At 44.1% G+C, this 514,822-nt stretch overlaps 10 protein-coding genes across 26 annotated transcripts; 4 read left to right on the forward strand and 6 right to left on the reverse strand.

Annotated features, from left to right (window-relative positions):
• Positions 1-17,823: 17,823 nt before the first annotated feature.
• On the forward strand, positions 17,824-46,319 carry PHF19 (PHD finger protein 19). Of its 2 annotated transcripts, none has more exons than XM_050926693.1 (15): positions 17,824-17,898; positions 21,418-21,621; positions 23,417-23,498; positions 26,299-26,394; positions 27,511-27,611; positions 29,363-29,511; positions 31,250-31,345; positions 32,646-32,714; positions 35,665-35,785; positions 37,002-37,069; positions 37,275-37,445; positions 38,137-38,224; positions 39,069-39,154; positions 39,774-39,869; positions 41,194-46,319. In XM_050926693.1, exons 2-15 carry the CDS (start codon positions 21,433-21,435, stop codon positions 41,543-41,545), a joined length of 1,764 nt encoding a protein of 587 aa, XP_050782650.1. In that variant the 5' UTR covers positions 17,824-17,898; positions 21,418-21,432; the 3' UTR covers positions 41,546-46,319. The 2 variants fall into 2 exon arrangements, with proteins under 2 accessions (XP_050782650.1, XP_050782651.1); XM_050926694.1 differs by having other exon boundaries at positions 17,851-17,898; positions 41,197-42,934.
• Positions 45,879-67,879, reverse strand: LOC127036122 (protein CutA homolog). Of its 2 annotated transcripts, none has more exons than XM_050926713.1 (6): positions 67,701-67,867; positions 65,003-65,151; positions 57,600-57,659; positions 54,074-54,119; positions 53,039-53,088; positions 45,879-45,970 (listed from the first exon to the last, which is right to left on the reverse strand). In XM_050926713.1, exons 1-6 carry the CDS (start codon positions 67,782-67,784, stop codon positions 45,910-45,912), a joined length of 450 nt encoding a protein of 149 aa, XP_050782670.1. In that variant the 5' UTR covers positions 67,785-67,867; the 3' UTR covers positions 45,879-45,909. The 2 variants fall into 2 exon arrangements, with proteins under 2 accessions (XP_050782670.1, XP_050782669.1); XM_050926712.1 differs by lacking the exon at positions 45,879-45,970 and adding an exon at positions 50,206-51,259 and having other exon boundaries at positions 67,701-67,879.
• A 3,186-nt stretch (positions 67,880-71,065) lies between these two features.
• Positions 71,066-83,400, forward strand: PSMD5 (proteasome 26S subunit, non-ATPase 5). Its single transcript, XM_050926706.1, has 10 exons — positions 71,066-71,310; positions 72,343-72,487; positions 72,752-72,865; positions 73,413-73,541; positions 76,019-76,128; positions 76,787-76,929; positions 78,425-78,616; positions 79,458-79,567; positions 80,322-80,462; positions 80,996-83,400. Exons 1-10 carry the CDS (start codon positions 71,138-71,140, stop codon positions 81,251-81,253), a joined length of 1,515 nt encoding a protein of 504 aa, XP_050782663.1. The 5' UTR covers positions 71,066-71,137; the 3' UTR covers positions 81,254-83,400.
• A 2,317-nt stretch (positions 83,401-85,717) lies between these two features.
• On the reverse strand, positions 85,718-86,827 carry B3GALT9 (beta-1,3-galactosyltransferase 9). Its single transcript, XM_050926711.1, has one exon. It carries the CDS (start codon positions 86,822-86,824, stop codon positions 85,718-85,720), a length of 1,107 nt encoding a protein of 368 aa, XP_050782668.1. The 5' UTR covers positions 86,825-86,827.
• Positions 86,828-132,828: 46,001 nt separating this feature from the next.
• KCNT1 (potassium sodium-activated channel subfamily T member 1) lies at positions 132,829-326,172 on the forward strand. 13 transcript variants are annotated; one of them, XM_050926686.1, is made up of 33 exons: positions 132,829-133,342; positions 158,780-158,950; positions 225,937-225,978; positions 247,307-247,386; positions 253,224-253,323; positions 260,184-260,243; positions 261,326-261,374; positions 262,500-262,559; positions 266,350-266,424; positions 267,517-267,600; positions 268,813-268,907; positions 272,819-272,999; positions 274,180-274,344; positions 275,306-275,442; positions 279,997-280,060; positions 281,334-281,442; positions 284,323-284,431; positions 287,522-287,671; positions 287,991-288,229; positions 296,868-297,084; positions 300,466-300,571; positions 302,701-302,873; positions 303,149-303,220; positions 303,970-304,104; positions 304,718-304,829; positions 309,072-309,173; positions 310,177-310,260; positions 310,742-310,870; positions 312,103-312,123; positions 313,035-313,338; positions 317,485-317,547; positions 324,059-324,143; positions 324,989-326,172. In XM_050926686.1, the coding sequence occupies exons 1-33, from the start codon at positions 133,188-133,190 to the stop codon at positions 325,107-325,109; spliced, it is 3,849 nt and encodes a 1,282-aa protein (XP_050782643.1). In that variant the 5' UTR covers positions 132,829-133,187; the 3' UTR covers positions 325,110-326,172. The 13 variants fall into 13 exon arrangements, with proteins under 13 accessions (XP_050782643.1, XP_050782631.1, XP_050782633.1 ...); XM_050926674.1 differs by lacking the exon at positions 225,937-225,978; XM_050926676.1 differs by lacking the exon at positions 225,937-225,978 and having other exon boundaries at positions 313,041-313,338.
• A 463-nt stretch (positions 326,173-326,635) lies between these two features.
• On the reverse strand, positions 326,636-342,718 carry LOC127036109 (uncharacterized). The gene is made up of 4 exons (XM_050926673.1): positions 341,902-342,718; positions 340,829-341,452; positions 339,414-340,325; positions 326,636-338,335 (listed from the first exon to the last, which is right to left on the reverse strand). Exons 1-4 carry the CDS (start codon positions 342,449-342,451, stop codon positions 336,237-336,239), a joined length of 4,185 nt encoding a protein of 1,394 aa, XP_050782630.1. The 5' UTR covers positions 342,452-342,718; the 3' UTR covers positions 326,636-336,236.
• A 2,120-nt stretch (positions 342,719-344,838) lies between these two features.
• Positions 344,839-353,791, reverse strand: LOC127036113 (uncharacterized). Its single transcript, XM_050926692.1, has 5 exons — positions 353,262-353,791; positions 352,700-352,795; positions 350,639-351,163; positions 349,422-349,601; positions 344,839-348,434 (listed from the first exon to the last, which is right to left on the reverse strand). The coding sequence occupies exons 1-5, from the start codon at positions 353,353-353,355 to the stop codon at positions 347,119-347,121; spliced, it is 2,211 nt and encodes a 736-aa protein (XP_050782649.1). The 5' UTR covers positions 353,356-353,791; the 3' UTR covers positions 344,839-347,118.
• A 2,745-nt stretch (positions 353,792-356,536) lies between these two features.
• On the reverse strand, positions 356,537-400,686 carry CAMSAP1 (calmodulin regulated spectrin associated protein 1). Of its 3 annotated transcripts, none has more exons than XM_050926672.1 (19): positions 400,644-400,686; positions 399,794-399,956; positions 388,125-388,387; positions 387,757-387,918; positions 385,796-385,876; positions 384,764-384,796; positions 379,631-379,772; positions 377,780-377,919; positions 377,596-377,692; positions 374,327-374,471; positions 371,798-371,889; positions 370,877-370,961; positions 368,032-370,465; positions 365,195-365,331; positions 364,876-365,084; positions 364,694-364,796; positions 364,250-364,365; positions 363,317-363,435; positions 356,537-358,705 (listed from the first exon to the last, which is right to left on the reverse strand). In XM_050926672.1, exons 2-19 carry the CDS (start codon positions 399,954-399,956, stop codon positions 358,403-358,405), a joined length of 4,824 nt encoding a protein of 1,607 aa, XP_050782629.1. In that variant the 5' UTR covers positions 400,644-400,686; the 3' UTR covers positions 356,537-358,402. The 3 variants fall into 3 exon arrangements, with proteins under 3 accessions (XP_050782629.1, XP_050782627.1, XP_050782628.1); XM_050926670.1 differs by having other exon boundaries at positions 374,294-374,471; XM_050926671.1 differs by lacking the exon at positions 384,764-384,796 and having other exon boundaries at positions 374,294-374,471.
• Positions 400,687-426,992: 26,306 nt separating this feature from the next.
• Positions 426,993-454,392, reverse strand: UBAC1 (UBA domain containing 1). Its single transcript, XM_050926707.1, has 10 exons — positions 454,113-454,392; positions 448,238-448,358; positions 443,691-443,764; positions 440,839-440,946; positions 438,759-438,861; positions 436,947-437,055; positions 435,189-435,420; positions 431,372-431,458; positions 430,323-430,461; positions 426,993-427,812 (listed from the first exon to the last, which is right to left on the reverse strand). The coding sequence occupies exons 1-10, from the start codon at positions 454,248-454,250 to the stop codon at positions 427,697-427,699; spliced, it is 1,227 nt and encodes a 408-aa protein (XP_050782664.1). The 5' UTR covers positions 454,251-454,392; the 3' UTR covers positions 426,993-427,696.
• An 832-nt stretch (positions 454,393-455,224) lies between these two features.
• On the forward strand, positions 455,225-455,528 carry ATP5MK (ATP synthase membrane subunit k). Its single transcript, XM_050926714.1, is given in 1 exon segment — positions 455,225-455,528. A coding segment is annotated over 1 exon segment (180 nt). The 5' UTR covers positions 455,225-455,243; the 3' UTR covers positions 455,424-455,528.
• The last annotated feature ends 59,294 nt before the right edge of the window (positions 455,529-514,822 follow it).

Raw genomic sequence — 514,822 nt, forward strand, 5'->3', positions numbered from 1 at the left:
ACACAGAGTCAGTGGGAGAAAGGAAGTGGTGTTGTCCTCCTTTTACAGCTGGGGAATTGAGGCACAAAGAGATGAAGTGAATTGTCCAAAGTCACACAGGAAGTCAGTGGCAGAGTTGATAACTGAACCCCAGAAGATCTCCAGAGTCCCATTCCAGTACCTTAATGACAGGCCATCTTTTCCTCTCTGGTGGATATTGGTGTGCAGGAGGGTGTTGTCCATCATGGAACATTTTTATTTGCTGCAATATTGGATACATTTAAATATTAGAAATCTTTTGTGTCTTTCTAAGCTAATACAATTCTAGGAAAGCTACAAAGGGTTATATGTTGCTTCTGTTTCTCTTTTACTCAGCAGTGTAAGGGGAACCAGCTTCTGTCAGGACTGACCGTGTACAGACTTCCACGCGTTCCCCGACAGGTTTGGTGGGAGGAGAATGACCCAGGAGATCCCAGCTACCTGCAGTGCCCCTTCCAACTCCAAGGAGCCAGCACCCTGGAGAGGGGTGTCCATTGAGGGGGAGGGGAAAGCATGCTGCACGAATGGCTGTCTCCCCTCCTGTATGCCTCCTGTTCAGATTGAAGGCCACGGGCACGTAGGGGAGCAGGCGGCCCACAAATCATTACTGGGACAAACACCCCTCCCCACCCAAGAAGTGCTGCATTCTCCTGTGAATCTGTAACCCCACCTACATCAATATAGCTGCTCTGGTGGAACTGAGAGGAGACACTGGTCCAGCGTGAGTGCTGCCTGGAGGAATATTGCAGGCTTTGGCTTTAGCAGGATATTTTAAGAACCTCCTTGCTACTGCTGCAGACTGAAAGGGTGGTGGGAGCAGAGGGGGAGGGGAAAGCAGTTGATCCTACAAGAATTACTGCAGACTAAGATAATGGCAGAGCTCTGCTTGGTTGCCATGGGAGTTGAAGTTGCTCCATACCTGTGTAAGCCTTCCTTCGCCCTCACTGATTAGGGATCTGCTTCTGCACCAGGGCTTTTTAATTAGCTGCTCTTGCTGCTTTTATGTAGAGTTGGCCATTATTTCTCAGGAAGGATTTGCTGCCTTTTTATGCTTCGCTTTTTAAAAATTTCCCTTGTACAGCTGTCAGCATGAAAAGAAACAGCAAAGTGACCTGTGCGTGTGCATGTGACAGAATAGATTCTAAAGGACAGAGAATGAGTGATTTGGAATTTCTGTGCCTTTGCCTTGTATGATTTTATTATTAAAAATTATATTGATTTTCCAAATCACATAAATAGTGAGTGTTCTAGCCTAGAATTACTTTAGATTGGAGATTAAATCAAACAGAAGCAGAGCAAATTGCAGGAGCGGGGCCATCCATTCTGCCTGCTCACACCAAAGCAACCCCATAGGTTTCGGTATATAAATGAGAATAGACAAAGGAACCTGCTTGTAGAGGCAAATCCGGCTGCCTCCCACCCTGACCCCTCCCCTCTGTGGATGTGGAGGTCCCACAGAATGGACGTGGGCAGGGGCGTGGCATGGGAGCCCATATGTGTGGCACTCAGCCATGGCTCTCTGCGTGCTTTTGTAGGGAGAGGTCAGGGGGTGAGTCCCCAAGGGAGCATCAGCCGCTACTCCCCACTTAGAAGGGTGATGGTCAAGATATAAGGGGGCCTGTTTCATGTGGTGTGAAACTTTCCACTCATGCCCAGACCTAACCCTGCCTCACTTCAGCTGGGGAAGAACATGTCTGGTGTTCTGGACATTTGATGGTCAGCTGTTTGACCTGTTTTCCCCAAAAAACCACATGAATATTTCCACAGCTTCACACCACAGGAGCAGGATAGCCTGGCCCAAGAAATCAAATAAATTAAATACTTTCACTTCTGATTGTAATGGCTGAAACAATATAATTCATGGCAGCAGCGTGGGAGATGGGAGTGAGATGCTCAGTAATATCTGTTCCTAGACAAGCCCATGAAAACTCTGAGAGAACATTAAAAGACTCCAGTTTCTTCTAACTACATGAAGTTCATGCCAGGTTCATTCATAAAGTGCTGATCAACTTTTAATACGTCATCAATTGTCACATATAAGCAATGCACAAATAGGTTATACAAGGCTTCTAGGGTTTGATGTGTGTTTTCTCTCAATAAACTCAATGTCTATTTTTCCAGAGGTATATTTTGGGGGGTTAAATTAATGCCCAGAGTATTTTTCAGTTTTTATCCATTAAAACAATTTTACAAGTTAGTTGTTGAAGCATTTTAGTTCTAATTTGACTTCTAGTTACAGTTTTCCAAGTGGGGTGTGCTCTTGGACTTAACATATAGGAAAAGCTATCAGGCTGCGTATTCAGCATGTACTTACTGTTTAACCTCTCAGCACTGATCAAGCTGTGGCTTCTAATGGCTGGCAAATATTGGCCTGTAGAAGTGTGGCCTCTACAGCATGCGTCCTGTGCATCCTGAATTTAAAAATCACAAGCAACGAGACCAATATCATCCCATGCTTGTGGGACTACGCAGATCCTCAGGGTAACTTTTGCAAGAATATCGTAAACAGGCATTCATTATATTGTGGGTCAGGCCTTCCTTGGGTGTAAATTGTAACAACTCCGTTGACATCAATGAAGCAACTCTGATCAACACCAGCTGAAGAACTGACCCCAGTGGTGAGGTGAGAAATCTCCATGTGGGGTAAATATTTGTGTAATCAGGTGGAGAGAAGGTAGAAACTGATGAGAGATTTGCCACTGTCAAGCCCTGAAACTGCAGCACTGTTACAACGCTGAGTAATAGCTTGACATTATAAGGAAATCAGCATAGAGCAAACACTGTCGGACTTTAGACTGAATCATTGGAATAACCGTCCATTCTTTCTTTGGCTTCGATAGATTTGAGGCAAGGCAGATCATGGTTGTCAAGACCTGTCACTCATTTGTCATGTGGAACTTTGGAGTCTGACTGTGAGCATTCTGTTACATCAAAGAAGCACAAAATACTCCACTCCACTAAGGAAAGATAGGAATGAAATAGCAGCTGAACCACAATGTATCTTAGCAACATTTTTTTTAGAACTCTCAAGAACTGGTTCAATAGTTTGTTTTAAGACTCCAGGAGCATAAACTTTACTATGAGCACAGGATGGGACCTCCTAAGTTCTAATCCTAGTTCTGATGCTCTCCAGCTCTTTGGTCTTGAGCAAATCAGTTAGTCTTTCCGTCTCAGTTTCCTCATCTGTGGATAAAACCTACCGCACAGCATTAACATAGTTGTACAGTTCTTTGATGGTTACAAATACTATGTAAGTATTATAAAAATGCTAAGAATTACGGTTCTCACCTGCATGCAGTTTACCAGCTTCTAATTTACTCCTTTATATAAGTGGTTACCTTTTAGTGTTTCACTGTTTGGATAGAGATCTTTGTAAGGCCAGAAGGAATAGCATAGACATTTAAAGGCTAGGTGGACACATTACAAAAATAGAATGATTTGGAAGCTGTATAGAGCAAACTCAACAACATACAGCTTCTGCACAGTTACACTCAAAATGCCAAAGGAACATTTTATTTTTCATAGTGAAACAAAGTAATATGGCATGGGAATGGCTTTTTATGTTTCAAAGAGGTGGGGGGGAGGTTATTTTGCAATAGCCTGATGATTTTATGATTTCTTTGATTTTTTCTTTTCTAATGGACTGTGATGACTTTTTCAGAACAAATCTTGCCAGATCTGCTGGCTGGCTTAAAAAAAATTGACTTTTGACAAAATTGGAAAGTGAGTGTGGCTGGAAGGAGGCATGGTAGGTGTCTCATGTCTGGCTTTTAGCAAAGGGTTTGCTAGTGTCTTGCATAATTTCTTCCAGTTGGCTTGGAGTGAGCAGTGTCAGGGCTAGTGGATCATAAACAAAAGGTGATGATAAGCAGCACGTCTGGAGTTTTAGGGAGGCCTCCAATGCAGTGTCACAGGAGTTGGTGTTAGGTCTGGACCTGGATAAGATCGACATTCTTTATCTGGAAGAGGAGACACGTAGCACCTTAATGAAATTCACAGATGTTACCAACGTGAGTGAGCGTAGTGGTGCAAACACCAGTGAGGACAGAGAAATTACAAAATGGGGCTAGACAGGCTAGAAACAGGCAGGAAATAACAAAGGAAGGTTCATATGTCAAGGAAAAATACTCTGAACCAAATATTCAGTGGAAGGGAGCCACTGGAAAGCAGCCATGAGGGCCAGTAGAGGAAGCACCTGGGATACAAACTTGCAATGCAATATAAGCAGTGGAAAGGGTCAATTTGAGTTGGGGCTTCATGAGTTGAGACCTCCCATCATGTGGCATAGAGGAGGTGTTGGTGTGCTCTAGGATTCTGGAGAAAGCACTCCTGAAGTATGGCTCACAGTTCTGGGCACCTCGGCCCTAGCAAAATATTGGTGAATTAGAAGGCGATTGGAGAAAAGCAAGAATGAATAATTAGGGGGCAGATGGGAATGATTTAGAAGGGAAGGTTAAGAGAGCAAAGTATGATTCACTTGGCTAAGTGAGGGCTAATCATGTACAGATACTTGTATCCTGCAAAGCACCCCTGGGAAGAGGACATGTTAAGAATTGTATGTAGGACTGGGGGGTGAATTAGGAGTAATGGGATGAAATAAAGGAAGTGAAAATTTTAGCTCAAATGCATCAAAACCTCTTGGCAGTGACATGTATCAGTCTGCAGAATAGTCTGCTGATGCCAGTGGTGGGAGCCCCCTCGCCTGGCTGGCACCTTTAAACCTAGGTTGGATAATGCACTAGAAGATGTATTGCAGGGAGGAATCCTGCACTGGCATTGGGGATGAACCGATGAGCTAATCGGGTTTAAACATCTCCAGTTTCTATGGGCCACCAATTCTTTTCTTGGTGTCAATTTGCTGCTTGTGAAGGCTAGAGCCAGACCCACTTTTCTGAGAAAGCCTCCCCACGCAGTCATAACCTACAGCACTCCTCTACTCCAGTCCCCCTCTGCCCTACCCCCCAACTCCACCCAGGACCGGCGCTAGTGTTTTTAGCGCCCTAGGCGCATGGCCATTTCGCCGCCCCGCGTGCTGCTCCCACGGCTCCAGTGGACCTGCCGCAGGCATTCCTGCGGAGGGTCTGCTGGTCCCGTGGATCCGGTGGAGCTGCTGCAGGCATGCCTGCGGGAGGTCCACCGGCTCTGCGGGACCAGCGGACCGTCCGCAGGAACGCCTGTGGCAGGTCAACTGGAGCCGCCTGCTGCCCCCCCGGCAAAATGCCGCCCCCCAATAATCCTGGTGCCCTAGGCGATTGCCTAGGTCGCCTGAATGGAAGCGCCGGCCCTGACTCCACCTGCATTTCTCAGTCTGGCCCACAGCGTCCTCTACTGTTTCAGCCTTGATCTCTGCACAACTCTGCCCGCTCATGTCAAGCCTGACTTGAATGTTTCCATGACTCTCTAGGCCGGGTAGCCCCCAGCAACATAGCCAGTGCTCCTCAAATGTGACTGATGTTCCCCCTGCTATTCCAGTTCTAGGACTCCCCACTGCCTTCCCCAGTGCCCCCCCAGTGCAGTTCTATCCTGACCTGCAGCACCCTCTGATCTCTGCTGTCCTACCCAGGGCTCCTGCACCTCTCTGCCAATACATGTTATTCTTGTCAGCTCTGCTGTCTTGTCCAGATGCTGGAATTGTCACAACACTGAAGTTCTAGGGCACATGTGAAACTTCTCAGCAATCTATGGGGAAATACTTTTCTGATGCCATCGGAAAGGAGCTAAAACTTTTCCCAATCCAGGAGGAAGTCAGCTCCCACTGTGCCTACTTTTGTAGTCTCCACATCATACACTGATAGTGAGTTAGATGGGGTTAGCTTCCTTTTTACCCTGCATGATATAAAATTTCAGAGATATGGGAATGTTTTTTAGCAGACGTGACTGCGTAAGTCAGGAGAGCTTCATACAACAAGATGCTGGCTCTCCATATCTAGCTAAATCCCATAAGAGCCTTGCTATCAGATGTCACTGGGCAAAATCCTGCACTCCTATGTCCCCTGCCTATGGCCCTTGGCTGCTATGGAGTTACATGGTGTAAATCAGCACAGAATCTGGCTCACTGGACCTAGGTGCTTCACTTTCCGTTCATGCAACACGTTTCCTGATGACTTAATCCCAGCCTCAGTTGCATGAGGGGAAGGCAGACAATTTAATAACTGTAAAAGCTCAGCTGGATTGTTTTACGAGGCGTAGAGACTCGCAGGTCTGGATCCAAGCTATGTAACCAGCAAGAACGTATATTGCTGTTGCTCAGGTTCTCTTTGCACTGGACTGAGAAGTCCATCATGGGTGGGAAGTAGGGGTGGGAGTGGAAGGCTTAGTGAGCTGGCGACACAGGAGAAGGTACATGACAACGGTAATTTGAGGTTGCACTTTGAGATACAGAGAAACTGTGTCCGCGAGTGCTGGGGCGCAGTCCTCCGGTCACTGTAGCAAGGCTACTCCTACATGGCAGGGATCGTTCAGCCTCTTTCCTGGCACTGAGGGCTCAGCACCAGGTTTGCTAGCCAGAGGCTTGGCAGTGGAAAGGCCAGCTGGAGGGGCAGAGGAGTGCAGTGATGCGAATAGCCAGCAGCACCTGCTTCTCTGCAAAGGGGCTGCCTGATTGGGGGCGGGCAAGGCACCCAGGGGAAGTGCTAAGTTTATTTTCTTCCTCTGTACAAGGGGCCCAGCACAAAGCACCAGGGGCCTGAGTGATCGATGTTTCAAACCCCGTGGTGCAAAACAGACAGGCAAAGATGTCAATGCTCTTCCCAGCCTACGAGGCCTGAGCACCCTGCCCAGCCACTCAGGAGAAGGCCAAGTAGCTAGGTTTTGCCAGGCCCCAGAAGTGCTCTCTCAGACCAAGAGCGGTGGGGTATGAGGTTACAACCAGGGAGGTTGGTACCCAGAGCCCATAGGTCACTGCCAGGGCTTCCACCTCTGGCTGCTACCCCTGGATCTCCTTCTCAAGGGGTTCCCACAGGGCAGGAGGAATCCTCTTCTAGGGGGTGGGGGCTGATAGCACTTTCTACCCACCTGCCCCCTTTGCCTTCTGGCCAGGCTCCTTCCAGCATGCTCCTTCCCTGGCCCCTCGGAGAGCTCTTGGACCAAGAAGGAAGGTATAAACAGGCTGCAGGTACCAGGGGAGAGCTGTGAGCAGAGGCAGGAGCGCCGAGAGTGGGATCAGGCCCCAGTGAAAAAGTTTTTCAGGCCCCCCAGCAAGGGCAGACCGGCTAAACAGGGCCGACGAAGCTGGGCCCTGGGCCCCCTTCCGGACCATCAGGCCCCACTAATTTGTACCATTTCCCCCCCCTCCCATCCACCCTGAGCAGAGGTCCCCCTCTGCATGTGAGAACTGGTGGGGTGGAGGGATAATCTGTTAGCAAGACAAGGATGGTTCAGTGGACTTTTCCTTTCTCCCACCCCACTATTTTTTCATCCTTTGCTAATCTGCCAGGTATAAATAACACTAAGCAGCATACCCAGGGAAACCCACACCAGGGAGCAGGGAGGAAAGCTCTCCTGGGTCCCTCGGAGCTCACTTTTGCATGATCTTCCCATATCACCTCTACTGCTGCCTGTGTTTGCAGGTCAGGGAATGGGGCAATAACCTGAAAACCATGTGCTTCTTCCAAGGGCCAGTTCTGGGGAGAGAGAAATCCCAGGCTGTGGTCCAGCCTTTGGACAGCAGACACAGCTCTGCCAAGAACCCAGTCAGCGAGGGACACCCCCTGCTTCGCGCTCTCCTTTACTGCAGGATCAGACTTTCCCTGCAGGCTGACCTGAGGTCAAGCATTAATTTAGATTAAAAATCCAATCATAATGAATTAAAACCAAATGGCAGGACAGCACAAGCTGCTGCTCGAGGTTTCTCCCTGCTCCAGCGCTGGGGTACTACTGAAGACTTAACTGTTCTTTCCAAGTTCCTCCCTGTCTTACTTACAGTGTTCTCATGTCTCCTCCAGAGATCAGCTTCCCTTTCAGTCCATCATTCCTTTAGCTTTCCAAAGCCCCTGGACTCCCTCCTAGTGGACACAACCCGTTTCAATGGGAAGAATCATGTTTAGCCAGCATGAAGATTTGTTCTGCTACAACTGGGGAAACAGTCGATCTCTAGCCAGGATGGCCTGGCAAAGAAAGGGGTGGAATCCTCTCCCCAGGGAACAGGGAGGAAGCACCACTGCTTGGGAGAGGTAAAACCAGCCTGGAAAAGGTAAGATAAGGCACAATCTGCTATAGGGAGGGAGATGGCCACTCCTGCTCCATCGCCTCAGTGCCCAAGCATGAAACTCTCATTGAGTTCGGTGGGAGCAGGAGCAGGCCCCTGATCTCCAATTGCTCCATTCTTTGTGTGGTCTCTGATAACTTCGCACGTGTAACACCTGCTCTGGATTTCACTGGGGCAGCTCACGTGAGTCTGGACTGCAGGACGGAGCCTTGTCTGGGCAAAGCTGGCCTGTATGATGATGAGTTCTTCATTGCGAGGAGAGCTGTGACTGGGAGAGATAGTCACTGAGGGGCCAGGAATCTCGGGCATTACTAGGAGTCGCAGGCTTTAAGGCCCAGATCCTCAGAGTTATTTAGGTGCCTAAATACCTTTGAGGATCTGAGCCTATGAGAAAAACCTGCTCCTGGCTGTGGTGGGAAAGCAAAGCAGAGCTGCACTTTGACTGAAAATAACCTCCCTTCCCCTGCATGGGGCTCGGCCTAGAGAAGACGTCGGAGCTCAGCAGCAGTGAGAGTCTAGTGAGAGTCTGAGCCTGATGGTACTGGGAGCTGAAGATGCTCAGCGCCATGCCAGACTAGGTGCCAGGAGAACACTGGCAATGAGATTACAGGTGGAGCATGTAGTAGTTGTGCCTGCAGTGAGGTTTTGCTCTGTGGCCTTGCAGGCCAGAAAGAGAATGAGAATCTGTAAATCTGAGTCGTTACCAGTCCTGGAAACTACATGGCTACTGGAGTGACACACATGTGCTAGCATGTGTCTCTGCAAGACATCTTAATACAGAGTCTGACCTAACTTACGTCAGCATGAATCTGGAGTGACTCCATTGGCTTCAGAGGCGTTCCTCCAGACTTACATTGGCGTGAGATCAGTATTCAGCCTGGTCTTGTGCTTAAGGCAGTGGGCTGGGGCTGAGGATATCTGTGTTCAGTTCTTGGCTCTGTCACAGACTTCTCATGTGGCCTTTGGTGAATCACTTTCTCTCTCCACATCTGAGCGCCTTATCTGTAAAATAGGGATCATAATCCATCCTTCATCTGTCTTGTCTGTTCTGATTTTCAATTCTTTGGAGCAGAGACTGTAAATACTTTTGCACAGTGCCTAGCACGATGGGGCCGTGATCTTGGTTGGGGCCTCTAAGTGATACTTGAATACAATTAATTAATTAGCTTACAGCAAGCTTAGAATTGGCTAAGAAGCCTCCCAAACTTGACCTATTAAACACAAGTAATTACTCTGGCTTTTCCAGGAACAGAAAGAGGGTTTGTTGTTTTTTTTTTTTCATTTTGAAATGGCCTTTCTGAGCTTTGCACAGGAACTGCAGACGTGTACGTAATGTATCTATGTCAAAATTATGTAACGGCTGCACTAATATAAACCTTGCACAGCTGGAAGGGCACTTACAAGCTCTTCATGTCTTTTGCAATTGCATAACTGCACACAAAGAAAGTTAGTCTTAAAAAAAGGGCTCTGGATTAAAGTCATATTAAATAAACAGTAAAAAGACATGAAATCTGTTGCCTAAATGGTCTTCCTTAAAAAGGCACAGCTGGCAAAAAACAGCTGAATGTCAGATTTAACTACACTGGATCTAATTATAACCGTACCTTTGCTGTAATATGCCCTTCCCTATCTTGCTTACTCTGATCTGAAAGGATTCAAACAAGAAACAGTTCGCCCTGTCCTGTAGTACATGAAGCAATGTCTGCTGCATTACCCTGGCCACATGGAATGCATTGAGTAGTGGTGCATTCCAAACAGGAGGCTGTGTTTCCAACTTGTGTTTTCCTGGAACAGATTCCTGATTTTCATCTAGTTCTCATAAGTTTCTCGATAAGGAAACCAAGTATATTTACAAAGAAAATCAAAACAAGACCAAATGTTAAATAATCCAACAAAATCACTTTTGTTGGGGAAATGACTGTCAAAATAAGTTACTTGATCTGAACCAAACTGCCTAGGAAAACTGAATCGAACTCCATTTTCCAGAACTGGGTTTCTTTGCTCCATGTTTCATTTGTCTGGGTGAGCCAATGACATTAGCTGTAACCAGTTGTATTAACGTGCAATGAGTGTGTTACTAATTTGTGAATCTTGAATTGCCAAAGAAAAATGGCACTTTCAAATTGGTGTGAATTAATGCAAGGTGGATGTGAAGGGTAGGAATATGGGCTTGCAGCCTTTCTTTGTCCAGCCTTCAATGGGAACAAATGATAGGATATAGTGCTAACCCTACAGGGTTCTGTTTTACTCTGCAACGTACTGATCTTGCACCAGGGAAGTCTGTGGAAGTTACTTACACAGATCATATCTCAGAATCAGGCTTTGGTTTATAGTCATTTTTGTAGCTGGGCTTCATTCACTAGGATAATATTCTTAATGCTTTGGTTGCCAAGACTACAAACCAGTGTATAAACCCTCCTCCCACTCCCATTTACTCAGAAAGAAAAACAAAAAGGAAAAAGAAATTCGCTGATTTCTAGAAGATTTTGAAAAGCATCCTCCAAATAAAACTTACATTTGGAGGCAATTTTGAGCCAACACCTCTTGGGCTGCACACTCTACTCATGCAAAACACCTTCCACTCAAATCACTGGCAATTCTAGGTGCACAAAGACTGCCAGCTGATATTCTTTTGCTGACTAGTGATCTACCAGTGCAAGTTGTTTAATTTTTATTAAATGTTCCAATGCACCCTACCTTAATTCAAAAAAATTTGCAAACACCATTTTACATGGAAATTCAATACTAACACGTCAGTAATTTACAGTCACAGGAGGCAGGTTCTGAATCTGGTTACAACTGACACCATCAACTATTCATTGGACCAGCAAGGGAAGAAAAGGGATTTTCAACACTGTGTTTTATTGTAAGTTTGCAAATCTCTTTGGTGTTACTGAGCTGAGCTGCCAGCCAGTTATTTTAAAAATTATTTATTTACAAAAAATGCCTCATCTAATTGTAAATTGCCGCTTCATTCTGCCTCTCGTTCATTTCCACCATCTGCTGTTCCACTAGCTACAGGTCAGCATGGAGGGTTACCTTGAAGCTAGTGGGTTCCGGGACGGAGTGTTACCTTGAAGCTAGGCCGTGGCAGAACAAGAATACGTTGGTCTGACAATCCTAACATCCTCAACACCCCCATGTGGATATGCCTTTTTATTCTGGAACTCCATGGGACATCTAGCCATTCCACCTGGAAGTCTCCTCTTCCGCCATCTTTGCTGTTTACCCAGCCTTTTACAGTAAGATTCTTAGGCAACATTTTTTAACGCAGGTATCACAGCATGGAAGCATCATTAGCCCTTCAAATGGAATATTGATTTGGCTTCATAAGCATGTATGGGGCCAGGTGATTAGCTGGTGTAAACTGACCTAGCTCTGTTGATTCCAATGGAGTTCTGGTGATTTACACCAGTTGAAGATTTAGCCCATTATCTGGGCCTGGGACTCCAGGGCAATTCTATTGATTTCATTGGAGTTACTCCTAATTACACTGACATAGTAGAAAGGAGAAACAAAGCCTTTCAGTTCAACTTCAGCTCGACAAGCTCCATTTCAAACAGAAAATTCATTGGGCCAAATTCTCCTCTCCCTGGAGTAGGTCAGGCATAACTCCAGTGTGAGATCAGAATCAGCCTCAGTGGACCAAATTTGCTTCTCAGTTTAAAGGGAGGAAAGGTTTTGTACATAAATTATAAAAACTCTACTGGTTCTCTTCTCATACTGGTGTAAATCAGAGGTTACTCCACTGGAATCAATGGAATTACACTGGCGTGAAACTGGTTTAAGAGAGAGGAGAATCAGGCCAAGTGTCTTCGTTAGGGTTGCGCCTGTGTAACTGATAGGAGGATTTTACCCATGGCAACAAAGCCTGCCCTCGGTCACAGATGGGTCTCGGTGAAACAGGAGGTGGAATTTCATCCCTTGTTGTTTTCTATCAGATGTCAAAGAAACAAGCAGTTTGGCACTCCTACTGCAGATCGATAAAAAGAGTAGCAGGAAAAGCCAGGCTTATTGCTAGAGAAGAATGCACTTTGCTGATGTGTTTTGCTCAATAATTGCTATGAGCTCTTCACTAAATTATTTCAAGTGAAACGAGAATGTCTGACCAGGGACATGGTCAAAGCAGCTCTGCAGAAAAAGGGAGCAAATATAATAGCTTCACTGAATCTGTGCTAGGGGCTAAGGTACCGAACAGAAAACGTATCTCAAAGTTCTTTTCCCTTGACAGAGAGACTTTCTTTCCAGGAAAACATCACTAAGCATTGTACAGTGTGCTCACCGTTCTAGTGGGTTACGTAGGTTCTCCAGGCCCCCTTTTCCTACTTAACAAAGAGATGTGTTTCATAAACGGATCTTCGTAAGTACAAACCAACACCTCATCTCCTGGACTCAACAGTCATTCACTGCTGGAGTTACTGGATGTCATTACATTGGTTTTAACAGAGTTACACCCACTTACACCAGTGGTGAATTTGGTCTATAGTGTTGAATATGTGACATTAATAATTATATCCATGGCAACAGACTGTGCTGTCGTAAACACGGGGCTTTGTGTATTAACTAGGGTGGAGTGTATTATAACGACATTGTTTATTGCTTGACAAAGCTCATGTAGAAATAAGCATTGGGGTAAAATTTCTGATCCAAAATTGGTTTCAATAGGCCAAGTTTTTCCTGCATTTGATCAAAATACGAGCCACAAAATGTGGTAAAAGTAGCAGTTATGTTTCCTTCATGAGGAGGAATATGGTTCATGGGTTATTTTTAACAGAACTGTGACTCACTGCTAATATATCATGACTCACTGTGCATTTCAATCATTTGACCGTTTTACTAATGTTTCAGTTTCCCTGTGTACCCAAAAGGGGAGCATTCGATTCAGGGGAAGTGAGCCTCTCTCATTTTTCAAATGTTTCACTGTAGTAGTGTAGTGGTTAAAAAATAGAAGTGGCTAAACTAAATGTTCCTATGGTCCAGGCTGGGCAGTGGTATGGTAGGCCCTAAGGGTGTGCCGCATCATTACAAGATCAGTTAGTTTGTATGTATAATAATAATAATAATATGTGAAGACGCACTACAATAGGTATGGGAACTTCACGAATCAAATCTGAACTCGTCGAGGAGACATTTTGTTTCTTCCCAACAAATAACAATGTTTGATTTGGTGACACTTTCTACAGAATATAAGTAAATTACATAGAATTGTTAAAAAACAAATGGAGCCATGATTTGCTTATCACAGGAGAGCTGGTGTGAGTAAATGTTTTATTCCTTAATGAGAAGTAGGTAAACACCATATTCCCTGAATAAGAAGTGGGTAAACTCCATTTACCCACATTTACCCTTGACTTTACTATTGTTTCACTGGCAAAATCATCGGCTGAACATTTTCAGACTGTGCATTTAGGGGTTAATCCTGGCCCTGCCACCATGGCATAAAGGTGGGGCGTGATTCTGGGAGCAGGCACATGGGGCAATGCCATCCCACAGTGTCATGCAGAGTTCAGCTCCCAGGGGACTCCTGGCGTGGCAGTACGCAGGAGATAAGAGGGGGCCAGGTCTGGGTGAGCTGCTTTGCAGATTGGCCAGTGTCCAACCTTTATGAAATAGGTGCATAAGGAAGCATGGAGGCTACTCCATGTTGTGAGTCCTCAACAAGTTAGCAATCTGAAGTAGGGGAGGGCAGAATTTCCTCCTTCTGCAGTCCTCCCTCCATGCAGTTGCCCAGTTGCCAGGCCTGGCTACTCGGGCAGAGGATGTACCGGTTAGCCATGTGTGAGCAATCATTTACATCCCTGAAAGTGAGTGTGAAGCACTAATGAGTCAGAGCAGTAGTATCCTACCCTTGGTAAGGGTTGGGGGCCTGTGTTACCCAGGAGGTCAAACTAGATACACCGGTGGGTCCTTCTGGCAGTAGGCTCTACGACTGCACACCTGCTCTGCACTCACTTTGCTCAAGGGACCTTGTAGGGGAGAATCAGCTGTGTTTGATTCTAAGCTGGAGGCATTTTCTGACAGAACTTTTCACAAGAGAAAACAGGACAGAAGAAGCAGGGAGAAAACTTAATTCAAAGTGAGAATTGGAATCTGAACAACTTAAAATACAAATGTACAATTCTAGTGAGATCAGAGACTTCCTTTAGGTATTTAGGAATGTGGATTTCTGAAAATTACTTTAAAGCAATCACTGTTAGGGCAGTGGCACTTACCTGAAGTATCTGGAGGGGAAGACATTTCTGAATTAATATCTGTATTTGTAAAAACTCATATATATTTTTACCCACTTCTCTGGACACTGTGGTACTCATGCTACCCAACAAGCTGTCATTACCACCTATACCGAATGATCCTTCCACTGTAATTTTACTATTTGCCTCAGCGTTAGACAGGGAAAGAATCATACAATAAGCAAGGGATTATTGTATATACACTATTGATTGTGGGATCCATATTTTTCCTGATCTTTCCAAGGCCACTTTGGCTAGAGAAGGACATTAATAACACTTAGGACTGAGTTTATTGCATTAGGTTATTCTGTGTCCCTTTTCTAGCCTACAAATCTAGGCTGTCCGAGGACAATAAAAATATTTATCTTTTGATTAGAATGACTGCAAGGAATTTCTTGTCTCTCAAAAGAGCAATAAAGAGGCTGTTTGTGAGGTCTTAAAAGTGTCTGTGAATTAGATTTAAAATTGTATAGTGCAGTGTTTAAGTTCGATAGATAACATGCTTACTCTTTTTGATCCCTTGTACTGTTGACTTCAGTGTTTTTACATCCCTTATGTTTAAAATGTGATTAATCATTAAGAAGGTTGGGTTTAATTTTCCCTCTCTTCCTTTGGTATCTTTCTTCACCAAGATGTTTAATGGCCTGTAATATTACTGTACTTTGTGTTAGTCTTTTTATTATAACTTCTGAAATCATAAATATTTGTGAAGCTTTGTAACTCAGTTCTATGAAACTTTAAACAAAGCTTATTCTGTTATTTTCCTGCATACGCACTATTCAATACTTACCTGTAAAAAAGGGCGACACCTGCATTGAGTAATGTTTGCAGTCCAGTATTTTGTAGAAAAACTGACTTTTTATAAATTAGTTCTTAGATCACAGAAATACAGGGGGGGAATGTAATTTTCTCCCTGTGTCATTTTAATCAGGAACTATTTGTTTTAAATGCACACATTTGCTCTAATGTGATAAGGAATACATAATATTGGAGAAAAATATACTCAGTGTGTTCTGATCTAACGCCCATTGGCTGAAGTCAATAAAGTCACTTACTGACCTCAGTGGGCTTTGGATCAAGTCATAAGTCAGGAATCAGCCTTCTGCTGGAAGGCATCTCACATCCATTACACTCAGTAGTTAAAATGATTTTTTAATATAGCTGCATGCTAACTGATCATGGAGCAAATGTTGTAACAATAACGAAAAGTTCATATCCTCAGGTCAGTGTTATAACGCTGTCTGGGAGTGTCTGAAAATATTTGCTTTTTGCAGCGATTTCCATTAAATAGCAAATCCGCATTACCTATTAAATCCTTATCCTTCGTTGCGGTATTGACGACAATAGTATTTATAGCAGTCTGGGGCTGTATATTCATATTGCTAAGGAAGTTGCACCTATTTCTAGGAATTCTGATAAACCCAAATTGAAACACACAGGGTGCCGCAGCAGGGGACGGCTGAAACAGTGCACTCTTCTGCTGCACCTTTACTTCTTAAACCAGCCATTATTTTATTTAACATACTTTAAAATCAACAGAACTGGAAGAACTCTCATCTCAGTGAGATCAATGCACGTTTGGCCTTAGGTTATAGTTGATTCCATCTTCTCTGTAGCTTAAAGATACCTCGGGTCTTGTAAATCTAAGTGTGAATTCCCAGCCCACCTGTTGCACTGAATCCTCAGAGCTGTCCTGCCATAAAGAGATTGGGCAAGTTCCAGTCACCTCCAGAACACATGAGGGGAATGTCCCCTAAGTGGAAAGCTGCATTAGGACCCTGGGAACAGAGCTGTGCAGAAGAGGCTGGTTTAGTGTTAGGTGAAATGCACTGAGAGTTTCTGTGTGCGGCTCTGGGTGTATGTGGACAGGTTTATCTAAGTTTGTGTTTCCCTCTGTCCATTGCTGGGCACAATTCTGCATGCATCACTGTGTGTGTGTACAAATATCTGCTCTGTGTTTGCAGCATGAACAGGGCCGGTGCAAGGATGTTTCGCGCCCTAGGCGAAACTTCCACCTTGCGCCACCCTCCGCGCCCCTACCCTGAGGCGCCCCCCCCAGCAGCTCCCTCCCTCCATCGTGAGGTGCCCCCCCCGTGGCAGTTACCCTCCTCAGCCCTGAGGCATCCCCCCCTGCCCCAGCTCACCCCTGCTCTGCACATGAGTACCCCACTGCTGCTTCACTTCTCCCACCTCCCAGGCTTGCAGCGCCAGCTGGGATGGGGAGTTCCCCTGCGTGCCACCCCGCCCCTCTTGCTTGCTGCAGGTGGCCCTCCCTGCACTCCCCTGCCCCAGCTCCCTCTGCCTAAATGCCGGCGGCGAACGGGGTGGCCGAAGATCCGGCCGCCGCGGTTGCTGCCAAAGAAAATGCCACCCCCCCAAATGCCAGCACCCTAGGCAACCACCTAAGTTGCCTAAATGGTTGCACGGGCCCTGAGCATGAATAGCTGTGTGTGCCCATGCGTTTCGGTTTGTGGCTCTGGGTGTAGCTACCTGTAGGTGTGGACAGGTGTATGCGAGTGTGTGTTTCCCTCTGTCCATTGCTCTGTACACTTCTGTGTGCATCACTCTGTGTGTGCATACAACTATCTGCTGTGTGTTTGCAGCATGCATAGCTGTGTGTGCCCATGCGTTTCGGTGTGTGGCTCTGGGTGTAGCTACCTGTGGGTGTGGACAGGTGTATCCGAGTGTGTGTTTCCCTCTGTCCATTGCTCTGTACACTTCTGTGTGCATCACTGTGTGTGTGCGTACAAAGATCTGCTGTGTGTTTGCAGCATGCATAGCTGTGTGTGCCCACGCCTTTCGGTGTGTGGCTCCGGGTGTAGCTACCTGTGGGTGTGGACAGGTGTATCCGAGTGTGTGTTTCCCTCTGTCCATTGCTCTGTACACTTCTGTGTGCATCACTGTGTGTGTGTACAAAGATCTGCTGTGTGTTTGCAGCATGCATAGCTGTGTGTGCCCATGCCTTTCGGTGTGTGGCTCCGGGTGTAGCTACCTGTGGGTGTGCACAGGTGTATCCGAGTGTGTGTGTGTCTGCACTGCTGTGGCACAGCTGGCGGGGGCGGGTGGCTCTGCGGCACAATGCGGTGCCCGTCCGAGGGGACAGCGGCGCGGGTCTGTGCGGGTGGCACACGCGGCCCTGCCCGGCACGTTCCCTTTAAATGCGGCCGGCGGGCGCTGTCAGGGCCCCGGGCGCTGCCTGGCTTCCTGCAGGAGGGAGCCGGCCGGGCGGAGGCGGCGGAGGGGGCCCCTGCTAATTACATAAGCAAAACGTAAATAATTCGCGGGAAAAAGTGAAAAAGATGGCGCCCCGCCTCAGCCGCCTGCAGCGCTGCTAGCCGGGGAGCGGCCGGGGGCGGCATGGGGGGCACCCCGCGCCCCGGGCTCTGAGCCGCCCGCGGGCAGCGCTCTCCGCCCGGCGCTGAGCCCCGAGGACTTGGCGGAGCGGTAAGGGGGGCCCGGGGCGGGGGGGCGCGGACCCCGGCCATGGCTCGCGCAAAGTTTGCAAGGTGACCGCGGGTGGGTGCGTGGGGGGCTGCAGCGACCCCCGCCGCCGGCTCGGGGGGGGTGTCTGCGCTTGGAGATCCGGGCGAGAAGGAGCCCCCCCCCCGACTGCTTGTATTTTGTAGGTTTAGCTGGATTTTTGTTGGGGGGGGTCCTTTGGCGGATCCTGACATGCCCCCCCGCCGGGCCTCGCCAGGGGCTGAACCTGCTTCCTCCGGGGTGGGGGGTGTTGATTAATTAACAGTCCCACCCCCTCGCCCCAGAGCGATTGTTAGTTCAGGCACGTTGGCAGCTCGGCGGCTGCTGGCCGCAGCAGGAAAGTTAGCGAGAGAGGAGATCGCCGGACCCTCCCCAGCGGCGCTGCCTTATTCCACGGGAGCTTTGGCCCCGCGTGTCTGGGACTTCGTATGTGCCGCATCCGCCCCTGCCCCGTCTGGGGACCCGTTTGCCGCTTGACTCCGGCTGGCCGGGACCGTGTGTTCCCCCCCCCGCCCCCCCAAAAAATGGATTTAATTTTGAATGTTTTTGAATCAACCAATCACAGCTCTGTGGGCGACCGGCTCCTAGGTAAGTCATGCAGCAGGGAGTTTCGTTGCACAGTGAGAACGGTGGGGAGGTCCTGGCTGGTGGAGAAAGGGAAAGTGGGGAGGGTGTGAGTGTAGCTGGGTGTGCCCCCCTCCCCCCAATTCACAGGGCTGCCCCCTTCTCTCCCAGCGCTGGGACATGTGGCGCTCACCCCCACTTAATGCTTTTTCCCACCCATCGAGGGAGGGCTGGGGGGCAAGCCGTGCCCATGAATGAACCTGCCCTTGCTGCAGGCAGGGGAGGCTGGGGTGCTGGCGATCTGCCAGCGTCACTTCCCAAAGCACGTCAGAGCCGTGAGGGATAGGAGTTATCCGGACCTGGCTCGTGTCACCGCACGGGCTGCTCCCTAGCCTGGGCTTTGGGCACACACCCCGTGTGTGCACGTCTGAGTCCCATCTGAGCACTGGCAGAGGCTGCCCTTTGCAGGGCTGAGTAATTAGTCTAGGAAGCTTTGCCTTGGAGAGGCCACAAGGTCCTTCCCGAAAAGGGGATTAATGTCTCTGGAATGTAGGAGAGTCTCTGACGTTCCTCGGGCTGGCAGCGATTTTTCATCTTCAAATATTCACTTCCTGGCGCGAGCGGCAGAGGCACTGCTTTTATTTCTGCTGGGGATGGGGGCCCAAATGCAAACACTCCTTTTGAACTTCAGTGACAGGAGAGACCGGGTGTTCCTGGGCTGGCTGCTCTTCCTGTCTTAGTTATATTCTCTTTGAGATGCAGAGAAAATGAATATGATTCCACCCATTATTCTGGAAAACAAGGGGAGTATTTTCAGTTTGGGACTGACTGCCTTGGTCTTGCCTGGAAAGGCGCCTTGCTCTCTAGCAAATATTTAACAAGCTGGGAATGTGCCATTTCCCAGGAGTAGCCCAGCTTTGCTTGGATAGGGCCAAATCCAGGGGGGAATCTAAACTGGTGTTTGTTGCTTCCTCTTCTAGCCCACTTGGTGTGCAAGTCATACCCATTTAGACTCACCTGTGATTCCGCAGAAAGCCTTGCATTGCGTGGGCGTATCAGGCTATGCCAGGGGCCTGTGTGAGAAAAGATCATCCTGACGATTACACTGAATTAGGGGTTCCAGTCCCTGTTCTGGCAAAATTCCCACTGATGTCAAAGGGATCCTGTCCTGAGTGAAGGCTGCCTTTGATTGTTAGCTGGTAATAATAGCTAAGACTGGATTCTCATCCTCTCCCCTTTGAGTAGCATCTTACTTCACAAATGGCCCAGTGAGACTAGAGCAGGGAGAACCAGTACGGATACATGACTTCAACCTCTGCCCTGAAACTGGACATTTATGCGTGAGGGATGGGGAAAGGAGTTTCTTTTTTTTCCCATTCAAATGTTATTTTTTGCATGTTTTCTGCACTTCCGGGTTCTGTCTCAGAGCACAGACACCAACAGCGAGTGAGGCTGCTCTCTAGGAATTTCCAGCCTGGCTCTGTGGACTCAAGAGGTTAAGATAGTTGGGAAGAGAAACCTTCAAAATGAAGCTTGCCCGCTACTCGTGGATGGGAGTTTCCGAAAGCCCTGACCTCCCCTGCTTTAGCCTGTCTGTCTCTGTAACTCTAGTACCTGCCGTCTGTCTCAGAATAATAGCACAAATAGTACTTGTTTTACTAAACTGAAGGCCAAATTCCCACTGAAGTCAGTGGGTGTCTCCCAGTGACTTAAGGGGAAACTGAAACAGGTCTTAATGTCATAGTCTGGTTTAATATGAAAACCGATCAGAGGGTGACTTGCATTTTTCAGTGGCATGTAGCAGCTCGCTGATGTGGTTGCCCAGAGATCTTTGCTGGGTTTGCTTTGCTTGGCTACATTTGGACAGGCTTGCCTGAACTTTAGCTGAGGGACTCACTAACCACTAAAATTTGTCTCATTGAAGCTGTAAATCTTATTGGTAGTTTGCAGGGTGTATTCATGGTTGCGTGCAAAGTCCCCAGGGTAAAATACATTGAGTTGTTTATATTTTAAATCAATTCCAAGGCATAAACTAAGGCAGGAGTATGTTTTGCAATTAAAGGGACAGTATCAAGATAAAAATCGTACGTCACTCAATGATGTTGTCTTAGCTGTGTTTACTAATGATATCGATGGTGATTAAAACTAAAAGTATTTTAAAAATCAAATTTACTTGATGCCATTTGTTTACTTTTTGCTCTTCACTTCTCTAGGGGAGTGAAACTCAGCTGGTCAGTATCACTTTCTGTTTATAGTCAGTTTAATTTTCATGCTGGCGCTCTGGTCCGGTGCTGCTGGATTTGGGGGTTTATTAAGAAGTGCAGAGAAATGTTTGAATTAAAATTCACAGAAATAAAAAGTAAATTCTGTCAACCCTTCAAACGCGTGCCTTTTGGCCGAAGTATTTCAGACCTGACGGAGCCCTCTGAAATGAGCGGTACCAGAAGAACTCTTCACTTTGTTCATTATGATCTTAGCTGTCTATCCTTTCCCTTGGTTTTGTTAACTGAAGGCTAATATAACTTACGTTTTCTCAACTATAGACTGAGCCCTCTGGTTCTAAGGGCAGACGTCTCTACAGCTGGAGCTAAAAGAGTGGCTATTAGCCAAGGCTGACACAACCTCTGTTTGTGGCCCAAGGTTCATCAACCTCTGTTTGTGGCCCTGACACTGCTATAGGGGAACAGAACGCCCCACTGAGTGGGTTACACTAGCAATAATCCTGTGATATGCATAAGGTCTGCAACATCAGCCCCCTTATAGAGATAAAACTCCCAGTAAAGTGGGTGAGAGGTTCGCCTGATTAAGGATGGTGAGACTGGTGCCAATGGCTCCCAGGACTGGAGAGTTTGCATGATCAGAACTAGCTTTTCCCTATGTTGTGATGGAAAAGTCACTGAGTGTGTATTTTATTGGCAGTGTCTGCTGAGGCTCATGGAGAACGGCGCACACAACCCAATCATCCGAGATGTCTATGCAGCTGCCAGCCACCTGCAACAAGCAGCAGTCAACTCTTCTGCGAATGGGAGTGGCTGCAGAGATCTGATGGTCAAACTGACTGAGGGGCAGTATGTGCTCTGCAGGTGGACTGATGGACTCTATTACATTGGAAAGATCAAGAGGGTAAAGTAGGCGTTCAAAGCTCTATGCAGTCTGACACGGTTCCCTGTTACTTACTTATATACCAGAGATGTGCATGAATCAGAACCTAGATCCAAGATTTGTTGGGCGGGGGCGGCCCTGGAATCTGAACCTGGATCCTGATCTGAACCTCCCAGCAGATCCTAATCTCAATATCTCAATAATGGGAGTTACCCAAACCCTGCCTTCAAGTACCTTCAAACTTTGGGTGTTTTGAAATCTGGATTCAGGTCCCAGTTTAAAAAGAGAGAGATGCGTTCGCCCAAAGAGCTAAACAGAACCCCCTGTTCTCTGATAACACTGGACCTGTGCAAACCTTCCTGGGCTCATTTCCTAAGGGCTTCCCAGGCTAAGCCTTGCAGTTTGCTTCACAGGGTACTGACCCCTGCAAATCTGTTTGGAGGTTTGCCAGACTCCAAGAGCAGTTCCTCCTCCACGTGCTCAAGTCCCCAGTCCTATCTCCTTCTCTCCAGGCCCCCCAGACCAGCTTCTTTCACATACGTTGGGCATGGGCGGCAGGTATAATAGTCATGGAGAGGCGTTGTCTCCCCTGGCGTGGCTGTCCCTGCCGCCCGACACCTGGGCCCTGGTGCTGCCCCCCTCTGGCCTCTTCCCCTACCTACTCTGACCTGCTCCCACGGCTTGCTGCTGCTGCCTGGGGTAAGGGGGGGGCAGTGAGGAGACGAGCGAAGGGGATCCCTGAGTAACTTTACGCAGTGAAGAATCAGAGGGGTAGCAGTGTTAGTCTGTGTCCACAAAAACAACGAGGAGTCCGGTAGCACCTTAGAGACTAACAGGTTTATTTGGGCATAAGCTTTTGGGGGTAAAAAACCCGCTTCTTCAGATGCATGGAATGAAAATTACAGATGCAGGCATTATTATACAGGCAGTATAATGCCTGTATCTGTAACTTTCACTCCATGAATCTGTATATTTTTGTTGGAAGTTGGCCTTTTATCAAATTACCTGAAACAAAAAATCCCAGCAACGTATTTCATGTGCAATTTTATGGCAACATTTGTACTTTTTATTTCCCACAAGTTCTAGTCTTGACTCTGCCGCCAACTTCCTGTGTAATGTTGGAAGACACATAATCTCTCCATGCCTCAGTTTACTTACCTGTAAAATGGGGAAGACCTTAACACACGGCCAACTTTTGTAAAGTAATTTGAGAGCCCTCCATGGAAGATGCTGGCTAAGTGTTAACAGGAAGAATAGGCTTGTGAAAGCTATCCAGGGTCAGTGGGACACATCCAGTGATTGTGCTGAGATGCTAAACAGCCGGACTAGTGGGGTTAAGACCAATTCTGCAAGTGGGTGCAGATTTGGGGACTCATTCTTAGGCTGCTGGTTTCCATCCAGCCCATGTCAGTGGTGACCAGAAATAATTTCATTTGATGGCTGGTGAAATGAGTTGAGCTTCAGTCCAGTTTCTAGAGGGTAAGCAGATTGTCATGTTAGTGGGCTCCTCCGCAGAGATGCCAAGGGCTGGATGAGTGTGGGAAGAAATACTCTCTCATCTCTCGATGGTGCTGCACAGCAGGAGTGGGCACTGGTGCTGCCTGTGCAACTGATAGGTGGCAACACAGCCAGCTTTGGTTTTCAGGGCTATTAGTCTAGCATCCCTCACCAAAACAAAATGCAACTGGATGTTCCTTTAAAATCCACATGCTGCAGCGAGTTCCCGTGGCAGAGCTGTCAGAATGTTGTGAGTTTTAAAAACGCACTTAAATTGAAGGGGGTAAAATTGCACCTGACGTCTCTCTTGTTTGCACAGGTAAGTGGCTCCAAACAGAGCTGTCTTGTGACCTTTGAAGATAACTCCAAGTACTGGGTCCTTTGGAAGGATATTCAGCATGGTGAGTGATGCTTTGGTCTCTTCTCCTGCCCTGGGGTTTTTTAAACAGGCAGGGACAAATCTCACCAGGGGCTCAGCAGCGTCTGCTCCTAAGGTTGGCCTGAAGCCCCCCCCCCCCCCGACTTCCCTTTTTCTCTTGTCTTGCTGGAGTGGCTATAGCTGCGTGAGATCTGGACACTGTTTATTCAAAGGTAGCTCTGGGGCATCTTCTTCCATTGCTCCCAGCTGACTCCTTTGCTGCCCTACACTGGCTCTTCATTTGGCAGGAGCTGGGATCTTTACCCTGTGGGTCACCGAGCCTGGGTACCAAGTTAGATAGTAGGTTTTGGTATAACATACGTGTGATGCAGCCTGACTCCGCCTCCCCTGCCCAGACTCATCTAGTGAACGCCCCATGGAAACCTACTGCCCAGGCACCGGTCCCCCTCTTGCAGCACCCCATTCCCTGTCCGTAGGATTTCTGCCCCACTCTGCGCTGCGTGAGGACGGGGTCAGTGCAAATGCCACTAAAGTCATTCTGTTCACGCGCTGATATTTCTGATGTGCCATGTGCCAGGTCTGGATAAAGGCTCCAAATGTACCTTGCTGGGATCTGTGGGATGTATTTGCATCAGTGCACGTAAAAAAAAAACAAAAAAAAAAAAACAAAACAAGGCATTTTAACCCTTTCAGTGCTGCCCAGAAAATGATCTGTTTGTCTGAGTGGACATTCCTTTAACCTCTTGGAGCCATTTGTTTGACTGGTGATCTGGAAAATATTAGGAGGAGGAAGAACTGTTTGGATGTTCTGGCTAGACTAATGGTGGTTCACTGGGTTGTGTTTGTCTCTGGCTGGTGCTTGCGTCATGCCCAGTGGCAGGACTCTTATCTCTGGCTTATGTCCTGTCTGTGTGATCATTTAGCTCCATTTGTTTGGAGCTGTGAATTTTGCCGATGTGCCTGGGTTTTTCCCAAGGGGGATATTCCTCGTCCTAATGGTCGAGGCCGGGTCAGGAGTCCCGACAGAGGCCACCAATGCATTTTCCCAAGGGCTGGGTATGCTCTTTAGTGAGGCACGTCTCCTACTGCTCTCGGGGGGTTGTGTGTCTGGTACCTGGAGAACCCTTAGCCACTGGTGGCCCAAGGAGTGAGAGACTGGAACTAGGAAACAGGCCTAGGTCTCGTGTATGGCAATGCAGAGTTCAGCAGGTAGCCACTCTCCCAGTCCCATCAGACTGGCCTCATGCTGCTGTGTCACCTGGATGATGAAGCTGAATAGTTCTAGTCTAGAAAAAGCAGATGCCTCAGCTCGTGCCTTTTGTTCACCTAGGGCGACATTTCCCCCCTGCCCTGTGCTGAAGACCAACCCTTTCATAGCAGCAGTAGAAATCTGAAAAGGATCCAGTGTATTATTTGGGGAGGGTTAAATAATAGGATAATTATTCTGGGATAAGTAGCGGCATTTATAAAGCGCTGCTCATCCCACAGAATGCCATTTACATTTTTCTTTTTAAACAAAACATGCAGGAATAGCTTAATCTTCACTGAAACGGGGATGTGCCTCTGGCAATCCTTACACCTCAGTTTTAGGACAGGGAGTGAAGGAGGATACGTGCCCTGCTGGGACTATGGCCACTCGTTTGCTCTGGAGCAGTTCCTGCCCTCTGTGTGCAAGTGATGGGATTTGCCCTCAGGGGATTGTGTGCTCATGAGGGGTGGGCTGTGAATGTGCGTATGAGTAAAGGTTGAGATGAGCTTCCACTGAAATCAAGCCTCTAGTTGGTTTTCGCTCAGTATGGTAAGCACTTGGCCATCCATTTGGATGAAGGATGGAACAGGGATCCTAGTTCTGTGCACCTGTTCATAGCAATAAGAAACAGAGGGAAAGAAATGTGGCCTAGCAGCATTATCTTGAAATAGGAGGACTTTGAAACTTCCCTGAGACAAGAGCAAGTCTTTAAACCTTCCACTTTATTTCTGATCCAAAGACAAAGGGGGAAATCGTGACTCTATTTTAGTGAACGGGAATTGCACTCGGAATATATAAATGCTGCTAGAGCTTGCGTCTCTTCTCACACCGGTACAATTCCATTGCTCCAATGGATGTACTTTGGATTTGCCCTGGTGCGAGTGAGATGAGAGTCCGCCCCATAGAGCCAATTTATGGGCTGCCTTGGTACAGAAGTCTTGATTTTTGCTACAGGCCAAAAAAACCCTATAAATTATCCTGCTCTTGGACGTATCTTCACAAGCACATGTCATGGGAATGATGTGGTTTTTTTCACCCCAGCTTTCTGGCTCAGCTCTATGCACACTTCAGTGTTTTGCCAAGTCTGGCGAGTGAAGGGGCCAAGACAAAATCTGCTGGTTCTGATCCAACAGGTCAGTTCTTAGCTGGAGTTTCTGCAGATGCCGGCAAGCCTCGCTTTGTTACGGATGTCCCTCCCAGACAGACCTGGGAACATATGTTAGCTGAAAAGCAAATATCATCCTTCTTGGGGGAAACTATTCTCCTCTATGAACCAAAGTGGGTCTGAACAGAAGCATGTGCAGGTGTCCAAGGGGATTCTGGGTTGGGTTCTGGGTTAGGCTCTAGCCTGCATACGTGTCTGCACGTAGGGGTATTACTGCTGGTGAGCCCGTGATTGAGCCAGGAGAAGAACTTAGGAGCTGCCCAGGTTCTTTCCTTTAGCCATATAATGTGGAGCATATGTGTTTGAGGGTAGAAATAGAATTTTGCCAGCGGACTGTCTCCCCCCCTCCCTCCCCTGGTATTTCCATCATGCATCTCTGAACCTGCTGCTCCCTTGCTCTCTTTTTAGCTGGTGTCCCCGGAGAAGAGCCGAAGTGTAACATCTGCCTGGGAAAGACATCAGGGCCCCTGAACGAAATCCTCATCTGTGGAAAATGTGGTCTAGGTAAGAACGAGTGCTGCTCCAGGTGGAGTGTGATGCCCCCTGGATGGTGGAACTGCTTCAGATTCCAGTGCTCTTCTCAAAGTGGAGAGGGGCCCAGCATGCCTGGTTCCCCCTCCTGCAGGCTCTGTGCTGCGAGGGAGCATGGCTCCCTTGCTTCAACATTTCTGGCTGACCCTGGCAGTGACGGTGGCTTTCGTTTTTCTGTGTTTTCTGGCCCTGAAGGGCCACAATGTCGTTGTTCGGGAGGGAAGGAGAAAATGAACTTTTCTCGCAGAGTAGCAGATCAAGATGGAGGGGCAGGGGATCCGCTTGTCCCTTTTTACACTAAGCGGATACTTAGAGTTTATTAATACGGGGTACCTGATGAGCAGAGCCAGCTCTTTCCCCAGTATGGTGCCATGTGTCCCTCTGACATACAGTGAAAACGGGTGGTAGTCGCTGAAAGCCAGGTGCCCAGCTTGGCCACTCTCAGGCAGAATCCCCGTTGGCTTCGAGGTCCCAGCACCGCTGTGAGACAGGTTAGAACCCCAGGAAGCAGCCGAGGAGTATTGTGACGTTTCGTGTGTGGTTGTGAGCAGAGTGTGTGTACGTTTGGGGGAATGATCGGGGGATGGGCTGCATGGGGCTGTGTGTACGTTTGGGGAGGATGAATGAAAGTGCATGGGGCGGGTAACAGGCAGGGGTGTTTGCGGGGGATGAATGGAGGGTGTGTGTGGTGTGTATGTATTGGCAAGATGAGTGGGGCTGTGAATGAGTGTCCATGGGGAGTGTAAGTTTACGGGGAATGGGATGCAGCTAATGTTTCCTCTTGATTCATTGAACCCCACCAGGTTTCCCATGGCTCTAATATGCTGACTGCAGGGGAGCTGTCGTTAATGCTGGATGCGTGCTGAGCTCCAGGCTGGCCTTTCTCTGGCAGGGAGAACCCGACGTTATCCAGTCGGGGCTACGAGATACCGTTTAATCCCCTTCCATGATCATTAGTGGCAGCTGTTGTGTGTGTTTGTGGCTGTGCCACACCTGTGCGCACACAACCACTGCCTTCTCATTGGGCAGCTAATCTCTGTGCTCCCAGGAGGCTCTTGGCTTGCTGTACACTGATTGTCCCTCCTCTAGGTTACCACCAGCAGTGCCACATCCCGGTGGTGGACAGCAGCGACGGCCCCGTGCTGACGCCCTGGTTTTGTCGGAGATGTATATTTGCCCTGGCTGTACGGGTGAGTGAGGCTCGCCATCCTGCTCGCCAACTCTCTGGTCCGTTTTGGTTCTGTGGGTATGGCAGTTACAAGTTAACTCCTTCCCTTCCAGGGGCTGCCAACCCCAACAAGAACCTGCCCTGCCAAGTGATGTTTGCTGGGCAAACTCTCTGCAGTGAGTGGCTGACTGCGCTGGGTTTACCTTGGCTCTTAGCTTAGGGGGACTGGGCAGAAGAGCCCTGCATTCCTATGGAGGGGTAAAATCCTTTGTAGCTGATGGCAAGAGGGCAGGATCCCCCCCCTCTGTGCAGGGACAGAAGGGAGCCAGTTTGCATTGCCCCTGCTCGGGGGCTGCCGGTTCAGCACCCGCTGCTCCCTCTGGAAGCCCACCCTAACTTGTGCCCCGTGGCAGGGCACAGAATCATAAGGATTCACCTTGGCTGTGCCCCCCATGTGGGGGCAGGGAGAGCTCCGGCAGTGCTGGCCTAGCTGTCTCTGTGCCTAGGGGGGCCCTGCTGCATGGAGGGAATTTACCGGTGGGGGGCAGGGCAGGGCAGCCCCTTTGCACCAGCCAAGCTGGCAGAAGGAAGCCGTGCTGCAGGGGGAAAGTCACAGCTCGGTCAAGGTCTCAGCTGAAATAACCGTGGAAAATCCTGGAAAACATTAAAAAGTGACTGTTACTCCTGGGACCTGCCCATTTTAACAGGGGAAGGGGACTTAACCCCTTGTTCCTTGCCTCCTGTACAACAACTTTGTTCCCTTTCACTCCAGCCCCCAGCTCCTGCTAGTGGGTGTCTGTGGCCAGAAAGCCCCCTTGAGAGGTCCTTGCTACTAGTGCCCATGTCAGGCTTATGGAGCAGAGATGGGCTTAAGCCACAGAGCTCAGCCCTGCACCCTCCAACTTCTGGGGGAGCATCGCCAGGCCTATATCAGTGTAGAGAGAAATTCAACTCCCAGGCTTTCCCTGGCACTCACTTCTCTTTGCCCCAGTAGGCTGTATTCCATGATTGATTTACACAGTACCTTTCACAGGGATTGAGGTCCTGGACGAGAAGACCTAAATTTTCAAAAGTGACTAGTGATCTGAGGGCCTCGCCTAGCTGCTGCCCTTTAAAGGGGCCTGCTTTTCAGAGAGTGCTGACCCTCTGCCCTGTGCAGATCGGGCCCTTTAAAGGAATCTCTTGCTAGGGACCCAGATGTGGAGACTGCTGCAGTTGTTGTCACTCTGGTGACTGTCAGCCAACATGAACCCCAGGCTGATGTAACGCTAGAGGATTGCAAATACTGGAAGTAGAGCATTGGGGAATTCAGGAATGCAATAGCAGGGAAAGAGGACATGTTTTCAGCTAAGGCTGAACTGACACTATGGGAGCACCAGCATGAGTGTCTGGTAGGAGTTGCAGTTGAGCACCCCAGCACTCCTTCAGCACCTTTGTTAGAAGAGGCTTATTGGGCTTTACCCTCATGGATTTGTTTCCATGCTTCCCACTGGGTATGACACCCATTTTGCAGGTGGGAAAACTGAGGCACAGAGAGGGGAAGTAACTGCTGGGCAGCCTTGCTCTAGTCAAGTGCCAGAGCACCCTGACTCTTGGCCCCCTGCTCTGACCATGAGCTCCTTTCATGCTGCCTCCAAACCTGGGACCTGAGCCTGCATCCTTGCGTCTGATAGCAAAATGCCCATTGCCTTCAATGGGGCCAGGCTCACACCTCTAGTGACAAGCTTCCTCGTGCACAGCTGTGCTGACCCTGTGTTCTGGTTGGTCCTGCAGAAAGGGGGCGCCCTGAAGAAGGGAGCCATCGCCAAGACGCTGCAAGCCGTCAAGATGGTGCTGTCCTACAACCCAGAGCAGCTGGAATGGGATTCTCTGCACAGGACCAATCCGCAGCAGTGTTACTGTTACTGCGGGGGCCCTGGAGAGTAAGGCCCCAAACTTATTACTCTGCACTTGGGTTTGAATGTGGCTATCAAGGATCAGACTTTTAATGGTATGATGTGCCCCCTCCTCCAGTATACCCAAGACAGCTGTGTCCCCATGGGCTCAGCTGGGCCTGCACAGCGGCAGGGATCTCTGCAAGCAGCTCTGATGGCAGCATCCGGCCCTTACTTACCAACTCTGTGGCTGATGCCTGAGCCAGACTAGAAAACAGCTCCCTCTCCCATAACTGTTGGTTTGCTGAGCAGGGCCAGGGAGAGTGAGACAGAGGCGGGGGAGGGGGTGGGGTCACAGAACATGCCCAGGAAGCAAACCAGGGCCGCTTCGATTTCAATCGCTGTTCAGACTCAAACTGCACTTTAGTCCACACGAGCCGGGCTGCTGAGTGTTACTCTCACACCACCTCAGCTTGGTGAGGGAGACAAACAGAGCTAGCTGGCACAGACTGACTCTCTGGGCTGTTTTTGATGTTTGTATCATGGCAGCAACTGAGATCAGGGCCCTGTTGTGCCAGGCATGATACAAAAACATAGGGAGAGACAGAGCATGGCACAGTGAAGCTTCCAATCTAAATAGACAAGACTGAGCAAAGGACGTGTCATTATCCCCGCCATATAGATGGGGCACTAGGGCACAGAGCTGAAGGCTTGCCCACCAGTGCAGAGGAAGACTGTTACAAAGCCTGGGACTGGTGTCCCAGTCCATTACCTTAATCACTAGGCCATCCTTCCTCCCTAAGGCAAGTGTGAGATAGAAGGTCAGTTCCTAGGAAAGGCTTTTTTGAGGGTGCAGTTCTCACCCAATATGCATGTGTCATGTTCTGATTTTGCAGCGTTTCCCATTCCCCCTGAATGTGTCTGAGTAGGGTGCCCTGTCCCTGGGAGGAAGGCGATGGGTTGCAGTTCACTCAGCGTTCTGGGATGCAAGGGCTGCTTCCCCTGCTGTAACAGTAAGCTGCAGGCAGGAATCCCCCATTCAAAAATAACCCAGTTGGGGAAAGTCACGGACAGCCAAAATAACCGTCTAGAGAGCTGCTGCATGGTGCATTTGCAGTGAGGTTTCCTGTGTGCTCAACTGGGAGAGGCTGCTGAGAAAGCCAGCTGTTCCAGCGAGCTGCTGAGATGTGAGGTTACCCGTGTGATCAATATATCTAATCCAGCGGAGAAGGCTGCGACCAAGTAGCTTTAGTTATTGAACTTACATTTGATAAAAAATATTGTTGGGGAAATCCAGGTCTGGGTAGAACCTGGGATCTTCCAAGGAGCCCCTAGCTAAGTGCCCAGCACCCAGGGCAGTTCAGTGGGGCTGGCTGACTTCTTTGCCTCCTTCGAAAACTCCATCTGGACTCCTCTTGCTCCTCCTTTTTAATGTAAATATCAGTGGTGGGTTTTTTTTGTTTTTTTTTTTTTTTCCAAAGACAGCCCTTCCCCGGCAACATTACAAATCCAGACCCAGGAGGCCTGATTCTCCACTGTCTTGTGCCTTGCGCCTTCATTTCCACCAGTGTGGAGGGGGTATGGAATCCTGACATTCCCATTTGGGGAGCATTGCATGCCCATTTTGCACATTTACTTTGTCCCGGTGTCAACGCTTGCCCAACATGCTGCGCAATCGAGAATTTTCTCCATTCACCTGTAGGGCACCGTGTATAGCAAAGGGGTTCTGGTCATAATGCGCCTCGTGCCACCTCCGAGAGTGTTGAAATCTGGTCTCTCTTCCCAGATGGTACCTGAAGATGCTGCAGTGTTACAGTTGCAGGCAGTGGTTCCACGAGGCCTGCACGCAGTGCCTTAGCGACCCCATGATGTTTGGAGACCGGTACGTCCTTCCCCAGCTCACCCTGGTTTGTTCCGTGCATCCCTGAGGGTCGAGCCAGAGTTGTGAATTGGTCAGTCCGTATGTCCTCCCCCCGCTGACTGTTAACACGCTCACAGCTGCGTTGCGAGTAGCTGGAATCAGTGGAGTTGGGTCTCATCATCCCAGGCTAACGACTTCCTTCAGGTGTCCTGGGAATTGCTGCTCAGCTGAAATCCTGGCTGGTTGCTTGGCCGAGAGCTGCTGGATTCCAGCAAGCAGCGGTCCAGAGAGAGCTGCTGGTTTGAGTTCACTGACTGAGCGAGTCTCTCCCTCCGTCTTGTCTATGTGGACACTCAGAGCATGGCAAGCCGGGGTGCAAGTCTGCCCTGCTCTAGCCTGCCAGGCCCGGGGACCCTGCTGCCGTGCACTAACAGTTCCCGAGTGGGATTTGGAAGCACCCTGAGGAACTGTTTGTGTGCAGCAGCGGGGCCTGCATGGACACTTGGTGCGTGGATGGCTAATGTGGAGCAGATCTGCACCTTGCTTGCTGCGCACTAACTGTGCATGTGTGGACAAGCCCCAAGTGGTGCATATCTGGCTGTGTGTGGAGGAGGGGAGTCCTTGCCCTTTTGTGGGCAGGGAGGGTCTGTAGCTGGGAGGTTGCTCCTCACTCATTTCTAACCCCCCAACCCGGTGCAGTCAGGGAGTGTTCTGGCAGGCAGCCTGCAGACAGGAGACTGCCAGGCACAGCAGAGAGAATGGCTTTGCTCTGCTGATCTGAAGCAACTGGCATGGGCCATGCCAGACTAGTGCAGAGGCAGGCACACGAGCCTGTCATCCCCTCCCCGGGCATTGGTGGCACATCTCCCAGCCACATGTGGTGGGCAGAGGAGAGTGCCATGCTGGGGTTGGATTCTGCCTGCCCAGCCCAGCAGGCAAAGGGGTGCTTCGGTTCCTCTCTAGCAACCCCCTCTGGCTGACCCAAAGGGCTCTGCAGTGACCTTCTCTGCAGCTGAGGATGGGAGTGGGGCAGGGGCTGGAGGAGGGAGTGAAGCCTGCAAGCATTGGCCGGGGGAGCGGAGTGACTTTGGCCCCAATCTGGGCCAGAGGCGAACACAGCCTGGCACGTGCAGGGGGATGGATTCTACCACAGTCATTGCCCCACATGGGCACAGAGGATCCTACTGTAATGCTGAGACCCGCTGCCCTTTGGGGAGGATGGGCTGAACCTCGGGCTGTCCTGTTGGAGAGATGAGCCCATATCTATCCCCCTTCTCAGCTGCCCCTCACCTTACCATGCGTTTCTCTCTCTCTTTTTTAGGTTCTATGTGTTTTTCTGTGCGGTGTGTAACCAGGGGCCAGAATACATCAAGCGCCTGCCCTTGAGATGGTAAGAGTTGGCGAGTAGTCACTTTGGGACCAAGAGATCAGGGCTGGAAGCTGGGGCTCCCAGCTGGCGGGGCGAAGCTCTGACTCCTGGACTGCCAGCCTCTGCCTGTGCTTCTCTCTTGCTCAGTCAGGGACTTTCAGAGTTGTCCCTGGAACTGCAGGGTCTGCGAAGTGCCTCCACATGGCCCAGGGTTGTAACTGTCCCTTGGAAGAGATGTAGCCAAGCAGATGCACATGCTGCAGCAGAGCGAGGTCATTTTCTCCTATACCGGGGCACTGTTTATGGCTGCTGCAGGAATGGTGGGATCAACATGGAGAGGGACAGAGGGATGGCTTCTCTGAGAGGTTCTTTACTTTATGGAGTGTAATACACAGCAGCAACGCTGGGAACCACTGTTCAGCACAGGGAGAAGGCCAGAGAGAAGCCAGTGTCTAATGGATTCCTTTCCCCTTGGTGCCCCTTCGAGTGCATAGTGAAGTGTCTTCTGCTGTCACTTTCTTCTGGGAACTTTCTGTGCAGTTCGGGGGCGGGAACAGAACCCTGATCAGCCCATCTGGCTCCCTGATCAGCAGTTTGATAATCAGGAACCATTTATCCTTCCTGGGCCTCATGGCTCTCCCCCTCTGTCCTGCATGCAGCAGGGCCTGGACTTATGGTGGAGGAGGAGGAGTGCTGAATGTGGCAGTCTCCAGGGTTCCCCTGTTAATGGCATCCCCATGGCCGCCTAAGCTGCACACTGAACAGAAGCTGCGTCTTCATGCAGTTACTTGGCCCAGCAGCCCGATTTCACACGCGTTTTTAAAAATCAACAGGCCTGGCTCTTAAAGTTGCCGAGCAGCCGCAATCCCATCCCATGTGAGCGGCCGCAGCCCCGCCGAACGTCCAGCTCACCATGTCCTGAGTTCCAGCCTAGTGAGCATCCCTGGGTGAGGGCCCCTTCCCCCCCAAGCTTTGGGGATCTGTGTGGAGGGGCCATTTGCATTTTATTGGTGGGCCTAGGATTTATTTTATAGTTTGGGGTGCATGAAAATGTTTCTGCCCCTTCTGTTCTGACCTGCTCCTCCAGCCCAGGGCTCCACACACAGCTTTGCTGATGCCCCTTAATCCCAACCTGCAGAACTGCTACCCGGTTTGTTCCAGTCTCAGGCTCCTCACTTACAATCGTCTGATGCAGTTCACTCTGATCTTCTGCCAGCTCAAGCTAATCTGGGATTCAGTGTATGAGCTTCAGTGATCAACCTGTGCCAGGCAAGCTGGAGCATGGTTCAGTCCCATAGGGGAACAGGCCTTGCCCCAAAAACTGGTGCATATGTCTGTGGAGTCGGTTAGGGACTAGTGGATGGAAGTTTCCTGATAAGCAGAAAGAGGGTGATTTGTTTTGTGCCCTAAATGGGGAGGCTTCTGACCTTCCTTTGTGCTCCAGAACCATGGAGCTCCTGGAGGTCAAAGGGAATCAGCTTGTCTATTACCCTGCAGAGTACAGGAGCCTCACACTGGCATTTCACCCTCTTCCTGGTGCAGGGAGATTCCCAGGATCTTTGCAGCTTTGGAGGCATCATCTGAACTGGCCCTGGCTAGTTCTGTTCTGAGCCTTTTTTCTGACCTGCAAGCCAGCCCAAGGCTTCTCCTGAGCACACCCTGCTCTGAGAGTCAAGCTGTGTGGCACTGATTTCTAAGGAGGCTGGATCCATGCTGCATGCTTGCCCTATTGTATGTGAGCCAAAGTACATATTTGCCAGCAGATAAGTCACCCAGGTGATCTGGCCACATATCTCTCTCTTTAGTTAAGGGATTAAGTGCAAGTTTATATAGCAGAGACATTATAGGTCAGAGGATAAATAACACTTTCCCCTTCTCTAGTGCTTCTTATCTGAGGCTCTCAGAATGCTTTACATGTTTATATTAATGAATTCCCACAATCCCCCATGGTGAAGCGTATCAAGGATATACAGACATTGTTTAACCAGCCACTGAAATGCAGCTATCTCTGGGGTGAAGTACAGTAGCTTTTTAACGGGGTATGCCCATGCTGTGTAGCTGGTTTAGAACAGGAATAGAGGGGTACCGTATATAACGGGGGGATATGTATCCAAGGAGGCAGGATGTAATGCAGCCAGGACCTATTTTTATGTGACTAGGAGCCTCTGTAGCCAGCTGCCAGCCTCCTGCACTTTTGTTTTTCAGCTAATATTAGATCAGCCAGGAATCCCCCTCCCCACTACTTCCACTGAAGCACTGAGCATGTGGCTGAAACTGACAAAAAGCCAGGAAATTAGGAATGAATCCTGGCACTCCGCAGGTTAGCCAGCCTGGAGGGGCTCAGGTATTTCAGCACGTGGCAAATCTCCCCGCATGCAGAGCCCCTTGCAGGATTTTGCCAAACAGGTCAACGTAACAGCCACTTAATCCTCCTTTTCCTGGCTCCCCTTTGATGGATTTAAACCAGCCCTTTAGTTATTCCTCTAATCCACTTTTGTGCATGTGCAAATACAATGGAGCCTGCTATGACTCTCCAGACCTGCACAGCAGCTACAATGGGGTGCTCTGTCCACGTCCTAGCCAGCATCCCACGCTGCAGATTAACACAATCTGGTCTCAAGCCTTCTCCACAGTGCAGGATGCACCACTGGGTTTCGCTGAGAGGACATGTCTGCTACTGCCTGAAGAATGGCAGCTCCGGGGAAGGGACAGGTGACTTTCTTCCCCTGCTCTGCTATCAGCCATGTAGACTCCATCCATCAGACCCCCTGAGCATCCAAGGGGTTACTTGGAGTAGGATCAGAGGAGAATGGCAGGAGTGGGGAGAAGGCAGCTGCCATGGTGATGGCAAAGCCAGAGCGGGAAGCTCAGGGTTGCAAACCTGAAGTAAATGCAAGTGCATCTGAAAGCAGCTCCTGGCCTAAGTGGGGCCTACAGAGTCTCAGCAGCTTTTGCACCTTTGCTCCCACAGGGTTGACATTGTCCACCTGGCCCTCTATAATCTAGGCGTCCAGAGCAAAAAGAAGTACTTCGACTTTGAGGAAATCCTAGCCTTTGTAAATCACCACTGGGATCCTTTACAGCTCGGAAAGGTACATACATGGGGCCTGGGATGGGATGGGGGAAGGCAGCTTGGAGGGAACGATAGGCGGCTGCAGGGGAAGTGACGCATGGACCATCCACCCCTTAAAGCCAGGAATGAGGCCGGGCTGACTCCAAAGAACATAAACCCAGGGTTTCTTTGGGAGCCTCTGTTCCTGTCTGCTCAGACAGCAAAAGGGAAAGTGTCACTCAGAGAGAGAGGTGAATTCCGGTGTGTTTAATAGTGAAATCCCATGGTGATAAGCTGTGTCTCTTTGCACTCTGGGCGTCTCTATTAGTGGGAAGGACCCATAAACTGCAGGATGCATTTTAATGGCACTTGTTTGCAAAGGATTGGTGCAGGGGGCCGGGATGGTCGTCTTTCTGTGTGCTTCCTCAAGGGGCACAGTGTAGGAGGTATAAAACCGCCTTTGCCTGACTCTTCCTTGGGAGTCCAGGGGGTTTGCCACAGTGGGGTGGATTTTGTGGCTCTGGATGGACTTGGCTTGTTTTCAGCTTAGAAGCAAATTGTTAGCAGGTGTTTGTACAAGGTGCCCGGGCACTGCGGGGTTTGTGGTAATCGTTCAGTCAATGACTGTGTGCAGGGCAATCGGGGAGACAGAGGGCACCTGCCTGGGGCATTACCAGAGCTTGCAAGATTGACTCTCATTCTGCCTGCCCACGGCGCACTCCCTGTAACCACCCACTCGGCCAGCTCCCTGGCATGGATTCCATCCGGCAGCTCTCTGGCTGGCAGAGGAGCTGGGTTTTATGGGTGGACGGTGTTGACTGTAGATCTGCTGTAGTCCCCATGGCAGCTGGTCTGTTGGGCAGGGAAATGGACAAGGCTAGTTTTGCTTTCCACGCCCAGTGACGTGCAGGAAGTAAATGCAACAATCATTCGTTTAAAAAAATAAATAAATAGAGCAAAGCAAGGGAGGGATTTTAACTCTTAGGAACCCAGCGTGCTGATGTCCAAACAATAGACGCAGTCTGAGCATTTGCATCCCGGAGGTCTGTGGGGGTCTGTTGGCTGAGCATTTCTGAGCTTTATGCTCAGACCTGCTCAGACCAGAGCAGAAAACTGTAGCGTGGGCTCCCCCATTTGTTTAAGTTCGGAATAACCACGGTGACGCTAACGAGCTCTCTAGCCAGCGTGTGCTCCGTGCTTTGCTTATCACATATTAAAGTTACTGAAATGACCTTTTGGCCAATGCTTTATCCCAGCTGACCAGCACTCCGGCCTCAGAACGTGCTCCACACCTGCTCAATGCACTCAACAGCTACAAAAGCAGGTGAGCCCCGGCGAGGGGACTGTTTGATTCAACATTTCAGCTTCAGCAAGTGTGGGGAAGCTGGAGGGGCTGAAATGACTGGGTTTGCAGGGTTTAGGTGTTGAGGTGGGATGAGTGGGAGAGGGGAAGAGTTGGCCATGAAGACTCCCATTCAGAGCTTAAAAATCAATAGATCACGAGGGGATTTGTACCTTCTGCCCTCTAGATTTTTGTGCGGTAAGGAAATCAAGAAGAAGAAATGCATCTTTCGCCTGCGAATTCGTGTCCCACCAAACCCCCCAAGCAAGCTCCTGCCAGAGAAAGTACCAGGTTTGGGTGAGAATGGAGCTTCTGAGCTGAAGAAGAGAGGAAAAAGCAAATACGCCCATAAAAACGGGTCTGTGTCCACGCTTTCGCTTCACACTGTCCTCTCCTCCTCCTCCTCCGCGTCTGTCCTCTTAAGAAAACTGGCTTCCCCATAAACCCTTTGAGCTTTCCCTCCATAGAATGTCTGCTTCTGTCTTAAATTCTGACACAGAAATGATAAGTCATGGGGTCCCCTGGGTTAAGCAGCATTCCCTAGTTCTTTCCCAGCCACTACAGTAAAGCAGCTTTCCTAGGCTCTCTTGATAATTGTCTGTGTTTCACAGCAAACAAACAGAGACATAAGATTAAAAACAGACACTCTTTCTGGACAGTTGCAGTGTAATATTATTTTATTCCTTAGAATTCAGAACACACAAGAACCCCAAAACAGAGAGAAACAAACCAGGCTGCTCCATAAAACAGAGAGGCCACAACTCACACCACCTTATTGTAACTGGCTCTTTGCAAACTGACTACTAAGCGCTGGTCTCATGGTTCTCTCCAGAGCCCCCTAGGCTGCTAGCAGGACTAGGATTTCAAATGGCAGCTCATAAATTTTACAGTTTTCAAAAGACCACACTCCCCACCCTAGGATTCTCCCTGGCTGCTTGGAACCAAAATAGGCATTCTCTATACACCCCTCTCAGGCCTGTTATGTGATTTGCAGTCTCCCAGCAAGTCTGACTCTAACTGTTCTTTGTCTTTGTTCTTTGCTTTCACAGTTTGCTGCCGCATGAATTTCAACAGCAGAAAAGGCGAGTTGCTAGAAGAAAAAGATCAAAATTTTTGTTGGAGGATGCTATTCCCAGTGTTAGTTTCTCGCTATTCTTTCTTTTGTTACTATCCATGATGTTGTTTTTCAGGGGTGAATTACTGAAGTTATTTGCTTTTTGTTTTTCAAACACGGAACTGGGCAAGATCCCTGTGCTGCTGCTACCAAGAGACATATAGGAGGCTTGATTGCTTTCCTAAATTCGCTGTTTTTCCATCCAGCATAGGCTGCGCACTCCCCAGGCAGAGATGACTAATAAAGGCAGGATCAAAGTGCCAATTTGAAAGTTTGCCCTGCTGGCCACAAACCAGCCTTCTGATGCCAGTAACAAGAGGCTCAGCGCAGGAAGTTCCAAATACGTCTTTGTTTAAGTGTCTTCTGGTGGCTAGAGCACTAGGATGAAAGTTGGGTGTCTCGGGTTCTGTTACAGGGTTTGCCACTGACTTGCTGTAAGACTTGGTCTCTGCCAGCATGAAGTGTAAAAATTGATGAAACCATTGTAAAAGACTTAGACATCCTCAGATGCATCAGGTATAATTGTCCCCCGTCCTTCCAAACGCCCTCACAGCTTCTCAGTTACAGAGGAGAACCAGGGAAAACGGAACCTCCGCTGGCATGGGACATTTTATTATTTTTAATGAAAAAGGTGCCTTTAGAAAAAGAATGGATGGGATTCCCCACAACCCTCCAGCTGCGCCCAGCTCCAAACGGCAGCCTTCTGCATGCCTGCTCTGCAGAGGGGTAAGGGACCGTACAAAGCACAGGTCATCTGAGAGCGTGCAGTAGATGGAAGCGGGAGGCTGACGCAGTAGGAAACGCTGGCTGTGATTGCTCACACCGAGTCATGTTGTCAGCTCATGAATATACTTTTTTGCAATGCAGAGTGACTTCACCTCGGCTTGGAGCACAAACCACCACCTGGCCAGCATATTTGACTTTACACTGGATGAAATTCAGAGCTTAAAAAGGTAAATGGCACATCTGTCCCGGGGGCAGTAATGCTTGATGGTAAGAAGAAACCACGCCGGGTTTCTGTGCATGTGTCTCCGCTCTTTGCCATGCCGGGGGTAGCCATCACCGTGGTTCGGGGGTTGCCCTCTTCACTCCCTCGCGTGCTGGGGAGAGGAGAGGTGCCCAAAGATGAAGGATGTTTGAGGGGCTTAATTGGACAAATCTCCAGTCCCAGATTTATATGAGGAATCAAGATTTTCAGTGGGCACCAGCTAATCTATTTGTGCCCTGTTGGGAAATGGAAGCAGGAGGGTGGGGAGCCCTTGCCGGCTGCTGATGAAAGCCCCATCCTGGCAGGTCTGGAAGTCCTAGGGGTCTGCGCTGGTTATTATGTTCCTGTCTGAATTCTGGGCTTTTAACTAACACAGTGCAGGCCCCCCTGGCTGTCCTGATAGGGATGCGCTGCTGCTCTCCTGAATGTCACCGAACAGGCTGCATGTTTTAGCTGGCGTTCTGTTTGGAGCTGGGTCCTGTACGTACAGAGAAGGGCATGTGCTAAGGATGCAGCCTGAAATGCTGGGCTCGCACAGTGGCTGAGGTCTGGTCAGGATTGACTTCCGTCTCTCTTCCTTTCAGTGCCAGCTCAGGGCAGACTTTTCTTTCTGACCTGGATTCCACAGATGCTGCCAGCACATCTGGGTCTGCGATAACAAGCTTGTCTTATGAATCGAGGTAAGGGGCTGGGCTGGGCTGGGCTGGGCTGGGCTGAGACCAGGTTCTTGCCCTTTGTTTTTCCAGCCCCTGATGTGATCCTCATTAACTCTCCATTAACCTCTGGCTTAGGTAGAGTTAGCTCTTGATAATGATTGGTCACTGGAAGTTATCCTGGACTTTTCTCTTCCCTGCAGTTTCTCTCAGGGCGGGGCGTGCTGCCTCCCAACTGCTCTGCACCCAGAGTGTTTCCAAGTAATTGCTCATCTCTCTCTGCCCAGACATTGATTAACTGGAGACTGTCACCAGACATATGTGCCTGGCTCCAGGAAAACCCAGCTTCTGTTTTTTAAATCTCTTCACAAGGATACGCTGCAAAGAAGCTGGTCCCAGGTGGTCCTTGGGCACCTGCCAATAAGGATTCCTGTGTCCTTGGCTTGGGGACTCCACCCACTGTACAGCTGATGCCCACAGCTGGTGGCCAGTTTGTTCAATGCCTATTTGAGGTCATTAAATAAAACTGCCTATTTTCCTGCCATCTGCTTGGCAGGGTGAGGGAAGCACTGTGGTTAATGCAGAAGGACTGGCCCTGCATTCCTCGGTAAGCAAAACTACCCTTGGCTTGCCTGGAGCTGATGGGAGCTTTTACATTCGTAGGGACAGAGACTGGTTATTCATGAACTGGCAGCTTTACTGAACATATCCACTCTGCCTAGCCGTCTCCATGGGATGTCTCCTGCCCTGCAGTCAGAGCTGTGCAGAGCCCTGCTGAAGCACCTCGCACAGCTAAATGGATTAAAGCTCACAAGCCTCTGGGAAGCTGGCATTAGCGTCATCACAGAAATGAGTCTCTAGGCGCAGCTGGCCATGTTCTGAGAGGGGTACTAGGATACGTCTACACAGCAAAAGAGACCCGCGGCAGTGACTCTCGGCCTGCGTCAACAGGCTCGCAAGTCTCACGCTACAGGGCTAAAAATAGTGTAGCTGTTCAGACACGGGCTGGAGCCCAGGCTCCGAGACCCTCCCCTCTCATTGGGTCTCCAGACTATAGCCAGAGTCTGAGCACCCATACTGCTGTTCTTAGCCCTGCGAGCCTTCGCTTCTTGGTGCACGTAAAGTCTCTCAGCAGCTGGGACGGGAAACTCAAAACCAAAACTTGCTTTCATTAGTAAACATCCTCCAGCTCCCTACTTGGCTGGCTCAGTGCAGGGCCCTGTGGGTCAGGAGCCCTTGATATCACCAGGCACATGTCTTGTCCAAGGGTCAGCGCTGCAGCATTGTAGTTTCCTTTTGCCAGCATTTCTCTTATCCCCATCCCCTTCTCTCTCTCTCTCTCTCCCCCTAGCAGAAGGAACGTGGGCAGCCGGAAACGAAAGCTGGCGGCTAAAGCCTACACCCCAGTGGGGGGGAAGAGAAAAGGCATCGAACAAGGTGGGCACCTGAACAGCTGCGCCTCAGAGAGCAGTGAGGTGGCCTGTGCCCTGGAGCGCCAGGATGATGGGATCGACAGCCACACCTTGGAGAGCATCAGCGAGGACGACTCCTCCCTCTCTCACCTCAAGTCCTCCATCACCAACTACTTTGGAGCAGCCGGCAGGCTGGTGTGTGGGGAGAAGTACCAGGTGCTAGCCCGCAGGGTGACTCCGGAGGGGAAAGTCCAATATCTGGTAGAATGGGAAGGCACCACCCCATATTGATCCCTCTGGCTTGGACCAGCCTGGGAAACCTCTCCTAGAATTAAATAGATCAGTCAAACAAAACCCATGACCTAAACCAAAGGAGGCAAGGGATGTGGATGAGCAGGTCTCCTGCGCTGGCCGCGCACCGATGCAGGAGAACTTTGACAGCTCTCCTTACGCTTACAGTGACTTGTGCAGGCGAGGTTTGAAAGGAACACTTAACCGTCTGGAGCAGGGGATCTCTAGGGAGCTGTGAAGGACTTAGGACAGGGTATAGCAGAGGCAGTTGGACACGGCGATTACATCAAAACTTACTGTGAGCCGCGGCATCGGGTGGCTAAAACTGATAGAGTTCTTGTTTTTAATGATGGTTATTTTATTGGTCATGTGTATATACAACTGGCTTCCCCACGGGACCCCTTGGCTAAGCCAAGGGAGCCATCTTTGTGGAAGTGAGCAATTAGTGATATGGCTTTTCATTGTGATACTGTGTTGCACCATAGAGGCATGGTAGGCCCATCCGAACCACCCAGCATCTGGCTGATAGTGCACACATGTCTGATGGAGCAGCTCTTGTGGTGAAAGGAAAGCAAAGAGGGAAGGCTGAGTGGAGAAAGGAAAACCAATCTGTATAGAGCTCAAACCATCATCCCCTCTAGTAACCATAAAAGTGCTGTTATGCAGAAGAACCACATCTAAGTTCACCAGTGTCTTATGATCACATACAAGCCTTAAATAACAGACCCCACTGGTCTTTTTACTAAAGCAGAAAGCACCTATATAACCAGTTCTATAATGCGTAAGCACCCAAGTGTCACATTCTTGTGCTGACAGAAAATGCTGGGCAGGCGGATTCTTGCCAAAGCAATTATATAGTACACCTCTACCCCGATATAGCGCTGTCCTCGGGAGCCAAAAAATCTTACTGCGTTATAGGTGAAACTGCATTATATTGAACTTGCTTTGATCTGCCTGAGTGTGCGGCCGCGCCCCCCCGGAGCACTGCTTTACCGCATTATATCTGAATTTGTGTTATATCGGGTGGCGTTATATCGAGGTAGAGGTGTGTTTACCTCCTCATCATAAACTCATTCGTTAATGGGATACACACTCACTCACTCACTCTTTTAGGCCATTCACTTCCAGCCTTTCCAGCCACAGGACAGATTTACTTTATGGTTGCTATTGTCCCATGACGTTAAGATGTAAAACGATGCAGCGGCTCCATTTGCTTATTCTTTTGACAATCACAGTCTTGGAATGAATTGGACAAATGACCTGAGCTTGCCTTAAAACCAAGGAGGGCCTTGTTCTGCACTGATGGCATCTTAAATGAAATGGAGCCATGGCCATTTATTTTTGTAAAGATCAGTGTGTTGAATGCTGCCAAATGAGTACACAACCCAACCCCCCCCCAGCAAAACAAAGGAAAAGTGACTGTATCTCTGTTAATGAAAGAGAATGTTTGTGTAGGGGGAGGGAATTTCTGTTGCTGCTGCTTTTGGATACATAACAATACATATTGCTATTTGTATTACCTGACATATACCAGCTGAACCAAATCTTTCTACTTAGCGCTGCATGATCTCTGTCTTTGTTGCTCTTGCATATATAGTGGAAGAAGAGGATGTTGCCTTGCAGGGCAAGGAAGGGAGAGGAAATGCAGTAACTTAAGAATCAGAAGAAGGAATGTAATAAATTATTGGAAGGCAAGCCATGTTTTCCATTATTGGGATTCAGAAAGTGACTTGCTAAGCTGAATTCTGGGATTCTGTTTGCCTACCTAATAATAAAAAATTGCCCCTCTTGTCTAATATGAAGTGATCTTGTCAGGTAGCTAAGTCCCAATCTGGGTTGGTTGAAACTAGAGCTATACTTTTACAAACTCTAATAGCAGTAGAAATGTTTTAGATTTTTCTTTTGAACGTTCACCCACCCTTTCTAGCCTGGTCGTTGAGAACCCAGAGTGAAACTGACAATAAACAAGTGACAAGGTGCGGGAGGTAATATCTTTTTATTGGACCAACTTCTGGTGGTGAGACACAAGCTTTTGAGCTGCATAGAGCTCTTCTTCAGATGACCTGAAGTTGGTCTGATACAAGATACAACTTTACCCCACTTGTCTCTGAAATACCCTGGGACCAACATGGCTACAACACCACTGTGGATAAACACCAGTGAAACTGACAAGTCTTTCATTGTCCAAACTGAGAGAAGTGCAAAAATTTAAATCTCTTAAAGGCAAAAAAAGCAAACTAGAGTTTGCAAATTCTTTCACCTTTAATAATCCCTAAAGGACATGGTTTAACAGTGTATATGGTTTTATGACCTGGCTGTTGCAAGATGAACTGAAAAGCTCATTTTATTGAAAAAACTTTAAGATCCTGAATCATTCAGCATGTGATTCTCCCCTAACTGACATGGGTGTAAAGCAAGAGTAAAAACGGGTGAGAGAGGAAAATTAGGCTCAATTTTTAAGCAGAACTCCCATAATAAAAGCAGCACTTCTCCACTGACATCTAAATGAATGGCACATCGCCTTAACAGAACAGGTTAAAGTTACAAACCAAAGCCAAATTACATATTCCTTAACAAAGTAAAACTCCCATTGATGTCACTCTTCACATAACATCATGGATAATCCAGGTGTGGGGGGGGTTGTTTTTAATTTAAACCCCCTCTTCTCCTCGCCCCCCCATCTGAATTAAGGTCTCCGTATTTCTGTAGCCTGAGTTGAGTATATGGCTGAGACCCAGAATGGTGCACGCAGCTCCTTGCTGTCCTTTGAGTGTTAGAGTTTTGGGACAGATTCTGACTGGATGCATTAGTGTAAATTTGAAGTATTTACATTGCCTTCAAATGAGTTCTTCAAGATTATCCCAGAGTAACTAGGATCAGAATCTGGCCTGTTATCAGCTGCTGTAGCAGAAGCAGATTAGTCTGAACATCCATCGTAGCAGGTTTTCAGGGTTTTTTTGGGATCTTTTTTAAAAAGAAGCCTTTCAATTAATCTGTCAGATATGATCTAGGAACACCTCGATGGAAAAGCTGCCGCCTGCTTGTAAAATGTAGAGTCTGTTGTTGGGACTGGATTTGAATCCAGTGAATGGAAACCGTGACTTTTAAAAGTCAATCTGTAGTACATCTCTACTGTTAAAGTAACCTCTCACCACTGAGGCTTGGTCTATACTACCTCTCATGTTGGTATAGCTCCATCGCTCGGGGTGGAAAATCTACCCTGAGGAGTGACGCAGTTATATGGATCTAACCCCCACTGTAGATAGGGCTGTGTCTATGGGAGAGCCTCTCCTGTCAACATAGCCAGTGCCTCTCGGGAAGGTGGCGTACAGTGGCGTAGCTTCACTTCTACAGCACTATCAGTGTAGACAAGCCCTTAGTCACGTGCATAGAAAGCATTAAAAGACTTGCCTAACTACGCAGGTTGTGAGTGAAAAGAAACTGACTTGGCTCCTGAATCTGCATCAGATCTGTGTGGGCATGTGCCTAAGGGTCTGCTTGTGTGGATCCAATTGTAGGATTGGGGTCTTTCTATGCATGGTGGTACGTTTTTTGATTTGGTCTCTTGGGACCTGATCCAATCCCCATTGGAATCAATATGAGTGTTTCCACTGACTTCAACAGAGTTCGGATCAGGCCCTGTATCATTTTGCATCTTTTGAGCACAAAAGCTAGTTGGTTTTTTTGCTGTTTCCAAAAGCTAGGCTTTTTTTTTTTTTTAATGATTCCAAGTACTGTAGCTATTACATGTCCTGGGAAATACATAAGTGCTTTGAATGCATCTTTATAGCCAACGAAGCAATATGAAAAAGACCCTTTATTGAATCTGCTCCTTGTTTTCAGCACATATTCAAGAGCCCCAGGATAACCAAGAGCTTTTGAGGCTTTTGGCTTAGAAATGATCGGGGTGGAGGAGGGGGGACGTAACCCCATTCCTTCTGTGTTTTAAATGTGGGCATTAGAGTTGGGTCAATACCCATCGCCTTTCAGAGGGGAAGTGAAAGAGACAAGACCCTGACTCTGCCATGAGCTCTGCCTCACTTGTCAACTTCAGTAGGTTCTGCCTGCATGGAGCTTATAAGTGAGCAAGGGATTAGCATGTAAGATCTTAAATCAGTAACAGAATAGATGTGCATGCTGAAACTGCATGCAACTCCCCTTGAAAAGACAGTAGCGGAAAGTCAGTTCCTCCTTCACTTACCTGCCAAGACCTGAAACTCCCACTGACTTCAGTGAGTGTCCCCGAGATTTGCAGAGCTGGGGTCCAGGGGCTCAGGCCTGACTTAGAGCAGTGTGAGGGACACAGCTCCCTGTTCTGCTGTGGGTGTTGGTGGAGTGATTGGCTGATGCGCAATGAATGAATCCTAATCTTGCCAGGTGGGTCTTTTCTGTTCATCTCTCAATTGTGTTTCCTCCCTTTGGAAGCTGCAGAATGGGCAGAATAGGCAGCGGAGTGACACCAAGTCCTCAGAAAGCCATTGCACATTTCAGGAATGTCTGTGCTGCAGGTGTAAGCTTCTTATTTTAGGCCCTGCAAACCAACCAACCAATCTTCCCCACCCCTGCATCTGTTTCAGAGAGGGGAATGTGGAGCTTTTAAAAATGCTTTGTTCCAGAGGATGTGTTGCATTAGTTCTAATAGATCTTATAACAATTCTGTGCACCTTCTAAAGATTTATGATGTCAAGTTGCTGCTTTTAATAACCAACTTTTGTTATATTCAAGTTGTAATTAATATGTCTGATGTACAATTAAAAAGTCTTTTTTAACGTCACCGGCTCTTTTATCATGTCCATTATTAATCATCTAGTCGTGAAACCTAGAAACTGGGCCATACCGAGCATGACTTGATGGGTTCTCTGTCTGGCGAGTGGCAGCTTATATGTCTCTGGGATTCTGAGGCCGGCCACCAGTGTAACCTACCGTGAAAGGCAACCGGAGAGTTGAGGTGCAGACTGGCACTTTTCAGCAGGCTTCCGCTCCCTTTCCTCCAGGGGCATGTAGCATTGGAAGGCTGAAGTGGCTAGTTCTGAGAAGATACAGGGCTGCTGAATATGGGACAAGGCCAGAAGGTATCTTCCCGGACCTGTCCCTGCTGAAGATCCTGCACGTCCCTCTGAGCCTTTTGAGCCCTCCCTGCCTTGCATCCCGTGTGTGGATCAGCCCTGTTCCAGAGAACGCTCCCTTTGAAGTCCATCAGTATTGTTCCCCTCCTCGAAGGATCACCGCATAGTACTGGTGCTTGCTCCCCAGTCCTGTGTAGCAATGCAGAATGGGCTGCCCTTACAGAGCCTGTTACCAGGTCAATGTGGTTTAATTTAGGCTGGATACCCTCTCCCACAGAAACCTTTAGGAGGTGACCTGGGGGAGGTGGGGGGCAGGGGAGAGGGAGGAAACCTTTCCTCTAATTCTGTCTAGGGAGTGGGGTCAGTCCTGCAGGAGAAGCAAGGAGTCCCACCCCAAAACCCTGCAGCTCTCAGGGGACCATTGGAGGCACCGAGCCAACCACACAGACGTCCTGTTTCTTAGGGGCAAGGGTCCTTTTACTGCTCCCCTGGCACCATGGTCCATTGAAATGCACTTACCTATGGAGCTAAGACCCTCCTTTGCTTTTTTGAGATATTTAGTTGGCTGGTTCATGAAATTTTCTCTATATTCCCACTCAGGAAACTTTTATTTTGGAGCTAAGCGGGCGTGTGAAGGGAGCATATCTGCAAGCTATGTATACTGCTTAGAGGAATTACTTCCTCAACAGTGACATGCTGCCATCTCTGGGTGAAATGCATAAATTGCACAACTGTTCAGGGCTAGGATATAAAGAATACTAATATCCAGTTTATTCTACAGAGGGTATTGAGGGAGCCAGAATGTAATCACCAGTTTATTCTAGCAATAAACAGCTGATTTAACCTAGGGTTAATCCTATTGTGGTGATAAAAGTAGCTAGAATTTTTTTTCATATAGCCTTTTTAAAAGTCTCCCTGTAATTGCAGCCCCCTGCTCACAAATACAGACTTTTGAAATAAAAATAGTATACCGGAGTCCAACAGACGCAGCCAGAGGGATTAGGAAACCTGATGGAACTCGGACTGGAATTTGGCTAGGACACTAGGGCTAGAACAAAAAGGGTTGCGGGCTCTTTAATTACAAGTGGTCAGGACCTTGGTTTTATGATTCATCGGAATAGCAGCAGCCCTGCTGTCTCACTATCACTATGATGGCACATTGACTCAGAGGATGGAGTGCCACCTGTTGAGTTCCCAGCACTGGTCCCTGGAGCGCCAAGGGGTTCTTGGCAGTTCTGTGGCCCAGCCTGACCCTGCTTAGCCGTGTGAAATCTGACAGGATTCCGGTCACACAAGGGGCTGTCGCCAGTATTACTAAATCTGGTGTTTTAATTTGCTGTTCATGTAATTTCTAGCTGCAAAACAAAGGGCAGAGTGGAAAGACCTGGTTCTCAGCTTGGGGAAATTCTCTGTTTATACTCAACAATGATGTCGCATATCCTCTTAAAGGAATAAAAGCTCTGTTTCCTTGCGGTGTGTGAGCTAGAACTCTGTCAGCTGATGAAAAGGAGCAGATTAGAGATGCATTTTTTCCTATCCTGGATTATCATACAGTATCATGCATACTTTATGTAGGCAGCATTGTGGAGATGAGGCCTCTGATTTACAGCAGCACTTAGCGCTTTGTACTGTAACAGGATTAGCCTGCATAGCTCTAGTCCAAGAGGCTAAGAAATGTGAAAAATCCTTTAAACGGGACCATTAGGCAAGAGGAGCTTCTAGAGAGCACTGAACTGTACGGAGCTGAGGTATTTTAACTATTAAAGCATTAGCATTTCACTCGGAGTTTAAAAGAAGGTAAAGAGTGTAAATCAAAGTAGGCTCGCACCCAGGAGCTGGGGAGACAGAATTACTCCAGTTTATTTCAGATAGTTCTGTGCTTTTCTTTAACATGTACCTAGAGCACAGGGCAGAGGGTGCCTCTTCACAGAGCAGGGAAGTAGTTCTGTCCTGGGCCGCTGGCTTGACAGCCCTGGAGTCTGACATCCTCACTGGCTTTAGAACAGAGGCAGCAGAGGTAGCAGCAATTGGGGCCTCTTGTTCTGCTGGAGCCTTGATCCTGAACTGCTCAATCTCCATAGTCCAGTGCATCCTTGACACGCTGTGAAGCTGGCATGCCAGGCTCACGCTCACCTTTCAGCTTTCTCAGGTGAGGCTAGTGCTCCCCTAGGCATGTGCAGGATCCTAGGGGGGCAGCTGCCTGAAAGTGCCATGAGCTCTTTCACTAGTCGCTGCAAAGCTCCTAGATCAGCTAAGTGCCCCAGAGCATTTTCTCACAGTCAGATTATTAAATGACTCACCCGTTAAAATCTCCCTGCCCTAGGACATTTCATTTCACCATCAAATTCTGAGGCAATTTTCAGGGTTCACAATACAAATCTGACCAGCTGTAGACAGACTTTTTTTTTCTCATTAAAGAGCTAATGGCTCCTTTTCTGCAGGCACGGGGGTGTTCTCCACATGTTCTGCCAATATCCTACTAATTACATTTAGCACTGGAACATTCATGGTACCTAACAAATAAGTTGATACTAGAAAATGAAGGGACCTGGCCAATCTGCCCTTCAGCCTCACTAATAAATCTCTTTCCCATTTGCTGGTTGCTGACCTTTATTCTGCAAATTAGCTTTAATTCCACAGCTCAGCACATCCAGTGCCCATTTAAAACCACAGCAAATTGCCAGAGAAATTGCGAGTGACGCCAGTAGGTAGGAGCGGCTGCAGGTGATAACGAGCATGGGGAGCATGACGTCACCCCTCCCGTGCACATCTCTCATTGAATTTCAGACCGTGCAAGTTTCCTCCCCTGACTTGTTCTCATATGTTTTTGGCTTCAAGGGAGTGAAACCCACTTTACTCCGGCTCTGAGTGGGGGATGGTTCTCCTCCAGTGTCTAGGGCCTGGCTTCATGTCAAGTGCTCTTTGACTGGCAGATGCACTCAGCGGTGGTTCCAGTGGTCAGGCATTCTCCAGTGCTGCATCCTTTGCCTCAACCCTGACAGCATCTGCCAAGCAGTTCCAGCAAGGCCAGCCCTGGTCCGGCTCCCTTAGGGTTAATCTGATTTTAAACACAGCTTCAAGTGACCCAGTTCTGCTCCTATTACTGACCCCTTCCCCTTCCTATTGGCCCCTCGCTCCCTCAGTTGTATCATCCCACCCCACAGCATGCCGACGTCTCTGTGTGCTAGCTGTATACTTTACATTCAGGGCAGGGACATCAACTGACACCTGCAAAGTGTCACCCACCCGCAGCACTATGGGCCTGAGCCAAAGCCCCCTGATGCCAAGGGAGAAACTCTCATTGGCTTCACTCCGCTTTAGATCAGGCCCTGTGTGAATTAATAAACCACCGGCAGAACTGACCAATGGGAGCAAGACCAGGTCCAGGCTGTAGTTATAACCTATGCCCAACATTTTGGCAGTACAGTGGCCGAAAGTCCTAGTCCTTCTCAAAGGGAACCCTCTTTCCTGGTGGCTTCACCGCAAACATTGGCCCACATACTCTGTCTGCAGTGTTACATGCTGCCAAGGGAGAAAGCGTTTGCTTCAGCCAGAGGGAAGCTTTTGTTGGGACCAGGTTTGTCTCCTCAGCATGGCACAGGCCCTCACTGGATCCCTACTGCCTTTAGGCATTGCTGTATGCTCTGGGGAGCATTAACCGTTTGTGCTCTTCCCAGAAGCAGTGGGCTATTGTCAGCTGCATCCCCTAGTCCAGCTTTTTCCCCACCCCAGTGGGTCCTCATTTGTGCTGCCTGGGATCCTTTCACAAATGCTCAGCAGGCAGCGCTCTGAATGGCTGGCTCTGCTGCCTTGTCAGGATGCAAAGCACCATGTTGCTGCAAACAGTGCCGCACAGCAGGAGATGACATGATCTGATGCATCATGGGACATTTTGCTGCATCCTGATTTACGTTCATTTGGGCAGGTGGGACAGAGGGCTGGGCAGGACCTTCCCCATCTTTGGTTCCACCACTTTGCAGCAACCCTTCTTCAGGAGGCAGACAGACCAGCGGTCACCCCAGCTCACTGTCACTGGGGCTGCACATGCTTCCTCTGCAGTGCAGCCAACCTCTGAAAGCCAGTGGACTGGAACTCTGGTCTTTCTCCATGGACTGTCTTGCTGGGGTCTATACTGTGCATTTTCACCCTGTGGTCCTAAAAATAGCTATAGTGTCTCCCTAGGAGCTCACATCCTATCGCACACACCTTTGCAAACCCTGCTGTTCACGACTTTGGAACTATTCTTGGACAACTTGTGCCCTTTCTCCCCTTTAGGCTCCACTTACGATGTGTTGCTAAATGCTCAGTAGAATGTAGGTTTACACAAACAAGGCGTGTCCATTAAACTGTATTTCAAGTAGGAGTCAAATTTCAAATTCCAGGTGCTTGTGCTACCAACATTCCCTTGGGGTTTTATTGTCCTTCCGTATGTATGCACCAGTCCCACCTGCAGTGAGAGAAGACTACAGCACCAAAGCAAATGTCCTCTACGCCTGGCAGGAAGGAAACGCTGGGTTGTCTGGAGGACAGAATGGTGCAGGCCAGCTAGTCATCGGGGACACCTTCTTCAATCCATTTTAAATAGAGGGGGTTTCCTTGGTCTATAGGCAGGCTGATAAATTCAGGAATCTCAAAGGGATGCACGGATCTAAAATGGAAAACACACACAGCCCCCCAATGGGAGTGGATCATTTCTGTTGTAGGAACAAGCTCAATCTTATTTACAGCCCCAAGAAATGAGGAGCTTGCAGTTCACAGGAGCACTTTTCAAGAAGGGCCTCCAGGGCTCTGCCTCTGACTTCAAAGCAGTTCTGTGGCCCGTCTCTTCAGATCATGTGGATTCAAAATCCATGAGCTTTTCGCTCAGAGTGTGGGGTTTAAGTGAACACAGCGTCACAGGGTGGCTGGCTCTTTAAATGAAGATGGTCCAGCGCCTTTATGCCAGTACAGCTGTTGCCAGTTTGACCAATTAAGTGAATGGGGCAGCACCTGTGGGAGGTCCCTGATGGAAGCTATGGAAGGGGGGGTAGCAGGTGGGCTGCCTGTGGAGAAGTTTCCCAAATGGTCTCTCCAAAGCAGAAGAAAGGCCAGAGGGCTGGAAGGACTGAAGGCAGGAGAGCAGCAGAGGGAGTTACTTGCTAGCTTCCAAACTGAAGCCAAGGGCTAGAGAAGGCTGAAGGCAGGCAATCAGCGAAGCGGCTGATGTCTGCATGTTGGACAGCCGGAAGCAGAGGATGTTGAGGGCCAGGGGAGCAATGGAAGGGCCTACCTGCTGACCTTTCTGAGATGAGAGGTTAATGGAACCAGGGAGTGGTGGATGCTCCCCTGATGAAGAGTAACTGCCAGCATAGAAGCTGAGGGAGGGTGGGCTCCTGCTGGCAGGACTGGGATCTCCACGCTGGCAGGATAGGACTGAAGAAGAGGCTGGTGTGGTGGAAGATGCTGGGCTGTGGTATGTGTTACACTGGTGAGCTAGATGTCGGGGGATTCTAGGGACTATATGCAGTGGGTGTGATAAATGGACGTGTTTTGGGATGGATTATTTGCACTGTGTTTTGTAACAAACCAGCCTCAAGGAGGGGTATTATTGGGGTAAGAGAGTCTGTTGTAGAGCCCCCAAAAGGGAAGTGAGATCATACCCTGGTGTTTGGGCACCCAGCCGCACAGGGCTGCTCAGGGGTGAGAGGGAATCATTTACACACAGGAATTGCTAGACTGGATCAGACCAGTGGCCCATCTAGCCTGGCAGCCTGTCTCCAACCATGGCCAGTACCAGATGCTTCAGAGAAAGAGGCAAGAAACCCTGAAGTAGGCAATCATAGGATCACCTGTTTTAAGAGAGAGTTTCCTTCTTACCCTCCGTTGTTAAAGGCTGACTTAAGCCCTGAAGCATCAGGGTTGATATCCTCTTCAAAGCTCTTATTTATTTACTCTGATGACTCTAGATATTCTTGTTATCCATATCAGTGGATCCATATAATTGGATCTTGATAATTCAACGATATCTTGTGACAGTGAGTTCCACAGGCTAATTGTTCGTGTTGTGAGAAAAATATTTCCTTCAAAGGTAGGGCTAAGACCAAACCACTCTGTTTCCCCTAGCTTTGCACTAATTCCATGAATTCCCTGTGGCTGCAACACAAAAGTTGAAGTTCTGTCCACTTTGGTGACCCTTAGAGACTTTTTTGAGATATGTGGACTCAATTTCAACCAGAAACCAGCTGGACTTTACCTAGTTCTTCATTTTAGTGTAAGGTTTGAATTGATATGATATCTGTGATGTCTGGCACCTGCAGAAGCAGTCAAGTCACTAAATGACTACACATGGGTGTTGGGAGGAAGTAACTGTGCCCTCTGACTGGTTGAGTTAGAGGTGGCAAATTTAGTTTAGGGGGAAAATATCATTTGCAACAGGCAGGAGCCTCACCTGATGTAGTCTGATAATTCACTTATTTTTGACGTCCTGGTTTTCACTAACTGTAAAAGAAAGAGACGATATAAAGAGAAATATAATCTGGAACAGCGGAATTGTTCTCACATGATTCTTCTTCACTAGTGCTGACAGCATCTACTTTAGTTCTCTTGAGGGAATTAAAGTCACTTAGGAAGTCTCATGGCAATATTATGGCATATGCAAATTATTCAAGTAACTCTGAGCTAGAGTCCCAAGGGAGATGTCTGAAATACACTAGCACCATCTGCAGCAGAATGTCTGGCAAATCATTTAATCTCTTTGTACTTCAGTTTCCCATCTGAGAGACAATGTGGCCTAGTGGATAGAGAACTGGAATGGAGACCTTGGTTCTGTTCCCAGCTTTTTTCCACTGGCCTGCTGGGTGACCTTGAACAAGTCACTTCACTGCTCTGTGCCTCAGTTTCCCATCTGTAAAATGGGGATAATGACAATTACTTCCTTTTGTAAAGTGCTTTGAGATCTCCTGATGAATTATAAAAGAGCTCGGTGTTGTGTGTAGAACAGGGAGAGGAATAATTCCCCTGCCTTGTCTGTTTAGACTGTAAACTCTTCAGAGGAGGGACTCGATCATTCTATGTGTGTGGAAAGTGCCCAACACAATCGGGCTGGTGCTTCTAGCCCGTACATGCAAGAAAAATGCTGGATTGACAGCCCTGCTGAGAAAAGTAAATGTTTCCCCTTCCTTGCCTGCTGCTGTGAATGGGAACCTTCCCAAAGTGAGAGCCCAGCCTACTGTGGCTCACTGAGGCCAGCGTCTCTCTGCTGGGGCTTTCTGTGATGTGGACCCGTGTCCTCAAGGAACTGGAGAGAGAACCTCTGAATCCATTTCATGCAGTCTCAGATGGTACCAGCTCTTCGCCACTACTGCCCTGAGCTGGAGCCGTCCCTGCAAATTTTCCTAATTGAATTAATTGTAGGTGAGTGTCAGAAACAGGGCCCCTCTTAGAAATGTGTCTCTCTATTACATACACAGGACCAGACACTTACTAGAAGTATTTCAGTGGCTTCTTCTATTTCCCCTTTCCAAAAATACCTAGATTTAAAAGAAGAAGAAGAAATAAATAAATACAGTAAATGCCTGCAGCCCCGTTTATACTGGCTTGGCATAAAAATCCATTAAAGACATCGAAGTGCTTTGAGATCTACTGAAGGAAAGTACTCTGTAAGAGCTAGGTATTATTACTGTTTGAATTTTGCCTGTTCAGTGCATGCTACAAGGTCACGTTTCCTTATTTCGTTCTGTGTTGTTCTAGAAATGTCACGTTTTCTAATCACTTGCTGTGGATTTGACTGAGCAGGTGGAATCACAAACCTGACAGATTGCTGGGCTAAACGCTTTCTCCCATGGCCCAGGTCCAGCACAGGTGGACCCCTGCATCCATGAGGTCAGTGGTGCTCTATGCTGGTGCAGGGATCTGCCCAAGCAGAGCACATTGCAAGTTTGGGAACTAAGTCTGGCTGTTTGGACACAGGAGGGAATGAACGCCTTGGATGACATTTACGGGCAAAGCGGCTCGCTTCCCAAGCACACTAAGGGGCTTTATAAGCATGTACGAAGGGTAGAGTGTTCAGGGGTAGATTGCCCTCAGGACTGTCACATCCCATGAGGGTTCTGACATGGAAGTAATTAAAATGCTGCCAGTCGCCTGGTACCTCAGTGACTCTCCCCATGCTCGGCTTTTCCAGCTCGGAAAACAGCAACTGGCTGCCAGATTTGTCCTTGCTCTGCAGGCACATGGCTCAGGCAGACAATCACTGCATTTATGAAAAACGAACATTTATCGCCCTAGAAAATGTCCAGCTGCTTGCCTGGGGCTAGGTCTACAGAGAGTAGATGAGGAAGCGTCTGTAGTATTGGAGCGTCTGGAGCTACCATGGGTCAGGATTGAGGTGCCTCAGCAGAACTGGGTGGGGGCAAGATTAGGAGAGGAGTCTGAATGAGTTGGCAAAGCTATGCTGGGGTGTGGACCAGCAAGGGAAGAGCAAAGTGTGTTGCTGGGGCTGTTTGGGGGCCCAGGACTGGAATAACAGGGGATGCTACAGGTCAGCAGCTCTGTGTACTGCAGAATGCATGGCACCTGCCCATGGTAACCAGGGATGTATCAGTATTTCTTTTAGGAAATCTAGAAAGGAAGTAAAATGATTGCTTGATAGCTGGCAGAACCCTACACATTGGCAGCTGGGGAAAAACTCTCTGCAGAAATGGCTTTCACCTGGAACCATGTAATTGATCCCAGCCTCATTTCTTTCTCACTAACTCACAACGAGCAAATCTCCTTGATCACACTCGTGCCCTTTTAGAACAATTCTCCTGACAGAATGCCACCATCATGCCATCCATGTGCCCGGAGCCGGAGGCTAGAAGTCATCTGGAGGCATCATAGTGGCTAGCGAGCAGCAGCTAGGGCTCAGATGGCCTGGGAAGGAGGAGGCTAAAACAGCTGTGTGCGCATAAGTGTAACCAGGATCCATCCTTAACACGGATTATCACACACTGCTCCAAAACAGAGAGGAGCTATTTGTAGAATCATAGAACTGGAAAGGATCTCGAGAGGTCATCTAGTCCAGTTCCCTGCACTCATGGCAGGACTAAGTATTATCTAGACCATCCCTGACAGGTGTTTGTCCAACCTGCTCTTAAAAATCCCCAATGATGGAAGTTCTACCACCTCCTTAGGCAATTTATTCCAGTGCTTAACCACCCTGACAGTTAAGAAGTTTTCCCTAATGTCTGACCTAAATTGCAGCAAGGGAGATTTAAGCCCATTGCTTCTTGTCCTAGCCTCAGAGATTAAGAAGAACATTTTTTTTTCTCCCTCCTCCTTTTACATACTTGAACCTTTTACATACTTGAAAACTGTTCTCATGTCCCCTCTCAGTCTTCTCGTCTCCAGACTACACAAACCCAATTTTTTCAATCTTCCCTCATAGCTCATGTTTTCTAGACTTTTAATCATTTTGGTTGCTCTTCTCTGGACTCGCTTTAATTTGTCCATCTTCCCTGAAACGTGGTGCCCAGAACTAGACACAATACTCCAACTGAGGCTTAGTCAGCATGGATTAGAGCGGAAGAATTACTTCTTGTGTCCTGCTTACAACAATCCTGCTAATACATCCAAGAATGATGTTCGCTTTTTCTGCAACAGTGTTACACTGTTGACTCATATTTAGCTTGTGATCCACTATGACACCAGCTCCCTTTCCGCAGTGCTCCTTCCTAGGCAGTCATTTCCCATTTTGTATATGTGCAACTGATTGTTCCTTCCTAAGTGGAGTACTTTGCATTTGTCCTTATTGAATTTCATCCTATTTACTTCAGACCATTTCTCCAGTTTGTCCAGATCATTTTGAATTTTAATCCTGTCCTCCAAAGCACTTGCAACCCCTCCCAGCTTGGTATCATCTGCAAACTTTATAAGTATATTCTCTCTGCCATTACCTAAATCACTGATGAAGATATTGAACAGAACTGGACTCAGAACTGATCCCCTTTGTAGGATGGTTCTGCAGGAGTTGAGTTCAATGGCATCACCCCGATTGAGACTGCCCAGAGAGAGATCCAAGTAGGAGACTCCTCCTGAGATGGGGCAGGTGAGCCCAGGGCTATTGAGGGATCAGTGGAGTGGGAGAAATGTTAGAGAATTGCACTGCTTGGACCAGCTCTGCTTGGGGTGCTGTTGTTCAGCTCTGCCAGCCTGGTCAGGAAAGGGTGGGTAGGGCCCCAGATAGATTTGTGGCTGGTGGTGAGCCGTGTGGTGCATGCGGGGCCTGATCCAGAGTCCACAGAAGTCTGCCTTGGAGTGGATGGCTTCATTGGGCTTTGGGGCAGGCCCTTGTAGAGGAAGGATGGTTCAGTGGTTCAGGCACTGGAAATGGAAGATCTTTGTGCTAGTCCTGGCTCTGTGTGTGTGGCCAGATGCTAGTCACAACACCTTTCCATGCCTCGGTTCCCCAGCTGTGCAATGAGGTTATTAATATGTCCTGAGCGTCATTCATTAATGACAAGGTTTCCGATCTGTGGGTGGAAAGTCCAGGATGCCCGTAAGTATTATCACTGTTTCCATATTCCAGGGTCAAAGGCTGCTCCTTCCTACCGTATGAAAACATCAATTAATATTATAAGTTTAGGTCTCATGAAAGAAATAACCCACATAAAATCATGGTGAAAGAGGCTAAAATCCCCTCTGTGAAGATTTCTATTCCTAAGTAACCAATAAACAAATGGCCACAGGCGGGCATGTCTACCATCCACCCCCTATTCTTAATATGCTTAATGCACTGTGGCAGTGCAGGTGTCACTCTTATAATCTCCCTGTCTAGCAATTGGAAAGCAGTGCAGCCTTCTACAAATAAATTGGTCTCCTGATTGCATGGTTTCATTGGCCTAACCCTGAGAGGTGCTGAGCCAGTTGTGGGTGCTCCAGCACCTCTTGGGTTTACTATTCCTGGCTTAGACTTCCATTTGCAGACGAGCATTTGTATGTCCTTTCAGGGAGCATTCAGTGCAACTCACATAGACGAGGCCTTCGGCAGGATATTCACGCAGGCAGCCAGCTTTTTATCCATAATGGCCCTAAACAGAACAGACAAGGTGAGTTTGTAAATAAACTGTATGTCCTCCACTCCCAGCACCCTCCTCCACCTTGTGCTGTGAAATTAACCTTGAGCTGTTTCCTCCAGTGACAAGCCTTGACATCTGAGGCAGGATTAATCAGTTTCCAGCTGAGATTAGCTCAGCGTCTCCTACTGGCTCAGCCAGGGGGAGGGTCCCTCCAGGTTGCTGCTGATAGACCCTGAAGGTCCCAGCATCAGTGCTGGCCGGTGGTAATATGCAGGACTCATAGGAATGGATGGAAGTCTCAGATGTTAGCTAATGAAACCTTGCACCATCCCCATGATGTATCAGTCTTATCCCCATTTTACAAGTGGAGAAACTGAGGCTGAGATTAAGAATTGGAGCTGGGATGAGGACAAAGGAGTCCCTGACTCCCAGTCATAAACTGACATCATGAGACTCCGCTTCTTGCATGCACAGCAGACTAAAAATAATTGAATGTACTAAAGGTTTAACAACATTGGCCTTTTCATACCAGAAAGTTAATAGCAACCTGAAACCCAAATCCATCCCTTCCTGAAATCTTCCTCCTTTGGCTGTGGACTAGTTCGTTATTGCAGGGCTGCTGGTGCATTATATCTGGGCTGCTGGCAGAAGTGAGCACAGAAGCAATTGTGGGGCAGGGTAGGAAGAGGGCTAGGAGTACTAGGTCAAAGGTTGTGCCTACCAACCTCACCAGTGTCTCAACGCTTTTGGAGAGACCGTCGAGCTTGTTTCTTTTGCACCCTCTGCCCCCAAAATTGTGTTAAACGTTCTTTGAAGGCATGGCCCTGTTAGGCATGTAATTTGTTTTTCTGTAGCTCTGTCCTGTGTTTTGTACTGAGCGCTATGGCAATGAAAACATTAAGCTCCTAGCAATTACACTTGGGTCAAAAATATGACCTCGGAATTCCAGACAAGGAGTTAGGAGTGAATAGAGAATGAAAGAATAAATCCACCCAGCTGCAGGAATTAACCCTCAGTGGGTTTGATGGTTAAATCAACCCTGATGTTTGTACACTATTAGCCACTTCAAACAAAATAAAACTGCTTCTTCAAATCACTTAGTAAGATAAGACAGTATGACCCTGACCTAAATAGTAAAACTGAGTCAGTTTCAGCCATTCACTGGATCGCGTCATTTCCCCCCTTCTGAGATACTCTATGTTGTGTGAGATTCAGGCACTGCATGGCTAAAAACTCAGCTTCCTGGGCCACCTGCTCATAGTCTCCCCCATATGTTCCATTGGGGAAGAGGTCAGGTTATTTGACTAGCCCGTGGGGTGTGGCTCCACTCCCATCATCACCCACGGCTCCCTCAGAAGCTGTGCTACCATACTAGCTTTGGCAGTGGCTGCACCCAACCTGTTCCTCCAGGAGCTGCGAACCAGCCTAGACCCAAGAGAAGCATGGCTTGGAGAGCGACTGCACTCTGGTGTCTTGCCTCCCCAGTGCCCGATGCTGTGCCATGGAGGGGATTTCCCAGCATCTGTAGGAAGACGGCAATGGAGCTGCTTTTCTCCCCCTCCATGGGACTGTCCCTTTTCCTTCCTGCTACTAGAGGAGAGGCCAGTGTGGGGCCCTGCATTGTGGCAGGGAGAATAGTAACAAGCCACCTCCATTGTCTCATGGATCTGGCTGCGGAATACGTAGACAGACAAAGCAGGTCTAATAATAAAGATGTGAAAAGAAGCTTATAAGAATCCAAATGAGAACGCAGGCTATCTAAATAGCTTTGCTTTATGGGTTAGGTGCCAGATTTGAGCCTGTTACATAATTGCGTACTGGTACCGTGGCCTGGATGTCGACAGCTGACATGGGTTAGTTACCATCTGTGCTGATTTAGGTTGCATCTGGGGCAGGTCACTCTGTGATGTTAAACAGTCCTCAATCTACATGTGGTATTTTCAAAGCTTGTGACATGAAATCCTCTCTTAAGGATAAAAGATTCACTAGATGATATAGTTTGTTTCATAATCCCTCCTAGGATATATTATAATCTGGATGTAAGGGCGTTATTTCACTACAGAACACGGGACAGTTTTCAAAAGATGCAGCTGATTGCTATAATAATGCTTAGCCCTGTTCTCCTCAAGGTGCTTTAAAAACACTAATTAATCCTCTTAACCAGTTAAAGTAGGTAAGAATTTATCCTCCCCATCTCAAATGTACAGAGGAGGAAGCTGGCCCTGAGAGATTACATGACATACCCCAAACCACCCAGGCAGACACTATTAGAGCTGGAATTAGAAGCGAGGAGTTCCTGGGAACTACTTCTGTATTCAGGTGACCTCTAAAATGGGTGACCATCTCCCAGTAAGCTACATTGCTTTTGTGGAGTCCTTTGCAATAATGCTGAAGGCTAATGTTAGCTTTCCTTTAATGAGGAATGTCCCCTGGATTGCAAAAAAATCTCTTAAAACAAAAGAGAGAGACAATCTTTGTGCAAGATTTTATATTTCACTTTGTTGCATCAATCAGCTGGCCAGCAGAGGGAGCACAACTAATAAATACTACCCCTGACACAAGGAAGGATGTAAACAAAGCAAAGGCATATTGACTTATGTGCCAAAATAAACTGGAGCAGGAAAGTGAAAATCTATTTTTGCCATACGAAAAAGGAAAAACAGGAGGGCAAGGTCTGTACCAGCTTTCTAACAGAAAATTGCAAATAGCAGAGAAAGCATAAGAAGAAGACACTTCTGATGCTGTCCCTTTAAGGAAACTACTTATGTCCCTCCTGCAGAGAGTTGATCCAGAATTTTTGCTACAAATTAGCAGGTCAGAAATTGGTCCCTGAGGAGCACCGACTAGGACAGGGAATGCAATATAACTCCTTGGGAAACGGTATCCGTTAGGGAGCCATTTAAACTGTGGCTCATGCACATCAAATGTTTTAATGTTCAGTACTTATGCATCCATAAGTAGCCACAAAAAGCTTTTCTAGGCAATAACCTGTCTCCAGACAGCATGACACAATTTTTCATGCTTGATTTTCACAATTGCTGGTGAATGTTTAAGTGTTGGTGACTGGCACAAACCAAGAACACTTGGAGATGGAAACATTTCAGAAGAGAAAAGGCATTTAAAAATGCGTGTTACGTAGCAAAATGATTTGCTTCTTTACCAACACCCCCCCACCCCCCAAAAAAAAGCTATCCAAAGGCTTAGGTTCCAGCTTTAAAGTGGATCATTCTAGTTGCAAATGTGTTGCTTAGTCAAGTGTAGTTACTTGAAAATCTGATTACTGCTTAAAAGAAAACACGTTATGCTTTCTATAGACCCTACACATAAACTAAGCTGTGCACACGTGTTGCCATTGGGAAGAGCCGGACACAGCGCTAGCTCTTTGAATCTATATTTCTTTGCTGTTAAACCAGGTTAAGGTTTGAACACAAACAAAGATTCTGTATCTGAATTATGGGCCTGATCCAAGCCCCAGGGGTCGGTCTTTAACTTCAATGGGCTTTGGTTCAGGCCTTCTTCTAGCTGGCGTATTTTATAGCAATAAAAATGCTACATTTACACTGATCTAGATGTTGTTTTTGTCTCCTACAGGTATTATATTAAACTCTTAACTTGTATTTTGGTAGCACTACTATTACATTAGCACTGCCTCAACTGTCTGACACCCTGAGGGACATAGAACAAAGATTAATGGCAAAAGCTGACAGTGATGGCAATCCCTGGAGAGGAGCAGTTTCTGGAGCAAACTTGTTCGGCAGCTTGCCTGAAAGAGGGAAAAATACAGCGCAGAAGCATGAGGACATGGTGACATTAACACTTCAGCAGGAACAGATTCTGAGCTGAGGATTTTAATGGCGGAAAGCCAAGCCAACTAACCCCTTGCAACTGATAGGAAGCAGTTCCCAGTTTGACGGCTGCAACATGTTCAGACATTCCAAGTCCTGTGTTTCTATTTTAAAAGAGAGACGAGTGAGTGGCTGGTTCCGTAATTATTGAAAGAGGCCCCTTACTGAAAGGCAAATGACAATAATCACTCAGATGTTTTCATTTCAGATTACTACCAGATAACTAGGAAAACATACTTTTAATTGGAATTAAATTGAGAGGAAAACTATATAAAGCATGCACGCCACCTCAGCATGCAGGGGATGGAGAAAGAAGGGATATTAGGGGAAACCACTGTCTTCAGATTCAGTGATGTACATACACACTCTTACTTTCAACTGTAAACCCCTAGTACTTGTAACATAATCTATACAGCAGCTGAGAAAATGCAGGTTTTTCCCATGGAAAATCTCAACTTTTTATTGAAAACCTGAACATTTGTGACCCATAACAGCCAACAATTGAACCAAAAATGTTCAGGGTTTTGTTTTTTTGACAAAAAAATTTTTTTTTGAGGAAAGCAGATATTTCCTGGGGAAATTTTCACTTTGTCAAACCCAATTTGCCATCAAGAAATGTTTTGACAGGAAATTTTCAACAAGTCCTAATGATCTACTAGAGGTGTGAGAGTTTAGGAGGAAAATCAGACTTAATTTTTTTCTAAAAGTCTTGGGTCTGAGATTAAGGTCAACAGGGATTGCAGATGTGAGACACGATCAGAACAGCATCGAGAATGTGGTTGATATATTACATGAAAAAAGTTATTAAATTGATGCAGGTGAAGCATGCCAGATTGAGAGCCCTGGAGACTGCAGCCCTCTGTTAATCCACACAACAGGCAAAGTACTAGGATAACAAATAAAAGGGACATAAACTTTCAGGCTGCCATGACCACTAACTGATTGGAAGCAAGGAAGGAACATCACCTATGAGCAGCTTATGAGAATCCTTCTACCTTCCTCCGAAGCAGCCGGTATTGGCCACTGTGGGAGACAGAGTGCTGGGCTGTATGGATCCTGGGTCTGATCCTGTAATGCAATTCCTATGTGAAGGGGACTGTTCTCTAAAGAGTAGCAACAGTGTCCTATGCATTTTACCAAATGAGCAGGAGGTCACTGCTGTGCAGAGCTTATAATAATCACTTAATTCTGAGGTGTTGTGAGACTTCAAGTTTTTAAAACACCATAGAAGTGTAAAGTACAATTCCTGTGATATTGTTTGGTGTCATTACCTCCCAATGAACTGAGATCTATGAAACACATGGACCCTGGGGGAAATGCACATATTAATAACAAGATGAAGATGGATGGCTGAAAATGGCTGTATACTTCATGATGGCTTTGGGCTGGATATTTCATGAGTATTTCTATGTCCCAGCATTAACACACATTTGTCTTCATACTCTAGACAGATTAAATATGAAATAAGGAGAAAAGTAAAGAAAAAGACTGCACAGATACAAGGCAAAACTGAGGGCTGATGGAATATTCAGATGTAACCCAGTGTTATCTTAATAAAAGGTAATGATTAGCTTGAAATATTTTTAGTTTAGATTATTTGTGAGGTCACCTTCAGACTGCTTCAGGGCCTGATCATGCCCTCTGGACCTCCAAAACTCAACTTCCCAAATCAGGCACAGGCAAAATCTCCGTTTTGTGAAGACTGGGAGACTTCTCCTAAGTATCAATTTTAATAGCAATGCAGGTCACTCAGGTCATAACTTGCTCTCACTGGTGTGCCTCCAAACTGTATTTGTTTACAGCTGAGCAGTCCTCAAAATCTGAAACCCTTTCCTGCCTTTACAAACACCAAAGAAAATACTTGCAAGCGGAGTCTGGGAATAAGTACCTCAGTGAGCAATCTAGGAGAAAGATAAAGCCATCCATACTAGCAGCTAATTGGTTTTGGAAAATCAACTTTCATCCACAGAGCCAGTTGCTACAACCCATTATCACTTAATCCAAATTCCTCTGAGCTCAACTTTAATTCATTAATACCAAGAAAAATGTTAGCAAAATACATGTTAATCTCAGCAATGGGCATGAACTGCAGGGAGTTATTTATTTCATCTCCCTTCCCTGCAAGAGAAGGAACAAAAGACAGAAAATGTTTGCGGAGCTGCTAATGTGAAGCATTTTCAGAGACTAAATGGTCTTCTGACTAGTAATGCACAGTTATTCTTTTTTTTCATACATCTCAAGTGGTAAAGCACTAGATATAGTTGCAGTATTAATGGTGACACAAAATGCCTTTTAGTAGCCCGTTGTTTCCTGAATAGCTGTTTGGGAACACTCTGTTATTACGGAAGAGAGGCAGAGTTTTTGGCAAGCAGAGAGTTAGCAGGGAATAGAGCTCATAAGAGGTGTTGCAGGAAACTTAACGGTCCACTATAAACATTTCCAGTATTCTGAACAGAGCAGCTATTTAGCCATGTAGCTAGGAATCTGTGAAGTGTTCATCATACAAATCTATGGTACATCAAAAATAAAAAAAGATCTAGATGTATTTGAAGCCCTTGCAAAATGCATTAGAGTAGGGAGGGATATTGAGTGGCAGATTTTGTCTCTCCCCCTGCCCTCCCCTTTTTTTGGCCTGGTTTTCTTTTCTTTATTTTATCTACTTTAGGCTTTTATACTGCCACCCCTCATTGTAGCATCTGGGCACTTTCGACATAAAGTCAATAGCAATAGCAAAGTCCCCAGTGGACTTCATAGAAGCCTCTGACACTTTACCCTTTCTAGGGTAGAATCTCTGCTTGGGCTATTTTTTGTTGGTTTCTGTTTTGGGTTGGTTGGTTGACTGTTAACAAGATTTTTTTTTTCTGGAGGAGTGTTTGGATTCTTGGAGGTCAGTGTTGTAAGTGTCATCCTTGCTACGTTGATAATGCTTTTTGAAAGAGAAAAGTTTGGCAACATTTCCTCAATGTGGTCATGCTCTGGATTCACCTAATCTCACCTGAAAGTTTGTTTATAGCCAGATCCCCTTGACTCAGAATGATTTGCCCTCCACCCTCATGCACTGCTGCTGAGCTTTGTGACCTGCTTTGTCTCAAAGGAGTTCAGCTGTCATGGTAGTTGCTTGAGCCAGGAATTGCCTTGAGAATTAGGACTAAGGCCTTAAACTGGCATCTGAAACAGATTGGGAGCCGGTGCAGGAATTTGAGAAGAGGCTTGATGTGCTCACATTAGCCTAGGCCTCGAAGGAGGCAGGCAGCTGCATTCTGCACCAGCTAGATAGATTTTTATTTTTGGTACAATTTTCCTTTAGAAGGTTGAGTTCCTACACTACGGAGCTGTTTGGGGGAGAGAGTTAATACATGAGTGGGAGAGAAAGTGTGTGTCACATGGAGAGAATGGGAGAAACCCTCCTCCTTAGAAATAACTACTGTAAATGAAACAAACAACCCATTACTTCATGACAGCCAGGCTTTGAATTATTCATGCACAACAACACTGAAATTGACACCGTACCTTGCAATATCCTTTGCAACTTGTTCATTGGGACAGTTAATGAAAGCAATGGAATGGGTTCCCGAGATATAGCTGCCAGTGACTGCAGAGTGCAGCTGAAGACCTAGACTCTTCAGCACTGGATACATCAGTAAAGACAGAGTTATTACCTATAGAATGCAAAATACAACAGTGAGAATGCCAGGTCAAGTGTGTCCTTCAAATTTAGGTTGTATTTTAAAGAAACCCCAAGTGTTTACAGTATGTACGAGCCAAGAAGAAAGTCTCCATTCTTTGTGTTGCCATTATTACAATAAAGCTTATTATTTTAGTTCAGAGAAACAATGTTTAAAACAAATAACCATTCCCCAGTAGTGGGTTCAATCCAACATTAGAGCAGAGGGTTTAGTGCATAAATAAGTCAGTTTCAGAGTCTGGAACAGAACCTAGGAGTCTGGGGCCACCTGCTTCAGCAAGCATCATGCTCAAAATGTGCATGTACAAAAACATCCACTGTACAACCATAAAAAACATTTATAATTTTTAAAAAAAACCTAGAATTGTAAAGTACTTCATTGGTGGGATAAATGGCATTCCATTAATTAAACAAAACCAAGAACAAGCTGATCAGACCGTCAGTATAAACTATTATTTCAGACTTGATACTGAAGGGAAGTAAAGCTGTAAGAGTGGGCCCTTAATATATAAATAAGATAAAAATGTATCGTTTGGTGGCTGATCAGACAGTTTGTTTTATGCACAGTAGAGATTGATGATAATCAGATTTTTATGCAAGTCTGGTACCCAATGTATTGCTAAAGGAATTTCTGCCTTTCTGTCTCCACTATGGACAAGTACAGCAAAAACATATTTACAGAAGGAAATCATAAATCACTCACGCAATATTTGCATACTATGTTTGTTATAGGCACTGATTTAAAAGCACCAAAACTGAAACCAAACAGTCTCCACTGTTATCTCAGCTGTGTATTTAATTTTGTGGGTCAAATTCATCCCTGGAATAACTACATCTGATTATAGAGCTACTCCATGGGTGAATTTGGTTGTGTGCACGCTAAGGTTAAAGGAACATTGACAACTTACATTTAACTCAAAACAGAGACAATTCTGGCATGGGTATTTGCCAGAGTAGAGCAGTGCTTCTATTCCCCTTATTAGGGGAGATGTATATGCTCCCTTCTGTTCAGCATGGCAATCATGAACCTCCATGAAAGTTATATGTGCATCCCTTGAGGCTGTACCAGCAAGCAACATTTGTAAATAAAGAGTAATACAATATTTACAACCCTCCTGTTTTTTCCCTGACAAGAAGTGAGAAATCTGATGCAATAATGCAATTGTTGTTTCCTCAGGGTTGTCCAAGAAGTGAAGGTGAAATTGGATTGCAAATTTTGGATTTCTGGGTTGTTAATCTGGATACACCCAGAGCTGTCCATAACTAAAGTGACTTAGATTCAAAAACCACCATTGTAGGATCCTAAATTCAGTGAGATCACTGAAAAATATGCAATTTTGTTGGTGCTGTGTTGGTCCCAGGATATTAAAGAGACAAGGGGGTGAGGCAATATCTATTATTGGATCAACTTCTGTTGGTGAGAGAGACCAGCTTTTGAGCTACACAGTGCTCTTCTTCAGGTTTGTGTAGCTCGAAAACTTGTCCCTCTCAAGTTGGTCCAATAAATGATATTACCTCCCCCACCTTCTCTCTCTAATATCCTGGGACCAATGGGGCTACACTAACATGCTATACAGTCACTGAAAAAGGTGAGGCTGGAAAGTGATGGTCAAATCTAGGACATTTGCAATTTTGCAAAATCTTACCACTTAGGTTTTGCAAAACAAAATCTAGGATTGGTTTTGGATCCGGGTTTGAAATCCCCATATTCAAAGTTTTTGGTAAACAACTCTAGGGCTGATGCATCGCTAAACAAAACCATCATGGCAGCCTTGAGTTGAGCAAGGATTCCTCAACACTAGTGAAAGAAACTTTTTTTAATCGCCTTCCAATCAAACGAGAAGTCTGAAAATGTCCACAAGGGAATATTTGTCATGTGTGTGTTTTTTCTCTCAGATCAATTTTTTGAAAGTCCCTCTCCCCTGCCCTCCAATCTTTACCTCTGCATCTCTGTAATCACCCACCGGATTAGATGTCGGGCATCAGGAATTGATCTATATACAGACTGGCATGGGCACGGGTCTTTTTTCTAAACACTGAAAGCCTAAATTGTCTTGGGATCTGCATTGTCCTAAGACAGAGAATTTTGTATTCTGCTAAGTGCATCTTTGCAGCTTTCCCACAGACAGGGAGAAGTTTGCTGGGAAATGCACTCAGCTGTGTGCAGTCAGTGTCCAGGAAAAGTGAACCTGTTGTGAAGTTACCCAAGAAAACGGGAAGGAATACACTGTCTCGTTTACCCTCTGCTCTGCAGCATGCGGGGAGTTGAACGGGGGTGCGGAGGGTGTTCAGATGAGATGCCGCTTTTGCCCACCGATTCATCTTCCCCGAAGCAGCTCCCCCAGTCTCCTTGCCTGCCATGCGGGGCAGCTGCGTGCCCCAGGGACCAGCGGAAACGCTCATTCAAGGTGAAATCGCCTTGCCCCGGGCACTGTCCCGCACAGGATCTGCAACCTGCCTGCGGCCACAGGGCTCGCAGCCTTCAGGGTTCACAGCCCGTTGCAACGAAGGGCTCAGTCTTACCAGCAGCAAAGTGAAGCATCCCGGGCGGGAGCAGCCCTGGGCAGCCGGCAGCTGGCAGCGCTGAGTTAGCCAGTCCATCTTCATCCTGCAGGGCCCTCCTAGTCCAGGGCCAAGGCCGGGGCCGCCAGCCCGTCCCTCCACCTGCCCAGCCTCAGCCCGGAGCGCTGCTGGGGCCAGTGGCGGCGGGTCTGGCTGGGAGGGGTGTTCGCAGTGGACACGGAAACGCCTCCTGCTGCTGCTGCTGCCAGGAGGGGCTGGTACCCGGCGCGTACTACCTGCCGCCCCGCCGGGCCAGGCGAGGGCACAGAGCAGGAGCCGCTCTCAGGCAGCCCGAAGTTAGAGCTGGGATTTGCCCCCTTGCAGGAAAGGATCATGTGCTGCCCAGCCTGTTCCTCACTTTGCAGAATGCAAAACAGTGCTCCCCCCCCCCCCGGGAAAACTGGACACTGTGTGGGGCTAGGCTGAGGGCCCCCGCTCCCAGCCTGCTCCCCACCCGAGCTCTGCCTCCCCCACTCAGCCGGGCTGGCATCGCTGCCACCCCACCCCCTGTTCCTCCGCACTCCACTTTTGTGACAAATGAACATTTGTCCTGGTTGATCAAGCTGACAAGAGCAGACAGGACAAATGCCCAGTTTTGCCAAAAGGTTGGGATGGCCTGGGCAGGGTTTATAAAAGGGACCGTCCCGGGAGGTGGGCTGGGGGCTGCTGGCTCAGGGAATGGTACTGAGGCTACACTGGGAGATGTACATTGCCATTCTTAGACACAGAAGAATCTGATTACGGGGGAAGCGTTAGATTTGTAGTTTTAGGGACAGCTCACTAATCATTGGTCATTGGAGACTCCAGAGTACTTTCCCTGAGTCCTGGCTATATTCCATGCTGAGAAAAGACATTCTGCCCCTTTAAAAATTCCCTTCTGTAGGTTATGTGAGTCATGCTATTGGCTTCATTGACACTACTCAGGAGTAAATCAATCAGGGTTTGGATAATTAATTAATCCTCAAAACACCCTATAATGTAGGCAAGTATTATTATTATTCCATTTAAAAGATGAGGAACTTGACACTGACCTTCACTGACTTGGCCAAAGCCTATGATGTCCATCACTGTGATATCTGAATGTGAGTAAAACTAGGGTGCTTTTAGCTCCTGCCTCCCAGAATAAGATACTTGAATGTGAAGAAAAAAATGTGCCGAAAGTGCACAAAACTAAGAAGCATTTTAAAAGAAAGTCTTCCTAGCTTTTAATTACAGCTTTGCCTGTTAACAACCCTGTAGGTTTTAAAAGTGATTTCCGGATTAACAATCTCATACACTGTGTGTCTGCAAGGTTTCAGTCAGTTGGGACAACGCATTTAGTCTGAACAGTTCCATGTTTATCTCTAGCCAGCTTCACTTTCTCCTTCCCATGCACAAGAGTCAGAAAGTGTTTTGGATTTTAGGTTGCAAGGGATTGCTTTACATTAAATTTTTTTTAAAGTAATTGAATTTATTTATTTTAAACCTTTCTAATAGGCTCTGTAAAACCTTTTTTCTTAAACACAAAGCTTAATGGCAGAAGCATGTAGTTGTGGCTAAATGGCAGGAAGTAAGATCTGAGTTCTCCCAGCTCTGCCACTGAATTGCTGGGTGACCTTGGGCAAGTCGCTTAACCTCTGTGCCGTGTTTTCTCTGTCTGTACAATGGAGTGTTCTGGGGCTTACTTCATGAATATTTTAAAGCATTTTGACATCCTCAGCAGGTGCTATAAAAGTGCAAAGTAGTATTAGGCATTTTAGGACTAAAACTTTTTGACAATGTCCCTTTAAGAATTCAACTGTACATAAATAGGGACATGAATCCCACGAAGTGGGTATTCACCCACAAAAGCTTATGCTCCAATACGTCTGTTAGTCTATAAGGCGCCACGGGACTCTTTGCTGCTTTTACAGATCCAGACTAACACAGCTACGCTTGTGATGCATGAATAGAGACAGCCATACTATCTCAAACTCTCCCTGCATTATGTAACTGTCAGGTCTCTCAAGCTACTAGAAAATGTATTAATCAGCAGAGCATTGCAAACTTATTAGCACAGCAGTCTAAGTCTACCTTTAGACCAAACTTTCTACAATTATGGTACTGCTAACTATCTCATTCCCAGGCAAAGGATGAAGGCCAAATTACCCTGCTACTGTTAGTGACCTTTTAGAGATACTTAATATCATAGATCATTCAGAACCCTTTACAAAATGGAAATGTTCAGGTATCTGCTAAGCTTCATTTGCCTGGTCTATTCCTTGTAGATTGAAAGACGACACATTTTCTTCTTTCACTGGTCTCCCCTTCAGGCACAGACCATCCTCAGCACAACAGAACTGTCAGACTTACACTGCACAGATGTGATAAGGGAATGTGGGGAGCCCGTACAAGGAAAATCTATACTCCTGCACATCACTTTGCAATGCTGCCTAGGACAAGCTAGGCCAATGGGACTACAACAGCCAAACTCTACTAATCAATACCCACAAATAGTGGGAAGCAGAGCACGGAGCAGCTGTATTGATACTCCATGGTAGTGGAGGGAGAATTCCCTTTTCTCCTGCCACCCCCACCTGTAGAGTTTTCCTGCACCAAAGCCTGCTTATTTATCATCTAATTACTCAGCAGGGGATAGATATTATCTTCATTTTACATTTATCACCACTTCATTTAATAACATTGTGCAAAGTGTAAATACACGAGGAAGCTAAAACAAAAGGCAGTTAGTGTGAATCTATCAGCTGAGAGCGGCTTTCCCAGAAATGCTGTTGGCGCCTCACAGCTTTCCCAGCTGTGAGGCTTTCCAGAAGGAGCTGAGTGACCGGCCGTGGAGGCTGCTCTGTGAACACTCCGGACCCTCCTGTGTGTTTGTTGAGCCAATGCCGGGCAGTTTGGTCCTGGGGCTAAAAACCTGACTTGGTTTTTGAGAATTAGAAGCGGGGGATGGTGTGTGGGGGGGTTATTCCGAAGCATCCCGAGACGCCAGGACGGGTGTGTCATGTGACCTCCCTGCGGTGGCTTCCCCCCGGCAGCAGCCCGGGCTCTTTACACGGTGTCTTTGTGCCGCGCCCTGGGCCGGGCCTGACGGGGGCTCCCCGCAGCCACCCTTGGGCGCGGGCCAGACACCAGCACGCCGTGACGTCACTAACACCCCACAGTGACAGTGGTGGCTGCGACACGTCCTGGCCTGCCCACCTCCTCTGTCGCCGCCCTCCCCCCGGCGGACCGCTCACAGGAGGGCACGGGGCGGATTTGCTAGATTAGTCCCGCCCCAGAAACCTGCAGGGCCCGCCATCTTGTTTACCTTTTGCCGGACGCGAAAGGAGCCCCCTAGTTACGCCCAGCGTGGTTGCTAGGGGAGTTCTCGCGATACTGCCAGTCCCACACTCTCTCCCTCGGTTGGGTCGGGTCCCAAGATGGCGGAGGAGGCGCTGGAGCTCCTAGCCCGCGTGTCCCGGCTGGAGGAGCCGCTGGAGGAGCTGCGGGCCCTGGGGGTGGCCGTGCAGGCCCTGCCGCTGAGCGCTCTGAGGGAGCGGGCGCCCGACATCCGCCTCGGAAGCCTCTTCGCTCTGCTCAACGTGAACGACAGGTTGGCCGGGGCGGGGGGAGGCCGGGGCGAGGCGGGCACCGCAGGCGGCGGCTGGGGTGCGGGGTGGGCGAGGCGGCATCACTGAGGTACGGGAGGCACCTCAGGAACTGGGGCGCTATGCGGTGGGGGCGGGGCAGCGCTGTGCGGTGGGTGGGGGCCGAGGGTCGGGGGCGCCTTGCGAGGGGGGGCCAGGCTGCTGTGGCACGTGCTGTTGCGGTGGGGTGGTGCTCTGCTCCTCGCTTTCGGGCAGCCTGAGGTGCTGGGTGTCACTGTGTGATAGTCCTGTAGGCAGAGCCCAGCAGTGCAACATCCTGGGACTCTCTCTGACCATGGCTCTGTCACGGAATCATTGTTTGGCCTGTGGCAGATCTTTTCTCTCGGCCATGGTCTCCCCATCTGTAAAATGCGGATGAAACTCCATTAGGTGGTTGTGGGAGGAGCTGTTTGTTTACTGAATATAAACTGTTGCGATTATCACTGCCAGGAAATAGAATCAGGACAGTACAAAGTTGTTTTGCAAGTGCATAGGTCTGTAGTAGTAAAATCTAGATTATTCTGCAATATTCAGAATGGTGACAAAGCTTAGTTGGTGGGAAATAGCCACAGGGCTTTTTGTGTGGTACAGAGTTGTTTCTCTTTGCCTTAAATTACTCTTTAGCTAAGGCTGAGGTCCCCAAACCGGGGTGTCCCCCTCTAAGGTGGCATGGAGGAACGTTTGGGGGGCACAGCCGAGGCCTGGGCGAGCCCCCATGGGAAGTGCCCTTTGGCTGCTGGCCTCGGCTCCCAGCCCAGGGCCCTGGCTGTTGACCATGTGCCCAGGGCCCTGGCTAGGGCTCTTCTCCCAGTCCTGTCCACAGCTGTGGCTGCAGCCTTGGCTCCCTTACCCCTGTCCATGTCGTCCTCTCTCCCCCCTGAAGCCTTGGCCCCAATCCTGGGGTGTGTGTGTACACGGACAGGGGTAAGAGAAGGTGTGACTCTAAAATGTTTGGGGAGCACTGATCTAAGGGCTGTTTTTCCTTCCCCTGCAAACAGAGAACAGGTTGCTTTATGTGTTTCTATCTTGGAGCGGTTTCTTCAGGCAGTGGATCCATTGTATGTAATCCAGAACTTCAGAGAAGAACTTCAAAAAGGACTCTTTCATCCCGATGATTCAGTTAAACTTCTTACTATAGCTCAGGTATGGACTGTAACTCCTCTATTGAAATAGTAAATAGTAGGTTAGATCTTTGACCATTCTTGGCTAGTTTTAATCTATTACCACTTTTTTTAATTACAGTTTAATTCTTTACCTCCCAGTATCAAAGTAGCACAAAAGCACTGTATTGCTACTTGTATATAGTTTCTAGTTAGAAATCCTACATAAACTTGTTGAAATTCTTCATGTTGATGTTTTGCATCTGGTGGAAACAAACTAATCCTATATGTTCAACTGAATTTTTAGGTTGGAAGAATAGTTGAAAATTCAGATGCCGTTAGAGAAATTCTCAATAATCCTGAATTACTAAGGCAAATCATTTATTGCATTGGTGGAGAGAAAATAGCTGTAGCTAAAGAGGTAAGTGTTGCAAATAATACATGCTTTTTTCTTTTTCACACTTATTGAAAGGTTCAAAGTATCTTATGTTGTATCTACAATGTCTGAGTTAGCAGCCTTGATTATTCATGGATAATAGAGAAGTGGGGGCTTGGATAGCCCAGGAGACCGGGATCAGCCTTGGAGTAAAAATTCCAAATGCATCTAAGTGTCTTAGGCTCTGAAGTCACTTTAGGTAAAATCTTCTAACATACCCGTGTCGTTACTGTCTGGTAACTCTCCTCTGTGAAGTGAATTGATGTGGTCTCTTGTCTGACTCCTCAAGGATTTGTTCACATTACAGAAACCAGCATAACTAGCATTCTTGCCAGTCTCAGCAGAGAGACCAATATTTTTCAGTCTTCTCCCATTGATAAAGCATAGCTCTAGATGTCTTATGTATTATTTAGCCTATTGGAAAAGAACAGGTCAACTGACTCTTCTTGTCTTGCTTTTTCATTCTACAGTTGGTTCTGCTACTGTGTGTGTGTGTGTCTGTATTATCACAAACCACTGCGTTTATTTGTAGGCTATCAAATCACTGTCGAGAATAGCACAGACTCAAGATGGGCTGGAGGCTTTATTTGCAAGCAGTTTTTTAGTTGACATGAAAAATGTCATGGCAACAAGTGATGTTGTACGATATAGAGTATATGAGGTAAGAGCAATGTAGTTCTTGGTATTTTTTACAGGGCACCATGACTCTAGTGCATTGTAATTCAGAATGAGGTGTTTGTGAGATGGAACTTATCTGTCATTTTTAACTGACTTGAACATTTTTATACTTTTCTGGAGGGAAGAAAGATGGGGAGGGGGTGGGAAAGGAGCATACCGTAATTCTTTATGAAATTATGAATCACAGTCCGTCCGTCCCCCGTCCCTCCCACCCCCAAACCTCAAAGGGTTTTGAAATGGTGGGATGAAGGTCTAGAGGATATTTATGGGCTGTTCTCTATTATATTTTTTTTTTAAATTATGGTGGATGGGGGCCCAGAGCCTAGAATGGGCACCTATAGATATCACTATAAATCAATTACAAAATACAGGTGCATCTCTTTAAAAAAAGAATGGGGAGTAGGGATGGTAAATCACTGCCATGGGTTAACATTTGAAGCCCTTGTGGAAATGAGTTCTTTGGGGCGGGGGAAGAGGGGCGTGGATTTAAAATGGTAAGAGCTAGACACTAGGACTGTCAGGCAATTAAAAAAATTAAGTGTGCGATTAATCGCACTGTTAATAATAGAATACCATTGTTTAAATATTTTTGCATGTGTTCTATATTTTCAAATGTTTTCAATTGCAACACAGAATTCAAAGTGTACAGTGCTCACTTTATATTTATTTTTGATAACAAATATTTGCACTGTAAAAAAACCAAAAGAATAGTATTTTTCAATTCATCTAATGCAAGTACTGTTTTGCAATCTCTTTATCATGAAAGATGAACGTATAAATGTAGAATTATGTACAAAAAATAACTACATTCAAAAATAAAACAAATTAAAACCTTAGAACCTACAAGTCCGCTCAGTCCTACTTCAGTCACTCAGACAAACAAGTTTGGTTATAATTTGTAGGAGATAATGCTGCTCACATCTTGTTTACGATGTCACCTGAAAGTGAGAACAGGCGTTGGCGTGGCGCTGTTATTCCTGGGTCGCAAGATATTTACGTGCCAGATGCACTAAAGATTCATATGTCTCTTCATGCTTCAACCACCATTGCAGAAGACGTGCGTCCATGCTGATGATGGATTCTGCTCAATAACAGTCCAAAGCAGAGCGGACCGACGCATGTTCATTTTCATCGTCTGAGTCATATGCCTCCAGCAGAAGGTTGGGTGGTTCGGGCTCTGTAGTTGGAGTGTTGCTCTTTTAAGCAATCTCTACATCTTGTCCCTCTCAGATTTTGGAAGGCACTTCAGATTCTTAAACCTTGGGTTGAGTGCTGTAGCTATCCTTAGAAATCTCACATAGGTACTTTTGTGTTTTGTCAATCTGCTGTGAAAGTGTTCTTAAAATGAACGTGTGCTGGGTCATCATCTGAGATTGCTATAACATGAAACATACGGCAGAATGTGAGTAAAACAGAACAGGAGACATACAGTTCTCCCCGAAGGAGTTCAGTCACAAATTTAATGAAGGCATTATTTTTTTTAATAAGCATCGGCATGTCCTCTGGAATGATGGCCGAAGCATGAAGGGGCATATGAATCTTTAGCATATCTGGCATGTAAATACCTTGCAATGCTGGCTGCAAAAGTTCCATGCAAACGTCTGTTCTCACTTTCAGGTGACATTGTAAATTAGAAGTGGTCAGCAGTATCTCCCGTAAATGTAAACAAACTTGTTTGTCTTAGTAGTTGGCTGAACAAGAAGTAGGACTGAGTGAACTTGTAGGCTCTAAATAATTTTACATTTTGTTTCTGAGTGCAGTTATGTAACCAAAAAAAATCTACATTTGTAAGTTACACTTTCACGATAAAGAGATTGCACTATAGTACTTGTATGAGGTGAATTGAAAAATACTATTTTTGTTTATCATTTTTACAGTGCAAATATTTGTAATAAAAATAATAAAATGTGAGCACTGTACACAGTATTCGGTGTTGTAATAGAAATCAATATATTTGAAAATGTAGAAAAAATGTTAAAATGTTTAAATTTCAATTGGTATTCTATTGTTTAATAGTGTGATTAATCACAATTTTTTAATCAGTTAATTTTTTTTTTAGTTAATCGTGTGAGTTAATGGCGATTAATTGACTGTCCTACTAGGTACATTAGAATAGGTTTATAACTTCAGGTACGTGGGTAGCAAAGGAGCAGTCATAGAGCTTAAACGTGTGAGGAAGAAACAAAGGGAGTGGAGAGGCTGGCATTTTTAGCAGAGCAAAGTGGGGGAAAAAGCAGGATGTAAGAAGAAAGCAAAAGAACATACTGCAGTCTGAAGACTTATCAGTGAAATAAGCTTTTAAAGCAGGATGAGGGTTAATAAATAATGTTTTCAGGCAAAACTTCTGTTTGGAATATATAACGTATAGGTCTGTATAACTTTATAAACAATGCAGTGTGCGAGCACTCACTCTTACGCAAATGCTTGTGTACACTTGTCCTTCCTGTGCTTATGTTTTAGTTAGTTGTTGAGATTTCTTCGGTGTCTGCAGATTCTTTGAATTACTGTGCAAACAGTGGATTAATATCAGAGCTAATTGAAGAACTGACTGGAGATGATGTGCTGGTCAGGTATGTTGACAGTGAGATTATTTTCAAAAGCAGATTGTACTTAAATTGTTTTTCTAGACAAGGATCCATAAAAAAATATTTAAAAGGCGTTGGATAACAACTGTATTCTAACTGGGGAGGGGGAAGAGGAAATCATAACTCTGTTCACGTTTATCTGATTTTGTAGTGCTAGTCCAAACAAGCACAAGAAGCTGTACTGGAGAGAATTAAACACTGACAAAATACTGATTTTAACTAAATTTGAAAGTAAAGTTGATTCTGGATTGGGGTCTCACTTTGATTATCTTAGTTTGATCATTTAATCAGAGATGCATGCAGGTCCTCAACCCCACACCCTCACAAGTCAGGTCAATTATTTTTAAAAATTTAGTTGGCAGAATTTTTTTAAGTGATAATACTTCTGTTTTAAACTCATTGGGATATGGCCATGTCTTTCTGTTGTTGTACTGTGCCTAGTGTATTAGAACTGTGCTCCTGATTGCAGTCTTTGGGTACTATTGCAATATAAATATTAGGAACATGTTAGCTTTAGAATGACAACTGTGAAAGATTAAAACATATTTTCTTTATCAATCTCTTGAGATTATCTAGATATTTAGGTTACTTTAAAAAGGATATGAACTAGGCCAGATGAGCATTTATTCTTTATCTTCTGTAGAGCTACCAGTATAGAGATGGTGACCTCATTGGCATACACTAAGCATGGACGTCAATATCTTGCCCAACAAGGAATCATTGATAAAATTTCCAATATAATCATTGGGGCAGATTCTGATCCTTTCTCAGGCTTCTATTTGCCAGGTGATGTTATGCATTGATTGTTTCCAGCGTTGTGTAATGTTGTCCACCTCTAAAGAACTGTTAGACTAAGGGCTTTGAGCCTTTTGTCCTGAGAGGAAATGTGTATTTTTGATAGTAAGAATGTTATAAATGTATATGTACCTGAAATGTTTATGAATGGTCTAAAACATGATTGTCTCCTTTACATAAGGGCACTGGAAAAAGATAAGTTACAGGGACACTGTCAGGTATAGTAGGCACACAATTGAGGAATTGCTCTTGTCTTGCTAAACAAGATATTAAAAGGACCCTAACAACTTGAAACCTAGTCAGTTTAAAAAATGTAAATTCAAAGAAGTTTGATGTACTCCACTGCCCAGAGACAACTGAAAAAACACAAAAACTAGCAATTATATTTTTACTGTTTTTTTTAAATGTAAGTTTTCATCTCTGTTGCTGTGTGAAACTCCTGCACGAGTGGAAGAAACTCTGCATCTTACAAAATTTTAGTGTATAGTAGAAAAACCCAACAACCACTCTTTCATTTTCTCCAGTATTTCAGTTTATAGTGTTCTGAAGTGTTACTTGCAGTAAAAGAACGTCTTTAAAAAAATCTTCTGGTAGAAATAATTTTGTTTCTCTTAAAGTTGGGATATCCCTTTTAATAGAAATGTTCTCCTGAACTTTTATTGAGAGTGAAACTTTTTTTTTTTTTGAGACTCAGAAAATGAGACTGACTAGTCCTGTTTTCATTGTCCAAGGTGATTGAAATGAGAAGCAAACATCATAAATAATTTTAATATCTAAGGTGTTAGTGACTTAAGGAAATTATTTTTTTAAATATTACTTTTAACCTGTCAGTGTCTCTTATAGAAAGTACTAGTCTTTTTAAATGGGTAGTGGTCAGGAAAGGAGTGGGGAATATGAATGAACTACATCCTGTTTGAATATTGAGCAACTGCAATTTGATCTGAAATTCAGGATCCAACCACCTATAATTGTGTAACTTTTATGTGGAACTCGGTGGTGCTTGGGTCAGCGCATTTATTAGTAGATTGACTTCTTTGTTTGTGTGAAATAGACACCTTTGCCTGTACAGCTTCAGCACAGAGGTGATGGATTAAGTGAGTGATGGAAAATTAACTCTTTTACTTGTAGAGCAAAATTGAAGTATACTGTGGGGGCATGTCTAAGCTGGGATAAGAGAGTTAAAAAAACACCACCACTTAACAGATATCTAGACAAGGCTAAGAGATTTTGAGCATGCAGGAGTAGCTTGCACTGCCTCTGCTTGTGCTATACACATTTGTTTTAAAAATACTGACTTTATCTAGTGGTGTCCTTTCACAGTCATACCACTTTTTTACAGCTGAACAATTTTATCTTCAACACATTTCTTTAATTATGCCATTCGTGTGAAAGTTTTTTGGTATCTTTTCCTGGTTATTGACTTGAAATTATGTTACTGAAGTTATTTTTCCTTTCTGTTGAATGTTTCTTGCTTTGCTTTTGGTAGGATTTGTGAAATTTTTTGGAAATCTGGCTATTGTAGACAGCCCACAGCAGATCTGTGAACGATATCCCATCTTTATGGAAAAAGTATTTGGAATGGCTGAAGGCCATGACCCAACCATGATTGGAGTGGCTGTGGACACGCTTGCAATCCTGGGATCAAATGTGGAAGGAAAACAGGTTTTACAGAAAGCTGGTTTGCATCAAGTTTTTTCCTTTATATCCTAATAGACAGAGGAGTGCTTACTGAGGGATTTTCACACTCAGAAGTGGGGAAAGGGACCTTAAAATATATTTACTTACCAAAGATTTCTATTTGTTGTAATAGCTGAAAAGCACCAGGATAATAATTTTCTATTCGCAGTCTCTCTCTTTAATTTTGGTAGAGTGTGGGAGAATAGGGGAAGAGGAGCCTAATATATATGGCATTACTGGCTGTGATCAAACCATGTTCATAAAACACATGGCAGTATCAGAGCTGCAGCTTGGGCTATCAGCTAGAATTCCTCGTATTGCGGTGAGCAGCATAATGCAAGTCCACAACAGCACTGTAATTTTAGGAAATGTTTATCTTTCTTCCGTGATTATATGCTTTCTTAAAAAGGACGAAGAAAGTACAGCCATGTAATATACATCTGTTGCATACAGGCATAGATGAATATGCTTTTGTGTGTCTCCTGGTAACATCACTTTGTTTTTGAAGTTTATAGGACTTCTTTTAGTATAAGATGAAATGGCTGACCAAAATGGCCCAAAGGACTTGAAATGAGATACAGAAGTTTTTTCACTACTGGTTCAAATCTAACCCAGTTTGGAGAAAGTCCATACCAACAGATGGCAGCTATATGTATTGTCAGTATAGTATATCTGAAACTGCTCTTGCTCAGGCTGTGCCTCCCAGCACTCTTCTCTAGCATTTAATTCAGTGTACTGTAATACTGATAACTTGACATGATACAGAAGTTACTGGAGATTTTATTAGTATGTTGGGAGTATGCATGACAAATGAAAATTTCTTAATGTTTTTATTTTCAAAGGGAGTAGATTTCAACAGCTGTTAAACAGAATAGGGCACCAGGCAAAGAATCCACCAGCAGAGCTAAGACATCGATGTTTGGATGCCATATCATCTCTTCTTTACTTGCCAGTAAGTTGTTTGAAATATAGAGAAATGACACAATTGTGTGTTTTATAGAGGCTAAGCCAAGGTTTCTTAATAGTTTGTTCTTGTAATGAACTCTTTAAACTTTTATTAAAAAAAAATACTATATTTGCTGGAGAAGAGTAAGATTGTGGTTTTAATTCATGTAAGTGAAGTGTGTGTGCTTAGCAGATACATGATAACATTTCTGCTAAATAGTAGCTGTTTTCAGTGTTCAGAATACAAAGTTCTAAAGTTCCGTGAAATTGTCATTTTGCTCAGAATAGGACAACTTTACAATGAAAAAGAAAGTGCATGTAGCATAATACTTGTAGTTTTACAATGTCCCTTTAAGCCACTTGAACACCAGAATGTAATATTTCGGTTGTGTAACCCACCCCACTTAACGTACATAGAAATCATTTCAAGATTTTTTTCATTTGAGTGAAGCATCCTCATTTAAACGTCCCCTGCAGCCTTGTGAATTTCAGCAGCAGTAGTAATAGTGAAACTCCCAAGAATCCATGAGAAAATTCTACCCTCCAAACTGAGTGAAATACAAAAAGTGAACTGCATAAGTGGGGAAAAGTAAATTTGATACTTAAAATTATTTGTTTAAACTGCTATTGGCTAGGTGACTTAGTTTTAATTGATTTTTTTCCTTTATAATTTTCCTGACTCTTGAGAACGAATATTAAAAATGCAAAAACTATTCATTACAATGTTTCTAGCCTCTTTAATACTTTCTCTCCATGTGTAGCCAGACCAGCAAACAGAAGACCTGCTAGGAATGACTGAATCCTGGTTTGCTGCCTTGTCTAGCCAGCCATTGGAACTCTTCAGGAGTATTAGTACTCAGCCATTCCCTGATCTCCACTGTGGGGCTTTAAGAGTGTTTACTGTAAGTTTCCTTTTTAAAAAGAAATGAGACCAGAAGTTGTAAATTCCTTTCCTAGTGATAACATCAAGTTGTTATAATGGGTGTACATATTATCTTTGTAGACTGACTTCTGTATACAAATCTATGGTGAGAGATATTTCAGCTTGTCTTCAGTGTCCAACCCTCATACATCAGACCGAAACCCAAACTGAATCCAAACTGGGCATCAAACGAGTCTGGTGTGCACTTTATGTCCTCTTGTAAACTAAAAAATTCAGTTTTAGCCTCTCCTCATTGTTTGGTGCCACAAAAGTGATGATCCACAATCCTTTTACAATCTAAAGGGGAAAAATAACTCTAGAATCTGTTTAGTATTAAAATACTACTGCTTGATTGGAGAGCCACAGTGTCGTCTTCTAGGCTCCGTCCTCCGGTTGCCAGATTGCATATCCAATTTCAGTTATATTCTCATCCCTGACCATTGCTGAACAATCAATGTATTAGCATATTTAAAAATCCAATCCTGATCATTTTTCTTCTTTCTTAATGTTTAGGCTATTGCAAACCAACCATGGGCACAGAAACTGATGCTTGACAGTCCAGGATTTGTGGAATATATTGTAGACAGATCTGTGGAACCTGACAAAGCTTCAAAGGATGCCAAATATGAACTGGTCAAGGCCCTTGTAAATTCCAAAACAATAGCTGAAATATTTGGAAACCAGTACTACTTAAGGCTGAGGGCTTATCTGCATGAAGGTCCTTATTATGTTAAGGCTGTTTCTACTACTGCTGTGGAAGGGGCAGAATAATATCAGCGTAATCACATTTTTCCCTTTTTAGCAATCCATTGTTAGTGGAGCAGTGATTGGTCCAAAATGGCTACAGTTTAGGGGCTCTAACCTCATGAAAGAGACTTTAGAAAGCATTTGACTCAGTTGTTTTAATCTGAAAATAACTAAGAGTCAGGAGAGTAATTCTCAAACAGTGGTAGGGCACTTTAAAGTATCATGCTGTATATAAAACCGCTTCCTGTACATTTATTATAATATTTTGATATAACATTGTCTAATTGACTGACCTAAGCAGTTTAGTTTATTAAAATTACGCTAGCTACTTTTGGGGGCTTTCATGCCTACAGGAGATGGTGCAAAAATAATTAGTGTTTTTTGTTTGTTTGTCTCCCCTTCTCCCCCCCCCCCCCCCCCCCCCCCCAGTTTGCTGGATGTAAGTCTTGTATAAACAAACAGTTCTCAATGTTCTTTACATCTTATGGGGAAAGTGAACATGGAAAATCTTAAGTTTTTAAAGATACTATCTGATAAAGTGAGTGTTAAACCAAATTGAAAGCTGCCCCCCCCCTTTTTTTTTGACCTTTATCTTTGTACTGCAATTAAAATAATTTGTTTAAGAGGACGTTGCATGAACCACAGTCTGTTAGTCAATCTGTTTGCTTAGAAACCAAATTTTAAATAGATTTTACTGTCATTTTGATCAAAAATTGATCTCTTAATTTTAAAAGTTACCACTTTTAAATTATAGCTGAACTTTGGTGATGTTAGTTTAAATAAAAGTGATAAGAGCATAAAACCTTCTGTTTAAGGACATAAATTTAGCCATGGAGAAGTAACTCATGGCTGTAGCCCAGGGATTGGCAACTTTTGGCGTGCGGCCTGCCAGGGAAATCTGTTGGTGGCCCAGGATGGTTTGTTTACCTGCAGCATCCGCAGGTTCGGCCGATCGCAGCTCCCACTGACTGCGGTTCGCTGCTCCAGGCCAATGGGGGCCGCAGGAAGTGGTGGCCGGTAAGTCCCTTGGCCCGTGCTGCTTCCCACAGCCCCCATTGGCCTGGCACGGAGAACTGCGGCCAATGGGAGCTGCGATCGGCCGAACCTGCGGACGTTGCAGGAAAACAAACCATCCCAACCCGCCAGGGTGCTTACCCTGGCAAGCAGCATGCCAAAGGTTACCAGTCCCAGCTATATCCTATTATAATTTGGTATACCATATAGGTTTTACACATTCTCTGAAGAACAGTTTGACTATTATGGAGGACAGGATTTCAGACTAGATGGGCCATGTAATGTATTTTGGTTCACAAATCAAGACTATTATATGTTTTTTGTCTTCTGTCTTATTTTAGACCATGAATTATGTATTATTTTTAGTTCTAAGGATAAAAAATAAAATATGTGGAGTACTCAAAAAATGTATTAAATGAAAATGAAGGAAACCACAGGAAGCATTAATAAAAATGTCAAGTTGGATATCTGTACAGAAGTAGCTTGTTCATTTCCCTGCCCCCCAAATCAGGGCTAATGAATAGGATGCCTTGATTGCACTGCAGCACGCCTCTGGCTGAGCCAGGGAGAAATGGCGTTGGGCTGCAGAGGAAACAACATCCAGCTGTCTGCTGCCAGATGAGTGCTGTGGTGCAGGACGTTTTAATGGTGAGGCGAGGTGCAAGAGGACTTAGAAAAGCTAGAGTGTTAGGGGGCAGGAGAGGAAGGGTAATGAGTAATATACTATTTAAATGCAGAATAACTTATGCAACATGTCTGTCACTTATTCTTATGAACTGGAATTTTAAAAAAGATTTTTTCATTCAAGATTGTACCAGTAGTGGCATATAAATCCTATGGTTGTAGGTGCCCAGTAAACACCTCAGATGTCATTACCTCTGCACAGACTGTATTGGCCAATATGAGTTATGTTTCACTTTTTACGTGGGAATGGCTAATGACTGTTTTCCCATTGGCACAGTGCAGGCACCAAAAATGTCAGAAATCCTGCATGCATGGAAAAACTTTAAAACAATAAAAATTATGTTGAATAGAATGTAAAAACATCTTTCACTTGCGCTGGCTAGTTTAACTTTAAGATGTTAAGTGGTTTTTGTATGCTGGTAGCTATCTGAGCAGTGTACTGACTTTTCATTAAACTTTTCTACAATGCACAAGTCTCTTCCTTTGTGATAAGTGTGAACATGTGCAATTGTCACTTAACGAAAACTACTATGTATAGCCAGTGTTTGGGAACATTGGCTGCCTATGCTACATTTGTCTAATGCAATATTTTACAATGCCAAAGAGGTGTTTGCATGTTTCGTTATATTTTTTTTTTAGGTGAGCTTTCCTGAAAGCTGCCACTCACTTTAATTCTGAGAAAAGAGTGTGTGTACATATATATTTTTATCCCTTCTGACAAATGCAGAGACTGATCCTTCAGTGAGTTACTGCTAGCCACTTAAGCACTGTTCTGTGCTCATTCCTCAAAGCTATGTGGCTTGCATGCTGTTTATAGCCAATAATGTGCACACATGAGAAACGAAATAACTATTTTTTCTCCTCAGTGGTTAAAGTAGTAGGTGGCAGATACATAAAGAGAAAAAAAAGACCAATGATGTAATCAAAATTCAGGAAAATGACTTGGTAAAATCTCAGAGGTTAAGAGCTTGTCTGCATAGGGACAATCAAGAGTGTTAAACTGAATTAACTAAAGGTGGCAAAGAATCCTGTGGCACCTTATAGACTAACAGACGTTTTGGAGCATGAGCTTTCGTGGGTGAATACCTACTTTGTCGGACATGCATCCGACGAAGTGGGTATTCACCCACGAAAGCTCATGCTCCAAAACGTCTGTTAGTCTATAAGGTACCACAGGATTCTTTGCTGCTTTTACAGATCCAGACTAACATGGCTACCCCTCTGATACTTAACTAAAGGTGTGAATTTAAAGTGGATTAATTAAACTGCATTAGGCTCCAGTGTAGAATTAAAATGGCCTTAATTCAGTTTAGTTAATTCACTTCTAAGTGAAATAAAATAAACTGAATTAAAGTCACTTTAATTTCGAAGTTTGTCCATAAAGAGGTTTAATTTTCTGGCATGTCCCCATGTAAATGAGCCCTAAGTAAAGCACAAACTCCCACAGCCCTCTTCTTTCAAATGCTCCAAAGTAAACTTCTGGCACTCCTGCTAGCCAGAGCAACTGCATTGAATTAATAGTTGAGGACTCAATGTGTTCTTTCACACACTCTATACCTTGCTTATTAGAATTGTTCAGAAAATGTGTGTCTGAAAGGAGAGTGGTCCCCTTTCACCATCGAAAATATCAATGAAAAAATAATCCATAGAAAATTTTGACTTCATTAAAAAAAAAAAAAAAGAAAAAACGTTTTTGCCCCAAAGCAGATTTGTCTTGAAAATGTTTTGTCAACCACCAAATTTTCTGTGAAAAAGCAGTCTCAGTGGAATTTTTTCACCAACTTATCATATAAGACCAATGTAACGAAACTGGCAATTTAAGTCCAAGATATGAGTGCAGCTCTTTCATTAGCTTCACAACTTATCCTGCTACTCTCTCTGGTCATCGCTAGGGCCCTACCAAATTCACAGTCCATTTTGGTCAATTTCATGGTCATAGGATTTTTAAAATAGCAAATTTCATGATTTAAGCTATTTAGATCTGAAATTTTATGGTGTTATATTGTAGGGGTCCTGACCCAAAAAGGAGTACTTGGATGAGAGACTTCCAAAGAGAGCTTAAGGCTTTACAGGAAGTGGTGGCAGACATTAGGTGGCAATCTTACTGCTGATTCAATGCTGACCCCCATATTCCAACATAATGTTGTTCAGGGCTGCTACAGGCCATGTCTTCTGAATGAAATATAAACTAAGGTAATGACTGCTTGTGATCATTAAATACAGGACAGTTAGGTTGGGTATTCTGTGTAAAATCTGCTTATCAAGCTGTTTCCCTGGTAGTTTCAACAGGGTGCTGTATTCATTCTGTCCTACACTGTTAAAAGGATTCAGAGATAGCTACATTTCACTGGAGAGTGATATGATTTCCATATTTTGCAAGGTAGTTTGGGATTGAATGATGCACCACTCAGTCAAATTGGATCAAAACTAGTTGCTGCATAGAGGGGCAAAGAAGTAGATGACATGAAAAAACAGTGGATATACACCAATTCTTTAAAACAGTTTTTACTTAGAAAATAAGAATTGCATGCAGTTCTACATTCTTTATGTGAAAAAATCACATCCAATGCACTCATTATAAATTACTGAATCAAAACACATGTCCTTTTTTAGCATCAGGAATAATTCACTGTCAGAACAGGGTGGGGTAGGGGGAACTTTCACATTTAAAAACTAACATTGAGAGGAAATGTTCAAAGCAAAAGGTGAAAGATAAGATGAACTTTCTAACAGGAAAAATGACAGTTAAAGGTGTAAGTACAGAGTTTCTTCACGTAGAGGAATTAAATCTTAGTTGATAAAATGCAAAGCCTCATTTTTTATTGTTTCTATGTTAAAATGTTTAAACTTGTCAAAGTAGGTCAAGACTCTGCAGGACACCAGCCCATAATAAGTTTCCAGTAAAGTGCAGTCTTTTCCATCACTTATCTCCCTCCATTCTTTAAATAGCTCATCTTCTTTCATTTCAAAAGAGGTGAAAATGAATTTGTAGCAACATCGATTGTATCTAATGTGCTTTTTCCCAGAAAATCTAGAACTTTGAATGGGTACGATGCCAGCGTTCTTAGCACAGATTCCAACAAAGACATCGGGAGGAAGCAAAACTGGTGTTTCCTTGGCAACAATGTATATCTTCCGAGCAACATCCTGAGAAATGACAAAAGCTGGTCCACTACAGTAATCTGGGTAATACTCTTCCTGATATTGACTGAGAGAAACAAAGCTCTGGCTTTGAGGGTTTCTGTCAGGCATATCTTGGTGAATGACCCTTCCAATGTAAATATCCTCGAGATGTGTTCTTAAGCTAAGCAAGTATTCAGCCAAACTTGGAATGTTGACAAACATTTCTTCATTGGTTTTGAGAATAAATCTTGCGGTGGAACAGAATGTTACAGTCCACTCCATGCTCATCAGAGTCTTCAGTGTCTGATTCTCAAAAGAGTCAAGGAAGTTTCCTTCAATGATGTCTCCATGCTTTTGATATTCTTCACTGATGTCTAACTGGATGGCTTCTGAAGCTGGTTTTCCTAAAGCAAACAAAGTAAGTACAGCATACCTCCTGATGCCTGTCACATTACCCCATGTTTGCCTGATCAGGTTACGCCTTGTCCTGTTTTCTGGGCTGCTGCACACAATAACAAGCAGAAATACCTCTTGATCTGAGCACACGTCTGAACTGCTGATGATGTAAGACTTGGACATATTGGTCTTTAGAGAATCCATGTCTAATTTCCTGGCCTTCTCCCTGATTTTGAGAATTTTCATGTCAGTGTACTTGACAGGTAGTGAATGTAGAAAGTATTCCTCCAGCAAATCTCCTCCAAACAACAAAGCATGGAAAAGCATGATGTTGAATATAATAAAACACCACTGATGTGTCCGAAGCCTGCAGAACATCACCTGGAGAAGAGATGGACATTCACTTTTACCTCTAACTGATTATCAGGATTGTCATTTCAGATCATACGGGGTAATGTTGAGCCAGGACATCCTGGTTCTGTTTCTCTGCTCTGCTATTCTGGACGAATTATGTTTCCTCTCTGGTCTTTACTTTCCCCATTTGTTAAACACAGAATGATGCCCACATTTTGTGAAGGGCTAAAAGATCCATGGATGAAAAGTGTGGTAAGTCCATTAGTCTGTCAAGCCTACTCTGTTCAGCATATGGAAATGGTGGCAACATACATTAACATGCTAATATTTTCTGAATTTGGTCTAATTTATTGGTGTCAGTTTTCCCAGTGACCCAAGAGCTTACACAATGTGCTCCAGCATAAGTTGGATAATTTTAAAAGCTTTATGCAGCAAAGTCTTTGTGATATTTAAATGCCCAACTTGAAGAATTATTGTGAACTAAAGAGGAAAGTCTCTGTGACTTGTTAATTATAGAGACTCATTCTCATTCAGAATGCCAGAAATTAGAGTTGGAAGAAATTGATCATTTCATCTAGATGATCTCCTTACTAATTAGGACTGTGTCCTATTGTATATCTGTTAACGTTCTGCCTGGTCTCATTTTAAATATCCCAAGGGATTGGGCTGCTTTACCTTGGGAAAATATCACTTTAGACTTCCACCTCTTAGTTTAACATAATTGTACAAGCTGTATTTAGTAGATATGGTCTTGCTTTTTCATGTTTTTTTGTAGTCATGGTTTCTAGCATAAATAACTAAAATTAACCAACTTTCCAGTTACTTTACTCTTGGCATATTCATTAGTAAGTGGGATGGAGTCAGCGCAGTCCTATTGTAGCTGATGACCCAAGGTAACATTTACAATTCTAAATTGTCTCCTCTTGCACCGTATACCATAGCTAAATGATAGAAAGCACTTACCTGCATGGTACCAGTAAATTATATGTGCTGTCAATATCACTGGAGCCTTTTTAGACGAAATTTCTTTTTTACATTTATAAGCAATATTTCCACGTCTGACACTGAAGAGGCAGGGTTGTATGTAGGTCTGTCAGGCTCAGGTTACCTGCTAGTAACTAGATCCACTGCACATTTTACTTCCCCTGACTGTGAAAGGAAATACAATCCGGGACAATCAGCATGTTGCAGCTGCATAAAATCTGAAGTAATTAGAATTCTAGCCATTCCCTTTATTAATTTCTGATACACAGAGGGAGGGGAGACCTGAATAGAAATATATTTGCCCTCTAAAAGGGACACCCTTCCTAAAAGAATAAAGCAACATTGACATTGATCTGCTTTACAGTGTTAGGCTACACTAGTACTAATACAATAAAGTTGTGTTATACATGCCCAACTTGCGTGGGTTTTATGTTTTAGAGGGAGGCACTTGTACATTACTCTATTCTGCAATTTCTGAGATTAATACTGGGTCTGCGGAGGATGAGTTCATGAAAGGCCCATGCCTCTGTTCACACAGAGCTATTGTGGAGCTGCATTGTGAAAATCCTTTTATGTTGGTGCTAGATCCTGTAAACAAGCTGATGTGGTCAATAAGATTTGCCCACCTGCTTTCTATGCTTTACTCTGTAAAGTTGTTGCTGCAGAGCAAAATCTGTGAAAAAAAGGGACCAACTTCACATTTCCTAATTTAAGACAATGCGAGCACAACTTAATGTTGTGGTTATCTTTTCTTACTTGGTGAAGTTCTTGATTTCTGTCATTCCTGGGCTTTGGAGCCTTTGACATAAATGTCCTTGTGTAGCTGTAGCTTCTGTTCTTGTCCTGCCACCTGGTGGTATGATCCTGTCTTGCTTCACAGGCTGGGTTGGGTCTCTGCTTGGATGGCACCTCTAACGCACAGTGGAGCTGGTGACGAATGGTGAATAATAGTGAGCTGATGTTCCCAGAGTGGTGTTCAGGGGGCTCTGTTGCAGGTGCTGTTGTTTGATAAGACATAGAAATGAAACCTTGGCATTTGTGTATGATGCTTTTCATAAGGGTAACAATACTGGCCTGCTAAACCCAGGGTTGTGAGTTCAGTCCTTGAGGGGGTCATTTGGGGATTGGTCCTGCTTTGAGCAGAGGGTTGGACTAGATGATCTCCTGAGGTCCCTTCCAACCCTAATAACCTATGATTCCTGATTCAACCTTGTATCCTGGTCATAGTCTAACTTAGGGTGCCGTAATTTCCTCTGCAACATCTCTATTTTTCTCAGCCCTACAGCTTGGGAATGTGCAGCATGGATATAAGCTGGCTCGTGCAGGCTTCGTACAGCCTATAAAGGCCAGCAGGTACTATTCCTAACTATAAGCTAAATTCTACACCCACGTGCATGGATGCAGTTCCTAATGAAGACAATGGGAGCTGCATCAGTGGGAGGAATTTGACTTTAAATAATTAACTCCCCAATGATACTCAAAGGTACCATTTCTCGGTAATGCCATGTGAACAAAATGAAATGAGATTTTCCAGCTCAAGCAACTCCTGAGAGAGGAGAAACTTAAACAAAAAAATGAACCATCTTTTTTTTTTTTTTTTTTTTCCCATCTTGGCTGCTCTTAACTCTCCAACCATCTAGTTTGCTTCAAACCTTCCAGAAACTTGAGTCTTTCCCATGGTAACAGATGTTGCTTAAAGCATGAACTAGGCACCCGCACTCTTGTCTATCCTGGTCCACTTTTGGCATCCTCTGTGTTAAGTCCCTATAATTTTTACCTTTTGCTTTGAGTACTGTTCGATGGAGGGATGCTTTTGATCGGCCTCTTCAGTGTGTTCCTCCAGCTGTCCAATGGCACGCCTACACATGCAGAAAATAATGTCTGAAATTTGGGGTGGATTTTTATTTGATTTTTGATAAAGGGAGGGCAGTCAAAATTGAGCATAGAATGGAAAACTTCCTGCAACATTAACTGTGCAGGAACTAGCATTTCTCCCTCATAATCTCCTCCAGTTTCTGGAATCTAAGATAATTGCCTTCTTGAGCACCACAGAAGTACATTACTTACTGTTCTCCTTGCAATTCAGGTGCCAATGCATTGCTATCTCTAAATACGCTCTTCCCATGGCTATGAAAACGCAGAGAAAGAACTGTGATGTGATTTGAGACATGGCCAGCAGAAGGCAGTGTTTCATAATGCAGAGCAGAAAGGCTGTCTCAAAGGGAAGCCCCAGAGATCTGTGAGGCTGGAGATAAAGGACAGTGAAGTGGAGCTGTATTACCTGGGTCAGAGAATGTGAGAGCGTGTCAGACTGTGGACCCAGGGTTTGGCTCATAGGAAGATGAGACTATGAGGATCCTAGACAAGTCAGCATAGCTGGGATTGCTGCAGAGGGAGCTGTGAAGGACCCTGAGGATATGTCTGCAACTGCAATTAAAAACATGCAGCTGGCCCCTGTCAGTTGACTCCAGCTTGCAAGGCGTGGGCTAAGGCGCTGTTTAACTGCAGTGCAGATATTCGGGCTCGGACTGGAGCCTGGGCTCTAGGACCCTGTGAAAAAGGACCATTAGATCAGCCAGTCTGGCCTCCGCGTAGAGCAGGCCGTGAAATTTCATCCGCTTACCCTTGTATTGAGACCAATAACTTGTGTTTGGCTGAAGTATAACTTTTGTGCTCTCCAAGTGAATGTAGGCAAGCTGACCCTAGACCTGTGGACAAAAGATCTTTTAAAATGCAAAATCAAAGTCCTTGTAACTTGTAGCCCTTAAAGGTCCAGTGGTCTTTTTGTAAGAACAGGGAGGTTAAGGCCGTCCAGTAAGATGGCAGGGATGTTAAGGTAGAACTAGTAAGATGAACTATTCCTGTGCTTCATTTGACAATAAACCTGGCCAGGTGCCTTCGTACCTTATCGGAGTCTGTGGTTGTTGGTGGTTCTCTCGGGGTCTGCTGTGCCAGTGATCTGCGGAGCCTGGGAAGCACACAGGGAACATATACATGCAGCTATCATCAACATTGGACAGAACAGAGCACCACACTGGTGGCATCTGACGGCACTGGCTAAATGCCAGAGCAGTTGTTACATTCTGCCAAACTAAAATTGACTCTGGAGTTGCAAGTCGATGGGATTCTTTTTGCCTTTTGTCCTAAACAGTTATGTAATACTGCTGTGTCCTGTTAAACAGCTGCTGTGTCCCACCGCAGAAGAGGCTGCATTTTATTGATGGCTTCAGTGATTCCTGAGTATTTAGTGTCTGAAGAATGAGTGTAACGGAGCCTTTGCTTTTATTAATCTCAGCATGGCCTACAGGCACTGCTGAAGTTTACTGGATGTACAACCACAGGAAATTAGAAGAGTCTTGTGGCACGCACTGATGGCATCCGCAGGGGTGATAGTTGAATCTGGCAACATTCCTGAAGTGGTGAAAGGAAGCCATCACCACCACTTGATCCACATGGGACTTGCAGGGCAATTTATAAGTGGAAAAGGGCTTCCAGGTTCCCAGCAGTCAGGCCCCTGAATGGTGCTAGGGAAGTGGGGTAGAGCAGGGGTGGCCAACCTGAGCCTGAGAAGGAGCTAGAATTTACCAATGTACGTTGCCAAAGAGTCACAGTAATACATCAGCAGCCCCCCTTCCGCTCCCTCCCAGCTCCTTCCACCCACCGGCAGCCTCGCTGATCAGCGCCTCCTGCTCCCTCCCGCACCTCCCGATCAGGGGCGGCTCTAGACATTTTGCTGCCCCAAGCACGGAGGGTCCGAAGCCTCGGGACCAGAGACCCTCCGCAGGCAAGCCGCCGAAGGCACCCTGCCTGCTGCCCTAGCAGCGACCAGCAGAGCGCTCCCCGTGGCTTGCTGCCCCAGGCACACGCTTGGCATGCTGGTACCTGGAGCCACCTCTGCTCCCGATCAGCTGTTTCGTGGTGTGCAGGAGGCTCTGGGAGGGAGGGGGAGGAGCGAGGGCACAGCAGGCTCAGGGGAGGGGGTGGGAAGGGGTGGAGTAGGGGCAGGGCCTGTTGCAGAGCTGGGGGTTGAGCAGTGAGCACCCCAGGCTCAACATTGGAAAGTTGGCGCCTGTAGCTCCAGCCCCGGAGTCGGTGCCTGTACAAGGAGCTGCATATTAACTTCTCCGCAGCCACATGCGGCTCTTCAGCAACACTTTGGCCACCCCTGGAGTAGAGGGCAGAGCGCAGGCAAGAAGCAGCCGACAGCCAAAGATCTGGGCAAAGAGGAACCTGAATGGTTGCATGTAGGAGGCACAAGTTGGGAATTTTTCATTAATTAAATGAAACTCAAATCCCACCAGACTGACATATCTCCTTTTAAAAATACAGCATCTCCTTGCCGGCGTACATACTGCTTTGCTGTTGGGTTGCTTACGAGCTCTGGGCTGCGTGCACTGCTCTGTTATTGTAGGGCTGTTTGTGAGCATTCAGCTCCACAAATTGGTCAAAAGCCCAACAAACCCGAAGACACTTCAGCCTTTTTTCAGGCGGTGGCAGGAAGCACATTGTTACCCTAGTGCATGGAGAAGGGTCATCGTCCATCTAGGAATCTGGTGCCAATCAGAAAGCCACTAGACTCAGAACAAAAGTGGCTTCTACTCCTGCCTCCCTAGGGTCCGGTGTCTTGTACTAGAGTGGGGTTTCTTTAAATATCTAGTCATCACAATCCTGTTACTGTGGAGAACCTCTTGCCCTGCGCTTGGAATAGGCTCACCTGGGGTATGCGAGTTCTCTTCAAGGGATACGCAAGAAAAATCCTGCAATTGCAGACAAAGCATTGTCTTCTCCTTTACAGACCTTCCCCCCACCCTTTCTGTTTTCATTGGTATATTATGACTCTATCTCAGATGGGGGTACATGGTAGACTACATGGTTTGGAAGAGGTACACAGCCTAAGAAGTTTGAAAGCCATTGCCCTAGGAACTACATTGTGGAGGACATTCCAGTGCAGATCAGATATTTCTGCCTATGCTGACATGGATTTTGGTACTGCATTTGGGGCATCTCCCTGGCTTCTCCGGTTCATAGTGCTTTGCAAATATTTACCATCACCAAGTCCCCTGGGAGGTAGGTCAATAGCATCCCTTGTTATATAGATGGGGAAACTGACAGTGAGAGTGACTTGCCTAAGTCTGCCTGGTAAATCGGTGTCAGAGCCAGGATTAGCAGTTGGTGATTCCTGGAGTCTAGTCTTGTGCTCAATCCCATTAGATCATGTCTCTAGATAAATTTGTAGTGACAAACTGAAGTGCAGCTGTAGCAGGCTGCCTCTCTGCTGTCCTCTCCACTCACAGACATCCCTGTCTTACATCTCCCCAGGTTAAGTGCCATTGGGATTGTATCCAAAGTCTCTAGCAAAGGTCAGGTTTTCCCCCCTCACTCTTTTGGGGATATTTTTTAAATGGCTTGTTTGTTTTGCAACCATCTCTGAGACAGAGGGGAAAACTGATGATGGAAAAAGTGGAGAAGTGCTCCAGTCTACAATACTTCTTTTCTTGCTGGTTCCCTGTTTAAGATGGGCTGGATGCAGGGGTGGCTCCAGGCCCCAGCACGCCAAGCGGGAGGTCCACCAAAGCTGTGGGACCAGCGGACCGTGGGACTAGTGGACCCTCCACAGGCACGCTTGCGGGAGGTCCACCGGAGCCACCTGCCGCCCTCCTGGCGACCAGCAGAGTATCCCCCGCGGCATGCTGCTTGGGGCGGCGAAATGTCTAGAGCCGCCCCTGCCTGGATGGGCCATTAGCCGTAACAGAGAATTGATACATGGATTGGTTTTCCCCACCCTCCCTTCTTGGCTTTGAGTTGACTTGACTATACAGTTCACTGGGGCGCAGAGACTGGTACTCTGGTCACTTCAATGCATCCTTGCATAGGCTTCAAGTTTGGCCTATTAGCCAAATCCAGCAGTAGCACCCTGGAAAGCCTGCAAGGAAGGATGGGCAAAACCTTTGCTTCCTTTATGCTAATGGTGGGGGAATCTCCAGTTGAGCAGGGCACCAAACACTTACTGTGCCCTTGATTCCCATTGTTCCTAGCAGAGCCCCTCTGATGGCTTGACACCATCCCTCCTGATTTGGTCCCATGGATGGAATGGTTTGGAGAGAATGTCTGGGCCTCTTGGCATGTGGAAGAGATCTTTTCCCACAGGTGCTCTGGGTTTTTTTGGGTGTGCTCAGAAGTCTTGATGATTTGCACTTTCCAACAGCTGCATGGGGTCCTGTGGCATTGACAACAGCGCCCCTGGTGTTTAAGGTTATAACGGGCACAGGCAAATGGAGGTGGGGCTAGAACGACATGCCCAGTGTTAACAGTCTGAAAATACCTACGTCTTGTGAAATGTGTTTTTGTGTTGTAACAAGCTGCGCTGATTGCTTGATTGATCTCCCCAAAAGTGCTCTAGTGAATGATTCCTTCATGGTTCCCCCATTGTTAATTGCTATTTAATTAGGCCTATTATGTATTCAATCTAGGAGTGGGGTGAGGGGAGGAGAGGAGTGAAAAATGGAAAGTGTCTTAAATCAGGGGATGTCTTTCTAGTGCTTGTAAATGCAAGAAAATGAACAGGGGAGGAAGGAACCAAGGAAAAGGCTAAATCAGTGGTTCTCAAACTTGTGTACTGGTGACCCCTTTCACATCGCAAACCTCTGAGTGTGACTCCCCTTATACATTAAAACAGGGGTCAGCGACCTTTCAGAAGTGCTGTGCCAAGTCTTCATCTATTCACTCTGATTTAAGATTTCGCGTGCCAGTAATACATTTTAATGTTTTTAGAAGGTCTCTTTTTATAAGTCTATAATATATAAGTAAACTATTGTATGTAAAGTAAACCAGGTTTTTAAAAATGTTTAAGAAGCTTCATTTAACATTAAATTAAAATGCAGAGCCCCCCCCAAGACTGGTGGCCAGGACCCAGGCAGTGTGAGTGCCACTGAAAATCAGCTCGCCTGTCGCCTTCGGCACCCGTGCCACGGGTTGCCTACCCCTGCATTAAAGACACTTTTAAGTATATTTAACACCATTATAAATGCTGGAGGCAAAGCAGGGTTTAGAAAGTTGACAGCTCGCGACCCCCTGAGGGTCCCGACCCCCAGTTTGAGAACCCCTGGGCTAAAGCTTCACAATTCGGAGTATTTCCCTAGCACGATCAGTCTTCAAAGCACTGTCCAAATATTAACTAGTTAATCCCCAGAAAATCTGTCAGGTGACTGTGTCTGTCTTGCTCTCCCTGTTTATAGATTGGGAAACCAAGGCACAGAGGTCCAGTTATACTCAGTAAAGTGAGTGTAAGCCTACCCCTCCCTTTACTCCTCTGCTCCGTTTCCTGGGAACATTCGGTCAGACCCGTTGACTTCAGCAATTAAAAATAAAAACTAAGGTGGGCAGGGAGTTGTACCTGTTGTCCCTGCAGAGCCACAAAGCTTCAGGTGAGGGAGCTGGATTCTGTTCTGGCTCGTGCCAGAACTTGGGGACTTGTCTGAGTCTGCAGCAGTCAGTGTCACAAGTGGGCTTAGAACCTCAGGGCTGCTGGCTCCTAGCCCAAAACGATCACACTCCTGTGTCTCTTTCTCAAGATCTCTGGATTCAACATGCGAAGCACAACCTGAGGGCCTAGTAGCCTTATTTAATATTAATAAGTTTTATGTATCCTGCCCAATTCTGGGTAGAGCATTCAGGCAGCGAGAAGGGTGCTGTGGGGCAGAGGAAAAATAGTCATTTTGTTCCCACCTTCAGCTACATAGGGCAGGCTCACAATTGCCTCCTTGCTGATTATATGGGTGGATACTGCCATGCCCAGGCTCTGGGGAAGTCTCTTACCTGCTGCCTGAATCTGGACTGAATTTGTCCAAGAGACTTCAGTGAAGCTGCAATGAACTTGCACAAGCTAATGGAAGGGTTTCTCAAGGATCTGGGTCAGTTTGGGATCTCCTGCCCCGCCACATGGGTCTCAATTCCCTGCTACAATCCCCTGCCCCCAATAGTGATGCTTTCTGGCATTCGGCCTCTGATCCTTTCAACATGTTTCGACTGTCACCGGTGGTGAGTTCGGTAACAGCAATAATACTCCCATACCATCAGGTCTTGCAAATGGGCTGTGGGAACATGTCAAACAACCCAAAATTTAGTAAAGCCAATAGCTAAATACATACTTGGCCAGGTCTTTAATGTATCTTTAACAGACTCCTTCATATCTGAGCAGAAGCACTTCAGGAGACAGGTTTCCCTCGTTAGATTTGAATACAGGCCGTCAAGGATTATAGCCCATTCAGGTGACCTTTTGGCACGGAGAGTTACTGCATATTTGATTTCTATTGCTGTTCTTTTGGTCTTGGATAACCCTGTGTAAACGTTAGGCCAGTTTACCGGTGCATGAGCTGGTGCTACACCAGGGAGGGTGCAGGTGCATTTGCCTTAAATGGATGATTAAACAATCTGACTCCTTTCATGGACAAAGGGACAAATCTCCCCTTACTGCTTTATGCAAGTGAGCTCCATGAGTTCGGAGTGACTCTCTGTTGGCCTGATTATAGGAGTAACACCTAGGATGCAGGTGGCTTTGTGGTTTACCATATTCACCGTTGGTCTCTGCAGAGTTGCCTTTGAATCTGGTCAGGCTTACAAGGCCTAATGAATTTTGGGGCTTACTGTCAATTGGGGGTATGAACCCCTTACTAGACAGGAGCCCCCTGTAGCACCCCCGATCAGAGTTAATTAACACCTATGGGCTAAAGGGGCCCCGTGCCCTGGCCCAGCATGCTCAGAATGGAGGAGAGATTTAAAAGCCAGCCAGGCAGCTCAGTCTGGGGCTGGCAAGCCAGGGAGCAGGATGTGCCCTGGGAACTCTCATGTAGGACTGGAGCGGAGCCAGGATCGAGCCAGTGAGTGAAGGAAACCACAGCACCTAATGGACGAGACACGGACCTGAAGGCAATGTTCCCCAGGGTCGGGCGGTGCTCAGATGGGAGGTGGACAGGAGTGGGAAGTGACCCAGGGAAGCCGAACACCACACGAAGACAGGTGAGCAGCCAAATCAGCCTCACAGGGCCCTGGGTCTGAACCTGGTGGAGTAGAGAGGGCCCACTTTCATCTGCTTGCCCTGCTCCCACCCAGACAGCAACCACTAGGCAGGACTGCTGCTGCCTTGGACTACTGCCACTAGGTGGGACGGTCGCTATAGTGAACCGTGACCACTAGGCAAGAGACCCATGCAACAGCCCTCAATCACAAGTGCCTAGTGGATGTGGGTCCACAGCACCAAACTGCCACAGAACTTGATGAGAAAGGTTTACCAGGCCTACCTGTGCTGCAAGAAGCATTTCCTATTGTCAGTCCTTCACTTCAATGCTCCCAGTCAGCCAGCCCACATGTTTTTCCTCTTGACACTTAGTGGTTTAATTGAATTAATTACAATGTAACAGAATAGTTTAGAGAAGACTATTTCTGACTGAGAGGGCATTGGCTCCCAAACATGGCCCTGATCGGAGTAAATTTCCTTAAACTCTACCAGCAAAGTTCTCTCTCAGGGATAGCAGAGGCAGTAGGGCGGGAGGACAGATGGAATTAACACAAAATACAGAGGCGGTGGGGGGAGGATACTAAAGTATCTGAGCCAAACCAGGTAGGCAGTGCTCCCCACTGAAGAGCTGCTGGTGACAAGAACTGCATGGAAACGTCACTAGCACAAGAAGTGGAGATGGACCCTGGATGAAATGAATATGTCTGGTTTAAGCCATGTCTGAAAGATGGCACCCCCCAGTAACTCAGCACCCCTTAATGCGCAGGCTCAGAGCAGAGCGACCAATGCAATTTCCTGCCCGTAAAATGTAAAACTCTTAAAGTAAATGGCTTCTTCCTTGCTGCTTGGACCCAAGCAGTGATGAGGGCTTCAGAAATCCGTGAGCATAGCTCAGCTGAATCAGAATGTGATGTCCCTGTCACATTTAGCAGCCAATAAGAGGTGAGTTCCCCTATTGGAATGCACTGGTGACCTCCAATCTCCTACTGACCTTTTAATTACTCTCCCTGTTTCGCAATGTATCATGTTATCTAGAGCTTGGGTTGGTCTGTTCTGATGTTAATCATACAGTCCAGTGAAAACTTGCTTTGCAAGGGTCTGCTTCTAAACAGCCTAATGTAGCTGGTCTGGAAATTCCCCAAGATTTTTATGGCTTTTAGCTTCTGGAATCTATTTGCTGGAATTCAAATCTATGACACTCATAAACAGAAGGTTGAAGCACTCATAAACAGAAGGTTCTGTAGCAGCTGAGTAGAGATAATTCCATGCCATTTAATTTTATGTTCAGTTTTGTCTGTTAAGAGGTTTTGGAGATATTCGCTGCAGTTTGACTCTTCTTGTGACACAAAGCCCATCATCTGCATTGACCTCTTACCGCAATGAGTCAAACTGCTGGTATCTAATAACGTTCACCATTGGGTAGTGAACCCCACCATGACTTTCCTTAGAATTTTATCTCAGCCCTACTTAGGGCAGCAGGAATGTTCTTTCTCTGTCTTTGATGCGGAGATAATATTCTGCACTTGCACAAGTCATTTCATCAGAGGGCTTCAAAGCATACTACAAACTTTACTTAAGCCTTCCAGAAATGTTGGGCACCCCATTTTACAGGTGGTAGGAAACAGAGGCTCGGAGAGGATAAATGACTTCTCCAAATCCATAAAAGGAGGCAGTGGTAGTGCTTGGATTAGAACCCAGGAGTCTCCATTCCTAGCCCTGTGACCTAACCGCACTTACTCAGTTTCCATCAGAAAAACTATTTGGGATTAAGTGCAGCCAAATGGCAAAATACAGACCCCAACAGGGTGGAAGTCTGTCACAAGTGAGTTTTAATGGGAAACTTACTCTGAACACCACCACACTCAGTGGGCAGAGGGGATAGATCAAATGATGCATCTCTTTTGCTGCATTGGAAAAGTCTTCATTCTGCTTCTGAGAAGTTTTTCCATTGATGGGAAGAGGGTCGGAGACTCTGTTGTGAAGTCTTGTGGAGATTCTGCTCAGTAATTCATAAACTACATGCCACCTACAGCAGCTATTGTGGGGAAGGGTTGGGGAAGAGAAGAACATGAGTGTCACAATATAATGTCCTGTCTATAAAGATACTGACAGCATATGAAGAAATGGGTTCATGCTAGGCATGGTCAGGAATTTTTTCAATGAAACTTTTTAAATAAAAAATGCCAGTTTGCTGAAATTGAAATTTTTCACAGGAAATAGTCAGATTTGATTAATTTCTCAACTTGGAAATATGTACGTTTTTCTCTTTAAATTGTCTAATCATCTTGGTTCAACATGGATCATTAGGGTTGTTTGTTTGTTTGTGCTTAAAGCTGTATCAGGATGGATGATGCAGCAGCTGTTTTTAAGGTCTCCTAATGCTATTTTAGCTCTCCTGTATTGTGTGCCTGCCCAGCACTAAAGTTTCCCCCAGGATGTGATAGTGCCCTGTCCCCAATGCAGAGCTGTTCTGGGATAATGTTGTGACTGGGGAATTTGCATTGTCTCAGGGAGCAGCTTGAATTGCAAAGGAAACCGGTTACCCAGGACTCTGTCTGGAGCTCACAAAGCAAACTGGCAAGTCGAGCTCATTTTTGCTGGTAAGTTTGTCCTGTCTCCGTTTCTGTTGAATTTGTCTGAGATGCGTTGAGTTGGCCACGGTGTTTGGGGAAGGCATTAAACATACAAGGACAGAAGAGGCCTGGAGCAGAGCCAGAGCTGAGCATGTAGGCGAGGCGTCAGTGTGAGGCTACAGAGTGCAGCGTTTCTGAGAGTGGGAAAGGACCCTGAATTCTAAGAGCCTGATCCAGCTCCCACCAGAGTCAATGGTGCTGAACCGAGTCCTAAATACCCTAAGTTCTAGAACTGGGGTGGCCAACCAGCCTGAGAAGGAGCCAGAATTTACCAGTGAACATTGCCAAAGAGCCACAGTAATAGGTCAGCAGACCCCCACCAGCTTCCTCCCAGTGCCTCCCACCCACTGGCAGCCCCGCCAATCAGCGCCTCCCGCTGCAATCAGCTGTTTTGCAGTGAGCAGGAGTCTCTGGTGGGGAGGGGGAAGGAGTGAGGGCATGGGAGGCTTGGGGGGAAGGGGCCTTGGGGGAAGGGAGGGAGTGGTGGCAGGACCTGGGGCAGAGCAGGGGGTTGAGTAGTGAGCACTCCACAGCACATTGGAAAGTTGGCATCTGGAGCTCCAGCCTCGGAGTCAGCGCCTATGCAAGGAGCCGCATTTTAACCTCTGAAGAGCCACATGCGGCTCCGGAGCGACAGGTTGTTCACCCCTATTCTAGAAGAAAAGGTGGAACAGGGAGAGGAGGTGCTATAGGGAAAGGGGTTTCTTAGTGTGTATATATCCCTAACTCTACAAATATAGCACCAGGGACTAATGAGGCTCATAATCTGCATTGTATATAATCTTACTTTGGACATGAAAAGCAGGAATAATATTTAGTACCAAGTTCTCCATAGCCACGAAAAACTTCCTGTCAGGGTAGTTAAGCACTGGAACAAATTGCCTAGGGAAGTTGTGAAATCTCTGTCACTGGAGGTTTTTAAGAAGAAGTTAGACAAACACCTGTCAGGAATGGCCCAGTTATTTCATAGTCCTGCCTGGAGCGCAGAGGACTGGACAAGGTGACCTCTCAAGGTCCCTTCCAGTCGACACTTCTATGATTCTCTGACCTGACTAGTGCTCCCACTGCCCTTCTGGACGAGTTGGGTGTTTGTTTTCCTGGGGAAACTGAGGCACAGAGTGTTGATTTAACTAAGGCCACAGAATGGGTTTCTGGTGCCTGCAGGGCTGAATCCCAACTTTGTCTCTGTTTGGATTGTGAGCTCGTAAGGGAAGTGACCTGATGCAGCCATTTGCACTGTCAGGTACCCAGCATTGTTCTGGGCATGTCAAAATAAACCTCATCTCAACTGTGGGTGCATTCAGAGCGGATTTGGCTTTGGAGCTTCCCAAATTCTGGGGTGATTTTGGAACCAGAGCTCAATTGTGGATCTAAAGATCAGGTAGGTCAGTCCTGTGTCTAACTTCCGTAAGCAGTGTATGTGTTAGGTGTAAGTCTTCATGCTGCTTATCTAACTGCAAGGCAACACTTGTGTGCAATTAGTGTGCCGGTGGAGTTGGTTTGCAGGTGAGTTTGCTTATTTATGAACTTCAGGAGTGGGCTTGTGATCAGGGATTTGGAGCAATCAAATTTTTGAATTACTGCACTGCGGCACCGCTCCAGCACCAATAGTGACTGCTCCAGCTCCACTCCAGCTCCAGGCAAAAACCTGCAGCTCCACTGCTCCGCGCTCCAGCTCTGGGCTCTGCTCCAAAGCTCTGCTTGTGATGTTGCCTGAACTTGTTGTGTTTTTCTTGATTGATGTAACAAATCCCCCAATCAGTGGGTAATGCCCAGATCTCTGCACACAGAGGGCCTGTAACATCTCTTAGGAGATATTTTAATCCTAAATGAAGGACTGTAAAGGACAGGGTTTCAGGAAGATACTCTCTCCCCATCTAGCTAATTCTTCTGCTCTAAGAGTTGTCTGCGTCCCAGGTTCTAGGATGGAGAGATGGCTCATAGCACAAAAGGGTGTGAAAAGTTTATTAATATAACATTTCCCCTTGGTTTTTTGAGAGGAGGCAAAGTGTATGCAGCAGCAATATTGTTTCAATGAAGGTCCACTTTAAAGTGGAGATTTCTTAGTTCTAAATACTATTTACATCTGAGTTGGAATGGCTGCACCTAACAGCTCAATCTTACAAACATTCATAATGGTTAGAGAAGTTTCACTTTGTACCTTGGCAAGCTGGCAATCAGCATGAAAAGTGTCCATTAAATTCTGTCACTAAAAATAAGCAGCTAATAGGAAAATCTTTTCCCATTTAAAAAAAAATCAGAATATATTCTGAAAACCTCAACCCCCTGCTAAACTACGTATTGAGCAAACGAAGAGTAGCATTCGAAACCATTTCCATGAAAAAAAATATGGACACTGCAACTTATGTATTTATAAAACATTAATAATCAAACTCACAACTGAATCTTCCCGGTTGCAATTGGTTCCAATTATGCTCAATGTGGTGTTTGCAGTACTCAGTGGTGAAATCGTTTATTTGAAATTGCCTTGTGATTGTAGTAATCGTTCCAAACAGTCACTGCAATTGTAATTTAATAAGTGAAGATGCTGCTTCAGGCCTGTCAATAAACATGGCCCATCAGAAAATGCTGTAGATGTAAAAATTCAATACACTGACAATGCTTCCTATCTGTCTTTGAATTGTCCCTGGCTGTATAGATGGGAGCCAGAATAACAGTCAGCAAAACCCACCCCAAAGCCCCAGATCAAAGCAGTATTGTTGCCTTATGCTTTTCCCCAGCTGAGGCATCAGTAACTGGTTGAATTTTGGAAAGATAATTTTTGCACTGTAGGGTTTTTATGTGCTGGTTTATTTTCCTGGGTGATTGTATACCCATCCCCATGATGGCTATGAACAACGGCAACACCTCTGGGAGCCAATGAGGCCTCGTTGATGGCAATACGTTTTAAAGCTGAGCATGGGGAGCCTAGATACCATGGTGATGGCCATGTTCTAAATGCAGAAGAAAGCTTGGTGACCAGGAAGTCAAGCTGTGCATTCAGAAATGGAGAAGAGTGGCACCTGCAGCTGTACCCATGGTGTGTATCATTGGTCCATCATGATGGGGTGGTGGGACCAAAATTCAGCGAGTGGCATTGTGACCTGGTGCACTGGGGTTGCAGAGGCCCTCAGGTTTGGCCCTTGGCCCTTCTGTCATGAGGGGCCAAACTAGAGCCATGCTGCGACTCCCGTGCACCAGATCACAACCACACTCGCGCCATTTTGGCCCTGCTGCCCCCCATCATGATGGAGAGCATTGAGCCCAATCTGAGAGGGCAGTGGAATGGCCAGCACTGTTGCTCCTCACCTCTGCCATGGGGCCAGTTCCTGCACCAGGGCTCCTCCTGGGGGGTCTGCCCAGCCTCGCCCCACTTCCAGCAGCCAGTGTCCCCTCTGCTCTGCTCTCAGGAGTCACTCAGAGATAGCCTCAGCCTACAAGTATGGGGAGAGGAGAAGAGTGCTTGCTCAGAGAAGCTGGCCAGGTGGGGTAGGCAGGGAGCCCTGTGGTGCATTGTGTGAAAAATGTCTGGGGTAGCCCTCAATAGAAACTGGTGTGTGTGTGTTATGTATGTACCCTGTTGATAGCTACCGGTAACAGGCTATGAGTGTGAAGTGCATTGCATGCTGTACGTTTCAGGGTCAACTCACCTGGAATGGGGAGTGTGGATTGGCAGATCGGCACTGCAGTGGTTTGGATGCAATGTTCATAGCCCGTACCGTGAGTGGTCGGCATGATGGCGTGAGCTTTGAGGTGGGGAGAGGGAGGAAAGGGAAGTGAAACATAGGGAGGGAAATCCATTGCAATGCAGGGCTTGATGGTTTGATGCAGGCACTGCACCCCCACTGCGTAGATTGTTGTTTAATTCTCAGACTTTTTTAATCACCATCAGTACTATTTCTCCAGCTTCTGTTGTGCCATGTCTCTCCTTCCAACTGGAGGCTGGATCCCCAATGACAATATCAGTGGTGTGGAATGTTATAACCCCCTGGACCATGAATGGAAAGTGCTGGTACCTGTCTCTAGACATTGCTGTGGTGCCAGAGTGGCTCCTCTTGATGACTTCATCTATGCAGTCAGTGTCTATGATGGCACAACCTGCCTCAGTAGCATTGAGAAATAACCCTGCATCCAGCAGAAGAGCTGTGCTATGAAACAGATGAGTAGAACGGAAGGACTAGGAAACTTTGGGTTCTGCAGGGTTAAGATGTTTTAAACTTGTCTGTGCAACAGAAAATCTGCTGTGTTAGGCACAAAAGAATGTATCAAAGGGCTGAAGCCTTGTGTTTGTTTTAGAAGGTATAAGTGGCCCCCAGCAGATTTTGCCCCTATAATTCTGCAAATGAATTTCTGGTGCAAACCAGGCTACGTACATCTTGGATTCCCTGCTGGCACCTGACCCTGTGGTCAGGTAGGCAGAGGAAGCACCCGGGCTGCCATCCACAGTGCACCTGCATATGGAAAAAGGCAGGTGTCCATTATGCCCGAAAATGGAAGGCTGCCCCTTTTTGAAAATGTGACCCAAGATGTTTGTACTTCAGGAAGGAGGCAACCTTGAGCCACGGAGTTCACAAACTTTCCAAAGTTTGAGAGATGCTTGACTCTCAGTTCAGCCCCTTTCACAAATGGGGTCCATCCACAGAGTTCTGATCCAGACAGACCCAAATGTAGTGGAACTTTCAGATCTGGGGGGTTGATCTGGGTCTGTCCCTACAGATCATCAATTCAAATCCTGCTGCAAATTGAAATGAAAACTGTGTCGCTCTCAGACAAAACAGGCACTAAATGACATTCCAAGTCACCTGTTGGTTTGAAATCACCATCTTTTTTTTACTAAAATATAAAATAAACACAAATCTGAGTGTCTTAACTCTTCCTTTTACTCCCTGCTATTAATTTTAACTCTATTTAGCAGTCCCAGAAATCTTAGTAGCAATTCACTTTGATGCATGGCATGTCAGGTAGAAATTCAAACATGAATTTGGTTCTTCCTGGCTGGCTTCTATATTTTCCACTCCTTGTAAACAGGCATCATCCCAATTGACTGAGAGAAAACCAGAAATTAAAGTACAGTTCATTTCTCAGCTCTCAAATGTCTCTTTCTCAGAGCTGAAAGATGATGCTCCTATTGCTCACATGTTGAGCTCTTAGAATGCGGCGATTCTGTTTATCTAAATAGTCTGGCTGAGCTAGTCAGTTAGAAATCTGAGGAAGAGCAGAAATGAGTGCTGAAGGGTAAAATAGCTGTGTTTGAAATATGATACAAATAGTGTTGGCTTCTGAGGATTAGATAGCTTTGAAATCTCGCATGTAAATCCAGGGTTCTGACTAATGGAGTATGCAACTCGCATCTTTTTATAACAATATCATCTTGCTTTTCAGCTTGCAAAAGTGGAAAGCCTTTAGCGTTAATGGAAAGACTTTGATCCCATTAAGATTAATGGAAATGAGAGGGAACTTTAATTTGTGAAATGGGCAAAAGGCAAGCCAGTCTGGAGCCTGAACAGTCTCGATTCCCACAAGTTAACTAAGTGCCTGAGACACTTGTGGTGGTTCTCAGGATTAGGGGAGGTGGAACCGGAATCTCCTAGAATGCTCCTTTTGCAAAGTGGAGTTTCGACATAATATCTGAAAGTCGTTTTGGCTGAGGCAGGAAGGTGTTAGCTGCTATATGTAATTGCCCTGGAACTCTAAAGCCTTTACTCTGTGACTGCATCCACTAACAACAGATCGGTAAGTTCATTAATATGCTGCAGTGTTGGAGCAATCCCTTTGCACCTCCACGGCACCTTTTTATCTATTTGTATTACAATAACCCTTAGAGCACTCAGCTGAGATTGGGGGTCCACATGCACGTAGTAATAGACAGTCCATGCTCAAAGAATTGACAATCGAACTAGACAAGACAGACAAAGGAGAGGGGAAAGAAGGGGCTATTGCCATTTATGCACGGGGAGCTGAACCACAGAGAAACTAAGCGACTTCCCAAAGTCCCACAGGGCGTCTAGATCATTGAAAGTCAATATATTCCCCCCTGCAGTGCTTGCAGCCCAAACTTTGCAGCATGTTGCTAATGGATAAGACCCAGTAGGTGGAATGGACTTAGAACGTGACATGTCTGAAGCTGTTTGCTACATTTAAAACAGTGGTGATAAGTAAACTAGACAGTGAAAAATGATTTCACTTGCAGTCAGCAAAGGGGTAAACTCCTTACTTAGAACTGTGATACCACCTCGCTAAACAATTCTGAACACACAGTTCTCCAGCTGGGTTGGGAGACAGTGGAAGGAGATGGCTTAATTAACTGAATTTGTACAAAATTTGTCTTTCTCTTGCAATCTTTAGAATTATTTTTAATGGAAATTGAACACTTTTTTTAAATGTATCATTAATAAAAAGTGCTGGCATAGGACAGACAAGTGAGTTTGAGATTTGTAATATACAAAGGAGATATTTCTTCTGTTTAATGAGTGGCAAGGGCTGAGCTGACAACATTCTTTTATAACCGTATCCCTCGCATTTAACTGCACCTTGCATACAGGGTTCTTGGGAACAGAGAATCTCCCCTATATCTTTGGTGGTTGTAGTTACTACTTGAGTTTAATGACAGCACTGACAACCAGTTACCACTTGGTAAAGACTACTTTAAGCCCTCTGCTTATTTCATAAGTGCTACATTCAGCTTCTGAAACACATTGCTAAATATAAGTTGGATTGAGAGAGTGCTGGCATGTGAGGAATGTGCTAGGTTGTCTTCCCAAGGCTGCAAAACCCTTAAGGTGAGTTTATTCCTGATGGGCTGTCTCCTTTCTGAGATATCAGTTTGACAAAAAAACAGCTCACCTAGTGATATACAGTGAGAGTTTTCCACTTATGTTAATTTCCACAACATACCAAGCATCCCACGTTGCGCCCTAATTTCCTCCTCATTGCTTTAAATTAGATCTATACCATATGCTATTAAATCTATATTCCATGTAAGTATCTTATTTTAAATACAGAATCATTTCTTAAATTAAGAATTTTTAAATTAATCAAACTGAGCTTTGTTGATAAAATAATACCAGCTAGCTCTTGTAAAGGGCTTTTCATCAGCAGATCTAAAAGCACTTTGCAAAGGAAGTCAGTATCAGATCCCTCATTTTACAGATGGGGAAACTGAGGAACAGAAAGGTTAAGTAATATGTCCTGGCCTGACCTCTAGGGAACACTGCCTGCATTATAGATGCGCTGTTAGGGACAGTAACATACCCAGCACATGTTAAAACAAACATTACATTCACCATGGAAAACAGTGATGTATGCATAGCAAAGAAATGGACACCTACTGACTGGCTGCTTCACGTACACATGACCATCTCCCAGTCAGCACAGTACCCAAGCCCTTCGCAAGCTGTACTGAATTCGTCATTCTCATCAACCCTGTTTTTCAGATCTAAAACTGAGGCACAGAGAGATGAAGGGACTTGCCCAAGGTCACACAGGGAGTCTGCAGCAGGGCTGGGAATTGAACTTGCAGCTCCTGACTCCCAGTCTAGGGCCTTAATCCCAAGACTATCCTTCCTTGTGAATGCCTGTTCCGTGCAGGCACCTACACAATGCTTAGAATAGTCAGTGCAAGAGACTCGCTCCCATCTGAAAACAGAATCCAAACTCGGGCACTAATTAGTGTTGAATGTGTAGTTTCTAACCTGACCTTTCCTTGCATGGCATGTGAGACATTTACCACCTTGTCACCTTTTAAAAAAAACCAAAACTTTCTTCTTTGCCCTGCACAAGGTATGACCCCCACGACACAGGAATGGAGAGGTGACATGGCCCCCCGAGCGAAGGCAAACGAGACATGGGTGTGGCGGCGCTGGGAGGCTATCTGTACTGTGTAGGAGGCCGTGACGGGAGCGTATGCCTCAGCACTGTGGAAAGGTATCGTAACCCATGTGCGGATGGACATAACTTTCATGGACTGTGCTCTGTAGGACTGCCAATATCTGAGTTCAGTTCAATGTTGCCTCAAAACCCTCCACCGGCATGAGGCACCCTGTCTCTGCCAAGCAGGGGAACTGGGACCTAGAGGTTTCTGGTTTGTAATTCACAAGATGGCCAGCGGCCTGCTCTCCTGTCAGGGTGCGAAGCATTGGACAGGGCAGTGTGGGTGAAGCTCACACTACCTGTGTCTGATCGGAACCTGTCTGGTAGACGGAGGGCTTCTATTTCCAGGGATCTTCAATCTGACTCCTTTCGCCAGCGCTAAATTCGCATGTTTTGATTTGTGAAAGGGCACAGATCTACCAGCTAAAGGGCCGAGGAGGGCGAATGGGACATGTCTGATAAGGGTTGTGCGTGGAAATATGTGTGCTGTGTTCTCAGGGAGCCTTGTATAGAGAGAGGCTGAATCCCAGACACCCTGCTTGTAACTTAGCCCGGAAAGAAGTTCTCATGTGCCGTACCTGGGACAGTCCATGGTGTTCTCCTGCTCTGAATGCCTCCCTCTGGCTTTAGGTATGATCCTTGTGGGAACAGGTGGTGCAGGATGGCACCCATGACCTGCCACCGTACGGGCTTAGGGGTGGCAGTGCTAGACGGCTACCTCTATGCTGTCGGTGGTTCAGATGGCCAGTCTCCGCCGTATTCAGATAACGGAAGAGTGAAGTTGGTACAATGATGAGCCCCTGTCTAAGGTGAGTGTACGATTCCCACGCCAGTATATTCGGCCTTGGGCTCTATGGAAGTTTAGACTCCACCGCTCTGCCTGCCTTTCCTTCCCTCCCAAAGCAGAGGGAGATCTCTGCCACCTGGAGAGAATGAGAAAGCTGCCCCAAGCAAGCAGAGCTCCCTGCGCCACCCCCACCTTCCCTCCAGTGACACCTCCAACATGGAGCCGGAGAATGGTTCCACGTTGCCCACGCTCAGACCTGGCCACCCTTTGCTGCTCTCCAATTATGAATCCTTTCCACTGTTCAATCCAATTAACTAAGGCCAAGCTGGGCAGCCTCCTAGCTGTCTGATCCGTCTGGGTGGGAATTTTGTTTGTTAACTTCTCGTGTCTCAGTAACAAAGCTCAGCAATTGGTGCTTTTAATCTTCAAAGCATTTTGCAGCCATTATTGACTCAGTTCTCACAGCACCCCTGTGAGGTAGGCGAGTTTTATTTTCCCTGTTGGATACTGGGGAAACTGAGGCACGGAGTGATTGAGAGGTTGGCCCAAACTCACAGAAGTAAATCCAAGATTTACCAAAGGGTCACAAGGGTCAGAGGTGGGATTAGAACCCAGGATCTTGTGGCTCTTTCCTGGGCATCTTTCTTCTGGTTTCTCTCCCAGTGGAATGTTACAATCCTGAGGAGGATTCATGGTCCTCTTACCCTCCCTTGGGCACCTGCAGAGATAATTTTGGCTGTGCTACACTTTAAGGGAAAATCTAGGCTCTCGGTGGCTGGGATGACCTCACGGAGCTCTGTAGCTCTGAGTGGTTCGATCCAGTCACCAATGAATGGTCACTGATGATGCCCATGAAATCAAAGAGTAAGATATTGCTTGTGAACCGTCTTTTACAAGCCTCAAGCTTCCATCCAAGGATCCTGTAGTGCTTTGCCATGGGGTCTAGTTCATTATTCCTCCCACATCACAGTGATGGGACACTATAGGAACCTAAGTTCAACAGATGAAGTAACCAAGGAACAGAGCAGGGAACTGACTTGCTCAAGACCACACAGAAAGTCAGAACCAGAACCTCTGTTTCCAGCCCATTCAATTGTAACACTAACACAAGAAGACAGACACAAAATTGGATCAATGTTACCCAACTCCGACGCCCCTCCTCCTCCATCCGCCCTGCCAGACATACCTTCCTCCTCAGGACAAGGCTGGGGAAACAGACAGGGTGTGCAGCATGATCTGAAGGTCTCCAGATCTGGTCTGTGTACCAAGGGGACTGGAGGAATGAATTCCAGAGTTGGTTGCCCCTCACCAAGGGCACCGTCTCATCTCCCATTGAATCTGGAGACATGGTAGCTCAGGTAACCTGGACCCAAATAATTCAGGGTGCAGATAAACCCCAAAGTTCTCAAATTTAATTCAGAGATCAATGGCCAGCCAGTTTGGGACACAGGGCAGGTGGAATGTGTTCCCAATGGGAAATGCAACTGAAGAGTTGGGTATGGATTACAGTGCCCAAGAAGAAGCAGCAAAAAATATTGTGTTTAATTTTTTATAAATTTCTTTTGTATTAGTTACCTCATCCAAATGAGGTTACTTTGAGGTTTTCTCCCTGCTGGGGAAAGGATATTTGTTCCTGTATATTTTCTCTTCTGCCCTTCCCCTGCTGATGACAACATATGCAATGATGAAGTAAAACAAACTCTGATTAATGTATTGTAGTGAAGAAGAGAGGCTTTGTCGTTCTTAAAATAGGCACCGCATCACCCTCCTGAGCGTGTAGTGTTCTCTGCTACTTGCATGTTAATTGTGTTTGAAAGTGCCACCTTCAAAGAAGCATAACCTCTGTGCAATTACAGAGCTACACAACGGCTGGAATTTGATTATTTAAAAAAAAAATCTGAAAAGTGAGGGGTGGGAAGGGAAGAGGCATCTCTGCATCCAGGGTCATCGCCGTATGCTCAGAAGATGGGCTGGGCAGGCATTCAGTGGTACTGTCTGGTGGCTTCTCATCAGCTTCTGCAGAATTTAAGTTTCTCTTTTCATAACCAAGAGGGTCTGCCCACCTGTCTGTAAAGAAGCAGGGCTGCTTTGCTGAGGCTGCAGCTAGATATAATAGTGCTAAGAGATAGATGAACTGCCCTATTCTGCTCAATGGAGTCGAATGCCAGTAGTTCTGATGATAACTGTTTCACTGCTGAACATCTTAATAGAGATGTCAGATTACACGGGCACTGTGGGCAGATCTCAAGTAGATTCTGCCCCTTTTCCTCTATCCCAATCCCTGCTCTTGTCACTTCCGTGCCTTTTTCCATGAGCTGAGTGGTTTGGGATATTGAACTCCATTTACTCCTAGCAAATGCCAAGCCTGTTCTGTTTTCCTTTTCAAATTGCCAAGCTGCTTTTGGATGATTTATTTTCTTTCTGGGTAGAGAGGTTCCAATACATCAACAGAGCCAGAGTGTGTTGCTGTGCTGTTCCTGGGCACAGCACTGACAATCCTAATGCGGAAGATCAACAGCTGTAAGAGTCTCTAAGGATGGAAACAGCCCAGTTTGCAGGATCTCGTCCCCTCCCTTTCCATTTATTGTTGCCCACAGAGTGAAAATTTTCTAGAGCTCTTCAGCCCCATGAGACCAGATTAGTTTTAAGCCCCCCCTCCAGCTTGTTCCTTTCATCCTTAGTTCTGAAACCAAGGAATTTTTGTCTTTAGATGAAAGCTGCTGCAGCCAATGGATACCTACTGGCCATCAGGGGTTCTATGATGTCACGCACGTTACTACTGTGGAAGCATTTGACCTGGATGCCAACAAGTGGAGGTAAATCGATGCCACATTGATTATTTAAATCAGCCTTTGCTGCTCAATTAACTGCCCTTGCATGCACTCAATTGCATTTACAGCCTGGGTTTGTTAATCTGAATCACTCCAGAAACCCTGTGGGTTAATGACCCTGCAACTCACAGATTAAAAAAATTAATTACAGCCTGTAGATGGCCCAACTATAGCTCCTAATAAACTAACTATCTGGAGCTGATTGGATCCATACTGGATTTTAAAATAGTCCCATGATGCACGTGGGTCATTATTTTTAGTGGTGATGAAAGACCCATAATACAAGAACCCTGGAGTCTGCTCTGTGCAGAACAGGTAGAGCATGGGCAGTGGCACACACCATCTTGCTGGTGGGCCTCAGCCTTGTTCCAGGTGGACCTTTGCAGCTGTTGGAGGAAACTGCGTGCTCTGTGGGTCTTTCTGGGGTTTCACTCACTGGGACAGCCTGGCGCAGTGCAACAGCTTTCGGATACTACTTATAAGGGCCAAATATGAACTCTCATAAACACGAGCGGCATGGGAACGTGGCCTTGCCACCAGTGGTCATTTAAAACAGGGTGAGACAGAAGCACCATCCTGACTCACTACATTACAATGATGCGGTCTATTTTAGGACAGATGTGCAATCACCTTGACGCCACATTGATCGTGATAACACACAACTGAAAAGTGTGTTTCAGGTGAGAGACTTTGAAACCAATTCGGGAAATAACGTCAGACAGAAGCCACTTATTCCAATAGCTGCCCAGAACAAATCACGGCAAGCCGAGAGCGCCGTTATCTCAGAAGGCCCAGGTCCTCGGTTGCTGTGACTAGTCATGGCTCCACTGACCTGAGCTGAAGTTTCTCACTTTACACAGCTTGAGGATCTGGCCCGTAGTTTCTTGAATAGAGAGTCTGTAATATCCTATGGCCTCTTCATGTTACAGACCCTTTGGAAATACCAAGACCAATCATGCTGGTGGAGGTGTGGCTGTGCTGAAAATGACCCTCTACGAGCTGAGAACTTTCCAACCATCCGGTGCTGCACTGAACGCTAACGATGAAATCTGGTTTTGTGGGATGGTGCTGTAAGCAGGAGAGGAGGAAAGGGAGCAGCAGCAGAGTGGATAAGATGGGGAATGGGATGGTACCTTCAACGAGTTACTTAATCCTTTTATGCTTATGGGGATTCCATAAGACATGGGGAGTTTGTGCACAGGGACTGTAGAGCACAAGGTCATCTTGTTATCTGAATGTGAGCCTACATTTAACGAATTCATGCTTTGATCATCATGCCAGGATGTGGTGGTAGCAGTTTCCTTTGCAATGTATCTCCTCATGTACGGAGTGTGGCTGTTTGATAGGAAGAAGAGCCATGTGGTTAAAGCTCTGGACTTGGTCCTCAAGTTCTGGGCTTGGTTCCCAGCTCTGCCACACATTTCTGATGTGATCTCGGTCAAGTTATTTAATTTCTCTTCAGCATCGTATATGTTGGAACCCCTGATCTTGGCAGGGGCCTCTTGGTGCTACTGTGATACAACTAATAAATAATACCACACTGGAGCTCTGCAAGAGCTGCCCCTGCTCGCCTCTTCTGTTTAATTTTTACAAGGAAAAATGCCCCCTCTCACTTTTTATACAAACAACTATTTAATATGCTTGGCTTTATTATGGTTCAACGCTATTCTGATTCTGCGGTGAGCCAGATTTTTTTAAAATCATGGAAATGTTTCAGGAACCAAACCTCATGTATCACTCCCAGTGTGTGCTAATATCTATCCACCTCTCTGTACACGTCCCTGCTGGGTGGGGGCCGCTTGATAATGTGTAGCAGGGGGAGGCTAACCTTGCAGTATTGGCACAGTGTGGAACTGGTGCTTGGACAGCGGCAGAGGTTATTCTTCCTACAGAAAATCTCTACCTGCTTCACTGTCGCTTTTGTGGACATGAATAACCTGACAGAATGCCCCAGGCTGCTGTCCAGGCATGAAATATGACTTTGAGGAAACAAATCTTCCTCTCTCAGGAGAAATATGAGCTTCTCGTCCCCCATTCTCCTTCAATGACATGCTGCAGGTAAATGGTGCTTTGGAAATTCATGTTGTAAAACATGTGCTGAGGGAGGCGGAAAAGATCTCCTTGGATTGCTGCTGCACTCATTAGTTAGCTGAAATCGGAGGCCTCGCTGTGCCCAGCTAAGGAAGAGTTCCCCTGGCCTTTTCTTCTAGCAAAGCCTCAGCATTAAACTCCGAGTTAATGGAAAGCTTTGTACTGCTATTAGAGCCAAGAGCTCATCTGGCTCCCCCCTCCCCCCGCCAATCCCTTTGCACGATGCTGGCATGTCTTTCTCCTGTCAAACACGATGGTCAGACGCTGGCTCCTTCCTTGTGAGAGGAGAAAGGACAATATGGTGTCTGGGTAAGCTTCACCATAACCCGCCCCCCCCGGAATTAATTACACCATAATTAGTGAGGTTAATGAAACCATCCCTATATGAATAGTTATTCAGTTCCAGAGAACCGAGGAATGCTCGGAATCTGCATTTTCCAACCGCATTAATTAGCTCCCCAGAAAATTACTTTCACTCCTTCCCTGCTGCCTCTGACTCATCCTCACTGTTGCCTCCCACAGGTTTATCTATTTCTCTTCCCAGACACAGAAATGAAAGACACTTGTCCCTGCCAGCCTGCATGAGGCATATAACCTAGTTGGACAGCCAGGGTGAGGGAGTGACCTACTTGTTTGAACTAGAGGGAGGCCGTTTCTTTATTATCAAAACTATGCTCTTCGCCTTCAGAATGTTGTACAAAACTAACTAATCTTTGACCCTTCTCAGAAAGCTGCATGCAAGTGCCACAGAACATGTTTCACCAACCTTCTGTGGACAGGCGACATTTAATGGTAACCCTGTGACCTGGGCTTCCGTTGTGCCTTATCCCAGTTATATTTCAAATTTAAACACAGCTGGGAAATTCATCTGTCTTCCTGAAAAGCCGGGTGTGCAGGACTGCATTTGGCTGCCCACTTTCCCATTCAGTTATCATATTGGTCCTTAGAGAAAGGGTCAGGATCTGTCCTGAATCTTGGATTAATCCTGCTGGCTGCTATGCGGTAGTTAATGAGTCAGGTTAGTTTCTGGAAAGCTGCTCACCTCCTGATGTGAACCTCAGTTCTGGAAGCGGACAATGAAACTCCAGTTAGGTGGCAGCAATAGTGTGATCATGTCCCTGGTATACGTCTCCCCTTATCCGTCATCTCGCATATCCGTTGCTCATCAATAGGGGAACATGTTCCAAATCACACATCCGTCTCTTCACTTTTTGCGTGGCTTTTCTTTGGGTGCTTCCCGCAGCGTGCTGGAGGTGCTGGGAGGGAGGGGGAGAAGCGGGGACAGGGTGTGCTCAGAGAAGGGGGTGGAACTGGGTGGGAAGAGGTGGGACGGGAATGGAGCTGGGGGGGTAGGGGGGGAGGCCACTATTTCTTATGGGCAAAAATTGCCCTGTATCTGTCGTTTCAGTATCTGTTGCCCTTTTCAGGAACGCACCCCGACGTATGCCAGGCACCCCCTGTAGTAACCAAACCACAGACACATTTTAGAGAGCTCAACCAGAGGGAAGACACAGAGAATTAACCCCTATGTTGGTATTAAGTCTAGTGCAGGGATGGAGGGGAGAAGACAATGCAACTCCCCCATCCTGGGGGCAAGGAGGAGGGGAAGCAGCTTCAGCAACTGCTGTCTTTGTGCCTCAGCTGCACTAGCCCCTGGGGGCTCTCTGGCAGCCAGGATGTAGGAATGCCCCAGCTGTGCGCTGAGGGGGTGGCATACAGTTAGCTATACTGGCTCTACTTTGGTTGGGGAGGCCCCTGTGCACCCCACAACGCACTACATCTCTGCTGTGTCAGTGTGAAGCCTGAGCAGCCAGTTTGCATGGAGTGAACCTGGTGTAACCATAATCGAAATCTGGCTCTTGAGAGTTCAGATATTAGCCTCCCCATCTCTATGCTCCACACTAGTCCAGCACAGAGCTGTGTCTTTTTCTCCCCACCCTGGCTCAGCGTCAGTGCAAGGAATGTTGCACCAACATGGCTTGGTGCATGGCTCAGGGTTGGTGCAAGGAAAAGGAATGGTGTCTAGTATTTCACGCTTGGACTGCGATCACATTTTATGCTGCTGCGATCAGCTGTGAGTAAAGTCAGAGGGCCAGATCCACAACCCCTTTCCAGAAGGGGTGGAGCAGGGCTGTGCTGGTAGACATGGTTGCCCTGGGTCTACTCACAGCTGTCATGGGTGCTAAGTTCACTGCGGGGGAGAGGGCAAAGGTCTCGGTCTTAGAGTTCTAGTGCAAGGGTTCTCACAACAATGTTTTGGGTGGCCTCAGAGTGTGTCTGCCAGCTCTTGCTGGTGGCCACTCTGACAACTTTTCTTAAAATACTTAACTTTAGGAAAAACAAATGAATATGCACCTAGACATGTTCAAATCATCGTAATTTATTGATGTGGGATTTATTTTTGCAGACTCAATAATAAAAAGAATGTGCAGTCGTCTCTATTCTTTGCTGGACCTGAACAAAATAAAAACACACACAAGATGCTTTGCATTTTCTTGTCTTTTTTTCTTATTGTTTCTTTTGCTTTGTTAGTTGTTATTTTTTTTTAAGACTTGCTAGCTACTAAGGGTATGTCTAAACTGGCCATGTTACAGGCTGCCTGCTTCTTGAGCTTTTGTCTCTCCAGAGAGGGGCCCTGCTTTCCCTCCCCCTAGTAACCACCCAGGAAGCTGTGACCACAAGAAAAGCCTCTGGTGGCCTCCTGCAGCCAGGGTGGCCACCTCTGAGAAACGCTGTTAAGTGGCAGCTTATCGCCTTCTGATACATCATCAGTTTAAAGACTCTTAAAGCTACAGTGATGCCAGGATTAGTTCTTCAAACAAGGTGGGTGTCAGTCTGGAAGGGGTTGGGCTCCTTCAGCTCCTGCTGATCTCAGTGGCTGCTGAGGGTATTGGCACCTTGCAGCCGGTGCTCAGCTCCTCTCAGAATGGAGCCCAGTGTTTGCTGAGCTAGGTCTGGGAAACATTGCCTAGCGTGGGGGAGAGGGCTGATAGCACCTGGCTATTCATGCGTGCACCTGACGTTTAGCACTGGGGGCATCCGTCAACAAGGAGCAGATTTCCTCAAGCCTGCTGCTGGGTTGAAGGGCAGCAAATCCTCCTCTCTAGCGGATTCAGAGGCGTGCTGAGAAGGGATTAGTTACCTCTAGGGTGTTGCCCTCAGGAGGGGCGCCTGCTCCTGCAGCAGAGAGGACAGAGCAAGTTCTTCCAGCAGGCTGTAAAATGGCTCATGTTGCTTCCAGGCCCTGGGGACTCTGAATACCAAAGGGGGTTTCATCTGAAGTGCAATTGTGAGGCTTCATTACAGAGCAGAGAATGGTGCCAGCAAGAACCCTGGTTTCACTGCAGCAGCAGACATACTAGCTGCTCCTCCAATACCTCTTTTAGTGAGGGCTTTAATGCCTAATGGAGCCCACAGAAGTCAGAACAATAGCAGCTAAGGCTCGTGCCATCGCTAAGGTGCGCAGCATGTGAATCCAGTAAATGACTCTGAACGATTCACCCAGTTTACAGTGATCAGTTTCAACAACTATTGTCCTTCAGTGACTAAACTCTGAGTATAATGAACATTGGCTGCACGCAGTACAGCTCCCATCGCCTGTGGCTGGCTGCCCATGCACATACACATGACAGTGGGTTTCCAAAACATAGGCCTCTACTTGGGCAGCTAAGCCACTGAACAGTAAAGGAAACTGATTAGCAGCTGAGCAGCTCTGGCATTTTCCTCCCACAAGAGGGCAACGGGGCCCTTACACACACCAGTTCTAGGGGACACATTGGTACAGGGGGACCTAGAAGGACAAGCTGAAAGGGAATGGCCGATAGGCTCCCAAGAGCAGGTATCTTCTCTGTGCAGCTACTCAACTGGTTTGGTGTGATTTTTCGAGATGGAAAACCAATCTATTCAGGTGCAAGAGAATTTCAGCTAATTTTCATCCGAAAGAGCCATGAGTATCAGTGTTTGTAGCTCTTAAGCACCAAACTGGGTTTGTTTTATATGGCCTGAAAATATTTGTGGCTGTGTATTGTACTCTGGCTGCACGCAGAACTACGCTGCATCACAAGGGGCTGTATTAATATCTTGCATGTCAGAGCGCTTTACTTAATGATGTTCAGTGACTCTTTCTAAAGGTGACATAAGTATTATACACCTGAAAGTGAATCAAAGTGAAGCTGAAATACTTTAAATTAGCAATATTATTCCCTTCACCCACTCCAAATGGGATTGCTGATGAGGCTTCAAATCCCAGTGCAGGTCACAAGTCAGTATGAGTGAGCAAAGTGGTTCTATGCTAGTCCACGTTGCAAAACCACTGTTCAATTTGGCAGAATTGTCTGTCTTTAGGCATTAGACGCTTAGGACTAAAAATTGTAGGCACCTGTCAGAACAGCATAGGTAACATTCGACCTGTCTCTGGCTCTAGCTAGTCTCACTTTTATGAGTACTAATTTTATACAGTAATTATGTTTTATGTATATTTATATACAAAGATTCTAACTACACTTTAATTATGAGAATAAAAAGCTCCAAATGCAGTAACTTTTTTGATAGTGGTTTTACTAGCAGACATATGGATTTATTGCAAGACTGTCAATGCGGGTTAAACTGACATCCTTTTGGTTAAACAAACCCAGTAAAAAATTAAAAGTGCTGTTAATGTCACTACCCCCTCCAGAACAGCCTGTGGCTTCCTGTTAAACGAGTACCAGTTCTACCCAAGGACATCTTATAGGATGAACAAAATGTAGTGGTTAGAGCAAGGAAGATGCTTGGATTCTACTTTGCCATTGGCTTGTCCAGTGCTGTTGGACAAGTCTCCATGCCTCAAGTCTCTAATCTGTATCAATACAGAGGTGTCTGAGATCCACTGAAAGGTACTCTCCACACGCAGAGTATTGCTAAAACTAGCATTAGCTATAATGTCCAGGAAGAAAGCAGAACATGAGTTTAATTAGGTCTGGTCCTACCTAGCAAGAGATCAGAAAAAACAAGCTAATACACTAGAGAAAAAACATAATGATCCAACCTTGAAAATGTAACTGCTCTAGGTCTGGAAACAGCTGATGTAGCAAACCTGCAGCCAAAGCTTGCTCTTTGGCAACAGCCAAATGTCTAACTGGGTCATTCTTTTTCAGCACTAACATGATCCTTACCTGAAGCTAAATATAAAACTATAGAGCCAGTTAGTTATTACATTAATAATGTGGAGCTGAAGGAGAAGGAAATGAGGTTAGCACAGCAAATACATTTGAAATCATTTTAGGAAGCACTGATTCTATAAAACTGCATCTACAGGAGACAGTTAACATTGCTGAAGCACAGCACAGCTTAGACATCTGTCTCAAATTCATTTAGCTGAAAGTTCCTAAGAAGAAAAACTAAGTGTTTCATTTGATATTTATACGCCAGTTATACTGGTCTCGGCTTAAACCTACAGCAACCAAAAGTAAATATGTCAATGTATCCAAAACTTGCAACTTGCTAGCAGAAGCTGTTTGTTCTAGTTTCCTGAACGGATCAACCAACTGTGCAAAGTTTACATACAAAGGGCTAGGTGCTGTTTGACTGAAGTCAAAAGAAGAATTAGTAAAGCCGTGTGCAATTTAATGGGAAGTTGGTGCAAAGCTTTCAAGACTAAAGGAAACACATTGCACAACTGTGCACTTATTGGGGCCGGTGTGACAGAGCCCTGGTTACAACATTGTTGCACCTGGGCCATGTTAGAACAATGCTTGGTCTTAACTGTGCAGATGGGACTGAACGATGATATCGCCATATTAACAGAACTGTGCTGCTCCTGTCCTTGCTACATTTACACGAAGGTTTTAGACACCTGTCAACTCCCAGTGGGTTCAGCTCTGCCAGTGGTAACTGTAGTGTAGACAGACTGCAGGTATTGTTATCACCGTGTTGGCTAGCCAGGCTCATGACAGGGCTAGGTGTGTCAGCGGTAAAAATACCCAACCCCACCTGTCCCGTGTCCACACTCCAGCTTCCACCGGTGGGGCTGCAAAACTGCTGTGTCTTGGCTGAGACCGCACCCGAGGGAAGAGCTGAGATGGCTCTAGGACACGAGGGTCGGCAAGAGTCCGCTTTAAACAAAACAAGCATTTCTCAGTGACTGTGTGGGCCGAGCAGCAGTCAGAGCCCTGTAATGTCGCTATTAGACCACCAGGCTGGCAAAGACTTTATTTCAGGGGCCGGCAACCTCTCAGAAGTGCTGTGCAGAGTCTTCATTTATTCACTCTAATTTAAGGTTCCGTGTGTCAGTCATACATTTTAATGTTTTTAGAAGGTCTCTTTCTGTAAGTCTATAATATAGAACTAAACTATTGTTGTATGTAAAGTAAATAAGGTTTTAAAAATATTTAAGAAGCTTCATTTAAAATTAAATTAAAATGCAGAGCCCCCCGGACCCCCGCAGGGCCCGGGCAGTGGGAGTACCACTGAAAATCAGCTCAAGTGCCACCTTCAGCACACGTGCCATAGGTTGCCTACCCCTGCTTTATTTATTAAAGAGAACTGCATGTTGCCTCTGCTGAGAGCTTGCCCTGTTTTTAACTCATGGACACTGCCTAGCAATAATTCTACATCCCTCATTTGGCCCCCATATTCCCAAGGTGATGAAGAAATCTTATTTTGAAAAGCAACTGGACAAATCTCTCTCTAAGGGAACTGCAGTGTTTTTGGGGGCGTTTCTGATACCAAGTCCCAGGCCTGCATGGATAGTCTGCTATTCACAGAAGCTGCTGCGGTATGACTTCTCCACATCTTTTGCCTGCACAATGATAGAAGTTGGCAACAGGTACAGTACTATTTTAGACCAATTTTACTGTGGCTTCCATGTGAGAATATTCAGTATGTTTGAAGGCGCAGGGAACTTGGGAATTCCCAAACTCAGGAATTACAATATCTCACTGAACTCTTCAATTTATTTTGCAAACTTAAATAGCTCCAAAAGTGGGTCCAAAATCGTTATCACATTAGCTTGCTAAACTAAATGTGATTTACTGTGCCCAGTGGATTTTTACTGTACAATAAGAAATTCTTACTAGTCATTGTATGGAAAGGTTATACTCACCCATGTGTGTTTGTTTTGGGTTCTCTTCCATCTCCTCCTGGAATGGGTTTGCCAATATTGTCAGTCATCAGAGTTCTTTGCAATTTATGACACATCTCCTCAGAGGGAGCTAAAATCTGTCATTTAAAAATACACAGATCATAAAAGTGAGACCAAGGTGCTAACAGAGCCTGTCTACATTAGAGAAGAGCAATCCTTAGCACTCCCATTAGCACTGTGTCCTTGAAGCACTGCAAAAAGGTTAATTGTACAAAGGTGTCTAAATCTTAACATTTCCCTTGCTCTAACTAGAAGGTCGTTATTGCCCACTAAACAGTTTGTTGTCCATTGTTTTGCTGCTGCTGAGCAACTCCATGTCCTGCCCCATAACCTAGAAGGGGCTTTGCGTGCATGCAGGCAGCCAGTTGTGTTATAGACTTGGGGTTCAGAAGCCTTTGCTGAACATAGGGGCTCTGAGTCCAAAGAGTGGAGACAGCATTATAACCGATTGCTTTTGTAAGGATAAAAAAACCAAACCCTAACAAGACCAAGACACTGAGGTTTCATCTACTTTGGAAAAGTGGGACCTGGAACTGCCACATTCATTTTCTAATGCAGATCGTGTGCAGGATGTACCTATAATAATCTCCCCTGCCACTATCCATGTTTCACTTACCAGGGGCTGCAGGCCAGGAAAGTGTTACTTGGACATTTACAGCCTGCTTCTCAATTGTCAAGAGAGAACATGTTTATCTGTAATATACAATATCTCATAAGTTTAGCTGCACTGCTGCTAATAGCCATCTATGTCCAGCCGGGCTGCCTGTTTTTATAGCCTAGTGTAACAACCAGCCCATCCTGAGGGTGTTTTTCAAAGTCAGCGAAATAGCAGGATAACCATGGTCAGCAAGACAACGGCTCCCTGCCCTCTGGGCCTCCAGTAGGGCCAATGTGCTGTTAATCACTTTGGTTTGTAATGAAAGGCTTTCAGAGATTTGTCAGAAGTTTATTATTTTCAAAGAGAAATACTCAGCTGGAGCTTCTCTTTCTGGGTGTTGCTGCTGTAGAGGCAGGGTCGTTTACCTCGATACAGCACTGGCCAGGCAGCGATGGGCTTTCGAACAGACCCCTCAGGGATACAGATTCCCTTTCTCTTGTGCAGGGATGAGTGGCGGGAGAGTCTTGCCTCCTGTGTCTGTCCTTGACCTCATTCTGCTTGTTGCTTTAGAGTTGGCTAGCATCCAGGGACGCCTCCCTCTGAAGCTGGTTCAGCACAAGATCTCCTTTTTGGGACAGCCTCACTTTCAGACCAAGATCTTGGCAATCCACAGAAAGGGGCAGAGAAAACAAGACATCACTCTGCGGGTCACCAGCAGCCAAGCAGCATGTGTGGCCATAAATGAGAGACACGCAAGGAAGAAACTGAGGTGTGTTTTTTCAGCTCTCAAGTCAGTGCTGGGTGGAGGGTGGGGATGGCTGTCTTGGTTTTTTATTGTTGGTTCTCCATTCCACTGCCTGGCTACCAGTTTCCAGAGACACACAATTTGAAACACCAGTGCAACCCAGTACAGTGCCTGGTACCGTACCTTTGATTGCAGCTGGGATGGTAGGCAAAGTGGAGAATACTTCAGTCACATTCTGACATTACTTCCCCAATTCCACATACAAAATACTGCAACAACCAAAACACTACCAGTTACATTAGGGTTTAGGCTATTACTATTGTGGAGCAGGTAGTGATGCCTGTAGTTACAGTTACCGAACACCTTCCATTATCCCACACTTTTTAGTTGCCTGTAATTGTGCCAAACTATAACTGCTTGGGCTGCAGTTTTCCACATGAGGGGTCTGCCTCAGAATGAATTTTTTTTTGGTAAAGTTTCAGCAAAAAAATAGTTCAGCCATTTCCAGAAACAAGATTAAGGGAAAATACAAGGTTTTGCCCATGTTAAAATTTTTTTTTACAACTATTTTGTTGAGAAGCTCTCGCTCCATGCCTTGGAGCAGGGACCTGAAATCTCGTAGAGTAGGGGTGGGGCATCACCCTGGAGTCAGGGATGTACCTTTTGCCAACCCTAATCCATCCCAAGTTAGCCAAGTTAAAAGCTTTAGAAAAATCTCAGTTCAGACATGCTCAGGAGAGCAAGATTCTGTCTGCACTGAGCATGCTCCAGCCATGCAGGCTTTTTTTCCAGGCAATTGTGCCTCTTGGCTTCCATCACGATGCTGAGCATAGCAATTGAGAGGGGAGAGACTGGCTCTCTTCTGTGCTCTTAATGGCCCTTGGCTGGTTCCAAGGAGACTGGAATGCAGAGAGGTGAGGTGGGGCAAGGACAGCCTGGAGAGATGGGCAGAGACAAGCTGCAATGGATCTGGGGTCAGGGACTAAGACAAACTGGTGGGGGGGGGGAATTGAGGGAGCGCAGAGTCAGACTGGGGAGGAAGGATGGGGCAGAGACAGGCTGAAAGAGTATGTTGTAAGAAAGGGCAGAAGGGGAAGCCAGGGTGGTGGGGTCTAACTGTTCAAACTCTGCTGATGACCCACTTGGGGGGTCAGTATGGTTCTAAATGAGGCCTTTTGTTTTTTGAGATTTTTTTAAATCTGGGAAACTAAATTAAAAAGCTACAGTTACAGAACATAAAGGCTGCAAAGTCCAAGCACCCAAAAACTAGGAAATGTCAGAACTAAGGTTACATGTGTCCATAATTCAGTACTTAGGCATTACGAGAGAGTCTGATGTGATCACATACTACTTCCCCCTGCTCCCCAGACCTCTGCCTCGTTCAGCACACAGAATAGCTGGTGCTCAGGAAATGAATCTGAGTTATTTAGTGAAGGAGGCTATTGTATGTAAGACTCCTGCCTCATTGATCACAGAAGTTTATGCAGTGAACAAGGCGGGGAATTGTTGCAAGAGAAAGATGGTCTAGTTATTTAGGCAGTTGGAGAACTGAATTGTATTCCTGCCTCAGCCACAAAATTCCTGTGTGATGTTGGGCAAGGCATTAAAACCAAAGCTTTTCTTAGGTGGCCACTGCTTGTGTTCCTCATTTTCGGAGACCCACTTTGGGGTACCTGGGGTCAGATTTGCAGAAGTACTGAGCAGTCACAGCTGCACGTGAAGTGATTGGAAACTGTGCTTTGAATGTATAGAGTGCGATGGAATATGAAGCACTCTGAAAAATCAGGCCCCAGGTGTCTCAAATTGGGCTCTAAAATTAGTGGTGACTTCTGACAGCTTTGGCCTGCATCGCTCTGTGCCTCATCTGTAAAATCAGGATAATACCACCTCCCTGGCTTACAGAGGTGGGGAGAAGATAAGTTCATTTATGTGGGTGAGGAAAAGGGAAGGAAGGGTGGGGTGAGGGGGACAGGGCAGTGAAGAGAGGGTAGGAGGGGGAGGTATGGGGTTGAACTGAACAGTCAGGGGCGGGGGTGTGTGTGTGGGGGTGAGGCTGAAGCAAATAGCACAGGGCAGAGAAAGTCAGAGAACATTCTCCAGTTTTGTGTCCAAAGGTCCCAACTTTGGTTGCTTCTGTTCCTACCAGCTGGAGCCATTTAATTCCAAATCTGATTTTGCTCTTCTCGGATGTACCCTGGGATAGTCTGTCTACTGCTGTGCGGTGCTGTCTGGTGGGTTTCCATGTTTCTTCTGACATGCTGGTTTGCCTGGACCTAGAACTGTTGTTGTCCTTTCCCTCGGCGTGTTTGCTAAAATGCTTATGATCTTTACAAAAAACTTGGGTCAGTTGTGAGTTGTGGCAAAGTATTAATTACTACTCCGACACTGAGGAGGCAAAATGTTACTGTGAGGTTGCAAAGCAGCCTTTTTGTCAACGCCATCTTTCCAGGAGGGAGGGAGCATATTTTTAGATTTTTTTCTGATGGAAAAGAGATGCACAGATGTGGAAATGGCAACAAATTGAAAGAAGGCGGCTCAGCATGGAGTGAGTAAAGTAAATACGACAAGTGACCTGTTTTTTATTTTATTAATGAGATGCTTATTGTTCAGAAATAAGAAGCTGTGCCATCATTACTGTTTCAAAGAGCTTTTACAATGGCGCAGTTGAATGCATCCAATGTTATGCCTCAGCTTGAATAGTTTCTGTAAAGACTTTGAACTGTGATTTCACCACATGCATTTTGCCTGCTCTCATCTGAGTCTCCTAATTTTAATGAAATGACTTTGAGAGTCATACTTGGACTCTATAGGTCTAGGAATCATTACAGCCAGAAATGAAATACATCCAGAAGCCCAGAGGATCTTAAATTATTTAAGCAGGGTAATGATTGTAATGTGCACATACAGTAGTTCATTCATCTTGGGCTTTCAGAGTGCTTTACAAACATTAATTAAGCCTATCTACTTGTGGAGTAGGTAAATATTGTAATATGTAATGGGGAGTGTGACGATGAAGTGCTTTCCAGTTCATTAGTAATTTAGGAGGGTGTTAAACAACATCTACCAGGGATAAACATATTTACATTGGCAAGGCCAAATAACTGGTATCCAAGAGTCCTCAAAGAGTTGTCTCAGAAGATCTCTAGTCCATTGATGTTAGTTTTGAACAAATCTTGGACTAGCAGGGAAATTCCAGAGTGATAATGTTGTGCCAATATTCAGAAAAAGCAGTGGGGTGGCCTGGGTAACTGTTTGCCAATTAGCCTGACATCAGTCTGGGGCAAAATAAATGGAAAAACTGATACAGGAATCAGCTGACAAAGAATCAAAGGATAGGTATATAACTAATGCCAGTCTACAAGGTTTTATGGCAAAGAGGTCTTGTCAAAGAAACCTGTTTTTGTTCTTTGAGATTACAAGTTTGGCTAATAAAGGTAACTGTGAATGTAATTTAAATAGGCTTTTGTAATGAGTTTGACTTAGTACCACAAAACACATTGATTAGAAAAAGAGTATTACACAGTATCAATACAGCACATGTTAGCTGGATTAAGAACTGACTAACTGATGGAACTCAAAACATATAGTGCGGTTCCACAGGGCCGGATGCTATTCAACCTTTTCACAATGATCTGGATATAATTATAAAGTCACTACTGATAAATAATCTTTGTTGATGACGCAAAGCTTGGAGAAATGGTAAATGATGGTGAGGACAGGGCACTCAGACACAGAGGTCAGGGTTGCTTGGTAAGTTGGGTCCATTCAAACAAAATGTGTTTTAATGGAGCCAAATGCAAAGTTATACATCTAGAAATATGAATTACAGACCAGTCCTGTAGAATGGAGGACTGTATCCTGGAAAGCAGAGACTCTGACAAGGATTTAGGGGGGTCAGTATGTCACACAACTCAACCTGAGCTCCAAATGGGTTGCTGAGGCAAAGACGGCTAATGTGATCCTTGGGCATCTAAATGGAGGAGTGGTCAGAAGGAGCTGGGAGATGATTTTACTTCGGTGTACAACACTGGTGAGACCGATACTGGAATACTGTGTCCAGTGCGGTGTTCACACTTTAAAAAGGATGTTAAACATTGAAGGGGTATGGGAAAGGGCCACATAAATGATTCAAGGACTGGAGAAAATGCCATGGAGTGACAGATTAAAGAGCTCAATCAGTTTATCAAAAAGGAGACGGAGAAGTGACTTGATGCCAGTGTCTGAACATCTTCATCCTACAGAGTTCTTTAATCGAGTGGAGAAAGGCATGGGATGGCTGGAAGCTGAAGCCAGACACATTCAAATTAGAAATGAGGCACAAACTGTAAGGGTAATTCACCACTGGAACAACTACTAAATTAATTGGTGGGTTCGCCACCCCTTGATGTCTTGAATTTAAGTTTGGATGCCTTTCTGAAAGTTACGCTTTAGCCAAACACAAGTTATTTAGTGGCCTGTGGTATACAAGAGGTGAGACAAGGTGATATAAATGGCCCTTCTGATCTTAATTCATAGATTCATAGAGTTCATCTTCATTTGCCATAGAGGTAAACCGAGGCACAGAGAGTTTGTGTCTTGCCTAAAATTATTCAGTGAATCAGTGGTAAAGCTGAGACAGGAACCCAGAAGTCCTGCTTGCTAGCCCCTTTTCCAAATAATCACACTTCCCAACTAAGCAAAGCCCCAAATGATTGATTTCAGTCTATAATTTTATTTTAAGTTAAAATCAAACTCTTGCATATAAACAACTACAGAAATAACAAGTAACTATAGGACTATTAACTGAGGATACAATGGTAATTGGCCAACAATTAAACATAAGTCAGGATATAAATATTTACCAATGAATCAGTCCACTTCATTGGAAGTGCTGTATCATGGAATCACTCAAGAATGTATGCCGCGTTTTTCAGTTACTGTCAGTTTTAGACCTATTTTGTCTAAGTTAGTTACCATAACAAAACCACATTATTTTATGAGAGCCAAAATTTGTGTAGAAAAGTTTTGACAGTGGAGAAACAAACTGATTCTAGGGGCATGGGGGATGGGTGGGAAGGATATCAAGCAAACCTCAAGGTACGTATGAGCAAGACAGAGGCTGAACTGTCCAAAGGAGGAGTGTGTAGATGGGAAGCTGCTAATATGAAGTCCCATCTCATTGTAAAGCAAGCAGCTTCTCCTGTTGAGATTCGATTCCTGGAGTAAATTGATTAGCTAGCTGAGTTTCTGTCACTTAGCAGGCTTCTTCGAAGGCTAGGGACTTGTTCTGGGAAGTCCCCTGGCTTTTAATTTTCAGAATCACGGTCAAGTATGGTTACGGGCAAGACCTGTCATGGGCAGGGGACTGACCTGCATACACCATGTGTGGTGTTAGGGGCATGACCCTCCTTCTGGCAAGTGGACTTTGTGGGCCAGTTCTGCCCTTCAATGATGTGCACGTGTGGCTCCTGTTGACTTTGGCCCCAGCCCTGCTACAGGCTCCGGACAGGTAGCCCTGGCATCTGTATGGAGCCCCACTGGAGTCTGTGAGTTTGGGTGCAAGGATCTGCCCATGCAGAGCAGCTTGCAGGCCCGGGGCTGTCACTTTTAATATTTACTGTGCATAGTGCTTATGGAACACATGAAAAGGTAGGTGATTGTCCAGACCAGTTCATAGTCCTCTTTCTTAGGTGCTTGGTTGGTGCATCTTGCCCACATGCTCAAAGTCACACTAATCACCAGATTTGGAGCTGAGAAGGAATTTTTCCCAAGGTCAGATTGGCAGGGACCATGGGGATTTTTTGTCTTCTGTGCAGCATGAGGCATGGATCACCTGCTGGGCTCATTTGGGCATATCTCACCTAATCTGTTCTCTGCCCTGCAGTGGCCTCAGGCATTGGTGCTCCTTGGTGTCTCCTGATCTTTGCCTGGGACATGTAACAGTTTGGTCTCCTAAGGACTGAACTGCTTTGGTCTCAAGTTATTTGGCTCAGTATAGGGGTATATGGGTGGTGTTGGAGGCCTGTATTAAAGAGGAGGTCAGACTAGATCTGGTGGTCTCTCTGGCTTTAAATTTGATGAAACCTAAGTGCCCAATCCTGCAAATACTTTGTTAGGGGATTGATCACAGCAGTAAACACTGGTCCAGTTAGCAAGTGTTTGTAGGCTCAAGGCCTAATTTCACTGGAATTTCACAAGGAGGCCAATGTAACCATTTGAGAACAGAATTTGACCCTGTTCTTCCTGCCTATAACACAAGTATTTATTTATTGTATACACTGGAGTCTCATCCCTACTGTATGTCACTTGTTTCCAGCTGAAGTAGGATACTGACAATCTAAACTTCACCTACTTTTTGGCAAAGTTTCCAAAGCTCCATTAAAATACGCAAAGTGATTGACTGCTTCTAATTTAACATAATTGTGTGTCCTGAAATTAAAAATGCAGATTGCCATTAACATGTTAATACAAAATCAGGACACAGTCCTCTTTAGATGGTTCTAAATGCTATAATTTAAAATAATAATCATTTCCATGACAAGGAGGCTTTCCTTTGTAGGTTGCATATTTTTGCAGAGTCCGTTCTTTGAAATGAATAATTTTCTATTGTCTGCTTGGTAAATTGGTTTGTTTGTTATGTTGGTTGTGCCCCAAAGTGCCAGTCAGGAGCAGAGCTCATTACCCTGTACAAAGTCTCATGGAGACATGCCCTGATCTGAGAGCCGTTCAAGCCCCGACACCTTAATCCTGGACCAGGGAACCCCTGCCTGGGCAGCCCTGCTGGCCCTGGCCCTGGCCCTGAACCTAACCCTAGCCCAGGCAGCCATGTGGCTTCCACCCTTACCCTGCACCAGGGACAGTTCCCTGCCCCCATCCTAACCTTATCTCCTGGGATGTGGCCTCTCTTTTCATGGTGGTGTCAGGATCTCCTTTTCCTGTGGGATTTTGTAATTTATATTTTCCTTCCCCTTTTCCTCGGCTTGTTTGGCATGGTGGATTTGGATTGCTCAGCTGAGTCCCCTGGAAGGTTTATTTGTAGGAATAATTCAGTCCTCCAGTCCCTGGGGCCTGTCGTCTCTCCCTCTAATACAGGCCTAACTGTGCTAGGCACAGCTTCCCTTCCCATTGGTATGGAACAGACAATCTCCACTCATTGTTACCCTATATCTGTGTATGAGCACACTAACCATCTCCCTATGTGTGAGCCCTCCCCTCCCACTGTTCGGACTCTGACCCCCTGCAGCTGGCATGGCAGAGCTGCTTGGGCATGTGGGGAATGTAGGAAGGGGTGTGGAGTACCTGGATTCACTGCACATCCAGGGCTGGGAAGGGGCCAGTCTGACTTGACATGGTGAGGGGAGCCAAGGCTCCTCTGAAGCAGCCCTCACAAAATGCTGGACTCATGCTGCAAAATGGGGATCCGGGATTCTGGATGGGTTTTGGCTTGGGACCCTTTCATGAGAACGTTCCCTCCCTGGATCTCTTTGGGTGGGGAAGGAGGGGTCTGAGGTGCATTTCCACACAACAGACGCTCGACTCCTTCACTGCACTGACAGAAATAAAGCCCCTCCTGGACTGGAGCAGTGCCTGCTAGCAGCCCGATAGGGCAGAGATGGTGACCGTTTTAACTGCAGTTCCCCAGCATAACACTTTAAATACCACCCTACACCCACTGCCTCCCTTCCTCAAACCACCTTGCAAGCCAGGCTGTATCTATCTCCCCCTCTTCCAATTGCACCACAGAAATGCACTGCTCTCCACACAGACTGACTACAAGGGCACTGTTGCTCTTTACAGAGCATGGTGCATGGGTCAGTGAGTTCTTTGATGGCTGCTAAGTCTGATGCGTGAGTGACAGTCCCAGCCACAGGTAGGGGCACGCCCACACACTAACAATACTCTGCTACTCAGATTCAGATCATTGCTAGAGTGGACTGGTTGCACTACAATCCTATTAGCACTTCTCGTTGTGTAATCATCTCGCATAGGTCAGTGGGTGATTTCCCTTTGGATTTCTAACTAAATTATGTCTTTTGAGGTCTGGGTGGCAGCCAATTCTTACAGCAAGGTTAAAGATGTTAATGGAATGGGCTGTGCGTAGCAACAGTGCATTCTGAAAGCTGGGAGCGTGATGGAGTCTGGGTGTGACCTCGCAATATGAAACAAGAAGATACTAGAAAATGAAAAGCAGGAAGGAGGTTTGCTCTTTCACTGCAAAACAACACAGCCTACTCTGCTGGAGCCCTAATGCACTTTCCAGCCTTAAAGACTAGCAGAGTGGGAGAGAATACCCAAATGACAACGAAAGTCTCAGACTGAGGGAGAAGAATGCTTAGCCTTTTTACAGTGCTTCTTGTCCAGACATCTCAAAGCACTTTATCAGGGAGGGCAGCATCATTATCCCCATTTAACAGATGGGGAAACTGCGACTTGGAGCAAGGAAGTGACTTCTCCAGGGTATCTCAGCAACCCAGTGGCAGAGCTGGGAAGAGAACTCAGGTCTCCTAAGCCAGTGTCCTGTGCACTGGACCAAGATGTCTGTCTGTGTAACGGGATTTTTTGCAGTCAAAAATGATCATGGGGATAATTCATAGCAGGGAGAACCAGACCACGCCACCTGGGTCATCCAGTTTGTCTACTGCAGCACAAGCCTCTAACCTCCTACACAAATGGCCTGACCCAACTCCCCCTGAAGCCAGTGGGAGCCTTTCCACTGAGTTCAGTAGGAGTTCGATTGGGTTCTAAATGCTTTACTTAAATGGTATCTAAATCCAGCTAGAGCTGCTGGCTCCAGGATCTGTGTAAGGGTTCTCTAGAGTACCTAAGCAACCTGCCATGGGAGATCATTCCACTGTGTAACTGACCTGATGACTTGAGAGTCAATATTCGAGTGCAAGGCTTTTCTGGGTTTTTCTTGTTTTGTTTTTCCCTAGTTTTCAGCCATTAGTTCTTGTTCACCTAGCCACCCTCACTGTAGCCATTTTAAATAATTCCGCCTCCACTTCTGTGTTATCACCTTGCATGTTAATAAGCCGTTACGTTGCCCACCTCCTCTCCTTACAGATCAGCACAGTAACATTTCTCACTTGATAATGTGAGGCAATTGGTGAATGAAGAATATTGTCGCTATTAGCAAAGCACTGGGAAGGACGTATAAAAGCATGATGGGGTAGGAAGTGTCACATGGCTGGACTGGCCACGGAGCATTAATCACCTCTCTCTCTCTCTCTCTCATTATTCCTAGAGTCAGAGAGCCTATCCACAGGGACAGGAGGAAGAAGAGAAGTTGTGATGCCTTTTCCTTTCTGGCCCAAATTAGAGAGAGACAATGTACAGTCCCTGCAAGACTCATATACCCAAGAGCATTTGCATGGGCGTTTTCCCCTGGAGCCAGTGGTTGATGCATGTTGGGAGTACGGGACATCTGCCTTACTAGAAAACTCAGGAACGAGGATGATGACATGTGTCTCTTGATAGGAAGCTGATGCTCTGAAGCTGGACAAGATGGCCGTAAGTGCATGATCCCAGACTATCATCATGAAGGCAATACAGGTAGGTTTAGGGGGGTTGCTGTTGCTTCCCAGACATTCTGTTTCAAGAACATCAGTTGGATGTCTCTTGAAGCCAGATATCTTTGATAGCTGGCAAAAATCTACAAGCAATGACAGGCCCTACATGCTTTGGGATTTTCCTGCAGCCTTCACCTTAGGACATTGCAGCAGGTGCAGTGGGTTGCAATGCTTTAGCTGGCAGTCCATGGGGGCAAATGGGAGAGGCATGCTTTGCAGGGCATTTGCAGTGGCAGACCCTGGCTTTGCGACTCCTGCCCCTTGACAGCAATGATTCCCTGCAGCCATCTTCCTCCATGCACAGCCATGTTATTCCCTGTCGTCTCCACATGTCATTTCAGACAGCTCCCCGTGCTTCACTCCGACACACCGTAAACAAGCACTGGAGCAAGGGCCTTGCATGACCGGCAGCATTGGGAAGGTTCTTTTGCTCGCAGCTGCTCGGGTCCAGCTGTGAGACTTTCCATGCTCTTAAACTAAGGGCTGAGTCTCAGACTCTAGGCTCTTTGGGGCAAGGACCCTCTTGTTGATTTGTGTTTGTTCATTGCCTAGCACAGCAGGGCTCTGATCTGTGATTGGAGCCCTTAGGTGCTACCTGAATACAAATAATATTTGTCCCGCAGCATCTACAGTAGTAGGGTCCCTTTTCACAAGGACTTAGAATCTGAGTGATATTACCCTGTAACCAACTGCAATTCCTGTGCTCATATCCACGCTCGTCACACTGTTGGAACAACTGCTGCCCTCAACTGCCCTCTACAATGCCACTGGTTGCAGCTACCCGCTGATTTCAGCCGGGTCTCACAGGCATAATGAGGGCAGGATTTGGCTGACTACATCTAAACACCCTTGGATTTGAAGCCAATTAGACTGAGCAACTTCTCAAAGGTGGCTTTGCTCATTGAGTGTCAGTATGTCAGACTGGGCATTGCAGCAATGTTCATGTTAGTCTGAACTTTGACTGGAGGGAAGGTGCCCTTAAACCGGAGCCTTTAACCCTTTCTTGATCGAAGGTAGCTTCGTTTCCAGAGTTTCTTTTTTGTGTGTTCACACAAAGCACATAATTTGAAAAGGAATCCTTTGTCTACACCCCACAACAAGGCAGAGACACTCTTCAGGGGTCTAGCAGCTTTTTTGGGGGAGATGGGGACGGACTGGTAACCAAAATGCTAGGCTAGGCTCTACATAAAAATATACCTTTCTCGGGACAGTGTGGAGTGGCATGGAGACACCATTACACCAACCTTTTAAGCTCTGCTCAGCTCCCCAGGGAGAAGCATAAGCAGCCCCAGTGACAGCAGTTCCACACTCTCTGGAAAGGAGGGGAAAATGGAGCTGATTTCTGCAGTCCTTTTCCTTCCCTGTCCCCTCAGCAACCTCCAACCCGGAGGCAGGGACCAGGGCTACAGCAGGCCACTCTCCACCCCCACAGAGAAGGCAGCAAATAAAAACCACCATGGAAGGGGGACTGATTTATCAGAAGTCTCTGTTAATATATTTAAAAGGGTCTATCATGAGCTGAGAAAGGCCACTGCGCTCTGCATGGCAGAGATGGCAAAGGGAGGCTGGCTTTGCTGCCTATGCCATTCTCACAGTGGCCTGCAGATGGTGCCATCGTGCAGCAGAGAAATGCATCTGAAAAAGCTGTGAAAACGGGAGGGGAGAAAAATCAATTTTGTTAAAAAAACACACACAAATATTTCAGGGAAAAAGGAGCAAACTGGTATCTCCCGCCTCCTTTCCTGTTTTGTCTGGTGAGAGCAGCTGCTTGCAATGGACTTTCTCTCCTGACAGAGCCTGCAGCTCTCCCAAACACCCCAGGGGAAAGGGGAGACAAGCTTGGGAGCAAAGATTTGGATCATCTCTTGCATTTAAGGCAGTGAAATCCACCTGATCCCTGCCTTGCTTTTTTGTCCATTTTTTTATTTAAATGAGGCTCAACTTTATGCTACTTGTTGCTTTGCGAGGAGACATCCAGGCAGGGAAGACATCGGGACTGTAAGAGCTGTAAGGCACCATGACATCTAAGGTGTGCGAGTGACCAGTGGCAATGGCTCGCCTCCAGCTGGACTCTCCTAGTAAACAGTAGCCCTGGGCAGCCTCCAGCCACACAGCACTCCCATGCGTGGCTCCGCGTCGCCTTGCCGGGCACCCTCGCCACTCTGCAGATGCCTTTCTCGGGGGAAGAGAGGAGCCTTCAGGGGGTCTACAAGTCGACAGCTCAGCAGCAGGATGGGCGAGCCCTGGCAGCCGGGGGGGTGCCCGTGTGCGCCGAGTGCTACACTAACCAGACCTTCGTCTTCGATGATGGCAGCTCCCACAGGTAGCCTCTTTAATGCATCCCGCACCTTGGCAGGGGGTCAGACTAGGTGTCCCTCGCAGTCCCTCCTAACTCTACGGTTCTATGTGCTGCTCCCTTCCCACCCCGTTTCCCTTCTGCTTTGGGCACTCGGGAGCTGGGCGATTGGTGACTCCGGGAAGCCACATCAGGACCCAGAGAGAGCCTGCTAGCCCCTGGTTCTCTAGCTCAACCTCTCTGGTACCAGGGACCGGCTTGCTGCCTTGCTAAACTATGGCCGGGAGATCTGAGGGACCGGTGCCGGTCCACAGACCAGTCGTGGAGAAACACTGTCCCGAGCTCTCCAGCAGCACGGGTGACCCCTTGGAGCGAGCCCCTCTTCTTTGGAAGGAGAGCTGCAAGCCCCTGCTGCGGGTGTGTTTAGTTTGTTGTCTTTTAATTTGAGTGTTTGCTTAGCCAGACTCATGTGGCTTGCAAGAGGAGGCAGAAAAACTACTCCCCCAACCCCAAACAATAAGCACTTTCTCTGCAACAACCTGCCCGAAGTGGACATGCAGGACGCACTCAGGGATCTCTAGCTGTCCCTTGGTTCCTAACCATTGCCTTGGGCTGCAAAAGTTGCCTCAATTGTAGAAAATGCCCCCATCCCTTTCTGCCTTTAGTGTTAATGTCGCGGAGGCATTGGTTGCTGCCCATAGCTAAGGCTGAGTTGTTTTCTATTTAAAGCAAGGATTTGCAGTCTTACATTTGTATATTAGACACACAGGGATATTTTTGACTTCTAAAGATATAAACAGCTGCTATGTTCCATAGCAGAGGTGGCTGCATTTCAGTGGCTGGAGAAGTGATCCCTCATACAGAACAGTCAGAAAAGCACTTCAGGGTGAAAGGAGCTAGAGGAATGGAAAGTTGGTGTTTGCTGTGCGCATTCGTGTACTTAACACTAAGAATCAGGGTGAAAGACTGAGACATCATGCTTAGTTTGTTCCTCTGTGCCTCAGAACTGCATCTGGAGAGGATTAATAGTTGGGATTTGTATTCTGGTAGCACTAGGAATGGACTGAGCACTGTCCACACACATGAAGACAAAAAGCTTGAAATCCAAGGGAGTTTAGATGTAATGTGCCAAATCCTGCCCTCCATCATGCCTGTGAAACCCTACTGAAATCAGCAGGTAACTCCAGCCAGAGGCACTGCATGGGTTAAATTGAGGGCAGGATTTGTTCGAGTGGTCTGAAGAACACGGGGGATATTAGCCTAGGAATTGCATCTGGTTACATGGAAATATCACCCAGGTTCTAAGTCCTTGCGTAAAGGGACCCTACTGGCTGCAGAAGCGGTGGGACAAATATTATTTGTATGAGGGTAGTGCCTACGGGCTCCAATCCCAGATCAGCTGTAGGTGCTGTGGAACAAATTCTATCCTTTGTTACCCCTGGGTCACCTTCTTGCCTGCAGTTACACCACTGACCTCCAGGGGGTCATGTAGGTGTAAGGGAGGGCAGAATCGGGTCCAGTGCTCTTGGTTAGCAACAGAGTTTCAATCTTAGCTGTCAGCTCCTTGGCTTTAGCTGGCTTAGGGCAGAATGAGGACATTTTTTTGCCTCTGAATTTGATTTTTTTTTTAAAGAAAGGGGAAGGAGGGGGCTGGAACGCTCTGTAACAAGCAGATTGCGGACTGTTTCCGTAAACTCCCATTTAGGGGTAGGGGGTTATTTTTAAGGCTGTTAGTTAGTGAGGGCATGGTGTAAACCTTGACTTCTTAAAACCCAGGGATTTTAACCATCCGGCTAATGCCCAGGTAGACAATTTGCATAACAAAGGGTATGAAGAACTTTCAGCTCCTTCTCATAAAATGCACAGAGCGATTTATTCTACTGGGGACTCTGAGGTTATAAGAATCCGCACTCCTCTACTTCAGTCCTCAGACAAGCTATTCTGGCAGACTGTTACATACAAGAAAGAGTCTCTAGGGATCCTTCATATTAACGTTGTCCTTGGCGTCATTATGGAGAAAGTTGCTATTATCATGTGTCAGAGTCAATGCTGAATGGTGAATTAAAAGCTTTGGTCCGTATTGTGAGCTAATGGCCTGCAGTACTTTATCTGAAGGCGCTGTTTGAGCTACAGTATATCAGGAACACAGAACATCCCCAAAAGCCAAAGTAACTTCCTTTTGGGGGGCATCTCCGCAGTTTAAGAGAACAGCAGCTGTTAAAATCCACGGAGGGGAAAAAAATTGCAGCCTTTTTTGCCAAAGAGTTTCTGTGCCAGGTTTTTGCTTGGAACTATTTTTATGCCAAGGTATAAGGTGTTGTAACACAGAGGGGCTATGATGTAAATGTTGAAAATTACTCAGCTATGAAAGCATCAGAGGAGGCTATGCTGTGTGTGTCTGTGCAGCAGTATATATGCTCCCGGGAACGGAAGCTTACTCTTCATGTAGTCTACCTTTTCCTGGTAGATCCATTCTGATAACGTAGATGCAAATATTTACTGACACTACTATTCAAATTGCCTTATACTCATCAGATGACAGGTTAATTAGGCACATTAAGCTTGCGTATAAATTCATTCTAATTGGACAAGGAAGTCTGGATGTGTTGTGCCTCCTGGTTTATCATTAGTGAGGGTAGATTTCTTCATATCCATATCTGCTAATAACAAGTCAGAGATTTTCTTTCACTCCTAAAAGGTTAAATGGGGGAAGAAGAAAAAGTATTAAATAAGAAGTCATTAATTTTCAAAGCACCACAACTGAGCGAGTAATTTGTAAATGGGCCTGAATGCTGGGTCATGTGAACGACTCATTAATTCTCTCTCCTCAAGTTTTTCTCCCCCGTAACAGCAGAGGTAGTGTCTGATGAGGGCAGGATACCCATCATGTATTAGAAAAGGAGAAATACTTCCCCTTCTTCTCCCCACCATGTGTGTCTTGGCAAATCCATGGTAGCTTGGCTTCCTCTTGCAGCTTCATCATTTACAATGTTAACAAAATCAGTAAAATGTGTGGGGGTTTTTCATTCTCTGGAAGGAAAAAAGTCTTTCTCAGCTTCTAACCCTCTGAAGGTCCAGTTCAATTGGTTTACTGTTTTGCAAGTGGGTCTTATTTTTCCCTGTGGCTCTCTGACCTGTCAGGATGGCTGCATTGGCCATGCTGCCTTTAATAAAAACAGATTCCTAAATTTGCAACTGAATTCTATGTTTGCAATACAGACCTGGATGGAATACTGGAGGAGCGTGTGCGTGAGAGAGAGATTGGGATGCCCCTCTAGTGGCTGTAATTTATGGAAGACTTAAATCCTAACATTACTTGCCGATGATAAGGCTTGTACCTCAAGAGATGGAATCACTTGCTGCAGTTTGTATTGCAGTAGCACATAAGAATGGCCATACTGAGCCAGACCAATGGTCTGTCTAGCCCAGTATCCTGTTTTCCAACAGTAGCCAGTGTCAAATGCTTCAGACGGAAAGATGAGAACAGGGCTATTTATTGAGTGATCCATCCCCTGTCATCCAGTCCCAGCTTCTGGCAGTTAGAGGTTTAGGGACATCTAGAGCATGGGGCTGCAGCCATGACCACCTGGGCTAATAGCCGCTGATGGACCTATCCTCCATGAGCTTATCTATTTTTTGAACCCAGTTATACTTTTGGCCTTCACAACATCCCCTGGCAATGAGTTCCACAGGTTGACTGTGCATTGTGTGAAGAAGTATTTCCTTACGTTTGTTTTAAACGTGCTGCCTAAACATTTCATTGAGAGATCCCTGGTTCTTGTGTTATGGGAACAGGTAAACAGCACTTTCTGATTCACTTTCTCTTCCCCATTCATGATTTTATAGACCTCTATCATATCCCCTCTTAGTTGTTTCTTTTCTAAACTGAACAGTCCCAATTTTTTAATCTCTGCTAATATGGAAACTGTTCCATATGCCTAATCATTTTTGTTGCCCTTCTCTGTATCTTTTCCAATTTTAATATATCTTTTGAGATGGGGCGTGTCATGGAGAGTGGGGAAGTCAGGGCCCTGCACCCCTCGTCCTGAGATTCACCATGATTCTCAGCCAGTCAGTAAAACAGAAGGTTTATTAGATGACAGGAACACAGTGCCAAGCGGAGTGTGTAGATACAACCAGAACCCCTCAATCAAGTCCTTCTGGGCGGTCGTGGAGCTTAGACCCCAGCTTGGGGTTCCCTGTGTTGCACCACCCAGCCCCAGACTGAACACAAAAAATCCTCCAGCAGCTCTCTTCCTGCTCCCCCCAGCTCCTCCTCTCCTTCTGTTCACTCTCCCAGGCAGAAGGTGTCACTCCTCCCAACCCCACTCCTAGCTCAGGTTACAGCTAAGGTAGCTTCCTTCAAGGGAAGTCCCCCGTCCCCAGTGTAACTCTCCTGCAACATTCCCAGGTCAAATCCACCCTGCTTCCTGCTCTGTCACAGGGCCATCAGACGTTCACTCAGTAGTCAAGGTGTGGGCGTACCAAAGATGTATATAGTGTCATTATGATATCTTCTTATCTATCCCCTTCTTAATGGTTTCTAATCTTGTTAGTTTTTTTGACTGCCACTGCACATTGAGGAGATGTTTTCAGAGAACTCTCCACAATGACTCCAAGATCTTTCTTGAGTAGTAACAGCTAATTTAGAACTCATCTTTTTGTATGTATAGTTGGGATGATTTTTTGCAATGTGCCTTACTTGGCACTTATCAATGTTGAATTTCATCTGGCATTTTGTTGTCCAGCCACTCAGTTCTGTGAGATCCCTTTCCGCAGTTAGCTTTGGACTTAACTGTCTCGAGTAATATAGTATCAACTGCAAACTTTGCCACCTAACTGTTTGCCCCCTTTTCCAGATCATTTATGACCATGTTGAACAGCACAGGTTCCAGTACAGATCCTTGGGACACCCTGCTATTTACCAATTTCCATTGTGAAAATTAACCTTTTATTTCTACCCTTTGTTTCTTATCTTTTAACCAGTTCCTTATCCAGGAGAGGACCTTCTGTCTTGTCCCATGATGAATTCTCTGCTTAAAAGCCTTTGATGTGGGACCTGGTCAAAGGCTTTCTGAAATTCAAACAGCAGGGTATCAACTGGGTCACCCTTGTCTGCAGGCTTGTGAGGCAGCCATGTTGACTCTTCCCCAACATATTGTGTTAATCTATGTGTCTGATAATACCATTCTTTCCCTTAGTTCTACCAATTCGCCTGATACTAAAGTTAGGCTTACAGGCCTGTAATTTCCAGGATTGCCCCTGGAGCCTTTTTTTTAAAATGGGCATTACATTAGCTATCCTCCAGTCACCTGGTACAGAGACTGATTTTAAGTGATAGGTTACACACCACAGTTAGTAGTTCTGCAATTTCACATTTGAGTTCCTTCAGAACTCTTGAGTGAATCTATCTGGTCCTGGTGACTTATTGTTATTTAATTTATCAATTTATTCCAAAATCTCCCCAACTGACACCTCAGTCTGGGACAGTTCCTGAGATTTGTCACCTAAAAAGAATGGCTCAGGTGTGAGACTCTCCCTCACATCTTTGGCAATGAAGACCGATGCAATGAATTCATTTAGCTTCTCCACAATGGCCTTGTCTTCCTTGAGTGCTCCTTTAGCACCTCTGTCATCCAGTGCCCCACTGATTGTTTGGCAGGCTTCTTGCTTCTGATGGACTTACAAAAATGAACTGCATTTTTGTTTGGCCTTTTGATAGTTGCTCTTTAAATTTCTTTTTGGCCTGCTTCATTATTCTTCTACTTAACTTGCCAGAGTGTATGCTCCTTTCTATTTTCCTGACTAGGATTTGATTTCCAGTTTCTAAAGGATGCCTTTTTGCCTGTAACTGCCTCTTTTACTCTGCTGTTTAGCCATGGTGGTGTGTTTTTTTGATTTTGAGCCCTCTAGCCTTTTTTCCCTTTTGGGGTATATATTGAGTTTGAGTCTCTATTATTTTTCAATAGTTTCCACGCAGCTTGCAGCATGTAGGAGCTCCTGTCATGGGCAAGGGCTGCCTGGTGCTAGGTGCTGCACAAACACAGAACCAACAGATGGTCCTGCCTCAAAGAGCTTGCCTTGCATTCTTTTATGTTAGGAGCAAAGGGTCTTTGGTTTCATTCCCCCTGTCTCACACTATGGCTTATTTTTCTGCTGTGGTGGCTGTTGATTTGTTACCACTTGTGTGTGCAAGGGAATGAAAGATGTTTTAGGAGCAGAGGGCAGCCTCCTGGCCTAATTTGCCTGCCTTCCCCCTCCTGAGTTTTAGATTTCTCTTAAATTCCCTGGGGTAAATGCTCCTGGGTACAGAGATCAACCACTGGCAGGGTGCCTCTCCACCCCAGCCCTCATATTTATGTTTGGAACAGCAAGGAAATGATCCTTTGCCCTCCCCCTGCTCTATAAATCAGTTCTCCTTTATTTGCATGGCGGAGTTAGACCAGGAATGCTTTGTCTTCTTGAGCCTTTATCTAAACCATGTATCCCTGTGTCAACACACTCCTGTCTAAATGGACTTTGCCTTTGCCATCTCCACTAGGGTCATCAGCAGGCATCTGCTCAAATTCCTCCCCATTGATTTGAAATGTAGGGGAAAATAAGAGCAAGTGAGGAAATGGATCATTCCTCTCTCTCACAATGTCTATCTCAAATGCTCTCCTGCATACCACTCTATGTGCGTGTGTGTCTTTACCAATTTTTTGTTCCTTTTTGTGCAACAGTAATGGCATTAGAACCCCATTCCACTGCAACACTTCCCAGGGTATTTGCCCTGCGAGAGTCCTCCAAAGAGAAAGCAAGGAGTTAATTGCAAGTGTGCTTTAAACTGTAAAATATGTCCTGCCCATCCTGCTCAGCAATTCTTGGCACCCAGAGGGTATAAGAAACCTAAATTATTCCTTCCTGTCTCATGGGAAATGTTGTGAATGTTTGTACAGCGAGGCAGCCAGCCAGCCAGGGGAGTGTACCATCTCCTCTGGGTTGGAAACTCTTTTCTCTTTCTTGACCATGTAAGGGAACTTGGGTAAGTAGTGACGAGGACTGAGCAGCCATAAGAAAGGGCTCACACAAAAATAACCTGCACAAGTATAGAACCAGAGAGAGAGGGTGACTCATGCAGCTGGAGAGTTGGCTTTTCTATATACTACCTCCAGTGCATATGGTTTATTTCAGAAGAAAGAGGTGGAACAGGAAGATACTTGTGACAGGGGATGAAGCCAAGGCTGTTTCTGCTGGAGAAGCTGTTTAGGAAAGTTGTGTCTTTGCACAAGACGTATGTGGCTTTTTTCATGTCAACTCACATATTTTTAGCCTCTCTTACCGAAGATATGTCAGTTTGTCCTGAAGATTTTGCTGATACGTCTCTGGGAATACTGGATGCTACTATTTCTATTTGGAGTACATGAGGTAGAAGTGTGTGTAGTCAGGAAGGCTAGATTTAGGCTGGTTTAGATAGTAAACATTAGCTTGGGGAGCAGGGTGTTTTGGGGAGGCGTGCGGCTGTACTGATTGAGTCAACTGTTCCAAAGTACCAACTTGAGAATTAGGTCCTAGAGCAGCAATGAGAGAGGTCTGTAAGGATTGCTGAAACTGCACCTCTGAGAATGGTGCTATTGACTGCAATGGTCCTGGCTTCCCCAGATGCACATATGAAGATTAGATTCAAACATGTGGTAGGTTTTTCCCCTCTGTGGTTTGGTTTTGTGAAGTGAGTTTAGCTGATCAAACAACCCTCCAAATCAGCAGAGGAGAGGCAGCAGTGCCCTTCCACTGTGCTTAGCCCTCATTCAGAGGTCTGCTTCTAGGGGTCAGAAGGCAGTTTGCTTGTATGCTCTTCCATTCTTTGGTGTTTGTTGATGGTTGTACCTATTAATGCGGGCTGTGGTTGGTTTTTTCCATTTGGCCACCATGAACAGGACAGGAACCCACTAAATTTATTTCACATAGATCGTCAAGCTGCCAGTAGACGGTTGTGCTCTTGTTCATTCGTGACCATGTTAGGATTCAAAGCAGTGTCCTTCGGGTGAAATGCTCTATATCTCATTAGGAATTTCCTGGGTCATCCAGGCAAGGCTAATTATGCACCCCAAGGAAGCTGTTTGCCTTCTTTCCTAGTTGTAGTTGAGATTCTACCATCACTTGAGTCTTTAAGTCAAGAATGAGCATTATTCTGAAAGATCTGATGTAGCTCAACCAGAAATTATGGATGTGATGCAGAAATTACAGGGTGAGGGTCTCTGAATAGGCTCTCTGGTGCCCAGTTCATTAGACCATGCAGCCTTCAGCACTTGGTATTTCGGCTGGATATTTATCTAACTTGGAGTCAGTGCTGTCCAAGGGCCTGAGTGTTAGGTGGGACAAAGCAGCTGTTTTATAGGTTCTTGCATGCATGTTAGTGAAAGATAGTTTTAGAAGTGTCCCTCGTCCCTCTGCTGTGGTGTCTGGGCTGTTCAGTGAGGTACAGATATTCCCTAGGAAGCCATCCTGCTCTGAGGCATGTCTCACATCCTGGGACACAATGCAGCTGGTCTTGCATAGTTTGTGTAATAAACACCTCTGAATGGTATATATACTTGGGATGAAAACACGCCCAGAGGTCTTTACGTTTTCCATTTCTAAGTGGGGCAAAGTCCATCTGTTAAAACTTGTTACTTGTTAGTAACTAACTATTGCAAACATAATTACCTGCTTGCACCTTTATTTAAAAAATAAAGGAAGATTTGTCAGCTTCTCTTCCTTTGGCTGGCAGCTGGGATCTCAGTTCTGGGAATGGAATCTTGGCCTTTTCTTGCTTCAGAAATAATTGCAACATAACGGCTTAGCTGTCAAGACCGAGGCCAGTCATTGCTGAAGTGTGCTTGTAAAGCAGAGATAGAGAGGAATTGTGGTCCTTTCTGCCTGAGTTGGTTTTCTCAGTCATACTTGAGACCACCTGAGCCATCTGATAGTCACATTGCATTGAGCTCACCAGTAGATGGAACTGTTGAGGCTGAAAATGGAATATATCCTAACACACATGTATATCTCTGGAAAAGAACTTCTGGGGTTTCCCTCCTATTGAGTTACTTTCACCATATTTGTTCCATAATGTTAAACGTGCTGGGTTCCAGTTGTTGGGTTCCAGAATGGTCTTGCAGCAGCTTCAGCAGAAGGACAGCAAAATAGGACGCTGCCCCTGCTCAGAGTGGTTGAGGCCCACAATAATATTTTACACTCTCCCAGTTCTTCATGACAGTGACGTCTTCCACCCTGGCCGTCAAGGGCTGCCCTAGATTCTGGAATCAGTGCTGCCTTTAAATCAGCCCCAGAGGACGCTGGAGTGACTGACGCATTTATTCTTCTCCAGCAACTTCCGGGGTGTATGTGTAGGTTAGAAAGCCAGCCTCTCACCTCTTCCCAGCTTTGTTCCTTGTGGTGAAGCTTAACACACACACGCCTGGTCGGGGAAAGCACTTCCCCCTCCCATTTCCCCCTATTATTCACTGACTTTCAGTGCACTTTGCTTACCAGAACAGGACACGCACTCTGGATCTGCAACTCTGATGCATTGGCACGGTGCTGCTTGTCCCCATCTATATATGGTTACAGAGAGAGCAGGATTTTCCCAGCAGAACAGTGACAGGAATTGGCACTATATAGCTTCTCTGTGTGTGTCTGAATAATACTGTGCATTGGCACAGGCAGGATGCTTTCTGTGATGTGGGGAGTTGGACGTGCTTTTAGGTTCCATGAAATAAATGACCCAAGGGACAAGGAAACTCTGTTTGGAGATGTGTTTGTAAGCACTGCTGATAGATGGGACCAGTCAGAAAAATGGCTGTAAATAGGAAGGACAAGGAGAGACAAGCCTGGTGGGAAATTGCTGTATCGGTAATAGGATTTATATCTCCTTTATCCTCTTGTGCAGGTAGCGGCAGCATTAAGGTTGATATTTTGTGCTAAGGCTCTATCCGAAGCATCTGACGTGCGAATCACAGTCTTTTTACATTAATCATCTGTTTAGGGCTTAAATTCATTAGCAGTTGATTGGCATGGAACTTAATCCTATTATTAGAGCAGTGCATGCTAGCACCCCTCTAACGAAAGGCCTGGCAGGATTTCAGTTCTGGACCTGGTGATTTTCAAAGGGTCTGGCAGCCATCAAAATCTTCTCTAGGGTTAAACTGGGTCTGGAGAAGAGCTTGTTGGGGAGGAACGTGGCAAATTGTGGCTTGTCTTTCGGTTGCAGCAATGTGAATCCTTTTTAGAATTTGCCTTTACAAGGTTCCTGGGGAATCTGCTCTTTATTTTTAAAATGAGCTTGGACAAACCTATTGGCTTCATTACAAAGCAGACCCTATGCTGAGAACAAAGGCCCCTTGCCCTGTTACCTGCACTGCATGGGTCTCTAACTGCTTGGAAAAGGTCTAGCGCTGGGCACGAGTCAGCCTGCATTTCAGCGGATAGGCTTTACGCTCATAAAAAGCAGATTTATTTTAACACTTTTAGTGGCACTTGTGGCTTCCGGGTTGGGCATTTCCTGGTTGAGCTAACAGTCTGTAGCTTTGCTTCGAGACGTGAGGTCCTCCAGGTAGCTACTAACTGCCAAAATGTACTCACCCTAGATAGAAGTTCTTGATCCTTCTATGAGCTCTGTGTGTGCTAACTTTCATTGGCTTCAGAGGGGCTGTGCATGGCTAGGGGGATCCTTGCAGGACTGGGGCTCAAACAGAGCTCTTTGGCTTCTAAAACATGTATAACTTCTGATACTGTTTGTGCTTGGTTATAGACTAGCTACTGCATATCCATTGTGACGATCTTATCAATGGGTATGACCAAGCCAATGTGGACTGACGTGAGGGGAGGTTTGGGAATGACTGAGTTGTCTCCTGTCAACTCCCCATTCTTCTAAAATCTGATTTAGTGGTGACTCAGCCTTCTGCCCCCCGCCTCCCCCCGACTTCCCCTGGTTGTTACCATCGATGCAGCCCCCCAGTGGTAGTTATAGAATCATCAACTCTCAGGGTTGGAAGGGACCTCAGGAGGTCATCTAGTCCAACCCCCTGCTCAAGGCAGGGCCAATCCCCAACTAAATCATCCCAGCCAGGGCTTTGTCAAGCCGGGCCTTAAAAACCTCTAAGGAAGGAGATTCCACCACCTCCCTAGGTAACCCATTCCAGTGCTTCACCACCTTCCTAGTGAAAAAGTTTTTCCTAATATCCAATCTAAACCTCCTCCCCTGCAATTTGAGACCATTACTCCTTGTTCTGTCATCTGCTACCACTGAGAACAGTCTAGATTCATCCTCTTTGGAATCTCCTTTCACTTAGTTGAAAGCAGCTATCAAATCCCACCTCATTTTTCTCTTCTGCAGACTAAACAATCCCAGTTCCCTCAGCCTCTCTTCATAAGTCTTGTGCTCCAGCCCCCTAATCATTTTTGTTGTCCTCCACTGGACTCTCTCCAATTTTTCCACATTCTTCTTGCAGTGTGGGGCCCAAAACTGGACACAGTATTCCAGAGGAGGCCTCACCAATGTTGAATAGAGGGGAATGATCACATCGATCTGCTGGCAATGCCCCTACTTATACAGCCCAAAGTGCCGTTAACATTCTTGTCAACAAGGGCACACTGATGACTCATGTCCAGCTTCTTGTCCACTGCCTAGCCATTTGGTCCCTAGTCTGTAGCAGTGCATGGGATTCTTCCATCCTAAGTGCAGGACTCTGCACTTGTCCTTGTTGAACCTCATCAGATTTCTTTTGGCCCGATCCTCTAATTTGTCTAGGTCCCTCTGTATCCTATCCCTACCTTCCAGTGTATCTGCCACTCCTCCCAGTTTAGTGTTGTCTGCAAACTTGCTGAGGGTGCAGTCCACGCCATCCTCCAGATCATTAATGAATATATTGAACAAAACCGGCCCTAGGACCGACCCTTGGGGCACTCCGCTTGATACCGGCTGACAGCTAGACATGGAGCCATTGATCATGACCCATTGAGCTGGACGATCTAGCCAACGTCCTATCCACCTTATAGTCCATTCATCCAGCCCATACTTTAACTTGCTGGCAAGAATATTGTGGGAGACCATATCAAAAGCTTTGCTAAAGTCAAGGAATAACACATCCACAGCTTTCCCGTCATCCACAGAGCCAGTTATCTCATCATAGAAGGCAATTAGGTTAGTCAGTCTACCAGCCAGATTGTAACAAGCCTCCAAAACCCATCTCCCAAACTCTTTCCCTCTTCCTGCTGCAAGGCCTAGAGAAATAGATGGTCTTTGCAGCCTGTCCAGAAGGCTATTTTTGGGAATGAATCCCAAAGTCAAAGTCTTCTCCTGAGAAACATGTTGCCACTAATGCTTCCCTTTTAAACTAGGGGTTGGTGGCTGGAGCTCTTACACTGTTTGCTGGTGTGGGTCCCATGGGGGAATAGCTGCTCTCTTTTATATGGTAAAGAGGCTGGTTGTATGGTTCCCTATGGCAGATTCCACCATGAGTGTTATACTGAAGTGATCCTTGTGTGCAGATCTGTGGCACAATGAGCTTCCCGAGTTACGTACAAAGAACTCGATCTCGACCTTTGAAAGACAGAGTGAAATCTGCGAGGAATGTTTTAGTGTCAGGGCAGGTCAGTCAGGTTTTAATTGGCTCTAATTAGCATCCTTGCAAGCTGTCTCCACTCCAGATGAGTTCCACTCAGCTGCAAAAGTGAGAACATTGAAGAAGTCCCTTTCAATCTGACCCAGGAGAGTGAAGGAAAAACATATTAAGGAATGTGGCCATAGGAAAATAAGGATGCAGGAACTGATCAGTTAAACTGAATAGCGCTGTATTTGCATATTTACACAATAGACTGTAATGATTGCGAATGAACCATTATGCTCTATTGTCTGCCTGTCATTCTGATCAACTGTTTTAGGCACTTGCTTCACTCTGTCATTAACTTTCGTAGGAGGTTGGGGGATGGAGGTTTTATTTAACAATACACTGAGGAAGCTGTGTAGTCCAGTGGATAGTGCACTGGGCTGGGAGTCAGGAGACCTGAGGTTGTTCCTAGCTGCTGCACTGGTATGTGTCCTGGGTCGTTGATTTCATCGTTAGGTTGCAGGATCTCTGGGAGAGAGCAGTATTTTGTGCAGCACCTAGCATGATGGGAGCTCAATCCTGACTGAGACCTTTGGCGCCACCCCAATAGGTTCACGTAGAATATATATAAAATATGCAGAGTGGAAAAGTTTAGATTCAAATGTCTCTAAAACTCAGTCATTTGGCTCCATCTCGCTAATGAAATAAATTAACCATGACTCCTTCCTCCCTTCCCAAACTACATTCAAATAACATTCCGGGCTGAGCCACAAAAGCAAAGAGGCTGAGAATTAAAATTGCAACTCCAGAAAATCTGCAGGGCTGGAAATAGAATCCAGAAATCCCAATTTCTAGTCCCCTGTGTTAACCATTAGACCTTTCTGTAACATTGCATCCATATGGTTTACGGAAATATGCTTATGAGTGTGAATATGATGTAACTGGAATATGCTTTATGCAAAAGGTCTCTTGTAAGGTATCATAACAAAGGTTATAACCTACTGCATATATTCCTCCTCTTTGTATGCATGTATCATTCTTGTATCTGAAGCTAGAAATATGAAGTATAACTCTGAGGTCCTCTTGTAATTATGCAAAGTGTGAGCCATTAATGGTGGTTTAGAATCTTGATGGCTCCCATTGACCCAGACAATTGGTTGTAAATGGTTTATTTACCTGCAAACCTTCCTGTGTACCTGTGGGCCAATCCAGGAAGAATGGAGACTAGGGGTCTTCAGTGACATGTGACCATGTCACATGATGTTGGAATCCATCTTAATCCTTGTACTTTTCCATTGATGAGGTAGGGGTAGGGACAAACACAGTCAAAAGATTCCCACCTTGTGCCAAAGCTATAAAAAGGGGTGGAGCAGGACAAAGGTGGCAGCCAGTCATGAGAAAACCTTGGCTTACCTCCTGAGATGTCTGCTGGATCTAACAAAGATTGTACCTGGGAAAGGATTGGGCCCAGACTAGGAAGGAGTTTAGTTTGTGAAAGAAGCTTATTGGAACATCTTTGAGGGTGAGATATTGCCTGTAATCAGTTTCTTAATATATTAGGTTTAGACTTGTGTGTTTTGTTTTATTTTGCTTTCTGACTTTTGAAACCACTTAAATCCTACTTTTCATAATTAATAACATTATTTTTGTTTATTAATAAACCCAGAGTAAGTGATTAATACTTGGGGGAGCCAACAGCTGTGTGTATCTCTCTATCAATGAGCTAGATGGTGAACAATTTACGAATTTACCCTGTGTAAGCTTTATACAGAGTAAAATGGATGTATTTGGAGTTTGGATCCCATTGGGAGCTGGGTGTCAGGGTGCTGGAGAGAGGTAACCTGCTGAGCTGTCTTTAGTTAAAGTCTGCAGCTTTAGGGGTGTGGCCCAGACTCTGCAGTCTGTGTTGTAGTGTGTCTGGTTCAACAGGGCAGGATTCTGGAGTCCCAAGCTGGCAGGGAAAACAGCCTCAGAGGTAATTTCAGCACATCAGGTAACAGTACCAAGGGGATCTCTGTGACCGAACCCATCACACTTTCTTTCCATACTTCTCTCCCAAGAAATGCTTCCGAGCATAGACCAAAACACAGAGTTGTTTCCTTTCCAGGAGGCTTTTCATAATTGCTCTTACCTCATTTGCTAATTGCCAACGCCCTTTGGGTTGATTCCAGGGCATGCCTCTTGATTGGCTGCAGGACTGCATCCGCAGCTCCCATTAAGGAACAGGCACTTGGTGTGTGCTCTTGACTTTGTATTCCCCCCCTGCCCTCCGTAATATCTGCTCCAATGCTGCCTAATGCTTTTTATCCAGCCACTGGACCCAATATCTTTTCCCCAAGACCATGAATCTGCCCTTTTTCCGCAGCTTGGGGAGGTTGCTGCTGGGGGTGTGGGAGCTGTGCAGAACCTTTTCAGAGAGGTGGGACTGGTGCATGCGATGCCAATATCAGACCTGTAAACACATGACCCTGGCAACCATTATCTCAGTGCAATTACACATCTGAGTAAGGCGCTGCTGAGGCTATATGCTCTTGCAGCTCTCCCATGGAGGGATTTCCTTAATGAGGTGGATAATGCAATGACTCCCCTCCCAATGGCATGTACAGTGAGGTCAGCTGCAGTAATGAGGGGAATTAGTCCTAATGCTGCAGGGCACAAGTGGGGTCAGGAAGGCACCTTGTACCGAATCACTGCCCTGCATAATTGGTGTGGGCCTAAACAGGTACACCTGGGTGCCTGTGTGTAGGTCCCACTGAATAGGCACTGATCCTGCCCGTATGGATCAGTATTGGAGGGGGAAGGAGGCTTGCTGTTTGCTCCAATCTGCTGACCTCAGTGGTGTCTAGGCTTTAGTATCTTGGGGGACAGCAGAGGCATCTGCTTTGCCTCTCCTCTCCTCTCCTCTTCACACCCAGCTGCTTCTTTCACTGCTGCCCCCTAGCATCTGCCTGGGAGGCCTGGAGAGAACTCGCTTCCCTGGTTCCCCCTCCCCACTCACTATTCTCAAATACCACATGTGAGTACTTGGGTCATTCCTGTCTTTTAAATATTCTCTCTCTTTGGGAAACCCCAGGTCTAATTTTCCTGTCTCCTTGGCTTAGTCCACTCTGATACCCTGGGTGAACCTCCGTTCATTCCAAACAGTGCTCCAAGGCTGTGTAACAGATTACTGCTCTTTTCATCCATATCTGGGGCATGCTGTTTATTTGCCTTTTGTAGTGGGGAGCTGTTTATTCTTAAAGAGAAGAGTCCAGTCTGCTGCCACTGCATGTGGGCCGTCCCTTAGCCGTAGTGGGAGTTGTGGTGTGCATAGAACACAGATCAGGCACCTTTTTAATATTGTGCTTTCTTGTGGAAAACTGGGCAAAAGATATTTTTTCCTTCTCTTTTAAACCGGGCAAGAGGGACTGTAGTGTGCAAGAGGCAGAGACGGAAACTGGGATTCAGGACTCCTGGTTTCTATTCTGGGCTACGCAATGGACTCACTTTGTGACCTGGGAGGATGGGCACCAGTAAAGACACTTAATATCACTATGGTTTAATGCCTCTCTAGGAAAAATGGGGATAAGAATTCTGACGTGCTCCTTTCACCTGCTGGGAGATTTGATAACAGCTTTATGAAGGACTTGGACTGCTGCGGTGATGGCTCTGTAAATCCCTAGATGACAGATGCTATGGAAGTTCATTTTATCATTAGGAGTGATTTAGCAGTGAGCAGGTGAGGAAGGATGCCATTGGGGTTAAAGCATTGGGATGGGATCCAGGAGATCTAGGGTTCAATTTCTTGCTTCACCAAAGCTTTCTTTGGACAAGTCTCTGGTTGGTGCCTCACATCCCCATCTGTAAATGGCAGCGATGAGCCATTATTCCCTCCTAGGGATGTTGGGACGCCAAATCTCAAAGTGCCTTGGAGATGCTCGGATGCGATGGTGATGAGGCTGTTTAAGTACCTAGGCAGACCCTAACTGCCGCAACAGTGCAGTAAATTACGTTATCACTCGGACAGTAGGTAGCCATGAAAAATGAGTGCATTACTTATCCTGAAGTGAGTAATGTGCTCCGCTCAGTAGCTTTTTATATTCAATCCTAATTATGGCTCTTTAAATATTTCAAGACCTCCTCTAATAGAGTGCTGGTGGACTTCTCTGCAGAAACATCATCAGGAACACCCCACTTTCAATCAGTGCCTTTATGTTTCTCCCCCCTCTTTTTAATAAAAATGGGTTTTACTCATTGGGCAGAAGGCAGGAAAGCCACAATTGTTTTAATTGCCCAATAGACAAAGAAATGTTGTCCTAGAGAGTGCTGGATTTCTTTTCCATTCCAGTACATAATATATCAGCGTGGTTTTAAAATTCCTGTGCTTTTCAGCTCTAGGTAGTTTCTTAATACTGTAAACTGACTCAAGGGAGAGGACAGCACAGGGGAGGAGACTTTCCTTCCCTTTTATTTTGTCTTATTTTGGTGGCCACAGGTATTGGCCTCTGCTGCATCTCTGTGGTTCGCGTATAAGTTCTGACCAGCAGGGCCGGTGTAGCTGGCCACACTGCCTTCATCAGAACGGCCCTTCTGAGCGCACACAGGCGAACAGGCATCTGTGTGGGAGTCTGACTGACCACTGCATAACTCTTGGATCTGGGCCATGCCGGCTCGAAGCAAATGAACTCCATATGGCTCCTGGCATTCCACGCAGCACTCCATGTTCTGTCTCCAGCAGCACGCGAGAGCTAGCGGTGGGCTTGACTTCTGTGTGTGCTACAGACAAGAGAGCTGTCTGCGCCCAGGCTGTCTTTCTGCTGACGCACCTGATGCTGACACTTTTGATGCTCAGACGGCCCCCGTGTTTTCATGTTGTCTGTGCTGCTTTTTGTTGAGTGCTTGTTGGGTGATGGGAGAAGAGGCAAACTCTGGATCTTCAAAGAGAAACTGGTGGGGAAGGAGAAATTTCTTTCTCTCCTCCAAACAAACAGCTGCACCTGTCAGCACTCAGGGTTGTGTAATACAGTCCTGCCTGGCACTGGAGGCTGTGAGGGGAATCAGGCAGTGAGGATAAGAGCGTGGAATTAACTCCTGTGCTTCAGTGCTCTGGTGTGTTGTGGGACCGCTATAGAATTCCAGTGCACCTAGCTGCTGGGAGACGGCTACAGGAGAGACTCCAGGCTCCAGCCTGCTGTGGGGCAGTTACAGGAGAAGCTCCGTGTGAGTGGAGACTGGAGTTTTCATTCTGAACAATTGAAAGGGAGGTGGAAGAACATGTCCTACCAAGACAGTGACAGAGGAAACCTCTTTGTGCCCAAAATGATTGTAAGGAATTATTCACTGAGCAGGGATCCCTGTGGAAATCTCAATCCCATAAAGCTGCCAAGGTCAGTGTCTGTCTAGGTGACATGCTGAGGCTAAGCTATGGCCGCCCAAGGGGCTAGTCCAGCTTTCACACTTGATTTTTCCATTCATGAATTGTGTGTGTGTGCATGTGTGTGTGTGCGTGTGCGCGTGTGCTGCTTTTCTCAAGCTTCTCTGCCCTCCCCCCTCTTTCTAGTTTGGGCTGGTGCACCCCCACTGCCTTCTGGCATGCCTGCTCATTGCTCCATTCACTGCAAAGGGGCCTGCACTGATGGTTTTAGAAAATGTGTGTCACTTACACAAGAGGAGGGGGCTGTCTCGTTTCCAGCCTAACAATTGGGAAGGAACGTGTTTCCCCTACGCACTTGGCCACTGAGAGACCCCACAGGGATGTCACTCAAAAGGAAGGGGAAAAGCAACTGTAACCAGGTAACCATAAAAGCTGTGGGAGGAGAAGCCAGAAATGATGGTGATTTGTACGTATTGTTTAAAACATATAGAAAATTAAAGGCGAGGAGGCAGAGTTTCCTGAATAGCTTATTGTTCATCGGAGAGGCCAGGGCTGATGATAACTTTTTGAGTGAGCCCAGCACTTGGAGGATCTGTTCTTACCAAGAAGTGAGAACGAGGAGTATGTGGAAAGTGAGAGATGCGTCTGCTGTGACTATGGAGAAGAGAGACCAAGAAAGAAGCCACTCTGCTAAGTCCAAGACTTACTTGGCCTAGCATACCAAGATGCTGAACATCTGCAGCTCTGGTGACTTCAAGAGGAGTTGGCATTTCTCAGCATCTTTGAAAATTGAGATCCAGGAAGAAGAAGTGATTCCCCCAAGTTCACACAGATGGACTAGCAGAGCTTGAGACTGAACGTGAGTCACCTGAGCCCCAGTCCTGTGCACTGACCACAAGGCCCACCCTTCCTGAATGGAAGTGGTTGGAAACAAAGACTGGAAGTGGGAATCTCCATCCTTAGAGATTTTTAAGGCCTGGCTTGACAAAGCCCTGGCTGGGATGATTTAGTTGGGGTTGGTCCTGCTTTGAACAGGGGGTTGGACTAGATGACCTCCTAAGGTCTCTTCCAACCCTAATCTTCTAAGATTCTATGATTTTGTGAAAGGTGATGGAGAAGCCATGGTGCTATGCAGGATCAGAATGGCCTGAGTGATCTCTGGTGCTGCTGACATGGCTGCTCTCTAACTGAAGGGAAAAGCCAGAGGGGCAGTTTGTCTAGTGAACACGTTGGCTGAAATTGAGAGCAAATCCTTCACTAGGAGGTGTCAGAGTGTGGGGAGGGCTGCCATAGCAAGTGGGCCATCTGAGAAGCCATCTTGAAAGGCCACGGCTGTGAGGGGCGATGGGAGGCCAGCCAAAGGGGACCAGAGCCTTGGAAGCATGCCCTACCTCAGGTTTCAGCCTAGTATTTCCTTCTGAAAAGACTAAGGTGGAAGACGGCCTTCTGTCCCGCAAATGAACCCTTTCACGGCCACTTGATTAAAAGCAGGGCTAGTGGGTGGCTGTTTTTTTGGCTTCTAACAGAAGTTGGTGCAGCTGCTGTGTCCTAAAGCCAGGTCTGGCCATTTTGAGAGAGATCCCCAAGATCAATCTCTGCTCGCCCTCCTAACGTGAAAGAGATGCTGTCTGGGAAAGTAGAGGGCCAAGTGCGGGCAAACAGCCAAGAGAGCGGTTCTGTGCTGTCAGTGGGCTGGGGCCTGCAGAGACTGCTCGCAGCTGGCGAAAGGCAGTCCAAAGAGAATATTCTCCTGCTGTTTGAGGGGAATCTGGACATGTTGTCCTGAAAAGTCAGCGGCTGCTGGGACACAGGTCCTGGAACGACACAAGAAGGGCAGTTTGTGAATGGGAGTGTGAACCCCTTACATCCCACCCCACTAAGCAGATGTCTGATGAATGTCCCTATTATGCCTAGCAGGTAGCTCCTAGCATAGCCGTTTTGCCAGCCAAACCAACGAATTCAGCTGTAACAGCGTTTTGTGCTGCAGACACAGACGTGTCTGTCATCAGCAGGGATGGAGGCCAAGCCGTCTGGCTCCAAACTCGGCCACCTCTACTGCTCCACCATCAGTCACGAGTGACTAGCCTTGTCTTTCTGTAGGCTACGGGCAGCCATTAGAGGGTGACAACAGACACCGCACAACGTGCCATGGCTTTACAGTGTGCACAGTGGAATGAAGCCAAAGACAGCGGTTCTGCTTTTGCCAAGGAGAGTTGGGTTGGAGTAATGAGATCAGGTGTTGGGAGCTCACTTTCTGTTAGATGCACACAGATTTCTTGGACTGAAACTTGTGGAGGGGAGGGGGAGCAGGGCCTCTCTCCCTTGATTAGAGGATGGTACATGCTGTCCCAGTCAGATAAGGCTGGTTAAGCCTCAATGCTGGGCATTGGTTTCCCACTCAACACTGGTATTGTTCCTCTACATTCCCAAACTAAACAGGATCCTAGCAGAGGGTTATTTAGGCAGCTGCTTTAGACTCAAGTCCAGAGTGTTATTAGAAGGAAGCAACATCCTTTGTTGTGTTTGTCCTCTGGTTCTTGTGGAAGGGGACAGTCCTGTGAGGTGCTCAGAGCTTTCTGCTCCCAATTTAAAATCTTTGTCAGGTGGACCCAGAAGTGCATTTATTTAACAGCAGTGAAGAGAGGGCACTTGACACTTTGCAGGATCCCCAGGCCCTAAATTGCTGTTGAGGATTTAGGAGCATGTCTTAACAATGAGCATGATCCTGAGAGGTGCTGAGCAACCTGCAATGTTTATGGATATCAGTGGAGTTGGAGATGGTCAGCCCCTTTTAAGAGGTGGGTCTGTTTATTGTGTTGATGAAATAGGAATTGCCAGACTGGATCAGGCCAGTAGCCCATATAGTGCGGTGGTCTCTCTCTGATGATGGCTGGTACCTGATGCTTAAAGGTAAGTGCAAGAAGCCCTGTACTAAATAATTATGGCGTCGATCAAGAGAGGAAGTTCCTTCCTGACCTTAGGCAGCTTGTGGTTGGTTTATGCCTTGGAGCATGAGTGCACATCACTCTGCATGTGGTTCACAGCAAGCAAAAGATTGACTGAGATGGAGTCAAGGATTCCTTGTTCTTGGTTCACTACCTTTGCCTTCATCCCTTGTTATCAGTCAGTGCAACATCTTGATAAAAAAACTTCCCTGTGCCCCCAAACGAATCAATGGCTTTTAAAATTCATTTGAAACAACTATCTGAGCCCTGAAAAGTTTTCCTACAAACAAAATTGGACTATTGGGTCCTGACAAGCTCAATGCTACTTTGACAGCACTTTAAGGGTTCCCTTTGGCACCACAGATGCATTGGATGAACACGCTGTGTGTCAGAATCTCCTTGGCTCAGCTCCAAGGAAGTCAGTGGAGTCCTGAACGGGATGCATGTGGTCCTTTGTATGCATTTGCAGCCCTGATGATGGTGCTGTCAGCAGCATAGCTGCTGCATGCACCCTGTGTTCAAATACAGCAAGAGAAGAGCAGGATTTCTGCCAGCCCACATGTGAGAAATTTTATTAAAGAAAACCAAGGCTGATGCAGCAGTCAGCTTCCTCATAAATCAGACTCCAAAAGATCATCCTTGTTTACAAATACAGGAAAATGACTGACTGTCTAGCTCCAGAGCTACAATAAAACAGCTTAATTTCTCTCTGATGACATTAGCTTCAGTCCAGCCATCTCCCTGCACCCAAGACCTAAAGCAGCACTCTATCCCCAGTCTTTGTGTGAGGTTATCACTGCCGGGGAGTAAACAGACTGTGTGAGTCGGAGCAAAATTACAATGTCTCATTAATAGATGTTATTATAACTCCTTACACTGCATGCAGCATAAATTTGAACTTGCACAGGATTCTGGAAGCAAGGATTGAAATTAAACCACAATAAATCATGTCAAGTTGTTTTCCACGGCTGTTTGACTACTAGGCAATAACTGGGCTTGGTGATGGCACTTTGATTTTACACTTCACTAGAACTTGGAACATGATTTGACTATTTTGTGACATCCCAACATCGTGGAATTCCCAACTTTCTGGAGAGACCGGCATTATAAATTCCTTATACTTAGGAATGTTATGCAAGGGACCTTGACAGCTTGGGTCTAGAAAGCTGTTATATTGTGTTAGTAGCACTCTCTCCAATGGTGAGATGCACACAGCTTGCTGGGGGGCGATCTGGGTGCAGTGGTAACAGGACCCTGCAGGGGGTCCAGGTGAAGGTGGTTGGGGCTCAGTGGGGGGGGGGTCTGGGTGTGGGGGGATAGAACTTGGTAGGGGGGTCTGCGTATGGGGGCTGAGTGTTGGGTCCAAAATCTGAGGGAGTGGGGCTCAGTGGGAGGAAGATCCAGGTGCAGGGGGCTTGTCGAGGTGGTCCAGGTGCAGGGCGAATGGGGCTCAGTGTGGGGGGCAGGTTCTGAGTGCTGGGGAGAGGCTTGACAGGCGGGTCTGGGTGTGAGGGGGTCTGGATGTATGGGGGTTGGGTGGATGGGGGAGCATCTCCCTATGCAGGGATCCCTCCCCCTGCAGCTGAGGAGTGATGGGTGCGGGAAGCAGGGTGTGTGTGTGTGTGGGAGTTTGCAGAACTTCCTGCAGCTGGGGGAGGAATCGCGAGGTGGGTCTGACCCGGCCCCAGATGCCGTGTAGTGAAAGAGGAAGTTCTGTCCTCCCCAGCCCAGCCGGGACTAGCAGCTGAGTCTGGTGCAGGGTTGGAGCCACCAGCCGGGTCTTCCCCAGTCCTACCCCCTGCCTCTCAGTGATTTGCCTCTCTGCTGGCTGCCCTGGGCACCCAAAACATACTGCTGGGGAGGGCCACATGACCACTCGTGTGGCTTCCCTTTGCTTCCCTGTCAGAAAGTCAGTTTTCTCCGGGGGACAAATTCTGCACATGCGCAGTGGTGCAGAACTCCCCCAGGAGTAAATTCTGCACCATCTCAGAGCTGCAACCACTTGCACACATAAGTAACTTTACACATGTGAGTAATTCCCTGAGTTCATCTATTCCAGTTGAACTCAATGGGAATACATATATGCATAAAGTATTTGCAGGACTGGGGCTTTTATTTGCCCATTGGAAATTAATTAGAGGAATGCTCCCTTTCTGCTTGGCACTGTGTATGGTCTTGAGCCTTAATGGTTTACATGATCTCTAGGGAAGGGAATGGCATCTTCCTTTAAACAGGAACTTGTTGTTCAACAGATTTCACCTTTGAGAGAGGAAGTGCTCTGCCGGTGGAATTCTAATCTTCCACGACTGAAGAGAGAGCTTTGACTCCTCTATTTTTATGTGTATGTTATCACATGTAGAGATGAAAAATTCACTAACCCTAGTATTTCCCTTAGCATCCATTCTATGGGTGAAATACTGGCCCCACTGAAGTCAATGGGAGTTTTGCTATTGGTCTCACTGGGGCCAGGATTATACCCTATAATTATTAAATATAGATAGGATGTGGCCTAATAAAAGCAACTTGCAGAACACCAGAGATAAACTCTTCTTGCAGGAAAGCCTCAGCTTGGGGCTTTGCCATTAAAGTATAATTAGATCTCTCCTTACATTGTAAGATCAAAGAAATTGGAACAATGTCTGCTCTGACACCAGGGTAAACCCAGAGGGACTCCTTGATTTCAGTGGAATTTGGCTCAACTTCTCACTTGAACCTATTTCAATATACAAGGCCAATTTCTGAATTGATTTATACCCCTATATTTCCCTATTGAGGCCCCAGGGAGTGCAAATCAGTGCAGACTTTGGCTTTCATTGCGTGTGCGGCAGGTCAGACAGCCCTTGATTACAGAGGTATAGAGTGAAGGGATAGGACTGACTGTGGTAAATGTAGTGAGTAAGATGCCAATCGAAAGTGCTGAGGATTGAGTTCAGTTAGCTTCTTGGGCTGCATTCAGCAGAAATGTTGTATGCCACTTGCTCTCTACACCCTTAAGAACTGCAGCACATAGTCGTTCTATAACGTAGACAACTGGCAAGTTAGAGGATTCTGAGTTAGGACTGGTGTAAAACAAAATTGTGAGAGGGCCTGAAGGACCTTGGAATGTTTTTCTGCAGTCATCCTGGCTGTCTTGCTGTAGATGCCAATCTGGAATCACGCTCTGAGGTTCTGTTGTATTCCTATATGTTTGAGAGTGCTAGCCATGTTAGTCTGTGTCAGCAGAAAGAAGGAGGAGTCGTGATAGTCTCTAAGGTGCCACAAGGACTCCTTGTTCTTTTTGTATTCCTGTATGTCATGCATGTTGTAGTCTAAGGACCTGATTCAAAGTCATTGGGAGTTTCTCTATTAACTTCTATGTGTATTGGATAAGGCCCTTATAAACCTAAGTAACAATGCCGGTGTCCTTCAGCCTTTGTCATTTTTGAGCCCTAAAACTGCATGTTGGATGTGAGGGATAGGAATCAACTTCCTGCAAAGCTATTGCAGCTTCTCCATCCACCAAGTTCCAAGGCTTTCGTGTTCCTCCAGGCCTCCTTAAAGAGCCCATGAAACTTGAGTTACTCTGATGCTGGCATAGAGTGATTTCCATATGAGAGCTGATTCAAAGGGACAACCTCACATAGCTTAGACATGCTTTATACAGAGAGAGACATGATAGAATAGACATGGTTTGTTAAAATCTGGAACAATTTTCGCTTGGTTTAACCATTCTCGTAGTGTCTGCAACTCAGACTCTTTAAGAGGCAGGTGATGCAATCAGTAGCTCCCTGCGGAGTGGAGAGCAGTTTAATTCCCCTCATTTTATCCCCAAAGTTTGTTTAAAAAATAGCCTGGTTTATTTTTCTCTCTCACCCTTTTGGAGGTGGGGGGAAGAGCGCTCGTGCAGCAGACAGAGCTCATGCACACGCTATTTCTGCGCACACGCACCGAGATACAGCCGTGACCCCCCCCCCCCCCCCCCCCGGCGCAATCTGTCGCTCGCTGCAGCACATTCCCTCCGAATACTGTTCTACTGCACATGAAGCAGAACCAGAACTTTTGATCCGTTAACTGGCTTCCAAAGGACCGCAGGGCAACCCCCCGTGCTAGGCAGCGGGGGGACGCATCCTCCTAGCCCGGGCATGTGGCAGGCGGCCAGGGCACTGACCCGGGCGTGCTAGTTGGGTGCTGGTGTGCTCGAGTCAGCCTCGCCAGCGGGGAAAGTGCACCCACGCTCCCCACGCTGCAGCTATGCCCCCCCCCCCAGGGGCGCGCTGCCCGGGATTTGCGGCCGGTCTTTGCAAGGCTCCCCAGCCCTGCCCGGCTGCCGGGCCTGGGGAGGAGATGGGGGGCGGGCGTAGCCACACAGACCTGAGCAACAGCCGCCACTTTCCTCTCCCTCCCGCCAGTTCCGTGCGGAGCAGGGGGCTGGGGACCGCCTGCGCCCCCAGATCCCCCCAGGTCCGAGCGCACATCGCTGCTGCCCCGGCTCCTCCCGGGGCTCCGGAGCCAGGCGGGCTGCAGGGGCCGGGGAGGCGAGTGTCCCTGCGGGGCTGGGAGGGGGCCGGCGGGCAGGGCAGAGGCTCCAGCCCGGCTCCATCTGTCCCCTTCTCTCGGGCAGGCTCTCGTCGCCGGGCGGCTGCGGGGGCTGCGGCGGCAGCAGAAGCGGGGTCATCCTGGACATCGCCTCCCTGAAGATGAACGAGCTGGAGTCCGAGGTGCTGCCCCTGCCGCCCCGCTACCGGTTCCGGGACCTGCTGCTGGGGGACCAGGCCTTCCAGAACGACGACAGGTGGGGGAGGTGTCAGCCCCCATGGCGCGGGGGCGGGACGGGGTGTCAGCCCCAGGGCCCGGGGGCGGGAGGGGGTGTCAGCCCCAGGGCCCGGGGGCGGGAGGGGGTGTCAGCCCCCAGGGCCTGGGGGGCGGGGGGGGTGTCAGCCCTAAGGGAGAGGGGGTCGAGAGTGTCAGCCCTCAGGGCGCAGGGGTCACGGGGTGTCAGCCCTCAGGGCCCGGGGGGAGGGGGTGTCAGCCCCCATGGCGCGGGGCGAGGGAGGGGGTGTCAGCCCCCATGGCGCGGGGGTCAGGGAGTGTCAGCCCCCAGAGCCCGGGGAGCAGGAGGGGGTGTCAGCCCCAGGGCCCGGGGGCGGGAGGGGGTGTCAGCCCCCAGGGCGCGGGGGTCAGGGGGTGTCAGCCCCAGGGCCCGGGGGGCAGGAGGGGGTGTCAGCCCCAGGGCGCAGGGGTCAGGGGGTGTCAGCCCTCAGGGCCCGGGGGTAGGGGGTGTCAGCCCCCAGGGCCAGGGGGCGGGAGGGGGTGTCAGCCCTCAGGTCCCGGGGGGCGGGAGAGGGTGTCAGCCCCCATGGCGGGGGGGTCAGGGAGTGTCAGCCCCCAGGGCCCGGGAGGCGAGGGGCGGTGTCAGCCCCCAGGGCCGGCGGGCGGGACGGGGTATCAGCCCCCCAGGGCCAGGGGGGAAGGGTTTGTGTGTCAGCCCCCAGGGCGAGGAGGCAGGGGGCTGGCACAGAGTGTAAGGGGTGGCCAGGGCATGTTAACCCCCAGGGGCTGGGAGGAGAAGGACTGGGGCGTTGCTGGCCCATAGGGTAGAGAGGGGGGTGTCAGAGGGAGCATTGCCAAAGGTCATTGGGCTAGGGGGTGCTGGAGGGGAGGGTGCTGGCCCAAAAGGGCATGTCGGGGGGTGGGGTGGGGGGGAGAGAGATGCTAGTTGCTCTCAGGCGGCTCTCCTAGGTGCTGTGCCCGGGGAACTCTCCAGGGTGCTGAAGGCACGTTCCCATCACAGGGACTCTGGACTGGCATCGCGGCTGGAGGCGAAGGGGGATTAGCTGGGTAATAGTGTGTGTGTGTGTGGGGGGGGGAGTTGCTCTTTTCATTGACCCGCTGAGAGTGGGATTCTGTGGGGGATCCAGCTGGAGACGCGCGAAGGTTCCGGGAGCTCCCTTAGGTGCTCGCTGTGGGTGGAGATCCCCCGCTGTGTGGATTCGGAGGCCATGGTTGGGTTGAAGAGTTTGTATTCATTTAAGATTACAGTGCTGGCTGCACTTAACTCCGAGGCTCTGTCTGCAGCTATGATGCTAATGTGAACTGATCGATTGCAAGGGACTGCCGGAGATGTTGCAAAATTGTTTGCTTCTTGGATTGGCTTGGAATATGGCCGTTTAGATTTTATTTGAAAGCTTCCTTTTCCTCCTCACTCGCAGTGATCGATTAACAGGTCTGCAAGGATAAATCAAAACGAAGAAAAACCATAAGGTGTAAGGGATCTCCTTAAGGATATCAGTGAAAACAAATTAATAAGGAATTGCCTTCCTGTGAAACGTATTTATGGAATAAGAATCAAGAAGATATAATGCCAGAGGAGTAAACTGCAGTATTGTAGGTTGTTTACCACAAATTAGTTGAATGCCTAAACAGATAGCCCTGTCCCGGTGAAGCAAATCTTACCCTGCTGGGTTGTTAGCTCTTGAATAGTTCTGTATAACTCGGGGTACCTTTTTAAAGGCAGCCAGACACTCATGTCACAATGCCTAGAAATACCTGAAGTACTTAAGAAGTGAAACTATCAGGCAGCAAAATTAGCTTATTAATGTCTGAAGCTGGGAATTAAAATCTCTTTCTAACAGTGTTTAAGCTTTCTTTCAAACCTGTAGGTTAAATATATAAAGCTATAATTTGGGGGTCAAGAAGGGAAAGGGGTGTGCCTGTGTGTAACAGATATAATTCCCAAATGATACTTTAAATAACCAATTAAAACAATATCCATCAAATAATAGCTACATGAGAAGAACTGGCAATTCTCAAGAGTGAATGCTTGATTTACAATGTTTTGAAACTCAAAGCCCCTTAGAAGTCACTACTTAAAACTGATGTAGATGTATCGCATCCATTAAGATGACTTTATTCAGGGAAAATGGGAATTTGGTTGGAAATAGACTGTCACATAATAAAATAGCTGAATTTCAAAAATATGACAGTGATTTTTATAAGGATGAACACTACAGTTCTACTGTTTTCCAGCTTTAAATCATTGTAATGATGTGAAATACCTTAATTTTTGAGTCACTGCAGATTTTGTGTTTATTAAGGGAGAGGTAGCTCAGTGGTTTGAGCATTGGCCTGCTAAACCCAGAGTAGTGAGTTCAGTTCTTAAGCAGACCACTTATGGATCTGGGGCAAAATCAGTACTTGGTCCTGCTAGTGAAGGCAGGGGGCTGGACTCGATCTTTCAGGGTCCCTTCCAGTTCTATGAGATAGGTATATCTCCATATGTTATATTATTATCTTTGTTCTCATTTGGCACTGGTCATTAGTCTCTTCTTTGGTCTGGATACAGATGTCTCGGATTCAGAAGTTAGCTCGAGTTTTAGTATGAAACCGCTAGCTTGAGAGTGATGTTTCTGTATTAACTTGGCAAATCTATTAGCTTTGTTTCTCAAGATGTTTTTAATTCACTTCTTTTGGTGCTGTTCTATCCAGTTGTTTGGCTTTTTGCCTCAACCTGGAAGTACTGAAAACTATACACTGTATTTGGAAATGTTTAACTTCTTTGATGGTGCCCAGTCCTGCCATCCCTGCTCATGTCAATAATCCACGCTCACATACCAAGGATCAAGTCAATGCTCTTATTGACTTCTGCAGCAGCAGTTAGACCACTGGAGAACACTTTTGAAAATTCTGTTCCAGGGACTGATGACCATAGTATCTTGGAGATGAATCAAGCTCTCTAGAGTAATTTTGACTAGTAAATTAGCCTATGCCAAACCAGGGTAATGTTTAGCTGACTTAGACTAGCAGAGCAAAGTGGGAAAACATTTTTGGCATTCCTATACTTACTCATAAATACCAAGCAGTTCAGATATATGCCTTGAAATGCTTTGATATAATTTTGACAGGAATGTGGTGTTGTATATCTGATGAAAAGTCCCTATGAGAACAGCCCATGGCACTGTGAACAATTTAAATAATGATATGTGCAGGCCACATTCCTGGTCTTAGAGTTGGAGTGTGAATAGCAAACTCTCAATGGCATAAAATATCTGATTTATTTAAAAGAGCGAAGTAAAAGGATTAACGTTGTAAGTATCTGCCTTTTTGGAAGCTCCTCCAGAGTGTTAATGTGTTCAAAAAATGATGCATGCCTGTGGAGCAGCATCAACTTGAACGGGCTGTGAATACCCTGCCTTAGAAAGGAAGCCAGCAATTAGCTTTCTGTCTTATTAGAAAGCATTTCTGTTGGTTGGAGAATTATTAAACCATCTTCACCACAGAGGATGTTGGGGAGACACCTACACTGGATTTAGGTAAGAAAGATGAGGTTGAGGCACCAGAAGAGAAGGTGTCAGAGCAAATAACTAAGCACCTAAATTAAGGAGCAGTAGGAGCAGAGATTGCATCCAGAAATTCTGCAGGAACTTTAGAATGAAATGACTGAGCTGATGATGAATATATGCAAACTCTTACTGAAATCAGTTACCAGAATGGAGGGTAGCAAATGTTGTACCTATTTTTAAAAAGAGATTTGGGGGTGAAGCAGCAAACTCTACACAATAAGCCTTCACATAGGTAAACTGGTTGAAACTGTAATTGCAAAATAGAATTTTAATATGCCTTGATAGAGGATGGGAAGAAATCAAGCAGAAGATAAATAAGAAGAAACATTATGGAAGTAAAGAAAATAATGAATGATACAGAATTGAGTGCTCCTATGTATTCTTTCTCCTCCTGCACAAGGCAAGGGGATACTTAATGAAAAGCAACAAATTTAAAATGGAAAAAAGGAAATGCTTTTTCACATGACTCATAATTAATCTGTGGAACTCATTGCCACAAATATCATTGTGGCCTAAAGATTAGTGGGATTCAAAACCAGGACTAGACATTAGGACATCCACAATTACATAACATAGGATTAAATTTCATTTGGAAGGGACACAATCCCCTTTCTTCTAGGTACAAGCCAACTGCTAACAGGCATAGGTAAGACATTTCCTCTTTGAGTAGGTTGCTCTATGAAGGCCTTTCCACTGACCTTAATAGGTTTTGGGTCAGGCCCTAATTGCCCACTTGCACCTTATTCTGAGGGATTTGACATTGGCTACTGTCAGAGCCAGGTTACGGGAGTAAACAGACCACTGGTCTGATCTGGCATGGCAAGTCCTCTGGTTTATGACTCACTGATACTTTGTTGCCATGCAGGCATTCAAAGCAATCAGAATATAATAAAGCTGTACAATAAACCAAATGCTATTGAGCTAATTTATATTTGAGCCAATGCCCAAAGGACAAAACCTGAAAGGAGTTGAAGTGAAATGGGGAGGGGGATGCTCATTGCTTATGTTTTGCTGCCTTTTAACTAACTTGGCAACCTGGTAAATTTCTGACTCCGCTTTACTTGGAACCCTCTGTTAGATGATATTGCAAGCATGTGTATGTAGGAGCATGGCCAGCTGGGGGGCTGGAGGAGAGGAGCAGGGACTGAGCGTAACAATCCATTGTTGATGTAAGATAGGAATTTATAATGAAAGTTTCTGATTCTAAAGTGAAATTGATATTTACTGATTAAAGTCAGCTGAGAAAGCACATCTGTGGAACTGATAAATATAGATACAGTATATGCCACAAGGGCTTCCCTCTGTATCTTTGTACTCTTGACTGTACCAGTGTTTGGCATCCAACACTCCACTCTTTGTCAGTTTTACACTGGGCAGAGCTGACAGCTGGGGGAGTGGGAAAAAAAAATCAGAACTGTGCTTGGAAAACAGATCCATAAGGATCATGTTCTTTGCCCAAGTTAAACAGCCAGCAGATATTTCCAGAAAATCAATGCAGAGAGCCACAAGGCCCATTTTATAGTAGCAAGAAGTAATGGATGTCACTTTGATTAAGTGTATTTTTCTGAATCTAATTATTAACCAAGATTCTGTTTGGTATATGCAAGGATTTTTATAACAGCTTATGTGTGGAAGGTATGCAGTACCATCTATATAAAGATTTCAGCATCTTCTCTTTTGAATCTAAGATTGTCCTGGTGTATAACCAAGAAATAGCAGTGCTTAGAAGGATTTAACAACAGGCAAACTCCTCTCATTTGTTCTTCCAGGTTAATGGGTCTGTGATGCATTCTCTTCCTCCTTTCTCGGGATTATCCACATTCCAGCTTTTAAATTTGTCACTAAGTGCTATATCTAAATCATGGGCCAGATTATGTTTATAGGTTCCTATATCTGGCTACAGGGGCACCCTCTCATTAAAAGATCTGCCTCTTGCACTCTGTAGTTTTGCAAGTTATCCCTAACAAGGAAGTGATTTTCTTCTTGAATGCATCATTCAGTGTAATGCTGTGCCGTACTGCACAATTTCTTATCCTTCCACCAATTGTTCTGAATCCTCACTCATTTTCTCTGTAGCTAAAGCTATCCTGTATATACATGTGTTATAAACAGTTGGTTAAGGGTTAATGTCTCTTTTACCTGTAAAGGGTTAACTAGCTCAGTAAACCTGGAACATCTGACCAGAGGACCAATCAGGAGACAAGATACTTTCAAATCTCGGTGGAGGGAAGCCTTTGCGCTTTTTGGGTTTTTCGTTGTTCTTTCTGGGGGCTAGGAGATGCCAGACATGCATCCAGGTTCCTCCAATCTTTCTGAAAAAGTCTCTTCTGCTAAATTTAGTAAGTATTAGTTAGAAAGGCGGTTTAGTCTTTTGATTATTTTCTTTATTGCAAATGTGTATTTTGCTGGAAGGATTGTATTTCTGTTTGCTGCAACTTGTATTGTGCTGAGGGGAGGATTCTCTCTATTCTCTATAAGCTGAAAGACCCTGTAACATTTTTTCATCTTGATATTACAGAGATAATTTTTTACTTTTTCTTTCTTTTATTAAAAGCTTTTCTTTTTAAGCACCTGATTGATTTTTCCCTTGTCTAAGACTCAAGGGGAGGGGGTCCGCACTCACCAGAGAATTGGTGGGAGAAAGGAGAGAAGGGGGAGGAAAAGCCTGATTTCTCTCTGTGTTAGGAATCTGTCTCTCTCTCAGGGAGTGGTGAGGGGGAAAAGAGGACGGGGGAAGGCGAATTTCCTCTTTGTTTTAGATTCACAGAGCTTGAATCTGTATAGTCTTTCCAGGATAACCCGGGGAGAGGCAACGGTGGGGGAAAGGGTTTACTTTCCTTGTGTTAAGATCCAAGGGGGTTTGGGTCTTGGGGTCACCAGGGAAGAGTTTGGGGAGTCAGAAAGTGTCCCAAAATACTATATTTTTGGGTGGTGGCAGCTCTATCATTTCTAAGCTAGTAATTAGGCTTACAGGGGTTCATGCAGGTACCCCATCCTTTGGATGCTAAGGTTCAGAGTGGGGATACTACCTTGACAACGTGATTGTCACTAGGCACACTGGCAAATTTCTATGACTTATTCAGAGAATATGAATGCTTCTCTGAAAATACTGAAATGTATCCTGAAGATAATGACATTTATTTCTGTGATGACAGAGTACTGAAGGGTGCTTACAAAGCTACATTTTAACAATACTTGAGACTATGCAGCCTCTTCCTCATTGGTTAATGTCCTTTTTGTATTAAAATAGGCAGGATGCTTTTAGGTTGAAGGCCCTGGACTGTGACCCAGGAGATCTAGGTACAATTCCCAGCTCTTCCTCCTCCTGTGGCACCTTTTGGGCAATTCACTTCACCTCTGTCTGCCTTAGTCCCCACCTGTAAAGTGAGGCTCATACTCCTTCTCTCCCACCTCTTGTCTAGATGATGAATTCTTTTGGGGAGAGCCTGCTTCTTATAACATGTGGGTACGGTGCCTAGCACATTGGGCCTTCGGTCTCATTTGAGACCCCTAAATCCTGTTCTTATACCAATACAAAATAATATAAATTACAGAATTAACAGAAAGATCATACTTTCTTGAACTTCAGATATAGTTCAAATCACATTGTGCTGTCTACTTCTTATGGAAAAATACTGTCATGGAGTGGAGCGATCACACAGCATGAGATTAAAATTACCCTACTCTCACTAAATCAAAAATTATCTGCTATCTAGTCACTGGTCAAATACTTTCAGCAGCTGTCATAATAAAACATAAATAAGTTGAGAGCATTGCTTGTATCTATCACTGCACTTAAGACTGAAGTTTGATTTCCAGCTGTTTCTGAACGATGCATTTTATCAAACATACCCAGCAGCACATTTTAGAAGTTGGAACTGTAGAAGGTCACCTGGCAGACTAGCCTCCCCAAAGAGAGGAAAATGAAAGGGAGGAATGAAGGGCAACTGTGCATTGAGACACCAGTGCTTTTAATAATGTCAAGATTTGTATTTCACAGGGAAAACCAGTAGCTTGGAAAAAGCTAATAGAAGCAGTTTAAATACCTGGAAAGGAAAATTTAGAACATTTATTAATAACTGAGATTATATTTTCCTAAATCCTTATATTGTTGAGAAGGTTCTTAGCTGACAGTAATCTAGCAAGGAACTAACACTGAAATAAGAATTAAGCAAGTCTGATTAGTAATAATAAACTGCCTGATATTTCCAGTTGAAGTGAAGTGGTGTATGGCTTGTATTTCTTAATGTTTCCAAAGTCTTGTAAACAAGCTTCTGATACATCTGGTAGCAAAATAGAAGATTAGGGTTGGAAGAGACCTCAGGAGGTCATCTAGTCCAACCCCCTGCTCAAAGCAGAACCAATCCCCAACTAAATCATCCCAGTCATGGCTTTGTTAAGCTGGGCCTTAAAAACCTCTAACAGTGGAGATTCCACCAGCTCCCTAGGTAACACATTCCAGTGTGTCACCACCCTCCTAGTGAAATAGTGTTTCCTAATATCCAACCTAGAACTCTCCCACTGCAACTTGAGATCATTGCTCCTTGTTCTGTCATCTGCCACCACTGAGAACAGACTAGATCCATCCTCTTTGGAACCCTCTTTCAGGTAGTTGAAGGCTGCTATCAAATCCCCCCTCACTCTTCTCCTCTGCAGACTAAATAACCCCAGTTCCCTCAGCCTCTCCTCATAAGGCAGTTACCTAATCATTTTTGTTGCCTTCCACTGGACTCTCTCAAATTTGTCCACATCCCTTCCGTAGTCAAGAGACCAAAACTGGACACAATACTCCAAGTGTGGCCTCACCAGTGCTGAATAGAGGGGAATAATCACTTCCTTCAATCTACTGACAATGCTCCTACTAATACAGCCCAGTATGCCATTGACCTTCTTGACAACAACAAGCCACAAAGCAGTTAGAGTTAGTCAAACTGTAACTTTAATTTTAGCATCCTTTCAAAGATGCAAAAGGAATTCCTGATGGTATTGTAAGAAGACTTTATTGAGTGAGTTTTTATGGCTGCATTATGTTCTCTTCATGTGACTGGATATAGCATTTTTTGTACCACCAACACAGGCAAAATCAAACCGTGTTAGGAGTGCATCTATGTTGCAACTGCACTCCTCAATGTGGCTGTAACTGTAATGCAAATGGAAGCCAAGCAGTCAGGGAACTTCCAAAAATACACCCATTGCCTATCTAGCTGTAGGTAATACCAAACGTGTACATTAATTTGCTATACCCAACCAAGAATATGAGATACAACGGTATCGTTTGTGGTGGAAGTGGGGAGAAGGTGATCTCGGCAGCTGTATTGACTTGACACACAGTCTCAGAAATAAAAGTTAAGACACATTTTTAGAAAAATCTCATTGTGAGGCATACTGTACGTTTTGTGGTATGACTAGAATATTAGGGCAGGTTTGTGGATCAGATAGCACACAGGCCAGGGATTTGGGAATCTTGGGCTCCCAGCTCTGACATTAACCTGCATCATGACAAATCACTTGCCCTGTCTGTGCCTACCCTTTGTCTGTCTATTTAGATTGGAGCTGGGACTCTTTCTGACTCTGTCCGGCACAATGGAGCCTCCTCTTATTTGGGGCCTGCAGGCCCCACTAAAATACAAGTAATTAATAACTGAGAGCTTAGAATGAGGTCAGGGAAGGCCAGTAATGTTGCCTTTGGATCAAATAGACACCCCTCCCTATTTCTGTGTTGCACAGTGCTAGGTTCATATGGTGAACTTTTTACTGTCGAGTTTTCTTTTACCCTTCCCTGTGTATCCATATTAGAGATGCACATTTAACGTAATATCTGTGTTCCCGTTCAGTTCTGCCTCAATTTCAGTTTTCCAAGCTGCCTTTCCCTGGTAGGACTCAGTCTCCCAAAATAACCAGTCCTCTCTTCTACACCCTGTTCCCACTTGTGACGTTTTCTATTGCTTGTATTATTATCTGTGCTTTGATATCAGGGCTCCCACCTTTTGCCAGCTCCTTCTCAAACTCTGGCAATGTGGTTCTTAACTGTGCCTCATTGAACATGCTAGTATTGCACCCCTCACTTCTGAGAGAAGTGCATGGTGGTGACAAGGGATAATTGTGCTATTATCCTGAGTAAATTCAAAGCTATTAGTACATTTAATATGGGCTGTGGGTTATTCTTTCCAATGAAGTCATGAGTCATTTCAAGATCTCATACTGGGCACAGAATATATGACTGCCACTGCAGTCTATGTGTTGTGTACACACACATACTAAATGAGGCTAAAATTGCTCAATAAGTCATTGTGATTCCCTCCTAAGCAGGTGTATAACAGTTTGGGACAGCATCATAAGAAGGAGATTTTTGTTTTGTTTGTAGATTTTTAATGAATACATGGCATTCCTAATTGCTATTTACTTTATGAATTGTTGTGAAGGATTCAGGTGGTAATTACTGACTTGAAGTGTTAATTGAAAATGCCATTTCAAAAACACTTTAATTGATATTTTCTGCATACATACTGCATATGCCAGATTTCTTTTAGATTAGGAACCCAGTTGTTATCTGTAGGAATATTAGTAAAATTTAATGGATGAAGAATAGAAGTGCCGTTTGCTCATTATTATATATAAAATGTTTACAAACAAGATACTAGTATTCTTTTCATGAATATTGTTCGCATTTTTGTTACTAGAAAGAGCCAGATACTGAGAATAAGTGCAACATAGAGTCCAGTGAAGTGAGTGGATGTTGTCCTTTGGGAGGTACCATATATACATCATATACCATGCAGAAAAGGAAGAATATTGGTTTTCAGTTGGTTAGTATGATTTAACCTCACTGGCTTAAATGTCCCTCTTTCTGTGGTGTATTTTCTCTGTATGTCTAGCATTATTTTAGTTTTTATAATTTATGTTGTTTTTTCCCCCCCAATTAAAATCTAATGTTACATATAACTGAGAGCATGTCTCAAATGGGCTAGATGTAGAAAACTGGAAGGCAGAAGGCTAGCTCCTCAGCTGGGGTAAATTGGTGTAGCTCTGTTGAACTGATATCAGATGAGGATCTGGTCTCGCCCATAGATCTGATAGGTTGGAGGTCTGAAGGAAAAGAATACAGTCATAGAAGTAAAGTGGTAAAGATCAGATATGGGCAAAGGGCACTTATGTTGCTAGAAGAACTAAGGAGTCAAATGGCAACCCTGTAAAGTAACATTGCTGTTATATGTAATTTCTAATGGTTATTGTATGTCTTATTTCAGTAAAAACTAATCTATGTAGCATGAACAAAATTGGGATTTTTATGTTTTTTACATAACATACAAAGAATGTTTTAATTGGAGGGTTTAGTGTCGAGAAGTGTCCTCCAGCTATCACAGTACATATAGAAACTATTGGAATGAAAACTGACAGCAAAGAAATCTTGTAGACAGATGCTCTACTCCCCAAGGTCAAATGTAGCACAGTAGTTAAATACCAGGCTTCCTCGATTGATTTAGGCATGTGATTACAGTCCATTGAGAGTATAATCAATGGTTCCAGCTGTGCACACTCCTGTTAAAGATGTGACTTTCTTCCTGGGACTTGTCAGAGCTGATGCAGTCTGAATAACAGCAGTTTAACTTGCTTACAAAGAATAGGGGATGGTGGCACATTTTGTCCTCGAGGCATGAAATGTAGCTACTCAAGCCACCCCATAAAATGAAGCTTAAATGGTTGCACATAAGGTCACTGTGCAGATCTATAATGGCTAGGTGTGAAAGGGTTCTCTTGTGCCATAAAAGAATCCCGGGCACAAGGCCATATCCACAAACAGTGTCAAGGACAAGCCTTGGCGTTTGCCCTTTCAGCCATGTGTGAAATCCTGGCTCCACTGACGTCAATGGGAGTTTTGCCCTTACACCCCAGGACGCCAGTAGAGCTATGCTACTGGTGGTACACAAGGCAATTTGGTGGCAGTCACTCTAACTTAGACTTCTCTTACTAACTGGGAATAGTCCAAGGTGTAACCCTGTTTCCTCCCCGCATTTCACTCTAACTTGTAGGTCTATCCTGCCCCCAACTTGTCCTCAGGAAAAGTAATTTGTTGCAGCTCTGAAAAGGGTGGCACCTACTGAGCTGTTCAGATCTGCTGGCTGGTGTGTTGGGAGGGACCAGGGCCTTGGTTTTCACTCCCTACCCCCCTGTTCAGGGGAGATGAGTAGCCCTTATGCAGCACCTGAACTTCCACCCCACTCCCACCTAGACTGAAGATGTGGGGAGCCCTACTGCAGTCATGCAGGGTGTGTGCACGCATGGGTCTGATTCTCCCTTTCTTCTCTGGTCACCCATGTTGGGATGAGAGACAATCAGGCCCTTAAGGAAATAACCACACCCCCTCCCTCTGCAGAGGAGCGTGCAGCCCTTGTACCTACTTCTGGTTCATGCATATGTAGAGGGGTAGGAGGACAAAGAATTTGAATCAAAGGTTCAGGGTTTCTAGGAAGCCTAGCTAATAATAATCAAAGAATTAATATTCCACTTGCCTAAAACTGATTCCAGCTCCACTTATCAGGAGAAAAGAGAACATATTCCATGCGGACACCTTGCAGCTACTACAGATTTCCATTTCCATGCTGTGGTTGCCTCTGATTCCAGGGGCACCAAGCTGGATCCATATTAAAGACATGGCTATTACTTTGCATAGCAAATATGGTGCTATACTAAGAATCTCCTCTGCTGCACTATATACAAGGACTTCTTATTAATTTAAATTTGATTAGTAGCAGCTACGGGAAATTATCTGACAGCTTTAGAACGCTGGCCTGGGGTGTAACTTTCTGATTTGCTTGGCAGAGATCTAGTAAACAATTATCAAACACTTTCACAATAAATTAAAACAACATACTTTGCATTTTATAACGTCTGTAGACATATTAGAGAATTAATCCTCACAGTATGTGTGTATGTTGGGTCATTATCCCTGCTTTAGAGACTGGGAAACTGAGGCACAGAGAGGGTCGTGACCTACCTAAGGTTGCAAAGTGAGTCACTGGCAGGACTAGGATTAAGCTCCAGCATTCCTGGGTTTTGGTCCTGTGCATGGTTTCTCCAAGATCGTTTTGCCTCTCTTGTGCTATGCCTTTGTCTAGAATGCTGATTTGGAAGGGTTTTCCTTTGAAGGAGTTTCTCAGCTGGTTACAGTCCCTCAGCCACCGGCCTTGCACTATCTTACCGCTATCTGAGTTACCCAGAAACATGCTACCTGTGTCAGATTATGGTGTACTTGTACTTCAAGTGCACCTTATCTGTCAAAGGAGCCTTGAAATGTGTTGAAGGCTGTTGTCATTATCATCATTAGGGCCAGACCATGCCGTCAATTTATATGGGAAACTCCTGCTGCCTGGAACGCTATGGTAAAGTCTGTTATGAAAAGTAGCAGAGAGTTCACACAACTTGTTGTAATAGAACAAGCTTTCTTTGGTGTTTGCTGTTGTAGCAGAATAAAGAGGATGCTCTGTTCAGGGACTGCAGATTATCAACAGAGTCTTTGAAACAGCAGCAAGTTATACTTTTGATGGATAGTTTACTTCATGGGTTCTTAAAGGCACAGTACCAACAGCCTAATGTCTACTGTCGCAGGGTAGCTGGCCTCTTTAAGAGAGACAGATTTCAACCCATCCTGTGACTTAGCTAACTTGCCTCCCCAGGTGGGGCAAATGACTCAAACCGGCTGCCACAGCAGGGAAAGACTCCAGGCAGAAAGGCTTGGCAGAGACTTGATGAAGGGCAGGAAAGGATGAAGATTTGAACTTTGATTTGGACTTTAAGGACTTTGTTTGGAATGGCCTAGGATAATTACAGAGGATATTGTTGGCCAAGAGAGAAAAGCCTGTGCAGTGTTTATTGAGGAGCCTGGAAGAGATGGAAACTGAGGCAGGGGTGCTCAGTTAGGAAAGGCGAGTGTAAATGACAGATTCTCTGTAAATGATAAAACAGTAATCCAGGTTCTTTATTGAGAGAATAAAGGTGTATCTGGGTGAAATTTAATGGCCTGTGTAATATAGAAGGTCAGACTAGATGATCGAATGGTCTCTTCTGGCCTTGAAACACCAGCTTCCCCTTCTCCTGTCCCCACAACCTGACTCCACACACTCCTGGAAAAATGACAAGGGAATTCCATGCACCTGAGCCTGTGGTCTCTGTTTGGAGGGTGTCAGTCCTGATGCTATGGATAGTGGTGGTTTCAGAGGCAGAGACACCTTTCTGCTAAGCCTGGGACTGAAAACATTACTTCATTTCATATGAGCCATGTGTATTGATTTGAGGGTGAGACTGAGCTTTACCAGCTAATTTTGTCTAAATTAATGCTGGTGATCCTAATGTAAAAGGCACAGTAGTCGTTTGCCAAGCTCCTATGTCAGGGGTTCTCAAACTGGGGGTCAGGACCCCTCAGGGGATCATGAGGTTATTACATGGGGGCTCACGAGCTGTCAGCCTCCACCCCAAACCCTGCTTTGCCTCCAGCATTTATAATGGTGCTAAATATATAAAAAAGTGTTTTTAATGTACAAGGGGGGGTCGCACTCAGAGACTTGCTGTGTGAAAGGGGTCACCAGTACAGAAGTCTGAGAACCCCTGTCCTATGTGATCCAGTTCCCCAGAATAAGATTTTATCTAAAAACAAAAACATGGCTCAGCTCAATGCTTGTCATGTGTTGGCCACAAAATGGAGACCTACTGAAGATCCTGGGGGCTGTAGTTATTGAAATGCCTTTGCATCTGATGACTGCTCTTTGGCCCGTGTGAGATGAGCTGGTTTTAGTTTCATTCTGAGGAAGAGAGCTGTCTCTTTCACAATAACCGTCCCCTACGGCATCCTTGTCAGCAGTCTTAGGGGAAACTAAAAAGAAGGATGAGATACAGAGAGATTGATAAGTGGCTTTCCTAAGGGCACACTGGACATCTGTGGCAGAACAGGGGGTTGAACCCACATTTGTGCAGTTCCAGGCTAGTGCACTAACCACTGACCCATCCTTTGGCTCCTTGCTTAATTACCTGTACTTTTAACTGTAGAGATGATTCCTTAAGGTTGGATTTGAGGCATGTTTGAGGGAAGCTTATACAGCTGCCGCTCCACGCCTACTTGCTTAGTAAATGGGGACATCGATCATGAGCACAAAATTAATTACAAATATTATCATCCCTAGGTGTGATTTTTACATTACAAAGTGACATAGAATCATACCCTAAAGTATTAGGAATGGAAGAGACTTTGAGAGGTCATCTAGTCCAGTCCCCTGCACTCGTGGCATACGTACATAACATACATAAATCTGAGATAGAAAAGGTGTTTGACATGGTCAGCTGGGCTAAGTGGATGAATACAGAACAACAATGTGAAGGACTAATTCAAAGTAATATAGGATTAAAGCCTTAGAGATGTTAAGGATGTGCAGGAACACTCTATTAGCAGTTCAGAATCTGAAAGATTTCTTTTCTGGTACTTGGATAATCTTGTATCTCAGCGTTTTAAATGAGGCCAGCTGCCATATCGGGTCAAGCCATGCTATGCAGACGTTACCTTAGTGAGTTCTCCAGCATTTGAGAGAATTAGTCTCTGCTCTAAATACCAACTCACACCATTAGCTGTGGAGTCCAGTAGAGGAGAGAAACAGTGTGGTAAACGTGGCAATAAATAAATCCTGGAGAATATGAGACTAAGATGTTATAAAACCCCTTCCTTCATGCAAGAATGGAGTGGTGCTCAGAAGGGGAGTTATAGAGCGGGGGGAAAGGCAAAGGTAACTAGATTCCATCAAATCAGCTTCCCCGAGTAGCTACAATGCCCATCAAACCCTATGGAAATACCTTCCAAAGTTTTAGGGTGAAATCCTTCGTGAAGTAAGTGACAGACCTCTTGTGGACTTCAATGAGGCCAGAATGGCACCCTTAGCTGGTAAGTGGAGCTGGTCGAAGTGTATTTTAAAAACATTTAGATAAGATCGAAACGTTCTGGTTTTCCATGTCTGATTTTTTGTTTTGAAATTTATTTTATATTATAAAAATTTAAAACAAACAGCTGAAATTGAAATGAAATATTTTAATTCACCGAAAACAAATGTTTTTTTTCAAAAATTTCATTTCATGGGAAATTTCAAAATTCATCTTTTTTGCTCTGATTCAGAAATGAAAACCAATTTTAAAATTGCAGAATTTCCCACAAAATGGAAATTCTGCTTCCTACTCAGTTCTGCTGTTCAGTCGCTTTCATTAAAGTGAGTGATCTTTGTTTTTCTTTTGATCACCTTTTCTGGAAGTGGTTACTGGTCAAGCTGCTCACTGACTGACAGACAGAACAGAAGTTTAGGAACTGGTGTCTTGAGAGCACCTCCTGCTTGTAAGAATGGAGAGTCATTCCATTTACAGACCAGCGACTTATCAGGATTATGGTATTTTCGAAAGCAATTGTGCCATGCTTGATTTTGCCTATTACCCAAAGCGTTTGACTTCAGCTTATGTACCGAAATATTAGGAGGTATGTTCTTCTCCTGTGCAACAATATTTTACAGCCATCATCCTTGCCATCAGAGAGTGTTTGTTATACATAACATTGCACACACGTATGTACATGTGTGTTTCAGACAATAATTATCTCACTATTGTAGGTTAATCACCTCTTGTGATTGGGAGGGATGTGTACCTGGTCTCTCCCAGGCTCCCCGTGCCAAGTGTTTTTCTAGTGCTTGTCCATCTGTTTTTGCAGCACCCCCTAGTCTGCTAGGTGTGCCAAGCTTGGATTGTACAGTGTCAAACCCACGGGGGCCACAATCCTGGTAGATGCCTGTAATAGTGTGCAGGAAGGGAATAGGTGACCCTGCACTCTGATCACTCAGATGTTAATTAGTTCCCTTGAGAAAACTGTTGGGGTAATTAGACAATCAGGCTGGCTGGGATAAGGCATTAATTAGCCAATCAGCCCAAGGCTGAGAAAGAGGCAAGAAGGAAGTGCCAAGGGAAGAGAGAGAGGACAGGGCTAGTTACATGGAGGACTCAGGGGAGGGAGACCTCTGTCCCCACCAGTCCTGGGGACAGGGCTATTTGTGCTGTAGATAGACTGCTGTGGAAATGGTGGAGGGAGCTGACAATTAAAGTGTTTGTTGAAGACACAACCGCTGGCGTCTGTGCAGTTTCTGTGCGGAAGAAGGTGGGAGAGGAGTCACACCCCGTTACCGGGCTTCTGCAATACTGTGGTGCAAGTAAGAATGGTCCCTGCCTCAAAGAGGTTAAAATCTATTCTGAGTCATGCCAAGCGAGGATAACCACCAGCAGGCAAGACGTGTGGGGAAGAAGGATGAGAGCTACAGTAATAGGCTGAGTTGGCCCCTGGGCAGTGATATGTGCATCTCCTGGTGGTTCAGTGAAGTAATGTAAATTGTGAGTATGCAGTGAGTTCAATGGATGACATCAATGATTCACTCCCAGGGTGAAATGAGAAGAGCAGCGGAGGGAGAGCAGTTTTCTAAGGCAAAGAAGCAAAAAGCTATTTGGAGTGGAGATGTCAAGTCAGTGAGGCAGAGAGGCCATTTTCAGGGCTTAATTTGTAATGAAAGAGGTGCTGGGGCTTAAGCAATTAGGTGCTGACAGATGTGCACCTTCAGGGCTGCACTCCACCTTCCAGCATTCAGCCTTCTCATTAACCACTCTGCTTACAGTTTTGCCTCTTTGGTTTGATACATTGGTACCTGGGTTACAAAACGATCCTCCATTTGACAAATTCTTTCACTTCCTTTCTGTATAATAAGGAGACCATATAAAAAAATCTTGGCTGTTTCATGTAGTGTGCTGGGTGATAACATTAAAGGACGCCATGTTTCTAAAACTGAACTGGCACCTTATTAAGAGAACTATTTACACAGATGCTGGAACTGCAGCTAGCATTCCAACCATGTGGATACAGACTGACTTCCTGGTGCCTCCTCCAAATTCTTCCCTCCTTCAGCGTGTGCTCATCCCTCAAGTTCTATGCAGGTTGCTACATTGGTTGGGGGCATGGGGAAGCAGAAAAGCTGCTATTGTCAATGTTAGTGTTTGATTGGTCTTTGGTAAAGTGTGTTCCCCTTCCAGCTGCCCTACAAACTGCTATTTCCCTAAAGATTTTCTACCTTGAAATAATTTTTTAAAACCCAGCAAAGACAGTGTGGTCTAGTGAATAGGACTCATAGACTCTAGGACTGGAAGGGACCTCGAGAGGTCATCGAGTCCAGTCCCCTGCCCTCATGGCAGGACCAAATACTGTCTAGACCATCCCTAATAGACATTTATCTAACCTACTCTTAAATATCTCCAGAGATGGAGATTCCACAACTTCCCTAGGCAATCTATTCCAGTGTTTAACTACCCTGACAGTTAGGAACTTTTTCCTAATGTCCAACCTAAATCTCCCTTGCTGCAGTTTAAGCCCATTGCTTCTTGTTCTATCATTGGAGGCTAAGGTGAACAAGTTTTCTCCCTCCTCCTGATGACACCCTTTTAGATACCTGAAAACTGCTATCATGTCCCCTCTCAGTCTTCTCTTTTCCAAACTAAACAAACCCAATTCCTTCAGCCTTCCTTCATAGGTCATGTTCTCAAGACCTTTAATCATTCTCGTTGCTCTTCTCTGGACCCTCTCCAATTTCTCCACATCTTTCTTGAAATGCGGTGCCCAGAACTGGACACAATACTCCAGTTGAGGCCTAACCAGCGCAGAGTAAAGCGGAAGAATGACTTCTCATGTCTTGTTTACAACACACCTGTTAATGCATCCCAGAATCACATTTGCTTTTTTTGCAACAGTATCACACTGTTGACTCATATTAAGCTTGTGGTCCACTATGACCCCTAGATCTCTTTCTGCCAGTCTCCTCCCATTCTGTATGTGTGAAACTGATTGTTCCTTCCTAAGTGGAGCACTTTGCATTTGTCTTTATTGAACTTCATCCTGTTTACCTCAGACCATTTCTCCAATTTGTCCAGATTGTTTTGAATTTTGACCCTGTCCTCCAAAGCAGTTGCAATCCCTCCCAGTTTGGTATCGTCCGCAAACTTAATAAGCGTACTTTCTATGCCAACATCTAAATCGTTGATGAAGATATTGAACAGAGCCGGTCCCAAAACAGACCCCTGTGGAACCCCACTTGTTATACCTTTCCAGTAGGATTGGGAGCCATTAATAACTACTCTCTGAGTACGGTTATCCAGCCAGTTATGCACCCACCTTATAGTAGCCCCATCTAAATTGTACTTTCCTAGTTTATCTATAAGAATATCATGCGAGACCGTATCAAATGCCTTACTAAAGTCTAGGTATATCACATCCAACGCTTCTCCCTTATCCACAAGGCTCGTTATCCTATCAAAGAATGCTATCAGATTAGTTTGACACGATTTGTTCTTTACAAATCCATGCTGGCTATTCCCTATCACCTTACCACCTTCCAAGTGTTTGCAGATGATTTCTTTAATTATCTGCTCCATTATCTTCCCTGGCACAGAAGTTAAACTAACTGGTCTGTAGTTTCCTGGATTGTTTTTATTTCCCTTTTTATAGATGGGCACTATATTTGCCCCCTTCCAGTCTTCTGGAATCTCCCCCGTCTCCCATGATTTCCCAAAAATGTGAGTTGGGGCATCTGGGTTCTATTCATGGCTGCCAGTCTGCATGACCATGGGCAAATCACTTCCTTCTCCTTTGTCTGTCTTATTTACTTAGACTGCAAGCTATTTTGGGGGTCAGAAACTGTCTCATGTGTGTCTGAGCAGTCGCTAGCATGATGAGCACTGATCTCGGCTGCAGTCTCTCTATTCTACTATTATGTAAATAATAAACTTCTGTTACTCCGAACTTTGCTGCTCATTCCTCTTCAGATTTTAAGGATAAGCACTTCTGAAATCCTGGGTTTACTTCCCTGTGACATTACTCCAGTTTGACACCATTAATTTAAATGAAGCTCCACAAAGGTGAAACTGGAAAATCCCTTGATATCAATGGAGTTGCACCAATATAAAACTGGAATAAAGCAGTGGTGAATCAGCTCCCCTTTCTCTCTATTGAGCTGTGACAGGCAGCTGTAGGGGTTCTGTTGCCAGCAGCAAATATTCTCATGAATGCCATGTATTTATTAACCAGGCTTGTGCATAGTTCCCTCCTCCCACCAATCTGGTTCAACTGTTCTCGTAAACATGCCTTGGGTTCCTTCTATTTAAATATCTCCTTTGTCCCCTTGACCAGCTCCCAGTTGTTTGCTGCGGCCAGAAGCAAATGCTTTTCTTTGTAGCGATGCCACCGTTGTTAGCTGACTCAAGAGTGTGGGCAGTTTAAAAATCCCCCATGCTCACATTTGTTTTGTGCATTCTTCCTCCCTGTATAAACATTTACTCGCTTGCCTTCACACTGAGTCCAGTTGTTTGATTATTTTTTTAATCTTCAAAATTTATCCCCGCAGTCACTGTTTTAGTAGCTAAGCTCCAGCTTGACATTTTAGGTCTCCCGATCTTACATCCGGCCTCACCTGGCAGGCACCACTGCTCTGATCATATGGCACCTGTCCCACATATAATTGCTCTGTCTCTGCACCTTAACAAGGTCAGTTTACTTAACCATATTTCATGTCTACTGCTGCCGTTGTAATTTTTGTTACAAATTATTTCTCTCTCTCTTCTTTCTTACGGTGGCAGAGCCCTCTTGAGGTTGATGTGAACATGACATGTCTGTCCAATTAAGCTCCCTGAATTTGTAGGAAGATTGCAATTTTTATTATAGTGTGCCTGACTCACTGCCATCTTGAAACATCTTTCCGTTTTTGGTTGTAGCTTTACATAACTCCAGTTAGATGTGCATGCAGTTAAATGTTAGGCCGTGAGTAGCCCCTGAAATGTTAGTGGCTCTTAGGAGATAACCTAGTGATATCACATCAGCTTCTCTTCCGGTAGAACAACCAACTTTCTCCTCTGCACTCCTTCAGGAATAATAATACCTAGCACTTTCTCTGGGGCCAGATTCTGATACCCCCACTCAAGCTGAATAGCCCCCTATTCAGCAAGTAGTCCCATTTATTTCACTGGGAATAATCACGGCTTACTCAATGTGGGTTGGTGTGTCATGGTTTTGCCCATAATGCTTTTCATTCGTATGTTTAAAAGCACTTCATGAAGTGAATATACATTCTTGGTTATGGGTTGTTATCTTGGTCTCCTCTCCCACCTTAATGGGAGAAGCTGCTTTTCAAACAGGTTGTGGCTGAGGTGGGCTTTGCTTTAACAACCTTTTTGTGAGACAGTGGTCTTGCTCTAGTTGCAGATTAGCTTTGGACATGCCTTGTAGCCCCTGCAGTGAGCAATATGAATATGGCAACAAGTGTCAAAGTGCTTTATGGACGTGTGGAGACTTCAAAAAACGATTATACTGAGATGGGCCAGACATCATAGGCACTAGGATTAGTCTAAAACGTTTGTATCTATAAATGTTATCTGTAGCTTTATGAGCTCGGGATTGTGTGGTACTCCATGGGGGAGGGTTACCAAGCTTCTCCTAAGAAATAAAATCAAAGGCTGGGGATGCCTTTGAGTCTCTTGCAGCCATGAGGTGACTTTAGCATTTCAGCATTTCATTTGCACTGTTCAGTAACCAGGATCAAATTGAGGGTTGTGTTGAGAAATGGCATATAACAGCATCCTATGGAATAATACTGCATCTCATAAGACGTGATACAAAGCCAGTCCAGCTCTGTGTGGCTGTTTTTAAATAGCAATTAAAAAAAATGGCACAGGCCCTCACCTTCCAAATATTTGCAGGGAGCTGGGTTGTGTTTAGAGCTCTGCTGAGTTTTGATAAGAGAATCCCTTTTGGGTGATTAGTCCAGTGCATGTGGTGGAATCTGGGACACATCCAAACCAGTGAGCTTTGCACAGCTCTGGTGGTTACACATCTGACTGGGAGAGAAAGAAAAGCCTGAGCATTTCATTCTTCACTGTGCATGTGGTAGCTGGGATCTGCCCTGGTGTGAGTGTGTGAGTGTGTGTGCGGCTTGCAAGTGTTTTTCATTGCTGCATTTCAACCTTGCTCACAAAGACAGGTAAATGTGATTCTTTTGTTTCTGGGAAACTGAGGCACAGAATGGTTAAATGACTTGCTCAAAGTGGCATGGAAAGATGACAGGACAGATAATAAAACTCAGGACTCCTGTTTCCTTGTCCGGTGTCCTGGCTCATGCTACTTCATGCAGCCTCCCTATCATACTCTTCATGAAGTGAAATGCAATGTACATTGCCAGAACTCTGGGCACCCTCCAGTATGGGGCTACTTATGAATTAGAATATCTGCAGAATGAAATACACTAGGTCCACCTCTGTTGGGGCAGTGACCATTGTATGAGACTTTAAAAACTCCTGCATCCCAATCTGGGTCTGTGCTGGTTATGTACTATGTATGTATCTTGTGAACCTTGTAACAGATCCTTATAATCTCTCATAACTCAAACCTGACCTCAGATGTACAGTACCTTCCTTCTTAAACTTGTGTTAACTTGATTTTAAACATTAGCTTTTAATAAGAACTGAGAGAGATTTCTGAATACTTAAGTATGTTTCCCAAACCTGCCATTTCATCTATCACTCTACTGAAGTTCACTGTTATGTACATAAATTAGTTCATCTCTGTTATGGTCTAATTAGCAGCTGGGGGGTTACCCCTTGTTGGGAAACAATTTCCAGTCTCTGCCCAGGCCAGATTTAATTTGTTGTTGTTGCCATCTCAGAGTCTGTATGCAAATATTAACACGAGCTGAGAAGTTTCCCGCGGGGAGAGAGATTATAACCACCCAATCGTTGAAAGTGTTGTGTGATTAATATGCGGTGAAATGAGGGGCTATTAGACCTCATAATCCTCTTTCAGGGCTGATATTCAGCATTTCTGCCTTTATGTCTTTTCCCAAAATGCTTTTAAAGCTCAATCTAGTCATTTTATTTGGGTTGTTTTCACTCCACATGTGCGTCTGTTGAGAGGTTGGCTGTCTGGGATTAGTGTGCCAAAACTGAGAGACAAGCAAGTTTTGGTCTCAGACAGGAGATATTTCTCTTTGTGTGTAAATGTGTTTTGGTGCAGGGAGCAATGCTTTCTGACCAAGAGCATTGCAATGCTGCAGAAAGGATTCACATGCCCAAGGTTTCCATTTGCAGATGTATCCAGAGCAGGGTCTGCTGGTCTTGAAGCCCTTTGCATGGTGTTTCCCAATAACATGAGTTGAGCAAAGTTGGGAAAGAGAACAAAACTCAGTGATCAACGCAATTTTAAAAAAAGCAAAAGCTTGCCCTTTAACACAGAGGGAGACTCTCCTTGACAGCTCTTGTGAAGGAGTTCCAGATGGTGGGGCTGTGATGCAAGGAAGGCTAGTCACCAACCGGTTTAAATTTGGCTTGTGGAATTAAAGTGAAAAACAGAGCAGTGAGCCAAATGGTGCCCCCAAGAGTAACGCACGGTGCTGGATCTCAATAAGATGCATTACGTATGTCTGGACTTTGATGCATATTTTAAAATAGATGCATGGAAAGAAGGCATCTGGATGGAGAGTTCTCAGTCCCAGTATCCAGGGCCCATGTGTTTCTTCCCATTCCCCTGATGCAAAACAGCTTTTAGCTGGCAGTCAGAAATGCTCCTGACCTTTTCCCCACTGTGGATGGCGTCTCATGTCAATGACAGCAGGTGTGAAGGAGTGAGTGGAGGTAGCTCATGGGAAGGGCCTCCTGCAGAAGACATGACTGTGACGCAATGTCATACAAGCTGCCCAAGTCAGAACTGTCTTGTCCAAATGGCATTCAGCTTTGTGGAAAGGCAAAAAGCCATGCTAACAGATGGGCAAGGCATGCCATCTGCCAACTGACCAAACATGGGCAGCAGATATTTTTTGGCTGATAGCAGCACTACACTTTGGGAACATTCAAATTGCCTGAGGTGGCTGAACTGAGAACAAAGATTTTTGTGGCTCTGTGAGTTGGTGAATTGGCATTAGTGAATCAGGGAGAGAGCTTTACTGAGAGTAAAGGCCTGGGGAGACTTCTTAATGGACTTCCCAGATGTGGCCAGGCCAGAATTGGTGGGGGAAGGAAAGAGTCCAGTAAAATGGCTAGATTGGTTAATGAAATGAGTTCCAAAGCAGCCTTCTCATGGACAGAGCGTTTCTGCTGCAGGAACCCCCTCGGTTGCATGTGCTCAGAAAATAGTTGTCAAATCAGTTTGTAATGTGAAGCTTCTCTCCTACGGCTCTATGGAAGATGAAATTCTTCCCAGTGCCTGCCAATGTGGGGGTGGGCAGGGCATCCAGGCTTTGAACTTGCTGGGCTACATTTTATTTACATTTTATAACTGCACTGAAACAAATGGCATTGCACCAGGGTCACTTCTGTAGAATGCTGTGGGGTTTTCTTTGCAAGGGTTTGCTGCTTTCTACATCTTATATACTGTAATTTAAAAAAGAATTGCTGTAGAAATGGGGAATGGATAGTAGAGGGCAACTAGAATGACATGGGGACTCTAGACTTAGTGAGCTGGGGGTGCGTGTGGGGGCTTGAAAGGACGCTGAAGTTTCTGTGACCTAATGCACGTGTCTAACTCCCATTACTAGAGTTGCTTTAAATTTTTTAATATAGGGACATAAGATTTAATTAAACAATGGAAAATGTCTCCTCTGCAAAATGGAAGCCACTTTGATATTTTGAAATCCTTCATGAAATTATTTTTTCCCACCAGCTTTGGCCTTTAGCGTAATGGGTTATTAGTAGTTTCAAACAAACCACCTGGATCAATTGCATACATGTTATAGCTGATATTAATCATCTCCCCCGACGATCTGATTAGCCTTCATTCATATCCTCCTATGCAGTCACTTAGCTGGCATCCTGGAAAATACAAAGTGTCATAAGAGTTAATGAGAGAGGCTGTGTGAGAAGGCTTAATGCCACAGCCCAATATGCTAGATATTTACAGCTCTTTCTGTTTGTTAGATGAGCTGAGACAAGCTGGGATGTGTCCCTGGGGTATGGGAGAGAGCAGAAATCCTTCTCCCCAAGCCAATGCTAGCTCTCTAATGCATGAGTACCATCTGCTGGCTGCCCTAGGAGCAGAACAACAAGGCGGGTGAGGTAATGTCTCTTATTGGTCCCACTTCTGTTGGTGGTGGAGACAAGCTTTTGAGCTTCACAGAGCTCTTCTTCAGGATCTCCTCCACCTTGTCTCTGTCATGTCCTGGGACCAACACGGCCACAACAACCCAGCAAAACACTTAATTGACAGAGGTGCCAGCACATTATGGAAGGATGGGTTAGGCCACGTTTGTAGCACGTCCCACAAGATCCATTCGATGCGCTAGTAAGGTTAGTGCTTTTATGAGTTCACCAGTCTCAAAGGGTATTTGTCACTCAAAGCTGTTGTCACTGTTGACATATATGGGCGATGTGCATAACACAGCTTTCCCCTGAGCCGCCACTAAGTGGCCTGGCTAGTCTGCTGAAAGGAAGTGGGAAGCACAGATGGCGCTTTGGGGGGATATAATGCACACGGTCGCTGTGTTGTATCCATGGTTCAGTATGTTATTACTGCGGCGCTGTAGGTCCCGTACCCTGAAATCTCTGGTAGAGTCACTTTGCAAGGCTGAGGATTTTTCCCTTATATTACGGCAATCTCCTAGGAGCTGTGTTACTAGCTGTTGGGTGTACGTTTGGACAGTGTTGTAAAACCTCCTTTGTTTTCTGATTTATTTATTTTTGTATTTAAAGATTAGATTTAATTAGAGCTGTAGACATTGATGCCTAGTGGTTAGAAGAAACTGGGAGGTCAACTCCTTTTTTCTCTTCATTTTTGAGCTATTGGCTTGCTGTGTATGCTTCATTCTTTATTCTATCTGTGTCTCAGGTCACTCCCTGTAAAACACTGGCGATAAGTCCAAGGTACTTGCCTGGAAGGGGAGATGTGGGGCTTAATTAGTATTTACAAAATCCTTGATGAGCCTTGGGTTGAAAGGCTTTATAGAACTGCAGAATCAGTTCTAATGTTGTTTTATTACCTCTTAATGATTAGCAGGATGGGTGACTGTTTGACCTTTGGAATTCCAGGTAGATTTTCTAAGGATAACGAGGACTAACTGCACCAGTGTAGGACACACCAAGACTGCCTTGAGGCTTTTTGTGTGCTAGGAATTGTCCTGCCTCTTTATGGTCATTTGATGTTCTTTGGCACTTTCCAATAAAATACGAATGTCTACCCTGTGGTCCTGGCCAAGCTCTAACTTAGATATTTCCATTCTGCCTCCCTACATTTCTTCTGTATTTCGTCCATTGGATATGGTATTCTCCACGGCTTGTCATAAAGTGTGCTCTAGCAGTGCTGCAAGTGGTGCGCTGTTAAACTGCATCTATGTTCCACCCCAGAGCTGGCTGCAGTTAAGTGGCGGGTGAAGTAAAGCTTCTTCTGTAGATCCCTCACAGAGGTATTGTAAATATTAATTAGTTAATGTTTTCTAAGTGCATTCAGACCCTTGGCTGAAAGCTGCTATAGAAATAGTTAGTGCAAAGAACTTTTATTGCATGTGAATTGCTCCCTAATAGAGTTAGGGCCAATTATCTGATTGGCTTCTGGTCAGTCTGGTTGCCTTTGGGAAGGAGTGCCATTGTGATCTGTTGGGAGGTACAGTGTCATGGAAATAGGAGGGAGCGGGGGAACTTGCCACTCAGACTGCAGGTGACAACTGTGAAGAAATTTTTGCTCTGCACCAATGTGGGCAAATTATAGTATGTGCTTGTCCAGGCTCTTGAGAGATGCCTCAGGCTTGTAAATCCTAATATTACATGGTGCATCTGGGAATGTGTGTAGAGTGTCTTATAGAATCTGGGCACAAATGTTTTTAGCCAAAGATTTGAACATGATCGCGCAGGAGAGACTGCAGGGGTTTGAATTCAGACGCAGCCCCAAACAGACACACCTAAATGTTCACTTGCTGGCAATTTCCAGGATGCCAGTGTTCAGAGGTAACGTGCGCTCCTGTGTCCCACCAGTGGGCTGTTTGCAGCACTGCACAGCTTCCAGAGTGTGCACAGAGGGTGGAGAGAGAAATGGACTGAGCATCATTTCAGGTTTAATGGCGTATTCGCTGCCCGGTGCATTCAGAGATTCATCGTTCTGCCCACAAGTATGGTAGCTAAGAGTCTGTGTGTCCCATGAAGAGGGGATCTGTGCAGAGCTGAAACATGCTTTTGTTTTTCATACTACGAGGTCCCAAATAGCCATGGTTGATTTTAGACTCAAATTAAGAAGGTTCACAAAGCTCACAGGAGCTGCTGTGTTGTCCGCAGAAAGATCCGCTCCTACCCTGTGAAGTTTCACAGAAAAGCTAGGATTCTACTGTAGTGTGAAGTGGTCACAGCTGCTTGGCCTATAAAATTCACAACTGCTGGGCCCTGTGTGAGCTGACAAAAGCATCGCCCCCAAACCCTATTGTATTGGCTGACAAATATGACACATGAAAAGTCTGCTCCAGACCTGTGGTGTAAATTGATGTAGCTCCATTGAAGCCAATGCAGCTTTGCCCAGTTTATAGACCTGAGGATCTACCTGCAGGTTTTAAAGGTCACATTTATATTTTATTGGAATAATTTAAAAAACACAAAGAGGTTAGAGGAATAATTCTGTAGTTTTTAAGGCCATCCCATTAAATGTCCATAATACCCTATAGGTTGCATCCCTATTCAGTTCTATAGAATGCCTCCAGAAGGGTGTTTTTCTCCAGGTCAGTGTTTAAAATCAAAAGATATGCAAATAATCTGAAAGTGAACAAAGTGCAAAGGCCGACCTTCTCAAAACTGCTCTGTTCCTTTGCTCTTGTCTGCACTCAGGCAAATATTGCTCATGTTTCCCACCATTGCTTGCAGTGCCAAAAAGGCACCCATGGCCGCAGAGCGCTCAGCAAGGTGAGACAGCATGGGCTTGCCCCCAGGAGCACTGGCCACACTTGTACTACCAGTGGTGGCTCACTGCCTGGCCTGTGCCATTAGAATCAGAGAATCTCAGGGTTGGAAAGGACCTCAGGCAGTCACCTAGTCCAACCCCCTGCTCAAAGCAGGACCAATACCTAACTAAATCATCCCAGCCAGGGCTTTGTCAAGCCTGAACTTAAAAACCTCTAAGGAAGGAGATTCCACCACCTCCCTAGGTGACCCATTCCAGTGCTTCACCATCCTCCTAGTGAAAAAGATTTTCCTAATATCCAACCTAAACCTCCCTCATTCAACCTAAACCTCCCCCAGGTTGGTGGTCAAGTGGGTAGTAGATAGGGTACAGGCCTGGTAGTTATAAGATCTTAGTTCAATCCCCGGCTCTGCTGCTGACTAGCTAGGATACCTGGGGAAGTCCCTTCCCCTCCCTGTGACTTTTCCGTTCCAAACCTGTCTCTGTCTTATCAGTTAGGAGTGTGAGCTCCTCTGGGCAGAGACTGCCTATTGTTTGTGTGTGTGTGCGTGCAGTGACTAGTACACTGCGGCCTCAAGGTGCTGCTGTAATACAGATAATAATAATCATATTTGAAATCTCTTATTCCCTGGCTGACACAGATGCTCAGTCCAATACATTTATTTATTTAAAATAATTTTTAAATGTAGCTTTTGAATCCACTGATGGTAATGGATGAGTGAAGCATAATGGTGTGCATTAAGGGGAATATAATGGGAATATGTTTTGGAAGATTTATTAACATCTTATGCTGAAATGACCCTAACAGATATCCTCACTGAAATATTCATGCCATTGTTTGTATTTTCACCATAAGGTACAGAGCACAAAGGAGGAATTTTTCTTGCACAGCTAAATTTATTGCACTTGGAACCATTCTGATTTACTCCATTTAAAGGTAATATTGAATTAACGGTAGCATCTGGATGCTTCTGCAGGTTGGGTGTCTTCATTTGCATCAGAGAATCTAACCTCAGAAAGGAGCTGATGTACTGTCCGCAGTGAACTGGCAAACTGCTTCAAAGTGCATTGAGATATAACTTGCTTTGACTTGACATAAAAGTGTGTAAAGTGTCTGTATATGTACATGGGAAGGGGAGGGTCACAAGGTGTTGCAGACCTGGCAAAACTTATCTGGACTTATTTAGATTAAAACTAAAAGTGAAAAATTGAGCCAGGTCAGTGCAGGAGTTCTCTTTAAGCATTATTTTGACAAAGCCGCTACTCCCAGATTAGAATAGACTCCTCCCCTTTTTACAGACCCCTTGAAGCACTGCAACTGCAGGATGTTTGGCCACAAAGATGACTGTTCGTTGATTCTCCATCCATAGCTATGGAGAGCGGTAAGTCATTCAGAAGCTCTGCAGGCTCGTGCAGGATTATTCTTTGGGGGCTGTGACGTTGCACTCCATATGTTTATGGAAATATGCTTATGAGTGTAAATATAATGTAACTGGAATATGTTTTGTGCAAAAAGTCTCTTGTAAGGTATCATTACAAAGCTTATGATCTACTGAGTGTGTTCATCCTATTTGTTTGCATGTATTATCTCTATGTCTGGAGTTAGGAGAATAAGATATAAACTTGTATTACTAATGTAAACATGTTAAGTGGAAGCCATTAAGGGTCCCTCAGAATCAATGAACTGTGAATGGATTTGCTTACCTGCAAGCCTTCCTATGTATGGGTCTTCCAGCTACTAGGCTATGAAGAAGGAGGTCTTACAATGACGTGATCATGTCACTTGAACTGGAATCCATCTTAAAGCTGGTGCTTTTCCATTTAGAAGGTTGGGTGGGAACCCAGAGAGAGATAAAAGATTCCCGCCTTATGCCAAAGCTATAAAAGGGGGTGGAACAGAACAAAGAGGGCTCCAGTCATGTGAAATCCCCGAGTTACCACCTGAGCTGGAACAAGGACCGTACCAGGGGAAAGGGTTGGGCCCAGACTAGGAAGGAGTCTAGTCTGTGAAAGAAGCTTATTGGAACACCTCTGAGGGTGAGATTTACCTGTATTCAGTTTCTTAAATGTATTAGGCTTAGACTTGCGTGTTTTGTTTTATTTTACTTGGTGACTTACTTTGTTCTGTCTGTTATTACTTGAAACCACTTAAATCCTACTTTTTATACTTAATAAAATCATATTTGTTTATTAATTAACCCAGAGTAAGTGATTAATACCTGGGGGAGCAAACAGCTGTGCATATCTTTCTATCAGTGTTATAGAGGGCGGACAATTTATGAGCTTACCCTGTATAAGCTTTATACAGAGTAGAACAGATTTATTTGGGGTTTGGATCCCATTGGGAGCTGGGTATCTGGGTGCTGGAGACAGGAGTACCCACTGAGTGGTTTTCAGTTAAAGCCTGCAGCTTTGGGGATGTAGTTCAGATCCTGGGTCTGTGTTGCAGCCGGCTAGCATGTCTAGCTCAACAAGGCAGGGTTCTGGAGTCCCAAGCTGATAGGGAAAATGGACTCAGAGGTAGTTTCAGCACATCAGGTGACAGTCCCAAGAGGGTCTCTATGACCGAACCTGTCCCAGGTGTGTATTGTGAACCAGCACAGAGGGTTTGCTCAAAGGAAGGACTCCACCTCCATGCAGACAGACAGCAGATGGCTGCCACCTAGGTCCCACTGCAGTTCTGTTTGGAGGGCTACATTGCCTCTTGGTTTTTGGCATTTTGTACTACTTTTCACCCCGTCCCACATCAGCTGGTGGGACTTCTTGCACATTCTGCTATGAGGAGCCCCTGTGAATGGTACTGCATTCTGTTCCTGGCATTGCCACTGACGGGAGAGCAAGTTGTTCAGGGATCTTCAGCGGGAGGAAATTTTCATAGCACCATTGACTTCAATGCCAAGGCGAAACATTGACTTCTGTGGAGCTAGGGCATTTTACACCACTTGTGGATCTGCCCCTCCACCTCTGTGTCTCAGGTTTCTCTTGCTCTCAATTAAAGATGATACTGGCAGGAGTGAGACGTGATGAGGAGAAGGCTGATCACTTATTTATTATTCATGTTTACAAAGTGCTTTGAAAATATAAAACCGAGTGTCGTGCTAAGTCTCTTGACTATTGTCCTGTGCCCTAAGGCACTGAAGGGGCTAAGGGAGGGAGATGAAAAAGTGTCTTTGTATTTAGTTCGCTGGCTGAGTGCTATCCACCCTGTGGCTTACACACTAGAGCCACATCTTAAAATGGTGGAAATTGGAGGAGCTCAGGGGAACTTAGGCAATTTACCTACCTCGAAGATCCAGCCCTGGATCTTTTGGGTTTGTTTTGATATTTACAGTTCTATGAAACACGGTTAGTCCTTATAAATGTGCTTTGTGTTTTTTATCCTGCCCTTCACACCTGAGGTGGAGCTATCTCCCCTGTTAATCACAGTTCTGCCCTTCAGTTTCATGGCACCATTTAGACTAGAGCTACTGAAAACCTGTTTACATAGCTGCATGCACAGATTCACCTATCCATCTTGATGGAGTCCCCATCTCCACATAATTAAATCCTTCTCATTTGTTAACGAGGCTTTTATTTGCTCTCCTGTAATTGCGCTGAACTGGCGATGTTTGACTGCTTTGCATTATTTGTGTGATAGCATAGAGAATATTTTTTTTTTTACTTCCCTTGCAGATGTATATTTAGGCTTTACCCAGAGGCTCGTTTCCCCCTGTGCAGTCAGATGTCTGTTCTGACAGTCGCTTGGATGTCGTTCCTTTTATTTATTTTTTTCCCTCCAGCAACTTTAATCTGTCAGCAGTTTTTTAAAGAAAAAGTTGGAAGATCTTTGCTGACTCACTGCAAAGCTCTGAGCTCCGAGTGCTTTCTGTGGAATTATGTCAAATGCATTAAAAAGGTAGGAAGCTATTGGCTGGCTTACCATGAGTTTGTGGTGGATATTTATCTAGTGCATAAGCTGGATCTTGGCTATTTTTCCCCCAAATGATTTTTTTAAACAATGCCAAGCCCTATATACTTATTTCACAGCTTTTAAGTGAATTGTTGTTGAGCCAGACTCCAGAAGGCACAAATGCGTTTGTGATGGGTGTGATGATGATTCTGTGTTCATAATTCATTCAATATCCAGGGCACTCACGTCTCCGTTATATAATGACTTCTCTCTAACTTTCCTGCTAGATGGGGAGCTGCTTTAGAAAGTGGAGCAAGTACCACACCCTTGATAGCTAAATTCAGTCATCTGTTAGCTTCTGCAGCACTGCTGCCTTTAATGAGGTCCAATCCTGCTCTCAGTTACGCATGGGAAGAGAGGCAAGACCCTCTTCTAATGAATGCATTTTGGGAGCCTCTCAGAGCACCCTGCAAAAAGGATTGTCTTCCCTCTGGTCTTCTAACTTCACCTCCTCTGTCCCATGACAGAGCCTCAGCACCAACAGAGTGAGAGTCTTCTCCTTTGCAACTCCTATGTCCAGAACAGCCTCCCTATATCACTTCACCTCATAGACTCTCCATTTTTTTTCAAATCATGGCTCAGAACATCTTTGCTTCCTTGCAGAAACTGCCCACACATGCGCTGTTTCTGCTATTTTATTACTTTAGCTCTGTGATGATATTTATTGGATGTTGTACAATGTGCTAGGATATTGTTTACATGAATGAAGCTGTTAAAAACCTAGTTGTATTACTGGATTGCTAGGAAAACCCTAGACATGCGGCTGACGAAGTGGGTATTCACCCACGAAAGCTCATGCTCCAATACTTCTGTTAGTTTATAAGGTGCCACAGGACCCCTTGTCACCTTTTACAGATCCAGACTAATGCGGCTACCCCTCTGATACCAGGAAAACCCTGTTTTGTAAATGGGATGTTCTTTCCCCCGCCAAGAAAAAGTCCTGAAACAGCATAAGATACCTGTGTGGAGAACTCTGAGTAAGTAGCAAGATGCACCTGAAATCAGAAGCTCTATTGCTGGCAGACACACCCTTCCCTCCTGCTTATCTGCACACTCTGTATATATTTTCTCACTTTACATAATTATTTTTCCCTACTCATCAACCCAATTCTTTAGAGGCCTCTTTTAATTTCCAGCTCCCTATGCTATCACTAAATAAACCTTGCAACCTCATCCAGGCTTTCTAAAATGTCAGATCTTTCCCAAACCTTCCAGTGCTCCAGTTTTTAAGTGGTGGGAGGGGAAGAAAGAGAGACTATCTGTGATAAACTGACATTGACCCTTTCTCTGCTGGTACCTCCTTGCTGTGTTGCCCATTAACATTCCACTGATATCAATTCCCACTGGCACTGCTGCTGCAGTCAATGAAATAATAAAAAAGTAATATATGGAGATATACCTATCTCATAGAGCAGAAAAAGATCTTGAGAGAGTCTAGTCTGCTGCCTTCACTAGCAGGACCAAGTACTGTCCCTGAAGTTTCCCCCCCAATCCCTAAATGGCCCCCTCAAGGATTGAGCTCACAACTCTAGGTTTAGGAGGCCAAGGCTCAAACCACCAAGCTATCCCTCCCCCATGGTGTTCAGTAGGCACCAGCTGAATGTCAGTTTCTCACAGGTTTTTTTCCTGCTCTCCTCCCCATGGTTAGAAACTGGCACACTGGATGTTTCAGGGAAGATCTGACATTGTAGAACATTGAATGTAAATTTGTGGATGAGGAGACAGGATTCTCTCACAGTGAGTGAAATCGCACCATAGTCCTCACAAACTGCAGTCGCAGGAGAGCGGAAGAGAACTGATCTGGATCCAGAGGCAGTCTTTGCACAGAACCCACTCTGCAATGGCTCATAAATTTTTCATTAGCACTCACTTGATATATGCATAATGTCAATACAAGATCAAATGGCTGTTGCAGTGAATGGGATTTTTTTCCAAATGCTTTTGAATAAATGTAGCTTGAAAAGCATTAGGGAAAATGACTCAGTCCTCCTGACCTCTTTGGGGTTCTCTCCAAGTTTCTCTGATCCAGTATTTTGTTCTTGGTTGAAGTGTTTTGTTTCTCGCCAAATGCGTGTGAAACTTGGAGGACCTTGCAAGTACTCCTGTCTACGCAGGTTAACAGTGGTGGGCTAATGAAGACTTGAGAGGTCTTTATATAGCACCTAACACAGTGATGTCCTGGCCTATGACTGGGACTCTTCAGCGTTAGCGCAACGCTAATCACAGTGACCTCAAGGTGTCACCCTTGGAGGCCGGTCTGTGCAACTCCCTGGCACCCGGGGAGGAAGACCGATGTTAGTGGGTATTTGGCCAACACATTATATATCGTGATAAAATTTAGCCTCTTTTTATAGAGCGTTCTGCTGTTTCCAAGTGCTGAAGTATTAACATCAATGGGTGTCTGCCCTTCTATAGCCGAGACTCTCAAAGCACTTCACATACGTCATTGAATCACTGCTTCCAGCACCCCCATGAGGTAGGTAAGAGTGGTGCCTGGGTTAGGGGAAACTGAGGCCTGGAGAGGAGAAGTGACTTGCCAAAGGCCATCCACTGAGTTAGCAGCAGAGCTGGAAATAGAGTTTGGGAGTTCCTGATTCCTGGACTAGCCCAGTTTGCTAGACCTCTCTGCCTGGAGGGAGATCCAATGATCCAACGAGATAAGTCTTGTTTTAGCCCAATCTGGCCTTTTTTGCTCTGTCTGTATAACTCTCACCCCCTTCAGTTGTTGGTACTGCTTTGATTCACTCCTTGTGACACGCAGCACCTTGTGGAAAAGCTCTTACCATACGTGATTCTGTGTAACTATTTGGGGGTGACCCTGACAACTCCTGCTGCCCTAACTCATAAGTGTAAGAGCCAGAATGGGCAGCAGATGCTATAAACTTTTTTTTAAAAGGGCCTAGTCACTAATTCTTCTGCCATTTCTTGTAATAACTTTCAATTGTGGTCAGCTCATTAGGTATTGATGCAGTCTTCTCAAATAACTGTTTTGTGGTATTCCTGCAGGAAATGTAAACCTTTATTCACTGGTACATCATTTAAAACGAACTGAAAATCCACTGATAAGATGTATTAAACCAAATGGAACGGAACACTATAGTGCTTGAAAGCAGGTTTCAGAATGTAGTGCCCCATTACAATGGGCAAGAGCCAGGTGCTTTCTCTTTAAAGTTGTTCTCTGAGGGCTTTGCAATTGTGCTGTCAGAATAAACTGCAGAAAAGAACAGAGGGCAAGTGAACGAATGCCATTTAGCCAATTAAGTTGCTGCTTGCATGTAGGTCTGTCCTGAATGCCTTAATACTTGTGTGGTGCTATTCATCCAAAGATCTCAAAGCGCCTAAGAATGGTGGGAGATTATTATTATAATCAAATTACAGATTGTGTTCTATTTAGTCTTAGACCACTCTCGTCGCCCTGTGTCTGATTGCATTTCAGAAGGGCATTAAGTGACAGGACTAGCTTCTCCCCCACAAATGGTTTAAGGCTGTGTCCCCGTAGGAGGGGAATCACCATAGAGTGTAAATCACTAGAGGTGATTGTTCTTCCAAAGGGCACCTAGATAGAGGCCCTGACATTTAACCGTGCTGTAAACAGAACCATTGTAGGCTGCTAAATGGAAACCTGTGTCTCTAATATGGTTCATATTTTTAGCAACAACCATTCAGGTTAATCACTGTCTCCTAAGGTTCTGTACTTTCCCCTGAAATGTTTTTAATGGCAGTTGAATAATAATACTTTGCACTTAATACAGAATTTTCCACCCATAGATCTTAAAGTGCTCCGCAGAGGTGGATAAAAACAATCATCCCCCATGATCGCTGATGAGGAAACAGTGGGATATTATTTGAGAGCATAATTACAGCCAGTAAAATCAGTCAACCCTTAGTGTGGGTGGTGTTGATTTTTAGATGGCAAATGTGAGGGAAAAGGCCCATACTCAAGAGGGCAAATCACAATGGGCAGAGACCACTCTGGTTTACAGTGGATTTTTAGTGGCCTGTTGTGCAAAAGAAATTTACTGAGCCTCAGCAGCTTGGTGGGAGAATGGAACTGTAGGGACCAATGCAGCAGAGAGCATAATTTTCACTCCCGTGAGCTCGGCATGATGATCAGCAGAGCACCGGGGGAAGCTGCACTTTCAGCCACTGAAGTGTGTATATATAGGCTTTAATTTAAAGAGAGAGCAGCCCTTTAAAAGTGCAGCTGTTTGGGAACTCTTTGCTGGCTAAGGATGTGACTTAAATGCCTTGGGCGCATTGTCTGTGTCTCCCTTTCTGCCGCTGCTCATTGCACAATGTGTTAAGAACCAGAACACACCTCTGGCGCAATTGCTTTTTCTATTTCCTTGAGCCACAAGCTAACGACCACCAGATGCCAGTCACCCTTGTACTCTTAGTTTACCCCTCACATACCCAGTATGATTACCCTTGTCTTCCCTTTCCTTCGCTCTTGTGGTCTATTAGTATTATTTGCATTAGTGTCCCAGCATTTCGGATAAGGGACTGTCTCTTTATTCATCTTTGTACAGAGCGCAGCATGGAAGGGCCCCATTCCTGACGGGGGGGTCTGGGTGCTGCTGTAATACCAATTTGATGTTCAGCTCAAGACTGCCTGCCAGGGACACAGGAAGGATCTGACTCAAAGGCCATTGAAGTCAATGAGAGTTTTTCTGTAGACTTCAGTGGTGTTTGGCTCTAGCCCTAGCTGCACAGCACAGTGAAAGGCCATGGCGATGCCTAGTGAATACAAGCTATAAAGTGTAGCTTACATTTAAATGCAGTTCACATGCAATGCTTTAAATAACACACCAAAACAATGCCCTTAACTTGGCTGGAGCTGAGAGGAAACCAGGTCAAAGCCATAGCCAACGATTTTAGTTTATTGTTCATTTATGATTAACTAACATGCTACATCATATATAATCACTGTGGGGTAAATACAGTTAAATTGTAGGATTATAGAAAAATAAGATTATCAGTAGTTCGAAGGCCAACTTCTAAGTAAGGATGGCTGAAATGCAAAGCCTACAGGCTGAGGTTTGTGAGATTTTAACTTAGCTGTACTAGGCCATAGACTTAAGGAATGCTTCACATAAGTAAGTGACCAAAGAATGACTTTATGCCACAGGATTACGGGGTTTAGAATTGTGACCCTATGCTGCAAGATTAGCCTTTCTGTATGCTTGGGTGATCATAACTTTAACTGTAACTTTAATAAAACTTGTCAAACAGACTAGATCTTGTAAAATGTCTGTGTGTTCACTATCCTCGGGCTTTATGTGTTCCTAGAGACTCTAAATCTGAAGCAAGTAGCAGAAGTGACTTTCACTCTGTTGAGCTTGAAACTGTAGCCACCAGATCCGAACCCACAGTGGTGTCATAAATTCACTTTAAATAAAATAAAAAGCTGCAATGTTTTGTCATTTGCCTTCCTTACCCTGGAGGATTTTTCTGACTCTGTCTGTAAAATCCACAGCAGTAGCAGGATTCTGTTTGTCTATCCTGTGGAGAATCATTGCTTAGCTGTTCTGTCTAAGCATTTCTGCTTCGTTTCTCACTCCTTCTACTCATTTCCCTGAACTTGTTGTGTGTCATACTCAAATACATGATGTTTGTTTGCTACCAGTTTGGGGAGATTTACATAACTCAGATGGCAGCTGAAAGGTCCTTGTGAAAACTCCCTGTCCTGTGGGTGTCAGGCTGTTTGCTGAGTGACTTCTTGCAGCTGTTATGTGCATCTCATAACCTGTGGCATTGGAGCCGCTGCCTAGCTAGTCTGCTCTGGTAACACCGCTCAGTGGCACCCTAGAATGGGGATGATGGCAAATCTATGTGACTCTGGTTTTGCCTTCTCCTCTTCTCCCTGGCATTTCCCAGCTGCCCCAGTGCATTCATGGCTGCGAAGTGTGGGTTATGACATCACCGCAAGGGTCATGTCAGTACGCTTTATAGCACTCCACACAGTGGTGTTGGAACAGTTTGTATAGCGGGGGTGCTGAAGGAGAAAACCATGTATTTGGGTTGTTCCTGCTATTTCAAGCCAGGGGGTGCAGCAGGACCCCTAGTTCCGGCACTTCTGACTCCACGCCATGTCAATCCTGGGCATTCTCTCCCCTCCCTCCTCCCCCCATCATGCCCTCCATCCCTGGTCTAGGCAGGATTGTTCTTTACCAGGGATGGCTCCAGGCCCCAGCACGCCAAGCGCGTGCTTGGGGTGGCAAGCCGCAGGGGGCGCTCTGCCGGTGCCGTGAGGGCAGCAGGTAGGCTGCCTTCGGCGGCTTGCCTGCAGAGGGTCTGCTGGTCCCACGGCTTCGGTGGTCCTCCCACAGGCACGTGCTTGGGGCGGCAAAATGCCTAGAGCCACCCCTGTTCTTCACCACCTATATGAAGAAGATTCTCTCATTCCCCACCCTATTCCGCAAATCACCCTGCTAGAGCCAGGGGACAGAAGCAATTGTTAAACTACGCATGTGTACACTTGCTAAGGGATTCCTGCTGAGCAGCAGGCAGAGTGATTCTCTCCGCTGCAAGGGTAGGATGGAATCCTTGCTAAGATGTTGATACAGAATGAGGTAAATATTTTTCCTCCTGCATACTCATTTCTCTTAGAATTGACTTTAATCTGAAATGATGTGTGGACACTAATTAAACTACTTGCTGCAGCTACTTGCTCCCATTAGCAAATGTCTTCAGAGCCATAAATACGGGCTACAATTTTTCCTCCAGCAGAATTCTGGAGAAATTGGCCAAGTTAGAGATGACCAAGTGCTCCATCCTGCTGTGGGGAATAAGTAGCTGGGGCCAGTGAATTTACAAAGCCGTGATCCTGGTGTCTGGCACATGTCTTGTATGAGTCAGGAGTAGGGGGAAGAGAGTGAGGAGAAATGTAGGATTTATAAGAAATGAAGAACATATGTCTCATGCTCTGGGGGAGCTATCTCTTCAATAAAGGCTTCTGTTGAAATCTCTTCAATAAAGGCTTCCAACCTTTAGTCCCAGCAATTGCTCTGCATGCATCCAGTGCATGCATGGACATTTACAATCTGCAACGTTGAGACGTTGCTTTATTTTAAATTCCTTTTGCATTGATTTATATCAATCCTTTTTCACACTGCCGGTTGGTTTATTGGAAGCTATATGTTCTGCAGAATCTCGTGAGCGGTTCCTTCCCTATCAGATATTCACAGCAGTAAGTTAAATTTCTCTGCCAATAAATATTACCAGCATCTAAGCAATAAAGTCTCTCTTGAAGTCACATTCTCTAGCTGGCTTCAGCTGAGTAGCCACACAACTTCCAGTAAAGGCCATGAAAATTCTCTGTTTCCATGTCACACCACACACACATTGTGTGTTGCAGTGCAAATCATATGAATTTGTGGCAGTTCCCTGATACTGCAATAGGCAGTGGCATAATGCTGACTTATAGCATATTATAATACAGATTGAGTTGACTAGCTGATGTTCCTGGGACTGCAGAAAGAGGTAGTATGCGGCAGGAATACAGAGTAGTATTGTTTATTATTTATTTGGGGTAACGTAGCGCCTTGTTTAAGCCACGTTGAGTTTGCGCTAGCTATTAGATATCCACAAAGAGCTGTCAGGGAGATGGGTGGAGATTTTAGTTTGGCCAGAAGGCGACAGTTCTGGAGTAGCTAGGTAGATCTGTGATTAGGATGTAGTTAGGTGCTATTTTGCTGCAGTTTCTTGATGCTCCAGCAGGAGGTGGAAAATTGCACGAAGGCTGTGTCTAGGAGAACATGTTTTTATTTCAAGTAACAGAGAACTTCCTAGTGATCTTTCCTCCGACTAAACAAGAGAACACGCTAAGGTTTGTGCTTTAAAACACAAAACACACCCACCTCCCCCAAATCATCACACCGGAGTGAAGGATCTCTAAGTGCAAACACTGACTCATTTCTGCCAGTGGCTGAGCTTCACATGAATAGATACCAACATTAATTTTTCTGCTGCTTTAGATTGTCTCTCCAAATGCAAACCACAATGTCCCTAAAGACCCGGATTGTCATAATTTTGTGTCTTGTATATATTAAAAACATGCTACTAGTGACTCTCTAATATCCACTCCAGTCGCACACATCCCAGCGTGAAGAAAGAGAAGTCTCCTAGTGCAGAAAACAGGGGTGAAGTATGCTTCCATACTGGATGTTGCAGGGGCTGCTCTTATTTTCCTAAAAACAATAATACATTCCAAGGAGAGAAAATATTTCCACAGTAATCTAAGAAACACACTGATGTGTTTTCTTCCATTTATGCATGGCATCCATTGGAGGAGAGAGCCCTATAGCTGTTTAAAAAAATAGTTGCATGAATCCAGATTCTTATGCCTAATGGGTCAGATTCTGAGGAGACTTTGTGGGTCCTTAGCACATCTGAGGATATTGCCTATTGATAACACATTCCCCAGCGTGAGGTAAGTGCAAGAGCTCCAATTTAAATGTTGCAGTAACAGAGCTCTGCAATAGTTAGACATCTCTGCAAATTGTGCTTTTTAGCAGGTTCAGGTTTTCCAATGTGCTGCTGATGAATTGCATATTTCTGACTACGTTGTGCATACTTTTTTTCTGTCAGTTGTTTCTGTGCTTCATTTGTTGTAACCACGGGGACAAATGTTGTTACAGGAAGAATAATTCATTTGTAGTTATTTTATCATACGGATGATAACCAGCTCGAGTTCAGGGGTTAAAGTGATGCCAGAGCATGTGTGGTACTTTAAGCAGTCATTAAGCCTGATTGCTGAAAGCCAGAGAATGGTTGCATTGCTTCTGTGATAAGCCTTGATTTATTTAGCAAGGATCTTGGAAAGTACAAACATTCACTGAAGATTTCAATGGTCTGGATGTCATTTTTCCTAGTAGCTCAGCCTAAAGTTTGGTTTCTTAATGTTCCCCGGCTTCTTACTGCCAGAAAACCTTTCCACCCTATTAGAAACTTCCATTTGTGGTAGTGGTTTTTGTTAACCCCAGAGATTTGTTGGGATGACGACACCACTAGAGCTTTGTAAACTCATGAGCTTCTCTAAGGCCAGCTATTTCTTTGTTTCTGTTCCGCCTCCCCTCCCAAGTTTCACTCTGACTTTTGGAGACAGATCTTCAGCTAGCATATATTGGCATAATTGCATTCAACAGAACAATATTGGTTTATACCAGTTCAGAATCTGGTCACTTCATTTGGAATGCACCTAAAACCTCCAACTGAAACCCAGGGGAAGCAGCAGGTTTTATGTAGCTCATGGGTAAGCCATGTGTGAAAGCAAGTTTCACTTGGCTTGGACACTACCCCTAAATGTTTGCATTGACCAGGCCCAGGCTTGCACCAAAGATTTGTGGGCTTTAGCAAATGTTTTGACTGCAGATGGGGCCCAAACCACATTCCCAGATCCATGTACTGTTCCCCCAAATTTTGTGGCATCTTAGTTCTACATCCAAACTTTGTGGCTTAGATCTGCCTCCACTTTTGCTAACCCTGAGCTGAGTTCCGAGTTTGCAAAACTCTCACCAGAGTTTATTACATAGCTTCATCTTTCACACTGAAAACTGTGAGAATCCTGCTGGATGCCTGCCTATCGGCATCTTTCAGTGCCTAAAAAACAGTGTGCCAAAGTCACTTTTGAAAATGGGACTTACGCTCCTAATACCCCATTTCTCCCCTTCTTCCTCAATGGTATGGGCTCTGTGTGCTCCCCATTCCCACCTTTGCCCCATGCCATAATAGGATCCTCAGTCTCCCCCAGGGGCTCTGTGTGCCCACTATGCCCCTCTGCCCAATTCCAGGGTCCCCCATTGTACCCCTGTGCTAAAGGTTCTGTGTGCTCCCCATTCCTGCCTTCCCCCAGACCAGGGTCCTCCATTCTCTTCCCCCCAGACCAGGGGCTGTGCGCACACCCGCAGCTCCCTTTTCTTCTTTGTCTGGGAAGTAAATAATTCAGTGTCCAACATGATAACCTCAATCAGGACGATAAACAGAGATGTTGTTATGCTGGAAGGTGTTAGTGGTGCCATCCACCAGTTGTGTTTGATATACAGACAATTGCAGAGGTTCTTGAAGCAATGACTGTTCCATATGCCTCCCATTTTCCACTTTTTCAGTTTTCTGATCTTCCCCACCTCCCCCAAGAAAAAAAACCAAACCAACCCCCCCCCCAATAAAACAAATGGAGTTCTGGCCGTTGGTGCCTAGAACTTTTCCTAAAATTTTGGAATCGATCAGATGTGGTGTTCAAAAGTTCTTGCAATGCAGACACAGAAATGCTGTCATGCTGAGTGGGAAGCTTTCTGCAAGTTCAGCCATCAAGACTGTTCTTCTCTGTTCATACCGTACACTTTTACACAGTTCCTCATTTGCAAACTTACTTCCAGAACCCAGCCAGCAAGTAGCTGGAGCACAAATGATAAGAGTCTGTAGTTATTTTTGCAGGGCTGCGCACTGGCTTTCACAAACAGCTTGAAAAAGTCATTGCAAAATATATTCTGAAAGTTCAGGATACTATACCTGGTCAATAAATGGCCAGTACAGTATGGTGTGTACTTGCTGCAAAAGTCTTGAGCAAATGGATAGCACAGAAAGATTTAGGCCAGCTTTTGAAATATTTTTAGTAATTTTAAATGTGATTAAGTATTTGCATGTTACTGTTAAATCTGACACACTTTGCAAACATAAGTTGCATTTCCTGTGCTGAAGAGCTTGCCATTAAGTGAAATAGGGTGCAGTTTTGCAGTTGTGCAGCAAAGCGAGGCAAAACCTTCTCCATGAATACGATGCCAACGCAAAGAAGATTAACTGTGGTGGTTGTACATGTAGCATATTCCAAAGTGACAGTATGAACATGAGTTGACAGTGATGGATTCTTTTGTAGACCCTATGCTATAAAACCAGCTAGCTGTTCTGTGCTGACTCTTTGTAAATGTAGATTGCTGTGTGTGGGTGAAGACATAATAATACTCTTATAATGTGGGAGCAGGAATGATATGAGACTATTCAAATGGTTATGTCTGTCTGCCTCATTCCATATGAATGATCATATCAAGGGAGATCTGCAGGCACTGGGTTTGATCTGAAGCCCATTGTAATCAATGAGGATCTTTTCAGTGACTTCAATGGGCACTGGATGAGGTCCTGAGTTAGCCAGCATATTTCATGCCATGACTGTTGTAGGTAAAAATCCAGACTGGATTTTTCTGCACTGCTGCAGGGGATTCTTGCCACAAACCACGTCACATTCCAAATGAATCTACCCTGGAGCTCTGCACTCATCTTAGTAGGTGCCAGTCGCCTTCCCAGTGCCAAGACCAGCAGATTAGGAGTTTAGTTTTTCTAAGGTGATTTGTTGGAAGTCAGCCTGAAGCTTAAGATTTGCTGATTATTTTTCTCTCCAAATTAGTTATTTTAAACTGTGTGTAAATGTTTTAATTTTACTTTACGTCCTTCCTTCCAGGGCTAGGCTGCTGATCTGGTCAGAGCTGTGCGTGTGTCGTGGGCGCATTCACTGACCTGAGGCTGCAAAAGAAAACTGGCTCCCGTGGCTCCATTTTCTTGTTGATGCCTCCAAACCAGAGATGTCGCCCATATTGATCTTTGTACAGAGCACATTTCTAGCTAGCCAGGCACATGTCTCTGAGTAGAGCCAAAGGAAGATTTTACTATAGCAATGGGCCTCGGGTGGGGGAAACAATCCAATTCTCCGGCTGTTCAATAGAGTTTACATTCAAATTGAGGCATGAGGCCAGTTTTCGGTTTCAGATTAGTTACTCTAATGAGTCATAATTCGAGTATTTCTTTAAGGGCTTGGCTACACTCGAAACTTCAAAGCGCTGTCTCGGGAGCACTGCCGCAGCAGCGCTTTGAAGTGTGAGTGTGGTCGCAGTGCCAGCGCTGGGAGAGAGCTCTCTCAGCGCTGCATGTACTCCACCTCCCCGTGGGGATTAGCTTGCAGCACTGGGAGCCGCGCTCCCAGCGCTGGGGAACAGTTTACACTGGCGCTTTACAGCGCTGTATCTTGCAGCGCTCAGGGGGGTGTTTTTTCACACCCCTGAGCGAGAAAGTTGCAGCGCTGTAAAGTGTTTGTAATATCAATTTCCAAAGAACCCAACCAGCCTCCATGGAGAAGTACACGTAAGAGCAAAATAAATGTCCACAAGTTAAATACTAATGAATTCAGTTGCATAAAAGTTTTCTAGCAAAATGTAGTGTATAAAGAGAAGTTCTTTGTCATTGCTTAAAGTTCTGCTATGGGTTATATAGCTTACTTAGGGCTCCATATTGTTAAAAGATTTATTTTGAAGTTGCTGTACTTGCTGATTTTTAGAGAATTTCTCCACTCTCACAGCTTTTGCTAATATGTCAAAATACCAAATGCATTTATCATAGTAATTTTTAAAGCCCTCTTGTTTCATTGAGTAGATCTAACATGCATGACCACATTTATTATTCATATGTTGAATGGTTGCACAAAAGGAGTTTTGGCAGCCAATATTGGAAACTACTTAAACAAAAGGAAAATATTAAATGATGCATTTGCCATGGATTCAGTTGAATCTAATGAGAAATCCCCCTCTTTTCAGTCACATTTCAGCAATTGTTATACCCAGCATCACTTTTTCTGAACAATTCCATCTCCTTTCTCCAGCCTGCCACTCAGTAGTGATTTCAGGTTAATGTGAATGTTGAAATGAGAAATCAGCAGTTTGTAGTGGGCTTGCAAAGTATAATTAAGCATTAAATGCCTAGTCTGCAGTATAGCCAGACGCGGCCCCTGGAATGGCTTGGCCTCCCCCAGGCAGCAGCAGCTCCTGCTCCATGGGGAGGAGGGGAAGCCCATGCCTCCCCCTTCCCCCACATCTGCCCTTTCAAGCAGTTTGAACAGCTTCCTTACTTTGCTCTTGAAGTACGGTTTGCACAGTTTCCTGTCAAAACCACAAACAGCAGTGGAAGTCCCGGCTGATGTTAGCTGCTTGCTTAAAGCTGGATATCACCAATTGTATTCATGCTTGTGAATATGTAATCAATTTATGTGAGGAATGAGTGAGATAGTATGATTGTAAGAAACTAATCACAAGGCTTTAACTGAAATATTACCATGTAAGGATGATCAAGGTGTGTATGGGGCTGTTTAAGAGCTGGCACGTTTATTTTATGTCTTCCATCCAAGTACTTGACTCGCTTAACCTTGCTTAGCATGTGGAATCTTAATAGCAGCTCAGCAACGTGCAGAATATGGTACAGCCTCAGTCTTGTTCTCACATATCAGCTTAAATATTTGTTTAAAGTAAACAGCATATAACTCTTCAATAGGCACCCTCAGTACTGTCCTTGGTGCTGAAACTCCCACCGCACACTTGACTGGCCTAAATATTTCAATTACGCACTAACCCGGCCAGAGTTCTTTACTAGAATCTGGAAGGCAGCTAGGCCCTCCTGTCCCTGTTGTTTGATGTGTTGCAAACTGATCTGAAGTGAGGAATATCAGTGGGAACCTCCTGGATGATAACTAAAATGTGAGTGACATTTTTATTAATAATTAAGTTTTATTTACTTTTCAGCATCCTTGGAGAACTTGCCTGACAAAGTTATATTTTAACCAAAGAAGCACAGGTTACATTGGTAGTGGGATAAAGAGCCGGTTACTTTAAAAGTCACTGGTTTGAATCCAACCTAAACCAGTAGTGTCTGAAAGCTGTTAGCAACTGATGGTAGCTGAAAAGACAAGGAGCAGTGAGGTTGATGAGTGAAAGTCCAGTTTCATGGGGATAATGCCCACATCACCAAAACCACCACTATGATGGGTGCTAATGAATGGTAGCCATCTCAGTAGCCAGCCCAAGGACTTAATGGCCCATGCTGAATGGACTTCCCCTTCACCCACAGAGGTGCTCCTTCTAAGTCAGGTTTGAGGTGTGTAAACAGGGTGATGTGGGGGAAGCCTGTACTGATTCTCCCAGTGCTGTGTGAGACTCAGCCTCTGAGATTGTCATTTACCAGCATTAAAATTCACTCAGACATTTACAAAAAGAAACGTGTGGGGGGGTGGGGGGGAATAGCATCCCCACGTACAGGAATGGAGAAGAATTTCTGTGATCCCTTGTCTCACAAGCCATTGCTGTCTTGGGTGAAGTAATAAAACCAATCCAGTCATTTTAATAATCAGCCAGACAAGGCAAAGGATATCCTGCACTATACAAATATGTTTTTCATTTATGAAGTGAAACCGTTATACAGGCTTCTGCATTATGAATCTATTGTTGTCTCTGCTGTTTTACTGCCTGGCACTCAATTCATAACAGCAGTGCGACCATGGACTTTTCCTTAATTTCCCTCGCTACCAAGATAAATCTACAGGCAGGAGTGTTCCACTGAGCAGCTGCAAGTGGGGAGAGTGACTAGAGGAAGGAGGTGGTATATGCCGACAGCTCTGAACTGCAGGCAGTACAAGGATTGCTATGTATGAGAGAGTTCAGGGAGAAAAGAAGAAGAAGTAGGAGGCAGCCAAAGCTCTTAGAATGGCAAGAGCCAAGCTGAAGAATTCCCCATCCGAGATCAATTCACATGTAAAAACTGTCCCACCAGCAACGACAGAGGATGTCCATGGGGTCAGCCCCTTGTTACCAGCTCGGAGGATGGGATCCTTGGGGAGTGATGTCGGACAAAGGTATTGCAGGACTGCAGTGGTGCATGAGGTTTAGAGGGGTGGGGGTGGTGGCACATTTTTGTTTAAATATAAGGAACAAATCAGTGGCTCTTAGGGGGGTGGAGTGCATTGCTTTTGGTAGACATGTTAAAACCCTAATGTTCCATTGTGAATTAGGCAGCAGGATTAGGAGAAAGCCAGTTGCTTTTGAAAATTTTATAGGCACTCCTGTCTCTTTGAATAGCAAAAGCAGATCTGAAAGGCAGCATGGAGACCTCCAGTGCTGCTACCCAAAACTGTTAACTTGCACACAGTATCTGTGCAGTATAAAAATGAAGCTTATTGTATGGTGATAACACAACACTGTGCAAAGTGCCTATGCACCATATTTTGAACTACAATCATAGGTGCATGATCTCACATCTGAGGAATAATTTATGTATGATCGCACGTGAAAATTATCAAAATACTTGCATACACAAATACTGCAGCCTCTTTCTGTAAGCACACAGCTGCTGTGTGCATGGAGCTATGAGCCATTTCTTAGATGGGTCAGAATATTGTTCTATATTGCACTTGCATTTATTCAGTTCCTAGCTTCTTCCTGCATAGTGTTTCCTGAATATTGTAAAGATGCAGATGTTGTCCCTCACTTTCTATTCTGTTTATTCTGTTTTGTATTCCTTTTATTCCCCGTTTATTTTCAACCTTTCACCCCATCAGCACTGTGTTCCTTCTCAGCACAAATGGGTTATCTCACCTTTGATCATGTACTGTATTTCCCAGTGTGTAATTTGGTGATTTTTCAAGTTCAGCCTTCCAAAGCAAATGAGTCATGGTAGGAAAGCTTCTGCCCATGTCAGGTTTTACTTGTTTGGCATTTGCTTGGGAGGAATTAGCTGTTTCAGAAGCAACCTCTCTACATATGTCATTGGGCAAGGGGGGGAAATAGCCACACTTCTGGAATTAGCAGATGTGGTCCCAGTTGGAATAGATGGAGAAAGGAACGTACCCTAGAAGCAAGGCATTGGAATCTGTGGGCTCCTCTTACTGGTGGCATGAGCGGTTGGGGGATACCATAGAGAACCTTGCTGTGTGCATGCTGCGCTCCCAAGGGTCTGGAATGGAAAGCTCAGCAGCTGGCTTTCTGGCTGAGCTCAAGCACAAGTCTTGGCTTCCTGTAAACGTTCCCTCTCGGGGGAACATGTGCCCTCCACCTCGTGATCTTTGCCAGCTGACTTCATGAGGCATGGTCTCAAATATCTGGGAAGCTGCAAATAGGCAGCATGCAGGTAGGTTAGAACCAAAGCAGGCACGTGTCTGTAGTCTCAGCACGTTGTAGCCATCTGAGCCTCACTTCATTTGGCACTGTTCTTCCACACCCTTAGTGGTTTCCCCTCTGCCAGTTTGCTTGCCTTATGCCCTCTTCATCTAAGGTGCTTACAAGCTCGGAATGATACATAGTCCTGTGGGAAGTGCACCTACATTCCTAGAAGGGTAGGGCTGATACTCTGTTGGCAGAGCTGCCAATTCAGGTAGCTTCACTCTCTGTGGCTGTTCACGCCCTGCCAGCTTATTCCTCCCAATGGTGGTGGGACTGTCAGGTTACAGCTGTGTTGTGGCCTTAAATGGCCTCGTGCTTACTGCTGGAACTCCTGTAGGAGTCCATCTGCTGTGAATCAACCAGAAAGGTACCGACTGAGCAGTACAAGGGGCATCGTCCCTCTGCCAGGCTCTGCGACTCAATGCTCTACCTGCCCAGACCTCTGTCTGCCCAACTCTTCCTTCCTTGTGTGATACTTACTCCACACCCCTCTTTGGGGCAAACCTGACACAAGGTTCCCATTGAGGGGGCAAAGAGCCATTGCAGAATTAATGAAACTGCAGGGGTTCTAGAGGAGACCGTCACTTGTATCAACATTCCAGAGGATACCTGTGGGGACGCTGCCTCTGGGAAAGTGGGAGTGGGAACAGCAACAAAACATGAGGTGCCCAATTCCCCTTGTCGGTGGGCTTTCAGCTGGTGCACTGCTGCGGTCCATTAGGGTAGGCTTGGCATCCCTGCACCATTGCCAACCACAGTGGCTCAACTCCCAGTTTAAACAAGCGCTTAGCTGCATTTCCACTGAAGTGAACTAAGATGTGATTCTGACATTCTGCAGGTTAGATGCGGAGCACGAAGTGTTAGCTGGAAACAGCTCATAGCCTGTGAGAAGAATGGATTGATCTCGTGAACCCTGGTCTAGCCCTCAGAGCTTGTACTGAGCGTGGCTTCCTGAATTCTGTCACTGATTTGCTTTCTTCTTGTATGTGCCACTTCCTGATAACTGAGATGGCAGTTTGAATCAAGAGTTTTACACATCAGTGTTGCCGCTTACAGGTAACAAAAGAGGGAAGATTGCTTCGAAGTGGTGAATGGCTTATTTAAGATATTCCATCTCCTCCAAAGCCAGATGCTGCACAGTCTCTGGCAGTCCCACTAAGCCGAGCTATGAGAATTGTTGCTGGGAGTTTAGGCTGAAATAATAAAGTGGTGGCAGAAGTAAAAAAAAAAAAAACGTATTACAAACTGTTCCCAGGGATGCAGATTAGTTGGCTGTGAGACTGAAACCCATGGCTTAGACTTGTAGGCTTTATTTTTCTCTTAATATTTAACATTTCAGTGATTTCATCTGTAAAAACATGGTGGCTCAGGGTCCAGTGCAGAAAAATGGAAGTGGGCTTGTTTCAAAATAATACGTTCTACAGGTGTTTGATATTTGAACATCTAAAAGCGAAGAAGTAGGAGACCTGTATTTCCCCTGGTGTACAGAACTCGGAGCACTTTTCATTGGGACATTGAAGGATTGGCTCAGTTCACGCCTTAGGTACATAGGAGAGCCATTGGAGTTATTTCTTTGTCTCAAAGGGCTGATCTGGGCTGATTGTATTTCAACCTGTGCAACCTCCCTGAGCCCAGCGGGGTGCAACACAGTGCAGAATCTGGCTCTGTCTAAGACATGCGTCTTTAACTGTTCCTAGAAACAGGGTTTTGGGGAGCTTGGCTATTGAATATGGGAACCAAAATGGGGGAATTTAAACAGATTCAGCTGCAGCCATTCATTCCTGTATTGAGTTGAGTTAATGGTGCAGGGAGACTTCACAGAAAGGAACATATGATAGGAAACAACACTGAGAAGCCACAGCAAGAATCCGACCTAGCTCATGCTTTAAATACCCTGCTGCATTGGGGCAGATTAAGGCGGCTGTGTTTGGTAGGCAGCCGCTGGCCAGCTGTAGGACATGAAAATACCTGCACTTGCATGTACCTTCCCATTTCATGTGCTGCTGATTTCTCTGACACACCAGATAAAAGGATTTTTTTTTAATACAAAAAAGCAATTTTGCAACAGAATCATACCCTGTGCATGCAGCTGGGAAAGAGGGGACTTTTTGGCCAGTTGCCCTGGGGCAATCTTAGGAGAGCAGAAATGTGCACGCAGAATAGCTTGTTTTTAAGGCCTTTTCTGAAACACTCTCTCTTCTCTCCCCATGGCACACTGTAGAGAGCTCAGTTGATTGGCTTGAAAAGCACAAAGGGCTGAGCAGAAGTAGCTATGAAATGAATCCGAGGAGCCATTGTTTAACCCCCTTTTTTTAAAAAAAGCTACATTCTAAGAGAGAATTTGCTTGTTTTCTTTTTTCAAGAAAAAATAAGTAAATGGAGCTTTGCTCTGGCCGCTTGCCACCGTGAGCAAAACAGCTAGATCCCTGGCTGGCGTCTCCCCAGGAAAATAGCAACAGTCTAAACTCAACATCTCTTAAAGATCAAGCACTTCAGCGGGAGGGAGAACCATCCCAGAGTGTTTGGAAAGTGTCATTTCTAAACAGCCAGTGATGACTTCTCCCCCAGCGGGGCAGCCAGGCATTAACAAACGGCTTGTACTTCTCTGCAGGCTCCCAAACGCAATTAGAACAGCGGAGAGGTCCAATGTGATTGTAGAGTCCATTAAAGCCCTTTTATATTAACAACCAAGCTGCTGAGTGGAGTGTGTGTGTGCGTACGTGTGTGTGTGCGTGTGCGTGTTTTCCACCCGCTGTCAAACACATTTCCATGTCAGTGTTAAAATTCCCTTTTTTGGGCCATAACCCTCTGCACTGTTTTTTTTTTTATCATTTCTTGAGCAGAAGGTTTTCTCCAGCAAATGTGGCCTTGTAAGATTGAATTCTATTTGCAATATACAAAATGGATTCTTTGGCTTTTTTAATATCAGCCTAGGGCATTCGGTACAGAAAAGAGAAACAGGATCATCAGCAGCTGACAGGTGGAATCCTGCTCCCTCCCCTGCCCCTTACAGAGTCCCACAAAAGCTGGAGATAGGTAACAGGTGTGTCACACAGTTATGTCAGCTGCTGAGCTCCCTAGAGACAGGCATTTAGAGCAGCAAATATCTTGTTACTTTACAGGGTTCCTGACCAACTCTATCAAGACACTTTGGGCAGGACACCTCAGGGACAGAGATCCATACAATAGCTACTCTTTGGAACCCCCAGAGCAAGGCCACTGCCTTTATTAGAGGGACTGAAATGCCGACACCTAAACAATATTTAGATTGCTGAGTCAGGAGGAATTGTGTATCCCGTCTCTGACCCTGTGTTTGGTAAGACTTCACCATACGCATCTGCTTTGGCTTTCCTGAGTCACGTTCACTGAGCTGCACCTGGCTGTCAGAATCATTTCTCTCTTCCCATGTCTTTGGCATTTCAGCTCCCTCCCCCCATCTTTTGGGCTTTGAGGTAATAGAAGACCAGTCTGAACCCACCTCCCTGAGCTTGGGGAATAAGGATGTTGGAATTACAGCCCTGATTGGGATTTTGGAGCTGGGTCCAGCACTGGGATGGATCAAGGCTGTGACAAAGATGGCTTTTTAATTTGTTTTTTTAAAATATCTGTATCAGACAAGAACCCTGCAGCCCTTCCTCTGGTGCAGGGCCGGTCACACCGGTCTGTTCCACCTCAAGATTAGATTTCTGCGATGTGCTGTTCATGTGGCAACACCACAAGGCTGCTCAGAAACTGAAGCGAGCACAGAATGCTGTAGCCTGCTTACTTAGTGGGTTCTTCATAGCAGGAATTTAAGTAGGTTCCCATAGTGTCTAACCTGCAAAATGGATTTGCCTTGGTTACCTTAGAAATCGCCTCTCTCCCTGGGCCAGATGGCCCCAGCTGAGATCAGCAGCGGTGCTCAAGCTGCTGGGGCAGTTTTGTCTGTGAGAGTTCTGTTTTGGAGCTCGCTTCCTCCCTCCCTTCTCCAGAGTTCAGATCTGTTAACCTGCGGGCACTCTACACAGCCCAGCTTTTTCTCCAGGCTGTAGGGGAGGGCATGGGCTGAGCATTGGAAGAGTTGAAATTTGTGACTGGTGGATATTTCTGTGTGCAGGTCAGGTGAGCCACCCTTTGTTTTATTGTACGATGTGATTGTTGTGCTGAACATATCAGCCCTATGTTACGGTTGCCCAGAACAAAGAACGGTATCTATGGAGCTTTTTAGACCTATTTAAGCAAACAATGTGTTGATCCCAAAGCCCAGATCCAAACAGCTCTGAATTTGGGAGGCATGAATGGTGTGTATGGGTACACGTTGGGGTCCAACTCCTGACCCAGAACTGAATTTAGCAGCTCAACTCCATCTCACTTAAAATATTTTTAATTTACCATTGTAAAATTAAGCTTTTGTATAGGAATTAATTCCTAATGGTATCAGACTTTCATGCACCTGGTCTCTGCCAGGTTCCGTCACTGACTCTTCCCTTGTGAAAGTTTTTAATCCTTCCAGATACAATGCCAAGAGTGAGGGCACGGTTGTGCGGCTAAACCCCTGCAGTGGGGATCAGAAAATCTGGGTTCTTTTCCTGGCTCTGAAATGGACTCACTGAGTATACTTGGACCAAGCCGCTATTCCCCTCCGCAGCTCATTTTCCACCTCTGAAAAGTATTTTTCCATCTTACAGGGATATTGGCAAAGGGAGCTTGGAGAGGAAGGACAGCCCAGTGGTTATGGTTGTAGTCTGGGATTTGGGATTCCAAAATCAGTTTCCAGTTCTGCCACAGACTTCCTGCATGACTTTGGGCAAGTTATTTAGTCGTTCTGTGCCTCAGTTTCCCATCTGTAAAATGCCCCACAATGTTGTGAAGATGAATATTCAGGCAATCAGATACCTCAGTATTAGGGGCCATAGAGTGCTGTGGATGTTTATAAGCATTTTGTTTCTGCTGCTGCAAAGGATTAAGAGCTGCTCTAGTGTTCATATGCATTCTTCTGTTTTCAGGCTTGATGTTAATGCTGGTCTTACAGACTATTTTTTCCAGTGACTGGGATGGCTCTTATACAATTCTGCTTGATCCAGTTCCACTGGGAAAATTGAAGAGAGTGGAAACTTTTCTAGTCACCCTTAGCGAATTTGCTGGCGCATGCTTGTAACGTAGAATCTAAACCATCTGATGTCATACCTGTATAGTGGAGGCAGTTAAAAGATGAGTATGACATCAGCAGACAGTGATATTACTTGTAGCCAATCAGAATGCACCTATGAACAGTTAGCACAGGGGTTCTCAAATGGGGGGTCAGGACCCCTCAGGGGGTCATGAGGTTATTATGTGAGGGGCTGTGAGCTGTCAGCCTCCACCCCAAATCCCGCTTTGCCTCTAAAATTTATAATGGTGTTAAATATATTAAAAATTGTTTTTAATTTATGAGGGGGGGGTCACACTCGGAGGCTTGCTGTATGAAAGGGGTCACCAGCATGCGCAAACGTTTGAGAACCATTGAGTTAGAGCTACAATCCTGGCATAAGTAAGAAAAGAGGCGGCCAAATTCCAAGCTTTGTCAAACTCTGAGTAGTTGACATTTCACAGATTCTCTGTGACTTGGTCATTCTGGACAGAGTAACCCAGGTGGGCAGAGGTGCAATTACTTTTCTTCGTCCATAAATGAGGTTTTATTGTTCCCTTTTTTCTAATAATCACCCAGTTGTTGTCTTTCAGTTTATAGTAAATCCCAGGCCTTGCAAATGGCTGCCATTTGGAATGCCATGGGCAGCATTCTCTCTTTACAAACAGTTTCTTCTCTCTCAGGTCGCCGCCCTTGTGGCTTGTCAGCCAGTGGTTCCAAATTAATCTTTTAATGTTTGTCAGCAATGGCTTCAAAAGCGACGATGCCTTCTGCTTACCCCAGGTGGCAGTTAGCTGTCAAGACTTGGGGCCCTTTCAAGTTGCTTTTCCCTCTGTTGTGTCCTGAAGGGCAGGTTTTGATCTCATGCATTCCACTCAGATGCAGAGACCTGGGCTTGGCTGATAGGGTGGCGTGGCACCAACGGATTGGCACATCTGTTTTTCTTTCCTCATAGCGCTGTAAGGCTGCAGTTACAGAAGGGTGGAGATGGGTTGCACAGAAACCCAGTAAATTAAAACCACATTAATATTCTCCCATGACATTTTGGCAACCCTGAGTTTGAGTGTTTAGGAGCTGCTTATTCTATCCAGCAATGCTAATTGATTTCGAAGCATATGGTAAAAGAATGCCCAGTGTTACCTCCCGCAGATCTCCAAAGGTGGGCAGTGGCTGATGTAGAATTAACAATTATTCTATATTCTGACAAGAAACAAAGTGGGTGAGGTAATATCTTTTATTGAACCAACTTTGACTGGTGGGGGAGACAAGCTTTTGAGTTTCACAGAGCTCAGGTCTAATAAAAGATATTACCTCACCCACCTTCTCTCTCTAATAATCTGGGACCAACGCAGTTACAACAACGCTGCAGACAGCACTCTAATAATGGTCATAGTGCAGAACACAGCAACTGTAACAATAGCAAGTAGCTGGATACAGTTCCCTCGCCAATGCTACATAATGCTTGCCCTCAAAATCTTTGACAGAGCTGATGAATTCAAGCCAGAGGAAAAATCCCTTGTTTTCACAATGGTTTTCTCTCTGGTGATTCCAAGACGGAACTTAAATTTGCTTCATGACTGGATTTTACTTTTATTTTTGTAGCTTGTGAGACTTGCTATTTAGAATTCCACCCTTGAATTCTACTCCTCAGGGCATTTATCTGGAGGGCTTATTTGGGCATGGTCTGGATGTGGTTAATAGTAGTTGTAGGATCCTGTAAACTAGAGAAGGAAAAGGCCTCCTGGATCATCTTGCTGAGGGGCTTGAGCAAGTCTCTTGTATCCTCAGTTTCCTCACCTGTAAAACAAAAATTATTCTGCTACACAGGGCCGGCTACAGGCACCAGCATTCCAAGCAAGTGCTTGGGGCGACAATCTGGAAGGGGCGGCAGTCCGTGTGTTTTTGCCCCCAAGCACCATGCTGAATTGCCGCTGCGGATGGCGGGGGAAGTCCATGTGCTGTTAGGGCAGCTCGCGCGTTCCCACGGCGGTGGTGGCGGCAATTTGGCGGCAGCTTCTATGGTCAGCTGTCCATGGTGGTGCAGCTTCTGTCTTCCGGCTGAAGACAGAAGCTGCCGCCGAATTGCCACCGCTGCAGAAACATGCGTGCCGCCTTAACGGCACACGGACTGCCCCTGTCCGCAGCAGCAATTCGGTGTGCTGCTTGGTGCGGCGAAAACCGTAGAGCCAGCCCTGCTGCTACACCTACCTTTGCAGAGCTGCTGTGAGAATCAGTTGTGATTCGTTTCTGGGACAGCTGCAAGGGAGGAAAAGAGCCTTCCCTGTAGCCCCAAACTGGAAAACTTCAGCTGAAAAATGAAAAAAATGTGAGGGAAGGAGACACTTTTACATCCACATTTTTTATTTTGCTGAAAACTTAATTTTCAGGTAGTGGGGGAAGTGTTGATGGAAAACTTTCAGCCAACCCTGTTTTCCAGTATTTTTTCCAGTTTAATGTTGACCTATTTTTTAGATGGTGAGGAGCGTCTTGCTTCCCTATTTTTAAACCTACCTGTGGTCTCAGAATTTGCCCCGAGAAAAGTGGCTAAAGCAATTCCAGAGAGAGTTACTTTTCTGTCCATTACACTCAAGTCCCTATTCAGAGGTTCCATCTGGTAAACAAGATGTTCTTTAGTTGCATGGGCCGGTTCCCGTTGGCATTCTGTGAGGCTCACGGAAATAGGCACCTGGCCAAGGCCTTCACACACAAGAAGCTGGAATTAAAATTAACGAACTGTAATGGATAATTTCTGCCGCTGCCTTCCCCCGCACACACCTCAGTGGCACGTGAGAGGACTTCACAATTCAGCATTTGCTCCCTCAGATTATTTAAGTGTCAATTTTTCCTTGAAATTTGTATAATAATTTCACCCCTGCTAGATTTTTTTGTACTTGTTTGATTTTCATCCATCTCCATTTGTCTGAGATTTGGACAGTGCTGGTAAGTGGCTTGAGTTAGGCTTTAATAATGCTGAGAGGAGGGAAGTCATTAAATCATGATTTGTATTGGAAATAAAGCTGCATAGCAGTTAGATGAATGTGCATATGTGTGAAATCTAGTAGAGAAATCTTGGCAATTGCCATGGCTTATCCTGATATTCTGTTGGATCTGCCTCAGGGCTGGGCATATGGGTTCTCAGTTTTTTTCAGTTGTGTTTGGTTTATTATGAGCATTTTTCTCCTTCCTCAGGAAGCTAGGGCTGATATAATCTTCTCATTGCATATTAATCACCCAGGAATATATTTGGAGAAAACCAGATCTGTTGTTTTGTCCCCATAAATGTCTCCCTGTGGCATTTAAAAAATTCAGTGGAAAAACAAACACAAATGGAGGGCCTGGAAGAGACCCTCACTGCTAATGTGTATAATAATCTAATTTGCAGTGAGGATGGCTGAGCTTGTTGGATCATTTCACACATGTGTATTGGTCTCTGTTTACAGCTGGGGAAATTCTGTGTGCCTTCTCATTAACAAATTATGGTTCTCCTTCGAGTGCTCTAGTAGTTTACTGAAACCCTACACTTATTATCTCTGTGAGTAGTAGCTAAAAAGGCCAATTTTTATATGAATTAAAGTACTTTTTCTTAGAGCATCACAACAGCAAGGCTAGTGTTTCAGCTGCATAGGGCAGGAAAATGGGCATGTCAATGTGAATGTATTTGCCAAAGACACTGAATTCACAGGCTCAAGGACTGATGATAGATGCGTAAAAACAGCTCAGGCTTTGTTCATGTGTCTCCACTGATGTGCCTCAACCCTGTTGCACAGGAATTACCTCTAGAAACAACAGGGGAATCTGGGTTCCTTCCCTGTCCTCTTGGTCAGAGACTTCCCACAAAAGTGCCAATTGAGAGATAAACACCTGTCCCTTTGGAATCAGACAGGTCTTGTTATGTCAGCCAGCAGCCAGTCATCTCCATGAGGACTCCCAGCCATTATTTACTATCCTCCAACTCACTAAAGAAAATGAAAAATTATCTTTAGTTGAGTATGGGGCATTTGGACGCTCTGTCTTTATTTTCTTTTGTTTTTCTTGTACATTGAAATCCATCAGAGGAAAACTTACTAAAAACTCAGTAATGGATCAATACTTCTCTCCTTGGTGAAAAATGGTTCACCTCTGAATAGCTTAGTTTAGTTACCGTGGCTAATCAGGTGACCTTTCTAAAGCTGTTTTAAAGCATCTACGCTGACAATCTTCAGCGCTGCAGTTCTCCATCAATGCTAGCAACAGTGGAGACAGAATTTAAGCTTTTACACAGTGGTGACAATGCTTGAGCCGTGCCTATTCTACAATTTCCACTGTTGTTACTTATCACCAATGCAGAAATATAGCTACGTTTGGTAGTGAAGGTAAGGCTTTGGAGTTAGGAGAGCTGCACCACAGAAAGCCAGAAGATCTGGGACTGATAAAGGAAGCTTTATTTGTCCGGGAAAAAAATAATTGCAACTTCTGTGCAAAGAGGATCAGGATGTTTGGTGCTCTCTGTAACGTCACAAAGACTAATTGACCCAGTGTATTTGCTTACTACAGGAAGGGCATTTGGGGAGATTAAACTTTCTGCTGACTTCTATTTCTGATTATACATCATACAAAGACTAAACCTTCCCACAATAAACTAAGCAGTTCCGAGGAGAAGAGAAATTAGGGCCTGATCCCAAGAAGTGCCATTCCCCCTCAACTTCCATTGACTTTTCAGCATTCAGTACCTCTCTGGACCAGGCCCATAGTTTTGAGCTAGATGAGCTTGAGCTGATTGGTCTGCCTGGGAAATCCTGCTCCGTAAAAGCTGTTCAGTCTGACTGCCTTCCTGACCGGCATGATTCCAACTCTGTCCATAAATGCCCTTTACTCAAGGACCCTAGTATTTTTTCTTTGCCAGGTCTTGCGGTCTGGAGTTTCCTATTTATGACTTAATTTGTATGTATTTTAGTTTGACAGCTCTTTGTCTACCTTGATATATCTTTGGAAATGTGTGTCGCGGGAGAAGTTTTGATTAGCATGGGCAGGTGTGTGCATGGAACTTAATGATGAATGACTTTGTCTCTGCAGTAAAAACAAAACTGGTGGCAGGACCTAATATACAGCTTCAGGCACTGCAGAACTTCCCCGTTCAAATAGTATGTTTAAGCCCTGCTGATTTTAGGTGGCTACTGCAATGGGCTGCAAATGATGTATGGAATGAGATGTTGGAGCGCTGTACTGTTATCCCAGTGCAGTCAGAGCACCATGAAGGATTGGTAGCCCTGGGGGGGATCAAGGTTTAATTCTTGGCTAGCACTTACTGCTGCTGCCGCAGTTTTTCAGGAGGCATTTGCTGGACAGTTACCTGTTGAGCTCCAACCTGGCAGTGGCCTGGAAACAGTGTGAGAAGAGCTGTGCCATGCTACGGGATTTTGCTATGGGATTTTGCTACCCTGTTTCAGAAGGGACAGAGCCTCTGGTAATACAGCCATCAGCAGTGCCCCTGTGGCTTCCCCTTTACGTTTTGGATTGTGCTTTATTGAAGTCGTAGGGTCATCTGGAAATGGGCTGAAGTGGTGCCCCTCCAGTGCAGGATAGTGCTCTCTTTTCTCCCTCCAGCTCCAAATCAAGCATCATTATAATGAACTGTTTTCAATAGCTTTTGATTAAATGAAATCAGCTACTTAAATGCTACAGGCATTGTCAGAGACCTATGTACAGCAAGTGCCTGTGTTATGCATTTGTATGGCATTTAGCACAGTGAGATTCTGGTCCATGACTGGGGTTTTTAGGTGCTACCACAGCACAACTAATAAAGGACCAGCATATTAACCACAGTGACACTAGTGTCATAACATATTCCCAGATTTGGACCTTAGCGTCCAAAATATGGGTGTTAGCATGAAAACCTCCAAGCTTAGTTACAAGCTTGGACCTGGTAAAGCTGCCACCACCCAAAAAATTAGAGTGTTTTGGGGCACTCTGGTCCCCCCAACAACCTTCCCTGGGGACCCCAAGACCCAAATTCTTTGAGTCTCACAACAAAGGGGAATAAACCATTTCCCTTACCCCTCCTCCTTCCCAGGTGTTCCCTCCCTGGGTTCCTGGAGAGATACACAGAAGCAAGCTCCGTGAATCTAAACAGAGGGATTCCACCCTCCCTATTTCCAGTCCTGGAAATACAAGTACCGAGAGAGAGAACCAAGCTCTCCCCCCACCCCCCTCCTTCACCCAGAGGGAATGCAAAGTCAGGCTAGTAAATCTAACACACTCAGATTTCCCCCTGACTTCTTCCTCTCACCAATTCCCTGGTGAGCTACAGACTCAATTCCCTGGAGTTCCCCACTAAAGAAAAACTCCAACAGGTCTTAAAAAGAAAGCTTTATATAAAAAGAAAGAAAAATACATAAAAATGGTCTCTCTGTATTAAGGTGACAAATACAGGGTCAATTGCTTAAAAGAAATATGAATAAACAGCCTTATTCAAAAGAACACAATTCAAAACACTCCAGCAACTACACACATGTAAATACAAAAGAAAAAAAAACAATAATCCCTATTGTTTTATGATCTTTGTACTCACAACTTGGAAACAGAAGATTAGAAAGCAGGAGACAGAAAAATCCTTCCCATAGCCGAGAGGGACAGACACAAGACAAAGAAAAAACGACTCAGACACAAACTTCCCTCCACCCAGATTTGAAAAAGTCTTGTTTCCTGATTGGTCCTCTGGTCAGGTGTTTCAGGTTACTCCTTTCCAGGTAAAAGAACATTAACCCTTAGCTATCTGTTTATGACAACTAGACTAGGCGGAAAAGCACTAACATGCCTGCTTGATGCCCCCAAATTTCCAAAAACCAAGAATCAAACTAGCTTTGGATAGAATTCCTCTCCACTCACTCCCTGCTAACAGCACAGGTGAGGCTGAGAACTTGCTACATTTAATATTAAAATACAAAACCGTTGTAAAAAGTTTGCAAGGGAGAGGGGAAGAGTGAGTGCTATGAAGAGAAGTGATTTGATGGTGTCAATATTTACCATTCAGTTACCTCTCAAATCTCCCCCTATTTCTCAGTTCTAGCCACCAGTTGAGCTGCTCTCCTGCTGTGAATCACAGAGCTGGGCACTTGCATTACTTTTTAATGTAAAGAAATTGATGGCTGCTGCTGGTGATTCTGGGAACAGGGAAATAAGAGACTGACAAACCATTCCCCTTGATGGCAGAGGGTTTCAAATCCAGTTGCCAATCATAGGCCTGAGATTCTAGAGGCCACTGCACTCTGATAGGCCATTGCTGCTTTTTAGAGCCCACGTTCAGCAAAGCATTTAAGTGGGTGCTTAGCTTCAAGCGTGTACCTGATTTCTGCTAAAAGTCAATGGGGCTTATGCATGTACTTAAAGTTAGGCACGTGCGTAAGTGCTTTTGTTATTCCAAGCAAAGCACAGATGGCATTAATGGCGGTGCTCTGAACGGAACCATTGACACTGAAAACGCTGAAGACCACGCTTAACAAAAGCAGCTATGTCAGTGCAGCAAGTGTTTGCAGGTGTCTCCCTGTTTGTTTTCATTTCAGTGTCCGTTCGCATTCCAGCACCTGCCTTTCTGTGGTCCCGGCTTTCAGCAGTGCAAACGGCTTCCCTTTAGGTTCTCCATGATGTGAGGGTTAGATCATTACTCTGGCAACATAGTCAGGGATGAGTGGAAGAGAGAAGATGATTTAATTCTACCCTGGCTGGACAGAACTTGCATCTGGGCACACAGGAACAGGTGGCATTACGCCACCCACTTCTTCCCTCCCCAGAGCAGATGGATGGGGAGGGTTCGGGAATGGGCAGAGAATTGTCTCCATCTGGCTTGTCTGCCAGAGTAGCTGAGCCAACATGGAGAGAATGGTGATTACTGCTGGCATCAGCCTCTAGGGCAGGGAGGAGACAGGGCAGGAGTTGTGACTTACATGGGTGTCTGAGGCTCAGTGCATCCCAGGGCTACTCCTGGGGTGATGCAGCTCACCCACCAAGCCTTGCTCAGGGCTGTGCCTAAACACACGCTTTAGCTCCAAGCGTGCCACATCAGGGTACAGCATTTCTGGCAACTTTTTTCCCCTGTGAAAATATTGGGGCCCCTGAGTGTCTTGAGGGAAACAGACAAACCAGCCCACTTCTAACTGTCGGCAAGTGGAGTCACAGGGCTCAGTGGTCGTTGGCTTCCTGCCTCCCATCCCGGAAAGCACCAGCACTGTGCCTAGAGTGCCTGGAAAATCTCATGCCCTTCAAAAAGTTCCTGGTTCAATACGTTGGAATCAAGCTGGGGATATGGCAGCAGTCTGGTGGAAAGATTAATTGCCTAGTTGCCCAGCAGCCAAAAAGCAAGACAGGAAGATCCATTCCTGCCAGAACACCCATTCAGCAGCCCTGGGGTCTGCTACTCAAAGTCTTACACCATCTGTGACTCATGGGCTGTTAAAGCCTCTGCATCCCTCATCACCCAACAGCCTGGTCGTTGAGGATGTTAAGTCAAGGGCACCATCCTGTTGCATCAGGAATATCTGCCTTTAGAACAATTGATACAGCAGCATCTGTTGCCTTGACAGTGATTATTACTCACATGATCAACATCACCACTGTTCATACCAGCAATTGTGACTCTCCCAGCCACCAGAATTAATAGCTGTCACCATGGCTAGCACACATGGTGAGTCATGAAGGCTAAATTAAACCACAGGGGGGCACTTCTAGCATCCCTAGATTCCATTTAGCCTAAGAAGTTATTATCTTTCCCTTTGACTCACTTTTTTTTTAATGCAACGTTCTATTTTTTTTTTTGTTGAACTTAAACTGTGCCAGAGGGAATGGCTTGTAAAGCACAACTCAGCTACATTAGACCTCCCCTAAATGGCATTGTCATATCTTCTCTTGTTATATTCCTTCATGGGTCTGTCATGTGTTTGATATGGCTGTTCCATAGGGCGAATGGAATAAAGAGCGTTTTCCAAGATTGATTGTCACACTAAGAATGATGAAAGGGGAACCAGCAGAGAACCGTGCACAGTCCTTGCTTTTGCACAGGCAAGAGATGTCTAAAAAATATCAACGAAACCCCCTCCAGTCTTATGGATTTTTTTCTTCTTTCAGGAAAAAACCAATTATCTATTTCTTTTCCTCTTTGAACTGACAAGAGTGTAATTCTGCAAAGAGAATTAATTTTTCCCCTATAGCCTGAGTCACTGTATTGCAGACACTCAGGCTGTGGTGCTGGGCTTGCAGGAGTTTAGAGCAGTAAAGGAGGGATGAAGTATCAGCGGGACAGCTGTGTTAGTCTGTATCCACAAAAACAATGAGGAGTCCGGTGGCACCTTAAAGACTAACAGATTTATTTGGGCATAAGCTTTCGTGGGTGTCGCCTCTCTGAGCCATGGAGGACCATACAGAGGAACCTTGTGCTATCAATTTCTCACGGATGTGAGCTCAATCCAAAGCCTCCTAGAGTGGCACCGTCTGTTGGATCAGTCACAAAGTGACTCTTCTGGAGATGGAAGCTGAGTACCTTCTTGAAAGCAGCAAATATGTAGAAAAATTGCCATTTTGCTAACCATTGTATGTTCCAGGGACACTGCAGTAGCATGGGATACTGTAGCTTCCCCTTCATCAGAAACTCCAAGCACTGTCCGAACAGCAAACCCTGCTGTCTCTTGCATTTCCTCCTCCCAAAGCCACCTCAGTACCTTCTTCCGGGATGCCCCTTATGCCCAGAATGCCCTCCGCATTCCTACTCACCAGGACACTCACCTCTTCTCATTCAGATCCTGTCTAAAAACTCACTCCTGCTGGTCTCCTATCAGAAGTGAGTTAATTAACATACACGTGTGCATGTTATACAGTAACTGAACCATCTAGATGTACTCATAACTGAACTGAGTAACTGTTTAATGTTAGCACTTATAACCCTAGTTCTTTCCACATAGCCCTTCCTGGTCTTTTGTTTGTCACTCTCACTTGTATTGCATGTAATATTATAGTGTACGCTCTTCATAGCAGGGACCTAGCATGCTTCTGAGTGCTGCAATGATCACAACTTGCAGTGAAAGAATGCCAACAGGAGAACGTACTTGCATTGTGGTGATCAGAAAGTAGAATGGTGCAAATTGACAGGATGTAAAATATAGACAGGAGAAGAAAAATGATGTTGTTATCTGCCTTTAATCTCTCTTATTTTCTCCTAAGGGAGGAGGAATGAAAAAATTCATGACAGCATAGCTAACTGGCTGCTATTTCCCAGATATCTAAAGCATACAGAATCAGGTGATCTGTACAGAGCTCTTTTTAGTCTCAGGGCTGGTCTACACTAGGGGGAGAAATCTATCTAAAATACGCAACTTCAGCTACGTGAATAGCATAGCTGAAGCCGAAGTATCTTAGATCGAGTTACCTACCATCCTCACGGCGCGGGATCGACGTCCACGGCTCCCCCTGTCGACTCCGCTACCGCAGTTCGCGCTGGTGGAGTTCCGGAGTCGACAGGAGCTCGTTTGGGGATCAATATATCGTGTCTAGATGAGAAGCGATATATCGATTCCCGAGAAATCGATTGCTACCTGCCGATATGGCCGGTAGTGAAGACGTACCCCAAGTGAGATCACTTCAGGGGGAAAAAAATCCTTTTCCCTAGTAGCTGATGTAACCTCATAACATATGACAGAGCAGCTGGGAAACAGAATCAAGGTTAGAGCTGGATAAACTTCATCTCTTCTGGTACAAGTAGTATGACATGAATCCACATCTCTGGGGGCTTTATTTTAAAATAGCATCCATAGGAAAGTTCTAATGAGATTAAAACAATCCCTTAAGTCAGATTCGTGGTTCATATAGAGATTTTATTGCACCTAGATCTAGAAACATCCCCTTGTGGTTTAATTTAACCTTAATAAGGCGGTCGCCATGTTAAAAAGGCGTCTGGCCCCTGTCATGTGAGAGGAAGAGCTGGTTGAAATTGTTTTGAAATTTTTCCTTGTGAAATTTTCATGAAAACAAATCTGCAGGTTCTTTACCAGCATACAGAGTGACTGAAATGTCAACAGGCATGTTGAGTTTTCCTTGGCATTTTCTAGCCAGCTCCAGTGACTCGGCTGGTAGCCCTTACCCAATCCTTTTTTAGTACCTCATTCAAAGGCGGTGCAGCATCCCAGCAGGTGGCAGTGGGAATGACCTCAGTTTCTTGCAGAGCCCTTGAACCCAGACCCTTCAAACCCAGCCATGAGAATGTTCCGAGCCGAGCTAAACTGCTGCGCGTAATTATTGGGAGTTATAGTCACTTACAAGAGAGCGAATAAAGCCCGGAGCTGGTGTCAACACTCATTAGTAACCCTAAATGAGGATACAAAATAATTCAAGTGTCCCATATAAGCACAGCATGAAAAGGAATTTGAGAGACATGTCAAGTCATCCTCTTTATGCACATCTAATTGTACTAATACTTTGTTCCAGCACAGCACACACAAATCACAGCAATGAGATGGAGTTACAATACACACCTTAATCTCGGGGTAGTACATTCAGAGCCTGACCTATACCTCCTGTTTGCTTGTGTCCAGGATATGGCTCAGTAATACCAGCATCTCTGACAGCCATTTAAAATATAGGTTAGAGTCAAATAGAGCGGTGCTGGTGCTCAATGCGCTCTGTTCTACTTACCCAAACGCTACTGCACATACTACAAAAAGGGAACCCCAGTGTAGCATCTGGCCCCTGCTGGGAATTGCAGGATGCGTCTGGCCCCTGTCATGTGAGAGGAAGAGCCGGTTGAAATTGTTTTTGAAATTTTTCCTTGTGAAATTTTCATGAAAACAAATTCGCAGGTTCTTTACCAGCATACAGAGTGACTGAAATATTTTGAAATGTCAACAGGAATGTTGAGTTTTCCTTGGCATTTTCTAGCCAGCTCCAGTGACTCGGCTGGTAGCCCTTACCCAATCAGGGGTCTGTATCCACCAACACTTATCCCAGGGGTCTCAGCTCTGCTTTGCTTACTCAAGACTTTCTTCAGTCTCTCTCCCTAGGACTCATCAGGCCCCCATTACTGTGGTACCTGAGCACCTCACAATCTTTAATGGGCTTATGTTCTCAACATCCCTGTGGAGGATTGCTTATCCCCATTTTACAGATGGGGAACTGAAGCACAGAGAGACGAAGGGCTTGTCTCTATGAACAGCGTGGGGCAAGTTGGGGTGAAAATCTACCTCACACTAACCTGCCAAGCTGGGGGGGACCCCTCACTGTCTGGGGGGACCCCACAGCCACACACACACAGCTGCCTAGTGCCCTTTGAAATGAAGGACGATCCGAGTGCACTAGGGAACAGGCTGTGTGTGGCAGGCTGGTGTGAGGTAGGCTTACACCCCAGCTTGCCACACACTAACTGTACAGACAAGCCCAAAGTGCCTTGCCTAGGTTAACAAAGGAAGTCTGAGGCAGAGCAGAGAATTGAACTGGGGTCCCCCAGGCCCAAGTTGGCACCAAGATCAAAGAGACCATCCCTCCTCCCTCACTCGTACCACTCCGCCAGGGACTTCAGTAAGGACTGCAGATCCCGGCCCTTTCACTCACCTCATTCGGGCTACAGCCATGTGAGATGTGTCTCTTTCAAAGGAAATTAAACCAGTGAAATTTTACCCTGATCCCACAGTCCTTACTGGAATTAATGATGATTTAGCCAGAGTGAATTCCATTCCCTCCCACACACGCATCTAGGGAATGAAGAGGAATGGAGGGCAGCTTATGGGGAGATTCATCCCAGGCCTGTTTAACAGCAGGTGAGGTGTTTAACATGGGAGAAGTGTTGTGTGGGACTGGATTATTGGGGGAGTCCCCCAGTTATGCTAATGGAAGCCCATCATGGAGTCTTTCCTGGAGATCTCCTCTTTACTTTTGCACCTTTCCTTGGCACCTGTGTATGCGAAGTTCAGCTAGTGGACTATTTGAATTTGGGCTACTCTCCTTGAGGGAGTTTGTGTTCCCAGGAACCAGTGATGGAGTAAAAGACCATAGTGTGAGCTACGCAGGACCGTGTCCAAAGGGATCTGGGGAGCTGAATCTTGTCTGTGGCAAACAAAACTGGGCCCCAATGGCAGCAATCTTAATCTTTGCTATGTAGAGTAAGTCCTCAGCAGCGTAAGATTGTTTGTCAATTTTAATGGTCCTCAGCTTTTCCTGAGAAGTATTAATTAAACAAAACCAGACCAGTTTTTAGGTCCTTGTGGCAACTGATTGATTACGGTGTTTTGCTTCACAAATGCTTTAGGGGGCTGGTCCAGTTTCAGCATCCCTGATTGTATGAAGCAGCATCTTGATTAAACTAATGGCCAAGGGGTGGCAGCCCAGAAAGTGTGGAGACAGCACAATGGTCTGAATGACCTCTGGAGCCAAATTCAGCTTGGCTTTGGGTTTTATGAAGGCACCTAGGCTGGTGCGGATATAAAGGCTCTGGGGAAAACGGAGTCTCCAGGCAAAGAGCCCAATGCCGGCTGCAGCGTTGTAGCTGTGGTGACCTAGAGAGCCGGCTGCTGGTTTTCCAGCTGAAGAAGCAGTTGTGTGGATCTGCCTACAGATTAAAGATAATAGGGACTCATATTAATGTAGCAGAGCCTTCTGGTCTGTGACTTTTTATAGTGCCCTACAGTGCTGAGGAATAGGAGCTCTTGATGGAGCTGGATTCTAAACAGAACCAAGATGCTTAGCCATTAGAAAAAGAGAGATGGGTACCTGAAAACTGGCACAGGTAGTGCTTAGCACACTTTGGAAATGTACAGTACAAGAGCATTCAAATCCCTTGAAGGCTGTTTGGAACTCAATGTTTCCTTTGACTCCTACTCTCTCTTTTGTGTTCCTTGTGTTCTTACCCCATCTCCTCTTTTTGTCATTAGTGTCATTAATACCCCCCGCATTGTTCTTCTTTGTTCTGTTACTTGTCTGTCTTACTTTTGTCTAATGCACAGCGAATGTAAAATAAAAACAGATGCATTCAGGATCAGTCCGGTGTGTAACCCATGAGAAACACCAAAAAGGGCAAAGTTATTCCCAACAAATGTGACACTGTATTAAAACAGTGCAGCAATATAATTTGCAACAAATATAACATTTTATTTTTTTCATGTGTAGGAATATAGTATAGCTGGGCCTTTTTTAAAAAAAAAGTAAACACAGACCCCAAAAATCTTGTTACATAATATTGTTTGATGCCTAACATCCAATACACAGTAAATAGAATGTTGATCAGGAGATTAACAGACACATGGCCAGATTCTACCCCAGATACTTGCATGCAGCTCCACTGATCTTGATAGCATATCTTTGAATTTGGCCCATTATAATGTTTGGTTTTGTCTGTTTTATGTTAGTTTCCTTTAACAGGTCTGTACTCCTCAGTCCATTCCCCCGGTAACCCTTATGGTATAGTTGATATTAGTCTCATTTGTTATGATGCTTTTACTCTGTGTCTGTAGGCCACATGCAGAAGATTTCAGTATGGATTCCTCACTTTCACAGTAAGTTTGCAGCTGCATGAATTGCATGAGTTTCTTGGCCATGCAGGAGCTGTGTTTAAGAAACCTGAAGTTTTAGTCTCCTTTTCATGTGTGACTTTCACTCCCTTTAATATTACTGGGAATTTGATGTGAACATTGACTGGACACTAAGCCACCCAAAACAGGACTTCTCTTTGCCCTCAACTGCCAATGCTTTGTGTTCCCACACAACGGACCCTATGCTGTTTCACGTGATGAAAATATACAAATAGAAAAGAAATGGATGATGTGGTTTTCCTTGTGATTCGTGTCTGCACATTCTTTGCTCAGTCAAGTGGTTAAGGCAATAGCTGCTGCATGCAACAACGGTCAGTTTTCATTTTAGCAGCTTGTAATGGATTATTCTGCTTTTAACAGAGTTGAAAGACTTAATTTATTCCTGATAATTGTGCAGCAACAAAGATTTTCAAAACCTCATGAAGTTAAAGTAGTTCACAAAATGGTGGATGATGAGTCTTTGTGCTCCAAGGACATTTGAGTTTCTTCTTTGGGGGCAAAAAAGTAACATCCTTGGAACAAATTGGTGATTATCTATAAGGGAATAGATCCACACTCCGACTTTAATTATAACAATCTGGATTCATCAGCAGTAGCAATTACAGGAGCAGGCTCCCAAGTGTCAATCTGTACAGTTTCAAAATCAAAAATCAAAAATCCCACAACATATTATCCACTCATTTCTTTTCTTTCTGCTTTTAAAATTAAGAATACATTATTCAGCTCCCAAGGAGTAAATAAAATAAAATCAATATTGTGAAACACACTCGCATATTGCTACTGCTTGCTGATGGGGTGTTGGAATTATTATTATTATTATTATTAATGCTAGATACCACCATGACACCAGTTTAATCATAAATTCATTTTATTAAATCCAAAGGCTGAATGGCCCATAGGCAGCTGCTCCAACTCTGCCTTAAGCACCTAAACAATTATCACACCTATACAATACCATGCCTTTATAGGTATTGGGCAGGTACTTTCAACGGAACTAGGCCCAAGGAACTCATACTCATCTTGGCATCTCCAAATGGACAGGCAGACACTAGCAACAAGGGTCCTTTGAGTGTCCACCTTTTTGTACCTTATTTATTGGAACCTACGTGGCCATGATCACTACTTCTTGAATCCCTTTCTTTGCTAAAATCAGAATCATCCTTGATAAATGGAGCCTCTTCTTCAAGGACTTTCCTCCTATTTTATCAGCCAGTATTTCCAATCAGGCAAACCATCTTTCAAGGCCTTTCCACAACTGAGTTATTTGCACTTTACACAGGCTGCAAAGCGTATCTACTTTTTAGTCAAGCTAATTTAACCCTTTGGGTATATTTATCTCATCCTACTTGGAGACTGAATAGGTTTTTTTGGTAAAAAGTTGAAACTCTGTTTTCAAGACTGATCCTCTTGAGTAACCATACTTGTCCTGATCTTGAGTTTTATTGCTGTTTTGTAGTGTACGAAAATATTATTTTTCTCCATCTATAGACTAGATTATTGTGCAGAATCACAGTGTTCCGACCAAATTCCTCTTGTGTTTTGCTCCCCGAAGTACCACCTGCAATAGCAATTGGATACTTCACTTCCTGTGCAGAACTGTTGCTATGTGTTGCATCCGTGCCTGGTGCAGAGAAGTGCTTTAGGACAAACAGCACAATATTGGTGACTGATGTAATTATAACCCTAAGGAAACAAATATTTTGGCATGTAAGGGACTTTATTATATATAGAGTGACTTTTTCTAATGGAAGCTGCCTTTGAAATGCTTTGAAAGATGCAGAAATGTGATTGCATTGTATACAGCTGGTAAAAAAGGGAATATAGCAGAGAGTAAAACATGGCTGGGGGCAGTTATGACTGTCTAAATGCATTAAATTTTGAAATGAGGGGTAATATTTTCTGAGACGAGCGTGAGCTGTTTGCGAACCGAGGGCCTCGCAGTAATGGAACTATTTTGCCATTCTCATCAGAAAGGGAATTCATCTCCAGTAACTGAAAATGTCAAACACATTGAATATCGTTTACCTTCCTTAAAAGACATTTACTTTGTGAGCCTGACTACAGCAGCTGCTGTGCTCTCATGACTAAATCTATGCAAGTATTTCATGTGACCGTACCAAGCTTAAAGAGATGCTGAATGTAACACTAGGGGCCAAATCCTGCTGAGTGCTGAAGACTAAGTATGAAACTTACCCATGGGCAAAAAGTTAGCACAAAGCTTATGTATTGATTAAGCCCTTTGCTGAGTATCCACAACTTGCAATGAAGTCAAAAATCAGGTCACAAGAATTCGGTGTCACTTCTATGCCACTTTACTGTGCAAGGGTGAGACTGCTGATGTCTGTGGCTCTTTGGTTGAAATTCCTGTAATGAGATCCAGGAACACATCGGACATGCCTGTCTCCAAACTCACATCTAGGCAGCATTATTAATTGACAGTCTCCCATTGTAAACTCCCTACTCCTTCCATTCCACATGGTACCGATTTCACAGTGTCATTTGTTTTTGTGGTGTGAATGGTTCCTTTTATAACTAACTGTTGGTACTGCGGTAGCACACAGGAGCCAGCACCCTATGGTGCGAGGTGCTGTACAAACAGAACAAAAAGATGGTCCCTGCCCCAAGAGCTTGCAGTCTAAGCTTTTATCTTTATTATACAGAAGAAGCACTTTAAGAGTAACAAGTTATATCCTCAACAAAGCCTAAATCCAAATCTATAGCTTTTCCTTTGCTCTAGGAAACCGGACACGAGTATATGGTCACTTATCAATGTCTGCAGTGGGTATTTCCAAAGGCATCCTGCAATATTAATTACGTCCACAGTTTTCAGTGGTATTTACAAAAGTTGAAGCATTTCCCATGTCTCGATCAAACTGACATTCGAACATAGAAGCTATTTGCCATTAACGAAGCTTGCGCATACTCAAAGATATTCCAGGAAACTCCGTAGGAGTTCTCTTTGTAAAACTTTCTGTATGGATTTAATTAAATCTTTCTTGCTTCTATGTTGTGCCTTGCTCAGAAGATGCTCAGATACCATAGGGGTGGGTGACCTTATAAAAACTTAGGTAGATGGGCCATTGTGTTAGAGTCCAATGAGACCTTGAAGTGAGGTCCCTTCTGCCTTTCCAGGTGGAAATAGCTGGTCCCCTCCGAAGGGTTTTTTCCAAGAAGAGTAACCCTGATTTCTGGCAAACATTCTCTTCCTTTACTAAAAAGTGTTCAATGGCCAAAGCTATGTGTGATGAATTCTTGAATGTATAACAACATCTTCATTGTTCTCAGCCAGTGCTTGGCCTATAACTGACTTGCTACTTTGTAAATGCTTTGGAATGCTGAGCACATGCGAGTCAATGTAGAAAATCAAAATCTTCTGCTCAGTACCACTGGTTTACATTGATTTGATCATCTAATAGCCTTTGATCTCTTGGTTCACAGAGATTTGCTCTTTCCTCTGAAGTACTGCAGAACTTCCGGGCGTTTGCCAAAACCGAATTATTCATCGTGCTAGATGGCTGGAGCCATCATTGGATTTAGGGAAAAAAATCTAAAGGGAGTTAGCTGGGAAAATGAAAGGAACACTTTCAAACTCTTCGGGCAGAGCTGCACCAACACTGTCAGTTATGAGGCTCAGGAGGTTTGGAGTTTAAAGGAGCAATTTCTGCTCCCTGAGCGCCCCCTCCAAAAGTCTCTTCCTCCCCTCCCCCTAAAATCCCCCCTGTAGAATAATCACTTAACAAAAGGCATTTTTGTAGCCTTGTAGCTTTCTTTATAGTAAGATTCTGCCCACAAGCAGCCTATAGATGCAACAGAACAATGAAGGCTAGTTAATGAATCATGCCAATGTTGTTCCTTTAAACTAACTGGATTTGATATTGACCAATATGCACCGACCTTTTTGCTTGTGCAGAAGAGAAGCAAATACCAATTGCAACCGATTAGTAGAGGGGGGCACTTCTGCAGGCTATAGAATGGAATATATGTGCACCAATAAGAGGACCACCCTCTTTCCAAATGCTTTTGTTGCTCCGCGCATACTTCTAACACTTCCCGTAACAGTTGCCAGTGGAGAACACAGCTAGTCCAAGCTGAAGTTAATAAAAACACATCTACACTCCACAATGACACAGGAGAGGCTGGTCGGCCTTGCAAGCATCTCAGCAGAGCATGACCTGGCCCAGACTATGGACCTTTAGGAAGCAGTTCAAATCTTTGCAACCAAGAAGGCACGGAAAGCAGCACTTTGATTATTCAAACAGATAAAAATGCCAGTGCTTACTATGCAGACAAGAAACGTTACATTTGCTGTTCAGGTGTTTGAAAGTTAAGTGTGACTTAAAATTTTTGAACAAGGCATTTTAAGTTGTTAGTTCTCCTTATTGGGGTAGGTAGCAGAGCCGTACCATGAGAGCAGTAGAACAGGAAGAAGGAGAATTGAGACCTTTCAAAGTTTTGGCCCAAGCAAAGAGGCATGGGGGTGTCATTTGAGCTCCTCGCCTCAGGTGCCAAAATGTTGTGGACCTGCTCTGGGAGTTAGTGATAGTACTTATATGGTTGCCATTACTGGAGTGTCTGAGCACCTCACAACCTTTACTGTGTTTCTCCTCACAAGGCCCTGTGGGATCGGGAAGTGCCATTAGCTCTATTGTACAGATACAGTGACTTCAATGGGGCTGTTCGTGTGAGTGAGGACTGCTCATGTGAATTGGTTTACAGGGTCAGGTCCTTGTATTTCTCCTTGATGGCTCCTATGGTCTTCAAGGGGCGGCATAGTGAAGGCAGGTAAGGCAGCATTCTGCTGCCTCCAGATACCAAGGCTGATTGTATTCCTGACACAGGGGAGGGCACGTGAGCTGCTGAATGGGGTGCTGGGCTGGGCTCAGGAGACCTGGGTTCTATTCCCCACTTTGCCAGTGATGTGATGGGGAGCAAATCACTCCCTTCTCTGGGACTGTTTCCTCTCCTAGTCCTTGGGGATTTTAGATTTTAAACTCATTGGAGCAGAGGCTGTCTCTGGTTATAGAACTGTACAGCTCCAAGCACAGTGGGACTCTCATTTTGGTTGGATCCTCTAGGTGCTACCGTAATACACCTAATAAAAAGTACCCTATGTCCCGCTGCTCCTGTCAGTTTGCCCTTTAAATTTTTTTTTTCAGTGACACTTGATTTGAAGCCGTACTATAATGAGCTGATGTAATTTCATTGAAGCACATAGCCTCCTCTATTGCAATAATTGTTCAATTACTGCTTATTTAAAGTGTGGGCAGTCTGCAACAGTGTTTTAAGCTTTGGCAAGCTCCCAGGTCTGAAGGCTTTTTTTTTTTCTTTTAAGTCTGAAACTGTGCATTTGGAAAGGCTTGTTTAACAAAAGACTCTGAAGGTGGGATTGCGTGGGCTTGTGCATCTGTCTGTCTTCCCCCTTACACTCCATTCCCTCTGGATTAATGTCTCTTGTTCTCAATTTCCCAGCTTGTCCTCCTCCCATCGTACATCTTGGCATAAGGCTTGGCTTAGTTGGCTCTGTTCCTGGCAATCCCTGTGTGGGTTCTGAACGTTTCAGCTTCCGTCTTGTGCCTGTCCTCCTGCTTTTTCTCCTATCTCTGTATGGTCTTTCTCCCTTCTTGTTCTGCTGTGGAAGGTGTAATGGAACTGCCTACAATTGCACTTAGTTGATCTGTGACTGCTAGTAGCTGGTATTTCCAAGTCAGTGTCTTGGCTTGGTGCTTACATCCCAAAAATCACTGCTGTAGTTGATGCTCACTGGCATTTTCCATGGCTGCCTCCACCGAAGCAAACTAGTAAATGGGCCTGGAGAAGGTCAAGGCAAGCTTCTCTACAGAATGTTAGTGGTGGGACGGGACCTCAGGTGACAGGCTGCCAAGCCGGGGCCTTGCACAAGCATAAAAAACACATGATATTTCTCAGAATGTTTCGTGTTTTCCCTTTTGAATTAGGCTGCCAGTGCTAGGGGAACATATCCGCTTAGGTTGGAAGAATCCGATCCCAGACGGAGTCTCAGACGCCTGAGGTTTCTGTCTGTCTTTGGCCCCCTGTTGTTAAACTGGGATTATGAGGCCATTGCTTAGCAGTGAGAGGATCAAATATAAAGTACCAGCTGCTGTATTAGAGTTGGAGCATTCAGATGATGTTGGGCTTTGTGGAGGGTTATACTGACACTTGATAGGGCCGGTGCTGTTGGAGATGGATGTGTCGGCCATGGCCAGCTCTCTAATGGAGCTCTGTGGGGTAGGATGAGCTGCCTCTTTTGGGAAATGACACTAGGTCTGACCCGCTTTCTGCTCCATCCTTGTTTCCACCTAAAATAACCCAGGTCTACTCATAAAATCACCTTTTAGAAGGCACAAATCCCTTCCTATCCTGGGAATCATTTGCCTGGAAGAGGAATTTCCCCTGGCATTTACAAACCATTATAAACCTTTGCTTGTTAAAGGAAGCCGTAGCTGCCACCCATCACATATCAGACAATAACAGATTAAGCTACACTTGCCAGGTTTTGCAGTATTTACACTTTAGAACTGGGTGATTGCTGCTTGGCTTTGACTAACAGTGACCCAAGTCACAGGGTTGCAAGCTGTAATATCGAGAAGCTGCCATTCAGCTTTATGCTTGGTGGCCCCATTTCATTACAACCAGCTCTCTGTTTTGGTCTGTTGTTGTCAGCTTGAGGCTAAGCTTACATTACGGGTGCATAGTGTGCAACAAGTGCATTGCTAAGCCTCAGCGTACACAGCGAGCAGCTCACCTACTGAATGCAAACAGCACAATTATTTTACAGGTAAAACAGAGAAACAAACCTGGTATATATCCAGGGAACAAATTTCAATCATGTGAAGAAACAATAATAAAGCCATTTAAATAATGGTTAAGCTGCAGTGCGCTGGAGCCCTCTTACACCAAGGGAATGGAGAACCTATCATATGAAAGGAGACTGGAAGAGCTTGGCTTGTTTAGCCTAGCAAATCAAAGGATGAGAGTGGATATGATTGCTCTCTAGTTTCTATACATACATGGGGGGAGGAGGAAAGGCCGATGGGTGGGGGGGGGTGAGGAGCTATTGAAGCTAAAGTGGGATGTTGGCACAAGAACAAATGGGATAAACTGGCCATGAGTAAATTTAGACTGGAAATCAGAAGGTTTCTAACCATCAGAGGATTGAGGTTCTGGAATAGGCTCTCAGTAGAAGAGGGGGCAAGAAACCTAACTGGTTTAGGGTGGAGCTTGATGAGTTTTAGAACTGGGTGATATGCCAGGGTTGCCTGTGATAGCAGGTGACTGGACTCAGTGCCCCAGGAGAGCCCTTCCAGTCCCATGTTCCCACACACTTACAAAGGCTCATGCAGCTCTGCTCCCCCTTTCGGGTTGGTGAACTAACAACACAGTTGCCAGATTCATGGTGCTGCTAATACCAGAGGATGATAGTGGTGAGATAATGGGATGATTTGTTGGAGAAAGATGTTGTGTGAGCTGCTAGTTTGTGTTGTGATTAAACAGCCCTGGGTATATGAAGAAGTGTTTAAACTAGAGAGAGGACAATTTCAGTGTTTGCCAAATTGGGAGAGGGAAAAGAGTCTTTTAAGGTACAATAATGATTCTCTGCATTTCCCTCTCAAGAATGGCAGGGAGCTTTACAAATATTTATTAAGCCTCACAATTCCCAGTGACATAACTTCTCTGTAAAAGGGGGATAAAGTGACTTGTCCAAGGTAACACAGGAAGTTTGTGGCAGAGCCAGATCTCCTGAGTTCCAGTCCTGTGTTTTACACTCAACACCCTCTTACCTCCTCTGAGAGTATTGTAAAAATTGAATTTAGAAAACATCATAAACTAGGGGTTAAATGAATCCCATTGCAGCTCCACTGGTTTTCTAGGAATGAATTTCCCCTTGTCTTTTTAAAAAGCATCTGGATGGCAGCAGTATCCAAGGCGAGCTAGCATTATATTAACTCCACTCTGTTGATTGGTCAGTAGTTTTTGGAGCCTTCTAGGTTTTCAAAACGCCCCCAGCTGTCATTGCAGTAAGGGAATCTGAGGAGGGTTGTGCTGTGCAGATCTGCCAGTCGGTCGTGGTGCAGGGCCTGAGGTGGGACGAGTTTGTAAGCAGATTTTTCCAGTCTGAAATATCCATGTAAGTCTCAAGGAAATAAAAAATTCTGGATCTCATGTTTTTGCTGGAACCGTGCATCTTCTTCTTAACCCTCACTTTCCCATCTCACCTGGGGGAGCTCTGCTGTGTAGCTTTATGTGCTGCGTCCTGCTATTGTTTGTGTTGCATATTCATTTGTATTAACTTTTCAGCCTCATTTTTTTCTTAGCCAAGAGGGCTATATTTTGTTTGTTTCACCTTCTCCTGGAGTGTCTAGGTATGATACAGTTATAATGCAGAGATATGAAACTGCTTATTTTTCCTAGCTATCCAAACAGCTCCTTTTTAGTTCCTGAGATTGGAGCCATGCTCATTTTTAGCTTGTGTTCTGTACTTGTTAAGATAAGTAAATGTCTTTGTTGGAAGCTCATCTTCTTGGCACAAATTACCTGTGATCCTAGGTTAGTAAAGTACAAAAAAAAAAAAAAAAAGAAAAGAAAAGAAACCAACCCTGTACTACGAAAATGAAATTGCTCAGGCATTATGAAGTGCATAATGGCAGTAATTACACTACTTCCAAGCAATTGGCTTTTAACTAGGCTTGTTTTGATGATTATCAGAGTGGGTGAAAACAAGTCCAGCTAGGATGGATCCAGGCTGGAAAGCCTGAGGAAGATACTGCAAGATTTCTCCCTGAAATAAAATCTCCATGGGTTCAGTTTCAAACTCTGCTTGGTCAACAAGTGAAAGTGAGTATCCAGGTTTTGAGATGCATCTACATCAAAAAGCCATTGCAGGAGTGGGAAACCCTGTGGGTTTGCAATGGCAGGGGGACTGTAGGTCTAGTTTGAGGTTCATTAGTAGGTCTGTGTTGTGGGGTGCTTGTCCACAAGATGCCCAGCTCAAATTGATGATGTCAGACCCTGATTTATGTGGGAATTAAATGTATCATTTAAAAAAAAATCTGTCTAGAAGCCTCTGATAAATAATCAGTAAAGATAGATAGAGTCCAAAGGCCAAATCCCATCCTGGTGTAAGTGAGCACAATGCCACTATACCAGTGGTGTCATGCCCCTGACCCTGGGACTGACTCACTGCTCTGAGGGTCTGATGTTGTCATGTAGGTACCCTAATGCCCCCTCATTGCTTCCTGGTGCTTTTCTTTATCAGGACACTCTTTCAAAGTGCTAGCCAGGAGTTCTGAAAATGACAATAGTGATTTTGGGTGTCTCAGGTTTTTGAGGGGGGGGGGTGCAAAGTCCTGTGGGTAGCTCAGTGCAAGGAGGCTTTTTTAATCTTCAGAACACAGCTTCCCTGTTGTCTTTAAATGACTGCGGGACGGTTCGGGGGCACTCGATGGGACTGGTTTGGTGGGGATATTTTACCGATGACTGTGTCTCCTCTCTGCTTAATGTACGCGGGAGGCTCTAAGCAGCGCTTGCCGGATGCCGGCTGTGGTTCGTACAGAAGCTACGGCCCATGTCGAAGCAGCTTCCTAAGACATGCTTCAGCCTCAAGTTGGGTGCCCAGAAAGGGAGGCACCTGCAATAGCTGGCCCCTTTCACTCGGCTCTGTCTCTTTAACTGAGCCCGAGGGCCTCTGCTGAAAGGAGGGGCAGAGAGAGCGTGAGATGAAGGCAGCCTAGCAGCGCCCGCCATTTATAGTGACTTATACTGAGCTACCCACAGGACTTTGCACCTTTTCCCTTTTAAAGCGCTTACCTTGTGGCAGTCACAGCCCATTCGTTTGCTTGGGGCACTTACATAGCTGCTAGATGGTCACCTGCCAACTATCAGCTGCTGGAGGTGACATGCAGCTTCCCACCTGAATTGATAGCACCAGACAGCGCATGTATCTGTGTGGTAGCACCAGGTGATTTAACAGAGGGGCCTGGTTTTTTTGCCCTGAGGATAACATGCTGCTTTATTTGCCGTGCTTCCTCCCCTTCTGGAAGGCTGCCCCCCGTTCCCTCTGAATGCATCAATAATACACTCACACCTGGGCAGGTCCTGTCCAGGGAAGGGGCATGGGGACTTGGAGCGAAACCTTCCTCCTTCCTGCATCTTGGGCTTTGCCTTCTTTCTTTCTGAAAGATGGCTCCATCATTTTTCTCAGCCAGAGGTGGCAGTGATGGGGACCCCCCCTACCCCCCATGTCATTCTGCCTTGAACTGTATTTGCAGCACAATGCTCCAGTAGTTCTAGATCCCTCAGGTGGGTCTGTAGCTCTGCCTTCCCACCCCCAAAAGAAATCGTTCCTGAATAATCCCCTGACTCCTTGAACAAAGAAGCTGCCTGAGAGCCTTGATCAGGCCCTCTGGCTAACTGCTGACGTGCTCGAAAATGCCTGCTGAATGTGCAGCACAAACTATGCTCAGTGGTATTTGTATCTCAAAATTATGTGACCCCCACAATTGTGTTATTCCAAATTGGTGCATACCTGGGTCTGGGTCAGCCCGAGCTTGAGGCCTTTGCATGCTTGAGTGTGTGTAGAGAACCCACAGGAGGAGGCCATTTAGGGATCTGCGGCAAAAATCTGTCTGGGGGTTGGTCCTGCTTCCAGCAGGGGGTTGGACTAGATGACTTCCTGAGGTCCCTTCCAATCCTGATATTCTATGATTGACCCCACTTCAGTCTATGATTTGTCCGCTGGCTCAGGGAGGAGGGGATCATTTGCCCAAGAGGTAGACCTTTGCCTTTGCAAGGGGTTTAAAGGAAGTCCTGTGAAGTCAAGCAGAGGTGACGCCTCTCATTTATTTACCCACCTGAACTCTTACTAAACAGACTCATCAACTTTGTGCTGAATGTCGCAAGAAGCAACGAGTGGCAGTTTGTGCACCTGTGGACCTCTGGGAGCCACGCTGGGAGTCTGTGTTCACTGTTTTCTCCTCTATGCTCCATCTCCCTCCTAGCAGGTTTACACCTCCAGGGAGTTGAGTTCCTGCTGCCCATGATGCTCGAGCATTTATGTGGGAGTACCTGCTAATCCACCCATCCCTGGCTGCAGAGTCTAAGGGAGCGCAGACAGTTGGGATGGGCTTTAACTCCACCTCTGCAAGAGACCGTGTGGAGTCCCTTCACCTCATCCTCATCATTTCCCTTCATATATCTGAACACGCTTGGTGCTGCCTGATCCCGGAGCCCAGGTTGTAGGGGTTGCTGGGATGGCCGTCTCCTCCCCTTGCCTAGCAGGGCTGGCGTGCTGAGCTTTCAGCTGCCACCTCCTCCCCTCTCCCATAATTACATCAATAACTTTCTGATGATTACTCCACTTCTAATTCTCTGCTTCTGGTGCAGACATGAAAAGTGGAGGGAAGGGTCCTGTGAGAATTCTAAACAACTCAGCTGTTGATTGATATGGTTTAATTATTCTATTTATTTTAAAATGGAGAGGCGCTCGAACTGCCAGTGCTGATTTCCCAGGGCACTTGGGGTTTTGGATTAGGAACTTAGGAGCATTACAAAGCCAGCTGTGAAATTTGGTTCCAGACCCAAAGAATGAGAGTGTGTAGACCTTGAGATTTTGTCTTTCTGTCTTTCTTTTGTCTTGTTATAAGAAAGTAAGAAAGAAAGAAAAACAGTCCCTGCTGCAGAAATCTTGCAGTTTTAGCTTGCCTTAAGAGCATTTATTTGTATGGTTGCAGTTATAACTGATGAATACATACAGTCGTTTGTCATAGAGAGAAGTATCTTCTATAATCATTCAGTGCTTTCATCTATCAGTGTTTATATTCATAATTTTAAGTGACTAGTAATGCCATAGATCAGCTAGCCATCTGGCTGAAACCTGAGTGATATTGCCGTTGGTTTTTTTGTTAGTAATGCAAATGTATCTGTAAGACAGGCCATGTTTTTGGAAAACGTCTCTTTTGTACAGATGTGTTTAATTCTCTGCAGCTCTGATGAATTAGCATATATTGGGGGCCAGTCGCTTGCTGTGCTCTACGACAAGTTTAACAAAGACAGCGTGCGGGGTAGTGAGTAGCCATCTAATTTATTTGTAAAAAATGCGCCCTGATACAGATCAATTATTTTGTGAGTCTAGCTTTGGAAATAATTCATCTTAACATGCCCGAGCTTTCTTAACGAAGCTTCTCATTTATTTCTGCTTGGAACTGAAACATCATTTTGACTGTGCCGATGTAAATACTTTCAGAAATTCTGCTGCTATTTTTTCCCAGCTGTTTTTCGGTGTGCATGTTGTTATCCAGCATATGGTTCTCAGAGTTCTGCTGTATTCATCGTCTCAAAAAAGCCATTACATCAGGAGCGATGTCACATTTTTCAGAATTGTATTGCACCATCTGAGCATTGCAGGCTGTTGGTCTGTTCCTTGTCTCCATTTCTAACTTGTGAGCAACTAACAAACAGGCATGTCATAAACAGATAGTTAAGGGTTAGTGTCTCTTTTACCTGTAAAGGTTAACAAACAGGGAACCAAAAACACCTGACCAGAGGACCAATCAGGAGACAAGATACTTTCAAATCTCAGTGAAGGGAAGCCTTTGTTTGTGTTTTTTGGGTTTGGTTTTGTTCTCTCTGGGTCCTGGAAGGGACTAGATGTGCAACCAGGTTTCTTGCCAATCTCTGTCAAACCTTAGTCAAAAGACCCTTAACAGCCTCTTAATGGCTTCTTGCTTATTATGCAAGCCACAAACTGCCAGAGAGAGCAGAAAAAAAAATTCTCTCTGGTTCCCTTTTAAAACCAAACTGTTTCTCTCTGCTAAAAAGCCCTTAGCAGAGAAAAGAAAAATATAATATTCCTACTGGCTTCTGGATTTTGTCTATCCCGTAACCGCTGCACACCATGTCATAACCTTAGTCCCAGATTTGGACCTTAGCGTCCAAAATATGGGGGTTAGCATGAAAACCTCCAAACTTAGTTACCAGCTTGGACCTGGTACTTGCTGCCACCACCCAAAAAATTAGAGTGTTTTGGGGCACTCTGGTCCCCCTGAAAAACCTTCCCTGGGGACCCCAAGACCCAAATCCCTTGAGTCTCACAACAAAGGAAAATAATCCTTTTTCCCTTCCCCCCTCCAGGTGCTCCTGGAGAGATACACAGACACAAGCTCTGTGAATCCAAACAGAGTGACTCCCCCTCTCCGTTCCCAGTCCTGAAAACAAAAGCACTTTCCTCTTCACCCAGAGGGAATGCAAAATCAGGCTAGCAAATCCAACACACACAGATCTCCCCCTGATTTCTTTCTTCCACCAATTCCCTGGTGAGTGCAGACTCAATTTCCCTGAAGTAAAGAAAAACTCCAACAGGTCTTAAAAGAAAGCTTTATATAAAAAGAAAGAAAAAAATACATACAAATGGTCTCTTTGTATTAAGGTGACAAAATACAGGGTCAATTGCTTAAAAAAATATTGAATAAACAGCCTTATTCAAAAAGAATACAAATCAAAGCACTCCAGCACTTATATTCATGCAAATACCAAAAAAAAGAAACCATATAACTTACTATCTAATCTCTTTGTCCTTACACTTAGAAACAGAAGATTAGAAAGTAAAACTACTTCTCCAAAGCTCAGAGAAAGCAGGCAGACAGACAAAGACTCAGACACAAAATTCCCTCCACCCAGAGTTAAAAAAAATCCGGTTTCCTGATTGGTCCTCTGGTCAGGTGCTTCAGGTGAAAGAGACATTAACCCTTAGCTATCTGTTTATAACAATCTCCCTGCTCCAGTCTCTTCAGGGGTGTGGGTTCGAATCCCACGGCTACCACCATGTCATGGTATATTTCCCCAATCTGAACCTTAGAGTCCAAAAGTTGGGGTACCAGCATGAATTCCCCTAATTACCAGCTTAGATCTGATAAGCTGCCACCAGCCAGGACTTGGAGTGCCTGGTAAACTCTGGGCTCCCCCAAAACCTTGCCCGGGGACCCCCCAGACCCTCTGGATCTTAACACAAGGAAAGTAAACCCCTTCCCTCACTGTTGCCTCTCCCAGATTTCCCCTCTCTGGGTTACCCTGGAAGACTACTGTGATTCAAACTCCTTGAATCACAACACAGAGAAATCAGGTTTGTTCCCCCGCCTTCTCTTCCCCTGCAGGTGTTCCCTCCCTGGGCTTCTGGAGAGAGAGACAGATTCAAGCTCCGTGAATCTAAAACAAAGGGATTTCACCCTTCTCCCCTCCCTTCTCCTTCCCTGTTAAGTACAGACTCAATTCCCTTGAGCCTCAACAAGGGGAAAAAATCATACAGGTCTTAAAAAGCAAAACTTTTAATAAGAAGAAAGAAAAAAAGTAAAAGTTATCTCTGTAATTTAAATGGTTAAAGTTACAGGGTCTTACAGCTTATAGACACTAGAAAGAAGCCTCCCCCCCAGCAAAAATACAATTTAAAATACTTCCAGCAAACTACACATTTGCAAATACAGAAAACAATCAAAAGACTATAACCGCCTTCTCTACTAAATACTCACTATTCTGAATATATAACAGACTGTAGCAGGGAGATTGGCAAGAAACCTGGTTGCACGTCTAGTCCCTTCCAGGACCCAGAGAGAACAAAACCAAACCCAAAAAACACAAACAAAGGCTTCTCTCCACCGAGATTTGAAAGTATCTTGTCTCTTGATTGGTCCTCTGGTCAGGTGTTTTTGGTTCCCTGTTTGTTAACCCTTTACAGGTAAAAGAGACATTAACCCTTAACTATCTGTTTATTGAGGACAAGGTTGCTTACAGGTAGCTTCTGTTATTCCAGATGTGTCCAGTTCAGATCCTTCTTTCCATTATAAAACTGCAAACTGCCTGGAGTTTCTAGGAATTCCGTTTGCCTTCTAAACTCCAGCCTCTCATCTTTGATTGTGGAGGATGAGCTGTGCATGGTGCTTGTAGTCTCAGCTAGCCCTGTACATTTCTCCTCCTGCCTTCCTTCGGGGCATGAATATTTTGGGCCTGCTGTACCCCGGGAGAAGCTCCATGGGCTTACAGCACAGGTGAATTTGGCTCTTTGTGTGTCCTATAGATTTCCTTGCTTAATGCTGTAAATTTTCCAGCTGTTACTTCCGATGGGGTATAAACCAGTTGCACGGTTCACCCAAAGCTGAGATCTGCAAACTGTCTTAGGGCTGGTCTACACTAGGGGGGGAAATCGATCTGAGATACGCAAATTCAGCTACGCGAATAGCATAGCTGAAGTCAAAGTATCTTAGATCGAGTTACCTGCCGTCCTCACGGCACGAGATCGACGTCTGCGGCTCCCCCTGTCGACTCCGCTACCGACACTCGCGTTGGTGGAGTTCCGGAGTCGACAGGAATTCCTTTGGGGATCGATATATCGCATCTAGATGAGACACGATATATCGATCCCCGAGAAATCGATTGCTACCTGCCGATACGGCCGGTAGTGAAGATGTAGCCTCAGTGAGCACATTCCCCCTTGCAGTATGAGCACCGTGAATGCCAGATCTCCTAACTGCTGTCTATTATTTATCATCACCTCTGCCATGGAGTCCATCTTTCAGTAATACGCTGCCAGTGAAACGGCATATTGTGCGTCTCTCTGCCAGCATCACTGGAGTCACAAGTGTATGTACAGGCAAGCTAGCAGGGTGTTTCTTCTGTAATTAGCTCACCCAGGAAAACAGCATCTGCTCTCTTGTAAAGAACTTGATTTCTTCCCCCCAGTTTCCACCTGCTTTGGCTGAGGGACACAGAGAGGTGAAGTGATTTGCCCAAAGTCGCACAGTGACTTGGTATCTGAAGATGAATGTGGCTTGGTGGCCGAGAAGCCTCTGGTTTTGCCTTAAATGCAGTTTCTTCAGCAGTAGTTTTGGGGATGTGTCAGGATTAGCAGCGGTGTGCTTTGGTCTAACTTGAGGGCTGATGCTTTTAACTCCCTTTGGGCCTGATTTACCACTGTGTTATCTAGTTCCACATGGCATAACCCAATCACTGCCAAAGGAACTGCTGTCCTAGACCAGACCAGCAGTCCATCCGGTCCTCCTGTCTGTGCTAGGAGGTGTGAAGTGAGGATGCGTAATGTTCCTGAGAGGGAAGGAAGTTTCTTCCTGGCTCCAGGAACTTAGTTGGCTTATGGCCTGAAGTGTGTAAGGTTTTCTCTCTCTTCCACGTTTTCATCCTGTCTGCTGTAACTGGGGATGATGATCTTACCATACATACAGTTATATTTATATATGAATTGGACAGTCATAAATTAACCAACAATCCTTTTAACTTAGTAAAAGTGTTCACCAGAAAACAGCTCAGAGGAGCTGATCTCTCATTCACTCCAAAGGTGACCTCTGCTTCCTATACATCTGGTAACTTCCCAGAAGAAGGGTCGAGGACTGTAACAGCAACTGTCAGCGCTCGCTGGTAGACCCCTCTGGCTGGACAGGGATTCTGAAACAATGACAGTGTTTTCTAAAAAACCCTCTCGCTCTCCACTGCCTTGGCAGCTCAGCACTCTTGCCTAGTAAATATTTATTTAGCTGTCCCTGCTGTTAGGGCTGATAGTCCGGCTTCCCTTTAAATCGTCTTCCCGTCCAGGGTGTGCCAAGCCTTGAATTTTTGGCAAGAGCTAACCCCATATGTGCAGGCGGTTACATAGGTGCAAAGGAATGGGATAGTGGAGGGTTGCATGACAACCGCAGCTCTCAGCTTTCAAGCCCGGGTCATTTTGTTCCTCTTCCCCAATCACATTTCAACTGTCTCTGGTAATGAGTTGTGGTTTTTTAAAATAATAATAGTGGTTATTCTAAAGACAGCGTGCAGCGAAGCATGGACGTCGCTAATTCACTGCAGTTGGCAGCTTTGCTCGGTTTAATCGTAACTCATGAGCTCCTTCTTGCTGATAATATAAAACACAGAGCCATTGCTAATCTGCAGAACAATCTTTTATGCTCTGACTAGCGAGTCTAACTGTAATTTACAACCTGGGAGGCTGCAGTAATGCCAAAGAGAGGTGCTTGGAGAGTGTCTGTAAAGGCCTGTAGATACTTTTACTGCAGTTGAACTCTGCTTCACACACAGCCTTGGGCATCTACGTCTACACTACCTGCCGGATTGGCGGGTAGCGATCGATCTATCGGGGATCAATTTATCGCATGTAGTGTAGACACAATAAATCGATCCCCGATCGCTCTCCCATCGACTGCTGAACTCCAGCGTGGCAAGAGGCGGAAGCGGAGTCAACGGGGGAGCTGTGGCAATCAACCCCGCGCCGTGATGACGCGAGGTAAGTTGAAATAAGATACGTCGACTTCAGCTACACTATTCTTGTAGCTGAAGTTGTGTATCTTAGGTTGATTCCCCCTCCACCCCTACCCCACAGTGTAGGATTTCAATTCCCTCACTTCTGCAAATAAAAATGGAAATAGTTGCAGTTGTCATGCAGGTATTGCAGGGTGAAGAGCAGGGGAGGGGACTGGCTTTGGTTGCACATCCTGAATAACAGAGCAGTGGATTCCCAGATCTGCACCCGCAGGTTGGTTCTTAGGCTTGTGACTCTGACTTCTGCCAGCCAGTCTCAGTTTTGGCACCAGTATCCAGGGATGAGATTTGCACTTCATATTAAAATCACCTCCCTTTTCCCCATTGCGCCATTTATTCGGGGACTAGAAAGTCAGCCACAAACAATGACTAAGTACAGGGAGTTCCCTGAGTTGCCTTCTTGATCTTTGGGCAGAGGAGCTGGGATAAAATTCAGACCTCGCTTGCGCCTTCGCTTTGGGTTGGACTTTGGCCTTATTAATTCTGAAATAACACATGTAACTGAAGGGAAACCTTCCTTCCCACGGCTTCTGGGTGCCTAGGTATTGACCTGCATGACCTTGATCTCTGCATTTGATGCACTTGTGCTTCCATCTCTCTTTGTCATGAGGCAGAACCATCCGCTGAGTTCTCCTCTCCGTAAGACTTAGAAACGGGGTGTTGAGCCAGGCCCAGGTGAGGTGGGGTGGACCAGGACTGTCCAAGTGAGAAAGAAGCAAGTCTATAAGTGGGGATGGGAGATAGGAAGTGTCTGTTAGGGGTAGCAGAGGAGAAGAAGGTGGCCTGACAGGAAGAAAGCCCAAGGTTTTGTGGGTAGAATAGTAGCAGTTGTGGTGAATCTGGGCCTTATTTAATGTTAATCACTACTCCTTCCCCTCAGGGCCTTCAAGCACTACCTGTAGCCTGATGAAGGTCCCCCAGGGACTCCCTGCCTGTCAAGAGTCATTCCCTTGATATAATAAACCATCAACATACCCAAATGCCAAGTAAAATTCAGAGGCAATTGGAGGATTGGCTGGAATGGTCAAATAAGGTATCTTAGCAACAGAGGTAATTTGTCTTCTTGTAGACTGAATTTGTTTTTTAACAGCTTCAGTCCTGCTGAACATAGCTGCTACAAGGGGCAAGCCCTGCCTTTCAACATACGAGGATGTTCTTTCGAATCTCTGATGTCCCATGACTGCTCTTGTTCTGTTGCAACAGTGACATGGTTAAAGACCCCCTAAATCTTTTCAGCTTTGAGTGTACAGGAGCTAACTCAGAATGCAGAGGAAGGCTGGGTGGTTAGGAGAGATGAGGTTGGGCAGGTTGTAATGGAATTCAAGCTATTTGGAGATGATTTGAATATTGTAAATCTTGCAGTAAAGTGAAAAGGAAACAAACCAAGCCCCATCTAGTTTCGCCCGGTTGAAAATCATGATGCAAAACCAGGCACCACCCTCTACCCGAAATAGAAAGACATTCATATTTTCTATAATACTTTGGAAGTTAGTGGTGTGTGAAGCACCAGTGCTCCAAATTTTTGGCTTGAGGTCTGGTATTTCTTGTGGACTGCTGAGTCCCTGGAAGCTCTTCAAATCTTGGATGGCTATTCACACCACACTCACTCAATTCCTAAAATCTTTTCCCAGCTTGTACTGGGATCCATATAAAACCTGGGGAAAATTCTCAAGGGAAGCAGTGTTTCTTTGATTGCTGCAAAGTTCTGGAATTTGGAAGGATTATCCCTGGGACATCACATAGAAAACAAGTTATTGGTGGCCTTTAACAAGATTAGATCTGCTGTCAACGTGCTGTGTAAAATTCAGCATACAGTGAGTTGAAACAATATCCTCCTAATGGACTGAATAGTAAATAAAATAACTGACTATATGATGAACGAGCAACAATATAACAACACTGAATCTAGCCAGTCTCATTGGAGATTTACATACCGTTCTTGGGCACAGCAATCTCATCAGACTAAATATTAATTCTGTTTCCATAATGAAGTTAACATGTAGCAAATAACACTGAAAATGGCCAGCAAAGAAGACAACTTCTCTACTTAGTTTGGGTAACACTGCTATTTTCTAGTTAAACTATAAAATGTGTTCACCTGGGAGCCCTAAAGGAACATAGGCAAATACCTTTTTAAAACAGTTTTAGCTCTCTGGTGGGTATCCTCTTAGGAACTCGAAAATGGCATGTGTTTTTCTTTTTCGAAAACAAGACATGGATGTATTGTTACCTGAACCTGCAGTCCTCACACAGGCAAATCCTCCAGTGAAATCTGCAGGGTTGGGCCAGTAGATCCTCCCACACACTGATGCCGCAGAAGCTCCCTTTGTGGCTGGACTGCCTTCACAGGGAGATTTATTGTGCTGTGTTTCAGAGGGTTTCAGATAACAGGAAGGATTTGGTCAAGAGAAAGGCACTTGTAGTTTGCTCCAGAGAAGAGAGGTAATGGTAGAGTGTGACAGGAATGGGAGCCACCTCCTCTGAGTGGGGTTATCTATCCTTTGCCCAAGAAGTTAACAGGTATGGGGAACTTCTGGATTCCCAGGTGGCTTTGGTTGACAAATGCATCCATTTTTGTTTCATTTGCCAGCTGTCAGGCAACCACTGCCATTTCTCTGTGCTGCGACCCTTGCCATGTGTGACATGGTGGAGGGTCTTTAACGGGTTGCAAAGGAGTGAGGGGTTAGCGGTCACTCTCTTTGCCCAGGTGCTGTAGAAAAGAGTTGTGAGAACGAATGGCTGTTGGAGGGCGGAGAATGCCTGTAGGAAAGTCAGGCTCCATGCCGCAGCAGGGAGGTCTTTCTTTACTCTCTGGTTATGTTAAAACTTTATCACTATAAACACTAAGGGCCAGATCTTCAGCCGCTGCATATCATCATGACTACTCTGATCTGTGCCAGCTTAGGAGGAGATCTCACCAATTAGGGATCCTTCCGCTGTATGGCGCATGGAGTGCTTCCACCAGGGCTAGCCATATCTTTGTGACTGCCAGACTAGGCCACTGCAGTGTGGCCTGCGGGAGGCCCCCCTCGATCATGTGGCAGCTGCAAGTCAGTGCAGAACATGTCCGCCCACTTGCTGTGAAGTGATGGCCATAAGGAGCTGCTCCCACCAATTTTCTGAATGCAGCAGCTTCTAGGTACCATGCTCGGTATTAACGTGGATCTTCCTGGTTTGATCCTGACCTGCTGAGGAACTTCCTTTCTTCCCATGTGCTGCCATCGCAGGTCAGCTGGAGCTCTCTCTTGCTGAGCCACTCTAGCTTGGGGGGCTGGAGTCAGGGCATTCTCTCTGGAGAACCTGGTCGTTTGGGAATTTGCTTTGCCTCCTAGCTTAGAGGTGCTAAAATCTGTTGTCCCGCAGGGCACGATGGAGCGGCTTGTACCCCTACGGTGTGATTGGATTAGCCACACAGCTTGTTTAAGAGGCAGTAGTCTGTTTGGGATGATACAGGTTAATGCGTTGCTGTGGCTTTTTAAAGTATATGCCTGTGGGTAATTATCATGGCTGCATTTTGTCACTGCAAGGTCTCATTCCTAGTCGCTGATTGGTGCAGGAGGGCCATCTGCGGCTTCCCAATCCTGGGGCCAGCATAGTTCAGAGTAGCCCCAGGCCAGACCTTGCCATACCCAGGCACATTGTCTATTTCTCAGCTGTAAGTGTTGGCGTAGGAGTTTTGGCTGCTTTTCAGCCCTTTTGTGCTTTAGAAACAGCACAAATTGGCCAGAATCCGGCTTGGGATCGGGCCCCAGAGTAACATCTGGTTACTGGTCTGTGGAGCATTCTAATGGTTTATTATTTAAATCTTGTTCACAGGATGCAGTGTAGGTAAAGGTGGGTGGGAAATATAGAAACAGTACTTGGTGGGGTGGGACATATTTAGAAGTGGGAAGATTTTGAGATGAAACCTTTACTAACTACAGCCCCAGTTAATTCAGTTCTCTTTCCTTTCTGCTCACAGGGTACAGGTTGAGTTCTACGTAAATGAAAACACCTTTAAAGAACGTCTCAAGCTGTTCTTCATCAAAAACCAAAGATCAAGTAAGTGTTTGTACCAAGACACTCCATGACAGTTTTATTTTCCAGGTAATTACAATAATAACCAGGTTGTCTGTAATGAAAAGAATGAGGGGAAAAAATGAAAAATCTAACTGGCTACAAAATAGAAAGAATCTCTCTCTCTGTCTCTCTCTCTCTCTCAGGTCTGTTAGCCACAGCAAATCTGTTTGAGCAATATTTGTATGGAGCTGATGGATAACAATGTGCAGGATAATACTTTTTTTTTTTTGCATACTTATTAACTTGAGCAATAAATTGCTCCTCCCCTTGACAAGGCTCCGTCAGTCCTAGGATGGGAAGCAAGTGCCATCTAGTGGTTGCAACAGTTCAGCACTGTGCCCTTGGCACTGCTGCTTAAGGGTTCTGTTTCCTGATGTTGATTTTTCAAAGTGCCATTTCCCAGCACCGAGGACTATCTTTTTGCATGTTAGCCTTAGACGGAGCTGGGTTAATGAGTTTCATCTGTGAAAGCAGATTGGTATGGGAGTGGGTTTCCTTTTTTAAGGAGAACGTGATTCCACAGGGAGGATAGGAAAGCTGCATCTTATATTTCTGTTGTCAGCATCACAGCCATTTATAGCATGTTCACTACTACAAAACCTGGCTGCAATTTACAAGGGTGGTGCTCAGTGCCTCTAGATTTACAAGTGAAATGACTATCCCTGTAATATGCAGTATTGTTGTAGCCATGTCAGTCTCAGAATATTAGGGACAAGGTAATATCTTTTACTGGACCAATTTCTGTTGTTGAGAGAGAGATGTTTTTGAGTTACACAGCTTTCAAGCTCTTCCTCTTACCTGATCAGAACAACCCCCCAGCCTCTCCAAGCTTATCATCAGAAGTGAGCTCCCCATAGAATATCAAGGTAGGAAGGGAACTCATGAAGTCATCTGGTCCAATTCGCTGCTCAAAGCAGGACCAATCCCCAGGCAGATTTTTGCCCTAAACCCCCCTTCCCCTCAAGGATTGATCTCACAACCCTGGGTTTAGCAAGCCAATGCTCAGAACACTGAACTATCCCTCCCTCCAGACCAGGACACCAATTCAAAGCGGCACCTTACCCTACCAGAACAACAGATGCAAAACCTGCAGATGTATCTCCACTGCTACAATGAGCAACACCCCCCATAACAAACCTTTCAAGATCCATGGGTCCTCCACATGCCTATCACAACATATGGCATACCTCATCCAATGCACTAAACGTCCCAGTGACAACTCTGTGAGTGAAACCAGGCAATCACTGTGCTCCCGAATGAACTCACACAGGAAAATGATAAAAGATAAAAGCACCCTATCACCTGTGAGTGAACCCTTTTCACAAAGCAGTCTCTCCCTGTCTGACCTATCAATCTTCATCCTCAAAGGAAACCTTCACAACACTTTCAAAAGACAAGCCTGGGAGCTTAAATTCATAAATCTGCTAGACAATAAAAATCATGGTCTTAAAGACACTGGATTTACGGCTTATTACAACAATCTGTAACCCACTAACCCCCTCCCCCCATTTGTCCTATGACTACAGGGGTGTTAATGGTGCACTTCACCTTCCCTTAGTTTAGCATAAGTAGTTAGCAGATATTCTGTCTGTTCGATCTTGTATTTAGCTGTGATGCTCTAAGTATCTTTCCCAGACCTGAGAAGAGCTCTGTGTAGCTCGAAAGCTTGTCTACCCCTAAAGTAGGGAGCAGCTATTCTATGATGCCCACAGCTTAGCCGAGAGCCAGGGCTAAGGCATTCATTACTGGGATATCAGATCTGGCAGCAGGGCAAGTTCCAGTGAGAGTGAATATTGCAGAGGTGGCAGTGGTGCAGGACAAGACCCAAAGCGGATTTATTCTCTGCATTGCTTCTCACCTGATCGTATACCCGATCAGCATGCAGGGCAGTGCAACAGCTGATGGTTGTGCCATCAAGGTGGCACAGTCATGTGTACCATGGGAGCAGTCTTCTGATTGGAGTGAAACATACGTGTGTGTGTGTGAATCGAGGGACATGTGCACCCAGTGATTCTGGGTTGTATCCAAGTTAGATGCACTCAGTTTTGTATGCTCCAATATGTCTGTTAGTCTATAAGGTGCCACAGGACTCTTTGCTGCTTTTGCAGATCCAGACTAACACGGCTACCCCTCTGATACTTGTCAGTTTTGCACGTGCACCTTAAAAAACTGTCTTAATGTCAGCAGGCACAATATTCATGGAAGCTGGTACGTAAGTTTTGTGGCACTGTCTCATAGATGGTTATACTCTCCTAGGGTCAGCCATGGGTCAGCCATCTGTCTGTTTATTATTTGTAATTAACTGGTTGCTCCAGTTGTTTAGGATAACTGCGTCTGTCCCATTCTTATTAAAGCTGAGGATTTTATGTCGGTCAGAGGCAGCAGAATGGGAAACTAATTGATAATTAGTTACTGTGAGTAATGACCACTCATAGATATAATATAACTGAGATGAAGAGGGTGATGTGGGCAGCCAGGTGTGCAAGAACCTCATAATTATGTCACTTAATATTCACTCATGATGATAATCACAAATCAATATTCTGTATATATGACACTGCCAGGTTACAGTACTCTGAAATGCATTTGCCGAAGAGATCTTTCACAAACTCATTATGAACTTGTAATACATTTGCACCCTTTAAAGCTATTATGGGGCTCTCATTTCTAATTACTGTGTACATCTACAAGTTATTATCCAGTTCAGGGCTCCTGTGTCTTTCAGTGTCTTTTCTGCAGGGATTCCCATGTTAATAGAAACCGATTTTCCACATATTCCCCCTCCCCTTAAGCTATAAATGCTTGTACATGTCAGAGAATATGTGTTAGGACATCCCTGATTCCCGGTTTAACATTGTGAGTGTGTTGTCTTAAATGCCATGTTACAAAGAGAAGCTCTGCAAATGTTAGGTTGTCTCGATGAGGTTCTATTCTGTGTGGGTGAAATTCACCCCTGTGCAGAGAGACCAGCACAAGGTATGTGCACTAATTAAATCCTATTTAAACCCTCAGAATAGTGTTTGTGGGCAGGTCATGCCACCTACCTGAACTAGTTTTACTGTGGCTAGGGCAGGTACTGGAAGAGTGAAGCTGTAGCAGCATGAACTGCAGTGCGGGCTAACCCTACAAGTCATTACCCAGAGTTTTGGGTAGGTTTGTACAGGACGGACTGCTGCAGTTTCATTGCTCTGGTTAGCTAGATTAAAGCTAGCTCAGGTACGTCTGCTTGAGCTGCCATGACACCCAGTGATGGCCGTCTAGACATACCCTCATGAAAGTCATATGCCCTCTTTCGCCCTTCATTAAACTTGGCACAAACATTAATGAATGCGCTCTGGACACTTCCATCAGAACAGAAAAAGCAATTATGTCTGCTGCTTACCAATCACCAGTGAGGCCTCAAAAAGTCTCCCAGATGGGATTGTGAGTGACAAAGATAAAATAATTGATTGCTCCTGGGAAGCTCTGGCAATGGGCGCCTTCTTGTGGGATGAGAATGAACTGACCTACTGTAAATCACTATACAATATAGCATGAAGCTGGATTTATTTTTGTTAAAAACAGTGGCATGTTTATGGGGCTGGGGCACCCTGATTGAACTTCCAACAGTGGTGGAACTCTACATGACTCCACCTTCTGAATTTTCTTGTCTAGGGACAGGAACCTCCAGGCTGCTACTTCTCCCTCCCTTCTAAACATTTCAGGCCATGGATTCCTCTTGTCTGTCTCAAAAATATCCCCTATTTTCTTTGACTCCTCAGATTAATTCCACTGGAAGAATGGGGCTTTTATTTTTTGTCTGAGGGAAGGCATTAGCTGCCTGCAGGGAATCTAGGAGCTAATTTATAATTTCACATTTTCTTTTGTTCTCTGTGGGTTGTATACTTGTTAAATAGCTGGTGTGTGGCATGAGAGGTGGTGCCCAGGAGAGGAGGGTTTTAATGGAAATATGCTGAATTTCTCACTTGTAATTTGAAGAATAGCCTGATAAACTGGCTGTGAAGAGGAGGGAGTGGATAAAGTGGTGATTTGAATGTTCTGTTCCTCCTCCTATAAACCACTGAGCATGTGATGAGCAAAGATTGGAGCTCAGCTTGGTTGTACGAGTCTTATTAAATGGATGCTCACTGATTCTGGGGTTAAAAACCTCAACAGCCCACATCCCTCTCTTCCATCCTGGGGGGAGGGGGCATGCAAAGAGCTGACTCTTTTAGTTATGTTGGCCTTCTAGTTATTAGAAGCTGTGTAGGATGTGGAGTGCACCATACAAGCCTCAAGCAAAGTTCGTACAGCATTCCCAGTCTCCGGCAAGCTGTACGAATACCCAGAAAAGCAGTCATTATCCATCCTACCACGCATCCTATAATAAGCAGCATAAATTACTGTGTTCGTTCAGTCTCATGCTTAAAGCATAATAGGTGTTTAAATACTACTGAAACAGATGTTCCAAGAATGCAGTGACATTAACGGGACCTCTGCTGCATTTTTCTCCCTCTCCCCATTATGGGCAGCATGTTTTCTAAAGACTTTGGGACAAATGATATCCAATGGCCTCTAATTTTGTGTCCATCGCCAATTCCTGGCACAATCAACTGTGGCTGCAAACAACAGAACGTAGAAGTCTGTTCAGACATCTAGGGCCAGAATGTGGAACTATGTCACTGGCGCAGGCAGAAGATCCAGCACATTAAAGGAAGGAGGGTCCGGTGGTGAGAAACTAGTTTGGGACTCAGTAGGCAAGGGTTCAACTCCCTGCTCTGTGAGATGGAGATCCTCAAAGGTATCAAGGTGCCCTACTCCCACTGAAATAAATTGGAGGTAGGTGTCTGAATACCGTTGTGAATCTGGACCCTCGTCTCTCTGTGCATGTTCCCCATTTGTGCTATGGGGATAATAGCAATTCCCTGCCTCACAGAGGTGTTGTGGGGATAATTACAGAAACCAGTTAAGATTCTGAGGTGGTAAAGAAACTGTGGTAATGGGGGCCATATAAGTTCCTTAGCTAGATATGTTCCTATCATTTGCAGTTGATTGTGGTCGCAAAATTAGATGCCAGGTTGAATTCAGCTTTTTAAAAATATGTCCCATAGTAATGATTTCCCATTGCACCCATAGCCCCAATCCTGCAGCTGGATCTACCTCGCACTGCTGTGGAAGCCTGGTGACAATTCCACCGTCTTGCAGGTGGATCTCCTGGCAGAACCGGGGCCACAGTTACACTTCAGGAGAGATTTTGTAGTTACCAAGGAGTCAGGATATTCTTTTTCAAAAATGAATGTTGAAATGGAAAGGCTGTAAATTCAGATCAGCTCAAGGTGAAATCCTTTTTCACTTGTTACACAATCAGCCTGTGGAACACACTGCCACAAGGTATAACTGAGGACAAGAGCTAAGCATGATTCAAAACCAGATTAGACATTATTACGGGTAATCAGAATTATAACAATAAAGGGTGAAATATTTGGAAGAGGATATAAAACCTCTTGCTTCAGGGGGAAAACCAGCCTCTAACTAATGGGAGTCATGAGAGAATTTTCCCTGATGGCAGGTTATTCATAACTACCTACTGGGAGGGTTTCTTGCGTCTTTTTCTGAAGCATCTGGTACCACTGTGAGTGACAGGCTATTGCATTAGGTGCTGTGCTGGTCTGATTCAGCAATTCCAACTTTCTTATGACCCTCCTCTTTTGCTCTGGATGAGTATGCAGCTTTTTGTGTGTCTATCATATATCAGAAGCCCTGCAGTACTGTTCTTTGAGACAGTCGGAGGAGGATGTTTTTCTTTTTAGCCTCTTACCCTGTTGTCTTTTCTATTGCAGGCCTAAGGATACGGTTATTCAATTTCTCCTTGAAGCTTCTCACCTGTCTTCTCTATATTGTACGTGTTCTGCTTGACAATCCAGCAGAGGGAATAGGATGGTGAGTCTCTATTAGACGCAGTAAGGTGGATTTTATCTGTCTGTCTAATCCATCATTGGGTATTTATTAGGCTCCCATCATGATTGTCTCTAAGCATCTTTCAGTGTGTTTAATGTTTAGAGCTTACTAGCAATTAAGCATCTGTGGGTGTGACGATACCCTCAGAAGTTCCACCATAGTTCAGCCCCCGATAAAGGGATCTCATGTTCTCTCCTCCTCACTGTAGTGCTGAGTCTCAGTAGTTACTGCAATGGGGAATATACATAGAGAACCAACTTTCCCTTTTAAGGAGTGGTTTCTATCCAGAGGTGAGGAGATTTCTGCGGGCGATAGCAGTGTATCTTCTCTTGCTTCTTTTCCTTTTACTAAAGCAAAAAGAGTGCTGCTTCTCCAGCCCTGCTGTGTGTTCGCTCCTGAGTTTGCTATTCTTCTTATCCGATAACTTATTTCACGCCCTTTCCATTTGGACACTTCAATGCTAACTTAAATTTGAGGTACAATGATACTGCTGGAAACAGGACATGGTCACCAGCTAACTGCACCTCTGCGGCATGGGGAAACCTGAACTCATGCCCCACTCCAGAATCACAGGCCTTCAACCTTTGCTAGCTTGTTGGTCAAAGGGAACCTGCTGGTCATACATATGAGGTCATTTTTTGTCCACTAGAGGGCAGTAGTGGTCATAAACGGGAACATTTCATGTTCCTCCGCCTTGATTGAGTCCCCCAACAATTCAGCTAGCAGTGAGATGTGGGGAATGATATTATCACCTTTTGTCTTTTCCCTGCCTATTGTAAACATTATTTCAAAAAATTGCTAATTCTTCCTGCTCTGTTTTTTCTTCATTTTTAATCAGTTGATTTAACAAATTTGTCTGATAGAATTGAGAATTCCTAAAACCAAAACTAATGACAATCCACCAGTCTATATCTGCCCCTCCTACCTCCCAGAGTTTGTTCCGTCTTATGTATTCATCTACTTACAGCAGTGACGGGAGCTGTAAATCTGGCTGAGTTCTTCTGCTCTGAATGCATGCTTTATAATTATCAGCATAAGCTGTGGAGGGAACAAAGCAGGGTGTTTTGTTTAGGCCTCTTGTGGGATCGCTGAAACTCTCAGAAGTTGTGACATATTTTTTAGTATACGTTTGTGATCCTTAAACTACTATTGCCAGTGATGGGTCCCAAAGAATGCCATGGGGAAAGCAGAAGAGCTAGAAGGGGCCGGTGGAGGTTGTGTTGGAGGGTCAGGCTGGGCATTGGGACCCCAGTCCATAAGATGATCAGTTTCCACATGTTAGTCCAACTGAACCAACACAGAACAATTAGTCTAATGTATTTCGCAATAGAGCTGCCATTGCGCATCCCAATGGGGCTTTTTAGTAAGCCAACGTTTCAAACCGAGTCTCAGAAGCACTGTTGATTTCCCAGAGCCCCTAGAAGTTCTGTCTGAAATCCATTCAGACACTTCTGATGTAGTTCGAAAAAATCATCTCTTCATCATCATATCAGAACTGCCGAAATGTCGGTGATGCACTGAGGTGAAAAATAAAGCTGTGAGCTTTACAACCAGAGATAAAGAACTGTCTCAAACAGAGCTCTGTGCAGTGGGAATTAGCTCTTGTGTGTGTCTATGGATACGTGTGTACTGTGTCACTTTATCAATTAGCTGTCAAGTCACCATCCTTGCAGATGGTTAATAGAGGACGTACTAGTGAAAATTTTAGTAGTACTACAGCAAAGATGAAGGGTGCATGCCCCAAGTGGTCTTGTTGTGCCTCATTGTTTGAAACTCTATGATATAATAATCAGTATATTCACTAGCACAGTACAACGCACTGGAAAATAAAGCTGGTAGAGAAATGTAGAAACATTTTCACAGAAAGTTTTCCAAATGCTCTGGGAAAAAATTTTGTCTGAGTTTCAAAACTGGAAATTGCCCTACAAGCTGGCTGAAAAACAGCAACGTTTTTTGGTAAATGTAATCAAAAAGTTGAAATGTGCCTCATTTGAGTTGTACATCTCCAGTACTGCGTGCTGATGGCACCACACGGCTCACTGACAAAGAAAAGATACTGCAAAGTTGGGCAGAACACTTTAACAACATCCCCAATCAACAGTCATCTAATAATGAGGAGGCAATTGATTGACTGCAGCAGATCGATATCAAAATCTCTCTTGCTGATCCCCCAACGCTGACTGAAACTGCAAAAGCAATTGATCTGCTGTCAAATGGTAAAGCACCTGGAGCAGAAGCAATACCAGCAGAAGTCGACAAGTCCAGAGGCTTGCATGTGGCTCTGAAACTGACTGAATTTTTTCAGTCAATGTGGTCTCAAGGAACTGTATCCCAGGAGTACAAGGATGCATCCATTGTCCACTTGTACAAGTGGAAAGGCAACAGATAATCCTGCAACAACTGTCGGGGTATCTCCTTGTTATCAGTAGCTGGCAAAATTCTCACCAGAATTCTGTTGAATTGCCTTTGTGCAACATATTGACCGAGGACTCTTACCTGAGAGTATGTGGCTTCAGGAGAAGACACGGGATCATAGACATGGTGTTTGCAGCTCATCAACTTTAGGAGAAATGCCAGGAACAGAACTCCAACCTGTACATGACTTTCATTGACCTGACAAAAGCTTTTTACTTTTTTAAAATTACATTTTTTAAAAGCTTTAAAAATTACTCTACCACCTTGTTGCAGACTCATAGTTCAAATTGCCTTCAGACATGGGACAAATGCTCAAGTTTTTAGTGTAGCCTGCAAATGTTTTCTATCTGTTTACATCCTTGAAGGCATCTGCCCTAAATCCTGTTTAAGTCTTTTGGGAGGAGATCAGCATTGGCATTTCAAGAGCTGAACTGACGGATGATTAGCTATGTCAGCTTTGCTCAGTATTTGAATATGTGTCTTATTTGCAGGTGTCCTTTTTTTTGCCTCTTATCTATATATAATTTCTCCCAGCACAGAATGCAAGTCAATTAGCATTTTGATTCTTCTGTTTGCCAAGGCTGCAGGCTACTTATCTAGGTGTGAAGGCAGGGAAAGGAGAAACATCTGACATTTAGCACTGATTCAGAACTTTTCCATCTTCTGTCCTATCCCTCACAACCCCAGGGAAGGAGGTGAGTAGGCAGAAGGTGAAGTGACCAGAGTCCGTGTCGGAGCCAGAACTAGAATTCTGAAGTTCCTGGCTTCACATCCTCTGTTTGGACCATGCCTCTTATTTTTGACAGTATTTCACCATCTGGGTTGCTGGGGGATGTTGATATCAGGCCAGTTCTCTTAGGAAGCTTGCAAATCAATTGACTCTTGGAAGAAGGAGAGTGTCTCCGCATGTCTCTGAATAAAATGAATTCCAGCTTCTCTTGCCTGTGAAAACTCAGCCAGACAGAGAACCTGGTCTTTTAAGATGCTTTCACTCTTTCTAGGTGGATACAGTTCCTTCTGTTTGTCCATGCCGAAATGTGATTTTAAAAGAGGCATTTTATTGTCAGATATATTTGCATTATCCGAGGGTATCTTCACACCTTTAGGCCTCCATTGGCATGGAGAGTGAAACAGCCAGTGTATATTAACTAGGGTGAGGCTTAACATAGCAAAGCTCAATGAAAGAGGCTGAATTCTTGCATTCGATTTCCCTGACTGCTTGCAGCAAAATTCCTATTCAGTCCGGAGAGAGTCTTCAGCCTTGGAGGGTGCGGTGCAGTACGTGTGCAATAAATGCTGGTCAGCATGGCTGCGTCCTTCCACGGTAATAGCATGTGATGAAGTCTTAGCCTCAATACTCTGTGAGTGCCTTTCGCTGCTGTCTGCCTGGCTAGTTGTTCTGGGGAGCAGCTGGTTTGCCCTAGAAATGCAAGAGCAATAGCTTGGGCTCTATTGCGATCTCCTCTGTTTATTCATTCAGAGGCAGCTTTTTACAGTGGTAACAGCCATCATGGGGAACAGTGGTTCGGTACTCCCAGCTCCCCCTTGCTCTGCCAGCTTATTTTGGATCAGTGGCAGTGGAGAGTAGGTCTGTGATTTGTTTCCGTGTCCGTGTTAATGATTTGCTGATCGCTCCCTTAGTCACCATGGGTAACATTTCAAAAAATACTTCTGTAACTTGGGCCCCAAAGTCCCATTAACTTTCAATGAGATTTAAGCATCAGTGAGAGTTAGGCACTTCTGAAAATTTTATCTCATGACATTCCTCAGCATAATTATGATAACAGAGATAACATGAGCCCAGAGGGGAAATCACACCTGCCACTCACTCACTTCCCCTCCTCAGGGGTTTCTAAGGATGCCCTAAAACATACAGGGGTGAATTTCAGTGAAGACTCAAAAGTCTCTTTCATTCTTGCATAGTCAGTTTGGACCCATCTACTGTATTATTTATAAAATAAATTGCTATAAAGAGTCGTTGACCCTTTAAAATTCTTCTGATCTTTTAGGATGCATTCCACTGGATAACAACACTGAATTCTTGTTGAAAGACACATTTGTCCTCTGCAACAGGAAGATGTTTAAAGAGCTTTGTATATAGAGGGGCAGCACCTCAGCTTGTGTTACTTGTAGTGGCGTCACTGACATTGGTGGAACTATGACAATTTATGTCAGTTGAGGCTCTACCGCAGAGAAAATTTCAGAGGCCATCAGAATACATGATTGAAATGTAGCTTGGTTGAAAATATTGGTGTTAGACTTTTCTGGGCATGGGGAGAAATGTCCCAAAAAGCTGTGATGCAAGGCAGGTGGTGACTGGTTTTGGATGAGGTGTGACCAGCTGGATGTAGAGGGTGGTGTCACACAGATGCTGGCTTGATTAGAAGTTTCTCTAGATGTTGTTGCTTTACAGATGAATCGATGTTTGTTTCCAGAACTCAGCCCATGGTATAGTTTGAGATGATGGGCTTTTATATTCAGTTATGCGAACATGTCACAGGAGGATATTGATACTAGATTCATTACTATGGTGTTGCTAGACAATGGCATATGGGAGGTATTTTCTAGGGCTGGCTGGAGAACAATATTTCATTTTTCAAAAGAAATAGTGGTTTTGACATTTGTTTTCATTTCTTGTTGGAACAAAAATGAGACCTTTTGAAATATTTCATTAAAAAAACATTAAAAAACCATGAAAAACTCTAGCCTGTGGTTAGAGAACTCATCTGGGCTATTGAAAGACCTGGATTCATATTCCTGTGCTGAATCAGATAGAGGAGGGACTTCAGGCTCAGTCTGTCATATGCTAGGTGAGTGCTATGCTGGGATGGATGGGGGCTCTTGCTTGCCTTCCCAATGACAGCTGAGTCAAAATCAATAAGTTTCCAGGAGACATTTCAGTTTCACTTTGAACTTTTAACTAAGTCAAATAGGCTTAGTGCAATGCACTTCAAATCCAAGAAATGCACCTTACACACACTTATCTCGGTCTTCAGTTTTGAATGTTATTCCACCCAACCTTGTACTTTAAATTTTTAACTGGTCTTTTAATTCCCTGTTAGAATAATGGAAGGAACAATAGCCTCAGAAATAACCTACTTAATCAGGCAGATTCATAGGTGTCTTGCACCTTATGGCATCTAGCTTGGCGTCTTTAACATTTTACAAATACAAGGTGATGGTCCAATAGTAATGAAAGGTCTAGCGGATTAATGATCCTAGCTTCTGCTAGACTCGGGCTTCCAACAACAGAAAGTACATTTGTAATGTACTTTAGCCATTGACATTTTTATGCAGGAAAGCCCAAGGTTTAGATGGGACTTGCTCCAGGAGAAATTTGTTTCAAGTGCTTTCCAATGGTCTTTCTATGTTATGTACCCTCTATCCTGTAGTATCTAAGCACCTCTCAGTCTTCAGTGTATTTAGCCTCACACTATCCCTGTCATGTAGGGCGGTGCTATTGTCCCCATTGTAGAGATGGGGAACTGAGGCACAGTGAGTTGCCCAAGGTGTCACAAGAAATCTGTGGCAGAGCAGTCTCCCATGGGCATGGCTAGTGACTGAACTACTGGACCAACGTTCCTCTTGGTAAGTCAGTAGCTCACTTTGAGCATCAATACCAGAGTCCTTTCCCCATTTGGCAACTTTACCTTTCCAGACTTGTGCAAAGCAATTTGGTACCATCTGAAACGTGCATTGTTGCTTTGCAGTCTTCTGCCCTCCCCACCCAACCCACCTGTCCGGGATGCTTAATTGTGAAGAGCCATGCTACCTGGCACCCACGCTTGTGTTTCCGGGTTGTGCAGAATGATTAACCACTCGCATTCATTCCCATTTCCACTCATTAGCATCGTGGTGGCTCTTGAACTTGGATCTTATTTAACTGAGCTGGAGAGCGGGGAGCAGAGGGTCAGTTTTAGTGCTACTGGTCAGAATTTGAATGAGTGGATAAGCTTTTAACAACTGCAGGTAAAAAACCTCTCTAGGACAAGCATGGTTAGTTGGCTTTGATTGATTGATTGTTTGATTTTAGCCTGCCACAGTGATGCAGCAAAACTGCCTGCGTTAGTCACACCTGGAGGCTGGTCTTTATAGGTGCAGAGTGTCTGCAACTCTCAGTGAAGTCAATGGGCTCTGGCCCCCTGGATTAAAACCACTCTAATTGCTGGGTATTATTATTATTACTAGACCGTGCTGCATACGTCCGCTGATAGCACAGCTAGCACCGACAACCCAGCTGGTTTCTGCAGCTTCCAGGCTCTTTCTCCTTTTGGGAACAATGGCTTTGGTACCAACCTGCGTCGCTTTCATGAAGTTAAGAGGCAGGCTCCAACTTGGATTATTTTTTCTCTCTCACTGGCCCCTTGGGCTGGTCTGTTGCATCTTACTGATTGTCTCCCTCTTGGTTTGTGTTTCTCTTGTCTTAGCTGGGAATGCGAAAAGCAGAATTACTCAACCTTCAACCAGTCGTCTACAGAAATAAACTGGTAAGTTGCTGACAGCACTTAAATCCTGCTCCTCTCTAACCAGTTGTTGGGGAGCCCAGTAATATGAATTTCTGATGCTTGTGGCTGCCTGTAGCCACTGGTTGTCCATAGTGATGCAGCTGTCAAAGGAAGAGAGAGAATTTGAATCTCAGTAACAAAGAGATTGAAATGCACAGTTAGAAAAGCATCCACTGTCCTGCTTTTGGAAATGAGTAATTCTCCATGCAGAGGGTATTCTCAGTAATCTGTTTAACAAAACTCTCATACAATTCAGCACGATCGCTCTTGCTTGCTAAGGTAGGACTGGATGTGCATGGGAAATGAATTTCACCTCAAGCGGGTTTGCATTGTCTAGGGTCAGAACTAGCACGTCGCCTGTGAGCGGTTTCATACGCAGGTTTGCGGTTCAAATTCTGTCTAGTTTCTGCTAAACAAGTCTAATGGACAAAGTTGTCCTGGAGTGAGAACAATTACTGGTTCCAGCTAATGGATCCTGTCAGTCTCTCCCACTGGAGCATGTAGGGTTTTAGGTGGCTGAGCCTAATTGTAGTTCACCAGAGGTTCAGTTCTGGAGCTTTGAGAATGTGAGGACTTATGGTTGTTGAGGATTCTGCAACTTTCTCCAGTTTGATTCCCTTTGCACCCTGAGTCTCTGAGATTTGCAGAAATTATTCAACTCATTCAAAACCTGAATTCACTCCCAAACTGCTTAGTCCTAGATGGTTTTCACCTGAATCCATCCATTGGTTCAGGTTCACCAAAAACTCATCCCACATTCATGTATCTGGCCTAAGTTTGGGATTCCTAGCAATGAGTCTCACCAGGTTTACAGTTTTATTACTGAAGTTTTGCAAAAGGGAATGACACAGAATTAGCTGGGCCTGAACCAAGCTCTAGGCTTAAAGACCCATAACTTTGAGGAACTTTAGATCTGGATGCAGACTTTGCATTTTTGAATAATAATAATAAATTTGATAAAGACATAGATCAGTAACTGTTGACATCACACCTGCTCGGTGAAACATCAAATGGTTCGTTTAAAACAGATTCCAATTTAGGACCATTTTGAATTTTCTTTTTAGGGCTCCAATCTTATGGGTGGATAGAAAAATGCCATTATGGGCAATACAGGTGAGTGACTGAACCAGAGGCATTGTCACACCAATCCATCACACAAAAGGCAAACGGTATTTATTTTGTGCAAGGTTTGTTCTATGTCATCAGTGTTTCTCTGTGCATCTTTCTTCCTGGAACAAATCCTTGAAGACTGATAAATAGAGGACACAGATTTCCCTGATGAGTGGAAATAGATTGTGTTTTTCTGCTGTGATGACCCTAGGTGAAACTTACAAATGCTGATGGAAAAAGATAACAGTCTGTTTAAGCAAATGTTTGTGAAGATAAAACTGTGAGTTTTGCACTGCTCTGCTCTCCTGGTTCAATAGAGCCTGGGATAATGCAGGTCTACAGTGGAGCCAAATAAGTTCAGGGGATCAAGGACCTCCAAGAAGGTTCATCCCCCAGTACCGGCCCAGTCTTTTTATCTCTGATCTTTAGATGTTCTTGGGTGGGGGAAGGGAAGGTGTCATGGGTCCAACATGTTTGGCTGTTTTTACTCTGAGTTATTTTATTGGTGAAAAATTTCCCTGTGATGAATTTTTAAAAAAAGGTAAAATCCCATCTCCATTAAACTCGATAGTAAAACTCCTCTTGTCATCAGTGGGGCCAGGATTTTAGCCCAAGGATTTGTCTAACCCCGAAGTGGCACTGGTTTATCTATACCAGTAAGGTTAAAACAGCACAGGCCCTAGTGTGGATGCGGTTCTATAGGTATAAAGGGAATAAGCTATAGCAGTATAAGGCACCTTAATAATTGCCTCCACACTAGGGACTGCATCAGCCTATTTATTATTTGTTAAATCAAAATAATCCCCCCTCCCCTCAACCAGCATAGTTGCACTGATACAAGACCTGTCTAGAGCAGACTGACATCTCTTTGAAGTTTGACAACAGACGTGTGATGTGGAAATGGAGGATTTCCCATTGTGATCCCCAATCTGTGCCACTCCCATGTTGTCCTGGAGTTCAGTAAAGGTCCTTCACACCTTCCGTGGTTGGCAACTTCCATATTTGTTTGTAAACCAGGTGGGAATGCTCAGAGAGCAAGATCATTTGAGTGGCTGGATAGCCTCAGACCTCTTGGATGATGCTTCAAATCAAACCCAAGGCAATTATATTCTTTTATATTTTTTTCAGGTTAGCGTAGCTTTAATCAGCTTCCTAGAGACCATGCTTCTCATCTATCTCAGCTACAAGGTAAGAGCCCTCCAAGTAATGGATTTAAAGTTTAAGGCCCAATCAAACACTCCTTGAAATCAATGGCAGTCTCCTTTCTCATTCCCTCTCACTCTGCAGCAGCTGCTCTGTTCAGGTCACTCCCGACACAGCTTTACTGTGGGCATTGGAAATTCAAACCTGGACTGAATTTTGCAATGGCCTGTGTCTTTTTTTTTATGGGCCAAACAAATCCCAGATCCAAGCACCCACTGAATATCAGAATATTAAAAACATGGATCTGAATTCTGCAGCTTGAATTTAATCTCTAATGCACATGAAAGTCTCCTAGCTCTCGCTCATCACAGAGCTCGCTGAACTGAAACACACACTCTTCAGTAGGCACACAAGGGAAATATTCCTGCAAGTGAAGAAAAGTCAATTTGTTTCATACAGCAAATAAAAGATGCTTACCAGCATATGGCCCCTGGCACCCCCATGCAGCTCTGTTGCTGAGTCCTGTCACAGGGATTGATCCTGAATGGTGCTGAGTGTTGTGGACTTGATCCAGCAAAGCCTGGAAGCAAGTGACTGACTTTAAGCTCACAAGGAGTCTCACTGACTTCAGTCCCATGCTCTCTTCAGGCCAGGGTGTGCTGCCCCCCCTAGGGCTGAGTGGTGGGAGTGCTCGGAGGAGTACATGAGAACATAAGAGCTGCCATGTGGGGACAGTCCATGGTTCATAGTGTCCAGGATTCTGTCTCCGACAGTGGCCCATCCCAGAGCTTCAGGGGGAGGATACAGAACAAGGCACTCATGGCGTGATCTTCCCCTGTCTTCCATGCCCAGTTTCTGGGGAGTCTAGCCACAACCATCCCTAGACTGGGGGCGTGGTCTGAAATGAGTGGAAGATCTGGGAGGAAGTGGATTCCAATGGACGGACCTTTGTAAAAGGGACTTTAGTTGGGAATGGGTCCTGCTTTGAGCAGGGAATTGGACTAGATGACCTCCTGAGGTCCCTTCCAACCCTGATATTCTATGATTCCATGATTCCATGACTGTAGCAGCATCAGCTCCCACAGCACCCCTGGTGTCCGGTCTACCTTCCCTCAGGGAGGCTTTGTCCGGCAGCTGTCCCTCTCAGCCCCAGAAAGGGACTCAGCAAAGGAAATGAAAGGGTCTTCCACTCTCCTGAGTTACCTTTCACTCTGTTGTTTCACAGAGCTCTGTCCCTTTGGACCCAGCCCCTACCCGAGCTGCTGACCTCAGGGCTTCCTCCCCCACCCTCGGAGTCCTCCACCCCAGTCTGGATCCTTATTCCCAATCTGCCTCCATGCCACCTGCCTGGAGATTGACCTTTTTCAGGAGCCTCCTTCTCTCCTGACACCCTCTCCCTTCAAGGCTAGATCCTGGAGGGAATCTCCCTCCTGCAGCTGTTCTCTCCCAGACCTGTATGGAAATCACCTGGCTCCGGTCCAGCTGGGTCTGATAACCAAACAGCCATCTCATCTCAGCCGATCAGGATCAGCTGGGGGTGGGGAGCTTAGCCATCAAAGGTGAGACTGAGCCCAGCTCCCCTTAAAGGGCCAGCCGGCCTGGGATGGGCCCAACTGCAATCAAAGGTGAGACTGAGCCCAGCTCCCCTTAAAGGGCCAGCCGGCCTGGGATGGGCCCAACTGCAATGTTAATCTTCAACTTCATTGCCTTCAGAAGAGAGGCTGAACACGCCAATGCCTGTAAATTCCGTTTTTTGCCACAGAGCTATTAGATTCATAACAGCCATTTTATCTCCCTTCTGTCAGATGCCTGAAACCCCCTTGGACCAGTTTTCTGCACATCGGCATAGCTATTCGCCGCTATTCTCATTACAGCCCAAGCAGATGGTTTATGTTCTGTATCATTTACTGAGCTTTCCCACAAAGGAGTCTCCAAAATAGCACAAATGGGGCACTTTTCAAACAACATGGATTTTCTTTTAGTTTTGTGGATAGAACTTCTTTCTCCCACAGTCACCTTGTGTGCTACCGTTCGTGTCTGTGCAGTGGCAGAGTCATTTGGTTTCATACCGTCCCATAACCACCACCTTTTGTGGCAGCCTCAGCTTAGAAGCCACTGAGATAGAAATAGCTTTTATCCATCGGGGTTCTCCTACCAGCTGCGAATTGGGGGCAGCATGGAAGAGACCATTCCTTGTTTCATCTGTTCTGTGTAGAAGAAGAGGACTTCTACTTACAGGCCTGTCACTCTGGCTCCTTTTACCCTCAGAGAAAGAAGGCCTCAATAAATGTCATCTCAGAGTCCTTTGGAGCATTTTTTTTTTGTTCTTTCTAGCCTGTGATATTTTTCTGGACAGCTTAGTCATGCTGTGTGTAGCTGGGTGTATCAGCACTAGCCTTTTCACAGGTGTCCTTTAGAAGGAACCCCATCTGGGTTTTCAATAAGCTTTGCAACACATTGGATGCCCTCTCTCATCGTCACGCTTGTAGGCAGATGAGCTGATCCCTAAAATCCTGTCGCTTTAATCAGATTATTCTACAGTCTTGTGTCTGGTGGGAAGGCTCTGCAAGCTGGCTGCAGAGAGAGGGAGACAGGAGCAGCCTAATTCTCCGTTGCCAGCCCTTTGTGCATCACTTTCACCAGTACAAAACGGGTGCAGGACACTGATTTTTGGTGGCATTTTACAACTACTTTGCACTCATGTAAGTGAGACAAGAGGGAATCAGTCCTAGAAATTATCTTCTCGTCTCTATTGTGGGAATTGTTCAGCCAATATAGAGGCTATTTGTCTTTTCTTCTTTATCTTTCTCTGAGGCACCACAAGTTCAAGTAAATATATTGCAATTGCTGGGCAGACAGGGAGTTTTCCCTCACTCACATTTGATTTCATGTCCTACCTAAGCACTCCATTGACTCTTGCCGCTGCGCCCACCTGGATGAAGGACTGACACACACAGCACAGAATATTGTGGAACAGGGGGAATCCAAAGAGATATCAGTACAAAATCTTCTATGGCCAGCCAGGAAGAGCCCTAGAAGTGCTCTTATTTTACTCCTTCTCAAAGATAATCTGGAGTGTCTCTAAAACAGAACACCAAGGAGTCACAGGAAAGCTTGGCTGTCCACAGTCAGGGGCCTCCCAAGTTAGAATTCAATGCCTGGTAGTTAGCAGGATACAATGGTCCATCAGAACAGGGCTCTGTTGTAAATAGACGTCTCCCATTCTTTTCCAATGCTTAGCCCACCCCAGAGGGCAACAGAGGGAGGACAGTCCTAAGGAGGCTTTTAAAAAGCTCTAGTTACCTTGAAAAAGACAGAGAGCTGAGAGAATTGCTCCTGAAAGTAGAAAGGTTCCCTGGAAATCCAGAGACCTCTAAACAGGGTTAGAACCTGCTCCATTCAAGGTGAAAGGCTAGTACACTGGCACTCTGTTCCCCTGCTCTTCTTTACAATCTCCGTTCCGTTGTTGTTGTGTGAGTGCTGACAGTGCTCTGGAACAATATGACACAGTCCTGCTTCAAGGAGTCTAGGGATCTTTGCTATCTGTGTCATAAACTAAGCTTCACTCAGAAATAATCCACTGACCTCCCTCATCTCATCCCCTTCCTGCTGTTCATCCCACTTGCTCCTCATGACTTATCTAAAATGTAGATCATAAGTTCTTTGGGAAAAGGACCAAGGCTGCTTCTGCCTGCTATGAAATACCCAGCATTTTCCTGGCTGCTACAACATCATAATAGCTGGAAATGATCCAAATTGGAACCTTTTAAATTGTCCTTTTCAGTTTTCTTCCGGGATTATTTAATTAAACTGCACATTTTTGTTCATTCTGCAGGGAAACATCTGGGAGCAGATTTTTCGCATTTCATTCATCCTTGAAATGATCAACACGGTGCCCTTTATAATCACAGTAAGTGTTTGCTCTTGACATTTTTAAACCAATCACATTTCAATAAATGCTATGCTACAATGTTTTCATTATGAAACCATGATTAATGGACGTCTGTCCTATAACAGGAAATGTTAAGAGCAGGTCAACTCCTCTCTCCCTCCCCCTAAACCTTTTTTTCAGTAACAAATGACTTTCTGTGGAAAACGTTCATTTTTGTTTAAATGTTCTGGTTTCTTGATGGGTTCAAAAAGGCTTTTCACAAAATTCAGCTGGTTTCATTTCCATGTCAGAACTCGGGACTGGCTGCATTTCTCCTGGTTCCATGGTTGGTTGTGAACATGCTGCATAACTCTAGGATTATATGGAAGACGCTCTGCCTGCCATCAGCCCTGAGACTGCATTGTTTGTGACCCACTCAGATACTGGCCAATGTACTCAAGACCCCTGCACCAGCGCAGAGCTCACTGCAGGATCATGGCCAAACTTTGTAGCCATAATTCAGCTCCACCGGTGTCAGCGACTTTGGAAGACGGAGCATAGACAGGTCTCAGGTGTTTGCATCTAACCTAGATTGCAATGCTGCTCACTTAGAACCATGCACTTGGCCAGTATAGTCAAGGCTACAGAGACTTGGGGCAGATCATGAAAACTCTATTCTAAGGTTTGGAACTTGAACTGATGTAAATCAATGTAGTTCCATTGAAATCAGTAGTATTATGCCAACTTGCACCAACATAAGAATGGCCATACCGGGTCAGACCAATGGTCCATCTAACCCAGTATCATGTCTTCTGACAGTTACCAATGCCAGGTGCCCCAGGGAGAATGAACAGAACAGGTCATCACCAAGTGATCATCCCGTGTCGCCCATTCCCAGCTTCTGGCCAGTCGAGGATCTGACCCTACCTTTGCAACAGTCAGTTTCTGTAATCTTTTGAGACCAATTATCCTCATGTATTCCTCTGCCAAAAATTTGGAAATTAGATTCTTAGGGAGTAGGGCTAATAATTGACTATTTACTTATTTATTGTTTATGACTTATTTAATGAAGGAGCATTGATTTTTGTGAGTGTTTTTCAAATAAACCTGCAAATAACTATTGTTTTCTAGATATTCTGGTCCCCTTTACGGAATTTGTTTATTCCGGTTTTTCTGAACTGCTGGCTGGCCAAGTACGCCCTGGAAAACATGATAGTGAGTAGCCAAAGATCACCCACTCCCTTCCAGCGTAACCAGAAAAGTAGCCTGGCAGCCTTCTTACTATTGTTTCAGGATGCTTGTTTTACACTAATATTGAGAGAGAAACTGTAAATTTCAGACATCCTTAACAATGCCCCATCTTTGGAGAGTAATGCTCTCCACTTGACACCTTAAATCAAGAGGTAGCAGGCTCTTATGTGCTCTAGGACCCTATTGTCCTGTGGATTATGCTGCCAAGACGGTGACTCAAATTTGTACTTAGGGCCAGATTTTCAGGTGCACAGGACCCACAACTGGGGCCAAATGTTTAAAAGACCCTGGCACCCAACAGCTCCCATTGTGACCCTTGGTACCAGATTTAGACACTTTTCTAAAAAACTGGCCACTTACTGAGGTGTCTAAATGGGATTTGAGTTCTACTGAAGATCTGAGTCCTTCTTAAAACTCTGCCCATGGGGACTATAGATGAATTCTTAAGACCTGCGTTCACAGAATGCTTATAAATTACATGTTAATGGATAAATTGAAGCTGGCTCTTAGCAATTTGGCACAATTCTCTGTGTATTATTTATTTATTTATTTATTTCATGTTTACTTCATGTTCATTATGGCTGTGCATAAGGGCCAACCCAGAATGCAGCCCCACTGTGCTGGGCATTGTACAAACACAGACCATTATACAGTCCCTGTCCCGAAGAGTTTGCAATTTTACAACAGGACAGAAATGGCTTTTCCCATTTCTCTCCATCAGTCATCTCTACATCCTCCTCATTACCCAGGCTTGCTACCTCCAGGCCTTAACTGCCTCCTCCTCACCTCCCACGCACAGGATCACTCCAGTCTCTGTCACTAGATCCTCTTCATCATTGGTCTCTTCTGCACCATCCCTGGCACTAATACCCTTATCCGTGACTTGGCCCTCTCCCCCCCGCTTGGCTGCATTCAGAAGTGATGACCATGATGCCTCACGATACCATTTTCAGAGCTGCACTCTGCAGTGTCTCGGGTTTGGGGACAGAACAGGCCAATACTTATTCCTTACAGAAATGCATGTGATACTTTTGAAAAGGGACAGATTCTGGCCTGAGTTGCTTCCTACACAACCCTTTGGAAGTCAGCAAGGTTGCACAGGTATAACAGAGGGGTAGGTTTGCACCCAAGTATTTATCCTAGTCATCCGCCAAGTGAGACTTCTCCTTTTTCCAGAATGACTTGCACCGAGCGATACAGAGGACACAATCCGCCATGTTCAATCAGGTGCTGATTCTGATTTGTACCCTGCTGTGTCTTGTTTTCACGGGGTAAGCAGTTTTGTTTGTTTTTTTTAAACCCTTGACCTGGCTGCATGCCACATTCATTGGTGAAATAAGTAATGTTACATAAGGCAGTGATTAAATAGATCGAGGGAAAGGCTAAGGCCCTGATTCTCTAAAGGCTTACGTACGGGCCTAGCATTTTACTCTGTGAGGAGTCATGCACATGCACATGACTTGGCAAGATCGGGCCCTAACAGAGCGTGGTGGAGTGTGGTGATCTGAAATGTGATAGGCAGAACGTTCTTCTGTGGGTGTTACTTTTATCCTGTGGCTGTGGCAGGAAAAATCATGTTAGAGCCTTTTCCGGCTGCAGGTTGCTCAGCTTTCTGGAGCAGAAAGTTGTGTAGGGAGGCCGCATAGCTGGCTGGAAGTTTCCCACCCATCTGACGTGAAGCTCCAGCCCAAAGTGCAATGAGACAAACAGATTCAGCCATGTCATAGGCCAGAGGAGCGGCTCAGGATAGGGAGAGCACAGAGGTCCTATAAAGGCTTTTAACTCCCTGCTCCAATCCTCACCATTCTAGGGCCACACATTCAGATTACTTCAGTAAACCAGCTTTCGTTTGCTGCATGCTGCTGTGGTTCGGGAACGGGAGGGGACCAAGTCACAGGAGAGAGCAAAATTGCTAAGGAATTAGCTCAAATGAGCAGTTGGGAGAACTATACGTTTATTATGGGCTTTGAAGAGCTGCCTTTTGCAGTGTTTTTTGCTTGAATTTCTTCAGTTCCTTTCATGTTCTTTCAAGATATCCAGCCCAGAAACCCATAGAAGCCTCCAGACTTTCGTTGCTCATCTGAACATAAACTGAGCTCCAGACCTTTTGAAGTTCACAAATAACTGTTGCTAGTAGGAATTTTTTTCTGCTCCATTAACACTGTTAGCAGAACCACAGCACTATTGCATTGGCGTCACTAGGCATGATGGTACCATATACAATTGTGTTATTGGCTGGCAACATAAGTGAGGGCAAGATTTTCAAAATCATGTGAGAAAATATCTAATTTTCACACACAGTTAACAGAATTGCATCTACACATTAGACACTTACTCCCATATGTGTTTCAAGCACAATTACTTTTCTGTGGCTCCTGTTCTGGAGCATTTGACCTTGGCAAGGTGAGAGAAGGAGCCGTGCTCCAAGCCCAAACTGGCACATCTCCTCCATCTACATAGACAAAACATCAGCCCTTCAAGCTCTCTTGCTTTCTTCTTCTCTAGAGCATGGGGTAAATGTGACTTAAGAAAATAAAACCCCTCTGTTGAATGCATGATGTGTTGTGGGTTTTTTTTGTTTTTGTTGTAACACAACCAAGTCAGCCCAGTAGAGATTGTTTTTCAGTCACTCTTTGAAACACGGCCCCTGGGATAATGGCATGTGGCAAGATACATGATAGACCAATTGCACTGCTGTTCCCTGCGGATATGATCTGAGGCCAAGTGCTCTTCTAGGTGATTAGAATCATCATGTGGCCGCACTGCCAGCAGACACAAAGGCAGAACGGTTGATCTATTGATTTTTTTTTCTTTTTTCTGACTCCTTTCCCTTCTCTTCATCTCCATGCAAAAATATTTGTTTCCTCTTTAAGCAGTGGGAGGAAATATTGTTCACCTCTGGAGGGCAAAGGTGTCAGTGTCCAGATAACCTGTCATGTATTTGCTAACTGACTGTTGCTTTTGTTATTGGAGAGGCAGGGTTTTGGTTGGGGTGGGGGATGGGACAGAAGCATCTTTACTAAAAGCAGCATTGATTCAATGGTATTTTCACCTCCTCTTGGTTACACTGCCTCCTATGTGGCGCTCTTGAGGGCAAAGAATCCTTTTAATGCACCCAGATACTGGGAGGGGGAGCAAGGCTGAAGGGGCCTCCATAGCAAAAACTGTCTTGCTCTCAAAGGTCTAATGGAAAAGTCAACAAAACCGACTTTATAAGCTACCTTGTGCACTTTTTCGGTGCTATTTCCTGTTGACCTGAACAATAGAGACTAGAGTTTTTGGTGTAGGGTTGAATTCTTATGCCCATGAGTGGGTGCTGGGATTGATTATCTGCCTGGCTCCCATTGGCTTTCACTGGAGGAGTGCACCAAACTCCCCATACTGTGATTCTGCCCATGGCTGCAGCAGGAATTTTCCAATCTGATTCCAGTTGGATTCTGTAGAGTCCTGGAGAGGACTATATAAATATATATATTGATCAAAGCATTATAGTTTAGGGCTGTTTACCCAAACCAAACTGAGCTCCCAAGCCTTTTAATCTCCATCCATCACAAATTATACAAGGCCAAATCCTGGGTCCACTGAGCTCAAGGGGGGCTTGACCGTTGATCTCAATAGGGTCAGTATTTAGTTTTATGGGATTAAGGCCCAGATCTGGTGTAAATCAGCATTTGACTTTGATGGAGCTATACCAGTTTACACCAGCTGGAAGTGATCCTGAATGTTCAGAACACTTTATTGTAGCATTTTGGGTTGTTGTTTTCTTTCCTTTTTTGGGGCCTGATCTTCGGAAGTGGTGATGGCTGATAAAAGAATCAGACGCGCTCCACTGACTCAGACCTTCTCCTTACTTTGCTTTGTCCTCCTGAACACTTAGCTTCAGGCAGATCAATTCCTATTTTAGGAGCCAATGATTGTCTCTAATTACATGATTTTAACAGAAACTTGTTAATTGGAGCATGCCAGGATCAAGTCTTGCTTATGTAAGTGCACATGGCTCAGAGCAGGGCAGTAAGTGCTGTCACGCCCAGGGCGAATCTTGTGATTTTCAAAGGGGAGATATTTGTTGGACTCTAATTCAGCTGTGATGGCTTGTACATTAAAGCCTTTGCATTTCCTAAACATGCTGTCCATCTGGAGGAGGTTACCATGGTTGCTCTATTGCCATTTGTCTAATGGGTCATGGAGGCATCTGCTAATTAAAAGAACCCTTTACCCCGTGCATTTAAAACAACATGGACGTCTTTCCATTGTTAAGTATTTCATGTCTAGTTAGACTTTTGACATTTTTTTACATCTCCACTGGTCTGGACTTTGAATGTAACATACCAGTTAAGCTGTAAGTGGACACAAAGTGAAGCTGATGAGTGTGATAGGTCTAAACAGCCTGACAGGTCTTTTAAAATAAAAACAACCCACAGTACACTTTGCCTTTAGCAGTTCATGCCCTCTGTGACTCTATATGTTTTTCCTGTCCTGTCTGATAGCACTAGAATTAAATTCCAAGACTACTTCTACATTATTTGTGTTCACCAAGATGACTTTTAACCTGCATGCCTCTCAAGATATGCTGACTGACTACTGAGGAGATCAGCTGCTTGGTTCCAGAGAGTTTGTGTTTCCAAAGAGAATAGTGGTGCAGTGCAGAGTGAAATGTATTAGCAGCATCGTGTTCAGTGAAGAATCTCACTTGAAGTCAGTCATGAGACTGAGAGCCCTTAATGTCATCTGAGTCATATCAAGGATGGAATGAGCTTCCTGTTTACCTTTCTGCAACACTAGGTTCTGTCAGAAACATAGGGCCTTGGACTCCATGATGCCTACATAAGTGGTATTGTACTACTGGAGTGTGGTACCTGATGGCGAGAGTTTGGGGTAATGTTCTGATGAGGATGTTAATGAGGGAGAGGATTATCTGAGCCAAATTGAACCTCTAAACTAGAAGTGCTGTCAAGCTGGCCAGATTTATCCCACTGACAATACTGGTGATACACCAGGGATGAATTCTGTCCATGAGTCTGGTACGTTTAAGGCTTCTTCTAAGACATTCTCCAGCCCTCTTCCCCCACTGGCATCAATAGGAGTGGAGGGCATTATACATTGCAGGATCAGGAACCTGATGTTCATGGAGTGCCGTGTGAAAGCCTAATTAACACATGCTCCCTTTCCCCCATCCCTGCAGAACCTGTGGCATCCAGCATTTAGAAAGAGCAGGCGACAACCTCTCCCTCTTCAAGTCCTTCTACTTCTGTATCGTCACCTTCTCCACTGTGGGCTATGGAGATGTGACCCCAAAGATCTGGCCCTCGCAGCTCCTGGTGGTTATAATGATTTGCGTTGCCCTTGTCGTGCTGCCCCTCCAGGTAAGCGACACAGCCGTGAAGAAAAAGATGAGCTCAGCCTTTATTAGAAATGGCAGCTTTGCTGGTGTGTCAAGGCCCGTGAGAAGGACCAGCAGGAGGGTGATTTCCACTTCACTAGCCAGTTGACTAGGAACGAGATTTGAGATTTCCAGAGGATACAGAGGAATTCTCAACCCATGGTATGGAGGAAACTTAGTTTCTGCTCTGAGGCACTGTCAGCCGGGGGCTGAGCCGTGGCGTTCGATGCATCACGTCTGGGAGCAAACAAGCCAGTGCTCCTTCTCCACCAGCCAGCAGCATGATGCAGCAGTGACAGCCTGTTGCCTGCAGTGTTCACTGTCTGTAACTGCTTAGTGTCAGGCGAGGGGTATAGGGAAATGCTCTTAGAAAAGATTTTCCTCTGGGATTGAATAGCCAATATGTATTTCCTTTCCTTCTGTCCTTAAACGGAACAAGCAGAGAAGGGTGTGTGTGTGTGTGCGTGCGCGCGCGCTAGAGAACACATTGTCACAGTTTGCAGGTACCTCCCAGAAATGGCTAAGATGGCATGTGAGGGAGCTGTGGGGAGGAATTTTGTCACAAAGGGCCATAAGCAAAAAGAAATCTCATCCATTGCCCCAGCACAAGAGACATTCACCAACATAATCAGAAGTGCTCAGTGTATGCAACACTGTATGTTCACATACTGTGATGTGAGTTCATTTTAACGTGTATACATGTGTGTTGAGTGTACATATGTGATCCAATACAGGCATGCCTAGCACTGTACAGGGCATGTACACTACAGAAAATCTCAGGATGTTTGTCATTTAAAGTTTCTTGAAATGAAGCAGCCCATTTCCAAGAGGGTGTACAGGTTAATATGCATGTGTCTAGTCTGTCTATCCTATCTGTGTCTTCTCCATTCTCTCGCTCTTACAGGCATTTGCGTGATGTCCTTCATCATAGCATTAAACACAAATTACATTCCTGTATATTACATACAACATTGTACGTGTATAAACTCAACTGTCCTTTATCCAGAGCTCTCTTAACCTTGCACAGGAGTATGTGGCTAACCAGGGGACATTATAACTATGGATGTGCAGTTTGTAGCCATGAAAGTGTTCTGAAACCTTGAATGCATTCTGCCTGCCCCACAGTCTGTCTCACCCCATGAGTTGTCTGCCTTTGTTTGCAGTTTGAGGAGCTTGTGTATCTCTGGATGGAACGTCAGAAATCAGGAGGGAATTACAGCCGCCACCGAGCACAGACGGAGAAACACGTTGTCCTTTGTGTCAGTTCCCTCAAGATCGACCTCCTGATGGACTTTCTGAACGAGTTCTACGCCCATCCCCGGCTGCAGGTAAAGGCAGGCGTGTTTTATTTCAGGGCTACCGGTGTTAGCAGTTGAACAAATGTCCTTACTGAGCTCTCCGTGCTGCTAGACCTTGCTGTGGGTAATCAGTGCCCCACCCGGCACTGAGCACATGGAAGAGGGAAGCAAAGGACATGTGACAGGAATACATATAAGGTAAAAAATATCAGTTCAACCAGATTAGTCTTCAGTATAGTCTGGTAATTGGTTTCAATTCACTGAAGAAATACATATTTTATCAGTCCTGGTAGATTCAACAGCCTGCAATACATACCTCCCTCTATGCCACAACAATGGGCACACTCTATTGGGGCTGGTTCGGGATTTTCTGCACCGCTTGTTGCTGTAGTATCCAAGCACATTGAAAATGCCTATCTAAATGTGTTATGTTAGAAGATGTTTACCAAATTGAATGCCTTATACTATATAAATAAAATGTTTGCTTGTTGAAACCCAGATGATTTACCCAGCTCCGAATGGAATAATCAAGTCTAATCAGTGCCGTTTATCAGTGAATGGGTGTAACTTTCACCCCACTACTATTAAGAATGGCTCACATGCACCTTGTATTTGAATTTAATTCAAGAACCAATCAAGATTTCACTGTCATCATTGTCAGCCTTGATTCAATGTAGATTTCATTTTTGAAGACTTGTCAATCTCTCTAAATACACAGAGCCCCACTTTTCTGAGCCAAATCTTCAGGCCTTTAATCATTCAATTGTCAGATGTGCCTACATTAGAGCCATTGTGCAAACGTGATTGGGGGAAAACACTGTGTGTGCTTCAAACTCTTGTGACATCTCAGCGCTGGTGCAAAGTGATATCACACCATTAATAGTGTAATGCTGAAACCTGCATAGAATTGCCTGCTCAATCAGCAAGTGAAATGATCTTACCACCCTTGCGCTGTCAGGCTGCCAAGCAAACACTGGCTTTTTTCTTTCAGGATTACTACGTAGTGATACTTTGCCCAACAGAGATGGATATACAAGTTCGGCGGGTCCTTCAAATTCCTCTGTGGTCTCAGCGAGTGATATATCTTCAGGGGTCTGCACTGAAAGATCAGGATCTCATGAGAGCAAAGTGAGTATAGAGCCAATCCTAGCAAGACCCACAGAGGGAGAGGAGGGGAATAGCCCTCCAAGACTCCTGCTGTGGCTACCAGCATATGTGTTCTCTGTTATTCAGAGCAAGAGCTGTGCATGACTGTGCTGTAGCATTGGTTACACTGCTATACAGCTTACTAGATAAGCATGGGAGAGTCAAAACACTGCAGCAGGGAAACTTCTCTCACTGATGGGTGGCTCCAATTGCCATATCGTTTTTTAAAAGAGGAATGCATTACAGTGCAAATCTCCAAGCAGTGGCTGCGATCCATCCATGAATGCTATTTTGTATGCTATTGCCTAAAAATTTTGACAATTCTCATCAGCCAGACACAAAGGTGAAAAGGTGCCATGAAGAAAAGCAGCTTACTAAGGCCTGGTTTACACTAGAAAAATGAGTTAGTTTAACTACATTGCTCAGGGGTGTAAAATATCTATCCTGCTGAGTGATGTAGTTAGGAAGAATTCTTCCTAGCTACCATCTCTCAGGGAGTGAATTAGCTATGCTGACCGGACAACCCCTCCACCCCGAGCCTGTTGGCGTAGGCATGTCTACAGGGAAGCATTCCTGTGGCACAGCTGTGCCTCTGTAGCATGTTAAGTGTAGACAAGCCCTTATTAAAGACATCCATTTCAGTGCTGACAGCTCAAGATATAACAGTAACTGATGCAAACAGTAAAGCCACATTTAAAACTCACTGTCATGGTGCTCTCCTAGGCTGGCATGTTAGTCTGACCCCAGTATAAACAGTCATGAAAGATTCATGCACCACAGATGTCAGTTTTCTCTGCCATCACTGTAAAATTCTTAAAAATAGACATCAGATCATTGAACTCTAGCTAGGGGTCCTTCATTTTGTGGATAACAAGCCTTGAGGGGTGGACTGGAAATGTAATAATGGGGCTTTAAAATTCTTTAAAGGTGCCAATTACTAGTTCCTTTTGAATCTAATCCTACCCCAGTACAACTCTCTTAAGAAACTCTTCACTTAGCTGGTTGTTAAGGTGCCTAGAATAATAGACTGAAATTTTTTCTTGTTTCTGGATTGAGCAGCCAGTAATAGAAGTTGACGGCAGGAGGCACAGAAACCCAGGTGTATCTTCTCCTGCGAAATGCAAGAGCCTGGATGCCCAATGCCTCCTTCTCCCCAAGAGCTGGAGAAATAAAAAAGAGAATAACTCCCTTCCTCCCCTCCCCGCCCCCCCCCCCCCCGCCCAAAGGACCTGCTTTTACTAACTGTGTAACTCTAACTGTATCCAGTAAAGTAACTGGTAATAATAGAGGCCCTTCTAGATCTGAGGATCTCAAAGCACTCTCCAAATATGAATTGTGACTCGCAGCGCCCCGAGGGGTAGCTTAATTCTGTGCTTATTTTTCGAGGGACCTGCCCCAGTGTACACTTGAGTTAGCAGTAAGGGCAGAGGTGGAGTTGAGAAGGTGCAAGTCCAAGTCCCCTGGTCCAACTATTAGGAAACATTTGCTACCTAGAGTGAGATGTGGCCCCTGCACAAGTAAGGGCTGTGTGGGGCAGGGGGACTTGATGCCAGTGGAGTAATGTGGTAGAGCTTTGCTCCAGCTCCACTGCTCCTGCATGTCCCCCCCATGCCCCACCCCTAGAGCACCCCGATGGGTCTCCTCCTTCCCTTACTCAGGGGTGGGACCAGGGGCACAGTGAGTCGCCTCTGCCAGATTTCCTCCAGCAGAGCTCCCGTGCACAGCAGGATTTCTTTATTTGGCCCGAAGTGGCCTTAGCAAATGGAGAGTCCAGCCCAGGGTTCACACTAGCGCAACATGATTAGCAGCTCAACCCAGTTTCAAATGGGCGCAGCTACCCCAAGGTCTAACATGCTAATATAGACAAGATGTTGGCTTCCCCCTTCCCTCCAGCATTGCACATTCTACTGTCCCACTTTCCCTCCTCTCTTCTTCCCTTCCACCCCAGAGCCCTTTTTCCTACTTTGCTTTTCTAGTCCTTTCCCTTTCCCCTGTCTCTTGAATTCTCAGCATGTACTTACTGTGCCGAGGACAGTTTACACATCCCTTGAAACATTGAAACTGATCTTTAATTTTCCTGGCTGTTTGTGTGTCTCTCTCCATTGCCTTATAAAGACCAATGGCGTAAACTCGCTTTGTAGGGACATCGTTCACTGTGTCTGCTGGGGCCTCTTTGGGGAAATGACATTTTAATTAAAATCAGAGAGAGAGAAATCATGTTTAAATCAAGGTAACTGGAGAAAGAGAGAGGGCAACACAAGCGGTCACACTGTATCTCCTTATAAAGACATCGCTCTGTAAAGGTAGCGGAAAGCACCACTGAGGATCGTACTGGGAGAGGGGACAGTGGAAGGCAGCCAGAAGGGAAGGGGCTCTTTGCTATTTAATATTGTGCATTTCACGTGGATTGCTCATTTCCGGAGCGAGAGCACTTACAAGAAACTATCACAGCCAGGACTCTTCCAGGATAGAATGTGTGCAGGGGGGCACTTCTGTGTCTTTTAAGTGTGGGTTCATCCCCTCCCCCAGTCCATGCAGTGCCACAAAGGGAGACTGGAGGTTTGTCCTCACTGAGGGGTTTTACTCCAGAGGTGCTGCTCCAGGGCAAGCCGCTACTGCAGACACACCTGAAACCAGAGTAATCCGCTTATTACACCTGCACGACACGTCTGTTGGGGGTTTGCTCTGGTGCAGCCCTTTAATAAAGTTACTTGGGTGCAAAAATCCTCAGTTGGGACAAGCCCTGGGAGATGCATTTCCAGAGGCTCCTAGCACAGTTCACGCAAGCAGGTTCTAGCATGCATAATTGTGCAGGTTTGTGTATATATTCTGCAGGCCTGTCCCTGTGCCCAGTGCTGCCCTGTGTGGCTCTCCCCATACAATGGACTTTCTCATCTCTGGTGACTCAAGGAATCACCTGTGTCAGACAAGTCTGGGCAGGATCCTGGTGCAGAGTTGCTTTCCAAAGCAGACCGTTAAGAAGCAATGACCCATCCCCGCTCCCCTGCCGTGTTTATTACAACAGTGTTAGGGGCTGGCCAAGGACCAGCACTGTTTGTGTGAGGCACGATACAAACCTTGGGCTTGTGGTCACAGCAGTTAACTCGGGCTTTTACTTGGCTGTTGCCCCTTATCTGTCTCCTGTCTCCCTTCAGCATGCTGGTGCTTTGCATTCAGGCTAGCTGGCCTGTTGTGGGGTATAGGCTAAGCCCATTGCCCTCTTTGCAATCAAACGCAGGCTAAATCACTCGAGTGCTGATAGTTCTCCAGTTCTTCTCACATTCCCCCCCACCCATGTGTCCGACAAGTTCTCCCACAATTCACTGGGAAAGACTCGTAGAGCAGCTGAGTTTTCTGCAGAGCTAAGAGCTTTGGGATATGCCCCAACGTCCCAGTGCCTCACATGAGGGAGTGCAGTGGCAGTGTGGATGCAGTCAATGGGCACACTCGAGTCTGGCTCTGCAGTGTGGCAGCTCGCTCGCGGGCTAGCCCGGTCCGTGTCCTGATCATCCAAGTTAACTCTGCCATCTACCTAGACAAGACAAATGCAGAGCTATGACCTATAGCAATTAGAGCTGCTTTCCACTGTTCACCAAGTGTTTCATGTCTATCGCCTGCCAGAGCCAGAAGCATCCTTGTTTAATTACCTGAGCCTTGCCAGGTCCTCCCACCGCTGAAATAAAACTGTGGAGAAATACCAGATGGCTTTCTGTGGCATTTACACCCACCTGTGCAGAGAGCAGCCATCTGCTTGCAGCCCTGTTAGCTTCCTCCGGGGGTGGTGGCGTGATGCTCCCCAGCGATACTCAGGGTTGTGAGGCACCTTGCCGCTACCTGCCCTTCACATAGGGTCATAGATTATTAGGGTTGGAAGGAACCTCAGGAGATCATCTAGTCCAACCCCCTGCTCAAAGCAGGACCAATCCCCAAATGGTCCCCTCAAGGACTGAGCTCACAACCCTGGGTTTAGCAGACCAATGCTCAAACCACTGAGCTGTCCATGAAACAGCCTCGTTTGTGCCTCCTGTAGCTCAGCTCCCTGAAACCAAAAGCCTCTAGCTATGCAAGCCGCCGGCCGTGGTGTCTCTGTGCTGGCTAGTGACAGACACACACCAACCCCAGCACCCCCTGGAGGTGTTCCCCTGCCGTGTCCAGCCTGTAACCACAGGATGCTCACAGAAATGATCAGGTCCCTGTCCCCAAGGGAACAGTATGCACATGGTTTGACTGGTACAACTGGGATCAGGCCCTTTATAACATCCCTGCTGTTCCCCGTCTGCTGTATTTAATTTGCTACATATTTACTAACAGCAGCATGAAATGACCTTCTCGCAGATTACCTCTGCTCCTCTTGTAACGTGACAGGGATGGGAAGAAGGGCTGGTTACCTGATTCCCGGCAAACATTAGCAGTGCCCAGATGTGCCGTCTTTTATGACTGCCCAGGTATCAGGCCGGTGGACTCTCTAGTTGAGTGCATGTGAGATGAAGAAGCTTGCGGGCTGTGTGTGATTCACAGAACCCTTTGTGTTTTCAGGATGGATAACGGAGAGGCCTGTTTCATTCTCAGCAGTCGAAATGAGGCAGACCGCACGGCTGCGGTAAGACAGGGCTGGGTTTACTGGTGCATCATAGCTGTTAAAGCCAGAGGGGACCATTATAAACTAGTCTGACCTCCTGCATAATCCAGGCCAAAGACCCTCCCCCGAAAGGAGGTGGCAGTTAGCAGAGTCTGGTTTCGTTCTGTGGAACTCTGCTTATGGGTGCTAACAAACTTATAATGCTAATACTAATTTACATTGCCTGGGGCAAGTTATCCCATCCCTTTCTAGGGCAGGGATTCTTGTTCTTTCCTCAGAAGCATCCAGACCGAGATATTGGACTGGAGGAAGTCCTGAGCCAGTATGGTAATTCCAATGTAAATGTAAATGTACCCTCAGTAACACTACAGAGGACAGGCGAAGGGTGACCCCTCCTCATGGTTCAGGGAATAGCATGACTAAAACCCTTGCAATAACAAATCTGTAACACAGAGATTAATAAGCCGGCTGCTAACAGAGATGGCAGTAGAAGCTTGTGTGTTAAGATCAAGAGGGCTGGGGTTCAGTCACTTGAATTTAAGTGCATCCTCTAAAAAACTCTGGAGGGAAATGATGATATGGTTTGAATACATCACTGGAACCAGCTAAACGAGAGGCCTGGTCTGCCTGCTGCTGTCTGGTTGCTGAATGAACAGGGGTGCCTGGGAAGGACACACTGGGTTGAGGTGGGAGGAAGTGACCTGCAGAGTGAAAGTTAGGGTCTCTTTAGGACCCCTTGTAGATCTGTTTTCTTTAGCCAAGAAGGAACCTGCCCTTGAATAGTGGCCACAGAACAAGTTCAGCGTAGGGCGTCACTCCTCACGTAGTGGAGCTAGTTCATATTGAATTATTATTTACCAAGATTTCAGGCATATCTTCTTATCAGATCCCTGGGGCAGGTGGGCATGTATGTAACCCTGTGTGCTGGTATTGGGATGACCCAGATTCTAACATGTACCTGTGTGTATGGCCTTTATCCAATCCTGTGTATATAGCAAATCAGTTACCAGTCTGGGATACCAGGAGGTTAAGGCTGGGCTAGTCAAAGGACCCCGCAGGAAATCTGCAAATCCTAGACTGGACTCAGTTTCTTTTTCCTGTTTCGCTCCCAGACTCCACATTTGTTCTGGAGGGGCAGCCTGGGAGGGTTGGGTGTTTGCAGTGAACCTGCCTGTTCTTGTCTCTCTGTGATCACTATTGCTTGTGAGTTAAGCCTAAAATATGGAGGTGCTGGAACCTACTGAGCTCCCGGAGGGATGCTTATAGCGTTGCTCTTGCCTTTCTCTTTCATCAGGACCATCAGACCATCCTGAGAGCCTGGGCTGTGAAGGATTTTGCTCCCAACTGCCCCCTCTACGTTCAGATTCTAAAGCCTGAAAACAAGTTTCATGTCAAGTTTGCTGGTGAGTTTGCTGTGAGCAGATGTGGGCTTCCCCTGGAAGGCCAGATCCACCTGCCTTACTCACACCAGGAGCCCTGAGGGGAGATGTATTGCTGAACACAGCCACCAGTCTACAGATGTTCCCGAATATTCGCTGCTACTCGCCACCAGTGGGTTCCCTTATTTCTTCCAGCCACCAGTCTGAACCTCTCACTGCCAGAGTTGCCACTGCCCTCGTGGTGTGTTCTCTAGTTTCTTGGTCCTTCTAGCAGCGAATTTTAGGATATTCGTCCTCTGCCTGTTGCATCACAGAAATTAAATTGAATAAAAACGAGCTCCGGAGGTGATCTGACCAGCCTAACTTTGGGACTGGGCAAATTGGTAGAAACTATATTAGGGGACAGAACTATCAGACACATAGATAAACACAATTTGTTGGAAGAAGCAATACAGCTTTTATAAAGAGAAATCACACCTCACCGTTTTATTAGAATTCTTTTGAAGGCACCAACAAGCATGAAGATAAGGGTGATCCAGTCGATATAATGTACTTGGATTTTTAGAAGGCCTTAGACAAGGTCCCTCACCAAAGGTTCTTAAGGAAACTAATTAGTCGTGGGAGAAGAGGGAAAGTCCTCTGATGGATCAGTAACTGGTAAAATGATAGGAAACAAAGGGTTGGAATAAATGGTCATGTGTTCTAATGCAGAGAGGTGAACAAGGGGGTCCCCCAAGAATCTTACTGGGACCAGTCCTATTCAACATATTCATTGATGAGCTGGAAAATGGAGTGAACAGCGAAGAGGCAAAGTTTGCAGATGTTACAAAATTATTCATGGCAATTAAGTCCAAAGCTGACTGTGAACAGAGGGATCTCACAAAACTGGGTGCCTGGGCAGCAAAATGGCAGATGAAATTCAATGTTGATAAGGCAAACAGAAAGTTAGGAGCTATTAGGAAAGGGATAGAAAATAAGATGGAGAATATCATAATGCCACTATATAAATTCATGGTGTGTCCTCACCTTGATTGCTGGGTCCAGTTCTGGTTACTCCAGCTCAAAAAGGAGATAGTGGACTGGAAGAGGTTCAGCAAAGGGCAACAAAGGTGCTTAAGGGGATGGAACGACTTCTGTACAAAGAGACAGAAATGATTAAATGGTTCAGATTAGAAAGGAGACGCTTAAGGGGTCATATATTAGAGGTCTATAAAATCATGAATAGGGTGGGAGAAGTGAATAAAGAAGTGCTATTTACCCATTCCCACAAAAGAAAAACCAGATGAAATAAACAGGCAGCGAGTTTAATAAAGACAAGAGGAAGTACTTTTTCACACAAATGCACAATTAACCTATGGAACTCATTGCCATGGGATGGTGCGATGGCCAAAAATATAAGTGGATTAAAAAAAAATAACTAGAGATGGTCATAGAGGATAGGTCCATCAACGGCTATTAGCCAAGATGACCAAGGATGCAACCCCATGCTTGGGGTGACCTTAAACCTCTTGACTGCCGGAAGCTGGGAGAAGAAGATGGATGGATCACTCCAACTGCCCTGTTCTGTACATGCCTCCTGAAGCTCCGGTGCTGGCCATTGTTGGAGACAGGATACCATGCTAGATGGACCTTTAATCTGACCACTATGGCAGTTCTTATGTTCCTAACAGCTAGTAACGTTAATGTGAGTCACGGACTTAGGTCACTAGCAGAATAGTCCCCCTGGGCCATTATGAGGTAGGCCAGAGGCTTATCTACCAACTCAAAATACAACCAAACTTTTAAACCTTGCCACACATTTCTGAAAACCTTTTAAAAATGTAGTGTTTGTATTTTTAGCTATGGTCCATGTCTTTTAGGTGTTTTCCGGGGAGTGTCCCAAAATGGGATTGTGGGTTCAACAGTGTTGTAAAGTACAGAACAGTTTAGAATCTGTGATCAGGGAAATTACAATGAAGTGAAAGAGCTTTTCTTATCTTCTGAGCATTTGTTTATCCCCATTTATCAGAGGGGTAGCCGTGTTAGTCTGGTTCTGTAAAGCGACAAAGAGTCCTGTGGCACCTTATAGACTAACAGATGTATTGGAGCATAAGATTTCGTGGGTGAATACCCACTTCGTCGCATGCATCTGACCAAGTGGGTATTCACCAACGAAAGCTCATGCTCCAATACATCTGTTAATCTATAAGGTATCACAGGTCTCTTTGTCTGTTTATCCCCATGATAATCTTGCATAATTTGGATTGTGAATTCTGCCATCTCTCTGCCCTCAAACTACCATGTGGGACCAGTGGCAGGATTGGGCCTAAATTCAAATATGTTACCAGATTATTATTATTATTATTATTAATTATTATTATTATTATTATTATTGGACAATGATATTTTTTTTCTTGAAAGAGAACACTTGAGATTGAGTACAGGTCATTAGGCTGTCAGTGTGATACCTCGTCCTTCATAGAATGAATCTGGACCAGGCCCTGGGGTTTGAAATCCATCCCTCTCCCCTGACTCTGCCTTGGGGGGCAAAGGTGGGGGTCTGGACTGAGTTCTGTTTACTTGGCAGGTTTCCATTATGTGAATCTGTTTTTCCTCCCTGCATTTATTCTAGTTTTCATTGCTCCCCATGTGTCATCCAGGTACATCTATGGTACATACTGGAAACACGATGCTTTTTCCTGTGGCCCCTTCTGTGCTTAATCAATCTGCGCTGACTTCACAGCGACTGGAACATGAAACAAACGATCTCCAGCATTCTCAAATAGCTGTGCATGCAGTGCACCCCTTCCCCCCATCCTCCCATGCGTAGCAACTGTCTATGGGTCATTACCAGTTGTAGGAGGTGTGTAAATCAGAAAAATGAAAGTGATGCTCAGAGGGTAGCAATTGTCTTTTTCATTTCAGATCATGTGGTTTGCGAAGAAGAATGCAAATACGCCATGCTGGCTTTGAACTGCGTCTGCCCAGCAACCTCCACGCTCATCACCCTGCTGGTTCACACATCCAGGGGCCAGTGAGTGCTGGTGTTTTACTCATGAACTGTCTTCTGTTTGCTGGAATGGTTTTTGCACATTCTTCACTCTGGGTTAAAAATAGAGATTGGGCCTGAACTACAAAGTTTAGATCTGGATCTATATTAACTTAAATCTGCCTTGAGAGGAAGGATGATCTTGTATTAAAGGGACAGAGACTCTAGGGTTTATTCAAGGCTTTGCCACAGCCAACCTGTGTGACCGTGGGCCAGTCACTTAGCCTCTTTGTGCTTTAGTTCCCCATCTGTCAAATGGGGACCATAATGCATCCTTTCTCCCACCCTTTTCTATTTAGATTGTATGTTCTTTGGGGCAGGGACTATCTCTCATGTTTGTAGAGCATCTACCTGACCTTGGTTGGGATCTCTAGATGCTATCAGACTACACATGATCAATAATAATTATAGCTCCAGCCGTGTATCTGATCACCTTCCCTCTGGCGCCTTGTGTCCTGGGCCTTGATTCTGTCCCATCTCTAGTTAAAAAGCATAAATCTTACAAGAAAGAATAATACTTTTGAATGTCCTCTGTGACCCATTGAACTGGGGCAGTGTCACTTGCCTTGTGAGTACAAAAGTCACATAGCTGGAGCTGAAATCTGCACACACTTTATTTGGATCTAGCTTGAGAGAGGAACATTAGGTAATGAACAGAGAGACCCAGATGGCTGGCAGGAAGTCATAGGCATGGCAATCGTATCTTGGAGAATGGCCACCCACAGATTTTGTGCCATACAGGGGGGGATGCACCCTCTCTGCAGATACATGACTTAAGGACTGGCACCGTTTGTCCAGGCCCCCACCACCACTCAGAACTCGCCCACTAAACCCAGCAACTGAAATGAGACCAAAGTAAATGAGACCCACAGGAGACTAGACTATTATGTGCCATAGGCAGAGAATAGGAGGGACTGAGATGCACCAATGCCCAAGGCCCCTGCAATGGCAGGGAAATGATTAAATGAGATATACCCAGATAATCCTCATGCTGCAGAGGAAGGCGATAAACCCCCAAGGTCCCTGCCAGTCTAACCTGGGGGGAAATTCCTGCCCGGCCCCACATATGGTGATCAGTTAGACCCTGAGCATGTGAGCAAGAACGAGCTGGCCAAGCCCCTGAGAGAGCAAGAATGCTCAGAGCCACTTCAGAGCCTTGTTCCACACCGCCATCCCGGTCCAGTGTCTCACTTCCAGGCATGATGTTTCAGAGGAAGGACATAAAAAACCCTCCCAGAATATAGTAGGGAAGAAAATCCCTTCCTGACCCCAGCCAGTAGTCAGCTGAAACTCCTCAGCAGAATCATAGAATCATAGACTATCAGGGTTGGAAGGGACCTCAGGAGGTATCTAGTCCAGCCCCCTGCTCAAAGCAGGACCAATTCCCAACTAAATCATCCCAGCCAGGGCTTTGTTAAGCCTGACCTTAAAACCTCTAAGGAAGGAGATTCCACCACCTCCCTAGGGAACCCATTGCTGTGCTTCACCACCCTCCTAGTGAAAAAGTTTTTCCCATATCCAACCTAGACCTCCCCCACTGCAATTTTAGATCATTGTTCCTTGTTCTGTCATCAGGTACCACTGAGAACAGCCGAGCTCCATCCTCTTTGGAACCCCCTTTCAGGTAGTTGAAGGCAGCTATCAAATCCCCCCTCATTCTTCTCTTCTGCAGACTAAACAATCCCAGTTCCCTCAGCCTCTCCTCATAAGTCATGTGCTCCAGCCCCCTAATCATTTTTGTTGCCCTCCGCTGGACTCTCACCAATTTTTCCACATCCTTCTTGCAGTGTGGGGCGAACGTCAGAACCCGGAAGGGAGCCCCAGGATGGTTGAGCCCTGCTTGCACCATTACAAGCAACCCCCTTGTACAAATGCACTAAAACATTTTAAAACTACTTACGTTGTTTGCCTCCCACAGCTCCTAGTGGGCGGCTGTTCCAGAACCTCCCCCCTCTGGTGGTTAGAAACCTTCTGCTAATTTCCAGCCTGAATTTGGTCCTGGCCTGTTTATATCCATTTGCTCTGGTGTCAACATTGTCCTTTAGCTTCACTAGCTCTTCACCCTGCCTGGTATTTATGCCCCTAATGTATTTCTACAGAGCAATCGGCTCCCCTCTCAGCCTTCTTTTTTCCCATGAAATAGGAAGGCAGTTAAAATCAGAAATTAAAATGAGCCTGGAAAGCGCGGCAGGTTATTGAAACACACAGCCATGATCTTAATGCTGGTGGCCTAAAATGCAGCCTCATCTTTAAGATCTCCTGTCATTCAGTGTCCCTTGTAATAATGCTGTATAGAGCAATGCAGTCCTGGACGTTGGTCTCTCCTCATCCTCAGCTGGCATGAATTGTCCTTTGAGGTGGGTGTAGCTGTAGGGAGGTTGGAGCCTCTTCATTCTGTTGGGATCGGGAGGGGTGGGGTGATCTCCAATGCTGAACCATGGAGATTTGTTACAACGCGGAGAGGAGTCCTGCCACTGCTGCCTTCCCTCACCCTTTCCGACCCCATCGCTTAGCCGAGAGAGTGGGCCCTGTGGCCTGCCCGGCGTATTTCTGTACTCAAAGACCCTTCTGCTCAGGCACTTGTGAAACAGGATGACAGCAGAGCAAACTTTGGGTCTTCTTCAGTCATTCCAGGAGGCTGTTATCAATAATCTGCATGACGCATGGAGCAGTTGGGTCAGGGGGCAGAGGTGTTCAAATGCCCTTCACTTTAGTCTGGGGTGGCAAATACAGCACTACCTCTCGCAGCGGAGGGCCTCCTGAGTGTGATGCTTCAGGCACGGATTTTGGAGGCGCAGGCTCATCAGTCCCCCCCTGCAATTCTCTTCCTGGCCACCAGCTTCCCCAATGACACATCCTTGGAAGGGCCCACCTGGACTGGCCCTGTAATTCCCGCAAGAAAACTTTAACCTAAACAAGGTCCCCCACTTGCCATGGGCTTGGAAAGCATGCTGGCCTTCCAGCAAGGTGCCCAGATACCACAGTGATGGGGGGAAAACCCTGCTGAGATCGCACTGTGGTGGTGAAGATGAGCACAGGCCCTTAACAGGCAGGGTTCTGTTCCTCTGGTTACAGAGAAGGCCAGGAGTCCCCGGAGCAGTGGCAAAGGATGTACGGGCGCTGCTCAGGCAACGAAGTATACCACATCCGCATGGGGGACAGCAAGTTCTTCATGGAATACGAAGGGAAAAGCTTCACCTACGCTGCCTTCCACGCACACAAAAAGTGAGAGCCAGCCCGGTTCGGTACCTCCAAGTCCTGGCATGGGGCTCCCTTGGGGCTTTTGGTACCGGTCTCACATGTCATGGTCATTTAACTCTAAATAGTGGGGCAGTGGGGACTGGATTAATCCAATTACCTCCAATACTGGTTTGGAAAGATGCAAAGTGAGAGGAGAGTTTGCATTTGCTTCCGTTTTCCATGCACTGGGTCAGTGACGCTGGTGTGACACGTTCGCGGAGGCCCATGCAGTAGCTTTGCAAAAGAAACCAAGAGTCTTTTCTAGGGAGTGGCCTTGAATGTCCACATTGTACTTCTGCCTTAGGTATGGCGTCTGCTTGATCGGCATCAGGAGGGAAGAGAACAAGAGCATCCTGCTGAACCCTGGGCCGCGGCACATCATGACGGCGTCTGACACCTGCTTCTACATTAACATCACCAAGGAGGAGAACTCTGCCTTCATATTCAAGCAGGAGGAGAAGCAAAAGAAGAAAGGGTTTGCAGGGAGAGGGATCTATGACGGCCCATCCAGGCTGCCTGTTCACAGCATAATTGCAAGTATGGGTGAGTTCTTCTATCTCTCCCAATGGAAGAGAGGAAAGTGGCACAGCCTGTGTGAATGAGCAGAGGAATAATGTCTCCCACACGCCTCACTCTATTCTTCATGGTGTTTGGTTTTTTTTAAAATTCCTGTTGAGTCCACTGTGGGTAATTCCTTTGTGGTAGAAAACCAGGCCCCTGCTCAAAGGAGTTTTGTGAGTGGTAGATGTTTGGTAATGAGCACATGGCCTCATGGTGCTACTGGGATGTGAAACACCTTCACAGCTAAGCATGAGTGCTTTGCCATCCTTCTTCTGCTGAACACAAAGGACCCAGCACCTCTGGGTTGGATGAAACCAGAAACTTCACCCACGACCCAAATCCAAACCTGAATTTGAACTGTTGTGAAAGCTGGAAAAATTCAGTCTACTTTCAGTGGTCTCAGGGAGTTCTGTGTAGTGGTTAGAGTACAGAATAGGGAGTCAGGATTCCTGACTTGTACTCCTGCCTCTGCCAGTGATGTGCTGTGTGACCTCGGCCAAGTCGCTTAACCTCTCTGATGTAGCTACACTGTTTGCTGGTGAAGACCGTTTTTCACCTCCAGTGCTGCTCTTCCATTGAGAGCAACAGAGGAGGCTACAGGGTCGACAGGGCTCCAGTTGTGCTTGTGCATTTGTATCACCCTGTTGTCTAGTCCTGCTCAGAGCCATATGTACACTGTTGCTTCCGCTGTTGCTACACGGGTGGGAGCTGTACTGGTGGAGAATTGTGGCTATGGAGTTTGCAAGCATAGATGCTTTTTCACCATTTATGTAATGGGATAACACCACCTACTTCTTAGAGAGCTTGGGGCGTAGCTCATTTTGCAAAAAGCTTAAGTGCTAAGAGTGCATGCTATTAGGCATTTCCTGGTTGTGCTAATTGCTAATAATTTCTAAGTAGTCATAACAATATGACAGATCCAGAATATTGTATTACTTCAAAAGACACTAGGAACAAACGCTGCCTTGAGTTACACATTCACTGATTTCACTGGGAGCTCTGGGTGCAACTAGGCTTAAGACTGAGTTGATCCTCTTACAGATCCAGGCTGCCAAGGAAACAGCAAGCTCTGTACAGTTCTGTTCCCTACAGTGATTAATGAACACTCTCCCTTTCTAAGTTACCAACCTCCCTTCGCTGCAGAAATAGCTGCTTTCCATGCTCTTCTGTCTGACACTTCCCTCCCCTCCTTGCTGTCTATTGTTCAGTAGCTGAAGAGTCACAGGGGAAATTAACTTTCTGCCATTTCCCCTCTGCAGGGAATCCAGCACCTCCCTTTTTGGTCTCTGGAGAAAGGGAGTGAATTTCTCTTTGGCAAATTTGTTTGAATCTGCACTGAAGGATCTCTTGTACTCTGCAGTGGTGCAGATGGCAAATAAATAAGCCAGTAGCACTTGGCTCATTGGCTTATAACAAGGAAAACAGAGGCAGGGAGAAAAAAACAGTTAAAAATATTGCCAGCGATGGAATCCCACATGGCCCTTCGCACAGCAGATGTCTGTGTATTCACCCTTTTGAAATAGCTCAGACCACATGCTGTCGAGCGAAAGGGAGCTCTTTTCTCTCATCCTTTTGCATATGCTATTCTTGGTCTTCAGCTTCTGTCTCCAGACGAAGTGAATCCCTGAAGTGACTTCATGAGCATTCATGTTCCTACTTTTGGCAAAAGCAAGCAGCATCGTGTCTTGGGGAGGGGAAGCGCCATAACTGCACCTGCGTCATCTCCCTGCCAGTGCAGGATCATACGTGCTCTTGCTGGGAAAAGCAGCTGGTACCCAACAAAGAGCGAAGTGAAATCATTAAGGGAAGCTGGTCTTGCCATGGAGAGTGTAGAGAGAGGCTACTGGGCCAGAGCACTAGAATGCAGCTTTCCTGTTCTTTCCCCTAGTGAACGACCGTTTGTTTTTAAATTGCTCTTAGCAGCGAAATGCCATAAGCAGGTTATTAAAGTGGTTTATGTTTCTGTCATGCAGCTGGCCCCTGCTCTCGCCCAGGCTCACAGCTATTTCATAGCCCTACTGAGTGCTGGGAAAAGCTGCACGGCTTGGGTAGAGGTTTTGATGCATGCGGCTCTCTGCCTTCCACACACTGGAGAGACAGAAATCTGGGAGGCTGCCCCGTGTTTAACCTTCCTAGCTCCGGAGAAGGGGCCGCAGGAGATACTTAGGGCCATGTTGTCCCCTCTGCAGCAGCTCCCCGTGCTCTACAAAGATCCCTCGGTGGGTGCATGATGGGAATTAGGAAGGGTGGATCCAGGGACCAGCTTCTCTAGAAAGCATTGTGGCCAGCTGCCCCAGGACACATTCATTGGGAGTTAATGCTGTGACCAGCAGACTCTGCTACTGTACTGCCACAAGAGACTCCTCCAATGGCAGCTGGCTCCTGCTGGCTCATTGCCAGGGGAGCGGGGGCCCATGCACTAGCAAGGAGAGGTAGCCATTCCAGGTGAGAGCTGTCCATTACTTCTACCTCTACCCCCGTCTCATGAGTCCCCAGGATCTGCTGGGCTGGGAGGCCGTGCTCCCTCCCCTACAGGCCTTGTGTGTGGGAGCACTGGCTTCCCAGAGCTGTCCCTTTCAGGAGGGTTCGAGCAAACCCAGGGTAATGTCTGTGCCTGGCCTGCCTTGCTTATGAAGTGCTTGAACATGCACGGGACAGACTGGAGTTGCTGCAGCATGGGATATTTATGAGGCAGGTATTAGTTTGCCTCGGATGTATTTCTACTGGGGCTGGGTCATTGCTCTGCACAGTACATAGGATTTGCAGCGGGACAAAGGGATTGCACTGTGGTACTGTGTGAATTGGTCACAGAGATCTCCGCAGCAGCAGCCCACAGAAGGGAATGCCTGCTCTCACTTCTCAGCTTGGGCATGTACCTGGCCTGCATTTTGGCTACTCCCTGCACTTGGCCTGCGAGGTGCTCTACTGGTCTGCCATTATTGCAAAGGGGATAGACAGCAGCTTTTCAGCAGTTCCCTGTAGCCCTCTGGTTTCAGGCTGTCCCTCCATATTTCACGGCCTAATTCCAGGGCTTATAGTAACGAAGTTCCACTCATTTGCTGCAGAAAGCAGTGAGACTCTGTCACTGATGGCTTTTTAACCTCATGGCATGAGCAGGCTCAGCTATATTTGCTATGATTCATCCTCCTCCCTGGTCTCTGTGAGCTATAACCTTACCAGCAAAATTCATCACTGAGTATTATATTGAATTATTCCCAACGAAAAAAGCTTGGCTGGATCAACCTCTCCTAGCTGTAACAAAATGATGGCAAGAGAAAGTATTTTTGTTCTGGGTTTGCACGGCCCTGAGCACAGCCCATGACTGGGGCTCTCAGGTGAGGCATAAAAAGAATAAGAAGGGTAGAGTGCCCATGGCTTTACCCACATAGCTCTCTGCACACAGCTGACCCGAACGTTCTCTCCTAGGATTCTATTCCTGACCCAGCCACTGTCTGCTGTGTCCATGAACAGCCCGGGTTTCCTCATCTGACGTGCTACCACACAATAGTTTGGTTAATAAACTAGAATGATACAGAATCTACATAGCACACATTAAACGGATTAAACACTGGCTCACTGACAGATCTCAAAATGTAATTGTTTTCAGTGGGGTCCCACAGGAATCGGTTCCAGGTCCTACTCTATTTAACTTTTTTTCTTCCACCGACCTGCAAGAAAATATAAAGTCATCACTGTTAAAGTTTGCAGATGACACAAAAATTGGAGGAGTGTTCGATAATGGAGAGGACAGGCACCAGATACAGGGTGATCTGATCCCTTGGTAAACTGGGCGCAAAGGAACAATCTGTGGTTTAATACAGCCACATGTAAATATAGACACCTAGGAACAAAGAATGTAGACCATAGTTACACAGTGGGGTCTCTATCCTGGGATAAGGACCTGGGGGTTATGATGGATAGTCAGCTGAACATGAGCTCCCAGTGTGATGCGGAGGCCAGAATAGCTGGAGTACTCCTTGAATGCATAAACCGGGGACGACTGAGTAGGAGTAGAGAGGTTTTTCACCTGTATTTGGCACTGATGCACCCACTACTGGATTTCTGGAGTCCACAGTTCAAGAAGTTTGTTGATAAATTGGCGAGAGTTCAGAGAAGAGGTGCAAGCATCACTAAAGGATTGGAAAACGTGCCTTGTAGTGACAAGACTCAGGGAGCTCAAGTATTTCGTTTAACAAAGAGAAGGTTCAGACGTGACTTGCTCAGAGTCTATGAGTATCACACAGGGAACAAATATTCGCTAATGGGCCCTTCAATCTAACAGGCAAAGGTATAAAAGATCCAATGGAAGCTGAAGCTAGACAAGTTCAGACTGGAAAGCAGGCAGTGGGAGTCATTAACAGTGAGAGTAATTAACCATTTTTAACAACTTACCAAGTGTCCTGGTGAATTCTCCATCGCTGGCAATTTTAAGATCAAGACGGAATGTTTTTCTAAAAGATCTGCTCTGGGGAAGTGCTCAGGCCTGTGCAATAGAGCTCAGACTAGATGATCACTGTGGGCCTCTCGGGCCTTGGAACCTATGACTGTAAAACAGGGATAATGCTATTTCTCCCTCTCTAGCTTCTCAGATGGAAAATACTCCCTGCAAATGCTACTTCCCAGCATGTCCATTAGCATTTAAAGGTACTTGCTCCCAAAAATACCCCATGCCTTGGACAGAAGAAGAGGCTCTGTTGTCTGCATTTTAAATCCTGTTTATCTTGCATAACTTGGCAAATGGCACAGGTCGCTCTGAAGTGCATGATGCACTTTCTCCAAAATACCATGAAACATAATTTCCAGCTTCTCTCTGGGCAGCCTGAAATGGGGGTTGTTGGGAGAAGCCCAGGCAGAACAGGAGACTGTATTTCAGACAAATCATTTATCCATTTACACTCAAGAGCATCCATTCGCAAAGAATCTCCCCGCAGCAAGACACAAAGCCCCTCACTGAACAGCACTGGCTGATGTTCTTGTTACTTGGCTTGTTCTCAGTGGGAGCTTTTTCAAAAGTCAGATGAGAGAGAGAGAGAAATTATATTCCACAAGTAGGTCACTCAGCATTCAGCTAGTTGGCTAGCAACAAGGGGGGAGTGAGCCGAACTCCTGCTCTTTGTTCACTGTGGCAGTCACTGCTTTTGTAGCTATTTTAAAATATTTGCGTTTGATGAAGATTCATGAAAAGCCGATGGTCACGATTTCCAAAAGTGACTGCTGAGTTTGAGTTCCCAACTCAATACACCTTAACAGCACCTGATTTTCAGAAAGTGCTGAGCACCCCATCCCCCTGAAAATCAGGACCTTGTAAGGGGTCTCAAGTTGGGCACCCAATTAATGGAGGAACCCAGAATCACTTCTGAAACCTTGGCCCAAATAAAAGCAGCAAAGAATCCTGTGGCACCTTATAGACTAACAAACGTTTTGGAGCATGAGCTTTCGTAGGTGAATACCCACTTCGTCAGATGCAAGAAGTGCATCTGATGAAGTGGGTATTCACCCACGAAAGCTCATGCTCCAAAACGTCTGTTAGTCTATAAGGTGCCACAGGATTCTTTGCTGCTTTCACAGATCCAGACTAACACAGCTACCCCTCTGATACTTGGCCCAAGTAGGTAGGAGAAAAGTGGTGGGATTTTTTTCAAGGAAGTGAGGAAGAAAAGTGCCCAAGTCCCATTGAAAGTCAATGAGTGCCTAATTCTCTTATGTGGGCTGAAAATCCCATGCAGACTCTCCATTTTGAATATTTAATGAGATGGCAATATTCAAGAGCAACATTCTGCCCTTGCTTTGTCCTGGCTTTGCATGTTTGGGCACCACACGTTGAGCCACATTTATTTTACAAGATGGATGGAGACGACTGGGGGTTTAATGGGCGGGGAAGAGGAGCAAGCACTGAGCTGGAGGTGCATTTTCTTTGAGAGACAGCAAGAGGCTATGAATCAGTGAGGTTAACAGCTCCCCGCTACTATGAATTACAGCTTGGGAAAGAGAAAGATTTGTGGAGGTAAAGCTGAAAGAGTTAAGAAAAATGGTCCTTGAGTTCTCTGGACAAACGCTGCTCTTAAGAGCCGTCAGCAGTGTGGGTGGAGAGCGAAGGATGAGCCAGGGACGGTGTTGTTAATAATACCGCTCCGAAAATCTTTAGGCCCTTCCATCGGCAGATTGCACCGTGTTTTCTGAATGTCAACTAATCATCTGAACTTACAACAACCCATGATCATGGTAAGAGGCATGTGTTGATAGCAGTGCTTTAGCCACCATGTGGGCTGCAAGGTAATATAAACAGCCTCTCCTATAGAAGGTTTCCAGGATACCTAGATCAGTGTAGTTGTGCCACTGTACACATTGTAGAGTAGGCCTAAATCTCCTCTCCAGCTACTGACTACAGCAAACCCACCCACGCTAGTGTGTAGATACACATCTAGGATTTTAGTGGCCATTTGGAAAGATACAAAGTGGTTCCACCTAAGCATAAAAGGATATGAGACATATTAGTCTGGCATGGGTATTTTGCCGGTGACTCCTCATTGTATTTTTTAAATTCCCAGGTGTCTGACATTTTCATTTGACTATGACTAATTCATGGGTGTAAACCAAAAATCCCTTTTCTAGTCATTCTTGTAATATTCTCCTTGGATCCGTGCTCTGGTTTCCATTGTGGCCAAAACTGTACCCACATTTTAACAAGAACTTGGACATAGTTTAGTGAACTTGGAATCTGGAACTTATTTATGAATGCAAGAAAATGAGCAGTTTTAAACATTTTTTTCTTTTAATCTCAAATGTTTGAGGATTCTTTGGTGAGGAATGTCGGTGGCAAGGGCGTAATTCGTAAGGGATTTAAGAGACTTGAAGTTCAGTAGGACTTGCGCTCCTAAAACCCTGAGTGTTTCTGATAATCTCTCCTATGAAAAACAGTATGGGAACCCAAAGCCTTGTAGTTGTCCCACTAAGACTTTTCAGAAAAAGAAAAGTGCAGTTTATTCGTTACAGTTAAGGCTACGTTTTAGTCATGGGTATTTTTAGTAAAAGTCATGGACAGGTCATGGACAGTAAACAAAAATTCACAGCTTGTGACCTGTCCATGACTTTTACTATATACCCCTAACTAAAACTTGGGTGGGGGGCTGTGGGTGCTCTGGGGGGGTGTGGAATCCGTGACTTCCATGACCACCGTGATGGACTCGCAGGCTTAGTTATAGCCCATAATGCCAGTGGCTGCTTGCTCCGTCATGGGGTTGCTGCTTTCAGCATCCAAAAAGAGTTTAAGATCTGCTGATGAACTGCTTGGAAAGCAAGCCAGGTAAGGCGGGGAGCAGCTGCCACACGGGGATATTTTCACATTGTATGTTATGATGTGATTTTTCTGAACCAAGCTTTTAGGACTCCAGAATGTTCATAAGCAGCAAAATACTTGCTCTAGCAACTGTGCAAGCAAGCAGAATGTTCCCATTTTTAAACTATGGGAGCCAGTGGTTACCCTCAGATGTTCCACTCAAATATGGGTTATTTTGAGCTCAACTATAGTAAGAAAATGTATTGTGCTATCCGGGGAATTCAGTGAGTTGGAAAAATAACAATTAGAATCACAAATAAGAACGGGTCGAATTGAGGGAAGAAGTTACCCCTCCTAAACCCTCCCAAAAATCCAGCTCTGTCCCTGTGATGTGCCAAAATGAGACTTCCCTCACATGAGAGCTCTATAGTCTGATCATCCCTTGCCTGTCATGTGAGCTCTGCCGAGCAATGAAATTGTTCATTATGTGTTTACATGTTTATTGTTTGGCTTCAGAGTCACTGTCCCCTTGGAACTGAATAGGGTAACCTCAGGTATAAATGTTCTCCGCATTTTCAGAATGGGTTAGTTCAAGTTTTGTCAGATATTTTTCCCCAAGATTTTTATAAATCAGACCAATTTTATAAATTCCCAGTGAAGGATGGAAATCTTGCCTGTCGAGGGCTTTGGATGTCATTGTGAATATGTTAGACAGCCTGAGAGCTGCAAATATTTCCCAGCCATACAGTGAAGGGGGCACCTGATATATCGATCATTACCCTGATGAACACAGATTCAGTTTTGCTGTGTTGCAAACCTCTGTCACTACAAGGATTCAATCCTGCAAGGTTTTGAGCACTGTGGCCTGGATCCAAAACACATAGATACATGCTTAACTTTACGAGTGTAAGCAGTGCTATTGATACAGCAGAGCAGTGAAAGTTCCCCGCCTTGTGTCTGGGATATAAGTATTTGGCTACCCTTTATATCAAGATTCCATTTATAAGTTATTAATAGCTGTCTTAATAAAGGGTAACCAATTTTTATAGAGTCTAATGGGTCAACAGGTTGCTTAGAACCATCTGCAACACCTTATGCTGATGTGCTTAGAACCATCAGTAATATGTCCTACTGATGTCTGTAACATGTTTATACCACCTATTCATCATTTATTCGCTGATTTTGTAGACTGTTTATAAATAGAACCTTAATACAAAGTGTAACTGGATGTTCCTCCTGTCCTTTCTTCCCTGCAGTGCCATTGCATAAGACACTGGACAGAATCATTGTTCAGCCATTTATTTATTGCTATTTATATTGTCCTTCTTCCCTCTTCCTTTCCAGGTACAGTAGCCATGGACCTGCAGAATACAGAATGTCGCCCTGTTAACAGCAGCAAGCTGACCCTGCCATCAGAAAATGGATCAGGTAACAGACGGCCCAGCATTGCCCCGGTTCTAGAGCTAGCAGACAGCTCCTCCCTCCTGCCCTGTGATCTGCTCAGCGACCAGTCAGAAGATGAGATGACTCAGTCAGATGACGAAGGACTTACTGTTGTAGAGTGAGTTACCATTTGAGAACATCATCTGGTAATGTTAGTGTCACTGCATCAGGATAAGCAATCAGCGCTGTGTGGCTTGGGATTTTCAAAAGACTTTAAGGGGCTTATATGTCAAATTACCATTGTCTTTCAACTAACTCCATTATTATTATTACTTCATTATTTATATTGAGGTAGTGAGTAAAGAGTCCTGATCATGAAGCAGGATAGTGGTGGTTGTCGAAACACATGCCAAAAATGGCACCTGCCTCAAGTTGCTTACAATCTAAGTACCCGAGGTTCCTTTGACAACCCCAGCTGTGATGTTTAAAGTTGGTGAGCTTGCTACAGTTATTATTTACTTATTTATATTGGGATAACCTCTATTATTATTATTTATTTGAATTATTGTACCTACCTAAGCAAGCTGCACTTCTGAGCTGTGCTTTGAGTTGATACAATGAGACATCTCTCAACAATTTGCAATAAATACACATTCTTTGTGGTTTTTGTAAATGCATCTGGGTTTAACATAACCCTGTCTCTAAATCTAATAACGGTTGCCATTTATCTTGTCTCTTCCATCTTCAAAGCACTGGGCAGACACGTATTCATCTAAATCTCAATTTAATTGAATTAAAGATTCTCTCTAAAAAAAAAAAGTTTGAGAGATGCAGAAATTGCTGGAAATTGAACATAGTTGTAAGCCTATGTTAGAGCAACAGTAAATACTGCAGGTTGTTCAAAAGAAGAGAGAGGTTTAGAAAGATAGGAATGACCAGACTGGCTCAGATCAGTGGCCTGCTTCTGACAGTGGTCTGCACCAGTTGTTTCAGAAAAGGTGTAAGAAACCTTGCAGAAGGCAGTTATTCAAAAAGAAATATCTGTGGTGCATAAACTGTTTGAGCTATAAAAGCACCAAGTTGCAATTTTTGAGCATGTGTCTTTAAAAGCTAAGATCCTGTGCTGGAGGGTGCTACTCTGTATGATGCCATTGGGTAATTCGATCAGCCCCAGGGTGGCAAGGAAAAGGAATGAGAAATCATGCCTAGACAGGCCCTAGCTAAGATACAGTCATACAGTCCTGCCTATCTGGGTATGGAACAATAAAATCAGATGTAAGGGAATTTGCGATCTGGGCTGTGTTCTGTGGGGTTTTTCATTTTCATCATGGGACACCTCAGTTAAACATACAGCAATAAAATGATCTCATGTGGCAGCTGCTTGAATAATAGAAATTAGGGATGTAAGAGACCTACGAGTTAGGCTGTCTCCCCACAATGTATTGCTGAATGTTTTCTCTGGTTTAGTTCAGGTGACCTGGGCAGTGGTTTTTCTCTATAGACTCGTAGACTTTAAGGTCAGAAGGGACCATTATGATCATCTAGTCTGACCTCCTGCACAAGGCAGACCATAGAATCTCACCCACCTGCTACTCCTGTATCAAACCTGTGTCTGAGCCACTGAAGTCCTCAGATCGTGGTTTAAAGACTTCAGGGTTCAGAGAACCTTCCATTCCAAAGTCTAATGTCTTGGCTACACTGAGGATTTGCCACTATCCCAGCCTGAGTTAAGCTCCACCATTATAAAGTGCAGCTTTCCTGGTTTACACTAGGAGTTTGTACTAGTGCAGTGACATCAGTGACTGAAGGCAGGAATCCAGGGTAAATCCCTTTGGAAGACAAAGCCCAATGGGTTTCAACATTAGGGAATTTTTTCTGCTATCCAGACTAAATTTTCCTTTGGTCAGTTTTTCTCATTACTCCTACTTATATACTTCAGCTGTTAATTTACACCTGTATGAAACACACAAAGAAAGCATTAGTCTGCCCTGAGATGGACAAAGGGAGAGAAGTGATCCTGCTCAGCTTGGAATCAGGGACTTTTTCAGGTTAGGCACACCTGACTGTTGCCTGCAGATGCTGTAAAAAAGCATCTGTCTTTTGTTTACTACTGATAAGCTACAGGAACGAGAGTTCAACAGTTAATTGGTGTTTTGTATGTACAGCCCCTGGTGCCATGAGGTTTTGTTCCTGACTGAGGCCACTGGGCACTACCATCATATGAATGTTAAATAATAGTATTGATAGCACATTGCTAAGGCCTTTTCTTGGTCCTATTAAAAGCAGTGGGACTTTTGACTTCCAAGAGAGCAAGGCCAGTATTGAAGTGCAATGCAGGAATCACCAGCGAGAACCGAAAAAAGTCCTCAGATCTGTTCTGTCTATTAAGATAGCCAGCAGGCCTCATCTTGGTGTTTCGCATTTTCCAGTGGAGTAGAAGAACAAACCCAATGAAATTATTTTACCCTTCACTAAAATCCCATTTGCATAAATTAACCTCCCGTTAATAGTTTTTACTCTGCTTCTGCTATATTGCTGTGGAAACTGTGATTAAATGTTATCAGCAATGACATGCTGAGCTGAGCAGAAATTATGTCGATTAATATGTTTCTAAAATGGTGCTAGAGCAACACCGTGTGGTCAGTTCAGTATGTTCAAAACATTAACTTGTCAGACACTGACAATGAAGCCGTTTTGCCTTATTCACAGTTCCTTGCTTGCAGTTCTGGAGAATCATCCCTCGATCTCTGAGTAAGTCACGCTGAGCTAGAAGCACTTCGTGGACTAAGGAGAATTTCCCCACCAGCTCCCTTTCCTCTGCTACCTCAGTGGCAGCGAAGGGATTCTAGTCTGCATTCTCCATCATTAGGGAAATAAAATGTTGATTCCAGCTGTAAAAATATTCATTTAAAGAAGCAGTCGGCATTGCATTCATTTGTGACGTGGCTTTAATAAATCATGTGTGTGTGTTGGTTCTTACAAGATAAACAATTTGTGCAAATGCATGTGGCCATGCTCCCACAAATTTATTTGGCTTATAATTTAACGTATACTTTAAATTACATTGTAAGCTAAAAGCTTTCTATTCCTTCAGTTATATCAGAAACACAAATTACAGTATGTCCAGTATGTTTAAAAAAAACTCACCTACAAATGTGCTGTGAGATTGTTAATCTGAATCAGGCTTGGAACACTACGCCATTCTGTGATGTTTAGATTTAAGATGTAGGTTCAGGCCCATTGCTGTTGAAAGTTGCTAGATGCCTTTATTTTCCACAATCTGCTTAGTTCTCTGGCTTTCCATGAGAACAAAGTCTTGACAAGATATTCCCTGAGCCTGGGCATGGCAAAAGTATTTTCAAAGAAACTTATCTTGAAAAATTCCCAGGCTGTTTTGGAAGAATTTATAAAGCATCCTTAGTGTGAACTGCATAAACCCATGAGGTTCCAGTGTTTCTAAGCAGTCTGTGTATGGACAAATGTGTTTGCCGGGGCAAATAAGTGTTCCTTGTGTGTGAAAAATGTACACGTGCCCTGATGCATTTTGTCTCCTCTGCAGATATGTGAAAGGCTACCCCCCGAATTCACCCTATATTGGGAGTTCTCCCACATTGTGCCACCTTCTACCTGTAAAAGCCCCTTTCTGCTGCTTGAGGTTGGACAAGGTAAGAGGCTGCTGTGACAGCATTTAAAGGTTCCAGTGATGTTATTTGCACTTGCATTTGTGGCAGGGGCTTGAAGCATGTTGCTAAGGTAGGGCAGCATTATTCCCTTGAGTGGTGAGAACACAAGCCTGGGACTTCAGAGACTAGGGGTCAATTCCCGGCTCCGCCACAGATTTTGTATGTGACCTTGGGCAAGTCACTAAATCTGTGTATCAACTCCTCATCTGTAAAATGGGGATATTAGTATTTTCCCTAGTCTCAGAGGTGGAATGAGAATAAATACATTAAAGATTGTGAGGAGATCAATACAGCTATGGGGGGCCATATATGCACCTTAGCTAGACAGAGGTGCAGTTACACTGGGTCAGTGATAGGGATGAGAATAGACCCTACATCTGCACATAACCCTGTGCTGGTTGGAGTTGTATGAAGCACACAGCATGTCTCTTTGGTGGCTGCAGGGGGAGTAGATGTAATGCTTACTTGGGAAAATGAGAATGTGAAAACACCTGCTTTTTGGCAGCAGCTCAAATGTACCAGGCCAGTCCTGTGCAGACCCCACCATGCAGCAGAATGAGTCATGCAAGAGATGTGATTTGACACTTTGCCTGTCGGCTGGTGGTTACTTTGTGGCTTTGTAAAGCTTGTTTGCTTTTCTCGCACTGTTATCTGTGAGAGGGCTGGAAACATTTTATTGAAAAGATGCAGGAGTCTCTCTCGTTTTCTGGGATAAACTTTTCCTTTTAAGCAATAATTACACGGCTTCGTACAACCGGGTAGTTGTTTTCTGTGTATTGCACCTTGAAGTTCCCAGGAGATTGGTGTCTCAGTGGCAGGTGCCATTTTGCGAGGCAGGATGAGGCAGCATGTTACTGAGCAGACACTGTGCTCACTCCCAGTGAGACTTTACTTTTGTTCTTCCTTTGCTTGTTTTTCCTTAATATAAGCTAACTCATTCTGAAGAGGGGCCAGACTAGGACAGTGCAGCTGCTTTACATTGCCTGCCAGTGAAATTTAGTCTGAAAGACTGATTGACTGAACCTGGCAGAGTAACCCCTATTTAAGGCTTGTCTTCCAGCAGCATGGAGCCAATTTACTTGCTAGGACACCGTCATGCATCAGTCCTGCAGCTGTAGTTTGTCCAATTTGGTCTTTTGCAGCCAGCATAAGTTAGAGCAGCAGGTTAAGGGGAGTGTAAAAGTAAGGTTAGAGACACCTGTGGGACACATCCTCAGCTGGTGTCAGTCGATGGTTCCCACCAGCTGAGGATCCAGCCCTGCGCAGGGGAACCATATTAGTTCTAACTTAAACTCAGATTTCCTCTCGGTAACGTGTTAGAGGTTTGTCAATCTTCGGGTGTTGATCCACAAGGGAAACATCTGAACTTCAGGGCATGCCTGGCAGGGTTCCCCAAAACCAGCTTTGATTTCACTGTTGGGAACTGGTCATGTGAAAAGGCACCTTCATGTTTCTGATCTAAGTCACTGGTTCAGACACATCCCAGTTCATCAGTCACTGAAAGTTGTTATTCTCTGACAATCTGGGGTCTATGAAATAAGTCATTGGTCTTGTCCCTCAGGGGCAGGAGTCCTTAGCACTAAACCCACCATAACTGTCCTCCTTTATAGAAGTCTCAACTGTGGGACCTGAAGACTGAACTCCCTTTGGGAGGGTATCCCTGTGAGTCAGGTTCAAGGCACATATGGGGCAGTTTGGGAGAGCTGGCGTTGGGCCAGGCCTGGTTAGTATAGAGCTAACCTCTCCAGGACTGGTTAGTCTGCTCCCTTCCAGCAGCACAAAATTCACTTTCAAAACTGAAAAAAGAAAAAATAGTAAAAGTGAGCCAGGACATGGAGCCATCAAAGCCCTCAGGCCCAGACACGGAAGGTTGAAATTTGGGTACATTCCAAATCCTCTCTAGATCAACTGTCTGCAGGATCATTCTCTCACTCTGGGTGCTCACGAGCTTCTGCACAGTTCACATCTCAGAGCTGAGCTGGCTCAGTGCTTTTGCCATGCCTGAATGTTAGACAATTCCCCTTTCCTGGGGGAAAACACACAGTGTCAGGACAGATGGGCAGCTCTATACACTGATCACTGAGCCACGGTGCTTTTCTGTCTCTGCACAGGGCTGCAAGCACAACAGTTATGAAGATGCCAAGGCCTATGGGTTTAAGAACAAATTGATTATAGTTTCAGCAGAGACTGCTGGGAATGGCCTGTATAATTTCATCGTCCCTCTCCGTGCATACTATAGGTCCCGGAAAGAGTTAAACCCAATTGTATTGCTACTGGACAACAAGCAAGTACTCTTCCAAAGTTGTTTTTCATTGCATCAGATTTTTCCTTGCATTCAATGGGTATTTCATACTGTGTATATATGGGAGGAGTTAAATGGGTGATTTTAGCATTTTTAATATAATACCTAAAATCTAGTATATCTGATGGCCTGATTCTCCTGTCACCTCTGTTCTTCACCATTGACTTATGTGCATTCACTCCTGATTTATACTAATAAGCAAGAGGAAAAGAAAATGCCCCTATGAACCTTCTTGCTGTTTGCCTCTCTTCTTCCAGGCCTGAGAACCACTTCTTGGAAGCCATCTGTTGTTTCCCCATGGTTTACTACATGGAAGGCACAATCGATAAGTAGGTGTCTTGTTTACAGCTATCGGTATTTACAATGTGTTGCAAATCAAGGGAGAAAATAGCCCTGAGTCTGCAGAGGAAAATTAAATAAGCAAAGTGATGCGATGTTGCCAGTACCAGGCATACAGTATCACTGGCAATAAGGACCAGTATTTACCATATGGACTGAAAGAATAATTGGCTTCACATGCAGCCTCATAAAGCCTAATCAATGATGTGTAGCTGATCCCCATGTTATAGGCATGGACAGCAGCAGTGAAGCTTGGATTCAGAGCTGGACTTCCCCAGGGCTTCAGGGGAATTTGGAGATGGTCTTTTTCAGCTCTACTTCCAAGACTAGCCCCACTTTTCTATCTGTGTGTCTGGGTAGTTAAATGGACTCCCGTCACTGCAGTATTGGAGCACAACCATCTAGAATTAGGCTAGGCTCTTTCTTACCTAGCAGACATATCATACATTTGATTTCCTGGGTTCTCTAACTGGCACAGCTACAGTTGGGAGAGGGTCACATTTTAAGACCCTGCCACTATACCGTAATTTGGCTTCCTCTCAAGTTTTTCCCCCTCCTAGGATTTGTAAGTCTGCACTGGACATGGTTATGGTTATTTCAAAAGAATTTTGCATGCATAGGATTGCCTGGGCATTTGTTCTGTGCAAATACATGGGTATGTTTGCAAACTATCATTCAGCATCTTATTTTCCAATGGATTAACCCCCGCATAACCTTTTGTCTTGGGGGATTGTTCCAGCCTAGACAGTTTGCTGCAGTGTGGGATCATTTATGCTGACAACTTGGTGGTTGTGGATAAGGAAAGCACAATGAGTGCAGAGGAGGATTACATGGCAGACGCAAAAACAATTGTCAACGTCCAGACCATGTTCCGGTAAGAAGCAACTATGGGTTCTGCTCTGTCATTTGCACCTGCCTCTCTTCTTATAGTATTTTATTTGTCTTAATGGAAACAAAAGACTCTGACTGGCCTCAGGCAGAGGGTGAGAGCTCTCCGATGGGAGGTGCCTATATTAGCTGGCCCTTTCTGCAATGAGTTGAACTGTCCTTGATGTGCATGGGGACTCTGCACACCGAGGATTTGCAGGCTCAGGCACCTAGAGCAGATGTTAGGTCTGGGCTCCCAGAGTGGGCTTCTTTGTTTGACACGGCCTCCAGCTGGCCCTTCAGTGCAGACGTGCTAGTTAATAAGGAGAGTCCCTGCACTCTGTCCCCAACTTTGCTCATTGCCAACCACGCTGTCGGGGTGCACCTAGCATCACTCCAGTTAATATACAGAATTAAAAGGGGGTCAGTGAGGTGGTATTGGGGATGACTTTGCTTGTACAGCTTTTGGGCTCTAACCCCAGCCGATTCTGATCTCGGATGGGGCACAAGGCTGTTTCCACTCTTTATTTGGCCACATTTCAAAGCTGAAAGTTTCCTCCTCTTCACCTCCCTTGGACTGCGTGAGCATCAGACATTGATGAGTCTGCCTTCCATTGCAGGTTGTTTCCAAGCCTTAGCATCATCACCGAGCTGACCCACCCATCCAATATGAGGTTCATGCAGTTCAGAGCAAAGGACAGTTATTCCTTGGCCCTCTCCAAACTTGAAAAGGTAAGGAAGCCCCTTCGCCACGGGGAAGGTCTGTGTTTGCTAACAGGAAGTCTGGCGAGTTCCCTGCATGCCTGTGTTTGAAGGAAGGGTTGTGTAATGAGTAATTAATTTATAGTTCTTCTTAGTCCTGCGCTCTCCTGCTGTGCACTGCAGGCACCACAGTTAATGAACATCCACCCTGGATAATCGGAGACACGCAAATATGCAGGCAAATTGACCTTGTGGGTTTCTGTGTTTCCTTAGTGCGACTAGCATCGGCACTCTTCAAAGCTGGCCCTGCTGTCAGTTACTCAGTACAATGCTCCTGCTGAGGTGGTGGGTTAAACAGTTCTGCAAGAATAGACTTCTGCATCAAATTACAGTCAGTGTTTATATTACATGTTGCTTAGGCATTTTTGTGGGGTAGAAATAACAGTGTTGGGAAGCGGAAACATTCAAGGAATAACTGAACCAGACCATGGGAGTGACTGAGATGCTGCATTGACAGTAACAAATGAAAGCACTAATAGTTGGTCACGGTCTTTGGCTGAGTGTGTGCCAGGTATTAAGGGTGGTTGAACCAATTCAGAGAGAATCAAAACCAGCATAAACTCAATGCTGAACTATATTCCCCTCTTCCCCTCCTCTCTGTTTTTTCCTAACTTCCTCATTGTGACCGGTCTCTGAGGGCAATCTCTGAATTGAAAGGCTCTCGGGGCTGTGCAGAAAGATCTGTCATAGATAAGCTGTCCTGCTGGACCTTACAGTCACTGTGGCTGATAGAGCATCCATCCAGTTACTTGTTCCCCCCACGGTTCTGACCCATTTATTGGACACAGGCAGGTGCAGGCCGGCACAGTTAGTTCTTGTAGCCCCAGCTGATGCGGCGGCCCTGGGCCTGCTTGAACTTCTGCCCCTTGGAGCTCACATAGGGCTTGTTGTGACTGTAGAGGTGCTGGGGATCTTGCCAAAGTGCTGGTACACCTCGCGTCCCTTCCTGGGCCTCAAGAGCAGCATGGTGCCCTGGTCCTGGGGGGCTGCCATGGCCATCTGGTCAAAGGTCAGGATCTGACCCCCTGCCTTCAGGATGTGACTGTGGGCCAGCCAGTTACTGTTGGGCAGATTCTCCATCAGAGAAGAGACCTAACTCTCTGCAAATGAACACCGCTGTTATAAATAAGGGCAGGGATCAGAGAGGGTAGGACACGTGGGCAGGGGCTCCATGTGCATCCTGAACTTCAAGAGAAACAGAAACACCCAAAGTTCTGCATTGGACCAAGACACCAAAGGAAGCCAATGGATTCTCCATTGCAGGAGAACCAGCTGAATCAACCAGACTGCAGTGGTGGCATAAGTGTGAGGCTGGCTTTACTGGGAGAGGTCACCATCATGGTAGGATGCAGCTATGTCAGCAATGAATGTGCTGTCACCAGGCTGCTGTGAAACCATGTTGAGAAGAAGGATTGTCTTATAGCTAAGATGCTGGAGACCATGTTTGATTCCCAGCTTTGCTATGGCCTCCCCATGTGACCTTAGGCAAGTCCCTTCGTTTCTCTGTGCCTCAGTTTCCCATGGGGACAATAGCTCTGTCTTGTCTATTAGACTATAAGCTCTCTGAGGCAGACACTTACTCTGTGTCTGTGCAGCCTCTAGGCTGGTGGGGGTCTAGCAATATCATAGCAGTACAAATCATAAGTATCAGGAACTTCCATTGACTTTTCTTCATTTAAAATAACAAATGGCTACAATGACATTTCTATTAATTTCACGGCAGGTAGACCCTGGGCGGGAGGGACTCTGCAGTCTCTCAGGAAAGCTGTTAAATGCAATAATGTTTCGATCCCCAGAGTTCCCTGTGATGAAATGAGAAGCTTCATTCTCCCCTATCCACAGCCTTGCCTGACCATTATTGCACTCTGCGTACAAGGCTCCGTCTTTGACCACTTGAGGACAGCTGAGATTCGATGGCAGCTTTTATTAACGCTGAGCTGCACTCAGAGCCTTAAAATCTGAGGTTTGGTGTTAATAATTATCTGAATGGCCCAAGTGTTAAGAGAGAAATTTGTCACGCAGTGCTAGAATTTGCCACCCAGGGAGTAAAAGGTAATTATTAAGTTAACACAGTTTCAAGATAGCCATGTCTGAAAATGCCAGAGTAGGCCGTTGTCTGTCTGTACTGTGATATCCAACAGGGAGTGTATGATGGATGTGGTGTTAGACAGTTAGAAAATACGGCTGCTGTTGCCTTCGAAGGGAAATTTGATCTGAGATACTGAATGCATCAGGCTAGAAAGGCAGATCTGATGACTGCATTTGTACATACTGCAAACCTATATTGCTTAAGCGAAAATTCTTTCTCCCAGCCCTCCCCTGCACCCGCAAGTTTCACTGATCATGGGAGAGGAGAGTGTGTATAGTACACAGAACTCACCCCTGTGTGTTCCATGCTGGGGGATGATCAAAGCAGGAACAGACCTGTGAAGCTGTGCTCAGAGACCTGCTAGCTATTACACCCTACATAATGGGAATGCATCCGAGCTGGACGTTACTGTAGGGGCCCCCAGGGTGCAGCCCCCAAGGGTGGTTGTGGTGCTAAACTTCAGCAGCCCCTGGAGAGTGGGATTCAATGTCAGATCATGGAATCCAGACGTTGCTTGTTGCTAGCCGTGAGCTTGGGTTGGTGGATGGGCTCCAAGATGATAGCAGCCTTCAACTACCTGAAAGGGGGTTCCAAAGAGGATGGAGCTCGGCTGTTCTCAGTGGTGACAGATGACAGAACAAGGAACAAAGGTCTCAAGTTGCAGTGGGGGAGGTCTAGGTTGGATATTAGGAAAAATTATTTCACTAGGAGGGTGGTGAACCACTGGAATGGGTTACCTAGGGAGGTGGTGGAATCTCCATCCTTAGAGGTTTTTAAGGCCCAGCTTGACAAAGCCCTGGCTGGGATGCTTTAGTTGGGGCTGGTCCTGCTTTGAGCAGGGGGTTGGACTAGATGACCTCCTGAGGTCTCTTCCAACCCTAATCTTCTATGATTCTGTGATTCTCACTTCACACCTCTGCTGCTGCTTGTGCCTTGCTGATTCAGGGAATGCGAGAGCCAGTTGAAGGAGGCCAATTATTTTTGTGGGGATTTTTTTAATTTGTTTTTTTCCCCAAAATTTCCTGCAAGGGGAAAAAAATCAGTTTTTCAATGAAAAATACAAATGGACCCCTTCCCCCCCTTTCCAGAACATATGGTTTTTAAAAACCAGTGTTGGGTTAAAAAAAAAAAAAGACTTTTGAAAACTGCATGTCTAAACTTTTTACCAAAAATTTTTACCAAAACTTTGCCAATTTTCAGTTTTTGTTTTTTAGTGGGGAAAAATGGGGAAATCCTACCAAGAAGAAAATGTTTCTCACCTAAAAAAAGTTTAGGGCAGTCTGTACTATCTGAAAAACCTCCCAGCCAGGACTCTGCCCCCTGTCCCAAGTTCAGTTATTTAAGAGTTGTTGTCATGAGTGCAGATGAAGGAGGAGAGTGAGGTTAAGTGTTTTTCTTCCTTCTTTATAATTCAGTTTCTTGTACTAGAAACATCCTTGCAGAATCATGGTGACAAACAGTCTCTTGTGGATGTGAGGTTTGAACTGTCCTTGTGATGAAATGCAAAATTCTTGTTCACACCTTCCCCAGAGAATGGCTGCTTAAGCAGGTGATAGTCCATTAGCAGGGCCGGCTCCAGGCCCCAGCGCGCCAAGCGTGTGCTTGGGGCGGCATGCCGCGGGGGGTGCTCTGCCAGTTGCCGGGAGGGCGGCAGGTGGCTCCGGTGGACCTCCCGCAGGCATGCCTGTGGCAGGTCCACCAGAGCCACGGGACCAGCTGACCATCCGCAGAAACGCCTGCGGGAGGTCCACTGGAGCCGCGGGACCGGCAACCGGCAGAGCGCCCCCTGCGGCGTGCCGCCATGCTTGGGGTGGCAAAATGGCTAGAGCCAGCCCTGTCCATTAGTACCTGCTTGGGCGAGCCAGTGTGTCTTTGTCTCTAAAAACTGGTTTGGGCTTCCTTTTCTGTCTTGGAATATGTTACAGCAATGTTGTGCAGTAAAATCTTGTAACTTTACATACAATGTTGATGCACACATTTTACCAGAACAACAATGTTCAGCAGATTATGAGTTTTTAAATGATACCTCACTAGACATACTTTGTACAAAATGTATCATAGTCTTGTAAAAGTGGTGAACATAATGGTAAAACCTGTCACACTGTGTTCTTCTCTGTCCATAGAAAGAGCGAGAGAACGGCTCCAACCTGGCGTTCATGTTCCGGCTCCCATTTGCTGCCGGCAGAGTGTTCAGCATTAGCATGTTGGATACTTTGCTCTATCAGGTGAGAGCAAGCTAACAGATTATGTGGTATTGCTGGGAATGCTGCCAAGGGCTGAGCTGCTTCTGTCTTGCAGCTGCTGGTGTATTAGGGTGAGGGTGCTGAACAGGCATTCCAGCACCATATCACAGATGGGGTCCCCATCCAGAGAGAGGCCTTACCCTAGTGCAAGGGTCCCTTCCTTTCAGTCTTCTGTGTTAGAGGATTCAGGTAAAACCTCCCAGAGGTTCCCCAGGCATTCATTGCAATCTCACTCATCCTCAGGACCCTGTTTGATAGATGGCAAAAGCCCAAGTGGGGTGAATTAGGGCATGGCAGCTGTGCCCATCAGCTTCCCCAAGGGAATGTCTGCCAACTTAAAGCAAAACAGAAATGGGGACGTTTGGAGACTAGACAGGCCTATAGGTCCAGCCCTTCCATCACCTGTCCCACTCACGCTAATGAGAGGGCCCTTCCATTTCAGCCCTCAGCCTTCTCGCTCTACACACGCTTTCTCTGCTCCTGTAGTACCCTGCTCTAAAACTGTGTGGCATCCCCCGGGTTCTGCGAGTGGCCTGGTACGTGTCACGTGTCTAGTTTAGGGACCCTTGAGCCATTTGGATGCATGCCTCACTCTACATTGTGCCCCCATTATATCCCTCTTCAGGGCACATTTTACTTTCTTCTTGTTAATGATGTTGGTTTCCTGTATTTTAGAGACTCATTTAAAAACCAAATGCAGCATGAGTTAAAAAAAATAAATCCACATGCCATTTTCCCCCTTAGGAGAGGGGGAGGGAGAGAGAGAGAGAAGGAAGGAGCCACATGTGGCAGATGTTAGTCACATCACTGAATTCACCTTTGGAATGTGCCCAGATACCATGGGTGTGGGCACAACATAAGAAGCAAATAGAAGAGAATATAGAATATAATCTCAGATCGTCAATATATTTGTACATTAAAGTGAACAGCTGAACAAGTGAAACCTTTTCTCTGGCCTGATCTCTCTCTGAATTTCTCCTGTCAGTCGTTCGTGAAGGACTACATGATCACCATTACGAGATTGCTGCTGGGCCTTGACACCACGCCAGGTTCTGGCTACCTCTGTGCTGTAAGTGCTAATGTTTGTCTCTTTCAAGCTGTAATGCAGAGGGGTCACACATGCGTGCGGCTCTGCACGTGACCATTCTGTGGGGACTGAATCGGGGACTGTCAGCCCCCAAGCCACAGTAAAGAAGAACTTCTGTCACTGAATAGCAGACTGTTGTAGGCACTGGGGCTGGCTTCTAGAGGGAGACAAAAATCACACCAACTTGGCCAGTGAATTGGTTCCTCCATGTCATGTGCAATAAGAGTTAAGTGTAGAGCTGAACCTTACAACAACCTTCGTCCCAAGAGAGTTCGACAGGAACCTCGCGCACCCTCCCTGTGGGATCAAACCAAAGCCCTGGGTCTCAACATCCCTGAGCCTTGGAGAAGTTCAGAACAGGATCCAAGCTCTGCAGCTTTGGACCTTCTCAAGACAGGATTGCCCTGTTACTGAGGGGTCCCTTCAGTGGTAGCAAACAGACATTTTTCCCCCTGTTGGTCAGATGAAAATCACTGAGGATGACCTGTGGATCCGTACGTATGGCCGTCTCTTCCAGAAGCTTTGCTCTTCCAGCGCAGAAATTCCCATTGGGATCTACAGAACTGAATCGCACATGTTCTCAACATCCGAGGTAAGAAATGTAGGGGTCAGAGAGTGCGGAAAACCTTACAGGCTGCAGCCCTGGTGTGAAAGGTCCCAGCAGGATAAGTCACTGGATAACATGTAGAAGTACTTCCAAAATGTGTGCAATGGCGTCAGTCAGTCTAGTCCCTTGCACTTAGCCTGACCAGATGTCCCGATTTTATAGGGACAGTCCCAATACTGGGGGCTTTTTCTTATATAGGCTTCTATAACTCCCCACCCCATCCCGATTTTTCACACTTGCTGTCTGGTCACCCTACTTGCACTGTCAGCTCTGATCTTATAGCTGTTAGTGAAGTGCATTATAGTAACAACCATGTCTAGCCAGGCAAGGAGAAATCCCATATGAGCAGCTGAAGGAGTAACATTTCCATCAAAGGACAAGCTGGACCAGGCTGCCAGCAGCCAAAAGGGGCTCCCGATTCCTTGGAGTTGGTGCCCAAGCAGTGGGATTGAATGTAACAAATGTGCATGCACTAGCCCAGTGTGAAGCAGGTAGGAATGCGTACTGGAAAGGAGGTTGGCTCGCAGAGTCCATGCTCTTCTCTCCTAATTTCTACATGGCACAAGGGTATGTGGGAATGTTCTTTTTGTTAAAAGACAAATATGCACTGGTGGCAGAGGAGTTTGTGCTTGTACAGCACCTGGCCCTAGGGAATCCTGTGCGGTGCTGGGGCTCTTCGGCACCACCACTATCCCCATTTGAAAAATCGTATTAGTATTTAGTATTGGCACAAAAATAGGACAGGTGGGGCTCATCAGCCATGGCAGGCAGCCACCTCGCAGAAGGAAAACTCCAAGTTTAAACCAGGAACTCCAGGCCTGGCCAACCAGTTTGTAAAAGTTGTGCCAGTCGCACCTGCTCTGTGGCCTGCATCGGCGAGCCTGGGTAACTGGACAAGGTGAAGGTGAAGCAAGCACTGGCATAGAACATTAGGAATGCTGTTTGGAGTTGGGTAATCGTGGGATCCGCGTCTTTCCACTGGCTCATTGCGTGACCACGGACAGGTTAACGGCCTTCTGTGTGGTGCTCTGAACCGGGAAAGTGCCATAGAAGCCATGATTAATTATTATTGTGTGTTAACTCTGGACATGTTTACAGATCTTAAGCAGTGGCTCAGACAGGGGGACAAGAGAGAGTTAGGATACGATGGGCATTTAGTGATACATATTCACCACTAACATATACTGCATCTTTATTTTGTTTTATTTCCAATGCAGCCTCATGACATCAGAACTCAGGTGAGAAACGTTTGTATTGAGCCTGTGAGAACGTTGTTACGATTTTGGTTTTCTTTAAAATTTAGTGCACTACTTAATGTTCATCAAGGCAATGATGATCTATATCCAAAACACAGTGCTGTGAGAAATTCAGCAATACCCAGCATGGGCAGACTAGAATAGTTGGTTAGTGACTCAGTCTTAATTTTGAAGAGTGTTTAATGTTAAATATGAATTGAAAGCCATATAGAAAACTGCTGCAAGGAGCTGAAGGATGACAATTAGTTAAATCCAATCTACCCCTTTGTCAGAGGTGCTGCAAACCATGGCACTATAAATGAATACAGCAATTCAGGTTTACATTTTATAATGGATATATGCTGTCCTATCTGTTGTGAGGATGAAAGGAAAACATGGAAGTGCTGCTGTTTGGCCATCATGAGAACATTATTCCATACAAACTTCTGTGCCAGTGATGTCACATGCATTTATTATTATTTTTAAATTCCACATTCACCATTTACATAGCTTCTAGTCTTAGAGGGTTTTGGAGTGGAGGTGGGGTTCAGAGACAGGGAAACAGTCTCTTGGTGTGAATGTTAGAACACTACCAGATAGTAGGAGAATGAAATATCACCACTGAACTGTCAGGATCCACCCAGCATCATCAGGGATCCAGAAAGTAGCAGTCTCAACATGCATATTTCATAATGTTGGGGAATGCTGATTAGTTGGCCGTTGGTGTAAAGGTGTAGACCAGGATAGAGTCCCTTTTTAAGAATGGGTAGCTGATCACAATAATACATTGTCCAAGTAAGTACCTGGTCCTACAAGGAGCTGGGAACAGCCAGCTCCAGTGAAGTCAGGTGTTCAGTGTGTTTTCAGTGGAAAGGTATTTAGTGCATCCCCTTATGTACTGCTGGGACTTCCAGTCGCAGATCTCAATCAATGTTGAGGATTGTGAGGATACAAAAGATGTCAAGGAGCACTGGAACATCAAGACAAGCCATCACAGGAACTCCTGCTCGAGTGACCAGTCTGAACACCCCTTGCTACGGCGTAAAAGCATGCAGTGGGCACGCAGGCTGAGTCGGAAGGGAAACAAGCACACAAGCAAAACAGCAGAGTGGATCAGCCAGCAGAGGTTGAGTCTGTACAGGAGGTCGGAGCGGCAGGAGCTTTCAGAGCTTGTCAAAAACCGAATGAAACATCTGGGTTTACCTACAACTGGGTATGGTAAGTAGGTTTCGTTCTTGCTTACAGTTAATGGCTTTTCCAGCGATGCGCCCCATTCACAAGCTGATCATGTATTTTAGCATCTAGCCAAGCCAAACCAGACACATTTGGGGTATAAAACAATTCCAAAATGAAGCCAGATCCTCTAACTTGTTCATAGCTCTGGATAGTACATTCAAACTCGGCACTCCCATCAACCTGCAGTCCTCTTGCCTTATAAATCCCACAGCACTGAGACAGCAAGGGGCTTGTTTTCAGATACTGGCCTTTATTTCAGCAGTCACAAATAGCTGTGCACACATCTGTAATTATTTTGAGGTGCAATAAATATCTCAGTATCAGGTATAACAAGGGAAATAAATGTCTAAATGACCTAAATTACAGGGGCAAAATTTCACTCATTACTTATTTGTGCCTGTAAAATTGATGACTGGCTAAGGAGAAGCTGAAAATATTGGCCCCACTCTATCATGAAGCTGACCAAAATATCTATTTATAATAGTTGCTAGTGCTGTTATCTGAGAATTCCAGCCCCTTGGCAAAGCATGGAAGAAAAGAGCTCAGGCTGGGGCAATATCCTAGCATTATAGTTTTTTAATCCTTCAGCAAATTCTCTCCTAGAATTGTTTTTCAGTAGCAATAGAGCTGAGTGGTTCACTTCGATGTGCGTAGAACTTAATAACTCTTTAATTATCTCACAGCTCTCAGTAAAGCAAGTACTGTACGATATAATCCTTGGGCATAATGTAAGAATCTCTCAGTGCAATGATTAGTTCTTCTAACGTATTTTAATTGGCTCTTAGCCCAAGAGTGTTTCTCACCATTTGTGGACAATAATCAATCCCTTAGTTATAAGGAAGTCTTTAGCTCACGGTGCGCTTGCTTGCTTGTTTTTCTTTTAAACCATTCTGTGCTGCTGCCTGTTTGCCTCCATGCTACAAAAGCTTCTGCCCTTCATGTTGAGGAGATAGCTCCCTACCCACACTCCAAAGGGCATCTGGTCTGAAACAAAATAATGCAAAGGAAGAGCCATGTAACTGGAGCCTTCGGGCCAGGACCGTTGTGCATGGTGGGATTGCGGAGCTGGGGTGATCCTGGCAATACAGTTGAGGAGGGATTTTAGATTTCTGGTCTCTAAGTTGTTTGCATAGTTGCAACTTTTCAGACACATGGAAGAGAGGGAAAAGAACTGAGAAATAAATACATTTTGTTTTGGGTGGAGGAGTAGGGTTGGGGGTGGGAGTTGAAAGGAAACAAAGATTTGCCCAGTGCACCAGCCAGTTCCACAAGCCTAATTAAGGAAGAAGGTGTTGTTCCGAGGGACCCTTCAGAGCTGGGAAGTTCTACCGGTGGATGTGGAATTGTGGAGCGTTTCTCCCATCTTGCCTTCTGCTCCCTGCTTTTGGACAATGTTCCAATGGCACAAGGAGTTCATTTCACTTCCATGGTAGCTAATCAAATCAAGAAGAGGCAAGGGGATGGCTTGTTAGGCTCCAGTCCTGTAATTGGGCACATTCTGAGCATGAGTGCAGAGCCTCACTGAGATCATTGGTAGGATCAGAGCCTTCCAGAGTAAAGTCTGAGTGAGCACCAAGCACAAACAATATTATTATTGCTGTCTTCTGGATCAGAGTGCTACTAGAAACATGGAGACAAACTGCTGTGTCTGCATGACTGTGTAATAACGCTGTGTTGAACAACCAAGTGGCTACAGAGACAGCAGTGTTATCATCATCACGCCCTGTCACTCAGAATCAACCGGAGTGGGCAGCCCCATGCCAACTGGTTTACTGGCATACGAGATCTCACAGTAGATCATCTGCTTGTGTGCCATGGTGTCTACAGGAAACAGAGGCATGTGAGTGGAGAGTTTTCCGTAAGAGCAGTTAATGATGTCCAAGTTAGTCTCTCGTTGGCAACCTGCCAGCAATATGTATCGTCACTGAGCCTTTACAGCCCAGAATTAGAACCAGGAGCAACGTCCATTCGCCAGCACGTTTGTTTCCTTAAAGAGTGGCAGAGAGATGTATAATGAAGGATCTAACCCAATAGCCAAGGAAGTCAGTGCAAAGATTCCCATTCCAGCATGGTGGAGTAAGTTTGAAGGATTGCCTCACTGCATTCTTCTCAACCTGCTGTTCCCCCACTGTTTAATATCCCAAGACTTTCAGCTGCTTGTTCTGTTGAACTAGCAGCCCTCCTTCAGCCGGGGCTCAAAGTCTGCAGCACAGAGGTGGGTGTTTCCTCCTTTTCACATGCAAATGCCCAAAGAATTACTGTGGTAGATGATCACCAGTTGTTGGCCCTTGTAGTAGAGCACTGGAGCCTTCACGGCAGATCCAGAATAACGGACATGGATTTAGTATAATAATGCCCTGGGCTATTAGCTGAGGGACAGCAAGAGCATGTGTCAAGTAGTGGAATAAGAGAACCAAGAGAATATGGGTTTTTTTTAATATTAGACAAGCAGCAAAATTATATGTCCTAATGCAGAGGTGGGCAAACTACGGCCCACGGGCCACATTCGGCCCATGGGACCGTCCTGCCTGGCCCTTGAGCTCCCAGCCAGGGAGGCTAGACCTTGGCCCCTCCCTCACTGTCCTTCCTCCCCTGCAGCCACACTGCCGCGCAGGCAGCGCTCTGGGCAGTGGGGTTGCGTGCTCCTGCAGGACAGTGCAGCAGCGTGTCTGGCTCCGGCCGGGCGACGTGGCTGCCAGACATGCTGCTCTGAATGGCTTGGTAAGGAGGCTGGGGCCGGAGAGTTGGATAAGGGGCAGGGGTCCCGGGTGGCAGTTAGGGGACAGGGAGCAGGGGGCGGTTGGATAGGGTGGAGGTTCTGGGGGGTGGTGAGGGGATGGGGGACAGGGGGTTGGATAGGTATGGGGTCCTGGGGGGGGGGCCTGTCAAGGGGAGGGGGTGTGGATGGGGGTCAGAGCAGTCAGGGGATTGGGAGCAGGGGGGGTTGGATAGGGGGTGGGGTCCCAGGGGTGGTTAGGGGCAGGAGATCCTGGGAGGGGGCAGTTAGAGGACAAGGAGCAGAAGGGAGTTAAATGGGTTGGGGGTTCTGAGGAGGGCAGTCAGGGGGTGGGAAGTGGGAGGGGGTGGCTAGGGGGTGGCGGCCAGGCTGTTTGGAGAGGCACAGCCTGCCCTACCCGGCCCTCCATGCTGTTTTGCAACTCCAGTGTGGCCCTCAGGCCAAAAAGTTTGCCCACCCTGTCCTAATGGAAAGATTGTTCCAGTAAAGCTACCAAAGGCCAGAATGACTTTGAGATACAGACTATCAAGAGCTGGTCACACAGGTCAGAGTGCTTGAAGGTAGTTGCAACTTGTACATCTGCCTTTTCTTAGCAGATGTCTAGGGTTTTCGCACTCGTGAATTTCTACAGCTTGCTCCTATGGGCTTGCACGACCCTCTAGCATTTGCTGGACATTCATTCTGAAGTGCAGCCAAATGTCCAGGTGGGTGAATACTTGAAAGGAAAACTAGACCCTCTCACATAGTGGGCGCCATTAGACTCATAACAGCTCAAGGTGGGATGCTACACCCCGGAGTGTGAATGAAATCCAAATAATTGGCTGTGATATTTTGATGGTGGGGACAAGGGTTAACCTCTGAAGTTTATGATACCCCTGCTTGTCCTGTCCTATATAGCGACTGCAGCATACATGGTGTGTGGGCTGGGTCCATGTTTAGAGCTCTCTGCAACACCTAGGCCCAGCTGGACTCCAGGCCTTGTTCAGCTGGAACGCTACATTTCCAGGCTTGAGGAGTGTGGAGAGCTGGTCAATTGGGCGTTTAGAAAACATGGAGAGGGATAAAAGAGGAGGAGATGGAAATGTGCCGCTGACGTGCTGTGAAGTCAAAGGCTCCTTTGGACCCAGTGATGTGTCCGTGGACCAGTCACGTTTGGCACAGTGCTCTGGATACATTATCACAGCATATCACCTGTTGGTGTCTGACTATCTGTCACCTCACAGACAGAATGCATTGGGCTGCCTTCTTTTCTCTTTCCTTTCTTTTCTTTTGCCCATTTTATCATGAAAGCTCAGGAGCTCGTCTCTAATACTTGCCGAATCACTGCTTGCTGATCTCTCTCTCTCTTTCTCTTTGTTTATGTCTGTACCTTTTCTCTGTATGTTCTGTAGAGGATGTAGCAAATTTAACAGCCAGTGATGTGATGAATCGGGTAAACCTTGGATATTTGCAAGGTAATTCTTTTTCCCTGGGAGTCAAGCTTGACTCGCTGCACCCAGCATAACAAGATCATGCTAGTTAAGTCTAACCCACACCCACTTGCCAGTTTTCACCTTAGACTCATTTGAGCCTTTTAAGCACTTGTTTGTGGGAGAGGATTGGGAAAGGACCATCCTGTAGTTGAACCACAAATGGAAGATCCAGTAAACTCAAAGAGAGAGAAAATTCAGTGACTGTTTTCTAGTTGAAAATGTTCAAGGAAATTACAGCTGTTAATTGCTTCTTTAAAAATCCCTCCACTGCAACTAGATTTATGTCTGTTGAAACCACTGGGAATTTGAGACCCAGATTTTTTTTCCTTGGCAGAATAAAACAGGTTGGGGGTAAACTGCGACCTCTCTGGAAGCTATGGAATATGGGCCTCAGAGTTGGATGTAACTTGCCCCAGACTTGTATGCTTCTCCAGATGCCTGAAACACTGAGTCTGAGACAGTTTACAAAGCACTTCGGGGCCAGCCAATGAATGGCACTATAGAAATGCAAATATTTCATTATCTTATTTTAAAATATGTGTCCCGGGATCAAAATGTAAGAGGCTCGTATAATTTAAAGAACTATTTTCTACTAGGTTTTGTTGCTATTTTATTTCAAAACTCCAATGGGAGAATCCCAAAGTGTAACAAAACCATTTATGTGTTATTAATGGTTAGCCCCAAGTCATCTGTGGGTGTTTGACTTGATTCAAAGGAGCAAGGACCAAATTCTGTTAGCACCCACGCTTTACCTAGTCTGAGCACCTTGTTTAGTCTCCAAGAGGATGGTCTCATTCCAGGCCGATGGGATTTATTTGCAATTACTCCCGGACTGAAATCTCGCAGTTGGAGCTGAATTTCATACTGGGTTAAACAGTAACTCAGTCCCTGACTGAAGCATGACCATGCTGTGTTGCTTTGTAGAAAACAGGCCATGCTGAAAGAAGTTGAAGCATTTAAGTAGAGATACCTGTGGGAAGGGATTTTAACTACAGATTACAGTCATCAAAGTTCATATGATTTTGATGGCGACAGCAAAACAAAATATAAAGCAAATCTTTATGGAGCAATTCTCTGCCAAGACCCTTTTAAATCAAACCCAAAGATGAGCACAAAAAATTTGTCCCCTATTTGAATTTCGGGCCTTCATTAGACAACACTTAAGGTGAAAAGTTGGCATTTCCCTATAGATTGTGTGCTTCGTCAGAGAAATGGCCCCAAATGTGGTTTCATGGAAGTCCCACTCAGTTACAGTATATTGCCAACTAGTCAGTCCATATTTGTTAATCCATGTCTCAGTGACTTTTTTTTGCCTGAAGCTTTTTTGATTTATTATGCTGTAAAGCTGTAAATACCTTGATGGTCAGAGCATTATGAATTCGTACTTACAACCTGATAAGCCAAGAGAAAGAATAAAACAAAAAATATGTACAGAAAATGTGCTAATGTTAATATTATTTTTTGGCTCTTCAGCCAATCTACGAGCTCATAGGTTTTTAGTCAGGAGACCAAGTTTCTATCTGGACACTCTCTAACTTGGTCTAGCGAGCATATACCTGCAACTTGGGAACAACAGAGTCTCTGATCCAGGGGAGACGCTATGGCAATATACTTGGTGGGTTAGCAGTGCTTTGCTCTAATGCATGGTTTTGCTAGGAAAAGTGGCTTCCATGGAGCAGGAGAACCTGCCTCTACCAAAGGTATGCCCACTCCTTCCCCAGTCATATGGCAAACTGTGCATTTGTAATACCCAAGCTGTAAGAAGTTTTAAATGTCTCTAGCCCTGCTCTCATGGCATTACTATGCTTCTGCTCCCTTTTCACTGTAAGGCTAAGCATTGGGATGTGATCAGCTAAAACCAAGCTGTCTGAGGGCTCTAAATATTGATTGGTTGCTCACAGCGATGGTATTCTGGACATAGGTTAGAATGATACCAAACAACAGCTTCCCAAAAAGAAATGCATGATTCACAACACTCCATAGCAACTGACCCATCTTCCTTCATCACCATGGAGATGGTCAGCAGCTCCCAAGGCCAGCAGTGGGAAGCCCGAAGAGGGAATGATGTGGGATCAAATCCCAGAGGTGGGGCCCTGCTCTTGAGAATGCACTTTGGCTTTCATTGACTCTGCCCTCAGGACAGATAGCTGAAGAGTTCCTTCTGAGCGGAGACATGCTGAGGCAGAGGGGAGCAGAGAGCTGGAGACCAGACTAGGGTAGGTTATTTAGGGCTTTATAGGATTTCATCCATGCAAAAGTGAATTGGCAGCCAATGTAGAAAGTGAAACTCAGGCTGCTATTGAGAGGATGCCCACTTATATTATACATCGTGGCCATGTGTGATGCACTAGCTGAAGGTGTGGCCTTCCAGGTTAATCCTAGCCAAGGTGCTTTGCTCCAACCTTGAGTGAAGAGGCATAGATATATGTGATGCACCTAGAGGAATGGATGCTGGCTCTTGGCCAGCTGAAGATGAAAGAAAGTTGCTCCGGGCTACTGGTATCTGTGTGCCTAGCGATAGAGAGGGGACTAATGGGGGAAAGCCGATAAGGCCCTGTGTTAGACTCCCATTTTAAGCAATACCCTTTGTCCAGATCTCAGCTATCTTTGGCTGCTCGGATACTCCTCTGTTCACAAGCTGTGGAGATAAAAGCACAACCATTTTCTGCTCCTGGGGGCAAGTGTAACCATTTTCCAGGCTGGTTGCTTGTCTCATATTGCCTGCCGTATGAGATGTTGAAAAGACAACACAGTCTCCGATCCAGCAGAAACGTGGAGCTCCAACAAGCTCGTGGATTTTCATTGCAAGGAGACATTGACAGCCCTGACGGAGATGGGGTGGCAGGCAGATTGTGTGGATCTGTTTCTGAATGGGGGGAAGGAATGAGAAGGGTCAGGAAGGAGGGATTTGATGTATATGACTGCAGTGTGGGGCGCCATTAAACCCTTCAACCTCTGAGGTTTCACTATCTCCATCTCTAATGTACAGGGTGTGAAAGGATCACTCTTTGCTTATAGCACAACATAGTGTTTACATGGCTTAGGCTCTTTAAAACAAGCTGTTAGTGAGGCCACAGGAATAGCTAGCCTGTGTAGTCATTACAACCTGTTTATAGATTAATCTCTGATCGAGGTACACCTCTGCCCCGCTATAACATGAATTCCGATATAATGCAGTAAAGTAGCGCTCCGGGGGGAGGGAGGGTTCACACTCCGGCGGATCAAAGCAAATTTGATATAATGGGGTTTCACTTATAACGCGGTAAGATTTTTTGGATCCCAAGGGCAGCGTTATATCGGGGTAGAGGTGTATTCGTTTTCACAACGTTCTGTACAGTAGCAGAGAGTGCATGAATATTATGGCTTAGCTGATTTTCCATTAGCCTCAAGCGCTATGGGCTGTACGCACATATCTATCTCGAAACCACTGATGCAATGATTATTGGAAACTGGGAAGCCTATCATTACAGCCATACACAGGGCATCAGTGGTGCCAACTCTGCAACATCACTTTGCCCGGCATCCCAGGAGGGGACAATTGCATACTATTTGTACACGCAATTCTGAGCAATGCTTCTGTGCTAACCAGATGTGCACACGCTGCTATGAGCATATTTACGTGTGAGTAAATTCAGTTGGCACATCTGCCCTGGAAATCAAACATTTGCTGTCAGTTGGAGTCAGGCATCTTTGCACCTGCATTTGGCTGTTTGCTCAGACAAATCTATTTCATATTTTGCTTGACTTGCTTTTATAGAAGTGTTGGCATGTTTCCTGAAAAAGTATCTTCTAGAGTTCCACTGGAGAACACATTTTAAAGGAACAATCAATTATATTGTAATAATCAAACCCAAGGAAGATGTAACAAGAATTGAAAAGACTAGGGGGTTGGGAGAAAGGGTCAGGCATAGAAGGAGAAACAGTAAAGTAGAGAAAACACATGCATGAGATAACATCTGTTTAGGGCAGGTCTGCTATTGCAAGCTATAGCAGACTGTGGCACCATTGAATATTCGCTCTATGATAAAACCTTAACTACAATTTCAAAAATTGTGCAAAAAATCTAATAAGCACAGTAGATGGTTTTCTGTGATGCTGGAGTATTTCAGATTAATATTAGAGCTGATGTCCCAGTGAAAAGCCTTATCGTGATTTCATGTAACTCTCTCAGTCATTACGCTGCCCTTGACTTACCTCTCTATTAACCTGTCATCCCATTTTTCCATCCTGTTCGTAATGCATCTTGTCAGTGAATGTGACAACTGCTAATTGTTTGACAGCTCCCAGTCCCATTTACACTTACCGCGCTACACATTGATGAACAGAATTTTCTTGACTACTGAACAGACGTACTTGCATTCATTTCACTCATGATCTGGTTGCTCGGTTACTTTCAAAACAAGCCAGCGCTACCGTTTAGAACACTATTTACTCTGTGCCACATGAACATGATGTAACTAGACCATGCAAATAAATATACCCATGCAATTATCTTGCTGGCAGCATCGATGAGGCTAGTTCGATGGAGTATTATGGTTTACAAGGTAATTTATGATATGCATGTGTTGATGGCCATGAATAATTCCTGATGAAGTTGCTAGTAACTCAGAGCCTTGCTATTGAATTCTGCCATCATTAAGTACCTAACTTTGCTACAGTCCCATGTGCTCTGAAACTACAGTGAGTTTTCTTTGGGTAGAATAAAAAAAACATGTAAATAAATCTTGCTGCTGGGCTAAGTAAAATAATGAACAAGGGGAAATCTGTGAATGTGGCGAAAATCATACAGCCGACGGGTATTATAGTTGCATTGGACAGCGTTTTGGAGGGCGCATGGTGCACGTAGTGCAGTAAGAGTAACATCACTTTTCTCTTTGCATTAAAACAAGGTAAGACCAGTTCTTTACTTTCCTTAGCGATGCCATAGAGTCTGAGATAGACACTAAAAATTGTCCAGCACTGAAATACCTGAGTTGTATGGCTGCCATCAAGTGCTTTCAGATGCTCGCATGTGCTCAAGCAGCCTGGTGCTTTGAAAAAGTGATGGTTGAAAGTTCAGGAGCCAGCCCCATGTCCAGGGGAATGAATGAGGCATGTGTAGGGCCTTGCTCCGGTGAACGCCTATAGACTTGGAAGATGTTCAGTTCATTCTTGGGGACAGACAGAGGTTTTGGCATAAGGATCACTGACTGTAGGGGTTGTGTGGAGAGCATGAGGGACAGCATGCACTGGAGTGTGACTATAGGAGCCTGGGGAAAAGGAGACCCACCACCCCCCCCCCCCCCCCCCCCCCCCCCCAGACAGGCTGTGTGTATGGTTGTCAGAAAGCTCTATAAGATAGAAAATGGATGAGGTAATATCTTTTATTGAACAAACTTCTGTTGGTGAAGAACCAAGCGTTTGAGCAACACAGAGCTCTTCACTCTCAGGTCTGCATGGTTGGCAGCTTGGCGAGCTGTCTGAGTATGGTCCAGGCGGGTACATACTTGGGCAGCTAGCACAACCAGCCCTTTGTGCTACCCTGCTATTTTTAGTATGCTAGAGCAGAGCTAGTGCAGGCATGTCTAAGCGAGCGGGGAATGACCCCCTGCTCCCAGCTCAAATGCAGACATACCAGTGAGTGACTGCTCAGCGGTGGTCCATGACCCAGCCCATTCCAGGAGCAGGATCAGAAGGGGAGCCCTTCAGCTATCAGATTAGGGTGCTCCCAAATTATGAGCTAAATCCTGGCTGGGGGTGGGGGAGAGGACTTATTTTCCAGAGAGAGAACTGGTGCGCTGAGGATTTAGTGATCACAGGGCTCACCGCTTATAAACCAGCTTTGCCATTCCACCTGGGCCACCTTGCAGCCCCCTGCTAACCACCTGTCTGCTGGTCTATGCAGAGGGGAAGGGAACCTGCTCTCCTCCTACAGCACCTTTAGAACATGCTACCACAAGCTGATGTTCATATGCTTTTTCGCGCTAATGCATCATGGACTCCAAAGGCAAGCGGCTCCTCACAATCCCGTTTGCCCCCACCTGCTTTTGTGGTGCTGGTTGTCATGTTAGTGAGGCTTTGGCTTGTCTGGTGGGAGGCACCCAGGTACGAAAGTGAGCTGGGGTGAGCCCATCTTGGTTAAAGTGCTGCTTTCATTGGGCTGGCCAGGCCAGGCTTGGATGAACCAAGGGGGCCTGGGAGCGTGTAAAGAAAACCAAGTCAAAAAGAGCCTTGAGCCACCAAGCACTGTTGTAGCAGGATTTGTCATAGGGCTAACCCGGCAGACACGCTGGACGTGTGAGTTTAGAGCACCTTTTCATGCATATTCTTCAGCACATCTGCTTCTGTAATTGTCACGCATTGGGGAGACTCGGGAAATGCCCAATAGCCCCTATGATGCCCCATTTTCAAGTGCATGTGCGATTTAAAAAATGGTCACTGACTAATCCAGCCAAGAGTTACCACTGATAACCCCAGCCACCTGCATAACTACTCCGCTTTTCATCCCTTGCAGATGAAATGAATGACCATCAGAACACATTATCCTATGTCCTGATTAATCCGCCGCCGGACACACGCCTGGAACTCAATGATATAGTGTATGTATGAACTTAACACAGAGTGGTTGCACTGCAATGCAAAACGGTGGGAGAAAATTGCTAAATGTCATCTGAGTAGCTATATATTTATTTGTGAGATTTTAGCTGACAGGTCGTTCTCATGCTCTGCGGACCCTGCCATGGAGAAGGGATGTGGCGAGCGGTGGGAACCTTGGGCTGGGGGGTGGGGGGCAGGGGAGTGGAGGAAGACTTACCAAGCAGGCAGTGGAGGCCTCAGGGAGGGGAAGAAGCTGAGTCTCCACCACAGCCCAGGTGTCCAGCGGTGAGTCAGCAGCAGCTGCACCAGGGAAGACTAACCACCACCACCCCCGTGAGAGTCTTATATTTGTGCAGCTGGTTATACACAGTCTGCCCTGAACAGCGGCGGCTCCAGGCACCAGTGCTCCAAGCGTGTGCTGGGGCGGCAAGCCACAGGGAGTGCCCTGCCGGTCGCTGTGAGGGCGGCAGTCAGGCTGCCTTCGGTGGTTTGCCTGCGGGAAGGCCGCCGGGCCCGTGGATTCAGCGGCAATTCAGCAGCGAGTACGCTAAATCCGTGAGATTGGGGACCTCCCGCAGGCAAGCTGCCGAAGGCAGCCTGCCTGCCGTGCTTGGGGTGGCAAAAAAGCTAGAGTCACCCCTGGCCCTGAAGATGTGCTGCATAACATCTTCTCATTTCTACTGGTGTAAATCTGGAGTAACTCCACTGATGGCAACAGAGTTAACTTGGGAGGAGCTGAGGGCAGAGAGCTTGGGTAGCTTTCCCAAGGAAGCCTGTGTGCTTGGAAATGAGTTAGGTGCCTACCACGTCCATGTAACACTAAGAGCTTGTTCCGTGTTTCTCCTAGGTATTTAATACGCTCTGACCCTCTAGCTCATGTCTCCAATGACTCCCACAGTCGAAAAAGCAGCTGCAGTAACAAGCTGGACCCATGCAATCCTGAAACAAGAGATGAAACGCAGCTCTAAACACCTTGCCACTGACCACGTCGTCTTCTCATATTGCTCATGCATGGAATTGTAAGAGAATTTACTATAAACTTTACCCAAGGGGATGAATTCTTTGGGGACAAAAACGGATTCCAGGTGGAATACTTAAAAAAATCCAGTGAACACTACTTGTCAGTGGGTTCCAATGCCCTGGCAGATGCCTCCGCATTGCACTAAGAAAATGTAATTCCCAACCTGGATTCAAGCTGCTTAGAAATGCCTTGAAAGAAAGTTCCTCAAACCTCGGAGTTAAAGGACAGCTGGCCAAATAAAAGGCTCGAGGATTCGTACGGTTATTTGTTTTTAATTGTTTTTTTTTTAATATATACCGCAACTAGTGAACAGTCTTCATCAGTACTAACGGACATGGCCAAAGTGAACAGAGACTACAACTGAAACCTGATTGACTAGAAGGATCGGGCTGAAAAACACCCCCAAACACTGCTGGTCACATTGTACCCAGTGGAATGTGGCAGTGTCATGGCAAGAGAGAAAATTATCATGTAGCCTTTGTTTTCAATGGTATCCTTCCCCCTGCAGGCTACCCACCCATCCTAATGCTCTTCAGCGGTTGTTGCCTTGTTTTCCATTATGGGGAAAGAGACAGCTGGGGGAGGGAGAGAGGTGACAGATATCACTCACTTTTAATTAGCCATCTCCAGTTCTGGTACAATAGCACATCATGCCTTTGGAAGCTCCAGCAAGCTGCTGCGGTGGGACAAGAAACCCCTTAAGCTAGAGGGCTGCTGGAAGTGTGTGATTTGTCCTTATGCGCTGGGGCGATGAGCCACAGCCGTTGTCAGATTACAGCAGTGTACGTTTATCATCCTTCAAACACCTGTGCCAAATCCACCTTCCTTTTAAAGTCTCATAAACAGGCAACCTGAGGACCAAAAGTTGTGACATCATCCCCGTGCTGTTTATCTGTGTTCATATCTACATGGAACCCCTGGTTCAGCTGGGCCCCCCCAGACTCGCACCCACCCCCAGACTTTGTCACATCACCACATATCAAAGATCAGCTCTGGCTGGCAGTATTACAGAAACCGGCAACCAGCCTAGTCTAGCCCCATGTAGCTGAGGGTTAAAGTACCCAGGGGACAGGTAGCAGTTTTACAAACAAGGCTCCTGTATTCACACACAGTTTAGGATAACTGAAGAGTCTCTTACCTAGATAGAGGCTAAGTGCAGCTTTATTGCCTCTGGATCGAATGGGGCCAGCACTTCTCTTCTAAAGACTTGGTTAAAGCCACAACGAGGGGGTCACGCTCACCGATTTCGCCCTGCAGCTCCCGGAATGGTTGCTAGGGCTGAGCTCCAACACTTTACTCTAGCTTTGCCTAAGCACTTGGTTAGGCCACTAACTGCCACATTAGGAACTAAGTCCACTCTTAGCTACTCCGGGCCTGCCCAAAACTCCTGCTCAGCTGCTGCCTAACCCACTCGGTGCCTAAATTTTCACCAACAGACCCCTACGTGCCCAAGATTCTGCCTCTGGGCCATGTGTGCTGGTGCCTTACTGGGGGGGGCTGGATGCCTGTGCCCCAGGGGAAGTGAGGCATCCCCTCACCCATCTCACTGGCCAGACCCGGTCTCGTAGGGCACCCAGGAGAATGGCTCCCTGGCCAGAGGCCGTAGTGGTGCTGGCCCCCATTTTATAGCTCAGTGCTTAGCACCCTCACCTAAGATGGGCACCCCAGCTTCAAGTGGAGGGGGAGAAAGGCTTGGAGCAGGGGGCGCAGTCTGACACTGAGCTATGGGATGGCGGAAGGGGCTTTGGTTTGCTTGTCCATGCTGGATACTATTTAGAGTCGTTGGCAGAGGGGAGCTCTTGGCTCTCCCCCGCCACTCAGAGTTGGGGGGGAAGGCACCCAAGGCAACCATCTCAAGCACTCGTGTTCAGTGGGCAATGCCTTTTTAAGCCCAAGTGGACCAGGCTTTAACAAGCTAGACTGTGGGAAACCCACCTGAGCGTGTCCCATAGCTGAGGGGTAGAACGCTCCCTAGAGAGGTGGAAAACCCATCTTCAACTCCTTTCCCCCTACCATGCAGAGGGGGGAAATTAACCCTGGGGAATGTGGGTTTCCCACAGCCTGGGTGAGGGCACTAACCACTGGGCTGCAGGCAGGGGGGACAGCAGCAGCTTCGCTACCTGTAGGCGAGGGTTTGCACCTGTGACTTCCACACAGCGCTAGACATGTCATTGCCACCCAGATTTACGCACTGACCTCCTTTAGAGGGGTGGGGGGTCTTTGGTACCCTTCTCTTTGCCCTCTCCCATTGACACACCTCAGCAGCTTCCCTGCTCCATGCGCTGGCTTTTGTGGAATCCACTCCTAGGTGCCTCTCGCTTCCCAGTCATTGTAATAGGGAGCCAAGGCTTCAAACCAGCCCTTGTGATGCTCAGTGATTTTTCTAGGTGCTTAAAAATTACCCTCGCACTGTTCAACAGGCAACGCCCAAGTCTCTTTGCAACTCTGGTCCAAAATTTAGTCACTAGGCCTCGTTTCACAACAGAGTCCACGTCTACAAACACGAACACATATAGCTCTGTTATGCCAGAGACCTCATGTGTGGAGGGGGCCCAGGGCTGGAGCAGGGGATTGTGGGGGTTCAGGGTGCACTGCTTATGTCAGGAGTCTCCCAGAAGCGGCGACATGTCCCTCTGGCTCCTAGGTGCAGAGGGGGCTGGGGGCTTCTGCGTGCTGCCCCTGCAGCTCTCCCTGCCACTGAGAGCTATGGAACTGACGCTCGGGGCAGGAGCAGAGCGTGGAGCTCGCCGGCTGCCCTTGCACATAGGAGCCGGAGGGATATGCCAGCCGCTTCTGGAAGCCACACAGAATTGGCGGCTGCGGCAGCACAGAGGTCCCTTTACAACGGGGCCTTCTGGTCCAGCACCAGACATCTGGCAACCCCACACACTGTAATAGGTCCCAGACAATTTGATAGATTCATTTTAATTCCTTTTACTGTATCACCAAATCTTGCCCTTCACTAAGTGTCCAGCTTCTGTAGTCACACAGGCTCACTTGAAAGATGCTGCTGAAATTTAACATCTCCCCTACACCCTTCTTTTATTGTCCCCTTAGTACCCGGCCTCATGGCTGTGCAGTGTGACACTCCCTCCCACCTCCCTGATTCTGGCCAGGGCCAACCTGGGACTCCTGCTGTGGCTGATCCACCTCATTTTTCCATCTGGTGAACGCTGGTGGGGTACCTGCCATCTGCCTTGTTTCTGCTAAACATTTCCCATAGCAATGGCTCCTGGCACCTACAGGTGTTTTAAGCACCACATTGTCTAACCCCTCTCACTGCAGGGGCTACGGGACCTGGTGCATAAGAACACCAGCAGCCAGCCACCCCTCGTCTATGGCAACACCGCCCCTGTGACTAGCACTGGGGAAACTGGACAGATGGCAGCAACAGGGAGAAAACTGCTATGCAAAGACCAGACCATGCTGCTTCTTGAGCATGCTCAGCCTCTGCTGGCCCAGGGAGTACAGAAGGAACCGACTCAGAAACAAACCGCAGGGCTTTCTCCCAGCATTGAAATGTAAGTGCTGGAGCAAACACCCAGCCCAGCTCGTGCCCTTTAGTCATTTTAAAAGGGAAGATTAAAAAAACCAAACAGTTTGCAGAGACTAGCCCCCAAGGTTGAAGAACGGGGCCTAGAGTCAGACTCCCAAGTCCAGTCAGACACTTAAGTCAGGGGTTCTCAAACGGGGGGTTGGGACCCCTCAAGGGATTGCAAGGTTATTAACTGGGGGGGGGTGTCACAAGCTGTCAGCCTCCACCCCAAACCCTGCTTTGCCATCAGCATTTATAATAATGTTAAATATATAAAAAAGTGTTTTTAACTCATTACAGGGGTCGCACTCTGAGGCTTGCTGTGTGAAAGCTGGGGGTCACCAGTACAAACGTTTGAGAACCTCTGTCCTAAGTGAACACGGCCTGATTTTTAATGGTGCTGGGCACTTGCAGCTGCCCTTGAATTCCAGGCAAGCTGCACTGCTGAGTCTTGAGCAAAGCCAGCCCTTCCCCTTACTGGTCCTTCGTTTTCCCTCTAACACTGCTCTGACCCAGAAACTGGCCTGGATTCTGGGAGATACAAGGACGGTTAAAGCCATCACAGTACATGTACACACATACTTCTTTCCTACCCCCCTTCGTTTCCCCATAAATTGCATGAAATGCTCCTTCGCTGCAGCTCCAGAGCACTTGTGAATTAGACTGAAGCTTAATCTCATGAAAGTCAAAATGCAACAATTAGTATGAATTTAGTGTTACTGTTGCTACACCGGCATCTATTTTCCATGCTATTTCTGTTCTCGCGTTCTTTACTCTTCTTAAGGGACAAGTCTCTTATTGAAAAAGCTCTCCCCTATCTTAAATAGCAATTTCTTAACAGCAAAATCACGTTAAGTTTGAGAAGGGTCTTTCCAGTCATTCCCCTTACTCATTTACTGATTAACTGCAAGCTCAACCTTTGATGGTAATAGACTTTGTTCAGGCTACCTCAACATCTGAGGAACCAAAAATGTTAATATCTTTGAGCCTCAGAGACAAAGTTCTTTTATATAGTTTTACAAGTGGGTAAAACCCCTCCCTATAGCATAACTGGGTAAAACTGTATGTACAAGTAGCTTTTGCCTACAGTAAAGATGTGAATGTACAGAATAACCTTACAATACTAGTCAGCACAATACAATCTGGCCAACTCCTATTAACAGTTGCATTGACTAAATAGTAGAGAACTTTCTATAGCAGAAAAACAATGTATTTTTCACCTATTTTTGCACACTTTAAACTGTTGATGTGTAAATGGTTTATTTGAATGCCAAGTGACTAACAAAGTTGTTAACTTTATATACTTTTAAATTCATATATTAAAACATAAGAGATTTTTGTAACAATCCTGTAAAGCACAATGACAATGTCATGAAGTTCCACTGGACATCACTGATTAGTTGACCAGGAATTGAAAGCTTAATGGCCACAGCAGCTTTCTTTATTTTCACAAACATCTGCTATTCATTCCCACACAACAAACGTTGTTTGCTAAATGTGTTGTTTAAAATTGCAGTTTTAAAACAGCAAGTAAAAATACAATTTAGTGTTTAGAGAATTGTGCAAAACCAGCAATGTGTGTCCAAAGTACAAAATCATCGATCAGGTGTTAACCTATGATTCATTTCCTGAAAAATCCCAATATCAGGCATTTGCAATCATGGAGTAACCAGTATAAAAAATGATTTTGCTCTTACAGCTGAGCTAATTCCTCCAGCTCTGCCTTCCACTCCTGACTGATAATTTTGTATCACTGTCAGTAAACCATTTCATACAGGTATCCGAATGGCACCTGACCTTCCGTTGTAGAGCCACTCAGCTTGTCAGACTATTCTCAAGTGGCTATTGACACATTAAATAATACATTATGAAAGGAAGAAAAGCTTTGGCTGGAGCTCCCTGCTTAAATGCCTTCCTGACCCTGAAATTTAATATCATGGGGACAAGCACTGTAGTTCAAACTCTCTCTCTCTCTCTCAGTGGTGTGGCCTAGAAACTTGCCAATGAAGAAAAAGGCTTTTTTAGGCCACCTTGCCACAGAGCTCAGTTTTGCACTGTAGACGTGAGGAGGTATCAAGGAAAGAGCCTGGCATGCTGTACATAAAGTGCCAATTTTACATCATCCTCAATTCCAGGTTGCATACTGCACCCCTCCCTATAGCATCCTGGTGGGAAGGAACGTTTGCTGGGTTACACATTCTCTATAGTTTGTGTCCTTGTGGTTAAAGTTGCTTGCAGTAGGCAGCACCACTGCTTGCTTTCTCTCCAGCCACACACCTCAGTCATGGGGTGTATTCCATGCACTTAAGTGTGTTTTTAAGCCCTTCCTTCTTAAAATGAAATCTTCCCACCTTCACAAAGATCGTTGAGGCTTAAAATATAAGAGAAAAGAAAGAGGCAGATCAATAGGCATCATGTAGGAAGACTTTAAAACCTGGACTAGGTTCTGTGTAGTTGGTGCTGCCAATCAAAAAAGCTTTTAATACAGTTTCCTAATTCAATTAAATTGTCGTATCATAATTGGAATGAGACAGACTTGTGTATGGAAATCACACAGCAATGTTTAATACAGGGGTCGGCAACCTTTCAGAAGTGGTGTGCCGAGTCTTCATTTATTCACGCTAATTTAAGGTTTCGCATGCCAGTAATACATTTTAACATTTGTAGGTCTCTTTCTATAAGTCTATATTATATAACTAAACTATTGTTGTATGTAAAGTAAATACGGTTTTAAACATGTTTAAGAAGCTTCATTTAAAATTGAATGAAAATGCAGAGCCACCCCAGACTGGTGGCCATGACCCGGGAGCGTGACTGCCACTGAAAATCAGCTCGTGTGCTGCCTTCGGCACTCGTGCCATAGGTTGCCTTCCCCTGGTTTAAAATGGTGCAAGCCTTGTGTTCCCCAGACACAGTGAGGAAAGTAATGATCACCATCTCCTGGTTGGAGTTCCTTCAGTACAATGTTGTGTGTCTTTGAGAAAAATAAGCCTACAAGTAACATACAATGTGGATAATGTTGGGCAGTTAAGGGGTTTACATTCATTGGAGTATCTAGATATGCGCCCATAGGTACACTAGTTGTTTTCAATGGCGAAAATACTTAATTTTCAGTGTTAGTAGGAAAAATCTGTAGGATTTACAGCAGGTAAAGGAAGCAGCATTAAGCTTTCCCCTGAACCTTCAGCCATTTGTAGACCCAGACTCAAACAGAACCATTTTTGAAGTTTTAAAATATTTGGGTAACAAAGGTTTTTCTTCTTCTTATTTATTTCTCGCTGGGATGAGAAGTGTCAAAGTATCATGAGAAAAGATTATTCTTGCAGGATATCTGAGAGGAAGTAACAGAAGTCTCAGAAGCACACCTGTTCTCTTCAGATTTGTGTGTCACTCTGCAGACTCAAGAGATTCAGATAGTTTTGATAATCCTCAAACTGTGAATATGTTAAACCAAGTCTAAATTACAAACTTCTGGAGGGTTCCCCATCCCTATTTTTCACTCAGGTTATAGTAAAACAAAGCCATAACTAGACACAGAAATATCCATTTGTAAAAGAAGTTACAGATCAACTCTATATACTCTTGACTTGGTATGCCTTGCTGTGTGTTTTTAGGCTTGGCAGAATTTGAGTTTTTTAAATATAATTTTGATGGAAAATATGAGTTTGTTTTTAAGCACTGTTTAAACTTTTCACTGATTTAAATGTTCACATTTGCAGGAAACTAAGGGAGCAGACAATCATTTACTGACAGTAAACATTCAGATTCAAAAAGTTAAAACATTGCTGCTCTTAAAATGTAAGTTATTTATATCACATCACGTTATATAAAGTAACTATACCTAAAATCAAACTCTAGTAAGTTCTCAAGCAGCACTTTTCTTATTTTGCCTATCTGTAAATTTGTTACCACCAATGCAAATATTTGTTTGTCTGTGAAATTGATGTTTACTGACATTTACTGATAAAAATCAAATTCTTCCAAGCCTAGGCATACTACTTGCATATTTTCTGCTTATAGTACGAGCAAGATGAACACTCCTTTTCATTTGACTGGCTCCCTGGGCTGATGAGGTGTGTAAATAGGAAATGATTCTATAAGTAGAGAGAAGTAATATATAGTTTATGTGTGGACAGTGCAACAAAGTGCACTTCCTGCAGCCATGCATGTTTTTAATGTTAAAATCTAGTTGGAAGTGCCAAACAGCGATCACAGATCAGGCGCTTAGTACTAGGGGTTATTTACTGCTGCATGCAAGTTTGTGGGTGTGCTGTCAAAGGGTTTATTATACTGCACGTTTTCAGAATGAACGATCAATTAATTGCACAGGAATTCATGACGCACACTGAAAAAAGATGTACTGTATTTGTTTGAGTGATCGCGTCCAAATCAAAGATCACATTTGAAGGGTGCTAAAAGGCAAATTGTTAAGTCTAACTCAGCTGAGTAGCAGAACAGTAAGTTAGGTTGGCAAAAATTATAAATATAGTATACTACATAATAATGGTTAACATAAGCAAACACCCAAAGCAACACATAGAATATGCATGATTTATTACAATACCAAAAACCTTACCAGTGTTCTGTGGTACTTTGACAATGCTTCACTTTGTTTAATAGATCCATGTAATTTAAAAAAGAATGATGCTTTTACAAATTAAAATCTTAGAAATTTCTATGGTGTAAATTTATGGTAGATCTAATGAGATGTAAAAAGAATCACTTGTAGATATTTAGCTACAGCTGATGAAATTCTAAGATCAAATGTTTAATTTTCTATTTCTTTAGAACTGGTTACAAGACTAATGTAAAAAGGAAATATTTTATTTTTGTAATGCTCCTGAAAACGTGAAGGCATCAAAGGGAAAACTGTGTCCACTTATAAAAGGCTGTTTTAGAAGGGGATCATGGGCAAAGTCCCACCTTTATATGTAGTTTTAATGCTCCAAATGCTTTTCAGTTGTTCAGAAAGCAAGAAACAGCAGTATGGTCTATGGGATACAGTAAATATAAAACTGACATACCTACTGACAATGGTCTTGGCCACAAACCAACGTCTGAGGCATGAAACAACACAGTTACATAGAATTGCTTCAGATGTTTATTTTCATTTTTGTTCTTATTTAGAAGACATAAAACTAAGTATTCAAGAAAGAAAAAATAGCTTATCCAGCCACCAATAAGTACAGTACTGATCTCTGTTGTTGGCAGCCATAGGCATAATTTTACATAAAGGCCATCTCTTTAAAATACTATACAACAGGCAAGGTGCCTGCATGATTAATGAGGAATTAAGTAACCTATGTATATAGAAAGCAGCTATGAATTTTCTTACTCTATAATGAAGGCTGTAATAGAGTCAGTCTTTAGGAAAGTACAAATATCTTCAGAAGAACAGTTTGTTAATTTTCTTTTCCTCAACAGCTCAGGTCTAAGAAATGTGCCAGGAGTGATAAGGAATAATTGCCTGAGTAGGGCAGGTCTAGTTACTTGATATTTCAGAAAAAATAATAGAAAAGAGTCAGATGGTACAGACTGGAGCTCTCAACACTACATGCCATGAGTTCCAGAAGGCAGGCACTTCTGGGGACAGCATCACTGCTGTGGTAACCACAGGTATCTAAAATATTGCCAGACATGCTGCAGGATATGAGTTTTGTGCACTTTTGGTTACCCATCAGTTGTCCAAAAGTTACTGAGTGAGATGGAAAGAGTCTCTGAAGTTGATTGAACTAGCTTGGCTAATCTCTAGCAAATCACCACCACACATACTTTCTGAAGAGTATGTTTGTGCTTAACAAACGAGTGAGCCTAGGGAAAATGCAGAAATAAGCAAAATAAGAGATGGCAATGATATTTACAGATTTACTGACAAATTAATTCCTTGCATGGTCTATGTCCATTTACTGTTTTATACTGCAAATATGGACATTTGTAGATCAATATTGAAAGGGAAATCTGAATAGCCAAAAAATTGTACAGAGCATATGTACTTCCTATTAAAAACTGCTTTTGACTCTTAAGTGTGAAAAATATGTATGAAAAAATTGTCACATCTACATTTCCCAGAAGGGAATTTACACTCCTCCAGGTCAGCAAGTGCATGCATTTTTTTTTTTTTTTTTAAGCAATTCCATATTACAATTCCAGGTTTTTCCATATACGGGACCCTCTTTTGTGAAATGTTTTGAAATACACTGTAGACAGCCAACTGAAGATATATTTGTACAAAAAAAAATATGTGAAGATGCTTCACACTGGTATGTAAAAAATAAAGTTAAAATAAAACAGCTGCATGCAGCAACAGCATACACTTTTGTAAATGTTTTTGAAGAGGTTAGAAAGGGGAAGTGAGCTGTAATGTTGAAGTCAATTGGAAATCTCCTTCCAAAAATCCCAACGCTCAGATAGGCTACCAAACCCATTTTGCAGCACTCTGAAATTGTGAGATATGTTTTGTGATTTTCTTTTAAAAATTCAAATCTTTTCAAAACTCCCTCCCTTAACATAATGATGTTTTGTATGAATGTTGTGTTCCAGTCAAATGTCAGCCCAAATCATAGACTATCAGGGTTGGAAGGGACCTCAGGCGATCATCTAATCCAATCCCCTGCTCAAAACAGGACAAATCCCCAGACAGTTTGTTGTTGTTTTTTTTAAAACCCCCATTCCCTAAATGGCCCCCTCAAGGACTGAGCTCACAAACCTGGGTTTAGCAGGCCAGTGCTCAAACCACAGAGCTATACCAACATGATTAAAATCCTTAAAGTAAGGATATAAAGGGCAATATCTTATCCTTATTTGCAGAAAAAAGATTTTACCCGTCATTTGATAAAGAGATGCTTCATTGCACCATCAATGTTAGATGGTCCAACCCAATTTGCCCTATATTTTCCCCTATATATAGTATGTAAAGTCTGTCACCCAAAGAAACCACTCATTGTTCAAAACCAAGGGAAAAGTCCATCTCCCAGAACATTCAAAGCATTGTCTACCTACAATGGAAGAGAAGGAAGAAACTAGGTGGAAACATTTACAATCACAGGCTTCCAAAAATGTTTAAAAATGAAGAAAAACACCCCATCATCTTTCAGCATTTCCCTTTCCTTCTTTAAAGCAGGTAAGTTTTGTTAATTCCAAAACATCTATGAACAGGTTGCACCTGGCTGAGGTACAGCATTACACTAAGCACATCAAATGTAAGGCCTAAACTTGCATGCTACTAAATATTTTTCATGGGATGTTTAACAATTCTGATTAGTTCAAGATCAAAAATTACATACACGGGTATCTTGAAATTACATTTCTGAATGAAAGACAACAGACTGAAAACACAGGGCCAGAGTGATGTACAAGATCACTGTGTATAGAAAAGCATTCCGTGTATCTCTACAGCACAATATAGTAGTGGTATTTTTGAGTCATCTTTGACTGTCCTCATTTACATACACAAACCCATTCATTTTACAAGTTGATTACATTTTAGCTGTGCAAAGCTCTACCGAAGTCTAGTGCCTCAAATCAGGTAGTATACTTACATCAGTCACTATCTGTGGTGACTACTTTTTTAGCTGGAGGTTTATACTGATGGTCACTCATTAATTGGTCTGGATCATTTTCTTTTTTTTTGTGCAACACTGACCTCCCTCCCTCCCCCTCCACACCAAAAGATACTTGTGCTGAAATTTTACAATAGCGGAGATTAGAAAGTACACTTAGTTCATTTGCTTGTTTCCTTGGTGTCTTTGGATTATAAAGGCAACTTAAATACGTGGCTTTATCCATCAGTTGAGGGTTGAATGCTGAAGACTCTCCATTTGCATGTATTTCAGTTTCTTGTTCCAATAAACATAGATTTGGTGTCAGTGGGGTAGTGGGGGATGTTCCCTTGCTCAGATGAGGAGGCTCAATGGTGCAGTCTACATTCTGGCAAAGCCTCCCAAAAGATGAGCCTTCAGTAGGTAGTCTGAAAACAGAACAATACGTTTTCTTAAGTGGTTTTGCTGATAGACTTTCACTCCAGTTTTGCTCTAATTCCTTCTTCCGGGGGTCAGAAAGCGCAGAATCTTGTGGCAGAAGACACCTGTGAGACTGCTCTGGCAGACAAATGGTCCCCGAATGTAGTCCAATCTCCAGGGGTTGTCCACTTTCTAAATATGGACTGATAGAGGGGTTGTCTCCTGCCACACGAAGCCTGGCATCTGTGTTGCGAGCCACTAACATGTGGTATTTAGAGTCAGAATATTTCATATCTGGTTCATTCTCCGTTTTTGGATTTACCTGTATATTTTGGAGCTGAGACTTGTCCTTTTTATTACAAGCAAATTGCTGAATTCCTGTATTCCTAGAGGCATGGCCTGAGTGAGAAACAGTACCATCATAGCCTGCAACACTGATTTCTTCTGCTTGACTTTCATAAACAGTAAGAGAAGGATTTGTAGAGGATCTGCACCCTTTTGATGCAGCAGGTTGGTATAGATATTCATGGCCAGTTTCCTTTTTGCATCCAACATCGTCACATTCATTACGATCAGCTGCTATAGAACTGCAGGCATTTTCCAAGCAGTTTCTATAAGGATTGTTGTCTGTATTATGCCAAGTATTATTTTCAATCCTCAAAATGTCACTAGGGGCTAACAGCTCCCTAATATTCTTTTGGTGGTCTGTGTCATTTGAGCTAACAATGTTCACTAACTCGTATGAATTGTGCTCAGTACAGTCAGATTGAAATTCCTTTGTTTTCTCCTCATCAATATTAAACTGAGCTCCCTCCTTCTCATTAAGCATGAATTCAGCATCAGCACTTTCACCTCTCAATCTGTCTACACTTTTCTCTTCACTGGGAGAAATTTGCATTTTCTGCACCGAAATAATCTCATTTGACAAATAATGGTTGGACTTCCTGTCTGCTACACTTTTACGTTCAACTTCGTGAATGTCCAATAAAGAAACTTTACTAATACTCGGACTGGAAGTTAGAGAGCCACGATCCAGGGTGCTTTCATCTGCACTGAGAGGGAAGCAAGTATAGACAGATGCCATAGCACTGAGTTGTAGAGATTTAACATTGCAGAGTTCTCTGCGTAAAATACTTGGAGATGTAGGAACACAACCTTCTTCACCTCCTGCAAAATGTTCATTAATGGTATTATGCGTGTGTGTCAGTGCATCAGAATCGGTTTCTGCATCAAAAGACTTCCAGTCCTGAGCAACATGTTCATTATGTGCATTCTCGCATCTTCTGGACGGGAGATGATTGGTACTAGCAGAGGCATTTCCTAACGGCAGTTGCTCCAAACTATCCACCATCCTGCTCTGATCTTTTACAATGCATTTCTCAGTGCTCTCTTGAAATTCATTGATGGGTTCAACAAATGTCTTACTTAGAGACTGCCATTCAGCATCAGTTTCTTGGTGAGCCATACTGGTTTGTTGGCCTAGCTGCAGAGTTATTGTCTGAGGAAGTCCACAAGAAATTTTACTGTCGTCTCCAGGCAACTCTTGATGGCAAATTCCATCAGGAGCAAAGGAAGCTTGTACATCTGGCAAAGTGCTATACTTTCCCTTTTCCCATTTGTTTGTTAGTGGCTCCTCACTGTTTATACACTGGGCAAGGAAAGTTGTGGTCACTTCTTGTTCTGTAAGATTAGGTTAAATACAAAACACCATGACGCATTATAAATTCTGCTAAAAATTCCTTATCACAGTTTCTACAGGTTGGTACCAAGTGTGTGAATACATCTCCCCAATTCATAGCAACAAATCAGTGGTCTGCACACAAATATTCTGGTGGTAGATAGAGTGAGAAGCTTCAGAAGGAGACGTGAAACCCTTTCAAATTGTGTGTTAAAATACAGTCTATCTGACTGAGTTTAGCTGCTGGTTATTGTAGCTGAAATATAGTGATGATTAGCTCCTGTTGTCTTACAACAGATCACAATGGAAGCTATCCTTACCTGTATACTTCATAGTTGAGTGTCACAAAGTTGTTTGCTGGTCATCATCATTTGGCAGTTATTTCCAAAAATTAATTATATACAGAAGAATTGAAAATATATTGCCTTTTACTCAAAACACTTCCAGGTGAAATACTTCTAAATTCCCTACGTGGTGGTGCTTTACATGTTCAAGGTGCTAAAACAAAGGTTAACTCGTTTTTATAGCTGATGGACAGATCTAAGGAGGATGGAAAGGGGAAAACTTCTATTGAATGGCAGGAACATTTTAAAATTTTGTATTTTAAAATTGATTTCTGCTGCTTTTGACATTCTACATGGCAAGTAGCATCCCAGGACTGCAGCGCACACTGCTGCCAGTGGTGAGTTTAGGCATAAGGCTAAGCAGCGAAAGCCTGCATGGTCTTGTTTTCACTGCTGCCCAGGACTTTTATCATGTAATATGCTTCATTTGTCAGCAGCCACAAGCATTAACACAGGGCATAGACTGTTTCTTAGCATTAGCTCCCACACATCTCCCTTGCCACAAGGGCAGTCCCACAGACTGATGTTCATTAGCTGCAGAAGGCAAAACCTCTTCATAAAATTAGGTGTAAATTTAATCTAAATCAGCAGTGCATAGAATATACAGCATTGCAGCATTGCTACACTTTATGATAGTGACTAATCTCCAGTCATTTCCAGGGCTGCTTCTTTGCCCTCTGCTTTTCCCTTCTCTGGGAAAGTTTAACTAAAAGGTTAATGGTGAGTCTATCATTACCTTTCAGAAGATCCATGTCAGAGGGGGGAGCCTGCGTGGACAGATCTAATTGCTCTCTCGAAGTCAGAAGTGCAGTCTTCAGCTCCTTTAATACTTTCTGAGCAATTGGGCAGGGCTGGTATTCATTGCAGCAATTTGTATGGTATTTCCAAAATCTCTCTTTTGTTAAGTTATTATTCTTTAAGGAAGATTCTTTGTCGAGTTTCTCACTCCTGGGTGTTCTACAGCTGGGCCTCTCTTCTCTCAATCTATCGTTGTTACAGAAAGACGGGGGATGGATACCTTCTTTTCCTGGAAAGGGGCTAATTAATTTTCTCTCCGCTGCAGGCTTGATGCCTTTATTATCTGGGTTACTGGCATCAGCATGTTCTCTAGGGCTGGCTAAATCTGAAAGTGGAGAGTTGGCTGGTGCTTCATGTTCTGGAGTGAGGTAGACATCCTTTGTGTTCGTAGTCTCTCTCTGATTGTTGCTTTCACTTTGTGCAATGCAACAGTTCTTAAGATAGATGTCTTTCTGCAAGTCTGGTTCTTTCATTCCTTGATCTTTGAATCTGCCCTCAATAGTGTCTGTGGACTCACTCTTTATAAAATGTTCTTGACACAAAGTCTCGCAGTCTTTATCTCTTCTTGAATGCAAGTTGGCCTCAAATCCATTCTCAGCATTTGTTCTAGATACACTGTCTCCATGAGCCTCTGTTAAATGACTGGAGACATTGAAGTGAAAGGGGCTCCAGGATTTACTCCTCTTGTTAGAGGTGGTGTGAATTCTGTCTCTGCTTGTTTGTATATGTGTAGCACTTCCTGCTGGAGAAACTACATTTACCAAAGTCCAGGAACACAGAGAACCAGAAAACCAGGTAATGGGACTCAAAGCCTGCTCTTCCCACTGGGTTTCCAAATATTTCATCAAGGCTGTAAAACAGAGGGAACAAAGTTGACATACTGCAGTTATCTCCATTGTAAATACATATTTTAATCATATGCACAAATCTCACTTCTCTCCACTGAGCGATAACACAGAAATACAAAAACACCTCGACATACTGATGAAAAGGCTGAAAGCACTTTACCCTAATACTGTATAGGGAAATATACAAATCCTGAAGGATGAAGATGCTCCGTGAATCAGTATTCTCATTGTACAGTAGCCATCACTGAGAATTCTTGCTGGCTCTGCAGTTGTAGCAGATTCCTTGCAGTCTCCATTACAATGGGCCGCCTCATTAGCAGCAGGCCCCTTGAGACTCTGCAGAGCACTGGGCCTCTCAGCAATGGCTACTATTGCAAAATACACACATGAAAGCTATTGCTACCGATCCTCTTCCCATTCCAAATTGACCAACACCCAACCTCCCGACCCTACAAACCCCACCACCATTTCTGAGGAATCACTGTTGCTCTTTATTTGAACTTACCAGGTTCCCCATTCTCCATCCACTCCCTCATCGGGATTGTTTTTTCATGGCTCAGCGATGAGCAATGCAAACCAGGGTCCCTTTTTGGAGAAGGTTGTTTCTCCACATCAGGAAGTAAGCCAGGTGCACTGACACATCTGGGGATATCAGCTGCTCTCTCCACATTTGTGTTGCCCGCTTGCTGGAATGCTGGGCTTGTGGCTTGGTCTGGACGTTCAGTTAATCTTCCCATTTCCATTCCATCTTTACAGATCGCCATGATCTTTTTACCTGTGGGACTGTGAGCCGGCAGCAGGGCCACTCCAGGCATCTTCACTGGGGAGCTTGTTTCTGAATGTTCTCTGCTGGATTGGGACGTGTTCTTCAAATGGTCATACAGTGCTTTTTCTATTGTGTCTGCTTCACTTTCCTCCTGAAAGCCTCTTGTCCTATTTGCTTTTATCACACAGTTATGGGGAAGTGGGGATACTGAAGGGGCATCGGTCATGCTCCTGGGGAACTCTTCCACAGAGTCCTTCTGTAAGATGTGTCCATCCTCTGCCTGATTAGTAACTCTGCTATATTTCCAGTGTTTTGTGACGAAATAGACAATCAGGCACATGATGAAACTGAAGAAAAGTCCTCCTGCAGGAGACAGGATGAGAGTCAGACCACGTTCATGGCTTTATTTTTTAAGTTTATATGTGAACTTGGTGCTTAATCGTAATAATAGTATCCACATATACCAAGCATGGTACAGTCAGATTTCATGCAAGTTTTTCACCACACAGCTCTGTCAAAGCATCTGCTCTGCAGCACCACTTGATAATCCATCCATACCCCCTGAACTTTCACTAAGGAGCTGAATCATCCCCTTTCAAGCCATTAGCTCCCCCTCCCTGCTGTTCTACAATGCATCTCATTCCTGGCTTGGGGCTCTCCTGCCCAAGGACTGCCAACTGGGTGCATATGAGAAAGCAGGCTAAACAAATAAAAATGGAAGATTTTTTTATATCTTATACCTTTGGAGTAATGTGAAATATGAACAACGCTGACAAACAGCTTCCAACCTATGTTGCATTGCTAGAGTTTACCTGTGAAGCCATACAGCGAGTTCAATTTTGAAGTGCTTTCCTGTGGTAGATTTCCTGCATGAGTTGGATAAGCACAGACTTCAGGCCCAACACTCAACATATGGCGTCCTCTCAGGCTTGGCGGACTATTGCAAACCAGGCCACTGGGTGTCTGAACTTTGTCCTTCATTAACTGCATTGAGCTCACCAGATGACAGTCGCAGATCCAAGGATTTTCATTAAGAGACAAGGAGGTAAGAGAATCTGGAACGCTGGCCAGTGCAGTCAGCTTATTCTTAAACAACCACAGATGCGTCAGGGCCTGCAAAGGCTGGAAAACATCATTATTAATAAACAGGATTTCATTGCTTGATAAGTCCAGTTTGGTCAATGATGCTAGCCCATAAAATGTGTCCATTGAAAGATATTGAATGAAATTGGAAGACACAATGAGTTCATTCAGCTTAGCCAAACTCTCAAAAGTCCTTGGAGGAAGATATGTAATTTTGTTGTCAGAAAGGAGGAGTTTGGTGAGCAGGGTCAACTCTAAGAACCAAGAACTTTTCAGCATATCCAGGGCATTGTTTGTAAGAATCAACTCCTCGAGGATTCCCAGGCCAGAGAAAGCCAAAGGCTCAATCCCACAGCTCAGCAGGCAGTTACTGCTGAGATCCAAACTCCTCAGGCTGCTGACGTCCTTTGCAACAAAGGTCAGGTTTGGAAGTGAAGAGAACAGAAATCCAGTTACGGAGAGTAAATGAAGCCTGGGGAAGTTCTGAAAAGCCAGTGGCGGTATCTTGCTGAGGTTTCCGTGACGTAATAGTATTTTCTCTGTGGAGTTTGGCAAACCTGGTAAGACTGAGGTACAAAAAAGGTGTTAGGAATTAAAGTATGGGAAGACAAGAGGCTGCTCTAATTTAAGTTTGGTACCAGCCCTGGGATGTGACTGCATTGGGCAAGTGCAAAGGGCTGAGGATCAGACCATAATGAATGAAACTGATCTACTCAGAGACAGACCTTGCTGTGCTGCTCTACTAAATATCCATCCTTTTGTACTTGGCATATGGCCTACTACTCTGTTCACAGGTCCCATCGCAACCTGGACTGGATAATGTCTCTTTTATATGGCAATTGCTTTTTCCTTTTTATAGTTTTTCAAGTGAATATATTTACACTTCTAGACTTATTTCTTATAAATATAAAACACCACTGTTCAAAAGCAACATGTAACTTCAAAATTCCACTAACTACTATTCTCATTCATGAATTGGCAGCAACAGGAAAGCAAGAGAGGGATAAAGGCTTACCTTCCTGAAGCGATGAGACATGCTCACATTCTGCTAGCCCTGTGGAGCAGTATTTACAGATTGGAGGACAAGACTGGGCTACTTCCAGGAAAGTCAGCAGAAGAAAACTAGCAAGAGCAATACCTATTTACACACACAAAATCCAGTTACAAATACACACATTCTAAAAGAAGTTCTTTTTAAGGACCTTCTTAAACCTTAAGTATTCTGACTTACTTCCTATAGTTTCTCTATATCTATTGGGATACTATAGATAAATAGACTATGTACCAAGAGTAGCATGTGTCATCTTTTCATTTCACTGTAACAATGCTTTCGTCTACCTTAATATCAATTACTGCTAAAAAGGTAATTTAATTCAAAAAGGCCCTTGGCTATTGAAAATTTAAAAACAAAGGTTTTTTTTAACATTGCTCTGAAATTAGTACAACTTACTGCAACATTAAGTGCCATACACACTATACACACATTGTGACGATACGAGTTAGATGGTGATTGTTTCTAGGAAACTTTCTGCATTCATATTGTAGAATACCATATAGTATTTATTAATTCAGTAAATATCACCACTCTTCATAGGCAGGTTATTAACTGATGCGCCCATAGAGCAGGGGTTTTCAAATTATTTTATAGTGTGCACCATATCTTAGTAGAGCAGTTGCCTTGCAGACCACCACCTCATCCCATTCGTCATTCCATTCACCATCTTATAACTTCTCCACGGCAACTGCAATAATTGCTTATATTGAAAAATCAATATTAAAGAAATATTTCAGGTATTTTTAGCTCTCGAGGCAAAGTAACAGCTAGTAAAACGGAAAAGAGCACTATATAACTGGCCAATCTGTGTGGACCGCTGCTGCCATGTATCATAAATGGGGATTGTATATATTGCAATATTACATCATTTTTGTTGAAAAATCTGTTTTCTCATTTGATGTAGCAAACATTCAGATACCATATCACTAAACATGAAAATATTTAGATGTATCTAAATATGTTATTTTGCTAACTTATAGAAAACAATTCAGGAAATATCACCAACCAGTCCCTGTTTCAGCAGGTATCTTGGGCTATATAAATTCTGCCAATTAATGTTCTTCCCAAAGCATATTGCTGGCATTTTCTTAGCGTCTGAGCACATAAACAATTGCATTTGTGTTGTATAACCTGATTACATATTGGATTAAGTCCAGGCATGGGATTTATTTGCACTGGTTATAAACTCATCTTTTAATTTATTCAAAAATATTACAAGGAAAAATATGACCATATTGGCAAATGCAAAAAAATGCTAGAGTCAGGTTTAATACTTGCACTCCCCCGCTGCACAATTACCCAGATTACAAGCATTAGCACAGTAATTGTGCATTGAATTGTACATCCTACTTTAAAAAACAAAAAAACAAAAAAACCCTTCTATGACTAATAGGAACACCTTTCTGGAATGGGTGAAGAGGTTTTTCTTATCTAAAATACTTGGGAAACTCAAAATGAATTCACTACAATTACAATATTTCCATAAATAGGACATGCAACCTTTGGGATTACTTCTAAATTCACATTTTACAGTAATATTTCAATGCTTTTTCTTCCTGATAATTTCAGTTCACATGACACACCATTTATACACAAGAGCATTACTTTCTCATTTAATATTTTATTAAATTACAGAAATTGTGCCTGAATACATTTTGACCACTGCCTGAAAATATTTATACAATATTTGATTTCTGACAAGTCTAGTTTCCCACTCAATACCTAGCACAATTTAAATCCAAATGTTTGTTGCTAGAATTAATAAAAGTTGGAACTTACAATTCATCCTCAGAAATGCACTGGACTTTGCTGTTAAAAACGTCAGCTTGGAGTACAATAAGCTGTCACTTCTCAGAGTATTTATGCTTCATGAAAACATGGTTCACTAATTGGACCAGTCATCCATGCTAAGATTCATTATAGATTAACAAAACATGAGGCAGGTTCAAACAGGTCATCTCCTGAATTAACAAGACTGTTACAAAACTAACATTAAAAAAGCTTAGTGGTAACATTTAAAAAGAATTAGAAAAAACACAATACAAAAATGCAGAGATGATACTCCACACTTCATCCATAACCAACAGCACAGGAAAACTCCTGCTGTGAGAAAGAGATGTTTACAGCTAGAGATTACCCATATTTAATAAGTGCTGGTGGAAGTTAATGCTTTTACATTATGAATAAACTGTGCGTACAAGGATGTATTTTACATTTGGGGTCATGTAAGCAGCATGCAAAAGGTGGTTCCTATGTCTTTTGTATTAAATTCACATTCTAGAAGATTACAAAAAACTGAATTTACATTAAAATTTAAAGTATGACAGAAATAATGTTTATTAATGAAAAGAGACTGATGAATTTGAGTGAGTGCATGGTATTTGTGAGCCTAACACCAAAACATCTTTACCTTAAATCAGTGGTTCTCAAACGTTTGTGCTGGTGACCCCTTTCACACAGCAAGCCATCGAGTGCAACCCCCCCATAAATATATAATAAATGTTTTCAGTTTAACACCATTATAAATGCTGGAGGCAAAGTGGGGTTTGGGGTGGAGGCTGACTGCTTGTGACCCCCCATGTAATAACCTTGTGACCCCCTAAGGGGTCCCGACCCCTAGTTTGAGAACCCCTGCTTTAAATCTATCCTCAGCAAAATCCTTACTCCACAAAAAAAAAAAAGGGGGGGGGCAGGTGCCAGTTGTATAACAAGAAGGAATTACAATATTTCTAAACAAATCCAAACAGGCAGAATAAATTCTTTGTGATTTGCCATCAGCCCTAAATCAGAGCAAATATAAGCATAAAAATGGAGCAGGTGTCTATTGGATGTAATTGCAAACAGACTAACAACAAGCAGCGTAGACAAACATTTCTAGTTACATGGTTTATTAGCCATATTATAAATTATTAATTGAAAATACAGTGTGTAAAAGCTACCAAAAAGACTTATTAGTAATAAGAATATATATAGATATATATAGAGAGAGCACACGCACGCAAGCTAGCACAATTAGCAATCCATTTAAGGGGGTATAACCCATTATCATGACATGATATACGTTAACATTTCATATTTTGTGCAAGTAAATTGAAAATTTTACATTAATTTTAGGTGCTCACGAATATGCCAAATTGACAACCCTGGATACTGATGGTCTCTGCCAATGAGTAGAGTAAGTCAATAACCAGAGCTGAAAGGCTCCGTACCCCATGAACTATCCATTTCTAGGCAGCTGGAAAATTCTAGGGATAATTAATAAATTTGCCTACTTAGTGCAATGCTTGAACCAAAACCAGTAATGATATGGGTTATTTTGGAGGGGTGGGGGGTGAGTAATGGGATTTGGAGTCTTCTACATACCTGGTGCAAAACCAGACTGGAGATAAAATTTTCAAAAGTGCTAAGTGACTTAGGTACCTAAGTCATATCTGCTTTCAATGGGACTTCAGCATGCAAATCTCTTGGGCAAGTTAGGAAAATTTACCCTAGATGATTACTGATCTAAACTCATTACTCATCTGAAAGCTGTTTGGTTGCCTAGATGAAATGAGTTTGATGGGTCTGAGTCAAGCTCCCTGTAAATAAATGATCACAAAAACCTTCATGACATGTGTCACCTTTTTTTGGCACCACGAATTGACTGAGCCATGGAGAAAAGTCCCCTCTCATCCTTACAAGTTGCTTTTTCAAAACATAGTTAAGGCATTCTGGAAGGGCAATATGGAGCACTTTGCATTGCTCCTGAAGTATCTATAATAGAGGATTTCAGCTTCCAGTACTGTCAAGTCTGGCATGAGTCACCACTACTGAAATGTTATAATAATAATAATTTTGGTTAAAACAGGCAGCCTATAGCACATGGAACATTTTTTGATGGAGTGCAATTAGTTTACTTTGATTTCATTGGGGGGTGGTTAGCAATTCGCACTTGATGGGTCTGCTTCCACCTCTGCCTAGTCCACCTCCCACGATTTTCCACGACTTCATGCAAAAGATCAATGAAGGTGTATTCATTATTTTCAAGTAATGTATTATCACATGGGGAGGAGGTGTGACCAGATTTGTCTGAGGATGCTGGCGAGTGAAGACTGTCCCTGCAGAATCCAGCCTGCGAAGGTATATCTTTGTTATTCTTATTCTTTTTTACAGTCTCAGAGCCTCTGAATCCTTTCCCAGGGACTGAGATGCATGCATTTTCCATTGTGGCTATTTGCTTAGCTCCTTTCTTAAGTGGAGATACTAATTTGTTTGCTGGTTTTGCTTCTCTCTTTAAGTTAGGTTTACCACTGCTGTAATCATGAATTGCCTTTTGTTCCTTTACAGTATGTAGATGGAAATTATACTGATTTTGTTCATCTTTGAATTCTGTTTTCCTGACTGCTGCTGGGACACCAGGATCACTAGTGAGCATAAAGAAATGTGCCTTGAAAAAATCATCTGAATTTAAAGTGTTTTGGCTTTCATCCCTTTTGCATTTTTCATATGGCCAAGTAAGAACTCTTCTCAAAGAACACAGCCTCATATTTACATTTCTACTCACAGCATCTTTTTGTTCAGTGCCAGGTACACTGGGTGACTCTTCAGTTGTACTAGCAACGCTTAAATACAACAGCGGTTCAGCGTTCTCTGTATTAACCCTTCCTTTAATTTCCTCATTCCAATGCACGTGTGAAATTCCATGGTCCTGCAATGACTGCTTTAATAGTTCTGAACTATCCTTTTTCGGGGTTTCTACGCCTAGTTCAGTTAGTGAAGTGTTTGCATTCTGACTACACATAGCCTTTTTATTGCAGTCTTGCAAGCTATTAAAATACCACAGTTCCATAACATTGTTGCAGTCTTCATTTTTCATGCAGGCATTTTCATCTATTACTGTGCAAGAGGTTTTGGGTTGCTCCTGGTTCCCATCAGTTGGTCTATGGTGTTGAGAACTACCATGTTGAAACTCAGTTCTCAACAGAATTGGTGAGGCAGATTTTGCACGAGTTTTCTGCATTCTATTTGGTTGGGTTTTGTCACTTTTCACTGTTGTCTGTAACTTTTCATCTGACAATCCACTGCTCCTCAGTCTCTCTGTCATCTTGTTAAGCTGGCCTGTTAGTTTTTCATGGCTATTTTCAACAGTAGCTTCTTTACCTGGCTGCACTTGCTTTTTATCTTGTTTCACCTTCCAGAGCAAGAGAAGCAGCAAAAGAAATGAAAACACTGCAAAAATAGTTCAAACAAATAATTAAAGTTTATCAAAACTGAGGCGCAGTTACAATTTTCAAAAAAATAAAAAAAACATTAGTGGAGAATTTGTGGAAAGGAAAAAAAATTCCTAAAGATGGAGCTGAATTGTATAATCAATTCATTCCAGATTGAGAAAGGATGGTATTGATATGGCTTATAAATGCACACACTGATTTAGTGGCAAAACTGAAAGAAAACATACTGAGAATGTTTTTGTGTTTTATTGTACACATTTGTATTAATACAAATGGAACCGTTTCTCCAAAGCTAATAATCAAAAGCAAAGAAATATTATTTTAGTGAGTTTCCCCCACCAAAATTTGTATTTTTTAAACTTTATTTTAAACATAAAAAATTCTGCTTTTATGCACATCCTCTATTGAACCAATCTTCCAGATGGTTATTTGCGCGTTCTTTTTAACTTACATAATATATTAAATATTAAGGTGCATCTTCAGCAGATTTCATTTTAAAAACTTCCCCCAGCCTCTTTTTATCTGGAATAATAAATATGCTTTATTCATTATCTCTCTGGGTAATATGGCGAATAGCTTAGTATTACCCAAACTATCTGTTTCTGGAATAACATTTCTTACTTGAAGAGTACCGTTATACTACATTATTAAGTATACTAGTAATGTATATATTACACCATTAAGTACTGAAATATATTCAAAGTACATTTGAAAGTAAATTATTTTTTATGAACAGACAAGGAAATTTAAAAAAAAACAGCCAGCCTGTCATTATTTCTGCAGTAGAATTGTGACTGCTTTCAGGGTTTGTCTTGCATATTAACATTCCATTGAACAAGGCAACCTCTTTCTTGAAAAGAAGTGCACAGAATGTGGGTGTAACCTCTTTCTGTAATTGGGGGGCGGGGGAATGCTTTCAAGAGCCTATATTTGAAATTCATTTCACAGTATGAAATAAGATGCGGAAAATTGTACTGTAACACACCTAAACATAGAAGCATTGCTGGCAATCCAACTTTATAGAAGTCATTCTCAAGTGATGGTGATCTGAGAATAGGTGGGCAGCTAAAGTCAGAGATGTTCCAAACAGGAATTCCCTTCAGGGCCCGTGGGCTATGACACACCACAGATGAAGCATCTTCCAACACAGAAGCATTCATCAGCTCTGTAAAAACAAATAGTGTATGACTAACCTATGACTACTTAAGATCCTGGGCTCTCACCATTGCTTGTTAAAGTACCCACAGGGCTGCAGGTGCTTAGCACCTTTGAAAACCAGGCCACTTATTTAAGGGGCTAAATATGATTCAGGTACCTAACTTTATGCACTCAAGTTTTAACATTTTGGCCTCTGATTTTGATCTCAGGTGTATCATAAGGAAATAATCCTTAATTGACAGAGGGGGATAGTCTAGATCATCTAGTAAGTTTTTCCCATCTCAAATTTCTCTGACACAATGCATTGTTTCTGTTGTAGTCCACTACACTATTTCCACCTGCATGAGACATAATTCAGCTGAACTATTAGAACATTAGCGTGTTTGCCGATGAGGTCCAGCCAAACATTTACGAATTTTGTGCCTCAGCTGTTGGCCAGTAAGAACCAGTCATCAGAAGGTCTGGAATAGTGTATGAAATAACCAAAAGAAGGTAATATTTTAACTGCGTACAGTATTCTTGCAATTGATTCAGCTTTCATTGAAAATGCCATCTTCTGCTCCACACACTGACCCAATACTATACTACCAGAGTTTCTCACAATCCCCCTTTTACATACTTCTGACACTATGCAAGAAATTACCATCACTATGCAATTCAGATCTATTCCTCCCTCAGTGTTATGTTTTCATGGTATGATCTTGGATCATGGGACTATTCCTCCTACTCTTTAAAAAGGAATCATTGCTGTAGGTGACATGCTTTGAGATAGATCTACAGTCAATGCCCAACAGAATGTAGCTCCGACTTTGATACTTAGTACTATAAATAATAATACAGTAAGTAAAGAATTTACAGTAACATACATTATAAATACAGTGAAATCCTGAACACCCAAATCTCTACTAGCCAGACCTTACATTCTAAAATACTTTTAACAAGTTTCACACTTGCATTAGCTATCTGGCTACAGACTCCCAGTTATCTGAATGTATTTGGAGTTGCCCAAGTGTTCTGGGTGATTGAAATTATGCTTTACATTACCTTGCAAAAATAATCCAAAATCTTGAAGTTCACAGGAACAGTTCCATGGATTGTCTCCCAGTTTCATTATTGGAGACACCAGTCCACTGAACACATGTCTTGTTAAGGTAGATAAGTTATTACCAGATAGATCAATAAAAGTTAGCTTAGACAAATTCTTCAAACTTCCACCCGCAATCATATGAATTCTGTTGCTAGCTAAATTAAGGGTTGTCAGATTAGAGAAACTGGACAACATATGAGGGCCTATTTCCTGAATGATGTTCTGAGACACTGTAAGGTTTTCTAAGTGTCCTGGTTTGGAAAGCCAAGAAGCCATAACTGTAGTCAGATTATTTTGATATAAACTGAGTTTGGTGAGACTATGGAAAGCGTAAAAGGCTCCAGGTTCAATTCTTGTGATGCCACTGTTTGCTAGAGCTAGACTGGTGACAGATTTCAAGTTTGGGCTGTTGAAGACACTTGAGTTGATAACCCCAATCTTCATTACAACAAATAGAACAGATGTCAGGCCTTCTGGAAAATCTAGGGAATAAAAGAGAAAAATGTGCTTGAATACCCAAGGACTAATACCAGTTCCTATTTTTCCACCTCTTCAAGATTTGAAATGAAGATGAGTGACGAAACCCTAAACTTGATCTCAATGTGTGATGCTAAAAGTGGTACATATTTGAAAATATTAAATCCTTTTGATAAGAATAAAATTATATTTATTTTTGGACTATCTATAAATAAAGGGAAGGCTTTCACAGGACAAAAACTTCAGGAGTTGGAAAACAAAGGCTACAAGTTGCTCTTACTCAACAATTATGGTAAAATATCAGTGATATCCATGTGATAAATTGCAAAACCATGTAATGAACTATATCTTTCTCTGACCAACTCATCTGCCCTCTTGGCATTGATATACCCAATAGAAACTTATTCTAACATTCCAAACCTCTCAGCAGCTTCAGTCACTTTTTTATTTCCACTCCCACTAGCTTAACAAACAAAGTTACACTGGTTCGAGATTTAGGACTGGCAATGTTCAGTTCTGAACCAACAACCAGTTTAAAGTCTGATAATACAACACTGCAGAGATGTTGACAGATGTTTAGACGCTGGAAAGCGGAGTTTCCCAGCTTTTTCCAATAGGACACAATACTTGCTACTAATCCTGGACCCTGAGATTAGTCTTTAAAAATCAGTCATTTTTATGTACAGAAAAATCATTCTGAATTATTTTTTATTATTGTTTTAAATTTATTTAATTTTTCTCTGAATATTCTGCAGTGAGATGCTTAGTAACTAAGGCAACAGGTTTTACAAGTGGAGAAGTAGAACAGATAGAGCCAACGAAATCAATAGAAAGATTCCAATTCACCTCAGTGGTCTTTGTATCAGGTCCTAAAATGTTTGTAAAATATTTTCCATAAAATGTGGCATATAGATAGCACAACAATATGTACAGTACAAAGTTTGTCAGTACTAATTTCAAATGACCTGTGCTATGTATACCTAGTTCTCACACAAAAAAATTAAGTTATGTGCTTACATATTGTACTAACTTTTAATCACTGATTCGTTAACTGCACAAGTTATCTTTCCTTAAGTAGCAGTAACAAGTTCTAAAGCAAATTAAATAGAACATAGGGCAATCAGTGGGTTTCTTTTGAAATATTGTAATGATATAGTGGTATGAATTAATTCAGAAGTAAAATAACTCAAATATATGATAAAGGTGCAATACAGATTATTAACTTTAAAAAAAATACAATTATTCACTTTTTTTTCCCTATTAAGTTTCTTGAACAAAAAATTCCATCCAGAACTATGTGCAATCATTCTGTGACCAGACAATTATTAGGACCAAGGAGCATATCCCAACTCATCACTATTAAACTAATCAAATAAACTCAAGCTGATAAATAACATATCAACTTTTGAGTCCAGAACATAAATTAGAAGTGAAACACCTTCCTCTCCAAGAAATTTTAAGCAGTAAACATTGTAGCACAAGTATAATTTTTGGAGTGACATTCACATTCTCATTAAATAAGATACAAACCGCTTACTTACCGTTTGGAATTGAAGAGCAGAAATACTCCTTTTCTAGCACACACTGGAATCTTGAAGTCTTCATCAGTCCCCAAATCAAAATAAGCTCAAAAATCACTGCAAAGACACATATGCTTAAACAAAATCATGAAGGAAATATTTCAATTTTTTTTAATTTAAGACACACTTATATAACTGATTACCTACATACATAATCCCCCAGGAAACTCAAGCTGATGCCTTTGCTTTGTTTTAAAGTTTTCACAGACTTTATGGATTAAGAAATTCAGCAGAACCCAGTTCAAAATTCTTTAAATACTTTGACCAAAAAAAAAGGAAGAAGACTTAAAATATCCTTGCTTATATTTAAGGAAAACTCCAAACCCTCCACTTGCAGAACCAAAAGTTTGGTTTCATAGAATAATACCAAGAAAGCTTTACAGCACTTCTTGCTGAGTTTGATTCAGAGTCAGCAATTCTCACATTTCACCAGTACATATATGTAGCATGAAAGTCCCTTATTTGAATGCTGCTTTAAGTTTATAGTGCAAAATTTTAAATGTAGGATGAGGAATTTACTTACATTTCATGGTGTACAAACTCCTCCTTTCATTTATAAAGGTCTGATCAACTTTTGCTTGTTGGAACGCTAATAACTTTTGCCTGAGAGCTTGCATGCGATAAAAAGGCACAAGAATGCATGTGGTATTTTTCTGTCAAAAGACAAGCCAAGACCTGTTAGATTATCTTCATTTCTTACTTTCCCTCGGGTACCACAGTGGTGGGCTAAAAGGCAGTCACATGGATGACCAGTAGTGTGTATCTGCATGGTATCTCCATGGTTCTGTCACACTGGCAATAATATTTAATCATTTCATGGTATAATATAGTAACCATGTCTATTCTTCTAATCCACTGAAGTTTTAAACAGCTCATTAGAAAGGTGTAGTATGAAAAGAATCCATTTGATCAGTTGGTTTGTTAACCATTATTCCTTTTTAAGGAAAATTCTTTGTATAGTTAACCAAAGTTCACTGTAGCTTGTGAACACAAACAAACATTCTGATGTAAATTTGCACCAAAAGCGTAACATAAGGAAGACCTTAACTCCTTTTGGGATTAACATAGAAGAGATGTAATTTTTATATCTCACAGCAGTACTCATCTACACAAATTAAGTCACTTCAAACAGTTCTCATGAAAAGTGCATAAAAATGTCCGCTCATCAGAAGCGGAAAAAGCAACTTTAAATGAAAGTCTTTCAGGCTTAATGTATATTAAAGAAGCAAAAAAGGGCACAAGTCAATCCTTTGCAGGCCACCTTCATATTAGTTTTAAGCATCTGATGACAAGGTCTTGATGTTAACAGACAAACCTTTATTTTTTTTAAATTTGTGTCCCTGATTTTAAGTCTTGTAATTTACCTATCCACTGCCTTCTTAACCATACAATGCCAAAATTAGTTGCAGATACAGTACCTTTAGACAGCAATTTCTCCTTCTCATCTTCAACCACACCATAAACATATTTATGTTTCACAAGACTGCTTAAGTATGTATAAAAATTAAGTTATCTTAAATTGTTGAAGGCTGTTGAACTGGATGGTTGGCTGGTAGTTCAGCATGCAGCCATGGGGTGATGGTATCGGAAGAATCAGATATGAGACTGAGATGCAGAGCTGTGTACTTGGTCCTATGGCAAGGAAGTACCATGGATTCTATATTCTCATGGTAGTAGTTAGGGTGAAAGGAGGTGCTTTTTTTTTTTTTTTGGTATTAAACATCTTTTGGGTACTCGCCATAGATTATTATAGTTTCAAAATGGATACTTAGAGGGGGAGAGGGAAAGCTGGGATTATGAAGATGAAAACCACTGCAAGTGGGAATGAATGGATAATTTAAATCCCAGGAAGTTATTCAGAGCATTCCTGGATTACTGTATTTCCAGAATCATTATCCCTGGAAGGCAAGAGCTCCCAAAAGATCTGAGGAACAGACACTTTGAGTTACATGATGTCAATGTTAAAAAAATAATTATTCTGAACTTCCAGGTTGTACACTTCATCACTCTGCTGTCTAATGTGTAATTAGACTATACTGTATGCTAAATTTCTCAAAATTATACACCAATATTTTCACTGCTGCAGTTATTCTGCAGTAAAAACTCTTATTTTACTGGAAATGCATTATAGAAATGGGATAACCGTAAGATATCAACTACAAATGTAACAGTATATGCAAATGCATAATGCAAAAATGTTAAAGTTTGAAAAAGAAATCAAGGCATGAAAAAATTAACACTTTAAAGATGTACAGTCCTATTGTTTACAAAACTGCAAGACTAAATATGTATTTTCAAAGAATTATATCAACCTGCACTGCATTACATTAACCAAAAATACAAATGGGCTGTAGATTTACAGTACCTACTCTCCTTCACCCAACCCAGGCCCAATGCAAATTGACAAGTATGGATATTAAACTGGAGGTTGGAGATCCAATTAGAAGCTATTTAAAATTATTTTAGGGCCAAGACTGAAGCTTAAATCTTTTACAAATAGGTGACCACTTGTCATTTGAGCAATGCAGTTTTCCGTGTTTTATCAGTGTATGTGTATATTTTACTGAGTCTAAGGCTCCATACTTTTATCAGCACCTTTTAATAAAACTAGATGTAAATATAGGTCTGGGAGGAACCTTCAGGACATTTGCTGCATCACAGAGATGCAGAAACAAACAAAAAACAAAAAGTCTAGACCATTGCATCTCCAATCTTTCCTGGCTCAATGCAAATGTGAGAAAGTAGGAAAGGTGCAACCTAAACTTAGAAGACACTTACAAAATAGGCATTGAACACTGCTCTATTTTAGGTGTTAGCTTCTTTTAAAATTTGGTGTCTTTTGGAGACAGCTATTGCATACTTTACCACTCCTTGTGGGGAGAAGTACTTAAACTGAAAACACCATAACTAAGTCTACGGCTCTGAAGTTACTTCCACTGATGTCAGTGGCAAACTCCTATGGACAAAGGGGCACAAATGCTTAACGGAAGTCTCAGTCTCACTGAGACTAGGAGATGACAACCTAAAAAGAATTTCTTCAATGAACAGGAGTTTGCGTTATTGTTAAGATAATGAGGAACAAAAAGGTGGGACGATGGATGCTAAATTTCTGAAAGGACCCATTTTAAAATTAATTTTAACTCCTAAACCAACGGATTTACTGTACAGTCTCAGAAAACTCATTCTATGCTCGAAGAATAAGGGCTGTGGCTTGGTGGGGGGAATAGGAGGGATATGCTTTACTTTTCATAGCAAACAGAGGGTGAATTCAACCTTACCTATGGAGTCATAACTGGTACCTGAAAATAATCTTGCAGATTAGCACTGATACCCAGTTTGGGAAAATGTTAGTGCTTTTGAAATTCTGTACGATGCTAAAAGAAAATAAATGACTTGGTAAAGCAACAAGGTCTAGTAGAAAGGGGACAAGACTCAGACAGGAGACCTGGGATTTCATTTCTAGGTTTGTCACTGACTCACTGTGTAACTTCAGATTCTGTATCTTAGTTTTTCTATATGTAAACTGGTGATAAAATACTTTAACTAATTTACAAAGTACTTTGAATGAAACATATGAGCATAAATATTTTTTAAAACTGTTCTATGCTTTGCTGGAAGCCCCTATATGATTTTGGCCAAATGTTACTGTTTAGAAAAAGGTCAAGAGAATGATACTATGCCAATACCTATAGCAACTTCTGCTTTATAAGAATCTTCATCTATATGTAAACATAGAATAGCACATCTGTAAAGCTTATGATTAGTTCTTTGACAGGATGTTGCAACAAAAGGTACACATGAAATAAAAAAAGAAATCAGTTAATGATTTTTATTAAATTTCAGTGCTTCATAAAATAAATATGGTATATAATATCAAACAGTGAGAAATAAAGCACAAGCATGAAAAGCATGGTAACTGAAAAATTACTCATATAATAGTGTTTAATACTTAGCACTTGAGAAATCATAAAGCCTTTAGTTATTTACACACAACCAGCTATTTAACAAAATTTACAAAGTTGCAGCAGTCTATTTAAAAAGTATTGGTGGGGGGGAACTGAAAAAGACTGCAATGGAAGACCTCCACTTTGCTCTAACTAGCATTTTATCACGTACCCTATTTTCCCCCTTATGTACAAGACTCAGTTTATACCATTATTTGTAAAGTTTATTTAATAATTTACACTGTATTGTATTTTAGAGCTTCAGTTTTATATCTAGGATTCAAATGGTGCCCTCTGCACTAAAAGACATATATTCAAGTAACACCTCGAATAAAAGTAAACATGTGCAAACCAAAGTTATAAACCTACAAAATCCTCAGGTAGTAGTGTCAAAGTATGATGTAGTAGGAACATGCTAATGGATAAGTTACGTTGTAGCTACAGCACTCTAGTTGCTTTAAAGCATGGATATAAAAGGGAAATGAGAGCTTTAACAAATAAAACTGCAAATATGTCCTGTTGCCTCCAAAACAAAAATTTGATCCGCTGAACACCACAAAGATTTTTAAGGTCATAACTCAAGATTTAATATTTCAACATGAAAAGAAATCAAAGTCATTTGACTTCTTTGGGCTTTTGAAACAAATGCAAATTTCTCTTCAAAAATTGCTTTTAAATGAGAAAACAAACCAATATATATTAATATATCACCCCAAATAAAAAAAATGTACACACTCTTCATTTTAGAGCATGCTGCTCATTCAGAATAAAGACAGGACAAAGAAAGTAGAATTACATTTCATGACATAATAAAAACATTAAAATATGTGATCTTTAAGTGCACCATCATACAGGAGTAATGTGCTCAGTGGAAATGTTCTACATCTACCAGAATCTGTCTTTATTAAAGCAAACAAATCTTTAGGACACTACCTGAAACTGAAATAATGATAACTGTGCTCCATTCAGCTTGCCTCAAGTTTCAGTCAGGCATATTCCAGCTATTAGCACCTGTATGCTTCTTCATGATTGTGTTCCAGAAATAGCCATCTTTAAATCTGCAAACGTTATTTTTAAAAAAGACAGACTTTGCAATCTTTCAGTGCTTATAGTGAACAGATACTGTACGTAAACTTTGTTCTGAGCAGCATGGGCTGGGGCTTTTTCAGAAATCTGAGCACTGAACTTAACGTTGGCAGCAGATACAGTACAACAATCTGATATACTATACAATTCCTCAAAAAGATTCTCACAGAATGATTTTCCCCAAGGAACATTAAAAAACAAAAACAAAAAAAACTCACCCCCCAAGATCTGTTCTCAATTCTTCTACTGAAGTTCAGAGCTTGCCAACTTTAAGAGTGATGGGGAAAAAAAGAGGAAATGAGGTGGAGAGAAAAACAAACTAAATTATTTCCAATCTGTACATACAAAGAGCTTCAAGTAAAAGGAAATCCACTGATTAAAGATCTTGCTACATGCAGTCTCTCATTTGAAAGCCTCAGTAGTTAGCATTGGGCGTAACAGCAGATTTATCATTCATAAAAAAACACTGGCAATGTTCCTTCATTCTTATTTACTTGCATCCATGGCTTTTGTTTAGAAGCCTCTTAAAAATATTTATGGTTCTGCACATTTCACACCCAACTGGAGGAAAATGATAACCGTTTCTTCTTTCAATGTAATCCCATTCAGCAATCTTCTCCCCAAAAATTCAGTGTCATTTACGAGTCTGAGTCTTCTTTGGCACTGCAGGTCGCTTGGCTTGCCACAAATAGTTATGAATAGTAAGAGCATCCACGCTGACAGACATGGTTTTGGCTGGAATGACGTTAAACTGTTTTCTGTCTGAGCTATATTTATAAAGCTTGTCAATCATTTTCTTGTTGATGCTCTTTGGCCCTGTTCCAGTCAGCTTGTAGATTTCTTCAGTGTCAGGGTAGTAGCAGTAAAGTGCTCTAAACTGGCAGCCAGCATCACGGAACAAAATAATGTAGTGGTTGGCATCACACTTCTCTAGTTCCTGTATTTTAAAAAAAAAAAAAATGCTTAGGACTGTTCATAAAGAAGACTAACAAACAATACTGAGTACTCAGTAAATTAAAGGTATGAAGATTAAAAGTTGCTTAATTTGGAATTCTTGAATGTTAAACATTTAAAATAGTGTTTTCTGCTGTTTGCCCCCCCCCCCATGACCTCTGACACTGGAAGTTGGGTTTTCCAGATATAACAGTAATACAGAGCACAGGAGATGCTGATCTGCCACGTAGCAATATAATGTAATAGTGGAGACAAGAAGAATTCATGACCCAGAAAGAACTCAACTGCTAAAAGAGGAATCTCCAAGCTAAAAACAATGGGATGCAAAAACCTCATCAGATTGGGGACAGAACACTTTGTCAACAATTTTCACTATGCTTCTGCTTATTTTATTTTTAAATTTGACAATATTAAGTTTAGAATAAACTTCTCTGCAATAAGATTTTTTTTCAGAAGGACAAAAAGGGAAAAACCAGTACCATTCAATATACAAACAGTGATCTAATTAATTGAATTTCTTCCGTATTTGACATTATCAGCACAGAAACTATACACTGCAATGACAGTATATTGCAGGGCTAGGCAACCTATGGCATGGGTGCGAAGGCGGCTCGTGAGCTGATTTTCAGTGGCACTCATACTGCCTGGGTCCTGGTCACTGGTCCGGGGGGGGGCTCTGCATTTTATTTAATTTTAAATGAAGCTTCTTAAACATTTTAAAAACCTTATTTACTTTACATACAACAATAGTTTAGTTATATATTATAGACTTGTAGAAAAAGACCTTTTAAGAACATTAAAATGTATCACTGGCACACGAAACCTTAAATCAGAGTGAATGAATGAAGACTCGGCACAGCACTTCTGAAAGGTTGCCAACCCGTGGTATATTGCTTAAGACACAGTGATTGGATACAATAATTACATTAGCTACAGCAGGGGTCGGCAACCTATGGCACATGAGCCAAAGACAGCACGTGAGACGATTTTTAATAGCATGCTGCATGCCATTAAAAATCCTGCCCTGTGCTGCCCAGCCTGGCCTGCTTTTCTGCCCCTCCGGCGAGGGGGGGGGAGGGAGAGGAGCGGAGGAGGCAGAAGCATAGGCGTGCACACAGGGTGTGCCCAGGCTCACTCTAATGCAAGGGTGGGCAAATGGCCCCACTCCCCTGGTGCGACAAGCCACCAGCCCCTCCCCTGCCTTCCCCTCTCCCCTGGTGGGCTGCGTGCTCCTGTGGGTCAGTGTTTGGCTCTGTGGGGAGGCAGACATGCTTTCACCTCCCCTGGAGCCATGCCGTCGCACGTGCAGCACTCTGAGGGGCGGGGCTGCCCGTTCCCGTGGGGCAGTGCATCTTGCTCTGCACAGAGCAGAACATGCTGCTAGGAGCTTCATGTTAAGGGGCTCGGGGCTGGGGGGGTTGGGGCAGTCAGGGGACAGGGAGCAGGGTGGGTTGGACAGGGGTTGGGATCCCGGGCAGGGTGGTTAGGGGCGGGGGGGTCTCTGGAGGGAGCAGTCAGGGAGCAGAGAGGGGTGGATGGGGCATGAGAGTCCCGGGGTCTGTCCGGAGGTGGGGTGGGGGGAAATAGGGGTCAGGGCAGTCAGGGGACAAGGAGCAAGGAGGATCCGGGGGGGTCTCTGGAGGGGGTGGTCAGAGGACAAGGAGCTGGGGGGGGCTGGATGAGTCGGGAGTTCTGGGGATCCTGTCAGGGGGTGGGGAGCGGTTGGATAGGCATGGGAGTCTCGGGGGTCTGTCTGGAGGCAGGTGTGTGGATAAGGGTAGGGGCAGTCAGGGGATGGGGGGGTTGGGGGTTTTGAGGGGGGCAGTCAAGGGGTAGGAAGTAGGAGGGAATGGATGGGGGCAGGGCCCTGCCCTGAGCCCTGTACCCCCCTCATACATACCCAGCCCTCTGCTTGACTCCTTCAGCCCCCCATGACCCCAGCCCTGACTCTGGCACCCCCACGAATACCCAGCCCCCCTGCCCTGACACCTGCACCCCCCTCACATGCCCCCAGCCCTGACTCTTGCACCCTGACATCCCCAACACCACCCTGAGCACCAAACGGGAGCTCCTGCATACACACAAACACACATATTCCCACCTGCACCCCTCACAACAAATGGGAGCTGCCCAGGTAAGTGCCCAACACACAAACCTCCTGCTCCAACCTTAACGCCTCCCCCCTCCCATCATTCTAGCTCCTGGCAAGACCCTTAACCCCCAGCCCTGTGCTCAGTTCACTCCCACTCTCAGCTCAGTGCAGAGAGAGGAACAGAATAGGCCAGAACCAGGGAGAAGGTAGGCACCCACTGTATATGGGCAGGGCTGGGACCCCAGACTGGCAGCTGGTTGAGCGGGTCCAGCAGCCGGTAACCAGGCTGGCAGAAACCAATGGATAGAACTCCTGAGCGGCAGTGGGCCGTGCTGCTCAGCCCACTGCTGGGCTAGGTCCCGTCCGCCGGCCTTGTACAGCTCGTTGCTGGTCTGGGGTTCTGGTTGCCAGACCCTTGCCAGCCGGGGTCCCAGCTGCAGGCTCCGCTCAGCCTGCTGCCAGCCTAGGTGAACAGAACCCCAGATCAGCATCGGGCTGAGCAGGCCAGCAGCGCAAGATCAACATTTTAATTTAATTTTAAATGAAGCTTCTTAAACATTTTGAAAACCTTGTTTATTTTACAATACAACACTAGTTTAGCTATATAATATATATTAAAATGTATTACCGGAACACAAAACCTTAAATTAAAGTGAATAAAAAGATTTGGCATACCACTTCTGAAAGGCTGCCAACACTGGGCTACAGGGATAAAAACCTGACATTGTCTTGTGATATGAGCACCTCCTGGTGACTAACCCATAGAGGAGCATGAAGCTTTTACCTTGGAGAATGCAGTTGCCAGTTTAATATGGAAAGAGAACAACAAGAAGTGATTTTTTAAATAATAATAAGGCTCATTAGGAGCACATCTAGACCAATCACTTTCCATGACAAGAGCCACAAGCCCCATATAAACAGAGAAATTACAGATTACCTTTGTGAACACAGCTGTTTAAATACCTGAGCATACGCTACAGAAGGCAGTTTAGGATTATTTTTAGTTGTACTGGGTATTTCAGGGAGATGGACAAGCAACTCCTGTGAAAGCCGTGTCAGCCAAAGAAAGTGATGATGCAAACCAAAACAGGAACACTGAAAAAATTAAAGATCTCAAAATATTGTCTGAATTATTTTACTGTAAAGAGACTTGGAGGAAGAGTAATAATTCAGAAAACACTGGTTTGTTTCCTGTTCTTGCACCGTCTCCATTATATCTTGCGCTGCAACTCAACATCACAGGAAGAATTTTACAGTATAAAAAAAAGAGTGCATGTATTTTTCTTTTGAATGAATACGTGGATTTTTCTTTAACCCCTTTAAATTAGTCTGGCTCTAAATTGGGGAGCAGGGGAGGGATTACTGAACTCACAGAATTCAAGGTCACAAGGGACCATCTAGTCTGACCTCCTGCATATTGCAGGTGACAGAACTTCACCCATCCATTCCTGCAATAGACCCATAACCCCTGGCTGAGTTACTGAAATCCTCAGATCATGATTTAAAGACTTCAAGTTACAGAGAATCTGCCAGTTATATTAGTTTAAACCTGAAAATGACTTGTGCCCCATGCTGCAGAGGATGTTGGAAAAAAGAAAAAAAAAACACGCAGGGTCTCTGCCAATCTGACTTGGGAGAAAATTCTTTCCCAAACCCTAAAATGTCTATCAGTTAGACCCTGAGCATGTGGGCAAGACCCATCAGCCAGACAATATAATTCTCATATTTACATCACATCAGGACTTCTGGAAATGCAATCTTTGGACATTTATATTGACTTGCTTCGTAGAAAAAATTGTTTTTAATTTTTACAACCCACGGTTTGTGATGGTGTAAGACACTGTACATATTTCTGAAACAAAAGTGAGTTTAGTTGCGAAATCTCAGCAATCACAAAGGAGATTCCTTTCTGATGCAAGCGAACCCAGCTCATAACAGTATTTTCGGACACATTTCCACAAACCGAGGCAAAGTCTTTTTTCTTAATGATAAAAAGAAACTGCCTCAAGATTTTTAATGGTTATCTTTTTGCCTCATCCTTCAAATCTACTAAGCTTAAGTTTTTCTTTAATATTATCACTGTAGTATTTAAACACTAAAGTTCATTTTTCTTTCTTTAAAATCTCCTTCTGCCTAACTCTTCATCACTGACCTTCTTCAAGGAAATGAATGTGTTTTACTCACAACACACTTGTTGCCAATGGAAGCATCCACATTTTAACAAATAAAACTGAACTTAATTTTCAACTTTTCTAATAGTTTAAATAGGAGCATGCAGAAAATTCTTCCAAATGCAGATTTGGGGAAGGGAGGAATAAGGAAGGAAGGAAAAACAACCGTCCGCTGTGTTAATGAAAACAACATGCTTGACTTCATAGGCATGTTATGGGAAGAGCATTCAAGATAACATACCATTAACGAAATTATGAAATAAGCATTACAGGTGATAGTTTACTGCAGGTGCATTCATAACACTGCAGTTTTTAATAAATAACTACTTGCCTCTAATATTGAATTCTTATGTGGCTCATTCACTTTTCCAGCAAGACAGCAATGGGATATAGCGTTGTGAATAATTGGTTTGTTTGACTTGCTGCTGGGTTCTTTAAATAATTTTGGACCTAAGAAAGTTATGAAACAAGTTATTAACTAAATATTGTAACAAGGTAAATTTAAAAACAGTTCTTAAATTTTAATTCTATTAAATAAATATGTAAAGCTAAGAGCCGCAGTTTCAAATTGATGGGAACAATGGCTTACATTTTTATGATGCAAAATATCGCTTCATTAAGGAAGCATCAGGTATTTTAAAAAATCTAAGTGAAAAGCGACTTTAAATAAAAGTTTGTTTTGTATGTACTGAAGGGCTCAACAGTCATGCATCCAGTGCATAAACCCAGAGGGGTTCCTCATTCCTACATATGCCCCTGAATCTGTACTAGAAACTGGCAAAGTTCGAGTGGGAATTTTAGGCTCCTGGGGAACTCCCTCTTTCCAAGCAACCATTTTCTATTTTAAATCCTTTTCCCATTCCCTCAGCAACTACATCAGGCAACTAACATTCTGGCTCAGCAACTAACTAGGAAGCTCACAAGTAGCCACCAAGACTATAAGCATTGTGTTTATGGAACAAATTAACAAAAAAATTCTCCCAAACTTATCACAACAATGTTGACTCTACCTACCTATTGCAGCAACTCCAAATATTGAAGGATTTTGCACTGATTATAGCAAAAAGTAATTCATTTAAAATGAAACATCTGAAGCATTTTCTATATCTAATATTCACTATTTAAATTAGATTACTGGCACTTTTGAAACATTCAAGCATTCTGACACATCTGAGCTTCCAAAAACAAGAACTCATCAGACCATAACATTTATTATTTAATAACTGTTAGTTAGAAATGATTAACCTAAAATGGAAACATTTACCTGTGTACTCTGCCACTGAAGCAATCGAGGATGCTGTTGATGCATTTTCCCAATCTCTTTCTGTGTTTCTGCTTGGATTCCTGCTCAATATTGGTAAGGATTCCATTGACTCTACTCTGTTGGAGCAAAGCAGGGATCACCAGTTTGAGTTTTTTGTTAAATAAATTATTTTGCATTCAACAGACATTTTCTCTTAATGAGAAAAGCAATTCTCCTCCAGCATAACTGTCCCTCCCAAAAGACAGTAAGTTTCTATCATCCCTATTTTTAAAAGATGATTACAAGGTAATGTGTATTATAGATCCAAATAGAACAGATGAAGAACCCCATCCATATGCCATTTTGCCTAATAACTTTATAAAATAAATTAATAATTATTCATTATATCAATAGTTAATCCCAGTCCTATTTCATAATATAAGATTTATTTTTAATTGTCTTTACCGTTGGGAAGGAGTGCCACCAGAGTGTATGCTTTCAGGTTCAGTAGTTGCTGCTGAGGCCAAAGACAGGCTGGAACCAGACTGAGCACTACTCAGATTATCAGCTACAGGAAAGAAAGATGACATGAAATATGACTTTGCTAAAACAGATTGCGGACTCAAGTGGGAATGAAAAATACTCACGTGTGGAAGAACATTTTGTTCCTGAATCACTGTATGACTCTTCTCGATGGACAGACTTTGGCCTAGGTTTTTTGGGTTTTGATTTGGGTTTTCCAAGTCCTTGCTCTTCCAAAATTTGCTGCTGTTTTTTTCTCAAGTATTCTTGTTTGATGAGTTCTCTTCGGGCCTTCTCTTCCTCTTTTCGTATTCGGTCCTCTTCAGCTTTGCGACTGAAAAGCAAACATGGTTTTCAGAATCTAGTAACTTCCCATTTTCTCAAGGGAAAGGATAGGTTGTAAAATTATTCCTTTCCACAGTGCAGTGTAAATGTTACAATTACCGGGCTTCATCTCTCTTTTGTTCAACTTCTGCCTCAAGCTGCTGTTTTCGGATCCGAGCCTCTTCAGCTTTCCGCTGCTGTTTTAAAAGGAATGCTGCGCGCTTTTTTGCTAGCTCATCTTCTGCTTTCTGTTCATCCTGCAGAATTGAATTTCCACATAAGATACAGAGCTTTGGAGATGGGAGATTAAACTGGACATCAACAAATACTTGAGGTCAAAAGTGAAAACTTCAAAAAGCTCATTCCTATTCTGAGAGTACCCTGAGGAATGTATAAGCTACATTCCAATCATCTGCTTTACAGGTGTAAAATAGTTTCCAAATATCTTGTGAAGTCTACACTTTTCCAGACTTCACAATATAATAAGTTAAGGAGTTGTACACTACATAAGTAGTTTTCAGCATTTTTGCTCAATAAGAAAATCTTGTGAAAATACACATCTAGTGTTCATGGAGATCCAAGGGGAAACATCAGCCTCCATCATAGTCCACTATAATTTCATTATCAAACAAACAAAATGCAGGAACATATCTTAAACTGCAAACTACACTGTGCAGAGTAATTCTCACACTGACCAAGACATCCTGTATCAGTAATTCTATTATACAAATGTATTTACTGGAGTGAACTACCACCAAACTATACTATACCAAGGCAAAGATCAAATTCACTGAAGTTTAAACAGCTTCTCTTTCAAACTAATTTAACTAGAATTTAAAGACATTGTGAAGTTGCCATGCTTGTGATACTCACTATAATTAATACTATACAGAAACACAAGCACATACAGTATCCTAGTAGCTTCTTTAAATTTTAACAGCTGCAAAGAATATTACATTTGAAAAATATGTAGTGCTTCTATAAATATCATAGCATTAATATACTTCAGCTCTAACAACTTCCCCTTACGCATTCTAGAGCTAGTGATGAAACAAAGAAGGCCTGTTAGTACATTACTTAGATTTAATATCCTTGGAGCCAGAAGCATCTTTTTGTTATACGTTTATACAGTGCCTTACACAACAGGCCCCTGGTCCAGGACCTAGGCTCCTATGCAGTACCACAATACAGATAATTAGAGCTGGCTGGAAAACAGTAATCCCCTTTAGCACAAGATTTCAAGATATGGTTTTGCAACGATCTGGAGAAAAAAAATGGACATTTCTAAATTCTTCATGTAACAAAATTACCATTCTCTGCACACCTCTACTGGGTGTTGGGGACCCTGGCAGCCCCAACTCTGAGGCAGCCCATGTGGTGGGCTGCCCTAAGGTCATGGAAGCCCTGGGAGCTGAGGCAGCTGTTGAGTCAGGAGAATAGAAGTTTAGGCTGCCAGAGAGCTGGGAGCCTGAAAATCCAGCTCATCATGAGGGCTGCTGACGTGTTGGGCAGGTAAGCTAACAGGAAACCTGGCAGGTTTTGAAACCTGCCTTGGAGGTAGAGTTCTGTCAAAACTGACGTGGTCCTGCTAAATGCTTTAATTTTGATGAATAGGCTAATTCTGATAAAAAATGCGTTGCTGAAATTTTTACGACCAGTTATGTAAATAATTCTATACCCTGTCCAGCTCAGATGAGCAGCAGAGAAACTATTTCAATACACAAAAGACAGAATTTGTGTTTTCAAAAAGGCCCACATTTGAGAAAGAAAAAGATGTAGAGCTCCCTCTCCTCCTCAACTCACTGGAAATAGGAGGCAGATACAAGAAGTTTGTCAGATGATATCAAAATTCTCATCTTCCAGCAGCTAGGCACATGTCACACAAATTTTTCACCAGTGCATGTGTTTATATCTGTCGGGAACTACCAACCACCACATCCATCTTTCGTATGTTTGCAACTCCCTGGTGTCAGGTAAATATTTCAAGCTACAGTTATCTCAGAACATCAAATGGAGAGTCAAACAATTCAAAAATTGCAGATGAAGTATTTCTGCAACTTTGAAGAGGCTTCTTAGAGTTCCCAGAAAGCAAGACAAAATGGTGGTGACAGACTGGTCTTAAATCATCTCATGGGGAACCCAATTATTTCTTTAATAGGATGTTTAAATTAACAAAAACAGTTATTTTTAATTATTCATCTCAGACAGTTTCATGTATCCCACAACAAACCTTAAAATAACAGAATGTAGTTTATGTATCTGGAAGGTATAGACCTTTAACAGGCTTTCAAAATATTGAATTATTGTTTCCATTATTTTTACCACCATGTCTCAAGTTATATAGATTGAAGAGTATCAGATGATGTCTGGAAACTGAACCACCAGAAGTAAATGATGGTTTAATATGCCTCCAGTAGCATGGAATCTAGTCATGAAGTTAACAGATTGTTGAAATTATATCCAGCTTTATACATCACATGATGAAAATCCATCTAATGACCACAAAGTGAAAGTTGAAATGTGTATTCCAGCCAATCTTTTTTTCCTATCCCAACTTTTGGGAGCAGGATAGTAAATGAGCAATAGTAAGTTACATTGCTTGTAATACATACACATTTTATGAAAGTATTCTTCCCACTGTATTTATCTTCTGAATACAGAGAATAAATCTCTTTGAACATATTAGTAAGAACATATGGGGTGAATTCCTGGCGCCACTGAAATCAATAGGAGCTTTGCCATTCACTTCAATTAGGCCAGGATTTCACCCATAAGTTTAAAGAACTCTCTCCTCTACGAAGAACTCTTTTCAGATTCAAATTTTATCATTAAAGTGCATCCACACTGTAGTGAGTTGGGCCAAAGGAGTTTGAGGACATACACACTAGATTCTAATATTAAACAAATGTCTAATGATGCTTCATATATATATGAAACTGAAAGCGTCCTGTGCTTACCTTGAAGAAAAACCCTAGCCCAGACTTCTGATCACCTTCATTAATTATGTCTGTAGAGCTATCCTGGCTTTCAATTTCTCCTTCTTCATCCGGGGCTTTTAAGTCAGACAGGTCTACTTCTATGAGATTAACCTTGCTTCTCAGTGGTTCATCCACTGGGATGTTTTCTTTTCCTGAGCCATCGGAAGAATTTAATCCTTCCTTTAAGCTGCTATTCACATCTTTGCTCATTTCAGAGATAATATTTGCATCTTTGGAAGTAGAAAGAACACATGCCCGTTGATTACTCTCATCATGGCGTCTATAGCTATCAAAGAAAAACTTATCTTGAGAGCCAATTCCATGATCTGGACTATTTTCAAAACCAGTTTCTGTTGGTGTCCTGAATGAATTATTAGAAGGAAATGGTCTTAAATGTGGTAAGGTTTCTACACTTTGTGTTGGAGTTTTAATACGTGTTGAATTTTGATGTCTGTCTTTAGCGACTTTCAGTTCAATTGGTTTTCCAGAGCGAGGACTCCGCCCTTGACCAAGTCGAGGTGGTTTACGAAGATTGCTCATTCCAGTTGGAGAGAGGGGTTCAACAAAATGAATTGATGGTTTTACTTTTTGGTCCTGTGAGTTATTTCTTGTACTTGGTGATGGTACCGTTGGAGATTTCATAAGAAGTTCCTGCTGGTGAGAAATCTTTAAGATAGCCTGCTGAAGTGTACTGATTGTTTCATTTAGTTTTTCAATGGAAAGATCACATTCACTGATATCCACCACTTCAGAACCATTATCTTCTAGAAGAGCAGCAGAAATAATCTTACTTTTTTCTATTTCATGCATAGCAGCAGATTCTTTTGATTTGTGTAGGTCAACAAAAGCTATGTTTTCTTGCATTTTCACTTTTGTTACTTCTTGTGAATCATAAAGTATTTCTTCTCTCTCTTCCTCTCTTACCAGAAATTCCTCTGACTTTGAACTCAAAGAAACTTCATCTAAATCTTCACCACTGTTCCGAGAGTATTCTTTTGCAAAGTGTTCTGGTTTAAGAGGCTGTAGAACATCCACAGCTTTCCCTTTTTTAACAACATGCAAAAAAGCTGCCTTACCCAGCTTTAGTCGCTGCCTAGCAGACAGAGCCTCCATTTTTTTCTTTTGAGCTTCTATTGCTCTTCGCTTCTCCTCCAACTGCATGTGGAGCTGTACCAGTTCAGAAGCCAAAAGATTGACATTATCTTTATTTTGTCTGGTGGGGCTTTGCTCTCGCTTTTGTTTCCAAGTTGTTAATGGTGCTGGGCAGCTCTCCGACCCATCTGGTGTGGTCTTTTGGGAACTACTTGTACTGGACTTTGTTTCATAGCTATTAAGTCTTTGGAGCTTCCGTTCTGCGAAGTTAGTCATTCTGACACTCCCACTAGTCATGGACACACTGCTAACTTGAGAAATTGTACTCAGACATGGACTTGAACGTCCACTGGCATCATCCTTATCTTCATGTTCCTTTACCTTCATATCCTCTTGTAACTTTGCTGATTCCTCTTCACCTATGTATTTAGTGACTACTGGATGGTCATCTACCACCACCAAATCTTGTTCAGCCACCTCTGCATCGAGATCTGAATCAGAATCTTGTCTCATCATAGTCCATGTGGTACTGGGAACATGTGAGTTAGTACTTTTCACATAGCTGACATTGACTTTGCTTGTTACCTCGTCATCAACTTTGGCAGTATGAAGGAAGAATCCTCCAGTGGATTGCTCCTGAGATGAAGGATCTAAACTGCTACTAGCTAATGGACTAGGAGCTTCTAATCCTGCCTCAGAGAGTGTCATTGAATCTGCAGTACAGGGATCTGCAACTGCGGTGAAATCAGAACTAGAAATTGGAGTAAAAGTCCTATTGATATCATGATCACCATGACTATTTGCTTTTTTACGGACCATAGGGAGGTGCCCCTCATTTAGCCTTTTTGTTATGAAGCCCCTTTGTTTCCCCTCACCACACTCATCCTCTTTATTGATCATTTGTTTTTCCTTTGCTAGCTTTAGGACTGCAGGCATTAAAGGTTCTAAGTAAAAACTATCTGGTTTGCTTTCTATGGCTTCACTTTGTGTTTTTGAAGACCATGCAGTTGAAACTAGGCTAGGTGCCCTGGATGACACACTCTTCAGTTCAAGGTCACCTCGGTCTGGTATTTCATCAGATCTGATTATTGCAATAAGTTCTTCATCTTCATCCTCAATTTCAACATTGTTCAGTAAACTTTTTCCATTCGTTTTAATTGATGAAGGATGAGACTGGTGTTTTGGAGTTAGATTGACAATATTTGAAGCTAGGCTGTCTTTACTGATTGATCTAGCCAGGCTAATGCTGTCACCAGATCCAGGGTCCACATCGCTACTTGTGGCATGATGAAGAGCAAATGGTGTTGGCTGAGACAGAGGCCTAGAAGAGACAGAGCCATTAAAAAGAATCTACAGATGCGAAAGTAGTCACTGCAGATTTTTTACAACATATAAAATCTGTGCTCTATTTTGAGAAGAGTGGCCTATATCAAGAGTGACTAGTGATACCAGGTGGCAATTTGAGATGCCTTGACCTTGAGAGGCTGGGCAGTGTTTACCACTTTCTGAAAAAAAATCACATCCCTTTAAGGCATCTCAAATTGTCACCCAAGGATCAAGGCACCCAAATCACCTCTGAACACATAGGCCAATGTGTTTAAGGAAAGTTAAATATCCCACGTATGCCTGGCTCCAAACAATTCAGACTACAGACTACTGCAGTCAATTTGCCATATAATCTAACCCCCGGCTTCTGAACAAATGAAGTTCTTACATCAAACAGAGCAATTACCTGGGTTTTTTCTCTGGCCATGCAAGAACTGAACCTCGTGGCTGCCCATCAACTCGTGTCAAAGAATTAGAACGATGTCGATGACCTATAATATTTTTAAATGTTTACTGAAAGCTTTGGAAATGGTGTTTTTATGTCATCATTTTAAAACATTAAATACAATCAACTACATCACCAAGAGATGGCAACATAAAACAGGTAAACCTTAGTATATTAAAGCAGGAAAAAAGAAATAAAGGCAAATTCAATATTTAAAATAGATATGAAAAGTAAAAGCTAACCTGCAACAAATGTATGTGTTTTAGGATGACTGTAGACAATACAGGTATAAAGATATCTTTAATATCAAAGATTTTAAAACAAGTAATTTAGCATTTGCTTTAATTATAAATGCTAAACTTGAATATGATCCTTTCATAAAGCCAAATTTTTAAAATAATTCTCAATACACAGACATGCAAAACACGTTGGAACTTTGAGTAGATTTGTTTTTATTGAGTATCTTACTTCCTAACACTTTTGTCAAAGTTCTCCACATCCCAGATAAGTTGCTGCTTTCTTTTTGTGCCAAGAAACGCAAATTGTTTGTGTTCATTTCTTGCACATTTAATTCAGGAGCACACTCGCTTTTGAAACGAATGATATTGATAATACTTTGCACTCTTACAATATCTTTCTTGAAGACATCTTAAAAATCCCTTTAATATCAAGAAATGTATATTGTCAATATTAAATTCTGAAGTAATCTTTAACACAATAAATACGTAAGTGACTGCATCCTGATTGACTGTTGCTTAATTCAATTTTAGATTGTTCACTTATAAACCACATATAGTAACAAATGCAACTCATCTCCCCACCTTTCCCTTGGCTACTTGGCTCACTGAACACTGTCATACAGGTTTGAGACGGAAGGCTTACCGGAGCTATCCTCCCCTTGCAATGATTTCTGTTGCTTCTGTCTCAAAGGCAGTAATGGATGGGATGGGCTAAAGGCAGGGCTTCCTTTGCCACTAAGGAAAAAAACAAAAACAACTTAATCACTATCATGAGAAATACTTTTCTAGAGAGGTAGAAGAAAAGTGACATACTTGGAAAGTTACCTGATAGCTGATACCCTACCATTCTTGCCAAGCAAAAACGTATCACTAAATAAAAGAACTGGTAAAAGTTATTCTAAGCAAATATGGAAAATTAAAATCAATATTTCAGTTACAGTATTATACATTTCAGTCTACTACTGGAAATCAGATTGACATGTACTACTTATCCACATGCAGTGATCTTAATATGTAACTTAATTTACTTTATTTAACAGTACACTGGAGACAAATACATGTATAACTAATAAAAAAAGAGGACAGAGGGAAGATTGAGTAATTTTATATTCTTAACACACCTCTTCAAAAGTAACCTAGAGTTAAAGATTTTAGTTTAATCTTATGATTAAATCTGAAAGAGAATAGAATATTAGAAAAGAAACCCAGGGAGCTTTAACCAAAATCAATTAAGAGAGATTTTACATATCCAGAATAGGCTACTAAACTGAAGCAACCATTTGCAATATGATCTGTGCCAAAGTTAAATATATTGTCATGAATATGTGAAAATAAAATACACGTAGTCATGAAAACTACAGGGTTACAAGGCAAACCAAAATGCCATGCTGTAGCAGATTTTTGTGGTTGTTACTTCAAAAGACAACATCAACCAACAGACTGGCTCCTAAAGTGCTACCATCCACAGCTCTGCTACCTCAACTTCTTAATGGATATTTCTCTCTAAAATAATAAAATAATAATCATAAACATAATAATTTGAACTTTTCATACAATTTAGCGGGTTCTAAGTTAACTAACAACTCAGGAGAAAGACCTGCTTGTCATTGTGGACAGTTCAACGAATCCCTTTGCTTTACATGCAGCAGTTGTGAAAATTAAAATATTAGGCTGCATAAAGATTACGATGGAAAGTAATACTGAAAATAATATGCCACTGGTATGTCCCCACCTTTCATATTCCCTGGAAAGAGATATAGTAGTAATAAACAAGGTTCAGAGATAGTAATAACATTTATTAGAAGCAAGAAAAGAAAGTGTCCATACAAAGAGAAAAGAAGGGGACCATTTAGTTTAGGGAAAACAAACAAAGGCGGGGCGTCATAATGTATAAAATAAAGAGAAGACAAACTGGGTGATCCTATTTACCCGTTTTCATAATATATGAAAAGAGAGATGTTGATGAAATTTGAAAGGCTGCAACTTTAAAACTGAAAAGGAAAAAAACTTATGCAACAATTGATCTGTGGGATTCATTGTCACAAGACATTATTGAGGCCAAAACCTTAATAGAATTCATAAAAGGAATGGACATTTATATGAATACTCAGAACATCCATGGCTGCATTAGAGAGGATTATTAAAAATAAAGGTTTGAAGGCATATAAACAGCCTTGCTTCAGGGCACAAGCCAACTTCTCAGGAGATTAGGAAGAAATGTCCCCTGTGGGCAGGTTATTGCAAACTGCCCAGTTCAGGGTCTTGTACCTTTATTTCTGGCAGCTTTTATGGTTACTGAGAGGCACGATAATGTACTAAATGAATCAGTGGTCTGATCCAGTAAGGCAATTTTTACACCCCTATTTGTGTCCTGATCAATATCATGTGAAGAGATGGTAGTCCTTGACTTGGTTTAGCTAATAGCTTCACAGGCTTTAGCATAGATAAGTTTTTTCTCTCAGTGCACTCTCCTCCATACTGAATAATGCTACTACCTCTCATAAAAGCAGTTCACCAGAAGGTGTATCTCCATTCTCTACAAAGAATAGGAATCGTGAAGCTGCACCACCACTCCAAGAACAGCTAGGTTATGCTATTATTTTTGAGGGGAAAAGGGCTTCTCTACCCCAGAGTTGCCAATAACCTGGCAGTTATTGACTTCCAGTTCTTATCAGCATGGAAAGCAACATAAGAACTGAGATCTGTTTTTCCCCTCAAACATTTCTCTTGCTTACTGTTTTCTTTTTCTTCTTCTGTCCATACAGTGGACTGATTTCAGTCTGAGTTTTTGTTTTGTTTGTTTCCTGTACAGTCATTCACTAGAAATTATCAGTAACACTGCCATTCCAGAATAGCTTTCATTTTTAAAAATTGCCTAACAGAGAATTAGTACAGCTTCAAATACAGTGATACTGCGATCATGATTAGAGTTTTTCACTCATGCTATGAAGATCACATATACCACTGTCAAATATTTCCTTAACCTTGAGAATTGTGCACGTTTTAGAGACTGGGTGCAAAGACCTTAAACTCACATACATAACAAAACCAGATAGTTTAGCAGTAATAGAAATTCCTAGATTACCCAACTGGAAATAGAAGCAAGACGATGAATCTAGAGACAGAAAAACAGACTTACAGATAGCCAGATTCTTCAGGGTGCAGGTAATACCTGTTGCAAGCTTCTGGGGGTAGCTGAATTGAAGGCTGCAGGTCTGCTGGATTTGTACTAGCTGGACTAGCCATGAAACTTCGTTTAGTTGCATTGGAAATAGGAACAGGTGGACGACTGCTCTTCTGCTGCAACACTGTTTTAGCTGCATATATTTGTATAAGTGTTAGCACTACTTCAAATTACAACAACAATACTAGAAAGTAGTACAAAAAATCATGTAGCCTCACTGCAGAAGCTCAGAATTAAAATATCAAGAAACTTTAAATTTCACTTTAGTTTTTGCAACATTTATGATTCAGAATAGTTAAAATACAGAATAATCAAATTTATAACATATGAAAACTGACACTGATGAGGAATCATGAAACTCAGATTAATTAGAGCAAACTGGAATAGTGGCTTTTTAATTAAAAATAACTATCTGTGGATGAATTACCTAACTCACTGTACATGAGACACATGCAAAGTTGAACCCAGATCTTCAGAGGCAACAGTACTATACACAGTTACCTACTTTATTTTGCTCTGAGTCACAAAGGTTACAAAATCTAAATTTTAGACTAATGCAATAAAGTTTGAGAATGAGAAACTTGGGATCAATTTCAACAGTTTCAGCAAAAAGATTATTCTATTAAGTTTTAAGCATATAAAAACTTCACCATAATTCTCATTTCCTTACACATTTTTCATCTCATTTTCACAGCAAGTTAGCTCAAGTGAGGCCTGCCACTTTGTGAAACATTCAAGCTACAGAGTGATCTGATTAGCAGTTGGAGAACTGTGCTAACTCCAACAGCCCAAACCTGCATCCCCACTGCATTACTAGCTTGACCATCACCTGCCCTCGATCTTCAACCAATAGCACCTGGTGCACCAGTTTAAATCACTACTTAATTCAAGCTACAGATTTTTGTGTGGACGTGAGTTGGGTTGTGAGCAACACTTGATTATACCTGAAGTTAATACTTCAGTGAAGACAAGCCCACATGAGTATTCATTTAAACAAGTTATGAGATTCAGAAGCAGCATTTTATAATGTGACGTGATTCTAAAGCACTTCAGGTAACGGTACAACAAAATAAAACCAAGGTAGAGCTCCACTACTTCCTGCCCCCGACCTTACTGTCTGTATGTGGAAGTCACTAATGAAACTTTCTAAAATTTAATTTTAAAACAGCACTTTTTAGAACAAGGTTTTGTGCTAAAAAGCTGCATTACAAAAGAAGAATCGTAGTGACATTCAATAAAGATGGGACTCAAGTCAGCAATGTTTCTAAGTCCGTCACTGATAGGAAGATGACTGAGAATTTTAAATTAAATACCTTTCATTTACATAGTACATTTAATCCCGAAATGCTTTAACTCACATATGTAAACCAGGACGTCCAACTCATTGGGAGGAGAGGATCGAATTCCATGTTTTAATTACAATCCATAGGCTGGTATAAGCCATGCTATGCACAGCAGAATGCTCTCTCTCTCTCTCTCTCTCTCAGAGGGAGAATATGGCTTTTATGCAGAAAAAGAACTTAAATAATTTGTTCAGTGCCCTACTGCCGTATTGACTCATTCAGAAACTATGAGGTTTTCTTAGGCCCACTGTTATTCCTACCTTTATTTTTCTATTCTCTTTTGTATTTCTTTCCCCCTGCCTTGTCTTTGAGCCTCCTCTATTCTCTTCTCTGCATATCCTTCCCTGCAGCAACTCCCAGTTCTCAATCCCCATAAACTGCAATCCCACCACCTCCTTCCCCATTCCTTCTGAAGAAGTTACCAAGAATGACATGGTTATGTTGGCAACTAAATGTCACCACTGGACTTTATAGCTGGCACTTCAATCAGATTACTAGAGGATGGGGAGTTCAATTCTGAGACACTGTTTCAGGCCGTCTTCAGATTCAGTTCGGTTACATTCTGTTCACATCTGGAATACTCTCTGTAGCCAAGTACTAAGAACTCATTTTTGTTTTAAAATGAAAGCTGAGATTCTGCACAATCTCAATATGTCTTGTGGGCTGGATCTTGCCCGGGGTCATGTTTTGACACTCCTCATATATAGTAATAATTCCACTTCTTTCTGAAATGTAGCTATTTCCAAGATGAAGAGTAACACTTATTCAAGAGTATACATGAACACTGCACAACAGATTAAGAAACAGATGTGAATACTGTACCCAACAAACTCCAGGGGGAATGAAAGCACAGTCCCTATCACTGTGAGCTATACCATATAGCAGTGGATTAAATAATACACTGAGCATGGAAGGCAAAGATGTGTTACATCAAGGTCTTCTGTTGGAACCGAATATAAAAAGACAATTGTTACTGCAGCACTTGAAAATAATTTTAAGTATTTTGAATTACTACACTTGTTTTTAAAGGGCTGAATCATCTGAACATTCAAACAAGATTTTAATAGGTGTTTAATGGAAAAGATTCCAATGTTGCAGAAGAAATGACCTACGGCAAGCTCTCTGGCCTCAGTTCTGCAAGCATAGGCAGATAGTGTAAGTAGTCACAACTTACTCTACTGAAGTTAAAATTACATGACAGACCTAACAGATGAATTCAGAAGTTCAGATTAGTCTGGTAAAGAAGTAAGATGCTTTAGGTCTTCAGTTACAGAGGATCCATGACATGATGAATGAAAGAAATTCACCTTTGGCATTTGAAAAAAATCTCAAGAGGACAAAAATAAATCTTCAACTGCAGTTTGTCAAACTGCATTAGGATTTTGTTGCACCATTTAAAATTTGAGGTTTTTACTGTAGTTTAACTCCCTCCAAAGTTTCAAAAGGAGTTAAGTGAGTCATTAGCACTACTACAACAAAAGCAAGCAAAAAACCCCCAAAGCTGGAGAAAATTATATGTAAACTCATAATTATAAGTGGAAATGATCTAGTGATCAATTTATCTTCATTGTATCTGATTTGATGGTGCTCCTATGAAGTTTTAATTAACAACAACGAGGAAAAATGTTAACATCCTTCTCCTTTCATAGACTGGAAGTTGCTAGAGAACTATTTAAAATAATGTGAAACATGACACCAGAAGATACAATTACACATCTTTCAATCCACAGCTAGATCTCAGGGCAATTTTTTTTGAAAATGTAAAAATTTTCAAGGAACTTCAAAGAACAAAATATTTTGGTGGCAATCAATGGAGAGAACAATACAGTAAAAACAAGCAATTTCATTAATTTATATTTGTTTAAACAAATACAATACAGAATTAATATTTACCGAAAAGTCAAAATATCTCACCATCTTTTATTTCTTGAATGTCCCTGGGCTGTACAAAGTCTGGCTTGACATTCTCAAACCACCAGAATAGTTCCGCAATGAAAACCATAACGTTAGGCTTTAAAAAAATAAAAAAAAAATAAAAAGTTTAGGCTAGTGCCTTACCTACATTTTGCTTAAAAATGTGTTTTCCATTACATCTTACCTTCAGAACTGAAGGAGCATATAGCATGTCCTCCAATGTAAGGTAGAAACATTTGTTTAGATACTCATTTGAGAATTCTCTCAGAAGCTGAATATTATAGAGGCTGTCTGCAATTGAGGTTACCTCCTTCAAACAGATATCTGGTGGGGAAAGAAAAAGTCAAAGATTACTGAAACTATCCTGGTGAACTGAATACTGGGTTCCCAGTCTATTTCATAGCTACTGTAAACAACACATGTAGGAAAAAAACATGAACCCTCAGCTTCAGAGCAGGGATATAGGAGACTCCAATTCAGAAAACTGCTTGAACCCCTTGAAAGGATACCTATAGACCAGCAGCAACATTTATTCTACCAGGCAGATGGATTTTAAGCACCCTTGTAGCAGGGTTATGACTGCTACAATCAATTTTGGAGACAAATTTCCAGAATGAAAAGTTGAGGAATCCTTGGTGATGCATCTGAACTGGTCCTAAATTGAAATCAACCATCATAATGAAGAAAGTCACATATACATGAAAGGAGGAAGGAACAAACATAGGCATAACAAAACGGTTTTGTATTCAATTTGGAACACCCATCCAAACAAGGCCTTGTAAACCTCAGTGATAGGCATGGTAAAACAACATCAGCAGAACACATACAACCATGCCAACTGAATAAAAAGCTGTTCTGAAGCAGCAAACTTTATTGCAAAGAAAAAAACATTGCTTCCATTATAAAGCTACATAACTCCTGATATTGTACACTAAAGCAGCAGAACATTTAAAAAGTATACATCTGAGTGCCAGATTAGTGCATCACCATCCACAGTCAGACTTTACAAATTGTTAGCTAAGTAACTGTGTATACTTTGACAATTATTAAACAAAATAGCTACATCACATTATCTTTACCTTATTTTTCTTTCCAGAACTTATTTAGAGTTTAAAGAAATGGAATACGTTCTACTGTCTGGCTTTTAAATCTTGTTTTTAAATATTTGGCATTTATATGCTGCTGTCTATTAAGATATTACTTTGAACAAACTGATCGAAAAGGGAAAAAAAACTGAGATAACTCCAGGAATTGGAGTTTTCAAATGGAAGAATCAATTGAACATATGGCATTTTAAGCCATTCTGCACATATGTAAATAACTCCACAAGGTGCAAGGTAATGGAGACTCATTCTGAGTGAAAATTTAATAAAGGAGAGCAGAAAATTTAATAAAGGCGTTAAACTTAGAAATATGTATAATTCAATGAAGAAAAGAATCATACAGGAAAACAAATACCTGGAAAATAAATCTCAGGGTAGTGTAAGTTTATGATTTGTATATTCCAAAACATTCAAAAAAATTTATATTGCAAGTATGATTAATATTTTTGCCATTCATACAGAATTTGATAACATTTAATTTGTATATGTGGAAAAATTTAAAGATAAATGGACATTTGTATACTTATTTCTTTTCCTGAGACTAAGTTTGAAGCCAAATTACTAAAATAATTCCTTTTAACAAAAACACATTATCAGATGTACATCTTTATTTTGTTTTACAGATCTAGGATCATCTGAATTTATTTGATATGGAATTACAGTAGTTATTTTCTTCAGAATGCCTTTGGATGCAAAGTAATGAACCAAAAGGATGTTGTTTTAGAAACACCAAATACTGATTTTATGAAAAATTTCTGTTTGTCTAACTTGAAGTTAATTTTGGACAACAGATTAATTATTGTGTTATGCTATATTTTGTTTAACAAATACTACAACGCAGCACAAAAAATGACCAACTGTATATATTTTTATGTTTCTAGTTGAATTTTTTTAATCAAAGTAATTTAAAAAAAAAAAGTTTCCTCACATACCGTCTAGCTTCATTTGTTCTGGGCAATAATAGTGTATCACAGCTAGAAGAGCAGCACCATCACTGCCATCCTTCATCAGGTCTTCAAGTAATGGGAAATAAGGTAATTGCCTGCTTGAAAGATGGTCTCGTCGATAACGCACCTACATAAAAATTATGTTTTACTGCATAATTACTGAAATACCTTTATGGTGCATCTTTAGTTTTAATTTGTTATATCTACTGTGAATCATTTAGAACGTAGTCTCTTCCCTCAATGGAAGTCAAGTTTGAATACTATTATACTTACTTTTTAACATTTTTCCATAACATTTGGAAGCACTCACCAACACCAAATCTAACCTATTTATTTTTAGAAACTAAAAACAGATTAAGTCAAGCTCCACCCACGTAGAGGTGTGAGTGCAACAGATCAAATTCAAAAGACAAAGATGGCTAAGCCAAACTCACTTAAAACTTGAAAAGCCAATACAAAACTTAATCATGGCCAGGGTGCCCCCTACTAATATCAACCCAGACTTCACAGGCAATGAGTTATTGTAGTTAAACTTCTCTTGAACTGATACTGAATACCATAGGCGATTTCATCAACATACAGTTTTGTGCAGCAGAAAAACAAATTGGGGTGAGATTTTCAAAAGTGCTCATGAATTACAGCAAAGTTAGAAGCCACAGAAGTCAATGGCAAAACTCCCAAAGATTTCAGCATGAGCAAGTCAAGTTAATACTGAGCACTTCTGAAAACCCCACCCTAAAGATTTTTGGGAAGTAGGAGCTGACTACTCAAAGTCATCTAACTACAGAAAGTAAAATCATTTGGAACTGCTGCTAGGCAATTTTCCAAACTAAAAATTACTTAGTGTTAATATTCTTAAGAAGTCACATGCTGGTTAGTAAGGTACCTCAGAGTTTAAGAGTGTGCTGTTTAAGTTCTAGCTAATTGATGGAATGACATCACAATGAGTACACACTATGAATCCTAGTAGGAATCCTTTTTAGAATGAAAATATTCATTGATACAGGAAGGGCCTAAAAAAAAAAAAATCTACATTTGAGAAACTATTTTGACTACTATAATCTATTCTAAATATATACATAAAATGCATTTATTTTTAAAAATCATTTTTTCCTGAATGATACTATACATTCTGCAACACAGCTCAGGAAAGGTGTGTCGTTCTACATGTATATATTTGAGGATGGCACCGGCTGAGAAAAATTCTATTCAATGGAACAAAGGTCACTCAGATTAAAAAGTAAGAAATTAACTAGTTGACAGCATATTTCAAGTTATGTTATATAATACATAAAGTTTAGCTTTAAGTTTCCATTGCAAAAGATATGTAGCTCTTTCAGTCTTAAATAATATCTATTTTGTATGAAGAGAGCAGTACATAATATTTGCTACACTGTAGGTAAAGCCATCTTAATTTTTTTGGTAGAACGTTTGTTTTCTTTACCGGGTGCCGATTTATTTTTTCCCCAGCCTGGAGCTCTCCATACATATGTAATGTAATGTTAATCATACTGTACCACACGCACATACTCCACTGGTTCCAGCATGCAGTGCGATAGGGCATGCATCAGATCAGGCTTACACAAAAAGAAATAGTAAGATATATGATGGTGATTAATAAATCATGAAACAATTAAATCCATTATGCACTGGAAATGTGGTTGCTAAATCAAATAAAATGAGTACCTATACTAAGGTGATCTGGTTAGTTTCAAAAGTGTATTATTTACATGTTGTTCAGTAGAGTTAAGTAGTTTAAAGATGAACTTCAAAGATTTCTCTTTAAACCTCAGATTACTAAAATGAAAAACTTTTATATCCATTTTAAATATAGTGCCAATTTTTTTTCCATTAAATCTGAGCCAGTCATCAGCAATTCTTAGCACTCCAAACTGTAGGCTCCCTCATTTCCTTTACTGGAGTGAAAGGCATTACATCCACAATAAGAAAAGAAAGTCTGAACAATCCATTCCATTCGAAATCATTATTTTCAATCCATTATTCTCTTAAACCTGCGTCTTCTGTGCTGAAATAACTGTTTAATTTCAGTATAAAGTGGAGTATCCCTGTTATAAAATTAAAGCACTGAAAGTGACATAATGGAGGGCGCACAGTCCTGCGTGATCTACAGAGCACTGGACTGGGAGTCAAGGAGATTCTATTCCTCACTCTGCCAATGACTTGCTTTGAAGCTTTGGACGAGTCACTTCCATTCTCTGTGCCTGTTCGCTCTCACACCTTTTGCGTGTCTTGACTATTTAAACTGCAAGTTCTTTGGGCATGGACTGTTCCTTGCTATGTGTTTGTACAATGCCTTGCACAATAGGGCCCCAACCTCAGCTGATGCTTTTAGGTATTAATAGTTATTTTGATTGCTCTCTTGAAGCAGCACAGAGCATGGATCTCAGATAAGCACAGTTAAATTCAAACACACATTTGGATTGATATTAAGCATGAAATAATATATCCTAAAATGAAAATATTTATAAAATAATTTAAATGGGTTTTTCAAGCTATTTTTTGGTGACTAACATCATTATGGCAGAAAAATGGAAGCCCCTAACTCTCCTATGAAATCCGCCTGTTTTAGGAACTCTGGTAGCACAAAACAACACTAAAAGCAGCATATCCAGCCATTGGAGAATTCCCAGTGTATGGGAATTCAGGGTTGCCACTGCTGCTCCCATGTCACCTATCCCTGCATCCAGCTGACCTTAAAGGCCATTCTAATTTGTCAGCAACTAGCCTGGCAGACAGAGGATTGGGAAGGGGCAAACACAACCTACAGACACCTTAGTGCATCCCTTTGGGCCTGCATCAAACACTTCTGGTCAAGACCAGATAATATAGCTCAGAAAATCTTCTGGACACATTATTTAGGTTCAGGGAAAGCTAAGGATCGTCTATAGACATGATCAGCACTAGGTTTTAAAAATTTCATATTTTTTCCTGCTTTAGGATCTTTCAAATTAATTTACTTTTCAGGGCACTTCAAAACAAAGAGAGCAATTAGTGTGCAGTACCATTGTTTTAGTCTGGGTATGAAGCACTAGGTAAACACCTGACTCAGTGTCACTTGTGGTACAGACAGACAAGTCATGAGTGTGGGGTAAAAGGACAGATTTGACTACCCTATGACATACTCCTTTATGTCAGATATTTAAATAATTTAATCTGGGCCTCACATTTAGCTCAAACAAATAAAAGGTGGGAATGGTGTGGGGGGGAGCAAACCAGCAGTTCTTTGCAGAAACACAGGAATGGCTGAGGGATGAGCAACTGCATTTACTGTGCCCTCCCCTCCCAAATTTGGCACTCTTTCCAGTTTACAACCAAGATGATGGTTCCCATGCTCCCAAGATGATGAAAATGATGAACAACAAAGGAAATACTGCAAGAGACAGGGAAGGGATATCACAGCCAAGGAGGAACTGTGGAACAGGAGAACACAGAAAGTTTATATATAGGGCCCTACCAAATTCACAGTCCATTTTTGTCAATTTATGGTCACGAGATTTTTTTTTAAGTCATAAATTTCATGATTTCAGCTATTTAAATCTGAAATGTCACAGTGTCGTAATTGTTGGGGTCCTGATCCAAAAAGCAGTTGTGTGTGTGGCAGAGGGAACGGGGGACGACGGAGGGACAGACCTTGTTTGCAAGGTTATTGTGGAGAGGTTGCAGTACTGTTACACTTACTTTTGTACTGCTGCTGGCGGTGGCACTGTCTTCAGAGTTGTGCAGCTGGAGAGCAGCGGCTGCTGGCCGAGAGACCAACTCTGAAGTCAGCAATGCAGAAGTAAGCATGGCATATTATGATACGATATTGCCACCCTTCTGCTGCCTGCAGAGCTGGGCCTTCAGTCAGCAGCTGCTACTCTCTGGCAGCCCAGCTCTGAAGGCAGCAACACAGAAGGATGGCATGGTATGGTACTGACACTCTTACTTCTGTGCTGCTGCTGGCGGGCTACTGCCCTCAGAGCTGGGTGCCCAGCCAATGGCCACTGCTCTCTGACCACTCAGCTCTGAAAGCAATGCAGAAGTCAGGGTGGCAATACTCCGACCTCCATAAAATAACCTTGTGACCCCCTGTAACTCTCTTTTGGGTCAGGACCCCCCCCCCCCCATATGAGAAACACTGGTCTGCCCTGTGAAATCTGTATAGTATAGGGTAAGAGCACACAAGACACCAGATTTTACGGAGGAAGACCAGATTTCACAGTCTGATATGTTTTTCCATGGCCGTGAATTTGGTAGGGGCCTATTCATATAGCTTGCTACCCCAGCCAAAAGCAAGTATGTTTGTACAATATAAGTTCAATTCCATTAAAAAAAACCTCTTTTCATGTAGGTACTTCTGCCAACAGGTGGAAGGAAAGTCTCCCTGAATCAGGCCTAAAAATATGTTAATTACATTTCTCCCTAGTATGTTTACTCTATTTTCATTAAATCACCAAGGATGCACTTCCACCAGCTGCAGTAACTTAGTGTTCAGGTGTTTTACCATCATGTCTTCTAACCCACCTCACTGGACAATGGGGTCTGACATTTGCTGGGTTACCAACGGAGTAAACACTGGCAAGGGAAGGCTCAAGCCTTCTATTAATTGGGTTAGGATTCTAAGGGTGTTATTGTTAAATAAACAGAAAGTTAATAGTTTGCAGCTATAACTTGGCTAAAAAAACAACAACAAAGTGTTATATAAGGGAGTGCAAGAAATGCATCTAATGAATTACTACAAAACTTAAGTACCTATTAAATTTAAATTGACCAGTTTTTATCACTTTAGTGCTGTAACAAATGTCTACCTTGAGCAAAAAAGCACAATTCCTGAAACTTTTAATTTTCTCTTACTGTAATTTTATTTCACCCCATCTCTCACTCTTGTATTTCTAACACAATTCTGAAGTTCTAAAGTGCTGTATATAGTGATGATTATGCTGTATGTACAGTATGTAAAATCATGTTATGGAAACTAAACTTTATTTCCAAAAACCTTAATTAGAAAGATTTTTAACTCTTTTGTGTAACGAGCATTTTAATGGAAGCAAGTACTTTGAAGAAGTTTAAAAGCAATGGTTTTGTGCAAGACAATTGGTGTAAAAGTAGTTCACTTACAGGTACTAATTTCCAATACCATTTGGAAGGAGACTGCTCAGGAAGCAAGGAAAGGAATGTAGGAATAGGAGAGGAACATCAGCAGAGCAAGTTATATACAGTAATACTTAAATGCACTTAAGCAACAAACACTTTCATATTGTAGAGGGATGCTAGTCCAAAATATCAATTTTAAAGCATTACAGTGAAATCCAAGGTGTTCAACTGATAACCGAATTGTTAGCAGGATCCTCAAGACCACTTGTAAATTAAAAACAGCACATAAACCTTTAAAATTGAAGCATGTTATTCTGTGTCAAAGGATCTGAAAAAATAGTAACTCTTCTTCAATATGGAAAGTAAAATATCTTTGCCTCATTTATGCATATTACAATTGTATCCCTTTACTCAACAGTGCCAATTTGAGGGATAAGCATAAGAAAGATTTTTTAGGCTTCATTAAGACATACATTGAGATTATCAGTATTGTTTATTTATTTATATTGAGGAAAATCCATTTTACATTCTCCAGTAATGAAAGTGTACTATATCTTTGCAACATTAGTGCATTGTAACATAAGTTAAGGGAGAATAGGGTAAAAATTGCACACACACAGATGTACCATTCGAATGCTTAGAACATACTTATTAAAGTTAGATTAACCTCCTGAATTTCCCTGCTATAGTTATTTTATGCACAAAGAATCTGTGCCTGAAAGGACTTCAAAACGTATGCTGTATGTTTTGTGGTACTGAAATCATAGACTGTATTTACCAAAATCATAGCATTCAAAGCTATTTCAATACTAACCAAAACTTAAAAAGATAAGACAAAAGGCACTAATGGGATTAAAGGGAAGTAAGGGCATTACAGATAAATAGAAAACAAATTGTTTACACAAAATCTCAAATGAATTTCACTGGGGAGGATACCTCATATCAATTTTATTTAAAAAGAACTGAAACTCACTTATATCCGATTCTACAGCATGATTTCAGTTTTAACTGACAATGTTCATAATTCAGCTACTAAGAAAATTAAATATATTTTACCTTTTGGTGACCTGGGCTTTCCAGTAATTGCTGTTTTAATTTGACCTCTTTCTCTGTTATCTCTCTCATTTTAAGGTTCACCTAAAATAATAAAGGAAAAGATCATAAAAATGCAATTGCATACCAATTTCCAGAAGTCATCACTTAACATAATGATCAATCTTTATTTCCCACCATTGTAGAAATAAGACTCATAATACTCATGATTTTTTTTTTTTAAACTCTGCTTCTAAATTCAACTGACATTCCACTGATACTGGTAAGCTTTGCAGCAACATAAGGTACCGCTTTGCAAATACAATTGCTTAATTAGTAATATAGCCATAACAGTAATTTCTTCCAAAAAATGTTCAGATATATTTAAAATAAATACTTAGAAGTGAAAGTGCTTTACATTCTTAGTTATCCTGCGAGAGGCAGGCATGTTTCTACAATACAAACTTCAATAATTCAATTAACTTTCATCTTTCGTTGTGTATACCACTGTTACACAATAAAGGGGTCTACTCTCCTCTAGTTGTGTTGGGGTTGCCTGTACTATAAAACTGGCACTGTAGAAACTGACTCTCTTTAAATAGTTTCAGTGCAGCCACACAGACAGATACATTGTTCAAAAACAAGAGCAGGGGTTAATTAGTTCAAATGAATAGTCCCCAGATCTCTTAAATAATGGTCTCTTCCCACTCCTCTATATAGCTGATCTTCTTACCCATTGGCAACAGAGCACAATTCTGACAGAATGCAAAAGTTATTAGGAGTAGTTGTAGATTAATAACCCGAGAAGTTACTTTTCAATAAAAAAGTTTTACGCAAATAAAAAATCTGAGAAGTAATTTTGTTTCAACAGTTATGTAGACCAGCTTCCTGATTTCTTGAAAATTTGTTTTTATATATAAAAAAATCCTAGACAGATTTACTATTAACTTTCTAGCCAATACAAGATTTACAGTACTGCACTAAAATCTGTGGGAGGAAGAAGTGTGGAATGTAAAGGAAACACTAATACTACTGCTCAAGGATTTCATGTATAAACTCTAAACTGATAGCCTTCGAAATGTTTCATATGTGGTTAAAGTAAAATATATTCAAAATCCAATCTATCTGGCTAGTGAACATGAAACAATATGCTTTTCTCATCTACCAAACGAATGATATCACAAAGTTACTTGATTCCCTTTAGAAAAGGGATTCTTATTTTTACATTGCATATACTACTTCCAGGTTTGAAAATTAAACAAACACAGGCCATCTCTTCCAAACCCTTCACTCCTAACACTTTCAAAAATTGCATCTTTAATTAGCAGTATTTTTAATAGCAACAGTTTCCACTACTAAAAATCATCTGGTATGTTAGTATCTACAATCAATTTTATTTCCAACTCCTATTTGGCAGATTCTAACCTGATAAATATTGGTTCAACCTCCATGTACAATTTTAAAACACAAATATTTTTTAAAAAAAACATTCTTTCCTCACAGTATGCCTGAAAGACAGTTGTCAAGTAGCTTAGGTGGAAACAGACCAACTGCAGTATTTTCTAATTTGATTTATATTGAAAAGATAACAAAAAATCTACCATTGTGCCATTAAGAAAAAAAGGAAATGTATTTCCCCTACTAGTCTTGTCCTTTTCCTCTTGGCAAACATTAATTTGCATTTGGAGGGGGATGAGGAAGCCAAGGAGGAAGAAATCTAAAAAAGCTGCAGGTGTACAAAAAGGAAGCAATAACTACTATCTGTGTAGCTCCGGGAATACAGGTGGTTGGCTCACTGCCACTGTGCAGAGCCAAGACATTCTAAGGTAATTACAAATAGTTTTCTTCCATATCAGAAGAGGACATGACCGGCAACGGAAGCCTAACAAAACATGGAGAAAGCACTGATCAAGCCTTTTTAACAATCAGTTTTAGAAGTTACAATTTTCTAGAAGTAAGCAATCCTTTCTAAATATCAGTTTTACCTTATTAATCCAGAAAACCATTGCATCTTCCAGATCATAGGGTAATTCTTTTGAGGCACTGAACGTAGAAAAACGTTTGACACTAGCAACCACCTTTTCAATGCTGATCATTTCTACAGTGTATGCCATCATTAGAGCATCAATCATTGCCATATGAGAACCCTAAGGAGCAAACCAAAAGTATTTGCGGTCAAACATACATCAAGAAATAAACACCTTTACATATTCTAACTGTATTTACAATATATTTACATGAAAAAGTGCTGAGACAAGCAACCTAGAGGTGAAAAGCTCATCACTCCATTATTTATCCCCAAAGTCAAGAGTGAGATTTAATGATTAAACCCATCTCTGAACTTTAAGCTAACCATTTTGATTGGTGCACTGGCGAGATCAGATTCAGACACAGGGGTATCATCACTCTCCATGACGTAAATCCCTTTCCGAGACAGAGCCTGAATCACCGACTGGTGTCCCTGCAGAGCAGCTACCTGATCCCCTTTTAGAATGAGGCTACAGACACGACAGTATAGCTCACTGGACAGCAACAGCTTGATGACAGGTGGTTTAATATGTTCTTGCTCGTACTGGTCAATGTAAAATGGGTACTTCAGCTCTTCTGGGATATTATCTGAAACAAAGAGGGAGAGTCTCAAACAAGTGGATGCAGTTGTAAGCAAAAGTGAAAACTTTGCACCTGAATTCAAAACTAACATGAGAAAGAGAGAAAACACATACATATTAAAAACAAACTGCGTCGTTCATTTTGCAACCAAAAAGAAAAATACTGAATGAGAAATAAAATGAAGTCTGTAGTTTTATATGCTGAATAGTTTTCAATTATATTTAACAGCATGTGCTTGATTGAAGTAGCAACATATATCATTCCCTCCTCCTATTCACAATACTGTCACATTAAAAACCAACGCACTTCTAGTTCTCTTAAATCACAAGGGCCTCAATTCAGGAAAGCACCTAAGCACATATTTAAGTCCCACTGATTTCATTTAGACTTAAACACATGTTTAAGTGCTTCCCTGAATAGGGCTACGTACATGGTGGGTAGTGCATGAGAGATTTACAATTAAAATTAAGAGTAATATTGTTAACCATTTATTCAGAGCATCCCGGCTATTGATGCAGTTCATCACAGATGTGCAAAATACACTGTTTCAAAACAAAACTGTAGGTTAATTCAAGCAGCATCCATAAGCATCTGCTTGTAGTAAAGATGTTTCCACTTTATTTTAAAGTATTTAGTGCTCAATTATTGAGAGGGGTTGGATGAACACAACCACATGAAAAAGGAGGATCAACAATTTTTTAACCCAGGATTAATGCTTATGTGACGGGAAACATACATAAAGCTTAAATAGCACCAGTTAGCAAGAAAGTCCAGAAGCTGATAAAAAAACACACCTCAGCTGCTTTATATATTGTTTACAAAATTGATTAATCTTAGTTCTGGTACTTAAAAAACAACAACTTTTACTTAACATAATGAAAGCACGGAAGCTAAAACAATACTAGCCTTGAAGCCCTTTTTATATGACGGAAAAGCTATTTAACTGGGATTTCCAATAATCACCTCCTTGCCTTCAGCATGAAGCAACACAGTTTCACATCTGACACCTTAATGTTTTTATAAACTTGAACATGGGACCTGGAGCACAGTAATTTACATACATTTTAAATTATGAATGCAGAAGACTTCAGCCTTGTCCACAGTGGGATTTTTTCCCCTTAAAATTCCTACATTTGCTACTATCAGTGCAGCTCCACAGTAGCAGTGCTAGTATAGACAAAGCACCAGTGATCACCTATATTTTTATCACTGTGTCTAGGCAGGGTTACATGAGTGTTTAAAATCCTTCCAGCCACCTGGAACCCTGAATCTCTGCAGTAAAGCATTTGCAAGTGGTTTAATAACTGCTCCATTAAAAAAAGTGGAAAATATTAAATTTCTATTAGCTTTTCACATCACATAGTTTTTAAAGACCCTCTGAAAAATGACGTCAAAAGCTAGATAATTCTTATGTTAAAAGTTACCAGAATTAACTTCTTATTGAGTTACATTCCTAAAACTCTAACTGCAAGTTTTTGGGTTCTCCCCCACAATAGCTCAGAATGCATTTGCTCAAGTTCAGTGCTTTACCAAGGACAACTAACATTAAGTTTTTGTTTCACTTTTCTTGACAGCTTCCTTTTAGCATCCATCCTTTAATTTACAGATTTATAGTAGGAAGAGTTTTTAAACTCTGCCAGATTCAAGACTTAAAATCTAGTTAAAATTATTTCAGCTCTGTCTACACTCATCAGGCTAGTGTTATAATATGGTTGAGCCATAACTCAATTTAAAAATGATTACTAGTTTCAGGAAAAACCCAGAGCTGCAGTTCCAGGGGAAGGATGAAAGATCAGAAACTGCGGTGGTCTAATTAATACAGATGTTTGTGCTTAAAAACCACAAATGCTCTCTCTAGCATTCTAATAGATAGAACTCTTTACAACAATGGGTGTGTTCCTTTTTAAAAGGTCATTGTCTTAAAAAACAAAAAACCTTCTGTCTAAAAAATGTTTTAACGTTATTTAATATTTATATTTCAAGAACACCTAGAGGCCTCACCCAGATTGGGGTGCCAACTGTACTGGGCCCTGTACCTGCTATCATTACAAGTAACATCTAAGATTACTATAAAAGATAACAGAAAATTCTGCTTGTTTTTTACTTTGTGCATTTGAAAGCACCTTACGTATAGTTCTTTTCACTGATTTCCCTATATAGTTCACAATTTTGGTGGGTTTTGACAAGGCAATAGAAGAGAAAAACATTTCAAAGACATGAAAATTTGACTGTACAACCACAAAAATTGTCAGAAGGGCCCAGAATAAGTGTAGTACATGAAACTACTTTTCACTTTACTTTTGAAACTGAGTAGTTTTCAATTTGATGGTATCCCTTCAGGTCCCCATCTGAATAAAGAGACTGAAAATTCAGCAATTCAAGGTACAGCAGCACTGTTTACCTAGCTTTCTATAATGGCATCCTAAGATTTCTGGTTTGAGTTTTAAGAAAAATATTTTAAAGGTAATTAGAAGAATTAATTTGCCCCAGTTTATGATGGACAGTATAGTACGCAGTCCACAACTCATACAAAAACACTACCAACTGCTGTTCTGAACAATTAACATGAAGATCAAAGCTAGAAATAATTTCAGTCTTCACATCAGTACCAAAAATCATTTGAGGTTTACTGCTGTTCTTTAATGTCACTGATTAATTCCATAGCAATGTTTGTCCAGTCTAGTTTTCTAGGACTTTTTGTACCTTATACATCAGAGTTAGAAGTAAAAATATTCCTTCAGAAAAAAATGCAAGGAAGTTTTATCAATTTAATGCCTAAAAGCTAAGGCCTATCACAGTTTTAACAAATTACAAATAGAAACGTACAACATATACACACAATAGGCAACATTAAACTCCTGATGGACTTGATATTACACCCACTCAACTCAACTGGATGTTTAACCACTGATTCTAGTAATAACAAATTTAGAAGAAAAGTCTCTCAAGATACTTTATAAATTTAAAACAGTTTTACAGGATTTGTTTGGCAACTCTCATAGCGAGAGTCAATGACTAAAAATTGTAACAATGTAAGCTTTTGTATTTATAATACAGATTTACTTTATACTGTTCTTGTGGATATCATTAAAATAAACCCATAGGAAGAATACTTGAACCTTAGTAACTAGCTTGATTAATGAAGCAGAAAATTTGGGAACTAAAAAAACCTAAGTGGGACAAAATGTGATGCAGAATGAAAGGTATAATGTTTACTATCACAAGTTTCAGAAAACTCGAATAATACCCTTGTGGCTTTGCAACATGTAAAGTATTAATCTCAAACATGTGGCAATAAAAGCTTTCCTAGCAACATCACACAATTACACATTTAGGTTATTCCTTGGTCTAAGAGACTGTCTTCCTCAGCAAACATCACTTCTAAGGTTCAAAACCCATTTTAAAGGAGAGGCTAGGTCACCTAACCAGTCAAAGTCTCACATCTCTAACTGCCAATTACCTCTCTATATGTAGCACGCAGCCATCCAAATACAACAACACACACACCTCCTGTCCCCTTCTCTCCGCTCATGCACAATATTTATGGATTCAAAAATTCTTACACCTCCCTAATGTAGGGAATATGCTAACAGAATTAGATCAATTGAATTAGCCTACTGATACAGTATTAAATGACAAAAAAAATTGTAACATTTTAAGATGCCACTATATGAAGGGTTGTGATGGGAAAAGGTATAAACTTTGAAATGCCATATATATATTTACTCTGCCTCCCCATTTAAAAACACAATGCTTTTTTTTTTTTTTTTTTTTAATAAAAAGTGTGTTGCAGCGCTCATAAGCAGCATTTTAACCATACACAATAATCAAGTACCAGTTAGGTAACCAAACAGTCTAGTTCACCTTTTCTAAGTGTCCTTTTACACATATTAGCATTTTTTAAACTGTGAATGCATTTAGGCTACGTCTACAAGAGTGAGCTTACAGCAGCACCGATGCAGCTGCGACACTAAAAGCTGCTTTCCCATCAAGGTAATAAAACCACCCCAACAAGCTGTGTTAGCTATGTCGGTGAGAGAACATAGCACTGTGCACACTAGCACTTATGCTGGCAAATTTATGTTACTCAGGGATGTGGTTTTTTCCCCACACCCAAGAAACATAAATTTTGCCGGTATAAATGGTAGTGTAGACAAAGCCTTAGACTTCGCTGAAAATAAATACAGAAGAGTTAACTCTAAAACTGTTAATTACATCTAAGATACAGTATAAAAATCCTAATTCAAACTCATTAGTTTAATAATTAATATATATCCTTGTAAAACAAAAAGTCCCAAACACTTAGTATATTAAAAAAAACAAAAAAACCCACTATACTACCATATTAATCCCCAAAGTTGTCAGTTTTCAAGTAACAAGTAATGCTACATATAAAATTTTGCACAAATAACTTGTTTTTTATATCAAACTTTTTGATCAGTTGTTCCTAATAATACAATGCCAGAGGATTTCATAGTCTCCCAATTGCTAGTTTTAGTCAAATTTAGGTGCTCAAAAAACAATCTTCAAAACTACTCAAAATGTTTGTTCACAGAAATATGCAGAACTATAGTGTGTCAGATAGGGGAGGGGGCGAGTCACTTATTCAGCAAGTTCTGTGAATACTATTTTGTCTAAAAATCCAGTGTGCTACATTAAAAAGTAAGAGGTGGATGGATCTCCCTCATACGTTGATTTTATGCAAATGTCACAAGGGGATATCTGTCTGCAAAACTACATGGATAAGCTGCTAGATAACCCACTATGGAGAGAAGATCATTGCATTGATATCTCTCAATTAATCCGATATGCCAGAAGGAGTTATAATGAGGTAATCTATTCTAGCATTCAAGTCTCACCAGCATAGAATCTTAGGTGCTCTTTGTGGGAGGGATAGCTCAGTGATTTGAGCATTGGCCTGCTACACCCAGGGTTGAGAGTTCAATCCTTGAGTGGGTGACTTAGGGATCTGGGGCAAAAATCAGTACTTGGTCCTGCTAGTGAAGGCAGGGGGCTGGACTCGATGACTTTTCAAGGTCCCTTCCAGTTCTAGGAGATTGGTATATCTCCAATTATTAACTAAAAAATAAAAAAAATTAATTGTTCCAGTGAGTAAAGCAGAAAGATCAGTCAGCTATTTTCAGAGAAGAAATATTCAAAAGTAAATTTATATTATTCCTGATTAGAAAGTTTTTATTCTAACACAAACTAATGAATTCTGTTTTTTCCAAAAGTGAGCAGTCTTATATGTAAATCACTTGGTATACAACAGATCACTAAAAAAAAGTTACTTAAGTAACTTTTAAAATAACTTCAAATTTAACAGCAGCCAGCTATACATTTTCCAGAGTGTCTCTCTCCTCCTCCCCCAAAATACAATTTCCTTACCCCCTTCTCTCACTCACGCACATGCACACACACACATCATGGTTAAGGACTAATGTACCAGTTTGAAACACCTGACTTGTTATCAAAACTACAAAAGCAGGTAGTAGAATAACACTGTTTGAGGTGTTATACCACGATAGAGAACCAAAATCCAAGCAAAAATTTAATTTTATATCAAATTTTAACTTAGTAATATGTCTACACAATCATTTAAGTAAGCCCTGCATGTGTATACTTAAAGCTACACTAAAATGCAATAAAGCATTAATCACTCCTGCTCTGCAATTAAGGCCTTGTCTACATTATGGTCTGAAGTCATTCCTGCATGTTTCCCTGACCAATTAGAAGAGATTTTTGTCCTTATAATTGTATTATAGAACTGTATTATAGACTTCTCTAAGGTCATCTATAATAATGTTACTTGGGAGGGAAAAAACCCTACCCACATCAGTCAGGGAAACCAGGCTAGAAACCTTACACATAGATGTTGCTATTACAGTCGCAAGAGTGATGTGGACTGGACCCAGATCCAATTTTACTGTCAAAATGTAATAAAAAAGTTAATTTTTATGGCATTTGGTGCTCAAACTAAAAAGGTGAATACTACAAATGTAGACATTAGTAACATGGGTAAAATATTAATTGTGGACTTCCTTTCTCCATGAAATCTGCATGTTTTAAAATGGTAAAACTTCAATGAAATTGTAGTAATCTCACAAATATTCAGAAAAATGTTTTGTAATTTAAAATCTTTGCAAAATAGCAAAGAGCTACTTTGAAAAACTTGTATTCCTGAAGATACCACCTCTGAGGCCTAATAATCTAGTAGATTTAGCATAGAGCTGGGAACCAGAAGCTCCATTTCATGTTTGCCAGTAATACTTGCCCCTATATAGCACCACAAAACATTATTTAGTATGTAAATACTACTGCCACTTCATAGACAGGAAAACAAAGGCTCAGAAGTTATCTGACTTACTAAAGGTCACAGCAACTAGTACCAGAACCAAAATTAGGAACCACGTCTGATCCTTCCCCTACAAGTACTCTGATTAAGCCACCAGACTACAGTGCTCCCAACCAAGGGTTAGTTTGTTTTTTTTGGCTCTGTTTCTCCATCTGTTAAACAGATGCAATGATATTTTTATAGGCCAGGGTTTGAAAAAAAAAAAATGCACTTACCCTTAGCAAGTAGACACTCACCAAGGAAAGTTTCCATTTATTTTGTAGATTCTAAGTTTTCATTTAAGAATTTAAAGCTCCTCATCTTGAGGGTTACAAAGATCACTTTCCAAATGTAAAGTGATGCAGTACTGTCTTACTAAACTTGCAGACCTCCAATACCTTTATTACTGCTCATTGTTTTTTCAAGACTCAGCAAAATGAAAACTCACCAGTTTTGTCAGTTTTTGACTGCTGCTATTCAGACCCCTGAGAGTAAAGTAAAACTGACAAAGATCAGGTCCATTTCACTATGCTGTTTGGCAAATGTTTTCCAGTATGTGGCCTATTGTTTAAAATTAAGCAATGAGTCTGCAAAAGTACCACCCGTAGACTGCCAAGTTCCTTTAAAACTTCTGTCAATTGCTTTTGTACATTAAGGTGGGATCTTCAAAAGCACCTGAGTGACTTCGGTTGAACATCCAAACATCAAAGTTTATGACAACTGCAAACTTTACATCCTTCTAGTTTAACAGCAAAGATCTCCTTATACTACTCTACATTCATGATGACATCTTCAGGAACTGAAGCACAGTATTATACAAGCTTCTTGTCAGATAAAGAATCGATAGAATTAAATAGCAAAGTATTCTTCTTATATAGATGCATACAGCAATTCTTGGGTTATTTCTCATTTTACCAATGAATGTCAATGTAGATTCTATTATTTCTCTCTTTTGTTTTTCCTATTTCTTATTCTAGTACTGGTCCAGATAGTTTAAATTAGTCTGGAAGAGTATATCAAGGGCAAAGTGCTCCACTATTTTTTAATTGCTCCTTTTGTGCTAGCCTGAACAAAGGCTGAAAATTTCTTATCAAGTTTGAGTTTTGCCTGTCAATTACAGGCATAATCACAAATCGATCTTTGCTATATTTCAGGTACCAAAGACATCACAGACTTTTCCTGAATGATGATGATGATAAGCCCAAGATAGAGGCTTAAATTACCACAGCTATGTTTTTAAAGACAATGGCATAAAGAGATCTCACTTGCAGAACAATCTCATCAACTTTCTGCTCTTCCACTTCCAATAGAAAAGTTTCATTCAACAGCCCATTTGATCTTGAAGTATATGAAAAAAGATTTCCTGAACTTTCAGACGAACAAAACTGCTATCCATCAAACTCTTGATGGTGTGTACATTTTACTTGTAAATTAGGTTTTCATTACTTTAATCCATTCAATTTTTCCTACCATTTATTTCAATGTTAGCCATGCTAATTCAGAATAATTCATACACCAACATTTGGTAATCATTAAACATTAATAACCCATTTGCAGTACTCATCATTGGCTTTCACATTTACTATAGTCAGACTGAGAAATCATCACTTTGTAAATTCAACACAGGAGCATGAAACAATAAGATGACCTTGCCAACTTCATACACAAAACAAAAGTGGTCAGATGTCTTGGCCACCTTCCAGACCTATCTAGATTCTAGTAAGCCAAGACCCCATAAAAATTCACAGCTCCATCTACTCCCCTCTTCAACATCCAAAGGAAGTTTATACTAACCACACCCCTATAATGACCAACAACTCCACCCATTCATTCCTCTTTCATTCAGTGCATCTAGACAGTTAGACAACTTTTTCATTATTTCCTAACAAGACAAACAGGCATAACAAGAACCTTAATGTTCTCAACATCTCCCTTTTAACATTTTTGAACAGTTACAGCGGATATTCAGACAAAACTGAACACTTTAGTACCCACAGCTCTCAAATATTATATTTGTGTAAATACTTCAGTGACGTAGCAGTTCAAAAGGAAAAAAGAACAGGGTTCCCCCCCCCAAAAAAACCCTCTTGTTTTTTCACAAATCTGTCCCCACAACCAGACGGGGGGTCCTTCCTTTCAGCAGCCGAGGAGGCTGTTGGTGCACTTCTTATTTCTCAGATACCTACTAGCCAGCCTAACACTAAACTTAGAATCTCAAAGTAGGAGCCACTGCAAGAGCTCAGTGGTAGAAATCTCAGCATCTTGCAGGCACCAGGGATAGGCTTTTACTACAGGGCACTGCCCTGTGGCTAGTGGAGCCTCCCTTTATTTTATATAATGCTTGTTTGTTAAGTAAGTGTCTTAAAAACTTTTCACATAAATGGAGCTTAAAAATTTTCAAGTGATCTGGAACCATAAGCACATATAATTACACTGTTACCTAGGTTAACTATCACTGTTATTTTCCCTCTCTCCACCTCTTGTTACATTTACTTATCAGGGATCGTCGATGTGGTAAGATAATAAGCAGTACAGGGGTGTGTTTTCCTAAGTGCAGTAACTGGTCTGATGTGCTATGCATTAACTGAACAGAGTAGACCATTCTGGTGTGCACTGAAGGTTCCTAGTGTGCTTTAACATAGTACTTTTTCAAACAGCATTATGTTAAAGTGCACTAAGTAAACTTTAGAATGCACCAGCAAGATCTATACAGTCCAATTAATGCACAGCACATCAGTGTACTTTAGAAATCACAGCCCTGTTGTGCACGTTACCCCATCGTGTAGTCAAGCCCTAAAATTAAGCTCTTTGGGGTAGGGATGATGTTTTCCTGTGTATTTCTAAACCACCAGCAGAGTAGAGTCAATTTTCATTGAGGCCCTTGGATGCCATCATAATACAAATTAATAAGCATGTGGGAGTTAGAAGTAGAAGAGAACGGAGTAAAACTAGAAATAGAGTATGATACAGATAGATTTTATAAGAAGAAAACAGAAAGAACAAGCATCATGTAAAGAAAGAGAAAATCATGGAGGAAAGCAGTCACTGAAGACAATGTAGAAAAGGATGTATTATGATTAGGAAAGAAAAAGCAAAGTAATGCTAATATATCTCAAAGCAACTCACCATATGGAGACAATTCACTCAGGTCCAGATCCTACAAATATTTCTGCAAATGCTTAACTTTACACATTGCAGCTAGTCCCACTGAAGCCAACCAGAGGTAGCAACAATGAAAGTACCTACTGAAAATAATGCTCCTACTGTTGCTGACATTTAACTCTTATTTACATTTGATCCAAGCAGGTCTACATGACAGTGGGAAAAAAATGCCAGTAGCCACAGGAGTCTTCTCTACACAAGTGTTCTCGTCACATCTATCACTGGCAATGGTATATTGTTTTTAATAAAAATAAGAATTTTAGGCTAAACTTCTAGTGTTGAAAAGGACAACTGATTTAATAACAGCTAGTTCTCTAACTAGTATACGCTACAAATTTAGCAGATTGATGCAGGATTAAGGCATAAGTACAGATCTCTGAGCCTACAGAATTCCACAAAGGTTAATGCCACTGTAAACATGAGGCAGTCAGTCATCCTTCCTCTGCACCACAGGATCCATGTGTGTGGATCCTAATGCAGGATTAGGTCCTTCTTTTGAAACAAAGCCAAAATATAAACAATGAACCTCTATAACTTGCAAAGCATGTTTTATTTCTACTCACTAAAAATCTCTTTAATGAGGCATTACAAACAACTGAAGCACTTGAAAACTAAACAGGCATTGTCCTACATGAATATATTTCATGAATATCCAATTATTAATAGTGGTAGCAGTAGTCAACATTTATGTTATATTTACAACCCCAAAGGCTGCAGAAGAATTTTTTTGTTTAGATAATCATACTATTGTTATTTTACCCTTCACTCCTCTCATAAAATGCAATAACTTCACACTCTATAGAAAGGAAAATAAATCTTAAAAGTAACAATATCACTCTCTCTTTTGTACTCTTAATTGTAGAAAAATACAAAAGTGACAGAAAATATTGACAATTCTGAAAAAACACTAGAAGAAACCAATATTCTTGTTGAAAACAATCTAAAATATTTAATTGCAGGAATGTATTGTTTTGCTCAGCCCTGTCACAAAATAAGCTACTGTTAATCCAGTAAGCATATTAGAGTTTAGCAAATTAGAGTTAGATTAACAGGGCTATCTAATTTTCCAAAACAAGATTTTGCATGTTTTTTGTTATGTTTTGTATAAAGACAAGTATTCCATCAAGTTTATATACAGCATGGCTATTTATGTTCAAATGATAGCAAGCAAAAATTCACAATATACAAGCAGGTCTACTGCAATAGATACAGATGCCTGTATTGCAAGGTTCCAACATAATCTTTATTATTGCCATAGGAAAACTCTTTGGATTTCAATGGTTTCTGACAAAGAACAGCTTATAGAAGTATCTTTCCTTACTTTATCACACTACCTCCTCCCCTGTACTCTAGAATGTAGATAAATGCATTTGTAACTCATAAATTAGCTTCGTTCACATTTTTGGAAAAAAGGAATAGTCTGCTACTAATTAGAAGCAGATTCATAAATTACATAACTTAAAATTAAAATAAAAGAAGTTAACATGACAATGTGGTTAAAAAAAAACAGCATTAAGGTCCTAGCACCAATCTGTAAAGATGACTAGACAAGGAATCAGGATAAAGCCTTTGAGGCCTACATAGCTAAAGGTCTGCAGGTGGTAACAAACAGCTCGGTTTAGGAAAAACCTATTTAGTAAGAACAATAAGATTTTGGAAGTACAAATCATTCATAGTGACAATAGATAGCATTCACTGTCAGGTTTCCTGATACACCACTTTATTCTGATTGTTTGCTTTATTCTTATTAGATGCATCATGAAATACTGGATTATTACATGGGAATAGGTTTGACACATTATTGATAATGAAAACAAAGGTAATTTAAACCTGATTTAATTACTTGTGTGATGGCAGGGGAGATGAAAAGGGCAAGAATAGAGACAAGAACTATTGCCTGATGAAAGCGATTTTACCTATTCCATAGGCTTTAGCACAGATCCATTGTAGATTAGCAGCTATTTTTGCTCTGGCTGAATCATAGAGCTCCAAAGGGACAATCTCAACTGCACTATCTGTCAGGGCATCCATTTTTCTTCTGATGCTATCTCCAACGGCACAAACATCAACATCCACCATCTAAAACAAAAACAATGCAACGGTTTCCATTACATTTAAAAAACACACACACAGAAGACTAGCTGCCTGAACAGCTCATTCAAATGCATCACACCAGGCACAATACTGTAGACTGAACAACACAGGCCTTTAGACCCTCGAAAGATTTTTATTGGCTCGATCTATTTGGCAATTGAAAATGCGCCCACGCCTGAAAGACATGCAAGCCCACCTTCTCCTTTGACACCCTGCATTTCAGTTTTGCCTAAAGCCACCCCCACCCTTTGCAGTTGTTACCAGCCCGTATCCGCGAGGCACGGGCACAAATCCCATCTTCATCACAGCCGTTCCGATACAGACAAGCCGAGGCTCGGTCTCCAGCCCGCTCCCAAGCTAGCCTTCATCTCCTGCCTGCCGCAGACACCCTGTCCTCCCCGGCCGGGAACAGCCTAACAATACAAGCAGGTACCAAGCTGCTGCTGGAGGCTGGTCCCGGGAATCCCTGCCGGGCTGCGGGGCGGGGGGGCAGCACCTCAGGCGCCTTCCCTGGCCAGGCACTGACTCAGGGGCCGCCCCCGTCCTCACACGCCCGCAGGCAGAGGATGGGGAAGGCGCCCCGAGGATGCCGGGGAGACTGAGGCCCCTCGACCCCCCATGGAGCCCTCCGCCCGGCCCCCGCGGCCTGTAGGCCCGGCCGCCCCCACTCACCTCGCAGGGCTACGGCAGCTTCATGCCCCGGCCGCGCGCGGGCCCGGGCGGAGCGCGCGGGCTGGGAGGCTTAAGGCCGGTCCCGGTGCGCCGCTCACACGGACCTAGGGAGCCGCCGCCGACCCCGGGGCTGGCTGGCTGGCGCGCGCCCGCGCTCGCTCTCAGCCTCGAGCCCCCAGACAGCGCGCGCTGCCGGCCGCCTGCTAGCGAGGAAGGGGGGGCGGGGGCAGGACCGGCTCGCGCCCGCGTTCGAGGAAAGAGAGCGGGACCGGCGCTCGCGCTCTAGCTCTCGCGTGGGCAGCGGCCCCGCCTTTCGGGCCCTGCGCAGGCGCAAGGGCTAGAGCCTGTCATTGGCTGCCTCGTCTTCCCCAGCAACCATCCCCTAGTGATGAGAGGCGAGGGGAGTTGTCTATAAAGAGCTGCCCAGGCCCAGTCTGAGCTGTACAGGGGTCAGGGTATGAGGGCTGGACTGCCCAGCACATCTGCAAGGTGCCCCAGGCCACTGGGGCTGGCTCAGATCTCTGTCCTTCCCAGGCACATACATGGTCCCTTGCAGGTGCCTTTGGGTGGTGTCTCTGCTGTGACCTTGGGACCCTGATCCTGGTGTCCCCACCCCAGGCAGTGACTCGTAGCACTGGGGCTGTATGGGTACTGCAGCAATGGATGCACTTGGAAGGAAGTTGGTTTTGGGAATTTTTTGTTCCCAAAACTTAATGTGTCCAGCCTAGTATGTGGCTCAGGAGAAGCCAGGCCTTGTCACGCACTCCATCAATATCTGGTGTTTTGCTTAAAGCCCTAGCTCCTTATCTGGGGACAAAAATGGTCGTAGCCCTTGTGGCTGCTGAGTAAAGCTGGAAAATGTGATTCCTACCTGCTCGAAAACCTGAATGCAAATGGAAAAAAAATGTTTTTCATTTTTTTTCAAATATGATTCTTAAGCCAACCTTATGGTTTTTGGAAACAGACTCATGACTTTTTAATTTAGTGTTGCCAATATTGTTTTGTTTTAAAAAAAAATTATAGCCAATAATTGTGTCAAAGCCCAGCAGGAAACTAAAATAGGTTCATAAGTAGTGTTGAACTGATCATTTTGTGCCACTGTTCCTGTCTATATTTTCATAATAAGTGATCTGTAACTAAGGCCCAGTCCTTCAGTATGTACTGATAGCACCCTTTGGGGTTCTGTCTGGGCTCAGGGATCCATTCTGATAGATCCACTGCAGGATCAGTGCTCTAATGGTGACTCACATGTGCTTGAACCTAACCTAGTCACAGAGAGCCCACTGTTTGCTTGGCCACTGATCGGACAGGACTGCTATACTCAAAACATCTCCACATATTCTTATAGCGTTATTATAACTTTGTTTTTGTTAATGGCAGGATATGTTTCCAAGGAGTCTATTTCTGAGAGTTCTGACCCTTGGTTTACCTAGTGAACCTGAAAACACATAACTACACAATTAGTCCCACTGAAGTAAAATCAGGCATCTAATTGCAGGTTCAAGGTCTCTTGCCTCTTATGGAACAGAGAGAACTATTGGAATTATCAGATTTCTTATAATTTTCTCCATCAGGTTATTTGCCTAGAATAATTTTTCTTATTGTACTGATTTGGATGTGCCATGTACCAATGAGCTCATGATCTGTCAATGTCTAAGGTGGCTTTGGTTTTTCATACTGGTGACTAGGTGACATGTTCTGAAGATTTCTTTGCAGAAAGGCAGTGTGTTCACCTGAGCATGAGTTTCAATCAAAAAGCCATAGAGGGAAGTGATGTTTGGCAAATGGAGTCTTCTGCTGATTCTTGTACTGCAGTTGCAGTTTGGTTTCTCCTACAGTCACTGAATTGAGAATTAAAAAAATGAAACTAGCAGCAAGGAACTGGAAAAATCCAAGATCATGCAAACATTATTACAGTCTGGACATGGATATAGAAACACATGGTTTGATCTGCAAAATAACCACATGTGATTTATTGATTATGCCCTGTTATGTGATGGGCCTTTTGCTAGCAGGGAGAGAAAATATGTTATCTCATTGCTTTACAAAAAAGTGGTAAATAGTGTTTTAGCTTCTTGCACTAAAACTACCATGCTGTTAATTATAATTTTACAGTAATTTTTAGGCAGCATAGGCAGGTAAAAAGATACCATTGCTTGTTCCAAAGAGCATGCAATCTGAGGGTCAGATCCCTGCATTCACATAGAGCCCTGTTGAAATCAGTAGGGCTCTGAGTGCCTAGGCAGTTTATAAGAGCATGGCCTAAGGGACTGATCCTGCAGTACTTAAGTGTGTAATTCTATTCACTCAATGAGTCCCACTGATGTCAATTGGGCTACTCACATGAGTAAAGTTACTCGCATGATTTAAATATCTACGGGTTTAGGTCCTTAATAAGTATATGCAGGATATTAGAGGGCTAAGGGTAATTTCTATACTTTGTACAATTGCAATGGGAGACAAAGTTGATCTTTTGTAGATCTAGCATGTATCTGGCTAAAATTCAACAAATTGAACTGAATATTTATAGCAGATTAGGAGTACGTAGTTATTTTAGTCTGCCTGATTTCCTTTCTGTTCTCTGTTTGGAGAATAGAATTGCTTCAGAACAATTAAAAATAAATTGGACATATTTGAACGATTTCACATTTTAAAAAAAAGAACCTCTTCAGAGTGAGAATGGAGAGGATTCAACTTCATGTCTTCAAGAAAGGTGGGTCTGAACTACAGGGGTTAGCTGTGTTACTATCTCAAGCTATAACTCTGTACTCAACAGCATGCACCAAAAACTGATACATTAAATGTTCTTTGCAAATCACTTAGTTTTTGACGGATCTGTGTAAAATGAGTTGGTGTTTTCAGTCAATTTCATATAGAGTAGTTTTGTGATGTTGCCATCACCATAACTGATACTCTTGTTGCTAGGTTAGGGATAAAGGGCCTGAACTAACTTGCATAGAAAATCAATGAGAATGTTTCCATTTACTTCAGTGAATATTGAATTGGGCCCTAAATGTGCTGTAGAAACAGAATTAACCCCTGGCCAGATAGAGGATATCTTTAGGGTGGGATTGGGGCACGTTTTGCAAGGGAAGCTTGAACTGATGCTGCTCTTGCGGTATCTATTGTATTGATAAACAGAGGGCTCGGGTGCCCAGATCTGTCAGTCTGACACAAAATTCACTCCAGAGTTATAAAGCATATTTTTAAAACTTGCTTCTTATAGGTAATCTGTCAAGGTGTATCTGAGCCAAACCCAGGTACCTCCGTGGACAAACCAATGGAAACTTTTGGCTCAAAACTACAGAAGCTTAGAAGAAAACCAAAGCTATGGAGAAATCTAATGATGAGAACAAGAAGTTTTTCCAGTTGTACAGACATGACCAATACTTCATGCTGTATCATCGGAGATAACTTACTTGAACCTCCACTTAACCCTAACATTACTTTGTACTCAACTGCAATTTTTACCCTTGCTGTCTTCCACTCCTGATGCAAAATGTACTATGACTTCTTCCAGCATGGTAGTATCTTGTAACTGCCTTACTTAGGGGACTTGTGTTCTAACATGGAAACAAAAATTGATGCTTGCAGAAGCTCTGGATCTGATGATCAAGTGGCTTGTCAGGCACTCAACACTGCCTGATGTTCTGGTAATGCTGGCATTCTCAAAACCACGTAAGTGATGAAAAGCCTGTATTTAAAATGGGAGGGATATCAGTGAGTTGTTAAACGTGTTTGCTTTTGCCATGAGAATGTTAATGACTATCCCATGTTCTGCAGCATTAAGTAGTAGCAAACTTATTATTCACATACCAATTGCTCCTAGCCCTGTCCTGCGCTATAATATTTGGTTTAAGACTTAGCTGCTGAAGAGTGTTAATTTATTGCTTTTTCATATGAAATCATTTTTCTCTTATGATGATCTCCTTGATTTCTTTATCATTTGTCAGAGTGGGTGTAAATATGCACTCAGGACTGTTATGCAACTCATTTTTCCAGTACTCTGAGATAATTAGCTAGTATGTGCTACCTTTGTATCAAAACATGGCACCTCTCCCAGTGATATTGTAGCTAGCAAAGCTAGAACCATGCTCTTGATTTCCTTGCCTTTTTGGAAGAATGCTTGGAATTTTACTTTCTGGAGCTTTTTTTTTTTAACACACAAACCAGTTTGGCTCTTCCAAAGGGCAAAAAATCAACTTGTACCAGCCCAATGATACATGGAGGTAAATTCACAATGCAACACATTGGTATTTCTGCCGCACTGCAACTATCTTCGATATCACTGTCATAGGTCATTCAGCTGCAAAGAGAGAATGAACTGAGCCCACCCACTAGTGGCACTAATTGGCACCTTTGTTGGCAGTTTCATTAGAGAGGCCAAGAACTGAACAGGCAGTGAGGTATTCAAATGCTCTCAGCACATCAGATCCCCTCAGATCAGAGATGAGGCATAGCGGTGGGAGATGACATGAAAACATCGCTGAGGGAGAGATTTACCAGCATTTAGTTTCCTACTGTATTAGGCTTAGACTTGCGTGTTTTTGTTTCATTTTGCTTGGTAATTTACTTTGTTCTGTCTGTTATTACTTGGAACCACTTACATCCTACTTTTTATATTTAAAAAAAAAAAAGTTTACACTGCTACTGTCTGTCCAGCATCTGCTCTATGGATCAGTGAAGATTCCAGTAGCTGGGGCTGTCACTCATCCATCTTTCACCCACACTAAATTCACAAAAAATGGGCAGGGAGGATTTGTGACTTGGGCATTTTGTCACACTGGATAACTCTGGCTAGTAAATGTAGCAGCTGCACCACATACAGCCTACCACCTCATAAGAACACTCTGCTCTCATTCAGGTTGTTTGGGTTTTTTTTAATTGCTGTATTGAGGCCATGTTGCCTGGGAGGACAGAACACTGGACTGGGACTCAGGGCACCTGGGTTCTATTCCTGGCTCCACCACCAGCTCCATTCAGTGACCTTGCGGAAGTCTCTGTGCCCATTTCCCCATCTGTAAAAGTGGGATAACGATACTGACCTCTTTTAAAGTGCTTTAAGAGCTACTGATGTAAAGTGCTATATAAGAGCTAGGTGCAGTTATTATATGAAGCTCTCAAAGCACTTTGCCAAAGGCAAGTGTTATCCCCATTTTAGGGATTAGGAACGATAAGGAATCCAAAATGATAAAGCCAATCACTGGCTGAGTAGGGAAGTTTTTCCTCTCCCAATCCCCTCAAAAATGGTTCATAATATATCAAGGTTTTCCATACCCAAGGTATAAATGATATAAAGGTTGGTTTGCCTCTGGCAGCTTGGCCACAGTGCAAAGAAGAAACCACCACATTGGTGTCTCATACTCCAGCTCTCTCTTCCTTCCAGCTGGTTCCTTCCGGGAATCATCTGTCTGCTGCTAGTGTTGCTCATTAGCATTTCTGTGGGAGCACCTGCCAATCCTCCTGTCTCCTTCAGGAGCCTGCTGGGTTGGTTGGCTTTATCTGGAAGTTGTTTTAACTGTATACCTGCCTTCATCTCTGCACAATTGTTCTTGCCTATACGCTGTCGGGGATGGCATGGGAGAGTGTCAGTAAAACAACAGATTTTTTCCATCATCATGCCATTAGGTTTTAATATAACTCTAAAACATACTCAATCAAGTAAATAAATAAAATACGGTATTTAAGACAGCACATTGGCAAATGGGAGCTGATAATCCTATATGACATGAATATGAAATAAGAAATTAGGCAGGGCCTTAATTCAGCTGTTGCCTTGACAGTTTTTAAATGTCTTTCTCCCCCCCATGTACAAAATCATATCTCATGACAGTTCATTATGCATCCATCCTTTAGAAAGAGAGATCAGAATAATAGTCTTAGTAATACAGGAACTGTCATAGTGCAATTATCAATAACACAGGAACAGATTCTACAGTGTAATGCAGTTATCAGTGATTACTTAGCTTCAGGTACATAATGCATCAGAAATATGCGATAGCCTGTTTTCTTTGGGGAAGTAAGAATAGACCACATGCAACAAAGAGATTATTTTACAGAAAAAAATAGTGAAGATGTTCTATTAATGATGCAGACAAAATAAAGTGTATCCTAATCCATTTAATAATTAAGATATAAAATGTAAATAAAGCCCAGAAACTACACTGATGGGATCCATATAGTTATCTAGGCACAGCTAATTTCCCTCATTTGAAATGTGTTGTATTTCAGAGTGTCATCATAGTAGCACTATTATTTCAAAAACTATTTTCACTGTTTTTAAGCCTGGAGGAATTTCCCATCAACAGTTTGTAGGTTTCAGGCTATGGCCACACTTCAGCATTCCTCTTGTACGCTAACTCTAATGGCAAAATCAGTGAAGTTGACTTCACTTGTAAGTGAATAAGGAGTGTGGTGCTGAAGGTGCTGACTACCAACATGTTACAGAAAGGGGCATCTTACCCATTTATTGTTCATTGCACCAATATGATCATCATCTTACTCAAAGTACTATTACTACTAAGCACTTATCTTCAAAGAGCTTAACCAACATGAATGAATCAGTTATTGGCAGGGATGCTGTCCTTTTTCCTATTTTTCTCTAATTCTTTTCTTAAGCCTTCCAGTTCTTCCACTTCTCCTGTTTGATTTACCAAAGGTGAAGAATGTGTGATTTTTCTCTCACTCAGAATTGTGATAGTACTTAATAAGTAGAGCTTTAGTGAAGAAGTCAGTAGGGTTTAATTTTATTAAAATTGGACAGTATTATATAAAAATACCTTGCATACAGTCAGGTCATGTGTTTCATATAGTTGCAGAGTTACATCATGTTGTTTTTCAGGAGTATAATGGTGCAACAGTACTTACAAACCAGTTTGGTTTTCCATAAAGAGTTCCATAGAAGGTATTTTTTAGCATCCTATTTTTGCCTTTGTTCTTGTTTTTCCAGTCCCACCCCAGAGATACAGGGCAGGGGCTATATTTCCCTGTGCATTTGGAAAGTTTTTTGGGTGTTTCCACAATCTAATAAAAAACATTAAAATCAAAGTCAGATAATTCCCAGATGGGTAAAACAAAACCTATGTGGCTACTTCAACTGCTTTCTGATGGGAATTATTCATTTATTTTACATTTACTATATATTTTAAAACAAAAATAGTTTTCTTGTAGAGCACTTGTTTCCTGAAAAATACCTTGGAAAGTAAAAGTCCACCATATTGTAAATGACTAATCCCAACATTTATACTATTTAAATATGATTTGAATGCAACAATTAATGGAAGGGCAGAAAAATGAATAAGACAAAATATCTAATTGAAGTGCCACACCCTCACATGCTCAGGTCCATTCCACTCTGAGTGGCATGTTCTGATATACACAGCAGGATCTTCATGCCAATTTAGGAGTACCTTTTTCGTGGACAGAGGTGTACAAGTCTCTCTCTTTTACGCAGCAAAATTAGTGGTACTCATTGATGGCTAAAACTTCTCCATTAAGCCAGATTTTAGCATGGCACATCTGATTGTCTTTTCAGCATATTCTGAAACGGATGGGGGAATCTGCCCTTTCTAGGTGAGGCTCTTTGGGCAGGGACTGTGTCTTACATTAGTCTGGGAAGCACCATGGACACCACTGGGTCTGCTGAAATAATCGCCTCTCAGGAAACTTATTCATGTGCCTCTGGTCTACCCTGGTGAAAGCTGCATCTGAGCAACCTGAGAGGCATTGGCAGAGCTAGCTGAAGGAAGACAGAATGGCATCTACTCCTGATATGCCTTCCTCTAACCCATGTTATTAGCTTCTGCACTTTCATGAGTAGCAGGTTAAGCCACAGTTTAAAAACAAGAACAGTTTTTCCTTTTGAGCAAGTCAGAATAGCCCCCCCCCCCGCCCCCGATTTGTTTGTTTTAACTACAGGGCAGGGAAAGATTAGAGAAGAGAAGGCAAGATTTGAAGGCAAATCAGCTGCAAAGTCACCACCTCATCCTGTATTAAGAACCAGGAGACAGACACCAGCACTCCTGCAGAGAGGCTCACTGACTTCACAGGTCTTCCAACTGCCTGGCTCTCTCCCTTCCTGTTCTTTCTTGCAACAGGGATACTGCAAGCTGTAGCCTTGTGGCTGAAAGACGGCACTGGGAGTCACAAGACAGAGTATTCTACTTCCAGCTATGCCACAGACCATCTGAGAGAGCTGGGGCATGTCCCAACCTTTCCCAGGCCTGTTTTGCCATCTGCAAAAAGCTGGTAATACTCCCCATCTCACATGGGGATGTACAGCTGAGTATCTGAGTGCTTTAAGACCCTTGAGTGGAAAGCACTGTAGCAGGGTAAATTACCTGCACTATTAACTTACTGGAGGGGACTGCACTTTTGGCCTTTTCTGCCTGAATCTTTGCAGTCTCCTTAATCACCTGGTAGTCAAGCGCCTCCCTGCAGAAGCAAACACAGCCACTGTCCGAGGCGCTTCACACAGCTGCTCACCGACACAGGCTTTGGCCTCCAACCCACATTCTCTGACTCATTCCCAGTGAATGACTGCTGCAAATGTGGTGGATATGAGCATAGCAAGCATTGCTATGGCAACCACTAAATGAATCACGATCATTTTATAATGTGACATCACCAAAAAAGCAAAAGGGGGGGGGGAAAGAGGGTGTGTGAAGTATTTCCAGGCAGAGCAGTCTGTGTGTGTTGAGCTCTTCACAATCTCTATTGTGTGCATAAGTGCAGGGAAGTGCCCTCTGCCTCCACTTGCAGTAGAGATAGGATGAAAACAGCAAGTGGCTAGGTGGGATTTTTTTCCCCTTGCTCATTAAAGAAAGAACATTATGTCTGAAGAAGACATTTCAGTTTTGTTTTCTTCCCTCAGGGTAACATTTTGGTTGCCAGCCAGTTCCTGAAGCATGGAGGGTATTTCTATTTTCTGTGTGTATCTGCATAATTAGAATGAGCTAAGAACAACTGAATCCACTTAAATTTCTGCTTTGTTCCTTGACAAACGCTGACCTCTGGATGATATTTTCAATCTGCTGTAAAAAGGTCACCTCCAGGGCAGAATTTAGGATGGGGAATCCAAATGGTACAGCATCTGGGGTTCCACAACAGACAGGATATAAGCCCTGCTAACATAACAGATCATTGGATCAAGCCCCTCTGACTGAAACTGGTCTGATTTAACTATAACTGGGGGGAAGACCACCATAAAAGACTAGCCAAAACAATCTCTCATTTATATGTGGTTTTAGGCCTCATCTGGAGTAACTGAATCAGTTTAAAAATCAATCTTGTTAAACAGATGCTAACCCCTAATGTAGATGCACTTAAATCAGTTTAACTCTTCTTACCTTACTTTGGTTTAGCTTATGTAAACCATAGAGCTAGAAGCCTTACAGGGAGGCAACTCTGAATCCTCCTAGGGCAGAAAGGGGCAGGGGGGAAGGAATCTAGCAGCTAAGCAGGTTTCATTTACATGAATTAGAATTTTGATGATCCATAGTTCCAGATAGGCCAGTGTCTCCAAATATTGCAGATGAAGATGCTAATAGGACCGATTTTTAAGTCAATCTAGTTAAACCAATGCACTTTTCTAATACGGCCTCAGATTATTTTCTCTGTAGATTTAGGGCCTAATTCTGCATTCCGTGTACAAAAGGGCTGGTCCATATGGGGAAATTTACCAGCATTATTATACCAATACAATTATTTCCCACGTACACGGTCTTATCCAGAACAACAGTGGCCTTTTATCAGTTTTTCTTGTATAGAAGAAAAGGCCACTGATATTCTGAGCTGTCCACACGGGGAGGTATACAGGTATAGTTATACCAGTAGTAATGCTGGTAAAATTTCCCCCAAATTGTCATTTGCTCCACCTGAGCCCTAAGTCATGGGTGTCGCTGGCAGTCTTTTTATAGTGTGGGATGTGGAGCTTGTCCCTGTGTGCGAGAGGTGGAGTCCAGGCACTTGTCCAGGCTAGCTGTTAAATTTGTTTTTTACATTGAGATTTCTTTGAATAAACAAAAAAAAAACAAAAAAAAAACAACCTAGAGTTTGAAAGCCTGGTTCTCAATTGCCCTACATCATTTACAAGCAATACAATGCTAACTTGGTATCTTTCGCGACCCAAGGTGCAGGACAATGAGAAAATCAGGCTCCAGGTGTTCAAGGAATGCATGTCAGATCAGAATTTGAATTTTTTTTTATTAACATGTTGCTGCCATCACTTCTTTAGCCTTTCAAACAAGAGATGGCTTCTGGAGCCTAGAGAAATGAATGTACAGAATTAAACTAGATAGAACAGTAACTAGGAAGCTGTATATCTAGAAAGAGGAAACCCTGCTGTTGTTATGGTGACCAGACAGCAAATGTGAAAAATCGGGATGGAGGAGAGGGGTAATAGGAGCCTACATAAGAAAAAGACCCCAAAATTGGGACTGTCCCTATAAAAATCGGGACACCTGGTCACCCTAGCTGTTAATGTGTTAAGACAAACAATCATGTCTTTAAACATGAGAAGAAAGTTGAAAGTTATTACTGCAGTGATAGTTGCCTGATAAAACAGACAAGTTACACACTGAACTCATGAGAAAAGCTAAAGTTTGGTCTAAAAGAACATGACTGTCAATTAGCAAGTCAAACTGTCTCTCTTGCCAATGCGATATACCCCCATTAGGTGTAGTCAGAAGATTTTAAAAAAATCCTGATCTATGTTCCCAGCACTAGTTTTAGTTATTAACAACCAAAACAGTTTTAAATACTTGCTTGACTTTTTAAATCAACCTTCACGTTGGATGGTGCACATAGACTCATCAGTTTTGCTTTCTGGTTCTCATGCACTAGCACAATGCTGCAATACATGGCTACAGGGGAATAGCAGAACCATAAGTCCAATCATAAGATTCTCTTCTTACATTTAAAAGCGTGTTTTATAACTTTTGTTTTTTCCCACATGAAACTTACATTTGGCCTCAGGTTTTCTGACTGTCTCTTTAAGGGCTTTTGACTTTATGCACCAGGCTGAGGCAAGTGTTTATCCCAGCTCCTTGTTGATATCAACACTTACTATTATTGTCCTTTTATTTGCACATCCTTCCTCCTCTGACTCTTACTAGTGGTGGTAGCATAGCAACCTCTATTGATGGCTTCCCAACAGTTCCACAGTGACAGCCACTCAATAACTGACACACTGGTTCATCGGTGAAGGCTACTCCTCTCCCTTTGCTTAGGCTCTAACCCCAAGGGGAGAGAAAGGGCCAGAAGAGGAGAGAGCTTTGTCAGCCTGTAAAACTGACTTTCTTCCTTCTTTGTGATTCAGGACCTGACTAGCAACACTAACAGCCCAACCACTGCATGTGCAGGGCTCAGGGCAGCAGGTATTGCATGTTAAATCATGAAATCCTGGTCCTCCAGCTCCTTTGAGAAAAGAAAAATAAAATGCAAACAACATCAGATGAATGGCTGAAAAGCCTGATAATACTGGGTGGGGGCTATATTGCCTCCCTCCCAAATTGAGCTGAGACAAGCAGCCATCTGTTCAGGACAGGTTCCATCAATCTGACATTTCTGCCCCCAGGGGTGAGAAATAACTAAGTAATCTATTGTGCCCCAGTCACCTAATTTGTGAATTTCACCATCAAATATTTATTAGCAGTTATAATGAAGAGAAAGCTTTAGTATTAACAATGGAAGCTTTAGGTAAACCCTGCCATGGATAAATCAATCCTTAAGCAGACATTAAAATGAAGGAGGATTAAAACAACATCCTTTTTCGTGAGAAACTACCCGGAGGATCATTCTGCACGAGAAGCTGTGAAATCCTTTTGATCTCAGATGCAGGTGTCACACCATGTGACACATTTCACCGCTTTGTTCCTGGCTATTTCCTAGGCCATACCCGAGGCATGACTTATGTCCCCGAATCCTGCAGTTCATTTACAGTCAAAACTCCCAATAAAGCACTGGAAGATTTAGCGCATCATGCACATCCAGAGTTAAGAGTTATTATGGTAGTAATAATGCAAACCTACTTTGAGTAATAGCTGCTTGTTCACCAATATACAAGTATATATAATACACCAACCCTATATAATGAAATTTCTAAAATGGCTATTGATAGCATCTTATGTACTCTTCTTTGGTAAGCCTTTTACCAAAGCCAGAACTAAACTTGTTTACTGTGTGTATTGTATGTAACTATGTATGCATGTGCTGTCCAGTAGGTCCAATGATGAATATCGCTGCAGTGTTGTTTGTTTTGTAATTGAACAGTTTATAATTAGAGAGGCAAGGCAGTTTTAACTGACCCTGATCCTATAAGCAAAGGTGGGTATATGAGATGGATGAGGAGCTGCCACGTAATCATCTAAGCATACTGAAATGTAATAATTTGATGAACATTGCACGTGACCTGGTCAGTGAAGTTATTGTATAGTGGATAGTAAGACTTGCTTGTATAAATGCACTGATCTCGCTTAGTAGATGCTCTGGGAAGAACAAACAGGAAGGCAAGGAAATGGGTCCCCAGATGAGAACACCCCAAACACACATGAATGACAATGGCCTACTTCCAGACTCCAGGCCAAAGTGACACAGCTGTTTTGCCAGGCTGGGAGACTGGAGATCAAAAGAACAGGAAACAGTTGAAAAACCTTCCTCAGGACAAATGAGGTCCATTGTCTGAGCTGCCCAGGGAGAGACCAACTGACGGAGGAGAGACTCTGGAGGAGCTGGAAAGCATTGGACCCTAGCTCCAGGGAAGGATAAGCCTTAGGAAAAGGCAGTCATGCATGTAGCCTGGTTCATTGTTTTAAGGTCTTTTCTCTGAAATGCTTCTGTTCTAAATAAATACTTGGCTCTAAGGGGGCTGTTTGGTTTCTGGATACTATCATCAGGGCCGGCTCTAGCCATTTCGCAGCCCTAAGCACGGCGGCACGCCGCGGGGAGCGCTCTGCTGCTCACTGGTCCCTTGGCTCCGGTGGACCTCCCACAGGCATGTCTGCGGAGGGTCCGCTAGTCCTGCGGCTCCGGTGGACCTCCCGGGAGGTCCACCGGAGCCGCCTGCCGCCCTCCCAGCATCCGGCAGAATGCCCCCGCGACATGCAGCCCCAAGCACGCACTTGGCACGCTGGGGCCTGGAGCCTGCCCTGACTATCATCATAGCTCTAGAGGGAACAAAACTGCAGGGTCTGAACTGAAGTCAGACTTGCTGAGATAATCACTGTTGATATACTGCAACTCAGGGGCCATTCTGAGTGTGAGAGAATTGCATGATTCCAGATGGCTAAAGGCCCAAGACCTAGGGAGTGGGGGGGCTGTTTCAAGGGACCAGGAGCCGTCAAAGGTGTAATCAGTGGCAGTAAATGGAACATATACAGCAGTGAGATTGGGACAATGGTGAAGTACCAAGAGCAGCTAAAGCAAATACAGCAGAAGAAAAACAGAGAAAACCAGCGCTATATTCTTTGTCAGGAAGAGAATAGGGAAAAGATGGACATGAAGGATGAGTTACAAGCAACTCTAGAAAAGTCAGGAGGTGGAGTTATGTAGACAGGCAGCTAAACTCTCAAGAGCTGAGCACATCAGTTAACCCAGTGTATTCTGACCGTCAGGAAAGGAACCAAGGACCAGCACAGCACTGGACTGAGGTGGGAGGAAATAGACCAGATATCTGCGTGTTCTAGCTGCCAGAGGTCATGACACCAACAGGCCAACTCCCAAGGCTCAGCCACTGGCATGGAGCCATGGCAGGTGAGCATATTGATATTCAGGCCAGAGGAGGGCTGGGATGCTGGCCCTCCAATGCAGCAGGCTAATCAGGAGGATATAGCCCCAAAGGGGATGTAAAATGTACATGCAACTGAATTCACACTCCCGCTATCTGTGCACCCTGAGAGTAAAATACTGCCAGATCCCCAATAGAAATGTCCCTGAGTCAGATGAGGAGGAAGCATCACCTCTACTCAGCAGATACGGAACAAAAGGGCCTCACAGCCTCCATGCGGGGGGAAAATGCAGGCAGTCAAAGGGCTGGTCCACTGCCACCCTCACTGGGGGAACTGGTGTGTTTCCAGAGGGGACCCTGACCCCACTCAGGAGATGGGCAGAGACTGGAACTCAGCTCAGGGGAAGGTTTGAGGGTTCACACTTAGCAAGAGTTGGGGACCCCTCATTTACAAAAGGCATCGCTTGGCTAAGGCCTGTCCTGCAGGGGGAAAAGGCCCTCATGGCTGCCCCAACTGATGAGAAATACTGGGGTGACAAGAGCATGTAGGGAGCAGGGCCGAGGGGGCAGTTAGCTCTCTAACCATGCCAGTATAATTTACTATATTTCCATTTTCCTTATGCAGCTTAATCAGCATCCGATCCCTTATATTGTCCTGTTAGTTTAAGTACCTTGTATGAAGTGGCACTGTTAAAAGACCACTTCCCCAGACACTTCATTCAATCCTTGGTTTCACCGGCAAACCTGGGCTAGTTTAAGGACTGAATTTTAAGCACTGCTGGTTTTTCAGCCCGCGTACAGAGAGAAACACACACATAAAGGGATGCATTTGTTATGAGCTAGACTAGAGAAGTTAAATTTAACATTTAATTCAGATCATTTATACAGTCTAGGGCCATTTGTCCTCTATTCTAGTCCAACCGGAAAGAGAAACTGCCCTGTCCTCGTGCATTTGGGTTATCCCCCTAACTCCGCATCACTTCCTAACCTCACTGCTCACCCTTGTTCTATTCACTGCCTCCTGTCGTCCTCTTTGGCCCCAGCGATCGCTTTTCTCTGCTAGCATTTAGCAGCAGCAGCAGCTTGTGTTATTCTGCTCTTGCTGTGCTTTGCTCCCTTCTAGTACATCTCCCCCTGCTGGGCAAATGCTAGCAAGACACGCCCAGCATTTACATTTACTATCAAGACGCAGCCTGCTCTAAAGGGGACCTGCAAGAAGGGTGGGAAATTGGGCTTACATCCATTACTTATGCTTCCTTGTGGGGGCTAAAGGAGGCTTGACAGGCAGTCATCTCCCCCCACGCCCAATGGGGTTTTCTGTCTTAGAAATTTAGGTTTCATCAGTCATGAATGTCATGAATGACAGTGAAATGAGCACATCACAACAGCTGAGAGGGCAAGGGATTGTTAGTCAGATTGCTTAACACTCTGGTGTGCTAGTTTTTGTTCATGCCTGCTTTACTTCAATGACTAACATACATTCTGGAGGAAATCTCTCTCACAGATTGAGCAGCCCCACCCCTCTGGAGTGCAAGAACTCACTGTACAGATAAACTCACTCACTCTCACACCCACACCCTCCCTAAGAGGTCCTCCAGCAAAACAAGGGAAGAGCAGCTTTGAGAGTCCCGATATTTCTAAGGCTACGGCTACAGTAGGAGATAGGGGTGTGATCCCTTCCTCATGTACTCTCACTGATGCCAGCTCTCATGGAGCCAGCACAAGCATAAATAGCAGCGTAGCTGTGGGAGGCACATACCCATACGGCTCAGCCATGGTTCCCCTGCTGCTACCCGCTCTGCTGTGGCTTCACTATTATTTATACTCATGCTAACACATGCGTACATGAGCAGGGGAATCGTACCCCCAGCGCATAGATTAGACATCGCCTGAAAGTAAAAACAAAACGAAGTCCAGCCCTAAACAAAACCCTGTCAAGCCTTTTTCAGATACCGCAGAATAAAAAGGCCCAAGCTCTATTTTTAAAACTCCTAGGCATGTCATCCTTAAAAAGCAAGATCTACGGATTGCTTTGGAAAGGTAGCACATGCAGGGGAGTGGAACCTGAAGCCTTCTGTTTAGCCCTGAAATACATTCACAGGAGACCAGCAGAATAAGCTTCCTCCCCTGCCCCAGTCTGCTGGAGACATGAGGGGGAAGTTCAGGCTCCATGACATCTCTGCCCATTAGGATGGTGAGGCTATTTGTGATGCCCTGTCTGTTCAGACCTGTAGTCAGACCACTCACGTGTTACATACAGGATTATGTAACTAGTCATCAGATAGTTGCATCTTTTGGTCAGAGCTTAGAAAAAAAGGGTTTCTTAGAAATGCAGACTTGGCCCAACGTTCCAGCCCTCGAGCCTCCCATGGCCTTAGGGTGATTATATCTCCAGAGCCGTTTGGTTAAAGTGCAGCACCAGGAGCAAGACTCTCAAGCGCTCTCTTCAGTTCCACCACTGTCTCCTTGTCTGACCTTTGGCAAGCGACCGAATCTGTGCCTCTCTCTAACCACTGAGCTACTTGACCTGCCTCACTGGGGCATTGTGAGACTGCCTAAGGTGCTTGAGCCAGAGTCCTGAGGCCTGCTCTGCGCAGGCGGGGATCTTGCTCATGCCTGTGTGGACAAGCTGGTAAGATCAGTTCCCAAGTCTGGAAACACTTTGAGATCCTTGGCTAAAGATGCTGGAGAAATATTAAAATACACGCACATAGATGCTACTCTAAAGCAAATGTCATGCTAACTTTACATTCAGAAACAAATATTTTCATAATTATTTGATGTGTTTCATATAGTTGTTGCTCATAGCAATGCCGTGATACCTTTCTTCTAGAAGATCAGATAAACAAAACCAGAAATACTGAAGCTTCATTATCTCTCTGTCGCAGGCTTTGTTTATTTGATCTCCTAGCCAGAAATGACAGCAAGAAATATTTTTAGTGAGTAAAAATTCTGTGCAAGACTCCACATTTAGCATAAAGTGATGGTAGGAAATTGCAGTGAAACTGACTTCCCACCTAATCTAAAAATTAAGAAATATTGTAATTTCAACTGCTTTTCTTAGCCATTTGCATGAGGAGTTACACACAAGCATGACTTGCCCCTAGTGTCTACATGCATGGCTCCCCATGCCTCTGGCTGTTTTTCCTATGTACCTTTTCATATGAAGCCAGGGGTCATGGAATAGAACATTGCTCAAGTACCATAAGCCTTTATTTTTAGAAAGGGAATCTATATATAGACGTAGTAGTAGCTGATGGAAACCTGATAGATTTATTTGCTCAGGAAATTTAACATTGATGAATGCCAGAGTGTTATAAAGGATCTCACTCTTGGGCCATTTCACCCAAGCAAGGGGGCCATGGGGAACATAATTTAAAATTTACACAATTTACCATTTAAATAGCATTTGCTAAGAATAAATCTTACGTATGATCTGGGCATAAGGTGGTTTCATCAGTGTACACATGCTGGCAGGTGATCAGAAGCTCAACTGGTTAAGCAAGCTCCCAGCTTGATGTACATGACTTTTCCAGACTAAATGAGAGAGAGCCCTTTGTGCATTCACTGGTGTCATCTTCAGAATATTCAGCTAGATCTAATAAAACAGGTTAGAATTGTCTAATCACAGCAATGCTATAGAGACAATTGAATAACTGATCTGGTTAATTCTGTACCTTTTTAACAATGCACATGACCAGGGCCTGATCAAGACCACACAGAATCACAAGCCAACAACTGCAAAACTCACCTGCCTGAAGTTAAGTACCCTGTTCCATAATGAGACATCAAAATAAGCAGCCAGATTTTCCAGAGCTGAGCACCCACAGCTCTCAGTGATCTCCAGGGGAGCAAAGGGTTCACAGCATCTTTGAAAATTAGGCCACTTATTTAGGACCCAGGCATCAAAGTTTAGACCCAGGTTTGAAAACATTAGCCACACCGTCCACTTGTATTCTGGTAGAGTACGGTCTAGTCCTTTACATCTCAAAGCACACGTTGCTTCTGGCCTGCTTATATAAAATGGCACAGGATTGTTAGTGATACTAGATACACAAGAGTTTGGCCAACTGGAGGCTATTCTTAGGTCTCACTGTACTTACGTGGCAGGTCTTCCGTCGGTGCACCCACATTCACTCTGGAGATATTTTCCAGCTGAAAGTCACCTTCCAGGCCAAAGACATTTGAGCTATGGCCAGGTTCAATCACACATATCAAAGTTTTATTTGGAGTTAGGAATTTTTGGCCCGGGGTAGGGTGAAGGAGTTAATACCATTTATTCTGTCCCAAGACAACCCATCCTCCTTCCCCACCCCAGATATTGCAATCCCATCTTAAGCAACCACTGATGTACCCTCATCTCAGAGCAGTTTTCTATAGGCTGGCTCTTTCCAGTCCTCTGGATGTTCTTTATCACAAGTTCGCTGTATTTAATTGTAAGATCAAACGTAGATTGATATTAGATGGATACATGCTCTCTTGAGGGGACTGTATCTATACCTGTCTATGATTGACTTCCAGATTTTAGGACCTCACAGCGACAGCATCTGCTCTATCCTTGAACCCAGTCCACTTGGCGTACATTAGTTGAGCTGATCAAACACTTTTACGCTGGATTCTATTCCCTATTTTTGAGAGCATCACTACTCATTAGCTCCAATTCAGGATAAAGAAGGTGGGGGAGAGTACTCTTCCCCCTTCAGAAAGAGAGAGAGAGAGAAGTTAGAGAGGCAAGGACAAAAAGACCTTGGAAGAAGTAACCCTAGGATGAGCCAACCCAGGGTGAAGGCTTGTTAGTGTCTGAATTTTGCTGCTGTCGAAAAGGCCTGAGATGAGGACTAGGCTCAGATTGCTCAACAAAGCATGGCATGCACTTACCTTTCCCATTCTTTTTCAGGGCAGAACACAGGTTTTGATCACAAGGTCTCAGTCAAGGAAGTACACTGTGACTTCGGGGCCAGAATAGAGGATCACTTTTCTGATCGGCAGTGCTGAAGAACAAAATTAGTAATAATCGCACTTAACTATTTTCAGCACTGAAGTGCTTTCTGAGCATTTACTCAGTATATGTCTAAACTTTGGTTACTGAGATGCCAGCTGCCACGTGAGAGAAAACCTGCTGTGCCTGTTTAGATTCAGTTTGAAGTGCTACTACCTAATCATGTACAGCAGTCAAAACATTACTGAAGACTTAAATAACTGACTACTGAAGAACTGGAGGTTCATAGATTCCAAAGCCAGAAAGGAGCATTATGATCACCTGGTCTGACCGCCTGTCTAACAGAGGCCAGAGAACTTCTCCAAAATAATTCCTAGAGTATATCTTGTTTTTAAAATGGTCAGCGATGCAGAATCTACCGTGACCCTTGGTAAATTTTTTCAATGGTTAATCACCCTCACTTTTAAAAGTGTACTGTACACCTTATTTCCAGGCTGAATTTGTCTACGTTAACTTCCAGCCATTGGATCATGCTCTACCTTTCTCTGTTAGATTGAAGAGCCCATTATAAAATATTTGTTCCCCATGTAGGTGCTTACAGACAAATCAAGTCATCCCTTAACCTTCTCTGTTAGTTGGAACGATTGAGCTCTGTGAGTTTATCACTAGATGGCATCTTTTCTACTCCACTAATTATTCTCGTGGTTCTTCCCTGAACTCTCTCCAGTTTAAATCAACATACTTCTTGAATTGTTGGCACTAGAACCAGACAGACACAGTACTCCAGCCATGGTCAAACCTGTGCCAAAGACTGAGGTAAGAACCTCCCTAACTCCTACTCCAGAGTCTCCTGTTTATGCATGCCAAGCTTTTTTGGCCACAGAATCACAGAGCTCATGTTCAGCTGATTATCCACCATGCCCTGCACCAAATCTTTTTCAGAGTAACTGCTTCCCAGGACAGAGTTCCCCATTCTGTAAGTATGGGCTACATTCTTTGTTCCTAGAAGTATACATTTATTCTGTGCCCTATTAACACACATTGTTTGCTTGTGCCCAGTTTACCAAGTGATCCAGATTGCTCTGAACCAGTGGCCTGTCCTCTTCCTTATTTACCCCTCCCCCATTTTTTTTTTTTTGGTCGTTTGCAAACTCAAAACAGTTACTCAAGGTTACTCTCTCGAGTCCAGCTGATCTAAGATATTTGTAAACTTCCTAATGGAAATCTTTCCAAAATCCTAATCAGTTGTTCACTGGAGCCACCTCAAACTCTCAAACCTGTACTGTTCCACACGGCCCAGGCAGGGGAGAGGAAGAATTTTGGAGGAATACCTGATAGGAATTGGGAGCCAAGTCATCTCCTTTCTGCAAAGGATGTATTGAGGGTTATGGCAGACTCCTTATTACATGCTGCACAGTGTCCAATTCTTCTTTGCAGATGCTCTTCACTCCTCTCCTCTGTACATTTCGTAAAAGTTTTAATAAATCCCAGATGCTCTCCAGAGCAACCATCTGACACAATTACATTTCTTGCTCAGCAGCCTCCAAGGCAACCAGACACAGGCAAACTTAGGGAGAAAGTCTTCCAGTATGTTCCCAAATAGCCGTGGTAGCACTGGTACCCCATCAGTAGGAGCAGCATTTTAGATAACTCCTATGCAAGTCATAGTACTGATGCATCCCACCTTGTTTCCGCACTACACTTATTTACTTTAGCTCCATTTCTTTCTAGCCCACAATTTTCCAGTCAGTCTGTTGCGAGAGTGCAGAGCATGCCGGATAAGACTTTTTTTCAGTTCAACAAATCAACTAAAATTCAGGATAATCCCTGGTAAGCAAACATTCACTGCTCTGCACAAGGCCAGCACAAGGTCTATGCTCCATTTAAGCCCTCAGGGTGAATTTCACCCTGGAGGAGCCAAGTTGATAGGAAGGAGGAGGAATATTTCCCAGATGCAGAAATGTTATTGCGGCTCACTCTTTGTTCCAGGTTTGCTTACCAGCAGAACTGGTCAGTAAAAGATAAACGGTTCATTAAAAGACTATCAGTAAGCACACAGATCTAGAATCCTTCTGATACAGACTGGTCAGTAACCTGGAGTTGTCAGCCCATGATACTTGTCAAAAGGTTTAGAAACAGTTCGTAATCAAAAAACTTTATTATTTGAAGATGTTATAAATGTACAACACATTACTAGATCACGTCTTCCCTACCCGCCATATTGGCGGGTAGCAATTGATTGCTTGGGGATCGATATATCGCGTCTCGATGATATATTGATCCCTGAACACGCTTATATCGAATCTGGAACTCCACCAACCCCAACGGAGTTGCGGAGTCGACATGGGGAGCCACGGACATCGATCCTGCGCCGTGAGGACGGTGAGTAATTTGATCTTAGATACTTTGACTTCAGCTATGTTATTCACGTAGCTGAAGTTGCGTATCTGAGATAGATTTTTCCCCCGTAGTGTAGACCAGCCCTCAGACTGCGCGTGTGTAGGTTTAAAGACTCAGCGTTCATTCTAATCATGTTCATGGGTCCAAATTAGCCATACTAACGTAGGTAATAGTAACCAGCAAAGCCACACCAAACAAACACTCGTGATAGCCTCTCAAAATACATTTCCGCAAAAAACAGCCTGACTGTTTAAAAGGGATCAGATTAGTAACAATGCAGAATTGATTTTCTTTTGGTCAGACCGTCGTCTTAAAGCAAAAATGGGTGACAAATGTTTAGTATTAGCACTAGTTAGTGCTGAATCTTTCTGCAGCTGTGCAGCAGATTACTGACCCATGTTAATAAGTTTTAGAATGAACCCTGAATTCTATAGGTTTGTTGATATTGACCCAAGTTAAACTTCATAAAAGTAACATTACATCTTAAAAACAACTGTGCATGCCACACATCAGTGTCAATTCCATATAAAATCTATGTACTATACCCATTCTATACACAGATGAAATGAAAAGTGTTAATTCATAGTACCTTACAGTATAACTTCACTAGTGCTACTTTGTGGTCAGTGCTGTATGGCAAATCACACTCTTGTACAGTTCATTAAACTATAATAAAATAAACTTGCAAATTAATAAAGGTCTACATGCCTTTCTTACCTGCTGCAACAAGACAACACACATTTGGTAGGTTTTTATTTTAAAATGTTAGCACAATTTTTCCCCTGTCCAGAACATGATATATATATATATAAAAAACTATAACCAAATTCAATAAGAATTTAATGCTTTTACATTTATTAAAGTTTGTATGCTTCAAACAGGGATCTGCATGTAAGTTCTTTAAGCCTAGAGCAAAAGGTATGCCACATGTTCAACATACGCCTTCTGTTATGACAAAAGGTTGCGATGCAAGTGAACATGACTTTTTAAACCATGTACATGTAAACCTATGCACTGCTTGTTTTTTCCCCATAGGCTCTGCCATCCTGGCTCAGACTAGTGGTTGAACTAGTTTGCTAGCGAGTCTAACAATGGTCAGCACCAATGCTTCAGAGGAATAATCTGCCCATCAATGAAGATGCAGTTAGTGGTTGGGTTATGCCCCGAAACATGAGGATTTATATCCCTTTTAAATGATCTTATCTAATATACCTGTGGATGTAAATGTTCAGCTGTGGACGCAGTTATTCCATCAGCTCTTTATAAAGTCCTGGGAGTAAATATTAACAACTGATAAAAAATGCCACTCTAATTAGCAGAAAAATGAGGTATTTCCTTTGGAGAACACTCTTACCATCCTGTACATACTACTTTTGAACCTCACACTACTGGGAACAATTTATGTGCCTGCTCAATAGGCAAGATATGCTGACACAGTGATAGAATACAATCATCATTATCAGCCCATGGATCATGATGCCAGAAGACTGCAACTTGCTCCAACTAAAAGCATTTGAATGAACACAACCATTTCTCGGATACTAAGAGCCACCTCGAGAAGTCAAGTTTGGCTCCAGGCAAAATGGGGTCAAAGGTTCTGGGGAACAACTGTGCCAGGCTGCAAGTGGTCAAATGTGGGGAGATTGTCTGGAAACTGAAGAACTCTTGCAGCCATGTGTTCTTGCATTCCTAGCAGAGTGCAGGTGTAGTGACTACTGTATTACAATCTGTGTGAATCAGCTTTCCACTTTCATCGATACACACAAAGCAGAAGTGTCCTTGGACCTGTATAAAGGGCAACGATGTGCAAAGCAGCTGTGTATACTTGTGTGACCATTTCCACGGCCCTCAAGAGACTGAAGAAGAAACAGTGGTGGATTCTTTGGACTTGCCTATTACGGTGGCTCAGAGGAGTCTCATGCTAGCTCGGTCTCACAGGTCAAGAATAACTAACGTTTAAGTTGCAAAGTGGCAACTGGCTCCCTCCTCCATCCCAATACATCCCTTTAAATGCATCGCTCTGTAAAGATAGTATAAATATGAAGCCCTGAGAACAAACTGCTATATAGAATGTTTCTATTAAAAATATCAAAGCTTTGTGATGACAAAATTATAAGTTACATATATATCTATTTAAATAAATAGCTAGCTAGCTTTCAAGAGTCACACATAACAAAAGGTAAGAGATTGTCTCTGTCAACTGAGTGTATAGTATAGAGCTAGCAGAAGAACAATTATAAGCAGTCAATATTGCAGCAGGTAATCCACCTACCTGGCCCATTTCCTCATTTTTCCTTGGTTTTATCTATCTCCCACTTTTTCCCTTGACCTAGTTCTGATGATGCAATGAGACACTTTGCAATGAAGCCAGCACCACTGCTAATCTCTTTGCTAGCTTTAATCGGGACTTCAGACACACGGCTCAAACCTGCAAATCCTTACTCACACAAGTAATCCCATTGATTTTTAAAAAGTGTCTACTCCTATGACTCTTGTGGTTTTTCAGGTTTGAACCCACAATCCTTTCATCGTTACACTGCCTGGAGACCAGCCCCTGCAAATGATGAATCCCAGCCTAATAGTCACTGTAGGGCTCTTTAGGCTTTCAGAATTCTAGAAAGCACAGGAGAATTGCCACAACTGCAACCACAACAGACTTAAAAAGCAATAGTAACCTGGTTGGAGTCGCAACCCATCCAGCTCACAGGACGTGCCACTGGACTTCTAAGATCCAGAGTCACTGGCAGCACACAGCACGTATTAGTGTCAGACATTCACATTAATGAGCTGAATCAACTGATTCAATAAGTGGCATTCTACATTACATTTGAATTGACATTGTTAAGTACATCTTTATTCACACCTAAATCTTGCTGAAAGATTAAATCCATATTATCTTCCACTAATCCCAGATATTGGCCACTGGAAACTTGTGTTCTCAAAAGACAAGCAGTGTTTAAAAATTAAAAAGCCATAGGAAAAAACCAAGGCTGGAGGACACTTTATAATAACCAGCCTCTCTCCTACACTTATACTGTACAGGTGTAAAGCTCTAAAATAGGGTCTAAAACTGCATATCCTCAAACTTTTTAGGTTTTTTAAAGATGCAGTATTCCTTTAATCATAAGGTTTCTTAAACCATAGTTGCCATATTAGTTTTATTAGGAAAGCAGATACACAGGGCATTCCTGTTTGCATTGATTTCACTTTCTCTACTACAATTATGCTGAAAACTATTTTAAAAGATGTATTGAACCTGTTCTGACGTGTCAAGGGGTGCAGCTTTGATTTACTTGTGTCACTTAGATAAACCTGACATAGAAACAAATACACCCTGTTCAGTAACAGACAGTGATGAAACCATGCAATCTACCTCAAGTCCATTGCCATGGGGATAATGCAGAGGTACACAAGCAGCAGAACTTACACAGTCTAAAAGTGAACCATTCTGCTCCTTGAAAGAGAAGGCTGAAGTATGAAGGATATGTAGATAAAAACAGTATGCGAGTTCTTTGTGGAATCTCTGTTTATAAATTAATTACTTTAAAAAGTGTCTGATCTTACAACATGGGAAGTTAATGGGAGCTTGGACACGACTTAATGGAAACATGATCAGACCATAAGTTCTTACAGGACATGCTGCTGTCGCAACTTGTGTCCAATACATTCAGAACCACAGTCTGGAACAATTCTTGTTTAGTAAGGAAATCAGCATAATCACATGATGGTGGTTCTACCTAACACCGTCCTGTAGAAACAAGCACTGATTATTTACAAGAACTTGGATGGAAGAGGGAATACCATACATTTCAGTGCCTCAAATGCTTAGAGCTTCAAGTAATAACATCCTCAGGTAGTATTTCAAGGAAACCATTGCAAAAACAGAAAAACTGATCGAACCAACAACTGAAATTCTTTAGCATCAGGAAACTTGTTTAAATATTATTCTTAATATCATATCAATAACCCTTACTCACGTGAGTAGTTGCACTGAAATCAAATAGGATTAATTTGAGTAATGATTGAATTGAAGGATTTGACTCCGTTTTTAAAACCAAAACTGCAATTAAGTTTAGATGCCAAGAATGGGTTGAAAGAAAAACGGGGGTGCTGAAAATGATTACTTTTGAATTTGGAAATCTAAGCGCCTTATAGAAATCTGTTTAAGAGCAATCAGGCTGTTAATGGGATATTACAAAAGCCAAAAATGAAACTGGGATAGTAGGTAAAGATAAGATCTGAGTGACTGAATTCCCCACCCATCACATTCATTATGTGAAATTGGCAACTTCTGTGTCTCAGCTGCATAATATTACAGTTCAGATGCCAAGATCAGGCCAAAACTTGTTGTGCGGTTTAGGTCTGAATCTAAAAGCCTGCAGAAAGATCACTTTAAAAGGTGACCTGCAGGGATATGCAGAATATCCTCTCATAAAACACATACACACCTTTATGGTGTGTAACGAAAGCTTAAACTGGTTATTTTCTCAGCATACTTTTTACATTAGAAATCCAGGTCTTGTTTACCCTGTCCTTCCTGGCAGACTATATACACTAGTGGAGGACTTGTTTATTACACTGCAGATGCTAAGCAAGTGAAATATGATTGAAAAGGTAAATTATTTTCAGTCCAACTATTTAAAAATTTTATTAAGACCTGTGTAACTCAATTGCAGCATAAACAGTTGGAAGAAGAGATCTGTGTGTGAGATTCAGCCCTTTGTACTTTAGTTGGCAGGCTGACAAAACTCACAATACACATCTGAGACCTCCAGTGAGTCTTCCAATGAAGACAAGGGAAGACAAGACTTGACATTGCTGATATTTCTAAGGTACACAACAAATAGGGGAAAATTCCTTATTTGGAAGAGGGCAATCATTTCAAGTGTGTTTTAGACAAGCAAGCAAGCAAAAACAGGACACAAACCTAAATATTTTTGTATGGATTCTGTTTCATTTTGCAGATGATCTTTCAATTAAAACCCAAGCAAGTTTGTGGCTTTTGGCATTGCAAGCAGAGTTTGAAAAGAAAGATGCCTGCAACGCAGAACTTCTTTCCTAAAATATACATTTAGAAATGGAAAACTGCATGGAAACAGGTCACCTTTCAAACTTAAGATCTGTTAAAACAGGACAAACCTCTGAACTGTAGAACTTGAGAACCAAAGTGCTGCAATGGCAAGTTAGGTTTCTGTGAAAGGAGATACTGCATCTTTAATCTTGTTGAGTGAGAGCTGCAAAGGTATGAGTCCTGCAGGACTGGAACAACATTAACGCAGCAAATAAATAGGAAAGAGTAACGCTATTTATTAATTAAAGAAATTTCATCTATGAATTATTCTGTTTAAATTAGAATGCAAGACAGACAAGTCTGGATAAAAACATGTTCTCTGAACATTTGGACTTATTTTAAAAAATAAATTCCTAAGTGTCAATTTAAAAAGCATTTTGTATTTTGATATAGACATAAATTAACACTGCAGAGAGATGAACAGTATGATTACTATCCTATGATAGTGGTCAGTGACCTTTTGTAAACACTAGCCAGATGCTATAACCACTGGCTAGTAAAACTGCTGTCCTAGACCTTTTGAGCAAGAAGATTGAAACATGAGGCAATATCATCATTTTACTTTCTCCGCCAATCAGATGCTGAGTTGTGTTCACAAAGCTTGTTCCTGTATTTGGATATATATTTCATTTTCAACCTACCACCTGAAAGCAAAAAAAAAAACCCCAGAACAAGTCTTCAAACCTCTACCTCTAACACTAAATCCACAAGGCTATTAACTTCAGGATGGCCATAACTACACACACTCTTATTTGAGAGGTGCCTATGCAAACAACAAAAAGATATTTTGCTTCCTCCGCTACCTTCTTCCCTCAGACCTTCTTTCATTTCCTCCCAGCCCCCCAAAAATTTGTTTCCTCTTTTCAGGAAACATGAAGCTAGAGACAGCAAGAAGTGGCACAGTGGATCGGCATTCCCCTCTACGTGCGGTTCAGCGTCTGGAAGATTCGAGAGATCTGTAGCATGACAGGTCCCGTCTCTGGATCATTCATCCACTGAGTGCTGTTTAAGGGGTTTTCAAGCATATCTTCAAAGGCTGCCGAGAGAAGGACGTAGCAAAACTCAGTTCAAGATGGTTTATTTGGCAAATATTGAGTATTTTGGATGTTTTACAAAATAAAAGGTTAGTTTAAATTGCAGCAGAAATCGCGACTTGCTTTGATCACCACAACTCGGTCAGGACAGATCTTGGGATGCGAGCCACCCACACAGAGGCCTTCTCCCCACCCACAAGCTCCCTGGCAACATAACTCCACTGGAGAAGCGCTGCCAGCTTCTTGGCTGTGGCTACTGGGGGTGACGAGAAGGAGGTAGTACAAAAGCCAGCTGTGGTACACGCTCTACCTAGGTATTCCTATGGCGCTCATCATCACAGTACCTCAATGGCTCCAGCAATGAGTTTACTCTCCCAATGCCCCTGCGAGGTAAAGCATTATCCCCATTTTACAGGTGGTGAAACTAAGGCACAGAGGCATGCCTCTAGATCGCACAGGGAGCCTGTGGTAGAGCCAGGAAGTGAACTATAATCTCCTGAGTCCCAGTCAAGCGCCTTGGCCACAAGACGATCCTTTCTTCCTGGAAAAATTCTCTGGGGCTAGAGGGGCAATAATGTGTATTATCCCACCAGCAAGCAAGCTCCTTCCTCCACCAGCCTAATCACTGCCCTCTCATCTTGGACTGGAGTCAAGGGCATGCATGCTGCCATGGAGACAGTAGACCTCAACTTCCATGGTGTATGCAGGGGAAGGGTCCCCTCCATTTGTAGATTTTGGAAGGATGACGTAGGCCCAAATGGCTAAAAATAGTTCTCTTTACCTGTGTCAAATAACACCTCTATCCCAAGATTATTCCACTTATTACTTTTGATTGTTTATTTTAACTTATTTTGCATTTCACTCAGCTTAGATGATGAACAGACAAGTCAGAGCCACTTTGTAGTTCTCATGCACTAGCACATTGCTGCAAAATTTGGGGTGCAAACACGGCAGGAAACAAGAACATTTCATTCAGTAGTTTACAGATGCTTGGGACATGGGTCTGATAGATATCTAGCTTCCCACTGAGTTAGAATGTTGAAATTTGGAACTTCCTCCCCCTCCCCCAAACAACACATGCAAAACACAAGTCTGACCTTTTCAGAAGTCACCTAAAGGTCTGTATAACAATTTACATAACAGAGTCTGGCAAACTCTGGCATAGAGGTTAATGGTCCAATTTTCCAAAGGTGATAAGCACCCACAGCTCCCAATAAAGTCAACGAGAGCTGTAGGTACTCAACACCTCTGAATGCCAGACTATAAATACTTTGCTAAGGTCACAAAGCAGGTCTCTGGCAGAACTGAGAATAAAATATAGCTCATGCTTCAACAACTAGACCATGCTTCCTGCTCTTTTGGGGAGAAGTGAGAGATTAAAAATATATTGAACTAAAGAAGGACTTTTGATCATTTTTTTTCATAACTAGGTATTTTCTAATTCAATGCAAATATTCATGTGAAAATGCATGACACTGGCAATAAGCCAAGGTATCATTAGCTACAGTACGTGCTCTGATGCTCATCCAGCTTTATACATGTGTACAATGACATTTCATTTTCTATTTTCATATCCTGAGCTGCAGCATGTAACCCTCCCTCTGAAACGAAGATGCCACTTGTTTAGAAATCAGGGTGGGCAGGTTCTGCTCCTGCATTCTTTAAAACACACAAAACTTCACAGTAAACGTAAATGTTCAAAAGATCCACTGCAAAGGAATTCATATGCAACCTATGTTTTAAAACATGCCTTTAAATAAAAAGTCGAGGTAAAACTGAGGCCAAAGATTAAGCATGTTTACATATTGCAGAAAGGCCAAATATCTTCCTACTAAATATCTCCCTGTGCGGAGTTTCCTCAGAGCAACCCACCAACCACAGATTTACATTTCAGTCTCTTTTGGGCTCCTTAGTGATGTGGCTTTCCCATCCACAGATGCTTTTCAACCAAGAAAACACAGGTGCTCTACAGGGCAAACCTCCAAAAAGGATGAAGCATGTGTCCATAGCTGTTATTTCAGCCTTGGAAGACACACACAGAAGTCCTTAGCTGGCAGCTTTCAGTTCAGTTAAACTCAGCCAACCACTGCCTTCTGAGTAATGCGCAGACTTCAATCTATAATGAACTGTACTACAGCATGCATTCTCTTCCACACTTTTTGCGGCTAAGGACCCCAGGATACCAAGCAGAGATCTACATTTTCCCTGCCAAACTCTGGCCAAGTTGGGTGCAACGAGTCTCCTAGATCCACATGGATACTCTAGCCAGCAGCCATGACATTCTAGATGGTTGCAGGTTTATATCATTGCCCTAGAGATTCAGTGTCATATCTGACAGCCCCAGGATTGTTCCCAAGTCCCTGTTGCCCACATGGCATCAGCACTACAAAGAAAGCTATCAGGCTGCACCCTCCCTCATCTATTCACGTGGCTTTATTTAAACAGAGTATTTTCTGATTGTCAGCAACTGTGGAAGCAATGCTTCTTCATCAGAAGCCAGGACAGTACTTACCTAAGAGCGTTTTAGGGTTTGTTAGCCCTAACTGTACCACTGGGTTTTCTAGGATGGCTTGAAAGAGAGGGCTAGTGGTGTCAATTCCCTTCTCTAAATCCTCTGGAGATGGCTTTCTGTCTCCCAGCAGCCATTCACACTGTAAAAGTCAGCAGGCAAGACAAGTTTATAATTAGTTCCATTAAAACGCAAGCTTGTGAGACTTCAATCCCGCATGTAAATAAGGCACAAGATAGAACATCTCAGACAAAGTTTATCATCCCTGCATGCAATTTGAAAGACTAAACCATGTATCTATTAACATGTTAACTACTATTCACTTAGGTCCTGCTCCAAGTCAACTGCAAGGCTCCCATTACTCCAGCGGGAGCTGGACTAGAGCCTGACACAGCAGTAAAAGCAATTTCCGGCTTTCAAACCCACATGAGGTGACATTCTGTAGATCACACTGGAAATCTACAGCTTGTTCCAGAACCATCATCCTCCTACACCAGAACCCTCCAGGATTCCCAAATCCAAAGTTGGAGGGCAGGCTCACTAATCTGACTGTCAGGAGCACATCTCAAAATCCCAGTGTGGTCAACTCAGCCCTTTTTCCTTCAGGAGAGGATAAAATGAGCATTCCTCTGTGTGCGTGTGTGTGTGTGTGTGTGTTGGGGGGGGTGGGGGTGGCAGGAGGTTCCTTCAGATGAGAACCTCAAAAACCAATTCCCATGTTCCTGGCCAAAGTTCTCCATCTCAACATTTCCACTCTGCAAGCAGTTCTCTCAACATTGTGCAGGATGCTGGCTATTTGCCACTCTCCAGTCCAGAAGTGACTGCTTTCCAGTGGTGTACGTAGCTAGTTTCAAAGATGCACAATATTTAATCACGTTTGCTTCAACTCCAATATCTGCCAGGACTGGAATATGAACAGCAAGGCCGTGTAAAATGGGGCGACTTTGAATTAAAAATATGACCCAGCGCCACCCGGTTCAGTGATCAAGAATTCTCAACTGATCAGATGATCATCATAGCAATTAGGAATGAAAATAACAGAGGATACTCACAGCTGCGTTTTGCTGGTTGTTGTTTACTCTGAGTGCATCTATCACTTCTTTTTCATCAAAGCCCATCTCCATCAAGGCAATGACAGCCTAAATCAGAAACACACAGCTTATGACACGCAGCATTTAGTTTGTCCATGGCAGCTAAAACACACACAAGGAATGAATCATATCCCTTCTCCTTCTGTAGGAAAGCTCTCCCTTCTCCACATACAGCAAAGGAGCAGAAGGCGATGGTCCCGGTTTTAAGAATCCTGACTGGCTTTATTAAGTCAGATTCTCCTCACTAGAGGAGCCAATGGGATTTTCTGTGTGACTGAGAGGAGAATATAGCAGAACGTATTCCCTTTTAACTGTTTTATTTCCTAAAAGGCTTTTATTGAGTGCAAACTGTTGGCAAGCAGAGATTCAAGAGATTTGGAAGGTCTACCATCAGGCTACAAGTAACCTGTTTCCAATCCAATGGCACAACCAGGCCCTGATCCATGACTGGAGTCCTTAGACACTATTGTAATAAAAGCGAATAATAATAAAATAGCAGCAGCCAAAGCCTGCTATTAAAATAAATGTCAAAATCCCACTTATGTCACCAGAAGCAGAATTTGGCTCTAAAAACGCAGGATGGGACGTGAAGCCGGAACTCCCATGTCTAACACACACTCCTTCTGTGACCATGAGCAATTCACTCATCTCCATTGCCTCTGTTTTCCCTCTCCCTCATCAGTAAGAGCACTCAGACCTACCTATCTCACTAGCGTATTGTGGGGAAAAATGTTTGCAAAGCTGTTTGAAATAAATAAAATAAAATAAATTGAGATACACCTATCTCCCAGAAGGGACCCTGAAGGGTCGTTGAGTCCAGCCCCGACTTCACTAGCAGGACCAAGTACTGATTTTTGCCCCAGATCCCTAAGTGGCCCCCTCAAGGACTGAACTCACAATCCTGGGTTTAGCAGGCCAATGCTCAAACCACTGAGCAATCCCTCCCCCAAGATAAAGAGTACTAAGTATTACTGCACTGTTCCAATGCACAGAAATGATTGAATGATCCCTCATTATAACATTGTTCCACATCAATATCCTTGGGACTCAGAGGGGGAACTGATTCCTCTCACTAGAAGCCTCTCTCTTTGCTGGTAATTTGGCAGCAGTCTCCACCCTTGCACTTCCTACTTACACGGAACATCTGGACAAACGCAACAGCACCAGTGTAAAATTATATATAAGGAAATGCAGCCCCAGCACGCAGGAGGTGAACTTCCCCATACCTAGCTCCTACACATCCAGGGCTGGCTCCAGGCACCAGCTCAGCAAGCAGGTGCTTGGGGCGGCCAAGGGGCAGGGGTAGCATGTCAAGCTCTTCGGCGGCAATTCAGCAGCGGGTCCCTTGGTCCCTCGGAGGGAAGGACCTGCCGCCAAATTGCAGCCGAAGAAGAAAGCAGTGCGGTGGAGCTGCCACCAATGACGATCGTGGCTTTTGTTTGTTTGTTTTTTTGCCGCTTGGTGCGGCAAAAACCCTGGAGCCGGCCCTGTACACATCAAACAAGCACTGGAAGAACTAGTTATTTTGCCTTTCTTGCTCTTCTCTGGTCACACCCCTTAGTTGCTTGTATCAGGACGTGTTAATGTCGGAATGCCTTCTTTTTAAATGAGGTTTTCACAGTGTTAGTTCAGTTATAGTACATGTACCATTAGCAGGCTGTGGCACTAATTTTAGATTGGGCAATGTGGCATTTAGGAGAGGGTTGTGATGGCTCAGAAGCCAGGATAGAGACTCTCTTAAGAAATAGGTTAAAGTCTAAACCACATGTCAGATGGGAGTTTGCTTTAACTCTCACATCCAGTTTTGAAAGTAACTTGTTTTGTACTGAAGGACAGAAGTTACTTGCTTTGAATCAACTTACTTCCATTCCCCCTTTACCACTATGCATTTGCAAGGTTAGATTTTGCTCTCAGTTACACAAGGACAAATTAGGTTGATCTCAGTGAGTTCCAGCTATGTAACTAAGCAGCACTTGGTTGTAGCCCATGGTTTCCTTCAGGTTCAACAGAAGTCTAGATAATTTGGTTTTCATTTCTGTATCTAGAGATGGGATAGTTTTATTCCTGTTTCCTATTTGTATGCAACTCAGAAAAGTAGAAAGGTACTTATATCTATTGGGAACCGTTATTTTAGGAAACCCAGCCACCATCTAGTCTGCCCTAGGCCAAAGGAACCCAGGATTCTATCCTAAGGGTAAAAACCTGGATCCACCCAGGGGAAAAACTCCCATTACCTTCAGTGAGGCCAGGATTTCACTCCTGTGGTTAAGGACTTCCTATACTAACTGTTCCTACAAAGCTAAATACTCCAGATGGTACGGTGCTACACAAAATGATTCCTAAACACTGATATGGAACTAGTCTACTTTTCATCACTACATTATTTCATTGCAATGTAGGCAAATTGAGATTTCATATACAGGTGACCTTCCTCATGCACAGAAAGAAAATAATTTACAGACAGACAAACTGGATCCAGGTTATTTAGTGACTGGGACATTACATGGTGCGCACAGTTGAAATATATATTGGAAGATGACAAGCGTATTTAGCTTGGTCTTTTTAAGAAGGTTAATTGCCTGTAATATTCATGATTTAGATTAGACTACTAAACAGCGGAATGAAAAAGGTAAGAAATGAGCAGGCAGAATCTGAAATGTATTGTGGAATATTAGAGAAGACGCAAGACCCAAAGGAACAACTGCAGATTTAAAGGGAAGCAGAAAGTAGAGTTTGTAAGCCAAATTCTGTTCTTAACTACGCTAGTATAAATCTAGAGTTCACTGAAGTTACTCTGAATTTCCACTGGTGCAACAGAAATGCAGCCATGCAAGTTCTGACAACACAGCCATGACGTGGTATGGAGCCAGACAACTGGGATGCTGGGGATGGGTGACAGGATTTTAAACCTTGTACTTCATGCTCTATATCCAAGGCTTGTGGTTTTCTGGCAATAAAACACATGCTGTCACGTGCATTTGCGAGTTCTAGTAATTTGATTTAGTCCTGGTGCGCATTAAATATTTAGAACTGTGTATCTGAAATTTTTAAAAAGTCTTTTTCAGACGTAAGTAATTTTACTCATGTCTTAACATTAGCTATTAAGCTGTTGATGGATCCTGTCAAAGTCTCAGGAAACCTTTAGTGGTAAAAACAGATTATCTTGAATTCTAAACAGCACCTCCTGGTGAGTTTAAGGGGAAACAATCACATAAATTGTTCTGAACAGGGATAAATTTTCTATGCATGATATTTATAATAGTTCAGATAAACAACTTGAAGAGATGTTTCACCGTCACTTCTGCAAACTCTTCAATATTCAGTTTAAATGCTCTTTTGTACTCTTCTATGGTAAGAGGCCTCAGGGCATCATAAGTAATATCCTATGGTGCTTCTTCACCAATACACACAACTACATTATTTCCTTTGGCTTTAGTGGTGGGAGCAAATCATGATTACAAACGGCGACGACAAGAGATTAGCCCCAGCACTGGGGCAGACCTAACACTGGTAATTTACATGCACCTGTGTTAGAGACTGTAGTGTATAGGTACTGGGTGGTATCCTTTTAAATATTTTAAGAGTCCTCTAAGGGTCCTTAATATCTTCTGCATTTAAAAGCCTCCAGAACCCTCCTAGAGCAGCAGTGTATATAGGTATCCACACCTGACATTTTGCATATAGTTAGTAAACATGGTTATTTGGAGTCCACTGTGTCCCCCTGGTTTCCTTCATATTACATTTGTAGGGTAAAGAGTAAAAGACAGACAAGACATACTCGTGGGTCAGGACGAAATTCTCTTTTCCTACGGATCTTCTTGAATATTTCCGTCAGCTCATCCTTGGGCTCTTCCCCATCAGCTTCCAAAATAGGACCAGCAATTGCTCCAGCAGAGGAAGCGCCTACTTCAGAGGCAGCTTCTAATGAGGTTTGACCTGGAAGCGGTGCATCAACCGTGGGGTCATCTGCGTGTTCTATCAACCATTCCATGGCCTGCGTCACTGACATACTGAGACACAAAGTTAATGGAAACCATTATGGGGAGTCAGCAAAGCTCAACAGGTATGTTCTACTCTGCAGTTCAGAGCAAGCCTCCGAGCCCAGCTAGACAGACTCCAACTAGCTTAACAGTGTGGGCACCTTGGCTCCAGCAGAGACACTGGCTAGCCACCTGAGCTCAGACCAGAGGGATCAGTTGGGCTTGAGAGCTGGAGCGGCAACATCTACACTCAAGCCAATGGAATCGGAGAGGCTTACTCCCAAGCTGCAGGGGAAACAGACTCAGTGAGTAAATCATCCTCCCACAGGTTTGGCTTTTGTTCCTAGGACTTTCAGCATCACCAGCTAGTTTGTAGCAGGATGTTCCTGAAATACTACGGACACCACAAACTGATTTCTCCTGAGCTAATAGTGAAAGGAGAGGTGAGGTGAGGTGGAGATAGAGGAAAGCCAGGGTTCAAGATGAGCTGAAGCAGCAAACTAGCATTTTTAAACATGCTTCTGCTTCCATTTCAACATAGAAAGTCACTCTTCCCCTTACAGGTCAGAAGAAACTCTCGCTTTGCAATTAACAATGTGATCTCTGCCCAAGTTTCCACAGAACCTGAAACCACAGCCCAGAGAGGTGACCTGCCCCGTTCATCTCTATTGAGTATTAATTGATACCCAGTGACTATAATTTAAAATGTCAACACTGGGAACTGTTTCACTGTCAATCAAAGCATGCAAATAAGGAGAGGAATAAGCACATCACACTTACACAATTTACCCTGAATGACAGCTCATTTTGGTGCTGGGGTGAGCACCACCCCTTCTTTCCCCCACAATTATCCCTGGAGCCCAAAAGAGCATCTCATCCCCACCAAGCAGAGCCTATGAGCTTTTGCACTCCACTGAAAAGGAGCCAAGCCCAAGGAGATCACTGTGATCATATTTTGAACCTTGGCATAATCTGCTGTGTCTCATGTCATTTTGGTATCTGAAGTAGGTGAAGCTTGAGATAGTACCACTCTCCCATTTGTGCCCTGGGGAAAGCAGAGAAAGGAAAAATCCAGAGATGGGATTGGCACAATCACACAAGTAATTTTATAACCAAAGAAGAAAGGAACAGCCCTTGATATCACTGTTTGGATGTGGGGACAGAAATGAATAATTTAAAATGGTTTTAGAAGTCAGCATGAAATGTTTCTTCTGCAGTTTAAGGATTGGGTGTGTTTTTTTCCTCTCTTTTTTTTTAAATTGAGTGTGAGAATTTAATACTCATGAATGATGCCAAATACAGAGACCCCCATTTATTCTCAGAACAAGTCCAGCAAAGTGAGCAGCAGAGTAAGGTTCTCTCACTTGACACCCACTCACCACCCATATGGACTTCTACCTTGAGCAGGGTTGTTTCCTGTGCTAGTGCTTTGTCCCATCTTGGATTAGGTGTCCCAAGAGGCAGTTTACAGCAAATGCATTATTAGCCAAATAATAATGTGCACCAGCTATTTCAGTAATTAGCAATCCTGTACACTGAGGGCTGCGTATACTCACTGGTTTAACCGAAGGGCTTTGACAGCTCGGCTCTCTGGAAACCCCATTTCTGTAAGCTGGCGCAGGGCTATTTCATCCACTCTGTCTTCCTCGTCCTCATCCAACATGGCTACAGAGAAAAAACAGATTCAGGTAAGGATTTCAAGCAAAAGTAAGTCCCTGCTCCATCTGGAAAGATGTCTGCTAAATTTAAATCCTTAGTCTTCCCTTTCCCACACTAACAAGTCAGAAAGTGAAAGAAAAACCTATTAAGTCTTCTAGTTCAACCCCGTTAGCTCAGCTAACGTTGGATTGTTCCCAGGGCTTTGTCAAGAACAGTGTTCAACGTCTCAAATGGTGGGGAGTGGGTTTCCTCAGTACCCTTAATGTTCTATTCCACTCGGGACTGAGCTTTCAAGCATTTAGACATGAGCAGTCCTTATACAAACAAGCATTGCTGCTGACTTCTATGAGACACATTAAAGAATTACTTGAGAGAGAGAGAGAGAGAGATGTGGTGGGATCAGGCCCTAACAAATCCCAGAGTCAGGAAGTTTTCCATTATAGGCACCCTACATTTTCCCTTTTCTCCATTTAATCCTAACTCTTAGGGTAGGTCTACACTAAAAAAAAGTGTGTTCTTAATGTGGGTTAAAATAGCCCTGAAGACATGGCAATTTAGGTTAGCAGTTTGAGTTCAAACCTATGGTCCTCTATAGCCTTTACCTCTAGCTGCTAACACAAGTTAAAGACAAGTTACCAAGTCTTCACTGCTATTTAACCCCAGTAAACTAACACAGATTAGCCAACTGGAGTTAAGAACACACTTTTGTTTTGTTTTGTTTTTTGCAGTGTAGACATACCCTTTTAGTGTCCTACACCCCAAACCATTCCTCACCTTCCGTATAGCTTCAGTTTGAGTGAAGTTTTCCAGTAGTTATACTGTACTAGGAATAATTTCACATTTACATGGTACCTATCATCCCAAAGTGCTTTTCAAACAAAACCCAATATACAAGGGATGAAATCCTCCCCAGTTCAATTCAATGAGAATTCTGTGGAGCTACCTGCAGCAGGGGGAGCTTCCCAGAGATGGGTCTGACCCAGTCCCAGGAGCGGTCCCTGCAAGGAAAGAGGAAATCCCGTCCCTCCCCAGCATCTGGAGACCAGCGCATGGTAAGAGGCTCCAGGCCTGCCCCTCCCCTACACTAGCCAGATTTCATGGGCGAGATTAGATTTCACAGTCCATGAATTTGGTAGGGCCTTAAGTATAGGACAGGAATAATTTTAAAAATAAGACATCAAATTGAGACTGATTAGTAAGAGGGAAGAGTGCTACCTACTGAATATCCAACAGCAATTCCTTCCTCTGCACCTGAGTATTCCTGAGGCCTTGGCTACACTGGCACTTTACAGCGCTGCAACTTTCGCGCTCAGGGGTGTGAAAAAACACCCCCCGAGCGCTGCAAGATACAGCGCTGTAAAGCCTCAGTGTAATCAGTGCCACAGCACTGGGAGAGCGGCTCCCAGCACTGCAAGCTACACCCGTAGAGGATGTGGTTTACATGCAGCACTGGGAGAGCTCTCTCCCAAGCACTGGCGCTCCGACCACACTCACACTTCAAATTTCAAGTGTAGCCATACCCTCAGAAGAGTCCCACTGATGTATTGACCTATCCCACCTCTGCTCAGCTTGGGAGATATGAGGGAATCACAGCACAAGGTGGGTATGGCTACAGGCATTTTGTAACAGGATGAATAAACATTTTGGGTACTTCTTGACAAGACTAGTCAAAACATAGCTCCACAAACACAATGAGGACACGTTCTTACCATTTGCCTTCTTAAATAGTTCAACTGCATCTGGGTTCAGTGCTAGCAATTTCTGTGCAACTTCTATAAGTGAAACTAAGATCTTCCGAAGCTCTGTCTGGAACTGCAAGAAAGGAAACTGTCAAAACATTCAGACAGGAAGCTACCAATAGCCATTGTCACTTAATACATCTATTGTTAGAGTCTCTATGCTATGCCCTTGCCCCCTGTAGAGAAAGTTGCTTCATTATGGCTTTGCTTTCACTGTGTTTAGCCTATCAAAAATAGGTTGGCATGTTTCCCATGGAGTGCTACATAGAGCAAGAATTGCCATGCAGGAAGAGTTGTTTATTTCTTCCATTGCTTTAGTCCCATAAGAAAATGACACTAGCTGAGAAAGCTTATTTCTTAATGGAAACAGTGGCCCAACTCTGTAAGGAGCTTTGTGTGGGCAGACAGAAGTCAGTGGGCCTCTGGTCAGATGCTGTGGAGTTCCTTTTAGGACTGGGGACCCCTGTTTCTATAAAGGGATGAGCTTTCCTGGCTAGTGCCATTTTCTTTCTACGACCAGCTTCTTCTGAGACTTGTCATACCGATGTGTCACGGCTTCCCTTCCTTCATCTGGAAACATTTTTAGTGTATCCCATATACAACAGGGCAAGCTGCTCACTAAACATGTTAAGTTTTCCATGCTTCATTTTAATTAATAGTAAGTACTAGGGACATTTGACTTCTCTCTCTTTTTTTTTTTTAAATAGTCAATAAATAAAATCTTGAAAAATTAACAGCACGTACTCTGCACATAGGGCTTTGCTACTTCATGCACATGGCAGTATCAAACCTGAAGAAGCAAATCACACTGTCTGCTGAACATACATTGAATACATACTCACAAGTTCCTTCAGCATTTTGAAAGCTGCACAGTGCTGAGGCATTTTTAAACTTTGAAAATAGAGACAAGAGGAAAACTAACTGCCTCAAACTCCACGTATAATCAAAAGTTTTATGCAAACAAAATGCAGTCACTTTATAAACTATTTATAAATGGAACCTTAACATAATACACCTCTACCTCGATAGAACGCTGTCCTCAGGAGCCAAAAAATCTTACTGCATTATAGGTGAAACTTATATCGAACTTGCTTTGATCCACTGGAGTGCGCAGCCCAACCCCCCTGGAGCGCTGCTTTACTGTATTATATCTGAATTCGTGTTATATCAGGTTGCGTTATATCAAGGTAGAGGTGATCATTTATTAACCCCTTAAGTATGTTAGGTATTATAAGCATATCAGCATGAGACATTATAGATGGTTATAAGCAAACTACTGACCTTTTAGATTAACATTCGATTAACCCATTTATTAAAACTTCTATTAAGTATTCATTAATTCTTTACAAATGGAACCTTAATATAACCCAGAATGCAGTAGAAACTTAGAATTAAAAAAGTTTATTTTCTGCGGGGAACCGTTTATAATCACACTGGTCTTTTAATTAAGATTTTTATTAGAATCGTGTAGGTAGCTACTAAGACAAAAGATCAGGTATGATTTTTTAAAAATTCCTTTGGTGAAAAACATGGAACAAAACAGGTAAATATTTTGTACAGGTATAGGGCAGTTTCACTATTATGACCATGTATAAGAGAATACCTTAAAACCAGGGAATGAAGATCATACTTTTCTTTAAAAACAAAAAAAAAACAAAAAACACATTCCCCCGCAATATTTCCAACCAAACTGTGCACTGCTATGCTAGTGCATTAGAATCTGAAAGGGCCTAGGCTTTATCATTCAGTGAGAAATGTAAAAAGTAAAACACAGCATAAACAGGGAAAACCTTAATTTGATTCTTAAAGTTCAGTTTTAATTTACCTATGCTACTGGTATATTAAGCACGCCCCCTGGTATTATTTTTAACCTGAGACACGGACCATACATTTTCACCTATTTCAAAAGAAATAAGCAACAGGCCCAAGTTTCAGTGAAGTCGTCAAGACAAGATTAACTAACCTATGGGTGTGACTGAGAAGGGTTAAATCAGGGAAGAAATCTAGATTTGGCATGTGAATTAAATGAGATAAAAAGCACCATACTTACATCCCTCATGTTGTGGTGGGCCACAGTGCGATCTACATTGTGAGAGGGCAGATTTGCTGTTGCTTTGAGAATAGCATCCTTATCGGGAGCTTTCTGTTCCTGCTTCCTCTAACCAAGAAAAGGAAGGATGGTCAGATTTTGTAATTTATTATCCACTGAAATACAATAATAAAAATTATGCTATAGCCGACTGATTTCATATTCTTTTGTAGGCAAACAAGTGATGTAAAGTAACTCATGACTAAGGGAATTGACTAGCAGTGCAACTGGTTAGTTGCACTAATACTTTGTAATCACAGGGCCAAATCAGACCTGCAGTGTCACATATATTTTTCATAAAAATAAATCAGTTTTCCCACATGCTCCACAAGGCCACATAGTGCTTTTCACTTAACTATCCCCATTTTGCAGATGGGGAAATTGAAGCACGGGGGGGAACTGACTCATCAAAAGTTACACAGTGGCGGGAAATAGAATCCAGGAATCTCCATTCCCAATCCCATGCTCTAACCACTACATGTTTGTAACATTATCCCATTAAAATATGCCCATATAGATCATTGTTGCAACCACTGTTATATATTTGCAGAAAATCTTGTACAAAGGTTGTCAAGTGAGGCATCCATGAAAAGGTTATGATTTGCTGGTTATAGTTATGCTATCTGGCTGCATGTATCATTTTTGTATTTGAAGTTATAATTATTGTCTCTATACTTGGATTTCCAGTATTTGCTCCTGCAGTAACGCCCACAAGGTAGCTAGCCAGCACATATTGGAGGAACTATTGAAATTGAGTGGCCCACCAAAAGAACATTTAAGTGACCCTGGACCATGGGAGATGACCATCTACATTTAATACAATTTCCTGCTGGGACTAGGTGAAATGCATGGACATGGAACTTGCCCATGTGACTCCAAACTCCATCCTGTTGCTGTAATTTTCTACACTAAGAACAATTGGATGCCCTCCACATGGCAAAAGCTATAAAAGGCCCTGGAAACATCTCCATTTGGTCTTCAATCCTGCTTCGTAGCTCTGGAGGAACTTTGCTATAAACTGAAGCTCTGAACAAAGGACTGAGTGGAACAAAGGACTGAGTGACCCATCCAAGCTGTAGATATATTCCAGAGACTTGACTTAAGCCAGCCATTTATTCCATCGCTGCTACAAGCCTGAACCAAGAAATCTGCAATTACTGTATTTGATTATTTTAACCAATTTTAACTCTCACCTTTCTTTCTTTCTATTTATAAATAAACCTTTAGATTTTTAATTCTCAGGGATTGGCATCAGCATGATTTTTGGGTAAGATCTATATATTTACCTGGGTGTGTGGCTGGTCCTTTGGGATCAGAAGAACCTTTCATTTGATGAGACTGGTTGTAAAGAACCACTCGTCTCTGAATCCAGTGTTTTTGGTGGTGATATAAGAACTGGAATGCCCAAGGAAACTGCTTTTATGAGTTCTTGTTAACCAGTGTTGTGAAACAGTTTACTTTTGTGGCTGGTTTGGTATAGCTTATGAAAGAATCACCACCAGATTTGGGTTATATTTGCCCTATTTCTCAGCAGTTTGTTCTGAATTTGGCATCCTCAGTTGTGGCCCACTGAGGCATAGTTACAGTGGCGTAGTTGGCAGGATAGGCTAACTCAGTGGCATCCCAGCATATCAGGTGACACCCCAAAGGGCTCAAACCCATCACACTGTTCCTTCCCTGCAGAGCACGCTCTTCAAATGTATCTGTCTTGTGTTCAAAATTAGTAGGGAGATGTGAGTTGTGTGAACACCTTTTGTGCCATTTAATACTGAACGTGCCACATTGTTTGTAACTACAGTATGGGGAAATACAGTGCCCAGACTAGCTCCAAATTTTCAACATACAGTCCAAAAATGGAAGGTTTGAAGTCCAAAGACACACATGCACAGAGGACATAGTGTGAGGAAGAGTGTGTGACATGCAGCACAGCAAGACCCCACAGGGGCAGTGCACAGGGAAATACAGATACCTACAGGAAGCAAATGGCAGAAGAGAAAAACAGGTTTGCACATACAAGCAGAGACCTCCAGCAATTCACAAGGACAAGCAACGGCACAGCTCAGTACATCTGCAGATGATGGCAGCTACAGCACCACCTGGGCAGAAATGTCCTTTTGGAGAATGTTGACCCACTGTAATAACAATTACATACCAAGGGGATAAAAGCAACCCACTGTTATCCCAGTTGGAGATAAAGTTCTAGCATGGGCCATTGCTTGTGCCCCAGAACTGGAAGCCAGCCCTCCAACTCCAGCCGACACACTTGTGTTAGTGGTGCTTGCTCTAATGCTCTAAAAATAGCTGTGTGGATTCTGCCCCCTGGATCTGAGCTCCCTGCTGGTGCTGCAACATCTCCACAGCTATTTTGGCTCGCTCCCAGCTCCACTGTACACAAATTCCTAGAGACTTGGTTACTGGGCCAGAGACCAGGTGTAGCTAAAGACAGAAATTAGAGCAACTAGACAACTTTCTAAAGGGCAGATCTATCTGAAGGTACAACATTGTACAACCTAAAATAGATTTATTCTGTTATTAGACATTCAAAGATCAACCTTACAGCATTTCCACAGAGCGTATCTATCCTGTTTGAGGCAAACATTACTGTTAATTTACAGTTCTAATGCTTAAGGTGTTCTCTGGGAAGTTTCAAAAGAACATAAATTAATTTCAGGAGGATTCATTTAATTTTTAATTAAATGGATGCACTTGCCTCCATAAATAAATAGGGAACACCCACAGCTATGCTTTTCCAAGTTGTTAATAAAAAGGGGAAAAATGCAGACTAGAAAAACCTACAAGTCTTCTGAACTTACTTTTTCCTCTGCTGATACTTCTGCCATTTTGGGAGGCGGAGGGGGAGCTCGCTTCTTTACCAACAACAAGACATCTAGAAAGAGAAGATACTGGAATATGTTAGAAGTAACATGCAATGGGCCACAGTCAGGCAATTTAGAACAAAAAATCTACAAACTGTAAAATGAAGGATGTCTGTTTTAGGCTAATTACTCCTATATTCCCCCTGCATGGTCCCTTGAGGACACCCACTGAGAGCTTCCAGCTCCCAGATGCACCTCTCTTAAGCAGAGACCTGTATTTCTCTCCCTGCCAACTGGGGTTTTAAAGCTGCATAGCCCCCCACCATCCGCTGTGATGACCCTGCAAGCCAGTTTGCCTGACAGACTTTGCCAGCAGCCCCAGTGCGTTGCTCTCCCCCCTCGAGGGCCATGAACAGCATAATGCCAGCAGTTACAAGGTACCACTCAGATCTTTGTGAGCTAGAACCTTTATTCATGAGGTAAAAGCATTACAGAGTAAACAAAAAACCCAATGAAATTTCCTATATGCATGCAAAAAGCTTACCAGAGGTCACCCATCAGTCTTATGGGGCCAAAATCTTCCCAACCCTTCCACAAGGGTTGGGGCCCTTGGACAGAAGGTCCTGTCCATTTGCTGGATCAGAAAGAAGGCCCAAGTCAGGTTAAATGCAGCTTTTTTATGCCCCAAACCCTTTCTTTATTGGTCTCTGAAAAACCCACTTTACACCAGTATATACCAGCCATCCCAGAGGGTGGCATCTCTTCAAAGGTGTTTCACCTAAGTCATCCCTTACTGTGTTTGGTTCCTGTAGGAGCTGTGACAACCCTCCCCACTGGAGTTGCATACAACCCCTGCCCCACAGTGATAAATACAATATAGTCCCCAGAGAGATTGCATGTGGTTGCAACATTAGTCAGATCAGAAATTGTAAAATGAAGGTTTTAATAGAAATGGAGTTTTGTTTGCATTCTTTGCACAGTTTCAGGGATTTTCCAGATTTAAACATTTTTGGATAGAAACATTCCCCTTCTCTGCTTGCAACTCATGCACTCCAGCATTATGCTAGTGCAAGCAATCCAACTGCTGCATCTCTATATTAGGGCATAAAAGTAAAAAAATTAAACTGACAATAAATCACTGAACAAAGTTAAACTGACTGGTCTATGGGTCAGGCAGAATGACATGCAAAGAGTAAAAAAAATGCTGACAAGTTAGATTTGAACAATCCTTTTAGTTGTAATCATCTGAGATATTGCTGGAACATGGCTTATTTTAATATGTGCACTTTAAAAAAAAAAATCAGACCTTTGCAGCCAAATTCCGACATCATTTAAACAATGGTTTTATCCTGGATTTATGGTTCTAATAGAATTCAGAACATGGTTCATCATTAGTTACACTTCATTGACATGTTAAACGTGCTTATCCATAGTGTTGCTCCCCGCCTCCTCCAGGAAAGGAGCCCCTTATGGCCCCAAGTCCCCTAAAATGGATTGTGCTGTTTGCGAAAGTGACAACAATTGCTCCACCGTAAAAATCCAGTAGCAATGAGTTCCCTGCCAAACCAGAGGCTGGAAAGAAAACCTTGAGCCAAACCACCTTTGGTGTTCTCTACACTGGGGATTTGCCCTAATTATAACCATGAGTAGCCAGCCACCTATACAGCTGCACCAGTACAAACCCCTAGTATACACATGCAAAGCCACTACCTGCAGTGGTGAAGATTACCCCTACTTGAAACTGAGGTGCAAATGACAGCTTAAAGCAGTTTGCTCTGCTTAGACTAGGTGTCTGCACTGGTGATTGCCCACCAATGGCTATAATTGGAGCAAATCTTCTGGACAGATAAAAGTAAGTCTGAAAGATCTCAGGTCACATCACATGCTTTCCCTTTAGGCTTTTCATACTAATATTTTGCACTTACAAAAAGAACCTTTCTTCCAAAGGTCTCAAAGCGCTTTAAATCCATTGGCTTCAGTAAGTCTCTTGTACCCCTGTGATGTAGGTCATTAATATATCAATTTACAGGAAGGGGGGGGGATGGGGAGACAGGCACGTTGAAGCCTAAATTAATGGGAGTTTCTGAAAATGTATGTGCTCAATATGAATAGAACCCAGCTACCTGACTACTCTAACCTTTAGACCCGCCTTTGTATCACATTAAGCCTTTTTGCATTTTAATTCTACAGGCTAAATACACACCTGGAGCAATTCCACTATAACCAGTGAGTTATACTAGGTATCCATTCTGATCTACATCTGCAAATCACATTATAAGCCTACAGCGCTATAAAACTAAGACGCTGAAATAAAAATCTTCAAAAACCAACATAACTCAACTATTTGACTTGGAGACCTGATCTCATAACGGTGGTTTCTTTCTTTTTTTAAAAAATCTATTATTTTTATTTACTTACAGCTAAATATTAGGGCTGTCAATGAATCAGAGTTAACTCAATTTTTTTAATCATGATTGTTTTGAGTTAATCGTGATTAATCGCAGTTTTAATGGCACTGTTAAACAATAGAACACTAACTGAATTTTATTAAATATTTTGAATGTTTTTCTACATTTTCATATATATTGTATTCCGAGTTGTAACTGAAATCAAAGCGTATATTATTTTTTATTACAAATATTGGTACTGTAAAAATGATAAAAGAAATAGTATTTTTCAATTCAACTCATACAAATGATGTAGTACAATCTCTTTGTTGTGAAAGTGCAACTTACAAAGGTAGGTTTTTTTGTTACATAACTGTACTCAAAAACAAAACAGTGCAACACTTCAGAGCTTACAAGTCCACTCAGTCCTACTTCTTTTTCAACCAATTGCTCAGACAAACAAGTTTGTTTACATTTACAGGATAATACTGCCCTCTTCTGATTTACAATGTCACCAGAAAATGAGAACAGGCATTTGCATGGCACTTTTGTACCTAGCATTTCAAAGTATTTGTGTGCCAGATATGCTAAACATTCGTATGCCCCTTCATGCTTCAGCCATCATTCCAGAGGACATGCTTCCATGCTGGTGACACTCGTTGAAAGAAAACTGCGTTAGTCAAATTTGAGACTGAACACCTTGGGGGAAATTTTTATGTCCCCTGCACTGTGTTTTACCCGCATTCTGCCATATATTTCATGTTACAGCAGTTTAAGATGACGACCCAGCACATGTTGTTCGTTTTAAGAATACTTTCACTGAAGATCTGACAAAACGCAAAGAAGGTACCAACATGAGATTTTTAAACGTAGCTACAGCATTCAGCCCAAGGTTTAAGAATCTGAAGTGTCTTCCAAAATCTGAGAGGGATGAGGTGTGGAGCGTGTTTTCAGAAGTTTTAAAAGAGCAACATTCTGATGTGGAAACTACAGAACTTAAACCACCAAAAAAGAAAATCAACCTTCTGTTCGTGGCATCTGACTCAGATAATGAAAATGAATGTGCGTCGGTCCACACTGCTTGGGATTGTTTTCCAGCAGAACCCATAATCACCATGGACGCATGTCTCCTGGAATGGTGGTTGAAACATGAAGAGACACATGAATCTTTAGCGCATCTGGCACATAAATATCTTGTGATACCGGCTACAACAGTGCCATGTGAATGCCTGTTCTCACTTTCAAGTGACACTGTAAACAAGAAGTGGGCAGCATTATCTCTTGCAAATGTAAACAAACTTGTTTGCCTGAGCGATTGGCTGAAGTAAGACTGAGTGGACTCTCAGGCGCTAAAATTTTATACAGTTTTATTTTTGAGTGCAGGTTCTTTTGTACATAATTCTACATTTGTAAGTTCAATTTTCATGATAAAGAGATTGCACTACAGTACTTGTATTAGATGAACTGAAAAATACTATTTCTTTTGGTTTTTTACAGTGCAAATGCTTGTAATAAAAAATAAACACAAAGCAAGCACTGTACACTTTGTATTCTGTGTTGTAATTGAAATCAATATATTTGAAAATGTAGAAAACATCCAAAAATATTTTAAAAATTTGTATTCTATTATTATTTAACAGCGCGATCAAACAAAATTATTTTTTTAATCACTTTACAGCCCTACCAACTATCCAAAAGCCAATTCAAAATACAAAGTATGCATGGGGTGGTATTCATAATGGTCTAATTTGTGTTTATCATCCTCAAACACAATTGCAAAGGGTAAAAGCTATGCACTGTATGAACCTATTAGACTGATCTGATTACAACTCTAGTTCCTTTATTGTTGGTATTAAAACAGATTTATAAAATAAAAACATAATTTAACCTACTGGCTCATCTACTGTGTGTATAATTCATGTTTTTATTTCTTTTAAAAAACCAACGTTGCAGCAAGCAACAAAAACATATAAGATAGTCTAAACACTTTCTATTTCCTGTACCTTTTAGCCATTTTTTCAGTGCCCTTGTCTCAGAACCCAAAATAGGCATTAAGGTCAGAACTTGGCATGCACCTCACAGTTAAATACAGTCTCATGTTACTAGGCTTACAGGCTACGATTGCATGAATGAGGTTTAATCATAGAGCTCTCCTACCTTTATCTTGAATGTTTTCCTCCAAGACCGTTTTTGTATCTGTCAGCACCTTCTCTGAAGTAGCATGGATCAATTTATGATGCGTTATGCTTTTTGGATCCTCTAAGCTCCCAGGTACACACTAGAGAAAATGATAAATACTAAGCATCAGAGGACAGGAATAATAAACCTACTGCATGAATCACTGTACCTCGTATTGAAGGGAGTTTCCACATTTGAACTGTGCCAGCATTTACCAGTCTCTTAATACGACAGTGATTCTCAAACTTTTGTACTGGTGACCCCTTTCACATAGCAAGCCTCTGAGTGTGACCCCCCTTATAAATTAAAAATACATTTTTATATATTTAACAGTACTATAAATGCTGGAGGAAAAGCGAGGTCTGGGGGGAGGCTGACAGCTAACGACACCCCATGTAATAATCTCACGAAAGACTGACAGCTCAGACAGTAGCAATTAGGCCTTCAAGTTAAAAGGCTGAAGAAAACGAACACAGACCTTTTAAAACATTCTTGCAATACTGAAGGCTGCAATTGCCGTTAGCAGGCATCTCCTTCACAAGGAGCGTTAAATGCACAGGCCTTCTGCCTAAACTAGCAATCGCTATTTGCTCACACACGATCATATGTAGGGATACTTTGCACTTCTGTTGCACCTGTCAGAGGATCTCACAGCACTTGCAAACACTAAGCACCACAAGAACTCTTTGCTGTACAGAAGAACACACAAATATAGAAGGAATTTCTGTGTCTTGCCCCAGATCCCTCAGTGGAATCAATACCAGAGTTAGCCTCAAGACTCCCTTTTGGCTGTAAGCCCCTAGACCAGACAGTGTTTTCTGTAGCTTTTCTTCTTGATCTGAGAAATATTCACAATATGTCCAGTTTTTCCTCCTAGTATTCGATATATAGAAATGCACCAACCACTAAAAACAGAAGTAGGGTACTGGATCATTTGAAGATATTTTTGCAGCATATGTCGCTGTGTTCTCATTACGAAACCAGAGACTCAAAACCCCTGGGCTTGCCGTAGAAATGCTGTCAGAAGTTAGATTATAACAGTGCCCAGCAATGCCAGCGTACTTACAAAACCTGACACAAAACCAAGGATTCTCCTCTTTCTCAGGAAAAAAAATCTGATTAGAATAAGAAAAACTGTTCCCTAGCACCCAGTATATAAGCTAAGATTGTGCATCAGGCCCACTGCACGTGTAACTTGGCAAAATTCCACTGAAATCAATGGAGCTCTGCTGATCTACACCAGCTGAGGATCTGGCCCTTTTTGTCCAGGTATCAAAGAAAGACTGCACAGGATTAAGCTTTTAGTAAGCTCAGCAAATGTAAGCATCTAGCCTCTGAACGTACGTAGTCCAGTGAAGCTTTAGAAAGGAGCTTGGCGTTTTACCCTGCTTGGCTATTTTAGCATCGTGATACAAAATACGAATCCATCCACAGCTTGAACTGGCTCATCTTCACGCAAGAATGGTTCAGTGACCCAAAGTGATAGACTCCGAGAATAACATTACATCAGTGCATCTAGAGGCTTCTCATTTGTTCCAGGGGAAATAGGGAATGTAACAGCTGAAACGTTGGAAAGGGAGAAACTAAAATCACTGAAGCCACAAGATTGATAAAGTCACTCATCTCACCCAGGCATCTCACTGAGGCCAAGCAAAACACTTACTAACCACAACCTTGAGCAAGACCTTACACAGTTGCTCACAAAAATGAAAACAGAGCTTTCTGAATGAGATTCTTTTCAATATACATTTTTATCTAAGTATTTTTACTCTGTTCTCTGCAAGTGTCTTTCCCTTCTAAAAGAAGGTATTTACCATTGACTTAATGGGTTCTTTGGTACTTTGTAAAGATTAGTATTAACGACAGGTTTAAGAATAGTAGCCGTGTTAGTCTGTATCCGCAAAAAAAACAGGAGTACTTGTGGCACCTTAGAGACTAACAAATTTATTGTAGCATAAACTTTCATGGGCTACAGCTCGCTTCATCGGATGCATGTAGTGGAAAATACAGAAGGAATATATATATATAAAGACACAGGGAATATGAAATAATGGGTGTTACTATACACACTATAAGGAGAGTGATCAGTTAAGGTGAGCTGTTGTCAGCAGGAGAGAAAAATAACTGTTTGCAGTGGTAGACAAGAAGATATTGCTGAGAGTTTGTGTGTTTTTTGCTTTCAATAAATTTTTGTTTGAAATTCTGTTTTGCTTTTCTAGTTACAGCAACAGTGTGTGGGTTGTTAAAATTGGCACTATACACCTACAACCGGATTCCAGAGCCATCTGGTTGCAGCATGCCATTGTCTTTTCCTATCATGCTACCGAACATATGGTGGACAAAGACTGACCACCTTAAGGATTTAGCTAGAGACTGATCTGGGAGGCGTCTGACCTGCAAGTAGGCTACAACCCTTTGGGATCCATCACAATGATGAAGATATTGTTCACCTCTTCAAAGTGACATATCCCCTGTGTTAGACTTGTGTACCCTACTCTTTGCTTAACATCTGCTCATAGGAATTATTCCAAAATGTCTGCACCAATTATAGTGTCATTTCCTGAACTGCCAACTTACCAACTGCTCAAGTGCAATGTAATTATGCCCACTTGTTTGTGGTTGAACAGACTTCTCAAAAAATCTCTTTAAATACTGCCAATTTCAAAACCAGAACTGGGCAAATTTGGGTCCTGAACTTGCAAGGTGTCATGTGCAGGTAGATCATGGCACCAAGCCCCTATTAAAGGTTGAGGGGCTCCTCACAGGGGCAGGCATCTTCCCACACAGAGCAGCTTGTAGGAGGGGGGGCCTTGGTTCACAGATAACTGGTGAAAAATGCTTCTCTTTTCTTGGCACAAACACTTGTGACAGAAACCCCTCCGAGAGTAAAGATAATTAGGGATAAAGAGCTGAGTACAGAATTAGTTAGGAAAAGACATCAGGATACTTAATGACAACTTTGGAGCTCAGTGACCTTTTGGAAGCTACTGGAGGGGAAAAGGGGGGAGAAATGGAATGCCTTCTTTCCTTATCCAAAGTAGGACTATGTAATGAATGTTACTTTCTACCACTCACAGCAATAGTGACTGCACGGGCTTTGGGGGACAGATTAATTAGCATCACATTAGAGGTGGCTGCATCAGTCATCTGAAGGTGCTACCAAGATTCATTACAATATGCTTGTGATCACTAGACAAGATTTTTCCATTTCCATTTTGCTTCTTCATAAGGTTATATATTATCGATAGTGGTTATGCAAATCCACACCATTACCAATAAGAAGCAGACAGAATGAGATGAAACATCCTTGCCTAGTTATCGATTGTCTTCTGCCACAACTCACATTACCTACAAGCATTTCTTCAATTAGGCTTCCTGAAAATTAAAAGGTCTTTCGGATCTGCACTTACACATGCAATCATTGTGCTACTCTGCTTGGCAATCCTCACACCACTCTTGTGCTTAATCACTGAGTTGGGCTGAATAAGGATAGCAACATGATAATTCTCCATGAGCTCTGCAGGATGTGGTAGTCCACACCTATTCTATAATGCAGAGGCACCCTAATTTTCCCAACCAAAGGTTGCACTAGTACCTTACCAAGGGCCACACCCACCCTGGATAAAATGAAGCTGTTCTCCAAATACAAATATGGCTGTGGAGACTACAGGGCCTAGCATGCTATGAGCTGAGCAGATGACCCTTTGCAACAAGTTGGAATATTGCATGCTGAGACTTGTAGCTTCCAGGGGTTCCATATTTTAAAATAAAACAGCAAGGGGACACATTATAAAATTTCTGTTTACTACATTTAGCTCACTGACCACCCTTACTAGAATGGAATCACTACACATCTAAGAAACAAAACTCTTTACTTAACGTTATTAAGCAATATAAAGTGTAAACATAATTATAGGTTTCTGGTATAACTGCTTGCTCTCACATCGTGTGTATACATCTATATATGTATATACACACACACTTTTATTACTAAGAGACACAAAGCTTCACATTTCTGTAACATTTTGAAGAGGAGAAGTGCTTTGCAAGAAAATATCCTTTACTCCTCTGAGAAATAGACAAGGACTTACTTCCCCCGCCCCATTTTCAGTTATACAGCCATTTAGCGTCAGAGTCAAGATTAGAATGCAGGAGTTCCTGGCTCAGATAACTTGAACATGCTGTCTTGGCCCAGGAATTGCATCTTCTGGGGCAAACCATGGTAATAGTCTCATGTACTGAGATCCTATAGGTTACTGTAAAAAAAAAAACAAAAACCAAAAAATGAGGAGTCTTTGTGGCACCTTAGGCCTGGACTACACTGGGGTGTGTGTGTGTGTCGATGTAAGATATGCAACTTCAGCTACGAGAATACTATAGCTGAAGTCGACGTATCTTATTTCGACTTACCTCCCATCCTCACGGCACAGAATAGACAGTCGCGGCTACTCCGTCAACTCCGCTACCGCCCCTCGCTCTGGTGGAGTTCCGGAGTCCACGGGAGCGTGTTCGGGGATCGATATATCGCATCTAGACAAGATGCAATATATCAATCCCCAACAAATCGATCGCTACCCACTGATCCGGTGGGTAGTCTGGACATACCCTTAGTGACTAACAAATTTAGTCAGTCTCTAAGGTGCCACAAGGACTCCTCGGGTGTTTTTGCTGATACAGACTAACACGACTATCACTGAAACTTACATGTTACTGTATTTGTCACATTTTACTGAAAAACAGAACAGTCATTACAAGCTTAGAATTTCAGACCAACAGACCCGCCAACAAACTGACCCATTCACTTGATGAACAACAGATCCAAACCCTGTCACCAACAAGACGTGCATGGTAAATAAGTAAACCAGAATGAAGAAACCCTCTGTTTCAGCCAAATTTCATCCAATGGCATCTTTACATACTCTCTCTTCAGTGCAATCAGTTTCCTAGAGGGCAAAGGACTGCGAGGCCTGTGAAAGTCTTAATGGATTGAAGGCAAGGAGATCATGAAACCCACATTACTGAACCAATTAAGCAGCAGTGATGTAGTAGGTAGTAATCTTCTGACAAAGTAGTACCCCACTGTCAACCTGAAAGAACGTGTAGTCATATCCCTATTCTTTGTTTGTTCTGAAAATACAGAAAACCAAGGAACAAACAAACAGTGCAGTCGCTTGTAGGCAATCATCCGAAACCACTTCAGCAACTTCTCACAAGGTGTATCTGCCAACCCATACACTATTGTGAGTATACGAGCTAGTCTAGGGGATCCCATGAATCCTAACTCCTGTAGTTAAAGGTTGTGCAGCAATTCCCACATTAACCTCATTCCCCGCCCCGAGCTGGAACAGAAAACACCCTCTATCTACGGGACATTATGGGCAGAAACATAGAAAATCTGAAATATTCACTACAAACCGCAGTATTTACCTAGGCCAGCAGGCTCAGAGGTCAAATAGTGTATGAAGCCTCAAGATTTTAATGGCACCCACTAGGCACGTACTTATTACAAGCCCCGCACCACCACCAAGGCCATGCGACAAATAACTACAGTCAGAGCGTATTTAATGGAGGACCCCCGCCCCCCAAACAGTCAAGGGAACTCTTCTTTTTTGGTGTGGGGAAAGAGGCAGAGGGCACTGTGAGCCCCCCCTCCCCCCGGCTGGCTACAGACAGTGGGGTGGATGGTGCAACTGACGCTCCCCGCCCCCCAGGCACACTCGGGACCCACTGCCAAGGCGCTGCAGACCCCCCCGCCCCCCGGCAGCCTGCAGAGGGGGTTATAAATACCCAGGGGGCCCGGCTCCCCTGCCACCGGGGGGGGGGCGGGGAGAGCGGGCCGGGCCGGGTCCCTTACGTGCTTCAAGCACCGCTCCTTGAGCTTCTCCACCGTCGTGTCCTCGGGCACCTCCTCCAGCCACTCCGCGCCCTCCACGGAGCAGACATGGAGCCTCAGCACCCGCCCGGCGAAGATCTTCTCCTCCTGCACGAACATCGCGCCCGGCCGCCCTCACCAGCCGGCGGCCATGGCTGCTGCTCCCGCGGCCGGCTGCCGGGAGGGGAGCAGGGCCCAGGCCCGGCTCCTCGCTCTGCGGCCCCCGCCTCACACACGCCCTAGGCTCCAGCGGCAGCTCCTGTCACCGCCGGAGCCTCCCCCAGCCGCACAGCGCCGGAAGTAAGGGGTGCCGCACTGCATGCTGGGACTTGTAGTTTTCTATGACCTCCGCGGCCTCCGGGCGTTTCACACAACACCGGAAGTGGAAGACGCACTGCATGCTGGGACTCGTAGTTTTCTCCACCCTCCACTGCCTGCCAGACTTTGACACCTCTCTGGAAGTGCGGGCCCGGGTGCTTGTTGGAGGCTGTAGGTTTCCCCTCTACCTCCCTCTCCAGCTGTCAACCCTCCAGGAATTAAAAATTACTTTTAATTAAAGATTATGTCATGAGATGAAACCTCCAGGGATATGTCCAACTAAAATTGGGAACCTTATTCCAGAAGGGAGGCCAGTGCACTCTGGGAGCTGTAGTTTTTTACCTGGGGAGGGAGGCAGGACACCTCCTGGTTTCTGATGGGGGTTGAAGCCCGCACCCAGAAAAAAGGCATGGTGCACTGTAAACAGTTGTAGTCCCAGGGCATTGTGGGGGTTGCACGTTCTCTCTCTGAATACAAGGGACTTCCAAGTGAGTTGCAAGTGCGTGGTGGGATTTGTAGTCCCTGCCAGGAAATTAAATGGGCCAAGTGCATTATGGGAGTAGTAGACCCTATTTAAAAACAACCCTACATGCATTATGGGAATTGTAGTCTTAGTCAGGAAATGAAGCCCAAGTGCATTGTTGGAGTAGTAGTCAGTTAGAAAAAAATTAACCACAAGTGCATTATGGGAGTTGTAGTCCTGGTTACGAAATAATCCACTGTTATCTGTCTATTCTACCTGTCTCAGTTTTTTCTCTCTCACAACTACAAGAGCGGGCGGCAGGACTAGCAACCATGGCAGGACATGACTCTGGAACACAGCACAAGTTCACTGGTATTTAGAAATACTTCAATTCCTACACCATAACACGCAGACGGAATTATGTAATAGCTACATATGCAAGCATTGCCATGGTCATCTTATATTTCAAACTAAAGCCTAAAAAACAAACTCCAGCGGTGACAGAAAAATAGTGGTTGCTGGTATGTGTGTTAGTATTGGATCTCATCTTGCAATGGAAACAGGAATTGATGTACTATTATGTATATTTCAATAAAACAAACAAAACATAAAAAAAACCCTACACGACAAAAATTCCCATAGGCATCCACCCTACCACTAATTGGCTGGGTTCAAAGTTAGGACTTAGGTGTCAGAGATACCCTAACACTCAGCCCTTCCAGTGGTTTGCACAGGGTTGTGAGCTCAATCTCTGAGGGGGCCATTTAGGGAACTGGGGTAAAAATCTGTCTGGGGACTGGTCCTGCTTTGACCAGATGACCGCCTGAGGTCCCTTCCAACCCTGATATTCTTTGATTCCTCTTGTTGATATATGAATAAAAGAGATGATGTCATTTTAGGAGAATTCCACGCGACCATGTTTTGTAATGAAGATAGTAAAAGAGTCTCTGTAATTTCAGAATAAGTAATTTCACCTGTTTGTGCCTCTCTTTCTCCATCTATAGACTGGACAGACAGAGAGGCAGGGTAGTTCAGTGGCTAGGGCTCTAGCCTGAGACTTTGGAGTGTGTGGTTGAATTCCTTCCTCCACCATGTACTTTGTGTGTGATCCGGGCAGCCCCCTTAGTCTCTCTGTGCCTCTGGTCCGCACCTGCAAATAAAACAATACTTCCAAGCCTCACAGGGCTGTTGTAAGGACAGATACACTTTAAAAAAAATGTGAGGCACTAAGATATTACAGTAATGGGGGCTGGATACTTACCTTATGTAGACACTTATCTTCCTTTCTGAAGGATGCAGGATGTTGTGATCTATGGAGTCTGTATAGCAACTAGATATTATAAATGTTCAAACATCACCTTTCCTTTTTATTACTCAATTACCAGATATTTTCTGAAATTTTGGTTCTTACAGACTCCCAGAACAAAATAACCTGTCCTTAGGTAATCAGATACTATGGTGATGAGCTCAATATAAATGCTTGGATAGGCAGATAAATGATGGATTAGATAAACAAAAAACAACATTTTTCAGATAATGATAAAAATTATGCTAAATTATGCTCTAAACACATCTAAGCAGTTCAAAGGAAATACATGGCTAAATACATAAAGCTAAAAAATTTGTTACGTTAAATCAATTGACTTCAGGCCAATTTAAGAAGAAAAGACAATTAGAAACACATATAGGTAATTAAATGAAAAAATAAAAAGATGAGGAGTATGAGACAAACATAAGAAAGTCCAGTCAAGTATTTTCTTTTGAAATTATTGTTAAAGATACCTTACATTTGCACTATGATATTCCCAGAGATGGGTAAAAGACTGAAAACAGTAGCTGTACAATAATGGATATTATTTTTGTGTTCTTCCATTTCAGTAGGCACATCGGTTTCCTGTTTTAAAAAACCCTGATGTATAGGTAACTAGATCTTTCATCAACATTTGGGCATCTACTTCTACAAACCCCCTGGAAGTTGTGGGACTTTACAGGAAGTTTTCAATTTGGCCATTTGGGGGAGACAATAGACTGTATTTAGGATTTGTTAAAAAGGAAGGCAGGATTACTGGAAATATGAAGTGTGGCTGACAGGCAGATGAAGCTTTCTGGAAAAAATAAATCCAAACACTCCCAGTGGCTTGGTGGGTTTGTGCACTGAACGTTTATTTCTCAAGGTGAAGGGTCTGGTCAATAATTCTGAAAGGCCCATTGTACCTCCCCAATTGTACGCAGGCACATGGCTACTGACTGTGGGGCACCCCACTTCTGATTGCACACCAAACCTGTATCAGTTCTTTCAGCTTGACTGATGAAATGCACTAAGAGCTAGGGATTTTATTATTTGTCATTATTAATTATTATTATTATTTCTTTTGAAGACAATTTTGCTACAATCATGCCCCACCATGTCCCTGAGAGTCATAATATATACAGAGTAGAGTGAAGGTGATTGTAGCAAAAATCAGAATGCTAAACAACTGTATATTTAGAATGACATGGTCTTGTCTTGAAAAGATTATGGCCAAAGCAGTCTTTACACTGTTTTATTCCATCTTCACTCCACCTGACTCCCATCTCAAGATCATCATCATAAATAAATACAATTATAAAAAAAATACATGCTGCACTTACATAGTACCTTTTTCCATGGTAGAATATTGATGTGTCTAATGTAGTGTATCATAGTGCAATGTACATACCCTACCTGCTGTAATTTGGAGATGTTCAATTTTATGAACTTTAAATTTTATGAACTCCTCAGTCCTCAATTAGTTCATAAAATAGGGGTTCTACTGTATTCTGTATCACATGCATAATGAAAGTATGTGGGTAAATTTATAGCCATTAAAACAAACTTGATTGGCAACTAAAATTAACTAGTTGTTACCCAATACTGTCATGTCCCTCAAGCCAATAAATACCCACCCAGCTATTAGCCCTAGTTACAAAGTCAAATTGAACAACTGCATCTTGCACACCATCCTAAAGCCTCTGAGATCTCAGCTTTAACAGACCACAAGAGGGAGCAAATTTCCCCTTAGATGATTCCCTGCCACCTACCATCAACTCTGGGGAGAGATTTCAGAGTAGCAGCCATGTTAGTCTGTATCCGCAAAAAGAACAGGAGTACTTGTGGCACCTTAGAGACTAACAAATTTATTTCAGCATGAGCTTTCGTGAGCGACAGCTCACTTCTTCGGATGCATAGAATAGAACACACAGACAGGAGATATTTATGTATTCTCTGTATGTATAAAGAACTCCTGTTCTTTTTTCTGGGGAGAGACTGCAAGAGCCTTCCAGCTGATGAATAGATTGTCTTCCCATATAAAAGACCATTACTTTACCCATCAGCTATTTGAATATGCTGCCTGGTTTTACCTTCACATCTATTGACAGGGATCCCCTCCATTATTAATGGAATAACAAAAGAAAGAGAAGAAGGGCTGTGACATTGCAGTATGATATCCCTCCTTCCCATACCCAGGCTAAACATCTTTCACCCTTGGCTGACAGTGCCAGAAATCCTTTCTCATTAGCGATTATCTCTGCTCATCGATACAAGTCAAATAACCAAATAATAATAGGTACAAAAGCACTTTGTGGTTTTGCTTGTGGTTCAGCCTGGTGCTTTTACCTGGGCAATTCTTACCAGAAGGAACTCATTTATGTTTTCTTTTCTGGGGAGAAAGGGAGGAGGAGTTTGAAGTTTTGTGTATGTTTCACTGCCCCTCTCCATGGTGCTGAAACACATGCCCCACTCCCCCACCCTTAGCAGTTTACTCATCGCAGCACATCTGCACCTTGATCCAATTCCTGCTGAAGTCAGTCTCAGTTTTCCCATTGACTTCAATGGGGGGTAGATTAGCCCTTTGGTTCCCAAGACTTCCTGGGCACCTTGATGTTCTTCCATTAGGCTGGGACCCTTCACACCTACTTTCTACTAACGTAAAGCATTCCCGCACTTACACGTCTGTGCATAGCTGCTGCTGTGGCTCAGCCTTTTCTAGGCCTGTTGTGGTTGCCAGCAACAGAATCAATCTCCCTCCCTAAAAGAACCATCAATCATACTTTTATTATCATTACTATTGTTATTTCTTCAATGGGACTTGTATGGATTCCACAGTCCTGGGAGAAGATGAACATTTGGATTCTGAATGAACAATGCAGCCAGCTGAGGTCCTCACAGCTCCTCTCACCTAAGCCAAGAGGAACCAGTATATTTTGTTAGGAGATGTTTAAACACAGTGAACCACTCAGGCGATTTCCACAATGGGCTAAATTCAGCAGTGAGCTCTACGCCAGTCTAAGCTGTGTAGACTTTGACACAACCTTGGTGCTGGACTGTGACGACCCACCCCTTCCTTGGCACACACCTTTTTCAACACCAGTGTCTCTGGGTCACCAGTACAGTCGTTTACACTTCTAAGCTTCCTCTCAGGATACTTTCCTGTGGCTATCAGGTGATTCTGGCTGCTTTTCCTAACTGTATTTCAAGGGCCCGAAGCTGGGAATGGGGCATGAATCACTTGATGATTACCTGTTCTTTTCATTCACTCTGAAGCACCTGGCATTGGCCACTGTCAGAAGACAGGAGACTGGGCTAGATGGATCATTGGTCTGACCCAGTATGGCTGTTCTTATGGCTCTCTTCAAAATCCCACTGATTTACTATGCCTCTGTCTTCTGGGTTTAAAAGCTACTAAACTTGTATGTGACCAGATTAAACATAACAGTAGTGAGCAGTGACCCTTCTACTTCCTTCTCCTAAAGAGAAAGCCTAAGCTTAGAAAAGTCTGGCAGTGGTTCCGGTTCCCAGTCACAGTTTAGCTCCTTAACCCCCTCTGTGATCCTGCTCCCTCTCTGCTCAGGAGCCAGCCAACCACCCTTCAAATTCAACTCCCCAAAGTTCCCAATGAGAACAGGGATGGAGCTCGCATCCCGGACTCTGAGCCTCTGTGTCCGGGCATCCTGCAGCATATGTTCTTCTAGGTTTCGGCCAACAACATACCCCATCATACAATTTCACTTAACAACATTTATCCTAGAACAACATCTCTTATCAAACAACTTCAGGTGAACATATCCCCTTCTCCACAAGGGCTAAGGTGTGTTTGGAGAGGAGCGTGGAACCACAGCAGAGAAAAGGATTTTTTCTGGCCATGTTTTGCACATGAACATTATATACCAAACTGAAGCTGAATGGTTTATTTCCATGCTTTGAGTGCAGCACCTGTTTGCTTGAAAAAATGTGCCCATAAAGTTGCAAATACAGGGCAATTTGGCTACTGGTGGATAATGCATCATAAAAGCTAAAGAACTGTGAGCATTTAAAAATAGTCTGTTTAAAGGAGGGACATTACCTGCTTTATTTGCCCTTTAGTAGAATAACTATATAATATGTTTATTATGTTAATATCATCCAAAGCCAAACAGTGCACAGTGCGTTACCTGCTTTTTATTACCAATATGCCATACTTAAAAGACCAAATGTCTGAATGATGAAAGGTGGAAACCAAAGTCTTTTTTCCTTTGAGAACTCACATCTGCCATTTTATGTCTCTGGCTCAATTATTTTAGGTGATTGCTTCCAGCAGCACGAATCTCCTTGTTTTCAGAGACTGGGCCAAATACTAGTCTCCCCAAAGAAAATTGCAAAGCTCCTGTTGATTTAATGTGACTCAGATTTGGCCTGGGGGCTGCTCTAAATTACATCAAAGGACCAGACGTGTACAGAGGGGAGTGCAAAGACCACCCACCTTTGCAACCCCCTCTTGAGCTATGCCATGTGCTTCTCAATGGGTATCCAGGCCATAATTGCTACACATCTTGGGACAGATTCTCTGATGTTACCTTATGATGGTCCCAACAGAGATGAGGGGAGCTGTCAGGGAGTTGGTTATGCCTCCCTTATTCTCTTCATGGTGCCAAGTGCAAGTCAGAGTAGCGTTAGGGCTGCTCTAACATCTGCAAACTGTTTCTGGTCCCCTAGAGATGACACACTGGTTGAGGATACCTAGCATGCATTTGCTATGGCTGCTCCCTTTCCTGACATACTCTCTGTTCCAGATGCCCCAAGAAGGGCAGTGTAGGAACCAGCTGGGAACTCCCATCAAGGGGCTTATAGTGAGTCTGTGTAGGGGTGAGAACTGGCTCCTTTCTCGTGCCCTCTCACCCCCGTCCACCTCCAGCAAGAGGGAGTGTTGCTTGTTGCTTGCTCAGCAGCAGATCCCTGACACTGCCAGCCCTTCAGCCACTCAAGCACACTCCTCTGGGCTAGGCCAGGCTTTCCCTTGCCTTGCCAGGTGCACCCCAATCGCTGAATCTCCTTGAATCACTCCCCTGTCACTGGCTACTCATAGAACTTCCAGATCCTTTGTCCCCAAAGGCGCAGTGTGCCCTAATTTACCAGTTTCACCATAAACCCCCACTCCTGCGAACCACACATCACTTGTGTGACCACCTACAGTAAAGGAAAAGTAGATTTATTTAAGAAAGAATAAATAAATAACTAGAAAGAGGAGAGAATGGTGGAAACAAGTGGTCACAATTCAAAACAAAACACAGAACGTGAATCTGGGTCTACACTTATCAGTGGTTCCTTTCCTATCCAATACAACTGATTTTCCCCTGAAAGTACAGTCTTTTGAAGAGCTGGCTGATTTCAGACAATCCAGGATCCAAGCATCCATGAATGTCCCCTCTCATCCGTGCTCCCCACTGAGGGTTTCCTCAGTGAATCGATCCAGAACATCCTTCCCCTCACTCTGTGATACTGAACAGTCTATTGTTTCTATCCACAGACAGGGCGAATCCTGTCTTGCTGCAGTGTTTCTATTTTACCTTTAAGCAGTTTCGACTCTTTGTCGTGGCCTCCGATGGTTTCCCATTCAATGTGTTAGTATTGCAAGAGGCTAAGCAATGGAACCTTATATTGCATCATGGGCCAGACAGGGCAGAGTGACAACTCCCCGTGGCATGACTGGGCCATGACCATCAACTCCAAGACCAGAAAATATACCTTGAATATACACACAAAGTTCCTTAAATACTACCCGTACATACATCTTGGTATGATTATGAGTTTTGACAAGTTATGAGCTTTCTGTAGACACCTCATATGATATCCCTTATGGATAAATACCCAGCAAGATATGTGTTGGGTGTAGTGAGTTTGGCAGGTATGAAGTGAAAGTTGTTTCCAAAGAACAGAAGACTCATTTCCAAGGGTCTCTTTGGCATACACACCTACTGCAGGAAGATCATCATTTATTTCAAGACTTCGGCACTGAGTATCTTTCCTGATGGCTTTGAGTGAAGAAATATGTTAGTGGAAAGGATAATGAAGCAAATTTGTCTTCCTCCAATCAAACAGATGCACGCCTCGGATGGGATAAAGAACTTTCCCTTCACAATATTTTTCTCCGTAATGTGTTTTGACAATTTAATTCAGAAGTCATAGAGTAACGAGGACACAGTCACCTGTGGGGGTGGACATCAGAGGGTTCAGTTGCCTTTGTGATGAATTGGTGATAGTACAGAAATGACAAAATAACACAGGGGGACATGGAGGAGGCTGGCAGCAAAGTTGGCAGCATGCATAGGATAAATCGAACACTACATTTCATTCAGGGCTCCTCAATAGTCCTGTGCAGCACAATATAATTTATGAATTGCAATTAGCATTTTATTATGGATAGTGCCCCAGCTGCTTCTGTATAGCTTCGTTTCAGATTTTGCGGAAGTTGCAGAGTAAAGTTTTCGTAAATACAAAATACCTATTTATTGAAATTAAAGCAATAAATATGCTTTGGATGATGATAACTTGCAATTACTTTACACAGGGTCTGAATTCCTTGCAGAGGTGGCTCCCCGGGGCATGCAGGGTTGCTCTGACTATGCTGTTTTGAATCATACGCATTACCATTGGCACATTGGATCTGAGCAGCATCTTCATACGCTGCTGTCATGTAGTCAGCAGTTTCTTATATGACTTCTCAGTGACCCTGTGTTGTAACAAAAGGAACCAGAGAGAACCACAGGATCTGCCTGGGTACAGCCGCCTCAAGAAGGAATCTCTATATTCATTACCACTGAGTCCTGTCTGCTCTCTATCATGAAGGAGATTCTACCCGCCTTCAGGTATCAGCAGCCTCCATTGGTTGGCTGTGAACTTTATTTATACCCTCTGTCTGTCCTGAGTCTTGCAGGAACCCTCTCATTTGGCTTTGAGGTTAATATGTTAAAGACACATGGGTGAGTGGAAAGTGCCCAGATTAATTTCTCCATTTTTGATTTACATTTCAAACCATCTGGAAAAGTCTGTCTTTTTTGTCATCTTCATCAACTACGACATGGGGAAGGGACATGAATTTCATTTGCTCTTAACTTTACATCTCAGCTTGGGAAGCAGGGCATGTTTCCACTAGTGGTTGATCTTTATTTGGTAATATCAAGAGGGTGGACTCACCAATTCACTCCTTCTATGTGATTTCCAGCCATGGAGGGTCCTGACATTTGCATCCCTCTGTCTGCTGCTCTCATAAATGCTAAAGAATAATTCCTTTCTTGCTCCCCTCCTTCCTCTGTTTTTCTACTGCACCTGCCAGAGAACAGTAGACTGAAAATTACACACACACAAAAACCATGTTCATTTCAGTCTGTGACTCTGTTTGCACATGGAGGAGGCAGGGAGCCCCCAGGCAGAAAAGAATCCACCAAGAGTCTTAGGGGCTTGATGGGGGAACCACTGGGTGAAATTCTCTGGCCTGTATAATTTAGTAGGTTGGACCAGATGATCAGAATAGTTCCTTCTGGGAGATTCTTGTGACCCAGATCCTCAGCTTATATAAACCCTCCACTGAGGATCTAGCTCCTATGTATCTGAGATAACATTACAGATATTGTGACTAGAGCTGGTCAAAACGTGGAATTTCTATCCCCTGGGACATTCCAATGGTTCAAAATTTGTTTCCATTCCAAACTGGAACAAGAACCAAAACCAAATCAAAATGTCTCACGAAAGATCTTTGAAAAAAAATTCATTTTGGGTCAATCAAGATATTCCATGTAAACAAAATCAAAACCTTTTTTTTTCCAGTTCGGACTTTTTAAAACAACATAATAAGTAATAATACAAAAAAAATTAATTTCCAAACAAATGTCCTTTGAAAATAAGTATTCCATTTGACTGAGGTCAAAGTGTTCTGCTTCAATCTTACCAAAACACTTTTTATTCCGAAACCAAATTTCATTGAAAATCCCATGGAAAAATTTGGTGTTGATGAAATAGCATTTTCCCAGGGAAAAACATTCCTTGAGAAAATTTTCTAGCAGCTGTAGTTGTATGACTTCGTGTAGTGCTCAGCGCAGTGGGGTCACAAATGACCTGTGTGTGCTAGCATAGTGCAAATAAAGAATCAGCATGATGATTATACAATTATTTTTACACCCCATTGTCTGAAAACCCTTTTTTATTTGCCTTCATTGTGCTCTGCCTCAAACTGTTTGCCATCTCCCATTCTGGTTAATCAGTGAAGGGGTGCAGAAGTCTAAGCTCCAGCCTCACTTTGACTCAGAGCACCTAGAAGCTGGCTTTATGGCTGTAGTGATGTAAAACATATTTGTGCAGTGATATTTAACTCCCAGAATCATTCTCAAAGCCCTCTGATTGTGTTCCAAACCATTCTGCAGGGTTGTTGTAAATATACAAAGTCTTTTGTGGAGCTATTTATGAAAATTTCTATCTCTGCTTACCATGGTTGGTAATGACCTTGTTTATGTATTGTCTCTATACCTTGATTCCAACCCTGACAAACACAGTTCCTATTATCCTGTTTAACTACTCTATCAGTATAATACTTAACATACTCTGCTTTCCAGTGCAGTTCTTTAATTGGCAAGGAAGGTATTAGATACCGCAGTTTGTGTGTATTCAGAGAATGTTCAAATCTCATGATGTCTTTATTTTAAAATTCATGGAATTTCTAAGTACCAACTTTTAAGCAGTGACCAAATAGTCATTTTTTTTTAAACAAGCTTGTTTTCCCCCTTCCCCCCATCTGGGTTTATCTAGTCAGAATTCCAGGCAACACAGATAATTTTATATCAATTTCTGCCCTTCTCATGTGAGAGAAGCTCCTTTCAGCAGTGTGCCTTATTACATTAGGAAGAGATTGTTTAAAGAACAGCTGGGATCTAGTTAAAAACATGCAAGAGGAATCCGGTAGCCTTTGCAAGCCTGTAATTTGGAGTTCGGGCCCTCTGTGACACCCCATGTGCCATACCTAAATGGTATTTTTTTTGGTGCTTGGAGGAGGCTTGCTTCAATGTGATCAGAAGAAGCATGAGGCTGCCTGATCACAATTGGGTTTAGTGTGCAGGTGTTAGAGGCGTGTGCAATGCAGGAGGTCAGACTAAATAGTCAGTTAGTCCCTTGTGGCCTTAAACTCTATGACTGTATGAACCATGCTGGCTGCCATGGATTACTCTTGCCTTGAAAGTGAGATCAGATTCAGGCCCCAGACATTTCAGGCTTGAAAGGGGGAATACAAAGTGCTAGAGGATGTTGCTTGAACTCCAGTCTTTCCACCCCAGACCCACTGTTGCTTGTGGAAACACAAGGGTTAGAAAGGAATCTAAATAGCACAGGGGACTGTGTCTGGCACTTTCCCTTCCATCTCGCCAGCTGCCATCCAGTACAGGATGGTTGGGACCAAAAGTTATTTCCATCTGATGGCTGCTTAGCGACATGGGCTTTGCGGTTTTCAGACCTTGTCTGTAGACATGTATCCACATCACCACGCTCCACCAGCCCAACTGTCTCAGCAGAAAGGCCACGGATTCAATGGGTCAGAGGGATGCGACACCCCTCTCACCTACTTAGGGGTTTCCTCTATCCAGGCCAGAATTGAGGCTGTGCAAGGTGGCACGGGATAGCTTGCACTGCTGCTGCCTAGGCTGTACATTGTGTTTGGCTACAGAGGAATTCTCACTCCAGAACTGCCACTCTTGTTATTTTTCACCAGCATCCAATTCACCTGAAAGAGAAAGAAAACCCCTCAAATGGATTAATAACCCTAGCTCACAGGAACTTGGGGTGTGGGGGCTGGCAGAACAAATTAGCAATCAATGAGCTACTCAGAGAGTAAGCACCTTCTCAAGGTGAGGAAGGGTGGCAGAACCAGGTCCTCAGTGTTTGTACAGTAATGTAAGTCAGAATTACATTAGTATTAACATTTTTGCTTTTAAAGATCAGGAGAAAATACATTTTGGGCTAGATTTTGACCTGGTGTAAATGAGCTTAGCTCTATTGACATAAGTAGAACTATGCTGATTTCCACCAGCTGAGGATCTGGTGCAATGATTTATATCTGGGGAAAAAAAAAAAGAAACGAAAAAGCTTACAATTGTTCTGTAGGCTCCCCACCCCACTTCTCCATCATTTTATCTAATCCAGTCCACTGCAGTTTGTAGCGTGACCATCACCATAGTATCTAGGAGCCACAAGGGAGGTTGATTATCGGAATTCTTCTCTCAGCTGGTAAAGGAGGTGGTCTTGTTTCCTCATAAAGTTTGGCTAAATGTCACAATTTAATTGTTGGAAACAAGAGCATGAAATATGAACAGCAGCAGCACAATAGGATTTTAATTTGGCTTCGGGATAGAAGTGGCTTGCTAGCAGAATGCCAGACTCCAGGGGAGCCTGTAGTTTGCCTAATAGTTTGCACAACTGGGCATATTCAGGGACTAATTGGGCTTAAGCTTAAACTTCCCCATAATGCGAAGCTAACTGCATGCTCTAAGCATTATTATTAAACAGCCCATTGCATGTTTTAATGATCATCCCTAGAACCACCGTAATAGTGATCAGCGAGCTTAACACTAATGACGAACAAGTAAACATCTGTAAAAAAAAAAAATACAAAAAACCAGCTGTACCATTTACCCAGCGCACACAGAGCCTGGACAAGGAGATCAATCAGATTTCACCAAAGCCTCTGCTCAGCTAACACTCCCCCCATTTGCCCAGTCCATTTCTGTGCCATTGCTGGGGTCTCAGGCTCCCTGGTGCCTCTCCTCCTCCTCTTCTCTGCCTGTGGCACGTCATAGGCTAGTGTCCTGTGGGCTGATACTTGGGTCTCATTCTGGTTGTTGGGTTTAGCGTGAGGGTGCTGGGTGGGGGTGGTGGCCTGTGATATACAGGAGCTTAGCCTAGCTGGTCTTAAACTCTCTGACTCTGTGACCTGAGGAATTGGGCTGAGGTTCTGAGACCGACGACGTAAGCTAGAGTGAGGCCTGGTCTTTGCAATGCCCAGCGGGTGCTTCAACCAGCTCTGAGGGCAGCACAGATCAAAGCAATACAGAGCCCCCACCCCCCACTCCCCATTTCACTGTTTATTGCAAATGCACCACGAATCTGGACTGGCTTTGCCTGTCTCAGGCTACCCAAAGAGCAGCCCGTGCCAGCTACTGAGATGAGGTGAGCAAAGCCTGTTTTGAGGGAGTGCTTGTGCACACGCAGCCCTGGCTCTCCACTGCTCCAGTAGCCTCTCTGCATATAAAAACAGCTCTGCTCAGCTGGAACACCCTGTACAGCTGGTGCTTTGCCAAGCTGTTGACCTGCTGCAGATCACTGAGGGGGTTGTTCTCTCTCTCTCTCTTTAGCTGACAGCAACCGGAGATACTTAGCACCCTTCCCCCTCCTCCCTGCTGCAGTCTCTTCTCAGGCTGCCGGTCACAGGCAGCTGTCAAACCCATGAGGGAAACATGATATGTGGGCCAAGTGGGTCTTTATTCGGCAGCCTAGTCTATAGGTTGTTATTTGGGGGAGCACGGAGGAACCCCTGTAGGATCAGGGTGCTGCACAGTCATATACCAAAGACGACAGGCCTGGCTGCAGGGTGCTCCCATCTACCTGACAGACAGGGGGACAAATCAGACAAACAGGGTGGGAAGGGTGGGTACAGCACCAGAATGAACAGAAGAGCCACTGGCCCTGCTCACCGGTGCCTGACAGGAGTGACCCCGGGCACACCGTCAAAAACAGGTTTGGAGGGGCGGGGAAGGGCAGCGAGGGAGAGAGCACAGAGAGGCTGAGGGGAGAAGCGGACGAGCAGGCGACCCAAACCCCCACATAGACAAAGGCCATCGGCACGACAGAGTGGAAGCAGGAGCCAGCGGCTTGATAAGCTAGTATAACTGATAGCTCAGACCGCCGCCCCTCCCATTGGTGACTGCATGCCGGTGATGGCAGCCATTGCTCTCACGGACAAGCGATGCTGGGGGAGTATTTTACATGTTTTTAGCTGCCCATCGGTACAATTCAGGAGCTGGAAGCAAGGAAGAGAGCCAGCACTATGTGGCCAGCTCTCTGCAGACCACCAGCAAGACGTCCTGGGACCGCGGTATGAGAACTACTGACTTAGGGACCTGCTGGTCTGGGGCGCAAGGCCACAAGGCCACCACTTGAATCCAGATCTCCCACTTGGCAGTGCACACCCAGGGCTCCACTCCCTTGATTGCCAGCCAGCAATGGCCCTGAGCCCCGCTAGACACTGAACAGGTCTTGCAAGATATTGAGCAGGCTCAGTTCCTCATTGACTTCAATGGGAACTGAGGCTATTCATGGCTTTGCAAGGGAGACATGGAGTACATCCCCAGTTTGGGCCCACTGGGTCTTTTCCTTCATAAATCAACCTGCAGAACAGTCTCCCTAGCCCATCACTTGACTCATACAGAGCATCAGGAACAGACTTGGCTAAATTCCCAGCTAGCATAAACTAACCCAGTACCATGGATATGAGCAAAGTTGCTCCAATCTCTGCCATTGGAGAGCTTCTCCTGTGCTGGCCAAGAGGAAATGACTCGATAACCCAAGAGTCCATCTATGCCTCCTGATGAACTTCTCTGAGATCCACTTCAAGAGACCAGTTAGACAATAGCTGTTTTGAAGCCAGAGCTCACCTGGGAACTGGGGACCACCAGCTCTTGAGAATGCTTTAAAGTCCTCAAAACCATTTACCTTTGGGACATTAATCTCCGTCCAAAATGCCATCAGTTTATTCAAGGAAGGGCTGTGTGTCACTGTCTTCCTTGACATCAGGTTAAAATATGAGCCATCGCTAAATTATTCAGTTTGTGAGAGGGGCTTTCGGGATGGTGTGTTGCTCTTCTGCAGTGTAATTAATAGTCTGTAGATTAAATATGAAATCGTTCCTAGTCATTAATAATTTAGCCACAGCGTGGCGATCTTTAGAGAGCAGCAGCACTTCATACTCTTCTCAAGTACATTGCTTGAAATGCTTTGGGGGAAGTCAGACGCCTTTTCATCCATCTCAGTTACAATCACTAGCTGCTGATTTCCTTGAATGTTATTTTGAAAAGGTAGAAAATGCTTTTGGTCCTTTCCATGCAGGTGTTTAAATAGCATTTTTTGTCCTGAAAAAGGAATGGAGGGCACTTTGCACTAATCACAATTTGCCTTAACAGCAGCATCTTTCATCCAAAGATCTCCCGTTGCCTTTCATGCCACGGGCTAGATTCTTCCTTGGGTCTATCCCAGCAGAAGCAAGGAGTCCTTACAGCCCCTGAGAGAGGGCTGAAGAAAGGGCTATATCTGAAAGCAGCTGTCACCTCCCTTGTGCACGCAACTTCAGCAACCGAGGAGTGTAACCTGTTTTAGAAAACCAGGGGCTGCTTTCGGGGGGGGATGTTATGGCTTTCCCCTCGCCCTCCCTCGGTTCTTGTCATGCAGGCAGAAAGCAGAAGACCAGAGTCTGAAGTGCAGGCAATGTGATGTTTATTGGGGTTAATCAAGCAAGCATGTCCATAGCTCAGTGTGCTTCCGAGCTTTCCCTGTCCCTCTCCTCTTTCTTAGCAGGCAAAATCATACCTGTAGTGCATCTGAGGAAGTGGGTATTCACCCACGAAAGCTCATGCTCCAAAACGTCTGTTAGTCTATAAGGTGCCACAGGATTCTTTGCTGCTTATACCTGTAGTGCACGCCCCTGGCACCACCCCTTACAATGTATGGTCAGGTTCCCTTTTGGAGGGTTGTGAGCCTGGGGACTTCAGTACCACCTCTTTTGTGCCCCATGGGAGGGGTAAGGAGTGAGGTTATGTACTGACCAGGGTCACCTTTTCTCTGGCTTTCTAGTGTTTCTTATGCCTCCTCTCCATCCCCCTTTGCGCCTCCCGACTTGTTACTTGACCTTGCCTTGAGATAGGAGTTGAGGCAGTCTTCAGGTGCACACTCATATATATTACAGTCCCATCATACCCAGCAACACTAACTCTCTTTCTGATCTCTTCACACTCTGCTATAAAGCCCATCTGGTTAGGCAGAAGCAGCACACAGTGTCTTTGTTCACACATATTAGTAAGGATATAAATGTATCAAAAATCAAACCCAAAATTCTATCTCAAGCTAACACACACGTCTATATACTAACAGGGAATGAGCCCCTGTAGTTCCTGCTGAGTCAGTGAGAGCTGTGGATGCTCAGCACCTGTGCAGATCAGACCCTCAGTATCTAAATGGGATCCCAAGAGTTGAGGCACCGGAGTTAGAGGAAAATTTAGAAAATCTGAACTTAATTTCATTGTGCCTCTGTTTTCCCATCTGTAAAATGGGGATAATGATACTCACCCACCTTTCTAAGGGGAGATGAATCTCCCATTGATTGATGTTTTCAAAGCACTTTGAAAGCTTGGAATGAAAGAGACTGTAAAAGAATCTCTAAGCTGGAGGTGGCCATGCTTACCTCTGAGGTACAGAAACATGCTGCTCCATTCATCCATTCAAGGATGGTTAAAATGTTGCCTTGGGAAAATATCCAGCATAAACAATGCTCACATTGCTCCAGCTGACACCCCTATTCCCATACAATGGATGGGAATTTATTATGGGTAGAAATACAGGTACCAGTGCTTCCAGTAGACACCAGGCTATACGAGACAAAGTAGCATTCGACAATCCCATGATTTCAAAAACCTCTGGGTTGATCCAACTCTCCTCCTCATGTTCTATTCTCTTATGTCTCACAGCCAATAAAGCAGAACCATTGGCTGATGTGCTTTTGATGGGGAGGATGGAGATGAACATTTGTGTTAATGCTGACAAGCATCATAATTTAGCTTTATGCCAACACTAAAACTAGAGAAAAATTCATGTCCGGGGACAGCTGTGATTTTATGGTAGCAGAATGTGTATTTATTTGCTGGCCTATCCATTATCTCCCCAGTGCTGAATGCTGAATCCCACAACACACATGAAGATGCACCGTAGCATAGCACTGTTTCCTTTCTGTAACAAACCCAGTGATTTTCAACCAGTGGTTCTTGATCTTGTGCTATATATAGCCTCTTAGTACCTTCCTCCTGACTCAAATCAATGGACTACTTCATGGAGTAAGGTGCTTCTCAACCAGGGGCGGCTCTAGACATTTCGCTGCCCCACGCATGGCGGCATGCACCAAAGCTGCGGGACCAGCGGACTGTCTGCAGGCACGCCTGCGGGAGGTCCACCTGAGCAGCGGGACCAGCGGACCTTCCGGCAGAGCGCCCCTCGCAGCATGCCACCCCAGGCACATGCTTGGCATGCTGGGGCCTGGAGCCGCCCCTGTTCTCAACTGTGGTATCAGAATGTGGCTGCACATCGCGTTTTGGGCTTTCTCACCAAACTTGAACCAACTGGAGTCAGTTCAAGCTCTTTTCACCTCTACACGCCTTTAGCTGAAAGTGAAAGATGCTGGTTTTGAGCCACAGCGGGTGTGAGATCAGCAAAACTCTAATGAAATCAGTGGAAAGATGCCAGTTGAAATCAGCTGTGGAGCCGGCCTGTTATGTTTTGCCATCCAGATGCTTTCTTTTCTGTATTCCCCTTTACTTTATGTTAAGAGAAAAGCAAATTAAGAGTGAACAGGAGTTCTCTGTAAGAGACTGCACCATGTGTGACTCCTCTGTAGTAGGTGGCATCTGAACACAATATTATTATAATGAATTTGTATTGTGGGAGCACCTAGAAGCACCAGTCATAGACTGGGACCCCATTACGCTAGGTGCTGTACAAAAACCGAATGGCTTTCTGCAGACAATAGAAATGTAAAGGTGCAGTGAACAGAAAGAGTCATATGGCTAAATCCACCACACAAGCATATTTTCCAGCACTCTTCTATATGGAGGAGCATGAAGTTCTAGGTGCTAATGTAACCCACACCCCTTGTGGGTGTGGTGTTCTGTCCCATCTAGTGGGGCGGGGGGGCAGAGGGAAGGAGAGAGAAAGAGAGACAGACAGAGACAGACAGACCGACCGACCTCTACAGCCTTAGCTAATACTCAGCTGGCTTTTAGCTTATGCAGTAGAGGCTCATGCACTAAGCTCCAGAGGTCCCATGTTTGATCTGTGTTACACTCCATTATGTAGCGTATTTTCAGGTTCATTGCAAAAGGCCCCATGCAGTATAAGTAACATGGTGCAGCTTTGGAGTCTTAAGCTATGGTATACGACGAGGCTTTTAGCGATACAGCCGTGCCGCTACAGCCATGCCGCTAAAAGGCATTCTCCTGCCGACAAAAAAATGCCACTCCTCCCTCACGCCCGAGCGGCCGCGGCTCTCCTGCCGACCATGCGCTGTTTACAACAGCGCTTTCCATTGGCAAAACTTTTGTTATTCGGGGGTGTGGGTTTTTTAAACCCCTCTGAATGACAAAAGTTTTGCCGATGAAGTGCCGGTGTAGCCAAAGCCTTAGACTGGCTGAGCTTATCACACTCGGTGAGAGGGGACGGCCATCATGCCAGCTGCAGTCGAGAGTTCCCTGAGGAATGCTGTCTTTAGCCAACTCTGCAATTCTTGTTTCTAAAAAGCAAACACGTGTTAGTCAGCTGCTGCATTAAAATTGTAAGTTGAACTCAAATCCCCTTGGTGCAGAGATCATGGAAACCTTCACAAGTCAGCGAGGAGCATTGCACCCGTTATGAAGCAAAACCAATAAGTTCTGCATCTTTCTGACACGGCTGTCAATATGGCAGCTGCCTCAGGGGAAAAACAGCAAGTGAAAAGAAACCAGACAGATTAGTGGTTTGTGTAAACATTAACTGAGCCAGACTCCAAAATGCCAGGTCTCCCAAGGAGCCTAAATAACACCGCTTCTACTGTAGCCTTCATTTAGTCCATCTGATTTGGGTATTAACTGTTAAAATAGAATAAACTTGTTTACACACCTGGCTGTATTTTAAATAGGTTTCATTACTTTGTGACTCTGCAGCTTTCTTTGATGACTAATGACTCAGCAGCTGTTAAAGATTGAGTGCTGCTGAGTTAAACTTTCATTGAAGGAACTCCCTAGTAGAGCTAAGTGAATTTTCACTGATTTTTCAATTCTGCAGCCAATCCAAAAAAAATTCATTTTGGGTCAAACAAAATGTTTCATTTGACCCAAAACTATTTTTTCCAGTTTGTTTCAGATGTTTATTTACCCTTCATTTTGTTGGGGGATTTTTTAAAAAGAAAATCTAGCTACATTATGAAATGGAAAGTCATTTCAAAATGAAAAGTCAAAACGTCTTTTAAACATTTTAAATACTTTTTCCCAAATTTTTTCAGTGGAAACTCTTCAGTGAAATTCAACCCAGATTCATGAATCATTTTGGTTAACCTGCAACAGCATTTTTCAGTGCATAAAATATTCATCCAAAATTTTTTGCCCAGCTCTCCTCCCTGGGCAATCTTGTAACTTAGGAGGCAGCTCATGGAAATATGGGTGTGGCTGGTGAGAACAGGCAAAGACAGAGGGCAATGTGAAAGGGAAATGAGATCAGGACAGTGGAGCCTAAAACTTCCAGCAAGACACAGTCTCTTTACTGCTAAGTAATGTTTGTAAGATTAACTGCCTTCTGCATGGTACTTAGAGAGACCCGTATAGCCAAAACTACATCCAATGCCCTTAGCAGGAAATTAGTAGTGATATGTGCAGAATTTAGGGTGAGCATCACAGGAAGTGTCTGAATGCCAAGTGTTATTAGGCTGAATAGTTGCACACCAATGAAAGTGGTGAAAATTCCATTGCTTGGGTCATTTAAAGCTGTGCTCAAAGGCAAATTCCTTTCTGAGATTCACTGTTACCCTTACCTGATGTTTGTTTTAGCCCTTAGTGTTCAAACTGAGGAGAGTGCTGCGGGGTGGGTGGGGGGAGTGAATTTCCTACTTCAGATGGAATTCACACGTCTTCCTGGATACTGCTAAGCCATTCCTCTCAGAGAGATAGATCTTTTACCCCCTGTACCTCTTTTGTGAGGCTGTTTCTGAACATTGTGCCTTTGGACTATACCAAATGGCACCACAAGGCAGAAATTTTCAAAAAATATTCCTTGGGAAGGTTGCCCCTACATCAGGATACAAGTGATTTCTCTGCAAATAAATCCATCTGCAAATTACTGCAGTCACCGTCCAACCTGCACGCAGCAGGAAAGAAGACTCATAGACTTGAGGTCAGAAGGGACCATTATGATCATCTAGTCTGACCTCCTGCACAATGCAGGCCACAGAATCTCACCCACACACTCCTGTAACAAACCCCTAACCTATGTCTGAGTTATTAAGTCCTCAAATCATGGTTTAAAGACCTCAAGGTGCAGAGAATCCTCCAGCAAGTGACCCGTGCCCCACCTGCAGAGGAAGGCGAAAAACCTCCAGGGCCTCTGTCAATCTTCCCTGGAGGAAAATTCCTTCCCGACCCCAAATATGGCGATCAACAACAGAGGGAACAATCCTGCACTGCCTAGGTGGATGGATTAGCTGAGCCCATGAATGTTTCCCATCTCCGCTGCACATGATTCTGTGGAAACACATTGCACCTACTCACCCACTCTGTGTCAACGTCTCGGAATCCTGCACAAATGCTTTGGATCATCTGTAATAAAATACCTGCGTGCCACATATCATGGGGCTGGGCTATAGAGCTGGGACCGGCTGCTGGAAGAAAACATCCTTCCGGATGATGAGGGACCCTTTACTGGCCGCTTCTCTGCTTATGATATACACAGCTGAGTACAACACAGCTCACGGTGGAACTGAATGGGGCTGTAGTTCCTACTGGAATGACTCCAGCATTAACACATCCCTGAAGGTCCGTTTCAGTGCTGACTTACTCACCTCTTTGCCCCAGTGAAGTAGCGAGGGGGTGAAAATCGGTGCAGGATATGGCCCCGCATTACCGAGGCTCCTTTGCGGCACAGGGCTATGTAGATTAGACTGTCTTTGATGTTCAGTCAGAAGACAAAGGTTTTTCATTCCCATCAGGACTCGGGATTGCTGCATTGAAAGACAGAGCAATATTTCCAGCCATGGAAGCCCATAAAAAGCAACTGCATTCTCGAAGTAAGGGCTGTTTGAATTATATCTCTACAGTAATTCCTAATTAAACTGGACACAAACCAGGGAGGGATTATGGAACAGATTACCAAGATCTATATTATTTTGGGGAACAACTATCTCGTTAGCACTAGCACTTCTGCATAGTACACAGGGATATAAAAAAAAAGAACATAGGGGACTATATTCATGAATATGGAAGCCTTCTTTTCTGGTATTGCGCACTCATAAATGAATCCGCTTTATAGAGCCATAGCAGAGGGGAAATGACTATTCAGAGCCTGATTTATCTGTTCAAAAGCTTTGTGGTACTTCAGATTAATAAAAATATTTAATAAAGAATCAAGATGGTTTGTCTGTAATGCAGAGAGAATCACATCCCTTGTATTTTTATTACCGAAAAATTGGAAGCAGGAAGAAATAATGATATAAGCTACTGTATAAATGACAAAAATAGTTGTATGTTATATGCATTACTGTACAATCTTTTTCTACCCTATAAACATAATATATTCTTATGCCTATTTCAACGGATTCAGTAGTCATATACTGCATTGTGCAGTTTAATACCATCGCATCCTCAACAGCTCAGGAAAGTGATTAAATAAGAAATAAATTTTGCTGTCATTGCATTTAAAATCAAATCAAGGATCATTTATTACCCCAAACGAACCAGTTATCCTTCGCTGCTTGTAAGTAGGCTGCTGTTTGCTGAAGCATTTAGTAATGTATATGTAGTAAACTCTTTGCATAATAGCTTCTACTATAATATGATCTTTATGAGCCTGCCACTCCAGAGACACTTGGAAGAACCAATAAACAGTACATTGCTTTTTTAATTTAAAGTTATAGTAGGAGACACTTCAGACTCTCTGAATCTCACTTGCTGTGGTGCAGACTTGGGGCTGAGAAGTTTGGTTCTTGTCATTGTTCCCCTTAACACAATATCACCTGTTGGCCTTCTAGAGTGGGGAGCACATAACTGTGGAGTCTCAAGGCCAGATTCCGTTGTCATTCCCACTCCTCTGAGAATCTGGAGTACCTCAGTTGATCCCCGCAGAGTTACTCAGGATTTACATGAGTATGAGCAAACATAGAATTTGGCTGGCCATCCCTGAGTTCAACACTTTCATCTACCTGTGTGAGAACTAAGAAGTGGCCTGAGGCAAAGAGAGATTTTTCATTCCCTTGAAAAAAGCACCCGTGGGAAACTTCAGGGCATTGGCTCCCACACCACCCCAGTTCTGTGTGATTATCAGGGCCGGTGCAACCATTTAGGCGACCTAAACAGTTGCCTAGGGCGCTAGGATTTGAGGGGCAGCATTTTCTTCGGCAGTGACCATGGTGGCTGGATCTTTGGCCGCCCCGGTCGCCACCAGCATTTAGGTGGAGGGAGTTGGGGCAGGGGAGCGCAGGGAGGGCTGCCTGCAGCAAGTAAGGTGAGGGCAGCGTGCAGGGGAACTCCCCACTCCAGCTCATCCCTGCCCCCCCTCCTCCCCAGGCACACCGTGGCTGCTTCACTTCTCCCACCTCCCAGGCTTGTGGCACCTAAGCTGATTGGCGCCGCAAGCCTGGGAGGCGGGAGAAGTGAAGCAGCGACAGCGTGCTCGTGGAGGAGGCAGGGCAGGAGTGAGCTGGGGCAGGGGGGGTGCCTCAGGGCGGAGGGTGAGGAGCTGCCATGGGGGGGGCGTCAGGGCAGAGGGGAGGAGCTGCCATGGGGGGGCACCTCAGGGTGGGGGCTTGGCAGGGGAGGGCACAAGGTGGAAGTTTCGCCTAGGGCACAAAACATCCTTGCACCGGCCCTGGTGATTACACTTGTCTCTATGGTACTCTAGACACTGGAGTCACCCCTTCCCTTTGGTTGACAGAGTCCACCTCATCTTGCAGGTTTGCAAGTACTAGTGCAAGAAATGTTTGTACAGCAGTTGGCCAACATGCCCCTCTGCAACGATCACAAAATGACTCGCAAGTCCGGGGCTACACTCTGCAGCTCCCATTGTTCTCCGGAGTTCTACGCAGAGTCTGCAGAGGAAGATTCTTATGGCCATGTATGTATTCAGTTCCAGGGAAAAGAACCCACATCTGGAATGGAGAACAGCAGCTAATGGATGCCTTGCCTCCTGCACAAATCTATGGGTGCAGGGAGTTTGGATCTTCCAAACCTTGTCCATAGACAGATGAGCCCTCTCCTCTAGCACTCTGCAGAGGAAGAGTCTTATGGCCATATTTGCATTCAGTTCCAGGGGAAAGAACCCACATCTGGAATGGAGATCAGCAGCTCGCCATGCCCATCCCCTCCACATGTGAGCGATACAGCACACCTGATCCAGGGGCCTTCCACGACACCTTTACAGCCTTCTCCTTTCTGCTTGCATGGCCAACACCTTCCATCTCTTTCCCCACACCTGACCTGAAACTGAGATCCCTGCTACTGACAGTCATTGTACCCTGCTACCCCCCTCCAGATGTGGGTCAACATTCAGCACGTTGTGTTCTGTCACTTTCCTGGAGGGAGACCTGCACTATCTCATTACCAGCTGCTTTCTCTTTGTGTAACTATATATTCCCTCAGGAGGGTCTGAATTATACTGATGCTCTACTTTCAGACATCCTCCTTTATATTTTCCCTAAGATCCATGCATAGCTGTGTGTTTAGCAATCTCTTCCCCACGTCTCTCACTATTGCACTGTCATATCATCTCGTTAAATATTGTCTTTTCCATAATCCTGCTACACTTTCTCCTATACTCTGCTCACAGCCATTGGTCTACACAAGACCACCCTTCTGGTCTGCATTTCAAAGGACTTTCCAGGTTACCTTTCATCTCATGGACAGGTGGTTTCACATCTCAACTGTTCGATTTGACTGGATCCTGCATCCCACCTTCCCTTGATCCTATGCAGGGCTGAACTAACCCAATCAATGAACCTACTTGTTCAATGCAGCAAAAGTTGTCTGCAACCATCACTCAAACCTGGGATTGGGGAAGAAAAATATGTTGCCTGGTTGAGTTGGTGTTTAATGATCAAACATTGGAGAGCTCAGAGAACATTTTACGGTGCTGTATTTAAAGCAGGGGGTTTGTTTAAGGGAAGTAATTTCTAGCACAGGCACCAGAATAAGTAGCAGCAGTCAGAAAGCTATCAGGATTATTTCAGCATGAGATCTTCTGCATCTCCATGTTCTGCTTTCTGTCTTCTTGCAGGAGATTACCTCAGTCCTTCTGCTCCTTGTTGATTCTCCCGCTATTCTAACAAGCCCATTCACAACCACTTATCTTTTGTTCTTGTCAGTTTCAAATCCCTGATAGTCTTTACCTCCCACCTCCTTCCACTTGTGAAAGCTACAAACTGCCTTGTCATTATTAGGGCCTTGCTTTGTGTTAGTTAACAGGAGGTGAGAACTCATCTTTTTTTTTTCCCATTAGTGAAGGCACACCCAAGGAGAGTGCAATATTTCAGTGGGATGTCTTTGTACCTCTTACTTTCCTCTCTTGCATGGTTGTCCAATGATGAACTGGTACACTGTTCCACCTTCTATTTTTTATGGTACCTGGGAATTCTCATCCATCTGATGGTATTTTAACAATTTCCCATGTGTGCACCTACTGTTCGTGGATGACTGATATCTCCCCTACAAAGTTATGTTCGCCTGTCCCTCAAACATAGCCTAACAGCCATTACTCCTCTTTGACATGATGAGATATACCTCCATTGGTAGTTCCCCTATCTGCCACCTTGGAATATACTCAGTAGGGAGAGAGACACTGTCCAATTTTCCAAGTACATTAAATTTAATATCACTGCCTTGTTAATGGTCCCTCGTGTTCTAATGTGTAATATAAGCTTAAAAATTATTTGCATCACCTTCTGAAGCTTCTTTAACTGCTTATGCAATTAAACCGTGCTAATAACCATAATTTTAAAGTCCATTCCTGTTAAAAGATTGTGCCTGACCAAATTTCTTTTGTTAGCTCATTATTTCAATGTCCCTCTCCCCTAGATATTTGCCAAGTTTAGAGTATTTACATATTGTCTTTTGGAATTTATTTAAGAGTAACTGTCACTTCTTGGGAGCATTCCTAATCTATTGATAACCCTACAAAGTGTCAGCTGATGAGCAACTGATCTCATGCTCCTCATGTGTGAAAAGTCCTTTTAAGGACTCTCTTTTCTTAGAAATTATATATAAAATAATTAAATACATATAATTATAAATTTTTAAAATTTAAGTGACTCAAGAAAAGTGAGGTAGTGACTTGCTAGCTTTGGTTACTCGTCTGGTAACACTTCATCCAAGATACCATACGGTAACTCTTGAAAGATACAAAACTAAATCTACAGCCTTTGCTTCATATTCATAGGGATTCAGTGATGGATTCATTTAAACTGGCGTAAATCAGGACTAACTCCGATGAAGTCATGTACAGGTTACACACTAGTACTGCAGGAAAAGTCAGGCCCAGTAGGTGAAATTTCAAAAAACTTTGAAACATACAAGATAGTTTCCATGAACCAACTGTGTCTTACCAGTGGCCTTTAAAAAAAGTTCTCTTGCTAAGTTTTTCTTTACTTACCCGCGAGTTTGCTACTGGAAAACATCATCTTGCTGTGCTGTAAGCATCTCAGTCCTGTTCAGGGACTGTGCTGAGGGCATGTTGCTCCTCTGGTTAATTTCTGCCATTTTGATCAGTGTGGGCTAGGTTTGCCTTCCTTACGTCAGCAGTCCTGGCTGAAGTGTCAGACGCAATGCACAATTCATGATGCAATTCAAATGGTTGGCTGGTTGCAGGACTGCTTGCAAAAATCATCAAGAAAGAGAAGTGAACAGCAGCACTGATTGCTCAGAGAATCATCAGAGCTAACTAATTGTTAAGCAGAAGAACATCATCTGTAACAGACACACCAAAGTTTAACAATATGTTGCTTATTCATCTCTGTGGAGGATGTGATGCTAGGAGGATACAGATTCTACCTGGGGTGAAAGGCAGTGACTCTGTATTTAGAAGCCTTACACTTTACAACATAATAATCCTTCAGATAATTTTTTGAAGAGCACTTGCACCTTCATTGCTTGCACGACACTGAGAGTTGGCAGGGGGCAGCCCACAGATTAAGGAGGTGTCTTTTGCTGGCCCTATGAAAGCCCATGCTGATTGATACCAGGTCATAAGTGGGACAAATTCATCCTCAAGGTAACTCCACTGAAATCGGTGAGTTACACCAGGGATTTTTGGTGGCTAAGTATAAAATGTGTCTCCTGTTTTTAGCACACTGTGGATGAACGAAGAGTAACCACAGAACCCTAATGTGGGTAGCATTATTTCACTAATCTTATTTAGTTCAATCACATCCAGTGAGAGTGATTCAGGAGTGCTAATTTAATCTCTCCTTCCTTCTAATTGCTGCATGCTATGAAAAGCTAGGAACTCTTAAATCCAGCAGAATGCTTCTCTCTCCTGGTGCACAGGAGATCTGCCATGCAGTTCTCAGTGTGAGGATGTTAGTGTGATAAACAGAATGCTGAAGGGTGACCCTCCCCCTTTGGACAATTTACTCCATGATTTTATACTTTCAAATCTTCATAACAGACACATTTCTCCTCTCTAGTTCATAGCGCTGATTCCTAATGCATATTCCATGCTCAGGCTGCTCAAGGAGATCCTCTTGACCTCAATGAAATTACCACACAGAGACCATGCAACGGGGCTCCGCAGTGTGCAGTGGAGGTGTTTGCCCTCCAGGGCAGGGGTCGGCAGCCTTTCAGAAGTGCTGTGCCGAATTTCATTTATTCACTCTGATTTAAGGTTCCGTGTGCCGGTCATACATTTTAACAAGTTTTAGAAGGTCTCTTTCTATAAATCTATAATATAGAACTAACCTATTGTTGTATGTAAAGTAAATAAGGTTTTTAAAATGTTTAAGAAGCTTCATTTAAAATTAAATTAAAAGGCAGAGCCCCCTGGACCCGGGGCCAGGAACTGGGCAGTGTGAGTGCCACTGAAAACCAGCTCCTATGGGTACCTGTGCCATAGGTTGCCTACCTCTGCTCTAGGGGGTAGTTAAACAAGTTTAAACGCTTTCTAGATCAAAGGCACCAAATTCATCTCTGCTGTAACTCTGTTGAATTTGATGGCGTTACAGGAAGGATGAATTCATCCATGAAACCTGTCTATCTTAGATATTTATCTGGTCCCCATCACTGGACTATCTGAGCACTGCTCAGGCTTGAATGAATTTATCCTCACAACATCGCTGTGTGGTGGACAGCGCTATTATCTGCAGTTTACAGGTGGGAAACTAATGCACAGAGAGTATAAGTGGCTTCTCACAGTCACACAGAGAGTTTGTGGCAGAGCAGGGAATTAAACCAGGGTATCCCAAGTCCCTGGCTAGCACCCTAACCACTAGACTGTCCTTCCTCTCTCAAGCCTGAGTTTGACTATCTGGATATTAATGGTTAAAATAATAATAATTATTGGCACTTACACAGGGGTTGATTGTAATACTGTACCATTGCTCCTGGTGATTAGAACCTTAGTTCACCAGTTGTCTCACTGAAGTGAACAAATCTACTTGGGGATTAAAATACTTCTCCATGTGAAGGTATCAGGATCTGGCCGAGGGCACTTTTCATCGGCAAAGCACTTTTTAAACATTAACTGAAAACAATACAACCCCCAGTGAGCAGAAAGTGCTGGGCTTTGCATCACGGTAATTGCTGTGCAGTCCCCAGCTAGTGCGGCGTATTCTATTACACCCGGCCTGTTGGCATGTACCGTGCTAATTAGAGCTGTGATGGCTCGAGAGTTCATTCATGTTGATAACAGCAGCAAATAATATGCAAGGATGAGTGGGTATGAAGATGCGAAACACACTATCATGAGGAACAATAATAGACTTGCAGGAGACCCATCTTTATTGCCTGCTTGTTAACACTGCAGTAATCTCTGTAGATAGAGACTTAGCTATGATGCTATAGTAGATACACACATGCAGATCTTTACCCCCACATGGAGTCCCACTGACCCATACGGACTGATCCAGAGATCACTGAAGTCCATAGGAATCTTTCCATTGTTTCAATGAGTTTTGGATTAGGGCTAGTGTGTCTCAACCTGGGTATTGGGGGGTCATGGGATGGGTTTATGGGGGTCACAAGTGAAGGCACACTCTTGTCAATCAATTTCATGAACATGCAACTCAGAGGAAATCCACTCTGAAGCGGAGCGGACCAGGCTCCAAGCTTCTTTCCAAAGGCTCTCACTTTGTCTCCCAACACTGTTATGTTTCTGTGTCGTCCTTGAAAACTCATATTCAACTCATTAAGCCAGCATAAGAAGCCATGATGGGTCGCTAGCAAAAGGAGACCCTTGATGCTTTAGGACCGTAAGTATTTCAGCTCGCGACTGAAAAAGTCTGCTTTACACTTTTCCCTGGGAGAGCCACCTCACTTCAGTGTGCAAGGCAAGACTTTTATAAAGTGCACCATTTCATCACAGAAAGCTGCAAACAGGCAAGCTGCGTTTTATGACATTCACAAATTCTACAGACTCATCAAAGACCTGATGCAACCCGGAAGGCATTCCTTTTGCAGCGAGTGCTTGCCGATGAAAAAAGCAATAGATCCACATTGCATGCAGCGTAATTGTTTTTAATCTTGCAACAAGCCCGCTGTTCTCGCCAGTCCTTGCTTTGGCACAGTCACTGCAGGTAGCAATGCATTTTCCTCAATCGATTTCAAAATATTCGGCAGCTTCAAACAAACATGTTAAACAGTCATTCACTAGTCAATGTGGCTAGGCCGCACTTTACAGAAGAGCATGTTTTCCTCAACTGGAGCATCTGAATTATGTCGAATGAAAGCTACGAATTGTGGTGACCCAGTTCCAACTGAACAGCTAGGAATTCACACCATTTGTAGCTTTGCTTTCAGCTGCTCACGAATGACATCAGCCATTCATACGCCTCAAAACTGTATCATTTGATAAAGGAATAGCTTGAAGCTTATTTGCCTCTTCCTGGCCAAGCATGCTTGTAACCATGTCATGTGTTGCAGGAAGTCTGAGATTATCAGCTATTGTATGTGCCTTACATATTTGGGCAACACGAGATCTGAAGCTTCAAGAGCATTCTTACTGACATTTCTTGTATTCGACAGCTATTCAGGCTGTTCAAATGTCTCTTAAAGAACTCAAGAGGCTTGTTCTTTCACTGTGGATGTTTCCTTTCCAAATGCCGAATTAATTTCGAAGGTTTCATGCTTTCGGCACTAAGCACTTCACGGCACACAACACAACGAGGTTTATTTCCGATTGTTGTAAGGCCATCCATTAAACAGCAGCAGTCATATTTGCTGCATTTTGCCTTCCCCACTCCTTCATTCTGTGAAGTACTTGCTTGAGCTCTCTCTAAAAATGTATCCATTGTGCAAGAAGAAAAATGTACATACACTATTTGCTAGCGGTGAAAAACAACAACATTGTCTGGACAGGAAGCAGCAGTGAGCTCGCATGGTTGCGGGAAGACTACTACTATTAATGGCACAATATTTAGGGGGGAAGAAATCTCTGCTAACATAAAAATGTTTAGAAACTGAAATTACTCACTATATTTGCGTAGGTTTGAAATATTAGTTTATTAACGCTGATGGACCAGTATTATTCCTAATTTACTTAATGATATTTAAGGTCGGGGGTCAACATTTTTTCAAGTCTTAATATAAGGAGGTCACAGGGGGTCACCAGCACAAAAAGGTTGCGAAACAGGCCCCTGCTCAGCAATGCATTTAAGCAGCAAGTCCTTATACCTCATTGATTTTAAGCTTAAAGCTAAGCATGTGCTTTAGTGCTTTGCTGAATCAGGGCCCTCATCTGTAAAGGACTTTGAATGAAAATCTATTTGGATGAAAGGTGAGATATCAGTCCAAGGTCACTGTCAGATTTTGAATGGGTCTTCTCCAAGCATAAATGCAAGCACAGTAGTTAAGAAATATGACTTTGTTCCTAAATGTTGGCATTGATGTGGAAGTATTATGAGTTGTTCTATCTCTTGCCTCCATTAGATTAGAGCCAGTGATTGCAGTTTACCTCCAACATCCAATCAGCCCGCCACAGTAAAACCAGTTGGCTGCAACTTTGTTTAACAAACTTCCTCTGTGTAAGGAGGGGAAAACACCCACAGGTTAATTATGTGTTGTGTTAAAAAAAAACAACGCTAGATGGACAGTGGTATACGGAATGGACGTGAGCAACTCATGTCAATCTAGGGGTAGGTCCAACATTTATTAAAGTCTATTGGCTTCAGTGGAAGTTGGGTCAGGCACGAAGAAGGACATGCCATGTAGTGATGTGACATATGTTGCACTATGGAGTCTTTGGAACCAGCATCCACACTCCTGTCATTGAGTTCTTGGAGTCACAATCTGGTTCCTGGTCTGGCCCTGGAGCAGAACAACAATGCGCTGCCCTTTTTCTGGGGCTTATGGCTAAGCCTCAGTTCAGCAAATTTTACAATAAGCAAGTAAAAAAAAAAAAAAAGGCAAAGCCAATGGGTAAATGAGTTTGCTCAGCTCTAATTATCAAGTTTTGGCATCCATTAGTTAAACTGGTTAATTTTATTACAGAGAAAGCAACAAATCACAAGGCTGACGATAATGAGGATGAGCAGGCATTTAATTATCCTTCTTCTAGACAGAACAATTATTAATTTTAAATGGCAAAAAACTCATTTGAAAAGTTTGGAGTCTGGAGAATTATCACAGCAAGTTTAATATCACTGCCAGAGATCTATGGTCAGAGGCTCCATTAATACCACTAAATCAAGCAAATCAATTCCTACCCCCCACTCCTCCTACCCCCTGTAAAATACAGAATTAAAACTAATAGACCTAAAGCCAGAAACTTTGGCTTTGGATCATCTTTGTCAGCTATAAACAAAGCACTCTAACACCTATACAATCAAATTACTGAATGACTTGGAAGCTCATTAATCAATGCATAAAAGGTAAATACAATAGGGACCTTTCAAGAATGATAGTATCTTAGTTTAGTTTTAGTGTGATAAGCGGATAAAGGAACTTGGGGAGAGGGGTTAATTTTTTAAAATTCTGTAGACGCTTTTAAAATAAGCACAAATTTAAGTAGCAGTGTCATGTTAATCATGTGTGCATCATCCTTGTGCCATGCAGCAGGAAAAGCAACGTGGTATTTTCAAATTCAGCAAGGCCAGTGCAATATAAGGAAGACTGACACTTACCTACAGTCTCTTGTCCATGTGGCTTTTCTGGGTTTTCCAGCTGAGCTCATGACTCTGATTTTTGATTGTAATATTAAATAACTGCCCACCTAGGATAAAAAAAAATAGTTAAGAGCTTGCAGATACAGACCTGCTGAGGAAAGGCTAAACACATACTGCCTGGCTACGTGACAGCTAAGAGTGGATACGGTAGCAGTCTGCAACTCAAGAATAAGACCAAGTTGTAGACTGTGGGCTCAGACGGAATAGCGAGAGGGTAACATGATGGACTTGGGCAAAGACGACTTGCCACTGAACACGAGGTCCAGTAGTTGGGGCACTGGAATGAGAGTCAGGAGAGCTGGGATCTAGTCCAGCCCTGCCACTAACCTACCATGTGTCCTTGGGCAAGTCATGCCACTCTGTGCCTCAGTTTCCACACCTGTGAAGAGGAGATGATAATTCTGACTTACCTCTGTAAAGTGCTTTGCGTACTTTGGATGAAAAAAGGCCATGTAATAACCAAGTTTTATCATACAGGCGTTCTGCGAGGATAGTCTCACAAAGCAGAAGCAGAGTCTTTCTTGCTGGAGTTACTCAAACCTAGGCCCTGGAAATGTTCTGAAGGGACCAGTCCCACCTTTTTCTGTGGAGATGTGTTGGGTAAAATCCTGGCCCTTCTGAAGTCAATGGGAGTCGTGCTATTGAGTTCAACAGGGGCAGGATTTCACCCAATGACTCTAGGATCTTTAAGGATAGCAGCATGATGTCTGCAAGTTTTTAATTGTTTTACCAAACAAATGCATGGTGCAACATGGATCTAATAAAATCCCAGCGTGGTCAGTTCTAGCCTGGGGGAGCTGCTCTGCTCCGACAAATGAAAGAACAACCCCACAGATAAACAGACTGACCTCCAGTCCTAGTATGGACGCCCTTCTCAGCTGGTTAGTCCCTGGAAGTGAGTCTTGATAGATCGATACACGTCAGGGTGGCTGCTCTGCTGCCCCAGGCTGTATGGCAACATTCCAGCAGGGGGTGGTATAACCTCAGCTGGATTCAAGTAAGCATTCGCCACATACAGGGGAGCTTTCAGAAGTGCCCTTAAATAAAATGCACATGTGCTATTAAGGCAAGTCACAGTGGCCCATCTAACATGCTGACTTAACCTCCACTGTACTATGCAGGAGGACTTGTGGCACCCTAGAGACTAACACGTTTATCTGACCATAAGTTTTCGTGGGCTACAGCCCACTTCATCAGATGCATAGAATGGAACATACAGCAAGAAGATATATATACAGACAGAGAACATGAAAAGGTGGAAGTTGCCGTACCAACTCGAAGAGGCTAATTAATTAAAAAAACCTTTTCTCCCGCTGATAATAGCTCGTCTTAATGAATTCGCCTCTTAGAGTTGGTACGGCAACTTCCACCTGGCCTGGGAGTGATGGGCCCAGGCTGGCCTGGGAGAAGGTGGGGCTGGGCTGGAGATGAGCTGTTTTAGAGGACAGCCTCTACCAGCAGGATGCTGATGGAGCTTGAAGCAAATTTTAAACTGTGTGGAACCTCAAGGTGATGCTCTCGCTGATGCAGCATTCCCTGTGGATAGCAAGAGGTGCAAATCCCCGCCCCCGCCCCCAGGTCAGTGGGGTGGATCTGGCCTGCTGCATGCAATAGAATCATGGTGCCAATAAATGGTATCAGGACTGAGTACTCAAGAGTAAGACAGAGCTGACACTGGCATGCTGGCAGCTTCTGAAACTGTGTCTCCAGTCACAGGCACCACATACAAACACCTTTAAAGATACCCAGTGGCGATCTTAAGCACAGCTACCCACCACCTCGGGAGATGCACTGAAAGGGCTGCTGCCAAAAACACAAAAAGTAAAAGCAAATTTTTTTTTAAGTACACCAGAAGCAGGAAGCCTGCTAAACAACCAGTGGGGCCACTGGATGATTGAGATGCTAAAGGAGCACTCAAGCACAATAAGGCCATTGCGGAGAAACTAAATGAATTCTTTGCATCGGTCTTCACGGCTGAGGATGTGAGGGAGATTTCCAAACCTGAGCCATTCTTTTTAGGTGACAGGTCTGAGGAACTGTCCCAGATTGAGGTGTCTTTAGAGGTGGTTTTGGAACAAATTGATAAACTAAACAGTAATAAGCCACCAGGACAAGATGGGATTCATCCAAGAGTTCTGAGGGAACTCAAATGTGAAACTGCGGAACTACTAACTGTACGTAACCTATCATTTAAATCAGCTTCTGTACCAAATGACTGGAAGATAGCTAATATGATGCCAATTTTTAAAAAGGGCCCCAAAGGTGATCCTGGCAATTACAGGCCAATAAGCCTGACTTCAGTACCAGGCAAACTTGCTGAAACTATAGTAAAGCACAAAATTGTCAGACACATAGATGAACATAATTTGTTGAGGAAGAGTCAACGTGTTTTTTGTAAATGGAAATCATGCCACACCAATCTACTAGAATTCTCTGAGGGGGTCTACAAGCATGTGGACAAGGAGGATCCAGTGGATATAGTGTACTTAGATTTTCAGAAAGCCTTTGACAAGGTTCCTCACCAAAGGTTCTTAAGCAAAGTAATCTGCCATGGGATAAGAGAGAAAGTCCTCTCGTGGGTTGGTGACTGGTTAAAAGATAGGAAAGAAAAGGTAGGAATAAATGCTCAGTTTTCAGAATGGAGAGAGATAAATAGTGGTGTCCACCAGGGGTCTGTACTGGGACCAGTCCTGTTCAACATATTCATAAATTATCTGGAAAAAGGGATAAAGAGTGACGTGGCAAAATTTGCAGCTAATACAAAACTACTCAAGATAATTAAGTCCCAAGCAGACTGCAAAGACCTACAAAAGGATCTCTCAAAACTGGGTGACTGAGCAACAAAATGGCAGATGAAATTCAGTGTTGACAAATGCAAAGTAATACACATTGGAAAACATAATCTCAACTATACATATAAAATGATGGGGTCTAAATTAGCTGTTCCCACTCAAGAAAGAGATGGAGTCATTGTGGATAGTTCTCTGAAAACATCCATTCAATGTACAGTGGCAGTCAAAAAAGTGAACAGAATGTTGGGAATCATTAAGAAAGGGATAAATAATAAGACAGACAATATCATACTGCCTCTATATAAATCCTTGGTATGCAGATGTGGTTGCCCAATCTCAAAAAATATATATTGGAATTGGAAAAGGTTCAGAAAAGGCCAACAAAAATTATTAGGGGTATGGAACGGCTGCCATATGAGGAGATATTAAGAAGTCTGGGACTTTTCAGCTTGGAAAAGAAATGACGAAGGGGGGGATATGATAGAGGTCTATAAAATCATGACTGGTGTGGAGAAAGTAAATAAGGAAATGTTGTTTACTCCTCCTCATAACACAAGAACTAGGGGTCATCAAATGAAATGTAATGTTTAAAACAAACAAAAGGAAGGTGTGAGAACAACACACAGTTAACCTGTGGAACTCTTTGCCAGAAGATGTTGTGAAGGCCAAGGCTATAACAGGGTTCAAAAAAGAACTAGATAAGTTCATGGAGGATAGGTCCATCAATTAGCCAGGATGGACAAGGATGGTGTCCCTTGCCTGTGTTTGCCAGAAGCTGGGAATGAGCGACGGGATGGTTCACTTGATGATGACCTGTTATGTTCATTGCCTCTGGGGCACCTGGCATTGGCCACTGTTGGAAGACAAGATACTGGGCTATATAGACCTTTGGTTCGACCCAGTCTAGCCGTTCTCATGCCTTAGTACAAGGATTTCATGGGCACTCACAGACAGTCCAGTTCCAAAGCTTGCTCCCAACACAGGGCATCTGCATCTCCTTGGTACACATGCCCGGGCAGAAATGAGGCGAAGACAGAGCAGAGAGAGGTGGGCTGCTGAGCGGGAGTGTTGGATAGAAGTAGGGACAGGTGGAAGGGGAAGCACTTAGCTCTGGCCCTGCTGGTTTGATGCTGGCTGTGGGAGTAAGCAGCACAGACAGCAAAGGACTGGGAAGTCAGGGACTTGCACAGCCTAGAGTTACAGACCCTCAGAGAACTGACTCCACTGGGACACAATGCACTGGGACTTGTGTGTGTTTCTTCCTCCTTAAGCCAAATGAACTCCCCAGCAGGCAGCCTCGCTCCTTGCTCATTCCTGGGACATGCAGCTTCTTTCCAGTTGGCCCAGCTTAGCAAGTGACCCAGCACCAGGACTTCAAACCCATCTGCATTTGTGACCTTGCACAGGATTCTTGAAGGGCACGAGTGGGTGGGAGGGATTGGTTTCCCCAGGAAACGCCCCCACCCCATTCTTCCAGCCAGCCTGATCTCTGCACTGTTCATCGCTGCCAGAAGAATCAGGAGCCCGTGTTGGTGCTAGTCCGGCTCCAGCAGCTCACGCCTGCCAAGCTGCAAAGAAAGCTGTGGAAGGATTAGAGGATCTTGGCAGAAAGTGCTGACGCTGTGCGGATCTGTGGGTGTTTACAGAGTGCTGCAGACAGCTTTCGGCTGAGAGCTCCATGGCTGGAAACATAAGTGAGCAGTGCCCAGGTTCGCTTGCATGAAGCGGTGAAGGGCAGAGAATTCTGCCTCATTCTGGAGGGTGCTCATGGGACACACAAATCAAGTGCCCCCAATCTATGCCCTGCATGAAGGTATTTATTGCTTAGGCAGGACACTTGTGTGCCTATTTCAGGGCCTCTGAGTACCCATTTCCCATGGTTAGCTCATTCACTTACACTGTGCAGCAGTGATGCCTGCAGAATTAATTCCACACATCCACGCACATTAATACCTGCGTGCAGCCAGGAGCCAGATCCTTTAGTGAAACGCAACATGGTGCTTTCTGAAGCCAACGGCTGTGAAGGATGCAGGCTAGTGACCAGAGATCATGTACCAGAGACTCCTGAGTTCCAATCCTGGCTCTGACACTGACTCTCTCTGTTGCATTTGAGCATGTCACTTCCCTATTCTTGGCCTCAGTTTCTCCATCTGTTAAATAGTGCTGATGATACTGACCTTACAGAAGGGTTGTACATGAGACCATTCAAAACTATTATATATTGGGGAGGGTCTTTCCTTCTTGTTGTAGGAGATCATGTGGCCATTAGAGCGTGCAGTGGTTCTAACAGAGTTGCTTTTCACCAGTAGAAGCCAGCGCTCAAATCCAGCCTATGCTCAGACGGGAAAAAGAGTGCAGTGGTCATATTTCGATCCGTGATAGAGCCCTGACCATGTCACAGAATCTGCATTGGCAAAGGGATGCTTGCAGCAAGTCAGGAATTAAGTGCATTAGAAAAACTGTGTGCAGGGCCCAGCACTCAGATCAGATGTCAGGGGCTGCTGGAGATCAGGACAGAGCTACACAGGCAGAGTGAGACCCAAGTGCATTGGAAGAGCTGCCACGTCGGGGGTTAAAAGCCAGCAAAGGATGGGCGGTTGCAGGTCAGGCTAGAGGTGTTTTGGCAGAGCTGCATGGTTTCCCAAGTAGGAATAGGAGGATGTGCTGCAGGCTGGGCCTGGGGCAATGCATTGGCAGAGCTGCCTGGGGGCCAAGGACTGGAATAGCAGGAGCCAGGGGTGAAACTCTTTGGTAGAGCTGCATGGGGAAGGTTTCAGAGCATCTGGCTGTGAAACATCTGGCTCTAGCTTAGTTCCCCACATGCACAACCGTCAAACTCATGTGGGAACAGAAAAGGAAAATCCCTAATGCAGCCCATCTGGGTAGACTCCTGCTGCACTATGCCAAGCAGTTAAAAAAACCCCACTCCAGGCACACAGCTTACCAGCCAAGTTAACACAACCTATAAACTCAGGGCTCAGAATCTCCTGAGCTGGACAGGTTGCATGGAGAGCTTTTATCTGATGTTGTGAATAGAATCTAAAGCGTGGAAAATGCTGGCTTCTGAGCATGCTTTCTGTGGATACCCTTTCAGGAGAAGGGACTCATTGTAACCCCCAGCTGAGGCAGCTTCCAAGAGCTACAACTTTCCTTAAAAAAACCTAACCCAAACTTCTGTTTACCAAAGATAAACTCAGCGCTATTCAGCAGCGCAGCTCAAATTGGCATCCATCTTTTTCCTGGGGACAGACCCATTGTTTGGTAGCACCTTTGTGGCAAATGTTTGTATTGATTAGCTTGGCATCTAAACGATCTATAGGAAAAGAAAAAAAATCCAAACCTCCTCCTTGAAAAAACGAACTCGCTCTCATCATTTATCCCAGGTGGTCAGTAGCACAGATCACATTTTTCAAAGTGTAATTGCAGACAATTGTGCTTCCCCCCCAGTGCCCATCAGCTCGTCTTAGCTGGCATGATAAATGCTAGCTTTTAAGCAAGAATGGATTGATTATTAATAGCTTAGATACCAGTTACAGGAACTGCAATAAAACTAGATTTTAATTTCTCTCTCTATTAAGGAATCTCATGTTTCATTCAATATAGAGAGAAAATACTGGTCTTTGTAAAGATATTAGATTTATTGCAGCTATAAAAGACCATTGATGCACTTAAGTATATTTTATATTTGAGTGGGTTTTAAAGAAAAGTTGGTATGGTGCGTACCATTGTCACACCTATGCCTCTAATTCCGCAGCTTTGAGCTGGCCATAATGGGACGGCAGCTTGTCTATAGGCTCCCCGGGTAAGTGATTGTGGAACTGACATTTTGGCTAGTGATTTTCCTTAACAAAGAACCACTTACGCTCCAGGTGGTGAATGAGGTGGCAAGCACACGCTTCAAACATAACCGGTGCCTGTCTTGTGACAGATCCAACAGTCTAGCCCCCTGGATTTGACCTTCTGTGCCATCTGTGGGGAAAGCTCCATCGCTTCAGCTGTGGCGTGATCAGATGAGTGGCTGATGACTGTAAATGGGGCTTTCCTGACTCCTCTTTGCTGCTGTGGCCTGTAGGAAGATGTAGGCGGCATACTTGCTGGCTCTTGGCTACACTCATTTGCGAGGGCAGCCTGGCTCCCTCACAGAGCTGCACAATGCCCTTTTCTCGGCTATCGAATGAGTAAGACGTTTAGACTGACATGCTTAACTTGATTGTCTATGTGGATGCAATGGCAATATCGACACTTACACTGGTAGTTTCAAAATGCTTTGGGATGGAAGATGATCTAACATGTCATATTATTGGGCATTCTCCACCCATCACTGAAATGCAGCCAACTCCCATAGTTGTCCAGAAATACTGTGCATCCCGCGGCAAGGAAAGGAGGGGACCTAAATGCAGGACTGTTTTTCTGCAGGTAAATTGAGAAAAGAGGATTCCAGTGTGACTACGAAGTCAAACTGATGTGAGGTTGGAACAGCATTATAACAATTCCATTGCCACTCCAGAACTTCTTATTTGTGGCTTATATAATATTATTATATTCTGCAGTTCCTCCTACTCCAAAAGCCAAGACCCCCTCCCACCTGAGCAAAGGAGAATCTGCACCGACTGTTAGCAGCATAATGCCTATAGCACATGGTGAAGCAGTGATGATCACAAACATACACTAACCAGTTCATTAAAGTATTCACAATACCACTATGCAATCAAAGTTCAGTGAGTGCAAAAATAATTCCAGAGATGTTTTAGGTTTTAACTTGTCTCTCACAGCACATCAAAGAAGGAACAACTGCCTATTTTTGATCTGCTATAACTTCCTTGTACTGAATGCCTGTTTGCCATTAAAAATATCGCCCCAGTGTATCAGGAAAATTACTTAATCAGGGACAAAGATGCTTCTGCTCTGATTTGTGTCTGGATAAGGAGAAAAAACATAAAAGCTGCCTTGACTGAAGAACATAGTTGTGCATTTTAATCTCTTATAACTTACTTTTATGATGTAATTCTGAATTATGTTATTGCATTTGTATTTAGAAAGCACACCAGCTGGTGCCTGCAGAAACACTCTAAATTAGGGTTTCCCAAATACACATTAAATTTAGATTTAATAAGACAGTTATCGCATGGGATTTAAACACCAATTGATCATTTATAAAATATATTGCAGCTCAGCAAACCATGCAATTCGACCATCTTATTACATGATAACTGACACAGAATAAACACACCTTTAATAATCAGCTGCTATTGATGTAACACGCAGCCTATATTCAAGCCCAAGGTTAATTTTCATAGGATAGCAGCGTATGCTGGAGTTCAGCCCCAGGCCTCTTAACTCACCCTCTTCCACATAATGTCTCAGCCCTGTTCTCTTTCTTCTCAAGCACATACATCAACCATGCATCCAGATGACTTGGTTTCTCAAGCCCATGTGAGTTCATTTCTCACTGGGGCATCGTCCGCATCCTTGTCAAAGTCTGATTTATCCTTCTTTGCCTACAACTGAGGTTAACCATGTTGTGACTGAAAAGTGGGAATTACCCTGATTTCAGGGCCCAGCCCAACATCCCAGGCTGGCGCTTAGCAGACCTGAAGGAGTCACTGGCCAGGTGAACCAATGAAAGTGACAGCGGGCCCAGCTGAGCGCATCAGTGCCCCATGGACTGACCACCACTCCCACTGGGCCACCTTGCCACACACCACTGCCATCTTCCTAGCTGAGGATGCTGCACCTCGGCTGCTCAGAGGGGCTACTATTGAGCAGGGGATGACAATGCCTCCCTCTCCTCACAAGCTGCCTTCCTCAGCCCACTCAGCTCAGGCAGCGAGAGAAATCTGGAACCAGGATTCGAACCCAGATTTCCAGCATGGGAATGCAGATCAATGACACTTGGGGCTGAGGGAAACTGGCAGCATGATTCACAGAGAGATGCCAGTAATTCCTGTGATTAGCCTTACGTGTTAAGTGCCTGCCAGGCAAAAAGCTGGCAGAAGATGCGAGGGGATCCCTACATTCTCAGGTAGTGCTTGAGATAATTCAGGAAGCTCAGAAGAAAGAGACCATTTCAAGCCCGGACAGGCAAGGGAGGGTAGTTCTCCAATCCCACAGCTAATCAGTACAACACAGAACCACGTGTGACCTGACCTGGCCTCCAGTGAGGCCTGTCTCAGCCTGATCCTGCTGCCCCACCAGATAAAGCAGCAGTTCTGCACCCATGTATTTCCACTGGCTTTAGGGGATTTCCGCTGTCCCAGAGATGCCCGTGAAATGGCAGTGTCACTGGCATAGGGCAGGAGTTGAAAATGCCTCCTTCTAAGAGAGTCATTAATTTCCCTGCATGGCATGCACAATTTGCTTTGCTGCACAGGGAAAACTCCACTCCAGGCTTATTCTTTTAGTGTGTTGGATTATTTTGCATTTTACAGTTAGCTTCCCAGCAATTTCATCCTGACAATGCATTACTGCTTCTCTCCTCCTCTCGCCCTGAGCAATATCAGGGACACACACACCTGAACCTCAGCTGATGTAGATAGACAAGCTCCATTGACTTCAAGGGAGACAGCAGGTGTCTAATGGTTTGAAGACTGCTAAAGTCTGAGAGGCCTGCAGGTTTTCATCTGCTGAAGAGAACCTTGATTCTCATCCCAGGGTGTCTTCCCAGCAGGGATTCCTTAGAGAGACTGCACCACATTGAAAGGAAGATTCCTTGTTTATTTATTTATTTATTTGCCTAGAAGTATATACTAGTGCCTGTAGACAAAGCCCCTTACATTTTACAATCACTGATTAATCGGATATTCAGCCATTTGGCTGCATGGGTGAAGCAGAGGGCAGAGTTTGGACCTGTCAGGGAATTTCATTTTGATCTTCCGTGTGAGTCCTTGTTCTTGGGCCACTTCTGAAGTTAAACTTTCCCTTGTTGCCTGTACCACAAATAAGTGTCAGTTCTGTTGCCCTTGGTGATTATGTCAATCATACCTCACTCATCAAGCCCAACACCTGCTTGGAAAGCAGGAAGGGACCCCCTTCATGTTAATGTATAACATCATTAGCACTGTGACAGAAGAGGGCTTTCATATCACAGGTCTCTTAGCTATGAAGACACGATCAGCTAGTTAAGAACCCGAAATGAATCCCATTTTACAGTGGCTATAGCAATAACTGTAAAATGTTCTCTCTGCATTAAACTGCCTCTTGAAAAAATACCCACAACTGCTCATTGAAAAATGTAAAAATATTAGCTACCATATTAGCAGGACCTACATGAAACAACGTGCCCTGGTCTGACACTACCTTAGCTAGCTGACTAGCAAAGAGGACTCCAAGAGCTAGGTCAATATGACTGCTGGGGCAGGTGATGGCAAAGCACAGTGAACTGTGCAGTCCATAGTGGGTTACGCTCCATTAAGATCGCTGGAGATAGGCAAGTGTTTCATCAGATGGAAGACAACAATCTCTGGGTTTCTGTTTCCCAACCCGTTCTTTTCCTTGTGTATTTTGGATCACAGGCTTTTTGGGGCACAAGGGGTGTGTTACAGGATGTGTGTATACAGCGCCTAGCGCAGGGTTAGTCACCTAGCTATGTTGGAGGGGGGGCTTAGACCCCAGCATTTCCTATTGGCTAGCTTGGGCAGCTCCTGACTTAGCATGCTGGCTTCCATTAATTCCTTTTTTAGGTGCCTGACACCCTCCATGCATCGTACCGGGCGCCTGGGTGCCTAACTCAGGGCTATGAATTCCATGTAGCAGCCTTAAAGTGAGCTGCTGCAACCCTTCCCCCTTGGGAAACTAGCCCTAAAAGTGTATTTTAGTCAGTAAGGGCAGCGGCTCTGGCTCTGATACCCACCGGGAGCAGATCTGCTCAGTGAGCAAGGGGTCATTTGGGGGACTAGAGCAGCACTGTCAACAAAAACCTCCATTTCGGTGCATGTCTGCAGAAGGCATCAGGCCATTTGGCACATATAGAGCCTGCTGTTCCATTGCCTGGCACCTTGTGGAAACACTGACATCGCTGCAAAGTGGAGGTGTAACACTCTCATCAGCAGGAATACGTTCTGAGCTGATCACACGTTGCACAGGTGCAGGTGACAAGGAGTAGAAGATCAGACCCGGTCGTTTATTTTGAGACAATTACCCATCATGCATTGCTGGAAGTGAGTCTTTTAAAAAATATTTAAAAAAAAAAAGCAGCAGCAAAGTTTCTTAAAGTTCAGAGCTCCAGCATGCTGCTCATATACTCTGGATAATTTACTTTTCTAATCAGATTGATTTCCATTCAAATGAATTCTCTTGTCCATCTCTATTCCAGTAATGTTATTTTAAGCATAGGCTGTGTCTTGGCACAAGTGTATAATCAAACGATGAGATGCAGAGGGCATTGTGGTACTTTATGGTGGATCAAATAGAAGTTAAATTATAGAAGCTTTTAGGTGCAATAATTTATGTATTGTAACTTTTGTATTGGTCCACAGAATCAAATACCCTCCCGGATTTATCTGTCTTCTTAATTTGCAGCTTGGCATTTTTTCCCCATTGCATTGAATTAGACTGATCTAATTTCTTTTCAAAACGGAAGCAAACTTCATTTGGGGTTTGGAATGCTAAATGTGCTAGAGAAAGCCTGATGGAGGCAGCTAGCACAGAGAAGTTAGACATAATCAGGTCAGAAGACCCCCTTTCCTTAGCCACAGCTGAAGTCTTATCCTTGACACAAAAACGCTCTTTCCTTTTGCAGAATTGCCACTTTTCTATTGCAGAATTGAATTGCTTCTGTATATTGACTCATTTTATTTCTTCTGTGCAGAATGTCTTATTTTCACTGGCTGGGTTGTGCAAGGCAACCAGCAATCCCTTCCCTGAATTCAGAGGCCAGGCCAGAATTTAGGGAGAAACCAGCAGCACAGACTTTGTTAAGTTGAAGGAAAAAGGGTGTAGGAAGGATGGTCCAGAGTGGGATTTGGGAGACCTAGGCTCTGCCACAGGTTTTCTGGGTGACCCTGAGCAAGTCATTCAATCTACTCCCTGCTACAATTCCCTACCTGTAAATTGGGAAGTACACGTCCTTCTCACACAGGAGTATTGTGAGGATAATATCCTGTAAGGATTGAAAGGCTCTCAGATACTCTGGTGGTGGAGACTATTAAGTAGTTAGAAGGCAAGGGGCAAGAAGAGGAAGAAGGCTGAAAGAGGAAGGGGGATTTGGCCTTCAGTAACTCGGTCTATAAACCAGCAGAAAGGTAGATGATGTCTCACACCTGCCGCCAACTCACTGAGAGCTGCTGGGCTGGGAAAGCCAAGCAGGACTTGGTAACAGTGCAAAGAAAGAACTTTCCCCACATTTCAAAGGTGCCTTTGCATCTCCTTAATCAGCACATAGATTTCATTTACCTTGGTCTGGAGCCATATTGCAGACAAAGCTACAAAATATGCAGTGGCTGCATCTTCAGCAAGCGAACCACAGGGGGTCAGCTAACATCTGACCCCTTTCAGGCCTGGCTTAGCAGAGCCAGGTTTCCACAATATCCATGTGCTTTCCTTGATTGTCATCCACTGTTGTTCTGATGGTGGAAATTGCTGCAAATGCACCATGTCAGGAAACCGAGCTCCTCCTTGCAGAGCTTCCAGCTGATGGCTCCAGGGGGATGAAGAAGAGAGTCTCCTTTGTCATCCTCCACACCTGGGGAGCTAGACCCTTCAAGCTGGGAGACAGCATCAGAGTCAGGGGAAAGGTCATGCACTTTTCTAACAGCAGTGCGGGGCTAGGACATTCGTGCAGAGGCCCTGGTGCCTCCACAATGTTCCCTATGCCTACTTCCTTCGAGAACCAGGTGCCATGGCTTCCTAACCACCTATTGCCCTCAAAGTCCCACCTTTAGGGAGGGTTTGTGGTGCAGAGGTGAAAGCTTCCTAGAGTAACACAGACTCAGAAACTTTGCAGATGGAGGTAGGACAGTAGCACCCATCTGCCCCCACCTAGCCACTCTCCCCACCTGTCTGACCTCACAGCGCAACAGAGCCGAGGGGCTAGCGTGCAGCTGTCCATTTGTTCTCTCTCCACCCACCGAACCCCTCCCCACTAGCACTGGTGGAAGCTGCCATCAAGCCCTGAGTGGAGCCAGAAATTACATGGCTCAGTCTTTTAAAATCCCATCCATGAAGCGTCCTTCTGTGTGAGACACTTAGAGAAAGACCGCAAGTTAATTACCTTAATTCCGGTTGCAGACCTGCTTCATAAATTTGTTAGTTGTTGTCACGTCACTGTCTGCTTCACCGCTCTTGCATCTACCTGAGGACATGACCATTACCGGGGCTTCTCCTGAGGAACTCTCCCTCATTATTGACTTTGTCTTCCTGGTGGGGATCAATATCCCTGGCTGGAGAAAGGCAGGAGCAAACCACAGACTGATTTTTTTAACTAGATCCCAGAAGCCGCCTCTCTTACCAGCACTGAGTGGCAGTAATGGAAAAGCCAAAGGGGATCCTAGTAAAGTTGGTTTGTTCTCCCCGTTCTGATGACTTAAAGCAAACATAAAAATGTGCACCTGAAATTTCAAACAAACAATGCTGGTTTAATCGCTCCCATCCCGTTTTGCTTTGTTTAATTAAGCTTGAGTGGCGTGAACACCCTGCCTCGCACCCACAACCTGACCCCTCCGGTGAGGACACGGGACTGTCTATAGCCTCATGGTGTTTGCACCTTACTACTCCCACTCAAACCGCTCCTCTAAATCAAGCTGCTGAAATTGCTGGTTAGTTTCCTTTTGAAAACGAATGTGTTTGAATTTCTAATGAAGAGCGTCATGGTTTCAGCATGTCAATTTACTTCCCTTTCCCAGCAAAGCCATGCACCGTGGGGGTGCTACGAACTGTCTGCAGAATTCTGGGCAGGACAATAGTTAATTACCAGCATTCATTACTTGTAAGGCGGAAGCAGCTAGAGGCCCCCATCAGGGGTCAAGGCTGTACACATGCATAACCAAGAGACGTCCTCCCCCCACAGAGCTGGCAGTCTTAGCATGGGGGTGGGCTGGCAGGTCTATATGTGCCACTAGGGCCTAGTATATGCCCATGCTTCCTGCTAGCCTCTTTTTGTTCCCAAAGCCCAGGCATTGACGTTGCAGACTGCACTCTGCTTGGGAGGGAATGAACGATTAAGGTTTTATTTTACATGTACCACCCAGGGCAGGTGGAGGGTTTGGGACTCCCCACAGCAGCCCAGGCTCCCTGGGCAGCTCTTACCATGGCCCGGCTCTGGCTTCCAGCCTAGCCAGGGGGTGAGGCCTTGGCGGGAAGAGGATGGGTAGGGGCAGGACCACAGAGTGGGGCAAGGCTCTTGCATGTGTCCTCCTTTTGCCTATTGTGGTCACCCTACAATTACAACACATACCTCGCTCAGATAAGTCACGTTCTCCAGATTTCCCTTAATCTAACAGTGTGCCAGATCGGAACCTCTTGCTCCCCACGTTGGATCAGACAAGTCAGGGTGGCAGGGTTGCTCGGATGGCTTGTGTGGGTCTAGAGATTTTATTTGATTATAACAGTTGCAGTGGGCTCTGAGTCTAGAGGTAGAAATGAGACAGTGCTCACTGCAGCTTCACATGGTGAGATTCAGCATCTCAAAGAGTTGCTAGGAAGAAAGGGCAAAGTTGCTTATTAACTACTTGTCTGACAGCTGTTAAAAACAAAAAGGTTTAGAAAGACATTGTAAAGAACCGTTCTATAATTTATCAAACGATCAGTTTCGCTTGCTCTTTGCAATTATTCCATTGATGCTGATCTCTGCTCCCCTTCCCAGAATGTCTGTGTGGCATGTGCATTCACTGGTTTGTTTTTGTAGGGTTGCTCAGACAGATTCATAACTAGCAGCAGATCCCATTTGTTATTGTAGGGTTACTCCTGATGAGTGACTGTAGGTTTGCACGTGTTATGGTCACTGAGATGTGCATGCCTGTTTGTGACCAAAAGTCATGGCCTTATTATTACAAACTGCCAGACAATAGCGTCGGAGGGGTGCTGTTTGCACAGGGAGCTGCGCCAATCCTAATTTAATGCTTTGACGGGTCCAAGTCACAGCCTTAAAACAATATTGGCATAATTGTGTGTGTTTGGAAATGCTGCAGCTCCTACCCATCACCCTTTATTTGTATTTTCTGTCACGAGCGGTATATATCAGCCATCCCTAGCGCTTGAGTGCCGCTCCACAGTCTATTAGAAAATGGCCGGGTGCAAAAGATGCATATAAATAAAGAACTCCATGAAGTGTTCCCCCGCCTTTGATACAGTGAATGTTCTTCTGCAGTGATTTATGGCATCTATGCAATGTTCCTTTCTGACATAAATCTCACAATTCATTCATATGTAAAGAACTAAGGAAAGCAAGAAGCAGACACCTCCAGATCCTGAGGCTATGATTTGCAGTTGAGCATCCTCCCTTAGGGGGCATTTAGTGTCAAAGGTACACAAGCTTCTGCCTCTGGATCATATCTGTGTGTGTTGGTACCGGGTTCATCCTTAGCTGAGCTATCAAGGGAGGACTGGGCCTTATTTGACAAGGATACTCGAGAAAACAAGTTCTGCGGGAGGAAACCGAAGAAAGAAAGAGCTCGGAAATACCAAACCCTGAACAATTCTAGGAACAGCTGCATGGCTGGTGTCGCTCAGTGTGGTTCCACTGAATCAACGTCGATTTACACCATCTGAGGGGCTGGCCCACAATGCTTAGCACTTACATGATGCTTTTCTTTCATGGATCTTGAAGCCCTGTACAAAGGTGGCTGAGTGTTATTGTCCCCAGGAAGCACTTTAAAGCACTGGCCTGGTCTATGGTATGTCCCATTCTCAAGGGCATCTGGACTCCTCGTTGCTACTGGAGGCTCAAATAGCCACAGGGGCAAAACATGCCCTGGGGCAAGTCGCTTAGCCTCAGTTCCCCAGCTGTAACACGTGGCTAACACGTCTCCTCCCTCTTTGTTTGTCTAATTAGACTTTGAGCTCTTTGGGGCAGGATCTGTACAGCACCTTGCACAGTGAGCACCAACTCTTGGTTGAGGCATCTAGGTGCTATTGTGATATGAATAGTGATAAGAAGCCTGATGTCATCCAAGATCCAGACTCTCCAACGATCTCATGCCCATTGCCAGTGCTTTCTTTCAGGCAGAATGTTTGCTGGGGTTGTCTTACTGATCTAGCGGTTTACCTTTGACTAATTGTTGCAATCAGACTTTTATAGTACAGTACTTGGATTATATTGTATTATAAATAACAATACAAATATTAATGTTTCCTCTCCCTCAGGTTTATTGCAGCTTTGGCCATCTCTGGGGACGTCAGACTCCAAATCTGTCATCTCCTCTCTTTTTCTGTTTTGCTCAGGCCAGGAGCTGTGAAGTTGCTGAGCTCATCACCAATGGGTTGGCACAATTTGAGCTCTCAGAAAACAGAGAGACTCTCAGAAAACAAAACATGCCTCTACAGTCAGTCCAGGTTCCAAAGCTGGGCCCGAATCCTGCAGCGACTCGGACATGTGCTTAACTTTACACACAGGAGTAGCTCCATTGACTGAAGTTAAACACATGGATTTGTCTTTGCAGGTTCAAGGCCAATCTGCCTCGTTAACTAATTGTTAACCTGGAAAATGATGAGGTTCACAAAGAAGTTAAAAAAGATGGATTTTCCTTTTTTTCCCAATATATCCTTTTAACCTCAAATCTCCATGAGGTTTTCAGTGTTTTAATGTATTTTATTTGGAATGTATTACTCTAGCTGCAGACGTGGGAGTTGGAGCAATTTTCATAGTGGGAGTGCTGATGATGGAAACCACGTATTTGGTGTTTGTTATTACTGCTTCAGGCCAGTGGGTGCGGCAGCACCCCCAGTACCCCGACTTCCAGCACCACTGGTGGCAGCTGTTTTAGGCTTTATGCTGTAAGCCACAGAGGCTTATGAACCACGGAACAGTGACAAGACATTAAGGAGATCTAATGAAAACTAAATGGAAAATCCTTTTCCGTGCCACTATTTGCTCTTTGCCAAAGGGTTAAGAGATGAAATTAAAAGGCAAAGTATTTTAAATGGCTGAGAGTAAACGCTATTTTGATCTGTGTGAGATCACCTTGTGGAACTCACAGCTGTAAGATATTCTGAAGGCAAATAGCTTATCACATGTTTGAAAAGGAACAGATATTCATATGAAAAAAGAATAACATTTAATTTTAGGGCTATATCCTCAACTTATGCAAATCAGAGTAGCTTCATTGAAGCCAAGAGAACTATGCTCATTTATATCATTTGAGGTTCTGACTCACAGGATCAGAAAAATGAAAAGGGCCAATGATTTTCATAATACCAGGGCATAAGCCAGGTAGGATTTGGGAAACGTTTTTTGTTCCTTTGAAAAAATGTAGTGAAAATTACAACTTTTTGTTTGGGTTAAAAAAAGGTTTTCATATTTTTGTTGAAAAAATGCAAACCCAAAATAATCTGTTTTCACTGACTTCAAAATGGTGGCAGAAAACCAAATATGGAAATATTTTTACTTTTCAGCCAAATTGCTTTGGGTTTCATTTTTTCAATGAACCACCCCCTGTCCCCCCACCAACAAAAAAAAACCTAGTTGAACAGAGATATCTCCAGTGGCAATTTCCATTTTAGACCCCAAAAAGCCATTTTTTGTAAAAATAATAATAATAATAATAATAATAATAAAGTTTCAAATAAAAAATTCCAATCATCTCTCTCAAACTAATCAAGAAGGCAGGAAAGAATTCTTCCGCCTAGCACAGCGCTGAACAATGACAGGCATTATTGGGGGGGAGACGGGTTGTGCTCTTCTCAAGTTGGAGCCTGGATGCCGGAGAGGATTGATTGCTGGTAATGCGCTATCTGAATCACTAATAACAATGTGCTGGCAACAGCTCCAAGGATTTCCCATGCTAAAGCTGGGAATGGTTCTCTCCTGCCCGGGCCAGTTCATGCTGTAAACTGTAACCCAAGGAAACTGCCATTTCGTGAGAAGCTCATGGAAACCCCTAGCACTGGGAGCTCTCATTCCAAATCAGTCTCCTGGGCTGGCAAATCCAGCTACGCGCACATGCAGAGTATCACACAAAAGGGCCCCCACACGGGATCAAACGTGCCAAATGAACTTGCCCTCAATTTTGAACAGTGGTTGAGGATGGCCTTTGGCAAGGCCAAAATGGGGTGGAGAGAGAGTGAGATTTCACAACCAAGTGTCACTAGACACAGCCACTTTCGTTTCTGTTAATGATGCCGGTTGAACAATCAAAGTTTGCATGTGGACGTGTAGGAGACACTTCACTTCTCTGGCTCCTTATAACGTGGATTCTACATTAAGAAACCAACCCATCTACTAAAAAAACTGTTTGCGAAAGTGTTAAAAGGAGCCACCATCTTCTATAGGGCAACATTCAGAGCTCAGACCTGGTTTCGACAGGAGTTAAGATGCTTTGACAAGCTCCAGCACAAAGGAGGAAATGAGATGCTGATATTGCTTCCCATCAATACTGAACAGAGAGCAGCAGATTTGCAATTTGCAAATGCACTTTCCAGCCCTGTCTACCAAAGGTTCTCAAAGAGGCCAAGCCGCTCTCTGTCCTGCTCACGAATGGAGCATTAGGGCTGGAGATAGTTTGGTGTATAACCCCTTTACCTGCAGGGACCTGCCTTCACATCCTAGTTCAATGAGGACCAAGGGATGTGTGCTGGTATCTCACCTGAGGCAGTAACGGGTGCCCCTCTGTGGAACAAAGCACATCACATGTATGATGGAGCACAATCATTAGCATTTACATAGGAGAGGCCAAGGACTGGGATTATTGGGGGAGAGGTGGAGCGCAAGATGCACTGGCAGAGCAGCATGAATACCAAGGATGGGAACAGCTGGGGGTCTGCAGTTCAGGACTGAGGGGCATCAGCAGAGCTAGGAGAAAATCTGGGATTCTAATAGCAGGGAGTTGCTGGTCAGGATTGAAGAGCCCTGGCAGAGCTGACCCATATATCTGCCTGCACCATGCTTGGCTCCACCCAGAGCTATTTTGTCTCTCATCAATATGCACAGCATTGTAAAAAGAAAAGAAACTCGCCTTGAGTGCTGAACAGCTCCTGTGACAACAAAGGTTTATGCTGCAAACTGTACATCAAGGATCAGAGTGAGAAGAATCAGCCCCAACCTTGCAATCTTCCCCACAAAGAGCTACTGTTCCAGGGGTCGCGCACACTTGGCAGGGGATGGGCCGCTCAGCCTGGCTTGGGAACAGCTAGTACAGCTGTGTTTTTAAAGAGACTGAGCCTCCGCCGGTGTAAGTTACTGCAGCTCCAATGGCTAACCTGGTTTACAGCAGCTGTGGATCTGGACCAAATACTCTGTTCTGTACTGGTAACTGCCCTTAATTTCTTTCAACAGCCAGATAGGACCTTGCAACATTTCTCTGATTCCGTGATCCTTAGAACAAACTCATTCTTTCCTCAAGGTGATAAACAAAATTCATCCACTGGTCTGACTAACTAGCCATCTTTTTTTTTTTTCTTATCTCCCCTATCTAGAGACAAGACCTATGGAACCAGGACTGTTAAGTAAAGCTACGGGCAGCCAACGATCACAATATTAGGAGAGGAAAAAATAACCAACTCCAAACAATAGACTCCAACAGCAATTACTTGGGCTAGCAAAGCCTGCTCTCTGTAGGGCATTGCTGGAAGGTGCAACTGCACACTACCCATGTGACCTCCCAACACAGTAGCATCAGCGGACCTACTGGGATATACTCTGGCCTCTGTCTCCCCTTCCACCAAGTGGTTTCTAAAGACAAAGGGTCAGTTCTGGTGCTGCCTGTGTCACTTCTCCAAACCACCCAGGTCCCCCGATCCCTTTTTGCCATTCAAACAGTCTGCATCTTTTATGCCACAAAGATGTAGGTAACACCAGAAGAACTGCATTTATTTATATATTTTTTCAAATACTCAGCACATTACAGGAGCCAGAGCTCAGAGCATGTCTAACATGTTGCTATTTAAAGCTTTTCCTTTTCTGCAATGTTCTTATCACTTCCTATCTGCCAAAGACCAAAAAGCCATTTTTTAAAATAAAGTTTTAATTGCTACTAAGAGGTCTAATCCTAGTCCCATTCAGATTTTCCCATCAAATTAAATGGGACTAGGATCAGACCCTTAAGAAGGAGAGTTACAGAAACCAGCATTTCTACAACTCTAGAAATCACCCTGTCCTTTTCTAAATCTGTCCTTAAAACAGGCCTGGAACTGTGATGTGATACCTCCTAATCACTCCCACTTGGCATTGATTAAGCAAGCTAATGGCTGAGGCTCCTGTTTTTCTGCTAAATGCTGTTTGTTTAATTATGGTGTGGGCAAACTTTCTGGTCCGAGGGCCACCTGGGGTGGAAATTATATAGCAGGCCATGAATGCTCACGATATTGGGTTGGGGTGCTGGAGGGGATGAGGGCTCTGGCTGGGGGTGCGGGCTCTGGAATGGGGTCAGAAATGAGGATTTCAGGGAATTCAGGGTGTAGGAGGGGGCTCCAGGTTGAGGCAGCAAGTTGGGCGGGGAGGGCTCTGGGGTGGTGCTGGGGATGAGGGATTTGGGGTGCAGGAGGATGTTCCAGGCTGGGACTGAGGGGTTTGGAGGGCGGGTGGGGGACCAAGGCTGGGGCAGAGGTTTGGGGTATGGAAGGGGCTCAGGAGTACAGGATCCGGGTGGCGTTTACCTCAAGCAGCTCCTGGAAGCAGTGGCATGTCCCCCGATCTGGCTCCAATGTGGAGGCGCGGCCAGGCGGCTCTGCTCACTGCCCCACCCACAGGCACCGCCCGTACAGCCCCCACTGGTCTCAGTTCCCAGCCAATGGGAGCTGCGGGGGGCAGCACTTGGGGCAGGGGCAGCGTGCAGAGCCCCCTGGCTTCCCCTATGTGTAGCAGCTGGAGGGGAGACATGCCGCTGCTTCCAGGAGCCATGCGGAGCCACGCCATGCGCAGAGCGGGGCAAGCCCCCAACCCCGCTCCCTGGCTGGAGCACCTGAGTGGGGCAAGCCCCGGACTCTGCTCCCGGGCCAGATTAAAACGTCTGAAGGGCCAGATGCGGCCCCAGGCTGTAGTTTGCCCACCTGTTTTATTATCTTGTCTTCTACCCATCCTCATCCTGTTTGTCTGTTTCATCCACCTGTCGGATCCTGTGCAATACCTAGATTGGGAACTCCCTGGGGCAGGGACTGTCTGTCTTTTACCGGTCTGCACAGTGCTTAGCACAGTGAGGCCACAGCTGGTGTCCTGAGCCCTACCAGGAACCCCAGATAATTACAACAGAGCTTATATCATAGACTAAACTGCAAAGAGTCTCAGTGTTTTCCAAAAGGTCTAATCTGCAGGAAGCTGCCAGGCAGTGATCAGAAAAAAGATCTGGGTTTTTGGTCTCTTTTCAGACTGGCTGCTTGGCCATCTTCTCTCTGGGCATATAACAGGCAGGGCTCGTTTAGCCACTCCTATAGTTTAAATCTGGTTCTCAAGAATGAGTGGGGCAAAGTAAACGTTAGTTGAAATATAATCAAATTTGTACACTTTCTAGTAAGTGTCTCAAACAAGGATTTATTTTAGATTAAATAAGACAGTTATAGTATGTTAATAAAATATCAGTTGGGCATTAAAAAAGGTAAGGCCTATAATCACCTTTAAATAAATAATGTATCTGTAACGATGTAACAAAGGACCTGCTGGTGCCTCTCTGAGAATTCACAGCCACTTCCAGTATAAGTTTCTGTTTGATATTCATGAGCTATGCGGACTCCATCACTCACAGGTGACACAAAGTGGGATCTGAATGTATTGGGGGAGGGGAGTGACAGGCAAAATTCAGAGTGAAAAAAAAGGCAGAGGAATTTGTGTAATGGAGGGGAGACTTAGAGACAACCGGGTCAAATGGAGATGTCCCAGCCTGAGACAAGTGGGAGAAAGAAACAAATGAAGGTACCAGACATTCTCTCAGCTAAGATTTTTGGGAACTTTGGGGTAACTGGATTGTGGACGTGAAATCTGGTGGGTGGCAGCTGCCCCAGGTACGCCATGGTGTGCAGGGGAGCAGGTTGGTGCAGTGAAGATGACATCTGACACAAGGCAGCTATTGCAGTTTCTTCACTGGCCAGCATCCTTATAACAGCTAGAAGTTCCCCAGCCTAACTGTCCTACATTTTACATCACCTCGTCTCCCAAAGAGGGATTGCAAGGGATGTCTATACATTTACTCGTCACCCTAGATATCACAGACCTGGGCAGCGTAGAAAGGGATCATATCTTTAGGGGGATTAACTGATCTGGAACAATTTTTCCCAGTGTGAAGTCAACCAATCAGCTTCTTTAAGAAACTGTCTACTCAGCAAGCGGATACATATTTTGGATGAGTGAACCATCAACAGAGTTAGGGATAGGTCCATTTATCGGAACTATTCCCAACGCTGGATGTTCAGGACATAAAAGGATCTGGGTCTGAGACAGCCCTGGGCTTTTGCGAAGCCAACACTTCTGCAAAACCAAAACTGCTCTCTAATTTTGCACCTTGCTGGGCAAAAAGATGAGCATCCATCAATAAAGAAACAAGAGGCCCCCAGAATCTTTGCAATTCAGTGGAGGCTGTAATGGATGGAACAATTGCATATCAGTTTTGCTTTTGGGGGTGGGGGGAAATGACTGGTCATTGCCAAGCCTTGAGAATATGATTTTTTTCCCCTGGAAATTCAAGAATCTTTAGCTCTCTAATTTATCTCCAGAATGTCAGGTCTATCTCTCCTCATCTTTCAGCTCAAGTTGTTAGTCAATTACAAGCTTCTCTCAGGAGCATAGCGCATGGTAATTTCAGACATGGCTGAAATGCTACATTATCATTATTGAATGTATTAAAAGAGGGACACCGAACAGCATCAGGAATAGATCTGTAATGATTCCAGTGATTAAAAGCCTAAAGTGATGTGGTGGAAGAACTAAGTTAATTGACAGTATAAAGTTTTAGTGAATAAAGTTCCTCTACCATGTTTCCTTCAGGAAAGATTCTCAAGAAACTGAAGACTTGCTGAAGTAGGCCCTTTCGCCTTCAGATCCTTCCTTCTGTAAATCAACTGTGACTGCAGCAAAACACTTAACAAAAAAAAAAAAAAAAAAAAAAAAAAAAAAGAATCCCCTCCCTCAACTCTATAGCAGAATTTGGTGCTACAGAAAGTTGGGGGTAATATTAGCATAGCCATGAGCAAGGTGCTGCACAAACGTCCCCACCCACCTCTCCGAATGCATGCAGTGACCTACCCTTCTGCCATGCTACCCCTTAGCTCCGACCCAGCTGTGCTGATGGGCCTTAGTCCTGACCTGCAGCACTCTTCTGCCAAGCTACCCCAGCTCTGCCAACGCGCTTCACTGCTGACCTGCGCTACTGTCTATCACTGTAGTCCTAGGTTTCTGGGGAGCTGACACTGCAAATTGCCCATCCTACTGAGTTGTACCACAGTGGGCAATTGTTGATTGATGTCCACTAGGAACTAAAGCCCAGAGCATAAGCTCCATTGTAACTGGTGATCTCGGCCAGGACTGAACATGTCACGAGTCTCTTTGGAAGTGATAGAAACTAAACTAGAAAAAGCAAGAAGAGGGGATGACACCGGTATAATACAGAGGTATAAGGATACCAGAACAGGTATGCTGGTGAATCTCCCTGTATAGACAAGCCCTCACAGGGTGGAGGATCCAGCCCTGATATTGCTCAGGATCAGGCCCATCAACTGCAGACCCCGAAAAGCGCTTGGCCACATGGAGCACTGTGAGGCTCTGTCAATGAGTTGTGATCACGTGTGCTCAGCTTACACGTGACAATGTTTTCTCTGCTGGCCAGCCCGGTGAGCAGCTTGAGCGCTGCAAACTGAGGTCTGCCTTTCGGTGTCGTGCGGCATCACCCGCAAACCTGACCCAGCCAAGCTGGGGTTAGAACAGGTTGAAAAACCCCAAAGATTCTGCTTGGGACATTTTGAAAACTATATTTTTTAACTTCCTGAAAAAAATTATGGTTTTTTACACAAAAAAATGAGACCCAAACCTTATAAATAATGTTTTTCAACAACCTTTTCAATAAGAAAAAAAAGCAGTTTTCAAGTAAGACGTTTCAAATGTCAAAAATAAATAAAATTAAATAAAAAAAGCCAAAAATGTTTACTCAAAAAGGTTTGGTTTTTCCTCAAAAATCAGAAATGTTTTGACCAAAACAAGGGTTACCCCGAACATTTTCTTCTTGGTTGAAAAGCTGTTTTTCACTGGATGATAGGAAAAGCAGCTGTGGCCTGGTGCTAAGGGAGGTGGTGTTTTAAAGTGAAATATTAGGAGAGAGTTCCACCAGTGACAGCAAGTGGGCCATGCAACAGAAGTAGAGTTGATCAAGTCACCAAGAAAAGTTTAGAGAGGACGTCAATGGGATGAGGCAGGGAGAGGTCCTGTGACACACAGGCGGTCCATCCGCATGACACACAAGACTTCTCACCGATTCAGCAAGGAAGAGTGTAGGTATATTACAGGGGGAGTTATGTGGCTGCATATCTGAAGGCAGGGCTGGCTCCAGGCACCAGTTTAGGAAGAAGGTGCTTGGAGCAGCCAACACAAAGGGGAGGCACTCCGTCCGGTATTGGGGCTGCACAGTATCGGGTCTTCGGCGGCAATTCTGCGGCGGGTCCCTCATTCCCTCTCTTCCTCTTTGAGCTGCCGCAGAATTGCCGCTGAAGAGGAAGAGAGGGGAGGCCTGTTGCTGAAGAAGCGGCGAGATTGAGCTGCCGCCGAAGTGCCGCCGCTCATCATTTTTTTTTTTTTTTGGCCGCTTGGGATGGCAGAAAAGCTGGAGCCGGCCCTGTCTGAAGGTAAAGATTCTGCATCTGGAACTTTGTCAGTTTTGTCATGATGTTGCCGGAGCCAGAATAGAATCCAGCTCCCTCTCCAGTAGCTATTTTGCCTCTGCAGGGTTAATAGGAATAAAAACTAATTGTGATCATTGACGTCAGTGAACATGACTCCAACTGCACAGAACGAGCACCCTGGCTGAGTAAGAGGCAGCCACGTTTACATGACCTTTTCTGCCCGCACTAGCACTTGAAAGTGTCCACGTGAAAACATGATTCAGCCTGTGGGGAGGACGTTTTGTTGTCTGGAGCAACTTTTAACATGAAAAACAAGTGTATCATAGAGTCTTAACGCTGAGCAATAACTTCTGATGAGGAAAATGGAAAACCCAACCCACTGGATGGAACATTATGAACTTGTGGCCGCATGGACACAGAGATAAATTTTTTGGACAGGCCAAGTTATAAACTATCCGCTCTTTCTAGCATCCGTGCCAAAAACATCTACTGACTGAAATACAGTATTTGCAAGTGAACAGCCTTAAGACAGGCTCCCTCGTAACTCTGCCTGTGCTTAATTTATTCATGGGAATCATTTTAATGTGACATCATACATATTCATGCAGATATTGATTGTGATAGTAGAAAATATTTGCAGTGTTCTGCAGAATTATGAGGCCAGGAGCTCACATATCCTGGGAAAATCCTTCCAGCCCAAAAGCAGAGCCTCAGCCCCCTCCAACTCCAGGACATCCTGCTGTGGGTGATCGCAAGGATCACGTCTTCAGATGGGGAGGGGATTTGGCAGCAGATATTCCCTTTGGCATCATCCTTCCACTCAGTCCCATAGGGCTAAATTAACATGGATGGAGGCTCAGTTTAATTTACACTGCGGGTGTGGGTGGCATGTTCCTTCCAATGCTCAGGGGATGGCAAGTCAGGGGAAAAGGAAACTGAAAAAGTTTGCCCCAAGTCCTATGAACTGGGTGGCCAAGTGTCCGGTTTTTGACTGGAAAGTCTGGTTGAAAAAGGGGACCTGATGATGTGGGGTCAGATCTACTGACCAGACACCCAAAGTCCAGTTACTGCGGGCAGGGGAGGAGGGGAGGCACTGAGTCATCATCCACGCCAGCCCCTACTCAGCCAGGGCCGCCTTCCACCTGCATCAGGCAGCTGCAGCTCCCAGCCCTGGCTTTGCAGGTGAGTCCCGCCTGACCCATGCAGGGAGGGAGGAGAGGGGACGAGCAGTGAGCGACAGGGGGAGGCGAAAGAAAAGTGAACAGGGTGGGGCCTCAGGGGAAAGGGCTGGGGCGGGACCTTGGGGGAAGAGGTAGGGCATGGGTGAGGGCTGGAGGGAAGGGGCGGGGCAGTGGCAGGTCCTCAGGGGGAAAGGGCGTGGAAGGGGAGGTTCTGGCATGCCTGCTGGAGTGTCCAGTTTTTAAATATTACAAAGCTGGCAACCCTATGTATGGGAAGAGTTTCATACAGCTCTCAGGGCTCCTGTGGAGATCAAAGTCCAGGAGAAAAGGCACTAGACTGGCACTCAGGAGACCTGAGTTCTAATCCCAGCCTGCCACTGACCCGCTGTTTGCCCTAGGACAAGTTGCCTTCCCACTGTGTCTCTGTCTATGTAGACTGTAAGCTCCTCAAGGCAAGGCCTGTATCTGCACAGGGCTTAGTTCAATGGGGCTCTGATCTAGGCTGGACCCTTCAGGTGCTGCCGAAATGCAAATTAAAAAAGAAAACAGAGAGAGAGTCCATTTGCCTGTAGTCCTGCCATCTGCTCCTTTCACTCTACGTCCCTGGTACTAGGTACGGTATTGACAATCTTACGCAGTCTACATAAATCACAGCTCTTCAGTCTCCCTGGGCCAGGCAGAGGAAAGGCAGACTTTTCCTAATACTGCTACTAAATGGATGAAACCTTTTTCCTATTTGCAGTGGGTTGGTTCCACCAGTTTGTCTGGGGTGGGCTAGGGATTGCTGGCCTAGCCCATTTCAAGCTTATAGAATTTCTACAGTATAATGAAACAAACATTATATGGCTGTTTAAAAAAGGCCACCTCCCTTTTTCCCTCTCCGCTTTTCTCCAGTGACATCGTTTACTTTGTTAAATAACTCATTTATCTTTTTATACTCTGCAGATCATAATACACCCACCCTGACAAAAGCACACACCAAAGACCTAATTTTAGAAATGGTGTTTATAAGTAATCAGTTTGAAATACTGGAGCAGCCATATGATGGTTTTTCTGAAATACTGACGTTTGCAAGAAAGCTGCTCATAAGGAAAATTCTGATTATAACAACTCATTTAGAATAAATCAGTTTGAAATGGTTTATATAACTCAGCGGGATGTGTTGTACATAAGAATCCAGGTTTGTGTTCTCCCTTCGCAGAGAGGAGATTAAATGAAATCCCAAATGCTAGCAGGTTTGGGTGGGTTTTAATTTTAATATATATATATATATTTTATAACTAGAGGAAATGCAGCATTTTAACGATTTTGTGGCCAGTTGGGCTAGAGAGGAGAAAATGAGATAAATTTACAGAGAGCAGAATTCTAGGTCTCACAGCCTCTCCTGCTCGCTCTTTTCTTGATTTAGGAATCTTTTTCAAGAGCGAGACCGACAGTTGAGCCTATTTTTTCCTGCTCTTGCTTATGATTTTAATGCCACATTATCCCTGCCCTGATCAATGGTATTTTACACACCGTTACTAGTGTGCGCTCATAGGCCCAAATCCTGCAAAGACTTATCCCTTTGTGTAACTGCACATTGTGGGTAGTACTACACCGTTGTGTAGCACTGGCAACTTTCTTCCAAGTGCCTGCTCATGGCTGGAGATGGGCCTGCAGCACCCTGCCTCTGTTTTTCTAGGGCTGCCAGGCAGCCAGTTTTCAACCAGAACGCCTGGTTGAAAAGGGATCCTGGCGGCTGTGGTCAGCACCACTTGTCCTGGCTCTGGGTGGCTCCTGGAAGCGGTCAGCATGTCCCTTCGGCCCCTAGGCGCAGGGATAATCAGTGAAGCTCCGCGTGCTGCCCAGCCCAGAGTGCCAGCTCCACAGCTCCCATTGGCCAGGAATTGCAGCCAATGGGAGCTGCATGGATGATGCCTGTGGGCATGGAGCCGCCTGGCTGCCCCTGTGCCTAGGAGCCAGACATGCCAGCTGGTTCCAGTAGCCGTGTGGAGCCAGGGCAGGCAGGGAGCCTGCCTTAATCCCACTGTGCCACCAACCGGGAGCTGCCTGAGGTAAGCACCACCTAGCTGGAGCCCACCTCCCGATCCCTCTCCTGCACCCCTCTCGGAACCCCCTCCCACATGCAAATTCCTTCCCGGAGCCCACACTCCATAACCCTTCCCACATCCCAACCCCCTGCCACAGCCCTGAGCCCCCTCTTCCACCCCCAAGTCTCTCATCCTCTGCCCCATCCCAGAGCCCGCATCCCCAGACCCCACACCCCTTCCTACACCCCAGCCCTGAGCCCCCTCCCACACCCAAATTCCCTCCCAGAGCCCACACTCCACAACCCTTCCCACACCCCAATCCCCTGCCCCACCCCAGAGCCCTCACCCCCTCCCACACCCTGACTGCCTGCCCCAGCACAGAGCCCCCTCCCACACCCTGAACCACTCATTTCTGGTCCCACCCCAGAGCCTGCTCCCCAACCCCTGCCCAGTGAAAGTGAGTGAGGGTGGGGGAGAGCAAGAGATGGTGGGAGGGGGGATGGAGTGAGTGGGGGCCGGACCTTGGAGAAGGGGGCGGGGCAAGGGTGTTTGGTTTTGTGCAATTAGAAAGTTGGCAGCCCTAGTTTTCCCCCTATTCATGGCCCTTTACGAACTCACTCATATCAACAATAGTTCAAACAGTTCCCTGTTGGGGTCCAAGGTATTGAGTCCTCCGGTGCATACAAGCCCTCTAGGTCCCAGACTCCGAGTAGTCTCTCTCTCTCTCTCTCTCTGTGCCGTATGTTGTTTTGGGCTAATCAAACACACATTTTTCAGCCCATCTGACCCTTACCATCTCTCCCAGGCCTACCTACCTGGAGAGCTTTCTCCCACTCCCTCCTCCTCCTTAGCTTTCCTCCTGTAACAGCGGGCTGGCTAGGAGAAACAAGCCAGGCTCCTGTTAGCCCTGTTCCAGGGGAAGAAGGGGAGTAGTTGGGCTGGCTGAGGGGCTAATTACCAGAGTGGATCCACCTGCAGGCCTGGGTAGCCAGCCTGCCCTGTAAAGCTGGCTAAGAGACAGGAAGCAGGGGGAGTGTGGGCTCTAGATCCCTGCTGGCTGGGAAGTTAGCAGTCTCCCAGAGTGTTGGTCTCTGTAAATAATGGGTGGTGGGAACGGACACAAACAGTAAAAGGACATGGGTGCTGCACCTCAGTTGGTCTCTGACTGCGTTTGTGGAGGGGCCGGGAGGAGACACCACTACACCCCCGTTGTCTTAGGGCCCTGCAGGAGGTGTCTTACTCCCTGCAGTGTCTCCAAGCATAGCTCAGTCTCCTGGGCTTTGCCCCTTTAACGGCAATATCCTGCTCTTTTATATGGGGAAATCACCCGATTC

Source organism: Gopherus flavomarginatus, chromosome 17 (assembly GCF_025201925.1).
Source record: "Gopherus flavomarginatus isolate rGopFla2 chromosome 17, rGopFla2.mat.asm, whole genome shotgun sequence".
Lineage (NCBI taxonomy): Eukaryota > Metazoa > Chordata > Testudines > Testudinidae > Gopherus > Gopherus flavomarginatus.

Coding starts and splice junctions, on each gene's coding strand:
- PHF19 (XM_050926693.1), top strand. CDS start 21,433: ATGGAGAACGGCGCACACAACCCAATCATCCGAGATGTCTATGCAGCT. Junction 21,622..23,416: donor ACATTGGAAAGATCAAGAGG/GTAAAGTAGGCG, acceptor TTGTTTGCACAG/GTAAGTGGCTCCAAACAGAG. Junction 39,155..39,773: donor GAAATTCAGAGCTTAAAAAG/GTAAATGGCACA, acceptor TCTTCCTTTCAG/TGCCAGCTCAGGGCAGACTT.
- LOC127036122 (XM_050926712.1), bottom strand. CDS start 67,784: ATGAAGATGGACTGGCTAACTCAGCGCTGCCAGCTGCCGGCTGCCCAG. Junction 57,660..65,002: donor GTTGCAAAGGATATTGCAAG/GTACGGTGTCAA, acceptor TGTTCTGTTTAG/GGCCATTATGGATAAAAAGC. Junction 53,089..54,073: donor AAGCCACTGAAATACTTCTA/GTAAGTGTCTGG, acceptor TTTCTTTTACAG/TTAGTGAAAACCAGGACGTC.
- PSMD5 (XM_050926706.1), top strand. CDS start 71,138: ATGGCGGAGGAGGCGCTGGAGCTCCTAGCCCGCGTGTCCCGGCTGGAG. Junction 73,542..76,018: donor TACGATATAGAGTATATGAG/GTAAGAGCAATG, acceptor CTTATGTTTTAG/TTAGTTGTTGAGATTTCTTC. Junction 79,568..80,321: donor CATCTCTTCTTTACTTGCCA/GTAAGTTGTTTG, acceptor CTCCATGTGTAG/CCAGACCAGCAAACAGAAGA.
- B3GALT9 (XM_050926711.1), bottom strand. CDS start 86,824: ATGTTCTGCAGGCTTCGGACACATCAGTGGTGTTTTATTATATTCAAC.
- KCNT1 (XM_050926686.1), top strand. CDS start 133,188: ATGCCTTTCTCGGGGGAAGAGAGGAGCCTTCAGGGGGTCTACAAGTCG. Junction 225,979..247,306: donor ATGGATTCCTCACTTTCACA/GTAAGTTTGCAG, acceptor TTCTGCTCACAG/GGTACAGGTTGAGTTCTACG. Junction 275,443..279,996: donor CAGGATCTCATGAGAGCAAA/GTGAGTATAGAG, acceptor TTGTGTTTTCAG/GATGGATAACGGAGAGGCCT.
- LOC127036109 (XM_050926673.1), bottom strand. CDS start 342,451: ATGCTGAAAAGTTCTTGGTTCTTAGAGTTGACCCTGCTCACCAAACTC. Junction 341,453..341,901: donor CTCGCTGTATGGCTTCACAG/GTAAACTCTAGC, acceptor TGTCTCCTGCAG/GAGGACTTTTCTTCAGTTTC. Junction 338,336..339,413: donor TGACATGGATCTTCTGAAAG/GTAATGATAGAC, acceptor CTAATCTTACAG/AACAAGAAGTGACCACAACT.
- LOC127036113 (XM_050926692.1), bottom strand. CDS start 353,355: ATGCAAGCTCTCAGGCAAAAGTTATTAGCGTTCCAACAAGCAAAAGTT. Junction 349,602..350,638: donor TTTTGGATTATTTTTGCAAG/GTAATGTAAAGC, acceptor TTGTTTTTACAG/AGCTGATGAATGCTTCTGTG. Junction 348,435..349,421: donor AGCAATGCTTCTATGTTTAG/GTGTGTTACAGT, acceptor CTATTTTTGCAG/TGTTTTCATTTCTTTTGCTG.
- CAMSAP1 (XM_050926670.1), bottom strand. CDS start 399,956: ATGGTGGATGTTGATGTTTGTGCCGTTGGAGATAGCATCAGAAGAAAA. Junction 365,085..365,194: donor CAAAAGAGAGATGAAGCCCG/GTAATTGTAACA, acceptor TTTGCTTTTCAG/TCGCAAAGCTGAAGAGGACC. Junction 363,436..364,249: donor TTCAGTGGCAGAGTACACAG/GTAAATGTTTCC, acceptor TAACTTTCTTAG/GTCCAAAATTATTTAAAGAA.
- UBAC1 (XM_050926707.1), bottom strand. CDS start 454,250: ATGTTCGTGCAGGAGGAGAAGATCTTCGCCGGGCGGGTGCTGAGGCTC. Junction 438,862..440,838: donor CCCACCACAACATGAGGGAT/GTAAGTATGGTG, acceptor CCTTTCTTGCAG/TTCCAGACAGAGCTTCGGAA. Junction 435,421..436,946: donor AAAGCCCTTCGGTTAAACCA/GTGAGTATACGC, acceptor TTTGTGTCTCAG/TATGTCAGTGACGCAGGCCA.